The sequence below is a fragment of the Cyprinodon tularosa genome, unplaced genomic scaffold (assembly GCF_016077235.1).
Source record: "Cyprinodon tularosa strain WSP-4 unplaced genomic scaffold, ASM1607723v1 ctg177, whole genome shotgun sequence".
NCBI classification, from domain to species: Eukaryota; Metazoa; Chordata; class Actinopteri; order Cyprinodontiformes; family Cyprinodontidae; genus Cyprinodon; species Cyprinodon tularosa.
This window is the reverse complement of record NW_024038589.1, coordinates 911838-1404287: the sequence shown is the minus strand read 5'-3', so window position 1 is coordinate 1404287 and position 492450 is coordinate 911838. Positions and strand designations below refer to the sequence as shown.

General features: G+C 37.5%; 10 protein-coding genes and 1 long non-coding RNA gene across 21 annotated transcripts; 7 read left to right on the top strand and 4 right to left on the bottom strand.

The window, feature by feature from the left end:
• The first annotated feature begins 4451 nt into the window (after window positions 1-4451).
• Window positions 4452-23430, top strand: LOC119781474 (serine/threonine-protein kinase 38-like). The gene is made up of 14 exons (XM_038281961.1): window positions 4452-4818; window positions 16413-16552; window positions 16876-16927; window positions 17055-17177; window positions 17257-17340; window positions 17415-17538; window positions 17609-17763; window positions 17852-17954; window positions 18034-18095; window positions 21812-21929; window positions 22017-22140; window positions 22224-22319; window positions 22411-22502; window positions 23295-23430. Exons 2-14 carry the CDS (start codon window positions 16419-16421, stop codon window positions 23417-23419), a joined length of 1392 nt encoding a protein of 463 aa, XP_038137889.1. The 5' UTR covers window positions 4452-4818; window positions 16413-16418; the 3' UTR covers window positions 23420-23430.
• A 10895-nt stretch (window positions 23431-34325) lies between these two features.
• Window positions 34326-61378, top strand: LOC119781449 (aryl hydrocarbon receptor nuclear translocator-like protein 2). Of its 2 annotated transcripts, none has more exons than XM_038281925.1 (17): window positions 34326-34738; window positions 45529-45646; window positions 45785-45823; window positions 45904-45945; window positions 47656-47813; window positions 47888-47970; window positions 49919-50011; window positions 52432-52549; window positions 52632-52781; window positions 55963-56200; window positions 56638-56744; window positions 56850-57000; window positions 57085-57140; window positions 57387-57498; window positions 57729-57807; window positions 57903-58005; window positions 60700-61378. In XM_038281925.1, exons 1-17 carry the CDS (start codon window positions 34696-34698, stop codon window positions 60846-60848), a joined length of 1839 nt encoding a protein of 612 aa, XP_038137853.1. In that variant the 5' UTR covers window positions 34326-34695; the 3' UTR covers window positions 60849-61378. The 2 variants fall into 2 exon arrangements, with proteins under 2 accessions (XP_038137853.1, XP_038137854.1); XM_038281926.1 differs by having other exon boundaries at window positions 34328-34738; window positions 45529-45628.
• Window positions 61379-80850: 19472 nt separating this feature from the next.
• On the bottom strand, window positions 80851-109624 carry zgc:162331 (uncharacterized protein LOC793007 homolog). Of its 2 annotated transcripts, none has more exons than XM_038281893.1 (5): window positions 108985-109624; window positions 83528-83719; window positions 83194-83347; window positions 82929-83114; window positions 80851-81596 (listed from the first exon to the last, which is right to left on the bottom strand). In XM_038281893.1, the coding sequence occupies exons 1-5, from the start codon at window positions 109283-109285 to the stop codon at window positions 81260-81262; spliced, it is 1170 nt and encodes a 389-aa protein (XP_038137821.1). In that variant the 5' UTR covers window positions 109286-109624; the 3' UTR covers window positions 80851-81259. The 2 variants fall into 2 exon arrangements, with proteins under 2 accessions (XP_038137821.1, XP_038137822.1); XM_038281894.1 differs by having other exon boundaries at window positions 82929-83108.
• A 14854-nt stretch (window positions 109625-124478) lies between these two features.
• On the top strand, window positions 124479-158052 carry slc13a4 (solute carrier family 13 member 4). The gene is made up of 16 exons (XM_038281909.1): window positions 124479-124868; window positions 134295-134423; window positions 141138-141274; window positions 141375-141550; window positions 143066-143129; window positions 144744-144783; window positions 145685-145765; window positions 145851-146035; window positions 150390-150509; window positions 150679-150780; window positions 151215-151316; window positions 151465-151574; window positions 154012-154133; window positions 154252-154413; window positions 156583-156720; window positions 156952-158052. The coding sequence occupies exons 1-16, from the start codon at window positions 124746-124748 to the stop codon at window positions 157087-157089; spliced, it is 1929 nt and encodes a 642-aa protein (XP_038137837.1). The 5' UTR covers window positions 124479-124745; the 3' UTR covers window positions 157090-158052.
• Window positions 158053-161233: 3181 nt separating this feature from the next.
• LOC119781433 (cytochrome c oxidase assembly factor 6 homolog) lies at window positions 161234-164401 on the bottom strand. The gene is made up of 3 exons (XM_038281907.1): window positions 164209-164401; window positions 163809-163962; window positions 161234-162210 (listed from the first exon to the last, which is right to left on the bottom strand). Exons 2-3 carry the CDS (start codon window positions 163950-163952, stop codon window positions 162112-162114), a joined length of 243 nt encoding a protein of 80 aa, XP_038137835.1. The 5' UTR covers window positions 163953-163962; window positions 164209-164401; the 3' UTR covers window positions 161234-162111.
• A 16552-nt stretch (window positions 164402-180953) lies between these two features.
• ptprz1b (protein tyrosine phosphatase receptor type Z1b) lies at window positions 180954-276400 on the top strand. Of its 2 annotated transcripts, XM_038281934.1 has the most exons (32): window positions 180954-181103; window positions 216902-216970; window positions 245178-245357; window positions 246841-246992; window positions 247070-247165; window positions 247249-247315; window positions 248372-248529; window positions 251731-251878; window positions 253017-253201; window positions 255870-255996; window positions 256080-256132; window positions 256308-256811; window positions 256917-257094; window positions 258405-258632; window positions 260868-261012; window positions 261099-261190; window positions 261287-261372; window positions 263248-263268; window positions 263402-263498; window positions 263575-263657; window positions 263935-264069; window positions 264144-264275; window positions 264355-264512; window positions 264587-264722; window positions 267073-267219; window positions 267305-267398; window positions 268812-268885; window positions 273347-273475; window positions 273556-273708; window positions 274386-274528; window positions 274615-274750; window positions 274847-276400. In XM_038281934.1, the coding sequence occupies exons 1-32, from the start codon at window positions 181055-181057 to the stop codon at window positions 274988-274990; spliced, it is 4299 nt and encodes a 1432-aa protein (XP_038137862.1). In that variant the 5' UTR covers window positions 180954-181054; the 3' UTR covers window positions 274991-276400. The 2 variants fall into 2 exon arrangements, with proteins under 2 accessions (XP_038137862.1, XP_038137863.1); XM_038281935.1 differs by lacking the exon at window positions 263248-263268.
• LOC119781457 lies at window positions 200743-202158 on the bottom strand. The gene is made up of 3 exons (XR_005280570.1): window positions 202027-202158; window positions 201430-201487; window positions 200743-201309 (listed from the first exon to the last, which is right to left on the bottom strand). It is a non-coding gene; the product is annotated as an uncharacterized LOC119781457 (long non-coding RNA).
• On the top strand, window positions 258639-260858 carry LOC119781456. Its single transcript, XM_038281936.1, has 2 exons — window positions 258639-259015; window positions 259300-260858. Exon 2 carries the CDS (start codon window positions 259383-259385, stop codon window positions 260490-260492), a length of 1110 nt encoding a protein of 369 aa, XP_038137864.1. The 5' UTR covers window positions 258639-259015; window positions 259300-259382; the 3' UTR covers window positions 260493-260858.
• An 8340-nt stretch (window positions 276401-284740) lies between the features above and the next one.
• Window positions 284741-295785, bottom strand: LOC119781412 (HMG box-containing protein 1-like). Of its 2 annotated transcripts, XM_038281850.1 has the most exons (13): window positions 295755-295785; window positions 295044-295123; window positions 292318-292422; window positions 292031-292220; window positions 290193-290316; window positions 290006-290117; window positions 288478-288587; window positions 288243-288399; window positions 288028-288172; window positions 287793-287911; window positions 286864-287026; window positions 285609-285750; window positions 284741-285521 (listed from the first exon to the last, which is right to left on the bottom strand). In XM_038281850.1, exons 2-13 carry the CDS (start codon window positions 295114-295116, stop codon window positions 285495-285497), a joined length of 1467 nt encoding a protein of 488 aa, XP_038137778.1. In that variant the 5' UTR covers window positions 295117-295123; window positions 295755-295785; the 3' UTR covers window positions 284741-285494. The 2 variants fall into 2 exon arrangements, with proteins under 2 accessions (XP_038137778.1, XP_038137779.1); XM_038281851.1 differs by lacking the exon at window positions 295755-295785 and having other exon boundaries at window positions 284741-285518; window positions 295044-295739.
• A 3436-nt stretch (window positions 295786-299221) lies between these two features.
• On the top strand, window positions 299222-331390 carry pik3cg (phosphatidylinositol-4,5-bisphosphate 3-kinase, catalytic subunit gamma). Of its 2 annotated transcripts, none has more exons than XM_038281938.1 (24): window positions 299222-299380; window positions 307907-308125; window positions 308212-308383; window positions 311997-312259; window positions 313633-313719; window positions 313820-313920; window positions 314011-314180; window positions 314251-314438; window positions 316314-316421; window positions 316593-316674; window positions 316748-317171; window positions 317241-317339; window positions 317419-317554; window positions 320552-320617; window positions 320891-321034; window positions 321281-321362; window positions 321577-321680; window positions 321757-321903; window positions 321984-322074; window positions 326877-327007; window positions 330364-330475; window positions 330554-330711; window positions 330807-330888; window positions 330989-331390. In XM_038281938.1, exons 2-24 carry the CDS (start codon window positions 307910-307912, stop codon window positions 331186-331188), a joined length of 3363 nt encoding a protein of 1120 aa, XP_038137866.1. In that variant the 5' UTR covers window positions 299222-299380; window positions 307907-307909; the 3' UTR covers window positions 331189-331390. The 2 variants fall into 2 exon arrangements, with proteins under 2 accessions (XP_038137866.1, XP_038137867.1); XM_038281939.1 differs by having other exon boundaries at window positions 307903-308125.
• An 11854-nt stretch (window positions 331391-343244) lies between these two features.
• Window positions 343245-475332, top strand: ano2b (anoctamin 2b). Of its 6 annotated transcripts, none has more exons than XM_038281954.1 (27): window positions 343245-343490; window positions 347401-347597; window positions 353335-353376; window positions 362420-362815; window positions 383610-383708; window positions 386514-386665; window positions 389843-389897; window positions 389990-390041; window positions 395011-395066; window positions 399145-399192; window positions 402000-402064; window positions 404949-405083; window positions 407176-407336; window positions 409772-409854; window positions 410958-411047; window positions 415936-416025; window positions 425971-426045; window positions 426190-426391; window positions 431689-431800; window positions 431911-431968; window positions 432054-432154; window positions 440334-440476; window positions 448640-448792; window positions 454574-454626; window positions 458359-458537; window positions 473724-473829; window positions 474760-475332. In XM_038281954.1, the coding sequence occupies exons 1-27, from the start codon at window positions 343454-343456 to the stop codon at window positions 475123-475125; spliced, it is 3306 nt and encodes a 1101-aa protein (XP_038137882.1). In that variant the 5' UTR covers window positions 343245-343453; the 3' UTR covers window positions 475126-475332. The 6 variants fall into 6 exon arrangements, with proteins under 6 accessions (XP_038137882.1, XP_038137887.1, XP_038137886.1 ...); XM_038281959.1 differs by having other exon boundaries at window positions 343246-343490; window positions 362420-362803; window positions 415936-416019; XM_038281958.1 differs by having other exon boundaries at window positions 343246-343490; window positions 362420-362803.
• Window positions 475333-492450: the final 17118 nt, after the last annotated feature.

Genomic DNA, 492450 nt, shown 5'->3' with positions numbered 1-492450 from the left:
GACTGCTGGTGAGTGGTCCAAAGTCATGTTCTCTGATGAAAGTAAATTTTGCATTTCCTTTGGAAATCAAGGTCCCAGAGTCTGGAGGAAAAGAAGAGAGGCACTTCATCCACGTTGCTTGAAGTCCAGTGTAAAGTTTCCACAGTCAGTGATGGTTTGGGGTGCCATGTCATCTGCTGGTGTTGGTCCATTGTGTTTTCTGAGGTCCAGGGTCAACGCAGCCACATACCAGGAAGTTTTAGAGCACTTCATGCTTCCTGCAGCTGACCAACTTTTTGGAGATGCAGATTTCATTTTCCAACAGGACTTGGCACCTGCACACAGTGCCAAAGCTACCAGTACCTGGTTGAAGGACCATGGTATCCCTGTTCTTAATTGGCCAGCAAACTCTCCTGACCTTAACCCCATAGAAAATCTATGGGGTATTGTGAAGAAGAAGATGCAATACACCAGACCCAACAATTCAGAAGAGCTAAAAGCCACTATTAGAGCAACCTGGGCTATCATAACACCTGAGCAGTGCCACAGACTGATCGACTCCATGCCACGCCGCATTGCTGCAGTAATACAGGCCAAAGGAGGCCCAACTAAATACTGAGTGCTGTACATGCTCATACTTTTCATGTTCATACTTTTCAGTTGGCCAACATTTCTATAAATCCTTTGTTTTTATTGGTCTTCAGTAATATTCTAATTTTCTGATATGATGAATTTGAGATTTTCATTTGTTGTCATTTGTAATCATCAAAATTAAACAAAATAAACATCTGAAATATATGAGTTTGTATGTAATGTATGAATATAATATACAAGTTTCACTTTTTAAATGGAATTACTGAAATCAATCTACTTTTTCATGATATTCTAATTTTATGACCAGCACCTGTATGTGGCTAATACAATATTTATTTTCCCACCTTATGTTTTGGTTTTCTAAAAAATACCATCAGAATGCTAATTGTTTTATGTGTGGCTCTGGATCCTGCCTTCAGTCGCCACTTTGCTGCATCAGTCCATTCCACTGAGCATGTGCACGAAGGATACTGGAGAGCAGCAGCAAAATGCATGAAAACAAACTGTGAATGCAGGAAAAAGTGACAATTGTGAGGAAAATAAAGGTCTAGAACATGTAGGAAAAAATATGAAATAGAAGTTTTATTAGGAAAGAATTTGAAAAAAAAATGAAAGAAACAATATATTAGAAATATTACTAACAAGTTTTGTATTTATTTTACTTTTGATAACTGCATTAAACACAATTAGAAGACAAAACAGAGTGCAAAGATGAGGCTAGACAGGAAGAAATAAGACAAAAGGGAGAAGAAAACTAAAGACTGAGAAAACGAAAGTGAAAAAAGGACAAAAGGTAAACAAATAACGCATTCTAAATGTGCATTCTGATAAAGCGTCTCTATCTGCTTTGTGTGTTGTCTCCTTTCAGAGGGCCCTACGCCTGCCTTCGCCTTGCGCCGCAAAACTCTTAAATCCAGAATAGAATAGAATTCAACTTTGTCATTATACTGTCAGAAGTACAAAGCAAAATTCACTCTGTGTATTTGGTATTTACATTTTGGGAACAGTGGGCTGCCATTGTGCAGCGCCCAGGGAGCGGTGTGGCGTCAAAGGTCTTGCTCAGGGAACCAGAGCGCAGGTTATGGGGATGTAACTGGGTACTTTGTGACCTTCTCAGAGCACAAGCGCTCTGCTCTAACCACTATTGATAAATGTGTTTTTAAAAAAACACATTTAAGGGCGTGCAGGTGGCGCAGTGGTTAGTGCGCACGGTACGTGTATAGAGGCCTTAGTCCTCGATGCGGCCAACCTGGGTTCGAATTCGACCTGTGATCTTTTGCCACATGTATCTCCCCCTTTCCTGTCACCCTACTCTCAAAAAAACAAGCCACTGGTGCAGTAAAAACACATTTAAATTAGACTGAATAAATCACAGTAAAAGAAAAGCCAAAAGTCAATATAAATACTGTGCAAGCTAGGTAGCTTCGTAAAACCAAGTTTTTTGTTTTTTCTCTGACATTCAAGTAGCTCATGTTACTCCTGGTAGGTCGAAAGCCTTGAAAACTTACTCCAATAAGAAAAAGCAATACTCTGACCAGAATATTGATGAAGTAAAAGTAAAATGTACAGTTGAATTTTCTCTGTAAAGTGCTTTGAGATTCACATTTTGTGAATTGGTGCTAAATAAATATAAAATAGGGCGACAGTGGCATCGGGTGTAGGAGTTTGCCCTGAAATCAAAAGGTTGAAGGTTCAACCCTTCGACAAAATGTGAATCTCAAGACACTTTACATGGTGGTCAGAGGGCCCGGAGGCCCCAGCGTACGGCAGCCTCGCTTCTGTCAGTGAGCCCCATGGCAGCTGTGGCTACGATGTAGCTCGCCACCATCAGAGTGTGCGTGAATGAGTGCAGGCCATTTACCATAAATACACTGAATTGAATTTAAAGTAGTTTTTCTTTTTACATTTACTCAAATGCAACTGAATACATTTATTTTTAAGTTCTTCATTATTAAATGTGGAAAAAAAATAAACATTTTAATACATTTCCTATTGAATATCATGGTTTTAATTTGCATCCATTTAAAACTGAACATGCAGGCCGGTGAAATTTACAGGCCAGATCTAAATATAGGTGTCGAGTCACGGCTCTGTGGGCCCCATTGATGCGAGAAACACAAAAACAGCCTTGTCTGCTGTCCACCACACCCAGACGTGTTAGCAGAAACCAGAGTAAACACCCACCTTTTTTTCCCCCGCCGGCTGACATCACAGGCATAACAGTAAAAGGCCAGGAAACATCCAAGTAAGGAGATTTACAACAGGGAGACGTTAACGTCCACTCCTCACTGCTGTAGGCTCTGTTTGGGTCAACAGAACTGGGCTGTTACGGTTATGTTATCTGCAACTCCCAGGAGTAAACAAATTATTTGCTCTGTTCTAAAAACCCTTTGGGATGTTTTCACAGGGAAATATAGAAAATAAAAATTAGCTGATCTCCCATAAGGCTTAAAGAGGAATTAAGCTGCTTCCCTTTAGGCTTGAGACTTAATTTTCATATTCTTGTTTAAAAACTGGGCAACAAATTTGCAGTTAGTTCTTATCAAGGTTTATGGTTTTATTGCCCAGGTTAATACTTTCAAGGCTTCAAACAGATATAACTGTCTTACTTTCACTTTTGTGCAGGAGTCATCTGCAACTTAACACTGATTGTAGGGCACTTTTAATAAAACTTGACCTTTATTAATTGTTTATTTCTACATTTTAAAACTAGATTGAACAAACTTTGATATCAGACAAATGTGTAAAATTTGATCAATTTTACCGAGGGAATTATGACTATTTTCGCCCACTCTTCTTTGCAGAATCTTTTTATATACATTATATTGAAATATCTTAGCATGCATGATATGTTGAAGTTGTATTTTAGTTCGGTTTAGAGCAACATTTATGGGTCTACGTTTGTATCAGCTCACCCTGAGCTGTAAAGCAACCCAAGACCGCCACTCTGCTACCATATTTATCTCTTTGTTACATTTTTTTTATTAAATACTCTGTGAATTTTATTTCAGATACACATTTTGTGGTCAAGGGAAATATTCTCCCAAAAGTTTTGCATACATATCCCCAAATTCAGGAGGGACATTTAAAATATGTTGAGTTGATTAGTCTAAGCTTAAGCTTAAGCTTAAGCTTATTTACTTAAGCAAATATGGCCTGCATGGTTTTAGATGTTTTATTTTTTAATCCTGGATGTGGAATTGATACTATCTTGTATTAATGTTGAAAAGAGAAGGTTCACAAATGTACCATAGAGTCTCTGTTTGTGTAAATATGGTCTCACTGTGGTTTAATGGACCCCCAAACCTTAAAGATGGCTTTAAAACTCTTTATATACTGATTATTTTAGATTTTTAATCTGTAAGACATACCTTATTCATGATATCAGTATCTATTATTTTTTTTTTTCCATAAAAGATTAAATACTCATGTAAAAACGTATTATTCTACATTTACTTTGGTTTCTTATTACAATGGATTTGATAATAAACGTATAAATATAGTATTATTTAATGGGGGGAATACTTTTTTTTTGCAATGGGGAACAAAGGAACCCTTTATCATTTGGTTTATCTAAGTTTCACACAATGACGCCCCATTAGCTATTTTTAGCAGGGGTCCGCACAAACCAAAAAACCCCAAAATGATGTAACAACGCTCACAACTGAAGGTAGTACAGCATATTCTTTAGAACTCTGCCTGCTAGCTGAATAAACCTGTGCCGTTGTGTAGGCGGTGCAGATCCTCTCATTGGTCAACATACATGTCCGTCAGCTTCTTCCCGCGTCGCGATTGGCTAAAGGTAAAGAAGCTTTGGTTTGAACGCCAGTGATTGGCTATCCGTCACGTTTCTCATGTCGACGTGTTTGCGTCATCAGCCCAGAGCGTCTGATGAGCCCGATGAGCTCAGGAAGCAGCGGTCCTTATTTCATGTTTTGTAGCGACTGAAAGGGGAGGACAGGTGTTATTTTTGGGGGTCGTAGAGGCAGAATATTTTCCAGTTGTTTCAGATTAGGCGGCTGTCAGCGACAGAAGAGCTTTGTTATGATTTCCAGCGTTGATATCGATGATGTTTACTGTTCAGCCACATAGGTCTATGTGACGGATAGCAAATATTAACTGGTTCCTCCAGCGTGAAACTGCCTTAATATTAGGCACAGACGGGATTATTTGACATATTTTCTCCATTTATATTGCTGTTTGCTGGTGGCACGCCAATAATTGACTCTGGAGCAAGACACGGAGGTAAGTAAAATAAAAATAAAACATATAAATGCAAAATATTATGGAGGACCAGGAGAGTCAGTGAAAAAAAATTGAACTGCTTCAAATTTAACATTTAAATCAGAAAATTGAAATTTAATTCTGAAAAGTGTTTTGTAACTGCACATTTTACATCGATAATTAAAGTGCAACTGTAAATGGTATCAATCCATTATTAAATACTACAATTTGAAAATGTCACATTCTATTTTGAAATGGCCATTTAAAAGCAAACCTGACTATGTTTTTTCTATTTCCATTTCTCTTTTTCACTTTGCAATTCATATTTTTTTAATTTTACACTCTTTACTTGTCAATAAGCTGTCATGAATACCGTAGTTAGCTGTTACTGTTAATTAACTGTTAATAACTGTTAATTAAGTGTTAATAACTGTTTACCAAACTGTTAATAAATGGTTACTAAACAGTTTGTAAGCTTATCTAAACTTTTTATTAAGCTGTTGTTTGGTCACAGAAATTAGAGGGTAAATAAAAATAAAAATAATGCAAAATACATTTGAATATCCGAGGTGAAAAACAATATGAGAAAGGAAAAACAAATTACCATTTATAATTTTTGATACATATAGAACTTTGATTAGTCTAAGCTTAAGCTTAAGCTAATTTACTTAAGCAAATGTGGCCTGCATGGTTTTGGATGTTTTATTTTTTAATTCTGGATGAGGAATTGATACTATCTTGTATTAATGTTGAAAAGAGAAGAGAACAAATTACCATTTATAATTTTTGATACATATAGAACTTAATCAGATTCATATATTGTTTTTTTTTTATATCCATTTTGGTGGAAAAAAAAAAAAAAACCTTGAAATTGCAGTATTTAGTAATGGATTCACAAATACAGTTTACAATAAATTTTTATTAATTTCATTAAAAATTTGCAATTACCAAACACTTTTCAAAAATCTATTATTTAAATGCTAAGTTTAACATGTCCCCTCTGGTCCTCCATAAAAGGATTTTGGTGCTGTCGGAACTGTACCTATGACTTAATGTTAATATAACTATACACTAAAGTCACGTTTATTAGGAAAGCATTCATATGCAAAGCAATTTATTGTGCCTCACAAAATGGAATAAAACACAAAAAATAAAACAATAGCCTAAACTCTGGTTTTAAAATGCAAGTAGCCTAATTAAACAATAACAACTTCTTTCTTATTTAAAGCTGGAGGAAATTCTGACCCATATGTACTGATATAATGGATATAGTTAGTCAGACACTATAAACAACTGGGGGTCATGAGGTGGCACAAATAGAAAGTTGTGTCATCAGCATATCGTAAGAGAGGCTGAAATTGTCTATAGTCTGAGCATGAGGAGTAAAAGCTGCCCCAGAACAGCCTTTAGGACCTAAATCTACATTATGTCCAGCTGCATGTAATGACCTTGCCAGCAAAATATGCTGTATTAGCTGCTGCATTGTTGTATTTTTTATTACAATTTTATGTAAATTTAGCCATTACATTGTCCGGTATACAAAATAATAAATAAATAGAAAAGAAAAACTGATCGAATTGCTGTTTTTTAAAGAGAAAAGCAATTGCCTAATCCCTTCATCTCAATAACACATGAATAATCAGTTATTTATTTGTCTTAAGCATTTTTCTCCCCCTCTCTGATTACCTCTTTCCTGTCAGCCTACTGTCAAAAAACGAGCCACTAGTGCTGCGAAAAAAAAAAAAAAAAAAATTAACCATTAACACTAAAAGTTTTTTGTTTTTTTTAGCCAACCAACATGGTTAGAGGAGATAGATTTGCATTATTCTTAACACCAAAAAATCTCCAAGGACTTTTTGCTGTTTTAAAATCATGTTTAATTTAAAACTCCTGTGATAACTGCTTGCCTAAATAAAAGGGACCTGAGAAAGGAGCCTTGGGGAACACCACACGAACATATCTACAGTATAAACAGCTCAAAATAATTAGAAAGGTAACTTTTTCTGTCTTTTTGGATGTAATAAACACAGATAGTGGAGGGTTGTGGGGTTGCTGTTGTTTTGCATAAATATCAGGTAAACCAAAACATCAGCAGGTGTGTTTATCCAATGCATTGAGCTGCAGTTTAAACAGACCAGCTTAGCCATGTCAGCCATCAAAAACACAATACATATGTCTGTTTTCTGTCAATTACATTGAGGGCAGTACTGCTAAGGCCAGATGGAGCCAAATGAGATCTCTGGTTGTTTGAGTTTTTGCATGTTTAATCTCATGTGTTTTCTCTGTGACGTCACAACTGAGTCGTTTCATTCAGGATGGAAAACAGTACTGTTAGGGTGGAGCTCATCTGACTGGAAACTACTGACCGGAGAATTTTACACCAAACTGGGAAGTCCAAGTTTAAGGAGGATCAAGTTTTCCATTAGTTTTACCTTAAAGCTGGCGAGCTTAACTGTTAGAAGTAGCTTGTGAAAGGAAATCTCCTTATGGTGCTTTTGTTGTCATCTAGATATCCCCTCAGCTGACAGGCGTTCTTATAAGGGGAATGCTTTTTAAATCTCCACTGAAAGTCCTTGAGTGACTGAAGTTCTGCAGCGTAATTAGAAGAACGTCTTATTACCGTCTGGAACAAGTGGATCTGTTCTATTCTAGCAGCGCTATCATATCTCCCTACTTCACTCCCCTCTCTGGTTGTTTCACTTAAATGGCCTTTTTCAAGCTGCATGCTTGAGTTTTTAAAAAGCTGCTTGCATCCATAATGCCTTCCTTGTCATTGCCTGAGTGCTGCCGTCTTGTTTGTTTAGCCACAGGGTGGATCTAGTTAACTGCAAGACAAATTTGTCCTTTTAGAGGAATTTAAAGTAGCAGCTGACCACTTACTTTTTATATTTGTGGCGAATACTGTGGAGTTAATTTCGTTCCATTATTGTTGCAAGTAGAAAAAAATGGTTTCTAGTGGAATATTAAAAAATAAATAAAAATAAGTTAAGAAATTAAGCTTTAAAAGACGTTTGATAAAAAAAAAAAGGTTTTGTTATGTGATGTTTTTCAAATTTATTTTGTATATCTTTTGTTTTATCAATTGTTTACATTTTCATCTATTAACATTTTATCTTTTATTTTATTTTTCAATTTTTTTTTCCAGATTAAATTTAACAGATTCCATTCTTTTCTATTTTCTATTGAATTGCAAACATTACATTTTCCCCTCTTTAAACCCCATAAAAAACACTGACAACCAATAAAAAAGTTAATGCAGACCAATAGAAATGTGTCTTCACTCCTCACATCCAAAGGAAAACCCGCCCCTAGAAATGAAAAGACTGATCTGGGAAAAAAAATTTTTTTTTGGTAAAAATCTACCTAAAAAAAGAGAAATTAGAAGAAACACTAGGCACACAGATGGTCTTTTCTTATATTGTCGAGATCAGTCGTCAGGGTTTGGTTGGGATTTTGAGGACCCAAATGCGGAGGCAAGGAGACCAAGGTGAGTTTTTGAAGATTTAATTGAATAACTGAGGCAAAAAAAATCTAAAAACCAAGGTACAAAATACATGGAATCAAAAACTAGTCAGCTTCAAGGGAAAAACTAACGTGCGGAGCCAGGAAAATTACGAGGAACCAGTATATATGGGAGACTGAACTAAGACAGGACTAAGAGCTGATTGGGAGCAGGTGTGAACAGAGGGTTCTAGAAGGGAGCATGGGAAAAGGAGACCAACACAAGAGGGCAGAAGAGGGCGACCAAGAAAAGTCTCAGAACTCAAATATATCCAGAAAACACAACAAAATAGGAATTAAACCAATAAAACTAGAAATGAAGAATAACATGGATCAAAGTGAAACTGAATACTCAAAAAAAAAACTTTTGAGTAAACAGAACCAAGATCATGACATCAGTTAGATTATGAATATTAAATACTGATGATTTCTGCAAAAGAAAGAATGGATTGAATTTGATTCCATCATTGTTGCAAGAAAATAACTAAAACATTAAAGTTCAATCCAGAAAGGAAACTTTGAAAACATTATCAGATTTTTTTTATTATTAATTTCTCATATTTAATTTGCTCAGATTTTATTTTTTTCAAAATTTATTTAAGAGTTAACCTTTTCGAATTTGATTTTTCAAATTTTGGTTTTTCATATATAGTTTTTTTTTTTTTTACATATTGCCTGTATTTTTGCTTTTCTGTGTGTTTCACAGATAACCTTCTCTTCACTTTAAGCATAATACACACATTGCTTTTGACCAATAGAAATGTTGTAGCTGAAATTAATACAGACCAATAGAAATATGTCCTCACTCCTTACTCTAGTGGAAAGCCTGCCCCCAGAGAAGAGAATCTGATCTGGAAGGCGCAAAAAAAAAAAAAAAAAAAAAAAAAAAAAAAAAAAATGCAATTTCTAAAGAAATATGAAAAACAGAAAGTAAAAAAAAATTGCATGAATAAAATTTGAAAAATTTGAAAAAATAAAATAATATATAATATGAAAGTAAATATGACAAAACTACAAGCTACAACCTTTTTTGTTATGTTTTCATGAATTCATGTTTCAATGTTTCATTTCTTGATTTTTCTTTCTTTTTTTTTTTTCGAATTTCAATTTACAAAATGTGTTCTTATTTTGCAAAAATAATGGAACAAACTTCACTCTGTACTGATATACACATCACCATTAAAAATAATCCTACCTGCACCTAACAAACAGAAAAGATTTTTTGACAGAAAAGATATTTTGTATTCTTTAATCCATTAATTATTTTTCAAATTAATCCTAAAACAGATACTTTCAGTAAATTGACAATTATAAATAAACAAATACTTAACATTTAGGAAAAAAACTCCTTTATTTCACATTTTAAATTAACTGTAAATGGCAAAAACATGCAAAATAAATATAATTACACATAAACCTGTATACACAAGCAGTGTTTGAGTTATTTCTCTAGGATGATCATTCTTTTAGCAAATTAAATTTTATCTAGACTTTGTGTACCATTAGTCTAGCAATTAATTTCCAAATTAGTGGATGATGATTGCAAATGTCAATTAATTTAGTCTGTTATAATAAGCTTTTTTCCGTATATTCATGCTGGAGATGAGAGAACCAAAATAAATAAATGATGCTCAGACCATGTTAACAGTAGAAATTAAACAATAGTGTCATATTTCTTCTATAAGCAGAAGAATATTGATCCCAGTAATGAGTTTCCACTCTTGTTGTCAGTGGATCAACCTCTCAGACCACTCAGGTCTTCTAGTTCCAGCCTCCTCTGTGCACCCAGAACTAGAACCAAACATGGAGAAGCTGCATTTAATTTCTATTCTCCACTGATCTGGTACAAACTCACAGAAGACTGGAAAAGTGCTGAAAGCCTGAGTTAAAGTTAAAAAGGTTGAAAAAGGTCAAAGTTCAAAGCCAATTTCTTTAGAGCTGCCTTTGACTGTTAAAGTAAACTGTCAACTGAAGTATTATTAGTTTAAGGCTGAGTTCCAACTGTTTTATTTCATGCTTCTGTCATGTTTTTATCTTTACTTTCTTCTGTTTTATTCTTTCATTCATGTAAAGCACTTTGAATTTTCTTTGTACTGAATTGTACTATAGAAATAAACTTGCCTTGCTTTTCCTCTCAGCGATGAGTTAGAGAGGTAACAAAAAACTGGTACTTCTCCAGCAGCAGGCTAGTGACACACTGTCTGTATGGGAAGTGTTTTATCTTACTATACTTTACACAGAGCATTACCTCTTAATGAACCTTTGACCTTTGCTGGGGAAATGTGTCACGCTGCAGGCAGCACGTCACACTTTTTCATTATATCTAAAATGTAGCTTCACCCACAGCTCTGCCAAAGAGAATTAGAGCAATGCCGGTACTTGCTCTGCTCCTACTGACCCACTTCAACGGAAAGTAGCCATAGGACTTTCCCAGACGTCACTGCATGATCTTACCTTATTTGCCCTTTTTTTCAATGAACATGAAGCCAAGATACACATAATGAGGAAAACCTGAACAGCTCACCATGTCGTCAGCAGAGCCGTGGAAAAACAAAGCCAAATATTCCTCCTGTCATGGCTTTCGATGCAAAGGCGTGCACTCCTTGCACCATTTATTTGTTTAAACACCGGCTATCTGAACAAATGCTCAGACAAAATGCAATAGTTTATAGTTATATAATATGGTCATTGATATTTTGATAGATTAGCTGTGCCTCTTTAATTAAAATTAGTTAAAAGGTTGTGGTTTATTAATGCATAGTTTGATTAATAAAAAAAGAACTTATTTTTTAGACTATCTGCACCTAAAAACTGAATAGACAATAACAGCAGCTTCTTTCTTGACTTTAACAGACACTTTAAAGTCAACCAAACGACAACAATAGTCTTTCAGGTCTTTCAGCGTCAGTCCCAGATTAAAAGTACATCGTCACCTTCTTTGACATTTGTGATTCATACTCCAGTAACTCTGGTTGCATAAATTTTTTTTTAATTACAAATTACGACGTCCTGATAGAATCGTATTTGTTATTTTATCTTTTAGGCTTTGTTTTTGTGCAGTTTGTTAGTAAATATAGTCATTCTTTTTTTACAACGCAAGCAGTTTTTCCAATAAAGGACAGATTCAATTTATATATAGACACTTTTTTATGACTTTGCCTTAAAAAACCCAAAGTAAAGCCTAATTAAACCCATTTTGGGCTAATATTCTTTATTGGAACCTAAATATTTGTATTGAGCATATGTAACAAATAATTGACTTTAATCAATCGTTGATTAATGGCTTATTAGATAAAAATAATAGATAATGTCTGCTTAAAAGTAGTTACTCTCATTATAGTAGTTTTGCTGTCATTGACCAGACAGCTGGTGTTCCTTCTTAAGTATTGCCTGTATTTGCAGTGATGCTTAATTACATTAAAACCAGTGAGCTATTTCCCAGTTGGTCCACTTCATTGAAATGAAGCAGCAAATAGTCTGACAGTATGTTAGAGTGACATACCTTCTCTTTAAATGACAGTTTTATTTCTGTACATTGAGAATGTTAAGAATCTCACATATTTTATTCAACTTTTTTATGCAGTAACCTAATATGTTTCTGTTTTCTTGATATTTTATACCTTAAGAAAGCTTTTCTTTTGATTATTTGGTCACTGTTAAAGTCAGGCACAATAAATTGTTAAATATAACAAAGTACTTTACTCTATTCAGCATATTGGTGAAATAATGTTTACCCCTTCATATTATTGAAAGATCCTCTTGATACAAAAGGTATTCAATAAAATGGACGCTGGTTAATGAATTGAATTTAGTTTATCTATATAACGCTAATACACAACACAAATTCTAGGCCTGCAACTAACAATTATTTTGCAAATTGATTAATCTTTCGATCATTTTTTGATTAATCGATTAATAATCGGATAACCAAAGGTTCTTTACAGAACTCTTTCTGCATAATTAAATCAAACTAAAACTTTTTCACTTGAGGTGTTCTAGATAGAGAATATTGACAGGAGAAAGAGATGTTTTTCTTAAATGCAAAATGTTTACGCATTTTTTTAAATAATTTTGGTATAATTGCTGCTCTAAGTGGGTTTCTCTGTCAGCTAAAGACACATTTAAAGTCTCCACACTCCAGTTAACGATTAATCGATTACTAAATTAGTTGACGATTGTTTCAATAATCAATTGATAACAATTACTCCGATTAAGTTTTTCAGACCTAATAAATTAATTAACTCACAACTTGCATCCCTAACTGAGCACCTTCTATGATATTGTCACCCCTTCTGCTGTGCAGTGGATTAACACATAAACTTCCATCAAAAGCCTCCTCTTTTCCACTCACCTTCCTCAGTCACTGGTAGCTAATCAGACCAACCAGAGTTTAGTGATTCTTATTGTATGCTGGCAGCTGAGGAAATGGCTGTGTTGGGAACAGGTTAGAATTGGCACCTGTCTTAACAGCTGTGTAAAACTGACTTGATGCAATAGAAGGATTATGAGTTAAATAGGCACAGACCTCAGTGAACTCTCAGAGCTGTTATTTCCTCCAGATCAGGCCCTACGCGACAATGATTCAGAGATTTTTTGGTTTCCCCTCAGAAGTCAGGAAGTGTCCTGTTGTTGTGAGATTGTTGGGCCTGAAAACGGGAAAAGGGCCGGGGAATAGACGAAACACGGTTCCTATCTCTGGACTGCAGGGCTTGTTTAATGTCTTTGTGAGCCAATCAAGCCCATTCATGCCTTTCTGATGGCGTTCTGCCAAATGTCTTGGTGATATACGTGTCCACCTTCGTCCCTTTTCCTTCTCTTACATAACGTTTGAATAATCTGGTTTTATCAATGTTCTGTTCCTTAAAGGAGAGGAAAAGCCATTTTATATCCTTATTCCTTCTATCAGGCAAACTTCTAGTTTGGACATGGCCTGTTTTTTGAAAAATGATAACGTAGCACTGATTATAAGAGATACAAATATTTTAAAATGTAACTTTTTCCAATTCAGAGTGATGGGAGACACTCCTTAAGACCAGGTTCACACAAAGCTGAAGACAGTATAAATATAGTAAAAATGGAATCACATGAAGCCAAGGGAGCAGTAAAATAGCCGTCAAAATACTTATGCCACAGCAATCAGGAGCGCACTAATGCTACCACAGAACTGAAGGAAGAAGGAAAAAGAAGAGCAGAGCGAGAACGACTAACCCAGGTGTGCGTAAAGCGGCATTTATGTCAGCTGACAAAAGGATGTGCCTCGCAAAATCCCGTAGAGGAGAAAAATATGTCGAAGTTAAAAGGACTATAAAACAGGACAGCAAGTGTAAAAACTGCTATTGTTTTTGGTTGTTTTAGAGCATGCGGCAAGTCCATGTTGGCTTGCACGTCCAATCCGGCCAGTTTGTAGCCGGTTGAGCAGTTTTAGCTGTTGACATAATGCCAGAACTCAGAGAGATTTTAGATTTGTCCACCCTATTTTAAATGCTGTCAGTCTACTCTCAACTTGGTGTCGATCCAAGAAGTGTAGTAGATACTCCCTAAGCTTTGAGTGGACGGAGGTTAATTTTCTGAGCCTGTCCTTGTTTCCTAACAGAAAGACAGACAAGAAATAATAACTTTCCAGTTTAAGGGCGGATTAGACTTCTGCAACCGCATACTTCAAATGTCGCTTGAGTCTGGTCGCGAACCAGTTTTCCTGGTATGCTTCTGCAACGTCGGTCTGGAATTTCTAGGGATGCACAGCAGTTTCCCGCCAAACAATGGGGGGAGCCTATTCGAGAACTTGCAAGAACTATGGCGGATGGTTACTAGAACTTTTTCAGCAGTGCCGGCGGGAGTGTTTATTTTTATTTGTTTTATTTCCAAAAAAACATTGGTGCGTCTGGAAGATATCACGGTCACGGAGATTGATCTAGAGTATCCATTGTTGTTGTTCCTCTGTTTTTAAAAATGACGCGCCTCGGCTCCGAATGGAGAAGGACGACCACACAGACACCCGGAAATGCATACCAAGGACCAATCACATTTGTTTTTAGTCTGGTAGGTCCGATGCGTAGTCAGGATTTTTTTGAGATATGCAATAACGGTTGCAGAATGCACAGAGAAACATTTGACGGTTGTAGAGGCTGTGCGTCAGAAGTATAAATTGGCACCCTCTTGATACCAGTAGCTAGCATATGGCTGACTACAAACATTTTGTCCCAGTCTTCCTCACTTCATTAAATTTAAGTTAGTCAAGAGCTTCCACTCTTCTGAGGTGGAATGGCTAAAAAAGACAGTTCTAGAGTCAAGCTATGTTGTCGTCATTGTTCTGCTTAAGCTTAAGGGCCTTAAAGTACTTAAAGAGCTAAGTCATTTATTATATCTATAAAAAAATCACAAAAACCTACATCCATCCTCAAAAAAACAATGTGTCAATTTTTCATCCTGATAGGTTTTACTTTGTCCTTGTTGGACCTGAAATCAGCCCTCGCACAAAGCCTAAAATAAACATTCTTGTATACTGTCTCCATCTGCTGGCAGTTCTAATTATTTAATCAGAGTGAGCCATTGGCGTATAAATTCATAAGAGGATGGTCATAGATTCTCCTCTAGATGAACATCCTGGTACCTGCTGCTCAATGAGTTACTCTAGTTCTTGTTCCGGAAGCAGCAGAGAAACTTTTCCTCCAAGGTTTGGTTCCTGAATCAATTGGATATTTTCTTATTGCTATCAAGATCTTTAGACAAACGTTTGTTCTTTTTGGTTGCCATGGTTTTTCTTTACTCTGTGTATACACTTCGAATAAATTCAGTTTATTTCTATAGCGCCAATTCACAACACGTGTCATCTCAAGGCCCTTTACAGTTCAACCAGATCATACAGTCAAATTGATTCAAAGTTTTCTATCTAAGGAAAACCAGTTGATTGCATCGACTCATTGACTCGAATGCAATCCCTCACAATAAGCATGATTGTAGCGAAAGTGGAGAGGAAAAACTCCCTTTTAACCGGAAGAAACCTCCAGCACGTGGGTTTTCTATTTAATATAAACATTAGTTTAATGATCTAATGGAGAGAAAAGCACTTCGATCCCCCCCTGGAAGGTATGTTGGGATAAGAATCATTATAATGTCAACACCATATAAATATATATCTTTTTTTTTATTAATTTTTTTTTTTTTTTAGACCAACTGGTTTAAAGGAACACCATTTAAGTGCGAGTTGTCCCTCCTGTGAGCTCTGTGCAAACCTTTAAAGTCCGTTCCTGAAATAAAACCTCATGGGCCATGAGCCATCCAGCATGTGACTCTCCATTCTGGGCTCACTGGGAAAGAGAATCAGAAAAACAACCAAAGAGTTCTTCCCCAGCCTGGCATTAGTTCAGAGAGATGGTGGAAGATTACAAACAGGGACGTCTGTTGTAGAATATGAAGTTGTTTTCTCTTTATTTCTGCTCCTTTTATCCCCCATTCTGCTCTGTTTGTAGATGGAGATAAGTGTTAGCTTTAAAAACAGAATCATAATGTGACCTCTAGTATATTGTTTAAAAAAAAAATTTTTTTGTGTTCTTCTTGGGGTGCTTGGGGAGTTTTTTTATTTTGTTTTTTATTAATTTTTTCCAAAAATTTGTTCCAAATTCCAGAACCATGCTTGGCATTAATATAGTTTTCCAGCTGGATACCTGGTGTAGCCCTAGTTACTAAAAAAGCTAAAGGTCAGAGAGTTACATCTTTATCATAAATAATGAGTTGTGATGACATCATCAACAATAGTCCTACATTTTTTCTTGTCCCGTTAAAGTTTGATTTAAGGATTGATGAGAATCCTTCCACTGCAGCTTTAATGCAGGTAGCTCCTGCTTCTCTACACCAGATCTTCTTCTCCTAGAGCCAGAGCCGTGCGTGTTTTACTGCTGCAATATATCAGGGCTCTTTAGAAGTTTATTATGTCCGGTTCTACAGCAGCAGAGAAATAAATGGAGCATTAGGTTTACTGGTAACACCTTGCTTTCCAAAGGTGTAAAAATACTGTCAGATGTTTACATGCCGCCATCGCTGGCATTTCTGTTTCTTTGTTTTTTAATGATTTACAAAAAGACAAACTGAGGGCAGTTTTGCTCCCGTTCATATAGGATAGCATGGCCATGACGGGGGGGACGGCAGCTGCCCTTCCCATGAGCAACCACACCCGGGAGAGGGTGACCGTGGCCAAGCTGACTCTGGAAAACTTCTACAGCACGCTGCTGACGCAGCACGAGGAGCGGGAGATGAGGTAACCTCTTTTTTTTTTTTTTTTTAAACAGCCACGCAAACAAATGGAGGGGGTCGAATGCCGAGCTGTTGTTTACGGCGTCGGGTTTCCCCCAGTAGATAAGGCAACGCTCCCGAGGTAGTTTAACCAAAGTGGTGAAGGAAACTAAACACTGCCACTGATGTTCTATTGTTACCTGAAGGTTGATCTGCTGGGAGATCACCTGAATAGTTGTTTACACCTTGCTAGTCACTGCCACTCCAACCGTACCAGGAGGAAACCAGAGACTGAAGACGCTTTGTGATAGGTACGGTTTAATGATACTTTTTTGGCATTTATTTTAGGCAGAAGAAGCTTGAAAAGGCCATGGAAGAAGAGGGCCTGCCAGATGAGGAGGTGCGAATAATCTCCATTTTCTTTCATTTAAAAAATAAAAGTACTTTATTAGGATTTAATCCGATTATCCAGCATTAAATAACAGTTAGATAGCGAAATCTCTCAAGCAGCTCTCTGTGGGTTGCAGAAAGTGATGCGGCGCTCGCAGCACGCCCGGAAGGAGACGGAGTTCCTGCGTCTGAAGAGGACGCGGCTCGGTTTGGACGACTTTGAGTCTCTGAAGGTTATCGGAAGAGGAGCTTTTGGAGAGGTCAGACACATTTCACAAAAGTATAAGGACAATAAAACAAGGCGAGTGGAGGTTTTCAGGCTTTGTTTTTTTCTTTTAGGTCCGCCTGGTGCAGAAAAAGGACACTGGACACATTTACGCCATGAAGATCCTGAGAAAAGCAGACATGCTGGAGAAAGAACAAGTAAAGAATCTACCTGGAAGGTTAAAAACCAGCTTTGACTCCTGAGTGACAATCCTGATCTGCTCCTCCTGCAGGTGGCTCACATCCGTGCAGAAAGGGACATTCTGGTGGAGGCGGACAGCGCCTGGGTGGTCAAGATGTTCTACAGCTTCCAGGACAAGAGGAACCTCTACCTCATCATGGAGTTCCTGCCTGGAGGTATTTCCTCAGACCGTCTAGACTGATGTTTCACAAGCTGCCAGAAAACACCTCTGACTTCTGTTACCAGGCGACATGATGACGCTGCTGATGAAGAAGGACACACTGTCCGAAGAGGCCACGCAGTTCTACATCGCCGAGACGGTTCTGGCCATCGACTCCATCCACCAGCTGGGCTTCATCCACAGAGACATCAAACCAGACAACCTGCTGCTGGACTCCAGGGTCAGAACGCAAACATGGCAAACATCCCAACATCTCCAGACTCAGACCGTTTAGGCCATAATCACACCGAGCGTCTTCTTGCTTCCAGGGACACGTGAAGCTGTCGGATTTCGGCCTGTGCACCGGACTGAAGAAGGCCCATCGCACCGAGTTCTACAGGAACTTGACGCACAACCCACCAAGTGATTTCTGTAAGCCATCCAGCTTCAGAGTTCAAACCAAATATGAAGGAAATTAGCTTCTTTTCACATTATGCTTCTTTTCTTTTAGCTTTCCAGAACATGAACTCAAAGAGGAAAGCAGAAACCTGGAAGAAGAACAGGAGGCAGCTGGTATGCTTCCTGAACAAACAAGGAAAAAGTGAAAATAAAAACATCGTCCACAAACATCGTATTAATTTTAATAATCCATTTGATTAACACTGAATAATTATAGAAGCAGTACATTTTCAGTCTCAATAATAATTCAGGCTAATTGGATCGGAAATGGAGCATCATGCATGCACTGGAAAAACAATCTAGAAATAAGTAAAACATCATTAAATTAAGTGTATTTACCCTTAATTTGAGTGGGTAAATGAGTTAGTTTGCCAATGGAATTGGACAATGGAATTGTGTTTTCTTATTTTAAATCTAAATTATCTTGTTGGCAAAATGTCTCTTGTAGCTCCTCAATCCAAGAACAAATACACTTATTTTAAGAAAATCTAGATTTTGATTTTTTCCAGTGTGGAGCCCGCTTTTAAAAGAGTCCAAATGTGGAAATCAGACTTTGTCTTTTTAAAGCATCTCTGTTGGTGTTTGGCTTTAGTGAAAACTTGCAAATATTCTCCAATTTATCTCATTCGTATTAGAATGCTAGCATTAGCCTGTCTTCATATCTCCACTTCCATATTTATTCCACAAAAACTGCTGATTCCAACAATTAGAGACTCGCCTGCAGGCGGTCAGTAAGCGTTGCTACTTGTCTACTTTTTTAACCTGTTGTGTAAGAGACCAGAAAAAGATATTAAACAAACATGCCGGTGCAAATTCTCAAGGGCCCAATATGCTTGAAGCTCGGACATTCCGCCTTTCACAGCATCTGCAGCATTTATACTCTGTGCACCTTTTGCTACTGTATTTGCCAGCTCCAAGGGGGAGCATGTTCAGCACAAAGAGCAAGCTGACAAAACCACACTACACAAGGAAGTAGAAAACAGCCTTTTAGAACTTTATCAAAGCCTCTTCATGCCATTCAAGACACTAATTTCTTTCCTGGAGCTTTTCCACAATGTGTTGATTCTCTAGATGTTTACATTTGCGAGCCTAAAATTATGGAATTTTGCCGCACGGACCTTGCGGACACTTCAAGCATAAATCAAGCTTCAGTCATGCGGGTCATGGCACCACAAACAGGCTTAAATTAGAAGGCAACTGGACTTTCGCTCTGTTTTTTGAAGACGTTTCGACACCTATCCAGGAGTCTTCAGCATTCAACTAGAGACTGCTCTGGTGTGAGCCAAAAGAATTGACTCCTGGATAGGTATGTAGATGTAAATCCCTTTATTGTCCCCCACAATAAGAAAATTCACTCTCTGCTTTTAACCCATCACTTTGGGAAGCAGTGGGCTGCCATTGTGTGGTGCCCGGGGAGCAGTGTGGGGTTAATGGTCTTGCTCAGGGACCCAGAGTGGCAGTTTGTGGAAATCTCCAGGACCCAAGTGCAATGCTCTAACCACTATGCCACCACTCCCCAAAGGCTCTTTCTGCCAGGTTTTGAACCACTGACCTTTTTTCATGTGAGGCAACCTCAGACGAAACCTCAGATATCAGAATTTTAACATTTTAGGTCATGCATTTTAACAAACAAAATGTACGTGCTTTATGGGAACTACTCTTTCCACCAACAGAAGATTGCGTATGCGTATGTTCCACCAAGCAGAGCGTGATGCGCTGCTGTGAAAAACAGTAGTAGATCATAACTGAAGTCCATGAGGAGTTATTTTAGCGCCACAAAGAGACAAAATGCGACCAACGATGTTTGTGGGAAAACAGTGAGAAGTTGATGCAACATGACAACCTGGTTAGACAACAACAAAGAATATGGAGAACGGGCTACATGTCCAACTTCACTACTTCCTGAACTTCAGCCAGCTCCTGAAAGACAAGAAGCAGAGGAGCTGGCTGAAGTTCAGGAAGTAGTGAAGTTGGACATGTAGCCTATTGATGATGAGGATGTAGGAGGAAGAGCACAGGTGCTGCTGCTAGACAGAAAGCAGGTAGAGTGCAGTTACAGAGAATATGTGAAGCTTTAAATGGTACAAAGCACTGCTGCAGAAGCTTATATTCCTAAAAGTAGTTAGAAAATAATTTACAGAATAAATACACGCTTCCAACAAATACCTGCCTCAATTCAGCTTTTTGCACAGAAATGTGCAGTTCAAGTCAGATTTCCTTCAGAAGTAGCCATTTAAAGTTTATTACAATGATCATACAGAGCAATTGTAATAAAACAGCTTTAGAAAATATGCACTTGATGGTTAAAAAATCACAGTTTATGAAATATGTGTTTTGCTTTTTACAATTAGTCCAATTATATATAATGATTCAATTATTTTCAGGGTCTCTGCATGTCATTAAAAATCATTTAAAGTCATTAAATTATTATTTTTTTAAATTAAGGCCTTAATTGGCATTAAAATTCATTAAATTTGATAACCGTGGCATTAAAATGCTTAGGAAAAGAAGCTTGAGGCACAGAAAAGGCTAGAGAATGGGGAAAATGCAAATTTGAACCAAAGTGGCGGGAAAACAAGGAACTTGGGACATGGCTGCAGCCTGTCCATGGTGAAGATGGTGAAGGACTTTGCCGTGTGTATATATATATATAAGTCATGGGTATTTGTTGATGGCATTAAGATTACTTCTAAGAGCATTAAAAGAGCATTAAAAAGTATAAATTATTATTTATTCTATAATAGTCAGTTTAAATTTAACAAAATACTTGAAAGGGAATTTTAATTAGAGCAATCCAGTATTATACAGCAGTAGTTTTCAAACATGGGGCTAACTTTTCCTGTTCTAGATGTGTTTCTGCTCCAGCAGATCATTGCATTCCTCCTCAGCAGCCACCAAGGGCTGCAGAGGCCTGTTAATCACCTGAAGCACCTAAACATGCAGGATAGTGGGTGCTGAAAACAGCTGTTATAGAGCAGTTATATTACTTTATACATTTAACAAAATATTATTTTATAAGTACCATATACAATTCAATTTTGCTATCGGATTGTAAAGGAAATTGTTTGAAATGTACATATTTGGGAAAATGGTTACAGGGACAGAAATAGTTTATTTTTATATAAAACAAGTTCATTAATTAGTCTGTATATTTCTTATGTAAAATAGTTGTTTTGATATGGAAATCTTCAAGCTCATGTCAATATTTGAGAGCCCCAACCTTTTTCCTCCTAAAAATGATTAAACATGAATTTTTGGACAATTATAGAAGAATTGCATATGTAAAATACCAGCTTATGACTCCTCTAAAAACCTGATGTCTTTATTGTGGGGTTACAGCCCTCTAGTGGGCTAGAGGGGTACTGCAGGGGGATTGGAAATAGTTCTTTGTCCCTAATTAAAACATTTTAGGCAAAATAGTAACATCTAAAACTGGAGAACAATACTTGTATGTGTTACCTTAATTAGGGTACAAACAGCTTTCATTTAGACATGATAACTGTTCAATTAGTTTGTATTTTTAGGGATAAATTAATGTTGATTTCTAAACATGTTAAATTGGCGGTAAGTACCTTTGTCGGCACCCCTCAGTCAGCTGTTAGTACATTTCTCTTGGGATTCTGGACCCAAAACAAAAAAAAAAAAAAAAAAGTTGAACACCCCATAGGTGTTAACAGGGATGGGAATTGACCAGAAAAAATCATATCACCATAGTTTTTTAGCACGCTGGTAAAGATAATGAAGAGAAACCCTTTTGTACCAGTCTGTTTCACGATTTTCACATGTTCGGTCCTTAACCCTGAGCTTTAAATGTTGTGGTTCCCTTCCAGGCTTATTCCACAGTAGGAACGCCAGACTACATCGCTCCTGAGGTGTTCATGCAGACTGGGTACAACAAGCTTTGTGATTGGTGGTCTCTGGGTGTCATCATGTACGAAATGCTCATCGGTAAGAATCGACGTTCTCCGGCGTCTGTTTTTGAGATGCTGGTGAAGCAGTAACGTTTTTATCTTCCATGTGTTCGGATTGATGCAGGTTACCCACCCTTCTGTTCGGAGACGCCACAGGAGACGTACAGGAAGGTCATGAACTGGAAGGAAACCCTCGTCTTCCCACCTGAAGTCCCCATCTCAGAGAAGGCAAAGGAGCTGATTCTAAGGTTCAGTTACATCTGTTTTCACGTATCGGATCAAACGTCTGGATCTGCTGTTGTTTCATAAACCTTTTGATCTGTTAATTAAGGTATTGCACTGATGCGGAGAACCGAATAGGCGCCGTTAGTGTGGAGGAGATCAAAACCCACCCGTTCTTTGAGTCGGTGGACTGGGAGCACATCAGGTATAAAACATGCTGCTCTAAACAGGGACCTTAGCTAAAACCAGAGCAGGCTTCTGTCAGATAATGGAACAGCTCTCGTTTCCATCCGCAGGGAGCGACCAGCAGCCATTTCTATCGAAATCAAAAGTATTGATGATACTTCAAACTTTGACGACTTCCCCGAATCAGACATCCTTCAGCCAGGTGAGTAGAGACGCTCTGAAATGTCCGTTGCTGACTCTGATCAGCTGGTTTTGATTGACTCTGAGTCTGTAATTTTATGAATCCAATCTGTTATGGATCAGTAAATGCTCCCTAGTGACGACCGGACAATGTTAGCTATTATCAATACATGTCATAATAGGAAAAGGAAGCAAGACAAAAGTCACCAGAAGCTAGTTAAAATAAAACTGTATGTTCTAAGAAATGTTGGAATGTGTCGGTGGATCATTCAGGCTACAAAAAGAGCAAGACTTAAAGTGGATAACAGGAAGGCCAAACCTGTTAAAGTTAAAATGCTCAATCCCGTCATGAAAACATGATGGATCTGGCTAGCTTATCCCCTAGCTTAGCGGCTTGCCATGCTAACCACATCATGTGTAAAAATGATGCCAAAAACAGTTTGAAGGTAAAACCTGTATTTGTGGTAAAACTCCTCTAACTTCAACTGTTCTCTAACATGTATATTATGTTGACTCAGTTGGGGATATAATCTCGATTTAAAGCTCAGAACATGTAAAGAAATATATATATTTCAGTTATTTGTATGTTGTTGCACTAAAGGGGTTATTGTGATATAGAAACATGGCAAAATACTTTCAGAAATCAGATATACAATTCTTTTTTGGCATTTTTATTGTTAGGATTTCCATTTTTTAACCAGGAAAATTGACACATTGTGAGGGATCTGGTGACATCTAGTGGTGAAGTTACAGATTGTACGTCACTGCTTACTGATTTTTATACTTTTTTCTGTTTGTGTTTGCTTTTCAACAGCCAATGCAACAGAGCCTGACTTCAAATCAAAGGACTGGGTATTCTTGAACTACACGTACAAACGGTTCGAGGGCTTGACTCAACGAGGCACCATCCCTACGTACATGAAGGCAGGGAAGACCTGACGCGCACCACAGAGACCTTTTACGGACACAGGTTCGGGCCGCCAAGCCCCTGCTGGTGCTGGAGGCCGCGCCGCCGGGCCTCTCTGCGTTAAATATAACCCTCATCAAAACTTATGTAGGTCCGCTCGGAAAAGACAGAGCGTCGCCGCATTACCTCTGTAGTTTATTTTTCATTTGTGTCGTCTCTAGCCATGGCTCTCGTCCAGCCCTCTAACTAGGACACTAAATAAGCATATCTGCATGTTCAGCTTAACGTTGACGGCAGGATTCAGGCTTGAACACAAATCCCTGCTTTTGCATCCTTACTTTGATAGTTTATACACTGGCGGTTATTTTAACACAGCTAAAAACTGGGTTCCTCTTAAAGCCTGGAATCCAAATCTGTTGCTATAATAGGAGGATTTCAGCATGATTTCCTGTAAGTTTTTCAGCTCTAACCGGAATACAGATAAAAAAGGAAACATTTAGTCGTAAAAGTTTAATGAGACCATATTGCGATTATCTTTCATTGCTAACAACAGTTAGCATAATCCTGTAAAGCCATGTGCTCCGACCTGCTGCTAGAACCCGTTAAACTGTGGTTATATTACAAAGTAATCACAGAGTTAGCTATTCTATTGCCTCTGTTTGATTCAGTTTTGACGTTTATGTCGGGTCTGTCGCCCTCTGCTGTTGCGGTGAAGGTATTGCCACATTTTTAAACGGGATCTTCATTTTCCCAGGAAGCTCCTAATTTTAAATGACATCTTTGGACATGTATCAAAAGATTAAGAACATCAAACAGACGTTCTAAGTTTTCCGAAAGTCACAAACACCAGGGATCATGCTGGAATCCTCCTTCATATTGGTATTTCAGTGACATAATAGAAGTTTAATCTAGTAACTTCTGCAAAAAACAACATGGTGGAGGGAGGTGCTGCCAAATAAACTGCTGTGTCCTTCTTAAGTTGTAAGATGATGAACTAAAAAGCATTGCAGGCCAAGCTACTTCCTTCTAAAGTCATCAAAACATGCAAAAGTGCCTTTTTATGTAGCTAGATGTATCACTATAGTTTAGAAAATATTAACTAGGAGGCATCCATTAGAATAGCATTAAGCTGACTGATCTAATAAAGAAGGTAAACGGCATCTAGAAATGATTAAAAAGAGCAAATATATATGTTTGTAGAAACTAAAGCTTCTTAAAATGAACTACATCTCAGTTTTATGAAGCTTGTGGTAAAAACAAAAGCAGTTTTTTATAGGTTAGATTTAAAAAGATGAGAAGATGAGTTTGTCAAGTAACAGGGAACTAAATTAGGTCAAAATCACAAGAGTTTCCTCTCTGTGTTGTGAAATTGTAATTTTTTTTTTCTCTAAATCTTTTTGTTCATCCTCTTTTAACATTTTCCCCCCTCTCACATAGATGCAAACAAACATTTCCTGTAGGATTGGTCTTTAACCATCTTGTCTCATGGTTGGAACTAAGGAGTTACCAAAGTAATCTTGTGTCAAGGTCTCTTGTTCTGCACTAAACAAGAATCTACCTTTATTTAAAAAAAAAAAAAAGTCTAAACATCTAAAACAAAATGTGGGTGCTGAGGAAAATGCTTCTAAGATGTCTGCTTATGTTTATGTAGAATCAGGAAGCATACTGACAGAAATCCTAGTGTCCGTTGTTGATGTTTCTAAAGCCCTTATGTAGAAACTTACCTCTTCAGCCTTCTCATCAGTTCTGTTATACCCCCATTTCTGTTCTCTTCTTGCATTTGGTGTCAATTCCACTTAAGGATGATACAAAATGTTGGACGGAAGATGGTTATGAAGGCTTATATCTGTATATTTGTGTTATTTATGCTGCTAGTGTTTTTTTTATGTATAAATTGGCTTTTTACTGAGATTCACTGTATTTACATTGGCTGTGTTTCATGTAAAGTCCCTGATGTAAACAGAAAACAAAAGAAAGTGAGGATCTACCAAACAGACGTGCGTTGGTGTCCCTTAAAGCCTGGCTAGCCATTTTCCTTCTTTAGCCATGAGAAAAAAGAAGAAAATTGATATGTGGACGATGCGATTGGCCAGGAGGTAACACGTCTTAGAGCAGACGCCATGGGAGTGACCGTTTTATCGGGAGGTTGCTTGAGCGTCCAACCGTCAGAACAGTCGGGGGGGGGGGGGGGGCTTTGTTGAGGTATTTGACAGCATTTTAAGAGCTGGGTGGCATTTAAGAAGGTAGCATTGTGGTTTTGCATCAGACCAGGTAATCGTACAGTCTATCGTACAGGCTGATTTATGCTTAGAAACCAGGTCGTCTGCATGTGTGTCGCAGTAAATACAAATGTTCCCCCGCCCCTTCCGCAGATACTCTGCTGCACCTCTCCAAAATTGTAGGTGACCGCAGACTGGAGGCATCTGATTGGTCAAATCTACATCCACTCTACTCATGCGTATTTCCTGTTTGGTAGCTTACCGTCTTGTTTTGTCTGTATGACCACCATTGTGGAAAACGACTGGTGAAGATGGACCAGCTAGAAAAGCGAGGTACTGAGAAAGCTGGGACACTTTTTCCACCTGGATCCCCGCTCTTTGTCGCCCTCATGTCCCTCCGTTGTCGCACAAACTTGCCTCCACTTCCTCAGCGCCTCTGCCGTATCTAGACCCACAGCTAGTTCCTGATTGTCCGTCTTGCGTTGTGGCGTGGAATAACATAGCATAGACCACGCTTCAATATTGGGCATCAAAAATATCTCTGACAAGCTCACTGCGACACACTGCTTCAGGAGGATAACCAGGCCTTTAGCCCCTCACTGGAAGACACAAACGGAATCCACACACTTGGTGAAAGTTCACAATGTCCAAGCTGATGACTGTTACATCTGCTTTTACAAAGCACAGCTGTTGGACTTTAAACATCCCATGTCACCTAAACTAAACCTGGCAATGGGGAGATTACAGATTAGCTGTCCCTTGTGAATAATCCATTTTCTCAATGGACCATGCAATTGCTCCTTGGTCCATTGCCTCCCCACTGACGGAGTGGACAGGGGAAAAGTCACTATCTGCACTGACAACCATGTTGTTTTTATAGGGTAGCTCTAGGGGAAAGGATGAGTCTTACCATGGCGTGACTTTGGTTCTCTGTAGGAATGGTTCAATGGAACCAGACAGTGACATCATTGGTCCGGTCTTACGCCAAGATAACACCCATTTACGTTAGAAGTTGCATGCATGGTGAGGAGGTGATTCAGCCATTGAATCCAGTTGTGTCAGACTGCTTGATCCTAAAATGAATTCTATCATCTTGGAAGTCAACTTTAACCCATTGCTTGACCTGGTGGATCTAAGGGGTGATGAAAATGTTGACTTCACTGCTTGAGTTTAGAACCAATGGTGTCATGGAACCAGTACTGCTTACTCCTTATCATCTGATATCATCATCATTGTCTGATTTCACCGAATGTTCTTGTTTTTACTGCGCTGTCTGGTTGTCCTGCCTATTACTGTCTGTTTGCCTCATGGTTAAAGGGGTAATCAGGCCATCCAACATCTTACTGCTGCACACAAACTAAGCAAACCAATCGTCTCTACATTTTTGGACTAATTTGGCGCTATAGAATCACCCCTGAAAGGGGACATGGAATCATTTGTTGCCCATGATTGAATAAGTCATAGCGTCCAACACTCATCTGTTGATTCCTCCTGTCTCTCAAACTCAACAATACCTGAAAGGATTTCTATCTAAAGCTCACTGAGATCTCGGGTCCATTGTAAAGGTTGTTTTTTTTCTGAATCCAGAATGTTAATCCTCTATAATGGCTAAAGAATTCAGTACCTGCCTTTGATCGATGAGTAAAGTTCCAAACAACCTTCTTGGTCAATATCTGGTCCCAATTCCCCTAGCTGTGTCTAACTAGAAACAAAGATTAGAAAAGGAGAGACAAAAGTGGTCCTGATTGCTGTAGCTGTCGATTCTACCTTGTTTTTCTGGGGAAATCGCGATGCGACTATGAAAATAACCCTTAAAAGGACAATTGTTCTGGAGATCTGCTTTGGTATTTTTTGGTAGTATGTCTGATATATTGTGTCAAACGTCTGGTTGTAGGATATTAACCCCATTTATGTGTTATGAAGAAGGCAAAACAGAAGGTAGATATTTACAATATGTGCTATATATTTTTTCTCTTTTTACACTTACATTAAATATATAAATATATATAAGGTTGACTTTAAATCCATGACTGTGTCACTTTAATTACTGGGATTTTCTATGAAGTCGTAAAAGGGTTCAGGAAAAATGTTTGTTTTCTTCTTTTCTATCAAGCAAGACAATTCATTTGCCATGGACCAAACCAGTTTACTGCCTAAAAACAAACAGTTTTAGGCTCATTATTAACAGGTAATGCTGCATGTTTCATTTTGCCAAGAGACAATGGTCACAACTATATCGTAATGGTGGAAATCAACATACATGTCGAATTGGCGATTGGTTTACCCCCGCCCCAGTCAGGACTATATGTTAAGCTAATCTTGTGTAATGACGTGTACACACTGCTGTAGTCAGAAGGCGATTGTATGTGGAGGAGAACCGTGCTCATTAATATGTTCATCAATATTGCTGAGTTTTTATGTTGATACACTGTTCAAGAATAATAAACCTAAACACTTGAAATGGCCAATGTCTTCATTGTCTTAAGATGAGATTAAGGTTGTAGTTTTCTACTCTAAAGGAAATTTCTATTGAGCATGGTAGTGGTAGTGTCATGCTGTGGGGATTTTTTTTTCCTTCTTTAGGAACATAGAAAGGCAAAGAAAAAATTGACATAGTAATACAGGCATGATTTAGATCAAGCTAGTAACATGTCTTCGAATGGCCTAGTCAAAGTCTAAATAAACCCAGAATCCATAGCAAGACCTGAAATTGATAACAGACACCACTTATCCATAATGAGTTAGCCTGGGTGATCTGAGCAAGGAGGAACTGCCAAAAAAATATCTGTAAATGCCTGAAGTAGAGATGTTGCCATACTTTTTAGGCAACAATGTCCACCATTGTTTACATTCAGTGGACTTCAGGTGACCAGAAAATGTTAGGTTTTGGATTGTTTTGTTTTAATGCATGAAAAGCTTCAGGAATATCCTGAGAATCCAAAGTAAATAAATATTTATATTAGTCACTAACACTTCATACTCTGGTTTTGAATGAGACCTTTCTGGATACATGATATATTTATACAATTGTATTATATTTATATTATATATATTCGCATACATTTGTCACTGAACTTTAAATGGTAATAAAACCAATGGCAAGCTTGTTGCAAGACTATTAGAATTTGAGCTCCCATGCAGAAAAAAATTCATGATTGCAAGTAACAGAAAGCCTGTTTAAGGTTTAAGAATACTGCTTTGTATCATTTTTTTCTCCTTACTCCTTTCTAATTACGTAATTCATATTTTTCTTCATTCTTAGCAATAAAATAAACAGAAACAGGCTCCATACAGAATGAACTAAAGCACTAAAGCGGAGACAGTTTTCAAATTACTGACTTAAAACGTTCTGTTCTTGATTGGCCACTAGATAGAGCCATTGGCACCTTTTTGTTCATAGTCTGTATTCATATAATTCCACAAGAACAACATAACAGTAAAGATTTGTTTATAAAATCAAAAAATATGCAAATCATGTTTATTGTTTATTGTTAAGTTAAAAATAATTTTACTTGATTTAGAATTAGTACTCTAAAAGATAATCCCTGTTTTTTAAAAATATGTTGTATGTGTCATAATGAAACAACAAAGCTCTGACAGAGCATAGGAAATCTCCGAGTGGTTCGTTATTGTCATGTTTGTTGGATAAAGTGCACAGGTGCGTCCATCACCCCACCACCCTGCTCCGCTCTCAACGCCACACCCCCACACAAGCTGAAATCTAGTTAACCGGGTTTCTCCTAATCCCTTACCCCAGTTAAGGAAACCGGGTTTCTGATTTATACCACGAAATCAGGTTACAGAAGAAAGGCAACAGCAAGCGGGCTGCTTATGTGTTCGAGAACTCACCTGATGGAAGAAGTGACAGTGTCATTGTGCCATGACCTCATTGTTACTACAGCACGGGGGAAGCTTATGCTGTAGTATCCATTTTAATTCATCTACCTTTAGACCTACTGAACTCTTGGTACTTGCATTTACATGTGGTATTCACAAATACTGTGAATTCTACATGAAAAATACTGGATCTTTAAGTGTAGCTATGACAAAAACTTAAGAGTATGAAAAAAATTTTAAATGAAAATGACATTTCTTTAAGGGTTTTATTACAGTGTGTCGCTGAATGTGTGCATTGATGACTGAAAGACATCTTCTGCCTCCATTTATCTGTTGACTTCAGTGTGTTGAATTCATGTTAATGTGGATTTAAAGACATTTCAATTAGTGGAAAAATTGCAGGGGGAATATAAAAAGAAAGTCTAATCAACCAAAACTTTTGCGACCCCCATACAGCACCTTCGTGGACCCCCTGGGGTAACAGACCCCCTGTTGAAGACCTCTGCTTTAGAGAATAATCCTCAACGGTTTCCAAGGGTCACTAATAGAGTTAATCCACTGGAAAACTTCAAAGAAAATACTCCAAAAAAAATTTTTTTATGCCGTGGAAAGTTGCTAATAGACCAAATAGAACTTTATTGATTTCACAATGGAGAACATGACTCCACATTTAACCCATCCACTGGGGGGGGGGGGGGGGGGGGGGGGGTAATGTGGGGTAAGGGTCTTGCTCAGAGAGCCAGAGTGGGGATTGAACCGAGTATTTGCAACCTTCTCAGAGCACAGGTGCACTGCTCTAACCACTAGGCCAACTCTCCCCCAATAGAAGAAATAGAAGTTTTATTCAATTTTTTACCTTTTGTAACCCTCAGGAAAATCCCCTTTAAGAGACATACTGTGAAATCCTAAAGCTGGACCATAAGGAACCTTTATGGAGCAATCCTGAAAGCTCCCAAGAGTCCCATGGTTGATCTTTGGAGAGCATTATAAGAACAATCCCTAAAGCTTTCTAAAGGGTCACATTGTGGTTACTAATATCTGAGGAATCTTCGGGGAAAGTTATTTGGAAGGTACTCGCACTTGTCCTCTTTATTCGAGGGGGCACCAGTATCAGTAGAGAATCCTAAACTTTCCCCAGACACCTCCTCCAGCTCTGCTGGTGGAAGCCCAAGACGTTCCCAGTCCAGCCCCTCCATTGTGTCCTGGGTCATCTCCAAAACTTTAAGGAAAACCTCCCTTAAAACTGTCAAAGGGTGATACTTATCTTTATTGTGTGTTTAGGGAATCTGTCCAAAGTGACCGATTGTAAATGTGTAACCATATCTTTGAGAATCAGTTTGCAATTTTCCCTGTAAACATCATTTAGTGTAAAGGTTGAAAGTAGCGCTAACAGATCCCTTCAGAGTGTTCCCTGAGGTCAACAAATGGCCACAGATTTCCAAATCCACAACTTCAAACAAGCCTATTCTGAATTTTCTGTGACGATTCTCAAAGGGTCCAGCTGAAAATCTTAACGTCAATAGACAGTAAAGGTTTATGGAATGTTTCTTAGATGTTCCTGAGAAGCCACATCCTGAAATCTAAAACCAAACTTTAGGGAACGTTCCAAAGGTTTAATCGTGAATGTTACAGCTCATCCTTACTTTTCAGCTTCTGATCCAAGAAATTATGCCAAAGTAGGATATAAATCTTTCTACAAAATCTATTGGTAATATTAATTATAATATTACAAATATGATCAACAACCAAAGTAGTGGGATTTTTCCAATGGTTAGTAATTATTTCAGATCTCTAAGCACTTGTCATAAAATTTCCCAAAAGGCATCATGATCTCTGACCTTTTATTTTCTAATCTGTGCTGGAGGCTTACCGTAAATTCAGAGAAAATGTAGAGAAAAGACTCTGAGGGATCAATAAACACCATGTAGAATTGTTAAATCTGACTTTCAGGGCTTGAAAGTTAGAAATGTTCAAATATTCTATATATATATATATATATATATATATATATATATATATATATATATATATATATATATATAATTTTTTTTTTATTATTTTTCATGTAGGTTTTAAAGGCTGGTTGTAAATATAAGAACAGTAAAAGGACTGATTTGTTCTGATAATGCAGAAAGCATTTGTCAGTGGGTTTTTCCACATTACTTGCATACAAGCAGATTCAAGCTGCTTTATTTATGACATGAGCATATCAATTATAAAGTTAATTATTTATCAGTCGTTGACCCATAAGTAGTAGCTCAATTAATCACTCCTAGCATCAATACCTTATAGCGAAAAAGCCATAATGGCTTAGTTTCTGTGTTTCTTGGTCATTGATGGTTTGCTGAATTGCGTGGAAACGCCACACTTTCTCCACAGACGCTTTATAAATGGGTTAATGAGCCTGCCGCCACGTGACCCTCCAGTTATATAATATATAGGTCAGCACGTTTCCCGCTGGCACGTGCAGCCTTCTTTCTTATGTAAAGTCTCGTGCAAAGGTCTCGAATAACACTATGTAGGTGAGCATCATAGATCGTTTATCATAGGAGAGATGTATCACTCCTTTAGTATTTTCCCAATCCGTTGTTCTACAAATTTCCCCGTATTGAATGTTTTCACAAAAAAACACAATAATAACCGACTTTTAATGTGTCTACTTTTATTTGCATCAATTTAGAGTTGTAATGTGTTTATTATTCATGTTTAGTATTTGGTTATTTGCTTTATTTGACCAGGCTTAACATAAAAAGCAAACTGATTAAAAATATTCACATACATTGCGTCATTTTTTTTGTAGATTCAGTGCTACTTCAAGATAATTATTGTAGCTCAAAATATGTTTTATCTGTTATAAATAAAATTCTCTCATCGCTCACATGTAGTCCAAAAAAAGGACCACAGTTGAGTGTGTATATTGTTCAACTCATATATATATATATATATATATATATATATATATATATATATATATATATATATATATATATATATATATATATATATATATATATATATATATATTAGTGCAGTTTTAAACGTGACTTTATATGTTTTTATTAAATAGCAATAAAATCACATATTCATCATCTATCTTATGATTGACTTTTGTAAATTTTAGAGTAGAATGAGGAGCGTTCATTTCTTTGCATAATTAAAAGGTGTCAGAACAAAGAAGGCTCCAGTTCTTTCGCACCTGCAGAGAAAAATCTCTGGTTATTAGAAAAAATAGGACAGAGTGAGACCTCGCTTCAGACATCTTTTTTTTTGAGAGGAAACCGAGGAAGCTCGCGGCAGCGTCAGTTTGGTGACGAGCTCGAGGCTCTGATTGAGGTCACCAAAACGTGAACGGTGGGAGTATGGCAAGCCATTTTATCATAAATTCGGTTGTACTGCCTTTACATTCAAGATATCTCAAATTGTTTTATGACTAGACGTTTTAACAATTTAAGATATCTCTAATTATATTTTGACTAGTCAAAACACGTATTCGAGATATCTCTAATTGCATTCTGACTAGTCGAAATGACGTCAGATTAACAATTAACTTGTATGGAGACTTCAATTTAAGATATGTAGAATGAATCACTGACTATCTGAAATACACATTTCAGATATCTACAATTAAATTACGACTACACAAATTAATTTTGAAGAATTTTGACTTGTCAAAAGGTAATTTAAGATATCTTGAATTATTATTCTTCCTAATCAGAATGTTAATACATATATAATAGATAAATAACAATAATAATAAATAAATAAATAGCTAAAAAAAAAGTAGACCTGTAAATATACAGTCATACGTTTATTATTTAATATGACTATTTTTTTAAATGTATTTATAACTATTTTCAAGGCTGCACTTTAAAAAATGAAATTGTCTAGAACTGTTTTAAACACAATTTATTTTTGTATTCACTTGTGTATATAAAATGACAAAATAATAAATAAATCTTTCTAAGATATCTTAAATTGCCTTTCCGGATAGTCAAAATGTGGTTTTGCCTAGTCCAGGGGCCGAGCTAGATGGGGGGCCAGGGGTGGCCACCCCTACCATTTATTTCCCTCTAATACAGATGGTGGCAACAGTAATACTCTCAAGTGGAATATTCAAAACATTTTACTTTTTTAAATATTAACAATTAAATGACAACAAAAACACACTGTGGTTAATTATACACATCATAGTAGTAAAATTAAAGATAAGTACAGAATTAATGCAGAAATAGATTTTGTGTTTTATGGGGTAGAGAAAAAAATTATGTGTCTCTGCAAGTCGTCTAGGAGTCTTCAGCGAAATCATAGATAAATAACTATTTTAATAAAAACATATTAAATAATCAATTTATGTAGATATTAGTATTTGTAAATATCAATTTTATGCAGAATGATTACTGTTAAAAGTAGGTAAATAATGACAATGGAAAAGATCGGCCAAGATTCGCCCTAAACTCAAACCTGAAAGAGTTTTATCCACTATAGCACGGATGTTTGAATATATTCACCTTTTTTTTTGTTTTTAGCAAAGGCTGTGGGAAAGTATATGTTGTCTTTATTTTGACATAATGGATGTTTTGTTCTTTAATTTTCCTGTTGGACCATAAAGTTTTGGTGGCTATCTGGTTATTCTCTGGCCACCCTTATAAAAACTTTCTGGCTACGCCTCTGGTAATCAAAATGTATTTGAAGATATATGGAATGTAATTACGTATGGTCAGACGAAACCGAATTTATGTTAAAATGACTTGCCATAGTTCTTTCCTTCACTCCGTTGCGGGTGACCCTACACTAGTCGGCATGAATCAAAAATGATTTCACCGGCGCTGACGTGCCTGTTTCCTCTCAGACTATTTAAACCCCAAGGCAGCGAGAATATAGAGGTGTTCCCAGAGATTATAAATAATCCGGCGTTCCCTATAAAAATAATCTTTATGAATGAACCTGGAGCAGAGTGAACTCTATCCTTCATCCTTGCCCTTAGAAAAAGGGTGTTCCTCTCACGCGACACATCACTCACGTTTCTCCCCCCCTCCACACACCGCCTTCTTTGTAAAGAAAAAAATAGCAACGCGAGAAGGAGGAGGGTGAGGGGGGATAAAGAAAAAAAAAATGAAGTCAATTATACAACACCCCGACTATCTGTATCTCCCTCCTTCCCAGCGCCTCCTCTATGCTTTAAACTCCAACAGCTGGTGGCTCCACATGCGCGGCGGCGCTCCGTAGCCTCTCACCGCTTCCAGCCCGCAGGCATGTCGGCCGGGGGCTCCGGCGGCACCCCGGACAACCCGGCAGGTAAGCTCTCACACCCAGACTTTTTATTATTTATACATTCATCCTCTTTTTTTCTGCACTTTTTGCCCTCATACACAACAATTGTCTTATATTTTCCTCAAATGTTGCTTTATATATATTTAAATACACGTTTTAACATTTAATATACATCCCGATAATCTGCATATAATGTATAGATTAAGTTAACCACTTTAAACTAACAGGTTTAGCCATTTTTGTCCTGTTTAATTAGTCGCGCGCCCCAACATCGTTTTATTTAACGTCCCGGAGACGTGCGCGTCTCCGCCAAGCACGCGCGTGGACCGGATTTACTGCTTTTATCTCTATTCCGCTCTGATGAAGCATTTTCCCCACAAAAATCTCCGCCATATTCAATACGCGTTAACCGTCAGAAAATAATCATAAAACAAACAAACTGCCCTGACAGGAGCTTAGCAACCCCGCAGTCACGTGTTTTCACGAGGCGATATTTCCCGTTTAACCGTGCAGGGCTTCCTTAATGAAAAGTGGGTCAGTGGATCAGTAGAGCAGCGATGCCTCGGTTGTCCAGCAGGGGGAGACAGAAGGTGGCGGAGAGCAGCTGGATCAGGATGCTGGAATGTCAGGCACGAAAAGACTTCCTCGCGAAACAGCCAGGGCACGAAGGAATGCTGGAGGAAAATGTGCAGAAAAATATGTGATGTTATAAACTAATAAATAAGTATCATTTTTGATTATATGTAGCAGTGAGCTGAAGTATACTTTGACCATATTTTTTCCCCACATTTAAACAGAGGTGGATATCAACTAGTTTAATTTACTCACTTAAATTTAGTTCAATTAACCCTTTATAGGGCACTCAGTGAAAGACTTTAAATATATAACTTTCAAACAAAGAGCAAATAACTAAAATCTAGGTAAGTCAATTTTTCGTAAAATACGTTTATTTTTTCTTTGATTGAGTAGGTAAGTGAGACACTTTGCCAATGGAACCAGAAAAATTACATTTTTATTGACTTAACTTTTTTTCCAACTTAATTTACAGTAGGTAATAAATCATTCAAAAGCTCATCTAATTGGTCAAATGCTAAGATAACGTACAGCCATTTAGCAGTATCTTTGCTGAATGGCTGGATATAGATCTTGTGCTTCTAGACCTCACTGAGGGACGAGGGGGACTCCATTTGTAAGGGGGATGCAAGTGATCAATAACTGTAATTTGCCCTGTAAAGGGTTAAAAAAAAGAATATAAATACTTCCTGAGTAGTACTTTTTAATTCTACTTGAGGGGAAGTATGATAAAGTATAACTACTGTTACTTGAATAAACTTTCTGGCTGCTTCATCCACTGTTTGAAAGAGTAGAAATAAACAGACCCCAGATTTTGCATATCAGTTAATAATCTGTTCAATTTTAAATCTTTTTGTGAAATATTAAATAAGTTTAGTCTTAATTGAGTAAAAATATGATGAAGTAGTGCTACTCTTTCTTAAGTACAATTTTTGCAATACTTACCAACCCCTGTATTTAATTATTTATACCTTTAAATATATTTCTGAGTAGATGAACAAATTCAAAATACTTCTGTTTATTTCAGACATAAGATTAAAAATGATCATACTATGCAAAGTTCAGCTTTATTATTCAAATCACCATTCTCATATGCTGATGGTTAAAACATGGCATGGCAAAAGTTTTAACTGGAGTTAGTTTGTGCAAGCAGAAATTGAATAATGATGCTGCCGTTGTCACCAATAATAGACTTAATGATGACCTGAAATAAGGCTTGAACAAAACAAATCCTGTCATTTCTTGGTGCGTGTTTGTAAAGACTTTAACCCAGCCTCTCCTCTCCATTGGCTGTCTCAGTTCTCACATGCATTAATAGCTCTTCAAAGTATATCGCAAACATTTTATACATTTTATAGCCTGAAAATAACAGAATACTGTTTAAATGAGTAAGAGACTGTGAAACTTGCTTTCCTTTAAAAAACAAACATGAAAAAAAGCTAAATTTCAGAATAGAACTCTACAGCCATCTCTTTTCTCTAAGATTAACTATATAATGTAATTAATTGGCAAATTTATTCTTCTTAAACCCTACCTATTTAAAAGATTTTTTTCGATAGACCAATATAATCTATTAGGGGTGGAATGGTTCACAAAATCCACGGTTTGGTTCGGTTCACGGTTTCGTGGTCACGGTTTTCGGTTCGGTTCGGTATATGTTGATGGTTAGGAAAATCTATTATGTCTTGTAAAGTACAACGCTAGTTGCACAATGCTTGCACACTGTTGCACTTTTATCCACAACTTTCTTTCTGCCGTCATCGTAGGTCACTCTAAATGCAAAGTGGTCCGATACAGCAGACCTATAAAGTGCTGCTGGCGCGTCATCCAACTCCTGTTCTTTCCCACTCGCCATACCCACACAATTCTCCACAACAACTAATCTTTTTCTGCTACACCCGGCTACGCGGCTTCGATTCTTCTTCTTGTTTACTACTGGTGGTTGGCTTTGGTCGCAGTACCGCCACCTTCTGCTCTGGAGTGTACACGCTTCGCCTATGAGAAAAAGGAGCAGTGCATGAACCGCATGATGTGTTGCGATATGATACACGTATCGATACTGGGTCACGATACGATATTATCACTTTAGTGCGATATTTTTCCTGCTGTCAAAATTTAATGTATAGATAAAAAACAAACCTCTGTATATGTTCATCAGATGATATTGATCGCTTAGTTATTTTGGCATCCATGTTGTTTAGGGCAAGCCTTTTTAACATAAATTCGGTTGTACTGCCTTTACATTCAAGATATCTCAATTTTTTTTATGACTAGACGTTTTAGCGATTTAAGATATCTCTAATTATATTTTTACTAGTCAAAATACCTATTTGGGATATCTCTAATTACATTCTGACCAGTCTAAAATACGTCAGATTTACCATTAACTTGTATGGAGACGTCAATTTAAGATATCTAGAATGAATTACTATCTGAAATACACATTTCAGATATCTACAATTAAATTACGACTAGTCATAAAGTAATTTAAAGATATCTCGATTTTAGTTTCGACTAGTCATAATTCTAAATAAAGATATCTGACTAGTGAAAACTCAATTATAGATATCTTTAAAGCAAATGATGACTAGACAAAACAAATTTAAAGATATCTTGAATTGTAATTTTGACTAGGGCTGCAACTAACGATTATTTTAAAAATCGATGAATCGGCCGTCTATTTTTTCGATTGATCGATGAATCGGACAAAAAATATTTTTTATATTAACCTCTTTATTCCAAAATAAACATTTTAGACAGAACAAACAAGCACACAAGTACAGGTTGCTCATTAACTGTACTGGTGCAATATGAAAAATAAATGTTTGTGTAAAAACTACGCAAACTTACATGACAAATGTAGCTGTACATCCACAAAATATAGGGTACTTTGTTTCATAAAGCGCAAAAAAAGACATTTTTGTTTTTAAAAGCCCTTAAGGGGTTCAAACAATCGGTCCCCCCATTTCAACAAATTAGTTTTTTTAGACTAGAAGAGTTCTGCCTTTTAAGACAGGAAAGTATAGCAGTTAAAGTTTCTACTTGAGAAAATACTGAACCATAGAGATAAAAATAGCCCTGTGATTCAAATTATAAATTGTATTTGGAATAAAAATGAGAGAACTAGGGGTGCTAAAAAACACATCCTCCAAAGACAGATATTTACATGGGAATGTGGCATATAATTAATTGACATATTACTGATCTTGCTGGATTTTATTCTGCTTTACTTCCATAAATTGCAGGATCTTCTTTACTTTATCTTCGCCAGAAGATTTAAACTTTAAAAGCCTTGCCCTCATAATTTGCAAGTTAATTTATTTATAAAGAAAACATAAACGCTGCTTAAGCTAATTCTAATTAAATTAAAAGTAAAATAAGTAGCCAACCTTATCACTGTCTGTAACCTACTAACACGGTAAGGAAAGCATCAGATGAGCTAGCTGAGAAACTAACGTTAGGTTTCCCCACTTTAAAACCAAACAAACATGGTGGTTCCGTGCCATGTTAATTTGTTTTTACAAAAGTTGCATGTTACGACTTTTTTCACTGTACAAAGCGCAGGCTATTTTAATTATTGTGATCAATTTGCGCCGTCAATCCCGGCGCATGCGCGCTTCATTTGCAGTCTGGACGCTGAGGGTAAACATCTGACTGCAGCGCTGAGAGGGACTCCTGCGGGAGCGGGGGGAGGCGCCCCACGGCAGAGTAGGAACGATACATGCTTTCACGTAAGAGTCTCCAAAAGCCGCCAGTGACACCGTAAAAAGTCGCCAGATTTGTGGCTAGTCGCTTTTTTGAAAAATAATTTGAGATATCTTGAAAGGAATTTTGACTAGTCTAAATGTAATTTAAGATATCTTGAATTATTATTCTTCGTAATCAGAATGTAAATAAAGATATCTTAAATTACCATTCCGGATACTCAAAATGGGGTTTTGTATTTTAAGATATCTGGAATGTAATTATGGATGGTCAAACGAAACCGAATTTATGTTAAAACGGCTTGCCATAAGGCTTCATCTTCCACTGTGACTGCCTCAGCTTCAGATATGGCGCTGCAGCGACAGCAAAGGGCTCCACAGCATTATCTGCCAGAGTGGCGGTACAAAGGGAGCCCATTTTCACTCAGTTTTAGGTAAAAATGTTTTGCTTTAAAAATATCGATACTAGGAACTAAAAAATCGATATTATATCAGGCAGCCAAAAATCAAGATATATTGCCAAAACAATTTTTTTCACACCCCTATATAACAGCTAAATTACACTTTTATTACACTTGTATTTTTGATGTTGAGTCTTTAACTTCTCCATTTTGATTATTCAAGAAAAAAGTAAATAATAAATTAAATGTCCAGGAATGACTTATATTAAGGTAATTTTTTTTCTGAAAAACTGTTAACCATTTTTCCATCTGTTTTTTTTTTCTCAATACTTCTACTTTTATGCTGTATTTAGAGTGAAATATAAATGGTCCATTTATGGCCATTTATTTGCTCCCTTTAGTATATAAGTCTTTACTGGTATTATGGCAATGAAACGTACTCGGGGTGTATGAAAAAAAAACAAATTCTTCAAATAATGCAATGTTCTATTAGGTTATATTTATATTGATTTAAAATACCAATACTATGATATTTAATTGGACGGTATTTCAAAATACAGCTAAATGGATCTCAAATCTAAATAACATTTATAGGCAAATATCTATTTCATTGTATTTATATATCTCTTAAACCTCCAGCAACTAAATGGCAGCGTACCACCCGAGAGAAAATTACTTAGCCACAGCAGAGCAACAAGAACTTGTGAGGTTTTTCAGAGTCATATCAATGAGTAAGCATAGAAGAACAAATATAAAAACCCTCAAACATGTGCTGTGCTGTGTAGCAGGATTGCTAATTTATGTGGGAAGGAAAGCTAAAACTGCACACTAGCCTAGATTAATAACAGTGAGGCACGGTGGTGGCAGCATCATTCATCCAGACAGGGAAGCTGGTCAGAGCTGTTGGGAAATGAAAGATGTTCTAAAGGAAGGGTGGGCTTAAATTACAGTCTATAGATGTGTAAAACTGCCAAAGATGCTATCTCTGAAGGCTCGTAGGGGGTATTGCTGTGAGAGGTGGAAAGCTTTGACACAGGATGTATTAATGCCCACAGTACAAGTATTTAAAGATCAATGAAAGTATATAACATTAAATCGTTTCTCTATATCACTGAAATTAATGAGTGGATTTTCCCAAACCTTTCAGTGTGTGATTATTTCTTGATATAAGAGTAATTTATGTTTAAGGTGTTTAAGGTGGAGTAGTTACAAATCTCTGTAACAAAGCTCAGCTAAGATTAGATATGACTTCTGAACACAATAATTTCCAAATATTCTCACAGCTTGGAGGAAAAGGGCTTTTAGGATAAATTACTTTATTCTATATATCAATGAAAAATTATAATTTGAAAGGCTGGTAGCTCATGACGGATTCAAAATATATATCATTGCCTCTACGGAGTGGTATTTGTTCCACTATTGTTGCAAGCAAAGAAGACATTTTGTAAATTGAAATTTGAAGAAAATTCAATCCAGATATAAAACTTTGAAAAACATTTTAATCAAAAAAGGGTTTAGAGAGAAACTTTGCTGGTTTTGCTGCTAAATTTTTTACTCTGAATTTATTTGACTGATTTTATATTTTACATTATTTATTTATTTTTCAAATTACTGGTTTTATAAATTGCTTTCTTTTCAAGCTGCGTTTTATGGATTACATTCTGTAAAACGGGTTTTTATGGAGTGAGGAGAGGAGATGCGTTACTATTGGGCTGCATGGATGTTAGCAACATTTTTATTGGTCAAGAGCGAGCGTTTGTATTGGCTTTGAAGTGAAGGGAGTGTAATTTGTAAAACAAAATTTGAAAAACAGGAATTTCAACAAAAAAATACAAAAATCTAAAAAAAAATTTTTTTAGATAATAAAATTTGAAAATATAAAATCTGAAATTTTTCTCATGAAAAAACGCGAGGAAAAAAAAAGTAGAATTGTACAAAACAGGCAGTTTACTGTCGGAGCCGTTTTTAAGTTAAAAAACGTTTTTCAAAGTTTCTTTTCTGGATTGCAGTGGGTTTTTTTTATATTTAATTAACAAAATATGTTTTTTTTTTTTTTTTTTTTTTTTTGCTTGCAACAATAATGGAACAAAATTCACTCCATATACTGGAAGCTGTAGACAGTCTAACTGAACCTAAATTAAGTTTTTCTGTGCAATAATCTGGGCCAAACTGGAAATCATTTCACCCCCTGCCTTGATGGTTAAGTGACTTTATTTATTTTTTGTGAATTTGCACAAATAAGAGAAGCTGATAAAAAAGAAAAAAAAAACAGTTGTTGAGAAGCCTAGACTTTTTCTTTTTGTTCAAATCTTTTGATTCTTGGCATCAAAAGTAGGTTACTACACTCACTGTGCTTTCAGTGCATCATGTGAATACAAATCAGGTCGTTCATTGTCAACGACACATTCTCTGTAGTTATTCAAGTGGAACTAAAGAGAAAATCGTGCTTTCACCTAATCCTGCTCTTCCCACCATCATGGGTGGCTTCAGCTCCTGCTGGCTCTCACTAACCCAGTGCTGAACGCAAATGTTTGCTGTAAGCATTTCCTGCATTACACCAAAATGGCGGAAAAAACAAGAAATTTAGTTCAGATTACATTTATTTTAACTGCTGCTCTAAGAAATTTAATAAAATGAAGAAAAAGCAGCATTTTGGATAAATTATATTATTTATTACATTAAGCTGAGAAAAATGTAGGGAATACTTTAAATGAGGCACTTATTTAGTTCCTATGGGTCAGTAATGGTCACCATAGAAAGTGCTCCTCACCTGGGTTTTTTAAAACGTTTTCATAAATGAATGCCACAATCAGAGGCATCCTCCTTTTTCTTAGAAGTAGGTCAGCATTCCAGCGGTTATATAAGGATTAGGTAAAATGAAACAGCCCAAATAGCATTTACTCTCACGTGCCATTTAAAGGACCGGGAGTTTGACGACAGAATGAAGCCATCTCATTGCTTTTTGCCTGGAAACAGATGACCCCAAAGCAAAATGGAGTTAAGGTTTGAGTGAGTAGGTGAAATGGGGATGTGGCTGGAAACTGAATGAGGTAAAACGCTTAGCAGCAAGCTTTGGTGGTCAGCTTTTTAAATATAACAAGTGAAAATAAGTATGTAAGTTTGTTTTTTGGAAATATGCAAGAAATAGAACAGAAGTATAGGGTTACATCTTTAAATCCCTGCACTTCGGTATTCCTATCACCCCCATTTCCACAGATGGATTAAACCCAGCCCATGGGCTTTATCCGGGTCTACAGAGCTTAAAGAAATAATGGGTCATTCTCAGGATAAGATTCAACCTGTGCAGTTAAACTAGTTGTGACATTTTTTTGGTCCTCAAACAATTCTTTTTGTGATTTCACATGAATAATGGAGCAATGGGTCAGAGAGCCTTGGTTGGATTTTATAACAAGTGGGGAACATTTACATTCTCTGGAGTAGTTAATCATGTTTTTTCTGTTGGCAGTTGCCAAGGGAACGGTGTTAATCAGACTATATTGTGTCAAATGTAAAGTTTTTATGGTAGGTCACATCTGTTCAGAAGTTTGGCTTTGCACTTCAATTCTAATATAATAAACCCTTTATGCTGCCATATAGTGAGACATCTAAAGGTCCTGTATTGGAGTTTCATCCTAGTAAGACAGCCTATGAGAAAAGCTGCAAAACTCACTGGTTAAAACCTCAATCTGTCACATTGGGTTTCCTAGGAAGATCTCTAACCCCACAATTCTCCCTGGGTGCTGCAAGCTGTTCACTGTTCCCTAAGGAATGGGTTAAGCAAAGGACACATTTTATTGTAATGTATGACTACATTAAAAAATTAGAGTGATTATTTTACCTACTATTCAAAACGTATGTATTTGGATCAGACCCAGTTCCAACATGACCGCGCACAAGTGTCCTATAGAAAACCTTTAGATTATATACGGAATGAGAAAAATGACTGTTAGCCAGAACCTGTTATTCAACATTAGTATCTGACATCAAAAGTGCATTTCGGAAATAGACAAAGTTTCCCACACATGAAGACCATCTTACCAAAAGGACGTGTTGAGCATCATTATATTAAACCCACTCTAGGCAGTTCAGGGACTTTTCCCAGAATTTTTGCACAAGCACACTTTATAGATCCCTCCCTGTTGCTAGTTGATGTAACGCAACTGAACTGGACCATGCGAGACACAACCGAACCACGCTAAATCTAGTTGAACTATAGGGCTAGGCACGGTTCAGTTGTGGCTTGGTTCTCTGACAAAAATTACCCCATTTACACTACCCTTGAAAAACCGATCCATGCCGAGACCGGTCCGAGCTTGGATCTTATGACCGTTTACACATCACGCTATCTCGGCTCCTCGCCTCCTAGTGACAATCCGTGGTATTACTGCCGGTATTGAAGGAGGAAATCAAGCACTTGGTGGCGGTAATGCACCAAAAGTTGTTTGCCAACCGCCATAAAACACAAGAAGAAGAAGACGAAGAAGGAGGGAATCAAGCAAATCAAAATGTCAGCGCCCGTCACATTCAGAAAGTTATGCTTGATTATTATTGCTGTACTTTGGTGTTTGTGGAGGGTCAGGCAAAGACGGTAACCTTTCGTGGATTTACTTGATTGTTGTTTATAGTTGTTCTTCTTCTTCTGTTTCTGGAGGGGCATTACCGCCAACTACTGGAATAGAGTGTGAATCGGGGCGCGCAGCCAGACGGAGATGACACGTTCTGCTCACGCGCTCTTGTTATCAGAGAACCAAGCCAGGGAAAAACCGAGCAGAGCCCACCTCTGGAACTGGTCTGCAGTTAGCTCGGTTCGGTTTTGTTTAGCTCGGTTCTGTTCAGTTTGCTTTCTATTTACACACGATAAGTTATATCAGTTACTGAGCTCGGACCGGTCTCTGCACTGTTTTTCAAGAGAAGTGAAAATGGGGTAAATGAGACAGAGTCATCTCCTATTTAGCTGATTCATTTCGCGGGTTTTCCGCTGTGTCCGGCTTGGGAATTCACAGAGGCTCTGAGTTTTCTGCCGTCAGCAAGCAGCAAGTTCTGCTATGGGCCTCGTCCTCCTCCAATGAACAGGTAGTCAGACTCAGCAGTAAAATGTGACGGTCTTGACAATGTTGGTATTCCTCGCTCATCAAGGCTAGATAGAGACTTGATCAAATTAGGTAATGACATTATCTTCCAACTTTTGGGACAGCCAATTGCAACTTTCCTTGTTAAAGAGTTGACAGCAGTAGTTACTCTCCTCTAGGTTTACACCAAAAATCCAGGTGAATCAATTTTTTTCCACATATAAGGAAAAGTTGTGGTGAATATGTTTAGAACTACTACTTACATCAACTTAAAATAAAAATTTTTTTTTTTTATTTAAAAATGTATATTCTCTTCTATATTAATACTCTCTTCTAGCCACCATAATCGGCAGCACAATATTTCCAGAGTGATTGGCTGGCTTGTGGGAGATGTCCCTGGGGATTCCCAGTGCTAATCGGGTGCTTTGTATGTAGGATGATGCCGCTGCAATATACTTAAAAGGATCATAATCCTAATGAACATATAATCCTGTCATTTTTTCCTCACTAATAACTAATGATAAAATAAAACAATACCCCGCTCTGCATTACATCTACCTTTGCAAACAAGAGACTGCTGTTACACCATATTCTGTGAGCAATCATATATACTGACCCAACGGGTTGGTATATATAGTATTTCACCACAGACGTCCTTAGGTTTAGGTATGATTCCTGTGACGTTAGGGTTAGCATAAGCAGACTGATGAGGATAATCCGCAACAGCAAACATTTGTCATAATATATGGCGGGTAATAGTGTGTTTGTACACTCTTAATATCAGAAAAACTGTCAGAAACACGTCTGACTTTAATGTGCACAAGCATCCAAGGTGAGGCGTTGGACGCCTTTTTTACTAATGTGGTGTGAATGCAGCATAAGCTTTAGATGAGAAGCTGAGGAAAGGTACCACCACAGGCAAAAAGCTCTACTTTAAGGTTCCCGACTGTCTCCATTTGCTTAATTTTTCCTGGTAAAACTGACACTTTGTTGAATCACGGGCCCTTTGTGGCATCGAGGCTTCATTGTTCACTCATAGCCTCCTACAATGTTTCTCTACATATCAGACCAAGCTGCAGAGGAGGAGGAGGAGGGGCCAAGCCAAGCAGGATTGACAATGCCATCTGTCGAGCTGCCAAGGAAACGGAAAGGAGAGGTGGAAGAGAGGTCAGACACCCGTGTACAGTAAGAGCTGCTGTTTGTGACAATAAAGAACCTTGGCGTCCTTTTACCTCTGTGTACCTTCGTAACCATGGCAATAACCAATTGGACACATTGTCCCTGTGGGGTATTAAATGACTCACATTGTCTCTGATCTCACAGGCAAAACTTCAGCTTCAGCCTAGAGGATGACCTCTGCAGGTACACAGAACCTTCAGGCTTTATAGGTTGATAATGGAGGAGACAGACTTCTCATTCATATCTGATCATTTTCTTTGCAGGTCTGAGGGGGAGGATCAGCAAGTCAAAATGAAATGCTATAGGTGAACATTTATGGACTTCTAGATCAGGGGTTCCCAATGAACAGAATGCACTAATGAACATTTAGATTAGATTAGATTTGATTCAACTTTATTGTCATTACACAGGTACAGGTACAAGGCAAAGAAATGCAGTTAAGGTCTAACCAGAAGTGCAATAGCAGCAAGTGCAGGATAAATAATGGTTCCATAAATACAGGATATGGGTTTCTACTGAATAAATATAGAGATGAATACCATTATAAACATAATTTTACTCATAGATTTGTCCTATGAATATAATATATAGATAACTAGTGCTATGAACTAAATATACAGCTGGGTATGTACCGAATATAATATACAGGTGGATATTACTATAATAAGGGTTTTAATAGTTACGTACAATAGAATAATATACAGATGGGTTTTACTATAAAATAAATAAATAAAGTTTGGACAGAATTAAAGTCTAAATTAAAGTGCAGTGGAAGGTAATTGCATATTACAGTTAAAGTACGGTATTGCAAATGTATATGTAAACAATTGGTACTGTGAATAAACAGTCGTCAGTGCAAATCAATAATAAAAAATTAGATAGGATTCAAAAAATACATTTATTTAAAAATGAATATACCTATTTCATTGTAACTTTAAAAAAAATATAGAGTTAAGTAACAATAATATCAACATTTAATCGCATGAAATAAATGAAAGCCCAGCCACCCTGTGGATAAAACCAATTTCAGCCTCTTGTATCCGGGATCTCTTTCAGTCCTGATCCAGATTTAATGTGATCCAGTAGAAACGTAGAGCGACCAGTAGATCAAGAGCTTTGCCTTTTTGCTCAGCTTTTCTTCACCAACAAAACAAGCAACAACAACTTAATTCACTTTTATTTGGAAATAAATATAGAGTGAAATAACAATATAGATTTTATAAAAAAAAAAAAATCATAGAATAAATAAATGTACCATGAAATAAGAAGATACAACATTTATTCATTTATCTAATAAATGATACAAATACTAAACATTATAAAAAGCACAATTAAATAATTAAAAGAGCTATTAAACATTTCTTTATATGTGTTTATTTAATGTATCACTTACATTGTAAAACGTATATAGTAAAGTAATAATTTGTATGGACGTTAAAATACATCACTGAGTATATAAATGTTAAACCCATAAAATAAATTGTTGTACAGTGAAATAAAAGGCAGTAACATTTATTTGTTTATCTAATTCATGATTTAAATACAAAAATATAGAGAATGCACAATTAGATAATTAAATATCCCATTAAATATTCAAAATTACATTTAAGATAGTTAAAATAATAATTGATTGTTATTTAAAAAGAGTGCTTAATTAAAAAGAGTGCTTAATTACTCTACTTTTATTTTGAAATAAATATTTAGCGAAATAATGTTTACTTTTAATAAGGTCATGTGAGATCTTTTTATTTATTATTTATATGAACTTTAATGATTAAATGATAAAGTGCATAATTAGAAATAATTGAATTGCCTATTAAATAAATAAAATTACATTTAAAATAGTTAAAATAACAGTAAAATATCATTTTAAAAGTGTAATTGAGCTAAAATGAGTATATTGTGTTTATAAATAAACAGCTAAGTTACATTAAAATGAATTTAAATCAGGATTAAAATGTTAATTTCACAATGAAATTATATATAAGAGCTACAAATTGGAACTATATCTCCAGGGAGCCTCACCGGCAGATTGAGAAGCGGCGGAGGGACAAAATGAACAACCTCATAGATGAGCTTTCCGCCATGATCCCTGCCTGTCAGCCAATGGCGCGGAAGCTGGACAAGCTCACTGTTTTACGAAAAGCTGTACAACACCTGAAAGCCCTCAAAGGTAACATAACCGCACACACACTGCTGCTGAAAACATTCGGAAAGAGTCTTAAAATGGATCTGATGTGCTTCCAGCCGGAGCGAGCGGCGCCTTCGCAGACACCAAGCATAAGCCTTCCATCCTGCCTCATGACGACCTCTGGCATCTTCTGCTCAGGGTGAAGTTTTCCGAGCTAAAATCATCCCCGGTTCAGTTTAATCATTTAAACGTTTTAAGCCACCTGCTTCTTAGCAGCTCTAAAGATAAGGTAACGAGCGGCACTACCTGCTGCCTGGGATCAGCTGCCTGGTGTATGAGTCGACTTAAGCAATGCACAGATGGCCCTTCACTAAACACTGAAGCTAATTTAGACTAAGGTCTAAATAAAGCCAAAGCACCAGCACTGCACCATTGTGCATGACTATAAGAAGTTTGAATCAACATGTTGGTCTTTTATAACGGCTGCTGTTTGGCATTTTCCCTTAGAACTTTAAGCTGGAGTAGCTCCAAACCCCCTGATGATGCCATGTGGAGAACCTGTCCCTTAGATCTTTAAAGATAGTTTCTTTTAGTTTTAATAATCTGTTTTTTTTTGTATTTAGTTTGCTTAAATCAGTTTTCAAATAGTGTTATTTCTTTTTTCCAATTCTGAATCAATTCTCATATTTAATCCTTTGATTGATTGAATATAACCAAAGATCTCTACAGCTGCCATCAACTACCATCACTTTATTTGCTGGTAAATGTTAATGTAATACCAGTATCTATTTTTTTACATAGTCATATAATTAAGGTCATAGAAGAAAAAATGCATATAATTTTATACTATTAATAAAATTTGAGATTGGATTGAATAAAAAAGAATAAATTCTAAATCTTGAGAATTTTCTTAAATTTTCTCATGAATTAAATCAATACTCAGCCCTATTTTCAGAAGGAGTTTTATTAGTTGTTATCATTTCAATAATTATTTTTATTTATTATTTTTGGTACTACTTTTAGTTTTTTAGTACGTTTGATTTTTTAGGTGCAGGATTAAAAAAGTTTAAAGTATTGTATTTATATTATCATGTATTTATGTCATAAAAAAACTTAAAGCAAAATACAATTTTTCAAAAAAATCACTAATCAATAATGAATAATGATCATTATTCATTACTGATTTACATCAATAATGATGTAAACTAACTCGTGTAAAAACAAAAATACCAAAACACATAAAAAAATAGAAACTCAAATGCATTTTTTTGTCTTGTTTTAAATATGCTTAATGTAGTTTTAGTTATTTATGGGTTTTTTTTCCATTTTAGTAGCAATTTTTATTCATTTCAGTTAACAAAAACTTTTTTGGTTCAATCTTTTTTAGTTTTAGTTAACCATAATAACCAGCAAAAAGGTCGTACTAAAGTAAAAGTAGCTCTACTTGAATACATCGGGGGTTCTAAACCAAATTTACCAGGGGAGCAATGGTGGGGCCAGTATTTCTCATGGGGGCACTGAAGAAAAAAGGGGACAAAAAACAGAAATGTTTCACTATTAGATCTATTAAGGAAAAAAAAGGAGCCATTTGAAGTGCTGGAAACCTCAGATCTAGAAGGTGAAAACTGTGATCCTATCTCAGTACAACTGAAGCTGAAAGTGCAACAACTTCATTTTGAAATCATCACTAAAAGAAAACAAATTCACTTTTTCTTTTACTTTAATATAATAATGAAATTCAATAAGACAATAAAATAAATCATGCATTTTTATTTTATAGACTAGAACACATACATTGAAAAATATTTTTTTAACAATATAAAATCATAAAAACCTTTCTTACCGTTTAAAATGTACAAATGATTTAACAGGATAAGGTACCTCTTGTAATAATATATACTTTTCTGTGTATTAATCTCACCTCCATGTCATTAAAATCTCAGCAGCTAAAAGTAACATAAAGAAACAGGTTATATAGCTTAAAATGTAAAGTAAACTTAAGTACTCACTTTCTTCTGTTCCACAACACTGACAGTTACCCAAAGCTTTAAAAGCTTGATATGTCTAAACAGTTTCTGCACTTCTCAGAAACGGGAGTAAAGATTCTGTTTTAACACTTTTTTTTTTGTATATATTTTTGCCTTTAGGCTGCAGATGGCTTCCTGTTAGTCGTAAGGTGCGACCGGGCAAAGATCCTATTCATATCTGAGTCTGTCTCCAAGATCCTTAACTTCAGCAAGGTTTGTTAAGCCTCTGTGTTTTCATTGGTTACACATGTTTAAAAAAACTAACTAAATGAAGGGTCTGAATTAAGAAACCAATGAGCCCATTCAAATGCACTGGTCTACAGTAAAATAACTGTAGATCAGGAAAACAAATTCCCTTCAGGATGACGTCACAGCCAAAAAAAGCAAGATCAGATGGAGCAAATATGATGAGTAAAAGCAGAGAGAACATTAAGTTAGGGGTTGAACTAACAAATACTGCAGAATGGGAGAGTAGATATAGAATGAAGCACAGGGAGGAAAAGTGGTCTCTACAGGTGCTGGTCATAAAATTAGAATATCATGAAAAAGTAGATTGATTTCAGTAATTCCATTTAAAAAGTGAAACTTGTATATTATATTCATACATTACATACAAACTCATATATTTCAGATGTTTATTTTGTTTAATTTTGATGATTACAAATGACAACAAATGAAAATCTCAAATTCATCATATCAGAAAATTAGAATATTACTGAAGACCAATAAAAACAAAGGATTTATAGAAATGTTGGCCAACTGAAAAGTATGAACATGAAAAGTATGAGCATGTACAGCACTCAGTATTTAGTTGGGCCTCCTTTGGCCTGTATTACTGCAGCAATGCGGCGTGGCATGGAGTCGATCAGTCTGTGGCACTGCTCAGGTGTTATGATAGCCCAGGTTGCTCTAATAGTGGCTTTTAGCTCTTCTGAATTGTTGGGTCTGGTGTATTGCATCTTCTTCTTCACAATACCCCATAGATTTTCTATGGGGTTAAGGTCAGGAGAGTTTGCTGGCCAATTAAGAACAGGGATACCATGGTCCTTCAACCAGGTACTGGTAGCTTTGGCACTGTGTGCAGGTGCCAAGTCCTGTTGGAAAATGAAATCTGCATCTCCAAAAAGTTGGTCAGCTGCAGGAAGCATGAAGTGCTCTAAAACTTCCTGGTATGTGGCTGCGTTGACCCTGGACCTCAGAAAACACAATGGACCAACACCAGCAGATGACATGGCACCCCAAACCATCACTGACTGTGGAAACTTTACACTGGACTTCAAGCAACGTGGATGAAGTGCCTCTCTTCTTTTCCTCCAGACTCTGGGACCTTGATTTCCAAAGGAAATGCAAAATTTACTTTCATCAGAGAACATGACTTTGGACCACTCACCAGCAGTCCAGTCCTGTTTCTCTTTAGCCCAGGCAAGACGCTTCTGACGCTGTCTGTGGTTCAAGAGTGGCTTGACACAAGGAATGCGACAGCAGAAACCCATGTCTTTCATACGTCTGTGTGTGGTGGTTCTTGAAGCACTCACTCCAGCTGCAGTCCACTCTTTGTGAATCTCCCCCACATTTTTGAAGGGGTTTTGTTTCACAATCCTCTCCAGGGTGCGGTTATCTCTCTTGCTTGTACACTTTTTTCGACCACATCTTTTCCTTCCCTTCGCCTCTCTATTAATGTGCTTGGACACTGAGCTCTGTGAACAGCCAGCCTCTTTAGCGATGACCTTTTGTGTCTTGCCCTCCTTGTGCAAGGTGTCGATGGTCGTCTTTTGGACAACTGTCAAGTCAGCAGTCTTCCCCATGATTGTGTAGCCTATAGAACTAGACTGAAAGACCATTTAAAGGCTTTTGCAGGTGGTTTGAGTTAATTAGCTGATTAGAGTGTGGCACCAGGGGCCATCAATTTTGAACCTTTTCACAATATTCTAATTTTCTGATATGCTGAATTTGAGATTTTCATTTGTTGTCATTTGTAATCATCAAAATTAAACAAAATAAACATCTGAAATATATGAGTTTGTATGTAATGTATGAATATAATATACAAGTTTCACTTTTTAAATGGAATTACTGAAATCAATCTACTTTTTCATGATATTCTAATTTTATGACCAGCACCTGTATGTCTTCCAGCACCCCAAGCCTATAGCAGCATAACTATAATGATAGCGCAGGATTACCTGACTCTAACTATATACTTTATCAAAAAGAAAAGTTCAGACCTTGATCTGTAAACGGAAAGAACATTTGTCACAACTGCTAAACTTCCTGTTCGAGTTGAAGGAGGGATAATTGGAGCTTTATACTGGAAATGGAAGAAACTCATTTAGAAAGAGATGAAGGTTTAGGATGGGGTGGAGTTCGAACTTCCAGCCGAACATAACTGGTTTAGATAAATTCATATGAGAAAGCCAATAAAAAAGTCTAATATAATTTTTTATTCATTTTACAATTATACATTGTAATGATTCATATATTAATGTAAAAAAAGAGTGTAAAAAATGTTTACAATGTCCTATAGCCTTTGGCTTGGGTGTTTAAATAGAGAATGTTTTATATTAGCTGAACGTTTATGTGTTTCAGACAAAAAACTAAAAAAAATAATTTAAGCACATGCATTTTATTTACAGATGGAGCTAACAGGGCAGAGCTTGTTCGATTTCATTAACCCCAAAGATATCCACAAGGTGAAGGAACAGCTTTCATCCTCGGAGATGCTCCCCCAGCAGCGCCTCGTCGACGCCGCAAGTAAGACTTCACTCGACCAAAAACTTGAACTGATTGAACAGGAAGAGCTTTGTCTCAGAATATGCATTTTTCCTCTGTGCAGCTGGAGTCCAGGTCCAGACGGAAACCCCCATCAGGCCGTCGTACTTGACCGCTGGAGCTCGGAGATCCTTTTTTTGCCGTATGAAGCACAGTCGGGTCGCAGGGAAGCACGAAGACAAGCACTCACTGCCTGGTGTTTCTAAGAAGAAAGGTGGGTGCAGCGTGGAAATGCCTTTTAATCAGGTTCTGAAGCTGCCCTGCTGCGCACCTGCACCGCACATGTGACATGTCAGCAGATGGGCTCGCTGGTCTGCAGGGCTGCCATTAGGAAGCATGACTGGATCAGCTGATGCTTATCAGCTAGCACAAGAGGTAAGTTTTGTCTGGACAGAGAGAAGCTCACGTGATCATCAGTCCCCCTGATGTGGTTCTAAGGGGTCTGAAACATGCAAGGACATTTCCATTAAAGAACATGTGATATGGATGAAACGTTTCACCAAAGTTTTTTACAACACGATTCTTGACTTTCCTTTTTGGTATTTTTGACTTTAATGTCAGAGATCCTGAGGATGAACAGTTTGAAACTCCACTTTCTTTCTACCTGCCCTTCTTTGTGTCGTTTTGTCACATAAAGCACCATTAAAATATATTGTTGTGGTTTATTTTTTGTTATTGCAGTTTGGAGAAAAGACAAAACAGTCAGGGTGTAAAAACACTTTTGTAAGAATGTAAAGCAGATCAACCTGAAGGAACTCTACAGAAAAAAAAAACGTAGGGTTTTTTAAGCAGCTTGCAAAAGTCTGGGATTTATTTTTGTTTTTTTAGCTCTGGGTAACAATGGGAAATAAAAGTATATATTTGTTTTTATTTCCTTCCTTCCTTCCTTCCTTCCTTCCTTCCTTCCTTCCTTCCTTCCTTCCTTCCTTCCTTCCTTCCTTCCTTCCTTCCTTCCTTCCTTCCTTCCTTCCTTCCTTCCTTCCTTCCTTCCTTCCTTCCTTCCTTCCTTCCTTCCTGTCACTGAATAAGCTGTAAATTAAAAGGGGCAAATGACCTGAACAAACTTAGAAACCATGAGAAGTACTGAGTTGTGCATCATTCTGTACTTTCATAAAGAAAGTAACAGTAGAGAACCCAGGATTCATCTTCCCACATTTTAAACCTGTATTAATGCTCTTTTTGGGGGTGAGTTTCTAAAACAAGGCATAGAAGGAAATGTTCCACTCAGAAGCAACCTTAAAAAAGGACCTGATTACCACGAAGAGTTGTTTAAGTTTAATCGATATCAACCAGGTCATGAAAATTCAACTACAACCCCTTAAATTTTGTTTTGTCAAAGCCTTTAATGAGTGACCAGCATACAGTATTTTCTTATATTACATGACTCATGCTCTGTCGCCATCTAGTGGTACAACCCGACAACTACACTGGTGAATAATTACCTTCCAGGTGCTTCATACTCTAATTATTCTCTCTATGTGAGAGAATAATTCAAGTTATGATAATGAAAATAATAACTGTGATGTGTATTATTATTCTGCTAGCTTGAATCAATTACATTACAGCTGCGTGTCATAGTTGACTTCCTCTAAAAGTTTGGCCCACAGTAGATTCCTGCTGACCCTTTTTTTTGTTTGCAAGCTTAGTAAGATTGGACCAAATTTTTCTAAGTTTAGTTTGTAAAACTGGACTTTTACCTGGGGTTTCTAGCAGATCAGTATTTTTTTTTTTTAACCTAAACCGCTATTCAAACCATAGTACTGACTGTATCTTCACTGCAAAAACGATCTAGAAATAACAAAAAATTGACCCTTAATTTGAGAAAAGGTATATAAGATGATCTGCCAATGGATTCGTTTTTTTTACCCTTACAAAAAAGATATGCACTTGAAATAAGAGACTGCAGTATTTTTTTTCCCCCCTCATTTTACATTTAAATTATTTTATTCCATTGACAAAGTGTCTCACTTACCTGCTCAAGAAAAAATAAGCCCTTATTTTAAGAAAATAAATAATTACTTAGATTTAAAGTTTTTCGAAGTGTTTATGGTTGATGTTCGGCTTGAAAGGGAATCCCAAGCTAAGTGTAAAGTTTTTAGTAAGCTCCCATCAAGTTGTCTTCCTAAAATTGCCTACGACCAGCCTCCCTATCCATGCTGAAGAAAAAACAACCCTACAGAAGTATGCTGCCAGGCCCACCGTCAACCATGGGGATAGTGTGATTCTATTTTCTGCCACACATAGGACTTTTCATGCTAATCAAAATGTTAATTTCTGGTCTCATGCGAGCAGAGACCTTGTACGACTCAATGGGCTTGTGGCAACTAATTAACTGGTCGTCTTAAGGCTTTCTTGCCACTTTTTATCAAAACTTAGCATTGTTGGAGTGCACAACTAATAGTCTTGCTGTGAAGAGGTTCTCTTCTCTAGGGGTGTTTCAGTTTCTTTAAAATTGCAGCAGGATTTTTGGTCTGCATTGCGAGCATTAAGTCTGACTTGTCCTGGGTTCATGGTGTAGGGGTGCTCTTCGCCACCGAGTGTGAAGCGACCATGGTCTTCGACCAGAAAGAGGCGTCTTGTCCTCTTCTGGCTGGACGAGAGTTCCTGCCTCAAGTGGTGGAGTTGAAGTATATTGAGGTCCTTTTTACAACCGAGGGGAGAATGGATCCGGAGATCAATAAAGAAATTGGTGTGACTGCCACTATTATACATGTGCTGTGGCAGTTTGTTCTGGTAAAGACAGAGCTGAGTGAAAATGCAAAGCTCTCAATTTACCAGTCGAATTACATTCCCAGGTCCTGGATCCTGGAAGAGGCTGAAAGCTTTCTCCATAGGCTGGCTAGGTAATACCTTAGTGATAGGGGGAGGAATATGTTAGTCTGGGAAAGACTCAGAATAGAATAGCTTCTCCTCCACATCAAGATCAGGCAGGTGAGGTGTATTGGACATATTTTTTCAGATGGTCCATGGATGTCTCTGTCAGAAGTCTTCCATACACTTCATATTGGAAGAAGGCCAAGTGGACAATCCAAGACAAATTACAGGACAATGTCTCTTGGCTGGCCTCAAGCTTTCCCCAGCAGAGCTGGAGAAGATGTCTGAGGAGAGGAAAGTCTGGGAGTATTTGCTGACACTGCTGGTCCCACAAACCAGTCCCAGAAAAGTGGAAAGCAATGAGTAAAAGTACTAGTATGAGTTGTGTTTAGTGGGTTTGCAGCTGAGCCATACCATCTGAGCGATGTTCAGAACTTTGGATGTTCCGTCAATTGTCTGTTGTGTTGCCTGGTGTTGTGGTCTTCCTGTACTCGTAAGAAATCTCTGAACCTCCAGACAGCAGCTCGATTCCTGGTTATGTCACATAAAATACAATGAATATACCTTGTTTCTGCCCACAGAAACATACAGATACTGTACCCTCCATTGCACCGGATATATGCGGACTTGGCCGAGCAGCGAACTGGATCCAGAGGGTGATGGCGCAGAGAAAGAGACCGCCAGCCTGAACTGCCTAGTCACGGTGTGCCGCCTCCATCCCCACGTTTCCCACCAGCCCCCAAAAGACGTCAACGTCAAAGCCACCGAGTTCGTAACCCGCTGTGCAATCGACGGCAAGTTCACTTTTGTAGATCAACAGTGAGTTTCCACTTTCTAACTATGTCCATCCGCACCATTGATCTTGTCCCACCCTTCCCCGCTGGTTACGGGTTTGATCTGGCAGCCACGGTTCAGCTGAGAAAGGAATGGCAGAGGCTTGTTGTGGCGTCAGTTCATCTGTCAGTGGAGATAATCCTTTCTGTCTTTGCCATTGTTTCTCAGAAGAAAGCTGTACATCTTGATGGCATCACATGACAATCCCTTCTCACTTTTTGGGACGTAATTACACAACACAAATCATGTAAAGAGACTCAGTTCATCCAATCTCTCGTGTGTTAATGGCGAACGTAAAACACTGAGACCTTTGTTAAACATCTCACAACATTGTTTTTGTATTGTGCACAATCTTGGGAGGTGGTAGGAGAGACATAGAAAGCAGGAATAACTAAACTTTGACTCTTCTGTTGTCTATCCAGGGCCACGACAGTCATTGGTTATTTGCCACAGGAAGTTCTTGGCACCTCTTGTTACGAGTACTTCCACCAGGATGACCTTCAGCATCTGGCAGGGAAACACAGACAAGGTGATTGAACAAAACCATCACCTGTAACAAAATCTTCAAAACTTGAAAGAAGGTATTGCACATTAGGAAGTATTAAAGTTATCTGAAGTCCAGTCTTTTTCACAGTTCTTCGAAGCAAAGAAAAGATTGAGACACAATGCTACAAGTTCAAAACAAAACATGGCGCTTATGTTACGCTCCAAAGCCAGTGGTTTAGTTTCACCAATCCGTGGACCAAAGAAGTCGAGTTCATGGTCTCTTCAAACAGGGTTATCTCGTGAGTACTTTTCCCATCTCCACGGATTAATTTGCTGCTTTGAATGTCAACAATGCAAGCTGCAATTCTCCTCTGCACCAACAGGGGACCTGGTCACGCAAAAGATGATAGTGAGGCTGGCAGCTCAAAATCGAATCAGGGTGAGATATTTTTACTCTTGAAAGTTTGTCTTATCTTGCCTTAAAAACTATTCAGGTTTTAATATGTAAAAAAAAATAAGGAAAAGAAAATCGTGTTTTATTTTAAACATTCTAAATTTTGGCCCATTTTGAGTTGGTTTATGTCAGGCAGTTAAAATGTATTCAAGCGGGCAGTTGATAGAATGTGAAACAGTTCTCCGGGGATGAGTTGTAAAAACTCTGATACTTTTCTTCATGCTTCAACAGAAGACTCTAAGCAAATCCCGGAAATACTCTGCCTCTCCAGTGGTGTAGGCACGATGATCTACGCAGGCAGGATAGGGACCCAAATCGCAAATGAACTAGGAGACACATACAGGTAAAGAAATCATTGTTTAATATTTATGTTATGTTTTGGGTTTTTTTTTTTGTTTTTTTTTGCATTTCAATGCTATTCTTACTGCATGAAATTTTTCCCCTGACAAAGAATTTTATCAGGGGTGTATATCCTTTGCTGGTGTTTGTGAATGGCATGCTTTTTATCAGACGGGAATAGCTTAAGGAGTCAATACTGATGTTTAAACATAGTTTTTATTTCTTATTTAAAAGGGCAAACTCATCTCCATCAAGTGGAGCTTCAAGTCCATTTGGCTCTGTCCAGGAAAAATGTCCGCTGACCAGCAGGAGTGTATGTTTCTCCCACTATACATCACCGAATACAGAGTAACTCTAGGAATCTCAAATGTCCTTTACAGAACTAAAAGGTGTATCTGACTCTTTCAGATTTCCAGCAGAGAGGAAGAAGCAAGCAGCTCTTCAAACTCCCAGTCTCAGACTGATTCCGGTAAAGAAGCTGCCGGAAGCAGTGCAGCATCTGAATGTCGAGGTAGCTTTATTTTTTATGGAGCTAAAAGTATGTGTCAGAATTCTGCAAAATGCACTATCAATACTGATATGACCATTTTTTTAAACACATGCACATAAACCACTCTCTATGCACATTTTAGATTTTTATGCATACCGATTCCATACCCCTAGAGCCCCAATATGTTACACGCATAAGTGGCTCTCTCCTCGCTCATGTGAGGAAACAGAACCCAAAACATATCATATGCAGAAGCACTGATCCATAACTACTTTATATGTTGTAAAAGGTTTATATGTTAGAAAACTAGCTCAGTAGATGACTCTGTCTAGGAAATAAACAGTTAAGCAGACAAGCTCTGAGCCAGTTTTAAAGCCAAAGGAATAAATGAGAGCACATGCAGTTAGTCACATTAACTGCTGTTTCTTTCCTATGACTAGGAAAGAAACAGAACTAAACACTGTAAAACAGGCCCAACTCTGTCGTCTATAACCAAAAATGTAGATGGCAGCAGCTCAGTAGATATTTCTCTCCAGGATTGTTTGACAACCAAACAGAACCAGATCAGATGAAGCTACTATGACAAGAAAAAGCAGGAAACATAAAGTTACAGTTTGAACTAACAAATAATGCAGAATAGTTGAACAGGGATAGAATGATGTAAAGTGGTCAATTTTTAACGTCTCAAAACCAACATGTTAGACATTGTTGGAAAGCTTAGATTCTCCACAATTCTACCACCAAGTTCTTCTTATGGACACAGCGAGCCCCAATGCACATTTAACACAGATATAGCAGCATGTTAAAATGTAAACATAACAAAGCAGCCACAACAAGCATGCATGTCTTTATTACTGCTGTTCAAAATAGACCTATTATTTTCGAGAATAAAAAAACTGCTTTGAGTCATGTTTGAACTGATGCAGCTTGGGCTTTGTTTTACTCACAGAATTTTCACCAAAACTTGAAGGTGTTAGCTTTCAAATAATGTATCACAAATGTAATTTGGGCTTACAGCTCCATAGTTATTTGCTTTTCCATTTGGATATGCAAAATAGGTGAGAATTTCCCAAAATGAGGTGGATATTAAGAGGATAAATAGTGCTGGAGATAAGGGAAAAATGATTCCCAGTAGATACAAACTAATTCTAGCCTCACTTTGCTCAATAGTGAAGCTAACGTTAGCTTAGTTCATACAAAGTCCCAAATTTAACATTAAACACCATTTTAGAGCATATGGCTACTGCTTATTTAATGATTACTTCACTTAACCAGTTTTGGACTCCTTAAGAGAACATCAGTTAGCCTACAGATGCTTTGCTAACATTACTAGCTACTACCAGGAAGGATACCTTACAGTATAAAGAGGTGGGAGATCCTGAAAAGTAGCCAATCACAGGCGATTACTTTCTCCAGTGTTTACCTCCCTCAAAGTACATCATATGAGTGTGCAGAAAAAAAATCACACTAGTAGAAGAGAGGCTATGAACACACAGAAAGCTAATCAATAGCGCAGAGGAGGACGCACTCATACGTGGGACATATTGGTCTTGCTGTACTAAATCTGCACTCATAAAAGGTTTGAAATGCGTAGTTTACATGTTTGTGTATTAAATAAATACATGAGTATGTATTGTGAGTGCCCCTTTTTGGTAGAGTTTCAATGTCATGTAAAATAGTGTCAATATTCACAAATACACACGTGTTATTCAGACGTGTTATTTACAAATGGAAACTCAATATGCAAATATTTTACGTTTTTTTTAACAGGAATAAATGGCAACTAATTGGAGGAGTTCAATCTTAAGACCTCAACATTGCTTCTAGCAAAAAAAATTGAGTAAAACATACTTAGTAAGCTACGTCTAACTAATTATCCCCTTTTTTACGAGATGTTTAGTTATTGACATTAATTGGTTAATGTTACGTTTCAAGGGGAGATGTATCGTTGTTTTTGTTGTTAATTAAGGTTAGACAATCTAGGAATGGTAGCGTTAGTAAAGCTATCTAATTTAGCTTACTGACTTAGGGTAATGCTTGCACAAATAAACAGACTTATAGTAAGAATTAAAAAGAAACCATCCAAGAGGGTAACTATTCCAACTTATAAAGTACAAGTAGTATGTTTTATTAACCGCTCCACTGTTGTTGCTAGTAGCCATGTTGATGTCTTGTAGCCTTCCTAAATTTATAAAGTGTTGTAGCCTACCGCTGGTGAAGATTCTCAGTTATCCAGGTCATAGTCATTCCAAAAAAGTTAAAAAAGTTAAAAAACAAAAACAACTCCCCATTGCTAAGGGGTGCACCTATTCTTCCGGTTCAGTTTGCATTTCTAAGCCATAACATTTCTAAGCCATAGCACTTCTAAGGCTTTGTTGGGCTACTCTATAAAGCTAATCCAGACATTTTGAATTGAAAATAATTAGTGAATGGGAAACCAAAGTCCAGTGAATTGTGTTTTAACTTTTTTTTTTCTCTTTTGGAATAGAGCTTTACTATTGATGTGTTTGGCTTATAAATAAATGTCTGCTCACATGGGGTGTTATTATGACCATGGGTATACAGTGGCTAAGGTGTCAAATGCCCAAAACCAAAGCCGATAACTTGAAGGTGCTGTACATGTAAACAAGGAAAGACCCAGTGACAGTAAGCTGACACAAAGAAGAATCCCTAATATGAGGTTTTTAAGGTTGTTTCCTGTTTGGTATCGTTCAGGTGAGCCATTCCAGCTGGATTTGGATGTCCCCGGGCTCAGCAGCTTCAGCAGCGACGAGGCAGCCATGGCCGTCATCATGAGCCTGCTGGACTCAGACGTGAACATGGGCCAATCAGGGGACTTTGAGGATTTACACTGGCCTTTCTAGAGGGAGCTTGTACTCTCATTCACTCCTCTAAAGTTCTTGTGCCCTTTTCCTTACCATATGCCAAGAACATGTGAACGATATAACCAATGGTTGTCGTCCTCAAACAAATGAAGGCACTGGACATTTCCTAGAGGTTGCAACGTGTCTTACTTGAGGACTTCTGTGTGGTAACTTGAGAATTGTTGTGACCAATCTTCTTGGTCTTTTGATCCATGCTTGAAGCAAAAAGAGGGTGAAGTGCATCTGGAGCCAGTGGTGAGCCAGAGTCTTCCTCAGTGAGACCTCAGCACCTCAAGGTGGTCTAGACAAACTTGTGTTTGCTCTGCTGCCATCAGTTACCACGGCATGAAGAAGAATGAAACTCTTGTCATGTTCAGTGCTGCTATAGAAACTCCTCAAACGTTAACAGCTATGTATTTGCATTTGCATAATGAAGACTGTCCTATTTTTTATTACGTGAATGATTGTGTTTTTTTCATATTTAAAGCCCTATTTGCAAAACTCAAAGTAAAATAATTCTATGAAAGGTACTGTTTTGTCTAAACCTATGTTCTGAGAGGGCTGAAATGAGGCCATGTATCCTTTAAGGATCCCTAGATCCCCAAATCTCAAAGAGGTGTAAACCAGCAAGAGTCGCAGATTAGTAAAACGGAAAATTCTGAATTTACAAATGCATATCAGTAACAATTTAGAAATGCTTAGTGTTAAAAACTAATTAGGTTAGGTACATCTTCTAGTTCGTATTGTTTTGTACTCACCAGTCAATTGGGAAATACAGTCTTGTTAAGCTGGGCATACACTTAACAAGTTTTTTACCCTTTTTGGGCCGATTCTCCAGTTGTGCGAGAATTTTTGCCGCATCGTGCATCCTGTGTCGCGTAGTATACATGAGGTAACGAGGGGGGATTTGCTGCTTATGATCATCTCCCGATCAGAAATCAGAAGGTTCGGAGAAAATCAAACATGTTTGAAATTAAGTCGGCCAGGGTAAGATGTTCGTGAGCAAATTCTGGTGTTGAAGCAGGAATACAACCGACGTGTCCGACATGGCTTTTTGATGTACGGTTGTACCTGCAAACCTGCATAGTCATCGTACAGTTTGAGCTGTAGCTGAGTACAACGATTGAAAATATTGTTTATGCCCGGCCTTAGAAAGTACGACTTATATCAAGGTGTACATCAGGAAAAAGGATATAGTGCTGCAGAGTGCAAAAGCTTAGCTTATTCCCCTTCACAGGTTGATGATTTTGTTGAGGGGGTTGCTAGTTCTCTGCGTATTGCCTTAGACAACGCAGCTCCTTTGAAAATGAAAACCGTTAAAAATAGAAAGCTTGCTCCTTGGTTTAATGCAGAGCTGCGTACTTTGAAGCAAAATGCTAGGAAACTGGAGAGAAAATATCGCTCCACAGGCCTGCGAGAGTCCTTCCTAGTCTGGAAAAATGGTTTACAGTTGTATAAGAGGACCCTTTGTAAAGCAAGAGCAGCATACTTCTCCTCATTAATAGAGGAGAATAAGAATAATCCTAGATTTCTTTTTAATACAGTTGCCAAACTCACCCAGAGCCATAGCTCTGTTGAACCGTCCATTCCACCTGCTCTTAGCAGCAATGATTTTATGGGATTCTTTATAAATAAGATTGATCTTATTAAAAATAAGATCATAAGCACTCCTCTATCCGCGATTGTACCTGAGGTAGTCATGGAATCTGAACCGGGTTTAGACTGCTTTGATCCAGTTGAACTCTCTGAATTAGCAAAATTATTGTCTTCATCTAAGCCTTCAACTTGTATGTTAGATCCAGTTCCAACCAGGTTATTTAAGGAGGTATTCCCTTTGATCTCCTCCTCCATTTTAGATGTGATTAATCTATCTCTGTTACAGGGATATGTACCTAAAGCTTTTAAGATTGCTGTAATTAAACCTCTGCTTAAGAAACCGTCTCTTGACCCAGATGACTTGGTCAATTATAGACCTATATCCAATCTTCCTTTCTTATCCAAAATTCTTGAGAAAGTAGTTGCCAAACAAGTTTGCGATCACTTCCACCATAATGAACTTTTTGAAGAGTTTCAGTCTGGCTTTAGAGCTCATCATAGCACTGAAACAGCTCTGGTGAAAGTCACTAATGATATTCTCATGGCCTCAGATAATGGACTTGTATCTGTGCTCGTCCTGTTGGATCTTAGTGCTGCATTTGATACAGTTGACCATAATATTCTTTTAGAAAGACTTGAATATTTTGTTGGAATTAAAGGAACAGCACTAGACTGGTTTAAATCTTATCTATCTGATCGAATTCAGTTTGTTCATGTTAATGATAGATCTTCAACACGCTCAAAGGTTACCTGTGGAGTACCACAGGGATCAGTGCTAGGACCAATTCTCTTTACTTTATACATGCTCCCAATTGGTAGAATTATTAGACAGCATGGGATTAATTTCCACTGTTATGCTGATGATACCCAGCTATATCTGTCTATAAATCCAGATGAAGCTAACCCATTACATAGATTACAGGCATGTCTTGAAGACATAAAAACCTGGATGACTCTTAACTTTCTGCTTCTGAATGCAGACAAAACAGAAGTTATAGTCTTTGGACCAGAGTCTCTGAAAAAGAAACTGATTAGCCAGTCACTTCATTTGGATGGGATTAAACTGATTTCAGATAATAAAGTAAAAAATCTTGGTGTTATTTTTGATCAGGACCTGTCATTTAAATCCCATATCAAAGAGGTTTCTAGAATTTCCTTCTTTCATCTGAGGAACATTGCAAAAATTAGAAATATCCTGTCCAGGGGTGATGCTGAGAAACTAGTCCATGCATTTGTTACTTCAAGGCTGGACTATTGTAATTCTTTACTATCAGGAAGTCCACAAACTGTAGTTAAAAGCCTTCAGCTGATCCAAAATGCTGCAGCCAGAGTTCTAATGAAAATTAAAAAGAGAGATCATATCTCGCCTATCCTGGCTTCTCTTCATTGGCTTCCTGTTAAATCAAGAATAGAATTTAAAATCCTCCTTCTCACATATAAAGCCTTAAATGGCCAAGCTCCATCTTATATCAGAGATCTGATTGTTCCTTATGTTCCTAACAGAGCACTTCGCTCTCAATCTGCAGGTTTACTAGTGGTTCCTAGAATTTCTAAAAGTAGAATGGGAGGCAAATCTTTTAGTTATCAGGCTCCTCTCCTGTGGAACCAACTACCAGTTTTAGTCCGTGAGGCAGACACCCTGTCTACTTTTAAGGCTAGGCTTAAAACTTTCATTTTTGATAAAGCTTATAGTTAGGGTGGCTCAGGTTATCCTGAGCTATCTCTATAGTTATGCTGCTATAGGCTTAGACTTTTGGAGGACATAGGGACCCCCATTTCATCATTCTGCTTCATTCTCTCTCTGTTCTCCTATTCTGCAGAATCTGTTAGTTCAATCTCTAACCTTCTGCTCTCTCTGCTTTTTCTCAGAGTAGCTTTGCCTCGTCTGTTCCTGTTTGGCTGTGACGTCATCCTGGAAAAAAACATCAGCTGTGCTGCTTCTATCAACACCCTTGTTAATAGATGTTGGAGATCGGCCTGTTTTCCAGTGTGGTCCTGTTTCTCTGACCGTGACTGAGTGGATGTGCTCTCTTCGTCCTCTGGCATGGGAGCTGCCTTGGAGCTCGTCTGCCTGGCTGTGTGTTTCCTGGACGGGGCCGCCTTTTACAGCTGCTTTTTGTATCTCTGCTTCTGTCTCCTTGAACCCCAGTCGGCCTCGGCAGATGGCCGCTCACACTGAGCCTGGTTCTGCTGGAGGTTTCTTCCTGTTAAAAGGGAGTTTTTCCTCTCCACTGTCGCTACAAGCATGCTTAGTGTGGGGGATTGTATTTGAGTCAATGAGTCAATGCAATCAACTGGTTTTCCTTAGATAGAAAACTTTGTATCAATTTGACTGTATGATCTGGTTGAACTGTAAAGTGCCTTGAGATGACATGTGTTGTGAATTTGGCGCTATATAAATAAACTGAATTGAATTGAATTGAATTGAATCTTGACATTGGGAGGGTTTTATGTTAGGTGCCATTGCCCAATTTGGAATTTTATAGGATTTAGATCTGAGGAAGTAAAATGGATGTGAAAGAAGGTACTTGAGAGTGTTGCCAACACCTCAGGTGTCTTTTAAAGCATTGCAGAGAGGTATTAAGATAGCTGGAAGGGGGATTTTAAGAGTAATAGTTTTAAAGTAACAGTATTTAGCCATTTAGTTCCATACTCCATACCAGGTGGTAGTAGTAAGGCACCATTAGTTGTTTGCCAACCGCCAAAAGAACTTGATGTAGAAGAAGCAGTGTAGTGAAACACGGAGAAAGAAGGAGCAGAAAGGGAGAAAAGCATCAGCCAATGAAGAAGCAAGTACTGTAAATTACTGAAGCAGGTTTGGTTCTCTCTCGGTATGCAGTAGCATGCAGGCAGCTTGCCTTGCATGACGACAGCTGAGATTGAGAGGTAGCGTGAGGAGGGCTTATTGATCCATTCGCTCCTCACTCAGGAGGTGCTTTTATGTGTTGTTGCCAAAGTCTCCATTAATACAGAAAAAAGTCTGTAGATTTGGCGCTACAGTAAGTACTTTTTCACATTAAGAAGTCATAGAGAGGTCTGAGAAGTTGCTAAATATAGCGACAAAATCGCCACATTGGCAACACTGGTAATGAGTTCACTGAAATGGTTGTTTGTCCCATTAAGAGTCTCGTTTCTGTTTTCTGCCAATCTGGTATGTAATACAATCCATGATGCAATGCATCTGCCTTTGGTTTCAACAGTGAAGGAGGACAGTGGTTTACGAAGGTAAAGTCTGGTATTGCCATACTACGTCACTAGCATATGCCTTTAAATCACTCTATAAGCAAGTCTGCTGCAGATTTGTTCACATTTTTAGGAGCGATCAGAAAATGTTGATGCAAATTTTGAATTTTGACAATGCCATGCAGACGTCTCAATACTTGAAACAAAAAGCGAAACTGACAGCATCAGCAACTTTCTTATCTTTAAAGAAATCAACAGCACCTTTCAAGTCTTTGTTGGTCTTTAAATGAGAAAAAGAAATCCTAGAAAAGAAGAGGTTATGTTAGGGCAAAAGTAACGTCCTTATCTGGACACAGCAGAGCACTGTGAACTCCACACACCGGTTCCCAGTGGAACACATCAGAAGCAGCATAAAGAAGAACCCACAGCATCCTGGATCTTCCACCGTACACATCAGTTGGCATGATATGCTCTTCCACATCTTCATTTCATGGTTCTATAACCGACCAACCTGAAACGGTGCATCTGCTTCTCATCCAATCAAAGCACACCTTTTCAGTTCTAGTTCAAACGTTTAGCAGAATGAACACATTTTTGATGACTGTCCAGAAAAGCTTTTTGCAGCGATATGAGTAGCAAACAACCAATCAGGATGTATGTCTTATGTTTGTGTTACAAAATGGCAGACAGCTAAAATTCAGGTTTTCAGTTTTTGGGAGACAAAAAAAACTTTTAAATAACTGTGCATGTAATTTTGATTAAAGCATGTATTTTTGGCACTAAATTAACATTAAAGGTGTGATACTTAAAATATTATATAGATTATTGCTTTTTACACGTTGGCGACCCGGAAAGCCAATGAGCAATGACTCTCCACAGGAAGTACGGTCATATATTTATGTAAAAAAAAAAGCCAAACTGTTATTTATATAAAATATTTACAGCTGGCTGTAGCAAAAAATAACACATAACTGCAACTTTATGTGTACATAATGTATTAATGAATGGTAATGTGGGATTATTTTTGCTCAGGACCTATACACACAGCAATGCTGTGCACAAACCGAGCCATTAGACATGTTAATAATCCCAAGCAACACTGGAGGTTTACAAATGTTCCTGTCATTGAAAGTCATGCTATGGTGTCCTCATGAAATTCAAGACTTGAATCAAAAGATATAGAATGTCTCCAAATATCTTTAAATGTCCTCATTTTTATTTTTTTCATAGCTGGAAGGAACACTAGTTTCAAAACCTCGTTCAAAGTTAATATTTATCCATGATTGTCATAAATGACTTTAATTTGCAGCCCTCTAGAATTCATGTCTACTGTATAAATCATATTTTGTTCAGAAATCTTAGATGAAATGGGTTTTTTTCCCCACACATGATATAAGCAGAGGTAGCAGAATAAAGTTAGGGTTTTAAATTGTTACCTGGTTTTTTTCACCATTAGTCATGAGTGGAAATGACTATGAGGGAAATGATTCTCAGTGCTTTATTACAGGAATGTGCTTTCTACAAAAATAAATACTTGAATGTTGACCTGTTTGTAGTCTTTCTCGGTAGATCAATTGTTTTATAAATGTACCTTCTCTCCAATCACTTGGTTTTCTTATATTTTTCAATTAGTAGTTCAAAATACACATTTAGGGGTTGTGTGTCAGATTAAGCCACTTATATTTATGACCTGCTAAAGTCAATCAGTTCTGGAAACTCTTTAATTAAATGAGAGGAAGTTAGTTCCTGCAGACCTGCCCTCTTTTCTGATTGGATGGAACAAGCGTCTGCAGGCCAGCTCAAATTTCTAATTGGATGAAGTTAATTACTGTAGACCAGAACTAATTTTTTCTAGTATGAGGAAGGTAATTACTGCAGGCCAAAAGCTCCTTTCACTTTAGGGAGTTAGCTGCTGCAGACCAGTTATCTTTTCTAATTGGATAGAGTAAATTATCGCATTATTGTTGGGTTGTGGTTAGTAACTGCAGTCCATCCCTCCTTTGTACTTGGGTTTAGATTGACATATTTTAGGCATCTTTTTAGAGTTGGTGAGCAAACCACTTTAAACATCCCCCTTTTCTGCAAAAGAGTTTTTGGAGAGCTACAATTTTAAGCTTCTGCAAAAAGACATATTTAGATGTCAATATACTTCAAGATATTGTGGAGGATCTTTGCAAATTTTTGAAAGGACCCGCCCTCTCCACCTTAAAAAAAGAATGCACATGCACAACCCTGTACCCGCTGCCGAGAGGGAACGCCTATTAAATGCGTGTGACAGCCAGCGTGCACAAGCCCAGTTCTTTCTGTGCACGCTCTGTTTAAACGTTGCTGTTTGCATCACTCGTACAAGCTTATTTTCCAAAAGAAGATTTGCAATTTCTCCACTATGTCAGACTCACCATCAGTAAGTGAAAAGGGAGATGAGCGCGTAGGACCACCTACATTAACATATCACCATAAGGATTGACAATTAGGAGGACCACTTATTTTGATGATCCACCCGGAAAAAGAAAATCCTCAACTATACCTTCAAGTCATTCACCCCCTTTTTAAGAAATACCTTTATATATATATATATATATATATATATGTATATATATATATATATATATATGTATATACATCTGGATGCTTTAATGCATAGAAACGTTTTGTACCATCACGCCACAGACAAAGACGTAAGTGATTGATAAAGCATGAAGCTTGTTGTCATACTGGGGACAATACCACAAATGCTTATTTTTAACAAATCAACAGGTTTCTATGAGCCATATAAGACAGATTGTTCTCAATATCATAAGATACCGTTCGAGTCGACATTTACCAAAGCGATTCCTGGACTGTAAAGTTGGCTTAACTTGTGGAAATAATATTTTTTTAGAAACAGCAGCAGTGACACATTACGTCCTTCGATGTTAAGAGTATCATTTACTGATTTGGCTTGAAGACATAATCCAAAATTGATTTACATTTACTGTTTGTATGCGTCATTTGAGCTGTGCTCCAAAGGAAACTGAACATATTGGCAGCAAAAAAAACTTTTTCAGAAACTTAATTTATTCCCTCCAGTTTTATTTTAACTTCAAACATTCAGACATTTCAAAGTGAATTCAAACTTAATAAGGTGGAATTAAACTATTAAAATGCAATAAAACAGAGTCCAACAAATGTGTACCAATTAATGTGAAAAGATTTCTGAAGCGGTATAAAACTTTAATAAGTCTTTCTGCATTAATAGGGATCTAAAAATACATCAGTCAACATTGATACTAAATTATATTAATCTTAAATGGCTAACGATCCAACTAAATCAACACAAAATGAAAAAATGAAATATCCTAAACTACATCTTTAAGATATATATTTATTTTGAAATTCGCAATATATAAACACTATTCCAAACATGTGATTTATTGTTATTAATTTCTTTATAATTAGAAGATGCTGTTTTTGCCTTAAATATCTGTTGCCTGTAAGAACTTAGAAATAAAATAGTCAATTTATATCCCAGTTATGATTTGTAAGTTGATATCAAGTAAATAATTGTTAGATGGGCAGTAAATATCCGTCCAAATCAATCACAGATTTTTGATATAAATTGGAAGTAATTGGAAATTGTATCATCACAGACTGATGACATCCGATCAGGACCAAAACATATCTATATAACATAACTTCAATACCATCTAAGATTGTAAAATAAAAGCAAATAAGAAAACAATAAATAAAATAAAACTAACTGAATGATTTATTAGCAAAATAGGGTAAATATGATTCAGAGGTAAAGGAGGGGCAGCGAAGAAGACCTAACTGATTATTGGTTCAACAAGTCAATAACAAAATTATTGGAATCTTTAGAGTTTTCTAAACTTTTGGAAAGATTCTACTTTAGATCCTAAAAAAGACAGAAATAAATATGCTCTCCCTTTATCAATGATGTTGGTGAAATAACCTCTTTACATCTATTTTTCCTTCATTCTACAGAGGACATACATTTGTTTTGCCTTGGACAGATAGAACAAAGGCCCTATGAGGAGACCAATCTTAGGGAAAAGCCGTGACAATTCGAAAAGAATACACATTGCATCACTCAATGCGTTATTCCAGTAAAACTCATAGAGGACAACAGGAAACATTACCAGGATCGGGAGGTAAGACATCACCGAAGGCGCTACCACAGCCAGAACATTACCCAAAGCTTGTCTCTTAAAGCAGGACAGACGGTGGGTTTGGTTTCCACTCGTTGTGAGGGCAGGGCTTTGTTGTCGTAATGATCGGACCACACCCCCAAGGGAGGCGAGCATTAGCAGGAAAAGAAAGGATATGAAGATGGAAATGGGCACCATCATTTGAACCATATCTTGCCTCAAACCTGTGCAAAGCAAGAAATCAAGGTGAAAAATATGCCTAGAAAACCCGACAAATACATCTTTCAAAAACCAAAACACTTCAAATTAAGACTTTATAGGTAAAGGGTTCTCAGACTGAATTTGAACCCAAAACACCATAATACATTTAGTTCCTGTGCTTTCTCAGTGGAAGACTTGCTATCCCCAGAAACTTTTCACCTGATGGATTGGATGTTATATTATACAAGCTGGATTTTTCTCCCCTACCCCATGCATCACTTACCGATCACCAGACAAAAAGACAAGGTGAGCATCCATGCCGCGACAGAAACAGCCACGCGATACTCCCACCTCCTCAGCCTTAGGTACAGTACATGTCGGACCACTGCCATGTACCGCTCAACGCACATACAGGCCAACAGCAGTGGACACCCAATCAGGTTAAACATAGTGAAGATGTCTGTAGATATTTTAACTCCACTCGGTGGGGTGTAAGAGACTGAAAAAGAGGGTAAAGAACAAAAGTAGCTGAATCTTACCATTTGTCTTTGTTCTGTGGTGTTTTATTGTATTACAGGATCAACTTAAAGCTCCTTACAATGAATAGAGGCCTGTGATCTACCTCTGGAGGTAGCAATAAACTCAGAATCACAACTTTAAGTGTACAATGGGGTTGGAGAGTATATTTAATATAGTACCTAGAACACACAGCAGTAGACTTATATGTGGTATTCTTCACCAGCATCGATATAATCTTAGATTCAATTATGATCTTGAAAATGTGAGGAATATAAGGTGAAGATGGAGGTCAACAGCTTGTATTCAGAGCTCCGGTTGCTTTAGAACAGTGTTCAAGAGGATTTCTCAAACCATTTAAGGTGTGAGTTCAAAGTCATGGGTCTTTACTACATCACTTCTAGCCCTGCGATCTCTCCCTACCCGTGATTCAAGTGGATGGCCTTGAATGCGGAGAAAAGACAATTTGACAGGGGTTGTATTGTGGAGGTTCCAGGACGATGATCCGACAGGTGCTTTCGGTTTAGTCAACTAAAGCAGGTTTCCAACCCTGGTCCTCAGAACTTACTGTGTTTTCCTGCCTCCACACACTTGACCGGAATGAAAAGGTGATCAGTAGGCTTTTGCAGCATCTGATGTTGCCATGGATGTAATACAGTAATTTGAATTAGGTGTGCTTGAGAAAAAAAGGCTGGTTGAATCCCGAACTGCCCCTAACCATTAACTACCAAGTGTCACTTGGAATAAAGTCAGACTCAAAGCAGTGGAATGTGCCTGGATTGTACCTGAAGGGTAAAAACATGGACTGCCTGTTCCCTCCAATGGAAAGGGAACGCAGTCGTTCCTACGCAACACAGTGACGCCCCTTGTGCACGGCTGTAGTGGAAAGGTAACATTTTGCCCTAGTAAAACTTTATTTTCACAGCTTTAGTTGTTTTCAACCCTTAATTTATTGCTTAATGTGTTGATATGGATACAATCAGGTGAGCACCTTTGTTTCTCTACAATTCCTGATATGGATGGTACCTTATAAATAACCCTTCCCAATTGTCATAGGGGCCAAGGCCCAATCAAAATACCTCAAAACGGTAAGGACACTTAAGCTATGGGAGACGTGTGTCAGCAGTTGCTATATTGATGCTATTTGAATAGTGCTAACAATAAGGAAGGAGTAAGGAACATAATTGCTTCTTAGCACCAATTCAGAAAGCATTGGAACCTCCTGACTTGACTGCTGCATGGAGCTACACAGTTGCCCACAAGCCTTTGATTGACAGGTTGTATAGGCACAGCTCACCCCAGAGAGATTAACAAAAATATGTGTACTCTATGTGACACATGCTAATGTCCACACCTTATATATTGGGGGTTTTATAATGGTGAGTTTCAGCTGTTTGCTACATTAGTTAAAATGTTTGTAGTTTTTCCAGAAGGCTGTAGTCCTAAATTGACTAGCATTATTTATATGTGTGCCTGCCCCCTAAAGACATCGGTGGGGATAAAGGCTGTCTGGATTCAGCATGGCAGTCTGGAGCTCCTTTCCTACTAGGGATAGAGTTCTTACCTTTGACCCTGAAAAAAGCTGAAGAGATAGGAGCTAGGAGCTATAATTGGAGGTATCCGAAGTCCAAAAGAAATGGAGTATGTAACACAACATATTTTTTGGACCCAAGTGAAACATGAATTTGTGGATAAGTTGAAAGTTCTGAGAAGCTCTAACCAACCTAAAAAGGTAGAAGATAAAAATACTTTGTCTTATGCCATGGACATTATGTCTGAGTACATCTTTTTCCCCTTCCCTGAATACATAAACCCAAATTGAAGGTTGTATTATTTCATTGGTTGTAATGGAATTTATGTATTTGAGGCATGTTTACTCATCTACACATAGAGAGCCAATGAGGTAGAAGGCTTTTGTCTTCATTCTCTGATATATAATCCTCACCTGAATTATTAGTTATGTTGATTTTTTCCATCTGCCTGTCGTGAAGCAACTCAATGGGTATTATAATGAGGTAGAGCAGATCCATAAAAGCAAGATTCCCACCAAGGACCTTGAAAAGAAAGTTTTACAGTCATGAGTTTTAGTTTACACACCTCATCTGTCCTACACAGAAATCTAGAATTGACTGTTTCAACTCCTGTTAAAATTCCAGGTCCATCTTTAATCTTTAATCAAGTATAAATTTTATTCATTGTGATTGGTATGCCATGATAAATGTGTGCATGAATTTAACATTTTTCTCTGCATCTCTTGAAAACGTCTTGAAGAGATTTATCACATTTATTTCTATAAGAGAACAGAATCTACCTTACCTGAGAGGCAGACAGTGCTCTCCTTCCCTTAAAAAACAACCAGAGGAGGGCAGTGTTAGCCACCCCTCCAGCTATCAGGAAGAAGATATTAGCAGCCATCCTGAGATTTCCCAGTCCCAGCTGATTGCAGTTCACAATAATGGCATGTAAGCAGTCGATCTTCTCAGTTTTCTTCATTGAAGATGTCAGGAAGACGCATGCTGCTGTCTGTTTTTTTAGGATTGCTTCCAACTGAGTTCTGTTGAATCAAAAGTTTATATTCATTGAGATACTACCTGCACACATACACACCCACACTTGTTCTGCTATACGTAGTGAGGACCATGTGTTGACTCCCATTGACTTCCATTGATTTAATTTCTATGCCGTTACCCTAAAACTAATCCTAAACCTAACCATTACCATTGCAGACCTCACCCTAACCCAATTGACACCTTAGTCCTAAACCTAACCATTAGTAAAATAGCATGTGAGGACCGTCAAAACGTCCTCACTTTGCAACAACTGGTCCTCAATCCGATGGTGAAATTGGTGTAATAGACAGATGCAGTTTTTAAAAAATGTATTAAAAATACTTTGAAAAATGTCAATATTTGTGCAAAGTATTTAAGCGTTGTTTTTTTAATATTACATGTATTTGGATTTTAATTTAATTATTTTGAGGCCTGATCGACACAAGATCATGGAAGTTGCCTTGTCATGGCAACGTCAAGCAAGCTGGTGATCGCTGAGTAAAGAGGTATCCTGATCCTATTCAATAACGTTTAAATGGTATAATATTATAATTATTTCCTTGAGGTTTGCATAAAAAGATTTTGGAGCTAATAGAGTCACATGTGACATGAACACAGTGACTCATGTTCATGCCAGCTGACCAATTCTATATTGTTATAGTGTTATTGTAAAGTTTAATTAATAGCGCATATATTCACCTGAGAACTGATGATGTCTTTGTGTTACAGACCAAGGGCGTAGGTTTGATTTGAACTTTGGTAGGGACACTATTGGTCAGGTTTCATTGGTGCTATGCAATATGCCCTTTTTTATGCTCGATGTGAGCATCCGTACTGATAAGAGCAATTCATTGTTAAAAGAGAAAAGCATAATTTTGCTACATTAATAAAAATGTTATAAGCTCTACACTCATTAGATGCTGTTTATCAATGTTTGAAGTATTACCGGCTCTGATGAATGTGGAATTAGGACTGTTTTCCACTTTGAAAATGGTTTCATTTGAACGACTAAGAGAGAAGGTAAATACAGTATTTTCTTTTGAAGATATAGAATTATGCAGAGGTAAACCCCACTCTTATATTTTTAGCTACTATGCTCTCTTTATATCAAGCAAAATAATACATTAATTAAAATATTAACTTCACTATAAAAGTTGAACATCTGGGGTGTAGTTACTCTGTGTCGCCCAATTCATGTATTTTATCTGGGGCTGAAAAAATGAATCATATTAATTGATTATTTCAATAATTGTCAACTACTTTAGTAAGTGATTCATCATTAACTGAAGAATAGAGACTATAAAACATAATCTAAATGTAAAACGTGCCTTTCCCCGACAGAGCAACCCACTTAAATCAGTAATTATACCAAAATTGTAATTATACCAAAATTGTAAAAATACTATCTATCTATCTATCTATCTATCTATCTATCTATCTATCTATCTATCTATCTATCTATCTATCTATCTATCTATCTATCTATCTATCTATCTATCTATCTATCTATCTATCTATCTATCTATCTATCTATCTATCTATCTATCTATATATATATATATATATATATATATATATATATATATATATATATATATATATATATATATATATATATATATATATAAAATATTAAAAAAAATGTTTTTGTCTGTCAATATTCTCCATCCAGAACTCCTCATGTGGAAATATTTTAGTTTCACCTGGTTTATTTAGACATCACCTGAAGCACTGAAGGGGCAGCTGCTTCACCTACAAGCTGCCCTGCATCATTATTACTGGATATCTGTATAATCGTATAATGTATAAGTGCATTTTTAATAGTAAAGGATTAAATGTAACACAACCTTTTATCATTGTCCTATATTGCTTACTGTCTGACTGTTTAAATAGCTCCTTATGTATATTTTCTTTTTCAGTGGCATCATCTACCGGTACAAACACAACACTAAGAATGAGCCTAAGTGTATTCAAATATAAAATCACTTTTAACAATTATAAAAGACAATATAACACTATCTTATCTGTAATTTAATAATATCAAAAATAAACAGCCATATTCAAGCATTTTTACCAGACATTAATGTTTTTACTAATTTACTTATAGACTGTGTGGAAATCTATGTAAGATACATGCAGAGAAATAACACCTGCTAATAATTATACCTGAACTTCCTCAAAGAGTCATCAAAAAATGAAAACAGTATCAGCAACTAAATATCGGTAAAAGGGAAACCCTCACATTTTCTTTTTTAGGTGGCTGTGGCTAAGAATCAGAAATGTTGATGGCTTACAGCCTTTAGTTGCCCAATTTTCCAGCAGTCTTCAGAACTCCTGGCTGACTCAGAATATTTCGTTTTATAAAAGAAAAAAAAAGGTTTTTGTTTTTTAGTGTACATGATATTATTTTTTTTTTTTATTGGGACTTGTTTTGTAGCCTAATATTAATTGTAGTAACCGCTGCATTCTAGTGTGAATACATTTTCAATGTTGTGTTCCAAGCACACGCGGACTAGAAAGCAGCCAATCAGAGGGAGAGAAGGCGGAACCTAAGGCACAACAACCAATGAGAGATGAGTTAAACAGCGCAGCAGTTCCATGCGCTGCTACATGAAAGGGACAGGAGAGACCAGGCAGAGGAGCTGCGAGAGGAAAAGAAGCCTCTGCTATAACAACTACTGCTGTAAATTATAAACATGTTGCTCACATCCAATTATTGGTAGGGACAATTAAGTCGGTTCAAAATTTTGGTAGGGACATGTCCCTATGGTCCCTATGCAAACCTACGCCCATGTTACAGACCCTGGTTGTGTAATGCGTAGTATTGAATAATAAACAACAAACTACTTAATCACAATCTACTTATTTATTTTTATTTTAAATAGGTCTATAGGCCCATAGGTCTTTTATCCAAAAATAACAAACAAAAAATGTCACAGCAACCCCTGTTATAAAATGACTTTGGAAGTATATGGAACAGTCAGAGACCCTTCGAATGCATTATGGCTGTGGAAATTCTAAATCTGCTGGCTCATGGCAACCACAAAATAACTTACCGTAAAATCAGAGGCAAGGTTTTTCTGGAGATGTTTTGGCACCTATCCAAAATCCCAAAAAATCTAAAATCCAAAAATCTTTGGCAAATGTTCAAACACATAAACCATACTTCAACAACCCAGGAGAACAAGGGGTGGGTCTTTGGTTTTATTTAACTTGGAATGGCCTTCAGAGGATAGACCTGTTGCTTAAAAGATTAGCACTCCAACTAAAAAATGCTGACAAAGATAGAGAATCGTCTTTTTCTCCTAAAATATCCACCCCTACTGGATCTTACATCCATAAAACATGAAACATGCTAACAGCACAAACCATTATAGAAACAGATGCAATTATCAAGTTCTTTTTACTTTGATATTTAAAAATTATGCCTAAGTGTGTACCTCTAAAATTAAGAACCCTTTCTAGGTGAAAACCTGCTGATCTTTGGCATCCCTTAAGAACGGCGAGTTCCTGACTGGTTGGAAGCCACTGATGCACAGAATTTTGAGCAGAAATATTTTTGGAGGCAGAAATGTCTCTGCGCTCGTGCTGCGGATCTCTGCAGGGTTTGGGGGATATTTTCAGACTTTCACCAGATGTCTGCTGTGCTTGGATCTCCCCCCCCAGGACAAAGATAGTGGAGTGTTTTAACTAAACAGGATAGAACAAATTCTCTGAAGGTGGTTTTTTTCCAGGCCTGCAAAAAGTATTGCCTAAAAATACCCTAATTTAGCTTGGAGGGTGTGTTCAAATAAATTAAGATCTCTTTAGCCTGAAATTTAATTTATTTGTTCAATTCACATTTTTAATAAAATGTTAAATGAAAAATCAGCTATAAGGCTTTAAATTACAAAATAAACACTAAAGCAATTCTGTACTAAGTAGAACGACATATAAAAGTATTCTTACCCCTTGGAGAATTGTCAGTCTGCCAGCCTGGCTGCTCTCCTGTGCCACGACATGCTAAAGCATTCAAACCAAGAAGTGACAAAACAAATGAGCAGGTGATTAAATTTGATTTTTTTCCATAAATGCAAAATTTTTCTTACAAATCTAAATACACGAAGCTTAAAAGTCAAAGTTTTGACTAAAGTTTGTTTAAAAGGCTATGGGTTTACCTTAAACTGGGTGTTAAATTAGGAACAATGTTGGGATATAATTTTCTTCCGCTCCTAAAAAGACGTTGAAGACTCTGGTTTATGGCAGCTGATGAAGCCAACGATGGCAAATGCACTTATAGTTAAGAACGTTCATTTTTTTTTTTGTCATATTGTAGTACTGTGTACCAAGTATGGTACTGTCTTCGCAGAGGAACCAAGTTTTCTGTAACTGTTAGAAATAAAAAGCAGGCGATCACATTAAAATAAAAATATTTTATTCAGTTTAATGCATCCTACATAGCAGTTCACTTTCAGAAATTATGAAAGTCTATCCGACTCAACCCATTCAAAAACAGAAGACTGTGACTTTATTTCCATTTTAATTTAAGTTCAACTAATAGAATAAAATAAAAATAAAAAGAAAAAAGTTCACATTAAACCTAAATGCGGATACGACTGGGACAAAAAATATGAAGATTATTGTTAAACTACAGAGCTTTGGAAAAGTATTCTTGAACTTTTCCACATTTTATCAAGATACAAACAAACCTCGATGTCTTTCATTGAGCTTTAATGTGAAAAAACCTAATGTAATGTAATGTAGGGTATTGGAATCTAGAAGGAAATTAATAAAATAGGTTTCTATTTTTTAATAATAAATATCTGACAAAATTCCATCAGTCTTGCAGACATGCTGCAGGGATGATATTTCTTTATCAACCTCTAGAAGCTGGTATGGACCTTCAATTGGGATGAAGCATACACCAAGAAAAACAATGAAACAGATTAGATAAATATTATTTTATTTAGTTTATTTGTTCCTAAACTAAATCCAACGGAATATCTGCAACAAGAATTGAAAAACTGTTCTTCATGAACTTTTCCTGTCTGATCAGGTCAAAGATTAACATAAAACATGGGTGGATACCCTCTAAGGGTTTGCAACTGTAAGATATATTTATACTTTTGCCGGGGACTGCATATGTTTAAAGTGGACACACAATATGGAGTTGCAATCCATTTTAATTTTTAATACAACTTTAATGATGTAAAACATGACACATTCTTAAAGGAATCCATTTTGTAATTGTAATAATAGAGTTTATTTGAGAAATATTTAGTTTCTATGTAAATAAACAGTCCTTTTAAATATGATAAACTATTAATTTTTAATACATTTAAAGTCGTAGGGAAATCATATTTAAATTTCTAATAATTCTGGCTTAAACATGTATATAAATGTACTCTTTATCAGGCTATATTGTCGCAAAATTGTCTTAAAGGCTGTGTTTTTTTTTCTTTTCTCGTTATCTTATGCAGGCCAGTTAGTTATATGTCAGCTTGTACACCTAAATTCGGCCAATAATATATCAAAAGTCATCTGTCAATTAAATTTTTTCGGTAATAGATCTTGATTCATATGTTGCAGCTAATATACGCAACCGTTGAAATAAGTACTTTACCACCGAGTTCCGTCCCAGTGTTCACGGGGATGGACGTCTGTGTCTTCAGCAGGCGTACAGCTAACAGAACTGGCAGCGTTGCGAGGCAAGGGCTCAAACATGTACGGCTGTAAGCCTTCTACACCAAACCAAGCTTCTGCCGCCCTGGCGTCCTCTTCCACAACATCTTTGTCCCCGCTTTCCTCATCTGAATAAAAAATGGATGACGGAGACTCATCCACGACCTCTGACACTAAACTCTCCTCCTCTTCCATGTTTCCGCTGTCCATAGCCTTCCTAGATAGTGTCGTTTCTAAGTCACCAATTTAGTGCTACTTGGTCCCAATGGAATTTCCCATTGGGAACCTACTAGCACTAAGTTGCTAACTGGTTAGCAAGATGCTTCCGACAAACTGGCCACAACCAAACTTGCTTGCGAACCTTCGGCCACAATAATCTCGACCTTTAATAAACGACCAATCACATTCACTTTATTCACTTGTGTAAAGCACTTTCATCTCTTTTCATCGAGGCACCACTCGGGAGAATTTGGAAATACAACGGTTGGAACAGCCGCTTATCTACGACTTTAAATACAATATTATTGCCATTTTGTTTATGCTACTATACTTGCAGAGTAAATGACGTATGCTAGGTCCTGTAGTGCTTGCACTGTCCAGTTGTTAGCTTGGAGGTATTACTCCAGTTCGAACTGAAAAGGTTGAATCAGATGGTTCACGGAGAGTGTTGATATTTGTGAAGTTTCTGAGGCTTTTTATGGTTAGCAACGGGATCAAAACATTTTCAGAATTATCTTTTACAAAGACTGGAAGAGGCTTTCTGTCACTTTAATCGGTTGTTCGTTATCTTTTATTTCACATTAGCCGTAGCTAATGGTGTTAGCTCTAGCTAATATAGTAAACATTAGATCACAAGCTGATCACATTAAATGTTTCTGTAGATATCTTCTGTATAATGGCTCATGAAAACTTTGGCTACGTTCACACTGCAGCCCTTAATGCTCAATTCCAATTTTTTTGTGAAATCCGATTTTTTTACGTTGCAGTTCACATTTCCAAGTATATGCGACTTGTATGTGATCTCCTGTGTGAACTGCAGTCATACAATACAAGTGTCCCGCATGCACAGTAGAGGATGCAATGAAGTCCTAGGCCAGCGTGCTCTTTTTTTCCGAAAGTAAACATGGATGTAAGTGCCGGCATGCATCTAGCGGTCTTTTCCAACCATAAAAACTCAATATTTTCAAGATGGTTAAACATAAATACTGCTCTCCGCATCATCATCTGCCATGGTTGTTGTTTTTATGGCCGCTTCAGCTTAGCAAGACCCAGAATAGTGACCTTTGTCGGGTATAAATGAAGTTCTGGCCGTTCTTACACAGGTTTGAAAAGCATTTGAAAAGATCAGATCCATATCGGATTCAGGACCACATAGCCAAGTGGCCCGGGTTGGAAAAAATCGTATCTGTGTTGTTCAGACTGCCATGAAAAGATCAGATCCAGGTCGTATATGGGCAAAAAATAGGATTTGGGTCACTTCAGGCTGCAGTGTGCACGTAGTCTTTGAGCCAGCCACTTGTTGCAGTGTCAAAATTCAAACAACTTTGCTAATGTTAGCCTTCCTGTGTTTACTCTGTAGGTTTCAGTGCAGTTAGACCTAACTGCATCACTAACCCAGCATGCATTGCGCAGGTTAACAAATGGTGATCTCCATGAGTGAAAAATATAACAATATCATCTATGAGGCAATGAGTTTTGATGTATCATAAAATGGACATTTGTAAGTTAATAAGAAAATGAAAACATATTCAGGCCAGCATCTTTAATTAGTCCTGGATCCCTTTAAAACTTTTATTTTCATCAGCTTAAGAGTTACTCTTTTAAACCCTGGTCCTACCAAAAGCTTTAACTGCTCTACCTTAAGCAAATCAGATCACATCTGTCAGTCAGATAACATAGAGAAACCACAAATACAAATTGTTTAGGTGTCGCAGGTCAGCTGAGAATCATCTCTGTAGTTTAAACAAACAGTGCAAGAGGGACTTAAAATAGCAGCATTTCAGTCACTAACGGTTTAGAAAGTACCAGAATTTATTAGGAAGAGCTGCATTCATGAAACTAATCTCAAAAGTAAATGTATCCTTTCATTAAGATCTTTTTTAGATCGGAAACACCTGGAAAAGGCTGAAAATAAATTAAATGGCCCAAACACACCTACTGTTGCATGTTTCTCATATATTTTAGATTAGTGCACAAATTCTAACCCCAACCCAAGCCCCTGAGTTCACTGGTTTCATAGAATTCCTTGCAAAATGGTGCAGAAACCAGTTTTCTAAGAGGACCTTCTATTTCTGCAAGACCTAAGAAAACAAACCATTGACTGGTTGAGTTCTGGCCACAGGAAAAGTGCATCAAACATGCAGTAAGAAGGAGTGCTTTGTCGTTTGCCTCCTGTCCTTCTTATCTGCACTGGAGCAGGGTGTTTTCAGACTTCTGTGGGAGAAAAGGGGGATAAGAAAGAGTAGAGGGTCTTCTCTAGAACTCAAGTCTGTCCCCCTCTTTCTCTGAGCTCACTGCATATCCAGCTTGAACAACCTACAGAATCAGAGGATGGAAGTTACTGCCATGGCCTCTGAGGTGGCGGGTTTGGGTTGGGGTAAATGGGTGCTGGTGTTGGATGGGGGTAGGCAGGTACAGCAGCGTTGGGGTTGGGCGGATATGTTGGTGTTGGGTATTGTGCCATTAACGGTGGCTGGCTTTGGGTAGTGGTGTGCACCGGGGAGGATCCTCCAGAGGAAGACGGAGGAAGGTGGAGATACATTGGGGCCGACGGCGCGGAAGGAGCAGAGGGCGCGGTAGGGGTCGGGACCCTCTGAAGGACCACATGTGGATACAGCTGCGACTCAGAACGGTAGAGTCCAGGCAGGGAGGTCTTCAGCAAACTTTCCTGACTCCTGAACAGGACACAGAAGAAGAGAAAAAAAGTCTGCTTTTATTCAGAAGGAATGTAGAAAGTTCATTAGACTAACTGTTCATTAGAAAGGTAGAGGCTCCAACAATCTGCAATCAATAGACGCCTAAAAGCATTTGTGTTTGGGTTTGGAAAAAAATAATGCTAATACTATCAAGAACACTGCGGCCTGACATTCCATTTAGCATTTTCTCACCATTAGAAAATAAATATAGGACAATGCAAATCCCTCAAGAAGAACCACAAAGTGGTGCCTTGTAGAGTTGCAGCTAATGTCTAATGACTAACCTGGCCTACAACCTGAATTCTTGTGTTTTTCACAAAAGCACGCCAATCCAACTTGCATGGCTATGGCTTCAACTAATCGAGACTGAACCAATGGCTGGTGGTATTGTGGTTTAAGGTAGGACATATAGATGTGACGAAAGCAAGAGCAGCCGCTGGACAATGCTATCACATCTGTTTAGTCAGAATCTACGATTTTATCTTTGGAAAAGGAACAGCAAGAGCGTTAAGCATAAACTGTTGTGGTTTCTCATTGAGTCTGCTGCTATTTGGTCTTTTACCGTGATTGGCTTTAAATAAACTTTGGTAGGCAGACACTAGGTGTTGCTTCTCCCAGCTCAGACAGTTCTGCTGAATGTCCCTCCTTCCCGAACAGATTCTATAGGAACAGTCCCAGATTATTAGTTATTAATGTGTAGAACTAATTCTAAACATTATCAGTCTGGCTTGTTGTTTTTTCCAGGAACTGTTAGGGAAAAACCAGAACAATACAAGGAAGAACCACAAGGAGGCGGCCTGTGGATTTGAATAACAGGAACACATTATTTTAAACAAATCTTGCATGCAAAGAATTTAGATTTCCAGCCATCCAAAGTCAAGCAAGTTCAAGCCAATGCTTATTATTCTGCCATTAGTCCAACTGATCCCCAAGTTTTTGGCCCAGATATTTTTAGTCCCCATTGATTTTTCTTCATTTGTACTGATGAATCAGCACATGCCCAAAAAAATAAAATAAACAAAAATGCTAAAATTGACCAGAATTATCACAAGCTGATTTTATTGTATATTTTTAACATGTATATTTATTAGATTACATTTGCTTTATTATTATTTTGAATGTATTTTTAATTATGTAATGGGGTACTTAATCATTTGATTGTACATTTTTATGATTTCATGGTATAATCAATATTTTCATAATCATATGTTAGATAAATAAAAAAAGTACACCTTCACATTTTATACTATACTTTCACTCTCAATGTGCCTTAAGGATAATATCATAATCCTTGTGAAAAACCATCTGTACCGTTGGTATCCTCTGTTCTCGTATCCACCGAGGCCTCCTGTCAGGTAGAGGGGACTGTCAGGAGCGAGGCGGGGGTTCATCCTTTGGGACAGGTGGAAGATCTTTGGTGGCGGGAAGGCTTCCCACTCTCCTTCCTCTGTCTCCAGCCAACACTCACTGCGGCGACCTGATCGCTTCTCTCTCCGCCTGACCAAGATGAACCACTTTCAGCTTACCACGACTAGACAACAGTGAATGAGTTTCCCAGCCATGTATTCAAGCCCACCTGCTGCGGCCCTCTTTCTTGGCACGGTCCCGACTTGACCGCTCCTGCAGGCAGCAGACGAGGAAGGACAAGGACATGGCGAAAATGACGATGCCACTCACAACTGAGGCTAACACCGCTACTCTCAGTCCTCTGTCCTCCGGTCTGGGGATTGCTGATACAAGACAGAACAAAATTATATCAACTGATGATTTAACTTCCCCAACCTTTTTTCTATCTAGATTATGGTGTAAAAATCAGCTTTAAGCCTGAGATGTTTAGAAAATAATGTCTTTTTTTTTTCTAAGTTGCATATATGATTAAGGAAAAAAACATTCAGAGATGATCTACAGACCTTCACAGACGGGCAGGTAGTTGCTCCACTGGGCTTTTCCCCTTCTGACATAGCAGGAGATTTTGTCACTGCCAACCAGCTGGTATCCCTCTCTGCACCAGAAGGCTAGCACACTGCCAATCGACATGCCAGTACCACTCTCCACGTAGAAGGAACCCCGGCGAGGTGGCAGGACAGGGACACAGGACAGGCCTGATTACCAAAGAACAAATAAGACCAAGTGTCATCATCATAGACTTTGATTTTTTTTTTCCCCACCCTGCTTAAGTGTTGCTAACCTTTAACAGTCCACACTAAAAAAAGAACTCTACAAGTTTTCTTATCGGGAAATTATGTAAGAGTTCAGATTCTCTTTTTAAGACATTTTCTTTGATTAAAAAAGCCAAATTCACATTTATGGTAAACCTTCAATATGTTTATTGCTGATGTTATTTTGGGATTTTTGTTCTTGTAGCTGTTAATTTTTATCTCACATAAGCCCAGAAAAACATTGCTTATATTTTCTCTGATTCAAAAATGAAATGTCATAGCAGCAATGAATTGTGGGTTATACTGTACAATTCAAGGGTGCTTAGAGGGCCTGGGGGACAGAGCGCTCTTTGTAATGGGGCACCCTACACTAACTCTCAGAATGAATGCGCAATTGAGTGCCGCAAGAGCGAAACTGTGAGTATTAGGGCAGACAAATTGGTTGTGTTCAAATGTCCACCCTAATCACTATATAGTGCCCTATTACACCATTTTAGATGAGTGTCCGAATGTGTAGTGGATGAAAAAGTGTGTTACTATCACAAGTTCTTGAGCGACTACCCAGAAACATTGTTAGTTCTAATTATAGCCCCAGCCTATATACGAGTCCGGCCATTATTTACCTCCGCCGACAGCGAGACAGGCCATTATTAGAGTCCCGGCCGCTAATGGAATACAGACCAATATTAGAGGATTTACGGTATTCTTAAAATAGAATGGCAGGCAGATCTTTAAGTTATCAGGTACTTTTTCCATGGAACCAACTATCAGTTTTATTCTGTGAGGCAGTCACCCTGTCCACTTTTAAGACTGGGATTAAAACATTCCTTTTTGATAAAGCTTAGAGTTAGAGTGGCTCGGGTTATCCGGAGTTATCTATGTAGTTGTGCTGCTATGGGCTTGGGCTGCCAGAAGACATGATGACCCCTTTTACTCTATTTTGTTTATGCTCCTTCTATTCTCAAAAATTTAACCGAAAGATGGATTGATGAACATGGGGTGCATGGACATCCATTTATTTGGCAGGGCTATTTGCTACATTTAAATTTTGTAGAATTCTATTACAATAAAATCTACAAAGCTTGACTTTTCAAAACTTACATATGTATCAAATGAAAAATAAGTAATAGATTACACCATAAATAATGACTTTTTGTGCAGCTTGGTAATGTTCCAATGGCTTTTTTGTGTTTTCCAGATGTTCTAATGAGCAACTGCCAGAGGGATGCAGTGCTCCGCTCTGTGATTTACTGTGTCAGCATTAGCGTACTCTGTGTGTATATATGTGTGTTTATGTGTGTGTGAAGCGATTTCATTCCACTGTAAGACCCTGTGAACATGCAAGCTGCTCTCTGCTGATTAGGAGTGACAGATGGCTGTATTTCTGCAATGCTAGAGACAGTGAGAGAGATGATCCCGTGATCTTCTGCAAAGATGATGGCATACACATCAAAGCATACACAGCAGACACGTGCATACAGGGATACAGGGTACAGTACTGAAAAACACATGCAGACTAGCTTGTTTTTTTTCTGTTTCAGATGTTTTGCTGTGCTATATTTCTCCTGCAATTGGGCTGGCAAAAAAACAACAACAAAAACATGCATGTTGAATGTAAAATGAAATAAAACAAAAACACATATGTAATGCCCACCCCCACATCAGTTGAACCAATGGACTTTCTGAATGCTGAATCTTTTTCATACATTAAAAGAGTTTTTGGAACAAATTTGGATTATTCCTAAAACATTCCAGTGACGGCCAGCATGGGAATCCCTCCTTACCCTGAGTGTGAAGAAATCACAACCTGATTTGTAAAGTAAATGAGTGACTCAACCATCTATATTATCACACAATACAGTGAATTATACAGTACCAGAAAAGGGTGAAATACAAGCAGTTTCAGTAAGAACCAAATGGCAAAGCAGTCCTCTGCAGCATTTATGTGTTTAATACGTTTGCTTGACTAAACTTACTGCAGCCATTAGCTTTAGCCACTAGCGCAGAGGTGTCGCAGGCTTACTTTAGCTGTTAGCCCATCTAAGGTATTTCAGGCTAACTTTAGTTGTTAGCTCATCAGAGGTATTCTAGACTAACTTTAGCTGTTAGTTTGGAGGCATCTCAGACTAACTTAAGCTGTTAGCTTGGATGTCTTCCAGGCAAACTTTAGCTGTTAGCCCATCTAAGGTATTTCAGGCTAACTTTAGTTGTTAGCTCATCAGAGGTATTCTAGACTAACTTTAGCTGTTAGTTTGGAGGCATCTCAGACTAACTTAAGCTGTTAGCTTGGATGTCTTCCAGGCAAACTTAAGCTGTTAGCTTAGGTCTTCCAGGCTAGCTTAAGCTGTTAGCTTGGAGGGCTTCCAGGCTAACATAAGCTATTATTTCCGAGGCATCTCAGACTAACTTAAGCTGTTAGCTTGGAGGCCTTTAAGGCTAACTTTACCCGTTAGTTTGGAGGTATTTAAGATCACACATATGTTTCATTCATTTGAGCAACTCTTATGACCAGCCTAACACTAAATCAAAAAAGGAAATTAGTTATCAGTTATTAGAAAGTTATTAGTTATTAGTTATTAGAAATCAGTTTTCTTTTTTCTTTTTTACTTTTGCAAACAAACAACTACATATATTAACATGAGTAAAGATTATAGAAATATTCTAGAATTAATGAATAGGGACACAGCTTTGATAGTTTTTCTGATAGTGGAGGAAGAACAGAAAAATAAAGCTTTGGTTCTTTTATAAAACAGACTCTTGAGGGTTTGATTATAATAACCTTACACTTGTGAATAAAAGATTTGGCTAACCAACTCTTTGACTAATACCTTACTGCAACATTGCCTGAGGTGCTTGTTTCATCGGCCTACTTCTTGACCAACAGAAATACATCACACTCAGAAAGTGACAACATCAGCAGTTCGGTACAGTGTTGTACGCATGATCAATTCCCTTCTCGGCTTGTTTCCATCATTGCATCACAGCCCATCCACAGGCATGGCATAATTTCAGAGCGTTTTCAGGGGTATTAAGTACATTCATGTGGAGGCACACATTTTCTGAGCTGTGTTTCTACTTAGAGAAAGTTTCTAAAATTGCGACCCTTTGTTTTTTTCCTTTTCTGATTTCTTCTAAACATCACCTCGACCCAAATCCATATGCTTAGCATTTATGAAATCCTCATTAACCCTGGGTTTTCATATTTTTGTTGTGGGGATTATTTAGTTTTGTTTTTTTTTAGTATAATTTTCACAATGGTCTTTAGCCTACATCCAGTATCTGGGACAGAACCTTTAAGCATTGATCATTTGTGTCAGCACAGGTACATGACGTAACAATCAGTAATAAGAGTCAAACAGGTGATAAAACATTACATCAGCTCAAAAAAATAAAAATTCCCTATATTATTCTTTATTTGCTTCACCAATTTTAAGACAATAATGTTGAATTTTTAGACCATAATAGATTGTGTAAGTACATTCACACATTCCTGAAATAATCTGTCAAAGGTCGTATTTTAAGGACATTTGATGTTTTTTTTAAATGCTTGACAAAGATGTCAGAAAAAAATATTTATTATCGAATAAGTAATATCTTAATGGTGTATTTTCAAGGCCCGCAAAGAAAAAAAAAGATTAGGACCTTCTTTCATGTGTTTGTCATCATATAAAACTTGTCAGAAATAATAAAAACGACATTTGCATCTGAATGAGATCAGGATATTAAACTGAAAGGAGGTGACATTCATCCGGGCAGATCATCGTGCCATTTTTAGGCACAAAGAGAGCTCACGCATTGCTTATCTGATTGTCATATAAATTTCCTTTTATTGTTACTTTCATTTGGACTGCAGTAGGCTCTATCAGCAGATTATTGCATCAAACAATGAAGAAAAAAAAACTGGTTAGCTTTTACCTTTTTTTTTGTACCTTTTTTTCTGTTGGCTTCATAAAGTTTGACTAAACATTGAAACTGTTTTTTCAATTAACATTTCAAACTAACTGTAAATGGGAAATATAGATAGTTTCCCCTCTAACGACCTTTTATCCAAGAAGATCAAGTTGGACTGCTGTCAGTTTGTGCATTTGGCTTGCTTTGGTAAGTGATTCTTTACCGGTGCAGACAGAGTGTCTGTATTGTGTAGCATGAGTTTATAAGAAATCCTTGTTCAGTTATATCAGTTATATATCAGTTATATATATTAAAGTTGATTCTCCTGGAGTCTGGCTTGGACAGAAATTTAATTGTAGCAGACAGCATCAGAAAGGAAGAACAGCAAACTTGAAGTATTAAAAACTGTGAAGCCATGGCAGCGCCAGCTAGTGTTTTATTAATAGAAGCTTATTAAAGGTATTAAAGCCTTTTAGCTAATGCGTAAGTTAAGGAAAAGTCTTTTGGCCTTTAGAGGTTGTACACTTTGTTTAGCCTAAAGAAAAGCCTAATCGCTGGAAATGCCGGGCTATTTCATAATAAATGGACGTTTATCCCGAATAGTGTGTAAATGATTAGGTGGTGTGGAATTTATAGCATCTGCTTATGAATGGAATCTTTACATTAGCGTGAAGTCACTGGGTTATTTTTGCCTAAAAAGTATGTTACAGCAGGAATGCATCTGCCTGGAGTTTTCCCATATCTAAGAAAGTAAAGAGAGAGTCCTTCGACTGGCTCCTCATATCTCATAAAATAGACTAAAATACATCTCTTAGTGTATAAATCACGGAATGGCTTAGCTCCAAAATTTATTACAGATTTGTTGTCAGTAAATTGACCACCCAGACCTGTCAGGTCTTCTCCGCTAATCTGGAAAAAACTCCCAGAAAACTGTAGAAGTGCTGAAACCCTCAGTTGCTTTACGCTTGATTAGAGTTGCCTTTGACGGCACTATTTCTAAATATTATATAGTTTGTAGTCCAACCTTCATTTATGTTTTTGCACCTTTTTTCAATAAACTTTCTCTTCGATCTGGAGGCTGTAGATCCTCGCTACCCCTCCACCTTTGGTTGGTTGCTCCAACTATATACCATGATGCATGTGAGGAGCAGACAGCAGAGGAGCAAAGGGACAGAGGGAAGACTCTCCGAAATAAAAAACAATGAAATAAAAAAAGATGAAAGGACGTGACTGAAGGGCAACTGTGGTCCAAACATTTACTCTCCCTGTGGCGAATGGTTCTCTGCCATTAACTCGCTCAATTAAAAATTTTGTCACATTTGTGGTTTTAATTACGGACCCTATCTGGAAGCCGAAGGTAACTCCATGATCAAGAACTGGGAACAGTAACCACCACACTGGAGAAGTGCTTCCAACAGATATCTTGACAGACGTGATACAGGTGCTGGTCATAAAATTAGAATATCATGAAAAAGTAGATTGATTTCAGTAATTCCATTTAAAAAGTGAAACTTGTATATTATATTCATACATTACATACAAACTCATATATTTCAGATGTTTATTTTGTTTAATTTTGATGATTACAAATGACAACAAATGAAAATCTCAAATTCATCATATCAGAAAATTAGAATATTACTGAAGACCAATAAAAACAAAGGATTTATAGAAATGTTGGCCAACTGAAAAGTATGAACATGAAAAGTATGAGCATGTACAGCACTCAGTATTTAGTTGGGCCTCCTTTGGCCTGTATTACTGCAGCAATGCGGCGTGGCATGGAGTCGATCAGTCTGTGGCACTGCTCAGGTGTTATGATAGCCCAGGTTGCTCTAATAGTGGCTTTTAGCTCTTCTGAATTGTTGGGTCTGGTGTATTGCATCTTCTTCTTCACAATACCCCATAGATTTTCTATGGGGTTAAGGTCAGGAGAGTTTGCTGGCCAATTAAGAACAGGGATACCATGGTCCTTCAACCAGGTACTGGTAGCTTTGGCACTGTGTGCAGGTGCCAAGTCCTGTTGGAAAATGAAATCTGCATCTCCAAAAAGTTGGTCAGCTGCAGGAAGCATGAAGTGCTCTAAAACTTCCTGGTATGTGGCTGCGTTGACCCTGGACCTCAGAAAACACAATGGACCAACACCAGCAGATGACATGGCACCCCAAACCATCACTGACTGTGGAAACTTTACACTGGACTTCAAGCAACGTGGATGAAGTGCCTCTCTTCTTTTCCTCCAGACTCTGGGACCTTGATTTCCAAAGGAAATGCAAAATTTACTTTCATCAGAGAACATGACTTTGGACCACTCACCAGCGGTCCAGTCCTGTTTCTCTTTAGCCCAGGCAAGACGCTTCTGACGCTGTCTGTGGTTCAAGAGTGGCTTGACACAAGGAATGCGACAGCAGAAACCCATGTCTTTCATACGTCTGTGTGTGGTGGTTCTTGAAGCACTCACTCCAGCTGCAGTCCACTCTTTGTGAATCTCCCCCACATTTTTGAATGGGTTTTGTTTCACAATCCTCTCCAGGGTGCGGTTATCTCTCTTGCTTGTACACTTTTTTCGACCACATCTTTTCCTTCCCTTCGCCTCTCTATTAATGTGCTTGGACACTGAGCTCTGTGAACAGCCAGCCTCTTTAGCGATGACCTTTTGTGTCTTGCCCTCCTTGTGCAAGGTGTCGATGGTCGTCTTTTGGACAACTGTCAAGTCAGCAGTCTTCCCCATGATTGTGTAGCCTATAGAACTAGACTGAAAGACCATTTAAAGGCTTTTGCAGGTGGTTTGAGTTAATTAGCTGATTAGAGTGTGGCACCAGGGGCCATCAATTTTGAACCTTTTCACAATATTCTAATTTTCTGATATGATGAATTTGAGATTTTCATTTGTTGTCATTTGTAATCATCAAAATTAAACAAAATAAACATCTGAAATATATGAGTTTGTATGTAATGTATGAATATAATATACAAGTTTCACTTTTTAAATGGAATTACTGAAATCAATCTACTTTTTCATGATATTCTAATTTTATGACCAGCACCTGTAGATCTCATTCCAGAAGTCTGCAGTTATAGGGGACTTTAAGATACTGAGAAGAACCCTCAAGCTCCCATATATATGTGTATATGGATAATAATATGAATTGATTTGAATATTTGAACACGCTTAAAATAGTTTAAGGTTCTCTGGTTCATTTAGAGAGCTGCATGGTGAGGGTCAGGTTCAATTCCTGGCACAGGATCTTTCGGCATGGAATTTGCATGTTCTCCCTGTTCATGCAAGGTTAATTGGCTTCTCTAAATTCTCCTTAGGTGTGGGTGAATGGTTGTTTGTTCTATTTTGCCCTGCGATGGACTGGAGACCTGTCCAGGGTGTACCCGCCTCTCACTCATTGACAGCTGGAGATTGGCACCAGCACCCCTCGGAACCCCAGCCAGGATAAGCGTGATAGAAAATGGATGGTTCATCTGGAGGTCACCTATTTTATGTTATATTGTGACATTTTCTCTAAAGCAATGTGTGCTAATTTGTTTTTGGAGAAGCAGTAGAACCTCCTACTTCACTGAAACCAAAGACAGAAATGCAGCGTGTGAGAGATCTTTAGTTATTTAAAGTTGAAGAAAGGGTCAAATAAATCATGAACTTTCTGCTTCCACACCTTTCTAGTCAGGAAAAAATAAAGTTCAACAACCTTATTGTAGGTTTAGCAAACAAAACCCTTCTGCTGGGAAGCAGCAGGAATCCCCACCCCACTACACCTAATGCCAGTGTTATTTAAAGAAGATTTCCTTCACACCAATTTGTTTTTGTGCTAGACAAAAAGCTAGTGGTTGAATTCAGCTCGAGCATTGATGATAGGTACGTGTTTAGATGTGTGTGTGTGTTGACTTTGCTCTTTGCTCCATTTGCTTAATCCTCTTGCCTCACTAATACAACTCTGACACATCCGACCCCAGCAACCCAGTCTTGCCATCCAAATATTCACGCTGTTGTGTTCTTCTTCATCACTAACCCCACTTGTCAGGAGATTCACATGGAATAGAGTGTGATTAAATAAAGATTAGTCCCCTTTCCCACAAACCTTTCACACATAACCCATAGGTTGTGTAGAACCCACAGAGCCTTGCCAAAGCTTTTTATAACACAGTTTCTTCTGCATTATTTCATGTTACAGAAAATAACTTTTATGAATATTAATGGGGGTTTTATGAGGCATACTAGTAAAAAAGCAGTGCATTGTTTAAAAGATGATGGGAATGATAAATAATCTTTAAAATCACATACAATTAAAAAATGCAAATAGCATGGTTTGGCTTCATTTTTAGATTTTGTGCTTCTGCAGGTGCAGGGATGCTAAGAGCCGATAGGAAGACAGCTGATGCTAACTACCGGAAAGTCCCAAAATAAAGCCTATTAGGGACTGGGATTGGGCAGAAATTCAAAAATTGGTGTTCAAAACTTTAGGGCAGTGCTTCTCAACCCTGGTCTTCGAGTTCCACGGTTTTGTTTCGTGTCTCATTGGTGCTGCACAACAAGAAGGGATATTAATGGACTTCTGCAGCACTTGATGGCTGCTGAGGATTTCATGCAATCACTTGAAGCAGGTATGCTGCAAAAAAGAGACATCCAAAGAGAGGCGGTTACTCCAGGTCCAGACCTGCCTTGTTTTCCTTAATCATGTTCACCTAACCAGGTGATTAGTTCCTCAGGCGAGTAGTCTGCATTGTGGAGCTGAAAATGCAAATGGTTGAAACTGATCTCTTTACAGGCTTTAAACTTTCTGGACCTGAATCGACCTTTGCTTTCAAAACATGTAGAGCACTGGTACTAGAGGACCAGGAGTGAGAACCACTGTTAAGAGCATGACTTCATGCTCTGGAGTCAGTTCAGTCAGGGACACCTACAGGCTCTAGGGCACTTTCCCTCGAGGACTGGCAGTTGACCCTCATGATTTTTCCCAAAGCATTAAGCTACGTTTAAGAGAAACGATCGAAGCTTGGATTGAAAAACTGCTGTTCATGGTCGCTTTCTTTTCAGTATGACGGATAATTAGTTATTTTGCTGACAAAGATGGGAACTAGGCTAAACTAGACTCTAGTTTAGACATACCCCCTAATTCATGAATGTCACAGCAACCAGATGTGGTTCTGCCATCTGTTGACTAAAATGAGGTAAAAACAAATGCATGTTCCTTCTGCTTTTGCTCACCTCGATTTCCTCCTGGCCAGCAAAACCATTTTGCATGGTTGGCGAAGTTGCCAGGCAGGCGAAAGCCTGCAACATAGCGGACATGAATTTACAAAGTAACTGGGATTGTACTACTTTAGTAAGCCAGAAAGACTGTAGATGCTCCTAGGTTCACCAGATTCCCAGAGACGGGATGAGCATGGGGAATGTCACCACTACCTCCAGAGGCTATTTTTGGATGACGCTAACTTTCAGAGGTAATTCTGCCAATTCTTGACCCAGTTAGGAGCACTGCTGTCCTGGACTGGGGGACGACTCACCCGGACCACAGAGGGTTAGGTGAGATGGCATTCTGGAGTTCAGGCCAGAGCAGCGGGATATCAGTGCCAGAAAACCGGGAGAGTAGGAAACAGAACCAGGACCAGGCTGTCAGCCAGGCCACCCTCTGGAACTGTGGAACAACAGCATGGAGAGGCTGCAGCTGGCTGGGCTAGCTATAGTAACTAATTGCTGAGGAACAGAGTAGCACAATGGCAGATTGAATATGTCGACCGAGAAGACAAAACACTGAAGGTGGGTTAGAATGGATGTTGAACTTCTTGCTACTGTTCTGTGTGCTACCTACATCTTTTCTGAGCTTCAGCCGCAGTACTTTCGTATATCAGATTTCACACACTGCAGAGATATTACAGTCCTAAATATAAGCTAAACCCATTTACACAGGGACATATAAAACCTTTCTATAAACTATACATTACGACATACACTATATTGCCAAAAGTATTTGCTCACCCATCCAAATTATTGGAATCAGGTGTTCCAATCACTTCCATGGCCACAGGTGTATAAATTCAAGCACCTAGGCATGCAGACTGTTTTTACAAACATTTGTGAAAGAATGGGTCGCTCTCAGGAGCTCAGTGAATTCCAGCGTGGAACTGTGATAGGATGCCACCTGTGCAACAAATCCAGTCGTGAAATTTCCTCGCTCCTAAATATTCCACAGTCAACTGTCAGCTGTATTATAAGAAAATGGAAGTGTTTGGGAACGACAGCAACTCAGCCACGAAGTGGTAGGCCACGTAAACTGACGGAGCGGGGTCAGCGGATGCTGACGCGCATAGTGCGAAGAGGTCGCCAACTTTCTGCAGAGTCAATCACTACAGACCTCCAAACTTCATGTGGCCTTCAGATTAGCTCAAGAACAGTGCGCAGAGAGCTTCATGGAATGGGTTTCCATGGTCGAGCAGCTGCATCCAAGCCATACATCACCAAGTGCAATGCAAAGCGTCGGATGCGGTGGTGTAAAGCACGCCGCCACTTGACTCTAGAGCAGTGGAGACGCGTTCTCTGGAGTGACGAATCGCGCTTCTCCATCTGGCAATCTGATGGACGGGTCTGGGTTTGGCGGTTGCCAGGAGAACGGTACTTGTCTGACTGCATTGTGCCAAGTGTAAAGTTTGGTGGAGGGGGGATTATGGTGTGGGGTTGTTTTTCAGGAGCTGGGCTTGGCCCCTTAGTTCCAGTGAAAGGAACTCTGAATGCTTCAGCATACCAAGACATTTTGGACAATTCCATGCTCCCAACTTTGTGGGAACAGTTTGGAGCTGGCCCCTTCCTCTTCCAACATGACTGTGCACCAGTGCACAAAGCAAGGTCCATAAAGACATGGATGACAGAGTCTGGTGTGGATGAACTTGACTGGCCTGCACAGAGTCCTGACCTCAACCCGATAGAACACCTTTGGGATGAATTAGAGCGGAGACTGAGAGCCAGGCCTTCTCGTCCAACATCAGTGTGCGACCTCACAAATGCGCTTCTGGAAGAATGGTCAAAAATTCCCATAAACACACTCCTAAACCTTGTGGACAGCCTTCCCAGAAGAGTTGAAGCTGTTCTAGCTGCAAAGGGTGGACCGACGTCATATTGAACCCTATGGATTAGGAACGGGATGTCACTTAAGCTCATATGTGAGTCAAGGCAGGTGAGCAAATACTTTTGGCAATATAGTGTATCTTGACATAACATGACTTACTAACAATTTAAATGAACTATTTTCACTAATTTAAGAGGAAATTATTCAGATATTTGTGTTTTATTACACTACACTTACAATATTCTCTACCGTCCATCGTTATTTCATATGTATTTATAAAGGCAATCCTGTCTCTTTAACAACCATGCTGTTAATGTACATTTTTGCCGTCTTCTCCATGTGTGGAGATGCAGCTTTTTGTTTCTTCTTTTATGGGTTATTGTATTTTTTATCTCTCAACCTATCAGTTTATAAAGGGATTTATTAGATGTAAAATTTCCTTTTCTATATAGTACATGCTAACATTGAGATATTTTGCTCTTTCAAGATATTTTTTTGTGTACTTTATGCTTTCATTTCCGGATTTGCCTTGCTACTGACACATGAAATTTCCCACTGTGTCCCAATAAACAGTATTTCTATCCTTTTCTAACATCCTCCCAACAGACATTGGGCTTCTGCAGTGACAACGTGATAAAGTGTGGAAAAGTGGTACTTTTACAGTGTACCATACATAATGCAGTTCTGTCATCTTCATTTATGGCGCTATGAACACATGTTTATATCCTTTTAAAGTTTTAAAACATGTGGCCTATTGCATCACCTGCATTCAGGGAGAACTTGAATGACCTTCTCTCTGAAATGACTTTAAAGATCTCAATCATTGCCTCAAACTTGTATGTCAGACTCCCAAAAACTCTCTGCGTTGTACGCCTGCTTTCCCTGAACAAAGAAACACCCGAACACACATCATCTGAGTCAGACCCTAGGAGAGTACTGAAGCTAATGATTCATGGCATTTCTGGCTGATGGCTTGCATGCCCCATCCACGTGTCCCTCTCCGATTCTTGTGCTTTTGTTTTCCATCTGTCCCATATGGTCTCTCGTGTGATCTGACCTCAGACATCATTCCTCTGCGCCCTCTCCATCCGCGTATCTATTTCTGTTGCAACTTGCTGATACGCTGTACCACAACTGATTACCTAATCCCCTCAGCTCCCTCTCTGCCTGCGTAGATCGTCCCCTGCAAACGCATCAAGCCATGTGTATTTTACTCTGGAGTATATGGACTTGAAATCTTATCCCAATGTTTTGTGATACTATTGTGATAAAAATGAGGATATGAAAAAAGCTTTTCATTACTTATTTACGGTCTGTCTTAAGTAACTATATGACTGAATCCATGCCCTTATATCCCCACAATTACAAAAAATGCAGTTATTCAGAACATAAAGAAGTGTGATTTATATCATTAAACATCCCACAGTAACTGCATTTATCATATTCTTCAAATGTGTCAATCCCACGATCACCCATTTACATATTTATCATTCATTCTTATTTATCTTTTTGTAAAGAAAAGCTCTGTGATTGCACCTTTTAAGCTTTCTCTCCCCGATTCTCTCCTGAGAAGAGATTACTTGGAGCAAACACTAAACTTAAATAACTCTTCATTATGTATATGTATTACATAACTATGAGACATGATAACAGATTTTGCAGAAATTGTAATCTTACTCAGACCAGAGAAATGCACTGGAAAAGCAATCTATAAATAAGTAAAAATTTCTTAAATTAAGTGTATTTACCCTTTGCCAATGGAATGAGTATTTTTACTCTTAAATAAGATGATTAGATAATATGCATTTGAAATAAGACAATGCAATTGTGCTTTCATATTTTAAGTTTATTTTAAAATTGTCTTGTTCCATTGGCAAGATGTCCCTTTGAGCTCCTCAATCCAAAAACAAATACACTTATTTTAAGAAAAAATGACTTATCTAGAGTTAGATTTTTTCAGTGTGGCTTTTGTTGCAGATGGCAGCGCTTACCAACCGGTCTGCTTCTTCAGAAAGTCACCAAGAATATCAGTTAAAGAAGCATTTTATGCACACAGCCTGCCACATCATTACATCATGATTGGACCTCACTGACTCCAACCATATCAAAATATTACGTAGTGTTTTTAGATCGAGGACAACCCGAATACACAGTGACAGAGTAAGAATAATCCACTATTTCTTTGCTCTCATTTCATTTCCAAATCTTATCCTAATTAGATGAACTGCTTGGGAAAACATGAGACTTAACACGTAACAAGCAGGTAGTATTAGTGTTTCAACAAGCATATACATGAATCATAAAGATAACAGTGAACCTAACAGTTTAGATGATAAAAACTAAATTCTTACCATGATGAGAAATGTATCGGATACAATAAACCATTCCCTGCTGTTTGAATGCGTTTTGGTCTTCTTATTTAAAACTAATACATTTTAGCAATGGGGAAAAAGCATGATCTGCATCCTTATATACAAAGGGGTAGAAAGGCACCTTCTCTCTTAATTAACTAATGGCTTTAGCTTCCAGGGACAGAAGATAATCTGAGAACATGAGCTAAAAAGCCAGCCGCACCTCCATCAGTCCCTTTAGAGCAGGTATGCCACTCTGGTTCTGGGCATGATCAGGTTAGCTGGGGACCACCAGCCACAGATGATTAACTCCTTTACTTCCAGCAGTGGCGCCTCTAGAGATGTTTCATAGGGGTGGCCAGATTTAAATAAGCACCTACTCATATCTTTTTTTTAAGTTATGTCACTGGCTGTGCATAATGGGATGAAATGCTACTACAATTTACATTGGCCAGTGGGGTGGCCAGGGCGTTACATGGGGTGGCTGTGGCCACCCCTTGTTAGCACCACTGACCCCCAGTAGGGCCTTGTTTGTGGGTAAATCCCCTTGGTAAATCCCATGTTATATGGACCCCAAATCTTTTTTTTTTGGAGTATATACAGCACTATTGGTTTGCTATTATGGACAGTAGGGTGTGAGAGAGGGGGAGAGACATGCAGGAAAGGACCACAGGTCAGATTCCAACCCGGGTCGCCTGCATCGAAGACTAAAGCCTCCATACATGGGTCATGTGCGCTTACACTGCGCCACCAAAGCACGCTCTGGACCCCAACTCTTATCCTTCCTCATCAGCAACAAGCAGCCCAAGAAAGCTTTATTCAGTAGATCTACACCATCGAGGAGAACTTTCAAGGATATTCCTGAATTATTGAACCAATTCCTATCAGAAATGAGTAAATAGAAAGTCATGTTTTAAAATTACAATTAGTTTGGAGGCCTAAATACTACTGGACCCATAAAAGAGTTTTAAGTGACAGAATAGGAAATAAAGTAGCAAAGGTTATGGAGGTTAAACCTCAGTCACTGTTGCTTTTCTCTCCTGGCCCTTCACTTAATTTTTTGGCTGCTTCATTGAACCGAGGAAGGTCAAGTCTCATTTTTTTGTCCCTCACTAAGTGTCTTTGTTCTGCAGCCACTTTTAAACTGTGGGAAGGTAATAATGAAGGGGAGTCACTGCCAGCAGCTATATTGGATTGACAGACAGCAGACAGAGGGAAGTCTTTGTCCAAATCTCTCCAAGCTTGCAGGACCTGAAGTGATGCCAATGTGAATCATGGACATAAATACCTCAGTCTTTGTTGGGGTATTTACGCATGTGTGTATTTGTGACTGGAGAAATTCTACCCATCATTCATGCTGGGAGAAATCCCAACACTTTGTGATGTAAAGGGGCTGGTATGAAGAAAAGTTGTTCTTTTTTCCTGAAAGGATATTTGTTGGAATAAGAAATCCTTTCTAGCTTAAAAACTCACTATACATTGTTATGTATTATACATTATTATTATATAAATTATAAATTTTTCTTCTCTTTTAAGAATTTAATAATAAATATTTGGTTTGGTATTTTAAATTATGTTCTAATCTTTTGGATAAATGGGACATTTACTGGACTAAAATCACATACTATTAAGGATTACTGTTCCTAAATGTGGTATTTTTTCCATACAAGGTACTAAATAAATAAACATTTATTGGAAAACTTTTAGTGACTGATTAATTCATATAGATTTATCCTTAAAGAGGCATCACAGATACTGCCAGTTGTGGCCAAAAGACAGAACTGCTCGTTCTTGTTGCTCAAGCTCATACTTAACAAGGTTTTTCTATTTTTTTTTTATTTTACTTTTTTCCCCTTACCTGGAGTTGCAATTGGTGTCTAGTTAAGCTGTATTCTTCTGACTATCTACAAAAGCCATCTTGAACATAACTCTTCAACTGTTTACTAAATTGGACCCATTTAACTTGACTCCACATCCGGCGAATAACGCAGGAACGTCCAACCTGAGATAAATTTAGGAAAATAATCTTAGATAATGTCTCTTTAGGTATATGCTCCAATTATTTATAAATACATTTTTAACACAAACGTAGAAATTGAAATGTAAAAGTGTTCTTTATTAAATAAATTAAGGATTCAGATACGACTTGGTATAATTTATTGTAGTGTGATTTAGTAAATCTAAGGCGGTTTCTTTAGGTTGGTAAATATTTTAAAGGTATATAGTCATGTTATTTGTCTGTACCAAAATGAGCAAAATTCCGTTGATAATGCTAAAAATAAGTGTATATACTCAAAGTGTGCATCCTGATAGTTTCCATTATCCTAATTGAGCCTAAATAGAGTCCTAGCACCAGCTCAATTGACTGACATAAAGATGTGTCGCCATCTGCTGGTCATAAAATAGAACTACCAGAATGTTGGTCATCGATGCAGCTACTAAATAAGTCATGTGTGCGGACAGTGCCATAATGCCTCATGAAAAACCCACCTTTCAGTCTATAGGGCTCAGAAGTGCTCACATGTCTATCAACTTCGCAGGAACATCAGAATGCTTCCTGAGCTTCTGCTCCAGCGCAACTTGAGTTTATTCCTCTTGGAATCAAACATCTTCTGGCACCTTTTTACACTTGATCTTAGATTTTTCTTTTCTAATGCAGCTGTATCGGGAGTTCCCCATTAGCACTCCTCCATTGCTTTGGCTTGTTGGCTAATTGTTCGCATGCGCAGTGTTCAAGGCTAGCAGACTGGTTAGTTAGTAATGTAATTACACCATGATAGTTAGTTGCAAACTGCTCAAAGTTTTCGATCTGCTGGACGCGGAGCCTGTATTTTGCTGGCCAGCCGGAGGTATTTCATAGACAGGGAGGGGTCAAGGCCTGAGTGCCAGCTACTCACATGGACGTACAGTGAATGCTGCTGGCAAAAAAATAACAATTATTGCTTACATTTAATGATGCATGTCCCTACTTATTCTCCTGTTTGTTAAACATAGTCCGTTTGGTGGGCCTGAAATTTTAGGAAAAAAATTAAGAAAAGAAGCAGAAACTAGCGGTTAAAGTTAGGATAAACCCATTGATTCTCTAGGAAACCTAAGAACTAGGATTAGCTGAAAGGGGTGGGGCCAAGCAGAGGCGTATCCAGAACATTTTTATAAGGGTGGCCAGGCAATAACCAATGTACACTGAGGGGTGGCCAAAAACGTATTGGCACCAGAACCTCAGGGTCAATCTACACTGTTCCAAGAGGCAAATTAATGAGGTAAACATCCATATTTCTAAATAAAGTCTAACTATACTTTACCAACAGCCTTTGCTAACAAATAGATATATTTAAACATCCGTAACTTCAAGATAAAAGGTAAAGTGGATAAAATTCTTTTTTAGGTTTGAGTTCTGGAGCGAACATCATTTCCATCATCATTACTTAACTACTTTTATCAATAATCATCAGGCATAAAATTGATATTTACAAGTACTAATATCTACATAAATTGATTATTTAATACGTTTTTATTAAAATAGTTATTTATCCATGATTTCACTAAAGACTCCTAGATGAATGTAGACACATATTTTTCTTTTTACCCCATAAAACACAAAATCTAGTTCTGAAAAGAGCAGGAATTCTGTACTTATCATCTTTAATGTTAGTATATTGATGTGCATAATCAACCACAGTCTTTTTTGTTATCAAGTAATTATGAATATCTGAAAAAAATAGTAAGTAATATATGAAAAATATTTATGTTTTGAATATTCCACTTGATTATTAGGGGGGAAACAATGGTAGGGGTGGCCACACGGGTGGCCAATGATTGGCTAAAGGTGGCCATGGCCACCCCTGGCCCCCCATCTCGCTCCGCCCCTGGGGCCAAGTAAAACAGGGATACTCCTTAAGGTGGCCCCAGATACCCACCGCTACCCAGGACAGCAGTTGAAATAATAGTCACTGAGCTTTTTCTATAAACACTTAATTTAAATGCATGGAGATATGTTAAGAGCTGAATGACTTGTATCAGAGATTGCAGTGTCTGCAACATAACTGGTGAGTTAGCTAGAAACGTATCACAGTATTAGTAAAAGCCATGAGAAACTGATGAAAATTAGAGGGTTATTTTGGGCCACCTGATGTTTCAGGTGATGTCACAGATTTTATGAATTTTAAAGTATGTTTGTCTGAATCTCTTTATAGATTCAATATAGAGAGAAAATCTTGACAGAAACATCTTTAATTTAAATTTTCTAAATGAGTGAATGAATGTTTTTATTTATTTATCCTAAATATACTACATTTTAAATTAATTTCATTTCATCTGTTCTGCACACTAAGGTAAAATGCATACACAATATATTGCATCAGCACCAAGAATAGAAAACCTTGAATGGACAAAGGTAATTGGCTTTAAAAGAGATCTGCTTCCAGAGAGAAAGTCCGGTCTTCTGTGTGTTAGCATGTCAGCAGAATCATTAGTGCTAGAAATAACCTGAAATAGAGAAAGCTAATAGGCTTTGTGCTTTAAATAATTAGACTGAAGGCCTAGTACAAGGTAAACGTTAACATTTTAGGCTTTTGGCCGACAATCTTAATGGACTTGGACTGGAGAATAAGCAGCTTACTGTCATGGGGATGTATCTAAATGTGAAGTTGTTTATTTTTGCTCAGTTTGGATGGTGCTACTAAAGCATCCCGTTTCAAATTGGCATAAGTAAGAAATGTGTAGGTTGGTTAGTATCTGGAAACAGGGAACAATTCTTTATAAGAAAACATATTCTAATAAAGAAATTCAAAGAACAACAGAGATGGGTGATGAGTAAGCCGCTACCTGGGGTCATTAAAGCTGGTTTAAGTAGTGAGAGGCCTCATGTGGGGATTTCCTCTAACATTACGTCTCTCCTACACTTAGAAGTTAATAGGTGGTGTTACAGTGTTAATGTTACAGCTTAAAGTATCTGTAAAGCCAAAAACAACATTACCTATAAGAGTCTGCCAGCTACTTAGTTGGAACACCACAGCAACAGGCAAACCACTGCTGTTCCTCACTCTGTTTTCAACTTTCAATCAACCAAGGGTTCATAAGAAAACATTCAGTTAGTGATGCAGGTTTCAAGACATATTACTGTTAATTTACTATAACGCATGTGTAGTACATGCAGAGGATAATAAAATGTAGTTCCCATAGCTCACCTCTTGGAGACAGAGCAACCAACACTCCCTTATTATTTCAGTCCTGGATTAAACTAATTTTTACTAATGTGCAGAAAATGTTTGTTAGTCATTCCGCTGATGTCAAAAAAGCACAATTTCAAAAATGGGATTTTTCACTATATAAGAAATGCAATTATTCCTTTTCTGTCTTTTGCCAGTAGTAATGTCTGTTGTTCAATTAGATAACTTGTGAACAGGGCTTAAATTTAATGTAGTGGTGCTGGATGAGGGGCCCATAAAAAGCAGCAAGACATTGGCTCCAGAGGAATTATTTGGACAAAAAATTTCCATCCATCCATCCATCCATCCATCCATCCATCCATCCATCCATCCATCCATCCATCCATCCATCATCTTCAACATATCCAGTCTCAAGGTCTTCAGTTTATTGGGGACATCCTAAGCTTTTAGCGTGTTTTTAGCATGTGCCACACACTGTACATGTCACAAAATAATGTGTTTTTGTCAAAGTCGTAGGGAAGCGGCTGTTCCAACCGTTGCATTTCCGAATTGTCTCGAGTGATGCACGACTTTACACGAGTGAATAAAGTGAATGTGATTGGGTGTTTATCAAGGCGGGATTATCGTGGCGGAAGATTCGCAAGCAAGTTTGATTGTGGCCGGTTTGTCGGAAGCATCTTGCTAACCAGTTAGCAACTTAGTGCTAGTAGGTTCCCAATGGGAAATTCCATTGGGACCAAGTAGCACTAAATTGGTGACTTAGAAACGACACTGTCAAGGAACGCTATGGACAGAGGAAACATGCAAGAGGAGGAGAGTTTTGTGTCGGAGGTCGTGGATGAGTCTCCTCCGTCAGACATTTTTTACTTAGAGGAGGAAAGCGGGACAAAGATGTTGTGGAAGAGGACGCCAGGGCGGCAGAAGCTTGGTTTGGTGTAGAAGGCTTACAGCCGTACATGTTTGAGCCCTTGCCTTGCCTCGCAATGCTGCCAGTTCTGTTAGCTCTACGCCCGCTGAAGACACAGATGTCCATCCCCGTGAACACTGGGACGGAACTCAATGATTCTTATTTCTTATTTCAACCGTTGCGTATATTAGCTGTGACATATAAAAAGATGCTATGACTGAAAAATTGATTGACAGATAATCGTTGATATATGATTGGCCAAATTTAGGTGTACAAGCTGACGTATAACTAACTGGCCTGCAGAAAATAACGGAAAAAAAACACAGATTTTAAAACAGGATTTTTTAAAATGGAAATTTTCTAACTTTTGGAATAATATGGTCTACGTTTATATACATGTTTAAGTCGGAATGATTTGACATTTAAATATGATTTCCCTAAGACTTTAAACTCCAAAAGGTGGCTATACATGCTGTCAAGCAAGGATTGTGGACAATCCTATAAATGACGAGAAAATCGACATGCTGTTTTTTTTTTTTTTTTAATGAGCTTACTTATTACTGGTCATTACTGTCATTAGTGTTGCACCGATGTCATTTTCTGGCCCCGATACCCGATACCTGGCTCTGCAGTATTGTCCCATACCGATACCATCTGTTTGAAATTTATGTGTGTGTGTATATGAAGAACTGCATACTACTTGGATGTAAAATAATTGCCATCATGGTTTTGTCAAGCTGCTGCCTACCGTTGTGAAGCAGGAAAAAGACTAATACAAAGTGAATCCAGTAGAACTTTTTATTGTCTACCAAGAATGGGTGACAATAGTTGAATAAACTTTTGGCTCTCAAAATGATATCTGTGCCCTTTTTGTTGGTACTCGCCAATACCGATACCACTATTTTAATGCTGGACTGGGCCCCGAGCATTTTTCTATAGCTCCTGATTGACATAACTTGTGATGTTAAATGTGAAACATTGAAGTATGATATAACATCTTTAATAGCTTTGCCTATTGTAACAAGTACACAAAAATAATTTTAAATAAATAAGGCCATGTTCTATAAACTGTCTGATGTATTTCCCAGTTAAGACCTTTTTTTTTAAAGTGTCGGTCCATTAAGTTAAATACTCTCCTACCTTGGCATGAAAATACATTTGCTTTCAATGGCTCACAGAATCCCTGAGGTCCAGGATGAAAAGGCCTTTCTGACAGCGCATTTAATTATGGGCTCTATGTAATTATTCTGTAGATGACAATTATGATCAGAAGGCCAAAATGTCCAAAACGTAACCAAATATTGCTGATACAATCCAAAATTTAAAGCCAAAAGTCAAACAGGATTGAACAAATTACCCTGAAACTAAAATAAAATTCAAAGTTCAGCCCTTTTATATCATAGAACCATACATAAGTAGTTTACTGTGATGAACACACCAATATTAATAACACCCTCACAATTTCTAAATGTTTGGAAATGCTCTCACAGTAAAGCTCTGCTCTGGTGTAATTCATGCATGTGGTGCAATGTGGCAAGCCAACTGATCTCCTGCGTGTGTGTCTGTGTGTGCTGCAAAAGCATAAAGTGCTTACTCCGGCTTGGTTATAGACGAGTGCCATTATAGACGAGTGCGGTTATATAGAGATGCCATTATGAAAAAGCAACTGTGTTTACTCCCTAAACCTTTAAGAAGATTGGTGCGGTTTGGGTCAGGTGCGTCCATTTCTTGTGTTTGTGTGTTCAAGCCAGGGAGTTAAGTGTGTACCAGGCACGTGAGGGTCCTTTTTTTTTTTCTTTGTCTTTGATCCGCTGCAAACTGTTCATGCAAACACGTGAAAATGTGGCTGCTGAAAAGGAGGGTAAGATCAAGAGGAGAAAAAGATAAGGTGACATAAAGATGGAGAGCAGAAAACAAAAAAGAGAGAGGTGTGCGTTGGGGTAAAGACAGGAAGGACAGAGAGAGCTTATGCTTCAGTTGAGGTGAAGTCATGCGAACTGTGCTGCAGCTTTCTATTATGCCTGAACAGGTCAAGTTTGAACATAATGAATTGTTTTTAACTGCAACACCTGAAGCACATCACTACAGACACAAGCTAGAAAGAAGCACGCAAATATCCAGTCCCTCACCCATCTCAAACCCAAAACACAGATGCAAGTTGAACACTAAGAAGGAACCTCATTAAGAAGTAAGAGGCACTCTGGTTCAGTCGCACGGCAACTTAGTTACCATGTGTTACATGTGCAAAATCAAACTCCTGTTGTTTTTGCCCTTTGAAATAAAGCTCCCTTTGCTGCTAAGGGAATCTGGGAATTATGGATCCCTATAAAAAGTAACTGGAGTGTGTTTTTTTTTTTTTTGCCGCTGTCTTTTGTTAATGATGAGTTTCTTCTTGAAAGCTTCCTGAACAGAACTGATCCATCAGTAAAGTGTTACAGTCTGGAAAAAAAAAAAATCAAAATACAGACTTTTTAAACAGTCTAAAGGCCACCATATATGGAAGATGATTATGGCAACTGGATAAAAATATATATATTTTTGTGTTTTCTTTTAGTTTATAATAGGAAAGAAGTCTGAATTCCCACTTAAATCTTAGAATTCTGAATTTTTTTGTAGAATTCTGACTTTTTTCTCTGAATTCTGAGATTAAAGTCAGAATTCTTACTTTTTTCCATATTAAAATAAAAAAAAAATAAAAAAGATCTGTTAACTTTAAAAAAAAAAAAATCCCAGTGGCCCTAATCCTCTTCTTTACCCATATATAGGGGCGTACTGTATGCAAACTGTGAGCTGCCGAAGTCTGCATGTACTGTCCACAGACGGTTAAGACTTAATACTGGAGAGTTTCTGTCATAGAGTGAACATACGAGGACGTTCTTTAGCCTTAAAAAAAAAACAATAATAAAAGAAGGTGGTACAACAGGGAATGAAACCAGACCAGGGAGGAAGACGGGAAATATATAATAAAATATTCCCCCAGTTATTAGGTTTAGGTAAAAAATGTAAGTACAGAGACATAGAAAGCTGATTTGGCACTGCAAAGACCAGGGATGACCTCTGTCAAACATGAAACAGTGTCAGGAACATCCGTGGATGTAATGCAGTCTGACTGCTTCAGTTGAGTTTTTTTACTATCTTGTTTCACCTTTTATTAGTCGACAGATATTAATCAGATTTATTGGTCGTAATTGTGCCTCACCAAAGAGTTATACAGTCCAATATCTTGCACCATGCAGCGTGGTAGAAGTTACAGCCATATCAAGCTCACACAATGTGACGTGTTTAAGCCAAATATTAAGCAAGTTGTGCCGTGCCATAGATGACTTCTTGCCACCTCTGTGTGTTTTCTGAAAGAACTGAGATGTGGTCGAGTCAACTTGTGGCCACTGTGCCTCTATACCAAAAGGAAAAGAAGTCACCCCTCTGTATTTGGTGATTTAAAAGAAACCAGGAGGGTCTATGAGATCATGGACTTCAGCTTACTTAGTTTATCCTTTAGCCATAGGAGATGTTGAACACTGATTTAATGCATAAAACTATGGATCTTGTTGAATACATGTCTCCTTTAGAACAACAAACCTTAGATGTGAGGGAAACAGTTGGCTACTTGTGTGTTTTTATGAAGTTTAGTTTAAGTCAATTTCACATTTTCACTTTATTTCTTACCTTTTCTTGAGGCACAGTAAATGCTTCCCTGTTCCTTTGCTGTTACATTTGCTGTATCAAACAACTAGGGAGAACAGGTCTACAAAGAAAGATCAATTACTTTTTTACCTTTGATGTCTTTCCTAATTAGTATTTAACTTTGCTGAAGATCTAATATGTTGTAATACCAAAACGAACATGCTTGTATAGGGCCTTTACAGCAAATGCAAAACCTGCAAAAATATGGCCAGTTTGTGAGCTTTTGCTAGGCTGACATTTCACCAGAAATTCACCTGGCAGGCAAATTTGCACGGTGGGTGAAAGACTTCACTATCAAATTTGCTGGTTGTTGGTTACACCTCGACTTGGTGGACCTTGGTTTTTCATAGGAAGTTGCTGTACTTTATTAATACTGGAAGCCCAAAGCCACTGGCATCCCTGTGTCCAGAAGAACCTTTAGAGATGCTTCCAGTTTAGGGAATCCAGAAGCTACAACTGGATCATGGCCGCCCTCTGTAGAGCTTATGGTAAGGAGAGTTCTGCTGCTCAGACAGAAGCAGCAGGGAGCACGCAGCAGTCTTTTCAGGGTGACATTTAAACATCCTTTTTAATAGCCACCTACAAAACTCTTAAGAGCACTTCATCAACTTTATTTTTTCTACCTTCCATTATGATTGAAAAAGGCTTGTCTCCACTGTGCTTCTCTGCCCTATGTCACAGCCATATCTAAGCCCCAATTGGTTGTTGGAATGCAAATATACACAAAAGCCAAGATTTTCCAACCCTTGCGAATTTAGCTTAATGTAGTCTGTGTTTGCAGCTGTGCTCTCGCTACTCTTGTATTGTCATGATATTGGCGCTTATAACTGGTTTGATTGCTCATTCCATTTACCTACCTAGCTCCGACCGGTTTCTCATTACCGCTCCTCTGTTCCACCTGCTCCAGCCTCTATTTAACCTGCCTCCGTCCAGTCATCAGTATCAGATTATTCCAGCCCTTGGTGTGAGTCTTCTAGTGTAAATTTGTGTTTTCTGATTGCCTGATCCTAACCCATTCTGACTTAGGACCTCTGAGCCTGCCTGTTTCTGTTCTAATCTGTTAGCCTGAACCTGAACAAACCTGGAACTGTTTCCTCACACTGTTCTGGATTTTCCTTCGGTACCTCTTCGGATCTCTGATCTTCTGGAATCCTGAGCACCTCCTGGGCACCGGTTTTGGCTTTAAGCAACGTCGTCCTGAACTTTAAGACCAGGTTAGTGACTCACATGTTCATAATCTTCCTCCGCCAGATTGAAATGGTCACTAACCTGTGTTCTCTTCCTGCAGAGGTTCCTGCCTAAGATGCCCTAGCTGTTTACAGCTGAACCATTACTTTAAATAAATGCTTTTTGAGATATCATACTGTCTGTCTGCTGAAATATTGGGTTCTCAGGTTCTGAGCCTTGACATGTATTCTACAAAAACGCCCCTTTGACTTGCTAGAATCCTGACCTTCACAATGCTTGCAGCACGTCTGAGCCTCCTTTTACATAGGATAACGTCTAAATCATTCGCTTAGAACGCACCTTTAGACTCCACCTTGCTCCTCTTCCTGTTCGACAGCTGCGACTCATGTGGTGGGAAGAACAGGGATAGGGACACCCAGCTGAAATTATGAATATTTCCTACAAAGACTTAATGGGTTTCTTGACACTTGGGATTAGACGCTTTTCTTATAATGGCAAGTGGAAACCAGATGGTAGAGAGGGGCCAGATTTTGTTAAAGATGTGGATATGAGAAAAAAAAAGTGAATACAAAAGCAAAAGTAGGAACAATGAAATTATGTCTGTACAAATGTTGGAAACAAACCAGTGTTGTTAGGTTTATAAATCCGAAATGTCAACAAATGTTTTATGCATTAAAAACATGAGTACACATTTTGCAGTGTTCTTTTGCAAAAGTAAAATAGTTTTGCAATTTCTTTACTTTCCAATGAGAACTTTGTTTTCCCAAACCGACTCGTTTTCTATGGGCTTTGTCACATCAATGCAATAAACAACTTTTAAAAGTAAAGTTATGGTAAGTTTAATTGAAAGGGTTATTATTGACGCTACATTCTAATGTAACTAAAGGTTACATTATTAATAAAAAACAGTGAGAGTAACAGTGACAGAGTGCCATGAACATAAGCAAACCTGTATAGTTGTTGGTGGTGAAGACCTGAGTCTGCATCTCTGTTAGAGCCTCTGTCTGAGCTTCTGTGGGTGACTCTGTCGACTCCTCTGTGGGTGTTTGGGCTACAGTCTGCAGGTCAGGCTGCAGTGGGACTGTGCTCCCCGCCCAGTCTTCAAGCAGCAGAGTGGCAGTGGTTGACTGTGAGTCCTTTGTGCTCTGAGAGGAGCCGTGTGCCAGGAGCAGAGAGCAGAGCAGGGGAAGCAGCATCATCCGGAGGTGGCTGCCAGAGCGTTCACTGCTTGATCTGTCCCTGAGTGACATGGTGTCAGGAGTTGAAGAGGATAAGAAAGAGAACTCACTGCTTCATAGTTAGGCTTCCAGACAAAATGAAGAATCCTTAACAGCGGAAGTTTGTTGAATTCCTTTTATTCCTTTCCGTTTTCTTTTCTTCTTCTTTGTCCTCTTCTGAATTTTTTCTTAAACCTTTCCTGAATAAAATTAAACTGTGTTTCCCTTCATGGTCTTGCCGTGATGCTTTACAGAGAGAAAAAGGATGTGAGAGATGGTTGTACGTACACGTACAAGCTGCACCCAGCTGTAATCTGCCTGCTCTCACCGCTCTCCACTTACTGCTAGTCTTTCTCCAGCCTCCTCCTCCTCTCCACCCGTCATTTGCTCTGCTGCTTACTCTCTCCTCTTGATCTCCAGCTGGGCTGACTGAGCTGTTGCATAATACCAACTCATTTGCTGAGCTGTAACTCATGCAGACTTAAATCCAGATATTCTTGGTCACAGTGCTTTTCCTATTTACCCTTGTAACTCTATCCCATTTGAGTTTGAATAGAGGGGCTGTTGCGTCTAAGATTTGATTCAAGAAACTTTTGGCTTTCTCAATGAAGGCCTTAAGGTGCAATCTCTCTGGTGAATGAGGTTGTTGTGGTTGGAAAAGTCCCCACCACTTTCTGTTCTCATACAATCCTCAAATAAGACTTTAATCCACTAAACTTTATAGTTTTTGAAAAAGTTTTAAGCACAAAACATGAAATGTTTTAGCATCTCTAGAGTAACAATTGTCTGACAAGTAGATTTTAGCAGGTCAATTAAGCTGCATTCAATTAAGAAACATTCACCTTGTTGCTAAGCAGCAGAAGTTATAATTATATTTGGATGATGGAGGCATTATGTTTTTAATGTTAGAAAATGTTTCCAAGCAGTCACATGTGTGTTCCTTATGACCAAAAGGTTTGTTGCTTTCTCATTCAGCTGACCAGCAGTGCACAGCAACACATTTATTGTGCAAGTCTGGGAAGGGAACATCCTTTGGCAAGCCGTACAGCTGGAGGAATTTTGCATTTATTTAATGATTTTTCATTGGTCATTTTTAAAATTTTTTTCATTAAAATACCTCTTGCTTGAGACAAAAACAGTGTAATTTAATCAGTTTTCCACTAATTTCTTGAAGTTTATGCTGTGCACAATGGAACATTGTCATGATATATCGCTAAGGCCATGCTACATGCCAGTGCATGCCTGTGCCGATACGTTACATGATTAGCTGAATGTTGCCACACGATGTAAAACATTGCGGTTGCCCAGACAACGATAATAACAACACAGCGTCCGAGCAACTGCAGCGTTAGCATGTCTAATGATCGATGAGGTTTAACAAAACGGAGAAAAAAAATGTATATGTTGAACAAAGTAACTGCAAGACCATAGTATAAAGCGGGAATGCAGGGTAGCGCAATTGCTAAAACAGGTTAGCCTGTTTTAGCAATTGTTTGTCAAGTTGACTGTTGTTTTCATTGTCTAAAATCTCTATGAAAGGCATAAGATGTTTCATTTCCCTACATTTTCTTAATAAAAAGAATAAAAATAAGTTAAGACTTTTTTCCCACCTTGGTAAATGACAGAGCTCAGTCTTAGAATGTGTCAGGATTTGGTTGAGGTTTGTTGACTCAAATGCAGAGGCAGGGAGGCAGAGGTGAGTTTCTTGTGGATTTAATGAAAGGTTAACTGAACACAGAGGCAGGAAATCCAAAAATCCAAACATGAAAACAAAGTCCAAACAAACCAGAAACCAGGTATCCAAAAAGCCAAAAATCAAACATGAAAAAAGTCCAAACAAAGCAGAAACCATGGAGACATCAGGGGGGAAACTATCATAAGGAGGAAGACTCAGAGAGACAGAGTAGGAGGATGTTTGACGAGGAACCAGCACTGAAGAACTGAACAGAGAAAGCATTTAAGTGAGACTGAAACAAAGAGAGAACTAACGAGCAGATTGGGAGCAGGTGTGAACAGAGCAGACTGGAAAGGAGCTAGGGAAAAAGGAGAACACAAGAGGGCAGCAGAGGGCAACAAACAAAAACCTGAAGACTGAAAATAACCACAAAACACAACAAAATAAGAACCAAACCACTAAGACTAGAAAACAAGGAGCAAAGCAAAACTGAATACTCAAAAAGAAAAACATAACAGAACCAGAACCCTGACAGAATGCAGTACTTTCCTTCAAGACTAACAATGATTGTTTTCTACTTTTGGCTACTTTAGATTGCCAATGAAATGTAAAATATTAGCAAATATGGATAATAATATGTTAAGACTTCAAAAGAGATCTGATTCTTAAAAAATGGGTGCAATACAGTTTGTCCGAGTGGAGCTGCCATATGATGACATCATAAGAAGGAGCATGGTCCCACGCATATCTGACTGTTGCTAACCAATCCTTCCTGGATGCACGATCCGTACCATCAGCTCATTTGTGCAACCAGATACACATCCAGGTTTCAATAAATATTGTAATTATGGTACTAAAGATTAATAATTTATATTCTTAACTCACTAAAGAATGCTAATACACATCTTTAAAAAATGTTTTATGACTTTTCTGCGACATTTTTTATGATTTTCACATTTTCTCCATTAAACTGCTTGTGTAACGTCATCATCGGACATGCTCATAGTCAAAATATGAATAAACCATGTTTATCTGCATTGCAGCAGTTTCTTTCTTCGGGTTACTCACTATACACCATAATGTTAACACGAAAGGGAAACATAAAACTTACAAAGAATAGATTTATGTTTAAATCAAAAGCTGAAAATGTTAGCTCCCCGAAGTAGCGTAGTATCCCATTTCCGGTGCAGATCGGGCAGAGACGAGGTGTAAGACAGGAAGGATTTTAGAGCATTTATTTTCTAAAGAAATACATCATTAACTTTTAAAACATTATAGTTTAGTATGCTTAGTGTTTTTAAGGAGGGAAAAACTTTTTTTTTCAGATTTTGGAACTGATGGCTGGAGTATTAGTTAATTTCTTCCACCTGCAAGAGGCAGGGTGTTTTTAAAAATTACTCAACTTTTGGCCTTAAAGTGACAAAAGTTGAAACAAGTTTATAGAAACAGGTCCAGATCTGCACATATAAAACATTCTAATGCCTGTGGAGAGTACATGCATGTGTTTTAGTTAAAACTGTAGCCTAAGTATGATTCGCACCTTTGGCAGGATTCTTAATTTATACGGAACCCGTTTCTCACTGTGAATAAATCATGTCTTGATTCATGCAGTATCAAAATCCTACTGAGTGGCGCTGTGTCACTTTCTAACATACTATACTAAAGAATAGAGATAGGATGGACCTCAGTTGAAATAGATATTACAGATTTCTTTTTTTTGTTATAATCTGGAAATGTAAATTTTTTTAGTAGCGGACTTTTTTGTCCAAATGTCCTAAATGAGTTATTTGAGGACTTTTAAACGTTGGCCATGGTGAAGCCCAGATCTATTTGAGTTTGGGCGGATCTTTCTTTATTAGGATGGCTTGAGAATTTTTAGAAATTAGTAAAAAATAATCCAAACCAATTTCTAAAACTTTGGGTTTTTTATTATCCATGCAATATAAAGCGTGACTAAGGCTCTTTCTTTGTTTTCCCAGGTCCCCCTGAGCGTATGCATTTTGCATCTCCCAGTCGCATTGTAGCTGTATCTTCTTGCGAGCCTGTGAGTGCCAGAGGTGGATGTTCAGGTGTAATATGATGAACCACAAGCTCATGTTGATAGCTCTCCAGCCTGAAAGTCCGTGCAAAATTTGTCAATAATTTATGCATCTTGGACCAAAAATAGAAAGAAAGACGGATGGAGAGAAAAAGGGGCAGCCACAGAGCGAGAGGAGCAAATATAGAGTGTCAACACAAGAGCAGGAAGAAAATAGTAAAAGGGGAAAAAATAAAGTAAGATTGTAAAGGGCACATGCATTTGTAGGGAGAGCTAACTATTTCACATTCAAAAAATTATCTATCAAACACTGGGCCTGTAAATGGAGATAAGGAAGGCTCTGTTGGGGCAAAATCAGAGGCGATTCTAGAGTCTGTGGGGGCCCAAAGCAAAAAATCCCAGGGGGCCCTACTGACCAGTGTTCATCACCATTATGTTAGGCTATAAATAATCTGACACCAATGAAAAATGTATTAAATAAAACCTTTTTTTTATTCCAAATGTTCTAAACATGAACAACCTTGTTATTTTGGAAAATATAAAAGAATAAAAGTAAAGAATAAGCTAATAAATTAAAATAAATGTATAATAAAATTAAAAAAAAACAGTAAATTACTTTAAAAACCCAATATAAACTTTGTACAAAATATAAAGTATAGTACGTGTAGTGAAATTATTGGTGTCCTATACTGCTTCCAGAATTGCTGCTTACGGGCCTTCTCTTGTGCAAATGCAGACACTAAGTCCTCCAGATCCAAAGACCTTCGCACACTATATTCTATGGAAATAAGCGCCAGTCCTGAAAGTCTCTCTTGAGACATGGAAAATGAATCATTTTCCTTCAGCTTAGTTACATAATTGCTTTCCAATTTACTGAACGATAGGCCTACAACGTCACCCATTCGCTAGGCCACGTTCATTTTCATTAAGGGAAGTCATCCACCTGGGCTGGGCTGGGCTGGATTTTGACTGGGCAAAGCCAATGTCAATCGACATTCCATCCAATCTGAATTTTTATATGCAGTTGTGCATCTCCTCAGTCACTATAGCGTTGCCACTTCATGCTCGCCTGTTGCTGTTTATCTACCGGGTGTTCAGTAGCTGGCTCTCGGGGGGCTCCCCAGCGAATCGGGGCTCCAAGCAGTTGCTTGGTTTGCCTGTTGACAAGGAGCGCCTCTGGGCAAAATACATTATTTACAGCCACGCCTTTTCAAAGTGGACTCTGGAATGGCCTTAAAGTGGGGGATTCGAGCTGATTTTTCAAGCCATCAAAAGAAAACCCATTAAAGGTTTTCACATTTTGCATGTCTTAAAACTTTTGATTTCAGTCCCCTTTATTTTGATACTCTGGCAGAGGATGTAAAGATTCCAAAGATCCCTGAGAAGATTTCAGATTTTTATGTTGTAAAATAAAGTAGCTCTTTCTTAGTCATGTTTTCATACCATCTGGCTATTTTATCTCAAAAGAAACTAGACACTGTATCGGTGCGAGTGACGTTTCAAAAAAAGTAATGTGACTGATACAGGAGTTGTTTACAACTGACTGACACACTAAACTGCGTTTAAAAACGTATCTGTCAACATAATCCATCTGCTGTCTCATCCTTTCCGGTTTATCATTAAAATTATCAATAATTTTGTAGCAGCCTAAAAGGAATAAGAACATTTCAGCCGTTGCGTTTTTATTTTAATTTTCTCGTTGTGTCATACTTTTCCTCTCAGTTATAACTCAACTTATCTGAATAAAAGTTCATTTCACTTTGACTCTTAGTTAACTGTTTATTTCTGTACTTGTTGTTTTAAAAATATGATTTAAAATCCTGGTCCACAAACGTCCACATTCACATTTTCCCCTACATTTTCACATTATATGTTTGCATTATTTATTGCCTGCATCAAAAAATATGAAAGATATTTTCAATTTAAACATAGATATGAAATAATACGAAATAACCTACAACAATTTAAATTATCATTGTGCTACAGTAGGTTATCAAATCAATTCAGTTTAGTCTGTCAAAGAAGCTACCTGCAGTGTCTTTAAAGGTCCAGCAGGTGTCAGTATTCTGTGAGACAGTTTTAACGCAGTATCAATGCAGTTTGGCAATGTGTCGAAACGCTTTAAGATGCCTCATTAACCAATCACTTGTAGGCAGAGATGAGTTTTGCTGATTTAATGAAGTACTCACAGGCAACTGAGGCAGAACTTCAAAAATACAGAATAAAGAATACAGAAAAAAAATTAATCTAGGACTACGTTCACACTGCAGGCCTTGATGCTCATTTTCGATTTTTTTTGCAAAATCAGATTTTTTTGCGTTGCCATTCATGTTTCCAAATACATGCGACTTGTCTGTGATCTCCTGTGTGAACTGCAGTCATACAACGCAAGTGTCCCACATGCGCAGTAGAGGACGCAATGACGTCACAAGCCAGCGTATTTTTTTTCCCAGAAGTAGACATGGATGGTAGTGCCGGGGCGCATCTAGCGGTCTTTTTCAACGTTAAAAACACAATCTTGTCAAGATGGTTAAACATAAATACTGCTCTACGCATCATCATCTGCCATGGTTCTTGTTTTTCTTGCCGCTTCTGCATAGCAAGACGCATAATAGTGCCCTTTGTCAGGTATTAATGACATAAATCCGACCTCACCGTTCACACACAAGGTGCATTTGAAAATATCAGATTCGTATCGTATTCAGGACCACATAGCCAAGTGGCCTGGGTCAGACTGGACAAAATCTGATCTGTGTTGTTCAGACTGCCTTGAAAAGATCAGATCCAGGTCGCATATGGGCAGAAAAATCGGATTTGGGTCGCTTCAGGCTGCAGTGTGAACGTAGCCAAAGACTGGACTAATGAGCTGACAAGGAACAGGTGTGGGTGGAAGCATCTAGAAGGAAGCCACAGGGAAAGGAAACAAACACAAGGATGCAACAGAGAGTAACGCAAGAACAAAACACTGCTAGAAAACAACTACATATACAAAGAAACAAAAAAATAAAGAGGGCGGAATCCTGACAGAACCAGCACTAAAGAACTGCATAGGGAGAGTATATATGGGAGACTGAACAAAGACTGGGGTAATTAACTGATATGGAGCAGGAGGGCAACAGAGAGTAATTAAAGACTGCTTAAATATACATAAAATGACTGATAACTAAAAAAAACTCTAAGTCCCAAAAGGGGAGAACCATAACAGAATAACTTTAAAGGTATCCATAATTATCTGTGACAGTAGAGTTTATTGGAGATTTTTTATATTAATACAATAAAGTAAAAAAATTGTAAGATGTTGCAGATGTCATAGAGATGTCGCCATGTTGCTAACACAGAAATGGATTCTCGATCCATTTCCAATGCTAGGTCCTGTAGCAGTAGCTCTGTCCACCCTAAAAAATTGAGTAAAGTTAAAGCTTCTTGGTTTGAACCTGAGCATGTTGAAATGTATAAGAATAAAGAAATTACAAGAGATAATGAAGATGAGGAAGATCAGGGTCAAAGAGTTTTATTGAAATGGCATGAAATGAAGTGTCTTGAAGGTCTTGAATGAAGGTCACAGGTTCATAGAACCAAGGTTGAGGCCAGAGAACACTCATGAATAGGGAAAACAATGTAGATTCTACCATCAAGATCTGCATCTAAGATCTGTTGAAGTGTGGAATAATGCCAGTCTACACCCACAATCGTAATTTTCACTTAGAGTCAGTAAAAATATTAGGATGATTTTTTTTTTACCTTTCGCAGTCTCGGACAGACGAGCATTATGCAAACCCTAAAGTTTGCAAACCTTAAAGTTTGACCAATGTTGAATGACCCATACTTCAATGTTGAGTGTCCAGGTTGTTCCCCCAATAGATTTTTCTTTTCCCAGCTAGTAAATCAGCTTCAGAAGATAATCTTAGGAGTAATCATGGTAAAATTGTGAAGATTATTAAAATTCTCACACACGCAGACTCCCATGGAGACAAGACGTAAACCCTGCTGGTAATCTGTGAGATGAACCTGTGAAAACTTGAATTACTTCCAAGTTTATCGTAGTTTATGCTTTAATCGAGACTGTCGTGCTTAGATCTGCCTTAACTTCAAGTCATTACTCTCTTTAAGCCTTTAATTTAGTTCTAATAATCAGATGGGACTAAGAAAATCTCAGGATTTTGCTGCTTCACAGTGGGGTCTCCTATGATTAAATCCATGTTTCTTCTGCCTTAAAAACTTGTTTTGTGATTGCCGCCTGCATTTTAAGCTGCTGACTTTGACTTCTGCTGCGACCGGCCTCATCTGACCCCAGCAAAGGGAAGCAGGTGCCATTCAGAATGGAAACGATTTGAAGGGCAGCTTTTCTGATCCATAACGACCTTCTAGGAAATTACCCTCAACAGTAAATACCAACAGAGTTGATATCAAAAGCCCATAAATGCTGTCTAAATAAGTTTTGAAAGAAATCGTAATAAAAGACAACCTGCCCCGGGTACTTAAATTCTAGGCCTGTGAAAGTTGCAAAGACAGTAGTGAATTATTTTTATTTTTAGAACCAGAGAAAACTATAGCCTGAAGATCAAGTTTCAAACATTTTTTTTTATAGTTCTGTCACTACTGCATGTGCACATCCTCATAAATGTCTTCAAACTGAGACAGAACTGTGAGTTAATCTCTGTCTGAGGATTTGGGTGAAGATCCTGCTTTGAGTGTCTGCGTGCAGCTTTGGCATTGATTTGGAAGGCAAACTGCAGTATTAGATTAGGCATAGGAAGCAAGAGAGGAGATAACACACAAGAGTCAGACTGGGTGATGAATCTCGATGACCTCCTACTTTGTACTGTCTGAAAAGGTTTTGGTCCAAACCCTCCCAGTGTGGCTTTGGCTGGATATTTGGTAGTACTGATGTAGGGTAAGCCTTTACCCCAAAGTCTCTTCTATTCATTTCAAATTAAATTAAAAATACTTCATTAATCCCAAAGGGAAATTAAATATTGCAATAACTCATACAATGTTTTTTTAAACCAGTGTAGGTATCCTAAGGACCTAAGCTACCTTAGAGAGTAACATCTGATCTTTCCCTTCTTGTAGATGGCTTCACAGTTGTGTCTTCAGTCTAGTTTGATGTCCAAATGAACACCAAGGTATTTATACTCCTCAACCACCTCCACTTCTTCTCTCATGATGCTAAAAGGTTTCAGCTTGTTCCTGTTTCTTCTGAAAACCATAATCCTGCTGACATTCAGGATCAGATTATTGTTTCCACACCAGGTTACAAAGCGGTAGACCAGCTCTCTGCTCTCAGCTACTTGTCCATTTTTGATGCACACAATGATTGCAGAGTCATCCGAGTATTCCTATAGATGACAGGACTGTCTGGTACTGGAAGTCAGACGTGTACAGATTGAAAAGGAATGGAGAGAGTACCGTCCCCTGTGGTGCTCCAGTGATGCTGACTACTTGATAAGACAGGTGAACCTTCAGTTTAACAAATTGTGGCCTGTTTGTCATGTAGTCTTTGATTCAGGAGATTGTTGATGCCTCCACCTGATCTTCTTAAGTTTCTCACAAAGTAAGTCAGGCTGAATTGTGCTAAATGTACTGGATAAATCAAAGAACATGAGCATCACACTGCTGCCTGTCTTTCTTGCAGCCTCTGGTATGTTTTTTCTTTGATTATTGCTCTGTATTTAGCCTTATCCATCTTCCTGTTAACTCCATCCAGCTTAATTTTCCTGGCAGAAGTAAATATTCCCCACAGCTTATTTATATATACCATCACTCTGTTTTACTATAGTATTCATGTGTTGTTTGTGTTCAGTGCCACTAAAAAGCTTTTTACCAATGCAATAAAAGTTCAGCATTGGTTTGTCATAACCCACGCAATGATATTTATTTTGGAAATTGGCGGACTAATGTCCATGCAAGTTTTCTTTGCAAACTTGAAAGGCAGCAGACCCTCCACAAAAAAAAAAAAGTCACATGACATGGACATATGATGTTCTTCTACAATGCTTGGTATAAAGGTTTTGAGCCTGCTACCTCCCCCCCTTTGCTTGTGAGACTCAAAGAGGCCACACTGGAGAAAATGGTCATGTTGTTTGTGTTTTTTTTACCCACATGCAGAACAGGGGCGTTGCTAGGCACAAAGCTTTACTGGGGCACTGGCCCCCTACCGCATATGCCCCTCCTTCCATACACAAATACAGACAAGCACACTGCCCCACCCTGATACATTCCTACCAAAATTACCAGTTGAGATATTAATGAGTGTAAGAGCATATTTGTTTTAACAAACATGAACATTTTCAACATTGCAGCTATAAAAAATAAGACATCAACAACTTTGACAAATAAAAAGTTTCCTTATACACATTCTGAAGTAATCATTAATTTCTAGGTTTCAGAGTTTTAGCTCGGGGGAAATGTTAACTCATCCTGAACTAAGTTTTTCTTTTATTTTTTGAGCATTAAAGTGTACCTCCTATTTTTCATTTTTGCAAAGCGGTCAATCACTAGACTGTGACTCAGCTTAGAAAGTTCTTCCTTTTCAACTGATAAAATAGCAAGATGATGGAGCCTATCTTGTCCCATTGTGCACCTCGGCCAAGTGTGGAGCCTTCTCAACACACTGAATGACCTTTCACAACTCCATCTGTAGACTGGGATTGTGAGGGAGATCTGGATGACCTGTGTAGTGTTGGGAATATGATGTTATCAAGCAAGTTGAAAACACACTGCATATCCTTGATGACAAGGCTTTCTTTTTCAATCAGGAAAAGCTTTCAAACCATTTTGAATTGAATGAACGTTTTTTTACTCCAAATTTGTGCTGGGGATGGTGGGAGAACTTCACTTGTTTAGGACCACCATGCTTTCCCCCTAAGTCACTAATGTCCCCTTCTTGTTTGTGGAAGCTGGTTGTTGCATCCTCATCACCTTCATGGTCCTGTCTCTCTCCTGTCTCTTGCCTGTCAGTCTCGCCTCCTCCTCCCTTTCCTACTCCAGCACCTTCATTCTCATTCTCTACAGCAAACATTAAAAAAACGTAAATCTATAATTATGTAAATATCTATCATATTGCTTATAACGTCCCTAATGTAACTGCTTAGCTTAAATCACTAATTCATCACGGGACCTTACCTCCCTCTCTCTGCTTCGTGTGAGGAATTTCCTGATATCCATCTACAAACCAATGCAGTAATTTTCAGTTAGTAGCCTATAAATCATGTGGTTTCACTGGGAAAATAATAAAATTGACGGGTAAGAAACGTTACCAGAACTAAAAAAGCGTCGCGGCCGCACAGTGTCCCATCCAACTCAGTTGAGAGCAGCGTGTTAGTTTACCTGCAGTTCATGCAGTGACATGCGCTGACGTGGGGGCGCTAATTCATCCTCAATTTGGAGTTAACAACACACTTGCTGCGCATTTGAGTAGAAATATACGTCTCCTCCCGTTGGAATTATCTAAATTGATGCATTAAAAAAATGTAATACTGTTGCAAATATTCATGAGATTTATACTGGGGCACAGCTCATTTATACTGGGGCACAGCTCATTTATACTGGGGCACGTGCCCCAGTAAACGGGGTCTGGCGACGCCGATGATGCAGAATAACATGGAGAACCAATTAAACATTTCATTTACAAAAGCAATAAGAATTTGGAAGCGCAGGAACTGCAGGAAGTCAGTTGAACTTTCTCGATTGTCTGTTGGAACAAAGCACGCTGACCAGGAATGACATAGTTGAGAACAAGTGATGACTGACTGATCTGCTCACTTGAGAGATGAAGGGGAGGTATCGTGGATCTGTAGGGGTTTTAATTCAGTGGGCTTTGCAGACTGTATCCCATACTGTAGGTCCAGGAGAATGTGAGTGAGATCTTAGATCATTAGTACTTGCAAGAGATGTCATGCTGGAGATCAGGTATGATGAAGACAGAACTGCTACAGACAGGAAGACCTTTTCCATGAAGACTGGAAACAAACTGAGGTTCATCGGTTGCCTGGAACAATAATAGAGTTCACATTAAAAGAGACTCTGAAGAAGACACATTTCAACAAGGAAGTGGTTCCTGGTTTAGGTTTTTGGCTGGAACACCATTGGGGGTAATCATCTGGTGAAGAATGATGAACCTTCGCCTCCTTATATACACATTAGTCATCTTGATTGAAATATTTTCTCAGGTGTGCAGCAACATGGGTCGGTTCAGCCATCAGCAAAGATCCTCTCTGTAACAGGAAGCTCACTCACACCAGAAAAACAGCAAAACCCCTAAAAGAAAAGAACAAATATGAATAATTGGACTTCATTCTTCAGTGCCTGCTAGAGTTAAGTAGTCTAGTCCTGAAGCAACATCCAGAACCATATTTTTACAAAATAGGCTGTCTACAAGTTTATCTTTGAGTTACAGAATTGGCTTGAAGCCAGTGGACCCAGATTTGTTGAACCAGGAGACCAACAAAGGAGAAACCTAACCTCTCTGGCTGAGCCACCTACTAGCTACAGACCCGAGCTAAGCATTCCTAAACTTTGAGGATGCCACTGTTTTCCAAACTGGAGATCAACAGAGGTTACAAGTCTGTGAAAGTTATGGAAATAATCTTTAGCTAAAGAAATTGGGTTTTTAATGATTCCTGATCATGTCATGTGTTTTGCTGTTGAGTAAAACCATCCAACAGGGACCAATAATGACCACATCAGAATCAGAATCAAGTTTATTGCCAAGTAGTTTTGCAATTACAAGAAATTTGACTCTGTGTTGATGGTGCAGACAAAATAGATATATATATACATAACATAGAATCTATAGCTATATGTAATATAAAACCAATGTACTATATGCAATATATAGTACATAGCTATATACTATATATACAGTAGACTGTGCTTTAATGTAACGCAGAAGGTCTGGTGATGCAACACTGGTGTAGCTTGTAGGTTCTGAACGTGGGAGGGACTTTGAAAAAAAGTTAGAAAAAAAACTTTATTTCAATAACAGTTTAAACACTAAAATTACTACAATGTTTATGGGTTTTCAGAGATACTCAATGTTCGATTGTTAAGATATTGCTATTCTATTTACAGTACTCCTGAGCCACCCTCTGCTTAGGATAGCTCATAAATGGATCACTCTGGGTGCAACAATCCCGTTGGGTGTGGACGCACCTTTACGAAAACAAAAACAAGTTCAACATGGTGCATTATTTACCATCCTTTTTTGATTTATTGTAATTTGTCTCGCTCTTTAACATAAAATACATCAAATGAATTGAAGTTTGTGGCTATAATACATTACAAAACATGCATCATAAGGCTAAGGAATTTTTCTAGCCTCTGTAATAGGATATGTCTTATGAAAAGATAGAACTATATAAAAAGTATTAAATTAACAACTTAGTAAAATCACAGATTATGTGGAGAGATATATAGCACTATCTTGTGGGTAGCTGATGTTATTGCAAACTAAACTCAATATTAACGTCAAGGTCTACTATTATGTTCAGGGTGGATTTTAACCTCAGATTGTATGTTTGGTAGATGAATTCATTAAGTCTATCAGTGTTCATCTTCAGAAGCTCCTTTAAATTATTTAATGGATTATGACTGTCAAAAGTATTCAGTATTCAGAGTATTCAGATTTTCTAAGAATATATATTTTTTTAATCTGTTGGCCATAATCCTTAAAATGACAAGAAATAGATATTTAACTCAGTGTGTAATGAAGCTATATAATATACGGTATTTCTTTTCAAAACACACACAAAACACATCATGTTAAACAATATTCTGATTTTGTAATAGTATTTTTTCTTTCATTTTAGGTATTTGTAATATAACCTGCATCCCCTCAAAAAACTATTTTCACAAATAAATGTTTTATTATGATTGGATAAAAAAAACAATAACACCTTCCATAATTCTAAAAGCAATACATGGAAGTAAATTTGGTTTAAGATGATTAATTCGTGTTAATTTAAATGACCAAAAATATAATTTTTTTAGATAACAGGAATAAGAACATTACACACAGAAAAATGTCTGAAAAAAAAACCTTTTTGCATTGATTATGTTTATCCTCTAGAGGGCGGCATTGTGCCGCTTTAGAGGGAGCTGCATCGGTCTGGTGGTGAAAAAAAAGATTATTTTTTTTGTTCCTATTTGGAATTATAGGAAGGGAATTTTGATCCATTATTTTTGAAAGCACGAAACACATTTTGTAAATGAAAATGCAATCCAGAAAGGAAACTTTGGAAAACATCTTAATTAGATTGGGTTTTTTTTCTCCTAGAATATTTGCTGTTTTCTTATTTTATTGTTTTCATTTTTACATTTCATTGTTTCAATTCTATAATAGAAATTTTATATTTCATCTTTTAAGTATGTTTTTCTATATCACATTTAAAAAAGTGTATTCTTGATTTGCGTTTTACAGATTACATTGCATACATTGCATTTGTATTGGTCTGCATGAAGATTAGCAACAATACTTTTATTTTTAAGAGACTTTGATCTCTAAAACATGTAACACATTAAACTGAAAAATAAATGTCAAAATATTAACATTTTAAAATGTAAATTCTGTAAAAGAAATTAAAAATACATTTAAAAAAAATTCAACTATAATTCAAATATGAAAACAAAAAAAATCAAATTTTAATAAAATATATAATCATATATATATATATATATATATATATATATATATATATATATATATATATATATATATATATATATATATATATATATATATATATATATATATATATATATATATATATATATATATATATATATATATATATATAAATGATCCAAAGTTTGACCTCTGGAATTGTATTTTCTTTTTCTTTTGATTTATTTCCGTGTTTTTGCGTGCAACAATAACTGAACAAAATTCACTCCATAACACTGACATCAGAGTAAAAACCAAACATATAAATGTACAAATTATTGAAGATTTCTATTTGTTCCCCAGTTAAACAGTAGAGTAATCAAGGACCTGCTTGAACTCAGCAGACCAGGCTAAATGAACAGTTCATTAAGTGTCTTCTTTGCAAAATTATTACATTAGATAATCTGACAGAACTTCCGGTAAAAGTTCACAATAAGAGCAGAGTTTAATGTACCTTGATATTTTAAAATCAACATATTATCAGAGTTTTTTTGTTGTCAGGTAATTGTTAATACATGAAAAATTTTAATGTTTTTGTATATTCCACTTGAGAGTATTACTGCTGCCACCACTGTATTAGAGGGAAATAAATGGTAGGGGGGGCCAATGATTGGCTAAGGGTGGCCATGGCCACCCATCTAGCTCCGCCCCTGGCTATAACTCATTTTGCAAACTCTTTTCTCTAATGTAAAAATTTTAATTTAGTTAATTTTTGCATAGCGCAGATCATGCACGCTCCTTTTAATCATTTACCGCCCTGCTGATTGGTGAGATCCCAGCCTAGGAGGGTGGGGCAAAGTGGAGACTGATTAGCATACCTATCCAGCCTGATAAATGCTCCAGCAGCTTCACCTGAGGGACTGAGAGTCCTAAACCCTCCAAGGCGAAAAGGAATCCTGGCACCAAGGGGAAGGAAAGCTGAAGCAATCAGAGGCCAAAGCTCTGAGCAGTTACCTCCCCTCACACAGGTCCAGCCACTGACTGCGCTCTGTGCGTAAATGCGCACAGCCAAGAACCTCTCCAGGTGGACCGAGGCTCAACCTATCAGTGGCTTGTGACTCTCACGCCCGGTTTTCACTGACCTGAGTCCGCTCCGACCCAGATCTCCGGGTGACCCATGAGGTTAGAGGCCGCAGCCAGGATGGATGTGTTCAGGAAGCTGTGGAGGGCGCGGAAACTGATTGTAGTGGTGTTCATCCCGCTTTCCCTGCTGCCCCTGCCGCTTATCCACCCAACCAGCGTGAGTACAACCTATATATGTTTATCTTTAAACCATACAATTTGTTGTAGATTTTTCAGATATAAAAGTTAGTAAGAGATATTGTAGTCATTTTATAAGTTCAGAAACATCTCAATAAATTCATAGGATCTGATTACTACCTGCAGATGGTATTTGTTGGCTGGATCAGGCTCTAGGTCTCTTATGGTGTTAGTTACAGTGTGAGTGAGGCAGAGGAGGAATCAATCAAAAGGCACACTGTCCCAGGCTGTCCCAGTCCTCAGCTGATCAGGCCTGTTTGTGCAGGGAGACATCCCCACATGTTGATGAGATGGAGACCAGTACTGGTCCTTAAACATGGGGATTAAAAGGAGCTTGATTTTGGTTTTATTTCTTTACAGTTAGTACATTTTGGTTGCAGTCTTAGTTTTAAGAATGTGACTTAACAGTGTGACTTAGGTTTTAGGTTTTGCTTAATTTCTTTGTTACAAAGAGTCCTGTCAGTTTAGGGCTTTTAAGATTAAAATAATAAAAAAAACAAATTGGAAAATAATTTAATTATAATAAACAGTAAGTTGGTGGAAGAATTCCCAAATAAAAAGAAAAAGTTTAAGAAGTCCTTATCAGATCTACTTCCATATAAAAATAATTCTCTGGATTGTATATAAGCAAAGATCTGATAAAGTTAACTCTTCTATAGATAAGATGATTGGTTCCAGTTTACTGACATTTATTGTAAAGAGCTGTTACTGATTGGATTTTTTAATCCGATCTCATTGGCTGTTTTTCTTGCAATGAATTTAAATTAAGAGATCTGAGTTTGATAATAATAGAAAAACGATATGACTTTTTTAGATTAATCTCTTATGTGTGTGATAAATACTAGGAAAAGCTGAAAAATGGAAATAGGAAGAGTGAATTGTAAGTTTTTGTGTTTATGAAGCATTTTAGTTATTGGGTTCTACTGTTTTGGCTTTCATGTTGGTAATCAGACCATCTTTCAGAAGTTTCAGAACTACACCTGAATACCTTATTCACTTTATGACCGTACATCTATATATGGATATGTCAAGATTTTACAGAATATATTTAGTATTAAAGGCTTTTCGTTAGAACAGCCTTTTTATATGAAGTATAACTTTTTTATTCTCCCTGTGCAAATATACAATCCAAAAAGAGAAAATGTTGTTATATTAGTATGGAGTGAATTTTGTTTCATTATTGTATAAAGCATAGAACATATTATAAAAGTGGAACTTTGAAAAAAAAAAAGAAGAAATTTTTTCTAAAACTTTGTGAAACTTCTTAATAAAAAATGTTTAAGAGTAACTGCTTTTTTCTTAGATTGAGTTTTTTTGTTTTTATCTCACTTTTTAAATTTTTTTCTAAAGTTTTTTTAAAGATTTAATTTTTTCAATATCTGTTTTTAGATACAAACTGTATATATTTTTCATTTCATTTTAGCAGATCACGTCACTTCAGCCCCAATATGAACGCTCCCTCTTGACCAATAAGAATGTTTCTAATGTCTAAGGCAGTTTGAAAAGAATGCAAATTTTAAAACTTAGAGTAAAACAGACGATTGAAAATTAACATTTAAATAAATATATTTAAAAAAAAAATCATGTAAAAATTTGTTGAAAAAAAATAACATTTGTAAAACAAAAATTTGAAAATATACTCTCAAAATCTTAGGTTTATGAAGAAGTTTCATTTCTGGATGTTTTTTTTTTTTTACTTTGTGTGCAACAATAATGGAACAAAATTCACTCCATATTATCCCATCACCTTGTGCGGATGTCTTATGTTACTATAGATATTTTCTGGGTTTAGAGGTTAAATGTTGGTTATAAGAACATGCAGAGTTCACTGAGAGAAAATAATATTCCAGTTACTGCTGTCATCATTTTCCTGCCCATACTGAACTGTATAAACCTCACGTTGATGGATATTTGTATTCAACAAAGTAACTTCTCGGCGATCCCCCAGAGAAACATACACATAGCAACTGAGATCCACCAGAATATCTTACAAGGGAACTTCACCATTTTTCCAGTTTTATGTCTTTAGCCGAAAAATTCGGATTTCCTGACTTGTGAGATTGTATGTTCCTGAAATTATGCAATATTAGCTAGATATATAAACAGACAACCCCGTCTGTGAGTAAACATAAAATCGCATTTTCTTCTTGAGCTATCTCAATTATAGGCTTTATGTGGCTTTTTTAAATTATTTAATAAGAATTTTATCCAAAGCTTATGTGTTTTACTTTCTGATAATTTTGTCAAAATTATCCTCTGTGACCCCACTTCCACTTTGTGAGGTCAGTGTAGTTGAATGCTTTACACGATCTATAGCCACAGGATGTGACCATTAAAGCACACAAAAAAAAAATCCCTACAGAAAAAACATAGGAAAAATAAATTAGCAAAAAAAAAAGCAATTAAGTTACATAATGAACCCAGGTCCATGCTGGATTTTGGGCCCCACGTGGCTTCGTTACGACAGCGGGGACGTCAGACTGTGCCAGGAATGCGGTTCTGAGTGATCCCTCTTTAGTATGTGTGTGTTTGGAGGGGTACTGTGTCCAGCTGCAGAAGAACAGAACATCTGTAGGATAGAGTCAGGGCAGGTCAAAGAGCCACACAATCAAAGAACAAGCGTTTGATACTCAATTCTTCAGATATTAAAATATTAAATATGCTTAACCTAACCAATGCTTGGTGTTTTGTAGGAGTCTAAGGGCTAAAGGTGTAACATAAAGATTAAGGGATACAATGATTGATAATTTAAGGTTTAAAAAAAGGCAGAACACACAAGAGTTTAGTAGAATTTAGTATAAATCTTAAAATTTTGCAGATCAAAAAGTCTGTTTAAAAGGACCTATGATTAGCTTAGCCTGGTTCATGCTTCAACACTCCGTAACTTGACCCCCGCTCTTTTTTTATAGATTCAAGATATTTATACCTTTTTTTCTTAAGAATTATCTTGTCTAGCTAATATTCAAGTGATTTATATTGTAAAGTGAAGCAAGGAAGGCATTTGTAGCAGCTAACCACTAGCCAGTGTCATCAGCTTTTACAAACCATATCAACCTTTTGTGTCACTTATATTGACTTATACCTTTTTATGTTGCGCTTAAAAAGCTGACATAGAAATTCAGGTGACTCTACTGCATTTTAGAGTCACCTCTGTAGCTGAGGGTTGTTAGTTAGCATAACCGGTCTCAATTAGCCCATTTTGTTTCCCCAAAGAACCATTTCCTTCAGCTTCAAATGCCAAAGCAACAGATTTTTGAGGCTCAATGTGCTGATTTTATACAAGGGGTTCAGAATTTAGGTCACTCGTATTTTACTGAACTAAATCAAAATCTTACAGGAACCAAATTGCACCAAACAAAGCAGATTTCACTTTGACAAAAAAAGCGCAAAAAGATTTCATTCTATGTTTCTAGATTTGCTAATTTTGAAAAATCTGAAATAGGTTTTTTGTTCTTTTTTGTTAACGTTTAGTGAAATCTGACTTTATTCTCAGAATTCTGACAAATTCTGACTTAATTTCAGAATTAAAAGTTAAATTACTAAGGATTTATCAGTTTTATCATCTGGGATTATAATCTAAAGTAGGAAATTGTAAGTGGTTGTAATTCTATTTGTGAGATTGAAGTCAGCATTTTAAGATGAAAGGCAAAAATCAATAGCCTTTTATCTTTAATTAAATGGCCGTTCTTTTGTCTTCCCCAATGGCATTAAACCGCTTCCATACTTCGAGAGCTAACTGAAGAAAAAAGAAAAAAAGTACTATTTGTAAGGCTATAATATTCTAGGTACCATCCAAGATATTAGAATAAGATGCTTTAATTAAATTATATTGATGATGAAAAACAAGGAGAATGTGAGGAATATGAAGGTTCATAAAATTCGGTGTCATCATTGCCGTATACAACAAGCTTTGTAATTTCATAGTCTCCTAAATTGGGCATTGTTATGACAGTGTAAAGGGCAGATTAGACTGCTAAAACCGCACACATCAAATGTCGCTTTCATCCGGTTGCGAACCAGTTTTGCTGGTATGCTTCTGCAACGCTGGTATGGAATTTCTAGGGACGCACAGCAGCTTTCCCACCAAAGCTCTAAGGGGAGCCTATTGGAGAACTCGCGAGAACTTCGGTGGATGGTCACGAGAACTTTTTCAGCGGCACCGGCGGAAGTGTTTTCCAAAACAACATGTCTGATGCATCGTACAAGTGGTTGTACATCCTTGATCAACCTTTCATCGTGGTTATCCATTGTTGTTATTGCTCTTCGGTTATTAAAAATGGCGCACCCCGGCACCGAATCAAGAAGGATGACCACACAGACAGCCGGAAAGCCATACCAAGGACCAATCACAGCTGCTTTTTGTCTGCCCACTTCTGCTTGAGGTCTGCACGAGTTTGCGACAGTCCTGTAGTCAGGATTTTTTTTAGGTGCGCGACGACGGTTGCAGAATCTCTGCACAGGGGGAATGGCTGTGCACAGAGACAGATTTGACGGTTGAAGAGGCTATGCGTCAGAAGTATAAATTGGCCTTAAAGGGCGGATTAGACTTCTGCAACCGCACACGTCAAATGTTGTTTTGGTCTGGTTGCAAACCAGTTTTGCTGGTATGCTTCTGCACAGCACAGCAGTTTCCCGCCAAAGCGCAAGGGGGAGCTTATTCGAGAACTTCGTTTTGGCAGAGCCCTCTGCATCTTTATATAATTTGTCTGAGGCATCGTACAAGTGGTTGTACTTCCGAACCTTCTCGATTAAGCTTTCGATGCAGAGGCTATGCGTCAGAAGCATAAATTGGCCTTAGGAAAATAAAAGCATGTAAGAAATATCTAGTTGTTCTGTGGAATAAAATGTAAATGTGATGCAGTGATGCCCTAGGACCTACCTACTGGATTCAGCAGTACAACTTCTGTTTTTAGTTGTTTTTGTTGCTGATTTTACAATTTTTCCTTACTTCTCCTACAGAAAAAGCTGATTATTTCAGCCCTTTGCAATTAGGTATCCTGTTATCATTGTTAGTTTTAGATCTCAGGGTTTTTTATCTTTTTAAACGTTACTGGTACTTTGAACATATTTCAGCAAGAAATATTTCAATAATATTGTTGATGCTCTAAATGAAGGGCATTAGTGTGGGGTAACACAAGGAAACGATCTGATCTTTGTGTAGGTTCCTAATTAACTCTATTGTTAGCATGTTTGAACCAAATCTGTGCCTCTATGGGGTTAATTCTACAACAAAAGATGTAAAAATGTCAGACTGCATGAATCCGGTATATTACTGAGAAATGGAAGTTATCCCAATGTCTGTCTATGTGGTGAAAAGAAGAATCCTGTTTTGACCTCTAACCTCTTATGAGTCCTTAGTGCAACTTACAGCAGTACCAACACATTTGCATTTAAGTGGATGATTAACGTGCTTTGTTACTTACTATCTTTTGCCTTGTTGCTTTTTTATCTGGCTCTGTTCACAGACTGAGATAGTGTTTAATCAGTCTCATCAATCAGTGCTTTTTAAAGCAATGCGTGTTTTCCACTGTTCCCATTTCCTTTACTGCTTCTGGATAACAGTCGTCTGATGAGAAAATCAATGAGATGTTTAGAAGGAAATAGTTTGGTTTTGTAATAAAGTCTTGGTGTACTAGCTTGATGTGGTTTTAGGAGAATTACCTCAGTTTCTATAAAAAGGGTTATGTGTTTAATGTAATTACATTTTTCAAAACACTGTTTTGTTTTGATTACATTATACTTATTTTTTTTTAAGCAAAGAAACTAATTCAAATATTAACACTGGAAAAACAATCTAAAAATAAGTAAAAAAAATTCTCAAATTAAGTGCATTTATCCTTAATTTGAGTATGTAAATTAGACGATTCGCCAATGGAATGAGTATTTTTACTCTTAAAATAAGATATTTAGATAAAATGCACTTGAAATAAGACAATGCATTGTTTTCTTATTTTAACTGTAAATTGTCTTGTTCCATTGGCAAAATGTCTCTTTTACCTCCTCAATTCAAGAAGAAATGCACTTACAGTATTTTAAGAAATTATGACTTATCTAGATTTAGATTTTTTCCAGTGAAAGTAGGCTTGAGAATTAAAGGCATGTTACACAGGTTTAAATATGAGTAATGATTTGAATTTTATAAGGAATAAATCTAGTATTTCATTAATAAAAAAAATAGTGTCCCTTCAAATGTCTTTCTTTCTTAGTAGTGGTTGTATATCGGGGTCAAAGTTGTGATAATCATAGTGACTTTACAGCCTGGTGATTATATTGCTTGCTATGCTTTTAGCATAATGAGGTGATTATGTCTATTCTGACAAAAAAAATGTAAATCTGCAATTGTGAGATAGAAATTAAATTATATTATTTACATGTAAATAGACATAGTCCAACAAGCCTTACCAGTAGCTTGGACCAGACCATGGAATTGACTTTAAGCCTTTTATTTCTGTATAAAAATAGGATTTTATTCATAAACTAGTGACCATTCACATCTTTTCCACTCTAAAAGTAAGTTTTTTTTATATAGATAAACATATTGTTGGTTACATTTAGAATCCTGCCTTCATTTACAAGCAAGAGATTCTTATTTTCCATTGAGTTCAACAGGAAACCAGTTATGACAGCAACTCCTTTGTCAACTAACCCATATTAACCTCTCATTTGTGATGCTTATAATCACAAAGTATAATGGTATAATCACAAAGGGTTACAGCTCTTAACTTGTGAAACAAAAGCAAATCAAGTCACTGATAATGAGGGACAATAGAGCAGTAATCAGGATCAATAATCAATCACCAGCGCCTGCCAATTTACCTCAGATTAGCTTCCATTTCCTTAGTGTGCTTTTATTTTTTGTTAGCATCTTTGAAACATGTTTCCTTTTTAAACATTTAGCGCCTAACGTGACAAGTCTCAAGCAACAAAGAGAGCGAAGCTGCCAAAGAACAAAAGTCTTTGCAAAGCTGGGCTGTTTTGAAGGGATTTAAAGTTTAGTTGCACATTGGTGTCTAAGAAGGCTTTTGAGCGCCAATCTGCTTGTTATGTTTTCAGGGGTTGTTATGTTTTCTGGGCTCTTTCAAATTTTTAAATCTATACTTTCCTGGTAGAATGGTCCAATGTAAGGCCAGAATGAGCTGTAAAAAAGATTTATTAGCATTTCATAGAGGAATTTTACAGGCTCAGCCTATTTTATTTAAAGTTTGAAAACCCACTTTCCTTACATTTAACAACTACTCTACTTTGTGTAATCGCTTAGTTAAATAAAACCTTTTGCAAGGCATGAGGATGTTTTCAGAGAAGATTAATAAGGTGTACTTTTGTTTAACTAAAATAGTAAAAGAAGATTAGAAAATGATGCCTTCTATCAGATAATAAATCAAACCTTTGGGGTAAACAAGGTGAGGATATCAGACATATCTGATGCTTTTAGCACTCTTAACATCTGCTTTAAAGAACAGAATTCTCTGATAATGCGTTGTTGTTGAAAATCTCTATTAAACCTCAGAACAAGCTCACATTATCCCAGGATTGTAACTAATCCTTAATGATGACGGTTATTACTAAGTCTACAGAGCCTAATGCTATCTGTGGAAGCACACTGTGTGCCACTCGGCTCAGTGAAACTTTTGACTAAAACACGAGGGAACTTGGTGAAGTCAGACGTCTTAGATCCCTGGTTATGGAGGATTTTTAAAATGCTCTGAGAATAAAAATGCGGATTTACTATAAAGATGGTGCTTTAAAACCCTCCCAGTTTGTTTACCAGCATTTGAAATAGGAAAGATATTTTGCTACCCTGTTCTTTCTTTTTTCTTTCTTTCTTTTCCTTCCTTCCTTGTGTAATACTTTGTATCTTTCTTAAACTCTCCTTTCTTGCACCATCCCACCTCTTGTTGTTGTTGTTTTTTCCTTAAATTGTCCCTTTCTTCCATCTTGTATCCTTTCTACCCTGTTTTATTCCTCCCCACCTCATCTTAACGTCTGCAGGACGGTGTATGTGCCGCTGCTCTCCCAAACCCTTTATTGTTTACAGTATGGGCATTGCAATGGGGCAAATGTGCTGTGTCAAGCTAAGCACAAGCTCTGCACAAGGCACACCATTGCAAGCTCCATTCCACTATGCTGAACTCTCCCCAGTAAACTGTCAAACTGCTCCACTCTACCTAGAAACAGTTGCTTGCTCCCTGGACCGGAGGGTTTCGTTCACTCACATCCTCTTCTTCCTTGTTTCTGTCAAGACTCAGAACAGAGGACCCAGAATGCAGACATGACAGACAGTGGAAAAACTTAAAAGCATTTATTTAAACAATCACAGGGACATCTATAGGAGAGAAATAAAGGTTAGCGACCACGATAATCTGATCCAGGTTCAGTCTACAGAGGAATCCAACAGTAGTCCCAATACTGATCAGGCAAACTGATCAGACAGGGGCAGGCAGGCTCAAAAGTCTGAATACAGAAACAGGTCATCAGGCAAACAGAACACTATTAGTAACACTCGAAAACTCTCTACACCAAAGGCTCAAGAATAATTGACACTGATGGCTGGGATCAAGGAGTTTAAATAGAAGCAGGAGCAGGTGGAGCAGATGAGCAGTGATGAGTAATCAGGCAGAGTTAGACAGGTGAATGGAACGAGCAATTAGGCCAGCCATCAGCACCAAAAATCATGACAGTTTCTCTTTGTTAACTAGCAGAGCTAGTGCTTGCTTTTAGCACGGGACTGAGGCATATTTGCTGCTAACCACAACAATTGACCTACTACTCAGATAGCTGCGCTTACTGCATCCCGTGTGAATGACCCCTTTTCTTTTATCCATCTTTTTATTGTTCCTTCTTTTAATTTCCCTTTCTTACTCCTTTTGTCTATTCTTTTTGCTTGTTTCTTCCTTCCACTGTTCTTCTTTTTCTATTCTATATTCAGGTTGCATATATAACCTAAACTCATAGAAATATGTGTAATAAGTGGTGATCTGAAATCCATTGTGAACTTTGCTAATCTGCTTCTGAAAGAGCCTTTCCAAAAGAAATGAAAAATTCTTTGAATTGTTCAAACTGTGGGAGAAACTTTGTAAAAATGAATCAATGATTATTATGCCCTGATGTTTCTTATTTTATTTGAGCTCTGTGTAGATTCTCAGTAGGATTGTTCATAAGAAAAATGGTTATGATATTGTACTCAGTTTCTAGAGCTGAGGAGCTGAGGGCGTTGCAATAAGTTTCTAGCCAATAAAAGATTGCATGTTGGCATCTGTGATATTAGAATGACAGTATGCAGCCACTTCAAAGTAATAACATCATCAAAATTAACCACGGAATAACTATTGAAATTGGTAAACATGAAAATAATTTCTACATTTTCAGTTGGATAAAGATTTAAATGCTTGTGTTTTCTGGTTTGCAGGAGGCATGCTGTGCTTATGTGTTGATGGTGACCGCAGTCTACTGGGTGTCCGAGGCTGTTCCCCTTGGTGCTGCCGCCCTGGTCCCGGCTTTCCTCTATCCCCTCTTTGGAGTTCTCAAGTCCAGCGAGGTGATCATTGGTTTAAGTTCTTAAAATTCTTTAAAAAAAAATAGATGACATAAGTCAACCAAAAGTTTATGTTGAGATTTTAACGATGGGAGTGAAAACATAGAAGAGAATGCATTGGTTCTTTGCTGATCAAGAGAAAAAGGTAAGGAGATGGGATGCAAGTGAGGAAAAACACAAGGACTAGGGTGTGGTTATGCTTGACTCACAAACAATCCGCTCAGAAAACAAGCCGCCCATCACAACATCTACAGCTTTTATTCTGTGCAACCAACACCCCACTACATGAGGGGGTAGAGCAAGGATTCCTAACTGGGGGTACTTGCAAGGGGTACATGAAAACATTTTATTTCTTAGGTAGTAAAATAAAGTAGGGCTGGGATCTGTTTTATTTATTCATTTATTTTGAGAGTCCCAATTGAAAAAATTAGTTTTATCAGCCAAAAAGTAATTTTTTTTTAGTTCACCTTCAGCTTTGACACACATCTAAACCAAGCAGAGGAACAGACTGGGAGCAGCTGTTATTCACACTGACCTATCAAACCAGCTGATGAAAACAAAGTCAATGTAATTAAGTCAGCCTGACTATAATTTTTGTTCTTTATTTTGTTCCCAATTCATCAGGTTTAAATGTGATTATAAGGGAGTTACTCAGAGGAGCTCCAGTTTTATAAATACAGGTTCATAATATGATTTTATTTTGCATTTATTTCGATTCCTTTCTTTTTGTTTGAGATGGAAACATAAAATGCCTTTGAATTAGATGCTCAAGTTCAAAGATTAAGTAAAATAGTTTTCATTATTTTACAATCACTTCTTATACTTTTTAATACTTTTGACTGAGAGGAGTACTCTGGGTAAGACAAAATGCCCAAAGGGGTACACAAGTCAAAAAAGGTTGGGAAACACTGAAGTAGGGGAGAAAGCCATTTAAAACTTTTTGAATGCCTCTTCATACCTTCCAAAACAGTTATTTCTATTTTGTGACAACCTACTAATAGTCGGGAAATGTCTGAGTTAAATCTTAAAAATGTTCATAGATGCTTACATTTGTGAACCCTCCCGAGTAGGAGCTTTTGCTTGCTCACCATTTTTTCTGTCTGCATAGTTACACATTTTCCTAAGTGCTCGGGGGGGACCTTTCTTGACTCAGAGTTTATCATCTAATAATATTTTGAGCACATAATCAACCCTTAAAATATAAAAAAAAACTTTATTACAAAAAGTTTTAAATTATAACATAAGACATAAAACAGTAACACACGTTTTATTCCCAAATATTATTGAAATGTACTAAAAAGAGGTTTTCTCTGGTTTAGAGCACAGTCGAAGCTCGTGGCTGTCATCAGATCTCTTAGAAAAGCAAAACAAATTCTGGCAGACTTTTTGTTTTATATGACAAATTTTACCAGGGAATCTGGGATATGATATCAAAGATCCTGTTCAGATGCTTTTAGTCTAATCTGACTAAAGTTAAACTGTTTTGAAAAGAAAATTTGGTGAACTCTTTCTAAAAGCTGGCAGGAACTTGGACTATGAATTCTTAAATACTTTTGCAGCAGAAACTAAAGTATTGAGGATGGATGTAAATATGTAAGTGTCTACAAATTTGTCTACGAAATCCTGATCAGAAAGAATTTGGGTGAAAGGTCTTTCTGTGTTCGGCGTGTTCCAAGAATTCAGCTCTGCGTGAGTTTTTCCAGGGTCTCTTCATGTTTCCATGCACTGATTGGATTTTCTTCCTGACATTTATTTGATTGACCTGGAGCCTCATTATCATAAACTATCACCGGTTACTTCTATTCAAATGCTGTATCTGGATGCCATACTAATTCACTGCTTTTGGTCATTTTAGATTTCTGGGTTATTTACATATTAAAAGAATATGATACCTGAGATAAGGTAAAACTGCTTTATGTTTGGGATGTTTCTTTAGCATTTATTTGAAGAGTTGTTTAACTGCTACCTGTAATTTTGTTGAGAAAACATGAAAAAAGATTGTTTTTTTTATAGTAATAGAAATACATCTTTAATTAATTAAAATTATAAACTGACAGCTGGTTTAAAAATGTTAGTATTATGAAAATTCTACAAAGAAACATAATTAAATACATAATATATAATGAAATAATAAGGTGCAACATTTATTTATTTGTCTAATACTAGCAGTAGACATGCCGGTCTGTCATGCTGTTTGCCGTAATAAGTGCCGTCAAACCTGACATTATCCCACTAAACCATCTAAATTGATATATATATTTATCTATATATATATTTAGATGATTGCCAGTTGAATTTTCTTGGGTTACAGATTATATTTAGAAACCTATACTTTGGTTCATTTTCCTGCTGGAAGGTGAACCTCTGTCTCTGTTTTAAATCACAAGAAGACTGACTGGTTTTGGTCAAGAGGCAGCATCCATCTTTCCCTGGACTTGGACCGGTTTACTACTCTCTGGTCCTTAGAAAATAAATAAAAAAAACACCTCGCCAGCATGATGCTGCCACCACCATGTTTCACTATAGGGATGGTATTTTTGAGATAGTGGGATGTGTTGAGTTTGCAACAGATGAAGCATTTTCTTGCTCCAAACATTCAATTTTAGTCTAATCTGACCAGGGCACCCTCCTCCTGACCCTAACACCTGAATTTTGCAGCAGGAATAGAGACTCGTCAGACCAGGCAATGTTTCTCCAATCATTTAATATCCAATTTTGATGAGCCTGTGTAAATTGTAACCTCAGCCCATCCGCCATAACCTTCAGTTCAGTCTGGCCATTCTCCTCTGAAATCATCAGCAAGGCATTTGGACCCACAGAACTGCCATTTGCTGGATGTTTTCTCTTTTTTTTTAACCATTCTCTGTAAATCCTTCAAATGTGAAAAATCCCAGTAGATCAGCAGTTTCTTAGTCAATTAAATCACCTTTCTTCCCCATTCTGATGCTCTGCCCATGTCTACCTGCCTAAAATGCATTGAAGTGTTCCCATGTGATTTGCTTGCTAGAAATTTGAGTTAGGAAGCAGTTGGACAGGTGTACCTAATAAAGTAGGCAAAGAGTGTATTAGCACTCTATAAACGACCTAATCCATCACCCAAATAGCACAAAGTTTACAAAGATTCTCCCAACACTGCAATTTGGCTCACACTAAAAACTGAGAGCTACTCCACAATTACCCTCCACCTTATTGAAACAAAGTGGCCAACAGTCTGACAGCATGTTAAAGCGACATCCCCGCTTTTAATACTTTTCTTTTTCTTCTAATGTACAGCATTTTAAATTGTCTTGCCGCTGAAAGGGGGTTAGGATTTCGACCCTCGTTATGTAGCTTAACAAACAGCATAACAGCTTAATCACATTATAATTTTGTTTTGGACTAGTATGAACCCTTTAGTTTATGCTTAGGATCTTTGGTCCTTAGGCTGCCTTTCTGGTTAATGCACCCTCTTTCAGAGGGCAGGTTTGTTGTGGTACCACATGCTTTCCCTTTAAAGGTGTCATATTTTATTGCACACAAACAGAAAAGTTTTCACACCTTGATTTGTATTTGTTAACCACTTTGTCCCCTTGACTTTAGGCTTTTAGGTTGCAAACAGGTAGATTTCATTTCACTACAGTAATAATGTGACTTTTGAATATAATTGGCTGAACATTAACTTCTTATTGTATATTTCTCTCATTTTACTTCAGCATCTTAGACTATTTTGTGCAGGTCTGTCATGTAAGAATGGTTGACAAAAGGAAATATAAGAAGGGGCGAAGGCACAGACAGATCAAATATTGGGGATCATATCATTTGATTTAATATATATTTCTGTTATCCTTCACACTCCCCTATTAGCCTTATATAAACTATGAGCTGTACAGCTCATGTGACCGGAAAGCTGCCACGGCACTGTAATTCGGTGGCACTGTAATCTCGTTTTAGTATTTTCTAAAAATATGCCAGCAGAGATTTATGCAACAATTTTCAGACCTTTATGGTCCTCCTTGTTTGAGCCCGAGGTTTAGAAATAAATCTCTACCTGCTCTTAGTTCACAGCTGAAACCAGCTGCATTAGTGGAAATATAGACTTCTTTTTAACCTCCAAGTTCGATATGGTTCACAGTTGTGAAAAGCTGTTTTTAAAGCTCAGCTAGAACATGCACAGAATACTCTTTCTACTTGTTAAAGTGGTGGAAGTGATTTAGTAAACATGGAATTCAAGCACTGCCTCAATTCTCATTGCTGCTACTGCTGCATTGACACGGTACTTATTAGCCACACTGATATTTGTTTCTTGGTATTAAAATGTATTTTTTAAAATAAGCAAATAAAATGAAATAGAATAACTGCATGAGTGCCTCAAATGTATATGGTTCCCTACATGATTTTAGTAGTTAAACTGTTATTTCTCTAAAGGAGGATCGAAATCTAGGGAGGACTGATGCTGACAGAATTAGAAATAAAAGCAGACATTTAGGACTCATCCAATAAATAAACCAATACACTTAAAATTGACCAATCAATTAAAACGTGTTTCTTTGATGAGGATGTTCAATGTATTTACTTGACATTTTATATTGTGATTGACCTTCATATATTTTTCTCTGTTTATTTCCAATATATTCATAAAAATGTTGCTGTAGCGGAAGCGATTATGGAGTATTTTTCCCACTATTGGTATTTACTTTGAAATTTTAGTATAGTGACAACCCAGGTACAAAGTATAAGAATTATTATTTTACAGCTGTGGTAGATTTTTTCTTAATGGCAGAATTACATTTTTCCAGTCATATATAAGAGTTTTTTAGGTTTATTCTTTTATTTCTAGTTCTAAAACCTTCAGAAACACCCCTTTGAATTTGAATGGCATTTTAAAAATAATGTTACCAATTACCATACTGTTATTAGAGGCAGAGAGAGGACCTAAAATTAAGCTCAAGCAAGAGTAACACTACCCCATAATATTTTACTTGAGTAAGAGTGAAAAGTAGCCATCCAAGAAATGACTAAAGTGAAAGTAAAGTACTGCTGTGGGTGAAAGGTTGGGTACGATCCAAACCACATTTTTTAAACATAAAACTTATGAAACCAGTACCTCCAGTGCCAACTTTATATTATCCAGATGTAATGGTTGGTTCAAGTTAGCCTGTGTACCAAAACATAAAACACTCTGACATAAACAATAACTGTGTGACTAGCTCTAGTTAAAAAAAAAAAGTTTTAGTTTTTTTGGTTTACATTCTGTGCATACAAAAAGACAAAGTTTTGTGTAAGTCTAAGAACTGTAATATAGTAGTTAGCGGTGCTCAGTAGCTAACAGGTTAGCCTCTTTTAGCTAGGTCAGTTAGCCATATTAAGCTACACTACTTTTGAATTCGTATCAACAACAACCGTTTGTTTTCTACAGGTAGTATAACTGTTCTTTTTGTCTAAAATCTATACGAAAGTCATTTTTGCGATGTTCCATTTGTCCTCTTCTGCCCTCAGATCTTAATAAAAAGAATAAAAATAAACTGAGACTTTTTGTGTCCCCTTGTTAAATAGCAGAGCTCAGTTTTAAGGGCAGATTATACTTCTGCAACCGCACACATCAAATGTTGCTTGGGTCTGGTCGCAAACCAGTTTTGCTGGTATGCTTCTGCAACGTCGGTCTGGAATTTCTAGGGACGCACAGCAGTTTCCAAAGCGCTAGGGCAAGCCTATTCGAGAACTTGCGAGAACTTCGGCAAATGGTTATTTTCCAAAACAACATGTCTAAGGCATCGTACAAGTGGTTGTACTTCCGAACTTCCTCAATCAAGCTTTTGTTGTGGTTATCCATTGTTGTTATTACTCCTCGGTTTTTAAAAATGATGCGCCCCTGCACCGAATCGAGAAGGACGACCACACAGACAGCTGGAAAGGCATATGGAGGACCAATTACAGCTGCTTTTTGTCTGCGCACTTCCGCTTGAGGTTTACGATCGTCCGACGTGTAGTCAGAAATTTTTCAAGGTGCGCGACGACGGTTGCAGAGCCCCTGCGCGAGGGGCGTGGTGGCACAGAGACAGATTTGACGTTTGCAGAGGCTATGCGCCAGAAGCATAAATTGGCCTTTAGAAGGCAGTACTTTCCTTCAAAACTGACAATGATTGTTTGCTACAGTACTTTCGGCTACTTTATCGCCAATGAAATGTAAAATAATAGCAAATATAAATGATAAAATATGTTGAAACTCCAAAAGAGATTTGATCCTTCAGAAACGGGTGCAATACATTTTGTCCGAGTGGAGTTGCCATATATTGACCTCATAAGAAGGAGCCTGAGCAGTTCTGGTATCTACATCTGTTTAAAGTTGTATGTACCAGATCTGCTCGGAACAAGGACAATTTGCTAACTAGCTTTGAGTCTCTGCTATATTGCTATACAGTGCTTTCCGCATTAAACCGAGGGGCACCAACTTCCTGTTGAATGGTTATGCTAAACGCTATTATAAAAACTCACTCCAAGCCAAGCGACATAGCTTTGTATTGGCAGTTTGGGCTTATAACCATGCTGTGGGCCAGAAACTCATAAAATGGGAAATTGAACAAATCATAAAGAAAAACTTTCAAAGAATAACCCAGGATGGGTTACTATTTTATTTATTAGTTTTTAATAACTTTTTTTCATCCTGTGAAAGAATTTTGTGCCCGTTTTATCAACTGGAAATTACCCTGACATATTTTGCTCCTGTGTCTTTGTGCTCAGGTAGCAGCAGAGTACTGTAAAGACACCACTCTGCTGCTGATGGGAGTCATCTGCCTGGCAGCCTCCATAGAGAAGTGGAATCTGCACAAACGCATCGCCCTGCGTATGGTGATGATTGCAGGGGCCAAGCCTGGCATGTAAGTAGTAGGATTGTGCTTATTGACATCAACCAGAAGGGAAAAACCTGTATATTTTCATATAACTGAAAAATATGACCACTCATTATTTCTCACCCAGGTTGGTGCTGGGCTTCATGTGCTGCACGGTGTTCCTGTCCATGTGGCTCAGCAACACATCCACCACTGCCATGGTGATGCCCATAGCAGAAGCCGTCCTTCAGCAGCTCATCTGCACCGGTTTGGCTGACTCTCACGATGACTCGGAAACAGAGGATTCACCCAAGGAAGACAGTGGTAGGTTTTTTGGGTCCCTCTGTTGCCTTTACATCAAATAAAAAAGGAATGTAAAGGTTTACTTGCAGATTACTTTACCTCCTTACAGGTCTCTATAGTTTTTTATGTTTTTATTTTATTTTTTACACCTGCTTGTTCTTGATTATCAAACAAACTTTAATATACAAATTAAATAAATGCAAAAAGGCAGTTTTAAAACTGTATTATTTATCATGCTGGTCTTATACTGAATACAGTGACACAAATCATTAGCATAGATTTGTGCAACCACAGAGCTGTTACCAAGGCCGAGTGGCTCAACAAAATCTTTATGCAAGATGGACGTTTGCTTGCTCTCCGCATCAAGTTCCCAAATTTCACACAGGATACAAACTCCCAGACCCACTGAATTTCAGAACAACCCTGGTTGCAGTGTTTGAGTGTTTTTGCAGTTCAGCTGCTCAGCTGCACCATATTCAGTGTGAAACTGGAGTTGAGACAGAAAGGGTTTTGGGTGATGAACCATCTTTATATGGTCATTCCACAGCTTCTTGCTCAGAATTTAGTCCATACTTTGACTAGGCCATTCCGCAACTTTAGGACCAATAAGCTAAATTCATTATTTGAGATGGAAACAACTAAGAAGTAGTATGTGCAGAAGGTTTCCAGCCACACATCTTGTTTTGGTCTACAGACATTGCTCAAGAGGCCACCTAGTGGTGAAATTTGCTTACTGCTCTTTGTAGTTAATTGTTTCGGAGCCGTTTGGAGCACTTGAGGTTATGGTCGTCAGCAGGCTTTTTTTTTTTAAATGAAATGTAGTGATTCTAGTTACAAAGGAGAACACATTTAAAAAAATTACAATTTATCTCGTCACTCTACTAAATGTTTCGTTTAGTTATTGGGAATCATCAAAAAATTTTCGGCAAATGTGGGAAAGTATTTGTGTTCTTTCTGGTTAGCAGTGCTTTTGGCCTTTGAGACTAGCATGAACCCCTTATTTGCCTCGTATGTTCCTGTTGACTAAACTTTTAGAATAAAAGAGAAAAGTGAGGCGGCATTGTTTTAGATAATGTTCTGGTTTCTTTGTAACTTCCTGGATAAATTATTAATGCAGTCTTAGAGTCATTCTAGGTCGATAACCACATCCTAAATAGTCCCTTCTGTTTTTCCATGTGTGAATTCTGGCTCCATTCTGTGGTTCTCTGGATCCCAAGCTTTGAAACTCTTTTCAGACTGTTACTGAAAAAACGTCCAGGATGGTTATGATACAACCTGCTTCATGTTTTCTGAGCGAGGCTGTGTTAGATAGCTTTTTATACTTTATCAAAATAATAAATCAACTATAAATATGTATTTTTGTAGGATAATTGAATATTTTATCATTTTATTTGACGATGTAAAATATTGTTAAATGGGAATGATAGAAAAGCTAAATCAGAATAAACCTGAGAAGAATAAACCATTTTTTAAGTGTATGTAGAAAAATATGTGGTGTGGAGAACCTTTTGAGCATTTTTTTCTGCCATATTGCAGCTATTTCAACCAAAGAGGAGAACCTAGACAAAAACCAACTAGAGCTGCTCTATCAAAATGAACGGTATGTGTGTGTATGCTCTCCTTTTACAGTCCAAATACTTTACTCTTTTTACTACAAATTTTTCCTAATTGACCATATTTATAACATCCATTTTTCTAATTGAATTTCTATTGTATTTTACACATGAAACACATAAAAAAAAAACTTTTTTCTTGCTCTTTCCAACTCCGCCTGGTTTAAATTAGCAGAGATACTTCTAATTTCTTCTACTTCTAGTTGAATTCCTAAACGATTTATAATAAAAAAACAACAATAGTTCTGCTTAGTCATTATTTGAGCTTAAATTGCAAGTCTGCATTTACCCCTTTCTTTCTCATCTAAGGCTTTGTTATCTATGTTTAGTGTAATTATTATTCTGTGACAAACAATATGTTTAGAATTTTTTTTTAATTTTACCGTTATTTTAGGTGTACCACAGGGTTGTATGTTTAGCCCACTGTTGTTTGAATTCAAATCTTAAAAAAAATGTTTTCATTAAAAAAATGTCTGTATTCAAATTGCGTTTTACAGCTCAAAAAGTTTTCACTTCCGGGGGCAGGCTTGTACATTTGTATGTTAAGATGAATTTTCATTCGTCTGCAGCCCAGTCCCAAAGCACCCTCTATGCACTAACCTCTTACTGTTGAGTGTTACTCACAATAAAGTCACAATTACAGTTGTGGGGGGCGTGTTGATTGAAGGTGGGGGATGTAAATGAAAATGGGACGGTCTCTTCTCTCCGATGAAAATGGAAAGCAGTCGTTGTTATGGCATCAAAGTGATGCCCCATGTGTACGGCTGTAGCTCTGAGGTTGGCCTGACATTAAATATTTGTCCCTATCTTAAAAGTAATAAAATAAAACTATTTCTAAGAGGATCTTCCCTTTTGAAATTTATGACGTCTTTTTTTTCCTAACATGTGATTTTCTGTTAGTGTGACAATGATGCAGCAATGTTTTTATTGGTTAACAGCAAGCTTTTGCGTTGAACTTGAAGTGAAGAGAACGTGATCTGTAGAGACACAATTTGAAAAAGAAAAAAAGAGGAAAAAATCAAATATGAAAAAAATTAACAGAAAAAAGTTTGAAAAACGACAGAAAAACAATTTAATATTAAGGATTCAAAAAAATTATGAAATCTGTTTTTATTAAGAATTTTGTAGCAGCTGTGAAAAATCAGCCTTTTATGGATTGATTATACCGATAAACCTTGTTATATTTTTTTCACATTTTCTTTTTTTTTAAATCTCTGTATCTTTTAAAAAATTTCACTGTAGAGAAGTTAGTTAGTGTCTCTCTAATTGGTTTTCTTCTACATTTTCTATCTTTTCTGCTAGAATGCTAATTGTAAAACCTTAATCTGTTTAATAATCCCTCCATTGACTTTCACTACAATTCTCCTTAAAATGTCATAAATCACACATCAAATCTTTACCCACTAAATTTACTTTAATCTTAATCTACTTTCCCTTAAAAGGCTTTTTTTTGCCAATTTATTTGCATTCTTGATTTACAAATCTAAATTGGAAAAGAAACTTGAATCACTTTTCCTATTCCAAAATGTCATTGTATTCCATATAAAATAATAAATATTTGATTGTGTTTCTACTTATGGTTGATTTTTTTGACCTTTCAGGAATGAATGTGCCAAACAGGAGCTCTGTGCATTCACTGAGGTAAGATAAAGTTTGCTCTCCTTCTGTTAGTTAAATACATTGGATTAAAAATTAAAAACGTTTGCATGCATTTCAGTAAATGCCCACAGGCTCAATACTTTGTAAAAAAAAAAAAAAAAAAACCATCCTACCTCCCTCCTAGGTCCTGCTGCAGTCAGCTATCCCCTCACTATGTCACTATCACCAATCAGATTTCAGGCAGAAGATAGTGAATTTTAATTGTGATGTATGTCATCTTCGAGAAGGTTCAAGATTAGAATCCCATTTTATAAGCTTGATTTGTTTTTTAAGCATGTCTGGTGTCATCTTTATCTTCAGTGTGAATATTTTTCCTTTAAACACCAATAGAAGAGACATAGATGTACTTTATTTATAAATGAATGACCTTCTGAAGAAAATTGGCTGACCTGGACTTCATTAAGGGTTGTTAGAGGAAAGGTGGCTGGAGGAAATGAGAATTCTTCCAAAAGTGCACACACATTATAAACACTCATATGATCAGTTTTTAGAAGCAGGTCCTCACGCGAATAGGAAAGAGGCTACAGGCGCAATAAAAGCAGGCCACATATGCAGAAGATGAGTATGCATATTGGAGGGGCTCATGGTATTAACTCTGGCATAAAATGTTCAAAATACTCATGAGACTAGTTTACGTTTGTGTATTTGAAATAAAATGGCTCGTATTATTACTCGTGCACTTTTTGGCACAATTCTAACTTCATATGGCTGAATCCAAATGCCCTAATCATGCATCCTTTACTTTTTACTTTCAACTATGCTCTGCATCTATTACGTGGTTTGTGGTTGTGATATTAAAAGTGCAGATAATAGAAAATAGATATATTTCACAGGTCAGTAAAGTCTCTTTCTCCCTGTGCTTGTCTTGTGTCTATTCGGAAAGGCCGGTGACATGAACGGTTTTGGTCTTCAGCCCGTCCTGAACAAGACGTTTGTGAGACAAACCAACGGACACCTTCCACAAGTTAGTGATAAGTTGCCTTATAAACTTGGCTGCTTCAGTATTTCATGTTAAAGTGTCTAAATGTATTCCTCTGACTCCTCTTCAGGTTGCCATAGAGATCCCAAATGTGAAGCGAGTAAAGGCCAGAAGAGACTCCCAGTACCCTACGAAGAGGGATCACATGATCTGTAAATGCCTGTCGCTAAGCATCACCTACGCTGCGACCATCGGAGGACTCATCACCATCACTGGCACATCCACCAACCTCATCTTTGCTGAACAGTTTAACACGTAGGTCTACCTTCACTTATTCAAAAGCTTAAATATAGACCTAAGTACTTTAAGTTTAGTTACTTTCCTGAAGCTGCAACTGCTCAACCTAATGCCTCTCTGTTGAATGTTTTGGAATTTAGTAATTGAGATTTACCTTCAAAATCAAACATGAAATTAAAAACAAAAACAAATTTTTTTTTTTTTTTTTTTTTTTAGAAACCTATTTTACTTTTTATTGGTAAAATTAGCCCAATTACTATGGAGTTAATTTTGTTCCATTATTTTTGCGAGAAAAAAACTGATTTTATAAATGAAAATTTTGAAATGAAACTTTGAAAAACCTCTTAAAAAAAAAAAGGTTTTGAGATTAACTTTGCCACTTTATCAGATATTAATTTACTTTTTTGATTATTCTTTTTAATTTTTTTGTTTTATTTGATACATTTCTGGGTATATTTTGTTTTCAAATTTAGTTTGTTGAGCTTTCCTTTTCAAATTGAGTTTTCCGAATTGCATTCTTCTTAAATAGTGTTTTACATATCACATTATCTTATTACTTACAGTATACAAACGCTTGTTTTCGACTGATAATAATGTTGATGCTAACGTTCATTCAGACCATCAGAAATAAATGTGTGAGGAGAATGTCATCCTTAAAACACAACTAAAAAATTTTTTATTTGTATAGCCTGATTTGAAAAAACATTTGAAAAAAAAAAGATATAGATAAATTAACGGGTGTGCTTTAGTGGCACAGCGGTTATTGCCTTTGCCGCATGTCTCTCCCCATCTATACTTACCCCTTTCCTGTCAGCCTACTTTCAAAATAAGAGCTACTACTACTGTAAAAATTAACAATTTGTTCAAAGTTGCATTTCTAGATTGCATTTTTTTCTCATTTCTATTTACAAAACATGTTCTTTGCTCACAGCAAAAGTAAAACAAAATTAATTCCATATACAGTAGCAGCCAATAAAAATTTCCCTTTCCAGTCAAACGCCAGCAGAATGGCAGCCCACTTCCCTCCAACTCCCAGCAAAATCCCCTCCAACTTCCAGCCACTGGAGTGACCCCCTCTTGCATATTTTATTACTCTGACTCCACAATTTCACCGAATTACAGGGGCTTACCGAGAGATAAGGCTTCTCTTTAGATCTTAATGTCCAAAAATCATGACAGAAATAATATTTAAGTACAAAGATTGATGTTTAAAAAGGAATTGTAGGGGAGCAGCTAAGGATCCATTAAGGGAAGTGGGGACATTTTGAATAGCTACTACTGGGGTTAATGAAGAACTTTCTAAAACCTAGAAATCACCCTTCAGTTGCACAGCATTAAGAAATAAGTATTTTTAAAAGCAGCAAGTAGGAATTACAGAATACTTGTTTTCGACTCAACATTAAAGAGCAAAGGGATTATTTCTATAAGAAGCCACTAGATTTCTACTCAAAATGCCCTAATATTTCAGAGTTTATGTTTCCCTGCACTCTACCAAGATCTATGGGACTTAAAAATTAAAACCAGTCAGCGTTCTGTACTTTTCTTCGTATTCATCTTTTGTTTCACGCCAAGAAAAAACATAACTTTTTTGCTTTTCTGTAGAGCCAAGTCTTAGTTTTATCTGACCAAACATAATATTTAAAATACTATCACTGTAATATTCTTTTTTTTTTACCAGCAGCCTGTGAAACAATCTCTCCTGGTTTGATTTTTGAATACATGCTCAGCTTTCCTTGGCATCCATTGTTGCCGTAATTTAACACTGTGTGAAATCAGTATCCAGGGGGCCTGGTAAGGTCCAAATTTAAACTAATTAGTCTGTATGGTGCCAATCGAGCCGATTTTCTCCAGCCAGTGTTTTAAGTCTCACAGAATGGTCTCCTTCATGTCACAGCTCAGTGGGCAAAGGTCAGGTTTTCTAATTCTCTGTGCACTCAGGTTGGTGTTTGTGTGTGGCAAATATAATCCTCAGAGTATATTTCCAGGAAATACAGTAAGCTTAGGTGGTGTGAAGAGAAATAATCCTTTAAAAAACATGTTGAAGTGTAAATTTTGGGTCTTTTCTGGAGAATTTTGAATTTTCTGGGATAGTAAACATGCTAAAAAAGAAAGCTGGTGTGGTTTGGATAACTAAAGCCTTAAGTTGCTTTTAAAAGGCTGGACTTTGGTGATCTGAAGAAGTTATAACCTGTAGAGATCCGCCGATACAGGATCTGTTTTTAAAGTTGATGTTGATTATCTTCCATCTATCCGGTCCTTCTATTTGCTCCTGAGACACACATTTATTTTTGCAGTGAAAAGTCTTAATTTCATGCCACGCTATGCAGAAGCTCAGTCTGCACCATGGAAGATTTTGAAGCTGTTTTTCTCTAAAAGAAGAATACAATAATAAATGTTACACAAGACACAATGAAATACAAATCATACAAATTAACTTACAAATGAAACAAAACATAAACAATAGATAGCAAAAAGAGGGAGAAGTAGATCATGTGATATCATGGCATGTCTCCTGATTGATCTATTGAATCTGTGAACATATGCACATACCAACCAATAGAAAATAAGGAACAAAAACAACAAAATAAAACATTGACCAAATATATTGGAAAGCTAATATATCAGTGGTAACCTGGTTCAAATATCTTCGATTGCTAGGGGTTTGCTTACTTTTTAATCATGCAAATGTTCTCCAAATCAGAGTGTCTCCTCAGCCCTCCTTCGGTGAACTCTAAAGCTAATTTTACGACAGTTTTGAGTTCTAGAAAGGTCAATTTAAAAAAAGCACATTTTCACTCATATCGTTCTTTATATTTTGATTCAATGCTATCCTGGAAAAAGAAAAAAAAAACTGCCTTCATTTTGTTCTTATAAAAATAATGGGGAGCTGCTCATAATTTCAATTAGGTTGATAAAAATGTCCAACCTATTCAAAGAATAGCCAGCCCACAGCATGAGGCTGCCACCACCATGTTGTAGAATTTGCATTAGGGATCTAAGGAAATTTGATTATGTCCAATATCACGATACTTCATGAAACAACAGCTGTATTTATAAAAAATAACAAAATTTGGGCATTTCATTTGACAATAGTTGCATCATTTCAAAATGCCAAAATTGTGACATTTTGTTGGACGATAGTTCAATTGATTCAAAATACAAAAGTACTCATTTTTTATCAGGTTAAAAATTCCGAAATCGTGAGATTTCATTAGATGATTGTGTGTATCGATTCAAAATACCAAAATTAGGCTATTTTATTAGCTGGTAGTTCTATTGATTTTAAACAACAAAAAAATCACAATACTTTATTCATGTATTTATTTAAAATACAGCTGAATGAATCTTAAATAAAAAAAAAAATGTTTATAGGTAAACATCCATGTCACTCTCATACTGTTTTGGAAACCACCAGCCACTAGTAGGCAGCACAACCTAAGAGCGTATTATTTATCAGCCACCGCAGAGCAACAACACAATCTGATTAAGGTTTTCTCAAGTTTATTATGAAAATCTCAATATCATTTTTCTTAATATTTTGGATAAACCTCATAGTGACATGTATCGTGATTTATCGTATTGCCACATTCTTACTATTTAATGCCCCTAGCTTACAAGATATTGTTTTAGGGTTAGTTGTAGGGCTGAAATAATTTATTGGATTAATCCATTATTAAAATAATCGTCAACTAATTTATTAATCGATTAATCATCTCTTTAGCTGACAGAGCAAGTCACCTTGAGCAGCAAATATATAAAAACTATTTAAAAAATATGTAAACACTTTGCATTTAAGATAAAAATCTTTTTCATCTGCCAGTATGCTCAATCCAGAACTCCTCAATTGAAAAAGCTCTATTTTCACTTGGTTTCATTTCGCAAAAGCTCTTCTTTAAGGAACCTTTTGCAATTCGATTATTTCTCGAAAAAACAATCGACATATTAATCGCATTGCAAAATAATCGTTAGTTGTATTTTTCTTAGTTATTTCTTCACGGAAGGTAAACAAATCCATCTCAGGTAGTAATATTTATACCGTTTAAATAAATCAGGTCATGCTGTGGTTTCCCCTGTGGGTTTTTATCTCAGTGGGCAGCGACACTCACACTGACCCCACCTGTTATCTGTGTGGAGACTGTTGGTGCACAGATTAGGCAATGGGAATGATAGCAGCTGTAATTCAAAGCAAACAAGAGACCAGTGCAGTGTTGGGAAATCATTGGGGGTTTCTAGAGGCTATTTTTAGATTTAGTAAAACAGCAGACAATGGTGGCACTTTAGGTGTCAAGAAGTCTCTCATCAGTCTTTTCAAGCAAAAATGACCCATGAAGTTACTCTCCATAACTCTTTGTCTGGATCTTTGCCTTTACAGCCGATATCCAGATGCGAAGGTGATCAACTTTGGCACCTGGTTCATCTTCAGCTTTCCTATCGCCATCATCATGCTGGTCCTCACTTGGCTCTGGCTGCACTTCCTCTTCCTCGGCTGCAAGTGAGTACACTCCTGCTCATGGTCACATCCAGGTGTGGGATTATGGTGGTTGTCCTCCCTTTTACTCACATTCACATCTTATCATTATGGACTCATGATAATCCTACGGGTTGCATGAAGCTGCCGCTGTTCAGAGCCGATGCTCACATGTTGCTGCCTCTGTCCTCAGCTTCAGGGAGACGTGCTCGCTGAGTAAGAAACGCAAAACCAGGAGGGAAATGATGTCAGAGCAGAGGATCCAGGAAGAGTATGCCAAGCTGGGGCCCATCAGGTGATTCTTCACCTCTTTTTGAGGAAACAATATGTATCCTTTTAAGTTTTTCACCTTTTGGTGCTTTTTTATTTTTCTCGGTTAGAAAAAATCAGAACGAAATTACTATTTTTTGTTTACTCATCGATTTTTCAAACCAAGTTGATTTTATATATGGATTGAGGGTCAGAATATAAATGTACTGCACACTTTTCAGATCGTTCTGGAAAAGTTTCACATTTTTAGGCACTACTTTACATATAAAATCCATAAAAAGATACATTTCACTTTGAGCTTTAATTATAAAGTGATAAAATTAAACAAAAATGGATGCTAACACTTTTCTTGTAGTCAATATGAAACAGTTTGAGGTCACATCCAGACATAATTGAGATGGACTGCAGTGATGTCATGCATGTAATTGTCGCTAATGTGCTTTTGCGGTTGTGTCCCAGCTACCCAGAGGTGGTGACGGGTATTTTCTTCATCCTGATGACTCTGCTGTGGTTCACCAGAGAGCCGGGCTTTGTCCCCGGCTGGACGTCGCTTTTTGAAAAGTAAGCAGTTATGATGCGGCCAGAGAATAACAAAAAATTTTCTATGGTATTAATTAGTTGCTCAACTGCCTGTGGTGCAGTAACACAATAATCTGATTAGTAGTTTTGCAGGAGACTATACATTTGTGTTTATTTGTTTGGTTTGTAGGAAGGGCTACAGGACTGATGCAACGGTTTCTGTCCTCCTGGGCTTCCTGCTCTTCCTCATTCCTGCCAGACGTCCCTTCTCCTCATCCTCCCCCCGCTGTACAAACTCAGGTTAGCTCCTCATTTAAACACTGTTGGGTGTAAGGATGACCATATCAAACAATCTAAGAGAGAAAGGGACAATTTTCCAACAACTCCAACATATTTAATTTCTGTTCTCTACTTTCACACTTTGATTAATTACAAGCATGACCGTTTCTTCATTTAACTCGTGTAACATTGTTATTTTAGCCAAATTAAGCACATTTTCTAAAACAAGTCCTGTCATATCTATTACTTGCTAATATGACACACCTCTGTTTTCTGTTCTCTGTGTATATTGGTCTGATGAGTGTAAAAAGACAGTCCTCTAAAGTGTTTTGTCCTTGATGGTTGATTGAACTTCTGGGCTAAAAAAATTCACTTCAGAACCACTTTAGGTAAACAGCAAGTCGAAGTGAGTTGAACATGTTGCAAACTCTGCAGCAAGTGAATAAAATTGTTCTTAATCTCAAAGAAAATATCTTTTTCCTCCACATATTCAAACTCCACCATAAGCTCATCTGTCAAACTCAAAGAAAGCTCCATCCCCTGTAGCTTAAAAAAAGAAAACACAACACCAAGACAGAGGAGGAATTTATTATTATTTTAAAAAGGGATCAGTCAGCGATTATTAGTCAACAAATCAAACATTTCTTTTATTTTTTTTTATAAAAGCTGCTGCGTATTAGAGCTAACATTTTCAATCCGATTTGATCTTAATCAAAGTTTTTATATTAAATCTTACTAACCGTGCAAATGTTCTAAGACACCCTGGGGTAAAAAAAAAGCAAGAAGCTGGAAACTCCATTAGGGGTCTGTGAGAAGAAAGTTGCATCAATTTTCTCTTTCACATCTTTGAGAACAAGAAAAAAGCATCTTGCTTCTTTTAGAGAATATGAAAAGCATTAATCTTCATTTGTGCAGACTGAGCTTCTGCACAGCGCGGCATGAGATGAAGACATCCTCACTGCAATAATAATCTGAAGATAAATAATGTATTTTTAAATTCAAACTATTTGCCGATATATTGCGTATTTTTGGTACCTAGAATTTAATTGTTATAACTACTGCACTTGAAAGAAGATAATGGAAATGTTCTTATTTTGAGTTAGCAAATCCATTAGCAAATAATTTTACTTACCTATTTCATCCATCCATCCATCTTTCCATCATCCATCCATTATCCCTGCTGGGGTGTGCTGGTGCCTATCTCCAGCTGTCTATGGATGAGAAGTGGGGTATACCCTGGACAGGTCGCCCTGTCCATGGCAGGGCAACACAGAGACAAACACGACAAACAACCATCCATGCACACACTGACATTCAAGGAGTATTTAGAGAAGCCAATTAACCTAGGAGTCATGTTTTAGGACTGTGGGAGAAAGCTGGAGTACCTGGAGAGAATCCATGCATGCACAGGGAGAACATGCAAACTCCATGCAGAAAGACCCCGGGCCGGTAATTGAACCCAGAGCCTTCTTGCTGCAAGCAGTGCTACCCACTGTTCCACTGTGCAGCCCTTACCTATTAAGTGCAGATATACTGATTTTGTATTACTTTTTACTGTGATACTATTGAATGATTGGTCAAAGTCAAGTCAAATTCTCATTTTCCCCCTCCAATTTTTCATCCTAAATACCTACTTTTAAATGTATTATATAAGCTACACTAAATTATACATTCTCTATACTCACTTTAAAGTTGTTGGACAACAATGTGTCTGTAGGGTTTTAAAATGTTTTTGAAAGGAAGTACATAAAATAAGCAAAAAATTAAGACAGCTAAAAGGATACAAATGACCAAACGTGTTGGGGTGAAGTGTTAATATAAAAATAATTGAACTTTATTGATCTCACATCGGAGATATTTACCTCTGCATTTAACCCATCACCTTGGGGAGCAGTGGGCTGCCATTGTGCAGAACCCCGGGAGCAGTGTGGGGTTAAGAGTCCTGCTCAGACACCCAGAGTGGCAGTCTGTGGGAGTGGGGCTCGAACCTAGAACCTCTAGATTCCAAGCTCTATGCCCTAACCACTAGGCTTCCACTCCCACAAGAAAAAAAATATTGCAAGCAAATTATTACCGGTATGTTATTTTCCCCAATGACTGCCCAACTGGGAATTTTCTTCCCTACATTTTCTGTTAAAGGACTATCTCCTAGAAAAAAAATCTATCTAGCTTATACAATATGAATTTAATGTGTGATAAGGACCTGAAACGGCAAATAATAAAACCAGTCTCTGTGGTCAAAGTGAACTAAAACTCAGTCACTCTATGCTCTAACCATAGAGGTTATATTCTTCCACTGAGCAGCCTTACTGCTGGATTGCTTCCAAAATGTCATGGTGGATGTTGGCTATGCTGGGGGACGTTAAAAATGGGGGAAATTGTGAGGAAACATGTTTCCAAAGCTCACCACTAACTGTAGTTCAATACATGTTGGTTTGTTGTGGTTTTGTACCCTCAGATGACGAGTCGGAGTCTGACCCACTTGCCCCCATGATCACTTGGAAAGATTTTCAGAGACTAATGCCATGGGAGATTGTAATCCTGGTTGGAGGAGGATATGCTCTTGCAGCTGGATGCAAGGTTAGATCTCTGTACCTGTAGCTTGGGGTTTAGTTCATTGATTTTCTTATTCCTTTACATTCTTGTCATTACTTAGGTAATAATTTGTGGCTTGATGTTTAATGCATCATATCTGTAGGTGTCAGGCTTGTCAGTGTGGATCGGCAGACAGCTGGAGCCTATGAGTGGTCTTCCTCCCTGGGCAGTCACCCTCCTGGCCTGCCTCCTGGTGTCAGCAGTCACAGAGTTTGCCTCCAACCCAGCAACTCTTACCGTCTTCCTTCCCATCCTATCAGCTCTGGTATGGCCTCCTCTCCTTAACATGCCACTAAAATCCTCCATTAAATCACTGACTTTCTAGTATTACCTCATCTTGAGAGAGAATTTGGAGATAGTGAAAATGATCCACCTACTTTTGGCTTAAAGGAACGCTGTATTCTCAGAATGAGCATTCATTAGTTAACAGCACAGACAAGAAGAGATCTATTGAAAAAACACAGAAGCATTCAGCAAAAGCTGGAACTCCCGAATAGCACAGAGAGTTAATGGCAGCAATAGCTCTGTCAATTGCAGTCACTGGAAGATACACAGTTAAACACTGAAGCAACACTGCAAACACTGAGCTTATATAGGTTGCATACATTTTAAAATGAGTGTATTCCCCTTAATTTGAGCACGTAAAAAAATAAGACAATCTACCAATAGAAAGTTTTTTTTTTCTGTAGAATGAGAGGAATATATTATGTACTGGAACGGAAATAATCTTATTTGAATCTGCATATTATCTTACTTATCTGCTAAAATTAGGACAAATACAATTATTTCAAGAAGAACTGACATACTTATATTATATTCTTTGCAGAAAATAAACCAAGAATGCTTTCTCAAGGGAACAAAAGGGATTTCATGTAGTTAATGTCCTTACAAAAGGCTTTATTTAGAGGATAAACACACTTAAACATAACTGATACAGGGGTCATTTCTATAGAAACACAGTTAAACATCATTGCTATAGGAATATTGTGGAGGTTGGAGTATATGTTTATCTAAAAATGCAGTTTAAAATAAAAAAAATTTTGGGGTTATGTCTATAGAATGGGGTACAAATCAAAAATTAGAAGTTATAGAAATGTATTAAAGTTTCTACAAATTATATGTTACTAATAAAGGCGTACTCTTTACAAAAACACAGTAAAAAACATTTGCTAAGAGGTTGTTTTCTATAGGAACGCAGTTAAACATAACTGTTATGAGAATAATTTCTATTGAAACACTGATAAAAGTGCTATTGGTAATTTGGTTATAGAAACACGGTTAAACAACTCTGTTAAAGGAGAGCTTTCTATAGAAACACAGTTAAACATAATTATCAGTGTCTTTGTTATAGAAACAGTTATATGTAGCTGCTATTTATATAGAAACAGTTAAACATCTCTTTTAAAGGAGTATTTTCTATAGAAACACAGTTAAACATTACTATGAGTGTCTTCGATATAGAAACAGTTATATATAGCTGCTACAGAGGTTATTTCTATAAAAACACAGTTAAACATCTGTGTTATAGGAGTATTTTCTATAGAAACACAGTTAAACATTACTATGAGTGTCTTTGATATAGAAAGTTAGTTGAATATAGCTGCTACAGAGATTATTTCTGTAAAAACACAGTTAAACATAACTGTTATAGGGGCATTTCTATAAAAACACAGGTAGATATAACTGCTTATGTTTTTTTAGATACACAGTTAAATATAACTGATGTAGAGATTGTTTATATAGATACAGTTAAACAAATTTACTACAGGGGTACTTTCAATAAAAACACAATTAAACGTTACTACTGTAGAGGTTTTTCTATAAAAACACAGTTGAACATAACTATTACAGGGATACTTTCTATAAAAACATAATTAAACATAACTGTTATAGAGGTACTTTCTATAGAAGATTATACAAAGTCAGTCAGGAATAGCTCTGTTAACATTGCAGTCTGGCGATCAGACAAAGCTAAATGCTAAAGTCCTATTCAATAGTACTAAAAACTGTAAAGAAGGAAAAGTTTTCGTAGTTTATGGCATTGATACCTTAACTTGCGACTGTATCTAAAGAAGAGAGCTAAACATGCAACCAATCTGTAAACATTATTTTAAACAGGAAAGAAAAATAGGAGACCGGTGGCTAGTGGTAACAACACCTCCAATGATAGCTTTGTACAAAGTAGAAAAGAGACACAGCTAAACTAACATGCACTGGGCTAGGCATACCATCCGAGGAAATAAAATATGAAAACAGAACATAGTTGTGATTCACTGTGTTAAATTCTTTTTTCTCTCTTGCTTACTCTTTTTGTTTTTATTTAATCCTGTTCTGCTGTTGCCTCTTTGTTTGATCTCGCACCAATAAGCACTTTCCCTCTTCGCCTTTATTGTCCCCTCAATGTATCCATATTGTTCTTCACCCTGTGTTCCAGTCGGAGACACTGCTCATCAACCCCCTCCACACTCTGATCCCGTCCACCATGTGCGTGTCATTTGGGGTCATGCTTCCAGTGGGGAACCCTCCCAACGCCATCGTCTTCAGTTACGGCCACGTGCAGATTAGCGACATGGTAGGGCGCTCTTTCCCTCTGTCACACAAGCACACTTTGTGCATCTGCAGCATCAAAAAAACTTTCAGAGTACATCGTATCAGATTTCTTATGTTCTAAATCAAAGAATATATTCGTATTTTTTTTATAATGCAATGTCACTGAAGGTATCCATATCAGCTGTTTTTATTACTTAGTGCTTTAAGGTCAGTTTTAGTGTTGGTTTTTAGACCTTTTAATTTTTCTGTCCAGGTGAAAGCAGGTTTTGGAGTGAACCTGATCGGTGTTGCCGTGGTTATGTTAGCCATCACCACTTGGGGGGTCCCGCTCTTCAACCTGACTGAGTTCCCCGCCTGGGCAGTGGCTAGGAACGTCACAGGAGGCTTATAACCAAAGCCGACATAAAGGGGGATAAAATCTTTCAGCGACAGACAGAAGAAGAGGAATTTCTGTAAGGAAGACAACATGAACATGATTGAGTCCGGAGGATTGTCTTCCCCACAATGACACTTGACAGAACGTGCCTCCAATGAAAGGACGACAAGAGAAAATGGTGGAAGACCTGGTTAGATGCTTGGATAGAATATTAGCTTCAGTTTAAGTTAGCCATATAATGGCAAAACATTTGATGAATGTCACTCTGGGGAAAAACTGAACTTCTACAATAATTTAACTTTACCTCTGTTGCCACAATTATGCTGATTCTCTTTTCACAGGATCAATAAAAATCGGAAACATAATTTTAGTATAAAAAAGAAGCTCATACACTATTAATAGTTCTGAAATCTACTTTAAAGAGGTGCCTTCACTCCTGTACTCTTATAGAAACTTTTTGATATAAATCAGCTATTTTGCAACTGTTCAGATACCTCTTTTTATTTCCCTTATATTTTTTGCATGTAAGCCTGGAAGACTGTTCAGTTTTTCAATTGGATTAGTGTTTAATCACTCAGTGTTAATAGAAATGGCTCTTGTTTTGTTTTTAAGAAAAAGTTCTTACTATGGCCATGGATGTGCTGTAAAAAGAAACAGTTTAACTTTATGTTAAGATAACGAAAAATTGGGTCTTATTTTCAGCTGGGTGTATCAGAAACAGGTGGGTAACTAATTGGATTTTTTTTTTAGGGATCATGGAATAAATATGTCGTAATTGTCGTTTGTGATACATAAAAACTTATAATTACTTCCAAAAGTATGCATCCTTTGTAATATTTTTCACCTCTAGACATTGCAATTTTTTCACCTGTGCAATGCATGCTGGGTAAATGATATAATAAGGTCCTACAGATTAAACACAGGATGGTGAACATTAGCAGACTTGCTGATGAAGGTTCTCAGTCATCCAGGTCATAGTCATTCGGTAAAAATAAAAAAAAAATTCAAAAAATATCCACTGGACTTGGTTTTCAAGATTTGAAGACGTTTCGCCACCTCTCCAGGAAGCTTTCTCAATTCAAAAAACGTCTTCAAATCTTGAAAACCAAGTGCAGTGAGTATTTTTTTAATTTTTATTTTTATTTTTACGGAATTAGCAGACTTGTTTTTTTTAATCGTATTTTGTTTGATTGGTGTTGTTGCCTGTCACTACCCGACCCGTCCCGGAAGCCGCCCTCGATTTTATTTTGTTAAAAGGCCCTAAATTAATTTTTTCCTGTAACACTTTCTTTTACAGTACATAAATAACCATGTAATAACATGGTAATAACATAGCAAGTCACACTATAGTACTTGGTTACAAGAAAAACTTTTTTGGGGGGGTAATTACCCCAAGATTTAGGTATATAATTTCAAAATAATAACCTTCATGTAATAACTACAATCGTATGTGACTGTAACATTGGAGACCTTTGTTGGGTAATTACCATTAGGTCACCACATTACAGTTTCTATAATGGGCCACCACCTACCAATGGCTTACAAAGTAAATTGGAAATTATGATCGGGTAAATAAAGTATTATAAAACTGAACTCAAGTTACATGTAAATAAGAATTTAGTTAAGAAGATCGGCTTGCTGTATTCTAGGTTTGGTTTTCTGTTATATACCAAGTAATAAACTGAATTTTACCAGATAATACATCAAATCTGAAGCACAGCACTAAACCAAGATTTTCTTGTTACCTTGTACTGTACGGTAACTTGCTATGTTATTACTGTGTTATTACATAGTTATTGTTGTTCTGTAAAATAAAGTGTTGCCGTTTTTCCCTCCCCAAAAATAGCAAGCATTCTAAAATATAATGTGTTAAAGGTTAAAGATGTATTTCCTGAGAAAATAAATGCCTTAAAATCCTGTTTTATCACTTCCGTGCCCAATCTGCACCGGAAATGGGATCCTACGCTACATCCTTTGGCTAACATTTTCGGCTTTTTTTGCGTAATCTAAAGAAATAAACAACTAAAATGTAGATAAACGTGGTTCAATCATATTTTGCCGGACTGCTCTGAGCATGCCTGATGATGAAGTCAGGGAAGCAGTTTAACGAAGAAAACGTAAAAAGCATCAAAATTGTCTCACAAACGTCATAAAACATTTTTAAAGATGTGTTTTAGCATTCTTTAATGAATTAAGGATAAGGATTTTTGTACCATAATTACATTATTTAATGACACCCGGATGTATATCTCTTCTCGTATGCGCAGAACGGTTTGTGCTTCCGGAACGGATCGCGTGGTGACATTGCCTCAAAGTTTTCATGTGCAGTTATGTATGAGATATCTGTTGAAACAAAAAATTGTAATCACCTTGTGATCTACCGTTTACTGTATTAGCTAGCTCTAGCTAACACCGTTAGTAGAAGGCGAGAGTGGGATCAAAACCAGACCAGAGGTTAATGAATGACTGTTTTAGGTGACAACAAAGCATCTCTCAGTTGTTGTAACACATAATATATCTGAGAAAATGTTTTCATCCTGATGCTAACCGTAACTGGAGCTCTTAATTTGTAGCGTAGCTCTCTGGGTTAGTATCTCCTAGCATCCGCCTCGCAAACACCAGCTTTTTCAACCAACTTTCATCTTTATTACCTCTTTAGATTTCTATATTGACATACATTTCAAACCAAAGAGATGAAACTTTACTAATTTATGTTTTAGCTGGACAGGGCTAGCGTTACAGGACCTAGCATACGTCATTTACTCAGAATGCATTGACACCTGTGTGTACATTTTTTTATTTTATTTATCAAATCTAAGTACAGCTTACAGTATTTTCTTGTATTTAAGTAAAATATAAACATTTATCAAATAAAGTCTATTGTTATAGCTAAAAATGGATCAAGGCTGCAATCAAAAGTTAGGCACATTTTTGCCGGCAGTTGCTAGGGTAACCAACCATCAATTAAATTAAAACTGATAATATTGCTGATTAATCGTCTACAAGGTGTCTTTTCCTTTCTGTCAGGTGCAATTACTATGCAACTATAGGAATATTTCTTCTTTTTTTATTAAATCACACTACGTTTGACGTTTTTTTTTTTTATGTTTTTAGTTAGGTTTTAAATCCTTTTGAGAAATCTTAAATATTTTACCTTCCCGAAAGTTTTAACAAAGTTGACCTTCCTTGAATTTCTCCAGGCAGTCTGACTGTTAAAGCAGAGCCTCAGAAATCTTGGACGTTTGCAACAATTCACGCCTTTTTTTAATTAAATTCAGATAAGAATTATAAACCTTCAATATTTGGTGCTCCTTTTTAGTGCAAATATTAGAGCTTTCCTGAATGTCGGAGAGGCTGCTTTTGACGGACAATCCAAAAATGTTATTGTTGAAGTTCATGCAAAGAAATTCCAAAAAAGTTAAACAATGCACTGGACTTTGTTTCCAAGTTTGAAGACGTTTTGCTTCCCATCCAGGAAGCTTTTACAATTGAAAAGGTCCAGTGGAATGTTGTTCTTTTTTTTTTTTTTACCTTTTTGGAATGGCAATTGGATGACTGAGAATTTTCACCAGCACATACACAGAAATGTTTTGGTAATATCTCTGCTCCAGTGACTTTAACACTCGGACCAAAGTCCAACACCTTCTGAACCGTTTTTACCAGTAAGTCTAGTCAAGCTACTGTACGTATAACCAAATATTGTTCATGTTCTTTGTATTATATGCAGATCAAATCTGATTTCTTCACAATGAAAAGCTTCCTATCATGTGACCAATCCTTTTCTAAAGCGGATTTATTCCGTTTTTAAACCTGCATCCAAACCGTTTAAGCTCATTGGTGCCTTGCTGTGAGGCTCACAACATACTTTCAGAACTTATGCAAACTCTTTCATTTTTTTCACTAATGTTTAGTGCTTACAGTAGTAATGGTGAATTCTGAAGTAAAAAGGTCTTGAAACTTGCATTTTCAGATTTTGGCCACAATAGCTGAGTGATAAATATTCCGTTGTTAGTATAATGAGGTGTTTAAGAAGGTGTACGGGTGATTTTTGTGCAACTCTGGTGTGTAAAAGCAGGAATAAGTGAATCTCTGGGTCCATCCGATGCTCTGATGGACTGAAAATGACTTCAGAAAGAAACTGGAGGAGTGAAAACGGGACTGTATTGTGCAATAGTTTTGTTTTAATCAGCCATCAAATCACAATAACTCTCTAGGTCAAGGTTTGTGCAAAACCCTCATTGTACTGAGCATAAATGCAGAAGATATGCTTTATATTTTTTACAGAAAATACAATAATTTACATGTAATTTGTTGTTTTGTACTACTGCATTAAAAGTAGAAGCCTTAGTGAAGTCTGGATGTGATGCCTACAGTTTTCTTTGTGGTTTATAGATCTCTGCAGGGTTCCTTCGTGTTTTTACAGGACACATTTTTTTCCTGGTTTCCAATTCTTCAATTCTCAATCCTAACTGTTCAGCTTTATTTCAGAAATTCAGATAAAAGTAACGACTGCATTAAAAATTAATCAACAGTTTTACTTGATCCACAATTCATTCCAGGCAGTATAGGAACCCTGCAATGACCTTTGACCCTGGAGGGGCCACGATCCTTTGTAAATACACACCGATTTGTAATATAAACTCAATGTGTTTTTGGTTGTTTTATATGACCTGTAACATTTTTAAATCAGCTGCTTATTCCTGAAAGGTCACCCCTACCCATCCAAAAAAATATACATTCATGTACGACAATAAAAGCCATAAAAAAAAAAAAAATTAATCTCTGGGCTGATTTGATTTATTCAAAAACAAAACACTTGATCCGATACTGAAAACTAGTTAAACAGACTGATGGTTTCCGTTGATAATAATTTAACCTTAAGACCATTTTGGACAGAAAACATTACAAGATATTTAGTATGTCTTAGAAAATAAGTCAAAATATTTTTTCCAAGTATTTATTTTTAACAAATAAATAAAGCTAACTGCACACAGGGTCCTGCACGGTTTGGGTAAAAGTCCATCTATAGTTTTCCAGTTAGGAGTTTTCGCGTGGGCCTCCAGCTGGTGTGAATCCCTCGGTCTGCATCTTCTCTTTGTATTTTAGGAAGTCTCTCCTCTTAGTGAAATACTTCACCTGCCCAGAAAGATGAATGGAAAAAAAAAAGGTTAAGAGAAGCCCAAATAAAGCAATACTTTATAGAAAGTACTTTAGAGTAGAAATTCTATTAAATTCATTGATAACCTCTCAGATAATCTCATTTAAAGATGAAAAATAACTACTTCTGACAGACAGGTGCAACTTTTTGCTACTTTGGAAATAAAATAACTATTGAATTTTTCATCCAGTGAGAAATACTGGAAAATAAAATTAGTTAGCATTAGCAGCAACAGTCTGGAAAGTGGTCTTTACCATCATAAGAGGGGCTTTTAGCTTCTTCTTTAGCTTCAGCTAACTTCTCCTTACTTGCATTTAACTAGGGCTGAAACAATCAGATTAACCAATTATTAAAATAATATTCATAAACTATTTTAGTAATGGATTAATCATTAAATGGAGTATAGAGACTGTAAAACATGCCTTTAGCTGACAGAGCAACACAGCAGTTAATTGAACCAAAATTGTAAAAAAAAAAAAAATATATATATATATATGTAAATATTTTACATTTAAGATAAAAGAAACTGATTTTTCTGTTAATATGCTCTATCCAGAACTCTTTAGTAAAAAGTCTTCTTTAGGGAACCTTTAGATTAATGCAGGCATCCCCAAACTCGGTCCTCGAGGCCCCCTGTCCTGCAGGTTTTAGAGGTTTCCTTGCTCCAGCACAGCTGATTTTAATTGAAAGTTCATTAACAGGCTTTTGGTCTACTGCAATCATTATAACCAGCTGTGCTGAAGCAGAGAAACCTCTAAAACCTGCAGGACAGGGGACCTTAAGGACCGAGTTTGGGAATGCCTGGATTAATGTATTTTCAAAATAATCGTTAGCTGCAGCCCCACATTTCACCTAATCCTTTTTTAAGATTGTTTTCTCTGAGTAAATCAGAGGTGGGTTAGCTGGAAGGCTTCAGATGCCTTTCTTAATGTGTAACCCAAATCCAACTGAGCTAAAGACAAAGGGATAGTCAGAAATTCTCCACCCAGATTGATTAAATTACAGCATGTCGTCCAGGTTTTGAAACAGCATGAATCTCCAAACTACCACACCACCTCTTCTATGTTGGTTTGAAGTGAGCAAGATGCTTTTAAGCAAATAAGAAATTAGATTTCTCAATTTTTCCAGGGAAAAAGAGAAATATTTTTCTACTCTCATTACATTTTTCAAAAAAAAAGGAAAACCAGAAGCCGAACTTGGGGTGACAGTGGCACCGGGTGTAGGAGTTTGCCCTGCAATCTGAGGGTTCGATTTCAGTGTTGTGTCCTTGGGCAAGACACTTCACCTGCATTGTCTACTGATAGTGGTCAGAGGGCCTGGTGGCGACAGTGTACGGCAGCCCCGCTTCTGTCAGTGAGCCCCAGGGCAACTATGGCTACAATGTAGCTTGCCACCATCAGTGTGTGTGTGTGAATGGGGGAATGAGTGTAAAGCGCTTTGGTCAAGTTTTCTTACTTTAAAAGAGCTATATAAGTACAGGCCATTTACCAAACTGCTGAATAGTTTTCATTTTCAGAGTTTTTAAGTATTTCTGTGTCCACTCTAGTATCAGCTGTTAACAAACAGGCTAATTTACCCACTGAGCTGGACATCTGGCCTCAAAGTCAGCCTGGAACTTCTGACAGGATTCAAGCCTGTCATTGTTTTTATCCAAACATTGCCAGAGCTGATCCCTTGCATCCCTGCAGGCTTTCCTCTCTGCAGAGTTTGGAGCTGCCATCCCTGAACACCTGAGGGAGACAGATGAACTTATTCAATCCCATTCTTTACAAACAGCTGCTACTTGGTGGCTAATATGAATTAATTATCAATCATTTTTAAATATATAAACAAAGTTTTGAGTACTTTATTATTAATTAAACGAAATAGGTAAAGAAGGGCTAATTTAATCACAAAGCAGACAAGTTTGTCAACAATAACAGGGGGAAAAAAGCCAAACTATTAGCTGTCAATAATGTAGCTTCGGTGTTACTTACAGATTAAAAAGCTGAAAATAAGCGAAATAAATCCTTTTTTCCGACTTTTTTCTCTCCTCTATCCTCCGTCACTCCATTAAGACAAAGAAAATTAGCTTCATATATTATCCATACTACACTTTTGTAACGATTGAAACGGAGAGGCGACGTGAAGGACAAGAGCAACACAGTCGCGCTTTGATGACGTCGGTGTGTGATTACGGCGTTTGAGCAGGAGATGGCGTTGTTGTAACAGGAAAAAAAACTAACACCAGAGAAGTGATAGCGGAAATTAGGTAAAAGTAAAAAAAAAAAAAAAATGTTATTCTTTTAATAGAAACTCTATATTAAAAGTATTTAGACATAAATAACCGCTTTATTAACGTAACATAAAATGAAAAGTTAATTTTTCCTTATTATTCAAATATCAACTCAACATTCCCTTAGCAAAAAATACTTTATTCAGCTCTACTATAGGTATACTTGGCATTTACTTTTTTATAAACTTTATTTTATATACTTGAGAATTACATAGTAGAGTATACTTAGACTAAAAACTATACGTATAACTCTAAGTAGTACATTAATACTAAGACTTAAACCTATGCTTAAATTATTTAAGCATAGGTTAAATGTGAAACTGCCCCTGTATTTAAGTTAAATACAGGGGCAGTTTTGAATCTGGTATATTTGTACTTATTTCTTCCACAAAGTACTGATATTAAAGCCTAATCGCTGCGTACTTCAATGTTTGATCTGACCATGTGACGGCATATACAAGTGTACTTTTGTAAAATTAAAAAGTGTCCTTGTTTATTCAGAAATATCAAATTGTTATAATTTTAGATACCCAACAGGTACATGGTCTGTAACACACGTGGAACATATATGCAAGCATAATTAATTAAGTGAACTTCAAGTAAAAAATGTAGTTACTTAAATATAAATATATAAAAAAGCAACCAAAATGGAACCGAATAAAATTTGTTGATTTTTAGATGCTTTTTTAGCTCACATTCAAAAAACAACAAGCATACAGAAAGCTTGAATACAGCAGCTCTACTGTAAGACACAGTGGTGGCAGCATCATGCTGCGGCGGCACTTTGTGTCGGTGGAGACAGAGTAACTGAGTATTTACTAGTATTTACTACCAGCATTGGTTGTCTGCATATTGAACACAAAATTAGCATTTTGTTGCAGGATGTAACTAACCGCATTATGGCCTATATCTGCATCATGCGCAGCATTAACGATACCTGGATCCTTTGTTAGCTGACTCCCTGATTTCCAGTTTGACGGACTCCTTCTGAAACACGAGGAATTGTCGTTTATATCTTGTATTTGAAGGGACAATCGATGCAGCTCCAGTGGATTTTCTAAAAGCAAGTCAAATGAGGCTGAAGCTAGTCATTCAGTGGGGCAACATACCTGAATAGGGTTACAACAGAGGCGTTAAGATCGCAGCAAATGGTTTCAAATATGAACTCAATGATAAAGGAATAAAACAATGAAGGGATTGAATGTTAGGAGGGAGGAATTGAGAATGATAGCAGTACGTGGGATGGATTACAGGTAAAAGAAGGTACTGATGAGAGGAATTATGACAAAATATTTAGAAACGGTTAGAGACGCTGGAGGTGAAGGAAGGGTTGAAACGATAGCTAAAGGAATTAGGATTGAGAGGGAGGATTAGGACAAATTTTAAGAGAAGGAGAGAGGAAGGATGGAGACATTTAGGATTAGGATTAACTGTCACTCTGGAGATCCGAGCAAAGACCCTTAACCCCACACTGCTCCCCAGGCGCCCCAAGATGGCAGCCCACTGCTCCCCAAGGCGATGGGTTAAATGCAGAGGTAATAAAGGTTAATTATTATTTTTATATATCCATAACAAGGAGGAAAGTGAGCCTGTCTTCATCCGTAGCATGAGATAAATTTTAATTTAATCCCAGGAATTAAACAGGAGAGTGACTGGATTTTCACAGAGTACCAACGTGAATGAAAAGCAAAGTTTTCATGACTCAATGTGTGTGCAACGTGTGAAGGCGGAGTGAAAATATGTGCTGCTAATGAACTCCTCTGGTCCCTCACTCAGCTGCGGTGATTGAAAACGGCCCCACTGGTTGCCATGGAGCCCAGCAGCAATCCAATTCTGTCTATGGGTTTGAACTCTTTTAAGGAAGAGAAGAAAACATGCACCCTGAAGCAGCGATGAGGCGTTCCCCCACTTCACTTGGAGTGGGTGTTGGTTTCTTCATCTATGTGTGTCTCTCAGAGAATTTCGCCGGCTTCTTTAGGAGCTGATTTCTCTTTATGCCTCGTTCTGTTTTCTAACCGCGCTTTAAATTGAATGTAGGTTCAGAGATTTCAAACTAAAACTACACCTCTCTCCCTCCCAGTGAGCCTTAATCAGATTTATCCCAACACTTTGGTGATGCCAGGACTCAGAACGACCCAGAATTCCGGCAGACAGACTGAAGTGATTTATAAAAGCGCTTATTGACTGCTTTGAAAGTTTGTGTTTGTGCAGCTAGGATTAAATGACTGGTGTACTGTCAGATCAGCATCAATTAAGTCCATCCATCCATTAAGTGGTTCCAGCCTTACCTATTGGTGGTGACAAAACACCTAAAGCTTGTTTGCCTTATAAAAGAAGGAGTCAAAAACTGAATTGAATCAAATGTTATCATTTTCAAATGTTGTTTTTAATGCAGGAGCATAAAGCTCATGAAGTTTTGATTTATAATTATAATTCTGCAAAGTTTTATTCTGAAAATCTCAAGTCTAAAGGATGACATATCGAGTTTACTACAAGGAACAAATGAAAAGTATTTTACATTTATTGACTTGAATTTACTAATTCAAAAACCGAGATATACATATGTTTTACCATTTGTATTTGTTTGTTTAATGAGACATTCATATTTATGTATTTGATATTTTTTGCTCTAAGGTATGATTTTAAAAGCATGATCACGACCTCCAACTTGACTTGTGACCTCCTTAGGGGCCCTGACCCCTACATTGGGAAGCCTTGTATTGCTGGTTAGAGATAACAAAAAAAAAAGCTTTTAAAGTGTATATTTCTAAATAAAGAAACATGTTTCTGCAAACAGTGATCTAAAATTAAGTAAAATGTAATAAAAATCAGCATATTTTCCTTTGATTTGAGCAGGTAAATAAGATAAACTGCCATTGGAATGATAATCTTTTTTTTTTTTTGGAATGACTATCTTTCTTATGAAATAAGAAAGTTATTCATTTTTAAAGATGAATCATGTTTATCCATTGGTAAATGATCTTACTTACCTGAACAAATCAAGAAAAAGAAAAAATTGCTTAACTACCTTTGATTTTTTTAGTGAAGGAAAATATGAGGTGATTTAGACCCTGAACCAAATTAGGTTTGCATCAACTCACCATGTTTTATCAATAAAGAGAAACAAATCATTTCATTTACTATCATACCTCATCAAGCTGAGCTAGTAAGGAGAATAAATCAAAAGAACAGAGATGCTAAACATCATTTCCCCACATTTAATCAAATCACAGATTAGCGTCGATGGAAAACATGAATACAAATGAGATATTTTGGGACCATTAAACATTTTCATCCAGCCACTGCAGCCTGCGGAAACCTTCCATGCATTAAAATCAAATTTTTCTCAACAATAGGAACATTAAATATTATTAATCTTTTAATATATCTAGAGGATTAGTTAATGGAAAATCATCAGGAAGATGCAGATCTAATCCCAGAGGAAATTCTGAGTCCTGTTTATAGCAAAGCAGAAACCTGTTAGGTAACTGGACTATCAAAAAAGATGAGTAAAATATGTGAATATTTTACTCATAATAAGGATTTTATAATGACACTTTTAAATTATCATTAAATATAGGGTATGTTGCTCCGACATGCTATCAAGCTATTTTCCCCTCTCTGTTTTTAGCGTGATTAGCGTACTTGTGCTCTTAGCAGATTCTAGTTCTAGTTCCTCTATACTTTATAGTGTATCAGTTTGAAAAGGAAATATATATATATATACATACTGTAATCTCTTTCTGACAATAATATCTCTCACTCCCATCAATAGTCAGATGAAAAGATCATTCACACACCTGCTATGAACTCATTGCATTTCTGCTAACGTTTTCCATAGTCTCCTTTTTGTGTCTTTAAATCATCTATTGTTACTAAAAGTAATAAAATAAATAAGTATGCAGTTTTATTTACAGCAAAAGTGTCATCTGGTTTATATTTTTTGGTTCAAAATAAAAATACCGGTGTGAAAAAAAATAGCTTTGATAGATTAAAATAATACATTTAATTATACTAGATAAATAAAAAAATATCAAGCATATCTTCTTCTCTTTATCTGTCAATCAGGGCCCATGACCGAATATTTCAAATTATTTTTTTCACGTAGAAGTAATGATATGTACAAGATATTTTGATGTAAAAAAAAAAAAAAAAAGTTTGATTTTATCATTAAATCATGTCATTTAAACATGGCAAGCAATGGGTTCTATGTGCAGCTTGATTTTTTCTGAACTCCTTTGGTTTATTTCATTACTGGATGAACTGATGAACCCAGGTGTGTCTGGCCATTGTTGCCACGGTTACTGAGGTCAGGCACCTGAGGAGCTGCCTTAAGTTCAGGAAGTAATGGAGTAGTGCATAATGTAGAGCCATACAAAGACAGCGAGACAGCGGTGAGGTGTGTGGTGAGATTTACACAAAGTGTCTGTGAACAGGTCGTGCTAAATATTCCCAATGGTTTCTGGTTTTTAGGTCATAAAACCTTTGGAGATGGTGTGCTGTTTTATTTTAAATTTATTTTTTATCCAATACTGCACTGCTCTCTTAGATATCAAGACATAGGATATTTCCCTATTCCCTAACTAACTAATCAACCATGTCCAGAACATTTTTGTTAACACATCACATTTTCTTCTTTGTCTTTGTGATGCGGTCGGGTGCGATAATTAAAATTGATCATAGTTTTAAACAGACCCTTTCATTTATAGTTTTATCTTGGTGTAAAAAATCTATTTTAGGATTTTGTTCATGTTCCTATAGTCTTTGTGTGGTGTAGCAGGATATGTCCATGTTTTTGATGCAAAGGACCCAAATTCAAATCTATTTTAATTTTTTTTTTTTTTCTATCAAATCCAAAGTATTCTCAATTTTTAATCAAGGTGATTCATTGGATGAGGATAAAAAAAACATGCAAAGAGACAGGAGAGAAAAAAGAACCCAGATGCAGGATATAGGATAAATGAAGAAAAAAATGGGACTTGGATCTATTAATTAACTGGTTTAGAGGAGCAAACAGGCAGAAACACCAGGATGAAACAGAACCTACCCAATAATATGAAGCAAATAAAACAGCAGTTAAAGGATTAAATGGCAAAGCTAAGAAATACAGCAGAAAACGAGCTGAATGAGCATCAGGAAAAGGACCTTATATGACAAAAAAACTAAATGGTAGAAATAACACTGTATGGCAAGAACTCTTTTTATAGATAAAATAAACCAAATGAAAATAAACAAAAAATAAATCCAGTAATGAAGTTTTTGAAAAATGTTTTCATAGAAAAAAAAAAAGGTTCTGGAGAGTTTGTTAATACAGAAAATCCATAATGTAATCTGTAAAAAAACAAAAATATAAAAATACATTTGAAAGAAACTTGAAAAAACAATATTTGAGATAACAGCAAAGTTACTCTGAAAACTTTCATCTCTGGATTTTTGTTTCCATTTACAAAACTTGTTCTTTGCTCACAAAAAATAATGGAACAAAACTCACTGTGAGTGTGTAGGAGCAACAGAATCTGAAACTGCGACCCGATCTGAGGGTCACAGATCTGAGGGTTAAAGGCCTGACAGAGACAAACCAAGGGACTAAAAGAATCCTAGAAACACAAAACCACCAAGTGTTCTGTAGAAAAATGATGGGGCCATACCATTAGTAGCTACTTAGGGAGGTCAGGGTGTTCGTGCTTCAGCTTATATTACTAGAAGGGGACCCTTCCATGGTCTCACAATGATAGAGGCCATCATTTAGTTCCCTATTCCAAAGGGTGAGAATTTGTAATATACATTGAAAAAAGTTTTAATCTAGATAAGTAATTTTTTATTAAAACAAGTGCATTTGTTCTGGAATTGAAGAGGTTAGTGAGAAACTTTGCCAATGGAACAAGACAATTTACACTTAAATTAAGAAAACACAAATGCATTATCTTCCAAACCATCTCATTTACCTGCTCAAATTAAGGGTAAATAAACGTAACTATATATATATAAATATAAGGGAATTATTAGCAGATAGATTTTTTCCCCACTACACTAGCTTAGCTGCAACAGGCTACTTCCTTGGTCCCCCCTTGCATACATGAGCAGTATCATACTTCTGCATTTATGAATTTTTTAGAGCATTTGTTTTATTAGTCTAAATCTAAGCATTGTCTCTGTTTCTTAAAAGAGGGAATAACTCTTAGTAGGTTTTATATATTTTCTAGATCTGCCACTAAATCTAGTACTAATAAGTTGCCTTAAAAAAGTAATATATACAAATTCATCTTCACAAAGTTGAATCGGTACTGAATAGAATTTGATTGACAGCCAAACACAAAGTCACAAATCTCTTCTTGTTTTCAAATAGCTGAAGCTTAATCCTATTGGCTGATCAGTCTCTGTTAACATTTTCAAGTCTTGCCACTCAGATAAAGGCAACTCATACACCCATAGAAAAGCTCTGATCTGAACCCTTATAGCTCTGACTGCTTGTGGACTTCCTGTTCTGCTTAAAGGTGAATCTTGACCCGTCTTCTTTTACCTTCTTCCAACCATCAAGCCTGAATGCCGTATGCAATAATTAGCTCCACTATTGATCCAAAAGACGCATATGTTCTGGTCTGATGAGCACAACAAGCAGCACAGCTCTCACCAAAACACATCGACCAGCATTTGTCCAGGACGCTGACCTCCTGTTGGCACCGCTGCACGTCAATACCACTGGTAACTGGGAAACAACAGCAGGCGCTCCAATATATACATGTGCAGATGATCAAACTGATGTAATACCCTAAATCAGGGGTTGTTTTCCAGGCTAAGAGCCCCTAAATGGATGGCGAGATGGAGCAGGGACCCCCTAATTATATATATTGCATGAAATTATGTTATATCAAACTGGTCCTATAGTCACTCTATTACAGATGAAGTAATGTAATGAAAGTCATTTCATCCTGGGATTATTAAAGTATTTCTGATTCTGATTCCTTGTGAATGAAACGGTGCCCAGCTTGAAGGAGCTCCTGTGTGTCGCTGAATGTGTGCATTAATCATGGGCGGTTCTAGACAGGGGCCAACGGGGGCCAGTGCCCTTGTAGATCATGCCCTGGCCCCTGTACTGAAGATATAATACTCAAAGAAATTCTAATGATGATATGCGCTAGAACAGCAGTGATGGGACTAACGGCGTTCAAATTGACGGCATTACTAACGCCGTTACCTTGTTTTAGTAACGAGTAATCTAACTAATTACTTTGACTGTAACTATAACGCAGTAACTATTGCAGACACCCCGTTACTGCGCGTTACTCAGGTCGTGCGCGCCTTGTCATGAGAGAGGGGAGGATGAGAATGGCTGATGTATAGTGAGATTCCGTCTGTCAGTTGGGAAGGTGCGTGTCTCCGCTGGTGGGTGTTAACGTACAGCACACACAGAGAAATGGAGAGTGAGGATGACTCCAGCAGCAAAACAGCGTTTTCCAGATGGAAATACCGGTGTTACATCGAGCTGCGTTTCCCCATCACATACGGTTTCCTCTGCATCTCCGCACAGCGCAGGCGGCACGAGTCACCGCGCACGCGACAGGAAACGCGCATGCTCGCTAAAGGCGCGTAACAGCCGCCCTGTGCTCGCGCCACAGGAGAACTATGGAGAGCGTGAACGATCAAATGATAGCCTATATGGAGAAAGGGAGAAATCTGGATGGATGGATGGATGGATGGATGGATGGATGGATGGATGGATGGATGGATGGATGGATGGATGGATGGATACTCTGCCTTTTCAACCTACTATATTTTTTATTTTAAACATTATTTGATGGCCTTTGTGGCAGGGATGGAGATCCATATTTTATGTCACACACAGAGTATACATCTAGATAGATAGATGGATAGAAAGATGTTGCAGTATCTATAACAACCCAAACACACAGGATTTCAGAATTAGACATCCCCAGTTATTCATTTCATATACTCACCAGATCTGAATGTCCTGTTAAAAAACTTCACATGGCGTTCCCCCCCGATGTCATTTACGTTGAGTTGCAATAAATACTAAACTCTCTGCAGGTTCTTGTCTTTGTCATCCTCTCTATTCAGCTGGCTTTGGAAACACACCGCGAGAAGGTGGGGGCTGGGTGGTGAGGGTTACTGGGCGAGAAACGCAAAAGTAACGCAATAGTTACTTTTACTAGTAACTAGTTACTTTTATTGTGGAGTAACTCACTTAGTAACTCAGTTACTTTTTGGGAGAAGTACAGGTGCTGGTCATAAAATTAGAATATCATGAAAAAGTAGATTGATTTCAGTAATTCCATTTAAAAAGTGAAACTTGTATATTATATTCATACATTACATACAAACTCATATATTTCAGATGTTTATTTGGTTTAATTTTGATGATTACAAATGACAACAAATGAAAATCTCAAATTCATCATATCAGAAAATTAGAATATTACTGAAGACCAATAAAAACAAAGGATTTATAGAAATGTTGGCCAACTGAAAAGTATGAACATGAAAAGTATGAGCATGTACAGCACTCAGTATTTAGTTGGGCCTCCTTTGGCCTGTATTACTGCAGCAATGCGGCGTGGCATGGAGTCGATCAGTCTGTGGCACTGCTCAGGTGTTATGATAGCCCAGGTTGCTCTAATAGTGGCTTTTAGCTCTTCTGAATTGTTGGGTCTGGTGTATTGCATCTTCTTCTTCACAATACCCCATAGATTTTCTATGGGGTTAAGGTCAGGAGAGTTTGCTGGCCAATTAAGAACAGGGATACCATGGTCCTTCAACCAGGTACTGGTAGCTTTGGCACTGTGTGCAGGTGCCAAGTCCTGTTGGAAAATGAAATCTGCATCTCCAAAAAGTTGGTCAGCTGCAGGAAGCATGAAGTGCTCTAAAACTTCCTGGTATGTGGCTGCGTTGACCCTGGACCTCAGAAAACACAATGGACCAACACCAGCAGATGACATGGCACCCCAAACCATCACTGACTGTGGAAAATTTACACTGGACTTCAAGCAACGTGGATGAAGTGCCTCTCTTCTTTTCCTCCAGACTCTGGGACCTTGATTTCCAAAGGAAATGCAAAATTTACTTTCATCAGAGAACATGACTTTGGACCACTCACCAGCAGTCCAGTCCTGTTTCTCTTTAGCCCAGGCAAGACGCTTCTGACGCTGTCTGTGGTTCAAGAGTGGCTTGACACAAGGAATGCGACAGCAGAAACCCATGTCTTTCATACGTCTGTGTGTGGTGGTTCTTGAAGCACTCACTCCAGCTGCAGTCCACTCTTTGTGAATCTCCCCCACATTTTTGAAGGGGTTTTGTTTCACAATCCTCTCCAGGGTGCGGTTATCTCTCTTGCTTGTACACTTTTTTCGACCACATCTTTTCCTTCCCTTCGCCTCTCTATTAATGTGCTTGGACACTGAGCTCTGTGAACAGCCAGCCTCTTTAGCGATGACCTTTTGTGTCTTGCCCTCCTTGTGCAAGGTGTCGATGGTCGTCTTTTGGACAACTGTCAAGTCAGCAGTCTTCCCCATGATTGTGTAGCCTATAGAACTAGACTGAAAGACCATTTAAAGGCTTTTGCAGGTGGTTTGAGTTAATTAGCTGATTAGAGTGTGGCACCAGGGGCCATCAATTTTGAACCTTTTCACAATATTCTAATTTTCTGATATGATGAATTTGAGATTTTCATTTGTTGTCATTTGTAATCATCAAAATTAAACAAAATAAACATCTGAAATATATGAGTTTGTATGTAATGTATGAATATAATATACAAGTTTCACTTTTTAAATGGAATTACTGAAATCAATCTACTTTTTCATGATATTCTAATTTTATGACCAGCACCTGTAACTAGTAACTATAACTAATTACTTTTTCAAAGTAACGTGCCCAACACTGTGGAACAGACATGGTTATTGAATAGGTACTTAGGATCTATGTAATTTTTTCTTCTTTACAAATTCTGTTTTATTAATTATTTAAAAACAATAAGGTGATAGCTTCAGTGGTATTGAGATAGGATCCCAGTTTTCATCTGTTAAATGTTTTTTTCAAAAGAAATTGCTCTAATTTTTACTGCTGAATTTATCAGTTCTAAGATTATATAGAAAATGGTCATTTTAACATAAATTAAGGCAAAAATATATAAAATTCCTAAATTGCGAATGTGTGTTGACCTAATAAGACATAGAATTTTATTTAAACCTAATTGAATAGAAATTTCACTTAAAGCAGCTTTCTTAATATATTTGAATCCCTTGTCCTGTTTTTTTATTTCATGTGTTTCTGTGGCCCCATGAAAACAACGCTGGCCCCCTCCTGGCCCCCCTTGGTGCATTTGATCTAGAACCACCACTGGCATTGATGACTGAAAGACATCTTCTGCATCCATTTATCTGTTTACTACAGTGTGTTGAATTCATGTCAATGTGGATTTAAAGACATTTCTATTGGTGGAAAAAATTGCAGGGGGGAGCATAAAAAATTAATCAACCAAAACTTTCGCGACCCCCATGAAGTACCTCCGTGGACCCCCTAGGGGTCACGGACCCCCTGTTGAAGACCTCCGCCCTAAATGATGCCAATTTTGGAAAATCCAGCCTGAGATTCTTAAGGGCAGCTTAGGATATTGTTAGAAATCTCAGTGCAGGTAGTGCAGATTAGGGCCATCGAGTTATTGACCCCGCTGCAGTCATGGCGTGGTTTCACAGGCAGAGAGGGAGAGAGAGGTAACAGTGTTAACACAGCGCCTATAGCTGGCAGAGAGCTTGGAAAAGACAAAGCTTGGAGACGGAAACATGATGTGTTTGCTCATCTTAGGGGTTAGATTCATTCATCCCAAGTCTGTCCGCTTTAGCCATCAGAATCAGTCGGTCAATGAACAAAAATACTTTCATACAGACAATTTAATTGAATCTGATGTTGGGGATATTATAAAAAAGACCAAGAAGAGTACCGTAGTTGATATTTGATCAAAATGATCCAAGGTTTTTTAGTCTTTGTAAAGGCAACACTCAGACAGAGAGAAGGCAAAGAGCGACTCAGACTGGAAGCAGCTTCACATGTCGAGCAAGTACAGTTGTTGCATAATTGTTTTAAAAAAATGAGTTTTATTCAAAAAAGGATTTTGAGATTAACTTTGCTATATTATAAAATTGTATTTTTTTATATATATATTTTTTAAACCAAATGTATTTCCATCTATCTTCCATGTATCTATCCCTGGAAAAAACAGGCAGACATTTCGGTCCAGAAAAGTGCAGTACTAGAAAAGCCAAGATACTGAAATAACATTTCTATTGGTCAACATTTGTATGGCTCAATGTTTGGATCAATAGCTGGCCTTTGTATTGGGCTTAAAGTGAAATTAGATCTGAAAAACCATCTGCAAAGTATACATTTCTAAGCTCATTATGAAGAACAGAATTTAAAAAAAGAAAATTAAGAGAAAAGAAAATTACTGATCTAGTATGTAGCAATAGTGAACCTGGCAATAAGGTGGCAAACAGTGCAGAATGAGAGTAAACTATAGCTACCACTAACTGACCACGAAGAGTCAAACACATAATCTGCTTTAATTATTTATTAATCTGTATAATATACATATTAAATGTAGGGAAAACAGAATGTAGGACCCAGGATTCAAGGCGAGACAGAGAGTGGGAAAGTTCAAAGCATTTAATGACAAAAATAACAGAATGAAACAGAAAATGCGGAGCGGTGGACCTGCAGTGGCTGCAGGGGGAGGCGGGACACAATCCATCACTGGTACTCTGGTTTAAAGAGGAACACAGCTAAGTGACCATGATAAACTGGTGGAAGATGATTTTCCGTTTGAGGTTCCGATCCGAACAGGAACAGATTGACGCTCAGATGGAAAGAAGCAGGCTCAGCAGTTGAGAGGCAGAAATATGACACGACACCAGGAATACTGCGGAACTTTAAACTAGCTCCGTCCACTGAGCCAAAACAGGAGCAGGGCACGCTCAATGGACAGGGGCCAGGACATGATACAAACACCAAGACACAACTAATGACCCTCTCTAAACACTGGCCTCAGAGAAAGAAAACAAGAACTACGGAAAAAACTCACACAGATAGAAGCATCATATAATGATCTGGCCCAGATAGCTGGGCTGAGCTAAATATAAAGTAGCAGGAGCAGCTGGATAAGATGAATGATGATTAGTAACCAGTGAGGGCTAGGCTGGTGAGTGAAATGAACAATTAGGTCATCTATCAGGACCTCGATCATGACATTAAACGGTTTAAGTCATTGTTCTTTATCATTAATTACATAGATATAGATATCCAAAAGACTTCTAGATGACAATGTGAATACCATGTTTACCTTCTCTTCACAGAAACTATTTCTGAAAAGATTGTGACAAATTAAATACTATATTCTTTTTGTCAGTACATGGTTAATATGCTATGAAGCGAAATATCAAATCAGTTGGAGCATTCCTCTAAAGAGTATTACTGCTTCCACCCCCTGCTTTAGAGGGGAATTGCTTCTATTAGACATGTGCATTATGTCTATGTGGAAACAACAAATCACCGATGGGGTCGCCATGGCCACCCCTTGGCCTCCATCTAGCTCCGCCCCTGTCTCTGCAAGGCTATTAAAGCGTTTTTCATGGTTCCCTTTCATGAGCCACAAATGCTACAGGAAGCAGAGAGCTAGAGGGCTTATTGTTGACAAGCATCTTAAAAAATGTTGGTCCAACAAGTGAGGCGAAGCTCCTGTGTGAATTCAAGGAGATTATCTCTTTAACGTATGCTAATGGATGCACACCGAGTAATGAGAGGCTGGTGTTGTTGTGTGACCGTGGTTTCACACAGACACACACAAACTTTTTCCAAACCATCACAGCCCAACCGGTGAAAAACAACGGTATGCTCTATGGGAAAAGCTGAAGTCCAGGCGCTGCCAAATCTCACTCTCATCACATAAAAGCCCTGCATTGATTTGGACCCCCCTGGCTCATATTCCTGCCTCATTATGTGCTACTGTTTCACTTTTTATCAAATCTCACCCTATGTGGTGCACAGTTTGAAGGTACTTTTGATGTCATGTTACAATGTGTTTTTCACAGCAATTGCTCTTTAAAGGACATCCTGATGAAGAAGGTGGCTACAAATGTCAATCATCAGCAACTGCTGCACCGAGGGACTGAAATGGGGGTTATTAAAATAAACATCATAAAAGGCAAATAGGTTTTCTACTGGAAGATGTTGTATTCTCTTTCATTCTTTCCTGACTGAGGCCTGTGGAGATGGAGCTCTACTCAGTTTGACTGATTTTGAGAACTAGATGCAATGACGGGGGTAAAGTTTATTTTTTGCAAGTTTATATTTTGTTTCAGGTTACCTTGAAACATCCTTTATAGAGTGAATTTGTTCCAGTTTTGTCGCAAGGAAAGAAAAATTTTGTAAACTGAAATTTGAAAAACACAAAAAATGCAATCTAGAATGAAACTTTGATTTGAATTTTTATTTAAAAAAACGTTTTTGGGAGTAACTTTGCTGTTTTCTCAGACTTTGTTAGTTTCTTATTATTTAAACTTATTTTCTATTTAATATTATTTCAGATGTCAAATTTTTCAAATTTTCTTTGTAGAATTTTCATTTTAAAATGTCAGTTTTAGGTCAGATTTCTGTTGTTGGGTTCAGTTTTCTGAATTATATTTTTTTCAAAATGAGTTTCACAGATCACATCCTCTTTAGCCGCTTTAGCCTATTCTTGTGCTACGGTAAATGAAAATTAGCCTCATATTCTTTCATTTTCAACTTTGACTTCCCCCTCTGGCAGTCAGGAAAAATCCCTGCTGCACAGTTCAAGGCGTGGGATAAAAATAGCGGCTTATATTCCAGAAAATACGGTAATAATGTGCTAAATAAAAGCTTCACTGCACATACATTGACAGCATTTAGTATTTTCCATTTCTTTCTATATATTCTGATCTCACATTAGAGTGAAATATGAGGTTATATTGTGCAGGATTTTCATTTTCCAAATTTCACAAACCTACAAAGTTTGTAGGTTTGTGAACTGGGTTAATTTTTTTTGAAAAAGTGTTCTTTTTACTATGAACTGGCACAACATTGGTCTTTGGGATGAACTCGTTATTGTCTGAGGGTGTTGTTGCGTTTGAAATTCACTGGTTTGTTGTGTTTAGAGAAAATCCTTCTGAGTTTCTCAGAAATGTCATGAAATTACAGCGTTATTGCCTCTCTCTGTTTTCTCCACTGTGTTCAATGCACTGCATCAAGAGTAACACTGCATTGAGCACAGAGGAGAAAACAAAGAAGCTAAGCCATCACTGAGGGGGAAGCCTGTGGTTTCAGTTCCCAAGCATCTACAATTCAGTCCTGGAACTCAGTCAGAAAATTACATAAGAACACTCAGCATGATTCAAATGGACAAACACATAATCCATACACAACAAAAGAATCCAACGACCCACAAATATCGATGGGTGGGTCTTTGATTTGTATCTGAGTTAAGCCTGTTTTGTAATAAGTGAATTTTCATCACCTCATGTGGCAGACTGCAGGATTTTAGCTATTTTGGTTTGGAATAAATGTAGTTTTACCTCATTTAAAAAAAAAATTAATGATTATATTTGAATTTGAATAAATTTTGCTTTGTTTATCCACATTTTTTGTATTTTTTTATTGACGTGACTTTGTCTTCCATTAGTGGTTTCTCACTGGTTTTTAATTCCAAATCTGTTTCCATTTCTATAGCAAAGACCTCAGGTTAAATCTCAAACAATGAACATTCGAAGCACATATCAGAAAACATTCACTTAAACTTAACGCCAATCATGAAATAAAAATGAATCCATGCTAATTTATGTGATGAATATATTATTTCAAAATACACTTGAACTGGTTTTACACACATATGGGAATTATGCTTTCTGAATTTCTAACCCAGGATAAATGAGCTAGGATGGAGCTCTTCAACAGGGGGTCCGCGACCCCTAGGGGGTCCACAGAGGTACTACATGGGGGTCTCGTTGATTAAACTTTTTTTTTATATCCCCCCTGCAATTTTTTCCACTAATTGAAATGTCTTTAAATACACATTAACATGAATTAAACACACTATAGTAAACAGGTAAGTGGAGGCAGAAGGTGTCTTTCAGTCATCAATGCACACATTCAGCGACACACAGGAGCTCTTTCAAGCTGGGCACCGTTTCATTCACAACACCTGTCCCATCAACCAGGAATCAGAATCAGAAATACTTTAATAATCCCAGGGCAAAATTATTTTCCTTACATTACTTCATCTGATTTGATCTGACTATAGGACCAGTTTCATATATAACACAATTTCATATATAAAATTAGGGGGTCCCCTCCAGGGGCGAAGATAGATGTGGGGCCACGGGTGGCCATGGCCACCCTTAGCCAATCATTGGCCACCCCTGTGGCCACCCCTACCATTTTTTCTCCCTCTAATACAGATGGTGGCAGCAATTTATGTAGATATTAGTACTTGTAAGGATCAATTTTATGCAGAATTATCATTGATAAAAGGAGGTAATTAATGACAATGGAAAATATGTTTGCACCAGAACTCAAACCTCAAAGAATTGTATCCACTATACTTTTTATCTGGAAATCACAGATGCTGCAATATTTATGCGTCTATTTGTCAACAAAGGTTGGAAGAAAGTATAGTTTGTCGTTATTTAGAAAATATGGATATTGTGCCCATTAATTTTCCTGTTGTAGAATGACCCTGAGGTTCTGGGGCCTATCAACTTTCGGCCCTTCCTCAATGTACATTGGTTATTGCCTGGTACCCCCTATAAAAATTTTCTGGCTACGCCTCTGTTGCATGTATTAGAGGGAAATAAATGTTAGTGGTGGCCAATTATTGGCTATGGTGTTATCCTGGCCCCCCATCTAGCTCCGCCCGTGGACAGGGCCCCTAAGAATTTTGGGGCCCCTAAGCAACTGCTGTCTCTCAATCCAATCCAATCCACTTTATTTATATAGCACATTTAACAACAGAATAAGTTTCCAATGTGCTGTACATAACAAATAATAAACACCAATACATAAACAGAATACACAATTGCTGATAGTCAGGCCATTGGTGGCCTGAGAGGCGTTCATTGTTTAGCCTTGATGGGAAAAATATGGATAAGATATATCAGCTTCCTTTAAGAACAGCAGGCAGCCAAAGAGTCCTTAGATAAATGCTTCCAAACATCAGACACACATTTAGGGGCGATCCAGTGATTTCCGTTCAAGGCAGTGGGAGGCGCGCGCGGCGTCCGTATCCCTTAATTTGATGTGAGCGCGCAATCATCCGGCCAACCAACCGCGCGGCGCGCGAGCCCGCTCTACTTCAACCAACCCAGCAGAACCAAACCGAGCCGAGCTGAGCTGAACCAGTCCCACTGTCAGACAGCAGGCGCTCAGGAATGACCTCTTAGCTAATCTTTTAATAAAGAAAAAAAAACGTTTTTTGTTTTTTTTCTGTCTGAAAGGTTGATCTCATCCAAATCGTGGACTCTACAGTTATGAGGACCGATGTTTGCATCTGGCAGCTGCTTCTAATCAGCCACACAGGTGAGAAATGAAATGTGTTTGGTGAAGAAAATGAAAAGAAATGTCTCCTCGCTGTTTGATCGTTTAAGATGCGCGGCTGTTGGATTCCCATGAGCATCAGATCACTTTTCGGATTATGCAATCGGTGCAAGACAGACGCTTTTTGCACGTTAAATTATAAATGTGCGGTGTTTTTTTTCTTTCTATTTTTCGTATTTATTCGTTTTTTTTTTTATTAGATTAAATCCTCTGGGATCTGAACATCCACCAACTGTTTCTCTAAAGAAAATGATGTTCTGCAGAGTGCGCCCCAAGACAAAGCTTTAAATGTTTGTTTATTTTGTAGAATAAATGACAGTAAATTTGTATCTTTCTAGGAAAATAAGCAATCCTTGTGAATGCCCGTTGTCTGCATGCATTGCTACTTAAAGAGTCTGAGAACATGACTGGCTGCAGAGTTCAGTAACAGGTGGGGGCGGGGGAGGGGGGTGATAGTGAAAGAGCAACTTTATAAAATCTGTTTATAATTACAAACTAAAGGGAGATTGATCAAAGGAATTTTATTCCGAGTTTCAAAAAATTGGTAATCTGGATTACCACATTGCAGAAGCATGGAGAGGATGTTTTTAGTCTGGCCTCAAATATTCATTTTCATTTATCTATCTTTTAATGGGATGATGTTTTGCAATGTTCAACCCTTAAGCATTTTTTTTTGCATTTGTACTTTTTTTCTGCCAGCTCAGTTACAGGGCGTTATATTTAGTTTTGTTGCAGCATTATTCCAAATGGAAATATTGATTTAATATATTTTTCTCCAAAATTTTACAAACAATGCGCTATAATGAAAGTGAGGATTAAGTTTTTCTAAGGTTCATGCAAAACTAGGAATTCACAAACTCTTCTCTCCCTCTGGTTTGTTGGGAAATGTCTGTGGAGCCATTTTCAGATCTTTCCAGATCATAATCTGTAATCTGGTTTAGCAACTCCAAGACGTCCCATAGTGGTTCTGATCCATTTCTCCAGTCTGAGCACTCCAGGATGTCTCTGTTTATTGCTGCAATCGTTTTCACTATCCTGCCAGCTCCTGCTGCTGAAACGCATCTCTTTAGCATGATGGTGCCACCACCATGCTTCACTGCAGGGATGGCACTGGCTACCTTGGTCAACCAGACTCCCTAGTGTAAAATAGACCAGACCAATCACAACCTATAATGCAATGATACTTTTTTTTATTTTTTTTAACCATGACTGATATGTTTGCAGCTGCAATGAGCAGTGTTTTAAGGCCCTTTATATGTCCTGAAAGCGGTGTTTATATTGTTAAAACTGGTTGGTTAAGATCTGCAAATCTGGTATTCGCAGCAGAAAGTGTGATTTTTGTCTCAACAGACAGGAAAATGATTGTTTGATCCCTTTAGAATCCTTAATAACAACTTGCTTTTAGGTGCCGGTGAATATTCCTTATCCAGATTATAGTCATTCCAAAAAAGTAAAAAAAACAAACAAAAAACAATCCACTGAATCCACTTCCCATCCAGGAAGCTTTTTCAATTCAAAGTGTCAGTATTAAGTAAACTAGTAAGTAAGTAAGTACACTTTATTTGTATAGCACTTTTCACAGACAAAGTCACAAATTGCTTCACATGATGACATATGGTATATATTAGCATTGAGTTCAAAATTTTATAAGGTAGCCTTAAAACTTGTTGTTTTATTATAATTCATGCAGGGAGTTTTACAGGTTATATGGACACTGCAATGTAAGTAGAACAGGAAAGGAAAAACAGAAAAAAGGAGAAAAGATGAAAGAGGAGATAAAAGGGAGATGACAATAAAACATTTTCAGTCTGCTTCATCGCCTGCAAAGAGATGTAAAAAGAATCAGCACAACCAATGGATATAGTATAAGAGATACAATAAAGTAGCACCTTGATACTATCGCTGGAGTATGAGTAGTATTATTTAATCTGACATGTATACAGAACGTAAGAATATGGAAGTGAATCTCCCAGTTCCTGGGGCCAAGCACCTGTAGTTGTGAGAGTGTACTTGTGCATGTAAAGTTTATCCAAAGGAAAAATGCTCAGTAGTGGTGTGAGGAGCCGAAGAGGTGCCCCCCCAGAGCACTGAGGCGAGCGCCGGGGGACCAAAGCCCCAGACGCCCAAAGGGACCCTAAGAGCTAAGGCGCCAAGGAGGGGTCAACCCGGAAAATCCCATGGCCGGATCGACTTCGGGGTGCCCCACCCCCTGGCGGGAGCCCCAGTTTTGGCTTAGAAAACAATCAAATTGAACCAAAAGAATGGGTCCACGCCTTAGGAATGGGGAGTTTATATAAAGCTCGGAACCCAACGCTAATTCTCACATTTTGAATTGAAAAACTTCCTGGATGGGAAGAGAAACGTCTTCAAACTTGGAAACAAATTCCAGTGGATTGTTTTTTTATTTTTTTACTTTCTTGGAATTGCTTATGCTGGCTGTTGCAGGTTCGCGTCCTAGCCCTGCTGGCCATCCACAGATGTCTCTCCACTCTCTTCTCACCCACTTTCCACTTTACTTTCAAAAATAACAAAATAAATACCATTAAGGCTTCCTAATAAAGAAATGGGTGTCTTTTATCCGACTGTTCCACCATACAGGCCTTATTTGTGGATTGTCCTTCTGTGAGGGCCCCCCCCCTCTCTCTCAGGCGAACGCTTTAAAGTGATGCAGCTGTAGGAGGAGTTCTGGTGGTTCCAAACTTCTAACATTTATAATAGTTGAAGGAAACTCACTTAAAAACTTCATAGAAACAGAAATATTTCTGTATCATTTGCCAAATCTGTCTAAAGTCAATTGTTTTGACTTCATGCTTGATGTTTAAAATCTGAAATTCCCTTTCAGCTCTGGGACTTTTAAATAGACATCGGTGGCTTTACTAATCATATCCAATCAACCAAATGGATAGATAGATACTCAATCACTGCAATCATCTATAAGTGTATGTATGTAGCTTATAATATTCATTGTTATTCATTATTTTATCATTTATACATCTTTGTAATATATTTCTATCATTCAATGTATGCATATATAGATATTTGTGTGTGTGTATATATATATATATATATATAGATGGATATTAAGGTGCTGTACATAACGAATAATAGAAAAATATTTAGATATTTTCAAGACTGTGTATTGTGTATATATTGGAATATTCTCAGTGTTTAACTCTTAAGAATACTGAAATACGCTGAACTATGTATCTTCATACATGTAGCCATTATAGCTCTATTTGGAAGGCGAGCGACACAAAAGGTGTTAAATGTTTCATTTTCAGTGAGTTATGGTTGATTAAATGAGCGGATACCTCATTAAACTTTATAGATGTTTATGATCTGTAATAAAAGCTGCATCATGGATAGGCTAGGATGCTTTATCTCAAAGTTTAACTGTATTTATGTTTTCTTTTCTCAACCATTTTGGTTGCACGGAAATCCCACACTGGAAAACCAATGTTAGTCCAAGGCAATGTTTTATTACGGCTGTTTAGTGACGGATATGATCAAAAGGCTAAAGCTAAGTTTTCTCTAATCCATTTACCCTTCTTGTCTGCTGAGGCCCTACTTGTGTCCAATTTAAGCCGGCCTTAAAATGTCAACCATTACAGTGGCAGCTCCTGTAAAACAGCAACTCTTCTCTTTCATGCTTAAAGGTCTACCTCACATTCGGTGCCTGTAATAAATCTATTTTTAAAACAGCTGTTTTTGTGAAAAGATTTTAATTTGCTCGTTCCACTTGGCCGCTTTGATTTTAAGTGTTTCACAGATGATCACCCCTATAAAGCTGTTTTTCATGATCTCTTCGATTGACTTTGCATAAAATACAAGTGGCTCTTCTGTAATTATTCTAATAAAGAAAAATGATTTGAAATAATCTTGGGAATGCCTTCATCTCCCAGTCTTTTCATTCTCAGGAAAAGCTTTGATGGTTTGATTAAAACTGGGGTAAAACAAGGAGGACGCTACCTTATTTCTCATTCCCTCCTAACAGGGTGATTTGATTTATTTTGGCTTTTTTTTTTCCTTCTCAAAGGATCCACAGAAGATAACGCGCATGACATTCTGCCCCGGAAGCCCAGATGAGGGTTTTTTAATGTCCTCAATTTGCTTTGATGTGATTTCTCTGTGATAATGTTTTACCCATTAGAGTGAAAACCACATGAACTGTAACGTGTGACAGAAATACAGACTTGTTGCTGAAGTTACAGGAAGCAGAGCCTTAAATTTTTTCCACATATTTCTCTGGTTTTTATCCTCTTTTTGACACTTTTTTTTTTTTCTATAATAATGTAAAACTCCTTGTTATCCTAAAAAGAGAGCATAGAACTATTAACCATTAAAGGCTCCACCTCTTTTCAGACCTGCTCTGTGCAGTACTAGTTACACCATGAAAAAAGAAAATGAATAAAACGTCCTTTCATCCTTTTAAGGTTGGTTCGTGCATCATGCATAAGATAGGCTCTATGCATGCACCTTAAGGCTCTATGCATGCACCTTAAGGCTCTATGCATGCACCTTAAAGCTCTATGCATGCACCTTAAAGCTCTATGCATGCACCTTAAAGCTCTATGCATGCACCTTAAAGCTCTATGCATGCACCTTAAGGCTCTATGCATGCACCTTAAGGCTCTATGCATGCACCTTAAGGCTCTATGCATGCACCTTAAAGCTCTATGCATGCACCTTAAGGCTCTATGCATGCACCTTAAGGCTCTATGCATGCACCTTAAGGCTCTATGCATGCACCTTAAAGCTCTATGCATGCACCTTAAGGCTCTATGCATGCACCTTAAGGCTCTATGCATGCACCTTAAGGCTCTATGCATGCACCTTAAAGCTCTATCTCTCTGGTTCCTTTCCCTAAAAAGAGATCATTCTGGACAAACTCTTTAAACTCCCTTAAAAATAAGGGTTTGTGCTTTCCTCGCCGAACATGACCTCTCATTCACACTAGATATACTGTAGATGCACTTTTGCCATCGTCTGGGCGTTTTTGGGATTGGATTTTCAAAAGTCAAATTTAGTCTTTAGTCATTCATGCAGTCTCTGATCCCATGGCCCCAAACCCTCCTGGCATGGCTTGAAAACACACACACACCCATGAGAATATATATAGTTTTTTAGCCTATGTCAAAAAAGTTCAGGCTCAGGATTTTATTTTGCTTTAATCCCTGACTAAATCTTATATAGATATTAAAAAGTTTACCTAGCGAAAAACCTTCTGTCTTTTAGTGGCCTCTCCAAAGCATCTTAACCTGTTTGTCACTTTGATACTATGACTTCTCTCTGGCCTCAGCTTTGCCAGTAAACACAGCCCCTTCCTGACTGAACCATATGCTTTCAGCATGGTTCCATCTATGTGCTATAGATCTCTGTGGTTATAGAGGATAATGCCCACCGATCTGAACATGCAGTTCAGCAGGGGGCAAGATCATGAAACGCATTCTTTTCTTTGTTCAGAGTTTCACTATAATATGCACACTCAAAGAGCACAGTTGTATTTCCTTTTGAACCCACTTGCTTTGAGATTTAAAAGTAATCTTCCACAGCTCACTGTGGTTGCCCTTCTCGAACGTTAACAGAAAAGACACAAGCCTTCCATTTATCCCAACTGGCTTACGCAACACGACTGAGTTGAATGCATTTTTACTTTTGAATGCGTTTGTTAAATCCTGTAGGTTTGGATGGATGAAAACACTCAACAGGAGCAGCAGTAAAAGGCAAAAAAAGATCATTTTAGGAGTCCGGTTTTCATAGCACAGCGTTAAACCTATCAAATTGTAAATTACTTGCTTCTAATGTTTTTGTTGCTATATTTTAGCTTTAATATCTAATAAAGGTGCAAGTTATCAATTGAATAGTTATTTTAAGGTTGATTAATCTAATTGTTTGCCTAAAGATTCATTGATTTGCAGCCATTTTCTTAAAAACCTTAGTTTTCTCTCTTGCATAAAGGGAACTTTTACATAACCCAAAGGGCTAACTAGTTTTGTTTTTTTTTGCAATATACAGTCTTAATAAATAGTAAATCGTTTTATTTTAACAATGCAAGTGTATTAAATACTAAATGAACAAATAAAATAGTTTTGTTACACATTATACAGCTGTGTTTGAACATTTATACACTATTCCATTAAAAACAGAAAAAGAATTAGTTTCTAGATTATTTTATTTTATTTATTTTTTTCACTATTATTTTTTCTTTAGGTAATTAGTATTTTTGTTCCCCTTTTCCCCTTCTCTTCCTGTCCCTTAGTCTGTAATTTTAATTTACCGGTACCTTCATTTATGCACTGTGCTTAAAAATGGGGATGTGGGTGTGGGAGGGGCGGAGGGGGTGGGCGTTTTATCTGAAAATTGTTAAAAAGTGGGGGAAAAAAATGTGCTTGGGGTCAACCCCATCTTTTCTGAACCCCCCTTTTCTGAAAAAAAGTAATAATAAATAAAAGTGATACATTTTTTAATATGATTTATTCAAAATCAATATTTTTATTTCACAAAATTATCATTTACTAAATTTTATTCAGTATTACGATTTCAGTTTTTTTGCTATTTGAATTACTAGTGTGAATTTATAATATGGAGGGTATGTAAACTTCAGCACAGCTGTATATAACAAAGCAGAAACCTGTTGGGTTACTGGACTTTTAAAAGAAGATGAGTAAAATATGTGACACACTAAGGATTTTATAATGTGCAGTTATTAAACTATCATTAAAATACAGGGTAAGGTGCTCCGACACGCTGTCAGCCACCTTTTTTTCAGTGAAGTGGATGCTGATTGGGATATAGCTCTCTGTTTTTAGTGTATTCCATTAAAAAGTGGTGGGAAAGACTTGTACTGTTAGCAGCATCAGAACACCGGGTTTCTAGTTCCTCTCCAAAGATGATTAAAATTATAATAAAAGTACACTCTCATAAACATCCCGCCGGTGACTGTTATTACGAGATAAGCTTTACCCTTTTCATGTCACTGAGGGAAATCTGGGCAAAGTGCCACCAAACATTATGTCAGGTTCAGTGTGACATCACCAATCATATGTTCTACTGGTAGGATGCCATGTGGCGAGCAAGCACACTGTGAGCTCTCGAACCGGAGCGTTTGGCTTAATAGCTTATGGGATGGTGCAGTACTAATTGGCAGCAAATAGTGACACATGGTTCCTCGCCCCACAGCGAAGCGGGGTGAGTAAATCCATGAATTAAATGGAAGAGCTATGACATAACATCCAGTCAGATAGAAATCACTAGTTCGCCTCCAGCTGGAAAGTTGTCAACCGTGCAACCACTTTACAATTAAAATTCAATGAGATTGCACTGCAGATGTGATAGAGGATATTTTTTATTTAAATTATTTCCTGTGTTAGAACACACCGTTTATGATTGGACGGTGTGGAAGCCTTACATTAAATCTGTCTGTCTTGAAACTAATCAGAGTGGTTAAGATGTCATTTGCTTCTAAGATAAAAAAACAACAGTGTTCTACACTGCTTTTTAAAAGTCTCATACTGCACAAACTTTTCCACATTATAATGCGCTTTAAATGGAATTTAAGGTAAAAGATCAATATAATGTACTACAAATTGTTTAAGCAGGAGGTAATTTGTTCTGGTAACCTTAAAACGGGCTTAACCCTCTCCAGGCAGATGTTGCAGATTTGCAACAGCTAAATGTCACTTAGCTAATTACTCCACATCCATATTTTAAGAGCTTTTGTTACTTAGAAGTACAACAGAAGGACTTAGTTGTCAATTTGCAAGAAACAATTTCTCTCCAGCTCACCAGATAGCACTGCTGACTCACTTTCAACATGGCTGAGTCCTTGGTGTCACTGAAACAGATTTTCAGGAAAGTCATTTCTGAATCAAAGTTCTGAAGACATTTTGAGTCCTATCCAGGAGTCTTTGTTAGGTCTGTCGGCTAGCTCCAGAGTTCTTGGCTCTTTTGTCTGTGGAATATATGTTTGGCCATTTGAATCATGATGAGTCTGCCTGTGTACTTTCTTTGGAATTAGTTTAAATGATAAGAAGCTGAAACCGCATAAACAGTGCAGCTTGGTGATTTATTGACTGTTTGGACTCTAATGTTTGAGGAACAAATCTAAATATATAGCCACTGCACAAATGCATGGTGCAACGCAGGAGAGCCAGCAGCTCTGGGCAAGATTCGGCTGTATGCTTGCACGTGAAGAAGGACAAACCTTTGACCATAATGTTCAGATTGTAGACAGAGAGGAGTGACATTTTTTGAAAGAGGGGAAAGGATGCTTTCTTTGTTAAAAGGCAAAAGTTATTATTGAACAGTTTGGGAGAATTGTGGTTTCATCTTCCAACATTTATAATCTGGTCCTGGAACTCAGTCTTAAGAAGTTTTACAAGTGTGGCCAAACATATTACCCACACACAACAAAAAAGACTTCAACAACCCACAAGAATGACGACTGGGTCTTTGATTTGCATCTGACTTGAAATTCTTTCACTTCAGTTAATCTGGACCAGAACCTGTGAACGGAGCGGTGAGCAATTCCCGCTTGGATGCCGTTCACTCATTTGCTCTGCTGCTCAAAGTTGTGCCAGGATGCTCAAAATCCACTTCATTCTCATCTTCGTTTTCCTGCCACTCTGGCGAAATTGCTCCACGCTTGCCCTCATTTTCTGGAGAAGGCATTTTCTGACATTTTTCCTTCATGTAATTATGCCACGGCTCTGGACACACGCCGTTTGAACTAATGATGTGACCGATACATGTGTATTGTCTTATTTAACTGGCTGTTAATTGATCTCACTGTTTCCCAGTTAATAACGTAACACCTCGCTCCATTCACTTTGCCCCACGTTTCCTATTTAATTATTAATTTGTTTTAAAAGACTACATTAAAAAGGTCTCTACACATCTCATTGCAAATGAGATAATAGCGTATATTACATGTATGCTTTACTTTATTCTGTAAGATAAAAACATTATAACCGTGAGAAGTAAATACAGCCGCAGACTGTCTTGCAGCAGGTCTTCCATTACACAAAAGCCAACATCTGTATGGCTTTTAATTCTCTTAGTGAGTGCTCCTTACAGATGGCACCTGAGATTATCTGTAAATGTTGAAATGCATCTGCAGAGGAGGAGCAGATCCTGTTGGGACAAATCACACTCCCCCTTTCCAAAAACTTCAAAGTGATCACGAACAATCCCACCATGATTGATTTGGATGCATTTCTCAAAGCCTTCTTAGCTTTCTCTTTGAAGAGGATGATGCAGGAATGAAGAAAGTTTTATACTTAATTTGTTTATAGTGAAATTCCTCTGAATGTCAGAAGGGTTTTGCTTTTTGCATTACATAGAAAAGTCTCTGATCCAGCTGTTATTTTACCATTTGAATGGTTCCTAAAGGGTTAACATTGCTAAAAAAAAAAAAAAAAAAAAAAAAAAAAAAAAAGCTATATGTTATATAGAATAATTGATTGCCTATTTTCCTCGATATTTCCCCCCCCCCGCAGTTTTTCCCCCTATGAATACCCAGCCTCTCCATCCAAAGTATTCTATTCATAAGTGCTCCCATTCTTTAATCCACTTAGCTCCAGTCTGCTCTTAAATGGTCACAGCTATTTTAGCAAACGGTCACAGCTATTTTAAAGCTGTTCTGTGCCATGAGGATGGCTTGATCTGCTTGATGCTGTGGCGTCTGGAGAGTAAACTTGGCTCCATGAATCCCTTGGCTGTAGAGGTAGATTTGTTTATATAGAGGCGTAACAAAGGCAGAAGAGAGACAAAACATTTGTTTAAAATGGCAATAAATGTTGCATTCATATGTAGTGGGAATGTATGGGTTGGTTTCCGGTTTTAAGGTATAGCGCCGTTTAAAAGTAGTAAAAGTACTTAGATTTCACCCCTTGATGTTTCTGTTCTTTTTAGTGGTTAAACTACCTGAAAGTTGTATTTAAAGGATAGAAATTCAAATTGATTCATCTTGTAGATATGGCGCCAATTTAAACACATGTCATCTGAAGGCGCATTACAGAGACATTTTAGTAAGATCAAAGAGACAGAGTTTTCTTTCTAAGGAAAACCAGCTAATTGTATCAAGTAACTGACTTTGCAGAACAGGCTCCACCTTGATGAACATATAGAGATAGAATACATTCCCTTGCATTGTGTTGTTGACAGCAATCCCTCACCCCATGCATACATGCAGTGACAGTGGAGAGGAAAAACTCCCTTTTAATTGGAAGAAACCTCCAACAGAACCAGGTTCAGTATCAGCGGCCTTCGTCTGAGGCTGACTTGGGATTCAAAAAAACAGAAGTTGACATACTAAATGAAAATAGAATCACTGATAAATATTTTATATGTTAGAAATGGCAACAACGCGACTAGGCCCCGAAAAAACAGCCTCACACCATTATGTATAATTAAAATTGTAAAGGGCAGCCACCCAGCTGATGCTTCCCCCCAGGATTTAGTCATGACCAAACAGAAATAGGCTGGAAGAAGCTACTATCACAAGAAAAATCAGAGAGAACATAAAGTTGAAAGAGGTTAAACTGACAAATTGACAGAATTGGAGAATGGAGATAGAATGAAGTAAGATGAGGAAAAGTGTTCCCTATGTCCTCCAGCAGACTAAGCCTATAGCAGCATAACTATAGAGATAGGTCAGGATAGAGACATGCTTACATTAACGTTTTGTCAAAAAGAAAAGTTTTGAGCCTAGTTTTAAAAGTAGCTTATGCTACTTTTTGCCAATATAAGTTTCATACTGGAAAAATTATATTAAGCTGGTTTGGGTCAATTTCTGCCTCCATTTTGCATCACTTAAAGACATGTAACCACATACTGTGCTTAAAATATGTCTCAGTTGATATGTATATATAGTTTAGTAGATTGCAAATTATTAAAATTCTATGGAAAAACCTTAGTTCTAAATTAAAGAGGACTAGACAGGACAAGTTTAGAGTAGTGAAAAAACACATTTTAAGTTTCCATTCATTGCTTGAGATAAGTTTAGTATGTCTACTACAAATATAGACTCTCGATTAAAGACCTTTTTGAGAGATGTTCGGTGGGGGCTTCTGTTTATATTCTGCTACAATACTGTCCAGAATCAAAGCCTGACATTTTGTTTGTCCCAATGACAACTACAGTGATTAAAAGGATTTAAACGTATAAACATTATCAGGCATAGAAGATATTGTAGAGATTGACTGACATTAGAATATGGATAAAATTCTTTTGTAGAATAAAAGTCAGATTTTGAAGTGGCAGAAAATGAATAATGGTACCATCATAAATTGATAATTTCAGCACATTTCTCATTTTACAGTATTAAACCACTGTCATATTTTCAGCGCTTAATCTACTAAGAGCTTAATGCTGCATTAATCTCTGCTATAAATCAACCATCATTGAATCAACCAGCAGATAACACGTTACACTTAGAATTTCTGATGGAGGACGCCAACAAAATATGTATTTAAAAGTTTGAGAACATAACTTTATGCAATGTTTCTGCAAAGGGACCTTGACATTCTGTCTTTCTGTTTATCGACGCACATCAACAGTAAAGAATCGCCAGCAGGAGGGAGCTGCACAAGTGATAAGATAAAACAACGTTGTTCACAACCACTTCCATAGGAAGGTTTTGGTCAGAGTCTAAAATTTTGAGTCAATGGGTAACTTATGACCTGGAAGCTATTAAAGGAAAAATACTTAATTTTGACTAAAACATGAAAAAGACTTTAAAATTGAATAAAAATGAGTTTCATGTATGCAATCCAGCTCTGGCTCTTTGAATCCTTGAAGCATCAGGTACATAATATAAAAAGAAGACTGCTCTCTCACCGACTCCACCTACTCCTCATATATATTTCTACAACTCACAAATGCATGCATGTAAATAAGCAACCATAGAATAATAAAAACTAGAGGTATATGCCTGTCTTCTAATTAAGGGGTGATGATGCATCTTATTTTCAGTACAAATAAACCTCTTTCCCACTGAAAATATCGGATTAACGTATGCTTTTCAACCGGCTAACAATTAGCATTTCGCTCCCTTCCTTACGGGCAAAAAAAGCAGTGCCTAAACCCTCGCTGGTAAGCTGCATGGCCTCTGTCCCCCCGTGGCTGCTTGTCTTGTGACTCCATCATGATGTGTTAGCGTTGATGATGTCAGCAGTGAGACAGAAATCAGGAAAGTAAACAACGGAGAGCAACTTGTATAGAAAATAGGGTGTAGTAAGTCTGCTTTATTGTTGCGCTCTTTTATCTTTCAGGATCTCTTTCACTAGTGCTGCGCCATGTTTATCGAATGTAAACAGAGTTGTTGCAGCTTGTTAAATCAGAAGCAGCTGGCGCGGTGTGCTGACGTCCGTAAGTTGGGTTCAATTGTGTCTGGCTCTGGTGTTCCCACAGAATGCCGAGGTAATTTTTACGTGGGTCTCTTGTCGAGTCGTTTGACCCGGGTAGACACGCGTCAGTGAGCCGTTCCCACTGCCACTAAAAGCCGATTGTTCCTGGTTTTAAGGGTTTTTTTCGGCCAGTGGGAAAGTGGTATTACAGAGTGAAAAAAAATCTCAGATGACCCAGCTTTCCACCAGCATTTAAACACACCATGTACAGACAAATTTGGTAGCTCTCTGAAAGCGCGTTATGTATCATAACAAACTTTGTGCACTCGTAACAACATTTGTGTGTAATTGTCGGTTTGTCTGTGTATTTCATGTGGTTTGTGTACATACATTTAATAGTTTGTATTCACAGGAAAATTTTTGAATTCATAAATATTGGATTTGTGTGTGTATTTCTTTTGTGTGTACTCATAATTTCACTATATTGGTATTCATTTTTGAACATTTTGAATGTTTACAAGTATCTTAAGTAGTAAGTGGTTATCCAAGAAATTACTCAAGTAAGATTGAAAATAGTACTTTGTAAAATTACTACTCAAATACAAAGTAGGTGTTGGCTCATAACATCTGATTTAATGTCTAAAATTATGGAATTAAATTGAAAGTTATGGGCAAAAATGTGACTAAATAACAAGATTAACAATGCCAAACGTAGGTAGAAAAAGTTTACTGAATCAATATTTCAAACATGACTTCAGAAAACCAATCCTTACAGTAGATGATGTATTATATCAGTAAAGGATAAAAATCTTTCAGCTACAACATCGACTGGTTACTGTGTTTTCACCTAATCTTGAATGGCTTAAGTTGCTCTTGGTTGTAGAGTAAACAGAAATGTTACTCAAATAGGTGTAGTAATACTTTCACAAAACTTAAATGTAAATGTAAAAAGTACAATAACTCCTTCAGGTATTTAAACAAACAAAAAAACAAAAAAACAATTGCATAATTCCCTCAAGCAACTCCCTACTGGGGCTTTTTGCTCCATGCTGACTTCACATGTATGGAGTGAATTATGGGCACATTTTGTAAATGGAAATAAAGAAAGTGGAATTCGGAAATTAAATCTTGAAAAACTTCTTTACCCAATAAAAGGTTTTGAAAGTAACTTTACTGTTTTCGCCGATTGCATTTTTTTTTTTAAATGTTCAATTTTTTTTCAATTTTTTAAAATTAAATCCATACACATTTCTTAACAGATTTAACATTTTCACATTTAATTTGTTCAAATTTCTCTTTTCTTAGATTGGCTTTTATGGATCGTGTTTTTTTTTAAATGTTTTCGACAATTACATTCTCTTCACTTCCGGGGGGTGGGCTTTGCTCTGGCATGAGGATTAAAGATGCATTTCTATTTGTCTGCATGGACGTTAGAAAAATTTTTATTGGTCAAGAGCAAGCATTTGTGTTGGGCTTAAAGTGAAGATGCGATCTTTGAAATGCAATTTCAAAAGAATGAAATTTGTAAACTTCAGCCTGAATAAAATATAAAATTTGAAAAAATCTTTTTTGAAGAAATAAAATTTGAAAGGAAATTAAATAATAACATGAATATAAAATTTAAAAGCTAAAGAATGCCAAAGTTACTATAAAAACTTGAGTTAATTAAGAAAGTTTCATTTTTTGCTTGAATTTTTTTTTTCTTTCTGTAAAATTCCTGTTTGCAAAACATGATTTTTGCTTTCAACAATAACGGAACAAAATTTACTCAATATAGGTGCATAAAAGCAATAGAAAATCTGTTCAGCGCGCTGCAGACGGGTACGTTTTTTGTTTCTAATCTGCTGGTTGCATGCACCCCTTTCTATTGCCTCCCTGGGCATCTACCCATTTAGCTCATGTAAAAAAAAGCTTCTTACAACCTTAAGACGTGTTTAATTCCTTCTTACAACCTCGATTTATAACAACTATGTTATGGTTTTATGATATTGTAAAAGTAGTTTTTAGAGTTTTTCCACTAAAAATTCCAGTTTATTTAAATAATCTGTGAAACTATTATGTCATGGTTAGTTTTATGCTGAGATAGGTGATTAAGAAAGGAAGCAGCTAGGCTTAGGGAGCAGAACATTTTCAATTAAAAAGGATGATGGCAGGATACCAGAGAACAAAAGGTGAAAAGGAGCAGAAGACTGAAACTAAGTCGCTAGGACCAGTGCTCCAGCGTTCAATCCTTAAAGGCCAGAGCTTTCTCCATATGAGGAACTCTGTCTGAAGTTCCATTAGTCGACAATGGCGGTCTGTCTGCCTGTTCTCACATGAAAAAAGCTACTGTTGTTTTTTTTTTTTCTTTAAAGAGGCTGGCACCAAGGATTGAGATGTAGACAACCTCACTACCTTTTAAGCTACCCAGAGCATAGTGAGCGGAGAATACAACACATGCATCAGACAGACTCTGTAAAGAATGCAGTCATTGTCCTCTAATGGACAGGCTCTTTAAACAGCTGGACGACTGTTGTTGAAATTTGGGCTAAACACGACAGTTTTGTGGTCAGATTTAAATTTTTCTACTTTGTCACTTTAAAACCACATATGTGTGTTTTCAGGATATCATGTAATGGAACAACTTTAGCTATCAAGTGATTGATAATCATTGTTAAAATAGTTAAGAACTGAAAACAAGTCTAAAAGGTGTAGGTTCTATTGTAACTTTGGCTGTATGATGGAGCTCAGCTATGTCCAAGTTTCCAGCTTTCTGTGGCTGCCTGTCAGGGGTGGTTTTACTCCAGTCCTGGAGGGCCAGTATCCTGTAGCTTTTAGACACATCTCCAGTACGCCGCTTGAATCATTAGTCCTGCTAATGACTCTTTTTTTCCCTCCGTCTTCACAGCTGATCACAGCAACTGTAGTCAATTGGAGCTGTTCCATTTTTCTCACCCTGCTGAGCTAACTACACATCACTGTAGAGCTATTATTCCATTATTGTTGCAAGCAAAAAAATTCTTTTGTAAATGGAAATTTGAAAGAAGCTGTAATCTAGAAATTCAACTTTGAAAAATGTTTTATTATTAGAAAAAGGTTAACAGAGTAGCTTTGCTGTTTTCTCAGATTTTGTTTGATCGATGTTTTTATTTGTTCAAATTTTTTCAAAACTTTTTTGCATATTTTCTATTCTCCTTTTGTTCTGAATTATATTTAACACAACACATTCTCTTTACCTCATGCCAAATACAAACATCGCTCGTATTTGCCTTCAGGGACCTTTTGAGTGGTCAGTATAACTAAAAGGTCCCTTATATATTCACAAGTTTATCATTTAAAGTTAAAAGTTAAGTTTCTTTGGACTGTGGGAGGAAGCCGTAGAACATGCAAACTCCATGGGAATCGAACCAGGGACCTTCTTGCTGCTTGGCAACAATATTACAAACTGCACCACCCTTCTTAATATAAGTACGAAAAATGAGAAAAGAAAATTAAAAACAATCTACTAAACTTTGTTTCCAAGTTTGAAGACGTTTCGCTTCCCATCCGGGAAGCTTTCTCAAATTCACTTTTTGAATTGTACCTTTGTGGTTTAACTAGGAAAAAACATAGAACAAGCTCAAGAAATGGAAATGCCTCCCAAATCAGGTGTGTGCTGATTTGTGCATTCAATATGTTTTGTGTACGGTTTAAATGGTTACAGTGTCAATTCCCAGCTACAACCTTGCTCCAGTTGGTAGACTCAGGCAATATCTGGATTTCTGCCACGATCCCTCATATTTGATGAGTAAGAAGCTCTGAATGACATTCAGGTAGAAGTGGGTATGTGAAGAGTTTGCTGTCTGTTCTTTGCTGGCAATGCCGTTCAGGGTTCACACACCTCTTGTTTTGTTGGGTACTGGGAAAGGTTCCCAGGCTCTTTTTGTTGCATATTAATGACTTGGCCAGCGTAGATGGCAATCCTTTGGCTAGCTACAAGGATATTTTGTGTAATTTTCTGTAGTGAAACCTGTGGACATTCAGGGATACTCCAACGTCAAGTTAAGTGTCAATTCCAGGTAGTAAATAAGTATTTGTTTATTAAATGTCTTCCTCATCAACCCGGTTCTTTTAAATACTTACTCTAGGGGGGGAAAACTGATTAAAAAAGCAGACACTCAACAATGTCCTCGGTTGAATAATAAAATGAATACTTTCACAGATCACAAGGAGGGTTAACTGTCTCTACAGGTAGGCCTACATGTTTTCAATCCAGTCTGAAGCACATAGGCACATTTACACAACACCAAAGGAGAAATTCATAAGCAAAGTCATTTAAGAAGCAATTACTGCCATTAATCAGTTTATGAGAAGGATTATAGAGTGGTTCCCAAACAAGTTGAACTATTTCTTTCTAAAAACAGAAATAAAAGAAAAACAAAAAAACAATCTTCCATTACATTTAGCTGATATTTTAACAATCTGGTTGGACATTTCATCATGTTAAATTGAGTTTTTCCTCTCCACTGTTGCTGCATGCATGATGGAAGTGAGGGATTGCTGTAGATTCAATAAGCTAATGTCTATTGTTGCTGCATGCTCATCCAGGAAGAGTGAATTTTAAAACATCAATGACTGATGCAATCAGCTTATTTTCCTTATATATATAAAAATTTGAACCATTCTGACTGGATGATCTGTTAATAATTGTAGAGAGCCTTTAGATGAGACTGAAGGCTTTATAAAGTTTGACTTGTTTGGAGAGCATTCTTAACAAACAGGATTTAGATTTAGGAAGTTGCTTCTGAATGAGCCACAAGATTTCTGGAACAATTTTGCCTTTAGACAAAAGAGACCAAAGTAGAGACATTTGCCCATAACGAACCACAACACCTCATACTAGCAACCGTCGGCCATGGTGGTGCTAAGATGATGGTCTGGGGTGATATTTCTTTTGCCATTAGACGTTTATGATCCATTTGATCTACAGTTAAATGTAAAGACGTCTTTCCTGCATATAAATATCTGTTACTAATGTAAAGGTAAGGTAAAAAGTCTTTTAAATTCTACCTCAGTTTTTCTTCTCTTTGATAATGCCACTTGAAGACAAGGCAAGTTTATTTGTATACCGCAATTCAATACAAGGATAATTCAAAATGCTTTACATGAATTAGATAATAAAACAGAAAAAAAATAAAAGAAAAAGATTCATAAATCTGTTATAGATATACGCAGGTTAATGTGCAATACAAACAACCTTGCCTTGCCTTGCATGCAAATGGCTTGACAAAGCAGATGTACTGGATAAGGCTTTCTGCATGCATATTAAGATATTTATTGCGCAGTATTTTGGACGTGTTTTTCTCTCATTTTCGGATTGTGCAAAATGATGAAAAAGAAATGTATATTAGGATGCTTCCTCTTTTTTCCTTTCAGAATTTGACCCCAAAACAACTGTCTGTATTGTTTCCCTTCTGCCTCTTGTTGGATTTATGGTGTTTATTTTTAGGTACAGCTGTTTGAATCAAAGGTTAATCCATGTGCATGTGCATTAAGCCCACTTAAAGTAAGCAGTCTCCACGGTTTCCCATCTTTTCTGCTTTTCACAAATGGCCATGCTGTGTGGAACAAAAACAGAATCAAAAAAGCAGCAATCTCCCAGTCCAAGCATGCATACAGAGACAGTGAAAAAGAAAACGTCCCATAACAGAAAAAAAAAATCCAGCAGAACCGGGCTCAATGTGAGCGACCTTCTGCCAAGGCTAATGTTAAGTTAGCTCCATAGGTGTTTCTGTTTATGAAAAACAGAATAGCAATACGTAGATTTTTATGTCACAAGGGATGAAAAAGAGCACATACAGTTAGTCATAGCAAAAGCTGAGCCCATAGCTACAACTAGGAGAGAAAAAGCTGGTCCCTCTCTCAAGGATGGAGTCATATCGAAACAGGACCAGGAAAGTATTATGATGAGAAAAAGCAGCAAGAAAAAAGAGGAAATGGGTCCCTATGTCCTCCAGTAGCCTAAGCCTATAGCAGCATAACGGTTAGATAGCTCAAGATACCCCGAGCCACTCTAGCTATAAGCTTTTTTTTTTTTTTAGAAAGAAGATTTTAAAGATTTTTCTTCAGAGAAGACAGAGATTGGGGTATTTCTCTGCAATGGCAAGGTATGTTAAGAGTAGACAAGGCCAGGCTTTCAGATTTAAGACGGAAAAACTGTCAAGAATTGTCATGAACCGAGGACAGATGGACCCAGTATTCAGGAGAGACAGTCAGTAGGAAAGTTCAAAAGGTTTATTAAAATAAAAACAAAACAAAAGCGGAGCTGTGGCTCGCGGACACTGCAGGCAGGGGGGGGCGGGGCACCGCCCAATCTCAGACACTCTAGGGAGGAAACACAGGTAAGTGACCACGATCAACCAATAGAAGATTAACTGTGTTGGTCACTTACCTGGTTTAACAGTCCAGACCACAAGTGTCCCAGTGCTGCAGTCCCAGAGGTGATGGTGGAAGCTGATCCTGGTCAGGGATCCAGAACAGACAAGAACAGACAGAAACAGGCAGGATCCAGATCAGGCAGGAACAGAGACAGGAGGCAGGATCCAGACTTCCAGGCATCCACAGGCTTCCAGGAGGGTTCAGAGTCTTACTGGGACCAGAAGCATGACCAGGTGGTCACGCACAGGAGCAGACAGGATCAGGTGCAGACAGGCAGGCTCAGTGGAAGAGGGTAGCCGAGACAGGACGTGGAACCGGAACTTGAAGCAGACTTTAAACTGGTCTCCACCCAGGAGCCAGGCTTACTTAGATAAAAACTGACCCCCCCCCATAATGAGCCAAAAACCCAGAGGACTCCGCAGGGGAGGAACAGTGGACGATCAGGAGACGAGACAAACACTAAAACCCTCTTTCCACTGGCTGCTAGGATCCAGGACATGAACCAAATAAAAACTGAACAGAAAGACAAGCAATGACCTGGCCCTGAATGCTCAGGCTGAACTGAATATAAACCAGAGCATCCAGGTGAGGGGAATAAATTATAATTGAGGCAGGGAAAGAAGAGGGCAGGTGAGAGGAATTACTAATTTGGGGAGAGCAAACAGGCCAGATCACGACAAGAATGGCAGTGGAAGCATCACACTATCAGGCAAATTAATCCCATCTAATATCAACAACTAGGTGGCTGAAACATTTTATGACTGGGAGATGTTACATAATGCCCTGTGAGAATTCGATCTGCTTTTTCAATCAAAAAAATTATGAAAAAAAGAGTCTTTAATACAAAAACACTTTGTTAAAGCAAAACATGTCTTTCATATCACAGTCTATAAATAGTCCTTTACAGTCTTCATCATGCAGAAATCTTAGGAACTCGGAGCAGAAGTTTAAAGGATGTTGGTTCCATTTAGAACTTTCCTTCCTTCTGGGAAACTTCATTAAAGGGCTGCTAGTGTGACCAGTGAATGGTTAGAATCTTGATTAACCCCCAAAACCAGCCTCTAAGGCTGTCCGCCCTCTTTTCACTCACAGACCAAGGCCTGTGAGTGCATACATGTGTCTTTGTCCTACTCTCCCAGGGTGTGCATGTCTGTGTGCTTCCACAATAGTGGAAAATCGAGGCCACGACCCGATGTGGATAACAGCGAATGAATTGGGATGTTTTTGTGTCCATGGTGATGGAAAGAGTCGGGGTAAGAAGCTGATAGGAAGTCAGGGCGTTCTGCGCGCTATCGGGGTGGCTCTTCCGTTGTCTTGACTCTGCGGGTTGTCGTGGAAACCCAGCTGATTGAAGCCGAATGCTGATGGACAGCATGAACTGAAAAGAAGGTCTTTACGGCTGTAAAACAATTTTTTATCTTCTCACAGTTTACTTTTCACTCTTTCTAGAAATGTAAAAAACAAAACAAAGATCACAGGAGTAAATATTAAATGTATTTGTAATTATTTCGAACCCGGCCCCATTTAAAACATTTTTACCAAACACGTATTAAATCATGATTTACCTTTGATAACCCACATTCGGTTTCCTTCTTCGCAAAGCAGTGAACTGGATTGACAGACCTGTGAAATCAAGAAACCATTTAATAGAACCTGTCTAAAATATCACCAAAATCGTTGATTTAAACATCTAAGATATTAAAATGTTCATAGGATTCAAAACCAGGAATCTATAAATGGGGCCAAATACTTTCTCACTGCAATGTATTACCTTTTTATAAAAGGAAGGGATTTTTTTATACTGTTTTTCTTGTATTGCTGACCTTAAGCTCTCATCAAAGAGGGCATTTTTTTATTTGACTCAAAGGAAATTTTCAAAAAGATCTTTATTTTTTTTAAACCAGGAGCTTATGTATTAGCTTGCAACCCTGCTCCAATGAACAGCTAGTGGATTAGTAGGGAAACACACACACACACACACACACACACACACACACACACACACACACACACACACACACAAGCACTCTAAAGTATTTTTCTCAATTTGTGCCAAGCAGATGGAAATGTAGCGTCTTACTGCTCTAACTAGGCATGCAGATTAGCGAGCCCCTCACTCACATAGACACACTTTGGCTGGATGTATATCATCACAAACTCACAGTGGATAAACCTATCCTCTCTGCTGCCGTGCACTGAAAGCTTGCCACCAATGAGAAAGCAGAAATGGGGCTGAAACATTAACCACACACATCAAATGGCCCCAAAACTTGCTTCCATGTCTCGGTGTGAATCCCCTCAGTGCGATTCTGAGCACGTGTATCTGTTGAGCAGTTATTCATAGCGCCGTTTTACAGCAACCCCCCACTCGCCTGAGTTTTTTTAACCAGCAGAAATTTGAGGTCAGTCCCCCGTAGGGTCTGTGCTACTCACAGCTCACTGGAGAATGCAAGCTTCAGGCTGAAATGTGGTGAAAACCTCTCTGCAACTTTATGCTTTTACCTAGATCAGTGATTTTTGAGCTACTTTTGGGGAAGAGAATGACAGCCTCACTAAAACATTTAGTGAGTATAAAAATAGGTCTCTGACAAATTTATCAAACTAGGTCTAATGCCCAATATCAGCACATTTTAGGATAGTAACTCTTAGTATTTTATTTTTCACCTGCTGTCTTCTACTATGGCTGTCAATATCGTGAATAGTAGGTTTTTCTACAACGTGGAAATTCACTATCAATAAGGGAGGTTTCTGTGACCCCAGAATTAGTGTAGGATATTTATTTAAGTAAGAATTACACCTTTAGTATTTTTTACCAACAGCTTAACATGATGAAGGTAAGAGGTGGTTCCAAGTCTTTTAAGCCCGGTAATTTCCCCCTATTTGCCTCATCTTTTGCAAGAAAGAAAGTTAACTTTTTAATTCACTCTAAACACATCACTTTCTCTAAGAGTTGTGCTGCAACTATTTTAATTATATACTAAATCTCTGCTTCAACTTGTTTCTTTTCCTTTTCTTCCCCATATATCATTTTTTTGATCTGTTGTCCAAAAAGAAAATTTTATCTCAAGTACCAGGCAAATTATGTGCACAATTTGGAGTTGTGTGTGCCTCTTTGTGCTGTGTGCACTGATTACTATGGGCAAGGAGTCTTGCCATAGTGTTAGGCTTCACACTAGGATTTTTTATGAGCCTAACAGTGGGGGGGTAGCAATCAGTCAGGATGAGTCTTTAGATGACAGTCTACATCAGGGGTGACCAATAAAAAATCAGCGGGGTCCGAATAAACAAAATCATCATCCAGTAAAGGTCCGGACGCTTCGGAGGGTTTTACCATATTAACAGGAGAAGCGGCGCAAGTGAAGTTAGACACTGTCGTCAGACAACATGCAGTCATTTATAAATGTTTTAAATCTGGTTGAGTCCGGATTAGCCAGCAGGTGGGTCTGGATCCGGACCCTGGTTCGCTAATCCGGCAACTCTGGTCTAGGAAGTGCTGGGTTCACATTTTTATAGCACTTTTTTCAAATTTTTATGCAAATTAGATAAATTTGCTTAAATATACTGTTATAAAAACCTTTATTCTTATTCCAATTCTTAATATATGCCTGATTTACAAATTCCATATAGCATAGATCTTTTTTTGCTAACAGAGAATTATGGTAGCAATGGTAGGACTCTATGATATTCTGTAAATTCATTGGCATATGTTGGGTGATTGCCATGTAACATTGTCCAGTTCGGTTTCAGCTTTATAAGCAAGTTTCTATAAATGGTCTCTCTGAAGAATCATATGATTCAAGGAAGAATTTACTGTGGATTTCATGATTGTGAGCCTGCCTGGCCCTGCTGCACCAAACCACTACCCTTCCACCGTTATAGTTCACATGAGGTTATCATTTATCCACAAAACAGTTTTCTGAGAATAACCGTTGCTCTTTGCATAGAGTTGACTTCTTGTCCGATTGTGGATTTGAAGTCTCACATGTTGACGTCCCCCTGTGCAAGGCAGCTAACCGCAACATGTCTACCCTCCGCATTTTCAGTGGACGCGACTGGGTAAACATTACGCCTGAATCAAACCAAGTTATTTAACGATGACTTCTCTTAACCAACTTTTTAGCTCTTTAGGAGAATAACTCGGTTCGGTTTCAGCTTTATAAGCAAGTTTCTATAGATGGTCTCTCTGAAGAATCATATGATTCAATCATATGATTTAGTTTCTCGGGTTGGTTTCTCCCTCAAAGTGATAAAAACTGACATTAGCGCAAAGAAACTGGTTCAAATGTGAGCAGGAGAGAATCTATAGGCACATAAAAAAGCAGCAAATCACGCTTGTAATGCATTGTGGGCCTTGTGGTATTGAACCTACATGCATAAAATGTTTACAATGAGTGTTGAGAGTACTTCTCATGCATATGTTTTAAATAAAACTGCAATTCTGATGTCATATGAACCCTTTGGATGGCCAGTTTGACTAGACAAGTGCTGTAAAGGTTTACAGCTTTTACCATCGAAAGTTATAAGGTTTCCCTTTTACTCACCTATTGTGAAAGTTAATCTTGTACTGTCGCTTTCTGATTCTATAGAGAGACAACATTACATTAATCTAAGCATGACCCTGTCCACAGGGGTCTGTAGGGTATAAAAACTGTCCCACATGATTGCCCCTAGTCTGTCAATATAAACCTACATATGAATGTCTGGACTAATACAAGTTCTACAGCTTTTGAACATCTGCTTAAAGGTACACTATGCAACCGGTGTTGATTTTCCAGTGAGGCTCCCTCCAGAGGGCGAAAGTAAAAGTGCACTGTCGTAAATATGCACAGCTGTTCTCCTGGTTTCTCCGTAAAGCCAGGCGGTTGTTTTGAGCTTAGCAGCGAATGACTAACGCTGCGTTCACACTGGACGTAGCTGGCGCGACAGAAGCAGCGAGTTTACATGCAAAGTCAATGGTTGACGCGCGTCAAGGCGCAGCAAAAGGTCCCGCGGCGCGTTTTGAGCACCAGGCGCAGCACGTCTGAGCAACTGAAGCAGCGCGTCGGGTGCGTTTAACGCAGGGAGAGAGACACAGCGCTGATGATCTCTCCTCTTAAACAGTTTATTGACGCCTAAATTAACTTAAAATGCAGAAATCTGCCGGCAGAATATGCAGTTTGGATTATTTACATGAAGAACACCTACCAGCTGCCACGGTGAACCGCTGCTGATGAAGGGATCCATACTGTTGGCGCTCCGCTGGTATGTGGGGGTCTGAGCGGCTCCGACAGAAAAAATATTGAAGGCAGGATAATAATCTGAATGAACTGACTGCACTGATTACGTTTTCAGGTGTATTTTCTCACTTAAACACATATTAAAACTACTTTATTCCCACTGATCACAGCAAATATAGCTGCAAGGCAGAGAAAGGTTAGTGAAGCTCCGCCCAACGCGCCTCAGACACAGCCGGAGCAGCAAAGCTGCTTCAGCCACGCGTCAGAACTAACTGGTACAAGCAGCAAAAAGGAAGCAGCAGACGCGATTTTGTTGCTTTTGCTGCGTGAACGTAGCATAACTGCACAAAGATTGCCACTGTGCTAGCAACGAGAATGCTTTTAACTGGGGGCGTGTAGCAGTTCTCGCCGTAAAGCAAGACTGACTCTCACAAGACTTCTGAGCCTGTGGGTGCGGGTCGGTGCTCCTGCAGTTGCAAGTGCAGTATTTCCCCCACAGACCACCAGGGCGGCCGAGAATACCTTTGTTCAACCTGAAATGACTCATTTAATCATCCAAAACGTTATGGAACACATTAATTAACTGAAAAATGTTGCATAGTGTCCCTTTAATGTTCGTTGTCCTTTCAGGGAAAATCAATACAGCATCTTCAATTGCATTGTGGTTTTAACAAAGTCTCTTTGAGACAAACATCTGACATAAGAGACTAGAAAACCTGGACAAACGACCCTAGAGAAAGAAAAGATGGCCTAAAGTGTCACTGCATGCCTCACTGATTGATATGTAACTGTAGCTCAAATCAGCCATCCTCAAACACCATTTTTTTTAATCCATTTGATATACGACAGTTATAAGTAATCACATTTGAGCTATCTGGTGTTCCTGAGGGTGGTTAAGTTCGGTTCAGTGTTAGAGGAGCCAAATGACTGATACCCCATCTGGCTGGAAATACCCCCCCAAACAATGGCTGGTTTGTAAAGCATCCAGAAACAGGATCCTCACAGACAATGTTGAGCCTAATCTGATTGTCGTATAAACTCCAGTGCTGGACCACTCTCTCTGAGGTTCTCTTCATTTCTTCGGACTAAGAAGATGATCATTTAAGATGCAGCAGAATATTTTTCAACCTAGAAGGGGACCAAAATGAAGGCCTCTTAAAATAATGTAAACTAAGCCGTGATTAACTTACCGTTGGTCTCCAAGAATCAGCCACAGAATGCCAGGTAATTGGAGCAAAACGAGTAGAAGGCCTGGATGTGGAAAGATGAAAGTGGAAGATTAGGGTCATGAAGTTAAAAGATTTTGTTTTCCTCATTGCTTCTCTTTTACTAATCTAATAGGAAAGGAAACATCTTGTGCATTTCTCAGATGCTTCAATTTAATGTTACTCCTTTCAAATAAAGATCGGTATCAGATATGTGGAAATTAAAACTGATGAATTTTATAAGCGCCATCTCAGAGACTATGGGGCTTAGTTAGCATGTTCCTAGAAACACCTATTTGTAGTAGATGCATTAGGATGCATAGGAGTTATCAGTAAGACAGATGAGAACCATGATGTTCATTCATTCATCTCAATGAACACCAATTAAAAATCAGCGGGGTCAAAATAAAGAAATTCAACAACCAAACAAAGAAAACAATCAACACTGAAATAAAATGCAGGTGTTTATGCATCCATGTTAAACGCTGAATTGCGCTTCTTCCAGCAGTCCACACTTTCTCAGCTCTCTTTTTCTCATCATCTTCTCCTTCTTTCCCATCGCCTGGTTCGCCACAGGTTTGCCTGCTGTGTCTAGAACTAGTGAGCAGCAGCAACCCAGACTGACAGCAGCTCATTGGCTAATTTGTATCACGTGTAGCCTGGTCCTGGATGCTCTGGAGGGCTTTACCGTATTAACAGGAGAAGCGGCGCAAGTGAAATTAGACACTGTCGCCTGACAACATGCAGTAATTTAAAAATGTTTTAAATCAGTTTGGGTCTGGATTAGCCAGCAGGTGGGTCCGGATCCTGACCCTGGTCCGCTAATCCATGACCTTTGCTTTATACCAAGTGTTGAAGAATGGTTGTGAAGCACTAATAGTTTGAGCATGTTTTACAGTCTGAAAACCTGAGTGCCCTATAGCTATTTCATGGAGCATAAACTCTTCAGCATTCCAGAATACTGCAGGAACATCTGCCCATTAGAAAATCCTAGACTATCATCAGGGTTTCAGCTTTTTGTGATTGATCGTGGCACACTGACACTGCAAACTAAAAGCCATCACACCTTCCAAATAATACAAAGACTATGGAAAAACAACGCAAAGCATTTGATAGAGTCTACTGTATATGTGTTGTCTTATTCTAATCATAATCAGTGTTTTAAATTAATTTAAATATCACAATTTACTTTTGGAAAGACCAACATTACCAGCTCCTTTCTGCCTCGCAGTGAAGCCGGTCAGTGTATGAAGCTAACTGGTGGCAAGTAAAGCAGAACTGTGGCACTTAGCGACTTTGTCGCTATATTTATTGACTTTTGAAACCCCCTCTAGCAACCTTCTCTTTTAAAAAGGGACTCGAACGCAATCCAGTGACTTTTCTCCATTTTTGGAGAGTTTAATGACTTTCTGTGAAAGAATGGTAGCGGGAACTGATGCAAGTCTCTTTATGCTTCCTTAATTGCTTTTTTACAGGACACCTGTTGCATTTTTCCACATCAAAAATATGGCACATGCACAAAGCTGCTAACGACTTTCCCCCTGGACTACAAAGCAGGATGTAAATGCAGCTTTTGAACGACTTCTTTTGTTTATAAAAATAATTGCCACACAGTTATGTAAATCACTTCACCTTATGTATGTGCCTTTGTTTTTTTTGGATAAATTAGATGTATGCAATAAGGATTCAGGCATAATAAACGGGAATTTCAATGTTATTCCAATAATATTTCACACGGGTGTGAATCGTAAACCTACCACCATAGTTAAAAAAAAAATTTATCTGAGCTGGATCCTTGGTTACAGAAGAAACAATGGACCCACGCAGCATCTCTAAAATAAATACGTTTTGTAAATAGCAATTTGAACTAAAAAAGCCCTAACTGCGCAGACCTCCACCAAGCAGCAAAATTTGCCCCACATTGTGTCTTGCATCTGAAAAGCAGAAAGTTGGGGAAAAAAATAAAGAAACAAAATTTCTGAAAAGATTTTTTAAAAACAGTGTGAGAATATACAATTGGTAACAGGAATTGAAGAAAAGTTTGAAAAAGAAAAGTTCATTCCAAAACCTTTATTTGATTAACACATTTAAGTTTCATTTCTGAATATTTGCTTTGAAATATTAACTTGCAAATAAAATTTTCTTTCAAATTTTTATTTATAAAATCAGTTGTTTGCTTGCAACAATAATGGAACAAAATTCACTCCATACTTTTCAGACATTTTGTAAAATATAAATGCTCATTCCATATTAATAAAAGAGTCCAGGATCTTGTTGGTCCACTCAAAGTCCTCTATGTTAACAGAGTTAACAGTGACTTAAAAATAATGACATTAAAATTAGCTCCCAGAACCAATAAAACGTTTCCAAAGTAAAATGTAAACAGCAGAAATTACAGTCGACGCTTATAACGACTTGATGGTGAAAGTTCTCAGTCATCCAGGTCATGGTCATTCCAAAAAAAAAAAAGGAAAACAATCCACTGGACGTTGTTTCCAAGTTTGAAGATGTTTCGCTTCCCATTCAGGAAGCTTTTTCAATTCAAATGTCAGGAATAGCATTGAGTTCAAGGTTTTATACAGCAGCCCAATAAAGCCTCGTTTTTGTTCTGAAAACATGCAAATTGGAAGCAAAACATCTACAAACTTAAAAACCAAGTCCAGTGGATTATTTATTTATTTATTTTTTTAAAAGCCAATAACAACTCTTCACCCAAACTTGTTTGAATAACTAATGGCAGGGGTCTTAAACGTTTTCCAGGTCAAGGACCCCCAAACTGATAGCGAGATGGAGCGGGGACCCCCTAATCATATTTATTGTATAAAATTGTGTTATATCAAACTGGTCCTATAGTCACTCTATTACATATGGAGTAATGTAATGAAATTAATTTCGCCCTGGGATTATTAAAGTATTTCTTATTCTGGTTCCTGGTTGATGGGACAGGTGTTGTGAATGAAACGGTGCCCAGCTTGAAAGAGCTCCTGTGTGTCACTGAATGTGTGCATCGATGACTGAAAGAAATCTTCTGCCTCCATTTATCTGTTTACTTCAGTGTGTTGAATTCATGTTAATGTGGATTTAAACAAATTTCAATTAGTGGAAAAAATTGCACGGGGGAATATAAAAAATAAAATAATAAAAATAAAAAATTAAGTCTTATCAACCAAAACTTTTGCGACCCCCATGCAGTACCTCTGGGTCGCGGACCCCTGTTGAAGACCTCCGACTTATGGCATTAATAAAATAATATAAAATGATTCTACTGTTTGCTGTGGTAGGGCATCTTTTCTCTTAATTTCTCTTTATTTTGCTGAGTCCTTTGATGTATGGCAGCTAAATTACACTGACGTCATTTTGTGAGGGGGTTTTTATTCTCTAATAAAAAATTCAGTCCCAGCTGCTACATCTTTTCCTTCCACTCAACTTTCTTTCCAGTTATAAATTTGGATAAAGCATTTTCTAAACAACCTGCTTCTTTAGCGATTACCTATATTACCTGTGGAGTGGAAAGTTTCTGTCAAATTGAATCTTTATTTACTATCTGTGAGACATACTCATTTCAATGAAGAGAAAGGTGACTAGAATATTGTAAATCACACAGGTGTCGGCGCCGACTGAAGGGGCCCGCAGCAGACAGAGCGGGATAAAGTGAGAGACGGTAACTGTGAGAGAGGTCAAGTGTAGTCATTTATCCAGCTGACGCTCCACGCAGCTGAAGGCTATATAAGTTATCGTCTGGCCTCTGAGGGTGTGCGCCTGTAGGAGTGTGTGTTGGTTGACTCTAAAGCCAACAGGTGTCATGTTTTACGTGAGCCGGATGTTGAGGATCTGTCACTAGTGGCAGCTGCTGTATAGGGTTACTTTCACCTAGTTGTTTCTATTTGCTGCAACCTGAAAGAAATGTAGTCTGTATTATGTGAAGACAGATGGGTTATATTGATGCTTGGTGTGTAAGGAGACATTTTTTTAAGATTCAGAAATATTTAAATTTGTTTAGATGTTTCAACTTGTCTACATTAATCAACTTTATGGAGCTGAAATTAGACCATTTACCATTATGTGGGAGGCGGGTCAGTATTTATTGTGCATGGAAATTGGTTTATACAGCAATGAACCTGTAAAATCTTCATCAGCTTCACAACAATCAAGCCTTAGTTCTAACTGCTAACATTTTTTTTTGAGAATCAACGTTGTTTAACCTTCACATGAAAGCAAATATTACTCAAGTCAGAATTCTGGAGAAAGTAAACCGTCTTGAATTGGCTTTTTTCGGAATTCCCACGTCTTAAAATTGTACCATTTTCTTCCTTTAATGTTATATTTGGAATGTTGTATGAACTAGGCTAAAATTAGCTCATATCTGAATGTGAATTTCACGACCAGATGAAGAAATGACTGTAGAGGGACCTTTGCGAGGCGGAGAAAGGTGATGGTCGCTATTCTGAGGGGATATATGGCACGTTTTTGGTGAAAACGGCAAAGTGAGAGCAGCTTCACCTGAGAAGTACAACAGGTGAAAATGCAGGAGTTGAAATCTGAAAATTTTGTTTCACAAAAAAACAAAAATCCAGGACTAGAAGGGATGTAGGGTGAAGGAGCACAGTGGAAACAAGCTTTTTTTTCATCAAATTGGAGTGTTAATTAGATGAAGTTGCTCTTTAGATGTTTGCAGGTGCCTTGAAGAACTGTTTGCTGTCTTCCCTTGTCTCCAGTGCAAACAGACAGCTGCTGCCTTCCACACTCTGGTGGATTTTGCTCAGCAAACTTTTCCAAACTACCGTACCGCTGTCCTCCTTCTATGTCCTGCTGTCAGCCCCCAGAGTTAGCCCCGTCCAACCTCTGCCCTGCTCTGGTTCCCCACCAGGCTTCTACAACCTCTGTCTGTCCTCTTCTGGTTCTCACTCTCTGAGGTTCTTGCTCTGATTTCCCTGCTGCTCCTGTTTGAGCTTTCAACCTTACGTTGGAAGCAGTGGTGATCAGACCATACCCCCCGGATTCCTCAACTGGGAAAATCTCTAGAAAATCTGCTGGTCCAAGCGACGCTGCCAACTTTGCTTGGCTTTCCATACAGCCCTGCAAACCCCTTCCTAAAATCTCTGTGTGCCATGTTGAGGTGAAACTGACAACCAGCAGACTCAATGACGCAGTGGAGCCTTTCTCCCACTTTATGAATTGCTCTTGTTTACCAGGTGAATTTCTAGCGAAATGCAAGGCAAGAAAAAGCAGATGAAACTGGCAAATGTTTCACAGGTTTTCCGTTCAGTGTGATCAGAACATAAGAATTATGGAAAAAAATTCCCCCCAGTTGGCTGCCCGTTTGGTCCATGGCAGACTAAAAACTGCCACTGGCCTCAGCTGTGCCTTTCATGTGATGCATCACTACTCTTGATTTAAAAAAAAAAGTCAACATTTAGATAAATGGTATTTTATTGTAGAAATGTTTTTCATGTTTTAAAATCGGAGCCTGAATCTCCATCAAGGCCATTCCCATAGTGATCATTTAAATATGTTCAACTTTCATATTGACTCTAATTGCAGGTCAGGCAATTCCTATCTCAAGTGGAAAAAGTCCCTTTTAATGTTTTGGTCTGATCAATGAGTCTTATGTCCATCTAACAACCTACGATCATAACTCTTGCTGAGTTTGGTAAGATTCGAGAAAGGCGTTTCTGGTGATGTATGTAAATGGTTTCCATATGTACACATGTACATTTAAAAGCACCACAAGGTTATGCTTGCTCTGATCTTTACATCTCTTGTTTTGTATTTGGCACCTTCGGCTGTAAATGCGATGAAAGACATTTTTTGCAAGTCTAATGCCATGAAAAACTCTGATTGCTTCCTCTGGTCGGGGATCAGTTGTCCTCATGTAGAGCGTTTATACAGTAAGTGATGGTAGAAAAGAGAAGGATATGGATGAATTTAACTTGACAACTAGAGTTCTGATGATACTCTGGTTGAGAAAAGAAAAAAAAGACCTAATATTTGGTCTTTAGTACCAACTTTGTCATGAGATCATGACCTGAAGAGTAGAAACCTGGATAAAAAATCTGAGATGATTTTCCTCCATAGGGTTTCTGACCCTACATAATTCCCACATAATTAAAACGTGATTTTCTGTTTTATAGAAAAAAATAACCCACCCTCGGCATTAACAGACGGTGAGGCGCCTCATGGGGGCCCTAAGGAAGTTTCTAGATACATCCCACTGAGAGCAGACCCTGGGGAAGAACTACCTGCAGAGACTTTGAACATCTAGAGAACTATAAATAATAGAGAGTGTTGATGGGGAGGGTTTTTTTGGAGTTCGCAAAACTTAAAATCAAACTTTGTGACACATTTGAGTTTTTCCTTTGGTTATAGTCCATTAGCCTGCCACTGTGAGGGAAATACTTGTTATCTTTGAGCACTGGCTAAATACTGGTTGCTGAGCATTATGGTGCCATCGGTTTTCTTTAAAATAAATTTTGTTACATTTTTGTTTCAGGTGAAGAATATGTTTCGTAAATGGAAATTTGAGAAATAAAAACATGATTCGTTGATGGAGTTTTGGTTTTAAAAAAAATGCAACCAAAAATGAAATATTTAAAGACTTCTTAATCATATAAAGGTTTTGAGAGTCAGTTTGCTGTTTTGTCAAATTCTGTTTTTCGAAAATTGAATTCTAGATTTTATATTAAAATTTTCTTGTTTTTCAAATTTGATTAATATATTTCCATATTTTATATTTCGGATTTTTTTTTCTTATTTCTCTTTAAAAAATTTAGTTTAACAGATCACATTCTCTTCACTTCAACCCCAATGCAAAAACTCAACTCTTCACCTATAAAAATGTTGTTGCTACAGTTTATGCTGCAAAATAGAAAATATAAAAAAACTTACAATTTATAAAATAACATTCTTATAAAATTAAATTAGAAAATAAATACTTCTAAAACATAAAATCTAAAATTAATTTGATAAAATAAAACAATTACTGAGACGTTACTCTTAATTCTACCTGGAGAGATTCACACAGAGAAAAGCTTCAATTAGAAAATATTCAATTTATTTATACAAGTAACACAGCTGGTTTTCCTTAGATAGAAATATGTTGAAGAATTTGACTAATTGCAAGGATTTGCTGACTCTCTGCAATGCCGCACACTGAGCATGCATTTAGCGACAGTGGAGAGGAAAACTCCCTTTTAACAGGAAGAAACCTCCAGCAGAACCAGGCACAGTGTGAGCTGAGGCTGACTGGGGTTCAAGGAGACAGAAGCATAAAGACATACATGAAATAAGTTCTTTGGCGCTCGGGCCCCGGCTGAAGACTTCAGTGCTGTGAATCAACGTACGCTCAGATGAGTGACCTACAAAAGGATTAGAGTAGTCTTTCCCCTGGGGCCTGGACACTGGTGGTGGAATAAGCCAGAGGATGAGTGGGACTGAGAATGAGGGAGAAGATGACGTAGAGGAGGAGGAGGAAAGTTCACTTGTGTGTAGGAGAGAGAAGCTGGATGGAGATCTTGAATGATGATTGGCTTCGGAGAAGGTGTGGCCCCCGAGCTGATTGCCTGGAGCTAAATGAAGGAGATCTTGAATGATGATTGACTTCAGAGAAGGTGTGGCCCCCGAGGTATCACTTTCATCCTGAAATGTTCCATAAAGCTAAATGCTAATCCTGCTAATATTAGTGATTCAGTACATTGCATATTAAAAATCACTCAAGCCAAACCTCTAACTTTACTCTGTGCAGGGGGAAGGAACAAAAGGCTCCTAACTGGGGGTAAATTAACAGCTTGAATAAAGAAAAAGCTGGAAAATTGATCCCCAAACACTCACTACCTAAATGTGTCTGCTTCAACCACAAACTGCATCCTGGACTATGTGGACCATGTTGGACTTATCTAAGAAAATATGAAAAACTTTGTTTTTTTTTCTAATAAACTCAGTTTATCTGTATTGAACCTTTTAATGTCCACTCTGGATAATGTTCGGTGAAATAATGCAGTGATTCAGCATTGGGTTTTATGCATGGCCAACCTGCAGCTATAAAGGCCTCTCAGTTTTCGCTGCACCCTTGCAAACACAGAACGCTGTGGCTTCTCTTCCTTTCACTTTCCAGACATTCATTCCAGCCATTACTTTATCCCTCCACTGCATCTGATGACTGATTGTTTCCATGTGGGCCTCTTAGACCCATAATACCAGCTTGTCACTTCCTCAGACGTGAACATACCTGAATGACCTAAAGGTTCCATCAGAAGGCAGCAGTTGTAATTGATTTTTTCTCCATCTCTGAATTTTTTAGTGTCTGCTCTCATCTTGGAACGCTTTTTGGGACTTTAGTGCCACGGCTGTCATATTTTGGTAATCTTCTTTACTTTTCACAGACGGCATTTCATGGCGTTAATGCAGGTACTGGAAGAACTTACTGTGAAAGAGTGAAGGGAAGCGTTTCCTCCTGAGTTTCTCAAATAGAATTCAAGTCATATATTTATAACATGTCAGCTCCATTGACTGGTTGTTCAATGGAGCTGGAAATAAGGTGCTTGTTCTAGAAGTCCAGCCCATTTGTTCCCAGGTACATAGAGATGAATCAAGGCCTTAATGCTCAGAGTTCTGCAACCTTTTACTTCCAAAGTGCCTTTTTTTTCCATTCAGTCCAGGGAAATAAAACCAGCCTAGAGCCGAAACTGTTAAATTACCCTTTTTGATTAAAGAATAAAAACTCATGATTATTAATAAACATCTACAAAAGCTAATTTATTGTCATTTTCAAAGGTTGAGGAGTATAAATACCTTGGTGTTCACTTGGACAACCAACTAGACTGGAGATGCTACTTTTCAGCCATCTACAAGAAGGGACAGAGCAGATTGTACTTCCTGAGGAGGCTTAGATCCTTCAGTGTTTGCAGCAATATGTTACATATCTCCTATCAGTCTGTTGTAGAGAGTCTGATATCATCCTCCATCCTTTGCTGGAGTTACAGCATCAGAGCTAATGATTTAAACATTTCAGCAAGGCCAGCTCTGTTCTGTTCATAAAGTGAAGAAAATTTTTAACTACAGTGATCATCCTCTTCAGAAGATTCAGTCAGAGGCTTTACCTGATCTGGTGCAAGACAGACCACTACAGAAGATCATTCCTGCCTACAGCTATCAACACCTACAACGCCTGGTAAAAAAAACAAAACAAACAAAACAAAAAAAAGGCATATGAATTCCTGCAATGTATAATTTCCCTTTGGGATTAATAAAGTATTTTTTAAATTTAAATTGAAAACAATACAACTTAAAAAAAAAAAAAAGAAAAGAAAAAAGGGCAAAAAGATTTGTTGAACATTAAGTCAATAACTTTTGCATTTTTTCATGTAAAGTAATAGAGCAGATTGTCTTCATTTCAGTTTTCTTGATGCTGATAAATTAATCTGAAATAGTTGGATCTGTTAAGCTATGGTTCTGTTAACTTTCAGCATGAATCAGAGTTTAGTTTCCGAAAGACAAAATATGTTCCTCTGATCATACAATCTTGGCTGAGAAGGAATATAAAATGATCAGCTGGTTTATTTTCTAATTAAAAATCTATTCAGTTCAACCGGATTCACTGTAATCTAAAGAGCCCAATCCTGATGCTCAGCTGTAGCGACCTGAATGACCATAAACCATAAAAACAAAGATTATACTGGCCTGTTAAATAAATGCTGTCAGATGCAGTGCTAACACTGTAACCATAGGATTACTCCGACTGTAGCTGCGCCACATGTTGTGGTTGGGATGTTACTGTAGCTGACCTAAATCTTTACTCCCAACAAGCTTTCATCTTCTCTAAGAGAAAGCTAAGAGGAACATGTATTGTTTCTGTATTCCTCTTTTATGCCTTCAGTTCCATTAAAAATGGCAGGAATTCATATTTTTTATGCTCAAACCCAGAGATGTGGCCCTGCTAATCACTAATAGCATATATGGTCGACCTATATACAATTATCTGCATTAATGCAGCACAATCCTGCTGTAAAAAACCGAAAGACATCATGCTCCCATTTCTGGATACCATTCCAGATGTCTTAATCTGCAATATTTTTACCACAGCGACAAAATGCATCACTTGCCTCCAATATGTGAGACTGCCTGCAAGATCCCATATTGGGGGATGATAATAGGTTGTTTTTTCCCAGTATGTGAGGCATCCCCACTGTCCTGCAGGTTTAAGAGCTTTTCCTGCTTTAGCACAGCTGATTATGATGATTGCAATAGAGCAAAACCCTTTTAATCAGCTTTCAATTAAAATCAGCTGTGCTGGAGCAAGAAAACCTCTAAAACCTGCAGGACAGCGGCCCTCGAGGACCGACTTTGGGGATGCCTGCTACTAAAACAGGCTAAACGTTCGGCATACCTACAAATGATTGTTTTTTTTTTTTCCAACATATTTGAAGATGCATAATAAATAAAAATGTTTTTTATGAGATCAAACGTTGTATCAGAATGTGGAAAAGCACTGGGTGATTGATCCAGCGATTCATTCCGTACATGCTGATAAATCTACACCGCACGCATTTAGCTGTATTTACTAGAAATCATTTATTTAAATTAATTAAAAATTATCATATTTTTGTTTGATTTCTTTACAGTTCTGGCAGTGGAACCGGTGGCCCAAGGCGTGGAGCAGATCCCTGAAGATATGAACTGGTCCTACTCAGGTCTGTTCTTTTCTGATGGTTTCAAAATTTGTAATCCTAGATGATTCTTTATGGGAGTGAAACACTAAAGCAGTTGGACAGCAGTGTGGATATCTGATGAATTGCAGGTATTATCCAGTTGGTAAACGTTGATCTGCCTCGGACCATATGGGTCCATAAGTTTAGATTACTCAGCAGGGAGCCCCTGTGGCGTTAAGCTACGATCAGACAGAAACAAAGAGTGGACGCAGACGGGCAGTAATGAGCCCTAAGGGGGAGATTAGAGTTTTACTAAGACATGCAGGCCATAGCTGAGCTAAAACACCAGCTATTAGGGTTATTAACCTTCACCTCTAAGGATCATGTTAGCACTAACATGCTAAACTGTATCATGATTTCAAAGGATCTCACAGTAACTATTAAATCATAATGGCAAACCAGTTCATTTATATTTAATCCTTTAGATTAGTCACACTGAGATACAATGAGAAGTGAGTTAAAAGCAAAACACCTCTATAGACTTTTAAAGGAAATCTATACCTGCTGGGTAATATTTTGCATTTTTAACTCAAAATACAACAAAATTAAATAAAGAAATAACAGTAACTATTATGTATTAAAGTGTAGAATTAAATATATTTGCTTTTTTCCCCCCCTAAAATATTTTTAGGAATTAACTGCAGTAATCTGTGCACGAATCTATGGAGATATTTCTGTGTTTTGAATTAAATTCATGAAAGAAAGCAATATGAAAGAGGAAAATAAAACAAATATATAAAAACATTCACAACGGTAGCAAAAACTTATTTGAGACTGAAAGGTATAGTGGAGAATGTTCTTTTTCCGGGTGGATCATCACAATAAGTGGTCCTCCTAATTGTCAACTTAAGACTGTCCTATGCACTCGTCCCCATTTTCACTTACCGGTGGTGAGTCTGTCCTAGTGGAAAAAAATGCAAATCTTCTTTTGGAAAGTAAGCTTGTATGAGCGATGCAAACAGCAACTTTTAAACAGAGCGTGCATGAGGAGAAATGGGCTCGTGCACGCTCTCACATGCGTTTAATAGGCGTTCACAGAGCAGGTACAGGGTGGTGCATGTGCTTTTTTTGTTTTTTAAAGAGATAAAGAGAAATAAGAGATAAAATATGAAATCTTGCTCAAAAGTAGTTTTTTTTTTTTACTTTTTCTCTCGAATATTTTTTTTTTCTGAATTCAGAGTGAAAACATTTAATGTCAAACATAGATTTCTTTCTCAAAACTTTTTTTCTTCTCTAAATATTTGGTCTTGAATCAGGATTTTTATCCTGAATTGAAAAATGTTTTGTGTGTGTTCATGCTCCTATTGGTCAGTCGCAAGAGAACTGACAGCATAATGAGTCAACTCAGAAATAAAAGGGAAAAATACAGCTTCATTCATACCCATAACAGATATGGAAAACATTTTAAGAAAATAAATTAACTTAACTAAGCTGGATCATTATTACAAGTTCTGAAATGGGTCAAGAAAGGGCCCCCATGTTTCTTTAAATTTACCAGTTGAGTTTTGAACAGAGCATCTAATTCGTTCCAGTTTCAGGCACGACATGAGGTCATATAGCCACTGCTTGTGAGTTGGAGGAGCTGCACCTTTCCTCCTGGTGAGAACTGTACGCCTTGGTAACAATGAGCAAAATGCCAGTGCCTGTCGTTTAGAGGCTGGTAAAGGCGACCCCTCACCACTGAACCCACAAAGAGCCAGAAGGGGACCAAGCGTTAGCACCACTCCAGCCAACCTGGACATAGTACAGAAACGTCTGTCCAGAGCTGACCCAGAGCGGGGCAGGACCAGTACATACACTCACCGGCCACTTTATTAGGTACCCCATGCTAGTAACGGGTTGGACCCCCTTTTGCCTTCAGAACTGCCTCAATTCTTCGTGGCATAGATTCAACAAGGTGCTGGAAGCATTCCTCAGGGAGTTTGGTCCATATTGACATGATGGCATCACACAGTTGCCGCAGATTTGTCGGCTGCACATCCATGATGCGAATCTCCCGTTCCACCATATCCCAAAGATGCTCTATTGGATTGAGATCTGGTGACTGTGGAGGCCATTTGAGTACAGTGAACTCATTGTCATGTTCAAGAAACCAGTCTGAGATGATTCCAGCTTTATGACATGGTGCATTATCCTGCTGAAAGTAGCCATCAGAAGTTGGGTACATTGTGGTCATAAAGGGATGGACATGGTCAGCAACAATACTCAGGTAGGCTGTGGCGTTGCAACGATGCTCAATTGGTACCAAGGGGCCCAAAGAGTGCCAAGAAAATATTCCCCACACCATGACACCACCACCACCAGCCTGAACCGTTGATACAAGGCAGGATGGATCCATGCTTTCATGTTGTAGACGCCAAATTCTGACCCTACCATCCGAATGTCGCAGCAGAAATTGAGACTCATCAGACCAGGCAACGTTTTTCCAATCTTCTATTGTCCAATTTCGATGAGCTTGTGCAAATTGTAGCCTCAGTTTCCTGTTCTTAGCTGAAAGGAGTGGCACCCGGTGTGGTCTTCTGCTGCTGTAGCCCATCTGCCTCAAAGTTCGACGTACTGTGCATTCAGAGATTCTCTTCTGCCCATCTTGGTTGTAACGGGTGGTTATTTGAGTCACTGTTGCCCTTCTATCACCTCGAACCAGTCTGGCCATTCTCCTCTGACCTCTGGCATCAACAAGGCATTTCCGCCCACAGAACTGCCGCTCACTGGATGTTTTTTCTTTTTCGGACCATTCTCTGTAAACCCTAGAGATGGTTGTGCGTGAAAATCCCAGTAGATCAGCAGTTTCTGAAATACTCAGACCAGCCCTTTTGGCACCAACAATCATGCCACGTTCAAAGTCACTCAAATCACCTTTCTTCCCCATACTGATGCTCGGTTTGAACTGCAGGAGATTGTCTTGACCATGTCTACATGCCTAAATGCACTGAGTTGCCGCCATGTGATTGGCTGCTTAGAAATTAAGTGTTAACGAGCAGTTGGACAGGCGTTCCTAATAAAGTGGCCGGTGAGTGTATAAACCAATGTAGCTACAGCAATTTTACATTTATCACAGTAATCTGACCAAAATCTGCCCAAATTGGCTGAATATATCAAGAGCAAAAGGCAAAGAAGTTGATGGTTTGGAAATAAAAAGTAGAAGACACTATTGGAATACAGACACAGAATAATTTAGAAAGAAATCTCTCATATTCATCACCTTAACTATGTTTTGTATTGAAGATCATGTTAGTTCTAAGTTGAAAGTGTTTAATTCATTTGGTTCTATAAATAAAAGTTTGAAGTTTTTTCTTCCCCATTCGTTTTTTCTTCCCGAGAAGAGATCTAGGTAAAAACGCTTTAGATAACTCCTCATAATGTATATTAAATAACCATGAGACAGGCAGGTATTAATAGTGTTTAACAGAATTGCACATCATAATCCAAACAGTTAACAGAAATGCTATGTTCATGTTGAAGCCATCATTCATAAACAACCAAAAGTACAAGGTCCAGATTTTAATTAATGTTGTATTTAGTATTAGTCACACCTATTTATTTAATGTGGTCACACCCCAGCGAAGTCTGTCAGTTCATTTCATATATTAACCATATTAATTATTTTTGTTTTAACCAAATCACATAAGCCCCAAATAATAATTTTCACTCTGGGAAATATGAAAAAATGCGCATGATTGGACAGTAAACAGAATTATAACAGATCAAAAGCCTGTTCCTTTCGTGAAAACAAGTCATTTAGAGTAAAGTTTAATGGTCTTTAAGCCAAATTATTGACCCAACCTTGGCTTCTAAGGCAGTGCATCAATGCTTCTTCAACCTCGTACTCGTACTCGTACTCGTACTCGTACTCGTCGTCTCCCGCTTTATCCGGAACCGGGTCGCGGGGGCAGCAGGCTAAGCAGAGACTCCCAGACTTCCCTCTCCGCAGACACCTCCTCCAGCTCTGTTGGGGGAAGCCCTAGGCGCTCCCAGGCCAGCCGAGAGACATAGTCTCTCCAGCGTGTCCTGGGTCGTCCCCTGGGCCTCCTCCCGGTGGGACATGCCTGGAACACCTCCCGAGGGAGGCGTCCAGGGGGCATCCGAAGAAGATGTCCGAGCCACCTCAACTGACTCCTCTCGATGTGGAGGAGAACCGGCTCTACACTGAGCCTCTCCCGAATGACCGAGCTCCTCACCCTATCTCTAAGGGAGAGCCCAGCCACCCTGCGGAGAAAGCTCATTTCAGCCGCTTGTATCCGGGATCTCGTTCTTTCGGTCATGATCCAAATTTCATGACCATAGGTGAGGGTAGGAACGTAGACCGACCGGTAAATTGAGAGCTTTGCCTTTTCGCTCAGCTCTCTCTTCACCAGGACAGACCGGTGCAGCGTCCGCATTATTGCAGCAGCCGCACCGATCCGTCTATCGATCTCCCGCTCCATTCTTCCCTCACTCGTGAACAGGACTCCAAGATACTTGAACTCCTCCACTTGAGGCAAGGACTCCCCTCCAACCCGAAGGGGACAAGCCACCTTTTTCCGGTCGAGAACCATGGCCTCGGATTTGGAGGAGCTGATTCTCATCCCGGCCGCTTCACACTCGGCTGCGAACCGCCCCAGCGCACGCTGTAGGTCTTGGCAGGAGGGAGCCAGCAGAACTACGTCATCCGCAAAAAGCAGGGACGAGATCCGCTGTTCCCCAAACCAGACCCCCTCCGGTCCTTGGCTGCACCTAGAAATCCTGTCCATAAAAGTTATGAACAGGACCGGTGACAGAGGGCAGCCCTGTCGGAGTCCAACATGCACCGGGAACAGGTCCGACTTAATGCCGGCAATGCGAACCAGACTCCTGCTCCGCTTGTACAGAGAACGGATGGCCCCTAATAAAGGGCCCCTGACTCCATACTCCTGGAGCACCCCCCACAGGGCAGCACGAGGGACACGGTCGAATGCCTTCTCCAAGTCCACAAAACACATGTGGACTGGTTGGGCAAACTCCCATGAACCCTCAAGCACCCTACAGAGGGTGTAGAGCTGGTCCACCGTTCCACGGCCAGGACGAAAACCACACTGCTCCTCCTGCAGCCGAGGTTCGACAATCAGCCGGACTCTCCTCTCCAGCACCCTGGCATAGGCCTTTCCGGGGAGGCTGAGAAGTGTGATTCCCCGATAGTTGGAACACACCCTCCGGTCCCCCTTCTTGTGGAGGGGAACCACCACCCCAGTCTGCCAATCCAGGGGAACTGTCCCCGACCTCCACGCGATGTTGAAGAGACGTGTCAACCATGACAGCCCGACAACATCCAGAGCTCTGAGATACTCAGGTCGGATCTCGTCCACCCCCGAAGCCTTGCCACCGTGGAGTTTTTTGACTACCTCGGTGACTTCAGCCTGGGTGATGGACGAACCCAGCCCCAAGCACCTCGTCTCTTCTTCCCCCACGGAAGGCATGTCTGTCGGGTTGAGGAGATCCTCAAAGTATTCCTTCCACCGCCCGACAATATCCTCCTTCAAGGTCAGCAGCTCCCCACACCCACTAAAAACAGTGTTAGTGAAGCACTGCTTTCCCCTCCGGAGGCGCCGGACGGTTTGCCAGAATCGCTTTGAGGCCAACCGATAGTCTTTTTCCATGGCCTCTCCAAACTCCTCCCAGGCCCGAGATTTTGCCTCTGCATCCGCCCGGGCCGCGACACGCTTGGCCTCACGGTACCTGCTTGCTGCTTCAGAAGTCCCACAAGCCAGCCAGGCTTGATAGGACTCCTTCTTCAGCTTGACGGCATCCCTTACTATCGGTGTCCACCACCGGGTTCGGGGATTGCCACCACGACAGGCACCGCAAACCTTACGGCCACAGCTACGGGCAGCCGCATCAACAATAGAGGCAGAGAACACAGCCCATTCGGACTCCATGTCTCCAACCTCCCTCGGAACCTGAGAGAAGCTCTCCCGGAGGTGGGAGTTGAACACGTCTCTGACCGAGGGCTCCACCAGACGTTCCCAGCAGACCCTCACTACACGTTTGGGCCTGCCGAGTCTTTCAGGCTTCCTCCTCTTCCAGCGTATCCAACTCACCACCAGGTGGTGGTCGGTGGACAGCTCCGCCCCTCTCTTCACCCGAGTGTCCAAGACATGCGGCCGAAGATCAGAAGATACGACTACAAAGTCGATCATCGACCTTCGGCCTAGGGTGTCCTGGTGCCAAGTGCACCGATGGACATCCTTATGCCTGAACATGGTGTTCATTATGGACAATCCGTGACTTGCACAGAAGTCCAATAATGAGACACCACTCGGGTTCAGAGCTGGGGGCCCGTTCCTCCCGATCACGCCCCTCCAGGTGTCACTGTCGTTTCCCACGTGGGCGTTGAAGTCTCCCAGCAGAATGATGGAATCCCCGGGAGGGGCGCTTTCTAACACCCTCCCCAGGGATGCTAAGAAGGCCTGGTACTCCGTACTGCCGTTCGGCCCATAGGCCGAAACAACTGTCAGAGTCCTCCCTCCAACCCGAAGGCGAAGGGAGGCGACCCTCTCGTCTACCGGGGTGAACTCCAACACGAGACGGCTGAGCTGGGGGGAGACAAGCAGCCCCACCCCCGCCCTCCGCCTCTCCTCGCGGGTAACTCCAGAGTAGAAGAGAGTCCAGCCTCTCTCAAGGAGCTGGGTTCCAGAGCCCTGGCTGTGCGTAGAGGAGAGCCCAACTATTTCTAGCTGGTATCGCTCCACCTCCCGCACAAGCTCGGGCTCCTTCCCCCCCAGTGAGGTGACATTCCACGTCCCCAGAGCTAGTTCAAGCGCCCGCGGATCAGGTCGCCGAGGTCTCCGCCTCTGGCTGCCGCCCAATCCTCTTTGCACCGGTCCCTCATGGTTCCCCCTGCAGGTGGTGGGCCCACTGGGGGATGGCCTCGCGTCGCTCCTTCGGGCTGGGCCCGGCCGGGTCCCGCGAGGAAGAACCCGACCACCAGGCGCTCGCCGACGAACCCCAACCCCAGGCCTGGCTCCAGGGTGGGGTCCCGGCTCCGCCGTACCGGGCGACGTCACGTGCCTCGTTTGAGTCCTCGTCATAAGGGTTTTTGAACCGCTCTTCGTCTGACCTGTCACCCAGAGCCTGTTTGCCTTGGGAGACCCTTCCAGGGGCATTTAGCCCCCGACAACATAGCCTCTGGGATCACCCAGGCACTGAAACCCCTCCACCACGTTAAGGTGGCGGTTCAACCTATTACTGCAAATCTATGTGACAAAGCAAGCATCTCACACTCATCGCCTTGTCGTAGCTTCACAATCAATTTGTCTGCCACCTTCACCTTGTTTGTCAAATTCTAATGGGTTTTTTGTGCGATACAGAGCTGAATAATGAATAACCTGTCAGCAGCAGAAGTGAAGCGGATATGCACTCTCTTCTTTGGGTCCTGAAGTTCATCAACACAACCGAGATCCTCTGAGTGGTGGTTCAATGAGATTCACTGTACAGTAACTGTAGCCGTAGCTATGAGTGTTTGTGTGTGTGTGTGTGTACACAAGCTTGTTTTTGTGTCCTGCTCTCTTTCTCGCCTTATGCTGTGCTCTGAGCCGAGAGTAAAAGCATTAACATTTGAAAGAAGCCCACTTCATTGTGAGGCACAGCGCACAGCGATTCTAGTTGGGTCAGAAGTAGGGGGGAATGAGGGGAGATGAATGAAAGAAAGACGGCCAGTGGACTGAGAGACGAGGCATTGGAGAACTTTTAAGACAGGATACATCCAAATCCCTATAGGCCTTTAGAATGAACTGGCCTCTAACAAACCATGGTTGTTTGTTTGGATTTACTGCAACAGGTTGAAATGACTACATATATCTCACTTCAACTGAAAACAGAATTTCTACCTACACTGCAAAAATAAACAAAAACACCTTTTCCTTATTATTTTGTGTTTTTGTTTCCTTAAACTTGTTTTTATTTTTACATAATAGAATTAAAACAGCTTTTAGCTATTATTTGTTCAATAGTGACACTGATACTGATGTCTACTTGTGTAACATTAGAAATTAGCCAGTATATTTGGAAGTTAATTGTGGGTTTCGTGGTTTATTCTTATCAGGGATGTGAGATATTAATTAATATCGGTATAGGCCGATGTTAATCATATCTGTATTGCTCCAATAATTAAAACTGAAGCAATATTAACTATGGATTGTCATGATCTCAGCAATGATGACTGGATTGATTATTCATTCCATGCATGTGTCCAGTTTCTAATCACTGCTCCTCTGATCCACCTGCTCCTGCCTCTATTTAAGGTGCTTGCATCCACTTATCAGGGCCAGATTATTCTCGTTCTGTCCTGCCAGTGGTGAGATGGTTTTTAGCGTACCTTAGTGGTTCTGATTTCCTGATCCTGACCTGTTCTGCCTCTCAACCACTGAGCTTGCCTGTTCCCATCTGAATGGTTTGCCTGAAGTGTCTTTTGACTACTGGACCTCTGAGCTTGCCTGTTCTGACCTGTTTGCCTGATCTGGCTTTGGACTCCTGCTTGTTCTCCGTTCTCCAGGGCTGCAGTGTGCGGGACACTCTGGGCGATGCCTGCTGCATCTTGTTGGCAGCCCACCAGCTGGATCCTACCTCATTCTCAGGACATGGGCTGAACTGTTAAACCAGGGTTTCCTGTGATAGGCTACATTCACACTGCAGGCCTTGATGCTCAATTCCAATTTTTTTCCAAACTCCGACTTTTTTTTTTTTTTTACATAGCCGTTCATATTTCCAAATATATGCGACTTGTATGTGATCTCCTGTGTGAACTGCATTCATACAACGCAAGTGTCCCGCATGTGCAGTAGAGGACACAATGACATCACAGGCCAGCTTGCTCTCTGTTTACGGAAGTAAACATGGATGGTAGCGCGCAGATAGCGGTCTTTTCCAACCATAAAAACACAATCTTTTTAATATGGTTAAACATAAATACTGCTCTCCGCGTTATCATCTCCCATGGTTTTTTGTTTTTCTTGCCGCTTCTGCGTAGCAAGACGCATAATAATGACCTTCGTCGGGTATTAATGACGTTCAGGTCAGATGAATCCGACCTGGCCATTCAGACACAGGTCGCATTTGAAAAGATCAGTCGGATTCCGGACCACATAGCCAAGTGGCCTGGGTTGGATTGGAAAAAATCCGATCTGTGTTGACTGCCATGAAAATATCAGATCCAGGTTTTGGATTTGGGTCACTTCAGGCTGCAGTGTGAACGTAGCCATAGACGCCCTAACCGCTGCTACTCAGATCATCCGTGTTTTAATTTAATTTGAAGTTATCCCATTGTCTGTCTTGCCTCAAATACTGCGTCCTCTGTTCTGAGTCATTACACCGATATTCTGCAGAGGATTGTTTGGTCATCTGATGGTGATTGTGGTTAGTGTTCAATAGGCTACTAAGAAAATATAGTGAGTTAATCTACAAGCTGTTTCACATTAAATCAAACTTCACTACACCATATCAACCCACCAGAGAAATCTAGCAAGATAAGCTACAGTAAGATGACAAAAGTAACTTAACTCTATGATTTATTTTAACCAGTGCCCATTTTCTACTACTGTCATCAAGACAAATATTATCTATTTAAATCGACCACAATTTTGTTTTGCAAAAAGAAAATACCTGCACAACTAAAACTCTTTGGCTTCCAACTTTTCCTGCCTGAATTCTTTTCATACACTGATCCTAATCCTCACCTAAACTCAATTAACACCTTAGTCCTAAACCTAATACCTAACACCAGTTGTACCCATGGGGGCCAGGCATTGGTCCACACTGGAGGAGTCAGTTTCCATGATGTTATGAATTATGAAAAGGAATTAAGTACGCACACTTTGCTACACACTGTTGCTTCCAAAGCACATGTTTTCAGCTAGTACTCTGTTGGCTGTTGATGTTTAGTGGCTGAGTTGTGGTGAATAGCTTAACTGATTGTGTTAACTTCTGCAAATACCTCAATGTAGCGGCATGCGTGGCCTTAAAGTTGTGTTAGACATGTTGGACTTTGTGAAGACAGCTCTGCCTCAATTTCCTTCAACTACAATGTCTCCATCTGCATGCGTTCCATCCCGGCTGCATCAGACAATTCCTGCAGGGATGTATTTATACAGAGTCTAGGATTGAAACTAGGATGATAGGTACGCAAAGTTAAAAGGCTAGCATACTCTTGTGCCATCTGCTTATGGATTATACCCAGGAGAGATGTCTTTAAGGTCTAGAGATGCCTTGGAAAATGTAGCTACTATGGACGCTACTCCGGTTCCTGGCCATGAAAGCAGATTCACTACTGAAAAGCTATTTGAAGAAGAAAACGATGACAATGCTAATGAGAAATGGCATTAATGTCTAACACTGATCGTGGTTGTTCAACTGAAGCATTGAAGCAATGTTAGCATTCTGGATAATTTTTCATGGCGTCCAAATAGTAGGAAAATATAGCACGTTATACCAGTAAATACTGGTTATCGGCCATGCCGGTGAAATTAATAGCAGATGTTGTTATTGGTTAAGATTTCCTTAATTCTAATAATTTCCATGTGCCAAACCTGACTAGTTCTGTTCAAACACTCATAAATAAGTATAAACATCAAGCCAACTTATTGTTATGGAAGGAGACAGGTTATCTCTCCAGGAGGAAGATTCGGTTTGACCTGTGTACATCGACCCCTGAAGAGAAGTAAACAGTGAGATGCAAACTACTAATTGGCTACAACTGTCAATTGTTATTACTAATCAGCTATGCTTCTGCATTCAACACTTTTGTTTATAGATGTGAGATTGGCCTGTTTTTCAGTGTAGTCCTGTTTCTCTGACTGTGACTGGCTGGACGTGCTCTCTTCATCCTCTGACATGGGAGTTGGCCTCGGACCTCGTCTGTCCTGGATTAAGCCGCCTTTTACAGTTGCCTTTTGTATCTCACACTGAGCCTGGTTCTAATTGATCTTTCTTCCTGTTAAAAGGAAGTTTTTCCTCTCCACTGTCGCTAGAAGCATGCTTAGTGTGAGGGATTGCCTTTGAGTCAATGAGTCAATGCAATTACCTGGTTTTCCTTAGATAGAAAACTTCGAATCAATCTGACTATATGATCTGGTGAACTGTAAATTGCCTTGAGATGACATCTGTTGTGAATTGGTGCTATATAAATAAACTGAATTGAACTGAAATTATTGTTAATTAATTTAATATTTTATTTAATTAAGAGGGTCAGTCTTTTAGTCCATCGTGGCTGCCATCCAGATGAGGGCACCACTGCTCATCCTTAAGCAGGGCAGTGCCATGACAGCTGTAAAAAAAAACAATCATGGCGGAGGCCTTCTAGGCCCAAGAAATCATGACCTCATTAATTTCAGACAGAGCTATTAACATGTTTGTATTATATTAAACTGCACTTCCAATATTCAGCACTATTCAGCGCCCTTTACCTTTTTTCTCTGAGCATGGAGCAGCTGGTTTACTTGGACTCGCAATGAACCATGGGATACCCAAGGCTACGGAGGATACACCGGACCCATCCTTCAAAATGGGCAAAAAGCAAAATGCATTTATCGGCCGCATAACTAGGAATCATCAGAACAGACCTCGGCGCCACGCTATGACATAATCAGCCTACAAATCTGGCCTTTAGAGGACACATCCCCTGAATTTGAAAATATCACTGACCTTTCTATGTATTTAAAGTCATTTGGCAACGACTTAAAAGTGAAACTTTATATACATGTTAATAAATCGCAGCTTCTTGGGTATGATATATAAAAGTATTTATGTATTGTTGTTTTTTTACTTTGGTACACTGCAAAAAAAAGAAATTTAAGTACCAGTAAGTCAAATTTTCTTCAAATAAGTATATTTTTCTTAAACTGAGCAGGTAAGTGAGACACTTTGCCGATGGAATAAGATAATTTACATTCAAAATAATAAAAAAAAAAAACAACAGTTTTTTCTTATTTCAAGTGCGCAGTATCTAATTGTCTTATTTTAAGGGAAAACAGACTAACTCCACTGGCAAATAATTTATTTACCTGCTTAGATTAAGGGCAAATGCACTTATTTTAATAAATTTTTACTAATGTTTAGATCCTTTTTGCTTTGCATTACACCACAACCACATAAATAACAAGCATTTTCAGGATATTTAAACTGCCCATAAAAAAACCTATAGCACTGTTTAAATGCCTGGGTTGACTTAAGATTGTAACCACTTGAAAACCTGCAATAAAAAAGCCCCATAATGTTTTAGAAAACTATATGTCTCATACATATAAACAGTTTTTAACCAAAGATTTGCAGAGACATATGAGGATCATCTCTAAAGGGGAGAAGGTGTAGATACAGTATCACCAAAGGTTTTTTTTATGGTAGAAACTCATCTCTTATTAAGTAAGCCATAGCATGCCCAAAAAACCTCTGTAATCTTGTAAAACATGCTTTTACATTAATTTTCAACATGCTTTTTGTGCAAAACAAAAATCCCTCCACCTCTTGTTCTGCATTTCCATCATTATTAATCTGTGCCTTGCCTCCCAGGGGGTCCATGGGATCCTTCTGCCTGGAAGACAACCCTCAGGGCCCCCTCTGCCATGTATGTTTGTGCGCATCTCATTGTTGTGTGGGATTTCGCTTCCCCATGTCCTGGAGTTTTAAGTGAAATTAATTGCGAACTTCCCCAAGGAATACTCTATAGTTATCATTATGTGGCTAATCAAACAATTTTATTTTCTTTAGTTAAATTGTGTTTTTTCTTCAATATTAAACTCCCTTTTGTTCACAGCTACATTTTTTATAGGATTAACATGAATTGGAGGATCAGATCAAGGCCTTGCTATGTAACATAACTGTTTTAGCCACTATAAAAGGAAAGACGGACGTTAGAATCAAATCCCATTTTCATAATCAGTTCTTGCAAAACTTCTTGTTATTTGTCTTTACCTGCTTTTTTTGTTGTTGTTGTTTTTTTTTTTTTTTTTTGGTGTCCTTAAGTCTTTCCTCTTCTTCCCACTAAAGCACAGCCGGGGGACATGCAGGCTTCAGTTGTGCTTTGTCTTTGGAGCACACACCCACCCACACACCTTCAGATTTTAATTATGCATAACTCCCACCCCCGTGTGCTTGTGCACTATGTATTCCTTCACATCTGAAGTGATTTGAAAGAGGTGGACTCTGAAAGATGTGAAAATGATTTATGTGGGGTTTTTTTCTTCCAAGTCGACAGTCTTCAAAGTAGGAAATAAATTGGCTATGTTACTGTATGCTATCCGAAATAAATTCTGAAACTATGGAACCAGTTTGTGATGGGTAAGGCTTTAGATTTATGTGCCTTTTGACGGATTGACCCCCTTAATTCCCTAAAATCATGACTTCTATATAAAGTTTCAGGTATTTTACACCTGCAAGAAAATTGAACAGTTAAATACTTCATAAAACTTTTCCACCTTTTGCCACATTTCAGCCTTAAAGAATGTGAAGAGTGAAGAATCAACAACAAGTGGGATACAATCATGATGTGAAACAAAATGTATGTGGTATTTTAAACTCTTTTAACAAATAAAAGCTGAAAAATTGGGTGTGCAAAATTATTCAGCCCCCTTAAGAAACTCAGTATGGCTGGATGGAGAGCGTTTGTGAACAGCAGATTTCAGGTCTTCTCATAGATTATCCAGGTCTGGACTTTGACTTTAGACTTGGATAATTTTAAAATGAAATTTTGTTTCGTACAGCTTTTCAGATAGTAAATGAACATTTCCATTCCTCAAAGTGCAGCAGTGATCAAATGTATACAGTGTGGGAGAAAAAACATGGTGCCTGGCCATCCTAACCCCTGGATATGTTTATCCGTGAATCGTTCCATTGCAGATTTTGCTTTGTTTTGGATCATTGTCTTGTTGGAAAATAAATCTCCATCCTAGTCTCAGGTTGTTTTTAGTATTTAACTGTATAGTTTTCATCCTCACTTTTGCAAAAATGAGACACTGAGGAAGCCAATGCAATCTGTCCTCCCCAAACTATGACTTTTAAATATTTATTTCAGTATTTATTTTAAATGTCTTTATGTAGAGCAAAGCGTAACTAAGGTCAAATCCGAATAAATGGCGTTCTGATTGATCTGCTGAGCAGCTCTAGCTCTGATTAGATTTTTTTTTTTTTTTGGGCCCTAAGATCTCTTGAGAAGAACACAGGGCCTCTTTTCCTTTCAGGAACTGCGAGCGGTTTGATTGATAGATGAGGTGGCTGCTGAGGTGTGTGACAGCTTGTCTTTGTGTTGGATCATCTGAATGAATCGCATGTCTGGGTTTCTGTGTGTGAAGCATCTATTATCCCTGATAGATTCAGCTCTTATCTTGGAGATTTTCTTCAGTAGACTCCCTTTTATGTGACACTGTGTCACAACATGGCAGTCTGGAATTTTACGAGCATTTATCAGCACTGGTCAGTTAAGGACAAAGCTCTTAAAACTCAACATAAAATGTTGAACTTTAAAGAAAGTGGAAAATAAATTTGATTAGCTGTTTATAGCGAAACTTCACAAAAAATAAGCCACATTTAGAGGTAACTCAATTTTTATCCACTTTTACATTAATCTTGTTTTTCACCTAAAGCAGCAAGTGAGTGGAGTGTAAGAAATATGGTGGAGTGCAGAGCGGTTTTCAATTCAAAAGCTTCAATAAAAATGTTGGGTTATTCTATATATATATATAAATTTGTAAAATAAAATTTATTTGATTTAAATATGATTTTTTTCTGCAATTATTAAATAGGAAACGCTCCGTTCTGATGCTCTGATGAAGGGATGATGCTACATTGACATTTGGTTAGATTTAGCATGAGCTGTTTGAGGCATTAAGAGGAAAACTGAAGAGGCTTTTATTTCAAAATAAGGCTTTTTCTACTGTTCCTACAGTGATTTGTTGTACACTTACATATTTGAAAGGTTTACCTTTAATGAACAAAGACCAATGAATCTGGAATATTTAGCAGTGAACAGGACAATCTAAAAAAAATATACTTGCTCATTAGAACTTGGACAGTTACTGAATACCTGCCAATTAATCCCAAAGGAACTGGTGACTTTTTAGAATTGTAAATAATTTTATTGTCATGCTGTGGGATGAGCTGTAACTGGCTGAAGGTTTATGACGGGCTTCAATCTTGAATGAGTGGGCAAACTTCCCACAGACCGATTTCAAAGACCTGTAGATGGTGCCAGGAAGCCAACTTACCGAGTTGATCTCAGCCAGAGGGGTTCAGACCAGCTGTTGGAGGGAGAGTGTAAAAAAACTAGAACACACAACCTCATGTGTTTCTGCTTAATTAATAAAAATAATTTGACTTCCGTTTTAAAAAAAAGTATAACGCTAGAAATAAATTTTACAAAACCGAGAATCTTCTCTTATCTTATGGAGGACCCTGCCCCAAGTTAAACCTTAGCCGATTAAAATCTAAGATCATATATCTGTGATCAATGAATTATTGACATAATCCTCAACTAATTTAGTAATCAGTTAATCGTTACCTGGAGTATATAGACTGTAAAACATGCCTTTAGCTGGTAGAGCAACCCATTTAGAGGAGTAATTACATCAAAATTGTAAAAAAAAATATATATTTGGAAAAACGATTTCATCTGCGCTATTCAGAACTCCTAAAGTGGAAACGTTTTAGTTCCCCCTGGTTTAATTTTGCAATAAATCTTTAAGGAACATTTTGCTATCCAATTAAAATTATATATATAAAATATAAATTATAATCAATAGATTAAGCGATTTGCTACATAATTGTTGCAACCCTTAATTAAAGCCTTTATTCAATGCAGTTATGGGGAATCTAATAGAAATTTTCAAACAAAAGTCAAGTCATGCCTAAAAATTAACATTTTTAAATAAACGTTTTAGCTTCCTGTCTTAAAGCTCATAATGCTGCTTTACAAATAAAAGTCATTATGACTAACTTATTGTAGCAGGTTCTGCTTTTCATTCTCTTATTGTAACCTTATTTTACTGGAGCAGCTTATTAAACTCAAAGAAGCTGTTTCAACAGGCAAATAGTTTGTGGGAATGTGGAATGGGGGGCCTCCTTCCCCAATACAGGAAGGGTAAATTTGGGAAAAATAAAAGATAAAGGAGTGTATTGAACTTAAATATGAAGCATATGATTGTCCCTCTACAAGTGACTCATTTGCCCTATGGGGTGAATTTTGTTCCATTATTGTTGGAAACAAAGAACACATTTTGTACATGGAAACCTAAAAAGAAAAAAGGGGATTCCCGAAATTAAACTTTGTAATATTACCTAAAAAAAAACGTTTTTGAGAGTATTTTTTTTGCCATTTTCTAAGATTTTATTGTTTATAAAAAAAATAAAAAAATTAAAATATCTCTTTGATATAGACTGAATGTTTTAAATCGCATTTTATTCAAATTGTCTTTTAAAGATCATATTCTCTTTTCACATTTCCTTTTACAAAATGTGTTATTTTCTGGCAACAGTAATAAATAAAACTCACAAGATTTATTCTGCTCTTGTTGATGGCCGTGGTACAACCAGTGAACTTTTACTCAAGAACTTCGTTTTATTTAAAATATTTTGTCTTTTGTACTTTTTAATGGATGACTGTCCTACAAAATACAGTGACGGTATTGGACTGCCGCCACAAATAGATTCATTACCTAATCGATATATCGATTATTTTTGTACCGACACTGGAAACAGAAATGACCAGGAGATCCGGATTTTACCAATCTTTACCGTGGTTATGCTAATAGGAAATGTTTGCTTGAAGGTGAAAATAAGGAGGCCGGGTCCTTCAGCTATGGATTCAAGCAGGTTCAGCCTTCTCCAACCATCGTCCCCCCTCACTCAGCGTACTCTCTGTTGCTTAGCAACCATGACACTTAACTAACAAAGCAGGAAAAGATTGGATGCCGAACTGTTCACTACTGTTCTGGATGCTAATAACCTTTTTGAGGAGCTTCAGCAGCAGTACTGTATCAGATTTATAGTCCCCACACTGTAGATATGTTAGAATCTTCAGCCGGTGAACAATACCTTCTTAACCACCGACCCTTAACGACAATCCCCACCTTTAACGACAGACCTTCAGAATCATAGACAGGTTTCAGATATTACAGGCTAACAATGGAACCAAACGACCCATTCATCGGTTTCCATTTGCATGTTTCCAAGCAATACCAGGCCTTGTCTATATAAAGACTCAAACTCACTGCGGATCCAGACATTTGAATTGAGAAAGCTTCCTGGAGAGGTAGCGAAACGTCTTCAAATCTTGGAAACCAAGTCCAGTGGATTGTTTTTTTAAACTTTTACTGAACGAATATGTTAGAATCTGAGCTTAAATGTCAGCCAAACCCATTTGCACAGGGAAAGATAAATCCATCCATCCATCCATCTTCCTCCGCTTATCCGGGGTCGGGTCGCGGGGGCAGCAGCTTAAGAAGGGAGGCCCAGACTTCCCTCTCCCCAGCCACTTCTTCCAGCTCTTCAGGAGGAACCCCAAGGCGTTCCCAGGCCAGCCGAGAAACATAGTCTCTCCAGCGTGTCCTGGGTCTTCCCCGGGGCCTCCCCCCGGTGGGACGTGCCCGGAACACCTCACCAGGGAGGCGTCCAGGAGGCATCCTAAACAGATGCCCAAGCCACCTCAACTGGCTCCTCTCGATGTGGAGGAGCAGCGGCTCTACTCAGAGTCCCTCCCGGATGACCGAGCTTCTCACCCTATCTCTAAGATAAAGATAAAACTTTCAATAAATCAAAAGTTACCCGCCACATATCTGACTCAATAACCATTTATAACAACAATTTTCATTCATTTCAGAAGGAATTATTGACATACTTGTATTATGTTAAACTGCACTTACAATATTTCCCACTGTTTGGCGCCATTTACCTTTTTCCTCTGATCACCGAGCAGTGGGCTTGCTTGGCCTCGTAATGAATCAAGCCTACGTAGGATACACGTTTGAAGGACCCGTCCTTTAAAACAAGCAAAAAGAAGGAGGCATTTGTCTGCCGCATAACGAGGAGATGATGTAATCGGATTTACGAATCGAGCCTTCAGAGGCCGCAGCCGCTGAATTCTTAAACAGCCATTCTGTTCCTTTAGGCAAAACAATACAGCTTTTGTCCACTGGGCGGAGCCAAAATTGACCAAAACGGAAAATCCTTTTTTCTTTGGAATCATGAAGCTTATAATATAAATCGAATGATTTATATCTGCCTTTAGCTTCTTTCTTAAAAGAAAGTGTTAGATGTTTGTTTTTCTGTGCAGAAATAGGATTAGGTAGGTGGAAAATAATCCTGAGTGGGCTATAAAAGTAATCAGCTGCTCCGACTGCAGCGGGTCCTTCTGTTTTTAGCTGTTCCAGAAAAACAATAATGCAGATCCAGACAGTTGCATTAAAACCAAACCATCAGCTATTCCTTTCTCTATAATTTGAATATTTAATACATATTCTGCTACTTTTGGGAACTGTGAAGCAAACAGGAGGCGACACTCTCCCCCAAACTCCAAGCCTTGCATTATTCAATTTAACAATCTCCCCTCTTTTTTTTCAACATTTAGCTCACTCAGCAGAGCAGCAACGCAGTGCGTGACATCAGCCCTGCGAGAGTTAACTAACTGGTAAAAAAACATAGCTGAGGAGACACACATACACATATGGCATATTGGTGTTTGAATGTTTGAATGCTCTCGATCACATGTGACATCTACACACTCCGCCACCCCTCCTCCCTCTGCCTTTTCTTTCTAATATTTCTCTTATCGTCTTTTCTATTCTTAGGGCATCGTCCTTTTCCCCTTTGCCTCCTTCTGCTGCTCTTTATACACCCCCCCCCCCTTAGAGGAAGGGCTGACCTAAAAGAATGAGGGTGTCGGACAGCAAGAGCAACTGCTATCACATCATAGGGAAAGATTTCGATCTTCAGAAAATTACTGCCTAAAAATTGTTGGTGCTGCCTGCGAAGGTATTGGATTTTGATGCTACTCCAATATAAGTGGTTCAAGTAAGGAAAGTGTTACCTGAGTTTAAAAATGTTTACAGATGTTCTGATTTTTAGTATAACCAGTTTCGTTTGAAAATACCTGCAATAAATAAGAGGAGAAACAAAAATGGTGCTCGCATACAAGATTACTGTATTCTGTATGTCATGGCAAAATTTTAAAGAGACGACCTATTTTAAGAGTAAATAAACAAGCAAATGAAGTGCAGTGAATAAAATTCAGCATTGTAAAGTGTTATCCAGCACTAGGATTCATTTTATAAGCCCTCTATACATAAATAATTGGTTTAAACCAAGTGACCGCATTATAAGGCTCTCGTAGATTAATACAGATTCAAGCTGCTGTCTTTCAGCATATTGTCCCTACTATTGAATTATCGATTGCTGAAAAACATTCTTCAATTTAACCAACATGTTAACTTTAGACCAATTAGAATTTGTGATGAAACTGTTCACATTATTTTGTTCTGTAAATGTTTTTTTTTATAATTTTTTTGTGTTTCTATATCTTACTGTTAAAGTTGGTGTTGTAATTGTTTTGGACATCTGAAATATTTTTTTATGTAATGCACGGATAGAACGAGATTGTAATGCAGTGCTTTAAATTACAATTTTTCGCAGAAAAATTATGTAGTTTCTTCACATGAAGTCTCTATTGCCAAGTCCTGCTGGGGGAGGTATTGGAGTAAGGTATGCAAAGGCATTCACATTTACTGCTTCTTTTATCACCCGGCTGGCTTCCAGGGTGATTCTCCTTAAAGGAATAGTACACCCAAAACATGATTAGCCTTCATTTTCTACTCACCCCCATGCTGAACAACACTCTGGAGTACTTTTTTGATATCTCAAATGCATCTGGAGATCTGGGAGGCTTCTTGCTGTCTGCTGACATTCAAATAATGGAGGTCTATGGTGACCGAGACAGAAAGGTCCATAAAAGTCCACAAAAAACGTGTCAATATTCCTCCATACTGCTCGTCCAATGTATTCCAAGTGTCCTGAGTGGGTAGCATCCAGAATTTACTCGAAACAAAGTCATTTAGAATGTTTTTAGAGCATAAACAGTAGTGTATAGGATTTCCTGAAAGCGCGCACACGCGCGCTCACGACGCTACGGAAGCCGGCAGACCAAACCAGCGCATTCAGCTCGGCAAAGAACTCATGCTCTTCCTCAAAACTGAAGTCCTCAGATATTTTTCTTTCGTTGTTTCTTTCTTTGCACAGGTAAACAGCACATTTCTTCTTCTACGCTTGCATTATTGGCAGAGCAGACGCTGAATGCGCACTTTCATCTGGTTTGATCTGCCGGCTTCCGTAGCGTCGTGAACGCGCGTGTGCGCGCTTTCAGGAAATCCTATACACTACTGTTTATGCTCTAAAAACATTCTAAATGACTTTGTTTCGAGTAAATTCTGGATGCTACCCACTCAGGACACTTGGAATACATTGGACGAGCAGTTTCGAGGAATATTGACACGTTTTTTGTGGACTTTTATGGACCTTTCTGTCTCTGTCACCATAGACCTCCCTTATTTGAATGTCAGCAGACAGCAAGAAGCCTCCCAGATCTCCAGATGCATTTGAGATATCAAAAAAGTACTCCAGAGTGTTGTTCAGCATGGGGGTGAGTAGAAAATGAAGGCTAATCATGTTTTGGGTGTACTATTCCTTTAAAACAACTTGCAGAGCGTCAACTGGTCATAACTTCTTCAGTTCTTTTGGATTTTTACAAGCTTGACACAACAGGAAAGCTTTAACTCCACTCTTTCCGGATCTGTGAATAACTGAATGGGCCCAGGTAAACTTCTTCATGGTTATGTCACAGCAAGTCCTTAAAAAGTCAAGGGTGCAATCTGACAAATGTAATGTACAAGGCAGAGAACATGTGGAAAAAGGTGTTGTTATAAAATTATGCCTGTCGGTGTATTGGTGGTACTTGGTATTTGGGGGTGGATGCCTGGGCGGGTGCAGGCTTATTCCTGGCCGCTGCTTTGCGGGGTCTCGCCCCCTGGGGCTTGGTCAGGGGCAGCCCTGGGGCCTCAGGTCCCTGGGCCCCATGTCTTACGAATGGCAAAGCTTATCTGGGGCTTTGGGTCTGCCGGCGCTCGCCTCGGTGCTCTGGAGGGGCGGGTCTTTGACTCTTCACAACCACCATTGAGCATTTTTCCTTTGGATTAACTTTACATGCACAAGTGCACTCTCAGAAACTACTACAGGTGCTTGGCTCCAGGTACTTAGAGATTCACTTTCATACAGAAAGCCAAAAATATTGGCTACCACAGTGTACATGTCAGATTAGACAATACTACTTAAACTTCAGTGATAGTATCAAGGTGCTACTTTACTGTATCTGTTACACTATATCCGTTGGTTGTGTTGTTTTCAGATCTCTTTGCAGGTGATGAAGCAGACAAAAAATGTTTTATCGTTATCTCCCTTTTATCTCCTCTTTCTTTCTAATCTTTTCTCCTTTTTCTTGTTTTTCCTCTCCTGTAAAAAAAAAAAAAAAGACATTGCAATATTCTCTTTAAAATAGTGTGTTTGGGAAAATAATACCTAGAAACATCAATTAAATTTGTAAAACATGGTGGTGGCTAGGGATGGGGATCGAAACCCGGTTCCATCAAGGACCCGGTTCCACTTTTTTCAAAACCCGAAAATCAATAACGTTTGGGCTTATCGATACCACTATCGAGTCTGGTCGTTTTTTTTTTTCTCCCGGAGGTCCTGTAACATAATTGTGTGTCCCTCGAGTCGCGTCACAGCATTTAAATCTTAATCAATCCGATCACTGCAGCATGTACACCAATGTTTTGGAATGAAATTGTAAGCAAACAGATATTAAAAGTAAAACAAGTCTGGCAGTTACTGTAACTTCGCTCGCGACTTGAGAATGGCTAAACGGAAAAGACTCCTCCTCCTCCTCCTCCTCCTCCTGCCCCCGCACCACAGCCGGGCCCGTCTTCATCATCCACTCAGAGTACCACTGGTAAGCGCGCACACAGACTTTGTAGCCTGTCCGGTCAGTTAAAAATAGTAATTGTGAAATCCGTCTTGTAATCGGAAGCATACAAGCTAGTTAGCTTGAAAAGTAAATAAAGTTTCAGACGTGCTGCGTGATGATGTGTTCAGATTGGCTCAGTAAAACGACAATTAGGTTATCATGATGCGTTCAAGTGTAACGTAAAGAAAACGGGAAATTGAGTTTTTAGCGAGAAACATGAGTAATACAGTTGTATATTGCTCTATATATAATTAAACTACTGATGCCAACATTTATTAAAAATTACATTTAGTTTAAAATACAATTATTTATTTGTTAAATATTTTCCTAATCACTAAAAACATGATGAAAAGTGACAGTAGAAAATACATCAACCAACAATTGTGAAAATATATTCTAGTTAGTTTTATGTCATTTCAAAGTGGCCTATTACATTAGCCATGTTTATTGAAGGCTAGAAACGTTTTTGTTATGCTCACTTGTTAAGCAATAGAAGCAATACCAGTTCTGTTAAAAAATATTGTTGCATCGTCTTTCCACCAAATAACAGAAAAGTATCGATAGTGGTATCGATAAAGACTCGGATCGATAAGGAGTATCGATAAAGGTATCGATATCAATAAATATTAACGATCCCCATCCCTAGTGGTGGCAGCATCATGCAACTCGGAGGTTTTTTTTTTTTTCCAATTACCTTGACCTAAATATAATTGACAAGCTTTAGCAAGAGATAAATGCTGACATGATGATTCACTGAATGTTCTTGAGGATCCAGGAAGTTCTCACTTTGATAAAGCACCAGTGATGTTTGCACCAAGTACAATATGCAAACTTTCATTTTGGATCTTTTAAGTTAAAAAATCTATAACAAATCTTTTAGCAAATTATTTAAATGGTTTTAAAATGAGATTTCAATCATATCTGAACGGGTTAATCAGCCTTAATATGAAGCAGAGTAAATTTAAATTAACTGAGGAATGAAAAGGACAGCTTGTATTATTCAAATTTTCTCATTCTATGGTTTAAAAAAATCAAAACCTCTGGTCTTATTTAAAAAAGCGACGATGACACATCTGCAGGCTGCTTTGTCTGACCACACTTAAATATTACGTGTGATGTAAAAGATGTGAAAAAGTAATTTCCTCTCTGAATCAGCTTCATTTTGCTCCCTGCGACCGAGTGCGAGCGAGGCAGCGGGGTTTGAAACGAGTGCAGCAGTCGGTGACATCCAAGTCTGGCTTTAGGGTTTATTTTTTTCCTTTCATTCCTCTCTCTAAACTGTCAGCTACTTGTTGCCATGGCAGCATTATGTCAGCTAAGTCACTCAGTGTGTGCGGATGTTTCGGTGCATGTGTGAGAGAGATGAGGTGAACAGATAAAGCTGCAGGGGTGAGATGTGGCTATTGACCGCTGACACCCTCCTGACATTTTCCCCTCATGCGCAGCAGCACATGTGCACCACTTGCATTTGTTTGTTTTCCACAGAGCAGAAGCAGAGACGAACACGTGGGAATCTTTTGTTGCAGCTGGATTTCTGCACGTCTTTATCTGTAACAGAAAAACTGGGTGAACATAGATGAGTTCGGGGTTTGATTTAATCCTGTGCGATAAAAAAATAAAGAGGAGAAAAGCTAATAATTGCTCTCAGAAATCTGATTCCTACTCATATTACAGCACAGAGCCATAGCTGTGAGCTGTTCTATACACTAATATTGCTCTCTCTCTGTGATTGGGCTCTTTGCCTTTAACACAGCTATTAGACGCTGTAGGAACTAATCTAACGCCATGATGCATACAGCTGGAGCTGCAGCAGACTGAAGGGTTGCATGCAGACATTTCTCAGCTCCTTTAAATTGATATGTATGGAGTGAATTTTGTTCCATTATTGTTTCAAGCAATGAACATGTTTGAAATTTAAGTGAGAAGAACAGGAAGTCCAGAAATTAAAAAATCCAGAAAATCTTCTTAATCACAAAATGTTTTGAGAGTTTACTATTTTTTTTTAGATTTTATGTTTGATTGTTTTCATAATCTATGTATTTAAACTTAATTTCATATTTTTTTTAGCATAATTTTTTTAATTAAATGGCATTCTTTTCAAGTAGCACACACAAACAGTTGCTCATGACCAACAAAGATGTAGTTGTTAAGGTCCATAGAGACAAACAGAGATGCGTCTTGTTTCCCTATTCAAGAGGAAAGCCCATCCCACAGTGAAGAGAATCGAATTTGGAAAACCCAACCTGAAAAGGATGCTATTGATGAAACATGAAAAAGAAAAAAGAAAAATGGGCATGAGAAAAATGTAGTTTAAAAGAATAAAATTTGAAAATGCAACAAAATCAGAGAAACCTTTTAGCTTTATTCCTATATTGCATTTGTTATTTTCAAATTTCAATTTACAAAATTCTTATTTTTCTGCAATAAAATTCACTCCATACTTTTATGGACATTTTGTGAAGTAGCTGCTAAAACTAAAAAATGAAAACTTAAAAAATTTAAATTAGAAAAAAAAATTAAAATCAGTTCAATAATACTGAAAAATTACAATTATCTCGGGAGATGTTCCAAGCACGTCCCACCGGGAGACGACCCAGGACATGCCAGAGGGACTATGTCTTTTGGTAGGCCTGGTAGACTGCTGGCCCCATGACCCCGTCCAGAATAAATGGGAGATGAAGAATATGAGAAAAGTTTAATTTCTGGTTAAATTATTATAAATTTTATTTTTTTTTTTGAGTTTCCAATAACGAAATGTATCCTGTCCTCGAACCAAATAATGGAACAAAATTAACTCCATAAGTATGGAAAACCCCAAGTGAAGAAACTAAGAGGAATAAAAAATACGAGCATAAACAGAACTTGCAGTAAACACCTTGGAGCTGTGTCTACCCCACGTGCACAAGTCTGGAGATGTAATCAATGACACTGTATGTATCCAGCAGACAGTCATTTGATCGAATGTAGCTGCAGATAACGCATCAACTCATGAATAAATTCACACATATTCCCAGACAAACCCTGTCAGGAGTTTCAGCCAAGAGTCTACACTATTGACATGTGCTCATATTTTATTTACAAGGTGTTTTTTTCGAGTGACATTTTGCCTAAGGTTCCTTTTTTTTAATGTAGCTTGAATGCTGGCTTCGTCTTTAATGATATGGCAACCCGACTGGATGTTTTGGTGCTGGTAGTTTTGCTTTGAGTTATGTTTGTCTTCTCTTACATAATTCATGTGAAAAAGAAAAAAAAACTCACACCAACATTGCTTGGATGACTTCAAGCAGAATTCATGCAGCAGCATCTTAAAAAACAAAGACAAACAAGTTGAAGATAATTCCGCCAAAAGCTAATTTGCTCATAAGCTTGAAAGAATAAAAATGTTCTGAAAGAATATTCCCCTGCCGCTGCACTGAGCGGCTCGTCGACCTTGGACTGATTTCTGCACAACTTTGCTGTAAGCCGAACTGATCCAGCCATGTGGGTGAGATCATAAAGTTGGAAAGACCCAAATTTTTCTAATTCAAGCTTGGACACATTGGAGTTTTTTAACTAGAGCTGGCAACAGCAACCAAACAGAGAACTGCTTGTTTATGTCTGAATGAGGGATGCCATCACAAGAAAGTCTCCTGATGCAATAGAGAAGATAGGGGCCTTCTATTTATTATTTACATTGGCTGAAACGACTTCTCCAGCTTTCCACTAAAGCCTCCTTAAGGTAGATATGGAAGCTGCAGCATGTTGTCTACAGGAGCTAATGATGGCCACCCTTATTCCTCTGCAGAACCAAACCCCATATTTAAAGCTAAGAATATAAAAAGTTCTACTTCTGTTTTGTCCGTAGAATATTTTTTGCAAAAATCTTGTTTTGTGCCCTCTGTGATCGGCAGTTCAGTTTTTCTGATTGCTTCTTTTCTTGTTATGTTGGATCCTAAACGCCTAATGCTACGTTAACACCGCAAGCAGCAGGAGCAGCAAAAATGCACCTGCTGCTTCATTTTTGATGCTTGTACAAGTTTAGTTCTGACATTCAGCTGAAGCATCTTTGCTGCTCTGGTTGCGCGGTCGAAAAATGGGTCTGATGCTCGTTTGGCAGAGCTACGCTATCCTTTCTTTGCCTGTACCAGTGGCAGCTATATTTTCTGCCATCAGTTGGTAAAAAGTATTTTAAATATGTGTTTAAGTGAGAAAGTCGACCTGAAAACATCATCATTGCAGTCATTTAATCCAGATTATATCCTGCCTTCAAATGTTTTTTTTGCTGTCGAAGCCGCTCAGACCCCCATACACCGGCGGTGCTCTGTCACTGGAAATCCCATTCGACAGCAGCCTCTGGCCCGGTCGCCTCTCTGGGTTTTTCCTTACTGTTGGTGGCAGCTGGAAGTAGATGTTAGTGTTTTCAAGGTACGTAATCCAAGCTGCAGACACCAGAATAGAATTTAACATATTTTGCCAGCAGATTTCGGCATTTTAAGTTAATTTAGGCATTAATGAACTGTGTCAGAGGAGTGATCATAGCGATCTGCATCAGTAGTGCTGTGTCCGTCTCCCTGCCAGCTCCCAGATCAGCTTCTCTGATTGATTGATGGGGCATGTAGAGCAGCAAAAGTTAAATTTTTCCAACTACAGCAGCTGCTGCTTCTGAAGCATTTGTGCGCGTCCAATACTTTAGAAGCTCATGAGGTGTTGCTTCAGCTGCTTTAGGTGTTAACGTAGCATAAGGCTGAACACACTGGACACAATTTAAATTTAGATCTGATGGAAAATCATATTGTATGAGGTGTTTGCAGTTACAGCTTATTTATAAAGGCCAGGTTAGACCGGACATGATCCTCTGCAACTGTGCTGCGTAGCTCCGACCGAGCCGGGCTCCTGCTTGATTTTGGTTGGACCTGCGTAGCAATTTGGCTGCAATGTCATGAACCAGACAGTAAATGTATAAAACACGTCCACTTTGGGGCAAAAACAAGTTAAAGCAGCCAGGCTCACCATGTTTGGAAACACACAGTGCATATATAGCAAGCAGGACTGACTTGTACATACACATTAAATAAAACATTTTAATAAACTGTGTATTTTATCCATGATAGAACCTCAGGAGAAAATAAAAATGTTTCATATAATATATAAAATAGTTTGTTTCTAAGGCAGATTTGTTTCTAACATCTTTTAAAAGATAATAAAACAAAGTTAAGGGAGTTTCAGTATAAAAACTAAATGTCTCTCTTTATCTGTATCAGTGTTACAGCATTCAAAGCTTTCTTTCACTTGTGTCATGATTTTGATTGAATTTAGATCATTTTATATTTGGCGTAGATCTAAAAAAGCCTTCTTGATATCATTTCTTTTTTTTTTTTACACTTAGCTGCTATGCGATATGTTAATACTACTTCCTTTCAGAAAAAACAGCCCATAAAAATAAAAGATTACCTTAAATATTTTCATTTAAAGTAATGGGACATCATTTCAAAATAAAATGTTTGATATTATTTTACGAATTGTTTAATTTAAGTAACAAATTTAGCAGTCTTGGAGAAGAAAATGAAAATCCAGATTGTGTTATCTATTGCTCAATTGGTGATTAAGTCTAAAAATGCAGCTTTAACTTTAAAATGAAAAGGTATCTCTGCCAGGGAATTTGAAAGAATAAATCTGAGATCTCGAAATTAATTTTGGGAACTTTTTTTTTAGAATACCTTTTTAAATTTTAGTGTTAAATAAAACCATTTTAATTAAGAAACAACATAAGGAATCTTGAAAAAAATAAATGAACATGCAGTTTGGACAATGCTGAATATTCTCAGTCATCCAGATCATAGTCAAGTTTGGTAATATCAATGTAATTTAATAAGACCACAAGTGCTCTCAAAAGCATTTATTTTAATACATTTTAATTTTCAAGTTTGACATTTCAGGTTGATTTTTGGTCACTACTTGGTGGGACACATTTTAAAAATTAAATGTACAATGTTATTTCATGTATTTTTTTAATAAATTTACATATTTAACAATCTTCAAAAAGATTTCCTTTTTTTTATTTAATGTATAAGTAAAAAAATGCAGCTTTATTTTGAAATTGAAGAGCATTCTATTCTTCAATTTCATTTGGAAAATTGGTACAGATTTCCTTCTGAATAAATCTCGCCTTAACTGTATCGCTAAACTGTCAAATGTTTTTATTTACAGGTAGCCTGAACCAGCAGATCTGGGGGAAGAGTTACCCGTCCTGTAATGGTGCCCGGCAGTCTCCCGTGGACATCAATGAGATGTTTACCCAAGTCAGGATGCAGTTCCAGAACCTACAGCTAGAGGGCTGGCACATACCGACATCAGAGTCTACAACCATCCAGAACAACGGGAAGACGGGTATTTTAAATTGGTCTATTTTCATATGCTTGGAAATCCCAAACTAAACTTTGCTTTTAGAGGAATCTTTTTTTCTGTAGGAGCATAAAAACAGTTCCTACAGGAGTATTTTGACGATGGTTCTGTAAAGCAGGGCTTGGTAATCCCATACTGTGGAGAGATTAAGTTTTATAGCCCCTCACCCTCCAATAAAGAGAGGAAAAATTATTCATTATAACAATGAACTCCCAGGTTAATGACAGTCTGAGCTGTAAGGAAAGAGACAAAGACACAGAAAAGAAAGAGACTATGCAACTGAGGGAAGATCAAAGAGGGAGGCGGCAAAAACTGGGAGATCTTGTAGTGAAACAGAAAATATCAGTGGTGAGGGGCAAACCGAGTGTGGAGCGATGACAATGTGAAGAGATGTGAGGTGATGGCTGAATTGAAAAACAGATGAAAGCTGTCTGAGCTACACCATCCTCTCCATCTCTCCAATACTTGCACTGTCTCTGTGGGCAATGTATGTTAACGATTAGAAACGGCTCAGAAGTACAATAAGTACAAGTCATAAGTACAAGTCAAGTCGGGACAAGACTCGGCGGTACATCTACACCTTATGGACAAAGGAAATTCTTTTGAGGGCCAGAATGTTCACATTTTGGACAAATAGATGGTTTGAGAGGGGCGTGAAGGAAGCCATCTATGTGAAGAAAGAAAAAATAATCACAAACAAAAGGGGTGGACTCAGATTCCAGTTTTCAAAAACCTACAATGCTGCAATTGAGTTAATACCTTCCTGCTATCATTGCAGCCCCTATACAGGAGAGCAGAGGACCTCTATTCAGCAAGGCCAACAATTCCCTTTAACGACCCCCCTTTCAGACTTTTAGATGGGTATGGCGCTTTGCAGGCTAACAAGAGAAGCCAAATGACCCCCACTCCAAAGGGGTGGACCCTTTCATAAAACCTCAAACTCAACGTTATTCCTGACATTTTGAATAGAAAAAGCTTCCTGGATGGGAAGCAAAACGTCTTCAAACTTGAAAACATTTAGATGGGGGGGTTTAAACAGGGCTGTGTTGTAAGTTTAGGCTATTTGTTGTATACCAAGCGAGGAAGTGTCTTTGAAAGAGGGGAGTGTTGTGTGTTGACTGGAACATTCCTCAATGTGTTATGTTGCTTATCTGTTTTCTGTCTAAATGAAAAAGTCCCTCTTTTTCTTTCTGCTCCTGCCCTCAAAAAGTCTGAGCACGCCAATGTTATGATTATGCATTACATGTGTGCCCTTTTTGATGAATTTTTAATTCATATGGGGCTCAATGCATTGAACAATATGACTTTGATTTAGCGTCTTGCTAGTTAGTTTCATAGACCATTTAGGTCTAAGCTTTTCATGACAAATGCTGTGTTCTTTAATCAAACAATCAAGGGTGCAGATAAAGAAAGAGTTCATTCCTTTCTAATGTTTCACTGTTTCTATTTTTTTTTTTACATATCTAAGTGTCCATCAATATAAATGAAGACTTCTATGTAACTGGAGGAGGCCTGAGCTCCAGCTTTCTTGTATCGAGGCTTAGCTTCCATTGGGGTCGCTGCAATGCATCATCAGCTGGGTCTGAACACAGCCTCAACGGGATGAAATATCCTCTGGAAGTAAGTGTCACCACTGTGCTATCTATCCTTTTTCCTAACATAAAGCGAAAATGACATTTATCCTGGCTGTTTCTCAGATGCAGATCTACTGCTACAATCCCAATGAGTTTCAAAGTTTAGATGATGCAATTGAGAAAGGAGGAAGAGTTGCTGCCTTGGCTGTTCTCTTTGAGGTGAGACGACCTGACCACGGAACCATCTTTACCTATGTTTGGCTTTAAATACGGCATCTGTACAATTTTCCTTTCATTTGCAGGTAAGCCAGGAGGACAATGAGAACTTCAGTCCTATTGTAGAAGCCATCAGTGGTGTGAGCAGATTTGGTAGGTTACTGCATGGGAACTCTAACTGAGCTTCTTACAAGCGATATAGTGGAAAATAATAATTGAGGATTGAGTTTAGAAACTAAGCCGCCAAAAAACACAAATTTCAGAATTGACTTGCACTCAAGCTCTAAGGTCTTGATTCCCAAAACTCTCATACCACCTATATGTCCTATAGACCACTTCCTTACAGTTACATGCTGCTTTTAACTAGTGTTGCACTGATACTGATACCCGTATCGTAGGTAGGCAATAAAAGGTTCTACTGGATTCACTTTTTATTCGTCTTTTTCCTGCTTTACAAACATAGGCAGCAGCTTGACAAAGCCATGATGGCAATTATTTTACATCCAAGTAGTATGCAGTTCTTCATATATACACAAACATCAATTTAGAACAGATGGTATCGGTATCGACCAATACTGCACAGTCAGTTATCAGGTATCGGGGCCAAAAAATGGCATCGGCGCAACACTTTTTTAACTACCATAAAGTAGACAACAGACTGAGCTCGGATAGGGAACAGCATTTTCTGAGGTCCATTATTATTTGGGGCTTTTAGCAAGATGTAGATTATTACACTGAGGGTCTGATTTCTAAAAATTCCTAATAAAAGACACTGAATTGCACATGCAATTTTTTTTAAATACGTTGAATAAGTGAGGGTGTTGTCGGTGATCTATAAAGATTGGTGCACAAATCTTTTCCCATTCGATCAAAAGGAGCAGATTTAATGTTCTGCTGGTAGTTTGATAGTCGATATAAAAGAAAGATGAAGTTCTAAGCCATTTAAGTGGGGTAATAATAATTATAAAAATAATTCAAAAAAATAAAATGATTAAAATAAAGTTAAATTAAAAAAAAAAAAATCTTGAAATTAGATTATTTCATTTGCTGACAGAGAGGGATGTTATCATTAAATAGATTATCTTGATTTCTATATATACATTTGTTTCATATCTGTCCGGGATAATTATTTATATTATGATCAAAAGTAATTCTGTGCATTAAGCAGCCCATACAGCTGAATGGTGAGACTGTGCTAATTTCCTTCAGGTAAAAGTGGATCAGTGGGGGCATTCACCCTGAGGTCCCTGCTGCCCAACATCACTGATAAGTTCTACATCTATAACGGCTCGCTGACCACTCCTCCCTGCTCTGAATCTGTGGAATGGATCGTCTTTAAACACATCGTGGCCATATCAGATGCTCAGGTTAGTCACTCACAAAAGTCTCTGGGGTCTCTGACTGTTTTTATGATTCGATTTTTGTTCCTATATTGTAAAGTTTGCTGCGCAAAATGGCAATTCATGGGTTAAAAAAATGAGATAGGATTCAGCAAAAATAAGTAACCCAGAGCTGACCATAGCAGTTTATACTCACAATGGAGGGATGCTTTATATGCTCTATGGCAAGCGATGAGGAAAATATTTTTTATCCATAACCTGCTTAAAGGTACTATAAGGAAAACGGAGTCATGGCTCAGATAAATCATATTATGCAGCAGTATTATTAAGGGCTCATAAATATAATCTACAAAAGTATGCTAAAAAAGTGCTATTTCAAAAAAAGCATCTGATCAACTAGTGAATATAATACAAAGTAATACCTTTAAATAACATTCTGAATTTTTGTGAAATTTGACATTTTTGTGGGTCTTCATCATCATGATGAGTGGAAAAACCATAAAACCTTGTTTAAATACTTTCATAATTAATGTTTGAATGGTCATTTATTTTTCCTAAATTACCTTTAAAAAGCATGATAAGTTATTATAAATAAGGTTTTGACACGATATTGAATTGGATTGAATAATCAAAATCTTCCTGCTCATTTACATCCATCCTGTGAACTAGGTAGAGCCCTAGCTCCCTACCCCGACTGCCGACCCACCACCTAGGATTTCCCAACCTTTCTGCTGTTTTTCGGTCATCTCACAGCAAGAAGTTGAGGACATCATCAAAAGGATGAAACCTTCTACCTGCACCCTGGACCCTTTCCCAACAGTCCTGGTAAAATCCAATCTCCATCCCATAAGTTCCCTTATCACAAAGGTCATTAACCAATCCCTCCATTCCGGCTAGCTTCCAACAACACTAAAAACTGCTATCATCAAGCCAATTCTCGAAAAAACCACCCTTGACCCAGAAGTCTTTGCCAACTACAGGCCTATCTCCAATCTCCCGTTCCTTTCAAAGGTGCTAGAAAAGTAGTATTCGCTCAGCTTTCAGGACCATCTAAAACAAAATGACCTGTTTGAAAAATTTCAGTCATGTTTCCGCAAGGGCCACAGCACAGAAGCAGACCTGGTCAGGGTCACAAATGACCTGTTGATGACAGCAGATTCTGGCTCCCCATCTCTTCTTATCCTCCTGGACTTGACCGCAGCATTAGACACTGTGGATCACAACATCCTGCTCCATCGCTTAAGCTCCACTATCGAAGTCTCTGAGTCTGTCTATGACTGGTTTTCATCATACTTGCTGGAAGAACTGAGTATGTCACCTTGGGAAAGGCTAAATCCCTGGCTCATAACGTCACCTGTGGTGTCCCTCAAGGCTCAGTGCTCGGTCCCACCTTGTTTAATCTTTACATGCTCCCTCTTGGCCATGTCATCACCCAGCATGGAGTTTCATTCCACTACTATGCTGATGATACTCAGCTCTACCTCAGGACAAACCCAACATCCTCTGCTCATCTGCCATCATCAACTTTGACCACCTGCCTGGAGGAGGTAAAGGTGTAGAAGAAGCACAACTTCCTTCAGCTAAACAGCTCCAAGACTTAAGCCATTGTAGTCGCTTCTCCCCACCGGGTTCGGTCATCTGACATCACCAGCATCACCTTCTCCGGACAAACTCTTCCCCTTTCAACATCTGCCACTAACCTTGGTGTTAAAATGGACTCGCATTTGACCTTTGAGGCTCACATCAAACACCTCTGCAAGACCTCCTTGTTCCACCTCAGAAACATCGCCAAACTTGTCCGATACTCACTCCTGCAGATGCAGAAAAGCTTGGCCACGCTTTTGTCTCGTCCAGGCTGGACTATCGCAATGGGCTTCTCATCGGAATCCCTGAGAAAAGCCTTAAAAGGCTGCAATACATGTAAAACAGCACTGCTGAGATCCTGATGATGGTGCGCAAACATGACCATATCACCCCCTTCCTCAAATCACTTCACTGGCTTCCTGTCACACTCAGAATTGATTAGAAGGTCTCCCTCCGTACCCACCACTGCATCCATGGTGATTCCCCACCATACCTTAAGGAACTTCTCACCCCACAGACCTCAACACGTAACCTCCGATCTACTGCAACATATCTGCTGAAACCACTAAGGACGAAGCTTCATACTATGGAAGATCAGGCTTTCTTTTCAGCTGCTCCCAGGCTGTGGAACACTTTCTCACAGACTGTGGATGCTTTTAAATGTGGCCTTAAAACCCACCTTTTTAGGAGAGCTTTTAATTGAACTCTTCCCCCTTTTTTATTGTCTTTGAATATTTTATCCTTTCTTTTACTTTTTATTTCTCATGCTCTCCATGTATTTTTATTTAGCACTTACCTGTTTTACTATGTAGCACTTTGGGATTTGTTTAAATATAAATTGCATTACAAGTCCAAAGTATTATTATTATATTATTATTATTATTATTATTCTGCTGTTTCTGGAGAAAGTGTACATTTTACTTTAATTTAAAAAAGAACATAAACTCATACAAAGACAGAAGCAGGGCAGTATAACCTGGCAGTTTCTGCATAAAACAAAGCTGCAGTTGTATTAAAACACACAGAAAGAAAATATCCTTGTGTTTCAGTTTGTTTTGTCCTTTTCCCAAATAAATCAAGAACAACTTGTTTTTCATTTCTAGTTCCAAATAAGAAAATTCAGTTACCAAAACTTGAACCGACGCTTCATGTTAGCTGATGTCGATTCCTTTGAAAAACACCCAAATCATTGTTGTGGTATTTTAACTTGCTCCTTGTTTCTGACAAGCTGTCTTTAAATTAAAACGACAACATGTTAATCTGATGGCTTCAGACATCATCCCCTCACAGAACGGCCTGGAATTTGGTTGCTTTTGCCTCATTTTGTCACGGTGGGGGGAGAAAATTGTGCATCCAGGATGTGTGAGGTCTCCCAGGAGGCTGCGCAGTGGTTGCGCATTGATGCAGAATAATGTGGTGAAAACACTGGTTTGTAGTTTGGATTATTTTTGTCCACATGGGATTGAAGCAGAAAGGCAAAACATGACACAGCCACACTCACGCTAACCAAAAATAAAGCTGCCTCCATTTTTCTCAGCATTTTGGCAGCAGAGTGGAAAACGAGGAACAGGCAGCGACACATGTTTGCCTAATTCTCTCCTCAATCTGACTTTTGTTTCTCTGTATTTCTGTGTCTCTCATCAGCTGGAGGTTTTTTGTGATGTGATGACCATGGAGCAGGCCGGATACGTGGTGCTCACCGATTACCTGCAGAACAACTTCAGGGAGCAGCAGCAGTTTATGGGTCAGGTCTTTGCCTCCTACACAGGAGAGGAGGATGTTCCCACACCCAGTACGTCATTCCCCGATCCTTAAACCGTCTCCAAACAACAATGTGATTCTTTTGTCCCAGTAAAGATCTAATCCAGTTAGAGTAGAGGACCCCATAGGGGAGAAGGAGCTTGTGTTAATTCAGATTACACAGCGTCAAACACAGACTTTGTTTTCTTCCTCGTCTTAATATTCTACAGTGAATTTTGATCCATTATTATTGCAAACTTCAAAAAACAATTTTGCAAATCGAAATCTCATAAAAAAAAATGAAGTACAGATCTGCCACATCCAACATGGCGGACGCTCTAACTAGACTCTTGCACTCTGCACATAAGAACAATATATCACAATAATAAATATGCCAGTTTTTCTCTAACCATTTGTTTAACTTCCATGCTGCATGAAGCATAACGCATAAAATATATATGATTTTAATCTGTTATGCCCTTTTAAGGAGCATCGTGGGTTAAATAGCTTGACATAGTTAGCATGCTGGCCCTCTAAATGATTTATTGGTTTGCAGATCAGAAGCAACTCGGCGTCAACTATGAAACTGCTTTTAGCTGACAGCCATTTAAACTCCCAATAGAAGCAGAATGTTAAGATTCTGTTGCATAAATATGAGCCCTTATGAGCCTACAGAGGAGTATGTCAAGCTTTTTACCATTTTTAGAGTAGAATGGACTACTGCTGCATCTAAATCTTTGTTCCCCCATGGTCGGTCTCTTTTTGATTATATAAAGAAAGTTACCCGACGCTCTGCAGTTTCATAGTCAGAACCAAAGAGCATCTTCAGAGCTGCCAGGAAGCATCACTTTGCAGTGCAGTGGCTCGGCTCCTCTCAGACTAGGCAATTTATTTTGCAGCTTTTTGAAATTAAAATAAAGTATTCAGAAATTCATAAGAGCCTAATTTTGTATCTTGCATATGTGCACGTACTGTGCCCACACAGTGTCACAGTTCCTCTAAAACTGGGCTTTTAAACAGAATTCATTAGTTTTCCTCAATTGGTTTAACCTCAAATTACCTCCAAACACATTACTTGTATGTGGACGCTTTTCCTGATCCTGTTGTTTTTTGCACTTTTAGAGAGCTCAATGTTTTGCTCACACAAGTGTTTAAGATCATTTCTTTTCATTTGTGGTTTTTTTTCCCAGCGTGCAGCTCAGAGCCACAAAACGTCCAGGCCGACGCTCAGAACGACACCACCATCGTGGTGACGTGGGAGCGTCCCCGTGCGGTTTTCGACACCACCATCGACTGGTATGCCGTCACCTACGAGAGGCTGCAGGGCAGAGATCAGATCAAACAGGAGTACAGGACAGATGGAGACCAAGATGTGGTAGGACTAATGGTTGTATCAAAGTGGGGGAGGGCTTCAATTATGACCGCATGCAATTCCAGCTAATGTTTTAGCACTATTATTTCCAGGCCTCACAGGTACATTTGACGCATCAATGGATAATTGGAAAAAATCCACAGTCATTTTTCTCTCTCCTGCGCCAAGTAGGAGGATAAAATAAGTAGTAAACCACCCTGTAAAGATTCAAAGAACCTAAAGAGTGCATTAGTAGTACACACTTTACCATTTTACTATTCTCAGCAGCAAGCATTGGGTACCAATTCACGTGCATACACAGGCAGGCAAGGAACAGAAACCTTGTTCTGTTTTTGATTAATAAATAAGTTATATGCTTGTGCGCCCCCTTCCTTATGCCACCCTGAGAAACTGCCAGAATGGTGAATATTTACAATAAATCAGAATCGATCACCAGCAGGAGTATATTACCATTGGTCTCACACAAAGTTTCTTTTCTAGTGTACGACAATGTTTTTTTCCCAGCATGATACTGCCACTACCATGTAATAGTTATGATTATTAATTTAAGATTGCCTACTAATGGGAAAAAAACGTTTGTTGAAAGCAATAAAGGGATCTTTTACCTTGTTAAAATAAATAAATATTTATGTAGATAATGCTGATATTTGAGCTAGGTTAAAGAAAAACAACTTTTATAGCCTCATAAGACAAAACTTGTTCAAGATTTTCAAAAGGACCTTTGATCAAAATGGTTTGGATCCACTGATGGCTTTTTTTTAAACCCGTCTGCTGGTATGTAGCAAAATGGCTAAACAGTAATTATTCCTTTTTAAAAAGGATTTGCATTTTTACAAAAAAATTAAAATGATGGTGGTTGAAAATAGGGCTACAAGTAACATTTATTTTGCTTTATCTGTTAAATCTTTTTTGATTAATTGATTAAATTAATAATCAGACAGCAAAAAGTCGTCAAAGAATTTTTTTTTTTTACAGAAATAAACCAGGGGGAAGCTAAAACCTTTTCATTTGAGGAGTTCTGGATAGAGCATATTGACAGAAATTTTTTTAAATGCAAAACATTTTAATTTCCTTTTACAATTTTGATATAATTAGTGTTCTAAGCGGGTTGCTCTCTCTGCTAAAAGCATGTTTTAGAGTCTCTATACTCCAGGTAACAATTAATCGATTACTAAATTAGTTGACAATTATTATAATAATCAATTAATCACCTTTAATCCAATTAATTGTTTCAGCCCTAATTAAAAAGCATATTTCACCATCTAGACCCTTCAGGTCATGTCTTCACAGAGCTCCTCTCTCAGTGATCACAGGACACCAGGAGGCAGCTTGGTTTCAATGCTCCTCGGCTCTGGAAGCCTGAGCAGAAACTGCTGCTGTTTACAGCAGATTTCACCATAAAAACAAACATTTTCATTTCTATCATGTCTTGGTTTTTCATTTGCTTCAATTTTTGTCACCTTAACCACTTTTATCTTTGTTGTTGTTCCTGTGAAGTACTTGAAATTACCCTTGAATAAAAAAAATATGCCATAGCGCTACCTTTAAGTGTTTTCCAAGAAAAGCTCTTCTGGGGAAGAAACGTCTTTAATCCGCTATATAGTAAAAACAGCCAGGAGAAAGATTCTGCAAACCGTAATTATGTCCCAAAGGGATTTCATCTGATATCAGCCCAAAAAAAAAGAATGGTTAGATTTTATCAGCCCACATTTAAAATCTCAGATATAAGCACAGTGAGAGAAGAACCTCCTCTATGGGGTAAATCTTGTTCCAAAAAAACTATTTGTGTAAATGGAAATATGAAAAAAAAATGCAATCCAGATATAAAACCTACAAAAAAAAAATCACTAATTTATTGTTCTTTTTATATATTTTTTTCAAACTTTATTCTTCTTTACAGATCTTTTTCAGATTGTTTCACAAATTGCATTCATTTCAGATTTTGTTTAACAGGAAACATTTGAAAATTCAATCCTTTTTTTTATTATTTTGCTGCACAGTGGGGCAGTGGGTAGCACTGCTGCCTTACAGCAATAAGGTTCTGGGTTTGATTCCCGACCCAGGATCTTTCAACATGGAGTTTGCATCTTCTCCCCAGGCATGCGTTGGTTTTCTCTGGGTACTCCGGCTTTCTCCCACAGTCCACAAACATGGCTGTTAGGTTATTTGGCTTCTCTAAATTCTCCTTTGGTGTGAGTGTGAGTGAATGGATGTTTGTCCTGTTTGTCTCTGTGTTGCCCTGCGATTGACTGGCGACCTGTCCAGGGTGAACCCTGCGCCTCACCCATAGACAGCTGGAGATAGACACCAGCACCCCTCGTGACCCCAGCAGGGATAAGTGTGACAGAAAATAGATGGATATATACATACATACATAAAAGAGAAATAAATCTTGAATAAAATTTTTACAAAATGGCTGAAAAATGACAAAATAAGCACAAAAATAATAGTTGTAATAAATGTCAATATAAACCGAAACAAGGCACATTGAGCTGGGAAAAAGGCCATTTGTCTACCAAAATAGCGGTGATCCAAAACATAAAGTGTGTCTCCTCCTGGTGAGAAACTCTTTTAGGGGAGCAAAGTGAACGGCTGAATCCAAAGAAGGTTGAGAGATCTGCCATAGGAGACTGAGAAATGACTGATTTCACACCATGTGATTTCATTTTAGGGGGCCATTATCTCCAGCCTGCTGGCTAACAGCAGCTACGTGGTTCAGGTGGTGGCTATCTGCACCAATGGCCTCAAAGGACGATGGAGCGATCAGATTATAGTCGACATGCCGTTAGAAGACCCTGGTATGAGCTGACTTTCTAAGAGCTGCTTTCACCTGTTGCTCTACCAACATTCAGGAGTTTTTTCTCATTGTTTGTCGTTCCAGAGAGCGATCAGCCCCCTGACACTGTAGCAAAGGAAGCTGAAAGTCACAGGGAGGTAGGACACTCTGCCAAACTCAATGCAATGGGTTGAATTCATGTATCTGTTCATGTCTGCACTTCATTCAGTCTCATCCGCAGTTTAATTACTATGCTAATGAGTGTCATTATGTTGGCTGATGCTTAAGTCGGGTTTCAAAGGATGGTTCAGTAAACTGTTTCCTTCTCTGCAGGCTTTAGATGTAGCTATATTGAAGAAGCCAGAGACCCAGAATAACCTGGATTTGGCTTCTGAAGATGATAGTCCAGTGGAGGAAATCCCAGCTGATCAGACAAGAGTTTACCAGATCCAACCTACCCAACACCAAAGACAGCCCACGGATCAAACAGAAGCAAACCAGCACTTTCCAGTCCAGACTGGTGAACAATTAACCCCAAAGACCCCATCTGGATCTGAGGATTTACAAAAGGCTGAACCGGATGAGAAAGTAGGAGAGAGAACCAAGAGTCCAAACAGGATGACCCCTCCAGGTCGCAGTCAGAACTGGATAGAGGATGATCAGCTGATCCCGGCAAACCCGTCTTTTACAAGTCCAAACTTTGACAGTACCAGTGCGATTTGGGTTAACAGGATAACCGAGGAGCCAGGACTTCTGTTTCCGGTTGCTCGGACAACGATGGCACCACCGAATCGTCGGCATATGACAGAAGAGGCGTCATTGTCGGTTCCACCTCAGGTATGTTCATTTTCTGATCATTCTTTGTTCTAAATGTTGAGATTACCCATAATGTGTTCTAATAATATACCATTTTCACCATATGTGGGTCTGTATCCACCACAGCCAACAGATCAAGACGCGTCAGAAAAAGAAGGTGAAAATACCCCCTCTAAGTTTGACCTGTCCACCCCTCCAATGAGGGACACCCAGGTCACAGATATCTTCTATGAAGACACAGTCACCAGCTCTCCACTGGAAATCACCAACTTCCCTCCTACAGTATCTGTTCCCGTGGTGCCCGGTGAGGCTTTATTTTGGCTTCCGCTGCTGTTCTCTCATATTTTATAACTTTTTTAGAGGAAGAGTTAGAAACTGGTCACTTTAGGGTTAAGGGTAGACAATGGATCATTATTGATGGATTATTTAACCAGTTCCAAGATAGTAGAGAGAAGGCAGACAAAATTTGATTCTGGCCAAAGCTACTTTTTCATCAAAATATCTATAGTCTAAAGCTGTGTGGAGTAACAGTATTATTTTCACTGAAATTTTGACAGGTTGAAAACATTTAAATATAACATGTTGGTTATGATGCCAATGTTATGACATACAAGCATTCCCAATAAAACTGCAGGTTAAAGTCGCATAAGCTCTGTTAAAGGAGAAGCCCGGTCAGCAAGGAATAATCAATGGATCATTATTTATACCTAAAACTGATACGTTTGCGGTGATTAGATTAATTTAGCGTTAATCGGTAAAAAAATAAAATTTTTGGTTGCGATCACCGAGTCTGTAAGCGGCCAATTTTGCCCAAATATAACATCTCACTCCTGACATCTTCTGGCAGTGATGTCACGGTGCGGTAAGCCTAGCGCCATTCTTCCCGCTTTACAAGCAAAATCAATGGGAACTACTAGACACATTTGCAATCAACAAAGATTATTCAAGATTTCGAGAGCACTTCACCATTGAAATTCACGACAGCTATAGTTAAACTCACAATTTCAACGTGCATGGCAGTTGGATGTTGGAATACGTCAGATAAAAGTGATCATGTTTCATGATCCACGTATTCGTCGTTGGATTGCTAGTTTGAAGTCGGAGGATTTGCCGTCGAACATCTGGCCAGAGTAATACACGTAATATGTAGCCAACATTTGGAAGAAGTATTTCTTCAAGATGACTTTGATAATAGTGCGTTGTGACAAACACCAGATACAGCACTGGGACTTGATCAACAGCCGATACCGCACCGTGACGTCACAAACCGGTAGGGGGCAGTAGTGTTCTCTGACAAACATGGATGTCTCCAGTAAAGTACATTCAAATGAAAATTACTCTTAATTAAAAACACTTATCGTTTATTAAACAGTATGTAATAATTTATGGAGCAAGTTTCACTCCATAAATCCTTGCTAGCACCTTTCTATAGTTTTTATGTTCTGCCTGCATGGCTTCTCTCTGGATATATGTTTTCTCCCACAGTTCAGAAACATGTATTTTTAGGTCAGTGGGTCGTTTAGGTTCCAGATCCTTTATGGGTGGGTGAGTTTTGTGTTGGTAATGTGTCCAGGTCTCACCAGCCTCTACATCATCTGCATGTTTCATTCCCAGGTACTGAAGTGCACAGAGACTCCCGAATAAACCCTGAAGATCGAGGATCTGGTGTAAACAAACCTCTTCAAAAACCCATCAGCTCATTTTCAGCCACCTCCAACTCGGAATGGATAACGGAGAATGTAGCGACAGCAGGAAACACCCTGTCCGACTCACTCTATAAATCTTTCACCACCTCGTCTTTGCTCAGAGGGCTGATGCACACCACTCAGCCCCTGTTCAATGGTAAGACAACACACTAAGAACGCTCTACGCTGGGGGAAACAAAATCACAGATTTCATTAAACGTTGATTTAAAAGCCTGAAAACTGATTTCTCATTTTGGGGATTTTAATCAACAGCAGGGCTTTCCTGATGTGTAGAGTATACAGCTGGGTGTAATTGCAATGGGTGCTTTCATTCCTTCTTTTATTGGGGCATTTAATCAGTGCTGTCTCTCATCAGTGGGCCATTTTGCGGAGGGACACGGTGGGATGGATTCCAGTCGTGGTCATAAGATGCTGATTGTGATTGGAGTAATAATCAGGGGCTTCCTCAGTCTCCAACATGGCTCTGAATTCAAATCTGCTTGACTCTTTGTTCAATCTTCCTGCACGTTTCTCGCAGAGGTCAGAGTTTTCTCCCTGATAACAATCTACTTGAACTCACTCAAGCTTGGTGATTAGCATCTATTTCTGGGGACTTGTTCTTTCTAGCATCTATTCTGTGGCTCAGCGGTGCCCTCTAGTGGGTTTCTTTCTGCTATCTTGACCTTCTTTTAAATCAGCAAAGCTGCAATTTCTTGGCTTGCTTCTAGAGGGAATATTAATAATCGGGCAGTTCTAGTTTTCGTTAAAACTGTTCAATAAGTATCATTAAAGGAAGGACACTCCTGTTTTGGCTTTTCTTGCAGCAAATACCCCAATATCCAGGTCTGAGGATTCAACAGCTGCTTCAGACTCCTCCAGCCATCTTACAGAGACGACCATAAAAGCCATGCTCTCTGTCCATGATGGATTCAGTTCAGCACCTTTACCCCTGAAAACTCTCCCTCAATCTACCAACACTTCCCATCTCATGTTCTCTGAGAAGAACTCATTAAACCCTTCGCCCCAGGATGGAGAAAAACAACAGATCTTTACTAGCTCGACTTATGACGATCCTCTTAATACCACTAACTCTGGTTTTTTACTCCCTAATAATGTATCAGCTATTGCCCAGCTATCGAAAGCAAACCAGCTTGAGGAAAACAGTTTAAACAGCTCTCAGATTGACAGCAAGCAACAAGAAATTGCTGAATTCTTAGGGCAGTTAGATAAGAATGGAGATGGATCCGGTGCAGAAACAGATGGAGGTGATGTTTATGGTAATTTTAACATGTCTTTACTTGAAATAAATGGTTTGGTTTTAGCAGAGGAGAGTGGATCAGGCTCTGGTGATGACAGCAGCGGAGAATCTGATACTTTTTCCACATTTATAAGTTCAGCTTTTAGCTTAAGCACGAATGAAACTCCAGGAAAGAGCATAGTGCCAGAAAGGACGATATCTGCTGCAAGAGATGAAGGTGGGATCAGTCGTAAAAGGTGTAAAGAGAAGAAAAATGAGATAAGTATTGAAGAAAATGAAGGCAAGGCCAAAGATGAGCGGGAAATCAAGGTAGAGGGTGGGAGTGGGGCTGAAGATGGCAGTGGTTCTGGAGAACAAGCAGCTGTTATTGGAAACGTAAATCTAGAGCAGGTTGGTGGTGATCAGGAACCCTTCAAAGCTCGACCTAAAAACAAACGAACGTCTCAGAGAAATGGAAAACTCCAGCTAACAATCTACAGCGAAACTGCACCTACACCAGACCAAGCACGATTTATGACCAGCGATGAGAATCCTTACGTTGGCGGTCATGAAGAGGACCGTGAAGGAGGATCTGGTTATGTTAGTGAAGACGCTTTCTCAAACACAGCTGGGTCGCTTCATGCTGCAAGGAGCTCCGTGTCGGAGCTCGGATTCACTGACAACCCCAAAGGAAAACAGGAACAGACCGAAGGTAAACGGGACACAATGTTTGAGCTTTTCACTTTTTGGAGGAATGTCTTTGAAGGGCTTGTCAGCTGATGATCCCCTTTAAGCATTTCAAGTCACCAATCAGTTTAATTTGCAACCAGGAAGGGCTTAAGGCGTCAGTCACAACAGACTGAGATATTCCTCTGGAGGTTATGAATATCACTTCTGCCCAAGGCACATTTTTTAGACTCCAAAAGTCAGATATCTGAGTAAAAATGGAATGTGCCATCATTTATGAAATCCTGAACAAATAAATTCGTGCAATAAAAGATAATAAAAAGGGAAAAATATCTGATGAGCCTGAAGCATCTACAAAGTTACATAACTTTTTATGCAGACGATATTCTGACTTTTCCTCTGCTTGGACGTAGTTCTAAACCCATCTAATGTGCAACCTGAGAGCCGTAGCCCGTTCTTCTCTTTCAGAGGGCAGCAACAGCAGCCATGAGTCCCGGATCGGGTTGGTCGAAGGTGTGGAGAAGGACAAAAGGACGGTGGTCCCTCTGGCTGTTGTCTCCACTCTCACCGCTCTTTGTCTGCTGGTACTAGTGGGTATACTCATCTACTGGAGGTACACACACCTACAGACACACCTCTATCAGTTCTTCATCATGGTAAACCATCTGTTTATGTAACATTTAATGTTTCTGGTTACAGAAACTGTTTCCAGACTGCTAACTTCTACCCGGATGACCCCGCATCACCTAAAGTCCTCTCTGTTCCCTCCACGCCCCTGCTGCTTGCCGCAGGTACCCCAACCTGAGGTTTTCTCACTCTTTTGATATTAAAACTATACGTTGTGGCCTTGTTAAGCAGAGAGATGAACTCTGAACCTTGTTTTACAGATTGCCACGAGCCGCTGACTATAAAGCAGTTTGTCAAGCATGTCCTGGAGCTCCACAGCACCAACACCTTCTCCAAGGAGTTTGAGGTGCGTTGGTTTCCTCTGGCCTAGGAAAGAACGTACAGCGGATGATTTTTCATCCCTCCATAATGGACCTCCGTGTTTCAAGTTTAACATAACGGGCTCTGGAATTTCATTTAACTCGTTTTTTAAATGAAAGACAAAAAAAACTGGATGGCAGGTTCAGCAATCTCAGAGCTTGCTGCCCTCCAGACCAGATCTGATGCAGTGTAAGGTGATGCGTACGGCCTGCGGCCGGCTGTAAGTCTTTCAACCAATGTTCAACTGACTTCAATGATTTCAGTAATCGATTAATATGTTTCTTCGATTAATCTAGGAAGAAATACTTTTAGTAAATTTACATTGTTATATAAACAACTAATTACATTTTGTTATTATATATATATATATATATATATATATATATATATATATATATATATATATATATATATAAAACACAATCTATTTTATATTGCAAAGTTGTAATTAAAATGTAATACATATAAATGTATTTGATACATATAAACATATGTATACATTATATAAATATATATGTACACATTTAAATTTACATATATATGTATATTTATAAATCTAACTTTAAGTATAGGTTTTATATATGTGTGTGTGTGTGTGTGTGTGTATATATATATATATATATATATACAGAATATATATATATATATATATACAGAATATATTGAACGAAACTTGAATATTTTTAATGATTTCCTGAGAATATTGAATGAAATCTTGGAATATATGGAATGAAAGTTGCCCTGAGAGAATCATGGGTAATGTAGTTTCAAAACAAATGAATTAATTTAGGATAATTTAGAATCAATCGTTAATTAACCTAATCAGTTTATAAATAAAAACATTGTTAAATAACATCCACTCAAAATCCCATTTTTTCCCTCACTGTAGTTTTAGGTGATCTGATTTGGCAATTTAAGGTGGTCGTTTAAGTGACCAGACTTGGAGTTGTCTGCATTTCAGCCTTTGGAAATGGATAATAGACCAGGGCAACTAGAAGGAGTTGGGAAGAACAGGGAGGGGGGAGCAGAGAAGCTCAGACAGAAAGAGTACAGAGAAGCTCAGACAGAAAGAGTACAGAGCTTAATGTGGAGCAGAGTACAGCCCCTGGAAATAGACAAAACTCCACATGGCGTTTATATCGCCATGCTAGCATGGTTAATTTCTCACACATGAACCTCTTACAAACATCCAGATATGATGTGTTCAATGCCTTACAAAACCTTCAACACATTTCACGGCCACATCCTTCTGTCTTGTATTTGGGTTTTATGTTGCAGAAAGTAAATATTGAATTGGAAAGAATTCATAGAACAAAAAAGGCTTACATTTCCATTCAGCTCCCTTTACTGTGATGCTACTACTTTTGTAAAATCCAATGCAATAACCAATGTAGTAACTTCTCTTGATCAGAACTTACGACTGTTTAAACCAGGCCTTAAACCAAATCCCAATTCTTATCTTTAAAGCACGGTGGTGGCACCATCATGCTGGGAATGTTAATACCACCTTTTTGCATCCTTTTTCCTTCCCAATCATCACGCAAATGATCTTAAGACATACTGTGAAAAGGTTTAAGCTCGATGATCTCCAGGCATTGTTTCAGTCTCCCATGTTCCCCTCCCATTATTGTTCCACTGTTTCTGCATCTACACCTCCCACGTTATCACGAGGTCCCAGCTCGTTCCACCCGCCTCGTAGATTACGACATCACTGCCCACTCAGAGCCCCCACTCTGACAATCTGAACCCTAAATTCCTGGACCTGCACTGACTCCCTCTCTGTGGTCTTGTCCCTCTGTCCCACTCTCCTCTCACCATCTCCACCACCATCGTTGTGCTTTCCGCATCCACCCTCCATTAGATTGTGAAAGAGTCGTATGAGGTAAGACACCCTCCATCCCTCTGGTGCAGAGGGGTTTTTCTCTCAGAGCTGGCTCACTCTGGGTGCGCTGCACCATCTCTAGTCTGTTCTCATCACCCGTTATTTTTTTTTTCCCCCCTCTGTTGTGCTTCAGGAGGTGCAGGCGTGTACAGTCGACATGGGCATCACTGCGGACAGCTCAAATCACCCCGACAACAAAAGCAAGAACCGCTACATTAACATACTGGCCTGTATGTGTCTGCTCAGTGTCATCACTGGACATACGGGTCATGCTTTAGCCTTCATGGCCTGTTTCTCCTTTTCCAGACGACCACAGCAGAGTGAAGCTCTCCAACAGTTTGGATAAAGATGGAAAGTGTGGGGATTACATTAACGCTAACTACGTTGACGTGAGTTTTCTTCTTTTTCATTTCGGCATTTGTGGACACTGTGTTTTTATAACTTTTGTAACATTTAAAATTTCCAACCATTCCCATGGTGTTAGAGAAAACAAAATAAAACATAAAATGCTTAAAAGAAGACTATTTTTTGCAGAGCATCTTGCTAAGAGGAATATTCAGATTCTTTTTTGAGTATCTACTATAAAAGATCCAGAAAGAAAACTGTTCTTTTGCTTTTAAATGTTAAGCTGGAAAAGGTCTGTTTTTTTTTGTTGTTTTTTTTTAGGGTTATGAGCGAACGAGGGCATACATCGCAGCTCAGGGCCCTCTGAAAGCAAGCAGAGAGGATTTCTGGAGGATGATCTGGCAGCAGAATGTTGGCGTTATTGTCATGATCACCAATCTGAAGGAGAAAGGACGTGTAAGATCAACACAAACACAAAGATTCCGTCTGACTTTGGATTTTTTAATTAGAATTAAAATAAATCTCTGCAGACAAAATGCGAACAGTATTGGCCAGAAGAGAACCAAGAGGAATACGGTTCCTACCAAGTGACTCTGAGAAGCACCAAGACTCTAGCTTACTACACACAGCGGACGTTCTCAGTCAGGGACACAGCGAATAAGGTACTTTATATACACGCCTAAAAAACAAGCTCTGCAATGTTTTAGTTTCGGGTTAAGTTCATATCGGTTGCTTCTTCAGGTCCCACAAAAGAAAGTTGAACACACAGTCCTGCATTACCACTACACCCAGTGGCCAGACATGGGCGTCCCAGAGTACACCCTACCTGTGCTGTCCTTCATCAGAGCGTCATCTCAGGCCCGAACGCAGGAGATGGGCCCCGTCCTGGTGCATTGCAGGTAGAACTGAAAACAATACATAAAAGACAACACAGCTGTGACTCTGGCATCATCTTCCTATCCGTCTGTTGCAGCGCTGGTGTGGGAAGAACAGGAACCTACATTGTGATTGACAGCATGATGCAGCAAATTCAGGATCAGGGAACTGTGAATGTGTTGGGCTTCCTGAAACACGTCCGGACACAGAGGAACTTCCTGGTTCAGACGGAGGTAAAGGAGAAACAGGCATTCTTTTCAGGGAATCAAACCCTCAGCTTTAGCCGCTTTTGCACACTGGTATCAAGGGTGTGGAACGATGTCAGATTACTGATTCCATGTCCCCACTGTGACTATGTGGAAATTAAATTTCAAAGGTGTATGAGTGCCCTAATAAAACAGATTAATCAAATTTTTATGTCGATTTGAAAACACTTGAAAACAGCTTGCAGCGGCCCCAAAGTTATGTATAGTTTTCATAAAGCATCAATCGATTGAGCACATTTGGATAAAACATAAAGATAAAACAAAAATCAGAAAAAGAGTGTGGTAACGAATGCAAAGATGATTTTCTCAAAGTTTTTGGTGTTGAAGCGAGATTTTACCATTGTTAGAAGGTTAAGATTCTCATCTAGCATCAAACAAAAATAAAAAATGGAGTGACAGCGAGAGCTAGAAGTGGTTTCTGGCAGGCCAGTTTTGAAAAATGGGATATGCCAGTTGGGAACTGGTTTATGCTGGTAAACAACTGGCATAAACCAGTTTCCAACTAACATATGCCATATTTCACTTTTGGCTCTAGGTCCGAGGTCTTCAACAGGGGGTCCACAGTGGTACTGCATTGGGGTCGCAAAAGTTTTGGTTGATAAAACTTTTTTATTTTATTTCCCCCCCTGCAATTTTTTCCACTAACTGAAATGTCTTTAAATCCACATTAACATGAATTCAACACACTGTATTAAACAGATAAATGGAGGCATTCGATGTCTTTCAGTCATCAATGCTCACATTCAGCGACACAAAGGAGCTCTTTCAATCTGGGCACCGTTTCATTCACAACACCTGTCCCATCAACCAGGAATCAGAATCAGAAATACTTTAATAATCCCAGGGAGAAATTACTTTTGTTACATTACTCCATCTGTAATAGAGTGACTATAGGACCAGTTGGATAGAACACAATTTCATACAATATATATAATTAGGAGGTCCCCGCTCCATCTCGCCATCAATTTGGGGGTCCTTGGCCTGGAAAACTTTAAAGACCCCTGCTCTAGGTGCTGCTGCAAAAATGGCACTAATATTTCAAACAGTAGGTTGATAAAAAGAGGCTAAAATCATTAGGTTCAGTATAAAGGTTCTTTAGTTCAAACATTATAACTTGAGTTTTATTTTGAATAAAGTGCAGAAAGTGTTGGTCCATCGATGATGTAATGCCCTTAAAACAGTTGGTTAACGACTGTAGGGCACGGGTGGGCAACTCCAGTCCCTGAAGGCCGGTTTCCTGCAACACACCTGAATCAAATGGTTGAATTACCTCCCTTGTATGCAATCAATTTCTCCAGAGTCATTTTAATTATCTATTTACTTGATTCAGGTGTGCTAAGACAAGGATATATCTAAAAGTTGCAGGCCCACCAGGACTGGAGTTGCCCACCCCTGCTGTAGGGAATCATTCTTACTGATTAACTTCTTCAGGGGCGTATATATTTGTGCTTCTTCTGTGAAGAGGTGAAAGAAGTTAAAATTCTTTAAAATGTGTCCAAGAGGCAACAGGTACAATATAAAAAGAACAGGGCCTAGGATGGAACCCTGAGGGACTCCATAATTTGGGGAACAACACAATGCTGTTAAAATAAAAGTATTTCATGGTCTATGGTGTCAAATGCTGCAACGTGCAGCAGGCCTTCAGTTTTACTCACAGTTTCAAACATCCATCATGCTGAGGTTAGAGTGGTTTAGTGTGAGGTTAAGTGATGTTATTGGACCAGTTTTGCAATATTTGAGATGATCGGTCAGTTTTTTGAGGTGAAAGTATGTTTTACACATGGGGCCTGATCTGCAGAAGATTTGCATGTGTGTGTTTGCATGCATTTCTTCATCAATATGCAAATGTTATTCTAATGACTAAACCGTGGAAATGAAAGCAATCTTTGACAGGCTTTCCACGGGTCATTAAAAATCATTAAGTCATAAAATTATTATATTTTAAATTAAGGCCTTAATTGGCATTACAATTCATTAGATGTGATTTTCATGGCATTTAAAAAGCTTTTAAAAATATATTTTAAAAAGTTTTTATAAAAACAATTTTGTCAGATGTATTATATTGTTTGTCCTGAACTGCTTCCGGTTGATCATAAAGCCGTATGTTCGGAAAAGAAGCCTGAGGCGGAGAAAAAGCTAGAGAATAGGAAAATGCAAATTATATATATATATATATATGAGAGCTATTAAACCAAATTGGAATAAAATGTCCAAATAGTTATTTTGGAATCTTGATCTTGGAAGATATGAACTGCAGCACTTTTTTTTTTTTTTTTTTTTGTAATGCAGAGTTGGATTGTTTGTTCTTATTTTCCAGGAGCAGTACGTTTTCATCCATGATGCTCTGGTGGAGGCCATCCTCAGCCGGGATACATCAGTCACCGCGGACCTTCTCCACGGTTACGTCTCTAATCTCCTCATTCCAAGCGCCACAGGGAGAACACGCATGGACAAACAGTTTAAGGTGGAGCCTCCTTTTGGTTCTTATTCTTTAATCTGATCAGGTTCTGAAGTGAATGTTTTTAAAGTTGCTTTTTTTTTTGTCTCAGCTGATTAGTCAGCGTCAGGCTAAGCATGCAGACTACAGCACTGCCCTGAAGGACGGCAACGCTGAGAGAAACAGAGCGAGAGCGCTGATGCCTGGTAAACAACAGCAGAGAACTGACTGACTGCAGGCATTCCTCTATGGAGGGAACTTTAGTCCATTTTTTTTACAAGAAAAGAAATAGCTTTGTAAATGGAAAAAAAAAAAAAAACTCAATTTACAAATAAAACATCTTGATAAAAAAAGTTTTTTATAGCCACATTGCTGTTTGTTTTCAGCTTTTATTTTTCTAAATTCTTTATACAGATTTTGTATTTTCAAATGTTATTTTTCACATTTAATATTGAAATAAAAAAACAAAAATAAACAAACAAATTGGAAGACAAGATTTTTCTATTCAGCTGGAAAGGAAGGAGAATATGATCTATAAAAGTGAATCTGAAGAGAAATTAGGGGGAAAAAATTTTACAATATAGAATCTAAAAAAAAAAAAATGTGAACAAGAAAAAAAAAAGGATATATGAAATATATAAGATAAAATCGAGAAAAAAAAGCAAAATTGCTCTTAAAACTTTTAGTTGTAATTTTTTTCTTCTTTTCTTTCAAAGTTTCAGTTCCCGATTGCATTTTGTGTTATGGACATTTACATAATGAGCTGTTTGCATGCAAAAATAATGAAACAAAATTCACTCCATATAACCCCAAATATTCCAGGTCACTATTTTTCTACAGAAAGAATAACTCCAAAAGAATCTTCTGATTTCGTTACTAAAATATTTTTTACGGTGTCACCAGCCTCTGACAAGTAGAACACAATTTAATTTCATGCCAGGTTGAAATTTTTGCACACTTTTGTGTCCTTACTAACTTTTTATTTTAAATTTCTTTTTCACATTTTATTCATTTATAATTTCTTTACAGATTTTACATTAAAAAAAAGTAACTTTTTAAGATTGAGTTTTGAATATGGATTGAATTCTTTTGAAATAGCATTTTCCAGCTCACATTCTGGAGGGAGGAATGAAGAAGCATTTCTATTGGTCTGCTGACGTTAACAACATTTGATTGTAATGCAATTTAAAAATGATGCAATTTGAAAAAACTCAATCTAAGACAATATACATGAAAAATAATATAAAATCTGAAAAAAATACATCTTGAAAAATAAAATCTGGAGAAAAAAAAACTACCAGTATGTAAAAAAATAATCTGGAATAACTTAAATTGAGAAAATAAACCTACTTTCAAATCCAATTCTGATGTCATTTTTGGGTTGCATGTTTTTATCTATTTCTGTCTGCAAAGCATGTTTCTTTGTTGCTACAACAGTAAATAAAATTCACTTAACATACATTTTTAAATAAACTATCTCCAGAATAGAGTTTGCAACTATTACAGTGGTTGAAGAGGTTAAACATTAACCCTAAAAATTAGTCTTTTATATTTTTATCATGAAGAAACAGAAGAGTTTACTCTCATTTTGATCTTGATGTCTCTCTGCTTCTTTGCAGTGGAGAGATCGAGGGTTTCTCTGACGGCTTCAGACACCAACTCCACCGGCTACATCAACGCCTCCTATGTTATGGTGAGTTGCTTTTTACAGATATGTTAAACCCACTTTATGTAGTATTTATATAGAGGTGCGAAACCAGCTGAGTATGAAGCAATGGGATGTATTGGATTTAAGGCTGATAATTATTTTAGCAACAGAAAAGATTTCCTTCTTTTGTTTGACGGACAGCTTTAATGCAGTGCAGTCCATTAAACTTTTCCCATGTTTCAGCCTTCCTGTTACTTACTTTGAAGTTTGGTTTCTCTTTCAGTCTGAATTAACTACAGTGGAGGACAAAAGTTTTCAAAAAGTGGTGTAAAAATTTATTTAGACCCCTTTTTTTTGCCTGCAACCAATTGCCTTCATTATTCAGCTGATAATTGCTAATAACTGTTAATAATTTATTCAGAGTACAAATACAGCTGAACACTGACCGTTAGACAACTTTTATTGTCATTTTGTATACGCAATGTGTACAATGAGTGTAGTGTGTCTAACTGACCGACTCACTTAACTGTGTATAAAAAGGTATCTGTCAACATAATTCTGCTGAAAAAAAAGTCATATTTTTGTGGTTTATAATTAAAATGATCAAGAATTTTGGAGCAGCCTAAAAGGAATAAGAACGTGTCAGCCGCGGCGTTTTTATTAAAACATTTTCGTTGTGCTAATTCTTTTTCTCTCAGTTATCACTCAACTTATGTGAACTGAAGTTAATTTCAAATTGGCTCTTAGTTTATTTACTGATTTTCCTGTACTTATTGTTGTAAAAATTCACATTTCCCCCTAAATTTTCACATTATATGTTTACATTATTTATTGGCTGCATCTAAAAATATCAAAAATATTTTCAAATTAAACATATATATGAAATAATACGATATAACCTACAATAATTTCAATTATTGTACTAGGTTATCAAATCACTTCAATTTAGTCTTGCAAATAAGCTGCCTGCAATGTCTTTAAGTGTCCAGCAGGTGTCAGTATTCTGTGAGACAGCATCAACACTTCAAGATGTCACATTAACCCATCACTACTCCGAGATATCGAATCTATTTCCTTTAACTTTAATGTCCTGCTTTTTTAAAGCCTTTTAAAGTCACCTATTTGTTTATATATATATATATATATATATATATATATATATATATATATATATATATATATATATATACACTCACCGGCCACTTTATTAGGTACACCTGTCCAACTGCTCGTTAACACTTAATTTCTAAGCAACCAATCACATGGTGGCAACTCAGTGCATTTAGGCATGTAGACATGGTCAAGACAATCTCCTGCAGTTCAAACCGAGCATCAGTATGGGGAAGAAAGGTAATTTGAGTGACTTTGAACGTGACATGATTGTTGGTGCCAGAAGGGCTGGTCTGAGTATTTCAGAAACTGCTGATCTACTGGGATTTTCACGCACAATCATCCCTAGGGTTTACAGAGAATGGTCCGAAAAAGAAAAAACATCCAGTGAGCGGCAGTTCTGTGGGCGGAAATGCCTTGTTGAAGCCAGAGGTCAGAGGAGAATGGCCAGACTGGTTCGAGCTGGTAGATGGGCAACAGTGACTCAAATAACCACCCGTTACAACCAAGGTGGGCAGAAGAGCATCTCTGAACGCACAGTACGTCGAACTTTGAGGCAGATGGGCTACAGCAGCAGAAGACCACACCGGGTGCCACTCCTTTCAGCTAAGAACAGGAAACTGAGGCTACAATTTGCACAAGCTCATGGAAATTGGACAATAGAAGATTGGAAAAACGTTGCCTGGTCTGATGAGTCTCGATTTCTGCTGCGACATTCGGATGGTAGGGTCAGAATTTGGCGTCTACAACATGAAAGCATGGATCCATCCTGCCTTGTATCAACGGTTCAGGCTGGTGGTGGTGGTATCATGGTGTGGGGAATATTTTCTTGGCACTCTTTGGGCCCCTTGGTACCAATTGAGCATTGTTGCTACGCCACAGCCTACCTGAGTATTGTTGCTGACCATGCCCATCCCTTTATGACCACAATGTACCCAACTTCTGATGGCTACTTTCAGCAGGATAATGCGCCATGTCATAAAGCTGGAATCATCTCAGACTGGTTTCTTGAACATGACAATGAGTTCACTGTACTCAAATGGCCTCCACAGTCACCAGATTTCAATCCAATAGAGCATCTTTGGGATGTGGTGGAACGGGAGATTCGCATCATGGATGTGCAGCCGACAAATCTGCTGCAACTGTGTGATGCCATCATGTCAATATGGACCAAACTCCCTGAGGAATGCTTCCGGCACCTTGTTGAATCTATGCCACGAAGAATTGAGGCAGTTCTGAAGGCAAAAGGGGGTCCAACCGATACTAGCATCGGGTACCTAATAAAGTGGCCGGTGAGTGTACATATATATATATATATATATATATATATATATATATATATACAGGTGCTGGTCATAAAATTAGAATATCATGAAAAAGTAGATTGATTTCAGTAATTCCATTTAAAAAGTGAAACTTGTATATTATATTCATACATTACATACAAACTCATATATTTCAGATGTTTATTTTGTTTAATTTTGATGATTACAAATGACAACAAATGAAAATCTCAAATTCATCATATCAGAAAATTTGAATATTGTGAAAAGGTTCAAAATTGATGGCCCCTGGTGCCACACTCTAATCAGCTAATTAACTCAAACCACCTGCAAAAGCCTTTAAATGGTCTTTCAGTCTAGTTCTATAGGCTACACAATCATGGGGAAGACTGCTGACTTGACAGTTGTCCAAAAGACGACCATCGACACCTTGCACAAGGAGGGCAAGACACAAAAGGTCATCGCTAAAGAGGCTGGCTGTTCACAGAGCTCAGTGTCCAAGCACATTAATAGAGAGGCGAAGGGAAGGAAAAGATGTGGTCGAAAAAAGTGTACAAGCAAGAGAGATAACCGCACCCTGGAGAGGATTGTGAAACAAAACCCCTTCAAAAATGTGGAGGAGATTCACAAAGAGTGGACTGCAGCTGGAGTGAGTGCTTCAAGAACCACCACACACAGACGTATGAAAGACATGGGTTTCTGCTGTCGCATTCCTTGTGTCAAGCCACTCTTGAACCACAGACAGCGTCAGAAGCGTCTAAAGAGAAACAGGACTGGACTGCTGGTGAGTGGTCCAAAGTCATGTTCTCTGATGAAAGTAAATTTTGCATTTCCTTTGGAAATCAAGGTCCCAGAGTCTGGAGGAAAAGAAGAGAGGCACTTCATCCACGTTGCTTGAAGTCCAGTGTAAAGTTTCCACAGTCAGTGATGGTTTGGGGTGCCATGTCATCTGCTGGTGTTGGTCCATTGTGTTTTCTGAGGTCCAGGGTCAACGCAGCCACATACCAGGAAGTTTTAGAGCACTTCATGCTTCCTGCAGCTGACCAACTTTTTGGAGATGCAGATTTCATTTTCCAACAGGACTTGGCACCTGCACACAGTGCCAAAGCTACCAGTACCTGGTTGAAGGACCATGGTATCCCTGTTCTTAATTGGCCAGCAAACTCTCCTGACCTTAACCCCATAGAGAATCTATGGGGTATTGTGAAGAAGAAGATGCAATACACCAGACCCAACAATTCAGAAGAGCTAAAAGCCACTATTAGAGCAACCTGGGCTATCATAACACCTGAGCAGTGCCACAGACTGATCGACTCCATGCCACGCCGCATTGCTGCAGTAATACAGGCCAAAGGAGGCCCAACTAAATACTGAGTGCTGTACATGCTCATACTTTTCATGTTCATACTTTTCAGTTGGCCAACATTTCTATAAATCCTTTGTTTTTATTGGTCTTCAGTAATATTCTAATTTTCTGATATGATGAATTTGAGATTTTCATTTGTTGTCATTTGTAATCATCAAAATTAAACAAAATAAACATCTGAAATATATGAGTTTGTATGTAATGTATGAATATAATATACAAGTTTCACTTTTTAAATGGAATTACTGAAATCAATCTACTTTTTCATGATATTCTAATTTTATGACCAGCACCTGTATATATATATATATATATATATATATATATATATATATATATATATATATAATGAAGCGGTTTTCTGCAAACTTCAGTTCAAATCAAATTGCAGATTATCTGCTAAAACTTTTATCCAGGATCATCATCTTGCTTTCCCTCCTATCTGCTGTCCCTGATGGAGAAAAAGGGGTGTTTTTTTTTTTTTTTTTTTTTTTTTACAGTGCAGGTGGTTAGGCTAGCTGCTTCCTTGGGGGGGCTTTTGTTTAATAGGAATATTCTCCAACTCATTTTCAGCAGATAGTCTCGATAATTGCTGAGAAATGGATAAATACAGAGAAACATAAGGAAGGAATAACATAAAAAAGTACAAAAGCCTTTTAAAAAGTTGAATTAGCATGGTATAGGCCCTTTAACTTTGACTTTTTTTCTGCTTAACATTTTGAATACATTCAAACATTGTTTCCACAGGGACACCACCGCTGTAGAGAGTTCATAGTGAGTCAGACTCCTCTGAGCAGCACAGTGGAAGATTTCTGGAGAATGATCTGGGAGCACAGCACCAACAGGGTCGTCTGTCTACAGGACTCACACAGTCAGGTAGAACCGCCTCCTTTCAGGATACTGTTGAAGTGAAGCCACATTTGCTCCCATGTTTGTTTGCTTTTTCACTTTTTTAGAATGAAAAGAGGGATTGCAGCGTCTACTGGCCCAGTAAAGACCTGCCGATGACCTTTGACGGTTTCACCGTGTCGCACACGGGGGAGGAGCTTGTCCACCTGACCAACGATGAGAAACTTCTTGTGCAGGATTTTACGATGCAGTCTACTCAGGTGACCCACGCAACACAGTTTTCTTTATATATATTCCTGAGTTTGAGTTCTTGCCTAAAGATTTACCTTTTTACAATCTTCTTTTGAGCTCTTCTGAATCAAAAAAGATGGTTTTTGGGTTTCTTAAACTACCTTCATGAATATAATCCTTATTTTTGAGAAAAGCATGGGAAGAGGAGCTGGGTTTTGGAAAAAAAAATCTTTCTTCAGTAAGAAACTTTCAGCAGAACCGGACCCGGTGTGAGCGGCCATCTGCTGAGGCCGACTGGGGTTCAAGGAGACAGAAGCAGACATAGAAAAAGAAGCAGAGATAAAAAAGGCAACTGTCAAACAGCTCCTCAGGCGGCCTCGTCCAGGAAACACACAGCCAGGCAGACGGGCCAACATGTCCAGAGGATGAAGAGAGTAAATACAGTTAGTTACAGTCAGAGAAACAGCTCCAACATCAATAAACAAAGGTGTTTATAAAATAAAATAATACTGCAGAACGAGAAAATAGAGATAGAATGATGACAAGTTGCCCCTATGCCCTCCAGCAGTCTAAGCCTATAGCAGCATGAATACAGAAATATGAAAAAGGTAGATTTTTTTTTTCGTTTAGTTTTTTTTTTTTTGTATTTATTTGTTCGTTTTGTTGTGTATATTTCTGCTTATTCTGAACCTTTGTCTCCTTCCAGAATGATTGCATCTTGCTCGTTCGTCAGTTCAGACCCCCCTGCTGGCCTAATCCAGACAGTCCCATCAGGAACAGTTTTGACCTCATCGGCGTGGTCACAGAGCGCTGCAGACACACACGGGAACCTGTGGTCGTACACGATCCGTGAGTAAAAAAACCTGCAGGATTCCTCAGACTGTTTTTTTTTCTTTCTTTCTCTGAGCTAAGTGTTTTGGGTTATTTTTGTGCAGTTTGGGGGGAGTTACATCGGGGCTTTTCTGCGCTCTCACCTCCCTTTTCAACCAGTTAGAGGAGGAGGGAGCGGTGGACGTCTACATGGTGGCACGGATGACAAACCTCATGAGACCAGGGGTTTTTAATGACATTGTAAGTCTTTGATTGGAGAATTGATGTTAAAACATTTGCTTGTTTTTATAATTTAATACAAAAATTGCTGTGATGAACTCTCTGTCCACTCCACAGGAGCAGTACCAGTATCTCTATAGAGCCATGCTGAGCCTGGTGAGCAGCCAGGAGGACCAGAGAGCCCTGCAGAGTCCAGAGACGAACGGGTCTGTACCACTGGGACAGTCCAACACCACAGAGAGCCTGGAGTCGCTCATGTAGACCCACTCAAAGTCTCACTCCATGTGAAGGAACGTGTGGTCAGTTCATGGCTGCAGAAAATGAGCATCATCATGCTTTAATGTCCTGTACGCTCTTTACCCAACTTAACCAATCGTTATAGTTCTAAAACAGAGCATGGAGGCTGAAACGCTCCTGGTGCTCCACATTGGGAGGCTGTTTGCTATTTAAAGGCTGTTTCCTGGCATACTTTAACAGATCTGTCAGCTTAGAAAGGACAGGATCATTATTAGATACTGCCTCTAAAACCACCACTTGTTTATGTTTTGGTTATGTTTATGTCATGAAAGCAGCAGAAAAAATGTCCGGTTATGATGGGAAAAACTCTTTAAACTACATTTTATCCGAACTTCCTGTCGCTTCTATTGTTTTAAAAACTATTTTCAATCAATTAGTTCTTCATATGCACCCCGCTTGGGATAAGAGGACAGAAAAAGGATGGATGGGTGGATAGTTCTTCATATGCTTTGATACAAACAGCTAAACATCAGAATAAACTCCAACATATATTAGATCCAATCCGTCTATCATTTGTTCATTTGTTTTTCAAACTGAACCAATGAAAAAACAAGAAACTGTCTTGTTTTTTATTCATTTCATAAAATGATATTGCAAAGCAAAGAGTAGTTTCTCCGTAATTCCTTCTTTAAAAATTAATTAAATATAGAACAAAGCAAAGGAAATTTTTTTTCTTTCTTTTTTGGCTCTTTGCAGCTGGTTGCATGGGTCCAGGATCCAGCAGGTACTGATTCTGGACCCATGCAAGCCAGATGCAAACTGCTTTTCAATCCAAAATCACTAACAAATCAGTTCAATAAGGGTTTTATTTGGATAAAAAAAAAAGCCTTATTCAGATCATCAAAGACAGCCACAGGTGCATCAAGAAATAATTCATCAGGAAGGAGAAAATGTTGCAGCATAAGTTATTCATGAGCTTCAGTAGCAAAGTTCAATAAATTAAAAAATTGTATTTGTTTTTGTTTTCATTTAGTTTTGACTTCTTTTTTACTATTCTATTTAAGGTTTAATTTTAACTATTTGTTAGCTAGTTTAATGAAGTTTTTATTTTATTTTTATTTTATTTTTTATCAGTTATAGATTTAGTGTTTTATGTTATATGCTTCAAGTACTAGGAGAGAAAATAATAGGAATAAAATCCCAGAGGAAAGACGCTGCAGCAATAAAATGACCTGATTGCTATACTGCCATCTGCTGGCGTAAGTTAAAACAGCAACTAGACGCTTCATAATGCATTATGATAAAGAAACAAACACATTCCCGTTAGAAATTCAGTTAATTTTGATTATTTTGTAAACTATTATTACAGTTTTATTCAGCTGCTAGGTTGATTTTTTATTCAGTTAACAAAAATGTTTTTTAATTCTACTTTTCATAATTTTTATTATTATATATTATATTATATTTTCAGCGCAGCGTTGTTCTCAACTTGCTGTTTTCTGATCTTATTTGTTTCTGCTTCAGAGTTCCCAATGATTCTCATGATGGATTAATTTGTAAGTCATTTTATACCCGCTTGTGTTTACGTTAAACAAAGTAATATTTTTTCTTGTCTATAAAAATTTGAAAAATGTCAGTGTGACTTTACACGATTAGGCTGCCTATTTATTAGCTGCCACTGCAGCTGTTGCTGCTATGATTTCTAAACTGATTGAAGATCCTCTGAAAACTTTTAACTGCTGTTCTTTACTAAAGCACCTTTTTAACTCTCCCTTCTTCTTTTTTTTTTTTTTTTTTTTTTGTTGCCATTTTTGGCTCATAAAACTATTCAGAGCCCAAAACACAGTTTGAAAAAAAAAAGCATGAAAAAGGAACTTATCTCTGTTTTCATATATTATTTTACTAAACAAATAATAAATAACAATTTTTATGTTAATTTAACATTCAAAAAGGAATGAACAACTGAAATACGGATTGGTGGATATAAGTCAAAGCTAATCTTCCTCACTTAACCCCAACCCTGCTGCTGGTATCAGAAATATGGAAAACGGAGCAGGCTGTTGTCGTGTCTAGACCAGAACCTCCCTCAGCCTTACTGCAAGGTTCTGTAAAGCTACTCAAAGCAGTTTCACATTGAACTTTGCATCCAGACAAAGGATGTTTATTTTTCAATAAGTATTTCAACTAAGGGTGTAAAAACTTAAAAACCGGGTATGGCAGATTTTCTTTAATTTTATACAATAATACGGTCTCACATTTTTGAATCAGTTAAACAAAACAGGATGCTGTTGTCCGGATAGTTACTTCTTTATTAAACATTTTCAGCAGAATAAAATCAAATGTTGACTCAATTCTAAATATTTGAAAAAGGGAAAAATAATTACATTTTCTGCAGAAACACCCTACCTCCCAGTGGGAACCTTTGAGACGTTTCTTCCAGGTGGTCCCATAGTCTCTGCTGAACCCCAGTTTGGGAACTCCTCAGACCATGACGCGTCCACCTCCATGCTGCGCAGCTCGTATGGGATTTCTTTCTTTCTTCTTTCTCAGACAGTTGAAGGATTCGTACTTAAAAACTTTCTTGATAATTGAACCTTTTCATTTTCATTAAAATTAATATTAAAGCATCTATATATTAAAAAATCTGTTAAAAGAGCAGTTTTGATGGGGTGTTATTTAATTTGACTGTATCCGGTCATTTTTTATTTTTATTTGTTTTTTTTGTTTTGTTTTACAATAAACCTTGCATTTCAATAGGGGGGCATAGACTTTAACTATCGTTTCAAGTTATGCGTTTAACTGAATATGAGGGACTTTCATTCCCTTTTATCGTCAGGTTTCACCGTCCTGTTTCCTCTCAGACTGTAATAATTACAGCCAAACGACCAACAAGTAAAAAAATGGAGGCAGTAACATCTTCTTAACATAATAGAATAAACTGTGCTCCTTAAGCTGCAGATATGAAAGCACATCTACCTTGTTTCCATCACAGCTTTTTCCCCCCGCTTCATTCGTCTCCTTGCCAGTGCCTTTTATAAATAAATTACTGTACTTTAAACCTATTTTTAATCATTTAAAAATAACCTCTGCTGTGAATCCACCTGCTGAATATAGAAAAAAAGGAATTTGAGCAGCAAAAGCAACAGCCAGAACCTGAGACCATTTTTTTTTCTTCCCCCGAGCGAGAAATCAAACGGTTCCAGCTGGAACTGACTGCTGCTGCTGCTGTAGTTTTATAAAGTTGCCCAAACCTGACCTTCTTCACATCTTTCCAACATGGCTGCAGGCTGTGATTCCTCTCTGGTTCACTGGCAGAAGCCTCTTTCTGCATGTAAATACCCCCCCGCCCTAATCAAGGCCAAATTATTGTTTGTTTATACTGTACCTATATATAGTTTTCTATTTTACTATAAAAGCTGATTTTTCTAGCCATTTCCAAGAGCGTACCTGTGGATTCTATTTGATAAACTTAGCCTGAAAACGTTGATTATGACAATAGTTTTAATTTTCTGGACTTTCTGTTCTTATCTCTGATTACTGTAGCAGCGTCATGTCTTTACTTTAATCTCCAGCTAAAAACCTGGGGAACTGTTTTATGTAAAACCCCTGAATTAAAGATTTGTTTCAAACTTTTGGACTCTCTTTTTTTTCTTTTAACTTTAAGTTGTAAACTTTTTTTAAACATTTTATTTTGTTAGAATGACACATCTTGGTTTTGTTGGGATGTATTGTGACGGAACAACACAGAATAGAGCAGGATGGTTAAGAAGATGCTTCTTTCCAGGACATTTCAGGTCCATTCTTCTTCATAAACCAGCATCTGATTGCTTTAAATTAAGCTCCGTTCATTTTTGCATCGGCCCTACCAGGGCCAGGCGAGTATGGAGTGGAATTTGTTCCATTTTTGTTGCATTTTATACATTTGAATTTGAAAAACTAAAATAGGAATATAGAAATGAAAACTTGAAAATTACATATATAAAAAAGGTTTGCTAGTTTTTTATACTAAAAAAGCTTCATGTTTATTTTTTGTTTTCTTTTTTGAAAAGTCTTTTATTTTTATGGGTTTCATAGGTTTTATGAATTTCATTCTTTACAAATTACATTTTACAGATGGATATTTCTTCACTTCAAGCCCAGTAGAAACATTCGCTCTTGACCAATAAAATTGGTCCAGCAGACCAATAGAAACGCGTCTTTAAATTCCTCACGACATCAAAAAAAAACCCGCCCCTAGAAGTGGGAATCTGACCTGTAAAAAGTTGAAAAACAGGATGTGAAAAAAAAGAAAAAAATCTGTTTTATAATATTGGTTGAAATATGTGAGATAATGAAAAAACATGAAAAAAAATTTTTGCAAGTTTTTGTCTTATTTTTCTGAGAACCCGTAGCTCGCTCTAGTGGTCCTCACTTAGAAAACCACTCTTCTAAGCTTAAAGATATAGTGGAGGATTATTTTTTATTTTTTTGGTGAATTTTTGAAAAGACTCCTACTTTAAAAAAGAAAGCCCATGAACAACCCTGTACCCGCTCCCGAGAGGGAACAAAACATTTTTTGTTTTGTTTTTACAGCACTTGTGGCTGTTTTGTGGACAATAGGCCTACAGGAAAGGCCGGATTCGAACCCTGGTTGGCCACATAAAAGACTTGGGCCTCTCCACATGGGTCGCTAACCACTGCGCTGCCAAAAGCACACCTAAAGAACGACTATTAAACATGTCAGAGCGTGCACGAGCCTATTTCTCCTCGTGAACACTGTTTAAAAGTTTCTGTTTGCATCGCTCATAGAAGATTACTTTCAAAAAGAAGATTTGCAATTTTTCCATTATGTCAGACTCACCACCGGTAAGTGAAAATGGGACGAGCAAATACGAGCATGTAGTAAACATATCACCGTAATGATTGACATTTAGGAGGACCACTTATTTTGATGATCCACCCAGAAAAAGAACATCCTCCACTATACCTTTAACATATTTTCTTACCTAATCTAACTGCGTCTCAATAATGTCCTTCCTAATCTGTTTGCAGGGTTCCTTGGTATTCCTAATGTTTGTTCTCTAATGTTCTTTAAAGAGCTTCCATATAACACCTGGATTTATCCAGGATTAAATTACACAAACAGGTCAGACAGGTTAACTAGATTCTTCTTTAAGGAATCCAAGAGTAAAAAAAACACAAAACCTTTAAGTCACTTATTTTTCCGTTCAAATTACGCTCTGCTTTGTTGTAATTGGATGATAAAATCTCCAACCATGAAGCAAAATTGGTGATTTGTTATATAAACAAAAGTAGAAGCTATAAGTACTTTAATAAAGAAAAACAACAGCAGTGGCACCGTTTATCATACTTTTATTTTATACTCTCAGGAATTACATGACATGACGGCATGGGTAGAACATCAGATAATCGGAAAGCGAAACACAGGAAGTTAAAGATGAATTCAAACCACACAAAAAATAATAAAGTTCTTGGTAATAATCTTAATATTTATCAGGACACAAACTGTAGCAGTCTCAGAAGATAAAGTGTATATAGTGCATTAATGTGCAGTGAGAGGGGGATTAAAAACATCCTCCGCTTGGGAAATAGATTTAAATCCACCCTCTGAAAGAATACCAATCAGGTCACGTCACTATAAAATGTTGGCTTGTTGTTTAATGGCTTTAATTATTCTGCAGATGTAGAGGGAGGTCAATACCAAAAATCAGGAAAACATGTTTCTGGCGAATTCTTTAAAATGTGCAAGTATTATTCCTTTTTTCCTCAAACAACAAATCTTGGCTTTAAGTGGTTAGAAATATTCAAATAATGTCATTTCTTTCATAAATTCGGCAAAACCACAAGAGGTGGATGGGCTTTAATTGGTTGCATCACATTAAATTATAATTTTTTTAAACTCCCTCTATGAAGGCTATGTCTATGTTGTTTCTACATAACTATGCTTTAAGGACATTAAGCACATGAATCAAAACTAATCTGTCACCATATTTTAAAATAAATGTATTGAGTATCTTTGGTTGCTGTTCCTATAAGAAATCCAACCTGTTTCTTCCTCTTTCAAAACAAAAGCTAGAGAGAGGGAGACAGGGTCTTTAGATCTGCCCTCTGCGTTTATTTGATAAGGAAAGTAAGGAGGCAAGACGTGCTCTTGTTCGTAACTTAAAATCCAAAACCTCACAGGTATTCACGATTAGTTGAAACGATAGACTTTATTTTAAAAAATATTTACTTTTGATGTAAGTACAATACCGTAGAAATTACTGTAAGTTCTTTAGTTTTTTAAGATTATATAAAAAGATTTTCACAGGGAAGCGGCCGGCTGTCTGAACTGCAGTGCTTCTCGGTAAATGACATATGCTAGGTCCTGTTGCGCCAGGCCCTGTTGCGCTAGATGCTGTTGCGCCAGGTCCTGTAGTGCCAGGTCCTGTAGTGCCAGGTCCTGTTGCGCCAGGACCTGTTGCGCTAGATGCTGTTGCGCCAGGTCCTGTTGCGCCAGGACCTGTTGCGCTAGATGCTGTTGCACCAGGACCTGTTGCGCTAGGTCCTGTTGCGCCAGGTCCTGTTGCGCTAGATGCTGTTGCGCCAGGTCCTGTAGCACCAGATGCTGTTGCGCCAGGTCCTGTTGCGCCAGATGCTGTTGCGCCAGGTCCTGTAGTGCCAGGTCCTGTTGCGCCAGGACCTGTTGCGCTAGATGCTGTTGCGCCAGGTCCTGTTGCGCCAGGACCTGTTGCGCTAGATGCTGTTGCGCCAGGTCCTGTTGCACCAGGACCTGTTGCGCTAGGTCCTGTTGCGCCAGGTCCTGTTGCGCTAGATGCTGTTGCGCCAGGTCCTGTAGCACCAGATGCTGTTGCGCCAGGTCCTGTTGCGCCAGATGCTGTTGCGCCAGGTGCTGTTGTGCCAGGACCTTTTGCGCTAGGTCCTGTTGCGCTAGGTCCGGTAGCGCTAGCTTTGTTTAGCCTAAACGGCAATGACTAACGTTAAACATTTTTTGTTTGAACAGAAGGGTGATGATATGGATGAGAATGTAGAAATCCCAAGAGGTGAAGAAGATATGTTTTGGTGATTTTTTTAGCCCCCCTTTTTGTGTGAAATGATTTTTTTTAACTATTTGACTAAAATCTGCATTGAATTAGATGCATATTTGCAGTTTGCTTTATATTCATTATCGTTGACTTTTTCCACCCAGTGCGTTCTTTTTCCACTAAATGCGGGACAATTCCGTTTTTCAAGGGACGGTTGGCAACCCTAGTCTTTGCTGCTGCTAGGAGAAGCTAACCCAGATGGAGAGCTATGCTACAACGAGCTGAGGCTGTTTATAATTAGCATCAGAAACCTGATGTGTTACCAGGACTAAAAGATGCTTCACTGTCACTTCAAACAGTCATTCATTATCTAAGGTTTGATTTTGATTTTAGGTAAGCTTACATATCACAAAAAATGTTTAACTTATGGTAAAATGACAGCATATTTAGATTCAGCTAGTCGTGGATCCCTTTGAAAAGACAGCCAAAGCTGTAGATGTGTGGTTCTGTTGAAGGGTTATAAACAGTTATTATATTGCATGCCGTAGGTATTTCTACTGGCTACTTTTTAGAAATCGAAGTCACTTGGTCCCAGAGGGAGAAGCTACCGGCTAGTCTGGAGTGGGCGATGGAGGCTACATTCGCACTGCAGCCTGAAGTGACCTAAATCCGATTTTTTGCCTATATGCGACCTGTATCTGATCTTCTCATGACAGTCTGAACAACACAGATCAGATTTTTTTTGCAATGTGACCCAGACCACTTGGTAATGTGGTCCTGAATCCGATACGAATCTGATCTTTTCAAATGCGACCTGTGTATGATCAGCCGGGTAACATTTATCCCACCTAAACGCCATTAAAGGTCATTATTCTGTGTCTTGCTACGCAGAAGCAGGAAGAAAAACAACCATGGGGGACGATAATGCGGAGAGAAGTTTTTGTTTTAATCTTCTTGAAAAAATTGAGTTTTTAAGGTCGGGGAAAGATCTCTAGATGCGCTCCATCCCTATTATCCACGTTTACTTCCGTAAAGACAGAGCACGCTTGCTTGTGAGGTCATTGCGTCCTCTACTCCGCATGTGGGACAATTGTGTTGTATGGATGCAGTTCACACAGGAGATCACATACAAGTCGCATATATCTGGAAATGTGAACGGTCTAAGGCCTGCGGTGTGACTGTAGCCTAAGTGTATGCTGACTTTCCTATAATAATCCCAACTTTATCAAAACTCACGCTGCTAATCCTGTTATTGGAAAAAAAAAAAAGAAAACAAGCAGCCCACAAATAATCAGACACAAAACTAGATGAAAACCTAAAAAGTGAAGCAGGTTTCGTAGAGCCATGATGAAAATTATTTTAATTTTTACCAGAACATAAAAGCAATTTAAAAAGTCATGAAAATGTTTTATTCCTGTTTCATCCAATCTTTTTTCCCCTTTGCTTCTATATGTTTGCACAGGTCACCCTATGGAGTGACTTTTGTGCCTTTATTGTTGAAAGTAAAGAAAGCATTTTGTAAATAAATATCAAAAAGAAAATTTCAATCCAGAAATGAAGCTTTAAAAGCCTTTTCATGGGGAAAAAAAAAGTATTTCGGGTATTTTGATATTCTATTTTATATTTTATTTTATTTTATTTAAATTTTTTTTTTTTATGTTTAAATTTTCAAATTTCTGTCTTCAGATTCAAATTTCAAAACTTAATGTAAGAAAAAGAGGATTTGGATAAATAGAATAAAAATTTAAAATCTGTAAAACAATAATAATAAAGTGTAGAAAAATAAACATTTTAAATGATATAATAATAAAATAAAACAATTTGAAGAAGAAATACAACCCAACATAATAGCAAAGTCACTCTTTTTGATTAGGATGTTTTTCAAATTCTCGTTATTTTTCCAAATCTCTTTTTCAGACTGAGTTTTATGAATTGGATTCTTTAAAAATTCATTCATCATTTTCTTCAATTCCATCCCAATCTAAACACTCCACCAATAAAAAAACTTTTGCCAGCTTTCATGCAGACCTTAGAAATGCATTTGCCAGAAGTGAAGAGAATGCGATCTGTAAAATGCAATTTCAAGAGAAGGAAATTTGGAAACTTACATTGAATAATTTAAAAAATAAGAAAACAGCAGTTACTCTCAAAAAAGTTTTTTAAAGTCCATTTCTGTATGTCACTTTTTTTCAAATATCAGTTTAAAAAATGGGTTCATTGTTTGTAACAATAATTGAACAAACTTCACTCCATACTTTATTGTTTAACACTGTCGACACAAGATAATTTTTCATTTGTAAAGAACCACCTTTTTTTTTTACACTTAAAAAACCCCCCCAAATGTTGAGAAGAGAAATAGATTTTAAAAATACAGGCTTTCTGATTGGCCGGTTTATCGTTAAGCCCTAATCTCCTTAATTTTGAACAGAGTGAAAATCGGTCAATACTTAAACAAAGCCAGTCCGATCTTCCGTACCTCTGCAAAGGTCATTAAATAAACCATAGTCACTAGTTTTCATTGCTATTTAAGGACTTTATCATGCATAAAACAAATTCTTATTGTTTCATTGATATTGTTCAATCTATTAGAAATTAAATAAGTCTGAAACATTAAAGATGTATTGTTATTAAATAATAGAAGTCAAAAATCATAATCAGAAAGTCAGACTTTTTATGCTTGGTGAAAACTGATATTAGTGCACGACTTTAAAACAAAAAAAGTGAAAAACCTGCAGTATTTTTAAATATCTTTTTTTTTATAATCAGTTCTGTATTATTTTAAGTTGAAGTTATTAATAGCCACAGGATTCAGACATCTGGACTAGATGTTTTAGCTTCAGCGTATGGCTGACCGCCATCACTCCAAATGATCTACTGCAGGTACGATACTGACGGCGCATAACCCTTCAACAGAACAGAAACCCCAACCTGTGAATTTAAATGGTAATGAATTAATGAAGAAGCTCCTAAACGAATTTAGCAGATGAACATTACGCACTAAAGCTGCAATAAAACAAGGCTAATATAAACTAACGCTAAATACATCTCCTATAATTTTGTGCCGTAACACTTAGTTTAAATACAAGTAATAACAGACGAGGAAATAAATTGCATATGACATAGATTAGGAGAAATCGGCTACATAGCTTTGGCTAAAATGCTACAGCACCACAACCTCCACCTGGTTCAAGCACTAGGAGAGAACCACCAGGACAGCTCTGGTTTGATAGGAGCGCCACCCAGTGGTCAGACCTGCTCCTCAGAAAAAGGCTCGTCTCTGATAGGAAGGCGGCGCACCCCCTCCCCAACCCCAAACATTTAATTAAATGTTTTAAGGGGTTAAACTTGTTACCTGGAGCCCATTAAAGGTGAGTTTCTACTTTGTTGTTCTGCTTTGAGATCTTTGATAATCCCATAAACACCAGAACGTACTGAATCCCAGTACAAGGCTCCTTTCTTCTTCTTCTTCTGATTCTGTCTGTACTCCGACATGCTCCCTCGATTCAGCTTTGATTTCCTTGGCAGCCCTGCTGATAAAAAACAAGAAAACAAAGACCTGAGTCAGATATTATCCTCCCAAACCTCAAGTGGCGCCGTAAGCATCTGTGTGACCTCACAGAGTTGGTTCTTTTGCGCTTCCAGCAGTCGGGGTTGAGCCTTTTCTGCTCGTCGGCGAGCGCTTTGGCCTGCAGGGTGAAGACGCGGCGCTCCTCGCTTCGCATTTTCTTCCACTGCTCCCCCAGGAGGACACTGATGGCTCTGCAGCACAGACGCGCATGCTTGAACACATGTGTTCCAACAGCGTTCATTCTGACACACTCATAGGTTGGAAGGGGCTAGTTAAAGTCACGCCAAAAATCCGAAGGAGGATCAGTAACAGGAGGTACATTTCACAGATTATTTCCCTCATTTGTCTGTTTGAGCACAAAAAAAAGCCATTTAAAAGAACGCAGCAAAACCTGATCTAAAATTAGAGACAAATGTCTTATATTGAGGGAATTCTCCCTTAATTTTAGAGGGCAAATAAGATAATCTGCTAATGATATGAGGATTTAAATAGATTTAAATCTATTAAAATAAGATAATAGAGTGTTTTTTTTTTCATTTGGAATGTAATCCTTCTTGGTTTTCTCAAATTAAAGACAAATTATTTCCAGAAAAATTGACTGGAAGTGAATTTAGTTCCATCATAGTTGGAAGCAAAGATCACATGTTGTAAATAGAAATTTAAAAAAAATTGAATCAATAAATAAAACATTGAAAAACTGAAAAAGTTTTGGAAAATTACTTTCCTGTTTTCATATATTTTTTTCTATTTTTGTTTTCATTTTTTTTTTTTTTACTGATTTAATATTTTCAAATGTATTTTGTTTTTAATTTCTCTTTTTTAAATTGAGTTTTCTAGTAGGGTTTGAAGTAAAAAAAATGAAAATATAAAATCTGTTAAAACAAAAAGAAAACAAAACATTTGAATAAATAAAATTAGAAAATTTAAATGATAAATAAAAAAAATAAAACTAATTGAAAGGATAGAACCTAAGAAACAGCAAATGTTCATTTTAGGAGTAAAATTATTTTTTCAAATTTCCATTTAATTTTTTTTTTTACATTTTATTTTCCTTTAAATTTCCAGTTAAAAATTATATAATAATTATAAAATAATAAAAAATATATTTTTGAAAAATATGCTTGTTTTTAAATATCAATTTACAAAACATATTCTTTGATTGCAACAATAATGGACCAAAGTTCACTCCATAGGATCACCTAGAGATCTACTCTGAAGCTGTTCTTGCAGTAAGCAGCTTGTCTGCAAAAGCATTTTTCACACAATAACACTATAGAAATAAAAGACTCAGAAGCTCCGCCCACCTGTTATCCTTGCCGGGATACATCTGTGTGTACTCCACCCTGAACTTCTTGGCGAACAGCATGAAGGCGTTCATCGGCCGCTTGCATTTACTGGGCGAGGCGCTGCTGCTGCTGCTTTGAGCTTTAGCTTTAGCTGCTTTCTGCTGTCGAGGACTGTGGCTGTCTGGAGTGTTTCCGTACAAAAACAGTTTCATTTTACATTCTGAGACATAAATCAGTGGATATTCATCAAATCGTAGAGTTTTAGAAGTATCTGTATAAATAATCTAAATCAGATTTATTTGCACAATGAGTGCATGTTATGGAAGCCCATTTCCGCCTCATGAAAGTAAAAAAAGACAAATAGAAAGTCATAATTTCAACTTTCAAAATCATATTTATGAGATACAAAGTCATAATTATGAGATACAAATTCATAATTTCTAATTTTGAAATTCATAATTCAGAGATACAAATACATAATTTTTATTTGAAATTCATAATTATTAGAGAGAAATTCATAATTTTGACATTCATGGTCCTAATTATGAGAGAGAAATTCCTAATTTCGATTTTCAAAGTCATTATTTTTACTTTGAAATTCATAATTATGAGATACAAAGTCATAATTTTACTTTGAAATTCATAATTATGAGATATAAATTCATAATTTCAATTTTATAAGTCATAATTATCAGATAGAAATTCATAAATTCGACTTTTAAAGTCATAATCATGAGATACAAAGTCATTATTATGAGATTTAAAGTCATAATCTCGACTTTCAAAGCGATAATTATGAGATATAAAGTTTGAAAGTCGAATATCTCATAATTTTGACTTTGAAAGTCAAAATTGTAACATTATTATGACTTTCTATTTGGCATATTTTTATTATAATGGGGCGGAACCGGGCTTCCATAATGTGGACAAAAGGATTAGAAGAGGACCTGGTAATGTTTCTCTTTCGGGGGAAACAGCGCCCCCGCTGGACTGTGACGCATGTCGACGTCTGGCCATGCTGCTCAGCAGGTAGACGGCAGAGGAGTCCAGAGGGGTGAAGTCGTAGCTGTAAAAGAGTCACATTTAAAGCAAGGAAAATCGGATTTAGAACATTTCCGACGCGTCGGGATGGAAGCTTCTGGTTCCTACTGGAACCTAAACGCAGCATAAAACAACATTCACCTTTTAAATGTGTCAAACACCAGTGAATCCTCCGTATGCTTAGCATCTCTGTGTCCAGGAGGCAGGCACGTGTCCCCCACCTCCATTTCATAGCACGGTATCCCATAATGCACCACGGTCAAGCTGGGATAAAAGGACGACCATCCTGAGAGAAACAGGAAGGGTTTAAATCCTGAAGCTGTGAAAGTGGATCTGTCCGCCTGACGTTCGCCCACCTTTGCTTTTGACGTAGAAGGGGTGATCCAGGTGGCAGCGCGCTGTGATCGGGGTATGTCCAAACACCCCGGGGTCAAAGGTTAGCTGTAAGACGGCCTGACCGGAGGACACCGTCTCTTCATGCTCCACCAGCTGCAGGCCCTCGGAGCCGTAACTCTGTGGACGGGATTGTAAAGGGGTTGTACCATCTATCTACTGCCGATTCACTGCAGCCGATAAACACTGGAGCTGTACCTTCAGGAATCTGGACCGCTCCTCGTCCGTACGGTCCTCCTCAGCAGAGCCCAGCTCCTCAACGCCCTGCCAGCCCACAAAGGAGCCGCTGTGAAAGCGCAGGCGAGTTCCTGATGATGGAGACGAGCAAAACTTCACTCTACATATGGCTTTAGGTCAGGAGAGAAGAGTTTAATGTGTGCGTCTTTCTTTGACATTACGGGATGAGGGAACATCACAGTTTTTATCGCAAAAGGAAGATGAGGAAAAATACTTAATTTAATTAAGAAATCTGAACTTCAGTTAGTAATCCTCGCCTTTTTGCAAAACCAAATACAGGTTCGAACTGGTAATCTGTGATATCGGGTAGACTGTGGGCCGGTCCTAATTTCAGCATGTGAGGGCCGGCCCTCCTTAAATCATACCGGCCCAACACTTCCTCTCCGGCCGAAGCTCCTATCTGTGACAGTAAATAACGCAAGGAGCTTAAGAAGTAATACAACGTTAGCTACGTAAATGATGCATGCTGTATATATAGCTCTTGACAGTTGGTATATGGTGTAATTTTCTATTTCTTTAAACTGTAAAATCCTTGCAACAGTCCAAAATTATATTAAAACTAAAATGCTTTCTTTAAACCAAACTACGATGTTCCTCTTATAATTGGCGAATTTATCTTTGAATATTTTGCTAAAATATGTTGCGGTGCATGATGGGGTTTTGCATCTAAATGCTAACGTTGCTCGTCTTACGTGCATCGTTGCCAGGTTGGGAAACATCCCAAGCTGGCAGTTTAGGATTTAGATTTATGGCCTAAGAGATCAATAGACTTTGATTCAAATTGGGTGAGATTTCGTATGTCTAGGCAGTTTATGAAAAATTTTTGGGCTATAAAACGGGAGTCAGTGACATCTGGCTGATGGGGTGATGGTGGACGTTACGCAGCAGCATTCACTGTTGCGTCCGTGTTAATAACCAAAGCCAGTAAAACCGCATTATAGAAGTCTTGGTGATGGTTGCCGTGTGATGCTGGAAGATCGATCAGTTAATATACAATGTGGGATGAATAGCTGAGGTCTAAAGATAACAAACCATCGGCTGGTGACATGGTGCCAGTAAAGAGGTTAGAGTCAATTATAAAGTATGAAGTTCCCCCTGATTTTATGCCTAATATTTTAGAGGGGATTCCTTGAAAGAAAATAAGAGAAAGAAAACAAAACCGTAAGAGAGGATGGAAAGAGGGACACTTAGAAGGACACGAGGAATAAAAGGGAGCAGGGGCGCAGGTTTGAAGGAGGACAGGACAGATCAATCCGAAGGAAACACAATGAATGAAAGAAAGGAGGGAAGTGAGATAGGATACAAGGAAAGGAAAGAAGGAAGGAATTAAAAAAGAAGGAAGATAAGTGGAGAAAAAAGGGGGGAGAATAAAAGAGTGGCACTAGGAAGGAAGGAAGGAAGGAAGGAAGGAAGGAAGGAAGGAAGGAAGGAAGGAAGGAAGGAAGGAAGGAAGGAAGGAAGGAAGGAAGGAAGGAAGGAGTTCCTCTACCTTTCAGAAAGCAGTGCCAGGCTGTGGGGGGGCAGGAGAAGCTCCAGCCCATGTCCTCATCATCAGACAGGGAGGACCTGGTAGAGACGGCAGAGCCGCACTCACTGCTGGTCTGCAGAAGGAAGCAGCCGTCAGAAAGGAAGGAAAAAGCTGCTCGTTACTGAACACAAGGTGAAGCCGGCTCTACCCTGCTGCGATGTCGTTGTCTGCTGTGAACTCTAGATGGCGACGTGCTGCTCAGGAGAGCAGGTGGAGGACGGGCGTAGGAGTGTAGGTCACTGCTGGTGCTGGGGATGCAGACTGCAGGGGAGCTAAAAAATGGAAACCAACAGGCGCTGTGATTCATGGGAGAAATTTAAACAAGGTTCTATTTTCTGGCATTTTCTGACAATAATTTAAAAGGACTAAAGGTCTGATGATGGCCTCAGATCTAATGCTTCAGTTAGAAGTAATACCTGATTGGGCCAGCAGATGTCGTCATTTCAGATTTTCATAGACTACAGCAGGAAGCACCAATCAAACGCTTCTAACAAACAGTACAACAATTTACTCAAGGATTTCTCATCTATTTGCTAGCGTGTCCAAACGAATCTCACATTGAACGATCGTGGCGACCTTCTCATCATCCTCTGGATTTTAAATCTTCCTACTAAAAGGCGACTAAAAGATAGATCACTGTGGCTGCCATTTATTTATCGTTATAGTAAAAAATCAGAGCTCAATATGAAAGCTTTCCCAACCTGTCTGGTAACAGGGTTTATACAGGAATGAGTAACTCTAATTTAATGCTTTTAATGCTCTTAGAAATAATTTTAATGCCATCAACAATACTCATGACTCTTATTTTAATACATATGTGTAAATATATATAACATTGCAAAAGCCTGTCGACAGGCTGCAGCCATGTCCAAATTCCTCGTTTTCCAGTCACTTTGCATTTTTCAATAAATATCTCATATATATCTGATGAAATAGTTTTTATAAACGTTTTTCTTTTTTTAATAGATTTTAAATGCCACGACAATCACATTTGATACATTTTAATGCCAATTAAGGCCTTAATTAAAAAAATTATAATTTACTGATTTAACTTGTGGAAACCCTGGGTAAAGAAGCTCTGGTAAAAGAGCGATTTCAGTCAGTAGCCTAGTAAATGGGAAAACCTCTGCCAGACACCATATTGATAACCCTCACGTAGAAATGTTTTAGTTCCACCTGGTTTAAAATCTATATAAAATCCTCTTTAGGGAATCTGTTGCTATCAGATTATTAGTCGATTAATTGAAATAAATAATCCAAAGATAAACCAATTAGCAAAATAAGCATTAGTTGAACTCTTAATGTAAAGGGAAAGTGGCGACTTTGTGCACTTATGGTAGCATCACTTGTTAAATATGGAGTGAAATTTGTTCCAGTATTGTTGCAAGTGATGAATGTATTATGATATGGAGATTTAAAAGAAAGAAACAACCTAGAAAATAAACTTTAAAAGGTTTGAGAGTAATTTTGCATTTTTTTTATATACATTTTTTTTAAATAAATTTTCTTTACAAATTTTACTTTTTAATTTTTTGTTTTTTCAGAAACATTTTCTCTTTTATTATGTTTTCCAGATCACATTCTCTTCACTTCTAGGGGCGGGCTTTCCTATGGCGTGAGGAGCAAAAATGCCTTGGATATTAGCAATATTATTAGGCTTGAAGTGAAGAGAGATTGATTAGTGAAATTAAGTTAGGAAAGAAGGAATTTGTTAATCTTAATTTGACAAATATACATTTCCAACAATGAAATTGAAAAAAAAAATACATAAAGTAAAAATATATGTAATTAAATGAAATCAATGTATTTGAAAAACAAAATCTAAAAAATTTGCAAAGTTAACCTGAAATGGGCTCTTTGCAACAATAACGGAGCAAATTTCACCCCGTAGTGTGAACTCTCCCATTATAATGCAGGTGTGAGGCTCCCATTGCACATGACCCTCTACGGTAAGTTCTTATTCCTTTTCTGGAGGAGCACACTAACCTGCTGTGAGGAAGACCCTGTAGCAGTGGGCTCTGAGGTCCGGTGGCGATGTGGGCCAGCTGCGTGAGCCACAGCGTCTCCGGGGGCTGTGGGTCGGCGCGCCGCTCCTGGTGCGACACACCCAGTTCCAGCTGGTAAACGGGCGCCGGCTCCAGTTCCTCCTGAACCTCCTGTAGATCCGGCAGGTCGTCTGGGAGAAGAAACCAAACGCAGGGGTTAGAACACCGCTTGTGAGGTTTGAATTGCTTAAATTAAAACAGTTGTGTTGTTGCCCGTGTTTAAGATACCGTATTCCATGAAAGTGTCGCTGGTGGGGAGGCTGGGTGAGGAGGGGAAGTGTTCGTCACAGCGTAGCGGATCATGAGCCCGGTTCCCATCAATGTTCATTATCCCTGGAGGAAACACAAAAGTCAAGCTGGGTTTCTGCCACAAACAAACCTCCATGTTTTCTATATAGGGGATGTGGGAGGATTTTGTAGTTATGTCACATAAAAAATATAAACTAATGAGTTTGATCACTCATACCATCAGCAAGGTTTAGTGGTCTGAGAGGTTCACTCTCAGATAAAGAGTTAAATCCATGCAGAATGGGTGATCACAGAGATCTGCTTTCTCTTTAGGTTAAAGGCACACTATGCAACATTTTTCAGTTAATTAATGTGTTCCATAACGTTATGGATGATTAAATGAGTCATTTCAGGTTGAACAAAGGTATTCTCGGCCGCCCTGGTGGTCTGTGGGGGAAATACTGCACTTGCAACTGCAGGAGCACCGACCCGCATCCACAGGCTCAGAAGTCTCGTGAGAGTCAGTCTTGCTTTACGGCGAGAACTGCTACACGCCCCCAGTTAAAAGCATTCTCGTTGCTAGCACAGTGGCGATCTTTGTGCAGTTATGCTACGTTCACGCAGCAAAAGCAGCAAAATCGCGTCTGCTGCTTCCTTTTTGCTGCTTGTACCAGTTAGTTCTGACGCGCGGCTGAAGCAGCTTTGCTGCTCTGGCTGTGCGGTGCAAAAGTGTGTCTGAGGCGCATTGGGCGGAGCTTCACTATCCTTTCTCTGCCTTGCAGCTATATTTGCTGTGATCAGTGGGAATAAAGTAGTTTTAATATGTGTTTAAGTGAGAAAATACACCTGAAAACGTAATCAGTGCCGTCAGTTCATTCAGATTATTATCCTGCCTTCAATATTTTTTCTGTCGGAGCCGCTCAGACCCCCACATACCAGGGATGCGCCGAAAGTAGGGATCCCTTCATCAGCAGCGGTTCACCGCGGCAGCTGGTAGGTGTTTTTCATCTAAATAATCCAAACTGCATATTCTGCCGGCAGATTTCTGCATTTTAAGTTAATTTAGGCGTCAATAAACTGTTTAAGAGGAGAGATCATCAGCGCTGTGTCTCTCTCCCTGCGTTAAACGCACCCGACGCGCTGCTTCAGTTGCTCAGACGTGCTGCGCCTGGTGCTCAAAACGCGCCGCGGGACCTTTTGCTGCGCCTTGACGCGCGTCAACCATTGACTTTGCATGTAAACTCGCTGCTTCTGTCGCGCCAGCTACGTCCAGTGTGAACGCAGCATTAGTCATTCGCTGCTAAGCTCAAAACAACCGCGCCGGGCTTGACGGAGAAACCAGGAGAACAGCTGAGCATATTTACGACAGTGCACTTTTATTTCGCCCTCTGGGGGGAGCCTCGCTGGAAAATCAACACCGGTTGCATAGTGTACCTTTAATTTGTCCCTCCTGACATGTTTTTTGCCATTTTAGGTTAAACTAAAATTAATTTCAGGGTAAAATGCTAATAATCTACAATGAAAAGGCCGGACTGATAACCTGAGAGAGAGTTTATGTTATCTTAGCCTGGCTTTTATCTCAAACTAAGTCATTTTATTTTATTTCTATCCTGATTTAATAATTATAATACGTTTATCTTTTTGTTTTTTGTATTATTTTGCATTTGTATTATAACATTATGTTCATTTTGTTTATCTATTATTTAGTTTCTTGCAATAGTTTGTATTAATCCTACCTGATATTCAAATTTATACTAATTCTATATTTCTTCAAATTCTAGTTTTTGACATAGATGTTCCTACCTCTAGGTCTAGAAATTTTATATCTATTTATGATTCTGTTGTTACTAGGTTCGGGTTTTTTTTTTTCATCTGTTTTATGCTTAAACCCAGTTAGAAAAGAACTTTGATTTCTTCTATAAATAAGGGAATATATTTTTCAAAAAAATTGTATTTTTATTTTCATATTTATTTATTTAAAATCAAATTTATTAAAGTTTTACTTATTGAAATTAGTTTTCTTTTATCAAATTTATGTGTTTCAGATTGAGTTTTACAAATGTCATTCTCTGTAATTTTGTGATTTTTGAAGTGAATTGTAAAATCAGAATATTAAATTGGCGGCTCTTACAGCCTCGTGTGTCGGTACGAAAAACTGTCAAAACATTTCTTAAAGCTAGTGCATTTGCCATTGGTTAAAGTAGGTAAATAAGAGGATCTGACAAATGAAGGAAGATTTATGCCCTTATAATAAGATAATTACATAGAATGCACATAAAGAGGATATTTAAGTTTTTTTTCTAATTTTAAATGAAAATCATCTTATTGTATTTCTAAATTACCTTACTGATCTGCTTAGATTGAGGAGAAATGCACTTAGCTCCAGAAAATATTGACTTATCTTACTTCAATTTCCATTTTTTGGGCATTTTTTCAGTAATGGGACCATAGTAGGGGACCTGGACCTGTTCTACAGAGGCATTGGCCCCTGTTGGCCCCCATCTAAAACCTCCCATGAATACATTTACTTCATTTTATATGTAAAAACAAATAAGAGTAAAGTAACTATATGTTTTAAGGGGGTAAAGAGCTAAAATATATTGGGAACATTTGGTATAAATGAAGTTTGTTTGATTAAATGACAGGAATATTAGTTATTCTCCCAAAAATGTCCCCACATAAGCTTCCTGTAAGGATGGACCCTTCTGGTTTGGACATGTAGTTACCTGTGGATTCACTCTGAGGGTCAGTCTGCTGCATATTGGTCCTGGATGGTGGGTTTTTAACCTCCCAAACCATGATGTAGCTGAAACACAGAGCTTTAATATGTTAGGGTGCTGGATTCAGGCTTTAAAGTCAGAATCCTTGTTTATAAACGTCCAGCTCCAGCGCGCATGCGCACTTTAAGCTCCATTCATTCAACATAAAGAAAGACAACGATAAAACAGTTTAAATAAGAAGACAAAAACTATTTATTAAACCCTGATGATGGTGGGATATCGCCCGCTGTCAACAATCGGCAAAAAATGTCGAAAAACGTCCGTTTAATTGAAACTTCAGAGGAAAAAAAAGTAGAGTGAAACATTGTCGCGTCGACTGAAAAGAAAACGACAAAAATATGATTACATCAGACTAAGATCGGATTGAAAGTAAGCTTCGGAGAGGGGAATAAGGGTTCGGCTGGTTTTTAAATGGTTGAAACATTGTTGCGTAAAATCAACACCGCAACAAAACAACTAACGTCAACAATAAAAAAAAAAAAAGCTTAGCGAGAGCGAGCTGCGAAACTGCATTTAGAGCACAAAACCTTCGCTGACAGCTCCGTGTTTTTACTCCTCTAACCAGTTTAGAGGTAAAAATGTTCAACTCTGTTAAGTATTCTCAAATTCAGCGTTTTAAAACAAGTCAATGGCTTCAATGAACTTTTCTCAACTCACCAAAACAGTCGACTTGTAGGGAAAAGGGGGGGTTGTTGTAAACAGAATGTTCTAGTTATCCTATTGGTCAGAGGAGCTGTCAATCACAGATAAAACCGATTCTTATTGGTCAGCTGAACGTCAGCTCGTGCGCATTAGTTTTTCTTTTTCTTTTTTTCATTTCTGCAATTAAAAACACTGGGTGGGTGAAGGATGGTTTTAATCACGATTAAAACACACTTAGCTTATCTAAACTTTTAATGTGGTACTTTAATTTAGTGACATAAACAGACACTTTGAGTTTACCATTGTGTTGTTAAATAGAACTTTATTTATCTCAAAAAATAGAAGGTTACTGTCCTTCAGCGGATTTAATTATTATATATATATGATTCACCCTGGTACTTTTAAAAATGTCAGGAACTGCATTGTTTACTGTATGTATTCCCCAAAATACACTAGTGATACACCGGTAATAAACATTTATTAAAAAATAAAGAAGGGTAAAAGATATACAATATACGCACATATAAAATATTAGGTTTGTAAGGCTGGAAACAATATATCTATAAATGGAAATGGTATTTAATTTCCTTTTTCCTGTTTATAAAACACAGTAATATTTGAATGCAGCCACCAGGAGCAGTAGATCCCCATTTATAATTGATGTTAACTTTATTACTTGTAGGAGCTATTTCTCAATTTTTATTTAATTCTTAGAATTTGGATTATTAAGTGAGATTTGTTATTTAGAATAGGATTTGTTTAGTGATTCACTTAATTAGCTATTTGACTTTAGCTTTGGATGATGGTGTTTCACAGTATAAATAGGTATGTCTTAGGTAGATCAAATTGCATGGGGGTGGCCATATAGTTTTTTTTTTAACCAGTTTTCACTCTCAGTCTCAATCAGTCAGTCAATCAAAGAACAGGTGCAAGAATCAGAGTGAGAGCAGTAGAAGAATCCTGTGAAACATGTACCCTTGTTTGTCTGTATGGAGAATAAAGCAAGCAAAGAACTGGATTTTGACACTTTTTTTTTTATCTTTTTGGACTGCATAAGCCAGAATCCACTGTGCATCAGGTGGCTATTTAAGTAGAATTTCAAAATTCTGCTTATTCTATCTCTATTCTCCCACTCTGCAGAATCTGTTAGTTCAATCTCTAACGTTATGCTCTCTCTGATTTTTCTCATAGTGGCTTTGCCTCGTCTTTTCCTGTTTGGCTGTGACACCATCCTGGAGAGAAATATCAGCTGTGCTACTGTCATCAACACCTTTGTTTCTAGATGTTGGAGACCAGCCTGTTTTTCCAGTGTAGTCCTGTTTCTCTGACTGTGACTGGCTGGATGTGCTCTCTTCATCCTCTGACATGGGAGCTGGCTCGGAGCTCGTCTGCCTGGCTGTGTTTCCTGGAGAGGGCCGCCTTTTACAGTTGTTTTTTGTATCTCTGCTTCTGTCTCCTTGAACCCCAGTCGGCTTTTAGACAGATGGCTGCTCCCACTGAGCCTGGTTCTGCTGGAGGTTTCTTCCTGTTAAAGGGGAGTTTTTCCTCTCCACTGTCGCTACAAGCATGGTTAGTGTGAGGGATTGCATTCGAGTGAATGAGTCAATGCAAAGAAAACTTTGAATCAATTTGACTGGATGATCTGGTGAACTGTAAACTGCCTTGAGATGACATGTGTTGTGAAACGGCGCGATAGAAATAAACTGAATTGAATTTTGAATGTTAGTTTTGTACAAATAGTCACTACATTACTAATAATTTATAATAAAAAATCAAAAATATTTAATTGATTTTAAAAACATCACTATTGTTATATTAATTTCTGTGTTGTAGACTTTATTCTAGCTTTTATATCACAATCCAAGCGACTATTGCGAGCCACTTCCGGTGTTTCAATTTGAAGGCGTAACGGAAGTTGCAGGGTATCGCGATAATTAAAGTTCCCGCAGTGAGATTGACATGTTGAGGACGCTGCTGATTGGTGGGAGGAACGTTGGTCGTTTGGTGCATGGCGCGTGTTTTGAAGCTGCTCTGCTTGTGGAGAAATGTCCTGGGCCGTGAGTAGTGAGGAAACAGGAAGCGATTCTTGTGGGATGGAAGAGGGAAATAGTGACAATGAAGGTTGGAAGATAGCAGCATCAAAAAATGAGAAAAAGCGGAAAAAACAGAGATCAGTTAAAGGGGAATCTAGTTCAGAACAATCCAGTGATGATCAATCCATACATTCCACAGCACAACAAAATGAATTCAAAGTCATATTCAAAGTCGTTAATCAGGCAGACTCTTTTACAAACTGGAATCCGGTTCACTTAACAAAAACCATCAATAAACTTGTTGGAGAAGTCAGAGGTGCCAGAATTCTGTACAGTGGAGACCTGCTAATTAACTGCAGAGACAGCGCCCAGCAAGGCAAAGCAATACGTATTAACAAAATTGACGGGATAAGAGTTCAGTGCAGCCTAATGGAGAACAAAAAGATCAGCAGGGGAGTCATTGGAGGAGTTCCTCTGAAAATTTCTGAAAAAGAGATTCTGGAAAACATAAGCGGTGCAAAAGTAAAAGAAGTAAAACGGTTAAAAACAACAAGAAACGGAGAAAGATCTGACAGTTTATCTGTACTAATTAAATTCGAGGAAGAGCAATTACCAAGCAAAGTATTCATCGGTTACATCAGTTACAATGTCAAAATCTACAATCCACCACCATTGAGATGTTTCAAATGTCAAACATTCGGACACATTGCAGCAGTTTGTAAAGGGAAACAGAGGTGTGGAAGGTGTGCAGGAGAACATGAATATGGTAAATGTGGAAAAGAAGCTAAAATAAAATGCTGTAATTGTGGTGGAGAACATACTGCTGCTTATCGCGGCTGTGAAGCAAGCAAAAGGTCTGAAGAAATAAAAAAAATGAAATTTGAGCTTGGAATAACTTATGCTGAAGCTGCAAAAAGGATCCCATCTCAGTCAGAAAAACCCAAACCTACAGTTCAACACACGGCAAATTTCAAACCTCTAGAGAAATCTCCAAAAATTGATGAAGACTCACTAATTGTTAAAAAGACAAATTTTGTTCTTTTCATGGTGGAAGTGATTAATTGTACTGCTCAGACGACAAAAAAAACAGAAAAAATCAAAATAATAGTGAAGGCTGCAGAAAAATATCTGGATGTTAAAGATATGAACTGGGAGATGGTTGGAAGCATGATGGAAAGACCAATGGGACCATCAGAAACTGGCAGAGGTACGATGACCTAGAGTAAATTAAAATTATACGGGCAAATGTAATTTAGTATAATTTAGTATTATGTGGGTTTAAGTTACACAGGTTATTTTATTGTATTTTTTTTTTTTTTTTTTTTTTTTTGGGGGGGGTGAATCGTTTCCTGTTTCCTTGCTTTACTCCATATCAGTTGGTGGCGGTAATGCACATTTCACAAGTTTGCCAACCGCCATAAAATCTCATAAGAAGAAGAAGAAGACATGTTGAGGACTGTCGGAGGCGCCGCGTTTCCTCGTTGTTGTCGCACATAAACTTAAAAAAAAAGACAATTTTTATTTTGACGTTTCCGTGTCTTGTTATTTAGCATAAATGCCGACTTCTTCGCGGGTAGCTCCGGGGTTGTTTGCCTTCTGCGCTCCTTGGTGAGTCTTTATTAAACTTCTCTGATCATTTGCAGTGTTCCTCTCTGCTGAACCGTTACACTCCACCTGCTGCTCTAACTGACCTCTGGCTCTTCTTTAAAATATGTTGTCTGCACTGTTAATGTTAGTTACTGTAGTGAACCAAAGTTGAAAAGAGCTTCCGAGCCAGAGCAGCTGACTGAGAGTTATTCTGGTCCATCCATGATTTTTGACTCTTGCTTCCTGCTTTTATAAAGCTTCCTCTGCTGATGCAGAAAGAAGCAGAAGGGAAACTCCACCGACTTCTTAACATTTATTTCAGTTATTAGGAAATGTGCGCTCATGAAAGGACTATTGTGTAGTAATTAGTCATTGCTAATCCAAATACTCAGTTTCCCCCCATTTTAGCATTCTTATTACAAATATATAAAGTTTTTTGTTTATCTGGCTAAAGTTATCATTTCAAACAACAAATATATGTAAAATGACAGTTTGGCTCAATCTGTTCAATGACACCATATCATCATAGCGAGCTCAAATATAGTAAAGTAACAGTCAGTTTTGAAAACTTTGATTATCATAACTTAAAGACAGTGATGGTGAGATCAAGCTTCATGTGAAAATGTCACCACCTACTGGTGGAGTGCAGAACTACAGTTAGTAATATAATTGTTTTTTGCAATATTGTTTTTGTTCATTTGAAATAGTTAATGTTTGGTCTGTATAATAAAATCTTTAAGTTTTTTTGTATGTAAAATGTCTTAGAAGAAAACAGTAATTGTAGGTACACAGTTGTTCTGCCATTTAAGTGGAATAAGCTCGAGCAGACAGTGAAAGTTTGCTTGTGCAAATTGGGCAATGATGAGAAAATGCAAGGTGTTAGTCATTTTTATTTAAACATAATAGTTTTTCTACAGTTTGTGGTTTTAATCCTTTTGGAAGTTATGTGTTCAACCAATCTTCTGGTTAAACCCACCAATCTATTTTTTTGTGTGTTTTTACCAATCTATATTTATACTAGTGTAGGAGCCATAAATATAAGATGCTTTGATGTTTGTTTGTCTGATTTTATAGCTGTTATGGTTTTGTTTTTATTGGTTGGTTTGGTTGTTAGTTTGTAGGGGAATGGATCAATTAGATTTGGGAGGAGCTTTGTAAATGGGCATATTAATCACCTTTGGGAGTGTCACTGGCAGAGAGTGGGTGAATGGGCCGCTGTATTTTTGGTTGACCGCAATGCAAATTACTGTAATCTATGTTTTGACTAGTTATATTTTGGAAACATCCTTTATACCTGTGATGTGAATCAAGTTCACATCAGCAACATATTGATCTCAGCGGATTCCTTTTTTATTTTGAACGAGCACGTCAGACAAGGAACAGCCCGACCTCAGCCTCTCAGCAGCTTTTTTTTGTTTCCTGAAGTTGCTGCAATAACTAGGAATACAAATGCAAATTAGTCACATTAACCAAAATACTAGATGTGTTTTATGAAAACTTTTAAAAGTCTTAGGTGGGTCCTGAACCAACAACTCACAGATTGGAAGTCTATCTGGCGACATATTAAAAGATTTACTTATTTATATTATACATTTAAATTTTTTATCAGTGGCTTGATCAGAGTTTGATCATTATGTTGTTTAATCCAACCAAACTAGTTTTAACCAACTAGATTGTTTGGGGGAAAAAACACCAATCTATTCTTAGAATATCCAAACTTTATCCAACTCTCCTACAAACTCCCACATCTTGACTGAATACTGATGCTTTAAATGCCTGCCGAAGTTCCGGCTATAAAAAAAAAAATGTATAGATGAAAGAGTGCCATATATGTGCAACTTAATCCATGTTGTTTGGGGTTTGATTCAGTCCACGTCTTCTACTGTTACCCCGAAATCCCACATACTCCGTCTGCGCTCCGCTCCGCTACGCCCCGCTGCGCTCCAGACCGCCTGCACAAAGCAAAGCCTAAAGCCGCCGCTGTCCCCTCCGCTCCGCTCTGAGTTCCTTGGAGATCGTAGAGGGCATGCGCGAGATGAACCAGGGTTTCAGCGGATCATTAAAAATAATTACAATTCATAATTCTTTTTTTTAATCAAGGCCTTAATTGGCACTAAAATTAATTAAATATGTTTATCGTTGCATTTATGATTCTTTAATAAAAATGCTTCTAAAAACAATTTCGTCAGATATATTATATCGCTATTAATTTGCGTGGAACTGTTTATAAAGCCGTATGTTCGGAAAGGAAGCTCCAGGCGGAGAAAAAGCTAGAGAATATATATACGTATATATGTGTGTGTGTGTGTGTGTGTGTGTGTGTGTGTTTACATACATACAGGAGTCATGGAACTGTATGAGGTGCCCCCAGGGACATAAATCAGAATTAACTTGCATATACACATATTAAATTACACTCTTCCATATAATATACTGAAAACCTCACACAAACACTAGTAAAAAGCTCTCACATAAACTAGTGAAAACATTTACCTCTTATATAATCTACTCAAAAGCTCTCATACAAAGTAGTGAGAACTGTTCATATAAACTGGTGAAAAGCTTTACCTTTCATACACACTACTAGAAAGCTTTCATATACACTATTAAAAAGCTCTCATATACACTACTATAACGCTCTCATATACACTATTAGAAAGCTCTCATATACACTATTAAAAAGCTCTCATATACACTACTAGAAAGCTCTCATATACACTATTAGAACGCTCTCATATACACTATTAGAACGCTCTCATATACACTATTAGAAAGCTCTCATATACACTACTAGAATGCTCTCATATACACTATTAGAACGCTCTCATATACACTATTAGAAAGCTCTCATATACACTATTAGAACGCTCTCATATACACTATTAGAACGCTCTCATATACACTATTAGAAAGCTCTCATATACACTACTAGAACGCTCTCATATACACTATTAGAACGCTCTCATATACACTATTAGAACGCTCTCATATACACTATTAGAAAGCTCTCATAAACACTATTAGAAAGCTCTCATATACACTATTAGAACGCTCTCATATACACTATTAGAAAGCTCTCATATACACTACTAGAATGCTCTCATATACACTACTAGAAAGCTCTCATACACACTACTAGAACGCTCTCATATACACTATTAGAAAGCTCTCATATACACTATTAGAACGCTCTCATATACACTACTAGAAAGCTCTCATATACACTACTAGAACGCTCTCATATACACTATTAGAACGCTCTCATATACACTATTAGAACGCTCTCATATACACTATTAGAACGCTCTCATATACACTATTAGAAAGCTCTCATATACACTATTAGAAAGCTCTCATATACACTATTAGAAAGCTCTCATATACAATATTAGAAAGCTCTCATATACACTATTAGAAAGCTCTCATATACACTATTAGAACGCTCTCATATACACTATTAGAAAGCTCTCATATACACGATTAGAACGTTCTCATACACACTATTAGAAAGCTAAAATATATGGTCCCCCTCCTTTAATTTAGGCAAACATTGCTCAAATATCACCGAATCCAGATGGTTTGTTGTTGATGAAGAGAGGAATATACACAGTTTAAGATTTGCAGCTAAATTAATTTGTTTCCATATTATGGAACTGCTATCAGGCACTTCCCATCATCTTATATCAGTAATAAAAAATTATAAATACAAATTTGGTATTTGGTGACTTGACTTTTATTTCTGTCAGGCTGAAGTGAAAAAACTTGGAAAGAGACTGATTCTCTTGGCGTTTAAAATAACAACACAAAACAGCATAAGAAAACCGCATTTATTTTTTTTATTTTACAATTTTGTAAACAACAGCGGCTGATTAAACTAAATGTCTCAACCTTGTATAATTTTACGACTTTTTATGTAACCAAGAAATGATCCGAAAGGCGTGGGAAATGATCAGATCCGCTTATCTGGCTGCAATGCGCGGCGCGCTCCCGACACAGGTGGAACAGATTTTCACATGGGAACAGAATTTCGCACAACACCGGAAAAGGATCTCTGTTGAAGCAAAAACATAAAAAATAAAGTCGAGTAATGCCCATGCTTCTGTGAGTTGTTTAGCGGATAGCTGAGCATGAATCAATAATTTTATTTGATACAATTTCGGCCGGAGATAGCACAAAATGTATGGAGCTAGCCAGAATGACCTCCGTTTAAAACAACTTCCGGTGTAATGACGGTCCTTCCTGTTTCACTGAAACACCTTCCGTTTCAACTGAAATCCGCTAATAGCTTTTCAGTAGTGTGTATGAGAGCTTTCTAGTAGTGTATATGAGAGCTTTCTAGTAGTGTATATGAGAGCGTTCTAATAGTGTATATGAGAGCGTTCTAGTAGTGTATATGAGAGCTTTCTAGTAGTGTATATGAGAGCTTTCTAGTAGTGTATATGAGAGCGTTCTAATAGTGTATATGAGAGCGTTCTAATAGTGTATATGAGAGCTTTCTAATAGTGTATATGAGAGCTTTCTAATAGTGTATATGAGAGCTTTCTAATAGTGTATATGAGAGCTTTCTAATAGTGTATATGAGAGCGTTCTAATAGTGTAGGCTATATGAGAGCTTTCTAGTAGTGTATATGAGAGCGTTCTAATAGTGTATATGAGAGCTTTCTAGTAGTGTATATGAGAGCGTTCTAATAGTGTATATGAGAGCTTTCTAGTAGTGTATATGAGAGCGTTCTAATAGTGTATATGAGAGCTTTCTAGTAGTGTATATGAGAGCGTTCTAATAGTGTATATGAGAGCTTTCTAATAGTGTATATGAGAGCTTTCTAATAGTGTATATGAGAGCTTTCTAATAGTGTATATGAGAGCTTTCTAATAGTGTATATGAGAGCATTCTAATAGTGTAGGCTATATGAGAGCTTTCTAGTAGTGTATATGAGAGCGTTCTAATAGTGTATATGAGAGCTTTCTAGTAGTGTATATGAGAGCGTTCTAATAGTGTATATGAGAGCGTTCTAATAGTGTATATGAGAGCGTTCTAATAGTGTATATGAGAGCTTTCTAGTAGTGTATATGAGAGCGTTCGAATAGTGTATATGAGAGCTTTCTAATAGTGTATATGAGAGCGTTCTAATAGTGTATATGAGAGCGTTCTAATAGTGTATATGAAAGCTTTCTAGTAGTGTATATGAGAGCGTTCTAATAGTGTATATGAGAGCGTTCTAATAGTGTATATGAGAGCTTTCTAATAGTGTATATGAGAGCGTTCTAATAGTGTAGGCTATATGAGAGCTTTCTAGTAGTGTATATGAGAGCATTCTAATAGTGTATATGAGAGCGTTCTAATAGTGTATATGAGAGCGTTCTAATAGTGTATATGAGAGCGTTCTAATAGTGTATATGAGAGCTTTCTAGTAGTGTATATGAGAGCGTTCTAATAGTGTATATGAGAGCGTTCTAATAGTGTATATGAGAGCGTTCTAATAGTGTATATGAGAGCTTTCTAATAGTGTATATGAGAGCGTTCTAATAGTGTATATGAGAGCGTTCTAATAGTGTATATGAGAGCTTTCTAATAGTGTATATGAGAGCGTTCTAATAGTGTATATGAGAGCGTTCTAATAGTGTATATGAGAGCGTTCTAATAGTGTATATGAGAGCGTTCTAGTAGTGTATATGAGAGCTTTTTAATAGTGTATATGAAAGCTTTCTAGTAGTGTGTATGAAAGGTAAAGCTTTTCACCAGTTTATATGAACAGTTCTCACTACTTTGTATGAGAGCTTTTGAGTAGATTATATAAGAGGTAAATGTTTTCACTAGTTTATGTGAGAGCTTTTTACTAGTGTTTGTGTGAGGTTTTCAGTATATTATATGGAAGAGTGTAATTTAATATGTGTATATGCAAGTTAATTCTGATTTATGTCCCTGGGGGCACCTCATAGAACTGTGCTTACAGCTCCTTCATATTTCATGTACACTAATAACTTGTGTACATGGTTCTTGTTGATGGCATTACAATCATTTCTAATAGCATTAAAATAGCATTAAATTAGAGTCACTCATTCCTGTATGAACCCTGTGAGCGCTTAATTTAATATGGCATATTAAAAAAATCCCACCATCATCCAGCATATGTTCAGTTTCTGCCCAAATATATATATATATATTTGTAGATTTTTGTAACAGAGATAAGGATAATTCAAAACTGCTTTTTTTTTTTATTAACTTGTTCTCTACAACAAGCATCTCTTTTCATTCCTGTAATAAGAAGTTTCTTTTGAATGGATTTGATTAAAGTTTAAGTCCCTCGGTATAAAATAAATATTTAATATATATTTTATATAAATAGTTTGGATCCAATCATTTAAATAAACGGTGTTAGTTTTTTTTTTTTCATTTTTGTGAATTGTGCTATAATTTCTAGTCACCAATCTGTTGCTACTATATTTTAATTTGACGAACCGGAATTTGTCGAAGTTCCTTTTCCTGTTTGGTGCGATTGCAATTGCGGATCTTGACCTGGCCGGACCGGAGCGGAGCAAAAAATAGCTCGGCTCCGTAATTTGTCGGTGACGGACGGAGAAGACGTACGTGGACGGAGACGTGCGGAGGAGTAGCGGTGGATGTGGAACAGCTCTCATTGATTTCCATGAAAGACAAGCGCTCCGCACGACGTACGTCAGCGGGGCGGAGCGGAGCGCTGACGGAGTATGTGGAATCTGGGGGTTACTGCCTCAACTACAGAAATGTTGGGAAACCCCATTTTCCCTCATTTTTTTAGGTAGAAAGTTTTTTTCTTTTTTTTGAAAATCCATATTAGGAACTGTAAGGTTGATATTTATTGGGCAGCCAAATATCACAATATATTTCCATATCGTTTTTTTCCCACACCGCTCCAAAAAGTTTGAAAAACAATCCAATGGACTTTGTTTCCAAGTGTGAAGACGTTGTGCTTCCCATCCAGGAAGCTTTTTCAATTCCAAATGTCTGGAATAGCGTTGAGTTCGAGGTTTTATACAGTAGCCCAACAAGCCCTTGTATTTGTTTAGAAAACATGCAAATGGACCAGCATATCCCGGACCGCTATTTATATGTGAGAAGGAGGATTTTAAATCCTATTCTGGATTTAACAGGAAGCCAGAAGAGAAGCTAGAATAGGAGAGATATGATCTCTTTTTATTTTAATCGGAAATCTTGCTAAAGTATATTTTTATAATCTTAAAGGTTTTCTATTAAGATGGTTTCTTTGTTTTTCATTTCTGTATGTGCACTGATTGGCCCCTCATTTAATCAGCCTAGTTTCCTTTAATTTTGGGAGTGGTGATGTGAAACTGCTGCTGATTCGTGTTTATCAAGATAAGATCAAAATGTTGTGCGTCAACTGACAGCGTTGATTCTAAAAGGAAAAATGGGTTTAGGTCAAAATCGGGTGTGTCGGGTGTTTCAGAGATCCTTGATCTTCGACTCATAATGATTTTCTGGTTATTTCAGAATAGATTTTTCACTTAACTTTGGTTTTAGCTCTGATGACTTGTGCCTTGATTTGGACTTTAAGGTTTTTCAAAAAGTATTACATCATTTATATGGAGTGAATTTTGCTCCAATATAGTAGAATAAAAAAAAAAAAAAGTTTTTTAAGTGTAAAGTTAGAAATAAATGTAATCCAGAAATTATATTTCATAATTAAAAAAGGGTTTGAAGGTAAATTTGCGGTTTTTCCTAGATTTTTTTTTCTCTTCACATTCTCTTCCCTTTCTAGGGGAAGGTTTTCCTCTGGAGAGAGGAGAAAAGACGTATTTCTATTAATCTATTGGAGAATTTCATATGCAACAAAAAAAAAAAAAAAAAGAGAAAAATGCAATTAGTAAAACTGGATTTAAAAAAAGAAATTTGAAAATGTAAACTTGGATGCTATAAAATCTGTAAAAAAAACAACTAATTTTTGAAAATGAAAATAACTTGAGGAAAAAATAAAACATGAAAAAAAAATCAAAGTTACACCCAAAATGTGTTTTTTAATAGAAGTTTTTCCAAGTTTAATTTCTGGATTGCTCCCCCCCAAAAATTATCTGTTAACTAAACATCTTATTCACTTGCAAAATTAATGGTTCAAACTTTACTCTATATAATAAACCTACCAGGCCAAATAATACCGTAAACGTAAAATATTGATCCACAGAGTTGATTTTTAGTTCATTAGAGTTACAGGGATCGCTTTAAATCTAAATTATAGGGCAAACTGTCTGAATAAGTTTTGCAGGAATCTAAAAGGAAAAAAATTAACTCGTCCGTGCTGTAGACTGAACAAGATTTTAAATCTGGATTTTGAGATTTTTGGAATCTAAGGCAAAGAAAATTCCTGCAATAAATGCCAGATTTAAAAGTGAAAAAAACTATTGTGTAAAATCCTCCAGTAGAGCTTTAAAATCACAGGAATGCCTGTTGTTGCTCACTCCAGATGAGGTGGTCCGATCCTTGCTCTCCATGGCAACAAGGTGTTTGCATGATTGCAGTTAATGATTCATTGGGTGTTGTTGTGTCCAAGCTAGGCAATGGACAGGCAGCAGATCCAGGTGAGCGACGAAGAGCGCCAAGTGGCCCGGGACGAAAGCCGCAACAGGAGGAGGAGAAAGAAAGCCATCACCTCTTCCTCCTCTGCCTCTATGGATCAGATCAGCGTGGAGTTTGTGCTGCCCACGGTGGCGCGGGGCGGGAGCAGCCCAGACTTGCTGCTCTTGGAAGTGGCCGGAAACTGGACCGTGGAGCAGGTGGGGATGCTCGGTGGTTTAGGAAACGAGACGCTCGGAGGCTTGTTTTTAACCTGGACCGTTTCTGGCCTGCTTCTGTCTTCCAGGTTAAAGCTCAAGTTTGGATGAAAGCGGTGTCTTTAAACCTCTGTCCTGACTTCTACCAGCGCTTCTCTCCTGACCACTGCATCCTCCTCTATCAGAAGAAAGGCACCGTTTGTGAGATCTACGACAAGCATCAGGTCTTCCAAACACTGGACTGCATTCGCTACTGGAGAGGTAATGCTTACCCTTAAATCCACAACTACTTTTATCATGACTGATTGATGAAAAATACTAAAACATGTTTCGATTGTATGGAGTGTTTTTAAGTAGCCAATATCTTACCAGCTGCAGGCCGAAGCCGTGTTAGAGAAACAGACAAATTATCATTGTATCATACCTTTTAAACAGAATAAAAGAAAAGCTAGTTTGATATAAAACAACGATAAAAAACATATTTGGTGCTCGGTAAGATGTATTGCACCAAACAGTAAATTTTTTCTTTATTTTCTTGTCGGCCCAACAGAATCTATCCTCTCAGATTTTAGGCTAGCTTCCATAAGACGTTTAAAACAGAGCTAAGTTACTTCCGCACTGTCATAAAAGTCAGAAATAAATATGATGTCTAATGTGGCTAATGCGTGCTATCATTTCTATAGGGAACTGCTGTGAAGCAGTTTTTGTTAAAACGACATTGTTCCTGGTCAGCTCCAGACAAAGTGTTGCAGAGTGCTGCATTTAGGTTACAGGAAATGAGAGGAAGTGCGGAATGTCAGCAGAAACACTTTGTTTGCCCCCAGAGGGATCTGGAAAAACTTTTATTGAAATAAAGTTACTCATTTCTGATTCAAAATGGTTTAATTCAGATTAGAAATTCTCCTTATTTAGCTAAAGCAGGTCACCATGGAGGTTAGCATGCCTTTCGTCACATAAATTAGCATCTTTGGACACTCCATAGTACTCTGAAATCTGTCATCCATCTTTGTGTCAGTAAGATCAATATACAGTCATGGCCAAAAGTATTGAGAATGACACAAATATTATATTTTCACATGATCTGCTGCCCTCTGGTTTTCATGTGTGTATGTCATATGTTGTCATCACATACAGAAATACAATTGCAATCATATTACGAGTAACAAAAGTTTTTAATGACAGAATGAGTTAATGCAGCAAGTCAATATTTGCAGTGTTGACCCCTCTTCTTTAAGACCTCTGCAATTCTACCTGGCATCCTGACCAAATTCTGACTGATAGTAGTCCATTCTTGCACAATCAATGCTTGCATTTTGTCAGAATTCCTAGGTTTTCGTTTGTCCACCCATCTCTTGATGATTGGCCACAAGTTTTCAATGGAATTAAGATCAGGGGAGTTTCCAGGCCATGGACCCAAAATCTCTATGTTTTGTTCTCTCAGCCAGTTAGATATCACCTTTGCTTTATGGCAAGGTGCTAAATCATGCTGGAAAAGGCATTGTTCATCACCAAACTGCTCTTTGACGGTTGGGAGAAGTTGCTCTCGGAGGACATTCTGGTACCATTCTTTATTCATGGCTGTGTTTTTAGGTAAGACTGTGAGAGAGCCGACTCCCTTGGCTGAGAAGCAACCCTTCACATGAATGGTTTCAGGATGCTTTACAGTTGGCATGAGACAAGACTGGTGGTAGCACTCACCTCGTCATCTCCGAACAAGCTGTTTTCCAGATGTCCCAAACAATCAGAAAGTGGATTCATCTGAGAAAATTACTTTACCCCAGTCCTCAGCAGACCATTTCCTGTACCTTTTGCAGAATATCAGTCTATCCCTGATGTTTTCCTGGAGTCTCCACCTCACAGTCCATGCAGATGCACTCACACCTGCCTGCTGCCATTCCTGAGCAAGCTCTGCACTGCTGGTCGCCCGATCCACCAGCTGAAACACTTTCAAGAGACAGTCCTGGCACTTGCTGGTCTTTCTTGGGCTCCCTGGAGCCTTTTTGGCAACAAAGAGACCTCTCTCCTTGAAGTTCTTGATGATGCGATAGATTGTTGACTGAGGTACAATCTTTCTAGCTACGATTCTCTTTCCTGTGAGGCCACTTTTGTGCAATGCAATGATGACTGCACGTGTTTCTTTAGAGATAACCATTGTTCACAGAAGAGAAACAATGATGCCAAGCACCAGCCTCTTTTTAAAGTGTCCAGTGGTGTCATTCTTACTTTCACATGACAGATATGATATCCAGCCCTGTCCTCTTCACCACCCACACCTGTGTTAATGGATCAATCACTGAAACAATGTTAGCTGGTCCTGTTAAGGCGGGGCTGCAATGACGTTGAAATGTGTTTTGGAGGATGAAGTTCATTTTCTAGGCAAATATTGACTTTGCAATTAATTGCTGTTACGCTGATCACTCTTTATAACATTCTGGAGTATATGCAAATTGCCGTTATAAAAACTGAAGCAGTAGACTTTGTAAATATTAACATTTGAATCATTCTCAAAACTTTTGGCCATGACTGTACAGGGAAAACTGATTCTGTTAGTTCTCTGTAGGGCTATGTGTGTATAATGAGAACACGAGGTGGCTTAGCACACAGCCTTGAGGTACACCGGTTTTAGCTAGGGATGTTGGCAACATCTGTTCTCAGTTATTTAAAATCATTAATGTTGGTGGATTAGTTGTTCAAACTTTCAATATATTGTCCCGACAGGAACTTTGGATATTTGTAAACATATTCAAACATTCACCCTCAGTTGTCAGTAAAGACAATATGCACTAAAAACCCGCCTAAAGGTTAGCCTAATATTAGCATGTTGGATCTTTCTTTTGATATGACTCTTTCTATTTGGCTTGTAGATTGAACAATACAATTTCAAAAAAATAAAAATATCACATGTAGACAAAACCTACTGAAAAAAGCTGCTTTATAATTGTGTTTTTTTTTGTGTGTGTGTTTAAAGGCTAGTTTTAGCTAGGTGACTTAAGTTTAACAAGCAAGTAGCTTTCTTAAGGGTCCATTGCTCCTTATTTGGGTTCCAAGTAGTTTCATGTATAGGGGGCGCTATAATCACAAAAAGTTTATATCTACAAAGTCGATTGACTTTGGATATATGGTCAAAACGTCTTACGTTGGAGATATTCTTAGCATTAACATGAATTAAATGGGGGCAGTCCTCTAGAGATTTTAGGAAAGATTTTTTATTTGACCACCAGGTGGCACTGTTTAGACAAAAGGTTTGTTTTGGGGTATTTTTCTGCAATACTTTTCTAATTACACAATTTCTCTGTTCAATCAATTGCGCGGTTATGCTAATTGTTACCTATTATGCGATATATGTTGAACCTATTTTGTTTTACTCCAATTGATTTCATTAATTATGCAAAAACCAAATTTGATTTTCCAGCGCAGTAAAACAAAAAATTTTTTTTTACTATGAATGTATTTTTGGAAAATATATTCACAGAAATTAATAATGTATGCCATATATGGTAATTGTTACGTTTCAAATTTTTTTTTTTATAAATCGAGAATTTGGAGGGAATTCTTTCCTTGAAGAAAATCTTTATATAAGAACTCGGAATATACCGTAGTCAAATTAGAAGGTTTTGGTTTATTTCTCGATGATTTGTTGGTTTTATTGATATTTTGTACCATGCTTCAATACCGCCCATGGCCAAAATGCACATATGGGGCGATTAGAACCGGGGGGCGTGGCCTGGATATGAATTGCTTGGAACCCGTATTTAATTGCTTGCAATTCTAGTTAGTATTAGATTTAGTCTGATCCTGACCACTACTGATGGTTAGCTTAGAATACGTAGCTTATTCCTACTGAACCGTCCCTGTTGGTAATGTGTTTCGCCAGCTCTGAAGAAAGATGTGGGTCGGATCACACTGGCGCTTCGCCCGCAGCCATCAGATGAGTCCCAGCAGTACCAGCGTTACCTGAACTACCTGATTGGCTACGACGTAACCGACGTCAGCAACGTCCACGACGACGAGCTGGAGTTTACTCGCAGGAAGCTGCTGACACCGCGGCGCATCGAGCTGTTGGACCGGGACCCCAGACTTTACTCAATGGACCCCTGGGTAACCAGGAAGCCGCTGCCTGAACACCTTCTCTCCAAGGTGTGTTTACCTGTTTAGATCTTCATCATCTTCTTTTTCACCAAGATGACGGGAGAAGAGTTTAGGCTTTTTATTACATTTCTTTTTCGACCATCCACCTCCTTCCTCTAAGCAGTGCCCACTCTGAAGGAGGCCTTCAGTTAGTGCTGACGCCTCTGAAGCAGTGCAGCAGCACGACTCAATCTAATTTCCTCTGTTGTGTGGGCAGCCTGGAGCTTCCAGAGCTGCTGTTCAGAAATAGTTTGTAACGTGTTGGGAGCCATTTTCTGCACACATCATTAGTGCTTTTCACACCAGGGGGTTACCAATCATTTCAGCCCATGACCCTAAAAATAAACATATAGAGTCAGTTTTTATTAAATTGTTTATTCTTTTATTTAATGGCATTTATACTATAAATTTAAATGTGTTTGTAATTATTTAATAAGAAATTTACTCATGCACATCTATACATTCACCATTTTAAATGTATTTCTAATTATATTTTGGGAAATTTTACCAAAATAGTCACAATTTTAAATGGGAACATTTTAATGATTAAATTCAATATTTTAAATGTATTTTTAATTAATCAGTGGGACATTTAATTTGATCATTTTCAGTATATTTTAATTGTTTAACTGGACTTTTAAAGTCAGAATTTTAAACATATTTTTAATTATTTAATGGGAAATTTTAGTTTTTTTTCATTGTTTAAATGTATTTTAATAACCTCCTGGTAATTGGAATATAAAATGAACATTTAGTCCATATATTAAATATAATGGAACATTTTAATAATTGAATTTATCATTTTAAATGTATTTTTGATTATTTATTTAGATATTAATTACTTCATTGTTAATTTTAAATGTATTCCTGATCATTTACAGGGACATGTTATTATTAAAATCAATTTAATGCTTTTAACCATTTAAATCACAATTTTAAATGTATTAAATTGGACATTTATTTAAATTAATCATTTTAAATGTATTTTTTATTATTTAATGGCACATTTAATTTTTTCATTATTTTAAATGTATTTTTAATTCGATGCTGGGAAATATACTTATTGTGCATTTTAAAATTAATGGTACATTGTTGATGTTCTAAAAGCTTCTTATTTTATTTTATTTTATCTTATTTTATTGTAAAATTTTTTTATTCAATGGAAGATTCTAATTTTTATAATTTTTATACTTCATAATTTTTTTTTTTCACTCCATTTCACCATCACTTTGGGATGGGGTGTGTTCATGGAAAAAATTATCATTTTAGGGTATTTCAGGAATAAGATCTTACATCTGATTTTAATAAATTTGTTTATATGTCTTTCAGTAATCTTTTTATATTTTCTGTGCCCCTTTTTTCCTCGTATATTCTCTATTCAGGTTAATAACGGTTTCATCCTGGTTGTGATCCATGTCAGCACTTCCAGCCAAACCATCAAAGTCTCCATTGATGATACACCTTCACAGGTAGATAAATATAGTGCATGAAATGTGCAGCACTTCCTGTATGGTTCACATTTCCTGTAGTTTATTTTCATTTTCTTTTTTTTTTTGTCCTCCTGTTTAGGTATTAGCGAGCTTCTTTGCAAAAACAGCCAACAAAAGGGTTTTGTTGGGAATCCCTGAAGACGTGAGCGAGGAGGACTTTGTTCTGCGTGTTTGTGGCAGGTGTCTGGACCCCCCCCCCATCCACCAAGTGTGTTCATTGTGAATCAGGTAACAATTGTTTCCTTTTTTCTGTTGTTTTCTCACACACAGAGAGGAGTATCTGTATGGAGAGAAAGCTCTGCAAAGCTTTAACTGGATCCGTCAATCCCTCAAGAGCGGAGAGGAGATCCACCTGGTGTTGGAGACTCCACCGGATCCCGAGCTGGATCTGGTCCAGAGGGAGGACTGGGCTCAAGTGGACGATTGCACGGGAGTCACAGGTCCTCGATTCAAAGTCTGTTTATTTCTACTCGGATATGAGCAGCTTTTGACCTAAAGAAATCTCCATAGGTACCCATGAACAGTTGACCATTGCCGAGAAAGACCATGAGCGAGTTTTCACCATCTCCATGTGGGACTGTAACAGGAAGTTCAGAGTCAAAGTGCTTGGAATCGACATCCCGACGCTACCTAAAGTTCCAGACTTCACCGTCTTCATCGAGGCCAGCATCTTCCATGGGCAGCAACTTCTAGCACAGGTTATAAATGCGAATGCAAAATGAGAGAAAAAAAAATATTAAAATAGTTTATTAATCCCAAAAGCAAGTTAAAAATAAAAATTCTGACTTTAATCTCACAGTTCGGACTTTTTTCTCAGAATTCCGACTTTTATCTCAGAATTCCTACTTTTTTCTCAGAATTCTGACTTTTTTTCCCTCAGAATTCTGATTTATTTCTTTCTCAGAATTTTGACTTTAATCTCACAATTCGGACTTATTTCTCAGAATTCTGAAATTAATCTCAGAATTATGACTTTTTTCCCATATTAAACTGAAATAAAATTTTAAAATTGGTTAATGTTTTTTATTTTTTCAGTGGCCCTAATCCTCTTCCGTACAAAGTAATTCTTATTTTTTGGTTGTTTTTTAAAAGTCGTTGAAGATGTTGATAGCTGTAGACAGGAAGGATCTGGATCTGGAGATTTTTTTTGACTAAAGACACTCTATTGTTGTTTCACATTCTGATGAAGAAGATGACCACAGCTTTTCATAATGTTTTTCATTCTTTTTCCACTCTACAACATTGTCTTTTGTTTAAGAGGAGTTCCTTTTTGGACCTTCTTTAAATATGTCTCTGCTCATTTAGTCAGAAAAGATGCCCATAATAACTAATGGAAAAGGCTTTCTCTTCTGCCTCATTTTCAATTGACAAATGCAGGATTTGAAGTCCTTTAAAAAAGAATTTTAGAACCTTCAGCTGCACGATTCTAGAAATTTTGAAATACAGGTTTAAATGATGCAGAAAATCCTAAACGCTAGATTCCCCATGGGGAAACATGGTGTTGGCAGCTATGTGCATTCAATTTATAGATGTGGAAAACTGGTAGATGCTAAGCTAAGTGCTAATGCTAACCACAGTGTTCTGGTTCTTTTTCTATTCGTGTCATGGTGTTCGTACGGAAGAGGATTAGGGTCACCAGGAAAAAAAAAAAATGAACTGATTATTTTATTTAAGTGTGATATGGGAAAAAAGTAAAAATTCTGACTTTAATCTCATGACTATGATTTTAATCTCCGAATTCTAAAGTTTTGATCAAAATTCTAACTTTTTCCCCATATTAAACTAAGTAAAAAAAATAAAAATAAAAAGTGGCCCTAATCCTCAAATCAGAACTTTGAGAAAAAAATCAGAATGCTTAGATTGAAGTCAGAATTTTGAGAAAAAGTCGGAATTTTGAGAAAAAAAAAAATCAGAATTCTGAGATTAACGTCAGAATTTTGAGAAAAAAGTCAGAAATAGCCTGTCAAAGAAAATACCTTTTTTTTTTTCTTGAAATATGTATTTTCTCTTGCTTTGAGTAGGTAAATAAGACAATTTACCATTTGAATAAAAAAAAAAACTTTGTTTAAAATATACCCTCTTCCTATTATTATACTTTAAAGACAAAAATGGTAATTTAATTTGCAGTTAGCTTATTTAAAAGCTCATGTTAAGGGAAAATATGCTGTAAGTGTAGGAAATGTTTACACATTTTTATTCACGTCATTTTTTTCTGCCATTCATATTTCAACATTGTAAACCATCCCTGACTGGGACAGAAATTAGACGCAACATTTCCTGCTCCAGTTTCACTGGAACCCAAAACACCATAAATGTAAATCAGCTGCAGGTCTCTATTTGCATGATCCACTCATTTATCTGCGATGCGGCGTCAGGACAATAAACCCAGAGGCTTATTGCTGTGAGATAAGATTTTAGGGGAAACGCTGAGCTCTTTTTCCAGTGAACGTCATTTGAATCCTGGATATAAGGTGTTAGAGTCATTTTATCCGATTTCCTGAAATGGGGTTTTGTTTCCATATTATGAGCAGCGACTTTGTTCCCATTAATCACATTAGTCAAAAATCTTTTAGGAAAGAACGACTTCCAAAACGTTTAATGAAGAAGTGCTTTGGAATTGCTGGTTGGAGTTTAACATCAAGATCAAGGACCTGCCTAAAGGGGCCCGCCTCAACCTGCAGGTAAATCCAGCCTGCCTTGGTTACTGTTTTTTAACCAGTAGTATATTTTTAAAAAATACATTATTAAAGACACCAATATGGTGTAGTGAAAGCCAACTAGGTCTGGGTGAAGAATGTTTGCTTCGGTTTACAAACTGGAAGTGTTTAATTAAACCCTTCAAATGAATCCAGGTGATCTGTGGGAAGCAAACGGTACCGCCCAGCTCCAAAGGCTCCTACCATGAGAACACAGCGGGAACCGGAACCCTGGAAGGTAAAGCCCAGTTAGAATTCCCTGTAATTCCCAAAGGAATTGTGGGAGGCTTCATTATTTGTCCGTCTTTTAGCAAAGACCAAGAACCGCCTGCTGTACTACGTCAACCTCCTCCTGATCGACCACCGCTCCCTCCTCCGCCAAGGCGAGTTCATCCTCCACATGTGGAAAATGCCCGAAAAGAGCGAGGAGAGCAGCAGCAGCATCAACGCCGACAAGCTGACCTCCGCCACCAATCCGGACAAGGCGTCCTCCATGGCCATCGCCATTTTATTGGACAAGTATTGCTACCCGGTGGTGCTGCCCAAGAGCAGGGACGTGGGCAGGGACTGCGGCGGCGAGGAGGGCGACGCAGGCGACAGAGGTCAGCGAGAGATGCCGAACCACCTGAAAAAGCAGTTTGAAGCCATCGTTTCTACGGATCCCTTACATCCGCTGAGTCCAGAGGACAAAGAGCTGCTGTGGCATTTCAGGCATGAGTGCATGCGTGATCCCAGGTGCCTATTTTAGATCCACCAAAATATTTTCTACCTTTTTTTTTCTTATTTAATAATTATTCTTTTTAGAGCTTATCCGAAACTGCTGGGGTCGGTCAAATGGGGGAAACAGGAAGATGTCCTTGCAACTCACCGCCTGTTGGACCGCAGCCATGCATGGGACACCAGGTAAACTGGCGCCTCACTGTTATTACACCATTATTACAATGGCCCCTGTGAGAACTGCTGGTGTACTGTTGCTCCTCAGTGGTCTGGACGTAGGTTTGGCAATGCAGTTGCTAGACTGCCACTACTCTGACGCCCAGGTTCGTTCTATGGCGGTCCGCAAGCTGGAGACGCTGGAGGACGATGACGTCCTCAGATATCTTCTCCAGCTGGTCCAGGTGGGTCATATTTTATTTTATCGTCTTCATCAGTTCTATGTTGATCTCTGAACTGCCAGGAACACTTAAATATGTCACTGTCACAGAGTTTAACGTCTTGCCTCCGAATTTTAAGGAATTTCTGGCACTTGACTCTGATTATGTTGTAATTCGAGGATCGAGATCAAAGGTGTGAACCTCGCAGCGTTCTGCAATCTTAGGGCAGGCTGTGTTTCTTTAAAGTCGTAGGGAAACGGCCGTTCCAACCGTTTCTCCAGAATTCTCCCGAGTGGTGCTCGACTTTACACGAGTGAATAAAGTAAATGTGATTGGTCGTTTATCAAGCGGGCGGTATTGTGGTGGCAGAAGGTTTGCAAGCAAGTTTGATTGTAGCCAATATGTCGGAAGCATCTTGCTAACTAGTTAGCAACTTAGTTCTAGTAGGTTTCCAATGGGAAATTCCATTGGTACCAAGTAGCACTAAATTGGTGACTTAGAAACAACACTGTCAAGGAACGCTATGGACGGTGGAAACATGGAAGAGGAGGAGAGTTTAGTGTCGGAGGTCGTGGATGAGTCTCCTCCGTCAGATATTTTTTATTTCTAACTCTAGGGCGGCAGAAGCTTGGTTTGGTGTAGAAGGCTTACAGCCGTCCATGTTTGAGCCCTTGCCTCGCAACGCTGCCAGTTCTGTTAGCTCTACGCCTGCTGAAGACACAGACGTCCATCCCCGTGAACACTGGGCCTTTGCGTATATTAGCAGTGACAGTTGAGTCAAGATGCTATGACCAAAAAAATTGGATTGACAGATGACTGTTGATATATGATTGACCAAATTTAGGTGTACAAGCTGATGTATAACTAACTGGCCTGCAGAAGATAACAAAAAAAAAAAATTACAGAATTTTAGACACGAACATTTAAAAAAAAAAGAAATTTTATACATTTTGGAACAACATCGTCTAATGAAGAGTACATTAAATACATGTTTAAGCCAGAATGATTTGACATTTACATATGATTTCCCTAAGACTTTAAAGGAAGCTTTCCACGACAAGATAAGCCCCAATCAGTGGAAGGGCCGTGTATGGTGTGTTCCCAGTGATCCAGTCTGTTTGGAGGAATGTGGAGACGGCTCCGATCCAAAATCTGAACAATTTAACATGATGCATTGTCTTCCTTAGAGACAACGAAAGAAAACTCTAAAATTTAGAGTTTTCTTTCGTTGTATAATTTAGAGTCTAAATTATACAACTAGAGTCTGAATTATACAACTTTTCTTACTATTCCAACCCGACACACAATCAGCATGGCCTCTGCTTCGTCTGCCATGTCTGTTTACTCTGAACTCTAGTTTTATCTCGAGAGCTGCTCTTTCGTACAATTTTTTTACATTTATTTTTTTCAATCGTCATGTGGTGTTTCTCAAAGGTATAGTGGAGGATGTTCTTTTTCCAGGTGGATCATCTAAATAAGTGGTCCTCCTAATTGTCAATCATTCTGGAGATATGTTTATGTAAGGCCATACTACGCGCTCGTCCCCATTTTCAATTCATTTAATAGACATTTACATGCACAAACCTACAGGTTATCAAAGCATTTAGGGAGTTGTTGGCCAAATTCATTGACTCTTTTTCGAGCGTCCAGCATACTGAGGTGAGGGAATCTTAATCTGTGCAGCTACAGTAGGTTAGCATAACGTGATGCCAAAATTAAACCATAACTATTAACAATAAAGAACTTTTTTGTAGGAGGCATCAATTGTAATCCGCTTGTAGCTTTTTCTGTAAACATCAAACAAGTAAAGTATTATATAAACTTACACACTTTTTTTTAGAATTCCAAATGTGTGGAAACGGATGCTTGTTGCTTTCTTCTAAAATGTTTTCTAAAGTTAACTCTGTGGTCAGATTTGCATGAGCCAGAATAATCATCTGAGGGAGACACAGTGTCCTTTGTTAAGATAGGAAAATCGGACCTCTCCGCACGCTTTTCATCTCTGCATGATTTACATTTGAAATAATGAAATACCTAGAGACATTTCTATTAAACTATTAAGACTATCCAAAGGACAGGCTGTTAGATTCAGGTGTTAGACTGACTCAGTAGGTAGTATTTGCATAATTCTATCTGATCTAATGTTGAATGCTGTCAGATTCTTTCCTATGCCCTCCCCCCTCCCCTAATATTTGACCTTTTAAACCATTAGTTTTGTTTTTTTCTTTCCTACGGTGAGCACAACAGCCTCAGTGTTTTCACTTCCTTCATTTGCTACGACTCAAGTGTTGCTCAATCTCACTAAACCCTCTAATCTCAATCTGCTTTAAATAACATAAATATTCTGGCGTTGCTTTATAAAGTTCCATAACTCACTCAGTCTCCGGATTAGTTTTAACACAGACCCTCTAATGGTTGTTCTCTAAACTTTCCATCTCTTCCTGTCAGTCTACACTGTGGGAAACCTTTATATTAGCCTTAAATTTAGGAAAACTGGAGGTCTAGATGGATATTAGCTTTATCTACTTCCTATTCAGTAGTGCAAAATCAAAATAATACTGTTGGATATTATGTCCACACATTATGTCCATTATAAGACTTTATATGTATTGTTATTAATTCATTTAGTATATTTAGTTCGAGTTGCACTATAATGAGTGTTCATGGACTGTTTGCAATTCTATAGAAAGTTTTTTGCTATATATATGTATAAATAAATGTGTCTATGCATTTGTGTTAATAAAACAATTTAGTGTTATCACAATGAAATACTCACATGTCATCTGCAAACAGAACTTTCTGCAGTTTAGCAACTTTTCAACCTAATAATTCAATCATTTTAATTTGCCTTTTAGGGAATAGCAATTTATTTGTTGGCTAAAACCTCAATATATATATTTTTTTGCATCTTAATCCCTGTTGGCACCAAGTTTTTGAATTCAGGAGCTGTTTAGATGTAGCTTCTTCTGGTGATTGTTGAATATATAATAGTGAATAGGTGTGCACGTCTTCTTCTTGCAGGCGGTCAAGTTTGAGCCCTACCATGACAGTGCTCTGGTCCGCTTCCTGCTGAAGAGGGCCTTAAGGGTGAGATAAAAATAAAAACAGTGCTTCTGTGTTACTAGAAATATAGGAAATTCTGATGAAGAATAGAAAAGGAAACACTCTTTTCTATAGAAAGAATATATTAGCAGATGTTTGCTTTTAAAGTTGCATCTAAATGAGCCACCAGTCATCAGGAAGGATGTTCTTTGGTTATAGTTTCATTTATTAGCTATAGAGAACTGAAAATGTATTCTGGTTGTAGAACTGACATTTGTCCTCAGATAAACTTATTTAACTTCTTATACCTCTTCATAGAGTAAGCGTATCGGCCACTTTCTGTTCTGGTTCCTGCGGAGCGAGATCGCCCAGTCCATGCACTACCAGCAGAGGTACGCTGTACTGCTGGAGGCCTACCTCAGAGGCTGTGGGGAGAACATGCTTCAGGATTTCAGGAAGCAGGTAATGGCAGCTCATCGAACTAAGCATAATACAGTCCTCTTTAATCATCTCCTTCATTGGGCTTCACACACCCTTCGCTCAGTGAGAGGTGAAATAAACTGGACTGGTTTAGTTTTTGCTATATTTCTATATTTATAATCCATTTACAGACTGAACTTTCACACTCTGGAGGCTTTCGTTCAACTGTTTTTAGAGAAAAAAGATATTTGAAAGGTCTCGTTTTTTAACAAACTGGATTCCCTCCAGGTGGAAATGACTGAGGCACTTCAGAAAGTCACGCGGGAGATGAAGGCCATGTCTGCCGACAAATATGACGTCACAACACAAGGTGAGGGACGCCTCAGATCAAGGGTGCTCTTTAACCCGCAAATTAAAAGAAAGATTTGATTCCTTGCAAAATATTTACCCATTACTGTAAGCTTAAGTATTATTTAAACTAAAACTAAGTTACAAACATGTTCGTGTTTCTTAATGGAAAGGATGAAAGCTCTAAAAGGTGATAAAACATTCTGTAAAGCTGGACGTTGTGCTGTGGTTGTCAGTTGTGTTTCAGCTGCGTCAGAAACTGGAGACGCTACAGTCGTCTGGTCTGCCGGAAGGCTTCCGAGTCCCTTACGATCCGGGCCTGAGAGCCGGAGGTCTGCTGGTGAGGCCTGAACACGCCGGAACCCGACGCTTCATAACCAACCCCCGGGAACCAACCTGTCCGCTTCTGTGCGCAGATCGAGCAGTGCAAAGTGATGGCGTCTAAGAAGAAGCCGCTGTGGCTGCAGTTCAAGAGGGCCGACACCACCACGCTGTCCAAAGACCCCATAGGGATCCTCTTCAAGGACGGAGACGACCTCCGACAGGACATGCTCATCCTGCAGGTGAGTCAGCAGCCCTACAGACGGGTCAGCAGCGCCAAAGGTACAGCACATCCCCTGCAGACGTCTCCTCTCATCCTCAGATTCTGCTCATCATGGAGTCCATCTGGGAGACGGAGTCTCTGGACCTGTGCCTCCTACCGTACGGCTGCATCTCCACCGGGAACAGGATAGGTGCGTCACGCTCTGCTGCACGTTGATCTAGTTCTACACCAGATGTTCATTATGGAGAGAATTTTGTTCCATTATTGTTGCAAATGTAAATGAAAAACATTTGAATCAAAATCGATTGTAGTGTAACTTTGCTCTTTTTCTATTAATATTTCTAATATTTCCCATTTTTCTTTAATTTTCTTAATTTTCAAACATTCTTTGCTTTTGAAAAATAATAGAGGAAAATGTATTCCTCATTTGTAAAACTTAGTCTGAAAAATATAAATGGTGTGTATATATATATATATATATATATATATATATATATATATATATATATATATATATATATACATGTATAAAATAATATATATATTAATATATATATTAATATATATAATATATTAATATATATAACATATTAATATATATATATAATATATATATTATATATTTTTTATTTTATATATAATATATATAAAATAAAAAAACTGAATCTGAAAACAAAATTACTCTCAAAACCCTCTTTTTTTTTATCCGTCTGTCTTTTTTCTTTTTTGTCCCAAGATTTCCATTTAAAAAACATGTTTTTTGTCTTTATTTTCAACAATAATGGATCAAAATGAACTCCATAGCTCAGGAACATAGTTTAGATTCAAGTATATCTCCTTAAATTGAGCAAACTACCCGTCATGCAGCTTTAGAGGCCAAAGCTTCCATCAAATGAGGAATTAATTAATTAGACTTTTAATGTCCTGTTAGAGCATCTATCAGATTTTCTGCTCTACCTTTTCGCTTCAAACCGAGAATAAGCTTTAGACCTCCTTTGGAATACTCCTTTTGATCAATGGCTGCCACCTTTCCTGTCTGCATCCTTTTTGCAGAAGTGTGTCTGTTAAAAGTCAGTTAGCTTTGAATCGACCAAAAAATAAAATAATATCTGCAAAACTGAAACTGTGGCAATTCAAAGAAAAGGTTACGAGAGAAATCAATGTGCAACAGGAAGTGGCTGGATCTGGTGTTTTTGTGCGTCTGTTCTCTGCATTCATTGCCTTAATATTTATATATTTCTATTTTGACTGTATAATTTCCTTCCTCTAAGTATATTCTTGCCATAGAGCTCTCATTGATGTTTCTGTATTGCAGCATTCAAACATTAATTGTCCCCCCCCCCATCTATATTAGTGACTGGCTTCTCCAAACAGCTCCTCTTTATAACACATTTAATTTACTACAACAGCTGATGTGAAAATCAGTGTATTTGTCCTTGATTGGAGCAGGAAAATCAGATAATCTGCCAAAAATAAAGTATGTCTGGCCTTAAAACAAGAGGATTTTTTATTAATAATAATAATACATTTTATTTAAAAAGGCGCCTTTCTGGACACTCAAGGTCACCGTACAAAAGCATAAAAACAGTGTCAGAAAAAATAAAAATAACATTTAAAAACTACAGAGGCTGTGACAGTGAAATTGATATTTAAAGAGAATAAGCAATCTTGAACAGATGGGTTTTGAGCAGTGACGTGCGGTCAGGGGAGGCAGGTGAGGCAGTGCCTCACCAGCCATCATGGAAAGAAAGAAAATATATAATCATAAAGTAATTTAAATTGTTATATTCATCCGGTGGTTTGTACTAAAAAATATTCATTTTTCATGTAGCTTCACCAATTTCGATTTTTATTTGTTCAAAATCGCTGAATTTTCTTATTTTCCCATTCAAATGCTTGGAAGCGATGCCGGTGAGGCAGCAGCGAGCTCTGCCTCACCTTGGATTGCGCAACCCCTGGCTCTGCGCTGGCTGCAAAGCGGAGAGAGCATGTTGCTGTACGGCGTCAATAAAATAGTTTAAACAAATGTAATATGTGAACTTATTTCTAATAATTTGGCTTATGTATATAATGTACAGAGCTTTTTGTCACCAACTGTGTTTGTGTAACGTGTTTCGTGTAATGAGCGATTATAAACGGCAGAGAACAAGTTCGAGGTGAGGCAGGCAGTTCTCTTGCCTCATGGCAGGGGGTGCTCAAGAGACTGAAAACATAAGGCAGGAACAGGACGGATCAAGGAAGGCTTTCTTCCCTGGCAGTGATCTCCATTGAGACAGAGAGACTTTTAAAACTGAAGGAAGATAAGGAGGACTTCTATTCATTTATAAGTAAAGGTAAGACAGTAATAACATTTATTTTGTTTTGTTTTTTAAGGAAATGTGTGTTTTGTGAGCTACAGTTTGTATGTGTAAGGATGCAGAAGTGAAACATAACCTGTAAACTGCTGTCAATCTATGCATCTATTTGCAAATCTGATTCTGATGACGTCAGTGCCTCACCAGCTATGAACCTCACCGCACGTCACTGGTTTTGAGTTGCATTTTAAAATGGAGAATTGAGTCCGTGTTTCTAAGTTGGGGTGGTAGAGAGTTCCAGAGGCGGGGGGCAGAGCGGCTGAATGCTCTGCTCCCCATGGTGGTGAGACGGGCGGAAGGGACAGACAGGTGCAAAGCAGATGAGGATCTAAGAGCATGGGAGGGGGTGGGAACATGCAGGAGGTCTGACAGATATGGGGGCGCAAGGTGGTGAAGTGCCTTGAAAGTCACCATGATCATTTTATAGTGAATGCGGAACTGTACGGGGATCCAGTGGAGCTGTCGGAGGACCGGAGTGACGTGGTGGATAGAGGGAGTTCTTGTTATGATACGAGCAGCTGAGTTCTGGACCAGTTGTAGTTTGTGGAGTGATTTCTGAGGAAGTCCAAAGAGAAGGGAGTTGCAGTAATCTAGTCGGGAGGTGACAAGGCTGTGCAGTAGTGTGTGGGGTAAGGGAGGGACGGAGGGGGTTGATGTTTCTTAAGTGGAAATAGGCAGACCGGGTAATGTTATTTATAGGGATGAACGATATAATCGGCCCCCTATCGGTATCGGCCTTAAAACTGAATATCGGACATCGGCCACCCCACCGATATTTAACCCGATATTTGATCAGCTTCTGAGTTTCTAAAGTCTAAAAAAAATAAATAAATACTACTTCTTCTTCTTCCTCAAAAACTTCTTTTTAACAGACCTAAAAACTTCTAAAGACGAGGGAAAAAATATTGATACATTAAAATATCACAATATCTTCATATGCTGATATATTGCCATTTAAAAACACCATATCAATCTCTTTTACTAATGAAATATTGCTATATGTCATCGTTATGCTACGAAATCCCCCGAAAATTCATGAAATTTTGCCATATTTTTATATGTTGATATATTGACACGGTATCGATCTATTTTACTAACAAAATCTCACAAGAATTTGCAAAATATCACGAGAGTTTCTAACAGAACGATGAAATTTCACGAGATTTTGAAAGTAAAATAGATCGATACCGCGTTTTGAAAAATCAATTTGATATCAGCATATGAAAATATATTTGAGTATGTTATTTTTCAAAGTGTCAGAAAAGGATAACAAAACTGCTATTTTCAATGACTACTTATTTTTGTCCAGCTTTAACATCGGTATCGATATCGGTTATCGGCTACATGAGTTTTAAAATATCGGCATATCGGATATCGGCCAAAATCCCAATATCGTGCATCCCTAGTTATTTATATGGGATTGGAAAGATAGTGTGTATCGAGGATGACAACACCCAGACTCTTAACCTGGGGGGAGGGGGAGATGGAGGAGCTATCAATAGTAACTTGGAAACTGTCGGTTTTGGAAAGAGTTGATTTGGTGCCAATGAGGAGAACCTCGGTTTTACTACTGTTTAATTGAAGGAAGTTGTTGGTGAACCAGGCTTTTAATTCACAGATGCAATTTGTGAGGGAGGCGGGCGGAAGAGAGGACGATGGCTGCGTGGTGAGGTAGAGCTGGGTGTCATCGGCATAGCAATGGAAGTGGATGTTGAATTTGCGGAAGATATTGCCAAGGGGAAGGAGGTAGATGATGAAGAGCAGGGGCCCCAGGACAGAGCCCTGGGGCACACCTGAGGTGACGGGGGAGGGGGTGGATTTGAGGGTCTTCAGTTTAATGAACTGAGTGCGGTCAGAAAAATAGGAAATAAACCAGTCTAACGGAGTGCTAGTGATGCCAATTGAAGTAAGCCTACTGAGGAGGGTGGTGTGACAGATGGTGTCGAAGGCTGCACTCAGGTGGAGGAGGATGAGGAAGGTGAGTAGTCCAGAATCAGATGCCATGAGGACGTCATTGGTGATTTTGATGAGTGCTCTTTCAGTGCTATGGAGTGACCGGAAACCAGATTGAAATTCTTCCTACAGGCTGTTGGCAGATAGGTGAGATTGCAGCTGGGAGGAAACTGTTTTTACAAGAATTTTGGAAATGAAGGGTAAATTGGAGATAGGACGGAGGTTGTTGAAGTTGGTGGGGTCGGCACCAGGTTATTATTATACACTTCAAAGAGGATAATGGTGTTTCTTTTTCTAATTTTAGAAATACATAATCTATTTCCATTTGCAAATCTTCTTACCTGCTCAAATTAAGGAACAATGTATATTTAAACAAAATTAACTTTATTATGTTTCAGTTTAATAGAGAGGCAAAAACTAGAGACCGTTTGTTTTCTAAAGAATCCAGAACTTCATTTGTAATCCAAAGTGCTTTTGAGATATTTTTGTTGAATTTTTTTTTTTATGAGAAGAAATAATATTTTTGAGGCCATCTTTTCCTGATTCTGATTAACTGAATGCATTAAAGTTTAACAGGAACTATTGAAAAACAGAAGTAAACTGTAAGGGAGCGACATCTTTTCCCCTGTTCCCTGACTCTCGGGCTCGTCTCTCACCATGTTTCCTAACCTCCTCATCCATGTAGGAATGATTGAGATCGTGAAGGACGCCACCACCATCGCTAAAATCCAGCAGAGCGTCGTCGGAAGCACCGGTGCATTTAAAGACGAAATCCTCCATCAGTGGCTGCGGGACAAGTGCGTCAGCGAAGAAAAGGTGATTCCGAAAACTGTATGCTTTTACACACATGACCAGCAGGGGGCAGCGCTGAGCAAATAGAATGGAATGAAACACATTTATTGGTACAAATGAGGAAATCCTGTCTCCTCCCTTCGCTTTAATAATAGTTTGAAATAAGTTAGATGAATGTTTAAAAGCTGCTCAGGAACCGAAGTTTACAAAAACATTTCTATTTCATAAATATTTCAAATGTAGCTTTACTCAATTATGAAAATGACTAACAAAACCGTTATAATCCCAGCTTTGCCCTTCAGAAGCTTTATGGATTCAAATTGTTGCTTATTTCCTGCTGCAGGAAGCAGCTCAGTTACTGACAGGAAGGAAGCGAGGCTGCGGGTTCATCCTGCCACATCAACGCACACACAAACACACGCATGTGGTACAGCTGCAAACTCAGCGTGTGACTGCTTCTTTAAAACCCGTTTTGCTCTTTATTTCAAAAATCAAGTAAAAAAAAAAAGCTTAAAGGTGTGCAGTCATGTCATATTCCTCAACAAAAAACATCTAGAATCCATTTGATCCTGATAAAGTCAGGTTATTTACACCAAGATGGGGTTTAGATTTTTGAGCCTAAATAGAATTACAGCTCTTTGCACGATGAGCTGGCGTAAATAGACGTGGTGCCATCTGCTGGCAGCAGCGTTAGGAGTAACATTCTCTCATATTAACTGTGCTAGTTTTTCATTTACTTTACCTGTGATGCAACGGGTCACTGTAACTTGATTGATCAAAGTGAGCTGGAGGCATAGGTGATGCTGATTGGCCACTGATTCAGTGAAAGCGATCCGGAAGGAAAACACTTGTTAAAGTCAAAGGATAAAAGTTTCTATGATTTGCTTATTATGTGCAGAAGCTATTGCTTTATAAACGTTGTTTAGATGCAGCTCTGATCCAAAGACATTTTTCACGTCATCGATCATCAATGCAGATGACAGCAGTGATAACACTTGTATGGTTTTCTGCTTTTTTCATATAGAAATGCTAACATTAAATAGTCCTGTTAGGTTTTTATCTGAAATGATTGAAAATTATCATTATTATTCATCTTCATATTTATAGGGTAAGATAAAACAGATGTTTGTAGATGAAAGCCACTAATGTAAATAAAGTTTGGATTTAACCCTTGTTGGCGACTCATGGATATATTGTGATGGTTTTACAAGATTAATTATTTTAGTTTTTTAAGTGGGTGTTTTTCACTATTGTAGGGGTGCCAGTCAGGTATCCCTCCTGATAAGTAGGATAAATATATATTTTTAAAGCAGTCACAAAAGCAACATATACTTTTGTGTAGACCCTTATAAAAAATGAACAATAATTTTTTTCACAAATTAGACCAACAACAAACAATTCCAGTTCTTGTATTTATGAAGAAAAAATATTATATATATATATATATAGCCATAAAAAAATAAACATAAGGCAAGGCAAATTTATTTGTATAGCACAATTCAGTACAAAGACAATGCAAAGTGCTTTACATGATTAAAATATGGGAAAATAAAACAGAATCAAAGCAAGTAGGAAAAAAATAAAATAAAATAAAAATAAAATGCTTCCCCTAATAAATGTCAATTTTTTTCCTCCAAGGAAGAAGGGTTCCAACATAAATTAACTCACAGCAAGAGCTGTCAATAAACAAAAGAAAAAAAACATAAGAACCTATAAACAATTTAAGTCCTACAATAACATAAAAAACACCACAAACAAACACAGAATGGACTTACAGGTCAGATGAGGACAATCTCGCATAGAGGCCGAAGCAGGAACAGAATTTCCTTTGTTGGTTTCGCTATAGAAATTTTTTTAAGTTTTATCTGATTTTTTGGGAATCTTTATTTAACTTAATTTTATGTTTTCAGTAATCGTAGAACATACAAAGAATGTTTGATCTGTGATGTCACCGGCTTCCGGCTTGAGCTCGACAGGAACACAGAATGCAGTTTGTTTGTTTTTTGGGTGTTTTCTATTTTCCTTAATGATCCGTGAGAGTAGCGTAAAAGACTGACAGCAGGAGGGATTAAACATCCTTTGGATGGACCTTGTTTCTATTTAACTCAATGGAATATGCAACAGTTGTTTCTGTCACACTGTCTGCTGGGAAACTGACATTTTTCAAACTGGAGTTAGGAGCCAGATTTAACAGTGGACCAATCAGGTAAGCGCATGTGATGAAGGCGCGTAATCAAGGCGTTCCTTGAGCTGTGAACAAACAGGAGGCTTTAGAAATAACGGTGAGGCCAGCTCTGTGCAACACATGTGAGATCACATGTTTATTAATATAAGTCAGGAGGTTATTACTCTGTAGTACAAACACTGATTAACAAATACCAATTGACCTTGTCTATTTGTAAGTCCTACTTTTATATTTTGGAATAGTATTTATACATTGTATTATCCTGACCTGCTACTTTAGCAACACAATAATTGGCTTCCTAATTCATCTGCTCCAGGAAGAAGAGGATGCATCAAATGCATCGTTTTACTGCTAGCAAGCATTTGATAAAATAAAATGATAACGCTAATTTTTAAAACGGTACAACTTTAAATGGCGGTATTTTCTATTTTAAACATGCGTCACAGCATTATTTAGGCTACAAGCGATGCAGTATTCACCACACAGAATCGTTTCTCTGCTCTCCACCATGTTGAAAGGTCAATGTTTACCTCGTCTCCGCAACACTGGAAACTACATGAGTAAGTGCTCATGTGCAATTATATTTCCGGTAGCGCATGAAGGCAGCGTTATACTCATAAATACACTTATATCATAAATTTGTGATTTCTACTTGTTGCAAAGTTTTAACTTTCTGTTATTAAGAACTTTTTTCTGACAGACGAATATCTGATGATATTGATCAAGGAACAAACAAAATTCTTAAATTATTTACATTATTGATGTTCATTCGCTCCAACTTTTACACATATTTTTACTGACTGTCATCTTTGTTTATAAACAGGGTTTCCGCGGGTCATTAAAAATCATTAAAAGTCATTAAATTATTTTTTTTTTTTTAATTAAATTAATTGGCATTAAAATTCATTAAATTTGAATATCATAGCATTTGAAATGCTATGAAATTGTCAAATATATCAGATTTAACCTGTTCCACATGTTTGTATGGTACTGCTCCTGGTTGATTCTAAAGCCGTACGTTCGGAGATATATATATATATATATATTCTATATTATATATATTCTTTACTGAGCTACTGAGTGATGACTGGCCTTTATTTAATAACAAATAAAACAAAAACTACCAAATAATCGACCAGCAGGAAGCGGTAATCTTTCAGAAAGATGTTTATGGTCTCTCTGTTTGTCTGTGCAGTTCCAGCAGGCAGTGGAGAGGTTCCTGTACTCCTGTGGCGGCTACTGCGTGGCCACCTATGTCCTTGGCATCGGCGATCGTCACAATGACAACATTATGATCACAGAATCCGGTAATCTTCAGAAAAAAAAAGATGAAAAAGTAACCCCAGCTGAAAGGAGATGCTAACGAGCCTTCTTCATTTCTGCAGGGAATCTGTTCCACATCGACTTTGGTCACATCCTGGGGAATTACAAGAGTTTCATGGGAATCAGCAAAGAGTGGGTTCCCTTCGTGCTCACGCCGGACTTCCTGTATGTCATGGGAACATCGGGGAAGAAGAGCAGCCCCCATTTCCTCAAGTTTCAGGTGCAGGATGTTTATTTTTTCTTCTTCTTTGAGTAAAACATGTCGATTGGAGCAGAAACAGAAAAGCCTTGTTTAATTTTTCTGCTTTGTTGTAGGACGTGTGCGTGAAAGCTTACCTCGCTCTTCGGCATCACACCAACCTCCTCATCATCCTGTTTTCAATGATGCTGATGACCGGTACGACTTCTACGCTTTTTTTTCTTTTCTGATTGCAAATGTTCTCAGTCAATGCAGCCGTTTGTTTTGGTCAATCTGAAACCGAACAATTAAAACTCAGGCATGCCGCAGCTGACCAGCAAGGAGGACATCGAGTACATCCGCGAGGCGCTGACCGTGGGCCGCAGCGAGGACGAGGCGCAGCGCCACCTGCTGGACCAGATCGAGATCTGCAGGGAGAAAGGCTGGATGGTTCAGATCAACTGGTTTGTCCATCTGGTCCTGGGGATCAAACAGGGAGTGGAGAAACGGTCCACGTAGCCGCCGCCGCTGCTGCTGCTGCTACACCCCATTTGTTCTGGATTATTATTTTTTTCTTCCAATAAAAGCTCTACTTTTTAGTTTTCCATTAAAAAGCAGCAGTGACTGTTTATCACATTTTAAAGACCAAGTTCAAACTAAACATTCCTTTTATTTGTGAATATCAGATTTATCCGATATTAAAGCAATGTTAAGCACAGAATCAGGTGGAATAGATTTTTTCTTTTGTAAACTGTTCAGATGTAAGCTTTCTGGCTCTCAGTTCGCCTCTGTCCCATTTCCATTATTTTCCATTATGAGCAGTGGGAAACACTGGTTTAATTCACAAATTCAACATCTAAACTAATGTTGCACCGATAACGATCCAGTATTGGACGGGGTCCCGATCCAGCACTAAAATGGGGGTATCAGTATCGGCGAGTACCAACAAATACCATATTGAAAGCAGAAAGTTTATTCAACTATTGTGACCCGTTCTAGTTAGGCAATAAAAAGTTCTACTGGATTCACTTTGTATTATTTGGGAATTATTTGACATCCAAGCAGTATGCAGTTCTTCATATATATATATACACACACATCAATTTCAAACAGATGGTATCGGTATCGGCCAATACTGCACAGCCAGGTATTGGGTGTCGGTAAAAAAAATGGCATCGGTGCAACACTAATTCAAACCAAAGCAAGAGAAGGAACCATCATGATATGAGACAAAAAAAGGTCATTATTTGATTGCTTATCGTGGTTAAAACCTAAAACCAAAGCAAAATCAAAACGAGGTGCAAAGAGAATAAATTAAGCCAACGATAAACAAAGTTTTAACTTATTTTTAATTATTTTATTTTTTATTTTACCTTTATTTTACCAGGAAGCCCCTTGAGATAAAATCTCTTTTTCGAGGGAGACCTGGCCAAGGGGCAGCAGTACAATAAGACATATAAAAATACATAAAAACAACATAATAAATAATATATAGTAAATAATAAATAAACATATTTGTATTGCTGAAATCCTAAAGCAATACTGAGTAAGTTCTGATCCAAGTATTAACTTCATTGGAGATCAATTAAATGTTTATATTAGGGGAATAATATCAGTTGCTTTGAGTGTATCAGTGCTCCATGTGACCCAGAGCAGTTTTTAGTTCCCCTTAAAGGGATCCACGACTAGTTGAACATCCTTCCATCCATTATCTGACACGCTTGTCCCGAGTGGGGTCGAGAGGGATGCTGGTTCTTATCTCCAGCAGTCAATGGGCGACAGGCGAGGTCCACCCTGGACAGGTCGCCAGTCCATCGCAGGGCAACACAGAGACAAACAGGACAAACAACCATTCACGCACAAACTCACACCTAAGGTGAATTTAGACAAGTCAATTAACCTAACAGTCATGTTTTTGGACTGTGGGAGGAAGCTGGAGTACCCTTAGAGAACCCACGCATGCTCAGGGAGAACATGCAAACTCCATGCAGAAAGAATTTTACAATTTAAAGTCTGTGATGCATTAAAATTGCTTCAAAGATTACCAATCCTTTATTATCAAATTAGTGTTTTCTTTGGGTTATTGGAATATATTTAAGTACATTTACAAAAAAAAATTCTAATGGATTTTTTACATTAGTAATTTTTTAGATTAAGTTGTTAATTGTTAGAACATCTCATTAATTTGAGCAATTTAGAATACACCGGGGGTGCTGGGTGGATGGTCTAGTAAATGTCTGGTGTGGACGCAACATTTTTTGTAAATGACTTTTTTAGAGCTGCAAACATTAAATTGAGATTTTTCATTTCAACTAAGACAATTTTAGAAATGATTTTGTCTCTGCTTTTACAATAAATAAGTCAAGTCGGAAGTGCGCACAAATCCAAAAACCACCTGATACCACCCACAGGCTTAGTTGGAAATGTTGGTATTTTTGGAATATATATATATATATACATATAGACATATGAATATAGATCTAGGTTTAAAAAAAGGAGAGTAGGATCAAAGTGTTATTTTATTTTTGTCCACAAGGGGGGGGGGCCCTGCCACACCTCTTCTGGTTACCACAGAGTGTCCCTGTTACCAACTTCTCACTTTTCTCTGTGGTTTTTCCTCTTGTTTTCCTCTTTTTCAGCCTTACTGACCTGCGCTGTGAAGAAATGATGTTTCAATCCTCTTCATGGCTCTGATGTACAGAACTCAGAGTATGAGTGGATCCGAGTGATAACCCTTCACAGCTTTAAGGGCCTTTTTTCTCTGTGACATTCCTTTTTACTTGGAGGACCTGGTGAGTGTTCACTGATGGCCTCCTGCTTTTCCTCCCCAGAGGTCACAGTCAGAGCTACATGGCCAGATTTAGGGGGTTTCACTGAGCTTTGACGCCGCTTACAGAAGGAAATCAGCTCACACACCAGCATTTTCTCTGCTCATTTGCCTTTTTTCCCCCACCCTTCTGTTCCACAGCAGACATGCGCTGTAGCTTTTCACAGGATAGCTCCCTCCGCTGTCGCAGGCCTGTTCTGCTGGTGTGGGAGGGAACTGGAAGGAACTGGAGGGAACTGGAGCATCCACAATCGATTCACTCCGCTTCTCTGTTACATTTTGTTCCTCTTTAGGAAGAGTTGAACCAGATCAGACGGCGAGGGAAAAGCCTGGGCCTGCTGGGTGTGTGGGTGGGACTCTCCAGCTGCTTTACATCCCCAACTAGGGGCTATTTGGCCTGACCTTCCCTCTCTGAAGGAGTTACTCTGAGGTTAGGACCTGGTTTCAGCTCATTACTGTATCCAGGTTCGGCCTTTAGAGATCTACATGTATGGCAGAACATTTCTATGTGGATGGAAATGCTGGTAAATGTGCATGTGGGTGTGATTCATTCTGTTTATGGTGGGTGTCTGAGTGGCCCAAAGAGCATAAATACGGATTTAATGCTCTTTTCTCTGCATTCAGGGTTACAGTGAGGGGAGAAAAGAAGGTCATCCTTGTTTCAGGTTTAAGGTTTTTATTTATCAGGGCAGTTTGGAAAGATTAAAATGTCAGGGTGACTTACTTCTACAAAGTGGGATCTGAACAAATCTAAATGGATCTGAATCAACGTCTTGTCTTTTTTCCTTCTATCCTGCAGACGCAGGTATCCTGGGATGATATGTGGAGATTTGATTTAATGTTTGTCTTGTTTACATCTCACATCCCTAGCAGTTATTTCTGTGTAATCCGCCTCCAATTAAAAATCCTAATGGTTTCTTTCAGTTGGATACATCCATACTTAAAAGAAATCAAAAACAGAACTGTTCCCAAGTGAGGCCTCCTGCCTTCACTTCTAAAAAGGTCGAACTCTGTGCTCAAATGCTTCTTTTTTTTTACAGATTTATTTAAGCTAAAATATAACAAAAAAGAAAAGTCACAACTAATTATTAAATGACCAGAAAAGGAAATGTTTTTAAAAATGTGAAAAGTGTAGTATGCTATTATATTCCTACATATAAACCAATGCAGAAAGTCCTGATTGCATTTCAGAGACACAACAAACAAAGTGGACAAGTATGGAGAGACTTTTAATCCATTATTATTGCAAGAAAGGTTTTTTGACGTGTAATCAAAAAAAAAACAACATAAAATGAAACTTTTAGATACTGAATAAAAAGAAAAAATACAACTGAAAAAAAATAACACTTTAGTTATTTTTAAAATGATTTTATTTTTTCATTTTTGTACCATTGTTTTCCACCTCAAAGTAGATTTTTCTAATTCTTTTTTTTTTCTTCAAAAGTCAGTTTTTCCTTTTTTTTTGTTTTAGGAATTTGTAAATTCCTCAAAAGATACAAAAAGCAACCGTAAAAGGCGGCCCCGTCCAGGAAACACACAGCAAGGCAGACGAGCTCTAAAGCCAACTCCCATGTCAGAGGATGAAGAGAGCACATCCAGCCAGTTACAGTCAGAGAAACAGGACTGATCTCCAACATCTATAAACAAAGGTGTTGATGGCAGCAGCACAACTGATATTTCTCTCCAGGATGGAGTCACAGCCAAACAGGAGATCAGATGAAGCTACTATGAGAAAAAGCAGAGAGAGCAGAACGTTAGAGATTGAACTAACAGATTCTGCAGAGTGGGAGAATAGAGATAGAGTGAAGCAGAATGATGAAAAAGGGGACACTATGTCCTCCAGCAGTCTAAGCCTATAGCAGCATAACTATAGAGATAGCTCAGGATAACTATCAAGCATCACTCGGAATAAAGTCCCAATCACAGCTTTGGAAAGCGCCTGGATTGTATGGGGGGATAAACGTGAATGGGACGTCCTCTTCCCTCCAACAGAAAGGAAAGCAGTCGTCCCTATGGCAACACAGTAGCTCTGTGACGCAGGTTAACATAACATCAAAGATTTTACATTTGCTTAAAAATAAATCTATCCAGGCAAATAAAACTAATTCCAAGAGGAGCTTTCATTTAGGGATTAATGACATCTTTTTTATTTTTCCTAACTTGTTATTTTCTGTGAGTGTGATGAAGAAGATTCCTGTCCCTTGTTTGCCTTTACACCGTCTGCCAAATTCCAGCAGATGCAGACTCGCTATTAAAGGGCTGAACAGTCCACTCTCCCTATCCACTATCCACTACGTGGTTTGGGACGGCCCTTAATGTGGGAGACCCTCTTCACTCAGTTTAATACTTTGATAATTTTTGAGTCCAGTGCTGAATCTGTCAGTACTCTCTGCTGCCACCCTCTGGTTTAGGAGGGAACCGCTTGTTCTGCAGAATAACATTAAACTTGTTTTTTTTTTAAGTTTTAGGGAAATCATATTTAAATCTCAAATCATTCTGGCTTAAACTTGTATATAAATGTACTCTTTATGAAACAATATTGTCCCAAAATTTAGAAAATTTCTATTTTAAAAAGAAAATTCCTGTCTTAAAATCTGTGGGTTTTTTTTCCATTATCTTATGCAGGCCAGTTAATTATACGTCAACTTGTATACCAAATTTGGCCAATCATATATCAACAGTCATCTGTCAATGAAATTTTTCCGGTCATAGCATCTTGATTCATTTGTCGCAGCTAATATACGCAACGGTTGAAATAAGAAATAAGAAGCATTTCCTTTCCCATTGAGTTCTGTCCCAGTGTTCACGGGGATGGACGTCTGTGTCTTCAGCAGGCGTAGAGCTAACAGAACTGGCAGCGTTGCGAGGCAAGGGCTCAAACATGTACGGTTGTAAGCCTTCTACACCAAACCAAGCTCTTCCACAACATCTTCGTCCCCACTATCCTCCTCTAAATAAAACATGTATAATGGAGACACAAAACTCTCCTCCTCTTGCATGTTTCCGCTGTCCATAGCATTCCTTGACAGTGTCGTTTCTAAGTCACCAATTTGATTACATTATGATCTGGATCATGGCATGAAGCGCACCTCTGATAAAAATATCATTAAAATCTGTACAGAACCTTTCAATTCATCATCAAGCAAACACGACACAAAAACATAACCTCCTACGTGAAGTTAAGAGGCCAGGTGTAACATATTAGGCCCACAGGATTAGAACTTTTCCCAGCTTTTCTGAGGAACTTTGGCCCATTTCAACAAATACATAGCTTGCTTTGTTTCTGGTGAACACAAAAGAATTAACAATTAACAACATAATCTCGAAAGATGTCTGAGAAGAACTTTAGATTCAGAAGATGATATTAAAAGCAACTTTAAACGTCTCTGGGTCTCGCCGTCCGTGTAGATTTCGCTCTGAAGGAAGAATATTTTAAAAAAGGCCCAAAAAAACCCTTCAGTGTCATTATATAAGCTAAAGCAGCCTCCTGCACATACTGGTGAAATCAGACACTGATACTGACACTTTCGAGGGGGTGGAAACCTTTGCTTTCAAGGGTCCTTTGCTTTCAAAACACAAAGGCCAGGCTAAGGTTTGTCAGACAGACACAGATAAAAACCTGCTCTCTGGACAGATGAATCATTTTAATGTAAAATTAAAAGAGAAAAGGAGAGATAGCATTAACCAAATAAAACATTGCCACACCAGCTGTAAAGCTCGGAGTTGAAAGTATCATGGTTTGCTACAGCCAATATGAAAACTTTTCTAAAATAAGAGTAAAATATTTTTTCATCTAACTGTATTTTCAGCTCTGTGTTAGTTTATCACACAAAACCTCCAACAAAACATGAGTCTAATAGTTTAACTCGACAGAGTGACGACTTTCACGTTCATTGGAGAAGTTCCAGCCGCAAAAACCACAGCACAGAACAAAATGGTCGACACGACCGGCATGCAGCCTTCGGTCCAAACTTGACCTTTTAACAGTTTCCCTGATTACAACACCTGGCCGCTTTCATTACAACCATTTAATATTTAACACCCTCAACAAGACAGTAACTGGAGACCGAATGTGAAGGTGTGCAAGTGTGATATCTTTACTGACAGGAAGCGAAGCCTCAGCCATGTGTGTGTGTTGGCATGCGAGTGTGCGCAACCCGACACTGGCTCTCACACTCTATCTGTATTTAGCATCAGTTACCATCGGGCTGAACAATTAGTCACCGAGGAGGGTTGCCAAGCAATTAAATTGGTAGGAAATAGAGTGCACAAACACATAAGCCTGAGTTGGATATATTTAATTTTTAGCCTCCCTTATTAGAAATAGGAAATTTACGCAGAGATCAGCAGATTTAGGAGATTATTTTAATGTAAGCTGTAGAACTTTGGGATGAGATTAAATTTTAATTGTGAAGATCACTAGGAATAAATGTATAATTTACTTATGGCCGGTGAATGAAAAAATGCAGTGAAGTATACCTCACAAAAATTTAAAGGAACGTTAATTTTCAGTTTCAATAAAATACTTTTTAAGACTATTTGAAACTTTGTTCATGCACTGCTACAACTGAGCTAAAATTATGGGGGCAAAAAGAATTAAAAAATAATGTTTGCCCTTCATTTTAACAGGTAAATAAGAAAATCTGCCTGAGGATGGAGTATTTGTTCTCTTAAAGGGACCCATGGAGACGCCATTTTTTCCCCAAGCGCAATGCATGCTGGGTTGATGACGCGATTAGGTCCTACTGGAGTGGAAACCTACAGAGTAAACACAGGAAGGCTAACATTAGCAGAGTTGCCTTTTTATCTTATTGTGTTTGGTGTTATTTATGCCACACTGGGTCGCTGCCTCAAATGATCCATTGCATGAGATATGTGTCGAAACAGAAAAATGTAACCGCTTTTGATCTGTTTATTATATTAGCTAAAGCTACACCATTAGGAGAAGCTAATGTCAAATAAAAAATAAAAAAACAATCTAAAGATAACGAATATTTAAAGTAAAGTGAGGCATCATTTTATTTTATTCTTTTGACACATCACTCTAATATATCAGAAAAAAAATGTTAAATGAGTTTTAAATGAGTGTCTGAATGTCTAGTGGATGAAAAAGTAGTGGACTCGAAATTTCCCACAATGCACCTTGAAAAGTAGTGATCCATGGTGACTGTCAATACCCGATCCGTCCCGGAAGCATGATCCGTCCTGCGCATGCATGAACACATATACATCCGTGTTTACATTAATAATGTAATTATGGTACTAAAATTACTTAAAATTACTTTAAACTGCTTCTCTGACGTCATCATGGGACCTGCTCCGAGCAGCCTGCAAAATTTGATTAAACCATGTTTATCTGCATTTTAGCTGTTTCTTTCTTTAGATCATGCACTGTATACCATAATTTTAACAAGAAAGGAAAACATAAATTTTTAAAAGACTAGATTTATGTTTAAATCCAAAGCCTAAAATGTTAGCCACTAGAAGTAGCGTTGGATCCCATTTCCAGTGCAGATTGAGCAGAGACAAGTGATAAAACAGAAAGGCATTTATTTTCTAAGGAAATATATTATTATCCATTAACACATTACATTTTAGTACGCTTACTATTTTTGGGGAGGGAAAACGTCATTTAGGTCTTTTTAACAAAATAAAATCGAGGGCGACCCAGATGTATATCTGCATGCGCAAATGAGCTGATGGCGCATGAGCAGGACGGATCGGGCTTCCTGGGCGGATCGGGTAGTGACAGACACTAGATCAGAAGATATATCCCAGATCGCTTTGTGAGAGCTCTCCAAGCAAAGCATCATGGGATTTGATGTGATAGAGGTGAAAAATAACACAGATGGCACATGCAACGTGAGGGGAGGTGGAGTTACGTGAACAACAGGGAGCAAAAAGTAGTGATCATCTGTCTGAACGGTCAGTTAACTGTAACTCTTCCTGCATTTGGTCCTCCTCACCTTCGTTAACTCTTGAGGTTTCTACATTGTCAATAATTTCAAACTGAAAATGTTTACTCATTGCTGTTTTTGCTGAATGCGTGTCCCTACCCGATTCATACCGGAAGCACGATCCGTACCATCATTTGTACATTGGCCTCCAGATATGCATCCGGGTTGCAATAAATATGGTAATCATGTTCCTAAAATCACCTTTTTCTAAACTTAAATCACTAAAGAATGCTAATACACATCCTTGAAACATTTTCTATGACTTTTCTGAGACAATTTTGATGCTTTTTACATTTTCTCTGTTAAACTGCTTCTCTGACATCATCATCGCTTATGCACAGAGCAGTCCGGCAAATATTTAGATTACACACTGTATACCATAATGTTAACATGAAAGAAAAAAATAAAAATAAAAAAGGGTAGAATTACTTTTAAATCCAAATCTGAAAAAGTTAGCTCCCGGAAGTAGCGTAAGATCCCATTTCCGGTGCACAAGTGATAAAACAGAAAGGATTTTGATGCATTAATTGTCTCAGGAAATGCATAATTAAAATTTTATTCATTATAGTTTAGTATGTGTGCTATTTTTAAGAATGTAAAAACATAATTTAGGTCTTTATTTACAAAGTAAAATCATAAAAAAATAAGCTACGTTTTTCCCTCCTTAAAAATCCCAATTCAGCACCGCACTGTTCAAAGCCAGAGCCTACTGACTATTAAACAGCTGATCTGTGTCGGGCTCAGATTTTCTGATAGTGGTATTTTCCTTTATGCACCAGGAGATGCTGAAAAGAAACTCTTCTTCTGCACCATTAAAAGCGTATATTTGGATTTTAAAGGATTATCTTTATAACCTTCCCAGCTGCAGAGGAATGAAAGAAAACAGGGAAGGATTCTCGAACAGTTGCATTAAGATTAAGATAAAACGCCCATCTTGAATAAATGAAAATGATTTTTTTAATAGAAAATCGCAACGTTCAGGTCAGAGTGAGCTCTGGTTAGGCATGCTTAACATGATCTGTGACCGTGACTGCATCTTCAGCAACATGGAGGCAAAGTGATCCGGTTCAGTCCATGATTAATTGATTAAACTCTCTACCTAGGTGGGTAGTTACCAGTTAAACATTCATTTATTTAGTAACTTTTTAAACAAAATCTACTTTTACGAGGAGTTTTACTGCTCTGCACTTTTTACTTTTGCTTAATATTTATATTCAGTGGTGTCAAAAGTGCACACATTTGTTACTTTAGTAGAAGTATAGATACTGCAGTTTAAAAACACTCTGGTAACAGTTGAATGATCAACTTGACCTGTACTCAAGGAAAAATCAAAAAGTATGCGCTCCAAAAACTACTTAAAGTGTTAAAGTATAAAGTAACCTTTTAAAAAAACAGCCAGAGACCACTAAATGAATTGAAAGCTCTATTTTCCGAATGTTTCGAAAAATTCTTTGAGAAAGGGCCAAGGATCTTGTTGGTCTCTGTCTCCATCTCACCTGTGTCCAACCTTTGACATCTTTTTCCAAAATTGCGGCATGGCAGAGGCAATTCACGTTTGCTGTTTGAACACCTACTTTCTCTTGATGATTTCCTTTAGCGTCAGCATAAATTTGAAGAATAGCTAACCAATGAGTTTTCTAAACATAAAACCGAAGCCAAGAGTAGCGAGTAAAGATTGTTTTAAAAATGTTAGAAATAGAAAGTACAGGTACTTGTGTGAAAATGTAATGAGTAGAAGTCAGAAGTAGGAAGAAAAATAAGTAATGGAGCAAAGTATAGATACCTAAAAGTGTACTTAAGTACGTTAACAAAGTATTTGTACTTTGTTACTTGACACCTCTGTGATTAGGACATATTTCTGTTCTTATTTCAGTAACAATTTTTAGTATGCTACCCTTTATAAATAACTTTTTTTTAAATAAAAAGACACCAGAGAGACACAGATACATGTAATACTTGTTGTCTGGGTGTGGCATTCACTTCCATGGCTGAAGGTGGACGATGGTCGGCCGACAGCAAGTCCTTTAACCAAGTTTATAGAAAACCTTCTGGATGAACTGAGTCACTGAATACGTTGTTTTGATAATTACATTACGTTAGAGAAATTTTTAATGGCTCCGTGAGAGTGGGGAGTACCAAGATGGCAGCAGGTGACTTCAGTTTTTTCAGCCTATAAGCAATGCAGTGAATAAATAGAGATCAGTGATTGCTAGTAACCTTAGCAAAGCATATTCAGGCTAATAGCTGTTCTACTTAATTTAAGTAATTATTAAATTATTTATTTTAACTCAGTCATTATTGTTTTCTGACAGCAGTAGAAATTTGCTCGAAAAAATGTAAGTTAAATTTGGAGCTTCATATGAGCTAAGCTAACCTTATATGAATCAGTTTGCAACTGCTGGGAAGCATTTTTCCTTTTATGTTCAGCCATGTGTTATAAAATGATCAGATAATGACAGATATGAACTCAGAATTCAACTCCCAACGGGAAAAAAAAGCTTTAGATTTGCCAATATTGTTAGCCACAACCAGGATGTGATTTGAATGAACTGAAATCAACTGTTTATGTATTTGGGTTTAATTTAAAACACTTTTTAGTGCCTTAAAATAGGACTATTGCTCTATTCTGTATGGCTACAAATCCTCTTCCCACATCTATCTTCTCTGAGCAGCTGCCTGCAGGAAGATGCATCCATAAAACACAAACGTTTACTTTCAAACATATTTTTGAAACTCTCATCCACTTCACAGTCGGTGGTGTTGCACACGTGTTTAGATTTTTTAAATGAGTCAATATTTCTAGACTCCTGGGCGCCTTTGCTCTTGGGATCCCTTTGGGCGTCTGGGGCTTTGGGTCCCCCAGCGCTCGCGTTGGTGCTATGAAGGGGCGCGTCTTTGGCTCCTCATAACCACTATTAAGCATTTTTTAATTGGATAAACGTTACATGCACAAGTACACTCTCACAAACAACTACAGGTGCTTGACTCCAGGTACTTAGAGATTCACTTCCATACAGGAAGCCCATATTCTTATCTTCAGCTACAACAGTATACATGTCAGATTAAATAATACTACTTATACTTCATCGATAGTATCAAGGTACTTCTTTATTATATCTCTTATACTATATCTGTTGGTTGTGCTGTTCTTTTACATCTCTTTGCAGGTGATGAAGCAGAGTGAGGATATTTTATTGTTCTCCCTGTTTTCTCCCCTTTTATCTCCTCTTTGTTTGATCTGTTCTCCTTTTTTCCCCCCTTTCCTGTTCTATTTACATTGCAGTGTCCATTAAATCTGTAATACTCCCTGCATAAATGATAAGAAAGCTGTATAAATGCATAAATCAAGTGGAACACTATGGCGACAGCCTTACCGCTCCACTTGTGAAAGCAAAATCTGTTGGGCTCTCTTTTTGGCTTCAAGAAATGTATTAATGTTGCCACATTGCCAGACAGGACACTTAAAAAAAAAAAAAAAATCTAGACTAAGGAACAAATGATTATTATTCTCTTTCAAAGTCTGGGCATTTTGACCTGATCCTGGTAAATTTGTTTCACCCTAATCTCCTGTTTTCTGGAGAAATGCCTCATCATTTCTAATCTGCGTCATGATGGCTCTTCCCTTGTCTTAAGGACCAGAGAGCTGACCTTTAAGACCTTGCAGGTTTGCCGCTAAGCCTAAACAGAAGGTAGAATAATTAATGCAAGTTAGAAGGCCCAATAATCTCTGCTCCACTCAGTAGGCTGTAATTCCCCAGCCAAGCACCCAATCAGCCACCCTGCTCTTCTACCCCTGAGCCTGCAGTGCAAATAAGCAAGTACGCAGAGTAAGCAGAGGCGACCTTACTAACTGCTTGGAAAAGACGGTTATCCTGGAATAGTTCTGCTTCTACTGAGCTGATTGTTGTACAGATTCAGGTAGTTGCTGTCGTTCCTTCAACCAATGCCCGACTGACCAGGTGCTCCCAGGGAACCAGGAGTCATTTAGAGCCGAGGAGGCATGGCTCTCCGCCGATCGCCCTCGTCTAACTGTGCAGGTGAGTGACTCTCCATTGTGTGGCCATCCTGTCTGTCACTTCCTGTACCTCCACCCAACAATAGGTGTAAACTGGAGGGTGGCAGCAGACCAACTGGGGTGTACAGTTGGGTTTCACTGGATCATTAAGAGCTAGATTTGCTTGATTTGGGGAATAAATCAGTTCTCAGAATGTCTTTGATGGCCCAAATATACAGGGTTTTGGTTTCCTTCTTTTTTGTTTCTTTCATTCTTTCTTTGTTTCTTTCATTCTTTCTTTGTTCCTTTCATTCTTTGTTTGTTTCTTTCTTTCATTCTTTCTTTTTGTCTTTCTGTCTTTTTGGCCTCAGGAGAAGTGAAGTGGTCCCAGAAAAGCTTTAAGTTTTCACAGAGTTTTTTTCAATCAACAGTTAATACATCAGGTGCTTTTAAGGTCTAAAGCTTAATTCTCTATTGCGTAGCTCACAGACAGCTGACTCATAATCAATACTTTAAAGTACCTGCTTCTCACTGATTTGATCCCAATTAATAATTCAGCGTAAAGGAAACCAAATGAAATGTTGTTCAAGTCATGCTTAGAAAACTGATGGGAGGAAGGAAGCAGGAAAAGGATCTTTTGAGAACCAAAATGTCTGAATTGTTGACAGGAGATACAGTTGATGGGTTGGGAAATTAGTGAATTTAATCTTTCACCTACTTGTAAAAGAATCCAGTCTTCATTTTAGTTTAGAACCTAATCTACCAAATCAACGTCTACTTCAGTAGCTTAATGCTGAGAAATTTCCCGAAACTTAGGTAGTAAAGCAACTAAACCAGTTGGACCCCAACCTTAAACTAATAACTCTTCTACAGTAACAGTTTAACTTCAACAGTCAAAGGCCTGTTTATTTGCTGTTCAATGTGTTTCTAAATCATTAAGACTGACACCTGTAATCAGTGTGCCAGTATTTAAAGGTAATTAAACTAAGACGGAAAAAGAAGGTGAACAACTTCTAAGTTACAGTGACATTAAATAAATGACTCACAAATGCTTTTAGTTCTCAATTCTTTATTAAAGCTTTGACCACAGTGGGCAGATTAAGATGTCTTAGCAGCTGTAGGACATTAGCGGTTTCTCTCCTCAGCAGTTAATGACATGAAACTAAAGAAGACGGGCTTCTGGCCCAAGTTTCTGTACAATCAATGAGACAGCATGTGATAAAAGCATCAGCATTAAGGCTGTGTGCCATGCCGCCGCTGCTGCTACTGCCCATTATCTGCTCCCTGGAAGACGGCCTTTGTCTCTACCATCACCATCAAGTGGAAATATAGACAGCATAATTTTCTCATAGTTAGTTAAAAAAAAGGGTTTAGATGAAAATTTGATGTAAAATTTTATTTTGTAGCTACAGGTCATGCAACCTTTTCTTCCTTTTTCAAGTGAAAGTCCAATTTTACTGTTGCCCTGCTTAATATTTATACTTAAGGGATTATCTCAATCATTCCTCTTCCTGCTAGATGCAACCTGGCGACCTCCCAGTAATGGAGCGACAGCAGCAACAACTGTTGCCGTTAAATGCTTCTTTTTTCTGGGCCTGAGTTTTAGAAACGCGTGAACAGCTCTTGACCTTCTGCCGGCGAGCTTCGCGGTCGCGCAGAACTGTAAGAGTCAGGGGGGAGAGATGAGAAGGGGGACAACAAATGGATTTGAATAATTCAAACACAAATACAGAAAAGAGATGGAGAGAGCTGTCCGTGGTGCTGAAATGAGAGCACTGCTCATGGCCTGTTGCGTTACTATGGCTACAGCTGTCTGTATCCCTAAAATAACCACACACACACACAAGCACACAAACACAGTAACCTTATTACAAAAAGGGAGGGAAAAATAGCAATCTGTTCCTGACAGCATGGCAATCAGTAAAAGACGGAGAAATATCTGTTTCTGTTGCCGCTGCACTTAAGATTCTTGAGTGCAAGGGGAGGAGGAGAAGAGGCGGTTCTGAACACTCAGCAACAAATCTACTGTTTCTCTCTGCCTTGCCTTACAGACAGTGAAATCTTAACCAAGAACTTATTTTAACCCCCCCCCCCCGCCATTCTTCCACATGTTGTCAATTTGCGAATTCAATTTCTGATTCGTACGTGTTCTTTTGTTATTCGTACTTGTACATTTGTGATTCCCACTCATAAATTTGTGATTCATACCTGTAAATTGTAATCTGTAAGTTAATAGTAGTTATATGTACCTCTGAATTTGTGATTCCTACTAGTAAATGTGTGATTCTTATTCCTAAATCTGTAATTCGTATTTGTAAATTTGTGATTTCTACCAGTACATTTGCGATCGATACTAGTAAAATTCTAGAAATAGATTTGTACTGTTATTTATGATTTGTATTTGTAAGTCACTCATATTCATAAATTTATGGTTCGTAGTCATACATTTGTAATTGGTACTTGTGAATTTGCTATTTGCTACTGATGGCGAGATGGAGCAGGGACCCCCTAATTATATATAGTATAAAATTGTGTTTTATCAAACTGGTCCTACGGTATAGTCAATCTATTACAGATGGAGTCATGTAATTAAAGTAGTTTCTCCCTGTTATGTTATTAAAGTATTTCTGATTCTGATTCCTCTTTGATGGGACAGGTGTTGTGAATGAAACGGTGCCCAGCTTGAAAGCGCTCCTGTGTGTCACTGAATGTGTGCATTGATGACTGAAAGACATCTTCTGCCCCCATTTATCTGTTTAGTACACTGTGTTGGATTCATGTTAATGTGTATTTAAAGACATTTCAATTAGTGGAAAAATTGCAGGGGCGAACATAAAAAAAGTCTAATCAACCAAAATTTTCGCGACCCCCCATGCAGTACCTCCATGGACCCCCTAGGGGTCACGGACCCCTGTTGAAGACCTCCGTCCTAACCAAATTTCTTTTATCCAAAGGGGGGTGACTAATCATCCCAACTGATCCTAAACACACATCACAGCTAATAAGATTGGATAAAGAAGCTGTAATGATTCGGACAAAGTCAGATATCCTGAAAACATTAGTCAGACCGTTTTTACAGACAACAGGCATTACCTCTAAGAACATTTATTAAAAATTGGTGATGGGATGTTTATGAAAACTTAGAACACACTGTTTTATGCTTAGGGTTTTTGTTTTTTACAATGTTTCTATCTTTGTGTGAAGCACTTAGGTCTTCCTGGTGTTGTTGTAAAGTGCTATATAAAAAAACTTTGATTGATGATTGATTGATTGTAAGAATATTTTGAAAGTCGACAATTATTGCCATCTTGGGTTCATTCTTATTTTTAAAAAAGTTGATTTTATGCTGCCACACAAAAGAACACTTAAAATAAATAATTAAAGTAAAAAACTATACTGGATCTATGGTCATTGATCTCTATTGTCCCTCCAGGTTGCTGTTATGACTGTTATTTGCCAGTTTTGCTCTTACTTTCAAAGTAATTATTTTATGCATGAATCATTTGATGAATTATTTGCAATTTTTTTTGTATTTTTGATATGTTTATTAATAATTTTTCTGTTTGCTACCACATATATTTTTGCGTAAATCCTCCGGTTTAGTCTCTGATTCTTCCATGTCTGTTTTAAACAAACACTAGGACCAGACTGTAAATGAGAGGGAAATTTTCACAGCCGGGAAAATCACAATCCCTGTATAACATTAGGAGACAAAGAGGGAATAAATTAAGTTTTATGGAAAGTAAAAGATAAGCAAAATGCAGCAAAATCAGAGCACCTTTTTTTTTTAAAGGCTCTGACTTGTTTTTTTGTGTTTTTTTTTATTCATACACTTTTTTTTTTATATATCCACAAATGTTTGATCCTACAAGCAGATTTAATGTTGCAGATTCTCACCAGAACCCTGGTTTTATGCATAAACTGCTTTCTTTTTGGAATAAAATGTCTTCCAGATCCATGGCCGAATGGTGCCTGGTTCAACCAGGTGTCCACGGTGCTCAGCGAATCATCGTCCATCCACAGCGACGTCCTGTACCAGCTGAGCCGGGACCTTTCTGGGAGCGGCTTGAAGCCCATGCCCTATGCCGTCCTGGAGCCTTCAGGGTTAAAGGAAGAGCCCTGGGAGGAGGAGTTCCAGAGTCTCTTGCAGGTAGCAACAGAAATGTAAAATGGTTGATTTTACATTGTTAAGATGAAACATTAGATCATGCAGAAAAATGAGACTCATTAAACTCCTTTTTATTGCATCATTTAAAGACTAGATAGATTGCTGGATTGATGGAGATCTACTTTATGGGTTTATATAAATGTCTCTTCTTCACTAAAAGCAGGCATTATAGGAAACAGAGCAAAGTCAGTGAAAATCTTTACTAGTTTCAATCAATGCTAATGTTGAAGATGGTCTTGTGTCAGGTCTTAATGTGAATTCAGTTAATTTATGAATCTGAAGCAAGTATTAAATCTGAAAGATATGCAGAAATGGATATTCTCTTTATTTTGAACATTTCTGCTTATTAATGCAGGGGATTTCATTTTTTCTTTAATTAAATAGCTTATTTTCACCCCAGTTAAGCCTATGTGATAAAAAATAAATGAATGTGGAACATGTAAGAATGAAAACAAAGGGTTAATATTAAGAGTTTTCTTTCCTAGCACCTTTAAATGCTAGCATGGCAAAACTGCAACCTTTTAAAGGAGGTTTGAAAATAAGAAGTTAAAACCTTCATAAATCCTTGATTAAAAAGCTATATTTGCATCTATTTGTAATTACATTATTTTATTTATCTATTTATTTGTTAAAACACTGGGTTATGGATTGAAATCGGCTCTATTATTGCTGCAAACGAACACAAGAAAATAACAATATTAAAAAAACTCACAAGAGGTGCTTGGAAAAGTGCATTTTGAACATTCATATTTGGAAAACTTCTTAATAAAAAAAGGGTTTTATGATTACCTTTTAGGATGTTGTTGCCTTATTTTTTGTATTTTTTTTAGACAGGCAGGCAAAGGTCACAAGGGAGGGACTCAAACCTTTATTTCAAATTCTTTTTACAAATTTTATATTTTAATTTTTTTCATTTCATTAACATATTCAATTTTATAAATTTCATTATTCTCAAATTACTTTTTTTCAAATCACATACTTCTGGGGTTGGGTTTTCCTCTGGAAGGAGGCGCAAAAATGCATTCTGTTGGTCCACTGGATGTTAGCAACAACATTTTATGGATCAATAGCGAATGATTGTATGAGGATGTAAATGAAGAGAATGGGTTGGTAAAATAAATAATATATCTGTAAAGAACTTTAAAAGATTTAGCTTGAAAAAACATAATTTGAAAAACCATTTCAACAAAATAATTGTTTAAGAAAAATAAAATCTGAGATAAAAAAAAAAGCAGTCACTCTGAAATCCTTTTTTCTATTAAGAAGGTTTTCAGATTTTCCTTTCTAGAGTGCCTATTTTTAAAATCCCATTTACAAAATGTGTAATTGCTTTAAAAGTGGAACAAAATTCACTCCATACTAGGAAGCTACAAAGAACCTAACTGAACAGTAAACGTATCGCGCAACATTAGAGAAAATAAATGTAATTAGCTTAATATCTTATCACTGCTGTAAAAGCCTGAATACAGATTTAACACAATTTGACCCAACGTTTTTCTTGTATTCGCTGTTTCCATACAAGCTAGCTTAAGCCCAGTAGTGCTGCTAGCTTCAGCTTAAAGAGTTGAGAAGCCCGTTGGTTTTATGTTGAGGAGTCTGTTGCTATTATGTTTTACTGCGTAGCATTCGTTTTCTGGTGTAAACAACATTTTACATGTAGGGCAAAATGTTCAAATCTTTTCCATGCACGGCTTGGAAATTCAAACTTTTTTTGGCGTACGCTCAGGCCTACTTTCAATGCTCTATTTCTGCAGCTCCGCTAGTCGCCATGAATCCTTTAAACAACCTCTTTGAATGCTCTCATTGAAGCCTATGTTAAAAATGAATGATTGTCCTATTATAAATCAGTTTTTATATTACTTCCTAGGGATTGATTCTTATAACCAAAGATAAAGTCAGGATTCTTGCTAGCATTTTTTAGCGTAGCGGGCTGCTAAACTGACAGTATTAAATACTGACATCTAGTCTTCCTCTGTAGGGTTGTGTCCAGCTCATTTCAGCTCAACCGCTGGTTACACTAAAAGTTGTCCAAATTAAACTCTAATTACACAGATATTGCTTTTAGAAACATTTTCTGCCTTATTTGCATATAAATTATGGAAAAGCACTGGAACTTTGCACCCTTTACTCTTTCATCAAAGTTCGAAACGAATAGGAATGGACATATTTTGCAAGGAGCCAAAAAGGAACCACGATATGGGGGCAGCACAGAATTTAGAATAAATAGTTTAGCCATCATTACACTCAAAAGAAATCCTGGCATTTAGGGCAAAAAAAGCATTTTACCCTTTAAAGTTGCCATTATCGAGCAATGCTTTATCAATTGGTTTATGAATGATTCTAGTAACAACACGCTGCCTGACTACACAGTTTTTAATTTTTGTAACAGCAAAAACAATGTTTTTAGTACCAATAATTCATTGTGAGATTAAAACAAATTGAAAAAACAGGCTTTAGAATTTAACAAAGCGTTAGAACTTAAATTTATTCAATTCTTTAACTTTTAATGGATGCCTACTGTAGTCCTAGTGTCTCTGTCCTCCTGGTCAGCTTAGCCCCTTGAGCCCTGAGGGTCTTAGGAGCAAATGTTGCCTGAAATTAGATATGTGGATTAAAGAAAGTACAGCTCCCAAACTATTTATTGGAAATACAATTGTTTGTATTTGTGTGACAGAAAGGTATTGAGGAATATTTTTCAGGTGGAACCGCTATTTTAAATGTCACCATGTCTGATTTATGGGTGATTAAACAAAGAAAAAATGAAAAATATTTAGCCTCGCCAAATTTCTTTCCAGAAAATAAAAACTGCAAAACACTGTGGATGAACCCTCACACTTTACAGATCAACATCTTGAATATAAGTCAAGCAAATTTGGACTGAATAAGTTGAAGCGTGTTTGTTCTACAATGGTTTTCATTGGGCAGTGTGCTAGGCGAAAATGGGATTTTCGCACAATGCCAAAAGTGCAAAAAGGCATTTTTCTGCTCTTTAAAGGGAATTTGGTCAGACAAATATGCTGATTTACGTTATTGGAGACCTGCTGTATAAGACAAAGCCTTTGCTCCTACGATTTAGCCATTGTTTCATTGAAATTTAATACTAATATCACTAAACTTAATAAAATAAGATAACAGAGCAAGCTTATGTAACTCATGCCGGTTACATCACCTGAAATGGTTGCATAATTATCTTGGATGCCTCGTTGGAAAGGTCAGAACCTCTAGTTTCCAATGATCCTGGTCATTAGGGGGTGTGGCTAAAAATGAATACCTGCTGTTGCATTATTCCCGCAGAGTCACATATGCCAGGTGGAATTTTAAATCTCATTTTATTTGTTTACACAGCTATAAAACAAAAAGTATTTCTGAAAAAGTTCTTTTAAAAACATGTTTTAGAAATTTTAAAGCCCCATTTGAAAGGCATGTGGATGAAACACCATGTGACTGTGTTTTTTGCCACTTCTATAAATAGATAAACATGTGTAGCCGTAACGGTCTTGGTTCTGTTGGTTTTCTCTTATGTTTTCAGTTTCAAGTTTATCTAGGTGTTTTTTTTGTTTTCTAGCTTTATTGGTGTGTTCTGGATTTATTTTAGTTTCTTAGGTTTTTCATTGCTTGTCGTCTGTTGCCCCGTTGTGTTTTCTTTTCCTTTGGGTTCCTCGCCAGCTCTACTAACACCTGCTCCTTATCAGCTCGTTAGTCCTGTCTTTGTTCAGTCAGCCATAAATACACTCCCTGTGCAGTCTCTCAGTGCTGGTTCATCATCTTACTTTGTCTCACCCTGGCTCCTTGTGATTGTTTCCCCGTGATGTCTCCACGGTTCTGGTTTGTGTTTAATTTTTATGTTGGATTTCTGGATTCCTGTTTTTGCTACCTGTGTTATCCAGTTAAATCTTCAAAGAACTCATCCCCTTCTCTCAGCCTCTGCATTTGGGTCCTCACAAAAACCTTCAACCAAATTTTGACAGTAGGTGTCAGTTGGACCCCGTACCGGGCCCGCCGGGTATTTGAATAATTGGTCAATGTTCAGTTTTGTGAGCTATGTGAGATTGTTGGATTTAAGCTGACTGGCGCCTTCTCATTAGATTTTTGTTTATTGCATTTCAGGGGTATCAGAATAAAGGGGTATATCTGTACACTATAAAACACACTTTTGACAACAATAACACTGTGAAGAACTTTTTTCAGTCATTCTTTCTCTATGAAAGAGGATTAGGGCCAATGAAAAAATGAAGTTTATATTTATAAATATTATTTCATAATAAATATTATTTCAGTTTAATATGGGGGGAAAAAAGTCAGAATTCTGACTTTTTTTTTTGGAAAATTATGGAATTAGGTAACTTTACCTGCCCAAGGGGTCCCTGGTGCTGCCATTTCCTTAATGGAAAAGAAGAAGGTGATTAAAACAAGAGAGCTAGTTTAGTCTCTAAAACAGACATGGCTACGGCTTGAAGCTAACTTTGAGATTAGTCAGAATTCAGCCAGAATTATGAGGTTAAAGTCACTCAGAAAGTTGAGAAAATAAGTCTGAATTCTGAGACTAAAGTCAGAATGTTGAGAAAAAAAGTTAGAATTTAAAGAAAAAAAGTAAGAATTTTGAGTTTAAAGTCAGAATTCTGAGATTAAAGTCAGAATTCTGAGATTAAAGTCAGAATTCTGAGATTAAAGTCAGAATGTTGAGAAATAAGTCAGAATTTTTAGAAAAAAGTCAGAATTCTGAGATTTTAGTCTGAGATTAATATTTAACATACATATAACATTAAAATAACATTCATGCTGAATGTTATTTAAAGTGGGGTATTTTATTGTATTTTATTATATTTTTAGTATATTTTATGATAAACTGAAATGTTAGAACTGTAAATATACAGTAATATGTTTGTATTACCGTTTTTATGTATTTTTTAAACTATTTTCAAGACTGCACACATTGCCTAGAGAGCATTTCTTAACGAAATTTCTTTTTGTTTGTACTATTGTATACAAAATGACAAAATAAATCTGTCTAAGTCTAAGAATTCTGACTTTTTTCTTATATTATACTGAAATAAAATTTAAATTCACTTAACTTTTTTATTTTTTTCAGTGGCCCTAATCCTCTTCCATACTACAACAGACCTGACCTGGTGAAAAAAAACAGGGATTTAGATAATAATTGCATTTAAAGTATTGCCATTTTTCCGCTTTAGTGAGCTTTGCTGGGAAAACACGGGTATCACAGCCAATTACATCACGGAGCGGTGAGAGCAGGCATTTCTGCACGCTGCAAAAAACATCCACCTCTTCCTCCTTTTAAAAAGCGAGCATCATATGTATGCATGCTAATCCCAGCGTTATATCCTCTTATTTGTATTTTTTTTATGATTAAAAAAAAAGAAATATTTGGAATCGGTTCCCTAAATGTGAAAGTAACTCGACAGATTGAGGCAAGGCTTTTTTTTTTTGCAGCGCAGAGCTCCGTCGGTGCGCAGGCTGCCTCCACATCACCCATTTGGGTAGAGGAGCAGCATGAGATCAGACTCCCAGTACCTGACAAAGAGCAGAAATGAAGTGTTGGACGGAGGACTAACTGGAGCCAGCTTTGCTTTTTAATGGGGATGATGGGGAAACCGGTGGGGATGACTAACCCTGCAGCGTTTTTCTGCAAAACACCACAACTTTCAATCTTTTTTTCTTGCTTTTCCACCTCTTTTTCCTACTCTGCGTGTGTTTGAAGCGCAACAGCATGCAGGTCTCCCCGAGTGAGGACAAGATCCCGGTAAGTAACCCCCCCCCCCCCCCCCCCCCCCCCCAAATCCTCTTTGTTTTTGTTTACTCTTCTTAAAAAAAAAAAAAAAAATGCATCTTCATAACCACAGGGAGTCAAACAAATAATGTTTAGTCATAAAAGTATTTAAAAATCCAGAACGTCTTCTGTTATGGATTTTTGTTAGTCATGACTTTCTTTAAAATCTGACTTTTAAAATGTCAGCATGGGTGTCTATGTGTAACTGCAATAAAAAGTAAAAACAACAAAAACACAACATACTGCATTGAAATCAAACAAAGAAATCTGAGAGATGCTCTGATGCAAAAGTATGGAGTAAACTTTGTGCCATTATTGTTATTATCTTTTCAATCTACATTCCAGAAATGAAGCTTTACATTTTTTTTTATTCAAAAATTTGAATTTATTATGTTTTAACTTTTAAAACATGTAATGGTTTTACAAAAAAATATATATATTTTTAAATTACATTTTTGAGAATTTATATTTTATCATTTCAAATTTCTCTTTATCAGATTAAGTTATAGAGATTACATTCTTTTCAAATTGCATTCTCTTCACTTTGAGACCAATGCAAAAACTCTCTCTTTACCAATAAAATGTTGTTTACATCCATTCAGACCACTTGCTTCTTCACTCCGGACGAAAACTGTCACCGGAAGTGAAGAGAATCTTCTCTGTAAAATATAATCTGGAAAAGAGAAGTTTGAAGAATAATATTTAACAATATAAAATCTTTAATAAAAAGAATAAAATAAAATTAGAAAAAAGTAGATCAGAGGAAACATCAAAGTCGATTAAGTAAAAAAAAATTTTAATACCCTTTAAAAGAAAAAATCTTAATTAAAAAATTTGTTCTTTGATTAAAACAGTAATGGAATAAAATACACTCCATATAATTGTTGGCTTCTGGTGTTGAGATGTTATTACACAAATATGAATATCTGCAGCAAGTACACATTTTCAATCTAGTTTGTTTTTTCATAAATGATTAGATATAATGTACTTTTTTTATTTGTTTGTTATGGTATTGTGTTGTATAAAATAAGGAGAACTTTCAGGCTAATCTGAGCTGAGCAAATGGGGCATCAGCAAACTAAAAAGTAGTAAAACGAATATGGGAAGGACACCAGAATGGAAAAAAATCCAACAGGGAGCAATGATAACCAGGGAACCTCTTTACTGAGGGAAGAGTGGAGAATGACACTAACAGTAGTTGAATTAACCAGTGGACAAGGTGGAACAGCTGAGGCAGGATGAAAGTAGGAAGACTAAAGGGTGGTGCTTAATTAATAGGATTGGAGCTAAACATAGACGGAAAGAAAACATTAAAACAAGAGGGAAAGATGTCTAATAGAAATAGATCCAAACGTAAAAAGGCCTGCACTGAATGTGAAGAGATCATTTCAAATATTAGTAAAATAGAAGAAAACTAGATTATATAAACACACAAAAAACAAAAGAGTAATTCTTGAAGAGAAATAAAAGTCAACAACGTTTCTTGATAGGTGCTGAATTATATTTATATTATTAATATTGTTAAAGCCTCAGAACCATTTTTTCATGCCTACATTAACAGAATAAACACTACAGAGATGCTAGAGCTGACTACGAAGGCCAATTAGAGGTTGAATGTTAATGGGTTAGCTTAATTGCTATGTAAATTGGTCTGAAAAGTCATAATGCTCACTTTCCTACCGTAGTCAAGCAAACCAGGTTGCTGATATTTTTCAAATCTTTATTTAACAACTTTATTGAGCAAATAGAACAGTTACCCAATGTTAGCATCGTTAGCATTGTAGGCTCTTAGTAACCTTTCTCTTTACTCTTTAGATTGTAAATATTCTCACGTGTCAATACCATTGAATCTTTGGATTCAATGGTATTTGAAGGTTTAAACAAAGAGAAAAAAGTATGGGAGCTTTTTGCATTCTGGTTAGCTTAGCGATTATCACCAAAGCGCCTCGTTTCGTCTCTGTAGTTCGCCATTACTTTATTTTTTAATTATTAAACCTTTTGTAATTTGTACGACGGAGTAGTAGAGCCAGGCTAGGGATTTTTTAAATTTTATTTTGAGAATAGTCGTAACTTTACGAAAATAAAATTATAATATTACGAGAATTAATTCGTAACATTACGAGAATAGAGTTGTAATATTACGAGAATAAAGTCATAACATTACGAGAATAAAGTCGTGACATTAGGAGAATAGAGTTGTAATATTAAGAGAATAAAGTCATAACATTACGAGAATAAAGTCGTAACATTAGGAGAATAGAGTTGTAATATTACGAGAATAAAGTCGTAACATTACGAGAATAAAGTCGTAATATTACGAGACTAAAGTTGTAATATTACGAGAATGAAGTCATCATACAACAACAAGAGTTGTCATAAAATGTAACTTGTTTCTCTTAATTTTAGGACTTTATTTTCTTAATATTATGACTTTATTTTCGTAATTTTACGACTTTATGCTTGTAATTTTACGAATTTTTTCTTGTAATTTTACGTCGAAATAGAAGAAAAAAAATCTCTAGCCTGGCCCTAATTCTCCGTCGTATAATTTGAGATACCTGTCACTCCTTAAAATATGTCGAAAAACACAAACATCCACCCTACTGTATGTTTCCTCCTTTTTAACTATTTTCAGAAGAACTGGACGCATCATAGCAGAGTGTCCACTCTGCAGCAGCAAAAATGTTGTTACAACCTAAAACAAATCTGATGAATGAAATAGAAATAACCATCTTTAAACCTCAGTGCTTAAATTTAGGATAAATCAGTTATTGATTTTCTATTAAAAAAGTGGACATAATTTTTGTTACCTTATATTATTCATGTTAATATAAATGATAATACTAGTGACCAATTCCATGTTTACTATGGATTATTTGCTACTTCAACATAAGACATAATAAAACAAAGTCCTGCTTAGAATCCTAATAGGAATTTACCCAACCTTTAGAGACTTCCCACCCCCCTAGAGGGCTCCTTAAGCTTTGGCAAGGACAAACATCTCTGCATCATAAGCTTTCTTGGTAACAGCTAGATCAGCCCAAATGAGACTATTCTCAGAACTCTACTTTCCATATTTCCAAAAAGAAGAAAGAAAAAAAAGACGTTAAACAAACATAGGTCCTTTGGGAAAGTTCCAGGAGCTCAATTAAGAGGGGAGCATGTGTCCTGCAGAGAAGGCAGTTTCTGGCTCAGTGGCAATAGCTGATTAATATGAGGAAATGTTATATTTAAAATATATAAAGCCTTTTAAGTTGAATATTTCCGACTTGATAGATTTTTTATTAATAATACAATATTTTTTTATTGTCATTACACTGTCAGAGGTAAAGAGCAATGAAATGAACTCTCAACATTTAACCAATCTCAATGGCCATGGCCTGCCGTTGTGCAATGCCTGAAGAACAGTGTGGGAACTTTGCTCAGAGACCTAGGGTGGCAGTGTGGGAGTGGGGCTCGAACTCAGAACCTCAGGATTCCAAGCTCTATGCCCTAACCACTAGGCCGCCACTCCCCCACCACCATTTTGAAAATGTTCTTTCATGATGGCCTAGTAGTACTCGTAGCAGGCGACCTTGGACTCCATCTGTTAACATGAATCCGTTTAATTTAGCAATTTGTTATTCTAATACCTTACATACTGTTTCATATGTTTAGGAAGATTTGTTATGTTATGTCAACTTTTTAGGTGAAATGCATATTAAGAAATTTAAGAATTTTGTTGGATGTTCATGACGACCCTTCATTATACATATTAAATGTGCCACTTATTTTAATTGAAAGTGCAAATTGGTATATCAGGAAAGAGAAAAAAACATATATTATTTCTCTTTTTCTATACTTAAGGCCGGCCCCAACATCTTGAGCTCAGCTTTATTGCCCCTCAACATAACAGTTTATGAGTACTTCCAGGTGGGCAGATAATAATCTCCATTACGCAGATGACAATATCAAGTTTGTTGAGGTGTTGATCACTTTAAGCATTTAGCATGCCGAGTTGAGTTAATATTTTTCAAGGTAGCAATAACTTTAAGCACTTAGCATGCCAAATTGAGTTAATATTTCTCAAGTTGTTAATCACTAAGCACTTGCCATGTCAAGTTGAGTTAAAATATATCAAAGCATGGCTCACTTTAGGTATTTGCCCTTCAGTATATACAGTTTATTAGTACCTCCAGGTGGTCAGATACTAATCACCATTACTACTCAGATAACATATGAACCTTATTGAGGTGTCAATCATTTAAGCATTTGGCATGCCGAGTTGAGTTAATATTTTTTAAGGTACAATCAATTTAAATGTTTGGCAAGTCGAACTGAGTTAATATTTATCAAGTTGTCGATATTTTAAGCATTTGGCATGCTGAGTTGAGTTAATATTTATCAAATTGTTAATCATTTTAAGCATTTGGCATGCTGAGTTGAGTTAATATTTATCAAATTGTCAATCACTTGAAGCATTTGGCATGCTGAGTTGAGTTAATATTTATCAAATTGTTAATCATTTTAAGCATTTGGCATGCTGAGTTGAGTTAATATTTATCAAATTGTTAATCATTTTAAGCATTTGGCATGCTGAGTTGAGTTAATATTTATCAAATTATCAATCACTTGAAGCATTTGGCATGCTGAGTTGAGTTAATATTTATCAAGTTGTCGATATTTTAAGCATTTGGCATGCTGAGTTGAGTTAATATTTATCAAATTATCAATCACTTGAAGCATTTGGCATGCTGAGTTGAGTTAATATTTATCAAATTGTCAATCACTTGAAGCATTTGGCATGCTGAGTTGAGTTAATATTTATCAAATTGTCAATCACTTGAAGCATTTGGCATGCTGAGTTGAGTTAATATTTATCAAATTGTCAATCACTTGAAGCATTTGGCATGCTGAGTTGAGTTAATATTTATCAAATTGTCAATCACTTGAAGCATTTGGCATGCTGAGTTAATATTTATCAAATTGTTAATCACTTTAAGCATTTGGCATGCTGAGTTGAGTTAATATTTCTCAAATTGTTAATCATTTTAAGCATTTGGCATGCTGAGTTGAGTTAATATTTATCAAATTGTCAATCACTTGAAGCATTTGGCATGCTGAGTTGAGTTAATATTTATCAAATTGTTAATCACTTTAAGCATTTGGCATGCTGAGTTGAGTTAATATTTATTAAATTGTCAATCACTTGAAGCATTTGGCATGCTGAGTTGAGTTAATATTTATCAAATTGTTAATCACTTTAAGCATTTGGCATGCTGAGTTGAGTTAATATTTATCAAATTGTTAATAATTTTAAGCATTTGGCATGCTGAGTTGAGTTAATATTTATCAAATTGTTAATCATTTTAAGCATTTGGCATGCTGAGTTGAGTTAATATTTATCAAATTATCAATCACTTGAAGCATTTGGCATGCTGAGTTGAGTTAATATCTATCAAGTTGTCGATATTTTAAGCATTTGGCATGCTGAGTTGAGTTAATATTTATCAAATTATCAATCACTTGAAGCATTTGGCATGCTGAGTTGAGTTAATATTTCTCAAATTGTTAATCATTTTAAGCATTTGGCATGCTGAGTTGAGTTAATATTTATCAAATTGTCAATCATTTTAAGCATTTGGCATACTGAGTTGAGTTAATATTTATCAAATTGTCAATCACTTGAAGCATTTGGCATGCTGAGTTGAGTTAATATTTATCAAATTGTTAATCATTTTAAGCATTTGGCATGCTGAGTTGAGTTAATATTTATCAAATTGTCAATCACTTGAAGCATTTGGCATGCTGAGTTGAGTTAATATTTATCAAATTGTCAATCACTTGAAGCATTTGGCATGCTGAGTTGAGTTAATATTTATCAAATTGTCAATCACTTGAAGCATTTGGCATGCTGAGTTGAGTTAATATCTATCAAGTTGTCGATATTTTAAGCATTTGGCATGCTGAGTTGAGTTAATATTTATCAAATTATCAATCACTTGAAGCATTTGGCATGCTGAGTTGAGTTAATATTTATCAAATTGTCAATCATTTTAAGCATTTGGCATGCTGAGTTGAGTTAATATTTCTCAAATTGTTAATCATTTTAAGCATTTGGCATGCTGAGTTGAGTTAATATTTCTCAAATTGTTAATCACTTGAAGCATTTGGCATGCTGAGTTGAGTTAATATTTCTCAAATTGTTAATCATTTTAAGCATTTGGCATGCTGAGTTGAGTTAATATTTATCAAATTGTCAATCATTTTAAGCATTTGGCATACTGAGTTGAGTTAATATTTATCAAATTGTCAATCACTTGAAGCATTTGGCATGCTGAGTTGAGTTAATATTTATCAAATTGTTAATCATTTTAAGCATTTGGCATGCTGAGTTGAGTTAATATTTATCAAATTGTCAATCACTTGAAGCATTTGGCATGCTGAGTTGAGTTAATATTTATCAAATTGTCAATCACTTGAAGCATTTGGCATGCTGAGTTGAGTTAATATTTATCAAATTGTCAATCACTTGAAGCATTTGGCATGCTGAGTTGAGTTAATATCTATCAAGTTGTCGATATTTTAAGCATTTGGCATGCTGAGTTGAGTTAATATTTATCAAATTATCAATCACTTGAAGCATTTGGCATGCTGAGTTGAGTTAATATTTATCAAATTGTCAATCATTTTAAGCATTTGGCATGCTGAGTTGAGTTAATATTTCTCAAATTGTTAATCATTTTAAGCATTTGGCATGCTGAGTTGAGTTAATATTTCTCAAATTGTTAATCACTTGAAGCATTTGGCATGCTGAGTTGAGTTAATATTTCTCAAATTGTTAATCATTTTAAGCATTTGGCATGCTGAGTTGAGTTAATATTTATCAAATTGTCAATCACTTGAAGCATTTGGCATGCTGAGTTGAGTTAATATTTATCAAATTGTTAATCACTTTAAGCATTTGGCATGCTGAGTTGAGTTAATATTTATCAAATTGTCAATAATTTTAAGCATTTGGCATGCTGAGTTGAGTTAATATTTATCAAATTGTCAATCACTTGAAGCATTTGGCATGCTGAGTTGAGTTAATATTTATCAAATTGTTAATCATTTTAAGCATTTGGCATGCTGAGTTGAGTTAATATTTATCAAATTGTTAATAATTTTAAGCATTTGGCATGCTGAGTTGAGTTAATATTTATCAAATTGTCAATCACTTGAAGCATTTGGCATGCTGAGTTGAGTTAATATTTATCAAATTGTTAATCACTTTAAGCATTTGGCATGCTGAGTTGAGTTAATATTTATCAAATTGTTAATCATTTTAAGCATTTGGCATGCTGAGTTGAGTTAATATTTATCAAATTGTTAATCATTTTAAGCATTTGGCATGCTGAGTTGAGTTAATATTTATCAAATTATCAATCACTTGAAGCATTTGGCATGCTGAGTTGAGTTAATATTTATCAAGTTGTCGATATTTTAAGCATTTGGCATGCTGAGTTGAGTTAATATTTATCAAATTATCAATCACTTGAAGCATTTGGCATGCTGAGTTGAGTTAATATTTATCAAATTGTCAATCATTTTAAGCATTTGGCATACTGAGTTGAGTTAATATTTATCAAATTGTCAATCACTTGAAGCATTTGGCATGCTGAGTTGAGTTAATATTTATCAAATTGTCAATCACTTGAAGCATTTGGCATGCTGAGTTGAGTTAATATTTATCAAATTGTCAATCACTTGAAGCATTTGGCATGCTGAGTTGAGTTAATATTTTTCAAATTATCTATCACTTTAACCATTTGGCATGCTGACTTGTGTTTTTTATTCATCATTGCACGCAGATAACACAAAGTTATGTATTTCAGCCATTGTTTGAAAAAGTCATTATATTTTAAAAGCAATTTCTTGGGGCTTGTGGGAATTTTCTTTAAAAGATGAATTATTATTGTCTGCCAGGATGAAATACCATTTGGAAAGTTACAGTTTTAAGCCTTGTTAAGGCTAATCTGAAAACCTAAGGGTCACCAAACACCTTAAACAGAGATCAGTGACGGAAATAACTCTTTAGTTTCACAAATCAGAGTCACAGTTGCTGCCTTCCATTTACTGTATTTCTGCAAACACCTAAAGCTACATCAGTGTTTTGGAGTAGGTGTTCATTGCTATGCACATAATCATCTATTGTAAATGTTATGTAGCTAAAAGGATGAGCAGCTTTAACCATTCTGAAGGTTAATTGAGCCAAAGTAATGTAGACTTTTACAAAATAAGGAAACTAAGCCAGTTATCAGTGCAGGGAAGATAATGGTTGTCCATAGTGTCTTAACAGGATGCCACACATAGAAAAAACATCTGTATCATCCATTTATATTTTAATGTCAAATGAAAACAGAAAGCTTGATAATCCCAAACCCACCACAGGATGAAAGAAATGTTTTAAAGAAAGCAGCCACACCTTTAAAAACAAGTTGATTTAATAACTTTGGTGGCTTAATTAATAACAATGAATGTTTTTTCATTTAGAGGGGTTGAATGACTAAACTGCTTCTTGTATACTTTGTCATGTTTGTCAATTGCAGTTTTCCCACCTTTTCCTTCTGTAATCAATCAAACCAGCATAGATACTCTACACTTTAGTCCTTCTGTAGTACTGAGTTAAAATCCTTACATCAGGATGGTGTTTGTAAAGCTTTACCTCTTGCTGCTTCCATGTTTAGTCTCCCGCTATACTTCCCCCTGTCTAAATAAAGACTAAAAGAGCCAAAGGTGAGCTAACTGCCCACTCTGCTGCTGAAGGTTCTCACTTTATTGTTTTTGAGGAGCTGCCAAAAGCCACTTGTGTCTGCCTGTGCTGACACAGCATCAAATGTTTAAGTTTGTTCAGTTATTACATAACTCCCCTGAAGCATAAAGGTTTGTTTTCCTATTTTGGACCATATTGGACCATATTCTGAAATTCTTTTATTATTATTATAGGTTAGTGTTGTTACAGGTTTCATTGACACCCTGATGATTATTTTCACAGGATGTAGGACCTCCTTCAAGCCCCCAAGCCAGCGGCGAAGGCCTATACTTCAGCGACGGGCAGCGGAAAGTGGACTATGTTCTGGTTTTTCATCACCGGCGACATGGCTCCCTACGATCTCCCACCACTGCATCGGTGTCACAGGACGAGCTATCCATAGTATCGAACGGCAATTTCCCTCCGCCGTCGAGTTCTGAGGCCTTGGCTGGAGGAGGAGGTGGCCTTCGGAGGGAGGACGCAAGCGTCGGGGAGGTGTTTATGGAGCTGGGAATGGCGAGAGGGAGCGGGGCGATGGAGGCCGCTGATCATGAGATGCAACTGATCAGACAAGAGTTTGAAGCCAATCTGCTGGAGGCGGGTCTGGAAGTAGAACGAGACAGAGAGGTGGGTGTCCTGGTAAGGTCCCTATTGTACTTTTGAAGTTCTAGAACGGAGGTCTTCAAAAAGGGGATACACAACCCCTAGGGGTCCACGGAGGTACTGCATGGGGGTCGCAAAAGTTTTGGTTGACTAGATTTTTTTTAATGTTCCCCCTGCATTTTTTTTTAATACTAATTGAAATGTCTTTAAATGCACATTGACATGAATTCAACACACTGTAGTAAACAGATAAATGGAGGCAGAAGATGTCTTTCAGTCATCAAAGCACACATTCAGCGACACACAGGAGTTCTATCAAGCTGGGCACCATTTCATTCACAACACCTGTCCCATCAACCAGGAATCAGAATCAGAAATACTTTAACAATCCCAGGGAGAAATTACTTTCATTACATTATTCCATATATAATAGGGTTACTATAGGACCAGTTTGATATAACACAATTTCATAGAATATATATAATTAGGGGGTCCCCGCTCCATCTTGCCATCAATTTGGGGGTCCTTGGCCTGGAAAACATTGAAGACCCCTGTACTGGAAGACAAATTCTTACTTTCTTTATTATTGTTGTGTTGATTAGGGCTGCAACTAACAATTTTTTTGCAAATCGATTAATCTGTTGATTATTTTTCCAATTAATTGATTAACATTTTTTATGAAATTAAAGCAGGTGAAACAAAAATTTTTCCTCTTGAGGAGTTCTGGATAGATTGACAGATCCAAACTTTATTTTTAGTATGATAATACTTAATGTACTTAATTAATTTTAGTATAATTACTGCTCTATACTCCAGTTAACAATTAAGCGATTACTAAATTAGTTGACAATTATTTCAATAAATAGCCTTCTTGACCAGATCATTTTCAATTTGCCTAATTAGACCGAAGTTATCAGAAATTCACAGAATAAAGCTTTTTCACGCCTTTTCCAAGAAGGGGGGGGGGGGGGGGGGGGGCAGCTGGTGCCTATCTTCAAGGCAAGGCAAGGCAAGGCAAATTTATTTGTATAGCACAATTCAGTACAAAGACAATGCAAAGTGCTTTACATGATTAAAATACAGGAAGATAAAACATTGAATCAAAGCAAGTAGGAAAAAATAAAAAACAAATAAAATAAAATAAAAAATGCAGAAACAAAAAAGAATATTAAAAACAGTTGGATTAAAGAAAACATGTTTTTGTTGAATTGTTTAACTGGAACAGTCGAAGGCAATCCTAAACAAATGTGTTTTTAGTCTTGATTTAAAGGAACTCAGGCTTTCCGCACTTTTACAGTTTTCTGGAAGTTTGTTCCAGATAAGTGGAGCATAGGAACTAAATGCTGCTTCTCCATGTTTAGTTCTGGTTCTAGGTATGCAGAGCAGGCTGGAGCCAGAAGACCTGAGTGGTCTGGAGGATTGATAAACTGATAGCAAGTCTGTGATGTATTTAGGTGCTAAGCCATTCAGAGATTTATAGACTAACAGAAGTATTTTAAAGTCTATTGTCTGAGATACAGGGAGCCAGTGTAAGGACTTTAGAACTGGGGTGATGTGCTCTACTTTCTTAGTCTTAGTGAGGACACGGGCAGCAGCGTTCTGGATCAGCTGCAGCTGTCTGATCCACTTTTTAGGCAGACCTGTGAAAACACCGTTGCAGTAATCAATTCGACTAAAAATAAACGCATGGATTAGTTTTTCCAGATCATGCTGAGACATTAGTCCTTTAATCCTGGAAATGTTCTTCAGGTGATAGAAAGCCGACCTTGTAATTGTCTTTAAATGCTTTTGGAGGTTCAAGTCTGAATCCAGCACTACACCTAGACTTCGGGCCTGATCAGTGGTTACTAGCTGAAGCGACTGAAGCTGTGTGCTAACTTTAGATCTCTCCTCTATTGGTCCAAAGATTATTACTTCAGTTTTGTTTTTATTCAGTTGAAGAAAATTATGGCACATCCAGGCATTGATTTCTTCTAAGCATTTCCTCAGTGCTTGAATTGGTTCAAAGTCACCTGGTGACATGGCGATGTAAAGCTGTGTGTCGTCTGCATAGTTATGGTAGCTGATGTTGTTGTTTTTTATTAACTGAGCAAGAGGGAGCATGTAGATATTGAATAGGAGGGGACCCAGAATGGACCCTTGGGGAACCCCACATGTGATTTTTGTCATCTCTGATGTAAAGTTGCCTACTGACACAAAAAAGTCCCTGTCCTTTAGGTATGATTTAAACCAGTTGAGAGCTGTACCAGAGAGGCCGACCCAGTTTTCCAGGCGCTCTAACAGGATGGAGTGATCGACAGTATCGAATGCTGCACTGAGGTCCAATAGTACCAGCACTGTGGTTCTTCCGCAGTCTGTATTTATACGGATGTCATTAAACACCTTGATAAGGGCAGTCTCTGTACTGTGGTGAGCACGGAAACCTGACTGGAACACGTCAAAGCGGCTGGTCATATCTAAGAAAGTGTTTAACTGTTGAAACACTGCTTTTTCAATAATCTTACTGATAAAGGGGAGGTTTGATATGGGCCTGTAGTTCTGGAGTAGTAGTTTGTCTAAACTGTTCTTTTTCAGCAGTGGTTTGATATTTGCTGTTTTTAGGGACTGCGGGGAAAACACCTGACAGAAGGGACGTGTTTATTATCTGTGTCAAATCAGATGCTATGACAGGTAAAACTTTCTTAAAGAAAGCTGTGGGTAGAACATCAAGGCAGCAGGAGGAGGAACTTAGCTGCTGAATGATTTCCTCTAAGCTTTTATAGTTTATTTGGCTGAATTGGGACATTTGGCCAAGATCAATTCCAGTTGGAGACAACGTTGGTACTGAACTTGATATGGATGTATAAACTGATCCTCTGATCTTTAGGATTTTCTCAGTAAAGAAATTAGCAAATTCATTGCAGGCCCGGGTGGAGTGGAGTTCAGGAGCCACGGACACAGGAGGATTTGTTAGCTTGTCGACTGTGGCAAATAAAGCGCGAGTATTATTAATGTTCTTGTTAACTTGTTTACTGGGCTTATCGTTTGTTTAGGCACTGGTTGTACTTTGTTTTGGAACAAAGCTAATGGTGCATGGTTCACAGAATAGAAAATGTTTGATATCAGCCGTTTCGCTCCTGACCTATTTAAAGAGAAACCATCTCTGTTGAACAAATGTCTCCTCTCCCAAAAGATGTTAAAATTGTCTATGAACGTTACAGTTGTTTGTTTGCATGTTGCATCCAGCCATTTGTTTAACATCAGAACTCTGGAAAACATTTCATCTCCACAATTAATGGGCACGTGAGGGCCGCTGAGAAACACCTTGAGATTAAGACCATCAACTAAATTAAGCAGACGAATGTAATCCTCTTTCAGTATTTCTGATTTTCTCAGGGCTGCGTCGCCCAAGGCTTCAGCTTGTATGATGAGTTTCTCCAAGGTCGGGCGTTTTTTCATGATCTCTGGAAGGATGTCTGATACATTAGACACCAGGCCATAGTTCAAAGGGGTATAAATCAACACCTCTGTGTTCTTCACTGGTCTACGGGCGAGAGGTGACGTACACCCTGGACAGGTCACCAATCCATCACTGGGCAACACAGAGACAAACAGGACAAACAACCATTCACACACACACTCACACCTAAGGAGAATTTAGAGAAACCAATTTATCTAACAGTCGTGGTTTTGGACTATTGGAGGAAGCCGGAGTACCCGGAGAGAACCCATGCATGCTTAGGGAGAACATGCAAACTCCATGCAGAAATACAATGAGCCGGGAATCGAACCCAGAACCTTCCTGCTGCAAGCATGCAGTGCTACCCACTATGCAGCCTGCAAGCAAAGAAAAGTTTGATTAAAAAATATTAAATTAAGAAATTAAACTTCTAAAGAATTCTTGATCAAAAAAAGGTTCTGAATTGTTTGTTTTCTAATCAACTTATTTTTTTCTATTTTTTTCATGTTTATTTTCAAAATTAAATATTTAAAAAGTGTTTTATTTTATTTTTTTAACAACTTCCTTTTTTAGATTGAGTTTTGCGTTGTTCTCAAACTGTGTTTTCAAGATCACTTTCTCTTCCCTTCTGGGTGCGGATATCCTCTTAAACGAGGAGCTAACAAAGAAGCGTTTCTAGTGATCTGCATGAATGTTAGCAACAATATTTTCATTGGTTGGTTGGAGGGTTTAAGTATCGGCATTGAAGTAAATAGAATGTAATGTGTGAAATGCAATTAGAAAAGAATTCAGTTTGATAAACTGGGTCGGAAAAAGAGAAAAGTGAAAACATGCAATTTGAAACTATAAAAACCATTAAAAAAGAATAATAAAGTTTTAATAATAAGAATAAAAAAGAGAAATTAAGCGATACAATAAATAAATACAAAAAGTACTTTCCTACCCTTCTTATCCTGGATTGCAGTTTTTTTCAAATTTCCATTTTATGTTCTTTGCTTAAGAAAATAATAAAACAAAATTCACTCCATATTCTCAAGGAGGCAAAGTTCAATTCAATTCAGTTTATTTCTATAGGGCCAATACACAACACATGTCATGTCAAGGCACTTTATTGTTCACCAGATCATACAGTCAAAGTGATTCAGATAACCATTTTATTGCATCGATTTATTGACTCGAATGCAGCCCTCACACTAAGCATGCTTGTAGCGACAGTGGAGAGGAAAATTTTCCTTTTGATATGAAGAAACATCCAGTAAGAATAAAGGTGAGACGGAACTTTTTCACAATTATATTTTGTGAAATGCTTTTAAAATGAATTTTTTTTTTTTTTTTAGAACTGTTGGCTAAAATTTAATTATGTTTGCATTCATATTGAATACCCAGACATCCTAATATTTAACAGAAATCCACAAGCTTTGGTTTTGTGTCCTGAAATTTTCCACACAAGGGTAATTCCTTTCTCAGCGCTGGAATCTGAACTGACAGTGATTATATGGGCCAGATCGTAATTCCAGTCCCTGAAGCCAACACAGCTGTTGTTCACCACCATCAATATCGATTAACTCCCTCAGCCCTGAAACGGGTAATCTTATTTGAACGAGATCGCCTTCTTTGCCGTCACTTTTTGTAGCTGGACCAAAAATCCTGCTTTTCACCCATCGTCGTTGGTTGCATCTGTTGCAGAACAGACAGTAACTGGAACAAACGCGGTTCTACATGGACCACCTCCGTGTGTCAGCAGTAATGCATAACTGAGTCATTTTCACAAATGAAGTGTAAATCCCTTAGCAATAGCTTTTATTTTTTTATACCTATAATGTGAAACAGATATAGGTGTCTGAATGTCTAGTTTGTCTGAGCTGGCCTGCAGCCAGTTGACAGTGTGCACGCTCTGCAAACTATTATTAATCAGACTGTAACCTGCTGTGGAACCATAGCCAGTGAAGGTAAGCGGATTGACTAATAGCTCCATATCTCATCTCATGGATTGAAGTTAAGATTAAATCTTCCCTTCGTACTAAAGGAACAGTTTCACTCTAATATTCTCTTCATTTGCAGGCTCAGAAGGTGGTGTTACAGAATTAGTGGGTCCCATGTTCATACTGCTCATACTCTGAACATGCTATTTATTCTGCTTAAAAACATTTTAGAGCTTTGGAGCATAAAAAACAGAACAAATTTGACTGTTCCTTTTGGCATAATCTCACTAATTCTTTTAGAGGTATGAGCCCTAGTTTAGCAAGCAGGTTTTCCACAGGATTTAGCTCTCAGGACTGAAATTACCAAGGAAGAAGGTCTATTTAGTGTCAGGTGAAACCTTTCTCTGTTGGTTTGGCCATTTGTTACAGGTAATTATCCTGCTGAAAGAGCCATTAAGGAGCTATTTTCATTTTACTAGTTGAGGGCAAAATGTTCTCTGACAAGATCCCCAAGGTGTTTAGAAGAAGCCCACGGCTTTAAACAACCTCTATAACGTTTGGCATCGAGTATGAGGTTCTTTGCCTGTGGATTTTTGTCCTGTTTTGTTGGACCCTGTGTTCAATACATGATGGAAATAAATTTTTTTAGCAGCACCTCAGCAAAACCTTTGCATGATGTGTCTAAGCATTCTTGATATGCATTTTCTCTTGAATTCCATTTTGTCAAAGCAGTTCAATCATCACATTTGAGTTAGGGAAGCTTAACATTTCTAGGGTCTATGGAGTGGATTTTGGTTCATTATTGTTGCAAAAACACATTGTGTAAATGGATGTTAAAAAAACCCAAAATGCAATCCAGAATTTAAACTTTTACATTTTAATAAAAAAAATAAAGAAAAGGGGTTTTAAGAGTAACTTTGCTGTTTTCTCATATTTTGATTTAAAAAAAATTTTTTTTCATTTTTTTTTGTTGAAATCTAACTTTTTCAAGTGTTATTCACTTTTACAGATTTCATATAACTTAATTTTTTTCAAATTTGTGTATTTCCGATTAAGTTTTACGAATAATATTCTTTTCAAATTGCAGTTTACTGATCAGCTTCTTCTTGCTTCAAGTCTAGTACAAACACTCACTCTTGACCAATCACAATGTTGTCGCTAACGTCACAGTAGACCAATAGAAACGTGTCCTTTCTCCTTACTCCAGAGGAAAGCCCAACCGCAGAAGTGAAGAGTGTTTAAGGTAGACAAAAAACACAAAAGAAACACGCAAATTGAAAAGAATGAAATTTTAAAACTTTATCTGACAGCAAGAAAAAAAAGAATATAAAATGCATATACAATAAAATGTAAAAAAGAAAAAAAAAAATCTGTGAAAAAAAATCAAAGATTATCCCGCAAAATTATTTTGACTAAAACATTGTTCTGTTCAAAGTTTTGGTTCTGGATTATATATTTTTCAAGGTTTAATATACAAAATGGGTTTTGTCAAAACCTGTTTTTTGTTTGCAAAAATTATGGAAAAAAATTAACTCCGTACATGGTGAGGACAGGATAGAAAAGGCTTGTTCCTACCAATAATTAATGGTTGCTATAGTGACCCAAAGAGGCTGCAGCTTGCTAAAAGTTAGCTTTTGAGATTTTTTTTTTTACCTTGAGTTTTGCCATACTCATTGTGTCTGATGGAAAGGTAAACTTTGGTTCTCATCTAGTCTTCAAAAATCCCACATGACATCTCCCTCCCACCAAGACGCCATTTTTCTAGTACAATGAACCAGAGAGAAGCTTTTCTTTATATTGATCGCACGCAAGGGAACCTGTTTTTCAGAACAGAAATACCTTGTTATGATCTCAAAATGTGTCTGTTATGATCCTTATAAATGTTCATATCTGTGCAAACTAAAATTCATTCCAATTTTAGGTCTATAAATGAAAAACATATAGCAAATAACATTTACTTTAAGAAAACAAAAAACAAAACAAAACACAGTTTTCTTTCCCTACATTTTGAATAAGTCCACCTTCTGTAACGCCATAAAAGTGGCGGCCATCTTTATTTCCCACCTGTTTAAGGAACTGTACTAACACGGTGGGTGGTCCCCCCCAACCAAATTTTCTTTTGCTCATTAAATTGCCACTTTGAAAGGGTAATTATTTACATTTTAACGGTTTACTTTAATTTGTGACAGATATTTATTTCATTTGAATGCCTCAAAAATTGGTTGTTTTTTTCAAATAAATTTCTACTATGGTTCCCTGTAATCGCACTGGGCCCCCTCTAGGGGGTATGCCACCCATTATTCTAATGCGTGTCTGTCAGGTTATCCAGCACATTAGAAAGTCATAGCTTGAGAAAAAAACCCCACTACTCTTAAAAGAACAGGAATAAAAAACAACATTCTGCATCATACTTTCCCTGTGGAAAAACCCCCCGAAATTAGTAAAATAATACTTGTGCATCACTCCGACATGGCTCCCTATGATCTGTTCATTTAAATTCCTGTAATTTTTAAAGCATTTGTTTTTCCTCAAAATAAAAAAAAAAGAAAAGAAAAATAATCCTCCCACTGCCTTAAATTTTTTTAATTAAGTTTTTAGCATCTGAACATTTTAATTTTGCAATAAAAGGCTTTTTAAGCACCTTTATCCTGGGTGCCAATAGATACGGAGGACGCTTTAATGTTGCATTAATCTACCGAATCCCGGCCTATTATAATATAATAGGTGGAAAATGACAAACAAACCTCCTGTAAATATACTTACATCAAAAAAAGCATTAACTGCTGTCTGCTTAGCCCGTGGCAGGATTAGATGTGTTTTAATAACCATTATAGTACCAAAGGATTAAGGTTAATCTTGGAGCTGAGTTACAACAGTGTGGGTATTAAACATGGAGTGTTAAATCTCATTAATAAAAAAAATTATGATTATAGAATATCAAACACGGCTTAGTTGAATGTATGTAGTTCAATTTGAGGTTAGTGAATTATTAAAAAAGAAACATAGCAAGAATAACCAGGATTTTCATCCAAAGGTGGAAGAAAAACATAAAATTATTGTTTTTCTTCCAGAAATTTTAGAGATTTTAAACTTTAAAACTTGATGATGATTCACAAGATTGTAAAATCCACATCATTTATAAGTTTGTGTATTTTAGAAAGCCTAGTAAGTAGTATATTTGAAGTTCATTTACTTAAGTACACTTAAGGTAGTGTACTTGAAAATATTCTAACTGAATTATTCTCTTGACTAAACAAGGACATTTTCAAGTTTACATAAAGGCACATTTTAGTTTATTAAAGTATATATATATATATAGTACAACTATGCTTTTTTAATTGTATTCTTAGATTAAGATATTTTGAGTCTCAATACTTCGTGGCAGAAATATGAATAAGTTAAAGTATAACAAGCAAGAGTATTTCAGTAGACATTTAAGTCTTAGTATTAATGTACTTGTTCTTAGAGTTATACTTTTATGTTTTTCAGTATAAGTATACCCTACCATACTGTTTTTAGGTATATGAAATATAGCTTATAAAAAGTAAATGTCAAGTTAACTGCCTCTATATTAGTATAAAATACATATACTTGTAATACAATTGAATAAAGCACAATTAATAATTAAAACAAGAAGCAAAGTAAAGCTGAATACTCTAAATAAACATAACAAAACCAAGACTGTGACATTTTCTGCTAGTACCAACTTTAAGATCCAGATCAGTCGTTAGCAATAGTTACTGGAGTTTGTTTCAAATAGTTTCTTAATAAATTAACCTTAAGCAACTCCCTCAGTGCTGCTGTTACTCAAAATGTGTTAGCTAGCCTGGTGCAAAGTCATGGAGCTCATTTGGAAACCTCATTTTTTTTCAAAACTCTTTTTTTATTAACTGTAAAAAAGGACTAATTTGAAACTGAAAAAAAATTCTGAAATGAAAAAAAAAGTTGAAACCATGAAATTGTATTTTGAAACTGAAAAGTAAAGATTTGACCTAAAAGATCTGCAATCCATTCTACCTTTAGGGATTCTAGGAACCATTAGTAAACCTGCAGATTGAAAGCAAAGTTCTTTATTAGGAACATAAGGAACAATCATATCTCTGATATCAGATGGAGCTTGGCCATTTAAGGCTTTATATGTGAGAAGGAGGATTTTAAATTCTATTCTGGATTTAACAGGAAGCCAATGAAGAGAAGCCAGGATAGAAGCGATATGATCTCTCTTTTTAATTTTCATCAGAACTCTGGCTGCAGCATTTTGGATCAGCTGAATGCTTTTAACTACAGTTTGTGGACTTCCTGATAGTAAAGAATGACAATAGTCCAGCCTTGAAGTAACAAATGCATGGTATAGTTTCTCAGCATCACCCCTGGACAGGAGATTTTAAATTTTTGCAATATTCCTCAGATTAAAGAAGGAAATTCTAGAAACCTCTTTGATATGGGATTTAAAGACCATTGAGGCAGTAGTTAATTGTTAATTTTTATTGTTTTTATCTCATCAGTTATGACATAAAACAAAAAACAATATCTGGGTTAATAATAAAAAAAAAATCAAATGTAATGGTGTTTGTTTATGTCCCTGTATGCTGGATTGTTTCAGCTTAATGGTTAAGCTTAAAGGTACTTCAGATTAATATGGATACTGAAAAAAACAGGTTGGCTCCACCTGTTGATAGAGCCTGAGGATTAATACGATGACCCATGCTCTCCGAGGAACATCCTCTTACAGATGGATGTTAATTAAATCAGAGCCTGATGTGCATTAAGATTTTAGCCGGGACTCTGTACGGTCCAGTCTGTGGGGAGTTTAAAAACAGTTAGTTTGCCAGTACTGATCATCCACTAAAATATTTTAGCAGTTTAGGAGGACTTCACTCTGGGTTACAGCCATATAGACAAATGAAGATGCTTTGCAATGCTATCCATTATTTATGTAGTCACATTAAACAGGTAGTTATCTCTTCCTCCATCATTCTCAGATCATGCAGATCTTGTCTCCTTCAGCTTTCCTGTTACTGCATCTTGTTTTCTTCTTAAGGAACTTTCATATGTCCAAACTGAGTTGGAGAAAAGCGGACCTGACGTCTATGTTCATAAATCAGCAAAACATAAACTAGTGTTGTACAGTATTGGGCGGGGCCCCGATCCAGCACTAAAATGGTGGTATCGGTATCGGCGAGTACCAACAAATAGGGCACCGATACCATTTTGAGAGCCAAAAGTATATTGAACTATTTTCACCCATTCCAGGTAGGCAATAAAAAGTTCTACTGGATTCACTTTGTCTTAGTCTTTTTCCTGCTTCTCAAAGGTAGCAGCATCTACACAAAGCCATGATGGCAGTTATTTTACATCCAAGTAGTATGCATCAATTTCAAACAGATGGTATCGGCCAATACTGCACAGTCAGGTATCGGGTATCGGTATCGGGGACAAAAATACTAAAGGTCACCAATCAGTTCTAAAACATCTTCAGACGAACCACCTTTGTTGATCTCTAGAAAACCATCGTACCAGATTAGCACCTTACCAGGAGTTTTTAATCATTCTGTTTCATTTTGCCTGAGTCTATTTGCTCATGCCCGCTGCAGCCAATGGTCTGTCTTACTTTCCGGGTCCTCATCTTTAGTATAACAAAACACATCAAAAGCCCTATTTTTCTCTCTAATCAAACAAATATGACACGGATCAGCCCAACCCCCATGAAATGAATAGATTAACACTCTCACAACAACACAGGGCAGGTTCCCATCAGCTCCCATCAACGGTTGTGACAACAAAATTCTGTCCTCGTATTTTAAAAATGGAATGCTCTGTTCCTCATTTTGCGTTAACAAGCTCTTCTGCACCCAACATGTTCACCCTGTGGAGTAAAAAATGTTGAGGTATGTCTGTTGTTAGCCTCACAGACTCCAAACGAAGGTCATGAGAGATAAGAATGAGCTACACAGCTTCATTCATGGCATGAACGGGAGGACTGTTGTTTTGAGGAGATCCATCTAACAGCGGATGGTCTTGATGACTCAAGTTGTTTTTCCTCCCAATGTTCTTGTGTGAGAAAGTTCTTTATGTAGGGGTGGGATAGTTCCAAGGGAGAGTGTGTGTATTGCTAGTGTGTGTACTGAAATGCCTCAGTCAGAGCTCCATCTCTCAGTCTGAGGACATTAAATAAATTTGAACCTTTTTCTTGCAAGAAATGCCTCTGCCTCAGCTTCCTAACTTCACAACTGCTTTTTCTTCCGCACAGTGTACACGCAACTTTATCTCCTTCATTGATAAAATGGTAAAATCAGGGACATTTCTGGGGACAGCTTTAGCTGGGGGTTGTCCGAAACAGGAACTGTCTCTGGAAATCGGGGACATCTGGTCACCGTATGCTACCATAGCATACCCTCTGGGTTCTCTCCTTGATCTCATCTGATCAAAGCACCCAGTTCCAGTGAAATTCCCAGTGGCTCCACATCTTTATGTGATGGTAGTTTTCCTAAAAAGCCAGCGTGTATGTAGGCTTGATGACACCAAAAATGCACATTATTTAGATTAACTCGAGACATTATCAAGCTTTCATCAGTTTTTACTTTTTATATCTACCTCCTAGTCTAAATGTGGTTGATTTAGAGAATTTTACAACAAATACAATGCAACAAAGAGGTGTATTACAAAAAAGGTACAATAATATAGCAATACCGGTAGTTTAAACACAAACAGCTCATTACATAAAAAATAGATTTGCATCAATCAAACTCAATTCATTTCAATTCAGCTCTAATGAGTGGAGTTTTTTTTTTCTAAAAGTGCCTTAAAATCTTCAGATTATAAAGAGCTATGAATAAGTCATTCCCTATTTGTCTTTCTAATGCATCATGTGATTGTTGCTGATAATTTTTTTTTTTGAGATTTTGATTTTTAAACACAATTTGTGAAAAATGCAGATCTTAAAATTTGAAATATATAAATAAAATAACCTGGAAAAAAAACTGCAAAGTTACTCTTTTTTTGATTGAGTTTAATTTCTGGATTTCATTTTTTTTAAATATATTTTTATTCACAAAAACGTGCTCATAGCTTGCAACAATAATAAAACAAAATTGCCACCAAAGAAAATCCTAATAATAATCACTCTCTAAACATTTATTTTAAGAACAAATTCAGCGAAAGTCTATAATGATCAAATAACTACATATGGATAGCTTTATTGAACCATGTTTATGTCATGATAGATTTAATCAGTTCTTTTTTATTTTCCTCATGTTTTATAAAGCTGGATTTAGAAATGTGTTTCACAATATAACAATGTGAATTTCTGCAGTAGATTTACAGTAAATAACTTGTGAAGATCCCTCAGAGAACGCCTGGGCTGAGAGCTCAGCTCACTAATCTGCAGTTCGTCTCAGAACAGAGGTACTGATCCCTGATCTTGTTGTGGTTGTCCTTAACTGACCCTCGCTGGAGCAGAAAAGTATCCCAACATAAATACCTTGTGACTCTGCAGTGTGGACCTTTCCATACTAACATTAAGATCTCGTCTTTTTTACTCCATGTTTTTCTACATTTAGTTAAAAAAAAAGACTTTATCACAGGGGAAGTCCTCTCAAAAGTAAAGCCTTAGAAACTTTTTTTTAAATGAAGTTTATAATAGGTTTTTAGAGCGTACACTTATAAGTGAATTGCACATCTGGGGCTATGCAGTGCATTACGGGTATCGTCATTTTCTTGGCAATCAAGCATCATTCAAAGATGGCGGAAAGTAATGAAGAGAGCTATGATTTGGAGCATTTCAGCCGCAGGAAAGTAGATCTTTTGCAATGTTTTTGTTTTCACCATGGATTGCCTATTTCAGACAGGACTGCATCACTGCAAAACTGGCTGCCCTTACATATGATGCATCGATACAGAAACTACTGATGGTATCAATGAAGGAGGAAGAGAGAGATGCTGTTTTGAAAGCAAAACTGAGTGCTAGGGCCCAAAACATGTGCAAGTGAGAGAAATGGGACTGGGCCTTAAAGGAATAGTACACCCAAAACATGATTAGCCTTCATTTTCTACTCACCCCATGCTGAACAACACTCTGGAGTACTTTTTTGATATCTCAAATGCATCTGGAGATCTGGGAGGCTTCTTGCTGTCTGCTGACATTCAAATAATGGAGGTCTACGGTGCCCGAGGCAGAAAGGTCCATAAAAGTCCACAAAAAACGTGTCAATATTCCTCCATACTGCTCGTCCAATGTATTCCAAGTGTCCTGAGTGGGTAGCATCCAGAATTTACTCGAAACTAAGTCATTTAGAATGTTTTTAGAGCACAAAACAGTATGTGCTCAAGAACCCTGGGACCCTTTTCCTACCTGGATTCCCACTCTTATTCACCCTCAGGTCCCTCAGTTGCCGCACAAACTTGCCCCCTTTCTCACCGCCTCGGCCGTATTCAGACCCACAGCTAGTTCAGCTAGATTGTACCTATTGCGTTGTGGCGTGGAATAACATAACATAGGATGACCACCCCTTTAATCTTCCTGCACAAAAACAAAAGGATGCATTCTTTTGAATAAATAAACAGCAACTCCTGTGAGTGTGATATGTTTTATTTTCATGCTTTATGCTCTAACTTATCCGGTAATTAGATGCATATTTAATCTGAACGACTCCTGATGATGTAAATGTGGCTATAGAGTAGAGGATTGCCGTTGCCTTAACTCTTGCTTCATTGATCTCTGTATTCACCCTCACACCAGTCTTCCTCTCAGTTATACCTGCAGTTGTCGCATCACATATTGAATACTGTTAGTGGTTTCTTTTATTAAAATGTGAAATAGGTGATATTAACCCCTTGACACCCATCATGACAAATCTGCAACAAACCCTTTGCATTACCAAGATAGCATGTGCATTCCCTAAGTGCCAGTTATCACATTCAGTGAACAGGAACCTTTGGCAAGCTCTTGTTTCTGTTTCAACTGGTCCCTAACAGTGTATGTTATTATATATACCCACATATATATAAATTCTGACATCAAGGGGTTAAGAAGTAGAAATTGAGCCCACGGAAGGCCTGGGAACCAGATTATAGCTACCAATTATAGTTGTGGAAGAGTGTAAAGTCGAACAAATATTAAAACCTCGATGTATTTCACTGTCACTCTGTCTCTCTCTGACCTATTTGATCTATTGTAGAAAAGGGAAGCTAATTAAAGCAACAACTAAAGCATCAGGCATGCAGACAAACAAAAAAACTGACCAGCAGGTGCCTACTGGTCCCAGCATGGGTAAAAATAACCTTCCAAATGGTTCAACATTGTCAGAAAGAACTTCCGATCAGATTGTATGTCTAATGCAGTCTTTATAAAGCCATTCTGACACAGAAACTGATCGCAGTGTCATAGTCAATAAGAACCACTTCCTCCCACCCTTAGACCCCCCTTGCTGCGGCCTAGTTACCCCCCCTCCCACAGAGATGAAGAGATAATTGGAAATCATGTCACTAATTAACCTTCTCCAGGGTAAAGGGTATTTATATCTTCCCCTTTTTGAGAGAATGATAGAGGAAAAGGAAAAAAAAAGTGGTTGAACAGGGGAGAGGAGGCAGGGCGGGGGAGATGAAAGCTGATTAAGCAGGTGATGGTAAATGATGGGAGGAAATAGGTAGGAAATAGAAAGAAGTAATCGAGTTAAAGAACATCAATAATTCATTTCTTAATTTTCTGAAGTGAAGCAGGAATGAGAAAATCAGCCCACTCGTAAAACCTTTGTACTCTACATATGTTCAGATGTTCCTCTGGGTTAAACTCTTTGCAGTTTAGAACAAATCATTCCAACATTAAGCTTTATGATAGCCAGGATCCAACGCAAAGCCTCACTACTTTAGATTACATGTATCAATATTTACTTATTATGGTTAAAGCTGCAAGACTTTTTGCTGCTTTTCTATTCATTTTACTGTTTGCATTTTCTTAAGCAAAGTACCTTTAATCTGAACCCTTTAAACTCAAAGGTCGATGTATTCAGACTGTAGAGTTGGACAATAGGTTGTTATAAATGCTGAAATCCATTACCTCTGATTAAATGTATAGGTTTTAGAACCATGCAGTAAAAATCGAGATATAAGCCCAGCTTGAGAATTTGAAGCAAGAATATAAAATTGGTGTTGTCAATCCATCAACTCTGACTGAGACTAAGGGACGTGATCAGATGTTTAAAGCCGACTGCGTACAAAAAACATATGGTGCAAGTTTAACGCAAAACCCAAGATGTGATGTATTATATTTAGTAGAATAGAATAGAATAGAATAGAATAGAATAAACATTATTGATTCTCTAGAAGGGGAGATGTGTTTGAGTTTCAAGCATTAGATTGGAACAAAGGGGATAAGATTTATATTTTTTATCTTCTATTTGAGAGATAATGTGACAAGAAATAGCATATCATTGCTTATGTAAGCATGTAAATGTGTTTATAAATAAGTGATGGAATAGTTTGAAAACAGTGAGGCATAATAAAGAAAAAAATGCTTTAATTTATCTTCTTATTTATTGCAACTGTGAACTGTTGATTAAAAGTTTAATGCCAATATATTATATTTTCTTTTTTGAAAACTGCATACAAAAAAGTAATAAATAATTTTTTTTTCAAAACACATTTTGCTTTAGTCAGTTTTACTTTTATGTAAGTAATATTTATTATTTAATATCGGATTTTATTTTTTTAGTAGTGGTGGGGTGGTGGTTCAGATTTCTGGGGGGAAGGATCTAGTGCTCCCTTTGCCATCTCTCTAGCGCCGCCTCTAACTGCATGGCTTAGAACCTCTTCTTTCTTTTACGGTCACTATCAAACTGCCAGTAGTGCTAGCAAGAAACCCTTTAGCTGGAGACAAAGCGGCTTGGTTGCAATTTTACTTAGAGTGGAATTTTTTTAAGGAATTGTGTTTGCTTTGCGAAGCAAGAAATCATAATGATCAGTTACTGCTCTAGCTACTCCATATATAAAGGAAAAGGACATCAGATTTCATTTTAAAACTAATAATTTGATTTCCTTGGTCATCACCTACCTCTTTGCAAACTGTCACGGCATTAAGACCGGTTATATTTTGTTCAATGATGGTGAAAAGCAGACACATGCAGAAAATGCACCTTCTTAGTCTTAGCTTGAACAGAAAAAAGAACCCAGTTGCTAGTGGTTACAGATTTGGTTAGAGCACAGTATGATGCTCTGAAAATAGCAAAGTGTTAGCATGAACACAAATAGCACACTTCTGGGATTCACAAAGCAACAGTTTCTTTTATTCTGCTTTCTTTCTTCTGTAATTTAGGGCTTAGATGCAAAGAAGCAAGTGAATATTCCTAGAAGAGAGAGAGAGCTAAATGCACTTGGTCTCTATGGAGTGAATTGTGTTCCCTTTTGTTGTAAACAAAGAACATGTTTTGCTGATTTTTAGATTTTTAGTTTTCAAAATTTTAAATTTTTCAAATTTCTTTTTTTCATATGGATTTTTTTTTTGTATTTTTAGGTTTTAAGACAATATTCTTTTACATTTGTTTTTACAAATTGCATTTTCATATTTTTAGTTTTTAAATTTTTCTTTTACAAATTGAGTTTCACAGATCACTCTTTTCACTCGCTCGACCTGTAAACATGCAGTTGCTAGCATCCGTGCACACCAATAGAAAATCATCTTTCCTCCTCACTCCAGAGGAAAGCTTGCCCCCAAAGTAAAAAGAATCTGTAATATGCAATATAAAAAAGAATGTAATTAGTAAAGCTAAACCTGAAAGGAGATATTTTCTAAAAATTGAAATTGGGAAAAAAATTTATGAAAAAATATACATTCAAATTTCTGTTTACAACACGTATTTCCTTTTATTAAATGTGTTGTTGTTCAAATTCTTATTTACGACACATGTTTTCTTTTTTATTTCCATTTACAAAAATGTGTGTTTGTTTTATTCTGATTTCATCACCTTCTTAAAATAATGGCCTAAGGCATTTTTTCCTCCTAAAAGTCTATTTTTGCCTAACTTACCTCCTCATGATGCTGTTTACTGCTTGTAAAATAGATAAAATCACTAATTGAGTAAATGATGCATTTCCACCCCTGCTTTAATAACGCCCTAAGTCAAGATTCTGAATATTTTTTTGTATCTGCTGAAAGAACTGAAAATGACCTTGGTCATTATTTTAAACAACAATTTACAAACCATTTATTTTAGTTTTTTATATTGTCATTTTTACACTTCTTATTTTTTTTACGTCCTTCTAACATATTTATAACATATGTTCTTTACTTGCAAAAATAATGAAACAAAATTCACTCCATAGGTCCCATGTGAGACAAAAGAATGCATGGATGTAAGTGAGAGAGATGTTAAGGAAAGGTTAGAGAGACGAGCTGTCAGTCAGTCATCAAAGAAGCAGAGAGTGCAGTATGGTGGTGGTGGGGGGGGGGATCTCGGTACAGAAGGAGTCCTAAGAGGAGAAAGGGATTGGTTTTAGGTTTCCATTGTTGGCCCTGCTACCTTTCTCTGATCACTCGTCCCTTTTCCAGAAGCTGAAGGGGGTCTGAGGAGGCTAAGGTTACCTGGACGCCGTTTTCTGTCGGCTCCACTGACGTTCAGACCAACAGCAATAAAGCTGTAGCGTGTTTTAGAAGAAAAAGCTGATGCTCCTTTGAGCAGATAATTGTTAGCTTTTTGTTAATGCATCTTAATATAATGACTGTGTGGGCCACACTGTGATTCATTAGCAGGAGAAGTAGCTAAATCATAACAGCTTCAGGCTTTTTGTCAGCTTTGGTCGCATCTATCTTTCATCAACAGCAGAGAAGAAGTGGATCGGTTTGCCAAAGTGTGGTATAGGGTCGAGACACGGACATGTCCTAACGTAGACTAGGCTGAACGCTACAGCTCAGTGTCAAAGCTCTCCTTTCATCATCCTTTAGAAATGGACATCTTTAAAGTGGAGATGCTTCCAGTTTTCACATGTGTGGGTCAAATATTAAAACTATTTAAAAAATATATATATATTTTTTCCAATTCCAAAAGACTTTTTAGTGTTTTTTTTTCAGTTTTTCCTGATGTTGGAGAACAAGTGTTTACAAAGTGGGGGCGGAACCTCCTGAGGGGTCGAGACATCATTGTGATGCATAACTAAAAAAGAATGTCAAGGCACCTTCCATTGCTGTGAGTGAGACTTCACTGGAAGGGACACTTGATAGTTAAGGTTTAGTGCAGAGGTCACGGATTAGTGGACTAGGGCTAATCTGGACCCAACCTGATATAAAACATTTATAAATTACCGCATGTTGTCCAACGGCAGTGTCTAACTTAACTTGCACCGCTTTTCCTGCTAATATGGTAAAGCCTTCTGCATGATACAACTTAGCCAGTGAGCTGCTGTCAGTCTGGGTTGCTGCTGCTGCATCTGTTAGACACAGCAGGAAAACCTGTGGCAAGCCGGGTGATGGGAAAGGAGAAGATGATGAGAAAAAGAGAGCAGAGAAAGAGTGGACTGCTAGAAGAACTGCGGCGAACTGGTGAGAGAAAAGTGAAATGGTGCTCAAAGATGACCCTGAACATTTAGAGGATGTTTGACTCAACCTGCTGCTGTGAAGCAGGATTCTCCACCATGAACAGAATCAAAAATAAATATGGATCCAGGCTCAAAATGAGCACCTTGATATGTGCTTTAGAATGGCTTAGTCTCCATTCAAACCCAGGTTTAAATCATTGCAGGGCAGCATAAAGCCCACTGCGAACATTAAGCCAGAAAAAAGAAAAATGAATAACAAACGGTCAGTTCAGGTTTTTTATAAAATATGTGAATCTGCAAATGATCTGTATACCAAACTGAATGATCGTTGTTCTCTAATTCCAAAACCAAACGGAAAAATTTTCTATTTTAAAAATATTTTTTTAATTTAAATATTCAATGTATAATGCAAACAAAATGAACCGGTAAGGTACCAAACAGCAGATACACATAGTGTAGAGCGGATGTAGATTGTAGATTTGACCAATCAGAGGCCTCCTGTCTGCGGCACTGTCTGCTGTCGCCTACAATTTGGGACCGGTGCAGCACAGTGTCTGAGGAGGGGGCGGGGACGTCTCTGTGTTCACCACGACACCTCCGCAGATGACCTAATTTCGAAGTATAAATCAGTCTTTAGAGTGGGGTACAATCCAGCCGATGGAATGCCAACGAGATGCGGCGGACGCCGCACAGAGTGAACCAGATGCTGCAGCCCCATGGAACAAGCAGGAATCCGAGTCAGGTCAGGGAAACAGATCAGACACGGAAAGGCTCAGAGATCCAGGAGTCCGTTGCCCGGTCAGAGGTTCAGAACTTGAACAGGCTGGTCCAGGGTTCCAGGAATCCACAAATTGTTCAGGCAAGTTCAGGGTTCCAAGAGTCCAACACAGAGTTGAGGCAGAACGTTCAGATGGAAACAGGCAAGCCCAGTAGTTGAGAGGCAGAGCAAGGCATGATATTAGGAGAATTACGATACATTAAAACTATCTCCCTCCACTGAGCCAAAAACAAGAACAGGGAATGCTGAGTGGATAAGAGACAGGACATGATCAGGAACACTATGACAATACTAAAAACCTCTCTCACCACTGGCCTCCGAGAACGAGAACATGATATATGGCAACAGCAATAATCTTGAACTAAAACTCAAAGACAAAAACAATGATCTGGCCCTGACAGCTGTGAATGAGCCATATATAAAGCAGCAGGAGCAGGTGGATAAGATGAGTGATAATTGGTAACCTGGCAGAGTTAGGCAGGTGAGCGAAATGACTAATTAGGTCAGCTATCAGAGTCACAATCCCGACAAAAATCTGTTGCACCACCTCCTAATTTCATTTCCTGTGTAAATGATAATTGTAATACAAGCTGCCGGAGGCAACACCTACAGCAGTTTAAGAAAAGATGGTGCATTTTAGACTGACGCTATCAGGTTGTAAAGGTCAACTTCACTATTGGTTCTTTCTTAAATTTTCCATCAGTCCGATTTTTAGACTAACTAACTAACCTGAATACGTATGTGGAGAGAGTTACCTCCTGCAGGTAAGACATTACCATGATATTTAGCAATGTTTTAGGAGATTTTGGCTTAAAGTTGTAAATAAGGTCAAACTTTCAGAGGTTAACTGTAAGCTTTGAGAAGGCAGGACTTACTGTAAGTGAATGGCTGCTTGTATTCAGGCCTCTTGCTAAAACAAAGTCTTCTGTTTTGGATGGCGGAGCTGCTTTGACAGATGGTCCGTTAAGCCATTTTTGAGCAGCACTTGATTTCAGCCAAGCAGGCTGGTATTATGTTTCACAGAACAGAAAAGTACATGCACACACACATTTGTGAGGAATCAGTTCTGAGTCTGGGGACTGTTTTCTTTTTTACTTTCCTTGACTTTTTCACCGACATTTCAAAGCTGAAGCCCGATCTTATTTTTGTTTCTGTTTTGTTTGGCAGACAAAGACCCACGGGCCCAGCTTTACTCGGATCCACGCACCTTGGCCTGTTTTGTGTAGAGAGGCTGAGTTTCTGAAGATTAAAGTCCCGACCAAGCAGGTAAGTTTAGAGTAGCTTTCTGAAGCCTTCAGGATTAGAAAAAGTCCCCGGCTGCATATGCGCAGACATGACATGAGGTCACATAACCACTGTTTGTGAGTTGGAGGAGCCGCACCCTTCCACCTGGTTAGAACTGTGCGCCTCGCTAACAGTGAGCAGAATGCCAGCGCCTGCTGCCTAGAGGCCGGTAAAGGTGACCCCTCACCACTAAAACCAAACAGAGCCAGAAGAGGGCCAGGTGTTATCACCACTCCCGCCAACCCGGACATTGTATGAAAAACATCTGTCCAGAAATGACCAAGAGCGGGGCAGTACCAGTAAATATGGACCAGTGTGGCCACAGCAGTTTTGCATTTATCGCAGTAAGGGGTGACTCCTGGATAGAAACGGGATAGTTTATATTTGGAGAGGTGGGCTCTATGTGCTACTTTAAACTGAATGAGGCAATGGCGCGCACATAGAGATGAGGTATTCACCAGTTTTAGTATAGAGTCCCATGTCTGATCTACTATGGTCACATTCAAGTCCTCTTCCCATGAGGCTTTAAGTTTAAGTGTGGAGGTCTCTTTCATAGTGAACATTTTGTTATAAAGCCATGAAACCAGCCCTTTAGAAGTTGGGTTCAATGATAGGATGGTTTCCAACAGCGTATGCTCTGGCAGAGAGATTGAGCCTGAGAAGTGAGACTGAATAAAGTTTCTGGTTTGTAAATATCTAAAGAAATGGGATTTAGGTAAACCACATTTTTTGCTAAGTTCCTCAAAGGATGCCAATTTTTTCCCAATGAAACAGTCCTTAAAGTAAGTAAGTCCCCTCTGCTGCCACTGTAGAAACACCCCATTCTGAACAGATGGTTTAAAAAAATGGTTAAGTGCTTAAGAAGGAGAAATTGTGGAGTTTAAAGTATTTCCTGAACTGGCCCCATATTTTCAGCGAGTGTTTCACTACTGGGTTTAAAGTAGGGTTAGATGTGGAGAGTGAGAGTGGGGAACACAGAACGGCCGGGATGGACAAATTGTTACCACTGCGTAGGGGGGAAGGATCTAGTGCCCCCTTTGCCATCTCTCTAGCGCCGCCTCTAACTGCATGGCTTAGAACCTCTTCTTTCTTTTACGGTCACTATCAAACCCAGTCAGGACAGCCCCCTCGATTATGATAGATTAATCTATTTTTAAATCATTTATTTTTATCTTGTGTTTTATGTTTTTAATTTTTAAAATTTGATTATTTCACAGATGAAAAGCTTTGACTAAAAAGTTTAAATCATTTGAAAGTATTTGTACGGGTAACAGACAGATTGGTCAAAAGGTTTCTATCTAAGGAAAACCAGTTGATTGCATCAATTCTTTCACTCAACAGTAATTCTCACACTAAGCATGTTTGTAGCGACAGTGGAGAGGAAAACTCCCTTTTAACAGGAAGAAACCTCCAGCAGAACCAGGCTCAGTGTGAGCGGCCATCTGCGAGGCTGACTGGGGTTCAAGGAGACCGAAAAAATTATTGACATAAAGGAAATAATTTTTTGGCGATTAGAACCCGACAGAAGACTTTGATGCTGTGAATCAATTTTTGCTTGAATGAGTAACCTAGGAAAAGAATTAGAGTTAAGTTCCCCCCTAGAAAGATGCCAGGGCCGAGCTAGGAGGCTAGATCCCCAAGCCAGGGAGCAAAATGACAGAAATTAGAGGAGAGGCAGAGCAGCGCAGTTAAGGACGGGCAAATGGAGAAAGACAGCACGGTGGGACAGGATAAATAGAGAGAGACTGATCAAGACAAAACGGGAAAGTGTTTATTTCACACATGAGGATGCACGACTGAAAATGGAAGATGATGATAATGATGAGAGCTGGTTGAGAGATTGTGGGCTGGATGAGTTGCATTGATGGACTGAGAGACTGCAGGTGTGAAGAAAAGCAGAAAATAAGCTAAGCATGAAGATAAAAAATAAAAGAAGGCTTACCACCACCAGCCAATGCTCTTTATGCCTTCTGTAGGTTAAGAGAACGTTGAGCATTAAAGGGGGAGCTGCAAACAGTTGCAGGGAGCTAAATTAATTAATTATTTTGGAGAAAGTGTGTAACCCTCAGATTCCACATACTCCATCAGCGCTTTGCTCCGCTCACATACATCGTGCGGAGTACTTGTCTGTCATGTTTATCACTGAGAACTGTTCCACTCCCCCGCTACACCTCCGCACGTCACTATACATGTACGTCTTCTCCGTCCGTCACCGTCAAAATACGGAGCTGAGCAATTTGTTGCTCCGCTCCAGTCCTGGCGGGTCAAGATATGCAATTGCATAAAATTATAAAATATTTTTTGGGGTTTTTGGTAAAAACTGCAACTATCAGAATATAAAGTCGAATATTTTTCCCCAGCAGGTATTAAACTCGTTCAGCACAGTTATAATAATTATTCCCTAATAAGTAATAATGATCAAAATAAGTCATTTTTAATAGTCGTATGCTGACAGCACCACAGCAGCAGAGATCCCGGCTCGGGTCTCCCAGACAGCTTCTGGATCAGCTTCTGTAACTGGTAGACACTCAGAGTCCAACTGCACATAATTATTCAAAGCGCGCTTCTCCCAATGCTGGAATCGCTGGACCATTCAAAGCTCTTTATAGACTTTGCATGTGGTTAGATCTTCTTATTAGAGTCTGAGTATAAAATCCAAACAGACAAGAACCAACATACATATTTGTAATGTAAATGGTAATATATATTTGTATATAAATCTTTTTAATAAATGTGTCTGTTACTGTCAAAGGTTGAGTAATCACTACATCTTCTTGGTTTCCTCAGAGCTATGAACTCAAAGAGGAAAGTGGGTTTGGGTCCAGCATGAGCTCAGTGTGGAGGAAAGTAAAGCAGCCCTTTCAGCCCAAAGTACCTCAGCAGGACCAGGGAAGCACCAAGTTTCTGTCACACTGCTTCTCCAGAGACAAACTTCACATGTAAGACAAACCATCCATCCATCCATCCATCCATCCATCCATCCATCCATCCATCCATCCATCCATCCATCCATCCATCCATCCATCCATCCATCCATCCATCCATCCATCCATCCATCCATCCATCCATCCATCCATCCATCCAATTAACCCAATTGCTATATGGTATTGCATCATATTGGTTGCACATACTGTATTGTCATCCAAACCAATCTATACATATTGTCTCATGATAAAGCCAGTGACTTACAGCCTTAACTAAAATAGGTTTGCCTAACTTACAGCTGTACTGAAAATCATTAATTAATTATTTTTTCTTCTAACCGTTGTGAGGAAGCCTGAGCACCCAAAGATCTGGGTTAGAGGTAATGAAGTGAGCCACATTACAAGTAACAAGAGCACGAACCTGGACACCTGTTCAAATGAAGTATTTAAGATGTTGAGTATTTAAGGCTCAGGTTGAAAGGAACATGTCTCCCCTAGTAAAACCCATCCTCTGTTCAAATGTAGTTATTAAGCCACATTATGCATGCGTTCTACAGGTAGACGATACATTGAGAATAATTTGGACACAGTTTTTGTCCAAGTTGTTTTTTAATTGGCATTGCCCTGATGCTTGGTAGCTGAGTCCACTAATTCATTAGCCAGGCCTTTAAATCACATGAATTTTGGAATTGCTGCTCCCTCAAGTTGATATTCATTGATAAATGTTCTTATATTTATTAATAAATATTCCCTGCAGGCTTAGTTCTTGTGGCATTTGCCTGTTAATAAACAACATAGAGGCCATCTTGTAGCACTTCCACTTTAACTATTTAGGAAATCATGTTCCAGTATTATGGTGTAATGTGGGACATATATCTGTGACGAAAACAAGAGCTGCCGAGCACAGAGCCAAACCTGATTAACCATGGAAGGGTAGGAGGATGTGTGCGTAGCTGCTAACAAAACTAAATGCAACCAAAAATAACCATTAATCATCATGGATGATGTGTGTGAGAATTTACTATTCTTATTAGTTGTTTTGTATCAGTTATTGTTATTTATTTCTTATATTATGTGTAAATGGTGGTGACAGTGATTTTTGTTTTTGTTTTTTAAGCATATGCACTGATCGATGGAAATTTTTTAAAATTTCGTTGTTCTTGTGACAATGACAATAAAGATAAATTGAATTAAATTGAAATTGAATCATCCTGTTTCGTCAGAATCAATTGTTTAATTTCTGAAAAGCGAACAAGAAGAGCATAAAAGTGTAACCTGTTGTGGTTTCTAATGGCATCTTCTGCTATTTCATATGCTACTGTGATCGGTTAAAAGGAAACTTTGGTAGGCGGGCTCTAGGTGTCCTCTCACCCAATCAGCTCAGATGGTTCAGATGGATATCCCTACTTTGTTTTAATGAGACCAGTCCTTGATTGATAATCTATAGGACTAACCCTGAGTGCTACACATTTTCATTCTGACTTATGAAGTTAGAATAATGTTTCTCTCCTGTTTAAATCAAGATGTGTCTAACTTTTCATTGTTAGTTTTATTAGTTTTGTTTATTTTAAGCAATATTTCCTTTGAATAAGACACCCCCAAAGAGGGGATTGGTGGCCTGGTGGTTAGAGGATTTCTCTTGGGTCCTAGAGATTCTGCGTTCAAGTCCCACAGACTCCCACAGGCTGCTCCTCTGGGTGCCAACATTGCCCATCCCAAAGGGGACGGGTAAAATGCAGAGAGGGAATTTCTTCACTATGTGAAAAGAAAGGAATTACACATTTTACTCAAATGTCAGCAGTCACACCGAAGGTCCAAATGCTGTAAATGGTATCATCATCGGCCTATTGGTATAGGTTATTAGCTTTTAATAAGAAATTTTTGGCTTTTTTTAATGTGTATTCAATAATTAGCATCAGTGAATAATAAAAAAAAAACACAAGAATTAGGTGCATAGATTTGAATTGGTTGTGGATTTCTTACTTAACGACATCCTGAAAATGAAACCAGATCAAGTACACATGAAGCCTCCCGCCAACATTTGGCTTCGTTAGCTGCAGCCCAAGCATATGTAATTTATGCCTGGCTGGATATTGGACCACTTATCTATAGGAAAGTGGTAGAGCTCAGTTCATTCCTGTTGTTTCTTGGCGTACATCAACCTTCTCCACATTGTTTTACGTATAATACATATTAGAGGTAAAGCCTGTTGGAAAACTGTTCTTGTACTTTAATGCTACCCTATATTACCATGTTCTGGAACTGGTTTCTTTGCATATTGTTCACCTCTATTTAAATCAGGAATACCCAGATGGATCCAAGTTTTTCTCATTTGGCCTCAGATAGAAATGAAAGTTGTCCGTTCATTTAGGAACAACCTAAAGGCTATCATAATAATGGCAATGATCCAAAGCCTCTGACGCTTGACTGAAATCTCCATATGGCCATAAACAATTTAAAAAGTCATTGGAGTAAAGATTTATGGGACAGAAAGACAAAAGTTGAGACTTAGAACTAATATTACTGTACAAATTCTAAATTCTGGTTGTGGCAGCATCTGCTTATGCCAACAGGACAGTAATGCTGATCTTTGTCCATCCCTAAACCAAACTCTTAAAGCTCTTGATTCCTGCAGGGTCGCATAGGGAATAATTGGGTGGCACACAGGGTACTCCTCAGACAAGTAATATAGAGGACTAATTAACCTATGCAGAAAGGACCGAGGCCGAGATTGGAACTAAGATCTTTGAGACATTTAAGCTCCTGGCAAGTAAAATCATTCCCATCCTCCCTGTCAAACTGTAATGATTCACAGATCCTTTTGTGGTATAATTGCTTTTGTTAACGTGTATTGACTAATGAATTACTTGACAAGATTCCCTCCATTTTAAAATGTGCATCTTCACCTTTTTTTTTCTTTTGGATTCCCCCCCCCTGATTTCAGCTTGTCAAAATGTGTTTGAAAAGGCACAAAGAAAATGTTTGAAGCACGCTCTAACCGTGGACTTTAAGACACAGGGGCATTTGTTTGACAGCTTGTGTGTTTTTTTTTCTCCCTTGTAGTTGTGAAATGAAAATGGTTGGCGCAGTACATTCGATCCACCTACATAAACTCTCAGCGCTTGATTCCCATTATTTAAATACAAAGAAACACATCCATAAAAATCTAAAGGCTTTTTCTGTTCGTCTTAGGTACAACATCACGTCAAAAGACACTTTCTTTGATAACGCTACCAGAGGAAGAATAGTAAGTGTGTCTCTTTATACCCTTCTATGATCATCATGTGTTTTTTAGCTTCCATTTCTTTCCCCAGACTGACGGTTTTAAATATTTTTAAGGTCTATGAGATCTTGAGACGGACGGTGTGCGTACGGACCTGTCAAACCATAGGTAAGGAGGCTAGGTGGTGTTTAATCAACATAACAAATAATCTTTTCGTCTGGTATTAAAAGGTACTATTGTAACCCAACAGTTTTATTAGAAATGGGAAAAGAAAAACTTCTTGTTGCTTGTTTCTGGCACAATCTCCAAGCTGTCTGCTTCAGTAATAGGGTGTTTTTCACTAATGCCTAAAGCTAAAGTTTGCTACAGTAGTAGCGATTTAAAATTTCCCCACTTTCCTTGAAGGGTCTGTGGAGTAAAAAACGTTGAGATATGTCTGTTCTTAGCCTCACAGGCTCCAAAGTCAAAGGTCATGAGAGATAAGAATTAGTTCACACAGCCTCTTTTATGGCATGAAGGGGCGGACTGTTGTTTTGAGGAGATCCATCTGGCCTGTGAAAGATATATTAACCTAACAGGGAACGGCCTTGATGACTCAAGGTGTTTTTCCTCCAAATGTTCAAGTGTGAGAAAGGTCTTTATGCAGGGGTTGGGTTGGTTTCTCTGGGTTTGTGTTGGGATGTTGTAAGGTATAAATGTATGTACTGAGGTTGCCTCAGTCAGAGCCCTATCTCTCTTTCTGAGGACGTTAAAAAAAACTTTTCTCTTGCAAGAAATGCCTTTGTCTCAGCTTCCTATTATCACAGGTCTTTGGCTGGTTCCCTACAATTCCTTTTTAAACATCAATCTTTGTACTAAAATATTCTTTCTGCAGGATTTGTGGACAGTAAGATCTTAAGAGAAGCCTTATCTCCTGGTAAGACCCTGTAATTCAGTGAAAGGGTGGAGTCAGAGTTTAAAAAAAATGCACGCCAAGGAGAAGGCCAATGGCTGGAAGTTGGATGGGATTTAGCTGGGATTTGCAGGGGAAGAGGCTGCCATTTGGCTACCATTTGATTTGGAAGGGGGATTTTGAATGGTTGTTACTGTAGTTCAGTTCCAGATTGAATTAAACTTTACCTTGTATTTAGCCATTAGCAGTGGGTCAAACATCAGCATGCTCAGGAACTAGAGGTGTATATTAACACATATGCTATAACAGGGTACAATTGATTATCCTTTCTAAGGTTAATGTATGATGTAGACTGTCCCTGTTTAAATAAATAAAAAATAAGTAAATGTGACATCTTGTCTGAAAGCACCAAAGGCAAGGGGAAAACTTTGGGGCACGTGCCCCCTTCAGCCATCATATAGCCTGTAGAGCTAGAGGCTATACAGGGATGTGCAAGGAGGAGGGGTCATGATGCTCCACCTGCTTACAACTGATCACAACTTCTGACAAGTGATTTTGTGGTTTTAAAACCAATGCTAAATTGCAATTATAGCTTTCTGCTACTCGTCCGTAAACTTGTACAATGATTTTCTATTTGGCTGGTACAGAAATAGTAGTTTTCCTGAGGACTGATTCTACCAAATGGAAGCTTCTCTAATAAACACTTTCTGTGTCTGGGCTGTCTGTTTTGGTCAGGAATGTGAAAATCCAGACTCAAGGCCCAGGGTCCTGCACGCTTTAGATGTGTCTCTGCTTTAACATCCCTGTATCAAATAATTAGGTCCTTTGCAGGACTCTGGAGTACTTGACTTCAACTGAGAAGGTAATTAAGCCATGGTGTTGGACTGGGGAGAGTTCTAAGAGTTGCAGGCTACCGGCCCTTGATACATTTAATGGTGTTCTCTAACAAAGCCTTGAGGCCTTGACTAGACAACTGATCTACATTGATATAAAACCAAAAATTTTTTTTGACTCCTGTAAAACAAAAGAATTCACATAACATGATGCTGCCCCCACGATGTTTCTAAAGGCAAGTTTCTCCTTTTCCAAACACTTAAAAAAATATTTGCAGCTCTTTATTTGTCGCTTCAAATCCTAACAAAATACCTCAAGGTCTATTTTTTTGTAGTGATGAAAGGACGTGAAGGGATGTAAGAATCGCAAGGGACTTTAATTTAAGAATCTCTGCATCGTACTAGTTACTAATAGGTTAGCTTAGTGATGAACCCTTGCCCAGAAAAGGAGTATAAAACCTCTATTCCTCAACATTTCTTTCAGAACTGTTGCTCAGTACCGTCACCTTAGTCCTGTATGCACATCGGCAGAAAATCAACATAGCTTAAAAATAATTTGATCAAACTCTGATACCCCTTTGCATTATGGGTAGTTATATATAAAGTCAGATATCTGCTTAAAGTGCATGCACGTAAAGAGTACTCATAGTTTTATTTAAAACTCATGCAAATAAACCACGTTTTGAAAGTTTTATGCATGCAAGTTAAATACCATGAGGCTTACAATGTCTTACACATGAGTAAGAATGCTTTGCTAATGTTTTAAGCTGCGATTAGGGAGAAACGGTACTGTCTTAAGTGGTAGAATGTCCTTAAAAGTAGCCAGTCACAGGCACTTTTCTTTCTGAGGGTGGTTCCACCTTCAAAGTGACAAAAGTTGACATGAGCACAGAAACAGGTGTAGTAGAAGAGAATCAGCAGGCAACTAAAAAGTGAGAGAGTGCAGAGAAGGAGCATGAACTCATTCATGTGACATATTGGGGGCCTTGTGGTATTGAAAGCTGTCGACAATGTCTCTCCAGGATATCCCTGATAGGAGGATGTGGCTATGTTCTGGACAGCAGAATCTGCTCTGGGGCATTATTTGTTTAAAATGTGACGTTTTTGGCATTCCCATAATATTCCCCCTTTTTATCTGTTTGCAAAAAAAATAAAAATGTCACAACAGCCTCTGGATATCGTGAAAGCCATGGTTCCTATGTAGAAGTGAGCTGACACCCATTTCATGTCCAGTGTTCACCATATGTCTGGTTGGCTGGCCCATCGCAGCAGACGGTCTTGGCCAGCGGGTACTGACAGGGCTGCAGGGAAGGAATGGTAGAGAAAATGGAACTCTTCTCTCTTTACCCTTCCTTTTCTCTATTCCCTTCATCCCAAGCGCAGCACTGGTATTCAAAGCACACACACTCACTCACACACACATCCTGTTGCTCTGCACCATCTCTTCCACAAGTGGGTCATATTTCCTAGGTCAGCTAAAGATTGAAGCTTGGCCTCTGGGAGCTGGGGTTGTTTCTGGATGAGTGAGTGAGCATTTGGATGTTAGACACAGGTGGTAAATGCTTGGTAACCAATCCCCTGTTCAGTTTCCTGCAAGTGTATTAGAACTGCTTGAATGCACTTCAACTTATGTCACATTACAACCACAAACGTTAAGAAATTTCATTGGGGTTGTGCATGATAATAAACAGAGTGCTTAGAAATGCAGCCATTCAAAATGGCCCTTCCCAGTCAAATGCGAGCCGAACGGCAGCCTACTTCCCTGCGACGTCCAGCAAAATCCCCTCCAACTTCTAGCCACTGGCTTTCTCCTGGGCGTGCATATTTTTTTACTCAGACTCCACCCTTTCACTTGATAACAAGGTCTGACCAGGACATGGCGCTTCTCTTTAGATCTTAATGTCCACAAATCATGACAGAAGGTTTTATTGCAAAGATTTATGTTTAAAAAGGAATCGTGGGGGATCAGCCAAGGGCCCGTCAAGGAAAGTGGGGAAAATTGAAATGGCTACTGCTGTACATGTGTGAAGTGGAAGGAAAAAGGAAACCACAGTTATCAAGTTGAGATAAGGAGTGCCACATGGTAACGCTGGAGGAGCTGCAAAGATCCACAGCTCAGGAAGGACAATCTGTCATCAGGAAAACCAATGGTTCTACATTCTAGTGGAAAAAAAGAGTGCAAAGTTGGAAATAAACAGACAAACCTGAAGCCCAACCCTTGTCCTAGGCTGAGGCCTCTGCTGTGCCGAACTGGTTGACATCACCAGCCTCCATGTTGTTGTCTTCATTAATACTTTTGAGACGCTCTTTGTCTGACACATTTCTCTGAACCTGTTTGCCATGGAACACCTTACCAGGATTATTTAGGTGACAAGCAAGATAGCCTTGAAACTCCTATACCACATTAAGGCATCAAAGAGGGCCCAAGAGACTTAAGCCCAAAAGAAAATCTCTTGATTTACTGGGGAGTCCATGTTCCCACTCTCAGCTATGGTCAAACAATCTTGGATACGGCCATAGACTCTGGGCCCTTCCTTAGAGGTCAGCCACCAAGAAGCAGGTAGGAGTAGAGCCATGCTCTGTCACATCAAGAGGAGTCCATTGACATGGTTTGGGAATCTGTTTGGAAGGTGGACCAGGACCCGCTGAAGGGACCATAACTCTCCTCAGGACACAGAACGCCTTGGGGTTCCACATGAGGAGCCACAGCAGTAGATGATCGGGGTCCTGGATACGGACACGGAAGACATAAAATTCTAGGGATATTTGTGAAAACATTTAAGAAAACATAGTTTCCAAACTAACAAAATGCAAATTAGAATAAAACAATCACTGTGGCGCTTTTAGTAAAATTCTGTTGTAAAAATTCAAGACAGTTAAACCATTAATAAACCTTGCTGTTAGGCTTTAAGCTGAAGTTATAACAATGGGTTCTCTGTTGGCCTGTTTTAGGGTATGAGATACAAACACTATTCTATCATTTAGTTTAATTTATCCTCTTGTTAAGCCGGATCAGCTTTAAAGCCTCAGTAGAACAAATCATGACTTACCATTCCTCCTTATTTTTGACTTCCTTGTTTATGTGTATCCCATAAAACTGCCCAAAAACTGATATTGTTTGTGGTTGTAACATGAGAAAAGGTGAGAGTTAGAAGAGTTATGAGTTTTTCTGGTAGGTTGGGTTCACATTATAGGATTTGTTACCAATAGGCAGAAATTAGGTTGGCCAGACTTTAATTTACGCAGGACATCTCCCAGAGGCGAGAGTCAGGTAGGCTGATGTCTCTCTGTGTCCCAGATTCTCTGCATCTGGAAAACTCGACTAACAGCAGTCATGGAATAAAAACCTACCAATAGTCAGAATATCTGGATAAAATTTTCTTTGAATATGTCTTTTCTGTCTCTTGTCCAGGCATCAGCACATTGATAGCCAAAGGCGTATATGACTCTGCCTTCCCTCTTCATGATGTAAGTGTAAGCCCTTGAAGTCCCATAATGCAACAGTTTGTTGGATTGTGCTTAATTGTTTGGCTACTGTGTGGAAAACTCTTGGAAAGAACATGCACTGGAAAAATGATCTAGAAAAAAAGTAAAAATTCCTTAAATCAAGTGCATTTACCCTTAATTTGAGTAGGTAAATTAGATATTTTGCCAATGGAATGAGTATTTTTAACTATTAAAATAAGATAATTAGATAACTTACACTGGAAATAAGACAATGCAATTGTGTTTTCTTATTTTAAATGTAAACCATCTTGTTCCACTGGAAAAATGCGTCTTTTACCTCCTCAATCCAAGAACATATGCACTTATTTTAAGAAATAATTACTTATCTAGATTTCAATTTTTCCCCACTGTGTAGTTATTTAGTTTTAGCCTTTTTACGCTGTTTTGAGATAAATGTCACAAATGTGAAAATCTGTGATGTTTAAATTGTATAGATCGAAAATCGTATCATTAATTGTAAATTTGTTAGCTAAATTAAATTAATGGTAAAGGCTATAAGTTCCACTTCTCTGGCCAGTAAGTTATGGACTCAGGTTGCCAGGCCTGCTAATATTTGATCAGATTGGGCTTTCATTGGTGGTGCAGTGGTTGGTGCACACAACCCATGTATGGAGGCCTGGGTTCAAATCTGGCCTGTGGTCCTTTCCTGGTATCTCTCCCCCTCTCTCGTACCCCCTTTCTTGTCAGCCTACTGTCCATAAAAATGAGCCACTAGTGCTGGAAAAAAAAAAAATATATATATATATTAGCCAGATATGGGACAGAGCTATTAAATCTTTAAAAACATTTCACATTATAAACATTATCACTACCAGGTCTACACCAGAACTATGATCCGTACCATCAACCCTTTTGCATATGTGCACCCAGAAATGTATTCAATAATGTTATTAGGGTACCTAAAGTTTTTACTTCTACCCTTAAACCATTAAAGCATACTGAAATATATTATATAAAATACTAGCATTGATTTTGTTGAGTGAATGGATATATTTACATTTTTACTTCTATATATCTAACATGCTCAGAGCTGTCAGGTGAAATTTGAAACCACCGTGTTTATCTGTTTTTAGTCAAAAGGATTAGTCAAAAGGCTGCATCAATCTACTGTCTACAATCTGCTGCATCACCTACTATTGGTTGCATTACAATATTAATAAAAGAGAAACCACAGATGCTCGACTTTTTTTAAGATGACAGGTCTTTTTGCTTAGGATTTTAACAGATAGACCACAGTCTGCACATCAGTCCAATTGGGTCCAAGTTAAACTAACATTTATAATGTATCACTTATGTTTAGTTCTTCACTCGTCTTCCAGATTCCACGACCACATGCTCCAAAGCAAACTGTGTCTGTTCCCAGGATCCCCCCCCACAGATTTACAGCCCTCAGTGGATCAGTATCAAGAGAATGTCTGGTCTTTGGATGATTACAAAATAAAAAAGATGTTAAAACATTTTTCCAAAACTCACTGTTTTACAAGCCCATCTGTTCACCGGGAACTCTCATCGGTTCTGTCATTTGTTCCCCATAATTAAAGTCTTGAATATGGCTCTCATGAATATTGTAAGTTTTCATCATATGTCACAGATATGGAGGACCAACTCTGCCATATTTAAAAATAAATACAGAAATAAATAAATGCTCAATAAATGTATAAGCATACAATTAATTGCCAACATAAATACAATAAACAAATAAATGTCAGTATAAATTAAATTATAAAGTTAGACATAAATGTATATAACTCTTAATTAGCTTCTTTATTTATTTGCCTTTGTAATATTTACCTTATTTTTCTGTCCTTTATAATCTTCAACTTTATTTTTTAATTACTTATATTTTTAAGTATTTATTTATGTGCATGTTATAATATTTTTGTCTGTTTTATTCTTCCTTTGTATTTTTTTACCTTAGTTATTTCTTCGCCGCTGTTTATTTCTCTCTGCCCTTTTTACATTTCTCTATGCATTTATGTCTCATTATGCAAATGAGGAGGGGGTGTGTCCTAGAGAGTCAACTTCTGCTCATTGGTTGGCTTGGCGGCCCATCTTCTTAACTCACAGAGCTCAGAGTACTAAGTTAAATGTTCTCTTTTCTGTTGCTGTTGCTCAATTAAAGTACGTTTTAAGATCATTTGAGGCGAGAACATTATACTTTTAAGCATCACCATATAGCCCATTCACAGATTTAATGCGTAATTTAAAAGAAAATGTGACGAACTTGAGAGGACCGTGGCAACCAGCGGAGCTCCGAAGCTGACGGCAGCCAGGTCATTAGCCAGGCTATGATGGCGATTTTTTTTTGTATTTGGCAAAGTTTGGCAAAGTCCCTACTCAAGTTCTAATGACTTCAGACTCGACATCAGACTCTCCTCCTGTAGATTCGACCGATGTAGTAAAATGCTAACCAACACGCTTCACACACGGCTATTCCGAGAGAGGGCCGCTGCAGATGGGCTGTGGTTAGACCTGGCTGCCGTCAGCTTCGGAGCTTTGCTGGTTGACGCGATCCTCTCAAGTTCGTCACATTTTCTTTTAAATTACGCCTTAAATCTGTGAATGGGCCATATGGTGATGCTTAAAAGTATAAGGTTCTCGCCTCAAATAATCTTAAAACGTACTTTTATTGAGCAACAGCAACAGAAAAGAGAACATTTAACTTAGTACTCTGAGCTCTGTGAGTTAAGAAGATGGGCCGCCAAGCCAACCAATGAGCAGAAGTTGACTCTCTAGGACACACCCCCTCCTCATTTGCATAATGAGACAGAAATGCATAGAGAAATGTAAAAAGAGCAGAGAGAAATGTAAAAAGGGCAGAGAGAAATAAACAGCGGCAAAGAAATAACTAAGGTAAAAAAATACAAAGGAAGAATAAAACAGACAAAAATATTATAAAATGCACATAAATAAATACTTAAAAATATAAGTAATTAAAAAATAAAGTTGAAGATTATAAAGGACGAAAAAATAAATAAGGTAAATATTATAAAGGCAAATAAATAAAGAAGCTAATTAAGAGTTATATACATTTATGTCTCACTTTATAATTTAATTTATACTGACATTTATTTGTTTATTGTATTTATGTTGGCAATTAATTGTATGCTTATACATTTATTGAGCATTTATTTATTTCTGTATTTATTTTTAAATATGGCAGAGTTGGTCCTCCATACACAGATACGCATTTAATTAGAAAGCTTTTATCTCCTAAAATGCCAGTTTAACCCTTTATAGGGCCCTCTTGGAAATCTTTTGAAAATAAAAGGTTTCAAGCCAATAGTGTTATTGGAATCCAGGACAAGACCTTATTTGTAACATAAAAAAAAAATTATTGGCAAAAATGAATGTCAATGTAATAACAAGAACCAAGAACTTGTCCGAATATATTAAGAAAAATAACCAAAGTGTTTCTATAAGAAATTCATGAAAAACACTCAGAGTGAAAGAAACACATTTTTGTTCTGTACAATATAACCTTAGAGGCATTTATGCTGATACTGGCACTTCTGCTTTTTAGTTCATAAACCTGAAATATAATTATGTAGGCTTATTAACATTTTTTGACTTAATTTCCAGTAGGTAATAAATCATTCAAGGGCTCATCTGGTCAAATGCCAAAATCAGATGTACAGCCATGTAGCAGTATCTTTGCTGAATGACTGGATATAGATCTTGTGCTTCTAGACCGGACTAAGGGACGGGGGGGGGGCGGGACTCCATTTGTTAGGGGTATGCAAGTGATCAAAAACGCTAACTGGCCCTTTAAAGGGTTAAGAGTTAAAGTAGCACGGCTAAAAGTAGAAACACAGAAACACGCCTCTGCTCGTACAGTCAACATTTATTACGATGCTGTAATCTAAAGACGTATAAACATTAAAATTATCTTCATTGTAAGTTGTAACTTATTTGGCAGACTGACATCAATCAGTTATTCTTAAAATATTACAGCGAATGAATCCTGATCGGTTCTTTTTGAGGTGTTTTTGGTATTGTCTCTTGTCTCTGCTCATGTTTGTCCCTTTTTGCTCCGTAGGGTGACTATAAGGTCACTGGAAACCTGGAGGAGCGCAACGACAGACAGGTGCTGCGACTCCACTTTCATAGATCTTCCTTTCATGCGGTTTGGCTTTTAATCCTCTGTTTCACTCCTCCTCCGTTCCATCTGTCGGTGTCCTGAAAGAAACACTAAACTTCACTTAAAACTGACAAGGTTTGCTTTCCAAACCGGCCCTGACAGGATCCGCTGTAGCCCACCCTGTGAGATACTTGATCAACTGAAATGAGATCCAATTTTTCAAACAATAGTAGTTTTGTTTTCTGTCAGTTTTTTTTTTTCCTTTCCCCCCACGTTCATACATTTTCCCATCTGTCTAACACTGGCACAGATTGGAGTTTAAGTTCAGTAAACATTCCTCGGAAGCAGAGCTGCTCTGACGGCTGAGAGAAAGTAAACTATTGACTGAAACTCCAGATTGGAAATAAACCCTGATAAATAAATCTGTCCAAAATATACAACAACATAACAGAACGGGATGAAGGCGCAAATTAAGATTTACAAGTAAAACAGAATATTTTTGAATTATATATTGGCTTTTATTATTGAACTTCAAATGTAACAATGCAAAAAAACTATTCAGTGAGCCAATGATTGTGTAAGTTTTCGTTTTTAGGGAAAAGTCTAAAGGAAATTGTTCCATTATTGTGTCAAAGAATATGTTTTGTAAATAGAAATTTTAAATAAAATGTGCAATCTTCACTCAAAACTTTGAAAAAACCTTTGAATCAAAGAAGGTTTTGAGAGTAACTTTGCCCTTTTTTAGGAATTTAGTTGGAAAATATGGCCACTGCCAAGACCAAAAAGCTGTTGGAGGATATCAGGAAGACAAGAAATCAGTTGTGGAAGAATTTGGAAGAAAATTAACAATTATTGAAAATTTTCCTGGATCTCGGGTCAAAACTCTTGTGAGAATGATGAGCCAAAGTCCTAGAACTAAAGGGATGGACCTTATGAATGACCTGCAGAGAGCTGGAACCAAAGGCTTCCATCTGTAACACACTACGCCCAGAGCGACTCCATACATCCTGTCCTATAAGGTGAAGTCAGTTGAAACCAAAACAGTCGTGTTTTGAGGGAGAAAAATGCTGAGTTGAATCCAAAGAACGCCTACTGTGAAGCATGGAGATGGAACCATCATGCTTTGGGGATGTTTATTCTGCAAAGGGGACAGTGGATTAATGAAGACGGAACGTGGCCTGGCCTTCCAGCAGCAGAAGGTTTCAAACACACTGATCGGAAAACAAAGGAGTGGTTCTGTGAAAAGTATTTCATAGATGGAAGGTGGCCTGGTCTTCCAGCAGGAGAAGGTTTCAAACACACTGATCGGAAAACAAAGGGGTGGTTCTGTGAAAAGTATTTCATAGATGGAAGGTGGCCTGGTCTTCCAGCAGGAGAAGGTTTCAAACACACTGATCGGAAAACAAAGGAGTGGTTCTGTGTAAAGTATTTCATAGATGGAAGGTGGCCTGGCCTTCCAGCAGGAGAAGGTTTCAAACACACTGATCGGAAAACAAAGGAGTGGTTCTGTGAAAAGTATTTCATAGATGGAAGGTGGCCTGGTCTTCCAGCAGAAGAAGGTTTCAAACACACTGATCGGAAAACAAAGGAGTGGTTCTGTGAAAAGTATTTCATAGATGGAAGGTGGCCTGGTCTTCCAGCAGAAGAAGGTTTCAAACACACTGATCGGAAAACAAAGGAGTGGTTCTGTGAAAAGTATTTCAAAGATGGAAGGTGGCGTGGTCTTCCAGCAGAAGAAGGTTTCAAACACACTGATCGGAAAACAAAGGAGTTGTTTTGTGAAAAGTATTTCAAAGATGGAAGGTGGCCTGGTCTTCCAGCAGGAGAAGATTTCAAACACATCAATCGGAAAACAAAGGAGTGGCTCTGTCAAAAGTATTTCAGAATCCTGGAGTGGCCCAGCTAGTCTCTAGACTTTGGTTTGTGAAGAGCTTGAAAGTTTTCCAATGACAGCCCCGAAAGATCACTGTTGTAAAGATTTGATGGAGGAATGGGCAGAAATAGCAGCTACGGTGCTACAGCAAACCTGGTAAAGACTGGAAACAAAGGTTATGACACAAAGTATTATTATTGACCAAATACTTATTTTTCCACAATGATTTACAAATCATTTCTTTAAAAATACAATAATCTAATTAAAATTATAAATAATATTATAATAATTGTAATAAAATAATATCTTTCTCATTTTGTCTCTCATGGTTGAAGTGCAGTTATGCAAAATTTCAGACCTTTTTCATCTTTGAACAATAAAAACACTTTTTCTACATTGATCATTTTAAGACACTGGATGGTTTCAAAATACTATTTTAATTGAACTACTGTGTATAAATATATTTGTATATTTTATATACCATAAATAAAAGTGATGAATGCCCTCATGCTATCAGGCTGCTTTTCTTGGAATAGAATATTCTGCAATGTCTTAATTTTGCTCTCTTCTGAAACAGTAATATCTTTATCTCATTCTTCAGTCGTGAACAATAATAATTTCTCCAAAGGTTTTCATGTGTGCACCTCTGATCGTTCTGGTTTCACCCCACACCTTGTTCCTGTCAGGCTTTCTTTTAATACAGTCTTCCTCCTACCTTACTGGGTTTCACTTGTCTTCAGGATAGAGTTACTTACACTGCAGCTCTATGGCTCATCTCCTCTGAGGTTTTGTTTGGACCAATCAGAATGTTCCTGCCTCCAGATCAGCTGTGCCTCTGAAAAAAACCAAAAATTTTTCAACTTTAATGACGACACACACCCACATTGGACTTGACTCTGAATGCTTTTCTCTCTCTCTCCCTTTGTGTGTGCATTGTCAGGTTCTTTTCGAAGAGTGGGCAAGATACTCAGCCTTCTACAAGTATCAGCCCATTGATCTGGTCAGGTAATGTCGCCATAAAGAACAGCAAAAAATACTCCTATGTAGATGTTTCATCTTATTCTACCTGGAAGGAGGTGGACTATCTAACTATGACCCTTTATATAAATCTCTGGTTTTAGAAAACAAAAAGGAGAGTCAGTCAATGCATATTTAATTACACAAAGGACAATTATCTTCTTAATCGTTAATCTTTAATGTTTATTTTTCAGTGATGTTCAGGTTTCTAGCTTCAGGTATGTGAGACATACCATCTAGACATAAGGAAAAAGGAGAGGAAGCAATGACACAGATGATGTTAAATACTCAGGTACAAAATTAAAACATAAAGGTCATGAAAAATAGAGTAGATCCTCTCCTACTACCTTGTGGACGTTTTTCTGTGCGCTCATGTCGACTTTTGGCACGGAGGATTAAACCAATCTGATAAAGTAAACTGCCTATTTTCTTCCTGCTTCTGGCTAGTAACATAGCAAAGCATTTTCAGGATAACATTTTAAGTATTTTAGTTCTTACTTGATATCCAACAGCCATCTCAATCATTGACTGATTATTTGTACTCAGTCAAAGAAAAAAATACTTAACAGTAGCTGCAATTGGAAATGTCTGTGTTCATTCAAGACTTAATTTCACTGATGCTAATGTAAGTGTAGCTCTTATAAAGTTCCAAATTTACAATTTCCAAAGTTCCAAATTTGATTATTTTAGATTATATTGCTACGGTTGTCAGATCATTTCCATGACTGAGTTAAATTAAATTATTTAATGATGACTCCACTGAATCATATTTGAACTCTATAAAACCCCTTTCCCACTGGCCCAAAAACCTGTTTAAACCCGGGAACAATCGGCTTTAGTGGCAGTGGGAACAGCTCACTGACGCATGTCTACCTGGGTCAAACGACTCAGAAGTGACACTATTGAATGCTAGGTACAGACGTCAACACACCGCGCCAGACGCTTCTGATCTAAAAAACCGAAACAAATGTTTACATTCAATAAACATAATGATGCACTGGTAAGAAGAATTTGGACAGATAAAAGAGCAAGGCAATAAATAACACTTACTACACCCTACACTGGAAAAAATAATGCAAACGCTTTTGACATTTACTTAATTATATTTATTTACTTTAACACAACTGTTTTATGTCCTACCCTGCTAACATGAAACAATTGTGTTAAAGTAACTAAATATGTTAACTGTTAGCTGTTAACCAACTGTTAGCTGGTCAACCCATGCTTGAAAAACCCTTATTAACCTGCTATTTTCAGTTAGAAAGAGGCTTAAGAGAACAGCTGTTAGGCTGAAGATGCTTGCTAACGTTACTAGTCGCTAGTTGGAAGAAAACATTTCTGTCTCAAGAGGCAGGATTTACTTAATACCCACGAATCGCAGGCAGTTAACTTTCTCGGGTTGGTTTTACCCTCAAAGTGACATGCGGCACTTCTTAAACAGTCCTATCCCTTTAAATACAGTAAGGGTATGACTGAGATTTTTTTTTTCTTCTATTTTGAGAATAATGCTGTAACATTACGAGAATAAAGTCGCAAAAATACGAGAAGAAAGTAATAAAATTACGAAAATAAAGTCGTAAAATTACGAGAGTAAAGTCATAAAATTACGAGAACAAAGTTGTATTTTATGACAACTCTTACAAGAAGCACCTTCTTCCCTAAAATTAGGAATTTCAAGCATTATGTGAAGCTATACTTTGGCTCTGGTTTGACAAATAAGGAAATCTTTTAGCACCAGCATGAAATTGGGAAGTTTGTAAATGTGGACTCAGGTTGCTGTTTGGTGGAGCTGGTCGGCCATCATCTGCTGGTCGGAGCACGAAGCTTTCTTTCTGAAACATGTTGTTGTATGATGACTTAATTCTCGTAATATTACAACTTTAGTCTCGTAATGTTACGACTTTATTCTCAAAAAAAAAAAAAAATCTCTAGCCTTGCCTTTAATCTCTGTCAAAGTCAGGGAGAGTGGGACCTTTACAGCTAATTTTCTGTGACTATTCAGAATACATAATAAGCTTTTAACTTATTCTTGTTTTCAACTAAAAAAGGCATCTTGATTAAAGGGCAACATCTTTAAGACACTTAAAGCCGGGCATACAGTGCAATTTTTTCGATCGTTGCACGCAGCTACATTCACACTTTCGTCGTACAGTGTGAGTTCACAGCTCACAATGTACAGTATGTCCTCACACTGTGCGACCCGACGCTCTGATGCGATCTACCTGCTCACACTGTACGTCTAAAAACAATGTCGGACTCAGCTCCGCAGTGAGATGGCGCTACTTGGACTCGTCTATCCGGAAGCCAAACAAGTAGAAGAGGAATATGAAGCTTACTAGAGTGAAACGCTCTGCCTTGGCAATTTGTGTAATTTTGTGCTAAAAGCCCTAAAAAGAAAAGGCGAAGACGTCTTTGGAAAAAGACATGGATGAGCAAACGTTTTCATCTGAGAGGAAAAAGAAGAAGAAAAATCCTTGTTTGTGCATGCCCACCGAGCGATTTGCCCACGGCCACCTTACGATGGCTGAATGAATTTCAAACACATTATATTTTCTCCCCACCTCACAAATCCTGATCAGGAGGTGGTCGTAAGAGGCTGATCGCCCCTCGTTACCCCCTGTACACTGCACAACGCACGACCAGGCTGAAAGTCGACCCCATCTAAAAATTCTTGCACGACTGGAAAGTCCTCCCAAAAAGGGCAAATATGGTACAGTGTATGCCCGGCATAAGTTGTTCCTTGTTACATTTTACATTTGTCAGACTGTCCATCCAGACTCACTGCAGTAATATCTAACACAATCACCCATGCCAGGCTTTGCAAACTCATCCCTCACTCTGATGTCGTGACTGCATTGTCTTGTTTTCTCAGGAAATACTTTGGGGAGAAGATCGGCCTGTATTTTGCATGGCTCGGTGTTTACACTCAGCTGCTCATACCGGCCTCCATAGTGGGAATCATTGTGTTTGGATACGGGGTGGCGACCGTGGACACCAATATACCCAGGTACCTGCTGCAGAACGCTGCAGCTGAAATCTCTAGTCGTGCTCTTGCACATTTATGGAAATAAGAGGGGTTTACTGTAAAATACTAGAAAGCTGAAAATGAGGATTTCTCTCCTACCTTGTTTCACTCTGCTCATATTCACAATCCACACTCACACATCCACTAGACAGGGATTGCCCAGATACCTGCTGTATCTGGCTTTAGTCACGGCTGTGTGGGAGGTACACAGAAAGCACGGCTGGCGGTGTGTGCGTGAGTGTCATGGATTCAGCCCACACTGACTATGAATAGGGTCAAGGTACAAAAGCTTCTGTGGTCGTTAGGAGTTAAAAGTTCCATTCATTTCTTGTACACGCATGTTAGAGACATGAACATCTCAGAGTCTTCTTTGCAGGGATTGAAATCACACTTTCACATATTAACATTCACATCTACAGGTGCTGGTCATAAAATTAGAATATCATGAAAAAGTAGATTGATTTCAGTAATTCCATTTAAAAAGTGAAACTTGTATATTATATTCATACATTACATACAAACTCATATATTTCAGATGTTTATTTTGTTTAATTTTGATGATTACAAATGACAACAAATGAAAATCTCAAATTCATCATATCAGAAAATTAGAATATTACTGAAGACCAATAAAAACAAAGGATTTATAGAAATGTTGGCCAACTGAAAAGTATGAACATGAAAAGTATGAGCATGTACAGCACTCAGTATTTAGTTGGGCCTCCTTTGGCCTGTATTACTGCAGCAATGCGGCGTGGCATGGAGTCGATCAGTCTGTGGCACTGCTCAGGTGTTATGATAGCCCAGGTTGCTCTAATAGTGGCTTTTAGCTCTTCTGAATTGTTGGGTCTGGTGTATTGCATCTTCTTCTTCACAATACCCCATAGATTTTCTATGGGGTTAAGGTCAGGAGAGTTTGCTGGCCAATTAAGAACAGGGATACCATGGTCCTTCAACCAGGTACTGGTAGCTTTGGCACTGTGTGCAGGTGCCAAGTCCTGTTGGAAAATGAAATCTGCATCTCCAAAAAGTTGGTCAGCTGCAGGAAGCATGAAGTGCTCTAAAACTTCCTGGTATGTGGCTGCGTTGACCCTGGACCTCAGAAAACACAATGGACCAACACCAGCAGATGACATGGCACCCCAAACCATCACTGACTGTGGAAACTTTACACTGGACTTCAAGCAACGTGGATGAAGTGCCTCTCTTCTTTTCCTCCAGACTCTGGGACCTTGATTTCCAAAGGAAATGCAAAATTTACTTTCATCAGACAACATGACTTTGGACCACTCACCAGCAGTCCAGTCCTGTTTCTCTTTAGCCCAGGCAAGACGCTTCTGACGCTGTCTGTGGTTCAAGAGTGGCTTGACACAAGGAATGCGACAGCAGAAACCCATGTCTTTCATACGTCTGTGTGTGGTGGTTCTTGAAGCACTCACTCCAGCTGCAGTCCACTCTTTGTGAATCTCCCCCACATTTTTGAAGGGGTTTTGTTTCACAATCCTCTCCAGGGTGCGGTTATCTCTCTTGCTTGTACACTTTTTTCGACCACATCTTTTCCTTCCCTTCGCCTCTCTATTAATGTGCTTGGACACTGAGCTCTGTGAACAGCCAGCCTCTTTAGCGATGACCTTTTGTGTTTTGCCCTCCTTGTGCAAGGTGTCGATGGTCGTCTTTTGGACAACTGTCAAGTCAGCAGTCTTCCCCATGATTGTGTAGCCTATAGAACTAGACTGAAAGACCATTTAAAGGCTTTTGCAGGTGGTTTGAGTTAATTAGCTGATTAGAGTGTGGCACCAGGGGCCATCAATTTTGAACCTTTTCACAATATTCTAATTTTCTGATATGATGAATTTGAGATTTTCATTTGTTGTCATTTGTAATCATCAAAATTAAACAAAATAAACATCTGAAATATATGAGTTTGTATGTAATGTATGAATATAATATACAAGTTTCACTTTTTAAATGGAATTACTGAAATCAATCTACTTTTTCATGATATTCTAATTTTATGACCAGCACCTGTAGCTCCCCTTGCTGAAGTTTACTTCCCTCCCTCTCCCGTTGACAGTTTGGAGATGTGCGATGAGCGTCTCAATTTCACCATGTGTCCTCTGTGCGACGGCGCCTGTGACTACTGGCACCTCAGCACCGCCTGCGGCACCGCCCGGGCTTCGCACCTCTTTGATAACCCCGCCACTGTCTTCTTCGCCATCTTTATGTCTCTGTGGGGTAAGGTTTCGGGTTTACCTGAGTGTGCCTGTGTTTGAGTGAGAGGGAGAGAAAAACAGGGGTGAATGTGAAGGTGATCATTAATATCTTATAGGTTTGTCTCACCTGAAGAGGGCAGACACTTCGGACAACAAATCCGCACACGCCGGAAGGTTTCAGGATTGTAATGGAGCTCAAAATTTACAATTTATTTGCAGTTCAAATTTGTAAAGAAATACACTTTCCAAAAATCTGAGGTTTACATACTATATGCTTGTGTCATTTCCACTATGAAATTAGTCTTGTACTTACATGGACTGAAAAGACGCTCAGGGGGGAAGAAGCCATTTCTCCAAAAGCAAGATCACCAGTTTGTAAATAAACTCTGTGAGTTAGATCATCATTTTTCACAGAGATTTGGATCTGATGGAACTAGAACGAAAGGTTATACACAAAACTGAGTGTACTAAAAAAAATACTTTTACATATAAATTTTTTATTTTTTTATTTTAGGCTTTAATGGACTTTATTTAGTTATTTTTGAAAGTATGTAGACTGGAAAGTGTGTTACAAGAGAGGGGAGAGACATTCGGCAAAGGTCAGTAAGACCGGGGCTCAAACCTGGGAGGTCATTTAATAGGTCATGGGCTCTACATCCAAACCATAGCAGGACCCCTAGATATAAATTCGCAATAAATACTGCAAAAAATAAATAGGTTTCTTAATTTAATAATACAAGACATGTATTTACAACAGAATATTTAGCTTATTCATTTCATTTTATTTATTAACTGATATCACAATGTATATTTTTAATATATTAATTTTAGTATATATGTATTTATTAATATTTAGATGTATTTTTATTTTTATGTATTTCGCAATATATTATATCAAAATGAGTTTTAAAAATTTTTTATAATTTTAAAATATTATTTCTTTTCTCTGTGAGAAAAACTTTGAGAGAAACAGAATTTTAACAAGGTTTTAGTTAGCAACTGCTAACTTACCTGCCAATTAGTATTAGCTAACATGCTACATAAGGGTAAGATATACATTTTTATATTTTGAAGCAGTAAGACTAAGATTGAGGCTATGGAGTGAGTTTTGTTCCATTATTGGTGAAAGCAGAGAACACATTTTGTAAATGGAAATAAAAGAAATGAAACTTTGAATAAATTCATAGAAAAAATTGTTTTAGGAGGAACTTTTTTAATTATATTTTTTCAGTAATAATGTTTTTTTCACCTTTTTTTTTCTTTTTACTTTATTTTTCTTAAAAGCTTTAGTTTTTTTATTTCTCTTTTTAGTCTGATTTGTAATTGCTTTATTTTCCAATTTTGTTTCTCAAATCATATTTTCTTCACTTCAACACTTGCTCTTGACCAATCAAAATGTTGTTGCTAATGTCCATGCACACCAATATAAATGCGTCTTTATTCCTCTTTCCAGAGGACTACTCGCCCCCAGAAGTATAGAAAATGTGATCCGGAAAACCCTATTTATGCAATTTGTAAAACTAAATGTGACAAAAAGATATTCTAAATATTTGAAAATGTAAAACCTTAAAAAGAATGAAAAAGAAAACAAAATCTGGGTAAACAGAGAACTTACTCTCAAACCTTTTTTTATTAAGAAGTTATATTTTATTTCTGAACGCAATTTTTTCTTCAAATTTTCATTATGAATACATGTTCTTTGCTTGCAACAATGATGGAACAAAGTTCACTCCATATGTTTATGTACTAAACACACTACTCTCAGCTTGTTGCTTGACTTGTGATGCTGCGGGCCTGTTTCTGTTCCAAGGTTCCAGCCGTGTTATAGTGGCTTTAATTCATGGCATCAACTGTTTTAAGAATTTTAAGTTACATAGAAAATAAAATTCTTCATATCTGATGTTGAGGCTGTACTGAGCTCTAATAAAAGATTCAGTGATGAAGCTACAGTCCGATAAAACATTTATTTATCGTCCAATGATGTGTTTATATTTATTTTAGCTGGTGAACTGTCATGTAGAGGTTTTGGTTTTACTTTTAACCACATAGACTCGTGTAAGGCTCCTAAGATGGCAGATTAAACTAATTTAATTTCCAAGATTGTTTTCATTAAACAATCAAAAACTAGTTTGAAAATTATATAAAAGTAGAACTGTTATAAGATATTTTTTAAATAAAAAAAATAATAAAATAAGAATTAAAATACTCTTTTTAAAGTTTTTCATGATACTTGGAGATATGCTTGTATCCTTTCCTTTCAAAAACAAACTTGCCAAATCTAAATCTGCCATCATTTTAGGCTTATCCATATGAATGATGAGACTTTTTTTTTTTTGAATGACAATCTCTAACATTGTTTTTAATCAGCAGAATATTTTTTTGCTCTATAGCGAACAGTTTGGTTTGCTCTCATGGATGTGACTGGTGCTAAGGTCCTGTGTTTGTCTGATTGTGTAGCGGTGTTATTCCTGGAGCACTGGAAGCGTCGACAGATCAGCCTGAGTTTCAGCTGGGATCTGACTGGGATTGAGGAGGACGAGGTAAAAATAATTAAAGTTACATAAAGCCACATAACTCATCAGCTATAGATATTCATACTGTACATAGAGTCGTGAAATACCAGATCATTAAAGGTATGGAGTGAAATTTGTAACACAATTGTTGCAAACAACGCAAATTTATTGTAAATGGAAATTAAATCATGACATGCTTTGAAATGAATTGATACTACTCCTTGTATCATTTCTTTGTTTGTTTTTCACTTTGAAAGTAATATATGAAATTACAAAAAAATTTTTTTCTTGTAATCCTTTCTTTTTTAGATTTTCAGTTGCCGTACTAAAGCATTCCATTTTGTTGTTTGCTTTATTTTGGGGTCTTATATGATCTCATGTTTATTAATGCTCTTACCGCCGCCTGCTAAACACTGGTGGCTGTATTTAATAAATCTAATCAGCTGTTCAGCCGTACCGTATATTCTTCAACTCATTGTTATCCATTTCCTTTATATTCAAAGCAGTAAGGAAAAGTTGAATTCTATCTATATTATTTTAAAATACGAAATTTAAAAAAAGGACTTTTCCCGTATTTTCATTGTTGGTTTGAAATAGAAAACTGAATGATACGCAGATTATTGCTATTTTCTTTTTTTTTTTATTCAGTTTTTGTTTTTAAGTGTATTTGTTATGTCTTTTTCTGTTTGAGTCTTGTGTATTGCATTGTTTTCACATAAACTCAATCTGAAAAAGAGAGATTAAATAAAATAAATTTTAATTCTGTAAAATAAAAAGCAACAAAAAAATACAGTTTGAAAAAATAGAATAAAAATCTGAAAAAATGATTACTATTTTTTTAATTATGATGTTTTTCAAAGTTTCATGTCTGGATTCTTCTCCAATTTCTATTTACAAAAGCTGTTCTTTGCAACAACAATGGAGCAAAATTCACTCCACAATGTTCTAAAGTGTAAGATGCAATTAAACCAGAGTGGTTTGCTCTGATGACATTTATCTACAGTACAGGGGGTCACAATTCTAGCTACTGAATCTTCTGCACTGCTGTATCATGTGGATCTCATTTCATAACTGTACACATGCAGCAGCTAAATCCTGCACAGCAACACTGACTCCTCCTCTGTCATCAGGAGCACCCCAGGCCAAGGTATGAGACCATTCTCCTGCAGAAACAGCAGCGGAAGCAGAAAAAGAAGAAGAAGAAGAAGAAAAAGAATGAGGTATGGATCTCCTTATAAGGTTTTCTTTCTTTTCAGTGCATATGGGCTTTAAGACATGATGCGTTTGGAATGCATCCGAGCCACACAAACCAGTGCTTAATAGTCGGCAAATGAATTATTCTGCATTTTGTGCAATCAACCTTTTAACAACAAACAAAAACCATGTTTTACTTAAATCTCAATCAATACCTTTTAAAATCACTCTTGCCTGTAGTAAAAACAGGAAGTTCTTCAGCTCTGGACTTTAACTATAGGCCAGTTTTTACAGAGGTATATATGTTTTAACTGGTGGTGGGCCGTTATCTGCATTAACGTGCTGCACTGACGCCAGAACCTTATTGTTAAAAAAAATACTGCAGTTAATTAGTGATGTTATCAGATGAGCCAAGGCTTTGAGGCGTGGGTCGAGTACTGGAGGGGGCGTTTCCGCAAGGTGCTTATTGAGGCTTGCTTCATTTGGAGGAGGAGCCACAATAGATGACGTCTGAAGCCTCGCTACCATTCGATACCAAGTGAGCGCTTCAGGAAGTGGTTCAGCTCGCCCGGAACTTCGGCAGGCATTTAAAGCATCAGCATTCAGTCAAGATGTGGGAGTTTGTAGGAAAGCTGCTGTCAGTTGGAAAGAGTTTGGATAGATTCTAAGAATAGATTGGTTGGAAAAACAACCAATCTAGTTGGTTAAACTAGTTTGATTAGATTAAACAATGTAATGATCAAAATTGATGGTTCAAGAACCACATCAGACTTTACATCAGACTTTTAAAAGTTGTGATAATGCTTTTTTTTTTAGCTAATGTGACTTATTTGTAGTGGTTTGCCCTAGTACAAATATAGATTGGGTAAAAACACTGCCAAAGTTTCATTGGTTGGTTTGACGAAAAGATTGGTTGAACACATAATTTCCAACCCGATTAAAACCCAAAACTCTGGAAAAACTATTATATTGAATAAAAAAACTAAAACCTTTCATTTTGTTCATCGATGCCCATTTGCACAAATGCTTTTACTGTCTGTTTGAGCTTATTTCACTAAAATGGCAGAAAAACAGTGATTTTCCATTCTAAGACATGTTACACATTAACAATACAAAAGATTTTATTATACAGACCAATCATTAACAATTTCAAAGGAACTTATATGGGAAGAAAACAAGAAAAACAATTGCAAAAAATCAGACTATATTATTAACTGTAGTTCTGCTTTCCACCAGTAGGTGGTGACATGTTCACATGAAGCTTCAGGAACTGTGGGGATCGTTGAAGCAATTAGTCAAACTGGTGAAATGCCTCTATCAATTCTATCATCTATTCTCAAAGTCAGATTGGGAGTTGAGTTTATATACTAATAATGATTTTTTCTTTGATATTGCAGCCTGTTTGCCAGCAAGTTACTCACAATGTAATCAAGCTCCAGCAGCGATCCTATTTATTTATGCAACACTTAATCTAGGGTATGATTGTTCCCTTATAACAAACTAATGAAACATTTCTCCGATGGTGCCAATGTTAACACTTACAGCTGCAACCTCCAGAACCTAATGTTAGCTTAGCATGAACAGACTACAGACATTACAACCCTGTTTAACACAAAACTAGGATAAAATGGTGATGTTTTCCCCATCTTGATATTACCCAGCAGCCCTTGCTGCTACTCCAGCCTCACAGGACATTACAATGACTGCCTGAGTGACTGGTGGAAAAAGGAAAAATAGAGCTTTGGCTGACTGACTGTAAACAGTTCATCATTGCCTATTACGTAGGCCTACAGTATTCCTGTTTATCTGAATAAACACTTATTAGACACAAATATATCTATTGAATATGATTTATTTTCATCACCAGTTATCAAAGCTTTGTCAAGAAGTTTGGAAACATGACATGAGCTCCTTGCCTATATCTTACTTGTATTTACAATCTTATTTTTCTCTCTTCTGTAAATTTTTGCACTGCAAATAAACAATTTCCTGCAAGGGATTATTTAAGCAATTCTGACACAGATTCATGATGCCCTTTGGCAACATTCAAATGAGCCATTTAAATCTAGATTAATCTAAATTAATTCCAAGATTACAGTGAGATTAATCTAGATTAAACAAATGAATCCATGGCCACCAATAGTTTTAACACTAGGATTTCCAGAATTCTGATACTACTAGAAATCCCACTGACAGCCAATTTTACAGGTGACATTTTTCCCAATGGAATGCAAGAGTAGTGATGATGTCATTGACTAGTGTGTCATATAAACCCATTGTGGATATATGGACCTCAAAGGCGGCATTATATGATATTGTTTTTTATAGAATAAATTTGTATTAAAAATACATCTGTAAAATGAATAAGACTTGTTTACTACGCAGGTTCAAAGTTTTAAATTATAATTGTATTTACAGAAATTGATAGATTCCTCCCACACATTTCCTGCACATCACCTTTTCGTATGTATCAGAAACATCATAAAGGCATTTTTTTGAGCAGAGCTGACACACCTGGCACTGTTTTCTTTACCGCGCCAAAGTTTGCTCTACTTCTGCAGAATGATTGGTACTTGTGGCTCTCTGGAGCGCATGTGTCATCAGTATTTTAGAAGTGTTTTTTCAGCCTGTTTCGCTGTTAGATTTCTCCGTATTAGCCTAAGAGTTCCAGAGATATCTTGATAGAATGTTGGTTGCTTGGCAACCATACCGAACGTCAATCATCCGCGGGACGAATTTAGAATGTCACGAATAGAGCCGTCACAATGAAGGCTGTGGGAGATTGAGGTAAAATTAACCATATTTATTTTTATGTTTTTTATTTGATTTTTAAAAAATAAAGTGAAAAGGAAGGAAATATAGAAAAAGAAAAAAGCACTTAATATGACCAACATAAGATTAATGTAAATAAAGCTCTTTCACTTCAAAATCTCAGAACCGTCAAACTGACAGCCTTTGGAGTCGACTTTATTACGAGAATAAAGTCATAAAATTGAGAGAATAAAGCTGGAGAAATTATGAGAATAAAGTTGTAATATTACGAGAATAAAGTTGTAATATTACGAGAAAAAAGTCAAAACGAGAATAGTCATAAAATTAGTTGAATAAAGTCGTAACATTACAAGAATAAAGTCGTAAAATTACGAGAATAAAGTTGTAATATTAAGAGAATAAAGTCGTAAAATTATGAGAACAAAGTCATAAAATTACAAGAATAAAGTCGTAATATAACGGAATAAAGTCCTAAAATTACGAGTTATATTTTATGACAACTCTCACAAGAAGCACTTACTTCACTAAAACTTTTTTTCTCGTATTGTTACGACTTTATTCTCAAAATAAAAAAAATAAAAAAAATCTCCAACCTGGCCATAATAATACTTAGTCGTACTAAAGACTATTCAGGACAGACGCTCGGTGAAAACAATGCTTTTATGATTCATCTGGATAAATAATGACTATCCACCATTGAACACGATAACTAACTAAGCTAAAAGTAGTTGCTACGAGGAAATGTTTCTTTGTCTTCACATGTAACTTGATTAGTTGATAAACTACCAAAGTTGCCTGCTATCAGATCCCAAAGCGCTGAGGTAGACTGGTTCATTCAGAGCAGTGCTATCAGTGGCCTTTAGGGGGCGCTTAACCTGGATGGTAGAGGTCCAGCGCCTCCTGGTGGCTAAAAAGTACATATGGTTGTAGTTGTAACCTGGTAAATTCTGAAAAGGTGTAATGATTTTCAATACCTTTGAAAAGCACTGAAAGTGTTACATTTTCACTTTGCTCAACATGAGCTCCAACTGAGGATTCGGATCCTTCCTGAATATCCAGATGGTCTCCAGTTTGTTTTGCCAATATTAGCATGATACTCTAATGACAGGTTTAGTAGTATAATCACGGCATCAGTTATGCTGGGCCCTGTGGTTTGACTCACACTCACAGCAGCGACAGATGGCTGGCAGCAACCATCACAGTGAGTCTGAGAAAGAAATAAAACACAGCAGCATAAACCCAGAAGAGTCTAGACTATCTTGTTTTGGTTTAATACCTGCTTCTTTTACAATATGGTAAAGTATTTGTCATCTATTGGCCTCTCAGCTGGACCTGTATTGGGTGAAGTTTGTTCCATTATTATTGCAAAAAACATAAAAAAAAAAAAAAAATACAATCCAGAAAAGAAACTTTGAAAAATATTTTAACACAAAAAAGGTTTTTATAAGTAACTTTGTTTTCTTAATTTATTGATTTTTTTTTTCATATTTTAAATATATTAATTTTTTTTTATTTCTCATTTTTTATTACAGTTTTATTAATTTTATTCTTTTCAAATTGCGTTTTACAGATCTCTTCCACTTGGACGCATTTCCATTGGTCCTAATGGATGTTAGCAACTTTTAGCATTTTTATTTTAGCATGAATATAAAGAGCAAATATTGGCTTCAAGTGAACAGAATGTGATCCGCAAAAAGAAGTTTGTAAAACTCTATCTGAAAAAACAGAACATAAAAAAAATAATAATAAACCCAAAGGAAAAAAGCTGAAAAATTAAATTAACATTTAATAAAAAGAAAAAATTCTAAAAAAAACTGATTTTATTTACAATTTACTTCCAATACCTGTTTTGATCATGACATTTTTCCAAGTTTCATTTTTTTTTCAAGTTTTCGAATTACAAAATGTGTTTTTTATTTTTTATTCATTTAAAAAACATGTTCTTTCATGGCGACTAACACACACTAACAAAATTCACTCTATAGATAAAGCGCCATATTCATCCTCCAAACCATGCCCAGTGAGCAGGATGGTTAGTGGATGCTTTACATCTAAGCAGTCCTCCTATTGGCTGCTTTGAAGTGGTGTTTACAGTGTATTTGCATGTTGTGTTTGTTTTTGACACGTCCCTCTGTCTCGTAGCCAGAAAAGCAGGAGGACGGGACAGTGACAGGGAAGGACAGATGGAGACAAAAACTGCTGTCTGCCATGGCTGCAGGAGTACCGGTACCGGTAACCCCCTCCTCTCCTCAGCTTGCTGTCCTTCTTTTCCCTCTTCTCCACTTCTCCCCTTTCTGTTCCCTTTTACTTTTCTTCTTCTGTTTTTCGCCTCTCTGGTCCTCTCTCCTTTTTCCCTTTCACTCCTTCTTCTTTCCAGCAGGCTGCTGTCTATCTGTTCTTCTCTTCCTGTCCCATCCTCTGGCTGCAGAAGTTTCATCTTCTCAGGTATCTGTTTCTTTGTGTTTTTCTTTTTGGCTGACTCTTCAGCTGCAAGGCCAGATGTTTTACTGAAATTAAGAGTTCTTATTTTTTGTCAGGCTCCGAATAAAAGGACCCAGTATTCGAGGCGGAAAGAGAGATAGATTTAATAAAACATTTTTTCATTACGGAATCTGGGAGAACAGAGTCGGCGTCTAAGGCAGAAACCTCTGCAGAAGGAGACAACTGGTTAGAGCCCTGGTCTTATAGTTCAGTCCGAGCCCAGAGGATCAGGCTGGGTAGGCTACCAACAAGACGCTGCCAACGCTGATGTCTTGGAGATTGGAGGACAGGCAGTAGACCAGATCCAAGCAGACGATGGAAGGCAGGATAATCAAGGGGGCAAAGCCAAAGCTGGTATCAAGGACGTGCTCAGTAGTCCGGGCCAGGAGATCAGAGATCCGAAGAAGTACCGATGGGAAATTCAGGACAGTGTCAGGAAACAGTTCCAGGTTCGGTAAACAGGCAGAATCCAGTAGGAGTCTGAAGACAGGTCAGGCAAACAGATCAGAACGGGAACAGGAAGGCTCAGCGGCAGAACAGGTCAGAATCAGGCAATCAGAAAACACAGGAATGCCAGAGAACTCTCACCAAAGGTTTGAATAATCTGGTACTGATGACTGGTTGAAGGCTGGTTAAGTAGACACTGAAGCAGGTGGATCAGATAAATGGTTCTGAGAATTTGTTAAAAAGACCTAAATTGTGTTTTTATCTCCCCAAAAATAGTAAGAGTACTTAACTATAATGTGTTAAAGGTTAATAATGTGTTTTCCGAGAAAATAAATGCCTTAAAATCCTGTTTTATCACTCTCTGCCCGATCTGTACAGGAAATGGGATCCTACGCTACTTCCAGGAGTTAACTTTTTTGGCTTTGGATTTAAACATAAATCTAGTCTTTTTGAGGTTTATGTTTCTTTTTTGTGTTTTCATTATGGCATATAGTGCGGAAACTAAAGAAACAAACAACTAAAATAAAGATAAACATGGTTTAATCATATTTTGCCGGACTGCTCTGGCCATGTCCGATGATGACGTCACAAAAGCAATTTAATAAACAGAGAAAATTAGAAAAAGCATCAAAAATTTTTAAAGGTGTGTATTAGCATTCTACTAATACACACCTGTACATATAATTCATGTAATTATTAGCATTAATTTCCTGTGTTACCCGGATGTTTATCTGGTTGCACATATGAGCCGATGGTACGGATCATGCTTCCGGGACGGATCGGCTAGTGACAGCTTGAGCAGCATGGTTTATCATTTCGCCGAGCGAAGTGGAAGCACAGTACACCTCTTTGCGAGCTTGCGTGTTCGCAGTGTTCAAAGTTTAACTTTGACAACAGCACTTTATTGCTTACAAAATACACCGTTGCTAGTGGTACAGGAGAAGAACAATGCCACAGTAGCATAAGAACAAAAAGCAGCATTTCATGATGGGCTTTAAAGATCTGACCCACATGCAGAGAATCACTCAGAGACCAAGAGTAAAAGTTTAACAGGTTTATTGTAGGTTAGCAAACACTGATGGAGACTGAAACTCAGTGGGGAAACAATGCTGGAACTTAACGGACTGCTGAACCGGAACCGGAAACTCTGAAGGGGAGATCACAGTGATCAATTCAGGGACAGTGGGAGAATAGACTGAGGCTTGAATAATGCTGGAGAGGCACTCACTTTTGGGGGGCTCTTGGTTTATCCTTGGATTTAATCCAGAGAAGAGGGAACCCGTTAGAGAGCGGACAGGCAGACATACGTTGGACCCAGAGGAGTAAAGGAGCGGGCTGTCACTTGGTTTTCCAGGAGTGGACTTGAACGGATCATGTGGAGGTTTTCCCCTTGCTCAGTGAGACTCAGTAAATCCTTCCAGGGGTAGAAGGTCCAGGCTTATCCCGTAACACAGGAAGTCTTCCTGCCGAAGGTCAAAGACAAAAAAAAAAGTTCAGACTCAGGGAAACAATGCTAAGGTTAGACTCTGCTAATCTCAGTTTGGCTAGAGTACCCAATACTGGCAAACACTCTGGCATCGAGGTGGTGACAGCCCACTGCTCAAATACTCCTCTGGTAATGACCTAACGAGCCGCAGGTGTGTAGGGAGGTCCAACGAGGACAGGGCACGGCTGGTGGTGGAGAGAGGAAAACACAAAAAAAACCCCACACAAACTGGAATCCTAACACAGCAAGGAAGAAGAGACTGTTGGTGCAAGAAAAACCCTGGCTCCACAGTGAAGCTTAAGGAGTTCTGGCTTGTGAAAAAGCTTAATTATCCACAGCTATCACAGTCGCAAATCTGGGTCATATACTTTGTGGAATTACGACACACGAAGGTTCATGATCATTTTAGTTTCCACACCTGCCAGCGCTGCTTCCACGTGAACAGAATTTGCATACCGTGGAAAGTTCGTAACTACTCGGACAGGAACATGCAGAAAAAACATGGTGGATGAGTGACAGCTCCTACTGTTGAGAGTTTGCTAATATAAACATTCGAGAGACCATGATGATTATGATTTAGCCCATAAATATCACTGTGATTAACAGATTGTGAAAATCTCTTGGACAGAAATTACAGTCACTCTTGAATTTCACCAATAGGCTTTAAAAAAGTTGTAAACGACGGTGTTTTCTAATTCCTCCTCTAGCATGGTGTTGTAAGCACGCTGCCCTGGAGCCGGCAAGAATGTTAGGCACTAGTGGGAAAAGTCTATAATTGTAGATGCTGTGTCTGCATCTCATAAAATGTAATTGAGAAACACATAAACGTTAACATTATATTTCAGCTTTCTACACAACAGCTCGAAACATGTCAGCATGGGTACCATATGGCATTGTCAGAATTAGATTCCTATTAGCTTGCTTCACAAAACAATAAATGAAATGATCAAAAATCACAAAAAAAAGAGGAAAAACATTTTCCTGAAAACCCTTTTCCTAACCATGTGCTTTGGCACAATTAAGAGGTAATTTTAATGTTTTTACGAGGGTAGCTTCTTGTGCTATAGTGAGGGCGGAAACCAGGGGAACCTGATTGTTCACATACATCATTACAGTAATACAGCAAATAGCAGTTAAAAGTTTTCCAACATGCTTTTAAGCTGTTTTTTTTTTAATTCAACCTATTACTTTAGCAGTAGGGCAGTATTTCTAATTATAGCTTTCCAATCAACATTATTTTGTGGAAAGAAATTAGAAAAGCAAGGCTGTTTAAAAAAAAATAAAACAGCAATATAAAAGACAAAGAGAGACACAAAGCGAAAGAAACTGAGAGGCTGGGAGAAGTAGGAAGGTAGGAAGAAAAACAGAGGGAGAGCGCCTAAGTGGGAGTGATGCATGCTGGGCAGGAAGCCAGGGGTAAGATTAGTGACCGTCACTATGGCGACACACAACTATACCTCTCATGCACACTTAGCAGCCTTTGGCTTTATTACCTGAGACACAAAAAAAGGTGCTGTGGGTTCCAACTAAATTAGTTTTCAAAATTCAAAGAAAACTGCAGCCGTTACTGGAAGACTTTGGATAATCAGTGAATATTCTCATCACTCTGTACAAATATAACAAATTGTTATATTCAGTGTCCTATACTGGGAACTATGTATCATTTCTACTGAGTGATGCAGCAAGAGCATGAAATGGAGCAGTTTTCTTTTGTTTCCCTCTCTGCTCAGTGAAATATTCACTTCAAATATGATTTTAGCTCTAATTCTATACTTTTAATTTAAACTAATCTGGGTTATAAACAGTACTTGAGCTGATGGATAGTATCCATCTTCTTAAATGATCATCACACATACCATCCTCTGTGATATTTTGTTAATGAATGTGTAAAATTTCTACTATATATTAACAATATTGGCAAAAATATTTTATTTAATATTTCCAGTTCAACATTTGGTGGGCTGTGAACTCAGAAGTAGCCTGATCTAAATAAATAAAATCAAATAAGTGACCTACCATGACTATGAAGCTGATCCCAGTGGAAAAATTAGTACCTAACTCTGTAGGGGCAGTGACAGCCATGCCGGTCCAGGACTGACTGCAGTTCTACTGTAAGGACCCTTGGTCAAAGTCAATGACCGGCGTACCTTAACATACCATGCATAGTGCTTTAGGTTAGCAGACTATATTAAATAGGCTATGTATGCTTCCAAAAAAAAAAAAAAATAATCCACCATTACCCTTCTTTCCTTTTTTTTTTTAACTACACTACTGGTTATAAAACAGTACAGCAGGTTTTTGGAACAAGCTTTAACAAACATCCTAAAATATCAAAGGGAAAGGTGCAGCTGCAGGCGTACCAAGGCGCTGTTTTCACCTAAAGTGACAAGCCTAGTGAAGAAAGACATAATCAGAGACGAAGCCAAGAAGGTACCTCTGGAGGAGCTGTGCAGATTCCAAGCTCATGTAGATGATTTAGTTAATAGGAGAACTGTTAGCTAGGCTCTTATACAGCTAATTCTGTTGCAAGCTTCCATCTGCATGGACGTTAGCAACATTTTTATCAGTTAATTTAATTATTATTATTTCTCAGTGTATTTAATCAGTTTTTTAGATTCTTTTCACTCCTTGTCAGATCGTGGAGGATGATTGGATTGCATGTTTGCAATGTTTTTTAATGAAAATCTTTAATCTGGACTCATTTTGGAGGTTAATGCATCTTCTACCTGTTACAGGTGGGGATGTTCAGAAAACACCTGGCGCTAAGGCGCTGGAGACATAGGTCTAATAGCTTATGAATCAGAAGTGGAAGGAAATCATCAAACCGACAAAATCGTCTCGTTACCTAAAAGTTAAACACAGGATTATTTGCAGAATTACAGAATGACTTGTAGTTAGAACTCCTCTCCGGTTGTTGTGGTATTGAAGGATGTAATCAATTTTAACACACACCAATCATCCTGTTATGACGAGAAAGCAGCTTTCGTTATCTTTAGCTAATGAGAAAATCAACTCGTTTTCTCTAGAAAACTAGCGTGAAAAAGTATCGAAGGGACACGACCGCTCTCGGCTTTTTAAAAAAAAATGAAAAACATAAACAGCTCGTTATTTATTTATCTTTAATTGTGTTAGAAAATTAGAAAAATCCCCCCCAAATATGTCTGCATTTTTCATATTTTATTGTGTAAATGAAAAGACATGCTTGATATTTTGCTATACCTTCTCGCAGGACCTGAAATTTTGGTCTGAGCGCCCAGAGCCTTAAGTTTCCTATCAGCACCAATATTGGGAACAGTTCATTGTTTACATTTTTATTAAGATGATTTAACATGGTTAGAAATCCATATCAAACCAGAACAAAATCAGGGCCTTTTCTGATTTCCCGCTGTCGTCACCACGGCAACGACTCAGCATTTCCTGTCTTCACTTTGGTATGTAGACTTCAGAGTAAAAGCTTAATGGAGGGCTGTCAACATTATTGCAACTTGAGTCTTTGTAAGACCCTGAGAGAACAGTGTTGTATGTCTCCATGACGACGCTTACTTCACAGTGGGGTTTTTACACTCTGAAAAGGTTCTGTAATTAATTCAGCATAGTGTTTGAATGCAACCATTAGCAGAGTCTGAGGAATTTCTCTTGTCTTAACAGCTGAAATAAAAAAAAAGTGATGGTCTGCACAAAACTGATCAGTTTTGCCTCCTGTAGCAGCTAAAATGGACACTCCTAGCTATTTTTGCGATTACAATATAACCCTTAAAAAATTTTTTGTTAATTTAACCAATTTTTCCTAAACCTTTGTGCATCTTTTTTCTTTACTTAAAAACAAAAACCTCTACTAAAGTGAGTATTTTTGACAAATTGTAACCTGCAACAACAACATCTCTATGCAACAAATTAATAACAACCATTATTTGATTATATTATTTGATATAATGATTATTTAGACTTTAGACAGATTTTATTTGTCATTTTGTAAAACAAAAAGAAATTTTATTTGGAAACAGCTCACTGGATAATTTCATCTTTTTAAAAGTGCAGCCTTTTTTTTTTATTAAATTTTTAATCAAATATAAATAATACATTTAGGTTTTAAAAATGGAAAAACAGAAAACACAACAATGTATTTTCTTTTTGCAAACTCAAATTGAAACAGAAAACAAACAAAGAAGAAGCGTGATTCTCTTCCCACCCTTTTTTTGCAAACTTTGTTTCTAAAGGTATAGTGAAGGATTTTTGCACATTTTTGAAAAATTGCAAAAATTATTTAAAAAATGCACATGCACAGCCCATATAAAAAAAATGCACATGCACAACCCTGTACCCACTACTGAAAGGGAACTCCTATTAAACGCATGTGAGAGTGTGCACGAGCCGATTTCTCCTCGTGCACGCTCTGTTTAAAAGTTGCTGTTTGCATCGCTAATACAAGTTTACTTTCCAAAAGAAGATTTGCAATTTTTTCACTATGTCAGACACCATTGGTATGTGGAAATGGTGGCATGTTTATGTAAGGACAGCCTTACATAAACATACCACCAGAATGATTGACAGTTAGGAGGACCACTTATTTAGATGATCCTACTGGAAAAAGAACATCCTCCACTATACTTTTAAGTAAAAATAGCAATTTTACACATACTAATATAACCCTAAAGGGACACGTACAGTGTGTTTCATCAATATAAGATTCTATAAAAACTGAGGTTAACTAAAGAAGACTGAATGTAGAAAATAAATCGAAGATATTGAATAGGATATACACCACATTCTGTTTACTTTTAAGAGCAGTTTTATTTATTTTTTTTAAATCTCTGATGTCTGAATGGAAGATAAAGAGATTTATCCACAGTTTATTCATATTTTACTTAATTTCCTGCAGCAGAGAGCAGTTATCATTTCCTTTGATGCCATTGGAACTATAAATATTTCTGTTGTGTAGAGCATGAAATGAAGCCCTTAATTAGCTGCTCCAATGATAAACTAAATGTTCATTTTGATGTTATGTGTGGTTTGAAAGGAAGTGTAAGAGAAGGTTGGACAAAAGAGAGGGGAAATTATCACCGGGTCTCTGTCACAGGAGCTTTGTCAGGCTTTCCCTCAGTGGACTCGACAAGCCAAATATAACACCTGACCTAATTTAATACCTCCCCCGCTGATGGCTGTCCCCACCACACACTCATTCACATTCACACTAGAACTCCATCCAAACCCACCTTGCTTTACTACTGTATGATGTGACTTAAAGTGAAACAAAAATCTAAAAGTTCAAAGCTGAATTTTCTACCTTTCTGTGCAACTTTAGTTTATTTCAAACTAACCTCTAAAACTATAGCAGTTTAAAAATATACATTTATTTATCCCTGTTATCAGTTCTCATATAAATAGATAATAATGATTGAATTTTTTCTGAGTATCCAATTTTATCTGATTGCTTGTTGTAATGTGCCTTTATGATCACTAGATGGTGATGTTGCATTGCGAGTTATCAGCACCTCCCTTGCTGCTCTTGCCTTTTTTAATGACAAATTTTCTGAAATCTCCGCTGATTTAAATCAGAGCACATGAGTTGACTTTAGTTTCATAAAAAATATATTTTTTAGAGAATATTTTCATAAATTAGACCAATTTCCACCCAAATATGAGTAAATAAGGCAAATCTGTGTTGAAGAATGTGCAGTTTTGGAGACTGCCTTTTACTTACATGTCACTGACACAGTTATACTTTTATGCATGGCTCTAGTTAGGAGATTATCTATGGAATGTAGTTCTGTCATCAAAAGAGGAACAAATAAATTTCTGTCAGATTAAAACCACACATCTTAAGAGCAGATCTCAGTGTTGTGCCTGAACGCGTTCATTGAACGAAAGTTCATGAACTCGTTCATATTTTGGGCGAACGTGAACTGAACGTACTGCATTATTGCCTGATGAACGTTATTGTGAACTCGTTCATTCTGGTGTCTGTGAACGGCACGCTCTCACAGTTCAACTCCGTTCAATAGGTTGCCAGATTTCTATAAAGCCCTCCAGGCGAAACCCCGGCTAAATCACACCGTAAACGGGCCTTAATATGTAGCGGGAAAAACACCCAATCTGGCAACAGCAGCTACCAGCGTCGTAGCCTACAGCCGCGTGCGTCATCAAAACAAAATGCAGCGTGGAAGCAACAGCAGCATGGAGGCGACTTAAAACAGATTTATGACCAGGTGGTCGGTGAGGATGATGGCAACAAGTTTGCCCGCCGGCTTTCAGTAAAAAAATCCGCACTTCAGTAACCTTAAATTCCTACCTCAGCCTGGTCCCTCAGTTTGTGTTAGTAAAATCTTCTTGAGCGGAGGTCTTCAACAGGGGATCCGCGACCCCTAGGGGGTCTACGGAGGTACTGCATGAGGGTCTGCATGGTTAGTTGATATTTTTATATTCCCCCTGCATTTTTTCCCCCCACTAATTGAAATGTCTTTAAATACTCATTAACATGAAATCAACACACTGTAGTAAACAGATAAATGGAGGCAGAAGATGTCTTTCAGTCATCAATGCTCACATTCAGCGACACACAGGAGCTCTTTCAAGCTGGGCACCGTTTCCTTCACAGCAACCAGGAATCAGAATCAGAAAAACTTTAATAATCCCAGGGAGAAATTAATTTCTTTACATTACTCCATCTGTAATAGAGTGACTATAGGACACAATTTCATACAATATATAGAGTTAGGGGGTCCCCGCTCCATCTCGCCATCAGTTTGGGGGTCCTTGGTCTGGAAAACATAGAAGACCCCTGTTCTTGAGGGTTTTACTATCCATGTAACTTGTTTATTAAACCTGCCTGGTATAATTTTCCAGGATTCCTTTTTAGTATGTATTGAAATGGAATTTCAAATGGAAAAAATTATTAAAATAAAAAAAAACATTTGCACCTTAAAGACTACTTTCCTATTTTTCTTTTAATAATTACTCATAAAAAAGACCATTCAAGCAGCACATTTTTCCTGATGTTTTTGAGAATATACTGTAGGGGTGAAAGCTGCAGCCGCTACTAGTGTGAAGTGAATGGACAGCAACAAAGCGTTAAAGCAACAATGGGGAAATGCTGTCCCCTCAATGCTAATGTAAACCCTGGTTGGATAAGGATTCAAAACTGGATATGAAGATGAAATCTGACGCACAGTTTCAGAGTTACAACTGATAAAATAATTGCTGTCTGTGGTTCTACAGTAGGCTATGGTGTAATTGAGCAATATATGAAAAAAAAAAAAGAACTATGAACTAGTTCATTTTTTGGTTTTGAATTATGAACTATGAACTGAACTAGTTCATTTTAAAATGTGTGAACTGAACTTTGAACTAGTTCACGTAGAAAGAGAACTTTCCCAACACTGGCAGATCTTATAAGGCTTTGCATGTAATAAAATGTGTGCAAACCTGTTAGCATGTGCTAAGTTCATCTTCATTCCGGGTGTAACATAAGAAGAGCAGCGGGTATTTTTTGCATCTGTGCCTTCATGAGTGCAGATCTTATTCTAATAAGCAAACTGCAGATTTATGGATGGAGGAATACTTACCAGCCATAAAGCAAATTAATAAATGTGAAAAGGGTAAATTTTTCTGCTTTTCTTTAATGCTGATTTCTTTTAGGGACTTCTTTCTTTTCGCCCGAAATCTAAATCTTCCAATTAAATTAAACAACAATGGCCACTGCTTTGTTGATTCAGAACTTCGTCTTATTGTTTTCTGTCTTCTGTTTTCCTTTTGTCCTCATTCAGACAGTCATTGAGAAGTTGACCTGGAAAGACCGCCTTCCTGGATACTTTATGAATATTTCCTCTATTCTTTTCATGGTAAGTAAAGACTTGTTCTTAGTTTCTACTGTCGTTTTTTTCTCAGCTTATAAGGTAATGAACACATTTTTAGATAATGTCTTTAGAACCAATGTGTACAAGTTATTTTTTAACATCTTCCCCATATCTTTTCCTTGGTGCTAGTTTGGACTGACGTTTTCAGCCGTTTTTGGTGTAATCGTCTACCGGATCACGGTCTCAGCCTTGATGGCGATGAGTCCGGACCCTGAAATAAAGTCCAACGTTCGGGTGACGGTTACGGCTACCGCCGTCATCATCAACCTCGTGGTCATCCTGATCCTGGATGAAATCTATGGCGCTGTGGCACTGTGGCTAACTGAGCTAGGTACGGAAATGCCAGCTGGATGTTTTGTCTTGTGGTTCCAAAGAACCTAAAACCTAAATACACAAAAAAAGAAATACACAAAAATGACTGTTTTACCGATACCAGTATCGGCCGATCCAGCACTAAAATGGTGGTATCGGTATCGCTAAGTACCAACAAATAGGGCACCGATAACATTTTGAGAACCAAAAGTTTATTCAACTATTGTCAACCATTCCAGGTAGGCAATAAAAAGTTCTACTGGATTAACTTTGTATTAGTCTTTTTCCTACTTCACAAAGGTAGGCAGCAGCTTGACAAAGCATGATGGCAATTATTTTACATCCAACTAGTATGCAGTTCTTCATATACACACACACATCAATTTGAAACAGATGGTATCAGTATCGGCCAATGCTGTACAGGCAGGTATCGGGCCACAAAATGGCATCGGCACAACACTACAAAAATTACATAATACAGTGTGAGGTAGTATTCATGCTACTTTTATTGGTCCCTATCATCCTCTGTCCTCCTGTTACACCTCCTTCACAGAGAGTAGTTTTGCAGTCTGATGGCGTATGGGACAAAAGAGTTTTTCAGTCTGATGGTCTGAAAAAGCAGCCTGTTGCTGAACGGGCTCTTGTCCTTGAGAACGGTGTGCAGAGGGTGACTGACGTCATTCGTAATGCTCAGTAGTTTGTCCATAGTCCTTCTTTCTGCCACCATCGAAACAGAGTCCAGTTTAATCCCGACTAGCCAGTTTCCTGCAGATGTTGAATGATCGTAGCCTTCTCAGCAATTATCTCTCTGTGTAGATCTATATCAACTTATAATCCATTATGGGACATATAGTTAGGACTCAGAGAGAGTCAAGAAGTTGTCACTATGTTGTGTATTTGATCTGTCCAGCCACTAACCCAGTTGAGTCCAATCTGGTTTAACCTGTGCAGATCGGACTCACCTGGCCTAGTGGCTTGGCAGATCAAATACACGACATAGAGATGACTTGTTGACTCCAGATCCGCCATCTCTGTTAGCACTTTTACAGAAAATGATCCGAATCAGCTGATTTAGGTATTTTAGAGAGTCGTGATATGACAGATCAGCTGAGACAACTGGCTCAGATGAGGTATGAAGGCAAAATAAATATAAACACAAACTACTTATTCCAATTGTGGCTGTGATTAGATCTTTTTATTGACTACTGATTGCAGCATTTCTCCTAGTTAACTCACCTGCAGAGACTAATAACCTGAAACACCATAGAGTGTAATTGGCTGCTAAACTTTTTTTTTATTAAAATAAAAGCAAGAGAGCGTGCATTGTGGATATAAAACTAGCAGAGTGGCCAGTACAACACAAGGACTGGTAAAAAAAATATATATTAACACACACACTTAAAACCTTGTTATAAACATTTTTCTAACATCATGTTTCTTCTCTTCTTGGAGAGTCTGATAAAACTTTGATGTTTTCATGCTCCAGCTGCCTCATCAGACATCCCCAGAGGTTTCTACAGCATTTGAATCTAGACTCCAGAGCCCTTAAAAATGAGGGAGAACTCAGAGAGAGGTTAAAACTAAAAGAAAATAGCACTACTTTAAACTAGTTCCAACTTGTGTTGGGAAAGAGTATTTGCCTCCTTTATTCAGTTATTTTTCACACAAATCATTTGAAATGAATCCTATTTTGGGTTTGTTTCTCCAGCTGCAACCTTGACTGATACTGCTTTACATGTAGAATCAACTAATCACTTAAATGGAACCTGTCTGACAACACGAAGCAGGACAGAATTCTTCAATATTTAACTTATCATGTCCTGATCTAAAGGAGCTAAATAGCAAAAGGACACAATTATTGGGATGTTTCTGTCTGGAAATGTTTAAAATGCAAATATGATCAAAAAAAAAAGAAATTTTTATTAAATTAGGTATATTTTACCTTTAATATGAACAGGTAAATAAGATGGTCTGCCAATGGAAAAAACATTTTACTCTTAGAATAAGAATATTAGAAAATATGCACTTGAAATAAGATAATGCAATTGCCTTTTTTAAATTTTAAATGTAAATTGTCTTGTTCCATTGGCAGTGGAAGTGTCTCATTTACTTCCTCAATTTAAAAAAAGCACTTATTTTAGGACAAAAATTCTAGGGGTGGGGAATATGGGGTAATATAACTATTAATATAAACATATGTTTATATATATATATATATATATATATATATATATATATATATATATATATATATATATATATATATATATATATATATATATATATATATATGTCCCAATTTGTGAACGAAAGTTAGTCATCAAATTTAGAGTTTTTATTTTTTCTTTGATGTGACATCAGATCTTCATCTGTGATAATACAAGTTCAGAAGTTATGAATACAAATGAGAAAGTTACAACTTTGCCACCATAAAAGTGTTTTTCACAAATTCACAAATTTAAAGATACAAATCCAAAATCTACAAGTACAAATCCCTAATTCTTATCTGTTCATCTATGATTTGGAGTCATAGATTTGTTACTGCACTCATAAATATGTGATTAATATTCGTAAATTTGTTATTTATGCAAAAAAGTCAGATTCTTTCTTGTAAATTTGTTTTTTCTATTCATAAAACTGTGATCTGCACACATAGCTGTTAAATTGCACTAATAATTTCTGATTCCTATTCTTATATTTTTAATGCCTACTCATTGATTTGTGATTCATGTTCATAAATTTGTGATTAATACCCATAAATTAGTCATTGATGCTTGTAAAATTGTAATTCTTTTTCATAAATTGGTCATTCCTATTCAGAAATTTGCGATTTTAACTTGTTGTTGTTTGGCAAAATTACGAGTTTCATAATATTAATAAAAATTTATTGATCCCACAATGGAGAAATCTACATCTGCATTTAACCCATCTCCTTGTGGAACAGTGGGCTGCGATTGTGCGGCACTGAGAAGCAGTGTGGGGGTTAGTCGCCCTTTATAGGGCCCTCAGTGAAATATTTTGAAAATCAAAATTTCAAGCCAGTAATGTTATTGGAATCGAGGACAAGACCTTAGTACCTTTGTAACATTAAAAAAATATGGATATTTTGATGGCAAAATTGAATGTGACTGTAGTAACAGGAAACACCAACTTTCCTGAATATGTACAACATAACCTTAGAGGCATTAATGCTGATACTGGCACTTAATTTTTTTTGTTTATGAACCTAAATATAATTTAACTAGGCTTATTAACTTTTTAACTTTACGTTTTAACTTTTCAATTAGCTATTTACCTTTTCTTCTTCACTTAACTTTTTTCAAATGAATCTACAGTAGGTAATATATCATTCAAGGGCTCATCTAATTGGTCAAATGCCAACATGAGATGTACAGCATGTAGCAGTATCTTTGCTGAATGGCTGGATATAGATATTGTTCTTCTAGATCTCACTGAGTGACGAGGAGACTCCATTTGTAACGGTTATGCAATTGATCAATAACTGTAACTTGCCCTGTAAAGAGTTAAAGGTTTTGCTCAGGGCCTCAGAGTGTAGATTGTGGGGATCGAACCAGATACTTAGAACCTTCTAAGAGCACAAGCACTTCTCTGACCACTAGTCCCACACTCCCCCTTCAAAAGAAAAGATTTGCAAAACCATATCTGTACCCGACCATCATGTTTTTCTGCCTCCCATCGAGTTCTATGTTAATAAATTAAAGCTTAGTCAGTGATGCACGATTATGAGCTCCAATCAGGGTCAGTAAACGCACCATATTTACTCAGCATGACATGGATATATGGACAGGTGTTAATCATGGGATGGCGAAGAAAATAAAAAGGTGATGCTGGATGTCGCATTTTTAAGAGAAGTGAACAAACAATATTGTGTGTTTAGTTTGAGGCGCGGCAGTGGTAGAAAATTCCTATCTGGGGCGACATTATAGGAGTAAAGTAGCTGCAAAGTTTTTTCTTTGGAGTTTGGATGCAGAATAAGCAGCATTTATAAGGCCACAGGTCGACAGAGGATGTTATTAAAGCAAGTTTTTAGTTGAGTGGCATCAACGTGTCTTCCAGCAGACATCAGACACCGAGCTAAGGGAAAGCAGGGAAGCAGGTCATCCAGTTTAATGAAGCAAATAAAGAACCATCATGCTTATTTTATAGTTTTCAAAACACATTAAATGTTTATATTAGAAAAAAACCTTTATTGTTGTTGATTTAAGTTGGAAAAAAAACAAAAAAACACAAAGGTCCATCTGAGATTTGGTAAAAAATATCCCTGAGACTTTTGACAAAATATCCTGAGGCTCAATAAGACAAAACTGGAAAATTTTTGCAGAATGTTACACCCTGGAATGATCTATTGCTTCTCTTTGGTTGCTTCAACACGATAAATCAACCACAGATCAACCAGAAAATCTGAAAAGAGAAAGTCTGACCATTAGCCTGTAGGCTGAGGTAATAGATTGTTGTTATACAACAGAAGCAATCCAAATCTCTACAGTATTTAGAATTTAAGTATTAAGCTTCTGGAGGAGACTAGTTAAAGTCTGAACTTAAATTCTATGGAGTGACAATTTGTGTTTCAAAGCTTACTAATATGGTCGAATAGAGAAGAAAGAGTGGGCCTGGTCTATTTGACAAGCTTTTTGATTAATAATTGAAAGAGAGAAACAACATTTTTTCATCTACTTGGTTATAGAAACAAATTCCTTTTATATTGTTACATTCGTTCTACCATTTATGCAAGCAAAGAACCTGTTTTGCAAATGGAAATAAAACAAAACACTGAACCAGAAATTTACATTTTCAAAACTTCATAAAAAAAACAAAAACATTTACCTTTTTTCTGTTTTTGCCTTTTTTCGTAAATTTTGTTTTTCAACGTTTTTTGTATAATTTCTTTTCAAATATTATTCTTACAACTTAATTTTTTTTTTTTTTTTTTTTTTTTACAGATTTTCCTTTTTTTCATTTGAGTTTAAACTGATCAAACTTGTTCTGAACAAAAAAAGCAGAAAACAATAAAAAAAAGTAGAATACATAAAAAATACAAAATAAATCTGAGAAAACCAAAAAGCTACTTCCAAAAGATAAAAAAAAGAAAAATAATTATATTCCTTTATTACATTTTCATTTACAAAATATGCTCTTTTCATGCAACAATACTGGAGCAGAATTCACTCCATACTTTTTCACAGCACTGTGCATGCTTACGTTTTTGCTATTCTTCTTTGTTTTTTTTTTTGCTATTTGAAGGGTTCTAAGTGTTCTTAAAACTCTACATCATTTATTACCTGAACTCTTTTTCAGAGATTCCAAAAACAGAAACCACCTTTGAAGAGCGCCTCATCCTGAAGGCCTTCTTACTGAAGTTCATGAACGCATACGCTCCCATATTCTACGTGGCTTTCTTCAAAGGGCGGTAAGCCATGACTCCTCTGTGTGTTTCTGTGTTTGGTGATGGCGGGTGGAAGCTATGTGTCGCCAATAAACAGAATGTGTTAAATAGCTTCTGTTTATTTGTCTCTTTAGGTTTGCTGGTCGACCTGGAAGTTATGTGTACGTCTTCAACGATTATCGGATGGAGGAGGTTTGTTTCTGCTTCGGCTAAACGGATCAAGCACACAGTGATCCTCCATGACAGGGATGTAAATGATACTCTGTGTTTCCCTTAGTGTGCTCCAGGAGGCTGCCTCATTGAGCTGTGCATCCAGCTCAGCATCATCATGCTGGGGAAGCAGCTGATCCAGAATAACATCTTTGAGATCGGCATCCCGTGAGTCGACCGCTTTCTTTTTACTTTGTTTCACCACAGATACTGGAAGTATTTTGTTTTATTTCAGACTTAGACTTAGACAGATTTATTTGTCATTTTGTTTACACAAGTGTGAAACAAAAAGAAATTACGACAGCTCTCTGGACAATTTCATTTTTTAAAGTGCAGCCTTGAAAAATAGTAAAAAAATATATAAAAACAGTAATATAAACAAATGACAGTAAATTTACAGTTCTAACATTTTCGGTTTTTTTTATGATAAAATATAATAAATATAATAAAGTACAATAACCCATTTTACAAAACATTCAGCAGTCTAATGGCGGTGGGGAAGAAACTGTTATGGAATCTGCTGGTCCTGCATTGAATGCTGTGAAGCCTCTTCCCAGAGGGCAGCAGGGAGAACAGTCCATGGTGGGGGTGTGAGGGATGATGCTCGGGACACGCAGCGTTGGGATGAAATGTCTTTAATGGAGGGAAGAGGAGCCCCAATGATCCTCTCTGCTGTTTTCACCTTCTTCCAGTCTGAGGCACTGCAGCCTCCACACCACACAATGAGACAGCTGGTCAGAATGCTCTCTATGGTGCTTCTGTAGAAGATGGTGAGGATGGGTGGGGGCAGGTGGGCTCTCCTCATCCTCCACAGGAAGTCCAAGCGCTTCTGTGCCCTTTTGACCCGTGAGGTGGTGTTTATATTCCAGGTGAGGGTGTCTGTGATTTGCACCCCCAGGAAATTGCTGCTGCTGACCACCTCTACAGCTGAGCTGTTGATGACCAGTGGAGCGTGGTTAGGACAGTTCTTCCTGAAGTCCAAGATGATCTCCTTGGTCTTCTCCACGTTTAGGATCAGGCTGTTATCTCTGCACCAGCTGCTCCACCTCCTCTCTGTAGTCCTGGTCATTGTCGTCACTGATGAGGCCCACCACAGTGCTGTCGTCTGCAAACCTGGGGACGCAGACATGTGTCATCAGGGTGAACAGCAGGGGGCTCAGGACGCAGCCCTGAGGGGAGCCTGTGCTTAGACTGATGACATCAGTGGAGTTCTGTTTGATCCGGAATGACTGAGGTCTGTCTGTGAGGAAGTCTAGCAACCAATAGCGGAGGGGTGTGTTGAATCCCAGCTGTTCCAGTTTGCCCATCAGATGCTGTGAGATGATGGTGTTAAAAGCTGAACTAAAGTCCAGGAACAGCATCCGCACGTGGCTGTTCTTCTCCTCAGGGTGTGCCAGGCTCAGGTGGAGAGCAGCAGAGATGCGTCTGGAACGGATTGAATGTTGGTGGCAGACTGGAGACGATGTGTTCTTTAACCAACCTTTCGAAGCACTTCATCATGATGGGAGTCAGTGCAACAGGCCAGTAATCATTGAATGAGGTGGCCTGAGGCTTCTTTGGGACTGGAATAATGGAGGCAGGCTTGAAGCATGCTGGCACTACGTATCGGTGCAGCGAGGTGTTAACGATGTCTGTGAGGACACCAGCCAGCTGATCTGCACACTCCTTATACACTCGCCCAGGTATGTTATCAGGCCCTGGGGCCTTCCTCAAATTGGCTTTACTCAGAGTTTTCCTCACTTCAGCTACGTCCAGGGTTAGTGTCTCCTCCCCCTGGTGTGGAACAGCTTTCACTGCTGGAGAGAAGTTGTTCAGTTCATTTAGGAAGTCAGTGTTTGCTGCATCTATCGGGGGGGAGGGTGTGTTGTAGTCTGTGATCATCCGAATGCCTTTCCACATCTTCCTGGTGTTGCTTTCATCGTGGAAAAGATCCTGGATCTTCTTGTTTTAAAAAAAGCTTTTGTTCCGTATTTGTCATCTATAACTTCAGTACATTCATATGAATAAATAACTACATTTTTTTTCAGTCTGTGGTTAAAATACTGAAAGGTCAAATAAGTTGGGATGTTCCACTTGATGGTCTCACTGCTGCCACCCTCTGGTTTGGAGGGGAATAATTCTTGGTTTTTAGTTTGTGAATTAGGATCACATTGGAACCACAAATCACCTGATAGGGGCGGTCACGCCCCCCCGGCCCCCCTTCTAGCTCTTCCCCTGCATCTTTCCAGCATTCTATCACTGCAGACACAGAGCATGTAGGACTGAATGTTCAGAGTGATGCTTACTACCTGATAGAATCTGCAAACAGGACTTTTTTTCTTTTCTGGGCCTGTTTCCCATTAAAGCAGCTTTCCAGTTTGTGGTGGTGGATTCCTGCAGCTCCTACATGGTCGCTCACAAAACCGTGCAAGATTCTTGTTGATAACATTTCCTCTGTGCGCTGTTTTGTCTAATTATAGCTCAGTTTTTACAAGCAGAACCAAAGGGTCAGAGGTCCGCTGTGTTTATAACATCCCTCAGCCTCAGGCGTCGCTGTTACTGTTTGCTATGAGCGCAGGTTAACCCCGGTGACCCGTTTGATTGGCCTCATCAAAGGTTCCAGTGTGTGCGATCAACGAGCCGTGACCCACGCAGCGCGACCTTGTACTTTCCCTCAAGTGGACCGCGTCACATTCATTTGCTTTATAGCTTTCACACCTGGCAGGGAGGCGGCGGTTTCCCCAGGAGCTGTTTGCTGCTCTGGTAGAGGAAGATGTCTGGTTTAAAATGAAATCGACTCAGAAAGTTGACTGATTAGGGTCGTTTCTAGTTAATAGGAGCCAGGAGATCATCACAGCCACTTAGATTTTATTAACCCATGGCAGACCGGCTGTACGTTTAGGAAAGTTAAGCCAAAGATCCAAAATGTTCTAGTAGTTGAGGCAGTGATTGAGAGCTTTCTCACATTATGATGCTGCCACTGTTTTACAGCAAAGGGACGGTTTGTTTTGGCTGAGAATGCTTGAATATAAACAGATCCTCACCAGATACAGCTGGATTATTATAGATACATTTGCTTCAATATTATTGTTTTAAAAGCAAGGAAACACCTTTATAATACAGGAAACTTGAAAAATATGTTTTATAAACAGAAGTTAAAAAAATTATTCAATTTAAAAAAAAAATTATGTATAATGTTTATGCAAAAGTTACACCTATATTTGTTTTTCCAGGTTTTATTTTCCAGATTTCATAATTATTTGTTTCATTTATTTTGTTTGGGGGGTGATTAAAATAATGCAGCAGTGTGTTATTTAAGTCTCAGTGGAATATATGCATTATTCACCAATCCAGGTTCCCAGTTTTCACCTTTTACACCAGTGGTTTGATCACAGACAAGGAGAATACACTATTCCGACCGGAATTAAATAAGACATGAAATAACCAGGGGAAAATAATCTGGAAAAAATCTAATCTGAAAAGATATTTAATAAACATGTAATCCAAAAAAAATGTGGTAATAATAATCTGAAAAATTTGTGAAAAGCTAAAATAAATGTTAAGAGAAAAAATTATTCTAAAAAGAATATTTGTTGAAGATAAGATCTGAAAAAGTATGAGCACATAGGATCTAAAAAAAGAAGAAAACTGTAAAAAAAATATAGGTTGAACACATTAATTATTTTCAAAATCTCTTTTTTTCAAAAACTTTTTAAACATCCATTGTTGAAACACATTTTCTTCAAATTTCTTGCATTTGAACTGTGTTCTTTCTCATCCCAATTTTTGGGACAAATTTTACTCCATATTTTATGAGACGAAAATAGATACATTTTTTTTCAACACCTTATTTATCGCATGAAATACAGCAATAGTTTCCAACCAGATCTTCCATCTTCCTCTATTTTATATTCTCATCTTCATCGCCTCTGATTTCTGCATCGTCATTTCGCTGGATAGAGGTAGCGCTACAGGACCTAATTTAAGTTATTTACCCAGAATGCATTGCAGCATAACCGACATGGTGTCATACGTGTGACAATATTCTTTTTAAACATATTAAAACTAAACAGCGTACAGGATTTTTACTGCATTTTATTTACATTTGAAATAGATATTTCTCACATAAAGTCAGTTTTTTATAAATAATCCTGAATCCTTTTTTAAAAGGGCCTAGTGGGGACAGAAGGAGAGTTTCTCTGTTTTTGCAAGACAACAATAATATTTCACAAGCAGGCAGAACTATTGTCATAAAGGATGGGGAAAGATGATAACAATGAAACCATGTAGATAAAAAGTAAACAGTCCACAATTCCAATTCAATTGTAGATCGAGAAATAACAGAAATATATCCCTGAATATCTGCTAGTCAAATAGCAGAAATGATAAAGTATTTATTTTTCTCTCTGCATCTTAACAATCGATCCAAACTCTCCACCAAAGCTTCAGGATCTTGGTTGGACAGCTTTCAGGAAGGGCTTCCTTTCACAGAGCACTAATGAGGGAATGGTATTCTCAAGGTGACAGAGGGTTGTTAGGTCGGGGCCTGCATGTCCTCCCAGAGAGGATTCATTTCTATGGAAGATTCACGCTCACGTCATTCTGAGATCTCACCTTAAGAACATATGATCTAAACTAGAAAAGGAATAAACTTTTTACATGCATCACCTCAGTCATTATAAGCTTAAAGTAATATTACAAGCAAACAATCTTATACTTTTGCTAGATTGGTGAGAAGATGCCACTTCATTTATGTTTTTCCTTTTTTAGATGAACTTAATTAGATGCACTGCATCTGATATCAAGCATTGTATAAACAAACACATGTGCCACCAATACTCATATGGTGACCCAATTTGAACCATAATTAGCATAGCTCCATGCTATAGGTGGAGTTATACTTAAACAGTCTGTTTCAAAAAGAGAAAATACGATGTGTGATAGTTTTTCTTTGTGGTTTTAGCCATCTAAAACTCAAAAAGGTTTTAGTCAGTTTTATGTTGCAATACATAAACAGTTAATCTTTACAATTTTGAATAACCATCAGATTCTTTACCAGACTGACAGCTCTAGCCTAGACGCTACAGTTGCTGGGTATAGAATGCTGCCGTGCAGTTTATCATTCAATTTTATTTATAGAATTAATAAACTTTTTAAAACTTTTTTATTAATTAATGCCTTGCTTTATATAAAAAAAATATTGAAAATGTTGTAAAAATAGCAGATGGAGTTCAACACATAATTTCGGCTGAATTTGGACAAATTTCCCCCTTGGTTAACACTGCTCAGGGGTCAAAGTAGATTTAAATTCACAGGGTTCTGATATAAAAAAAAACACAGAGAGAACCTACATAATTCCCTTATAATGCCACGACAATCCAGAATTTCAAAAATATGTTAACTACAATGTTGAAATATTGAAATAGATTGAAACTAGAACTGTGAGAGTGAATATATTCAAAGATCTATGTACCTTTTCAACCAGCTCTTTATTCAAAACTAAACAATATGCAATAAAATATTTACTTTGGATATAATTCGGTAGAAATTAAAAAAGGTTTTGCATTACCTCTTGCGAGTTGGAAGAAATAAAATCTTGATAGTGAGACAAAAGGATTATTTTACGTTTGGCAGAAGATGATCAGTAGCGAGAGCAGGAAGAGCCATACTGCTGAAAAGGAATCATCAGTGTGGAGAGCAAACCACAGCGTCTGAAATTAACCGTGCAAAGATACATTTCTGTACAAGCACAGCTGGAAGTTTGTCAGAGTTGAGCGTGCAGTACCGGATCATTCCAGCCAGCTGGAATGCTGCAGGATCTCCATGTTCCATCTGTGATCATGCAGAACTTGCACCGCTGCACGCCAGGTGGGAGGCATGACCAAACATAAACGGCTGGTACTGCTTAGCTTGTCTAACAGATTACAGCACAATGATGCATTTTAAACGTTTGACGGACCCCCCACTAACGTTTAATTTAGTCTCGTCAATGAAAACTCACACCCATGAGTCGTCATCTTTTCGTCATCAAAGATCTTTGTGACGAATTCTTTCTGTGTTGCGCATTATTCATTTTAAGTTTCTACATTTATTATTCATCATTTATGAATAATAATGATTTTTAAATGATTTGACAGATTTTATACATTGAAATTTTATTGTTTCAAAATGGGATTTTTTTCACATTTCTTATTAACAGATTCTACATTTTGTATTTGTATTTCAGATTGAGTTTTATGAATTGGATTGTTTTCAAATTGCCTGTTAAAGATCATATTCTCTTCATTTTAAGTCCAATACAAATGCTTGCACTTGACCATTAAAAATGTTAACGTCCAGCAGACCAGCAGAAATACTTCTTTGACCTTTGACGAAAGCCCGCCCCTAGAAGGAAGCCGAAGTTATTGGTAAAACTCAATCTGAAAATAATTCCATTTGAAAAAACACACAAAAAATATAAGTATGAAGCCTAAATAAAAGCAAATGATTAAAAAAACAAAATCTGGGAAAACAACTAATTTATTCTTAAAACCTTAAAAAAATTCCGGATTGCAATTTTGTCTGCGTTTAAATGCTAAAAAAAAAAAAGTTTTTTGATGAAAAACACAGAAATGTTTTCTGAAACGTGTTTTTTTTCTTGCAATAATGATTGTACAAAATTCACTCCATAAATATGCATGGGAAAAGACTAGAAAACACCTGACAAAAGGAAAAAAGACCTAAACTAGTATGGCAAACCCCTAATAGCAAAAATAATAGACCCAAATAGCAAAACCTAAACACAAAATTCATGAAAAAAAAACGAGAATGAAAAGCTCCAAACAGATAAACAAAAACTAATACTTAAAGCTCTCAATAAAGAGAGAAGAAAACTACTATACAAACCTGGATACTTTCAGTTACAGGTTCAGCAAGTTTCAAAGTCATGCAAACACCCAACCCACCTTACAGTCTGCACACAATGCCAGAAGTATGTGACTTTGCTCAGGGATTATTACTGTTTACATTCAGAGAAAACATCTGTACCTCGTAGCACCGTTCACATCACACGATCCTCTCTAATATAATGACTCCTATAAACCCTCCTTCTCCATTTTTCCACTTAATTCTTTTGCAGATTCAGGTTTTCATGTGTGATATCAGTCAATCTCCTGCCTTAACTTGTCTTTGGAAGCAGCTAGCCTCCGGTTGTTAGATTCCATGGAGATGTTTACCTCCTAGATGCTGTAAACACTTTATTGTGATACATATATTATGACAGAGTGCAGCAAACCTTCGATGGATCACAGAAAATAAACTTGTTTACGACCCATGCAGCACAGGAATGTTTACTAGAGCCAAAACTAAGATACAGCTGTATTAGTGCCTTTCAGTCTGTTTGAAGTTTCTGAATTTGGGTCTAAACGTCTCTTTGCCTTGTTGGGCAGGTTTAATCTGACTAAAACACATCAGGAAAAAACTTCTTAATGTGGTTTGTGTGGAGTATTCAGGAGTGGTCCGTATCTTACAAAATCATGAAATATCGTCCCAATTGATTAGAATTGTTCCACTTTGTTTTGTTTTTTTTGTTTTTTTTTGCTGTTACTTAAACTCTATAATAATTTGCAATAAGGCTGCTCAAAGAATAAGGGAAAGTAATCAGCCGTGGCTCGCTACCATCTAAACAATGGATCTAAATATAAAGATATTATAATTATAACTGCACAAATTCCATCTAATGAAATAACCTTATATAGAATTTATTTAACAATTTGGAATTAGTTTTTGACAAAAATTCTTAGTACTGTAGATCGCAGGAATTACAGCTTAAATCTGTAACCTATACACATATATACACACACACAAACTTCTCACTACCTTTGAGATATATATATATATATATATGTGTGTGTCAATATATATGGCACTTGAAAATTTATATAAGAGTAATGATAAAATTTAATATATGGTAATTTAGTAAAATGAAACGCTTCCAATAATATTAATATTAATATAATATAAAATAATATTAATATAAATAAAATAATAAGCATTAAAAGACATAAAAGCCCCCTGCTTATTAAAGTACGTTGTTCGTAAACAGTTAACCAAAATAACTGCTGACAGGTATTATTTATATATATATATATATATATATATATATATATATATATATATATATATATATATATATATATATATATATATATATATATATATATATATATATATATATATATATATATATACATACACACACATACATAAACATATATGTTTGTATTTTATCTTATTTGCTAAGTATATGAAGAAAGATATATATATATATAAATAAGATATATATCAATAAAGATATACTTTTTTTTTCTGTTTTGCTAAATCTGAACAGGAAGCTAAAGAAGTTGATACGCGCGCTGAAGGAGAAAGAGCCGACGCAGAAGCAGAAGGACGAGGAGAAAACTCCCCTGCAGTGGAACCTGGACTACGCTTTGGCTCCTTTTGAAGGCCTCACACCAGAGTACATGGAGATGAGTGAGTCTGCATCCACACACAGACAGGAAACAGCCTGGGGGACAGCGAGCAACCAGCAATCTTTTTAATTGGGTTTCCCAGAACTTCACAAAGAGCTGTTGCATAATCCAGACGGGGGCCTCCACTCGTAAACAGCAGCTTATAGATCCAGGATGTTCTGGATTTGTTCGAATGGGATCTGCTCTTTTTTTAAACTGATGGACGTTTATTGTTTTAGTTTCCACCCATCAAATGGTGAAGATAAGAAAAAACAGTGATGAACATTTAACCCTGAAAGAACCTTATTTAGAGATACTGTTGCTTTCCAATAAATCCATGTCAGGCACAGGCAGGACCATAGCAGATATATTCTCTCTTAATGGATTTGTCTATTGGCTGTTTGAAGTAGATACCCTTCATCTTAATTAGGTAGTGATCATTTATTTAACTTTTTTTTTTTTTTTATGCAGCTTTAGTTTGGTTTTAGACAGATCTAGATTAGGATCTAACCACTTTAAAGTTTCAAATTACGGTAAAGTATGTTTTGGTATCAGCCTGTCATGCTGATACATGCTAATTAAAATTACTTTATCAGTATGGGACCAATTCACAACAGTTAACAGTTGCTTGCATTGTTCTTGTTTATTTCTCATCAATCCCTCATATGGAGTAGAGATCAACTGATATATTTCTAAGGTTGATGCCAATACAGATTACTTTCACGTCAGCCTCACCGAACTTTGGGCCGATTCTAAACGGAACAAAAGTCTTAATTTAAACAAGTAAACAAATATTAGCTGTGAACAGCTGATGGAGAGAGCAGAAATGGATACGCTTCAAGCTGCTGAATGCATCCAAGCTATTTATATACAATTTTTACATACAATTTTTTTTTAGTAAAGATTAAATTGTTGGTTTATATTTAGTTCTAAAAACAAAAAAGTTCATAAAAGGCTTTTTTTTGGGTATTCCAAATGTTTGTTTATTCAAAAATCTTAATTTCTCTTTTTTAATTTATAGATTGATCAAAAACTTATTAATAGATTAATCAGTTTCTAAAGAATAATCAATAGCCGCAGCCCTAAATTATGAAACAAAAACTCAAACTATTAACGTCAGTTTAATTTCTGGCTCCCTGCAATTACACCGCCCCACAGGGGCCTCATGGGGGGCCCTCAGCATCTTCTGAAAACAGCACAACTCACCCGTGGGCTAAGATTGAAATGATATTTAATTTTGTTGCCCTTCTTTCTTTACTCATTTATAGAGCATTTTATTATTAATAGAGGTTTGAAAATTGAAATAAAATAAAGACAATTAGGAGTTAAAAGATCAATAGAAACATGTTTATTATGTATGAAGTTAAGGTGAACACTTCCTTCCTTCCTTCCTTCCTTCCTTCCTTCCTTCCTTCCTTCCTTCCTTCCTTCCTTCCTTCCTTCCTTCCTTCCTTCCTTCCTTCCTTCCTTCCTTCGAAGAATTCCTCCCTCCCATCTCTTCTTCCATCCTTCTTCCCTCCCCTATTCTCCCTCCTTCTTTTCATCCTTCCTCCCTCCTCCAGCGTAGGATAATTTCTTCATGGTGCAGCGTAATGACGGTCCGCTAGCCAAACAGCTTATGAGATACGCGTGGAGCCTACGTATTTAACGTCATGGCGGCACATAGGCAAAATGTTTGATTGACAAACAAGTAGCCAATCCACTTTCAACAGTACAGTAGGAGGATTGGCTAACATGCTGATGAAGATTCTCATTCATCCAGGTCATAGTCATTCCAAAAAAGTTATAAAAAAAAAAAACCTCAGCGCTAATCCAGACATTTTGAATTGAATCCTGTCTGAAAATCTGCGTCCCCCCCCCCATTATTTTATGCATGCCAGTTAGTTATAGAAGGGCTCAAACATGTACGGCTTTAAGCCTTCTACACCATTGGGAACCTACTAGCACTGAGTTGCTAACTGGTTAGCAAGATGCTTCCGATAACCCGGCCACAACCAAACTTGCTTGCGAACCTTCCGCTACAACAATCCCGCCCCCTTGATAAACGCCCAATCACATTCACTTTATTCACTGGTGTAAAGTCGCGCACCACTTGGGAGAATTCAGAAATGCAATGGTTGGAATGGCCGCTTCCCTACGACTTTAATACCTTGAACTGATTTCCTGATGCTCTAAAAAATGTGCTTTTAAAAAGGGAATTTTTCAATTCAACAATAGGAGGAATTACTTCTAGTATACAGCTTTTACCTGCTATAAAACTGTCTTAGTACTAAAGCCAGAAGGAAGGAAATGTGTCAAAGTGCAAATACTGTTTGAACAAAAGCAAAGAAGCTAAACTAGTGTCCATATCTTATGATTTACCAAATTGCTGACCTTCCTTTGGTAGTGATGGCTTCACAGGTAACAACATGTTACAGTAAGAGAAGAAGTATTTGTCTCCTCTATGACCTTCTCAGTCTGTTGCTGTGCAGGAGTTTTAGCTTCACTTTATTAAGCTTAGAGCTTCTCAATTGCTTTGAAACTTTGATAAATTATAACATGGCCTTATTTACAAGGAGCCCTGGGGTGAAACATTGCTGCTGACGCTATTAAATTATTCAGTCCATTTTGTTCCATTATGTTTGCAAAAAACATGTTTTTAAATAGACATGTAAAAAGAAAAAAAAAATATATATAAAATGCAATCCAGAAATGGATCTTCTTTGTTTAAACGGGTTTTTTTGTTTTTTTTTACTGTTATTTCATATTCAATTTGTTATTTATTCACATTTCAGATTTAATAGATTTTATATGTTCAGATGAGTTTTTTTCTAATATATTTCTGTAAAACCCAATCTAAAAAGAATGAAATTCTTAAAAGTCAGTCAGAAAAAGAGAAACTGCAAAAAAAATATGGACAAAAAAATTAGAAAAATGTAAATCTGAGAAAACAGAAAAAAACTCTCAAAACCTTTTTTCTTTTCATATAAAAGCTTTTAAAGTTACATTTCTAGATTACTTTTTTCTTTCTTCAAAGCTGTATGGCCAATATGGGTTATTTGTTTGCAATAATAATAAAAAGAAATAACAAACAAGCCTAAAGTTTTAGTCAAAATAAAGGCTAGATACTATTTTATATGTACTTTTTAATATTAATACTGATAAAAGACAAATCATGAGGCTTTACATTATAATTTAACTAAGTTAACTCATATTTCTCTACAGAAAGTGTTTAATGGTAAATATATTACAAAAGGCACACAAGCTCTGTGGAAAACAACAGACTTGCTGTAAAATCTTTTATTTACTGATTTTGACAGGATAAATTAAAATATTTCCTTGGTAAGATGGCAGTAAAACGGAACAGATTCTGGGATGGGATGCCGGCTCCTGGCATTGGGTGGAGCTCAGGGATGTTGGAGGGTTTGGCCTCATCCTTGTAGGGGAGCTGGCTGGCTGTACAGCAGGTGGGACACAAACCTCAGCTCTACAAAATCCTAAATACACAGTAATATGAAATACATTTTTACTTTGCATTGTGACTCAATATAAGGTATCTGTTGTTTTTTATTTATTTTTTGTTTTAGAAAAAAAGTAAAATAAAAAAAAATTAAAACAGAACATCAACTGGATAAAGGGTTAACTTATCTGGAATTCTAAAAAAGAAGGACTCGTTACAGGTGATAAGCAGACTGAAAATGTTTTGTCATTGTCTCCTTTCTGTCTCTTCTTTCTTTCATCTTTTCTTTTTTCCTTTTCTTCTTCTGTTTTTCTGCCCTACTTACATTGCAGTGTCCATATAAACTATAAAACTCCCTGCATAATTATAATAAAGCAATTTATATGCATGAAACAAGTGGAGCTATATGGCAACTGCCATACTGCTACACTTGTGAAAGTAAAATCTGTTGGGCTCTTTTTGGCATCAAGACAATTATTTTTATTGCCACATTGCCAGACAGGACACTGTAAAAAAAGAAAAAAGAAAAAAGAAGGACAGATTTCCCCATAAAATTAAAAGCAGAGATGGACTGATAACAGTTTATTAAAGTCGTAGGGAAACGGCTGTTCCAACCGTTGCATTTCCGAATTCTCCTGAGTGGTGCATGACTTTACATGAGTGAATAAAGGGAATGTGATTGGTCGTTTATCAAGGGGGCGGGATTGTTGTGGTGGAAGGTTCGCAAGCAAGTCTGATTGTGGCCAGTTTGTTGGAAGCATCTTGCTAGGTAGTTAGCAACTGCCTAGCAATGGACAGCGGAAACATGCAAGAGGAGGAGAGTTTAGTGTCGGAGGTCATGGATGAGTCTCCTCCCTCGTACATTTTTTATTTAGAGGAGGAAAGCGGGACGAAGATGTTGTGGAAGAGAACGCCAGGGCGGCAGAAGCTTGGTTTGGTGTAGAAGGCTTCCAGCCGTACATGTTTGAGCCCTTGCCTCGCAACGCTGCCAGTTCTGTTAGCTCTACGCCTGCTGAAGACACAGACGTCCATCCCCGTGAACACTGGGACGGAACTCAATAGGAAAGGAAATGATTCTTATTTCAACCATTGCGTATATTAGCTGGGACATATGAATCAAGATGCTATGACTGAAAAAATGTGATTGACAGATGACCGTTGATATATGATTGGCCAAATTTAGGTGTACAAGCTGACGTATAACTAACTGGCCTGCATAAAATAATGAAAAAAAATAACACAGATGTTATCACATTTTCTAAATTATGGGACAATATGGTCTGATAAAGAGTCGATTTATATACATGTTTAAGCCAAAATTATTTCACTTTTAAATATGATTTCCCTACGACTTTAAAGCTGATGTCGATACAGTTTATTTTGACATCAATCTCACTGATGCCAACATTTTTGGGCAGATTTTTATTGCTTTCTCCTTCTCTGATTACATGATAATAATGACACAACATTTTTTTTTACAGAAGTCTCAATTAAAACAAAAAAACAAACATTTATTAACAAATTAAACATTAACAGTTCATAGCAAATGGAGGAAATGGCAACACATGATTACTGAATCTTAAGGCATGGCTGATAAACGCACTAATTCAGTGATTTCCACACACCTATTTTTGTTAGAAAAAAACAGTTGAACAATCAAAAGTCAACAGCATTGTAGTAATACGATCCACTTTAAATTGCTAAAACTAAAACCTTTAAAGTGCCCTTATTTTAATTCAGATCAATACATAAATAAGTAAAAATAAAAACTCTTAAAATGGATAACTTACTCACTTAATTTCTACGTCCTCTGCAGTTACACAGTGTCCCCCCTAGGGGGAACCACTGCACACATGAAAATGCACATATCGGCTGAAGACAATAAAAGAAAAAACGCTTATATCGACCAAAAATATAGGCTGGCCGATGAATCATTTTATCTCTAATTGCAAGACTAAAAAAATGTGATTTAATTGGAAAAGACTTTAAAAGAAAATATTTTTTCCCCCTGAGGTTTCTAGGCAACCCTCAGACTTCTGTGCAAAACTCAGAAATCAAAGCAGTGTTTCACCCCTTTATTTGTGGAAGAATTAATCAACTTTTTAAAGTATTTTAATTACATTCCAACTTTTTACAGCTTGAAACGTCTTTTTTATGTGTTGAAAAAGAAGATTTTGTGTGACACAGGAGAAGTGGGAGGAAAAGCGCCTCAGGGTGCAGCACAGAATGTCAGAAATGTCTGCATCCTACATGGAAAACACACACACACACATTGATGAGTGGAGTGAGCCTGTTTGCAGGAGCTGGGGTTTTATATGTGGGGCCTGTCTGTTCCTGTGCTGCCTTTGTGCGGCTGGGCCGGACCCGTCGACCTCGGCTCAGGTAGACTGAGAGGTTACCCTGAGCCTGCCCTCTAGCGCTCGCCGCCGCTGCTGCCGTATTCTCTTCCTGGGCGCTCTTTGTCTCAGCATGGTGTCCCGAGGTGAAGCCATCAGTCTCAGGCTGGCTGGAAGTCCCTGTTCCCACACTGCTTAGGTTCCACCGCTCTGATCAGAGCAATGTATCAGGCCCGGGCGGGCTGACTGCGGTTTCCTTTTTCACATTCTTAAGATGGAGGTGAACTGATCATTAATCAACCTGAGAGGAATGGCTGCACACCGTTCTCCTTCATCAGCTGTTCCTCTCCTTTGGCTAGCTAAACAGATGCTAATTATTTTATTATATTGATTCTACTCTTGAAACTTAGTAGAATTTACCACCTAATATTTACGTTTGTTGTTTTTATTAAAGCTTATGTGGCTCTTCACCCAGGAGGCTATTCCTCTGGGGGCAGCACTCAATAATTAAGAAATAAAAAACAAAGCAATTCACTGCTGGCTTCGCTCCTAAACATGCTAATGTCATTTAATGAAATTTATCTTGCTGTTTTGGGATTGGTGTTTTTGTTTTCCATTTGGGGAAAAAAATTATTCACTTGCTTGAAAGACTACCTGAATTGATGTGCTTGAAATGTAAACTTTATACGAACTTCACCTACTCAAACTAAACTGGATTATTCTTGCGGTAGTTGAACAATCCCATCGTCTTTGTTTGATGGGCTCTGCTAAAAACAGAAGAAGTAATAAGGGTGTAGTGATGCACTCAGCTCACTAGACAAGATGTTCTACCATACTACGGATGTTAACAGGAAAAATATATGGCAAGCAATTTAGTTTAGTTCTTTGGAAAATTAAACACCTTGTTTTGAGTCGTTCTTAGAAACAGCTGAATGGTTTTTATAAATCACAAACTGTGTTGTCTTTAAAGAAAAGTAAGTTTCGTTTCATTCTGAGCGTATAAAAATAAAATTATTTTCCACACTTCTGGGGGCGATTTTTCTCTTAAGTGAGACACTTTACACTATCCACTAATCGGAGAAAATATAGCTGCTATTGTTACAGGATAAAGGGCTGGTTATCCTCCTGCAGCAGTGTGTTGCAGTGAGCTTGTTGCACATATTTTTGATTTATGCCCAATATTGAAGCGTGGTCTGTGCTATGTTATTCCACACCACAACGCAAGAGGGACGATCACGAACAAGCTGTGGGTCTAGATACGGCCGAGGCAGTGAGGAAGTAGGGGAAGGTTTGTGCGACAGCGGAAGGACATGAGGGCAAAAAGAGCGGGGTTCCAAGTGGAAAAAGGGTCCCAGCGTTCTTGTGCACCTCGCTCTTCTAGCTGGTCCAATTTCACGAGTCGTTTTCCACAATGGCGGTCATACAGACAAAACAAGCCGGTAAGGTACCAAACAGGAAATACGCATAGTGTAGAGCGGATGTAGATTTGACCAATCAGAGGCCTCCTATCTGTGCCACTGTCTGCGGTCACCTACAGTTTTGCAAAGGCGCGGCAGAGTGTCTGCACTGGGGAAGGCACATTTATGATCACTGCGACAAACACGCAGACCGCCTGGTTTCTGAGTACAAATCAGCCTTAAGAAAGGATAGGGAAGCTCCGCCCAACAGGCATTAGACCCAACTTATGACCGTGCAGCGAGAGCAGCAGATGCTTCAGCCGTGCATCAGAACTAAACTTGTACAAGCATTAAAAGGGAAATCACATGCACATTTTTTCTGCTCTTCCTGCTTGCAGTCTGAACATAACATAAAATTACTAGCCACAACCAGGAAGAAAACGGTACTGTCTGAAGAGGATTTCCTGAAAATTAGGCAATCACAGACAGTTTACTTTATCAGGTTGGTTTTACTCTTATAGTGACAAAAGTTGACATGAGGTTCAGGAACCGGTCCCATGTGAGCAGCAGAGAATCTACTGGATAAAAAGCAAGAAAGCAAAGAGGAGCATGGGATTATGGTTGTGACATACTGGGGCCTCATGGTGCTGAATCTTCATGCAAAAAATGTCCAAGATGCGCATAGAGAGTCGTTTACATCCATCTGTTTCAAATGAAACTGCTAGTACTAGTATTTATGTGTCTAAGCTGTTTGGTAACTTCCAAACATTGATCCTCTGCGCAACTGGGAGAAAAGCTCTTTCAGCCTTCTGATCAGCAGTACTCAGCCATTTTTAGGGACAGGGCTGCACTTTGACTCTGACCCTCTTCTCTTTGTGTAATGTAGAGCAGTTATATGAAAAAGTAGTTGCAACCCTTCATTATTTTCCTTTGCTAAAAAAATAAGAAAAGCATTGATGGACTGTTGGTTTTAGAAGTCAAAAATCATGTTTTTTTTATGTATGTCTCCACAGTAATCCAGTTCGGTTTCGTCTCTCTCTTCGTGGCGTCTTTCCCACTGGCTCCTCTCTTCGCCCTGTTGAACAACGTCATAGAGATCCGGCTGGACGCCAAGAAGTTTGTCACAGAGCTGCGCAGGCCAGTCGCCGCGCGTGCTAAAGACATCGGTGAGCTAATTAAACCTGGATGATTTAATCCAATGATTTAAAATAAACTCCTATATGCCCACCTCTGCTAGTCCAAACAGGTTCATGCTCAAAACAGAAATCAAGATGTCTCCACAAACTGTAAAATGTAATTTATTGTAGCTCTGTAGGGATGAAGCATTTAAAACAAAAAAACAAATAGAAAAGAAGGGCAGCATCATAAGGATGTCTCCAATGATCGTCTTTGGACAGACAAGTCCAAAATTGAAATGTGTGCAGATTATTGATAAAAAAAAAACTAAATGTATCTGTGCTCATGGAAAAACTGGACATCGCAACACAACGATGACATTGAACAATAAATCCATCAAAGAATGATGAAAGTCGACAGCTAAGTCCAGATGTTAAAATAGGCTCTATGCCACTAGTGAGTAGGGGGGAGATTTATCTCAGAGACGTCTGAGACTTTAATCTCAGAATTCTGACAAACATTTTAGCATCAAGACTTACTGTAGTCACGTCTGGTTTAGAGACTAAACTAGGTTTCTTGTTTTAATCACCTTCTGCTCCTCCATTAATGAAATAGCATCACTGGGGACCTCTCAGGCATGTAAAAAGTCGCCTAATTCCGTCATTTTCCACCAATGTGTTGCGGGCCCTCTCAAACAACTCACATCTTCATCAGTGAAGCTGAGTGCTCCCACATCTCTTCCTTCATGGTGCCCATCTACATTAGGATCCAAAATTCTGAGATCAAAGTCAAAATTCTGAGGTTTAAGTCAGAATTCTGAGGAAAAAAAGTCAGAATTCTGAGATTAAAGTCAGAATTCTGAGATTAAAGTCAGAATTATAAGATTAAAGTCAGAATTCTGAGAAAAAAAGTCAGAATTCTAAGATTAAAGTCAAAATTCTGAGATTAAAGTCAGAATTCTGAGGAAAAAAGTCAGAATTCTGAGATTAAAGTCATAATTTTGAGATTAAGTCAGAATTCTGAGATTAAAGTCAGAATTCTGAGGAAAAAAAGTCAGAATTCTCAGATTAAAGTCAGATTTCTGAGATTAAAGTCAAAATTCTGAGGAAAAAAAGTCAGAATTCTCAGATTAAAGTCAGATTTCTGAGATTAAAGTCAAAATTCTGAGGAAAAAAGTCAGAATTCTGAGATTAAAGTCATAATTTTGAGATTAAGTCAGAATTCTGAGATTAAAGTCAGAATTCTGAGGAAAAAAAGTCAGAATTCTCAGATTAAAGTCAGATTTCTGAGATTAAAGTCAAAATTCTGAGGAAAAAAGTCAGAATTCTGAGATTAAAGTCATAATTTTGAGATTAAGTCAGAATTCTTTGATTAAAGTCAGAATTCTGAGGAAAAAAGTCAGAATTCTAAGATTAAAGTCAAAATTCTGAGATTAAAGTCAGAATTCTGAGGGAAAAAATCAGAATTCTAAGATTAAAGTCAGAATTCTGAGGAAAAAAGTCAGAATTCTAAGATTAAAGTCAAAATTCTGAGATTAAAGTCAGAATTCTGAGGGAAAAAAAATCAGAATTCTAAGATTAAAGTCAGAATTCTGAGGAAAAAAGTCATAATTTTGAGATTAAGTCAGAATTCTGAGATTAAAGTCAGAATTCTGAGGAAAAAAAGTCAGAATTCTCAGATTAAAGTCAGATTTCTGAGATTAAAGTCAAAATTCTGAGGAAAAAAGTCAGAATTCTGAGATTAAAGTCATAATTTTGAGATTAAGTCAGAATTCTTTGATTAAAGTCAGAATTCTGAGGAAAAAAGTCAGAATTCTAAGATTAAAGTCAAAATTCTGAGATTAAAGTCAGAATTCTGAGGGAAAAAATCAGAATTCTAAGATTAAAGTCAGAATTCTGAGGAAAAAAGTCAGAATTCTAAGATTAAAGTCAAAATTCTGAGATTAAAGTCAGAATTCTGAGGGAAAAAAAATCAGAATTCTAAGATTAAAGTCAGAATTCTGAGGAAAAAAGTCATAATTTTGAGATTAAGTCAGAATTCTGAGATTAAAGTCAGAATTCTGAGGAAAAAAAGTCAGAATTCTCAGATTAAAGTCAGATTTCTGAGATTAAAGTCAAAATTCTGAGGAAAAAAGTCAGAATTCTGAGATTAAAGTCATAATTTTGAGATTAAGTCAGAATTCTTTGATTAAAGTCAGAATTCTGAGGAAAAAAGTCAGAATTCTAAGATTAAAGTCAAAATTCTGAGATTAAAGTCAGAATTCTGAGGGAAAAAATCAGAATTCTAAGATTAAAGTCAGAATTCTGAGGAAAAAAGTCAGAATTCTAAGATTAAAGTCAAAATTCTGAGATTAAAGTCAGAATTCTGAGGAAAAAAAGTCAGAATTCTCAGATTAAAGTCAGATTTCTGAGATTAAAGTCAAAATTCTGAGGAAAAAAGTCAGAATTCTGAGATTAAAGTCATAATTTTGAGATTAAGTCAGAATTCTTTGATTAAAGTCAGAATTCTGAGGAAAAAAGTCAGAATTCTAAGATTAAAGTCAAAATTCTGAGATTAAAGTCAGAATTCTGAGGGAAAAAATCAGAATTCTAAGATTAAAGTCAGAATTCTGAGGAAAAAAGTCAGAATTCTAAGATTAAAGTCAAAATTCTGAGATTAAAGTCAGAATTCTGAGGGAAAAAAAATCAGAATTCTAAGATTAAAGTCAGAATTCTGAGGAAAAAAGTCATAATTTTGAGATTAAGTCAGAATTCTGAGATTAAAGTCAGAATTCTGAGGAAAAAAAGTCAGAATTCTCAGATTAAAGTCAGATTTCTGAGATTAAAGTCAAAATTCTGAGGAAAAAAGTCAGAATTCTGAGATTAAAGTCATAATTTTGAGATTAAGTCAGAATTCTTTGATTAAAGTCAGAATTCTGAGGAAAAAAGTCAGAATTCTAAGATTAAAGTCAAAATTCTGAGATTAAAGTCAGAATTCTGAGGGAAAAAATCAGAATTCTAAGATTAAAGTCAGAATTCTGAGGAAAAAAGTCAGAATTCTAAGATTAAAGTCAAAATTCTGAGATTAAAGTCAGAATTCTGAGGGAAAAAAAATCAGAATTCTAAGATTAAAGTCAGAATTCTGAGGAAAAAAGTCATAATTTTGAGATTAAGTCAGAATTCTGAGATTAAAGTCAGAATTCTGAGGAAAAAAAGTCAGAATTCTCAGATTAAAGTCAGATTTCTGAGATTAAAGTCAAAATTCTGAGGAAAAAAGTCAGAATTCTGAGATTAAAGTCATAATTTTGAGATTAAGTCAGAATTCTTTGATTAAAGTCAGAATTCTGAGGAAAAAAGTCAGAATTCTAAGATTAAAGTCAAAATTCTGAGATTAAAGTCAGAATTCTGAGGGAAAAAATCAGAATTCTAAGATTAAAGTCAGAATTCTGAGGAAAAAAGTCAGAATTCTAAGATTAAAGTCAAAATTCTGAGATTAAAGTCAGAATTCTGAGGGAAAAAAAATCAGAATTCTAAGATTAAAGTCAGAATTCTGAGGAAAAAAGTCAGAATTCTAAGATTAAAGTCAAATTCTGAGAATAAAGTCAGAATTCTGAGGGAAAAAAGTCAGAATTCTAAGATTAAAGTCAGATTTCTGAGATTAAAGTCAAAATTCTGAGGAAAAAAGTCAGAATTCTGAGATTAAAGTCATAATTTTGAGATTAAGTCAGAATTCTGAGATTAAAGTCAGAATTCTGAGGAAAAAAAGTCAGAATTCTCGGATTAAAGTCAGATTTCTGAGATTAAAGTCAAAATTCTGAGGAATAAAGTCAGAATTCTGAGATTAAAGTCATAATTTTGAGATTAAGTCAGAATTCTGAGATTAAATTCAGAATTCTGAGGAAAAAAGTCAGAATTCTAAGATTAAAGTCAAAATTCTGAGATTAAAGTCAGAATTCTGAGGGAAAAAAATCAGAATTCTGAGGAAAAAAGTCAGAATTCTGAGGAAAAAAGTCAGAATTCTAAGATTAAAGTCAGATTTCTGAGATTAAAGTCGAAATTCTGAGGAAAAAAGTCAGAATTCTGAGATTAAAGTCATAATTTTGAGATTAAGTCAGAATTCTGAGATTAAAGTCAAAATTCCCATATTAAACTGAAGTCAAATTTAAAAATCGGTTAACTTTTTTTTCAGTGGCCCTAATCCTCTTCTGTAGAAGATGGCTAGAAATGATTATTGCAATAAAAATACTGTCTTGGTTAGGTATGCTAACTTTTCCTGTTGATTTTTTTTTTTTCATTTAATGGGTAAAGCAGTAAGCGTTTTGTTTCAGTCTGAGCAAATAAAAATAAAATTCTGTTCCACACAAAGTAAAGAAATACAATTAGATGTCAATCTCCGAAATCTCATGAAAAAAAAGATTGTCAATCTTTTTTTTTTTTCCAGCAAAACTCAGCAGCCTGTTTTTCACTGCTTAGGTCCATACAACTCATGAGGAACAATTTGAAGGGGCAAAATGGATGGAATGATTCTTGTCCCACTATTGTTGCAAGTAATGAAACACATTTTGGAATTGTGAATTTGAAAATCATGCCATCCAGATATGGAACTTTGTAAAATGTTTTCCTAAAAAAAAAAAAAAAAAATGATAATGTCTCAGATATTTTTTCAAATTTATTTTTCATACTTTATTTTCAAATTTCATATATACCGGTATATATTTTTTCGAAATATCAGATTGAATTTTACTAATTACATTTTTTTCAAATTCCATTTTCAATATTGCTTTCTCTTCACCTCTGTGGGCGGTTTTTATCTTAAGTGAGACACAAAGACGCATTTCTATTGGTCTGCTAGACATTAGCAACAACATGTATTGTTTAAGTGCGAGGGTTTGTACTGGGCATGAAGTAAAGAAAATGTGATCGCTGAAACACAATTTGAAAATAATGCAACTTGTAAAAACTTTAAAGAAAAAAAAAGAGACAATTTTAAACTGTAAAATTTGAAAAAAAAAATGATATATATAATAAAATATTTTAAAAATTGTAAAAAAACGTTCTTAATTAAGAATACTAATTTCTGGATTGCATTTCTTTATTGTCATAAAAAAAAAAAATTTAATTCACTCCCTAATGCTTTAGCCGCAGCTTTAGGTTGGTGAAAAATGATCACATCTGACTGAGAAGAACAAAAAAAAAAACTAAACTAAAAACACACATGACAGGTTAAGTTTTCTCCTTATAAATCAAACCTGGAACATCCTACGACCAGATAAAAAGAGAAAGGGTGGATAACGCTGGTGGATGGAGCTAAATATGGGATAACTTTGGAAGAGAACCTGTTAGAAGACCCAAACATTAAGTCTGGGTCAGAGGTTCGCCATCCAGCAGGACAAGGATAACAAACATACAACCAAAGCTATGATGGTATAATTGAGGTAAAATTGTGTATATATGTCAGAATATCACAGTTAAAGTCCAAGTCTAGTCCTATATTTAATTCAGTGTATGGTCATTCTTCAAACAGAAGCTCTTTCACGCCTCAAATGTTTCAGCGAAGTAAATCTTAAAAAAATTCTGAATTTTTGCATAATCATTTTGGCTTTGCCCCAATTCCACAACTGTGACAAAACCTCAGCTTGTCCATTAAAACCCCTGCGAGACCAGCTGACCTACTTACTTCTCATTAATACTTCACACAATCCCACTTAAGCCCAAAATGTGGGATATTTCTTTCCAACTTGAGGACACACAGTCTGCCTGCAGGCAGAGAAATCAAGATAATAATTTGACCTGATTAAAAGGAGCCTAAATGACACCGATGATGGTCTTTGACTGCTTTTCTCTCTCTTATAGGCATATGGTACAACATTTTGAGTGGAATGGGCAAACTGTCCGTCATAATAAATGTAAGTATGAACACGATGCAGCTGTTAAAATATGTTGAAGACCTTTTGGCTTCAGAAAATCTCCTTCCTATCATCTGCTTCATGTTGTTAGCATTCAGCTCACATTCGTTTGCTAGAATTTCAGGGCATCTGATCTCTATGTTCAGTTCAAATTGATTGAATAAGAAGAATTTGGGAGGTTATAGAGTGAATTTTGTTCCATTATTGTTGTAAGTAAAGAACAAGTTTTGTAAAAGAAAATGTGATCCAGAACTAAAAACTTCTATTAAAATGTTTTGTGTAAGATTTCTTTTGGGTTTTTCGCAAAACTTTTCTCAGATATTTTTCTTTTTTCAAATTGTTTCACATTGTAGTTTTCTAATCTTACTTTTTCAAAAAAAATTTGTATAGATTATATATTTTTAAGCCAAGTTGTTATTTGAAAATTCAAAATCTGTAAACAAAAAAAAAAACAATAAATTTAATTAAATTAAATAAAACGAAAAAGATAATATTACAAAAAAATAAATAAAAGAAAAACAGCAAAGTTATTCTTAAAATCTTTCATTTTGGATTGGATTGTTTTAATTTTTTTTATTTAAAAATGTCTTTCTTGCTTGCCAGTAAAATGGGTCATAATTCTCTCCATACTTTTTGCTGTTTTCAAACATGGATCCATGTATAGATTATTGCTCATGCACCTCATGGTGTTGACACTTCATCTAAAAAGCTCTTTTCCTTTCTGATAAATATAGATGTTGAAATTAAGATGCATTTTTCATGCATTTTCAAAAAGCAGAATCCACTAGCCTTCCATTTGTCTATTTGGGATTTTAAAATGAAGTTGAAACCTTTAATCATGTGGTTGACCAAGTTAAGCTAAGAGTGGCTAATGCTGAAAGTTTAAAGTAATTAAAAGATAATTTTGAATTATTTAGCTTCAAGGATAACAAAAGACAAAGATGCCCTACCTGGTTTTAAAGTCACCTTTTCTACCTTAAAGTGGAGCTCTGTCTTATCACCACATGGTTCCCTGAAGTTAAAACCCCCTTTGTCTTGTTTTGGTCATTTAAGATGTGCTCTGACAAAACCGTTCAGAAATGCAAATTTGTCAGATAGGGATCAGTGGATTCAGAAAAGTTTCCTTTTTGATCCGTCTTCAGGAAGGCAGCCAATCAAATCCCTCTGTTTACTTTTAATACTCAAGAGATTTCTGACAAGTTTAAAAACAAAGGAAATGAAGTTATGTTCTATGGAGAGATGGAAGAGAAGATTGGACATGAAAAACAGCCAATGTATCCACAGGGAGAGCAAGTAAACTTCATCTACAAAGAACCTGGGATTTTTCAGTTTAGCGCTGTCAGCTTGTCATCATACAATTGAATGAACTAATTATCTTGAAATGATTGGATCCAGACGACCTTCCCAACATGGAGGAATCATTTCGCCTTCATAGATCTTCATTAAGTTCTGTTACACCGGACTGTTTTGGCGCCAAAAGAAGAAAGCAGAGGCAATCCGTCACGACCATCGTCAAGACATTAAAAGGGCTTCATATTGAAACAATCCAGTTCAAACAAGAAAACGTAGATAAGTTATATTTAGTTATATTTTTTTAATTTACAGCTTAAAAAACCTTAGGAAATGAAACGCTATTAAGCAAACCAGTTATTTACCAAAAAAGGAATGAAGCTAAGGCTTTTACATGCCTATCTTTTCCTCAGACTCAGCTGTCTGTAGGAATACAAACATACACACAGATTGTTTCACCCATGGAGGACACCTGTGTAATATATGCTGGGTTAATGACGTGGTTAGGTCCTACTGGACTGGAACCTACAGAGTAAAAAGAGTTTTGGCAGTGGACTCAAACAGGTCCAGCCTTCTGCTGCTTTTACCGGTGTACGCTCTGTCGCCTAACAACCATGACAATTGACACACCAAACAGGAAAAGAATGAATAGCAAACCTCTCACTGCTGTTTTGGTGTTAATAACATTTTTGAAGATCTTCAACAGCTCCATCTTATACGGTCATTCTTCCCCAACACTGCAGATATATTTGAATCTGTCCTTAAATATCAGCCAAACACAGCCAAATACCTTTTTCCTCTGATCAGGGAGCAGTCTACTTGCTTGGACTCGCAATGAATCATGGGATATACAAGGCTACGTAGGATACACCAAAACGGGCAAAAACAAGGATGCATTTGTCCAGCGCATAACGAACAGACCTCTGCACTGTGCTATGACGTAATCGGACTATGAATCTGGCCTTCGGAGGATGCATCCAATGAATTCGAACTCAGCAATAGATTCAAAATTTTTCTATCTAAGGAAAACGAGTTGATTGCTTTGACTCATTGGAATGAATGGGAAAAATCCCTTTTAACAGGAAGTAACCTCCAGCAGAACCAGGCTCAGTGTGAGCGACCATCTGCTGAGGCCGACTGGGGTTCAAGGAGACAGAGGCAGAGATACAAAAGTCAACTATAAGCTAGGTCCACAGACGGCCCCGTCCAGGAAACACACAGCCAAGCAGACAAGCTCCGAGCCAGTTTCTATGTCAGAAAATGAAGACATTACATCCAGTCAGTCACAGTCAGAGAAACAGGACTACACTGAAAAACAGGCCAAGCTCCAACATCTATAAACAAAGGTGTTGATGGCACCAGCACAGCTGATATTTTTCTCCAATATGGTGTCACAGCCAAACAGGAAGAGATGAGGCTACTATGAGAAAAAGCAGAGAGAGCATAACGTTAGAAACTGAACTAAGAAATTCTGCAGTGGGAGAATGGAGATAGAATGAAGCAGAATAATGAAAAAGGGGTCCCTATGTCCTCCAACAGTCGAAGTCTATAGCAGCATAATTATAGAGATAGCTCAGGATAACCTAAGCCACTCTAACTATAAGCTTTATCAAAAAGGAAAGTTTTAAGCCTAGCCTTAAAGTAGACAGGGTGTCTGCCTCACGGACTAAAACTGGTAGTTGGTTCCACAGGAGAGGAGCCTGATAACTAAAAGATCTGCCTCCCATTCTACGTTTAGAAATTGTAGGAACCACTAGTAAACCTGCAGATTGAGAGCGAAGTGCTCTGTTAGGAACATAAGGAACAATCAGATCTCTGATATAAGATGAAGTCGGCCATTTACTACAGGAGCTAGAATGCGCCATTTACCCTGAATACATGCAATGCGACAACTGTTTGACAACATTTTATTGAAATTTATTCAAACTAAACAGCTTACAGCATTGTTGCTGTGTTACATTTACATGAAAAAAATAAATCTTTCCTCAGCTAAAGATGTTTGTTACGACTAATCACGGATTCCTGTAAAAGAATTCTGAACTCCTGGAGGAAAACTTTTATTCAGTGTTTTGTACCTTATTTCTAATATTACTACAGACACAGTGTTTATATTTTTGAAGTGTTTTTGAAAACTTTCTCAACAAAAAAATTATTAGTTGTTTAATGATATCCCACTTTATTATTTAGCCTAATAGCATTTTTGTTAAGGAAATTAAACTAATTTGTCGATACTTGCTTTTTTGGCATTTACCACATTTTTGAGCAATATGACAAATAAAACATAACCAAGACATATGCTTCTGACTGTTATATGGGACATGTTCCATGAGGATTTGTACAATTTATTATACTTAGCTGTCGGTGGCTTTATCCACATTGTTGGAATTGTCAGAATCCTGTTCTGGTCTCATTCTGTCGTGTGTTTTTTCTTTTTTTCTGTAGGCCTTTGTGATCTCCTTCACATCCGACTTCATTCCTCGGCTCGTCTACCAGTACATGTACAGCCCGTCAGGCACCATGCACGGATTCATCGACCACACGCTCTCCTTTTTCAACGTTTCCAATTTTAGACCTGGGACAGCGCCACATAGCTCTGATCATGGAGACGTTACTGTCTGCCGGTAGGAACCGCACCCGTGAACCATTATTTTTATCTTTTAGTTAAAGGCAAATAACCTGAATATTAACCTTTAACATGTATTTCTTCTGAAAATGACTAATGGATAATTAATTGAATTTTGAATAGAACCAGAATTTAACAGAACACAGTCTTCAAATTGCAGAGGCACTCAGTTTTGATCAGATTATATTTAAAGAGATTAAGACACTGACCTTCTCACTCCAGACCTATAGGTGGCAGTAATAAGCTGCTCAGATGGAAAGAGACTTCAACTTCAGGGACTCCAGCCCTGTTTGTAACCTGATTGTTATTAATGGTCAGTTTTTCTCATATATGTTGTTAACTATTGATCTGTGAGTAAAATCACTTTATCAAGCGTTTCCTATCATTCCAAACCACCCAAATATATAATAAATATATCATTTCTGATCACATCAGGTTTATATCAGCATTGGTCTACATTAAAAGCTGCTGTATTATGGAGTGAATTTTGTTCCGTTTTTGTTGCAAGGAAAGAACAAAGTTTTCTAAATTGAAGTTTGAAAAAAAAAATTTGCAATCCAGAAATGAAAAGATTTAATAGTAAAAAAAAAAAGGTTTGAGAAAAACTTTGCTGTTTTTTAAAGCTTTTTTTTTCAGATAAAATTTTACAAATTGATTTCTCCTCAAACTGTGTTTCCCAGATCACATTCTGTTTACTTCTGTGGCGGCTTTCGTCTGGAATGAGGAGCGAAGACACATTTAATTTATAATTTAATTTGGGTTTTATATGCAGAGAGTGTGATCTGTGAAATGCAATGAAGAAAATGCAAGTTGTAAAACTCAATCTGAAAAACATAAATATGAAGAAAAAAAAAAATAAGGTGTTGGGTCTGTCAAACAATAAATCAATAAAAAAAATTATAATAATTTTATAGTATAATAAATAATTAAATCTGAGAAAACTGCTAATTTAAGCTGAAGACCTATTTTTTTATTTAAACATTTCAATGTTTTCTTTCAAGTGTCAAGTGTTTTTTTTCCATTTACCAAATGCATTCTTTACTTCAACAAAAATGTGACAAAATTCACTCCATATAGCATTGTTTCAGAAATTTACAAAGTTGTATCCAGACCTTGCTGTGTTTTGCTATTGGAATATGCGTTGTCTTGTACACTATAGCTGTTTTTTTGTCAGCTTTCTTAAAAGATTAGAGTTTTTAAACTTTAGTTTTGGACACTTTAAAGACTCACCTAAATTATCTGTTAAATTACATTGCCTCGTTGAAGCCTGACTTAAGCTAATGCTTGTAGAGTCTAAATATGATTTAGCATTTCAACAAAAAATTTGCTTATTTATGTTTAAAACTTAACATGAAATATTAGGGCTAATAATTGTACCGTTTGGGAGCAAATATATAGTAAAAATAATTGGTCTTAACACTGATCCCTGTGGTACTCCACAGGTAAACCTTGAGCATAAGGAAGATTGGTCATTAACATGAACAAACTGAAATTGATCAGATACTAGTCCATTATCTGAGGCCATAAGAATATCATTAGTGACTTTAACCAGAGCTGTTTCAGTGCTATGATGAGCTCTAAAGCCAGACTGAAACTCTTCAAAAAGTTCATTATGGTGCAAGTGATCACATACTTGTTTGGCAACTACTTCTTCAAGAATTTTAGATAAGAAGGGAAGATTGGATATAGGTCTATAATTGACCAAGTCATCTGGGTCAAGAGACTGTTTCTTAAGCAGAGGTTTAATTACAGCAACCTTAAAAGCCTTTGGTACATATCCCTGTAACAGAGATAGATTAATCACATCTAAAATAACCTGGTTGGAACTGGATCTAACATACAAGTTGAAGACTTGTCCAAGATGTGGTTTGATCATCCTCAAGATGTTCATATTTATATTATTGTTGTCTTTATTATATTGTTGTAGGTTGAAAACACCTTAATGCCAAGAGCAGTCATTTTTAAATTCCAGACATAGCGTGTTACAATCTAGAGACAGCCTACCATTGATTTCTTTGGATGCCAGTGGCAAGAATGTCTTTTATAAAGTTAAAATAAAGCACAGTAGATGGAAAGGTCACGGATGATGGCTCCCACAGACAGCTATGGTCGACCTGCAGTTACATAAAGTGGCAAAGCACTGCCATGCAAGAATACCATCTTTGTGTTGGACTACTGTGATACGTCACGGCGAAAAAATGACGAGAGGCTTTACGCCTTCAACGGTTAGCGGGCGTGAAATTGGTAGCAAATGTCCCAAGAAGGGTTTCTGTGTCTATAGTGTGCATTGCTGTGAACAGCAGCTGTTTCTGGACGTAAAGGCCAGTCATTCAGCTCCTGATGTCGAAAAACTCCCTGGACTTCACGTCTTTTTTATCCCTGCTGTCTTCCAAGTTGATGTTGGGTTTGTGGTTGTATGGATGAATGCATGTCAGAGGACAGAGCAATGAATGGATGCTTGGTAGTGTCAAACCCAGCAGAAAGGAAGAGGGGGCTGATAGCGCTGATGAAATGATCAGATAAGAACGCAAAAAACGAGGCTTCTTTTATAACAACGAAGAGATTAAGCAGCATGGAAAGATGCTGGCATGAGAGAGAGCAGAGAAGAAAATCCACTCTGGGTGTTTTAGAAATATAGATGGTGTGACAGAAGCCTTTTAATGTTTTATTAGATTTAAAAGCAGCAGGATGAAGGACTAAAAGATCATTTCTGCATCAGCAGGCAAACTAAAAGCTGCGTGTCTCTTCAGGAAGGTTGTCTTTCAAAAAGTAGAAAAGTCACACACTTTTTAAAATTCATTTGGATCCTATGTGATAAATCTACACAAGTAGAACGTAACTGAGAAGGAAAATTAAATATGATATTTTTTACAACTAAAAGTCACTCATCCTTTCATAGTTTTAACCTCTTGGTCAGTATTTTGTTGCTGAGTTTTGTTTTTTTTTTTAAAGTTTTTTCTTACACAGTCTAAAACCTCTGACAGGTTTTCTTGCTGGAAGTAAAACAATGTGCTACTTATTTTCTTTTATTCTGCATATTATGGAAAAGTAAATTTAGCTCTTAAATATATGGAAAAACCTGCTCATTGCCTTTATTTCATTTTAGTCAAGTAAAAGTAGAATGTAGTCACCCATGAAATTACTCAAGTAAGAAAAAAAATGTACTAGATAAAATGACTATACAAGTACTGAGTAATTGTTGGCTCAAAACAGCTGACATAATGTTTATTTAAGTTATATTTAAATCATGTAATCATACAGTTATGGGAAAATTCCGATATTTTAAAGTATGGAAATAAAAAATGGCAATAACATTATTAACAAATAACAAATTGCTATCTTTAAAATAAATATAGACTTTGTGTATATTTACCATAACAACAGTGTGTCTTCAGTAAGAGGCATCCTCAGACCCGTTGCAACACAGACCTCTACAGGTGAACCTTCCTAAATACGGCTATCGACACCTAAGACAACTCGTTACAAAAAACCCCCAAAAAATAGGAGTTACTGCAAAAATTAATTTCCCCCCGGGAATATAAGGTAGTATTTTAAATAAATTGAACTGAACAACAACATGTGACTGGGATTACATCACCGCTCATACTTACAATTGGTCAACAACCAGAAGCATTAGAAGCTAGTCATTGTGGAACTATAAATAATAAAAGTCCAAGATCAAGAGTAAAATTTTCTAAAAAAGGTTTTAGACCAAGTGAGATAAACCTTTATTTGTGTGAGGAACACAGTCTGACTGTTGGAGCAAACTTAAAACTGAAGCTAAACTGCAGGATGGTGGCGTTAGCACTATTAGTCCTATTCTGATTAATATTACCTAGGGACCACATCTTATGACTTGGTGTTTATCCTGTGTGTATCAATCATGCTAGTAAATTATAAAGTAAAAATTCCTCGACAAATGACCGACTTTACTTCCCTTCACTCCTCTTTTGATAGATTCTGGAACTTCAAATAGAAGTAGGTTGGTTTGGTCTTTGACCAGGCAGAGCTGTTGGCTTCCAACAAGGCTTTACAGCACAGTCTACGTGGTCAGGACTTATTTAGTAGCTGCATTAATGACGATGATCTGGGCTTATGGGAGTTTTGTGGTACTACCAGCAGATGGCGCCACATCTGTTTATGTCAGTTCATCGAGCCTTCAGCCTGGGTTCTATTTAGGCTCAAAATGACTATCAAAACGCTGTCAGGATGGATGCTTGGATTATAAAGCCATATTGTATCAACATCAGCATGATTTTCAAATCTCATTTTTAGGAATATAATATGATTATGTGCCTTTAAAAGGCATTACTTCTAAAAATGACTAATTAAAATGCAAGGTTATGACTCCTTTGAAATGCAGTGGAGGTTTTTTCTTTTTAATATGTGAAAGTGACTGCATGTTTTTTTTTTTTTTTTGGCTTCTAACCTTAGGATCTATTTCCTGTCTTATTACAAAATAAGAGTTTTAAAATGAAGAACCGGCCATCATGTATTTACAATTCAAAATAAACTTGGATTAAAAATGCAACTACAAATAGAGTAAGAAATGCCTCCATGAAGGTTACAGCGCCCCCTGTAGGGTGTTATTGTTTCCAGTTGGTAGACTACTTTAAATCCTGGAGCAAAGCCATTCTGGAGAGTTATTACTCTAGTTTTTTTTGCAATAATAAACAGAACAACAAATCTGCCCTCTAGGTGTCCACACTGCAAATTCCCCTCGCCGACATCATGCTGCCGTGTTTATACTCTTATCGCCTCGCAGTCAAGTGAGGCCAAGCAACTATGTTATGGATTATTGGGAGGTTTATTATAAGACATCTGTTCTCGGTGCGTCAGGGGAAAATATTTACTCCTCATTTCATGAGCTACAGAGATAAGCTCTGCTCAGAAGATTATTACTACTAAACTATCAGAGAGAAACCAGTAACCATTACAGTATGACCCAGATTTGAGGTTTTTGCTCCTTTTACTAAATCATGTTTGAATCCATCACATTTAGATTTGAACCAAATACCTTTTTTTTTATTCTAAAAAGCACAAGAAGTTAAATTTGAAGTTTTAATTTACTGAACAAAAAACAGAGTTGATAGCTCCATAGTAAGAAACATTATTTTACAGACAGAAAGAGTCCAAACTGTCCCACACGATGCTACTTTAGAAACAGAAGTTAAATGTGAGCAAAGAATCATCGATTTATAAGGGCCCAAGCTTGGCTTTTAGAATCATGAAATTTATGTTTTGTATTTTTTAACACCATCCAGTAAATGGATGCATCTTTATCTGAAAAAATACCAACAAACATTATTGGTAAGAAAGGGTCAAATGAATGAGCGTTGAAAAAATCTGTATCTCAACTTCCTTCAGTTTGAATCTTTTGATCACATCAGATTAAATTTAGATAATAAAACTCACTGAGACACAAAAGAAAAAAGCGCATCGTTGCAGACCTGTACTGTTACAGTGTTAATGCAATAAATGAGAGAGAAAAGTGAAACCATCCAGTAGCTGGTTTTCCCAACTACTGGATGATTTCAGTCAGATGATTTCTAATTTTATTTTATTTTTACAGAAGTGCTGCATTTGTTACTCAAATATTCGATGTAATTAAAGCAAAGCTTCAAAACGGGATAATTTTATTTTACTTTAACATCGTACAGGTTTTTTTTTTAACACATTCCTGCAACCGTAGTACAGCTGTTTGAGCAACGGAGGAGTGTCGAGGTCCAGGCAGTGTTACATTTACTAACATTGGACTTATGATCATTAACCTGATTGCTCTTGCCAGATAATTTTCTTTGCAAATGTTATTTTTTGATTATTGTCCCTAATATTTAAATATTTCTCAACAGAACATCCCTTTTCTTGGAGTATTCCTTTTATAAAACAACCCTTACTATTTATTTGAAGACTGAACTGCAGTAATTGATCTAAAATTAGACTTATTTAAAACCCACACATGCACTGATTTCCGGCCTCTTAAAGCGGTAAAGTTTTCTTCCTATTGGGGGATAGTAATGTTAGCCAAGTATCTAAACTCACGCTCTTTCCTCACTGAAAAAACGATCTAGAAATAAGTACAAATTTCTAAGATTAAGTGTATTTACCCTTAATTTGAGTAGGTAAATACGATCGTTTGCCAATGGAATGAGTATTTTCACTCTTAAAATAAGGCAATTAGATAATATGCACTTGAAATAAGACAATGTTATTATTGTTTTTCTTATTCTAAATGTACGGTAAATTGACTTTTTCCATAAGCAAAGTGTCTCACTTACCTCCTGAATTCAAGAAAAAATTACTTTTGTTTATAGGTATTGCCCCTTTAAAAAAAAAAAAAAAGAAAAAATAATAAGTATTTAAAAACAAAATTGAAAAATTAAAGAAGAAAAACTTTAATTGAAAATAGATAGAAAAATTAAAATCTAAAATTTGCAAAAACAAAATATGAAATATAGAAAATATATCTAAGAAAGACTGGAATTTTTTTGTTGTTGAAAAAATGAACAAAGAAGGTTTTAAACATTTTGAAATATATGAAATTTGAAAAAACTACAGATTTTTTTAATTTTCAAAGTTCCGATTTTTTTTAATACCTTTTTTTTTGTTTTACAAGACTTATTCTTCACTTGCATCAATAATGGGACAGAATTCACTCCATACATTGAGGAGTCTTATGAATATCCCCAAAATAGAGCATATGAAAAGCAAACACACAGAGAGACAGAAGGAGGCTGAAGTCTATGAAAATATTCTCTTCCATATGTGAATCGGAGGAAGATTAGCTTGAAACATTTCTTCAATGGCAGGAAGTGAAGTTTGACCTCCAGCTTAAATGCTGTAAAATATTGTGTAGTGAAAGATGAATAGATTAAAGGGAAAAGAGGGGAGAGGAGCTCAGCCTCTCAAAGAACATTCCTCATTTTTGACTGTATAAGGAGAAGGAGTCAGCCATCATAAGGCCCCCCCACACACACACACACGCTCAGTGTTCATCTTCCTCCTCACTCATTCAGAGCGTTTTATCTTCAGAGGAATTTCTACATAGCAGGGTGTGTACATGTGAGCGACTCGTTACGCGCTCACATTAATGTGACATGGTGAACTAGTGAGGTCAGCTTTTAACTGGAGCTTCCTGTGTTCCTCTCCTTCGCTCCGTCATCGTAGCTAAAATATGAAACACTTTCAAAAAGCGTTCATTTAATTGGTCGTTTCTGTGCAATACTTTATCTAACCCAGAGGGAGCTTTATTTTGGTCTGCATAACATTTAAGAACGTTCTCCTAATTGAATTTAGAGCTATGAGACGTGATGTGGATGTAAAGAAACATAAAGAAAAGCAGGGATATTTGATGTAGTGGTGAAATTCTAGAAGAAAAATATTGTGTTTCCTTTGGTGGTCTTTATTTATTGGTAACTTTACAGAAAGAAGGTGAGGGAGGGAAGGCAAGGCAAATTTATTTGTATAGCACAATTCAGTACAAAGACAATACAAAGTGCTTTACATGATTAAAATACAGGAAGATAAAACAGAATCAAAGCAAGTAGGAAAACTTAAAAAATAAATAAAATAAAATAATAAATGCAGAAACAAAAAAGAATATTAAAAACAGTTGGACTAAAGAAAATGTGTTTTAGTTGAACTGTTTAACTAGAACAGTCGAATCCTAAACAAATGTGTTTTTAGTCTTGATTTAAAGGAATTCAGGCTTTCCGCACTTTTACAGTTTTCTAGAAGTTTTTTTCCAGATAAGTGGAGCATAGGAACTAAATGCTGCATGTTTAGTTCTGGAAGGAGAAGATAGGTAGCAGGTTTTATTCTGACATATATAAAAGATATACAAAGTTAAATATTCCCCCATATACACAGGACCAAGTATGTCTGCACTGTTACAACACACTAATGGTTAAGTTACCGTTTGCAGAATGCATGTACTTTATGCAAAAGTTGTGTTTAGGCGACGATGAAGAGAACTAATCGCACAATTAGAATAATTTGCATGATAAATCTAAATTAGCTCCATATGTTCTGTTTGCATGCGTCTCACTCTGTTTTTACCAAAGATTGGCTGACCGTTGCATCTGTCTTCACTAAATCCTTCCTTCTCGTTCCATTTTTCCAAATGAGTGAATTCCGTGTGATTTTTTATATTTTTTGTAAAACTTCACTGATCTCACAATGGAGAAATTCACTCTTCATTTAACCCATCCCCTTGGGGAGCAGTGGGCTGCCACTGTGCAGCACCTGGGGGGCAATCAGTGGTTAAGGGTCTTCCTCATGGAGGGATTGAACCGTACTTCCAACCTTCTCAGAGCACAAGCGCATTGCTCTAACCACTAAGCCAACACTCCCCTACTAGGTTCCATTTTTATTTTTAAACTCAGCCATAAAAATTGTACATAAAAGTTTTTGGTCCAATGACCGGCGGTTCATACTACCTCATCCGGAAGGATTACAAAGGAAACAGAACAAGATATAAACCCTGTTTCTTCCAGTTACTAATGAAAAACAAGTGTGCTAAAAGGAGGGTTCTAACATTAGGTCTTTTGCTGGTCATAATTCTCCAAGAGCTCATAAAAAAGGCTATTAGGACGGATGAAACAAAAGCTGAACATTGTTCCTTTGTCTACATCGGGGTTTCTTAACCCTGGTCCCCAGGGCCCACTCTCCTTCATGTTTTAGATGTGTGAATCAAGCACACCTGATTCAAATTATGGCATTACCTCCTCAGCAGTCATCCAAGGCTGCAACAGCCTGTTAGTCAACTTTTCATTCATGTCAGGAATGAGGAGGCAGGAAAACTCCTAAAACATGTCGGACACTGGGCCCTGAGGACCAGGGTTAAGGGGAGTGGAGGCCTCACGGTTACGGCATAGAGCTTAGAATCCTGAGGTTCTGAGTTCGAGCCCCACTCCCACGGAGTGCCAATTGGGTCTATGAGCGAGACCCTTAACCTCACACGGCTCCCCAGGCGCCCCACAATGGCAGCCCACTGCTCCCCAAGAGGGTGGGTTAATTGGCCAGCTTTTAGCCAACCCTGTTCCATATTTTTTTACCCTGACCACCCTTTCACTGGATTACAGGGTCTGAGCAGGAGATGTTGCTTCTCGTTAGATATTAATGTCCACAAATAATGACAGAAAGAATATTTTAGTACAAAGATTGATGTTTAAAAATGAATCTTAGGGGACCAGCCAAGAACCCATCAAGGAAAGTAGGGAAATTTTGAATGGCTACTACTGTACATCATACCAGCAGTGAAGCATGGTGGTGGTAGTGTGATGGTCTGGGGCTGCTTTGCTGCTGTGTTCACACCAAACGCGAAACCTGCATAAACATCTGCAAATTGTTTTCTTTTGCTCACCTGAGCTTTCACTAGAAATCGTTTTACCTGAAAATGGCAGACTTTGATTTTACGGAGCTCATCGCGTTGCTATATTTACTTTGAACAAAGCGTCCCTGGGTCCAACAGATCCTCCAAAGCTGTTCCTAGTTTTTGCCCTCAAAGAAAATTTTTATATGGTAAATATAATTATTATTTATTTACAAAAAGACAAATACTCCAATAGAAGGAGTTTTATCTAGTATTAGTAAAATACTATATTTGTATTTCCATACTTTTAATTTCTTCCTCTAAGAAAGTTCAGAAATATTCTCTGTGATTTATTTCCTTGTGTCCTTTGTTTTCTGTCTTCATATTTCAATCACAGTAATTTAACTTAATGATAGCTGGATGGTTGCTCCGTAGATGGATTTACGTACAAGGACAGCCTTTGTGTCTTAATCACTGTCACTTCTGCCTATTTAGTTCTCAGAGAGGATTCATTTTCTGTCCAAAGATCCTCTTAAGATTAACACATGAGCTGAGTTGTGCCAGGAAAGCTTTGAAAGGAAAAAAATGCATTTTTTTGTTTAACATCCCACAGGGGAATTACCGTTAACACGGACTCAACATGTTGTTGTACTTGCATGTCTTTAGACTCCTGCCCAGAAGCCTTTCATACATATCCAACCTTATTTACTTAAAGTTTTTCTTTTTTATATAATTACGATTGGTTATTTTCTTCTTAACTTCCTTAAGAACATTTCTTTATATGAACTGTTTAGATCAGTATGTTAAAATTAGCGCATAATGGTTTGGATATTATGATTTTAAGGGATAAAGATCTACCTCCCACTAATAAGCCTGAAAATGTAGAAAAATGTTCTAAGCTGAACACATGCAGACCGTTGCATCAGTTAGGAAAGTATATAGTTAGCTTTGTTTAAAACTATGTAAATTCCGCAGCTATCATTATTTAAAATGACTGAAAATACTTAATTCAAGTTGTAGCCATATAAAATTTGCCTTTGTCTTAAACCTGAAATGCTTCAATCTATGTTCCATTGTCTAATTCACATAATCTTTCTCTCCATCCCACCTTCTAGGTCTTCTTCTCTTTCCGTCTGAGCATGTTGGCTCTTTGCTCATCATGCGTTTCAGGTCATCTGCAGTTTATTTTGCCTGCACTGCAGAGATAATTTATGGCAAAGCAAGCAAACAAAATAACTTGAATAACATCCACTGCACCTTGACTCTGAAGCAAAAAGACAGAGAGCACTGTTTTAATTAACATCTGTCTAGTCCAGCTTAAAAAAAATTCAAACCAAATGGGGGTTTCCAAACAATAGCCCCATTGTGTTTCTGTCCCTAAATCACTGATCTTCTTTACTAAGGAAAAGGAAAACAATAATGTTTCCTTTTTTCATGTTATAAATGTAAATGTACATTTGGCTGTCATAAGCAGGATTTATTGACATCAACAAATGTTTGCTTCAAAGTTCTGCTTCATTTCTGAGAAATATTGCGTTTATGAATTTGCTTATAAACCATAATTGTGATGAGAGCTGCGATGCACTGACATACATTTATTACCAGGAAGCAAAAGTAATCATGAAAGTCATGTATTTACAATCTTTCCTTTTAAAGTTGTTAAGCTAGTTTACGCTAATGCTAACTAACATTTTCCATCAGGCCCTAGTGGCATGTCCACAGAGTATCGAGTAAAATAGTTTTCAGTCTCCATATTTCATGCTGCTGTGTCTCATTTTGGGAATCGGAGAATAAAAGTAGAATGAAAGGGAGAGAAGAAAAGTGGTCCCCATGTCCTCCAGCAGTCTTAGCATATAGTGGTATAACTATAGAGATAGCTCAGGATAACTTGATTCACTCTAACTATAAGCTTTATCAAAACAAAAATGTTTAAGCCTGTTCTTAAAAGTGTTTGCTTCACAGGCTATAACTGGTAGTTGGTTCCACAGGAGAGGAGCCTGCTAACTAAAAGATCTGCCCACCATTCTACTTTTCAGAATGTTGTGGATTTATATTAAATGCCAATCCAGGTTTGATGCCATATTTATGTTGTGAATAACTGTTATATTCAATTCCCAGCCAGCTGGGAATTTATATTTCTGATACTTTAAGATAGTCATTGCCCTCCCCGGTCGGGGTGGTAAATATCTTATTTAATCAGATATTATTTCAGCTGTTATGTATTGTTTATGAACATATGCCCTACTAGCTGTGTGTTAAAATAATAAATGAAAGAGTGATTCGAGCACTAATCATGGTCAAACAGTTAACTCTGCACATACATGGAATAAATTCACCACAACTTCTGTTCAAAATATAAGAGTTTATTAGCAAAAATCATTCAGCTCCAAGTCAAACATATTTCAGTTTAAACTCTTAACTAAAACTAGTGAAGCTCAATTAAACTAAACTACTATGTACAAAGAAGAAGGGGAAACATGGCTGCAAACCATATTACAGTTTAAGATGGATCTGTGTTTGAAAACCAAAGTTTATCTGAAAGAATTTGGGATGTGATCAAATCAGTCTTTTACTAATTTAGAGAACTTTGAATGTTTTGAGACCTCAATCCACGAGGATTGACATTTTTGGCCAAATAATGTTTTAATAAGTGATTTGCTTACTCAGGAACCAGTAACCCTTACCTACAGGATTATTTACCCTTTTGAAATAGCTAGCATCGAATAGACATCAGGATTCCACTAAATGACTCTTGGTCATACTTGGTAATCGAAATGTAATGAGCATCTGAGGAACATATGAACACTAATGTTATATCAGTGCTTCAGCAACAGCTCAAAACATGTTACTGTAGCATAGTATAGCATGCAGTAAATCCTGTTAGCTTTGTCTTTACACATCAGTAAACACATGAAATGATCAACATCATCATAAGACATAGGGCCGGATTTATCAAGATCCAATTTTGCGTGCAGTAATTTGCGCTCGCAAACTGGAATTTTGCGCGAGGGGCTGAACCATGGTTTGCGGGTGATTTAACAACAGCGAATGTGTAACTGGTGGCAGGTGCAAAACTGTTGGAGACGCCCTATTTAAATGATGGTTTTGCGCGTTTTGTGGTTTGCGGCAAAGTAGTTTGTAGTTTGTAACTAGTGCATTAAGAAATTTAAATCTTACAGTGACACCCCCACCCCCTCCAAAAAGAAAATATTAATATATCTATCTATATATATATATATATATATATATATATATATATATATATATATATATATATATATATATATATATATATATATTAGTGCTGTCAAAATTATCGTGTTATTATCGCGTTAACGCGAGGCCATTTTAACGGCGATAATTTTTTTAACGTGAGATTAACGCTATGTGGTTTTATGGTACAATTTTCCAAGTACATCCCGCTGCAGCCTGCGGGAAGGCGGGGCTATTTTCCCCCAGTCTATGCATTTCTCATAGGCTTCGAGAGCGGAGCTCCTCAAGGAAAAAAGACGCTCATACACTGGGTGACGCTAGTGCCTTTTCTTTAAGCCCCACCACCAACAAAGAAGTTGAGTGTCTGGTAACTAGTAGCAACCTGAAATACGCTGAGAAAACAGATTACCGTACTGAGGTGAAATGGAATCTGCTACGGTGCTCTTGCTGTCTGTGTACGTCACAGGTCGGTATCGTGTGTGGGTGGGTGTGTCTGTGTGTGGGTGAGTGGGTGTGTGTGTTCTCATTTTTGTTAAGAGGCTGAAAAGTAACTTTCTAGAGCATAGACTATTTTGATGTATTGATTGAAAATTGTTCATTATTATCTTGGTTAATTAACATCTAATGTTAACTCTACTGCATTTTATAGCAGTAGGGTAAAATGCTTGTCTTTGTTCAAAAGACTGTATTAACTGTAAAGACTGTCTTTTACATCAGCCTGTTTTCAGGGCCTTTTTTTTGGCTACATATTTGTTATTTTTTGCTACATGGCTCCCCATCTTCTTGCCATATGTTTCTATGGCATAAATCAGTGTCTGTGACCTGTTTTCATTTTAAAAAAAGAACATTGCCACAAACCTAGCCTGTATGTATTTTTTGTATGTCATCGAGAGTATTTAAATGATTTTCAATCAGAAAAAAAATTAGCGATTAAAATGCGATTAATCGCGAGTTAACTCAGGCATTGATGCGATTAATCGCGATTAAAAAAATTTAATCGATTGACAGCACTAATATATATATATATATATATATATATATATATATAAAACTTTGGCGACCCTTATTCCCTAAGGTGGTATGTGGCTGAATTTCTACTTCACTGCAGTAAAAAAAAAAAAAAAAACTAGTGTTTTGTATTGGCCTGTAGAAAAATGCATATACCAAATGGCACACAGGAGGTGACTGTGGATGAGAGTACTGCGCATCCCCGCATCATTGGCATGTTGCTCCACAGGTGCAGGGGGGAGGTCGGGGTTCTCCGTTAGGGCGTCAGGGCGACATGGCATTTAGAACGTCGGACAGCACTTCTGAAAAACGAGATTGGGAGATCCCAGCTCTCGCTGCAACCGTACACTGGAATGACCCAGATGCAAAAAAATGCAATGTTGCAAGGAGTTTTGTGATATCTGGTATTGCGTGGGTCCTCCTTGTGGCTGGCTCCAAATCCATTCGGAGTTCCCCCAACAGCTCCAGAATGGAAATGCTGGATAGACGATATGTTTTGATGATCGTTTCCTCAGTCATTCCAAAAATATTCACACGGAGTGAAAAAAATGCGTTATCTGCGTCTCCTTGCTTCATTTCAATGTCTCCTTCTTGCAACAATAACCGCTGTCATGTGTGCGCAATTACGCATACAGACCATTTGCACCTTCTTTTGAAACGTGTTAAATATAGAGTCAGATACCGTGAGCAAAATTGCTTTCAGGTTTGATAAATCACTTTGCGAGTGCTAAATTAATATATTTACATGTTCTCCTCCCACAAGACGCACTTTTGCGTGTAAACGCCTCATATTGCATATTCATTGCAGAAAAAGTACTAAATGGATAAGAGGCGCTATTTAGCATGTTTTAAAGACCAAATCCTTTTAGCACGCTGTTGATAGATCAGTTTGTACATTTTTTAGCGTGCGCAGTGAAATAGCTCACGTTTTTATACACGCAAACCTTTGATAGATCCGGCCCATAGTGTTTGTTCTGTCCCTAATTGTGCCAGACCTGCAAACCTTTTTTTCCATGTCCATTTGGAAGGTTGAGATTCATCCAGGAGTAGCTTAGCACAGAAAGGGGTTTCTTTGTCCATTTGGGCTCACACCAGGGATCCTTAGGAGGCCTTCTCATCCAGTCTGGCTCTGTAAATTCTGCAACTCAAGAGAAATGTGTTGCAACAGTCTGTTTTGCAGCAGTTTGGGACTGAAAAGGTCACCATGATGACTTATCGTTGATAATTCTAGAGATCTTGGTCTTTTTGGGCCTGGGTCCCTTTGTGTTGTGTGGTTTTTACTGTCCTCACAAAGAGGGGGCTGGTTGGTCACACTTCTGTGACTTGCCTGTGAATCATTGACTCAAAAAGCTGCGTTCTTTTCTCTGGTCATCATGTCAAGATGACCAGAGCAGACCATGTTCAAAAACCATGATCATGGCATATGGCACAACAAGAATCACCTAAAACTTTGCTTAGGAACCATGATTGTGATGAGTTCACTGACATATATTCAGCACATGGAAGGGAAATAATATAAGAAACATGTTTTTTTTTTAAGTTTTGAAGGTCATTTGCACTAAAGCTAACTGATATTTTGCATCAGGCCTACAAAGCTACATGTAAAACTGCTTTCACACGTCACATATCATGCTTGTGTTTCTCTTTTAGTTACAAGGATTACAGAGAACCTCCCTGGTCCTCAGATGCCTACCAGTTCTCCAAGCAGTACTGGTGTGTCCTATCTGCGAGACTGGCCTTCGTCATTTTGTTTCAGGTATGGCTTGTTCAGCTAATGTTTTCTTTTCAGTCTTCTGTTCCAAAGTTGGCTTTAAGAATAATTTTTTCGATTTCTCAAAATGTATTTGATTGAATCTGTTTTTTTTAAAATGTTTTCTAATTGTTTTTCAAGATCACATTTTTTTTTTTTTTTTTTTTACATTTTCAGTGTTTTTTGTCCTGATTGAGTTTTACAAATTGCATATTTTAATTGGTCCAGAGTAAGCATTTGTATTGGGCTTAAAAAAAGGGGAATATGATCTGTGAAACACAGTTTGAAAATAATGCAATTGATGAAAGTCAATCTAAAAGCAAAGTTAAATTGCTCCTAAGTTTAAAAACAAAAAAGGCTCTGTTTCCCCTTAAACTATTTTTTGATTTGATTTGATTTTTTGTTTTTTATTTCTGGATTGCATTTTTTTCAAAATTCAATTTATAAAATATGTTCTTTGCTTGCAATAATAATGGAACAAAGTTCACTCCATATAATTTAATCTATAATTCCAAACAGGAAACACAAATGAACTACACAAATTAAATAATATAACATGTTAATTTTTTTGTAAACTGCAATATTCTAACTTTAAATGCACCAGTCCTATTTGCTGCAACAACCACACATCATTATTCTGCCTCCTCTGTGCTTCACAGTTGGGACGATGTTCTCCAGGCAGCAAACTTTTTTGACTTTATGGTTACATTCTTCAGGTTTAGTTTGAGCAGAAAATATAGAATGAAAAAAGTAAATTTATTAATCCCACATTTGTAGAAAGTAATTTTTATGGATGTCCACTGTAATCAAAGGTTGTAAATTAACCATCAGAAGCTTTCCCTGGCTATTTAAAGGAAAAAAGGCTGAAAAAAGAGAAAGTTCAGCATGTATTTGAAGTCAGTGTCTGAATTATCTCGCTTCCTTTCTTCCCTTTAGAACTTGGTGATGTTCCTGAGCCTCATCGTCGCCTGGGTGATCCCGGACGTTCCCAAAACCATCGTGGAGCAGCTCAAGCGGGAGAAGAAGCTCCTGGTCAACCTGTTTCTGCAAGAGGAGAAGGAGAAATTCCAGCTCATCCAGAGCCTCTTCGTCAAGGACGCCACCCTCCACCCCAAAAGCCAATCCCCCAGCGCAGGGCAGGCCTTCCCCATTCTGGGCAGATACAGTACTCTACCGTCGGGCCCCACGGCTCCGGACGGACCCAGGGCGAGATGCAGGGCTGCCAGCTTCAGCCAGTTCAGCGAGAAGATTTCCTCGTTGCCCAGGAAAGAGAACGCAAACTCAAAACACACAGCGGTGTGACATGGGCCGCGCCAAGTGGTGGGATTCAGCTCAAACAGGGGCTTAACTGAAGGGACTCGGCCATTTTCCTGCGTGTTTCCTGTATTGTTTGTGCCCTGGTGTGTGTGACGCAGCAGTGCGTGGGTTAAACCGTCCTCGCTGGCCTCGGCGCGCCGATCATGAACAAACGGCTGCGTGAGAGCTCCGTTCCAACTCACACGACTGTTCACCCGAGGCGTATGAGCTTCATAGCGTAGAAAAGCAATAATTACAATAATAGGTTGAATAAGTGATCGATCAGGTTCTATAGGAAACACTAAACCATCATGAACACTGACAGACATCATGGCTTAAAATTAGGGCTGTCTGATCTGTAATTTTTCCTACTTTATGTATTTATGTTTACAGATTTTGTAGCTCTCACAACATTCCACATTTTGGACAGTTTTTCTCCTCTTTCAGAGATAACTTTGAACAGTTTACGTGAACTCATTGTGATGATAAAGCTGCTGGTCGTGTGCTGATGGGAAACATGCCAACGCCGTTCACCTCTTTCCAAGGTGTAGTAAAACATTTCCATGATCTGTGAAGCTAAAAAATAATCTTATGAGCCATAGAGAACGACGTTTACTTATGCAGCTGTGAATGCGACGGAGCTGAGCTACATTCACTGTGTTTATGGTAATTAAAGACAAACCACATCAATCCTTAATTAGGAAATAACGGATCTCTCTACTTAATACCTTTATGTGGAGTCGTCAGCTTTTTAAAAGGTACTTTACGAATTTTTAGAACGATTAACAGTCCTAAAGTATTTTGTTTTACTTACAAATGTAAAGGTTTTTAAGGATTTTATGTGATAGACCAACACAAAGTAGTGCATAATTGTGGTTGGTACTACTGGTTTCTCTAAATGAGAAGCAAATGTTTGATATTTCTGCAAGGACAAGATGGCATAGATAGAGTTCCCTGCTTTTGTATTCAGTCCGTCTGAAATGTTTAAAGGTGTTTAAAGTTATGTTATATATCTGCACAAAAACAACCTAAAATGGTCTGATCCTCATTAAATAATGTTAAGCAGAGTTAGGCAAGTTATTTTAGAAATGTGATGTATTTCATATCACAGGCTACCTTTATAAAATGTTTCTTTAGAAAATATCAACTTCTGTGTAATTAGTTACTGATTACTTTTGTAGTTACTTTCACAAAAATAACATTTAGGATAAAAAAATCAGAAAATGAAGGTGCGCAAAATCACAAAAATATTAAACGACAAAAATCTTCATGACAAGCTCTCTTTCTATGCCTTACGGGCTTAAAGTGTCATTTCCATGACATGAAACATGACTGTAGGTTATAGTGTTATAAAGTTATTAATATTAAGATGAGCTTCTCTTAAAATGTCTCTGTTCGTGGCGAATTTCTCTCCTTCCTGGTCTTTATGTTGTTTTTTCTCTAATGTTCTCTGGAAAACAGTCATCCAAACGATAAATCTGTGTATATCAGAGTTGGATTTAAGTTCCTTTTTTCTTTCCCTTCATTAAAATATATCCTTTCTTCATGTCCTTGCTGATGCACTGTTCCCTGCTACAGTCCCTCACATCACAGACAGTTTATACTTTAACATTTATAAAACTATACATTTTTTTTTGTTGAGTGTTCAATTATTATGGAGTTAATTTCGTTACATTATTGTTGGAAGCAAAAAAAAAAAGAAAGGAAAAAAAAAAAGAAAATCAAACACATTTTATGAGTGGAAATTAAAAAAAAAAGAAAAATTATACATATATACATCAGTTGTAGAAATAAAGCTTCAAAAAACATTTTAAACGAAAAAAAAAAATAGTATCGAGGGTTTTCGCACCTTTTTTTATTTATTTTTCAAAGTTTGACATAATGTATGCTTTATTCTTTTTTTTTATTTTGTTGTACAGATAGTTTTACAAATTGCATTTCTTTCAAATTACGTTTCAGAGATCACATTCTGTTCACATCAAGCTCAGTCTAAATGAACGCTCTTGACCAATTTAACTTTAATGCAGACTAATAAAAAAGCATCCTCGCTCCTAACTCCACAGGAAAGACTGTCCACAGAAGTAAAAAAGTAAATAAATTAAAAAAATAAAATAACACTGAGAAGATAAAAAAGTATGTATATATTTATAAATGTAATATAATACAATTCTTAATGATAGTTGTCAAAATACAAACGTTTTTTTTAATAAAAATTTTTTTTTTTCACAAATTTCCATTCACAAAACATGTTCTTTGCTTCCAGCAATAAATAACGAAACAAAATTTCCCCCATAAAACACGCTACCTTGTGTTGGTCTCTCAGATAGTGTGACAAACTGTGGTAATGTTAGGCACTGTACATCTGATGCTTTTAAACGGACAGTTAAATTATTACTGTAGGGCTGTTGGAAAACATAGAAAAAAGTTTTGCATGCTAAAGTTGAAATGAATTGGAACTGTAGTTATGCTAAAAATGCTATAGAATAATCGCTAATGATACCTTAGCTAGCGTAAAGGGAAAACTTTAGAACAGCTTCACAGCTCGTCATGTATACTGGCAGCGCTGGCATTTTGGATCCATTGTTTTTGCAGTGGGGTTCTTATTGCTGAGCTTTATATTTAGGTATTCTACAAGCTGTAGTGGAGGAAAAAGTAATTGTCTTAATTATTTCAGATAGTTTTGATCATTTTCTGTAAATTTTGTAAAACACTCTACTCAGTATTTAAGAGAACCTACTGTGTTGTTTGTCCATGGATAAATGTCAAGGCTTGCCGATGTCAAGTTCAAGTAGGCTTGTATTACCTCCTAGATAATATTTTTACAATAAATAGTTAAGTATGACATTGCTCAATTATCTGCTACTTTATCTAACAGGAATATTGTTTTGAAATATTTACTCTTTGAAAAAAGTTCTGGAAAACCAATTGGATAGCATCTGCCGTAGATCATGATCCTGTATTAGAAGAACTACAATATTAGGTCCATTGGATAAGAAAGTTTGCAGTACGACTAAACAGATGGTGTTATGAACAAAGGGTTTGACATCCATTTGAGGTTCCAAACAACTCAGATTCGGTGCAGTGCTTTCTCATTTCCTATAAGGATGACCAAAATCTTTCGTTATGAACCAGCAAACTGGATCCATTCTACACAACACAGGTGGGTGGTGTCTTAAGGTACGTTCACATGGAGTGATCAGGTGATTTTCCTATTATGCTTTAGAAAATTTGCTTTCAAGATTGACTAAGCAATTCAAGCAATGCAAATGACCCATAAAAGGAGATCAGTAGTTGGAGAATCTGCAATGTTTTGTCAGTTCAGGTCATGTTAAAATATCCAACTGTATGTGGATGATATGCAGGGTAGATGAGGGATGCCGAGATCAAACTTTCTTAGCCAAAAACTAACCGTATGATCCAATCGATCCATCCTGACACTAGCTATCTGGTGGGCCCAGGAATATTGGCCCTGATGCTTGTTCAGCTTTGGAAACATATCCGCCAAAGTCAGGTGAGCAGACAAGATGGGGTGGAGCGAACTGGGAAGCACTCCACCTGGGGGTCTGGGCAAACTGGAAGCGATACAGAGGCAGAATATAATTAACCAACGGCAGGCGAACCACCTGGACTATGCACCACTTTCAGTGTGAATGTACCTTAAGTAGGGTAAAGAAATTTGGGTTGCCAATACCACTATTACTTTGGATCAACAGGACCCACCTGTCTGTTTCTCAAAAACATTGATAAAATTGACCTTCCTCTCTCATGATGGAGAAATAAACACTGGTCGGATACATACAGCGTACATGTACACTAAAGGGCAGATTATACTTCTGCAACCGCACACATCAAATGTCGCTTGGTTCTGGTCGTGAACCAGTTTTGATGGTATGCTTCTGCAACTTTGGTCTGGAATTTCTATGGACGCACAGAAGTTTCCCGCCAAAGTGCAAGGGGGAGCCTATTTGACAACTCACAAGAACTTCTGCGGATGCCGGTGGGAGAGTTTATCTTCCAAAACAATAATGACGCGTCTGCAAGGTTTGACGGTCACAGAGATGGATCTAGAGTTTCTAGACATCGAAGAGGAACAGGTTCTGTTAATGGAGTTGGCAAAAAGACAAAGGAGGACGTGTAGGTTATCCATTGTAGTTGTTCCTTGGTTTTTAAAAATGGCGCACCCTGGCACCGAATCGAGAAGGACGACCACACTGACAGCCGGAAAGGCATACCAAGGACCAATCATGGCAGCTTTTTGTCTGCGCGGGTTTGCGACCGTCCGATGCGTAATCAGGATGTTTTTGAGGTGTACGACAACGGTTGCAGAACATCTGCGTGGGGGGGCGTGGTCGCACACTGAGACACATTGGACGTTGCAGAGGCTTCAGAAGCGTGAATTGGCCTAAAGACATGCTGCTGAAAAGTGGAGAACCTAAGATCTGGCTCATGTCAGCCTAGACAACATTTGAAATTGGATAGGGACCAACGCTTGAGTCTGGGTGGTCTACCAGTTTCTGCTCTGTTCCAAGAAGATGCAATGATCCTTCCAAGTCATTGAACATCTCGTAATTTACCTCTCAGACCAACTGACGCCGTCAAAAGGTCATTATGACATCTGTATGCCCATGTGCCAGAGAGTTAAACATACCAATTACCACAGCGTCTAATGAAACCTTAAATCCTCTAGCGAGTCCGATTTGTAATTTTGAAAGAAAATTATTTTTTGACTGTTTGAAAGTAAAAATAAAAGCTCCACTTGTATGTTTATCAATGAATATGGTTTAGGCTCTAGCTCTATTGAAAATGTGAATATTTCCTCATGCGTCGTTATATGTGCACGTGATTTTTGTCAGTAAGTTTTAAGATCCATCCAACTAAAACAGAATTACGAACTCATTAATTTCATTGGTCCAAAACAGACAAGTATAACATGAAACTTTCTTTTTTGTGGTGTTTGGCTCTAATGGATGGTAAGGCCATTTCCATTCCATGAGGTGGACAGACCCTGGGAAAGTCACATCAGAGCACAGACACAACTAAAAATGTAACCAATAGATTTATATGGTAAAGTAAAACACCCAATAAACCTAATCTGCATATCTTAAGAAATAAATAAATAATTTAACAAACAAAAATACATGTGGTTTCCAAAAGGTCTTGGAAATGTGTAAACAGCATTTCAATCCTTTAAATTTCAGACCTTGAAGGGATCCATAATTATTTGTAACAACAGACTTTATTTGAGAAAATAAATACTGCAATAGTGTCATTGCTATAGTGTTCACAATGTCATATATTTTGGGTAACTAACACTTGCTAAGTCCTGTAGCAATGGGTTCCTTTAGCATTGAGTAATATTAAAACTTTTCAGTTTGATTCTGAAAAAATTGGTGCTGGCTTTGATGGCAATATTTTTGTTTTATTTGGCAAAATATTCATTTGATTTGTGTTTATCTGACTGTGTTTATTATTATTCCCCCACTAAATGAAAAATGTATGAATTTATTATTATCTAGAAACTATTAATAACGTTCCTACCCTCATCTATGATCGTAGGCTTTGGGTCATGACCGAAAGAACGAGATCCCGGGTACAAGCTGCTGAAATGAGCTTTCTCCATAGTGTGTCTCCCCCGTAGAGATAGGGTGAGGAGCTCAGTCATTCGGGGAGGACTCAGAGTAGAGCCGCTGCTCCTCCACATCGAGAGGAGCCAGTTGAGGTGGCTCGGGCATCTGGTTAGGATGCCTCCTGGACGTCTCCCTGGTGAGGTGTTCCAGGCACGTCCCACCGGGAGGAGGTCCAGGGGGAGACCCAGGACACGCTGGAGGGACTATGCTCGCTGGCTGGGATTCCCCCGGAGGAGCTGGCCAAAGTGGCTTGGGACAGGGACGTCTGGGCCTCCCTACTTAAGCTGCTACCCCTGCAACCTGACCATGGAAAACCGGAAGAAGATGGATGAATGGATGGATATTTAATAACAGGAGGTGAAATGCTGCTCCAGACGAGCTGAGCGTGTAGTGATGTCACAAGTATGTTTCTTTTTCAATTAACCCATATTTAAGCTGCGTGCTCCCGTTCTTCCCAAGTCCACACTTTTCTGTGTTCTTCTCAAGAACATATTTGGCAATGGTACGAGTCCTTACTCGCCTTCTTGCGAAATAAAAGCAGCGAATGTGTTACAAAGACTGAAAGACGCTTTCCTGTCACCTTAACCAGACCTTCATTATTCTATGATTTGATTTTATATTAAATTCTGTTAACAGTTTTAGCTCTGGCTAATATATTAGGCAGTTGATTACAAGTTGATCACGTTTGTTTCAGCTTCTCATGTATGACGGCTCATTAAAACATTTTGAGAAAGTGACGCAGTGTGGTGTTTTCTAAATTTACATCTGTCAAACACAATGTGATAAATCGTGTGTTTACTCTGTCGATTCCAGTCCAGTAGGACCTCTACCCAGCATGCAATGTGGTGGTGACTAAAGGGAAACCTCAATGGGTAGAAAATCTTACAAACAATTTAAATTTGTTCAAGTAATTATGTTTTGTGACATATTCAGACTAAAATTAAGGTCACATGTTCAACTAGTCATGGATCCCTTTAAAAAGTGTTAACTATTCCAAAATGTTCAAACTAGATCTTAGTATAGAAGGAGCTATCACTTAAAGTGTTAATGATGCAATATTGATTTCATGTAATTTTGCATTAAATTCACGCAGCAGGACATATGAAGTGGTTGTTAGTTATTAGGAATCAAACAGGCCTATTTATAACACAGATATTTTACATTTACCAGCCCCACATCAGCACTAAAAAAGGTCAGTTAAAGTACTTAAATTGTTAAATTAAACTAATTAAATCTAAATGTCAGTTAAAGTAATTAAATTTGTATTTTTATAAAAAAAAAGAAAAGTAATAAACTAGTACTTGAATTTAGGCATTATGTTGTGAAAACGCTAAATAGCTAAAAAACAAAAGCAAACAAAACTATACAGCCGTCCTCCCATGCAAATATGTCGACTGATCTACTGTTTTAAAATGACATGCTGAGACATTTAAAAATTATCCTATTTTTTCTATTGAATAAGGCTATAGAGTAAATGTTTCACTATTGTTGCAGGCAAATAACATTTTGTTTTGTAAATGGAAATACAAAGTTAATACAATTACAAAATTAAACTTTGACAAATTTCTTAGTAAAAAAAACCCAAACTTTTCTGTTTTCTCAGAATTTATTTATTAATTCTATATTTCATATTTCGCTTTTTCTCTTTTTTATAGATTGATGTTTTCAGATTTTATTTTTCATATTTGAAATTGAGTTTTAGGAATTACATTTTTTATAACTTTTACTCAACAGATCACATTTTCTTTTAACTTTCGGGGTCGGTTTTTCCTCTGGAGAAAGAAGCAAAGACACATTTTTATTGGTCTGCATGGATGTTAGAAGCAAAATTGTATTGTTTGAGATTGAGCGCTTGTATTTTTTGATCAAGACATTTTTCAAGATTAATTTCTGTTTGCATTTTTTTTGTTTCAAATATCGATTTATAAAACTTGTTCTTTGCAACAATATTGGAGCAAATTTCACTCCATACCATTCAGCATCTTCTCCAATCTTATCTGCAATATCAAAGTAATGCATCGGAATAATGGGTTTCTTCATCATGACAAGAACATTTGGTTGTTTGGTTTGATTTTAAGCATTGCTTTGAGCTTGCTTTAGCTCCAACTCCTCATTTTACAAAACAAGGATAGGATTTCGGTCCCTTTTGGTTTTGAGTTGGTAACTCAAAAAATGTGTCTCCGACAAACACCATCTTTTTCCTGTGTAGCCTAAGACAAAAATATATTTATACCAGCTCAAAATGTTCCTTTTATTATCTACTAATGTGGTAAGAGTATTGAAAGAATAAAACTTGTAGTGTGCTGTGGGTGAGATGATGGATAAAATCATCCTTATGTCATTTCTTTATTCTTAAGATGCCGAAATGCTGTAAACCTTCAATTCTGTCTCTCATGCTTCGCTAACTGTTCTCTCTCTTTCCAAATGAAAACCGGATGTCTGCTCAGACAGGATTCTGTCACAGACTGTTATCTTTAAATGCGTTAAGTCTTACTTTAAGAAGTTGTGATAAAAGGTACATTTGTTATAGAAGTTTGTTTAATCTTGCCTAAGCTGATGTACAAATTCCTAAATACAGATTTCTTAGATGGATTTTGAATTCATGTTTTTCTTTTTTCTTTCAAAGTGTGTTTCTGCAGAAATATACAAACACTTATCAGATAATCTCGTCAAACTGCTAAGATTTGAGTATTAGAAGTTATTTAAGCAGTGCATTAAAGGAATAGTACACCCAAAACATGATTAGCCTTCATTTTCTACTCACCCCAATGCTGAACAACACTCTGGAGTACTTTTTTGATATCTCAAATGCATCTGGAGATCTGGGAGGCTTCTTGCTGTCTGCTGACATTCAAATAATGGAGGTCTATGGCGCCCGAGACAGAAAGGTCCATAAAAGTCCACAAAAACGTGTCAATATTCCTCCATACTGCTCGTCCAATGTATTCCAAGTGTCCTGAGTGGGTAGCGTCCATAATTTACTCGAAACAAAGTCATTTAGAATGTTTTTAGAGCATAAACAGTAGTGTATAGGATTTCCTGAAAGCGCATTCACAAGTCTACGGAAACTGCGGCAGACCAAACCAGACAAAAGTGCGCATTCAGCGTCTGCTCTGCCGATAATGCAAGCGTAGAAGAAGAAATGTGCTGTTTACCTGTGCAAAGAAAGAAACAACTAAAGAAAAATGTCTGAGGACTTCAGTGTTGAGGAAGAGCATGAGTTCTTTGCCGAGCTGAATGCGCACTTTCATATGGTTTGGTCTGCCGCGGTTTCCGTAGGCTCGTGAACTCGCAGGCGCGCGCTTTTAGGAAATCCTATACACTACTGTTTATGCTCTAAAAACATTCTAAATGACTTCGTTTCGAGTAAATTATGGACGCTACCCACTCAGGACACTTGGAATACATTGGACGAGCAGTATGGAGGAATATTGAAACGTTTTTGTGGACTTTTATGGACCTTTCTGCCTCGGGCACCATAGACCTCCATTATTTGAATGGCAGCAGACAGCAAGAAGCCTCCCAGATCTCCAGATGCATTTGAGATATCAAAAAAGTACTCCAGAGTGTTGTTCAGCATGGAGGTGAGTAGAAAATGAAGGCTAATCATGTTTTGGGTGTACTATTCCTTTAAGATAATCCTATAGTATATCATGCTGTAATGTCATGCTACAATCAATTATATTTCTTTAGATTCAAGTGTTAGCATTAAGACAAACGGTCACAAAACTATGGGAAGAGTGAGCTCTCTCTAATCAGGGTAGCCATTTTAACTCCCTTATGGATGTAATGCAATACAATTGTAATACAATTGTATGGAGCAAATTTTGCTCTATTATTGTTTAAAAAAAAAATTTTAAATAAAAAAAATAGTGAAAAAATGCACAACAATCAAGAAATTACATTTAGAAAATATTTTAATCTGATATAAGGTTAGAAAATTACTTTGCTGTTTTCTTATAAATGTTTTTTAATTCCTTTTTCAAACTTAATTTTCAAAAGGTATTTTTTCAGTATTTTTTTTTTTCATAATCTAGTATTTTTTATTTAATTTAAATTAAAATTTCTGTTTTTCAGATTGAATTTTATGAAATAAATTTCCTTTCAAAGTGGTTTAAGCAAATTGAAAGGTGAGGAGCGAAGACAAATTTCTGGTCTGATTGATCCACATAGACGATAGCAACTTTTTTTATTGGTCAACAAGTTTGTCAAGAGAGTGTATGTAATGGGCTTGAAGTGAGGAGAATCTTATCTGTAAAATGTTTTTGTAAAAGAAAGAAAAAATCTAAAATCTGTAAAAACCAAATTGAAAAATATACATTTGAAAAAAAGTAAAAAACAAACAAAAAAAAAAATAGAGAAAACAGCAAAGTCACATGCAAAACCTTTTTGGATTAAAACAACTTTATTTTTGGATTTATTTATGTTTTTCTCAAAGTTATTCATTTACAAAACTTTTTTTTTTTTTTTTACAATTATGGAACAAATTACACTCCATACATCTAATCTACCACAAACAGAAAGTCATTTAATCTGTTAGCAATAACTCATTGTATCTGAGCATTTATCACTCCAAGCATTAAAATAGATCAGAAAATTAATCCAGTGGTATGGTTTTAAAATACCAGAACTGTTTCTCATCCAAACTCTGTTTTTTCTGAAAACATGGATTTTCGATCCAGATCTAAATAAACCCCCATGTTGTTTGTTCATGTTAGAAAATCCAGAGGAATATCCTGAATAAAAAAAGAACCAGATATAAGGACAAACTGTGTAATATATTTATAAATATATTGGATAATCCCAATCATTGAATTCAAGCATTTCATAGCTTGGATCTCATACAAACAAAGGGTCATATGTGAATAGTGTAGTTTAATAAAGTCCATGAAATAAAGTCCATTTTGCTTTTAGAAATGTATTCTTGAAAACAAGGAACTAACACAAATCTTAAATTTATTTACGTTTGACTTCCATATCCAAGGTCAGATTTAAAAACATATATTAGTATTGGCACTTTTCTCACTCCATAGTAATGTTTGAAAACAGGTGTCTAGAGTGTAGGGTTGGTTTAAACTGTAGCTTAGGACAACAGGATAAATTACCAACTTTAGCAGGTTTGTGGGGAAAAACCTGAAAATGTCCAGCATATAGCGGCGGACTTAACGTTAAAAATAACTTTGGGTTTAATTAGAGTGCAAACAGAAATTATCAAGAGTGGGTTGGGATGTAGCAGCTCTGACAGATAGAGGAAGTTAAGGCCATTAAAGGCTATAAAGCTGATTAAAGTATTTTAAAAAAGACAAGTAGACTAAAATATGGGATATGTGGGCTACCGTTCATGTGCCAGTGGAAGACTGGGCAAATGCATTCTGGGAAATGGAACAGAAAACATTTATGGCGAAATTCAGGCATGGAAGTGACAAAAACACACAAAGAGAAGAGACCAGATTTATACACTAGATTAATTAAATCAGAAGGTTAAAAAACTATGTATTTATCGGCAGATGATGACAAAGTTTAACAGAAGAAAGATGTTGGAGTCCTCGGCTTCTTTAGGAAATGCATTACAGCAATCCAACCAAGTGGTAACAAGAGTGTGGATTAAGGTTGCAAAGTGCTGCTGGGAAAGAATTGGCTTTACTTTAGCCTGCTGCCTCAAATGGAAAAAGCTGGATTTAACAACTGCTCTGATGAGATTTTCTAACCTTAGTCCATCATCCACTTTGGTCCCTACATTTGTTACAATTGGCCTCAATTACTGTCCCAAAGAAGCGGGACTTACCTGGAGGACCTTCATGCTGCTTCCTGCTCTTTTTAAAACACATACAAATAGGAAAAAAGACAACAAGAGAGTAAGACATATATAAGAAAAATAAGGATCCCTAGTGGACTCTTATAAATATATAACACAGGAGAGTAAAAAAAACGCAACACTGAAAAAAATAAAATAAATAACTTCCCATTGGGGAAGTGAAAAACTTCAGCTTTAAACCTAGTTTGGAAATTTGTCCACCCTGATATTTGTTTTATGAACTAATTTCTTAACATATATGAAGCAATTTAGCCAGAACGTATTCTGCATACCACTAATGCTGCTTTGGGGCTCAGTATGGAGTCTGAGCTCAGAGCTCCGTTCTTCTTTTGATCACATACCGATTCCACCTTTACAAATCCTTTCAGAATAAATTTGGCCAAATTCTTTAAGAATACAAGTTAGAAAGTTTCAACTTTGCAACAATGCAAGTACATGTGTGAATGTTTCACGTAAATCTCTGATTCATACTTATAGATACATATTTTATCTGTAATTGTAAGTGTGTTTGTTTTTTACTGTAATCACAAATTTGGAACTCATAAAGTTGTGTTTTCTATCAAATTTTCAAATCGATAGATTTTTTCTATGTTTTTCTTACTTATACTGGTAAATCATTTTTGTGTTTGTTTAACTTTTAGATCTGTACTCATAGATTTTTTTTTATTTCTACATGTAAACTTTTTGCATGTACTCAGAAATTTGTGATTTGAACCTTAAATGTGCAATTCGTACTTAGGAATGTGTTCCTCCTATATGTAAACATTTAATTTTTACTTTTTAATTTGTGATTTGTGATTTTTACTCTTACATTTGTAATTTGTACAAATAGATTTTTGTGAATTTATTTATTAATTTGTATTAGTTGCAAAGTTGTGCCTTCCATCCAAACTTGTATTCTCACAGATGAACATCTGATGTCACATTTATCTACGAGCTGACAAGGAAAAAACACAAATTCAGACATCTATGCATACATTAATATCGACGGTTATTTTACCCCATATTATGAGGTAAGATTATTAAACTCTATAATTTTTTTTTTTAGAAATGTAGACTATTATATCTATTTAAGTTGCTCTGAATCTTCTTAGTCTCTTTACCTAACATTCTAACTATCTAATAAAGATAAAATTTGTTTGTTTATTTTTATTTTACCTTAAATTTTTCTAACTGAAGATTGGGCAGGGTTTATATCAGATCTTTTGTTTCTAGCTTTTCTGGAATTCTGAGTCATTGTGATCTGGTTCCTTAGCCAGTAAAGGTGTACAGGTGTTGTAGCTGAGTGTAAATCTGTATGAGAAATTAAAGATGGCCTGTATGTGAAAGTCAGTTACAGTGTTAAATATATAAGGAATTCAGCATCAAAAACCATTTGCTTTATACGAGTACAGTTTAAACCACAACCAGCTGCATTAGCATAGTTGGTGGTTGTGCAAACCGACATCCTGAAAGTGCCATACTGGGATTTACATTCCTGACATTTACTGCTCTTTAGGAGGAACACTGCCATGCACTAATGAAGAAGATGTCATATCCTAGGAACTACTGGTATGTCCTTGTAAACCTGAATTTCCCCACTGTGGGAACATAAAGGGCATTTCTGTTACTGAACCACACTACATCTGGAGGCGTAGCAGTTTTACTTGTTTTTCTGTACAGCATGTGGCTTTAAAGTTGTAGGGAAATTATATTTAAATGTCAAATCATTCTGGCTTAAACACATATATAAATGTACTCTTTATCAGACGATATTGTCCCAAAATTTTGAAAATTTCCATAAAAAAAAAAAAAAAAAAAAAAAATCATTTTTTTTCCTCTCTGTTATTTTATGCAGGCCAGTTAGTTATACGTCAGCTTGTACACTTAAATTTGACCAATCATGTATCAACGGTCATCTGTCAATCAATTTTTTTTAGTCATTGCATCTTGATTCATATGTTGCAGTTAGTAATTAGTAAAAATGTCTAAGAAATAAAGGAATATATCAGTCTGCCTTAAAAAACATCTCCAAAATTAAAAAGCTCATTGAAAACGCTTTGCTTCTACCTGCTGTTGTTTCAGGTTTATGATGTTCTTTTGTAAATAGATTAGAACAGAAAATCCCTTTATGGCTCGAAAATGGGTATATTACCTGAGGATCAGCACCTCCAAATCTGAGGCCATGGTCCTCCACCGGAGAAAGGTGGACTCCCTTCTTGAGGACAGTGGAGAGTCCTTGTCTCAAGTGGAGGAGTTCAAGAATCTCGAGGTCTTTTTCAAGAATGAGGGACGGATGGAGCGTTAGATCAATAGACGGATCGGCGTCTGCACTGATGCGGTCGCTGTACTGGACTGTCGTGATGTAGAGGGAGCTGAGGGTACAAAGCTTGTGATTTACCAATCGATCTATGGTCGATTCCTATGGTCATGAGATCTGGGTAATGACCAAAAATACAGGATTGTGAAATAAGTTTTCTTCTTAGGGTGGCTGGGCGCACCCTTCGAGGTCAGTGTGAGGAGCTCAGCAACCTGGGAGGGGCTTGGAGTACATGTAGAGTCGTTGCTCCTCCAAGTCGAAAGGAGCCAGCTGAAGTAGCTCTGGCATCTATTGCGGATGCCTCCTGGTCGCCTCCCTCAGGAGCTGTTCCAGGCATGTCCTATAAGAAGGAGGCCTCATGGAAGGCCCAGGACACGCTGGAGGGACTAGGTCTCTGAGCTGGCCTGATGTCGCGTCGGGGTCGCCCCAGAGCAGGTGGAGGAGGTGTCTGCGACCCGGTCCCAGATAAAGCCAAAGACAATGGATGGACAAATGGATGGATGCATATATTATATTCTAACAGCTATTCTATTATGTTTTATTATATTTTATTGGTATCATTCATTACTCAAAGCTGACATATTGCTATTGGAATGGGAAATGGAAAAAGTTGTCTCTGGACATTCCTACTGATTAGACATTTAGTTACACCATTTTTCACTGAATTAATAAAGCTGCCATCAACCAAAATGTCTCTCGACAAAAGCTGCAGCATTTAGATTGCTTACCACACCTGGATGGAGGTAGCCGCAGCTGTGGAACATGGCTTTGCCTCAGTGGGCAGATCGATCCAGGATGCACCGATCATGCTTGGATTGCATTGTAAAACGGACCTCTGGTTCATAATTCCATCCACAAACATAAAACATCCTCTATGCTACACATCTGTAATGCAGTCAGCTTATTAACAAAAGCTTTTTTATTTTTAAACTCAACGTGTGCTTACCTAAAACTTTACTATCTTTTAAAAAAATCTATAGACTTGATCTTACTCTAATGAGCCTAATTATAAAGATTGGTATCAGAAAGTGAAATCCAATCCATCTGCATTGTTTCCACGTCTTCTTGTTGATGTTTTGAATGTTTCCTGCCTCTGGCTCATTCCTGGCTTGCCCAGATTTGTTTCTCTACTCTTAACCTCTTGAAAAGCCACAGGTTCAAGTGCATTAGCCTTCATTCCTGCATTTATAAATGTGCAGAAATTCGATCTGAACACCAAAAACACACTCTACCAGTAGCTTTATGAAATTGTACAACTGGTTTAGATTTTTTGAAAGATGCATACATTTCTATCCAATGTTTCTGGGAAAATCATTAACATTCCCCTTTCTTAAGTGTTTCCAATTCTTGAGGGTATATAGTCCTTTGCATTTTTCTTCCCCTTTTACGCAGTAGGTATTCAGGCATGTAGAAACAGGGAGACCCTGGGGAAACACCTTTTTTATAACAATGTTCAATCATGCTTCAATATTTTGTGCTATACCAAACCAAAGTATTGACTGAGCTGATTGGCTGGGGAAGCAATCAGATCAAATGATGAGTTTAAAAGCAAAACATCATGTTTTAGAGCCAGAAAACCTAAATATCAAGAATGCATCCTTTACCATCAAACATCTAGAATAGACACTGCCCTGCTGAATCGACATTTTAAAGTTGCATGCCACCAGTCCCTAAGGATTAGAGTTGGAGACCAGTTTAGAGTCAGGAAACATGCAGCTAACATCTCTGCAGACTGCAGTTAAAAGCCCAATAAAATCTGGAAATTATAAATCAGTTTATGTTCTTTTGAAGGAATCTAAGTAATTAGTGAAGTAAGCAAAGTCCTATTAAAACATGAAGACAAGGAATGAAATATACTGCTGTGAATCTTTATACTGATGAGTCTGTGATCTACAGCCACTCTTAAGCCATTCATTTTGTTTTTTCATATTTTCAGGATTCCTTTGACATTATTCAGTCTCAGCTTTTAGGCATTTGGTTGAAACTGAATTTAGGTAAATTTAAGATATGCTCTCCTTACAAAGCAGGTTTCCTCACCTCTGCCTAAAATTCAGAAAACAAGAGCAATACATTGATTTTGTATCAGGCTATAAATACCTGGGCATACATATTAATGATTTATTCAGGTTATATCCACAATCTGTTGAAAAAGCTAAAGCTAAGAGGATAATTTTATCATATCAGGCCAGAAATGTTTTATAATTTTCACCGTAATACTGTAAATGCTTTAGACTATGGAGATGTTGTCGAATGAAAATGTATTTACGCATGCTAGACACTGTGTTTTATGGAGCGCTTATTACAGTATGGAGTGAGTTTTGTTCCATTATTATTGCAGCCAAAGAATACATGAAAAAATTTGAATGTACATGTATATATTTTTTTTTTATTGTCGAGATCTACAACTGTGAGATGCTTCTTAATGAAATAAATAAATTTTCGGAGTAACTTTGCTGTTTTCCCAGATTTAATATATATATATATATTTATTTATCTTTTCATTTGTTTCCTGTTCTTTTTTAATGCTTTTTCCTCCAATAAATTTTTTTCAAATTTGCTTTATCAACAGAATTGCTTTTTACTAATGGCTTTTTGGAGTGAGGAAGAAAGACACTTTTCTATTTGTTTACAAAATTATTATAGGCTAATGTGCAGGTTCAGAGCAAGCATTAGTATTTTCCTTCAAGTGAAGAGAATGTGATCCGTAAAAAGCATTTCGAAAAGATTGAAATTAATAAAACTTAATCTAAAAAAGAGAAACCCTATATAAGTTTAAAAAAACAAAATAAAATTTAAACTAATTATTCTAAGAAAGCTTTTAAAGTTACTCCTAAGTGCTTTTTTTAAATTTAAGAAGTTGTATTTTCAACCAAAAACAGAAGACAGGTTCTGATGTCTGCATTTGGTCATAACTCAGCATCATATCTAGATTTTTTACTTTCTCTTAGACCTATTTCCTGCTACTCCTAACCTCACCTCCTCTCCAGGTCTCCTGGGAATACTTTCTCTGTAAGTCCTTTCATACATCAGTCTGATTCATGACCTGCCCATGCCTTAAACCCTGCATCTGCACCCGAGGACTGTTTAAGTCACAGACGTGCATATGGGTTCTATATGTGTATTTGCACATATTCAAGAACAAAAGGAAGAGCAAACAATGCAGGAAGTTTTAACGCCCACGCTCTCTGGTGTTCACTGTATAGGGAGAGAGAGAGAGAGAGAGAGAGCACAGCTGGGACACACCCTATTATCCATCCATCTGTGCAAATATGTTAACTTTGAAGTATGACACTAGGGTGTGGGCTGTTACTGGAAGCCTTTCTAGAGGTTTCCCCAAAATCATTTATATTTCAATCTAGGGTTAGGCTAACTGTGAACATGATAGAGCTGTTTTTGTTTTCATACTTTCTAGTGATTGAGACTAAGATGGAGATTTCTAGAAAGAGAGACAACTAGCGGTTGCTGTAGAAAACCAAAACTTCCTTTGGTTATAGGGTTGGGAATTGAAAAGATTTTCACGATTCCGATTCCCTTTTCGATTCTATGAAACGATTCGATTTTTTATCGATTCTTTTTTCGATTCCAATTTG

What these genes read in the sequence shown, in the direction of transcription:
- zgc:162331 (XM_038281893.1), bottom strand. Translation starts at nt 109,285, where the DNA reads ATGTCACTCAGGGACAGATCAAGCAGTGAACGCTCTGGCAGCCACCTC. An exon ending in CACCACCAACAACTATACAG is followed by an intron (nt 83,720 to 108,984) that starts GTTTGCTTATGT and finishes TTTGGTAATCAG; the next exon opens with GCCTGTCCTGTGTCCCTGTC. An exon ending in CTACCTGCCCGTCTGTGAAG is followed by an intron (nt 83,348 to 83,527) that starts GTCTGTAGATCA and finishes GTCTTGTATCAG; the next exon opens with CAATCCCCAGACCGGAGGAC.
- LOC119781412 (XM_038281850.1), bottom strand. Translation starts at nt 295,116, where the DNA reads ATGGTTTGGGAGGTTAAAAACCCACCATCCAGGACCAATATGCAGCAG. An exon ending in CAGGGTCTTCCTCACAGCAG is followed by an intron (nt 290,317 to 292,030) that starts GTTAGTGTGCTC and finishes TCCATTTTTTAG; the next exon opens with CTCCCCTGCAGTCTGCATCC. An exon ending in AGCGCAAAAGAACCAACTCT is followed by an intron (nt 285,522 to 285,608) that starts GTGAGGTCACAC and finishes GTTTTTTATCAG; the next exon opens with CAGGGCTGCCAAGGAAATCA.
- ptprz1b (XM_038281934.1), top strand. Translation starts at nt 181,055, where the DNA reads ATGAGGACCGATGTTTGCATCTGGCAGCTGCTTCTAATCAGCCACACA. An exon ending in TATGAACTGGTCCTACTCAG is followed by an intron (nt 216,971 to 245,177) that starts GTCTGTTCTTTT and finishes TTTTATTTACAG; the next exon opens with GTAGCCTGAACCAGCAGATC. An exon ending in TTAACGCTAACTACGTTGAC is followed by an intron (nt 263,658 to 263,934) that starts GTGAGTTTTCTT and finishes GTTTTTTTTTAG; the next exon opens with GGTTATGAGCGAACGAGGGC.
- LOC119781474 (XM_038281961.1), top strand. Translation starts at nt 16,419, where the DNA reads ATGGCCATGACGGGGGGGACGGCAGCTGCCCTTCCCATGAGCAACCAC. An exon ending in AGAAGAACAGGAGGCAGCTG is followed by an intron (nt 18,096 to 21,811) that starts GTATGCTTCCTG and finishes GTTCCCTTCCAG; the next exon opens with GCTTATTCCACAGTAGGAAC. An exon ending in GTGGACTGGGAGCACATCAG is followed by an intron (nt 22,320 to 22,410) that starts GTATAAAACATG and finishes TTCCATCCGCAG; the next exon opens with GGAGCGACCAGCAGCCATTT.
- pik3cg (XM_038281938.1), top strand. Translation starts at nt 307,910, where the DNA reads ATGGACAGGCAGCAGATCCAGGTGAGCGACGAAGAGCGCCAAGTGGCC. An exon ending in GAAACTGGACCGTGGAGCAG is followed by an intron (nt 308,126 to 308,211) that starts GTGGGGATGCTC and finishes TCTGTCTTCCAG; the next exon opens with GTTAAAGCTCAAGTTTGGAT. An exon ending in CATTATGATCACAGAATCCG is followed by an intron (nt 330,476 to 330,553) that starts GTAATCTTCAGA and finishes TCATTTCTGCAG; the next exon opens with GGAATCTGTTCCACATCGAC.
- slc13a4 (XM_038281909.1), top strand. Translation starts at nt 124,746, where the DNA reads ATGAGGTTAGAGGCCGCAGCCAGGATGGATGTGTTCAGGAAGCTGTGG. An exon ending in TTCCTCTTCCTCGGCTGCAA is followed by an intron (nt 150,510 to 150,678) that starts GTGAGTACACTC and finishes CTCTGTCCTCAG; the next exon opens with CTTCAGGGAGACGTGCTCGC. An exon ending in CTCTTGCAGCTGGATGCAAG is followed by an intron (nt 154,134 to 154,251) that starts GTTAGATCTCTG and finishes TCATATCTGTAG; the next exon opens with GTGTCAGGCTTGTCAGTGTG.
- LOC119781433 (XM_038281907.1), bottom strand. Translation starts at nt 163,952, where the DNA reads ATGGCAGCTCCAAACTCTGCAGAGAGGAAAGCCTGCAGGGATGCAAGG. An exon ending in CCAGATGTCCAGCTCAGTGG is followed by an intron (nt 162,211 to 163,808) that starts GTAAATTAGCCT and finishes CTTTCTGGGCAG; the next exon opens with GTGAAGTATTTCACTAAGAG.
- ano2b (XM_038281954.1), top strand. Translation starts at nt 343,454, where the DNA reads ATGGCTCTCCGCCGATCGCCCTCGTCTAACTGTGCAG. An exon ending in ACGGACCTGTCAAACCATAG is followed by an intron (nt 390,042 to 395,010) that starts GTAAGGAGGCTA and finishes TCTCTTGTCCAG; the next exon opens with GCATCAGCACATTGATAGCC. An exon ending in CAGCCCATTGATCTGGTCAG is followed by an intron (nt 402,065 to 404,948) that starts GTAATGTCGCCA and finishes TTGTTTTCTCAG; the next exon opens with GAAATACTTTGGGGAGAAGA.
- LOC119781449 (XM_038281925.1), top strand. Translation starts at nt 34,696, where the DNA reads ATGTCGGCCGGGGGCTCCGGCGGCACCCCGGACAACCCGGCAG. An exon ending in ACACCTGAAAGCCCTCAAAG is followed by an intron (nt 47,814 to 47,887) that starts GTAACATAACCG and finishes ATGTGCTTCCAG; the next exon opens with CCGGAGCGAGCGGCGCCTTC. An exon ending in AGATCCTTAACTTCAGCAAG is followed by an intron (nt 50,012 to 52,431) that starts GTTTGTTAAGCC and finishes TTTTATTTACAG; the next exon opens with ATGGAGCTAACAGGGCAGAG.
- LOC119781456 (XM_038281936.1), top strand. Translation starts at nt 259,383, where the DNA reads ATGCTCTCTGTCCATGATGGATTCAGTTCAGCACCTTTACCCCTGAAA.